At 39.7% G+C, this 515,869-nt stretch overlaps 20 protein-coding genes and 3 pseudogenes across 26 annotated transcripts; 10 read left to right on the top strand and 13 right to left on the bottom strand.

Moving 5' to 3' along the window:
* The first annotated feature begins 18,534 nt into the window (after positions 1 to 18,534).
* On the top strand, positions 18,535 to 67,216 carry LOC130101120 (zinc finger protein 883-like). 3 transcript variants are annotated; one of them, XM_056266692.1, is made up of 3 exons: positions 18,535 to 18,641; positions 57,082 to 57,280; positions 65,696 to 67,215. In XM_056266692.1, exons 2-3 carry the CDS (start codon positions 57,196 to 57,198, stop codon positions 67,159 to 67,161), a joined length of 1,551 nt encoding a protein of 516 aa, XP_056122667.1. In that variant the 5' UTR covers positions 18,535 to 18,641; positions 57,082 to 57,195; the 3' UTR covers positions 67,162 to 67,215. The 3 variants fall into 3 exon arrangements, with proteins under 3 accessions (XP_056122667.1, XP_056122666.1, XP_056122668.1); XM_056266691.1 differs by lacking the exon at positions 18,535 to 18,641 and adding an exon at positions 55,651 to 55,908 and having other exon boundaries at positions 65,696 to 67,214; XM_056266693.1 differs by lacking the exons at positions 18,535 to 18,641; positions 57,082 to 57,280 and adding an exon at positions 65,246 to 65,423 and having other exon boundaries at positions 65,696 to 67,216.
* On the top strand, positions 34,180 to 35,454 carry LOC130101169 (piggyBac transposable element-derived protein 4-like). The gene has a single exon (XM_056266756.1). The coding sequence runs from the start codon at positions 34,180 to 34,182 to the stop codon at positions 35,452 to 35,454; it is 1,275 nt and encodes a 424-aa protein (XP_056122731.1).
* LOC130101152 (gastrula zinc finger protein XlCGF7.1-like) lies at positions 51,745 to 52,921 on the top strand (annotated as a pseudogene).
* A 12,063-nt stretch (positions 67,217 to 79,279) lies between the features above and the next one.
* Positions 79,280 to 96,163, top strand: LOC130101168 (zinc finger protein 91-like). Its single transcript, XM_056266755.1, has 4 exons — positions 79,280 to 79,506; positions 83,980 to 84,985; positions 94,239 to 94,333; positions 94,926 to 96,163. The coding sequence occupies exons 1-4, from the start codon at positions 79,422 to 79,424 to the stop codon at positions 96,008 to 96,010; spliced, it is 2,271 nt and encodes a 756-aa protein (XP_056122730.1). The 5' UTR covers positions 79,280 to 79,421; the 3' UTR covers positions 96,011 to 96,163.
* A 1,287-nt stretch (positions 96,164 to 97,450) lies between these two features.
* Positions 97,451 to 99,590, top strand: LOC130101130 (zinc finger protein 501-like). The gene is made up of 3 exons (XM_056266715.1): positions 97,451 to 97,588; positions 97,917 to 98,154; positions 98,491 to 99,590. The coding sequence occupies exons 2-3, from the start codon at positions 98,049 to 98,051 to the stop codon at positions 99,588 to 99,590; spliced, it is 1,206 nt and encodes a 401-aa protein (XP_056122690.1). The 5' UTR covers positions 97,451 to 97,588; positions 97,917 to 98,048.
* A 7,808-nt stretch (positions 99,591 to 107,398) lies between these two features.
* On the bottom strand, positions 107,399 to 130,225 carry LOC130101156 (alpha-2-macroglobulin-like). Its single transcript, XM_056266746.1, has 35 exons — positions 130,102 to 130,225; positions 129,542 to 129,722; positions 129,382 to 129,435; positions 128,870 to 128,975; positions 123,979 to 124,031; positions 123,846 to 123,866; positions 123,494 to 123,659; positions 118,828 to 118,912; positions 118,519 to 118,636; positions 118,308 to 118,419; positions 118,084 to 118,193; positions 117,821 to 117,991; positions 117,497 to 117,733; positions 117,177 to 117,389; positions 116,940 to 117,089; positions 116,587 to 116,700; positions 116,382 to 116,452; positions 115,855 to 116,040; positions 115,414 to 115,639; positions 115,217 to 115,343; positions 113,532 to 113,653; positions 113,403 to 113,454; positions 112,903 to 112,986; positions 112,640 to 112,816; positions 111,974 to 112,049; positions 111,612 to 111,768; positions 111,407 to 111,481; positions 111,161 to 111,323; positions 109,549 to 109,742; positions 109,253 to 109,465; positions 108,927 to 109,045; positions 108,161 to 108,242; positions 107,992 to 108,075; positions 107,782 to 107,887; positions 107,399 to 107,661 (listed from the first exon to the last, which is right to left on the bottom strand). Exons 1-35 carry the CDS (start codon positions 130,185 to 130,187, stop codon positions 107,621 to 107,623), a joined length of 4,332 nt encoding a protein of 1,443 aa, XP_056122721.1. The 5' UTR covers positions 130,188 to 130,225; the 3' UTR covers positions 107,399 to 107,620.
* Positions 130,226 to 131,717: 1,492 nt separating this feature from the next.
* Positions 131,718 to 133,318, bottom strand: LOC130101148 (zinc finger protein 239-like). Its single transcript, XM_056266735.1, has 2 exons — positions 133,019 to 133,318; positions 131,718 to 132,761 (listed from the first exon to the last, which is right to left on the bottom strand). The coding sequence occupies exons 1-2, from the start codon at positions 133,101 to 133,103 to the stop codon at positions 131,944 to 131,946; spliced, it is 903 nt and encodes a 300-aa protein (XP_056122710.1). The 5' UTR covers positions 133,104 to 133,318; the 3' UTR covers positions 131,718 to 131,943.
* A 476-nt stretch (positions 133,319 to 133,794) lies between these two features.
* Positions 133,795 to 135,533, bottom strand: LOC130101129 (gastrula zinc finger protein XlCGF52.1-like). Its single transcript, XM_056266713.1, has 2 exons — positions 135,237 to 135,533; positions 133,795 to 134,996 (listed from the first exon to the last, which is right to left on the bottom strand). The coding sequence occupies exons 1-2, from the start codon at positions 135,319 to 135,321 to the stop codon at positions 133,873 to 133,875; spliced, it is 1,209 nt and encodes a 402-aa protein (XP_056122688.1). The 5' UTR covers positions 135,322 to 135,533; the 3' UTR covers positions 133,795 to 133,872.
* A 10,952-nt stretch (positions 135,534 to 146,485) lies between these two features.
* On the bottom strand, positions 146,486 to 165,057 carry LOC130101167 (gastrula zinc finger protein XlCGF7.1-like). The gene is made up of 3 exons (XM_056266754.1): positions 164,919 to 165,057; positions 155,568 to 155,816; positions 146,486 to 147,357 (listed from the first exon to the last, which is right to left on the bottom strand). The coding sequence occupies exons 2-3, from the start codon at positions 155,650 to 155,652 to the stop codon at positions 146,486 to 146,488; spliced, it is 957 nt and encodes a 318-aa protein (XP_056122729.1). The 5' UTR covers positions 155,653 to 155,816; positions 164,919 to 165,057.
* Positions 165,058 to 166,872: 1,815 nt separating this feature from the next.
* Positions 166,873 to 183,415, bottom strand: LOC130101132 (zinc finger protein 501-like). The gene is made up of 3 exons (XM_056266717.1): positions 183,265 to 183,415; positions 169,963 to 170,216; positions 166,873 to 168,103 (listed from the first exon to the last, which is right to left on the bottom strand). Exons 2-3 carry the CDS (start codon positions 170,045 to 170,047, stop codon positions 167,004 to 167,006), a joined length of 1,185 nt encoding a protein of 394 aa, XP_056122692.1. The 5' UTR covers positions 170,048 to 170,216; positions 183,265 to 183,415; the 3' UTR covers positions 166,873 to 167,003.
* A 2,645-nt stretch (positions 183,416 to 186,060) lies between these two features.
* Positions 186,061 to 308,794, bottom strand: LOC130101133 (zinc finger protein 239-like). Of its 2 annotated transcripts, XM_056266718.1 has the most exons (3): positions 205,087 to 205,176; positions 188,942 to 189,190; positions 186,061 to 187,198 (listed from the first exon to the last, which is right to left on the bottom strand). In XM_056266718.1, exons 2-3 carry the CDS (start codon positions 189,024 to 189,026, stop codon positions 186,117 to 186,119), a joined length of 1,167 nt encoding a protein of 388 aa, XP_056122693.1. In that variant the 5' UTR covers positions 189,027 to 189,190; positions 205,087 to 205,176; the 3' UTR covers positions 186,061 to 186,116. The 2 variants fall into 2 exon arrangements, with proteins under 2 accessions (XP_056122693.1, XP_056122694.1); XM_056266719.1 differs by lacking the exons at positions 188,942 to 189,190; positions 205,087 to 205,176 and adding an exon at positions 308,735 to 308,794.
* LOC130101135 (zinc finger protein 239-like) lies at positions 214,531 to 239,618 on the bottom strand. Its single transcript, XM_056266721.1, has 3 exons — positions 239,558 to 239,618; positions 219,576 to 219,829; positions 214,531 to 215,574 (listed from the first exon to the last, which is right to left on the bottom strand). Exons 2-3 carry the CDS (start codon positions 219,658 to 219,660, stop codon positions 214,538 to 214,540), a joined length of 1,122 nt encoding a protein of 373 aa, XP_056122696.1. The 5' UTR covers positions 219,661 to 219,829; positions 239,558 to 239,618; the 3' UTR covers positions 214,531 to 214,537.
* On the top strand, positions 217,559 to 478,404 carry LOC130101150 (gastrula zinc finger protein XlCGF7.1-like). 2 transcript variants are annotated; one of them, XM_056266738.1, is made up of 3 exons: positions 217,559 to 218,382; positions 476,965 to 477,199; positions 477,613 to 478,404. In XM_056266738.1, the coding sequence occupies exons 2-3, from the start codon at positions 477,115 to 477,117 to the stop codon at positions 478,380 to 478,382; spliced, it is 855 nt and encodes a 284-aa protein (XP_056122713.1). In that variant the 5' UTR covers positions 217,559 to 218,382; positions 476,965 to 477,114; the 3' UTR covers positions 478,383 to 478,404. The 2 variants fall into 2 exon arrangements, with proteins under 2 accessions (XP_056122713.1, XP_056122714.1); XM_056266739.1 differs by lacking the exon at positions 217,559 to 218,382 and adding an exon at positions 476,589 to 476,784.
* On the bottom strand, positions 230,453 to 256,236 carry LOC130101166 (zinc finger protein 271-like). Its single transcript, XM_056266753.1, has 4 exons — positions 255,990 to 256,236; positions 255,011 to 255,680; positions 244,075 to 244,166; positions 230,453 to 231,395 (listed from the first exon to the last, which is right to left on the bottom strand). The coding sequence occupies exons 1-4, from the start codon at positions 256,072 to 256,074 to the stop codon at positions 230,473 to 230,475; spliced, it is 1,770 nt and encodes a 589-aa protein (XP_056122728.1). The 5' UTR covers positions 256,075 to 256,236; the 3' UTR covers positions 230,453 to 230,472.
* On the bottom strand, positions 268,378 to 339,318 carry LOC130101165 (zinc finger protein 420-like). The gene is made up of 5 exons (XM_056266752.1): positions 339,057 to 339,318; positions 307,197 to 307,860; positions 293,265 to 293,518; positions 291,990 to 292,565; positions 268,378 to 269,541 (listed from the first exon to the last, which is right to left on the bottom strand). Exons 1-5 carry the CDS (start codon positions 339,139 to 339,141, stop codon positions 268,448 to 268,450), a joined length of 2,673 nt encoding a protein of 890 aa, XP_056122727.1. The 5' UTR covers positions 339,142 to 339,318; the 3' UTR covers positions 268,378 to 268,447.
* On the bottom strand, positions 351,739 to 399,571 carry LOC130101127 (zinc finger protein 501-like). Of its 3 annotated transcripts, none has more exons than XM_056266710.1 (3): positions 399,497 to 399,571; positions 353,197 to 353,445; positions 351,739 to 352,889 (listed from the first exon to the last, which is right to left on the bottom strand). In XM_056266710.1, exons 2-3 carry the CDS (start codon positions 353,279 to 353,281, stop codon positions 351,760 to 351,762), a joined length of 1,215 nt encoding a protein of 404 aa, XP_056122685.1. In that variant the 5' UTR covers positions 353,282 to 353,445; positions 399,497 to 399,571; the 3' UTR covers positions 351,739 to 351,759. The 3 variants fall into 3 exon arrangements, with proteins under 3 accessions (XP_056122685.1, XP_056122687.1, XP_056122686.1); XM_056266712.1 differs by lacking the exon at positions 399,497 to 399,571 and adding an exon at positions 383,669 to 383,735 and having other exon boundaries at positions 353,197 to 353,305; XM_056266711.1 differs by lacking the exon at positions 399,497 to 399,571 and adding an exon at positions 372,049 to 372,100.
* On the bottom strand, positions 353,390 to 383,657 carry LOC130101164 (gastrula zinc finger protein XlCGF7.1-like). Its single transcript, XM_056266751.1, has 4 exons — positions 383,448 to 383,657; positions 381,514 to 382,105; positions 381,158 to 381,300; positions 353,390 to 353,445 (listed from the first exon to the last, which is right to left on the bottom strand). The coding sequence occupies exons 1-4, from the start codon at positions 383,530 to 383,532 to the stop codon at positions 353,390 to 353,392; spliced, it is 876 nt and encodes a 291-aa protein (XP_056122726.1). The 5' UTR covers positions 383,533 to 383,657.
* Positions 389,519 to 398,356, bottom strand: LOC130101142 (zinc finger protein 239-like). The gene is made up of 2 exons (XM_056266730.1): positions 398,117 to 398,356; positions 389,519 to 390,668 (listed from the first exon to the last, which is right to left on the bottom strand). The coding sequence occupies exons 1-2, from the start codon at positions 398,199 to 398,201 to the stop codon at positions 389,716 to 389,718; spliced, it is 1,038 nt and encodes a 345-aa protein (XP_056122705.1). The 5' UTR covers positions 398,202 to 398,356; the 3' UTR covers positions 389,519 to 389,715.
* On the top strand, positions 403,673 to 409,047 carry LOC130101163 (oocyte zinc finger protein XlCOF6-like). Its single transcript, XM_056266750.1, has 3 exons — positions 403,673 to 404,698; positions 406,661 to 406,754; positions 408,191 to 409,047. The coding sequence occupies exons 1-3, from the start codon at positions 403,673 to 403,675 to the stop codon at positions 408,967 to 408,969; spliced, it is 1,899 nt and encodes a 632-aa protein (XP_056122725.1). The 3' UTR covers positions 408,970 to 409,047.
* Positions 415,443 to 418,843, top strand: LOC130101147 (gastrula zinc finger protein XlCGF7.1-like). The gene is made up of 2 exons (XM_056266734.1): positions 415,443 to 415,692; positions 417,967 to 418,843. The coding sequence occupies exons 1-2, from the start codon at positions 415,587 to 415,589 to the stop codon at positions 418,779 to 418,781; spliced, it is 921 nt and encodes a 306-aa protein (XP_056122709.1). The 5' UTR covers positions 415,443 to 415,586; the 3' UTR covers positions 418,782 to 418,843.
* On the top strand, positions 421,871 to 423,011 carry LOC130101161 (gastrula zinc finger protein XlCGF7.1-like). The gene is made up of 2 exons (XM_056266749.1): positions 421,871 to 422,112; positions 422,203 to 423,011. The coding sequence occupies exons 1-2, from the start codon at positions 422,028 to 422,030 to the stop codon at positions 423,009 to 423,011; spliced, it is 894 nt and encodes a 297-aa protein (XP_056122724.1). The 5' UTR covers positions 421,871 to 422,027.
* On the top strand, positions 450,267 to 472,733 carry LOC130101144 (gastrula zinc finger protein XlCGF7.1-like; annotated as a pseudogene).
* A 37,424-nt stretch (positions 478,405 to 515,828) lies between the features above and the next one.
* LOC130101160 (uncharacterized) overlaps positions 515,829 to 515,869 on the bottom strand; it is a 12,328-nt pseudogene continuing 12,287 nt past the window's right edge.

Here is a 515,869-nt window from a genome sequence, read left to right as displayed (position 1 = left end):
GTTTGAAATAAAAAATCAAGCGTAGTCAGATCTGGCGGGTCACGTTAGTCAAGCTCACGTCAGCTGATCCACGTCTACCTATAGGAATACGACGCTAATCACAGGCGTCGTATTCCTATAGGAATACGACCATATATATTGCTCCAGGTTCCATAAATATGGAATATATCCATATATATTGCTCCAGGTTCTGTTTTGTTTTCCCTATCATAAAAACGCAGTTATTGCTGCTCTCCCTGCTCTTATCCATGCTAGGCTCAGGGAGTTCTTGCCCAGAACAGAACCATACCGCCAATGCAAACTGTATGCTAATTGTCCATCGTATTTGTCGATAGTGGTCCTGACAGAACTTAATTTAATGTAAAAACTTTACTTCAGCGTAATTTCTGAAAAACACTTGAAGGTTTATACAGTTGAGAAGTCTGATATGTGTTTGTGGAAAGAGTTTTTCACTGTTGGACTCTAAACAGCACCACAAAATACAGACCATGAGAGAAATCATGTGTCTTTTGAACAGGGCCGGCCCTGTACATCTGGGGGGCCTAAGCAGGATACTTTTGGGGCCCTGCATTGTGGTGAATAGTGGAGTATTATACTATCTAACGCCGTCCTTCAATGCCTACCAGGTCCGGATTTGTTGCAGAACGGCTGCGGATTCATGTATGATCGCACAACATAACAATATGCGTAATAGAAGCTCTGCGTATCTGCTCCACAGGGCTGCGGATCCTACTTTGCTTCCTTCTAAAGTGATTAAAATGTATTCTGTGGATGTAGCAAAGAGATTAAAGATTCTACAAAAGATTCTCAGCTCGAGTTTGTATTTTTGTTTTTTACAAAATCACTGCAACACAATAACTTCAGTGAACAATCATTAGCCAAAAGTGCTAATAAAATGGTTAGTAATAAAATATATAAATACAGTAAACAACAAAACAAATAACAGCTTATACAATGCAATGAATGATACATAAATGAATAAATGAAAATAAATATTAAAGAAAAAAGGACACAAAAAAGTGTCTAAAACCCTAAAAAACACAAACTTTCACTACACCCTATCTTCTTTTTTATTCCCCTCAGTCCCCTGTTACTTCTAATGAGTTTTTTCTAACAGCATTTTGTAGAACACCAAACAGAACTCCAAATTTATTACTTTTAGTCAAAGATACTAGAAAAGGCAGTATCCTCACAACTATGTTCCTTTCTAGAAAGAAATGATATCTCAGAGGATTTTCAGTCAGGATTTAAACCGTACCATAGTACTGAGTCTGATCTCATCAGTCACAAATGATTTGCTCTTATCATCCGATCGTGGTTGTATTTCCGTATTAGTGTTACTCGATCTTAGTGCTGAATTTGATACCATTGGCCACAACATTCTTTAAAATAGACTTGAAAATTATGTTCGGCATTAGTGGAATTGCATTAGCATGGTTTAAATCATACTTACCACAAGGCTCAGTACTAGGACCGTTGCTGTTCACTCTGTACATGCTACCCTTAGTAGATATCATTAGGAAGCATGGCATTAGTTTTCACTCTTATGCTGATGATACTCAGCTCTATATTTCTTCACACCCTGACAAACTTACCAATTCACAAAATTAACGGAATGCATAGCTGATATAAAAAACTGGATGACTATTATTTTCCTACTACTTAATTCTGAAAAAAACAGAGATTCTAATTATTGGACAAAAAACTTCCTCACATACTAACCTAGAATAGTCTAACACTTTGTAACAGCCTGCAGTTACATTTGTCTTATTAACTCTCTGTACCGTGTCATATTTGGTTCTACCACTGGGGGGTACTCTAGTCAAGAGGGTTCCTAGTAGCATAAAAATGGTAGAAGAAGTAGAGTAGGGAAGGAAGGAAGGCCCTGTCCCAAATGGCGCACTTCATGCGGACTTTCGGTCTCGTGGACTTAAATCGCGCGTGCTCGCCGAGTCTACGAGTTCGTAGGCTGTCCCATTTAGCATTTTAACGCTCTGAAGTGTGCTCAGCAGCGCCCCCTTTGTACCCTTGTAGCGGTCTTCCGCGATGCCCGCATAGATGCAGGTTCCACGCACTTTACCTACCCAGGAATCCTTGCGAAAGGCCAATCAGACAACGGACGGGAGGAGATTTCGCTCACGGACAATTGTTAACATGGCTGAGAAGAAAATATTTAAGTGTAATTATCATTACGGTTTTTATGACAAGTTTATACAAACATTATGATCATCGACCAGTGGTTGATGTCTCAAACATAGGCTAATAATAGCGAGCTGAATAATACCATCGCATTATGATTCATTAAATAAATAGAACAGAATGTCAGGGCTTTACTGAGTCATATGTAAACACAACAACAATAGGCAGCATATTTCCCTGAACCTGTAGCTCCTGTCCATAATAACAATCAGACCGTCTTCCTGTTTCCGGCGTGACGATCGAGTCTGTCCCAAAAATACCTCTCAATGCGCCCTCGCGGACTCACGCTAAGGGCCCTATAGGTCTGCACTACATGACGTCACCGAAGTGTGGACTCTGAGGAAGTCCACAAGTCCGGAGTGTGCCATTTGGGACAGGGCCGATGTGTTATGCACATGGAGAAGCTTCCCTACCAGTGTGGTCGTGGTTTTCCCTGATTTGAGGAACCTGTTTTTCTTATGCTCAAATGTAAGTGTTCAGTTTGTACTTTGTTTGTATGTGTAATGTTAGGTAATGTGTTTTCAAATGAGATGTAAATGTGTTATGGTGGCACTAAGTTTGTTTGTTTGTTTGATGCAGAGGGTTCATCGTGCAGGCATGAGGCAGCAACTCAACTATAACTAAACCCTGTTACCATCTGCTGTTTGTGCCTTGAGCTATAGTTTGTTCCTAATATCAATCGCAGCTTGGACACTTGGATTCAGACCGTTGTGAACTCATCCGCTCTGCACTTAAGTACTGTTTCTTATTACTTGTGGGACTGTAGAGACTGAACTCTTGGCTACCAAAGACATTATTTGGAAGAGCTGAATTATTCTGATGTATTGCCTTGGAAATGAATGCCTCATATATTGTGTATGGTTACTGACTGTATGGTGATTTATGGTATAATACACATGGCTCATTGAAATGCGAAGTCTCTGGTCCCTCATTTTATTATGTAGCCTCCAAAGCTTTCTTGAAAGTAGATGTTACATTGCATTGATAGCAATGCATAGCATTGATGGCTGCTCTGTTAAGTCTTTGTCGTCGGTTAAGAACCTGGGTGTGCTCTTTGATAGCAATCATTCAGTTGAAAGTCACGTGTCTAGTATCTGTAAAACTGCATTTTTCCATCTTAAAAATATATCTAAATTACGTCATATGCTCTCAATGACAAATGCGGAACAGTTCATGACTTCAAGGCTAGATTATTGTAATGCTATTATGGGTGGTCGCCCTGCACGCTTAATAAACAAACTTCAGCTGGTCCAAAACGCAGCAGCTCGAGTTCTGACCAGAACCAGGAAGTATGACCATATTAGCCCGGTTCTGTCAACACTGCATTGGCTCCCTATTAAACATTGTATACATCTTTTAAAATATTGCTGATAACTTACAAAGCACTAAATGGTTTAGCTTGCCATTACTTGAGTGAGCTCTTAACACATAACAGTCCGTCACGTCTATTGTGATTTCAAAATTCCGGCCAGTTGATAATCCATAGAATATCAAAATCGACTGCTGGTAGATCCTTTTACTATTTAGCCCAAAAACTTTGGAACAGTCTTCCTAACATTGTCCGGTGAAGCAGACACACTCAAATCTCAGATCTAGAATAAAAACACATCTCTTTGACCTAGCATACACATAAAACATTATAGACTTCTTTAATTCAATGTTAGGCTACATATGGCGCTTTTCCATTACCAGTATCAGCTCGACTCGACTCGCCTTGGCTCGCCTCGACTCGGCTTGCTTTTCGCTCCGTTTTCCATTGCAGTAAGTACCGCCACAAATAGTACCCGGTCGTCATAGCGACGCATTTCGTTCCTCGTTGCCCCATCAAGCTCTCGCTGGATCCTCTCTTCGGCAACCAAACAAAGGAATGTCTGCACCTCCTCGTTTGACCACGGCGTATTCTTCCGAGTTACCATAATACTAGTAAGTAAGTTTAGTAACTATCTCTGGCCAAACTATTTAAAAATGGCGGGGTTATTCTGGATACTCCATCTGGCGCGTGCAATGATGACGCAGATTCTCTGTGACCAATCAGCAGTCGGCATTGTTTTCACGTCACATTTTAGTATCGGCTTAGCTCGCCTCAGCTCGCTTAGAACCTCGCCGGAGGTGGAACGAAAAAAAGTACCCGAAAGCAGGTACAGGTACAACTTTTACACAGTGGAAAACCAAACAAAGGCGAGTCGAGTCGAGCCGAGCCGAGCCGAGGCGAGCTGGTACTGTGTAGTGGAAAAGCGCCAATAGATTAGGTCAGCCGGAACCGGAAACACTCCCCATAAATCCTGATGTACTTATTACATCATAAGAAGGATGATGCGTCTACGCTAATATTAGTCTCTCTGTTTATCTCGAGGTTTACCGCAGTCCGTATCCAGATCTGATGAAGGACCTGTGCCTGGACGCGACGACAGTGCAGTCCGGAAGTGTCAATTAGTCTCTCCCCTGTGAAGGCCTCCTTCCCTTCCCTTCCCTTCCAGATAAAACGTTGTCGGCATAATTCCAGTTCACGTGGCTACGCGGAAGCGATAAAAAATTATGTTTTCTTTTTTAAGGCTTGTACCTTGGAACCTTTTTCATGGCTTGCGTTCTCAAGCCACCAGGCACTGTTTTGTGCAAATGAGCGGCCGGATCGCATTAAGGGTTTTCTGTTAGTACAGTTTTGTGTTAGTGGCCCCTAAGTTAATAACTAATGATAGTTGCAACGGAAGTGAATAAATCAAAACTAACTTTAGCTGGACAATAACTTTATTCTAGCGCTGCTGGAAAGCCAAAACAATCTCTGTTACTTTAATTTCTTATTATCACTGTAAAGCTGCCTTGAAACAATCTATATTGTTAAAAGCGCTATATAAATGAAGGTGACTTGACTTGACTTGAATTTCAAATCTGAATGATCCTATTTCTTCTGCCAGTGACTGGGCCTCAATTCTTGCTGCAGCATCATTTGTTTAGTCTCTGACTTTGTCAGTTTGGTACCGTATATAGGCTCAATAGTATTGACTCTACCCATCTTATCTCACTCCATGACTTGAGCGTGATCTGGACATGCTTCTTAAGAATGGCCCACATCTGAGAAGCAGCAGAGAACAAGTTGTAAAGCTTCTGAACTATGCCAAAGAAGCTAATGGCATCTTCTGACTGATTTGCTGAATCTGCAACCATTAGATTTAGGGTGTGTGTTCCACATGGAACATAAAGAGCACAAGCATTTTTTTTTTCAAGCAGCCTGGCCTGCACTCCTTTATTTTTCCCCTTCAAGTTGGAGCCATTATCATTTAACTGACCCCTGCAGTCTTGAAAACGGATTCCCAGCTCCTCCAGCTTGTTTAAAGTCAATGAAGATAGGCCAAGGCCAGTGGACTCTGGAGCAGGTAGGAAACCCAGAAAGTGCTCTGTAATCTCTGGGGGTGTTGACGTGGTAACAATTCTGACTACAACTGACATTTGTTCCTGACTGATGTCTGGGGTGCAAAATACTTTGACTGCTTTATTTCTGTCACCCTAGTGCTAAGTATTTTCCCACTAATATAAACAACAGTTTCACCAGAGCTGATGTGTCTTAAGTGGTCATTTAAAACCGGATCATACTGCGAAAGAAGTTCTACCTCTTTCAGAAAATTGCCGTTGTTCGGTCTGTTGATGGTGTCAACTGATCCTCTGAGAGAGGTTTCTTTCAGCCAATGAATGAATGATGCTGATCAGACGTTTGAGCTCTGTTTGAAAGAGAGCTATCACAGTGTGGTCAATTATTTTTCCTTCTTTAAGTTGACGCTCTAAATCCTTCCATGCTAACAAATGTGTTAACATGATCTGGGCTGGTTTCATGGGACTTTAATATTGCACTGATATTGTCCCAGTCAGTCTGACCCTTTGTGGAAAGCTTTGATGACTTTCTCAAAAACAACGTGCAGCAAAAGCAGTAAACTGCATCACTCTGCCAAGAGGTCCTCGCTGCAGCCTGTAGCACGATGACGTAGCTGGATGGTCCAATACGTAGTGGATGGAGGTGTCTTTTGGTGACGTCATAGACGCATGCGCACTAGTCATGTCAAGTCAACTTCATTTATAGCGCTTTTAACAATGTAGATTGTTTCAAACAGCTTTACAGAGATAAACATATAATTTAAGGTAAATGAGATTGTTTTGGCTTTTATAGCGGTTCTTAAATAATGTTTAAGAAACTGTGATAAACGCTGATGCCGTTCATATGCGCATTAAGAATTGATTCTATAGTTAGAGTAGGTGTAGAGAGAGAAGAGAGTTGGTGAACGATTGCACGTGCTTTGATCTTCCAAGAAGAATAAAGTTAAATATAAATGGTCACTTGAGTATGGAAGCTCTTTTCCGCCACAGAATAAAACATTTAAAAATATATAATTGCGACTTTTTCCTCACAATTGCGAGTTTATTTCACGCAATTCTGACTTTATAACATGCAATTGAGACTTTACATCTTGCATACTGACTTTATTTCTCAGAATTGTGAGATATAAAGTCAGAATTGCGTGAAATAAAGTCAGAATTGCATGTTATAAAGTCAGAATTGCGTGCTATAAAGTCAGAATTGCGTGCTATAAAGTCAGAATTGTGTGCTATAAAGTCAGAATTCTGACTTTTTTTCTTGCAATTCTGAATTTATAATACATAATTGGGATTTTACGTCTCCCAATTCTGACATTTTTTTCTCATAATTGTGATATAAACTCGCAATTGCGAATTATAAAGTCAAATTCTAAGGGAAAAAATGACTCTTTTTTTTAACCTTTTAACAATTCTGACTTTAGGCTATAACACGCAATTGCGACTTATCATGCAATTCTGACTTTATATCTCCCAATTGGTATTATAAAGTCGAAATTCTGAATTTATAACACATAATTGAGATTTTATATCTCCCAATTCTGACATCTTTTCTTAGAATTGTGAGATATAAACTCGCAATTGCGAGTTATAAAGTCAAATTTTACCTCAGAATAGTTCTCTCACAATTCTGACTTTATAACTCACAATTGCGACTTCATATCATGCAATTCTGACTTTATATCTCCAATTTGTGTATTATAAAGCCAGAATTTCAAGTAGCCTCGCAATTGCGAGTTTATATCTCATAATTTTGACTTACACGCAATTGCAACTTTATATCACGCAATTCTGACTTTATAACCTGCAATTGCGACTTCAATTCTGAGATAAAAAGTCAGAATAGTGAGATAAAAAGTTACCTTTTTTATTCCTGACTCTGTGGCTGTCAGGTTGAGTGCAGGTAGCTGAAGACGAGGACAGAAGGTTCTGCAGTATAGTTGATTTGTTTACAAAACTTAACTTCAGGAACATACAGGAACAAAATAACAAACTCCAGAACTTCAGTAATACAAACACACACAACCATACACGGACGACGACCAACAAACACTGAGGGAAAACACAGGGCTTAAATGAACAGGGACTAATGGGATAATTAACAGAACACAGGTGAAGGGAATTACTAATCAGACAGAGCGGGAAAACTAACAGGACTGAACCAAAATCACAAAAGACGGGGGAAACAAGATCTCAAAACTGAACTAATAACAGGACTAAACCAAAATCACAAATACAGGGGGAAATCAGATTACAAAACAGAACTTAAACACATTGAAACATGGCAGTACCTCCCCCCTCCCCGAAAGGGCGCGTCCTCGCGCCGTATAACATCCAAAGGCGTGGGAGGGTGGGCGCCCTGGAGGCTGACAAGGGCATGGTGGTGCAGGAACGGGAAGCCTCCAGGGTGGAGCTGGTTGTTACTGTCATATTTCAATGTTTTTAAGTTCTGTTTTGTAATCTGATTTCCCCCTGTATTTGTGATTTTGGTTTAGTCCTGTTATTAGTTCAGTTTTGAGATCTTGTTTCCCCCGTCTTTTGTGATTTTGGTTCAGTCCTGTTAGTTTTCCCGCTCTGTCTGATTAGTAATTCCCTTCACCTGTGTTCTGTTAATTATCCTATTAGTCCCTGTTCATTTAAGCCCTGTGTTTTCCCTCAGTGTTTGTTGGTCGTCGTCCGTGTATGGTTGTGTGTGTTTGTATTACTGAAGTGCTGGAGTTTGTTATTTTGTTCCTGTATGTTCCTGAAGTTAAGTTTTGTAAATAAATCAACTATACTGCAGAACCTAGTGATGGGCACGTAGGTAGTGGTCACTTGCAGGTGTTGATCTGAAACAACCTTGACGAGCCATTAAAAAATGTTGTTTTTTTATTATTGTACTTTTCTAATATGTGAATCTTGCAACCTATAGCCTCCTCACTGTGCATAATGTTATTTTGGTCCTGCAAAATGAATATTAATAAAATAAATCAAGCCACAATGTCTCACTTTTTTACATATTTTTATTCAAAAATATTAATTTCTCTGCTGTGGAAGGACTTAGCCTACTTCTTTTTTTACAGATAATTTCTCCAGCCTTTGAAAAAATCCTCTCACAAGGGACACTTGTTGCTGGCATGCAAAGATATTTTTTAGCTAATACATACAAATGAGGAAAGATTACTGCTCTCTCTTTCCAGTAAGTTAGGGGATCATGAGTTCTGGGCAAATACGCATCGTTGATGTATTTTTTCACTTCCACTGTGGCATCAGCTGTAGCATTGTGTATCATCTGGGTTTGATGGATACGAGTATCAAAAAGTTCCCATAAACTGTCCTGTGTTTCTACTGGCTGCGATCACAATACACACATCTCACTTTATTTGGGGTTTCTAAATGGAAATGCTCCCACACCACAGATGTACGGCATCTCTTCTGGGGAGCCTCCATTTTATCTATCTATCCAAATCTATCTAGATATGTATCTCTAATCTATCTATGTAATTAGATATATGTATCTACAATCTATCTATGTATTTAGATATGTATATATAATATGTATCTATTATCTATGTATTTAGATATGTATCTATAATCTATGTATCTATAATCTATGTATTTAGATATGTATCTATAAATGTATCTATAATCTATCTATGTATTTATATTATGTAGCCTATCTTTAATCTATCTGTATCTATCTATCTATTAATCTAGCTGTCTATATACACTCACCGGCCACTTTATTAGGTACCCCATGCTAGTAACGGGTTGGACCCCCTTTTGCCTTCAGAACTGCCTCAATTCTTCGTGGCATAGATTCAACAAGGTGCTGGAAGCATTCCTCAGGGAGTTTGGTCCATATTGACATGATGGCATCACACAGTTGCCGCAGATTTGTCGGCTGCACATCCATGATGCGAATCTCCCGTTCCACCACATCCCAAAGATGCTCTATTGGGTTGAGATCTGGTGACTGTGGAGGCCATTTTAGTACAGTGAACTCATTGTCATGTTCAAGAAACCAATTTGAAATGATTAGAGCTTTGTGACATGGTGGAAGTAGCCATCAGAGGATGGGTACATGGTGGCCATAAAGGGATGGACATGGTCAGAAACAATGCTCAGGTAGGCCGTGGCATTTAAACGATGCCCAATTGGCACTAAGGGGCCTAAAGTGTGCCAGGAAAACATCCCCCACACCATTACACCACCACCACCAGCCTGCACAGTGGTAACAAGGCATGATGGTTCCATGTTCTCATTCTGTTTACGCCAAATTCTGACTCTAACATCTGAATGTCTCAACAGAAATCGAGACTCATCAGACCAGGCAACATTTTTCCAGTCTTCAACTGTTCAATTTTGGTGAGCTCTTGCAAATTGTAGCCTCTTTTTCCTATTTGTAGTGGAGATGAGTGGTACCCGGTGGAGTCTTCTGCTGTTGTAGCCCATCCGCCTCAAGGTTGTGCGTGTTGTGGCTTCACAAATGCTTTGCTGCATACCTCGGTTGTAACGAGTGGTTATTTCAGTCACTGTTGCCCTTCTATCAGCTCGAACCAGTCTGGCCATTCTCCTCTGACCTCTGGCATCAACAAGGCATTTCCGCCCACAGAACTGCCGCTCACTGGATGTTTTTTCTTTTTCGGACCATTCTCTGTAAACCCTAGAGATGGTTGTGCGTGAAAATCCCAGTAGATTAGCAGTTTCTGAAATACTCAGACCAGCCCTTCTGGCACCAACAATCATGCCACGTTCAAAGTCACTCAAATCAACTTTCTTCCCCATACTGATGCTTGGTTTGAACTGCAGGAGATTGTCTTGACCATGTCTACATGCCTAAATGCACTGAGTTGCCGCCATGTGATTGGCTGCTTAGAAATTAAGTGTTAACGAGCAGTTGGACAGGTGTACCTAATAAAGTGGCCGGTGAGTGTATATTTATATCTATGTATCTATTAATGTGTCACTATATGTATACTCTGTATCTCTAGCCTATTAGTCAATGTGTTGTGTACATTTAAGCCTAAATATAACTAAACAAATCGCACTATAAATGTCACTATATCACCAAAAATCCGCTATCTCAAAATCAAACTCCTCTCACAAAAACCCACGAGGTCAATATGCGTTGATTTCACTTTTATACAGATGTGCGATTGTGTGGTCTGTTTCCGACCGTGTCAATCAAACGCTGATTCGGCGGATCACACCTGATGAAACACTTAGTGAAACATTTCGAGGCTTCGTTTGGCCATAGTCACGTGACATGGGTGTTTCGAATCACGCTTCGAATCAGTGTTTCGAAACATCTGCATTTCGGGATCTCGCAAAGCTTCGGAACGACTGTTTCGCGGCAGCCATCCCTAGCAGAACCTTCTGTCCTCGTCTTCAGCTATACCTGCACTCAACCTGACAGAACGACCAACCTATAAAAACTGAATATGGGCCGAAGGAGGAAAAACAAGGAGGTGAGCCCCTTTGAAACCCCAATCCTCTTCCAATGTGAGCGCTCTCTAGAAGAGTATGCGGGGCGGTACCTAGAGTTGTATGAGGATGTGACTCAGGATGAAGAGGAACTGAAACGGAGTTTCTGGGGTGGTCTGAAGGACCCGCTAGCCCAGATAATTCTGGTGAAGGACCTCAATATGTCCTTTTTGGAGTTTGTGGATCACACACTGTGGGCGTGTGGATCCACATACCTCGTGGAAGATCTACCACTCCAACAAATTCCAAGTCCGGTCTGCCCACCAGAGCCTGAGCCCATCGCCTGCCCACCAGAGCCTGAGCCCATCGCCTGCCCACCAGAGCCTGAGCCCATCACCTACCCGCCAGAGACTGAGCACGCCGCACTTGAGCCAGCTCATGAAGACACAGTACTAATTGTGGTGTCTACAGCTCTTCTGTGTGTGTGGGCAGCACAATCATCGAGTATGGCCAATGAGTCCAGCCCTGAGTTTCCAGATATGCTGGTTCCATCCAGTCCTACGTTCCCAGAGCCCGCTGATCCTGCGCCAGAGCCCGCTGATCCTGCGCCAGAGCCCGCTGATCCTGCGCCAGAGCCCGCTGATCCTGCGCCAGAGCCCGCTGATCCTGCACCAGAGCCCGCTGATCCTGCGCCAGAGCCCGTTGATCCTGCGCCAGAGCCCGTTGATCCTGCGCCAGAGCCCGTTGATCCTGCGCCAGAGCCCGTTGATCCTGCGCCAGAGCCTGTTGATCCTGCGCCAGAGCCCGTTGATCCTGCGCCAGAGCCCGTTGATCCTGCGCCAGAGTCCGTTGATCCTGCACCAGTCCTGTCCAGCCCAGAGTTTCCTTCGCAGCTGGTCCCGTCCAGCCCAGAGCTTCCTTCGCCGCTGGTCCCGTCCAGCCTAGAGCTTCCTGTACCGCTGGTCCCGTCCAGCACAGAGACCGTCCAGCCAGAGACCGTCCAGCCAGAGACCGTCCAGCCAAAGACCGTCCAGCCAGAGACCGTCCACGTCCCGTCTGCCCAGCCAGAGACTGTGTTCCCACCCAGCCTCCCTCTCCCACCTCCTCTCTTCTGCCACCATTCCACTCTTCCGCCACCGCCTGTCATCCCCTTAGCTCACCTGAACACCTTTGACGAGGTGGAGTCGCTGTGGGCCTGCCAGCCTGCAGCTCCAACGTGGCTGGTGGCCGAGTCCCCGCCTACACCTCAGTCCTCAGAGCCCATACCTTCATCTCGGCCTGTCTCTCCTTCGCCTGCACCTAGATCCACGACTCCTTCATCGCCTCCGCGGTCTGTCTGCCCGGAAGCTCCACTGGGCTCGATCGCCACTCCAGGTCGGCCTTCGGTGGTCGAAGTCCAGTTCCTGCCACGGACTTCCGGGATTCGGGCTGCGCCCTCACCCTGCGCCCCTTCAGCATCCATGGACTCCTCCCTTCCTCAGTTCTCCCTGTCGGCCTCCCTCACCACATCGTTACCCCGGTCATCCATCCCTACGTCGCCTCTTCAGTCCCGCAGATCAGCGGCGCGGCTTCAGTTCCCCAAGCCTGCGATGGTGCCATGGTTCTTCGGGCACTCGGTTCCACCGTGGCCGCCCGAAGGGTCCTCACCACCATGGCCACCCGAAGGGTCCTCACCACCATGGCTGCCCGAAGGGTCCTCACCGCCATGGCCGCCCGAAGGGTCCTCACCACCATGGCCGCCCGAAGGGTCCTCACCGCCATGGCCACCCGAAGGGTCCTCACCGCCCTGGACGCCCGAGGGTCCGACAGCTCCGCCCTGGATGCCCGAGGGTCCGACAGCTCCGCCCTGGACGCCCGAGGGTCCGACAGCTCCGCCCTGGCCACGCCCACGGCCTGCTCCGCCCTGGCCACGCCCACGGCCTGCTCCGCCCTGGCCACGCCCACAGCCTGTTCCACCCCGGTTCCCCGAGCTACCAGCTCCGCCCTGGAGGCTTCCCGTCCCTGCACCACCATGCCCTCGTCAGTCTCCAGGGCGCCCACCCTCCCACCCCTTTGGATGTTATACGGCGCGAGGACGCGCCTTCGGGGAGGGGGAGGTTCTGTCACGTTTTCTATGAGTTTAGTTATGTTTTGTAATCTTGTTTTCCCCTGTCTTTGTGATTTTGGTTTAGTCCTGTTAGTTTTTCCTGCTCCTCGTTTGTGTTCAGTTTCTTCACCTGTGTTCAGTTAATTATCCCATTAGTCCCAGTTCTTTTAAGCCCTGTGTTTTCCCTCAGTGTTTGTTGGTCGTCGTCCTTGTATGGTTGTTTGAGTATTGAAGTCCTGGAGTTTCCTTTCCTTTGTTCCTGTAAGTTAAGTTTGTTAATAAATCAACTATATGGCAGTTCCTGTGTCCTCGTCTTCGGTCACCTGCACAGCAACCTGACAGAGGCGAAAACGAGCTTCCATAGCCTACCATATTGCAGACACTGAACAGCAAATTAAGAGGAACCATAGGCTACAGATCACTGTGGAAAAATGAGTAGGCTATAGCCATTAAAGAAGGAACTCTTACCAGGCAAAATATCAAGCACTTTTTTTTTTTTTTTTTACATCTGACAATATTTATTTTCTTGATGCTGTTTTAATGTTTTTGCATTTTCCCTTGAATGTGTACTGGTATTTTAAAATGTTTACAGACTTTATTGTATTGTACCTTTAAAATTACAAAGACAATTAGGCTACTAACTTGATTCATTTTTGCTTCCACTCAACAGCAAATGTGACCTGAATAAAATAAAATGGCTTTAAAAAAAAAGAAAAAGTTCTATATACACGCATTAAAAAAAAAAAAACTTGCGGTGAGGACATGCTATTAATCTATCAAATTTAGGTTTGAAATCATGTGATTTAAAATGTTGTAAAATTAACTATTTTGCATAGCCTATGTGTGAAACTCGGATAAGCATCCCATTTATGTAAATAATTACTTATTTATCAATAATTACTTTATAACTATTTAACAGTACTATACTACACAGGTTAGAACATCATCTCAGTACAATATTGAGCATACATGTCACTTAAAACCAGCGCATGCGAATTATAATCCAGAGCGACACTGCGCATGCGTATATGACGTCAGCAAAATGCTCCTCCATCCAATATTGGACCATCCAGCTACGTCATCGTGCTACAGGCTGCAGCGAGGGGTCTCTCCACTCTGCTTTGAGTATGCAGTCACGTTTAATTACCTATTTTTAATAAAGACCAGAAAAAAAAGCTTGTATTTAACCACTTTATTTTAAACTTAATTTTGATTTTGACTATCAAAATGATTGCCCTTTCTCTCCCTTTTCTTCCGTTTACTTTCTTTCTCTCCGCTAATGTTCAATATAATTAAACTATTTTTATTGTATTGTCTATTGAGACATATAGACTTTTTTTCCCCCCCAAGACCTAGTTTTGACATTATTTTGACAACGTTAACTGTTTAAAAGAAAATACATTTATAGGAGTTGGGTCTGCCTGTACGGTATGTAACCCAGGCGCGATCTGTAGCCCAGAGCTGGACCATTAGCATAGTTTATGGCTAATGTTATCTAAAGTTGATTCAGCAGAATTGATGGACAGCTAGCTAAAGTTAGCTACCAACTACCAACTTTTTCTAATCAGTTAACGTTTCATTTTTGCGGTCCAAACCCAAGTCCAGGGAGGGGAAGCTGGCGGCAACGGACACAGGCAGAGCCGAGGTCGTATTCGTTCATTGGTGATATCAGTGGCAGCACTGGGCAGCGGGCTTTGCTAACTTATGTGTATAGGTCATCGATGTTGCCAGTTTTTGATAAATCAAATATCATGATCCTTGCTTGTCGCTCTATCAGCAACACCGATCATTTCATTACCAACATTAATTTCATAGGGTTGCCCAGGTCAGTCAGAATGAGGTAATGTTACAGCCAGGTCAAGGTCTATAGTCGGACAAAGTTTGGGGGCCCCTAGTGGTGGCGGGGCCCTGAGCAGCCGCTTACTTCACTTATAGGAAGGGCCGGCTCTGGTTTTGAACACAGCCGGACTCACCATTGGTCTAGACTAAAGCTGCGTTCACACCACAAGCGACTTTGTCGCTGCAGGTCGCCAGTGGCTGCGCTGGAGGGCGTTCCCACTACTGGTTGCCTAGTAATGTTTGTGAGTGACATTCACGGATGTTACTCTATGTTAGACAACAAATACGTTTTCTTGCCGCTACAAACAAATATTTTGGAAGGAAAAGTCTAAATATAAATGGAATCAGTACATAAAATGCATAATATTAAAGATGAATGAGAAACAATGAGTGCTCTTTGCCATCGCGGCTATTTAACTGCAGAAAATGGGCAAATACCGGTCTATCTGGGTTCTCGAAACCATTCAGGCACGGAGTCAGTACGGTGAATACCACTGTATGTACACGGAGATATATCATAAATAATAGGACAGTTTCTGACTGCTAAAATGACCTTCTCAGACTCAGCACTGAAGAGTGACGCGCTCCACTGACTTCACTCCTATTGGTTGTCGCTCCCGAAAGTCGCTCTGCATTTGCATAAAGTTAAACAGATCTCAACTTTGTCGCGTTGTCAGACACGCCCCATCCAGTCGCCAACGGTCGCGACCGCGCGTGTCGCCGGAAGTCGCCCGCTCACCATTGAAAATGAATGGTATCGTGTCGCTTGGTCGCGTGTAGTGTGAACGCAGCTTGACTCTGTCCGGTAGTGGCTTCACTTTTACCTGTTTGTACTCGTTTGATTTGTTCAATTATATGCCAATCAGAAATTATTAACCGCATTTCCACTGTACAGACCATCAAATTAGGTTTGATCATTGGTTCACATAAAAGAACGTACTTATTCAATCATTTTTTGCTCCTGTTTATTTTTGGACACAAGACTGCACAACACAACTCTTTCAGGCTTTTAGTTCAAAAGAGAACATTTAGAAAAATGTTGAAAAATTCAGATATATGTTTGTCACATTTGTTAAGTGAGAATGATTTCTATTTAGTTTCCACCAAAGTAATTTAGTCAAATGTATCTCTCTCTCGTCTCCCGTTACTGTCACCTAACCAAAAAAATTAAAGTGTTTCTCTCTTTTAAATAAGAAAAATAATTATATGATGTAAGATCAATACAAGCAAGTATCATAAAATCAAGCAACATGTAAGCAAAAGTGCTGTTTTCCCATCTATGAGCATGATCGCATTATGACATTGATTTTATGTAACAGCTCCATAAACAAGTTATTATTGGGTAATTTTAATTTTAGGCACATGTCAGTTAAAGAAAATATATAACGAAAATATAACGGTTGATTAACCCAATTCAGGTGACTAGACTGTTGAAGTCATGACGATAGTGTATTTGCTCTGTATCAGTGACGAAAAGTGATTTACTTAAAGTCAATGTTTTAATATTGTTTATGTGGTGTTTTTAAAATGCTTTAAGACAAACCATGTTGGTCCTCACAAACTTTTCTAAAACATGCTTCTTTGGCGAGCATCCTTTATAAAACAGGCAAATATATTGAACTGTGTTCATGCTAGCGATCAGTGAGCAGAGCGCACGTAGCCTACATACAAGGTCACTGTAATCGTCTTTAGCTTTATTACAATCAAAATAAATTAACATTAACATTTATTACAATTGTAATAAAGTGGGCTGCGGCCCACAGGTTGAAAAGCACTGTTCTATTTGACTCTGTTCTATCAATCTACATATAAAATATTGGTCACAAATGAATGGCCACTTTCTCAATAATAAAAGCTTCTAATAATTAAATATAAAAAATCAATGCATCACATCATTAACTTTTATGTCAATGCACCGATTCGAATCGGTGAATCTTACCATCCATACTCTGAGCTGGTGTGAGTGAGTGGAGGTGGGGCTAATTTTCATATTCATAGAACCATGGGTGAATTCAGGTAGAGTGGGACATCAGGTTGAGTGGGACACTTAAGCTTTTGGGTACTGTAAAGGGTTAATTTTGTAAGCCAATCACAACAATTGTTACTGTGTTGTAGCTGAATGTCTATTGGAAATTAAATAAAGGTTGTGATAGGTGTGACATCACAGATGTGGTCAGGTTGTTATTTTTCAAATTGCTTGACTCCTGGGACCTAATGGTAAGCCACCCGGCAAGTGTAAATCTATTTTAGAATAATAAGGTTGATAATTCCGTCACTTATGATGTAACAATACAACTTTTGCTTTTACAGACATTTATACTGTCTGTGTATTAGAGATTAATAACAATGAGCATCTAACTGTTAAAAATATTTATGAAAATTAGATTCACAGCACTGTCCCACTCAACCTGACAGTGTTAGGTTGAGTGGGACAGTGCATTTCAGGTTGAGTGGGACAGTTTTAGGGCTAATGCTAGCAAACACAGTGCAGCCATTTCATGAACAAAAGATAACATTTTAAAGGTATAAGTAATAATAATGTGTCTGAATATAAAATTTTAGGTTGGTAACTTCAATACACAAGATGGCACCCATACAGAGAGGAGAGGGACAGTTAGAGAGAGACAGAAGAAAGCGATACAGGACAGAACAGGGCAATACAGAAAAGGAAAAGACAGCAAAGTAGGAAAGGAAGAAAACTAAACCAGTGGAGTGAAGAGAGAATGGCAGGGGGCCATTGAAGAATATGAGCAGGAGGTGACTGAAGGACACAAACCAAAATTAAGGTTTTTAGCCAGGGCATGGAACATCCCAAAATCAACACTGTAAAGGCGAGTGAAAGGGCTGGTGAGTGGCTACCGCCATGCCTCAGGTAAGAGCCCCCTGCCCTCAGCTCAGGCTGAGAGGGAATTGGCTAGCCTTGTTAAACTATTAGCTGAAAGGGGCTTCCCCCTGGAACGCAGTGATATACGGAGTATTGCGTTCCAGTACGCCAAAATTAATGGCATCCCTGTTCTTTTTAAGCAGACAAAAAGAAACCAAAAACAACCAAAGTGCATAAGTCTGCTGGTGCCGCCCCAAAAAGCTGCCGTTCCTCCCCTACAAACAGTTCAGGGAACACTTCATTGGAATGGGGGTTGTATTTCTCATGTTCATTTTAACCATAAAATAGTGTCCCACTTTTTTTCCTAACAAAGTGTCCCACTCAACCTGATTGCTTCCAGTTTGGTGAAGAGGGTGCCAGATGGTGTTTAAAGATGAACAGTTTGTTAATAAATACATAAATTGGGAAAATTTCACCATAGTGGCCTTCATTACAATCTATTTAAACAAAACACATACAATTTTAAAACATTCTAACTGATTTAGGTTGTTTAAAATGCAATTTACCAAAAATTGTCCCACTTTACCTGACTTCACCTACTAAATGAGACAAGGATGTGGAGTTACATTCAATCTATTTTAAGGCGTGCAGAATTTTTTTTCAAGGAAAAAAAACGCTCAAATATGTCATTTTGGTGATCAAAGACGAGTTTTAAGGGATACAATTATTGACTACAGGGGGACTTTAAGAATCCGGCCCCTTTAAAAAACATAACACGTTGCGCACTGAGTATGCGCAGAAGAGAGAAGAGAGAGAAACGAGCTGAAAATTTCACCAGTTGAGGCTGAAAGTGACGCTGTTAACGGTCGTGAATGGAGGACAAATGTGGAATATTTTCTTCGGATGCCGTATATTTCCAGTCTGCAGGTGAGAGATGTTACCAGATTACAGAGTTTAACATTAACCAGCTCCTCGAGTTTGTGTGTATAGTTAAGGGTTAATGCCCGACGAGGTGTCCGGAGGACGGGTGCCTCCGCCGAAGTCCATTAATACCCAGACAATGGACACACCTTGAAGGGATTTAACCCGCTTATACCATGGTCACTTGCCAAATAACACATTTTAAAACATCAGTTGGTAATACTTTACAATACGGGTGCATTAATAAGCATTAATTCATGCTTAACTAATGCACAGATAATACTGAATTAATGTGTAACTGATGATTATCTAAGCTATTCATTAATGATTACCACATTAGGAACTAATTAAGAGTCTGTATGGTTAATGTAGTTCATACATGAATTGTTATTAATTAAATATGTAATTGTGAATTAATTCCCTAATAACTCCTTTTTTTAAACTAATAGTGTTAACTAATATGTTAATTACCAGAATGAGCCAAAGCCTTGTATTTCAACTTCCAGATAATACAGGTACACTAATATGCATTAATACATGATTAATTACTTCATTATTAGTGCAAATTCATGTGTAAATTACTAAATAACTAGTTAATAATGATGTGCCTCAACAAGTAAAGTCATAACATAATGATACCTTTGCAAATCATTAGCTAATGATTAATTAAAGCAGACAACTGGAAGTTGAAGTGCATAGCTTTGACTAATTGTGGTAATTAACACATTAATTTACACTTTTAGTTAATAAAATATGTTATTAAGGAATTAATACACAATGACACATTGAATTAATTCATGTGTTACTTAATCTATTAATCATATAGACTCTTTATTAGTTGCTGATGCAGTAATCATTCATTAACCCTCTGGGGTCTGAGGTGTTTTCGGGGTCCTTGAGATGTTTTGGCATGCTCTGACATTTGTGCTTTTTTCAGTTGCTTATAAACATATTAATGGCACAGGTGAAATTACACTCTATATAGCACACACAGGGCTACCATAATATGTGAGCAACATGTATGTACATGTTTGTATTTTTGAGAGAATATTGTTTATGCGTGGTTATTGAAAAAACTAAAAAATAAAGTTTCTAATATAAGGCCACAAATAACATACTAAATATCTGTCCACAAGACTTTTGACTAGTGGATGTTGTCGCCTAGAGTATTTGCTTCAAATTGATCTGAAAATCATTCTGCCTAATCATTCACATAAAACAATAGATTGTTTTAAATTGTGAAAAACATTTTTTTGTTTGCAAAGGCAATATGCGGATGGGCGGATCGGCCCAACCCCCTCATGAATAATTAGGCAGTTCTCACCTGAGCAGACTGCATACTAATGAGCCTTTCATTCAGGGGTGTCACACAAGAAAGAATGCAAGGACAATATATAAATAAATAAATATTTATATACACACACACACACACACACACACATATATATATATATATATATATGTGTGTGTGTGTGTGTGTGTATAAATATTTATTTTTTTATATATATATTGTCCTTGCATTCTTTCTTGTGTGACACCCCTGAATGAAAGGCTCATTAGTATATATATATACATATATATATATATATATATATATATATACAAACAATCAAAATATAAATGAAAGCCAAAAGCACATTTTTAGTCACACCTTTTAGCCATCCACATACCATTTTTTTAAGCCATCCACCGCGGTAAAAATAAACCAGTCGCATTTCAAAGTCGTACGCGAAATGACCGCCAGGTGGCGCAAAGGGACATTTAGCAAAACGTAAGTGGGGCTAATGTCTATTAACAGTAACCTAAGGATGAAATACTACAAGTTATGGTAATTTCCAAATAAGCCTACAACAAATTGTTGGTCATACAGATAAGATATAATCTTTTAAAACTGTAAAAGGCTAAAGTAGTCCTACACTCACAGGCTAAAGACAAAACGTTTTCTCGCTCATGTGAGAATCAAACGTTTGGATATTTCTCAGTAAGAAAATTCATAGCCGAGCGGTAGAACTTACGGTTCATCATCAAGATGACACAGGTTCAAATCCCGCACAAACATGGTCTGCTGTAAATTTTATATTTATTATTGCAGAGAGATTTGTCTAGCTCTAAAACTCTGTTACACCATACAGGTTTTTTTTTTTTGCTTATATTTATAAAATACAATTATCATGCATTTCCATTTTACACTAAGGAACAAAATAGTATCCAACAGAACGACTTTGCATCTGTATAATAATAGGCTACCAATCGTAATTTCAAAAGCAGTTCTGTAAAAAAATAAATTATATATAGCCTATATATATATATAGGCTATATATATATATTTTTTTTTTTATTCCAGGCTCTCACGCCACACGCCCGATTTCTCACGCTGAAGTGTCAACCCGGTCGGTCAAATTCCTGAAAGATATAGTTTATCTATAGATCTACCTGTTAAGCCACTCGTGATCGACTAGTTATACCGCAAATTAGTTAAAATATCCCGTAATCTATCTAGAGCGAGCGTGCATGCAAGACAGATATTGTGCTCCAAACCGTGCGCGCGCATGGCAGAGAGGTCTGTTCCCTACAACCTAGAGTTTTTAAAAACATGGTTTTAAGTAAAGTGTGATTTGCCAGGGGGGACTGTGATTTCCTTCTGGTCTAAACATCCCTACTTCTGCTGAATTATTTTAATCCCCACACCCCTCCCTCCACAGCTAATCAATGCTATAGGCTACTTCACCAATATCAAATATATAAAATAGAGATATGCAACAGGCACGTTTAAACGACAAACAATAAAATCAAAACCAGCGTTTCAGTTGTTCATTAGTTCCAGTGGCCTGAATGCATGCACGGCTTTTCAAAATTTCACAAAGCGTGTTGAGATTATTTTGAATGAAATATTGAAGTTTATAATTAAGTGTTTTGGCACACCACGCCGAGTGGCCCTATGCATTTTTCTAAAGTCGGGTTTTATTCTGGCATGGTGAGTTAGTGTTCGACTAGTCTCAGCCTCAGACGTCACGCCCAGGGAACGTTGGCTAAACGTCTGATGCATATGGTACACTTAACTGGAAACACTTCAGGAATGTCGAAGTCGTCATCTGATTGGTTGAATTTTATCGGATTTCCGGGGGGCGCGAGTGTCGCGTTTATTTTCGGTCCGCCGGGAAACAAAGCGCAGACGTGTGATTGCGGAAGAAAAACTGTTGTGTTTACATGAGTGACAATGAGCATTTATCAAGATCTGCTAAACGTAGGATTCTCAAAAGTATGCGAAGTTCACGGCATAGACTCTTGAAGTTTTCTTCTCCTTCTTTGATTTTCTATGCTGACTGACTTGTTGCACGCCGGTCTGTTGTTGTGGGGACATTCCCACGCCCCGAAACGTGACGCTGAACGAAACGAACTGTAATTGGTTGTTTTACATGTCGGTCAAACGGCCTTATGGGCGGGCCTTGGCCAAAGAAAGCTGCTATGAATTCCAGACCTTCAGCCGACAGTCTTAAGGTCTGGCTACGCGAGACTAGTGTTCGACAAACGCGGCGGCGCGTTCATTTAGATTAATTTATTTATCTCATTATTACAGCTAAAATAACTTAATAGGCGACTCCGTAATTTTTTGGTCATACAGATAAGAGTAGAGTAGCTTACATCGTTCAAAACTGTAAACTTGTATTCATATTAGGCTAACGACAAAAACAGTATATCTGTCGTCTCTGTCTCCGCGAACTGCGCGTCACAAAAATGAACCGAAAGCCACTTCAGCTCAGTCACGATAAGAAATCGGCTATGTCTAAAGAATTTAAATGTCTAAATATTTAGGCTAATAAATGTTATCTGATTATGTAGGCTAATCCATATGAAAACGAGAGGTACAGAGGATCTACTCAAACATGTAATGTAAGCGCTTCCCAATGAGAAAATGACAAGACAAGGGTGAAAATCTCGCTCTAATTAAATGTAGGCTAAATCATCCTGAATTAAAATGTAAAAACAGATCAAATAATGTATTTGTCGAAATGTTGCGATATTGTTTCATTTAAGTTCATAATTATTCTATAAATGTTATTTAATTTAGCAGCATTACCACGAAGCACCGTGTTTCGATATTTATTTGAATAATACAAAATAAAATAAAAACTTAATTCACAAATTGCATGCCTGGTTGTAAGGATCCAAAGATCCCTGTAGACTTTAATATTGAGTTGAACATTTTGTTCATGACAACAAATTAACAAGTGTTTTTTCAGATTATATTTAGTTTTGCTTGGAAAAAGCTGCCCCAAACCAGTTTTATTTCATCAATTATTGAAATAATGAAATATTTAGTAATAAACTTTTATGACAGAAATATCACTAGGCTACATGTAACTTAAATCATTTAATTCCTTCATTATCAACACTGTCTAGAATAGCGATTTAAGTGTGAATTGCGACTTCTCTTTGTGTTAAGTCAGCCTCAGACTCCGATAGCCTGTGGGGGGTTGGAGGGACATTTGCTGGACAAAGGTGTTAATCTTCCTCTTTCATATGGAGAGTGTCGGATAGCCAGCCTGATGAGCAGGCAAAATTATTGTAAGGATAAATCTGTCACGGCCGGTTGAAGTGAACAAGAGAGTAGGATCCATTTGCAGTATTTATTAAACATACAAACTCTAACTACAGAAACGTGAACTCAGGAACAAGAAACAAGGTCAGGACAGAACAACCAGCTCACAAACATTAAGCACTCACAAAGACTACACAAGACACACAGGCTTAAATAAGCTAACATGATAACGAGAGGGTGTGGTCAATGGGAAACACCTGGGAAGAGTATTAACACGCAGGGAACAATTAACCAAGAACATTACAAAACCACAAGACTAAACACATGACCACTAAACATGAACCCAAATACAGAAACACAGAACTAAACACGTGACAGAATCCCCCCTCTATGGAGCGGATACCAGACGCTCCACAAACATAAGTCCCGGGTGGTGGTGACACAGAGGGAGTCCAAGAGGGAGGTGGGAGGGACAAGACAATGAAATAAACTCTGCCTGCAACCAGGGTGGGGCAGGCAATTCAGGACTCTTCGTGCTCCAAGACCGACTCTCGAGCAGCCTCTACGGCGTGCTCGGGAACAAACCCGCGAGCGACCTCCACGGTGTGCTCGAGAACAGACTCGGCCTCGCTCTCCGCAACAAATCCAGGGACGGCCTCCTCCTCCGCGCTCCCAGGTACAGCTTCCTCCGCCGTGATCTCAAGAACAGCTTTCTCTGCCGCGATCACAGGGACAACCTCCTCCGCGGCGATCTCGGAGACAGGTTCCTCCGCCGTGATCTCAGGAACAGCCTCCTCCCCCTCGATCTCGGGAACACCTTCCTCCGCCGCGATCTCAGGGACAGCCTCCTCCCCCTCGATCTCGGGAACACCTTCCTCCGCCGCGATCTCCGGAACAGCTTCCTCTACCGCGATCTCAGGGACAGCCTGCTCCACCGCGATCTCAGGGACAGCCTCCACCGCGATCTCAGGGACAGCCTCCTCCACCGTGATCTCAGGGACAGCCTCCAACACCGCGATCTCAGGGACAGCCTCCTCCACCGCGATCTCAGGGATAGCCTCCTCCACCGCGATCTCAGGGACAGCCTCCTCCACCGTGATCTCAGGGACAGCCTCCTCCACCGCGATCTCAGGGACAGCTTCCTCCGCCGCGATCACCGCTTTTGGGGATAAAGTGAGCTTGTGGGGCTCCCCTTGTAACCGAACCCACATTGAATGGTGAGTTGGTTATGAAAAGGGCAAAGCCAACATACTGTGCCAGTGTGTATTGCGGGGTATCAAACGGCATAAGTGAATAAAGGAACTTGTCGATTCCCCGACCAAACATGTCCTTCAAAGCAGCGTCCTCAATATCCACCTCCTGGCAAAATTCACAAAACTCCCGCACATACTCATCCATCGGACGATTCTCCTGGCGGGAGCAAAAAACTGCTGGATCCTTTGTCTGGTGAGTGCTTCTGTCACGGCCGGTTGAAGTGAACAAGAGAGTAGGATCCATTTGCAGTATTTATTAAACATACAAACTCTAACTACAGAAACGTGAACTCAGGAACAAGAAACAAGGTCAGGACAGAACAACCAGCTCACAAACATTAAGCACTCACAAAGACTACACAAGACACACAGGCTTAAATAAGCTAACATGATAACGAGAGGGTGTGGTCAATGGGAAACACCTGGGAAGAGTATTAACACGCAGGGAACAATTAACCAAGAACATTACAAAACCACAAGACTAAACACATGACCACTAAACATGAACCCAAATACAGAAACACAGAACTAAACACGTGACAAAATCTGTGTCCAAATGTAGGCCCCATATCTTATTAAATTATAAATATTGTAGTTTATTTATTGTAGCCTATTTTAATTTTTTTTTCACACAAAATTTCAATTGAAGTTATTGTAAGGTGAATTCAACAAGGCATGCTGTGTCTTTGAAGCAACAATTAAAGGCTAAATAATTTTTTCGTGATTTGTATGGCTGACACGCAGCGACATACAGTATTATCAGCTGTATGATGTGTTTTTACCCTGAAATGTTTAATTTCGAGAGAGACCCGGCGCGTGCAGCGAGGGAGACTAAATAAACTTGTTAAAAAGAGATCCAGCTCGAGAGAGGCAAAGAAAAACGCATGTTTTTAATTTAATTATGTTTCTTTGGACAATTTTCGTTTTGTACGGTTTTAATTGTTTAATTTAGCTGTAATTTCTTTGGCAATACAAATTTAAAATGTCGCAAGAATAAGATTAGCCTAGTGTTTCTTATTTTGCATCGCAAAAGAAATAAACTCTAAACCCGATGCAACCCATGTTTTAAATTTAAAAAAACTGTCCCGACACTTTATTTAAACCTTGAAATGTCCGAAATTGGTTTCAAACTTAAGTAATTTTAGTGTTCTTTTACATTACACAATAATTTAGCAGACTAAAGACGAGCTTCTTCATTTTCATTTTCATTTTCTGATGCAATCGGCTGACAATCTTCCTTCATCAGTTTTTGTCGTTTGTGCAGCGGCTGCGGTTCTACAGGAATGTAGCAAATTTATGTTGTAATGATAATCAAACAAAACTCTTGACTTTAAATAAGTAAACAGTTATAAACAGTTACCTATTTAAGCATGAAGGTGGTAAAATATAGACGCTGTAGGACAACATCGGTTAACAACATGTAGGCCCATGTCTACATTGAGATTCGATCTCGGGTCGTATGAAGCTCCTCGAAGCTCGTGTTGCTGCGTTGATCACTGAGCTACCGTCTGTACGCTGTTAAAGTCGTAAAGCCTCTTTGATGTAGCCTAAATGTTTTTATTGGAATGTTTTATGTTGAAATGTTTTCATTATTTATTCAATTACATTTCAGTAGCCTAATTTCAGTATTGTGATTATGAATTATTTTAACTACATTTCACTTGTTGAATTCATCTGCTACCAGCTTTCAATCGCTCTGAATCAGCCAGCATATCTTCGGCAGCAGATTACGCATTAGAGAGAATAAACCGGAATAAACGAACACTTTTCTAGGGCTGCAACTAACGGTTATTTTGATAATCGATTAATCGGACGATTATTTTTTCGATTAATCGGGTAAAACATTCAATTAGATTTTTTGTTTATTATGACTAAATAAAACCCGGTTACACTTTATTTTAAGGTGTCCTTGTTACAGTGTAATTATATATTTAAGTACAGAGTAATATTAAGTAACTACATGTACTTACTATAGGAATAGGGTAGGATTAGGTTGAGGGTTAGTTGCATGTAATTATGCATAATTTACTGTTATTACTACATGTAACATATGTAACAAGGACACATCGTAAAATAAAGTGTTACCTAAAACCCTAAATTAGGATATTTATGTGTAAAAGTGTACTTTAAAAAGTGCAAAAGCCACACATTGAGTTTTACAAATATCAATATTTGCATTGTTTTTAATGATAATTGCTGATGGCAATGGCAAGTTCAGATGTGAAGATATAAACTAAAAACATCTCAAATATATCATTCATTTAATTTTTATTTAAAATGAATTGAATTATAAGGATAATTTGTAAAAATAAATATAGAAAGACTGAAAACAAGCGTGTGAACGTAGAGCCGCAGTAGATCGCGTTTGAAAAACAATTAAAACTTAATAGTAGACAAATGCTATAATAGTAGACAAATGCTATATAAAGAGAACGGAATGGAGGTACGCAGCAAGCTAACAGGCTTGATTAAAAAGACAGGAAAAATGATGCATTAGTGCACAAACATTCGCTGAAAACCACTGAGTACAGTGACTAAAAAACAATAATTTACTGCTGCTGTTATTAACTGCCTTTATATTTAGTGCTTTGCTTTGTAAAGACCGTTTTAATTTAATATTTCTGCGGTAGCACTATTTTAATCCATCACTTATGTTGCGGGCGAACTGGTTGCGCAACCTGATGCTCGAGACGCAAAATACAGACATCCCAAGTCTCCCGGAAGTTCTGGAAGTCACCCGCATATTGATAGTGGCTCGCAAATTAGTTCAATCTCCCGGGATTTGAGCACGCAAGCAAGAGCGCGCATGCGAGACAGAAGAGACTGTGCTCCAAACCGTGTAGCGCGCGGCAGAGCAACGGAGGGAGAGAGACCTTGCGTGTGTGCCTCATGAAGCGCATGTAAGACAGAGCATCCTGATTGGCCTGTTTCAACCAATCACCAGTAAACGCTCCCCGTGACGTAAGCAGACCAACTAATCGATAATGACATTCGTTGACAACGATTTTCATAATCGATTATTATCGATTTTATCGATTAGTTGTTGCAGCCCTACACTTTTCAGAGTCTATGATTGTAGCGCCTCTTAGCGGTAAAAGGCAGCAAATACACCACACATTTTACCGCCGCGGTGGAACGGCTGATGTGGGCATTGTCAGGGCTTGCCTCTTTGGCATTGTCATGGCATTGTTGTGCTTGCCTTGGTGAAAAGCACAACACTTTGTTTTTATTGTGAGTATCCACACAAAAAAATAGAAACTTAACAGGATCTAATGATGTATAACACTTAAATGTAAGATCAAAATCAACCGAGTATTTTGAGTCTCTTTTGCACTGATAAGAAAAAAAGCGAGCAGATCACGCCGGCGTGATTGCCGACCCCAGAGGGTTAATGGTTTAGTTCTTCATGAATCATACATTAACTCATATGCATTAAGTTAGTTAAACATGAATTAATGCATATTAGTGCACCCGTATTGTGTTACCCATTAGTTTATATTTCAATTAGTTTTACAATCAAAATCTAAAGTTTTTACAAACAATAGGTTTCCTTGGTTACGCCTGACGGTTTATTTAGCAACCGGAGATATTTATAGTCCGCTCAGCTTGTAGAACCCTTCGGTTTAGCTAACTTACGAGCCAGAAAATTTATGTATTTTTTTTTCACACACAGGTAGGCATAGTATAACGGCTAACTAGATGTTTGTTTTGATACAATAAATTGTAAGCGGATACTTTGACTGCCTGTTGCTATGGTTACTCACAGCTGATGTAGCCAGCGCATTTATTTATCAATTTCGAACGGTAAACAGTCAGTTTCACCAGAACTGCTTTACTAGGTGTCCTCTATCACTTTTTAATGGACAACCTGCAGCCAATCAGAATCGACTATTCACCCAGAGTGTATAATGCGTTGTGTGTCCTGGTTTATTATTATTAGAGTGTAATAATATGTTGGTACTAGAGTGTTTTTTCACAGACTCTGTTCAGGGCTCCAGACTAACTCTTTTTACTAGGAACTAGGGATGGGCATTCGATTAAATTTTCTTAGTCGATCGTCGGGAGAATTAACGATCGACTATCGATTAATCATTAATATTTTTATATTAAAATTCATTATTTAACTTTTTATAAATTAAAAATGCAATGAAAATACGAAAATACAGCGTGTTTTTCCTCTATGAGATCTTTATTACAAGATCAACTTGTGGCAGTTAAACTGGACATTCGGTTAGGCTAAACTTGAAGATGCGCTGCGGTGCTCTAAAGCAGCGGAACCTGCAGCTGCGAGCTGGCGTCCTTAAACACTGACCCTCGCTTGTTCCAAAATAATAAATAATAAAAAAAAAAGAATCATGTTAAACAATAATTCAACCAAAAACATAATAATACTTAGATCTGACAGGTTTTGTCTAAATGTAACTCAAAACTATCCAAGCCAGGGAGTCGAGAAAGAGGTTGAGAGAGATTAGCCTACCTAACAATTAATTAGGCTACTTAACAAAGCCTCATAAAAAATAACTAGTAGCTTACATAAAACTTCTGCACCAGTCTACTGATTTTTGTTGAGAAAGATGACATGATCTGGGGTCAGACGCGACCGCAACCTGGTGACCGTCAGCCCAGCCGCTGAAAACACCCGCTCTCTTCATGATTCTTCTTTTGAAATCAAAACGGAAACTCTCAGGTAACAGAGTATGGCGTCAAATATTGCCCCCGGGTGGTGAAATGTTTAATTGCTGCCACACAGTGAAATTCATTTCATTGCTTCAAGACTCGCACTACGCAACGCAACCTGCATTAGTTTAATCGATAACAAATTAACGTGATCAATGAAATTCTTAAAGCACCACTAAAGTAAGATTGTTTACCTTAAAATAATGTTTCCAAAATCGTTTCAGTGGTTCATTAAGGCGAGACACTACAGGTGAATAGGGTAATTTTTTTAACTAGCAGATATCACCATGAAACTTTCCCAGTTGATTACCTACATTAAGATGAGAAAAAAATTTTATTACAAGTTTTCTGTAATTTAATGTTTAAATTTGCAAATTAGGCATTATCTAATTAAATATGCGCTAATTTGCATATATTTCAAAAAATGAAATCTGAGTTTTGGATAAAGCCAGGTTAAAAATAATTTTTTCATTGTGTTCACATATTAGATGGGGAAAAAATTACAGAGGGATTTATGGATATCTACTTTTGTTATTCTGTAAATCAGAATATACTGTCAATAGTAGCCTTAAAAAACTGATTTTTGCCATGTTTTTTGGAATAAAATGTTATATAAATCAGGCTAGGAATAATATATTTACAAATTCCTCTGTAAATGTCTTCATAATATAACTAGATACAAGACTTGAAAGTTTGGTGTATATAGGTGCTAAAGAAAGTGGAGATTTCAGACATGGAGTATGAGAGAAAGGTAATTTTGAGAAAACAGGCTTTAAAGATTTAGCATCAGCCAATGAGATTGCGCATTTGTGCCCTTTTACTTTCACGATTGGTTGCTGATAAAAAGGAAATGACCATATTTGGATCCGACAACATTGTACAGGAGAGAGAGAGCTTTCTAACGGTGTGTGTGATGACAGGGTGCAGATCGCGATCGCGGAGCAGCGGGAGGATTTAGATCGCCTACTTTTGATGAATTTATGAGAAATCTACAGACGTAAACAGACAAAGTGTCGTAAAATAGAGACCTAAATGTGTATGTTTGGACTTTTTTTCACCACAAGTCTGAAAGAAGACGTGTTATTGAAGACAAATATCCCAAAATCTCAAAAAAAAAACTATGTTTTTGCCTGGCGTGTCTCCCCTTAAGTCGTAACAGGGTGAAAGGCACTTCTGGATTCGCTTTGCGGTCCTATATCTGCTATAACCACGCTATGTAAGATTGCCAGATCGGGTCGTGTTTCTGTAGTTCTAATGAGACATAAGAAAACTACAAATTTGACTTGCTTTACGTCAAGCGTTACAATAGTCATTATTTAGTTTTTCTTCGTTTCTGATGTCGCAATACATCATACTTTCATGAAATCATGCAACATACTCTACCTTGTCTGTGGACATCGTTCATTCTAAAGCCGGTGCTGGATAAACAACCAGCGTGCGTGCGACACTAGGCTGCAGTGGGCTAAATTATTTACGACAGCAGTAATGGACAATTCCGCTTCCAACCTGTAGGGCGACCGCAGAGGAAAAGTTACTTGGTGTTGCTTTAATGATCAAGTATCGATCGTCGATTAATCATGCCCATCCCTGTATTTGTAGCCCATAACTGATAGTTTCTTTAGGAGCACAGGCTGAAAATTTAGGGGCACAGCTTAAATCAACCTGCAACGCAGTTATTCACATTTCCCCCATTTTGACTGTATTACTGACAAATGTCTTGGTAATAAATTGACTTAAAGGGGTCATTTAATGCCATTTTTGTATAAGTTAAAATGAATCTTTAGGGTCTAAATGAAAACTTTGTAATATACTTTTATTAAAAATTCTCATTAGTATTGTAAGAAAACACTCATTTTACCTGGTCAAAAACAGCTCTGTTTTCAGCACGCCGTTTCAGTGCATATGCCTTTAAATGATAATGAGCTTTTCTCACCCCGCCCCTCTGTTCTTTGATGCACAACGCACATGGAGTGTTGCCTTGACAACAGTTGAGGGTATATTTTGGAGAAAGAATGGCAGCGGGAGTCTCTGAGGACACATCTGTGCAACCGTATCAGTTTGAACCGGAGTCGGACCCGGAACAAGATGACGGCCCGAAGAAGTTCGACAATTAAGACTCGAACAGGACGTTTCTGAATGGTTGGTTAACGTTATGTCACTTTGATCTTTCTTTGCACCGTCCTTCGGCTGAGACGTTAAACCGAGGCCCTGACTCTCTGTGGTCATTAAAAATCCCATGGCACTTCTCGTAAAGAGTAGGGGTGTAACCCCGGTGTCCTGGCCACATTCCACCCATTGGCCCCTGCCAATCATGGCCTCCTAATAATCCCCATCCACTGAATTGGCTCTATCACTCTCTCTCCTCTCCAACTATAGCTGGTGTGTGGTGAGCGGACTGGCGCCGTTGTACTGTGGCTGCCGTCGCATCATCCAAGTGGATGCTGCACACTGGTGCTGGTTGAGGAGAGAACCCCTGATATGATTGTAAAGCGCTTTGGGTGTACAGTAGTACATATGAAAGCGCTATATAAATGCCTCATTCATTCATTCTTTGTATGTACTGGCAGGGTAGAGTAGTGAGATACGAACGCTATGTGTTTACCGATGTATACGTTAGTTCGTTGACAGATTGATGTTACAGTTAATGGTCATGAACAACTTTTTTTCGTGATTTGCAAAGATTAATATAAAGCTTAATAAAACTTTACACTCACTTCTTCTGGAGGTGCAGCAGGGACACGAAAGGTACCGATTCTTTTTTCAGGAGCAGCTTCTTAGCAAAACCAGATTTACACTGACCCTCGTTTATAAAGAAGTCTGCGAGAAATGATTCGCGCAAACATGAATAACAAAAACTTTAATGGAGTCAGATTAATTATATTGGAGTCAGATAAATATTTGAATTATACACGTCATCCTTCAACTGCCTTTTGTTTCCGATTATTGGTTCAAAATAGCAGCGTAAGCTTCCAGCCTAACAACTTCAAACTCAATTTTAGATCACATGTAAAGCAAACCTGTAAAAAAGTCTAATTTAATCTAGCTAATTTTAGATCCATTAGAAATTCAATGTCTATTCATGCTGCCAAAACTTTCATGCACTCAATGATTGTCTCTCATTTTACCTACTGTTTAACGAGCTGGTCCCAGTCTAACTCCACCACTCTGAAACCACTACAGTCTTTATACAAACAGAAACTCAAAGTACTCGATAAGAAACCAAATCATTTTCATCACTGTGCCATTTTACTAAAATACAATATTTTAAGTTGGGAAAATCTAATTAAGTTTACAAATTCCTGTCAGGTTTACAAAATCTTACACAGGATGGCCCCACCATCAGCATCAGACCTGTCAGCACTGAAGCCCTGCTGCTGCCAGCTTGTGAATGTGTCTTTTTTTCCGTAAACTGCATGTTTTTATGACTTTATCATCTTAATCTGCATCAAATGTTTTAACCTGCTTTACTGACAGTGCATGCTACTTCCTGTTGCTGCCTGTGCGTATAACTATGCTGTTTTTCAGAACTAATTTTACTGAGCTTTAACACTTAACGCTACTCTGTTGCGGACAAACACAGCTGTACTACTACAGTTGTACTTTTATAATTGTCCATTGTTTATAAGGTTTTATGCTTTCCTTAGGGTGCCACTGTACAACTGGCAAACAGGACTACAGATGAAAACTAGCCCTTGGCTAATTCTGGCATGTTACAGGTGTACTGTTGTTAATATGCACTGTCCTGATAAATCAAAAAACTAAAATAAAAAAGTTCAGTAACTTCTCTTTTTATTTGGCAGATCTGGTGTCCATCCCACAACAATTCACCAATAAATACTGGGAATATTCACATCATTCTACACGAGAAGGACAAACTCCAGGAGTAGCAGCTGAAATCTGTGTGACTGTCAACCCTCTAGGCGCCACGGTCGAGTTTACTCGACAAGATGCGGAACTGAATAAAACGGCTGATTTTGTCAAATAGGGTGTCAAATTTCGTTCGACCTCCCCTCCACTAGATGGCAGACATGTCATACTTCAGCCCCGACTCAAAAAAAACGTCATGCTTCTATACAAAATCTTCGAGCTAGAGCGCATTGAATCAGTGCAAACAAAAGCGGAGCTAGTGTGCGAGTGAGCCATTTTATCAGAGCAATATTGTCAACGTCAGTGAGTATTTGCATTAGATTATTATTATTATTATCTAATGGCATCAATAAAGCTTACCCGCAATGAATTGTTGGGTCTTCTATTCGCGGACCCTGATTCTGAGGGGGAATATCTGCCTTCAGAAGATGACGTTGATTCTGAAAGTGAAAGTATAGCCCTACACCAAGCACAAACGGTGAATCCTTTGCCCAATGTAGATGGTCCTTTGCCCAATGTCAGTGGTGGGAACAATGTTTCCCTGGGTAGGAGTGTTCATCGCAAAGTTAGCAGGCGTGTTAGTGTTGTGGGGAACGAGGCGGGAGATTTTTACCGCGCTAGCCATGTAGCTTTGTCTTCTGACCGTGTGCCTCTCCACAATCGCGGTGACAGTATTGTGGTGGAGACTTTGTCTAATGCCACTGGGTATGTTAGACGAGGTCAAAGTATTCATAGGACAGTTAGCGAGCAACGTGGAGGCGGGGTGGGGAGTCGCAATGACAATGACAGTAGTCCGAGCTTTGCACACTCGGCGCGCGTGCGAGGCAGATCTTGCCGCGCTGCTTGTAGCAGGAGCAGAGGCGGTGTGACACGGGGCAGAGGGGCTATTAAGCATACTCTATCGCAAGCTGATGGGAATGCCGGCTTTGAGTACTTGGCCAATGAGGAAGAGTACCAAAGTTGGATCACGCCCTTTGATCAGCCAATTGGATATCTGGGGGAAAGAGAACTCTCCAATGCCAATTCGCCCCTAGATTTTCTATCACTCTTTCTCTCTGATGATTTCTGGAATTTACTTGTAAATGAGACAAATCGCTACGCCCATCAGTTTTTAGCCTCCCATCAACTCCATCCACACTCCAGATTTCATCAATGGTCTGACGTAACTGTCCGTGAAATGAAAGCCTTCTTTTCTCTGCATTTGAGTATGGGTCTGGTAGAGAAGTCAGAGTTGGAGGATTATTGGGCCGAATATTGGCCAACAGCAACACCTGGATTTGGCAAGGTGATGTCCAGGAATAGATTTGAGATGATTTTGTCTTTCCTTCACTTCACCAATAATGAGGAGTGTGTTGATAGGGGTCAGCCAGGGTATGACAGGCTATTCAAAATTCGCCCAATAATCAATTTGGTCATTCCCCGGTTTTCAGCAATGTATGGTCCATCTAAGCAGCTGTCATTGGATGAAATGACCATTGCGTTCAAAGGGAAATCAACCCTAAAAATGTACAACCCAAACAAACCAGACAAATATGGCTACAAAGTATTTGTTCTGAGTGAAGCCAAGTCAGGCTATGTGCTACAGTGGTCCATGTACACTGTACAAAGTAGGCCTAATGCAAGTGATTTCGGTGCTAGACACCTTATTGTCCGTGAGCTGATGGCCCCGTACACAGGGAAAGGGCATGAGGTGTACATGGACAGCTATTACACCTCGCCAGCCATAGCAGATGAGCTGGCAAGCAATGATTCAGGTTTGTGTGGGACTGTCAGCAGTAAGAGGAAGGGGATGCCAAAGGGCCTCACCCGTGAACAGTTACCGTTGAGCAAGGGAGATGACCCAGTCTTCATGAGGAAGGGGAAAATGCTAGCTTGTGCGTGGCATGATACAAAGCGCTTCACAATGCTCTCTACACTGCATTCCAACACATGTGTCAGAAAGCGCATCAGGACCAAACACACTGATAGTGGCTATAGGGAGATAAATAGGCCTGTTTGTGTTGATGACTACAATTTGTTCATGGGGGGTGTCGACACAGCAGACCAGAGAATGAAGACCTACCTCTTTCCCCATAGGTCAAGGAAATGGTACAACAGGATTTTCAATGCCATTCTCAGTGTAAGCATGGTGAATGCCCACATCATTTACTGTCGCTGCACTGCTGCTCCTCACAAGCCCCTGAAAGTCTTCGTGCAGGATGTCATCACTGCTTTACTGGAAGGCTTCTCCATGAAAGAGAGCAACAAAGGCCGAAAGTCGTCCTCACTGGGAGACTTGCCACAGAGACTCACTGAGCGCCACTTTATCTGCCAGGCTGATGGTTACCCAGATTGTGTAGTTTGTTCTGATCGGACCCGCCCTAAAGGCCGCCGTCAGACAAAATACATGTGCAGGCAGTGTGGGGTGAGTCTTTGTGTTGTGCCTTGCAATGAGAGGTACCACACCATGAAACACTACAAGAAATGTCACCTGGATGGATAGGGAGTCATTATCTCTGCAGCAAAAAGCCTGCTACATAATATATTTTTTTTTGTCTGCCATTTATTAGTAATGATTTACACTGTTGATTTACTATCTATTTCCCTGACCATTTAGTAGTGTACAATGTGTTCTTTTGTGTGTGTCCATGTCCTTGTGATGTGTGCGCTAAAAAAAAAAAAAACACATCAACATCAAAACATCAACAAAAACCACAAAAAGAAAAAAAAATACTAACATTGTCTCTCGTCTGTCTCTCGTCTTGTCTCATCATCTCACTCATGATCTGTGCCTTGCCGTGGCGAGTGAGCTTTTGAACTGAACAGGTCTTGTCTACTTGTGTTTGTGTGTCATATGAATAATATATATGTGCCCCATACATGGAATCAGAGTGCCTACTGTATGTAGTAAATGGAAAATCTCTACAGCAAAAGACCAACCGCCACATGCATTCGGTTTGTTTCTACCATTTATTAGTAATGATTTACACAGTTTGTTTACTACTAACTATTTACCTGAGCATTCAGTATTGTGCAATATAGCATACAGAAGGTGAGGGACATTTTGGGGGTAAAGAAGTGCTGCATTTCATCATTTAAACGTGACTTTTCATGAAAATTCTATAATCCAAGATGGCCGCCACCATATGACGTCATAACATGAAAATTAGATGGGAAAATGTAATCCCTACATAAACGTTGGGTCATCCTTATTATTTCTCTAATTTACAGAAAGTCTCGATCTTTTATCACTTTTAAGATATAGCCTTTTGAAATTAAGATGTCAAAATCGGAACGTTTTAGGAAAAAAACTCTGGCGCCTAAAGAGTTAAATATGGAGTTTATTAAAGAGGAGATTGAAGACATGAGTGATCCAGAACCATCCAGAATAAATCATGAAGATACTGGGGAACAAATGGGTTGGTGTCCATTCTTGATTCTTCATTGCTTTGGTAGCTGTGAAATAATAAGCAGCATATGAAGGAACAATTATATAGAAATACTTATATTATTTTAATTGTCATTTTATGTACTTTTAATCACAATTTTGTAGTCTATAACAGTTGTCAAAAACAATTTTGATCATATTAACAAGAGAATGATAGGAACTAAACTTTGGCACATCAAAAGTCTGATACTTGATCTCTGTTGCTTTCTGCTATTAAATCAGGGTTCACTTGAACTGATTCTAATTTTATGTTTATTTTAGATCGGATGGAAGTGAAAGAGCAAAGACAACAAATGGAGAAGATTAAGGGGGAACATCATGACTTTAAAATTCAAGAAACAAAAGCCAAAAAGCTGCACACCTGCACCCAGTGTGGAAAGAGCTTCAGTCAAAAAGGACACCTTAAAGCCTGTTTTATGCTTCTGCGTCGAATCGAATACCCCTCCGCCGTAGCTCGACGTGCAGCTCCAAAAAATTGTAACTACGCGTCGAGGCGACAGAGACCGCAAGGGCTGTGATTGGTCAGATTATACATCATTTCCGGAGTGTAGCTTTTCCGGTTTCCCCCTCCCGCTATACCGCCATTTTTAAAGTGACCACTGCACTGTTTGTTTCAACGATTTATCAAGTTGAGGAACGTTTGATCGAGGAAGTACGAAAGTACGACCATCTGTACAATTCCTCTTCAGCGCACTACGAAGACTGCCAAATGGCAAACAACTCATGGAAAGAGATTGCCCAAAATGTTGGCTTGGACATCACCGACTGCATAAAGCGGTGGAAAAACCTGCGGGACAAATTTGTTCGTCTCCGCAAAAAGCTGGCGCCAAGAAGCGGTGATCCAGGCGGTAAAAAGGTGCCTGCATTTTACCATTTTCTGTCCTGGCAGGCACCCCATGTCAAGCACCGTGAAACCGAGTCGAATTTCGAACCTAAGGTAAATATAAGTTCGTTGTTGTACCTCTTTTTGTGTGTGCTACTAAGCTAGCTAACTAACAATGCTATCAGGTTGTCCGAATGCATGTCGTCATGGATAGTCTAACATCTGTGCAAACAAAATGTAACATAACATGCTGAAAATGTTTTGCTTTGCTGGTTTCATGGCGCTGCTAATTCCATATCTTATACCAGACCTCTGGTCGTAAATCAGACTGCATAGACCACACTGTAATTACCTGCACAGACAAAGACCAACCAACCAATCATCGTTGCCTTTGTACCTGTACTCTGCACAATGACAAAGTTTAATCTAATCTAATCTAATCTGCTCTGTCTTTAACAGGAACAGACCTCACCACCTTCTGATTTCGACTCCATGCCATCCACTTCATCTTCTGAGTCATCCTCTGTGTCCCCCCAGCCACCAACCTCACCTGTACAGCCATTCTCTTTGTCTACTCAACCACCACCTGTGCCTGCTGTGTGTAGCCCACCATCTTCAATCCTTGTCGAGTCACCTGTGTCCAGAGTGGGGTCTAAACGGAAGAGGAACCAGGATGACTGGCTAATAAAGCAGATGACGCAGCTGGACGAACGCCGCATGGACCTTCAAGAAAAGCTGGTGCAGGACACCAGCGACGAGTGTAGCCGATTTGGCCTACACTCGTGGCTGATCTGCTGCGAAGAGTGCCAGAGGGCCGCAGGGCTGATGTTATGTTTAATGTTCACAAGATGTTGTATGAGAGCAGAGAGCAAGACTGAACATTTGCATCCTCGTACTGATTCAGTGCACTTTTGTAAATATTTGTAAATAGTTCATTTTCTTAGATAATATTTTATATTACAGTTAACTTATATTGTGTTTTATATTGTGTTTCTTGTGCCTATTACTCTTATATTTTTTATTGTACTTAAACCTTTGCCCTTTGTTCTTGGCGCTTTTTTACTCTTTGCACATTATTAGATCAACGTTTGTTTTGAAAAAAATTTGTTATTTATTTACAATACAATGTTCACGGTTACATCATGGATATACAGTCATTAACCAAGTCTGCCACGGGACACTACATTATCCTGGCATGGCACAGTTCCATGTGGAGATTAAATAAAAGCCTTCAAGTGTTTACAAGATTGTTGTTTATTTACAATACAATGTTCACGGTTACCTTCAAAGCCTTCAAGTGTTCACAAGATGTTGTATGAGACTGAACATTTGCACCCTCGTACTGATAATTATAATACACTTATAAAGATAGTAAATAAAGAATTAGTAAAACTAAAAATATGTATGGATATTAATAAATTATCTTTGAATTTAAATAAAACGAAGGTAATGATGTTTGGTAATTATAAAGAAAACGCAGAAATATTATTAAGTATTGATGGTGTTGCATTAGAAATAGTGTCAGAAATTAAATTCTTGAGAATAACTCTAGATAGAAAATTAAGCTAGAAACCACACACCAGATACATACAAGGTAAAGTATCTAAAAGTATTTCTATAATTAATAAAGTTAAATGTCTTGGAATATAATGCACTATATATATTGTATTGTTCACTGGTTTTGCCCTATTTAACTTAATGTATAGAAATTTGGGGCAATAATTATAAAAGTTCACTACATACCCTCTTCTTACTCCAAAAACGAGCAGTTAGAATTATACACAAGGTGGGATATTTTGATCACACAAACATATTATTTCTGCAATCTAAAATTTTAAAACCTTTTGATCTAGTTGATTTTTATACTGCTCAATTCTTGTATAAAGCCCACAAAAATATATGCATATGTATGTATATGGGTGATAAACTGTGTTGTTTTTTTAAATGTATTTATTATTGTTAATATATATGTATATATTTATATATTCTTTTCTTTCTTTTTTGCTCGAAATAAACTTCAATCAATCAATAAATCAACGTTTGTTTTGAAAAAAAGTTTGTTGTTTATTTACAATACAATGTTCACGGTTACATCATGGATATACAGTAATTAACCAAGTCTGCCACGGGACACTACATTATCCTGCCATGGCACAGTTACATGTGAAGATTGAAAAAAAGCCTTCAAGTCATTCCGAAACAGCTATGGCAGCTCGGGTTAGGGTGACCACCATCAAACAAACCAAATGTGGGACGATTATAAGTTTGTGTGGGACAATGTGGGACATGTTAAAACATAACCTGAAACTGTTATATAATGTCTATCTAACTTAATAAAAACATTTGTATTCTACCTTTCAGCTGATAAAAATTCTGTTCTTTTGTCCTTTCCAGAAAAAAATCTTTATTTTACATATCATTTAAATTCAACATCACTGAGCCCAAAGGCAGCAGGCATCATGCAGATAACTATTTTAGAAACAGTTCTGACCAAGTCCAACTAAAATCCAACAAAATAAACAATGAACAAAAAAAATATAAAACAACATGAAATTAGATAGACAGTCTTATATATTAAGAATATATTAAAAACCAAAAACTTTCATATTTTTTAGAAAGGATGTGAATTAAAACAACCACAGCAGGCAACAGGTTAAACAACAACAGATAAATTCTGTTAAATTAAAATTTTAATTGACCGAATTATCGATTTGTTTTCTGACAGGGAACACATGGAACGAATCACCGGTCCACATTTTGATTGACAGCCGTCACAACCTACTAGTGACCGTGTTTACTCCTTTCTTTTCAACCATTGGATAAGATATAAAAAACGGCTGTTGTATTTGTACTTATGACGAAGTGCTGTTAAATATAGGTGAAAAACTACGCTGCAAAAATAATAAATAAAATGCTTTCTTAAAAAGGCAAAAGAACGCATGCACGTTTTCTTAATATGATAATTAAAAACTAATAGACTGATGAAAATGCGGGACATTTCCTCAATATGCGACGTGCAGGACAAGGGGTGAAAATGCTGTGCAGTACAACGCAAAGCGGGACGGGTGGTCACCCTAGCTTGGGTGGAACGGGCCATGGACATCCGTGTTGGTTCTATGGGGACAAAGTTTGTGTCGTCTGCCACCATTCTTCGCCACTCTCCAGGCTGCACAGTCCCTTCAGAGTCACAGTCTGTAAAATGTGGTGGTACATATCGGCTCTCTGGGGTGTTCACTTCGTCTGTGTAGGTGAGGTAGTTGTGCAGGACAACACACGCTTTAACGACACTCACAGCTTTGTCTGGATGGAACTCAATTGGTCTTCCCAGAATTGTCCACCATGCAGCCATGATGCCAAAGGCATTTTCAATCACCTGCCTTGCTCTGGAGTGGTGGTAATTGTATATTTCCTTGTCCCTGGTGATGTTCCCCCCTGTTTCAGAAAACACAGAGTATTAATCACTGTACCACAATCATAGGCATAACAAACACGTTATGAAGACACAATGTAGGCCTACTATGTTTTAATTAATTTCATTTACATACCTGGAAAGGGACGCATGAGATTGCAGCGTAGGGGGAAGGCAGCATCAGCAACGATAACGTGGGGGATTTGGACTCTGGTCCCAGGCAGTTCAGCTGGTTGGGGCAGATTCAACTGGTGGTCCAACAACATCGACCCAAATCTACTCGCTTTGAAAACGCCACCATCGCTTTCCCGTCCATATCCTCCCACGTCCACCATCGTGAACCGATACCTGGCATTACAGGTTGCCATGAGAACAATGGAGTGATTCCCCTTGTAATTAAAATAGTCACTCCCTGCGTTTGGTGGTGCCTTGACGTTAACATGTTTCTCATTGAGGCTTCCAACCAATTTGGGAAGTTCCAAAGTCGCCAAAAATCTCAAGCAATAGCTTCCCACTGGCTGGTTGAAGGGCAGGGCAAAAATTTGGGCTGCAGCGCAGTCCACAGCGCTTTCCAGACCTCCGATACTATGCGGGACACCTAATCTGTTGGTTTGCACCTGAAGATAAAATCTTCAAAGTCACTGTCGCTGTATTAACGGGTTTAAACGATGAGCAAGATCGTCAAATCGACCTTTCGACATCCGAAAATACTTAAAGTGCATTTCTTCGTCCAAGTCCCTCAGCGGTCGAACAACCGTAACAAATTCGCCAATCCTTTCCCTGTCTTCGTGCACTGGTCGTACAGACCACCTTCGCTGACGTCTTCTTTTTCTTCTGCGATTAAACATTTGCAATAAAATCATTTGTTGTTCAACGTCGATTAGCTCCAGCTGCAACAACATTCTCTCTCTTTCGCTCGCCATTGTAGGAAATGAAAAAGCGGAACCGGCGCACGGAACCAAAACAAACTAGCAAAGAGATTCGCGAACCACACATATGTTCCACTTCAACGCGTAGGTGTGTCTCGTGGACGACGCTCTAGTGGAAGTGATGGTAGCCACCTTCGTGGTAGGGTACTCAAACCTGCCTCGTCCCATCCAGGAGCCACACGTGGAGGTTCCAAAGATCGGGACGAGGGTGCCATAGGGTGCCCCGTCCCTGAGAAAGGAGGTCCTTCCTCAGAGGTGCTGTCGCGAGGAGTACGAGTTCGGAGAACCAGGTCCGGGTGGGCCAGAGCGGCGCGACCAGAATGACCTGCTCCTCGTCCTCCCTGACCTTGCGCAGGGTCTGCGCAAGAAGGCTCACTGGGGGAAACGCATATTGGCGGCCCCGCGGCCAGCTGTGCGCCAGTGCATCCGTGCCGAGCTTGCCCTCGGTCAGGGAATAATACAGGGCGCAATGGGTCGAGTCGTGAGAGGCAAACAGATCTATCTGTGCGTCCCCGAACTGGTCCCAAATCAGCTGAACCGACTGGGGATGGAGTCGCCATTCTCCAGGGAGGGGCTGAAGCCGTGAGAGCTCGTCGGCTGCACAGTTCAGGGCTCCGGGAATGTAAGGGCTCAAAGCGACCTCAGATGCTTCTGACTCCATAAGAGGCGGTGGCGGGCGAGTTGCGACATACGGCGGGAGCGTAGACCACCTTGATGGTTGATGTACGCTATTGTGGCGGTATTGTCTGATCGGACTAGTACGTGTTGACCCTTGAGCAGCACCAGAAAGCGGTGCAGAGCAAGGCATACTGCCAGCAACTCCAGGCAATTGACATGCCATAGGCGCTGGGGTCCTGTCCAGGAGCCCGCGGCAGCATGTCCATTGCACATGGCACCTCAGCCCGTGGAGAAGGCATCTGTTGAGACTGGAAACTCGTTCTAAGGGCACTCCGGCCCGTAGAAAGCTGAGGTTCGTCCACAGGGTGAAGGTCTGACGGCAGGTCAGAGTAACTGGTACTCAGAGCGTGCCGTGTTGCCATGCCCACCTCGGGACTCGGTCGCGAAGCCAGAGCTGAAGCGGTCTCATATGAGCAATCCGAGCGGCGTTGCCGCGGCTGCAGATGCCATCTGAAAATAACTTCAGTGGAACCGCGCTCTTGCCCCGAATTGTCTTAGGCAAGTCAGCAGTGACTGCGCGCGCTCGCTCATAAGCTGCGCGGATATGGCGACCAAGTCGATTTCCATACCGAGAAAAGAGATCCTCTGCACGGGGCAAAGTTTGCTCTTCTCGCAGTTGACCCGAAGGCCCAGACGAGCTAGGTGCCGGAACACTAGGTGTTCGCAAACCTGGTCTCGAGAGTGAGCTAGGATCAGCCAGTCGTCGAGATAGTTCAGGATGCGAACCCCGTGTTCCCGTAGGGGAACAAGGGCTGCCTCGACGACCTTCTAGGCCTCGACGACGACCTTGGACTATTATAACACACAAACAAATCATCCTTCTGCCGACTTTTTTTGTCAAAAGCGACTAGTGACAAATCTAGGGACTTTTACTGGTGTTATTGGAGACTTTTGTGGTGTTTGGAGACTCGAAAGCACGTATCACTCTGCAGTTACTGTGCTCAACGAGCAGCGGGTGCTGCCGTGAGCCCCTCCCCCGTCCAAAAGCACTCGCATGCGGTCAGTCTCTCAGTAGCCTCACGCAGCAGTCAGACCAGAGGAGAGACACACCACTACGCGTCCAGGCTGCAAATGAATCGTGCATGGCCGCCGCCGTTCCCGCCCTGGCTTACACAGCGGGGTGCATAGGCCTCACTAGGCCCTCACTAGACTGACCGCATGCGAGTTTATTTCTTCTTTTCTCTTTTATACGTTGTGTGTTAATGCATTTAACTATTATGGATGGGTTGGCTGTAAAACTGAATTGCCCCTTGGGGACTAATAAAGGAATCTGAAACTGAAACTGAAACTTTTTAGGGGCGCTTCAAAGCAAACTTCTGCCTAGCTTGTTGTAATCAGATTCAGCGCGTTCTTCATCTTCAATCCGCAGCGGCGCAGAGCTGAGCGCACGTCAGAAACAGAGGACAGGGTGTGTGTGTATGTGTGTGTGTGTGTGTGTGTGTTCATCTGAGCCTCATTGGTCTGTCACTGCTCGTCAATGTCAGAATATTTGAGATGACCAATCAAATCAAAGTAGCCGGGCTTTATGTTCACAGACGCTGCTGAGCGCAAATTTTAGCAACGCGTCTTGACGCATCAGTTTATGGGCAAGATAAGAGACAGTCAATTCAATAATGAATGTAAATGGTAAATGGTAAATGGACTGCATTTATATAGCGCTTTCACAGACCCAATGGCCACCAAAGCGCTTTACATTTGCCTCACATTCACCCATTCACACACTCATTCATACACCGACGGGCGACGTGTACGAATGTGTACATATTGAGAATTAATATAGGCCTAATACAATTTTTAGCCTTCAGTAAATTAAAAAAACTCAGCTTTAGGAGGGGAAGAGACCAGGCAAGATCAGGAGACTGAGAGAAAAAGAGAGAGTGATGGATAAGAAGTGAGAGCAGGTATTGACAGCAGGTATTGGCCTTCAAACGTCTTGAAATGCATATATCTGAGAGAATTTTTTTTTAACCCCCTAATAACCTCAGATTTAGGATCTCAGTGATTATAAAGCCCTGTATTAGGCATATGATCAATATCAATAATGAATGTGTAGCCTACATATTGTGAATTAATTTAATAAAGTTAGTTACCTAGCTTTCCTAGTCGCTTTCAGTAAATGAACGTATCTAAGAAAATTATTCATAAATCAACCTTTCAGTTGACCCTGTTTACTTCACTGACAGACAAAAATGAAAAGTCTATTAGTCAAATCTCAGCTTTAGGAGGGGAAGAAACAGAACAAGATAAAAAAAACAAAAAGAAAATGAGTGTGATGCTTTAAGGAGAGAAAAAAAATCAGCTGCCCACTGACATGGTTTTAAAGCTGTTGTTATCCAATTTTTTTGGTCTTCAAACCATCTTAAAATGCACATATGTAGATCAGAGAAATCAAAATTTTCTCGGGGGAGCCCCCAATCCCCCCTAGCCTGCCTCACATTGGGGACCTCAGTGGTTATAAAACCCTGCCATATGCATGTTAATGAAACTAGTTAATAGTGAGCATTAGACCCTAAACTAAAGGATTACTTTTTTTTTCTTTAAAAAAAAAAATCATACCCTCATTGGGGGCTGAGCCGGGGGGGGGGGGGGGGGGGGGGGCATCTGCATTGAACCAGCTTTGGGGGGGGGGCCCAGCTTGCAAAAGGTTGAGAACCCCTGGTCTAGACTGACTCTGGTAGTGGTTTCACTTTTACCTGTTTGCACTCGTTTGATTTGTTCATATATATGCCAGTCAGAAATTATTAACCACATTTCCACTGTGCAGATTAGGTTCAAATTAGGTTTGATCATTGGTTCACATAAAAGAATGTACTTATTCAATCTGTTTATTTTTGGACACAAGACTGCACAACACAACTCTTTCAGGCTTTTATTTCAAAAGAGAACATTTAGAAAAATGTTGAAAAATTCAGATATATGTTTGTCACATTTGTTAAGTGAGAATGATTTCTATTTAGTTTCCACCAAAGTAATTTAGTCAAATGTATCTCTCTCTCGTCTCCCGTTACTGTCACCTAACCAAAAAAATTAAAGTGTTTCTCTCTTTTAAAAAAGAAAAATAATTATATGATGTAAGATCAATACAAGCAAGTATCATAAAATCAAGCAACATGTAAGCAAAAGTGCTGTTTTCCCATCTATGATCATGATCGCATAATGACATTGATTTTATGTAACAGCTCCATAAAAAAGTTATTATTGGGTAACTTTAATTTTAGGTACAACTCAGTTAAAGAAAATATATAACGAAAATATAACGGTTGATTAACCCAGTTCAGACTGTTGAAGTCATAAATATGACGATAGTGTATTTGCTCTGTATCAGTGACGAAAAGTGATTTACTTAAAGTCAATGTTTTAATATTGTTTATGTGGTGTTTTTAAAATGATTTAAGACAAACCATGTTGGTCCTCACAAACTTTTCTAAAACATGCTTCTTTGGCAAGAATCCTTTATAAAACAGGCAAATATATTGAACTGTGTTCATGCTAGCGATCAGTGAGCAGAGCACACGTACATACAAGGCCACTGTAGTCTTTAGCTTTATTACAATCAAAATAAATTAACATTAACATTACAATCGTAATAAAGTGGGCTGCGGCCCACAGGTTGAAAAGGACTGTTCTATTTGACTCTGTTCTATCAATCTACATATAAAATATTGGTCACAAATGAATAGCCACTTTCTCAATAATAAAAGCTTCTAATAATTAAATATAAAAAAAATCAATGCATCACATCATTAACTTTTATGTTGATGCACCGATTCGAATCGGTGAATCTTACCATCCATACTCTGAGCTGGTGTGAGTGAGTGGAGGTGGGGCTAATTTTCATATTCATAGAACCACTAAATGAGACAAGGATGTGGAGTTACATTCAATCTATTTTAAGGCGTGCAGAATTTTTTTTCAAGGAAAAAAACGCTCAAATATATATATAAACTTTATTACAGGCTCTAGGCCCAACAACAGGACATACACCACACAAAAAGGAGAGAAAAAAAATAAAAAAAGAATTACATAAACACCCTTTTTCACAAAAATCTTAAAAGGCACTCATACCAATGCTTCCATAGGTGTGATTGATATCGGACCGAGCTACACCTGGGACTTGTGAGCCTTAGGCTACTATAATATAGTTTCTTGACTCATCAAGTCGACCCATAAACTTAAACATTAGGTTCCTCAAGAGGGCCTGTAAACAGCTTAGCCTCAAGTCACAAAAAAGCTTACTTGCACTGCTGCTCCTAGGCTTCTTCAGCAGTATCCTCAGACAATCATTATCAAATATGTCATTTTGGTGATCAAAGACGAGTTTTAAGGGATACAATTATTGACTACAGGGGGACTTTAAGAATATGCGGCCCCTTTAAAAAACATGACACGCTGCGCACTGAGTATGCGCAGAAGAGAGAAGAGAGAGAAACGAGCTGAAAATTTCACCAGTTGAGGCTGAAAGTGACGCTATTAACGGTCGTGAATGGAGGACAAATGTGGAATATTTTCTTCGGACGCCATATATTTCCAGTCTGCAGGTGAGAGATGTTCCCAGATTTCAGAGTTTAACATTAACCAGCTCCTCGAGTTTGTGTGTATAGTTAAGGGTTAATGCCCGACGAGGTGTCCGGAGGACGGCTGCCTCCGCCGAAGTCCATTAATACCCAGACAATGGACACCTCGAAAATAACAAATTTTAAAACATTAGTTTATATTTTAATTAGTTTTAGCAGTTCCGCATCACAATCCGTACACGAAAACTCGCTTCCGGGCACGTAAAACGTCAGTGCGATCCTTACCGGATTAGACCAATGAACTTTTGATGTGTCATTTACTGGGGGAGGGTCTTATCTTCGTTTCTTAGCTTTGATTGGTTTATTTTTGGCCTATGAAATGCTTATAAATGGTGATTTGCTTGAGGCTGTGCTGGGTGGGGAACTATGTTACGCGTCACAAGATAGGGGATTATCACGCTTCCGGGTTTCATGGGCGGGATTTGTCAACTTTGTGCATGTCCACTTTCGACGCAGTTCAACAATGGCTGAAACGAAGGCTAGATGTCACTGCTCTGTTCCACTTTGTAAATCTAACCAACAACGCTAACCCTACTTAAGTTCTCATGGATTCCCGACTGAATTGAGTATAAGGAAGAAGTGGATTAAAGCGGTTCGCCGGGATTAAGGTCCAAACTTTAAAATAAAACAAGGTACTGGTAGCACGTTTGTTTGTAGCCGGCACTTTAGTGAATCAGACTAATTTACCAGGGATGCCGTATAAATAAACTTAGTGTAGTCCGTCATCAGTTCGCCAGAGTGATCGGTGGTTCAACGGAAGTGGCAGTGCACAAAGATCACTGAATGCGGAAGTACTACGTATCAGTGTGATAATCCCCTATTCCGTACAGTCATTGTTGGGAGCGTAACATGAAACCGTACAACGGGGCATCATGATTGCCTCATCGTGCAGGGTGTCTTATAGTAGTTAGATTTCATTATGACACAATTTACTTCACATTTGACTCTTTGGTTGACTTTAAAGTCCTTACATCGCTGATCTGCAAAATATTGTTCATAACGAAAAATGGCGCGTTCAGTCACCGCAGGTCGTTTCCAAGACCTCGTGAACATAGTTTTTAAACCGCCGTTTAAAATGGGGTTTTATTAACCTTATAACACATTTTAGGTTAAAAATGTTCAACACCAATAACCATTACGTTTAACTTCAATACTATAGACCACATGACCAAAACTTCATTCATTTCATTTGCTGACTCTTTTCCCTCCTTCACCGGAGTCTACGCGAGATCCCTGCCCACCGCCATTTTTAAATATCACTCGGGTGTCATTGTACTTTCCGCTGAAATGTCGTCTTCAAAGGGCGTGGACTTCGACAATGCGTGAAGAAGATCAAAGATGACAAAACACAGTTTCCAAAGGTATATATAACTTCATTTGACCTGGAAGTGATTCATTGTACATTTGATTCAAAGGGTCACTGTACGGATTCATGTTACGGAAGCGCCGCTGTACGGATTGTGATGCGGAACTGCTACAATTAAAATCTAAAGTTTTTACAAACAATAACTTGGTTTCCCTGGTTACGCCTGACGGTTTATTTAGCAACCGGAGATATTTATTGTCCGCTCAGCTCGTAGAACTTTTCAGTTTAGCTAACTTAGGCCTACTAGCCAGAAAGTTAATGTATTTTTTATTTTATTTTTTCATGTAAGTTAGGCTTGTCTAGCTATGGGCGTTACACTTTAGTTTTTAACCTATAATTAAAACACACAGGTAGGCATAGTATAACGGCTAACTAGATGTTTGTTTTGATACAATGAATTGTAAACGGATACTTTGACTGCCTGTTGCTATGGCTACTCACAGCTGATGTAGCCAGCGCATTTATTTATTAATTTCGAATGGTAAACAGTCGTTTTCACCAGAACTCCTTCAGGTGTCCTCTATCACTTTTTAATGGACACCCTGCAGCCAATCAGAATCGAGTATTTACCCAGACCATGGTATAAGGGCCAATAATGGAATGCGTTGTGTGTCCTGGTTTATTATTATTAAAATGTAATAAACAGTGAAGCCACTGCGCCGCCATATTGGTATTCCCTAGTGAGCTCACACGTTCTATTGAATCAATAAGAAATTGTATGATTTGACTGAGAAAACATTGCATAATGAGACACAGTTTTTAAGTATAAAGTCTCCCTGAACAGTCTTACAACGCAAACATCCTAAACATTTAAATGGGTATTTGTTTAAAGTCGGAAATTATTCCTGCTTATTAAAAATTAAGTATATGTGTTTTGTGTACAAAAAATATAGCTCTTTCTGATTGTGTTTTACAGATAGATCAGTAGACTGTTCAAGTGTTTGATTAGTTAGCAAGAACATGTTCAGGAAATGCATAATACAAATTGTATGGGTTAATGTACGCCTGTTTCACCTCTTATTTACCCCTTATTTACCCCCAATTTCCACCAACTGCGGAACGGCTGCGGATCTGCTCAGGAACGGCGGCGGAGTCAATAGGTTTCCATTAAAGTCAATGTGTGCATTTTCACTGACTGCGGAATGGCTGCGTTCCGACTCCGTCCCAGCTCCGGCGACCGCAGCCCTCCGGAGAAGATACGCAGAGTTTCTATTTTTGCCGGATGCCGGAGAGCGCCGCAGGAAGTCGAGCACAGAAACAAAATAAAACATCCGGTAATTTCCAAAATAAAAATATAGTTTTCCCTTTTCCAACAAGAACAATAGTTAACTTTATTTACACAGCCTACTACTTTCCCAATACATTCAAAAAGGAACCCAAATAAACATTTAGCATTTTATAAGTTGATTATATTTAATTATAAATATTGTACTAGAATCACAGTAATCTCCACAAAAAAGGGAGATCAGCAGGTCAGCACATAGTTGTTTCCCCTGTACTCCTCTGGATGGAAACAAACTGTTGCTGGTTTTGTGGTTCTGTTTATAGAAACTAAATCCTGTTATATCGCGCGATCAAACTTAAATTCGCGAGATATCGTGTGTCCTCGTGACTTCAGCTGTCAGTCATGGCCGCAGCCGTTCCGCAACAAATCCGTATCTGGTATAAGGACGGCAGTGCACGGATCCGACACGCAGCGGAGTTGATCCGCAGCCGTTCTGCAGTTGGTGGAAATCCGGGGTTACACTGCACTCGTCTGCGGCGCATTATGGCTGCGACACGGCTACCGGAGCTGATCGCACCCACTCTAGTGACTTGCATGTGTGAACCAGCCGCGAGCCCGCGGCGCATTGCGAAAGATAGGCAGCGAGTCTATTTTCGACGGACGCCGCGTCCAAGCTGCACCGTAAATACAAAATAAAAGTAAAAAAACACTGTCTATTTCAAAATAAACACCCTGTGCAGACTCAATTGTATTGCACACCAATATATCCTTGGTAGAAACCAAAAAATCAAGAAAAACCACGTCGGACAGGCAAATCACGTGGAAATGTTCCTGGTGTGAGTTAACACCGCGTGAAGGACAGAATAAAACATTGTCGGAGCCGTAATGTGTGCGGTGTAAATAAGGGGTTACACATAGGCCTACTCCGTTTCCAGTGCATATTTTTTCCCGTACACATGTGAACAGGTTAGAGCTTTCACTACACGCGGATGCCCGTCAATGCGTTCCAAGTGTGGTGCGTATTAGTGATGCGCGGGTCGACTCGTAACCCGCGGACCCGGGTTGGGGGGAAGAAATTGTCACTTTATTTGCGGGGCGGGTCATTAATTGTTTTTTTTTTTTAAATCCATGTATGTTGCTTGCAATTTCCAGCCTATAGTAAATATTTGGGAATATCTATTTTCATATTTTATTAGGTTATTTGATAAGGTTACAATACGAATGCCGTAGCAACGTAACTTGCGTGAGGTTCCCAAACCTTTGGCGTCACTTGACACGTCATGAAAGCGGCGCGCCAAGCAGCTCCGCAGCTCCCGCCGCCAGCCACGACAACAACAACGGAGAAATAAAAGTGAAGATGGAAGACGAGGTGCGGGAGAAATTGAGGTCGGGAATTTACATGATTAAAAGAAAAAAAAGGTCAGGCTGCTAAATCTAATGTTTGTGAGCTGTTCTCAGAAGAAGTTGCAGCAGGAGACAACAGTATCGGCTATCTGAAGTGCAACTCGTGCTGGTCCCAGTCTAACTCCACCACTCTGAAACCACTACAGTCTTTATACAAACAGAAACTCAAAGTACTCGATAAGAAACCAAATCATTTTCATCACTGTGCCATTTTACTAAAATACAATATTTTAAGTGGGGAAAATCTAATTAAGTTTACAAATTCCTGTCAGGTTTACAAAATCTTACACAGGATGGCCCCACCACCCCTTAGTGATGTTGTCAATCTCAGAACAATCTCACATACTGTAGAATCACTAGAGTGTCCAGAGGTGACTGTATTACTCCACTTAGAAAAAGTGCTTTTTGTCAGTCCGTCTTCTCTTTTAGGGCTTCTCAACAATCAGAGACATCAACACATATAGCCTCTTTCGATCTCATCTATAACGTTGGCTCATTAGTAATCAGACCTGTCAGCACTGAAGCCCTGCTGCTGCCAGCTGGTGTTTCAGTTGTGAATGTGTCTTTTTTTCATAAACTGCATGTTTTTATGACCTTATCATCTTAATCTGCATCAAACAAATGTTGTAACCTGCTTTACTGACAGTGCATGCTACTTGCTGCTGCTGCCTGTGCGTATAACTATGCTGTTTAACACTTAACGCTACTCTGTAGCGGACAAACACAGCTGTACTACTACAGTACTTTTATAATTGTCCATTGTTTATAAGGTTTTATGCTTTCCTTATGTGACACTGTACAACTGGCAAACAGGACTACAGATGAAAACTAGCCCTTGGCTAATTCTGGCATGTTACAGGTGTACTGTTGTTAGTATGCACTGTCCTGGTAAATAAAAAAAAACAAAATAAAGAAATTCAGTAACTTCTCTTTGAATTTGGCAGATCTGGTGTCCATCCCACAACAATTCACCAATAAATACTGGGAATATTCACATCATTCTACAAGAGAAGCACAAACTCCAGGAGTAGCAGCTGAAATCTGTGTGACTGTTAAAGATGGAGTTTATTAAAGAGGAGATTGAAGACATGAGTCATCCAGAATAAAACATGAAGATACTGAGGAACAAACAGGTTGGTGTCCATTCTTGATTCTTCATTGCTTTGGTAGCTGTGAAATAAGCAGCATATGAGGGAAAAATTCTATAGAAATGCTTATATTATTTTTATTTTCATATTTTATGTACTTTTAATCATAATTTTGTAGGCTATAACAGTTGTCAAACACAATTTTGATCATATTAACAAGAGAATGATACTGAACTAAAACTAAACATTGGCACATTAAAGGTAAAGGTAAAACTAATTTTATGTTTATGTTAGATCGGATGGAAGTGAAAGAGCAAATACAACAAATGGAGAAAATTAAGGAGGAACATCATGACTTTAAAATTCAAGAAACAAAAGCCAAAATGCTGCACACCTGCACTCAGTGTGGAAAGAGTTTCAGTCAAAAAGGAAACTTTAACACACACATGAGAATTCACACTGGAGAGAAACCGTATCCATGCACTGAGTGTGGAAAGAGTTTCAGAGATGCATCAGCTTTCCGTGTTCATCTGCTCCGTCACTCTGGAGAAAAACCATTTAACTGTGATCAGTGTGGTAAAGATTTTCATTCGTCGTCAAATCTATACAAACACCTGAAAGTTCATTCAGATGAGAAGCCTTATGTGTGTTTTTCTGTGGAAAGAGTTTTTCAAGACTGGATCATTTTAAACTGCATCAGAAAACACACAATGAAGTGAAAGATTATATGTGTTTTGACTGTGGGAAGAGCTTTACTCAAGCTGGGCATCTGAAACAGCACCAAAGAATTCATACTGGAGAAAAACCTTACAAGTGCTCATATTGTGACAAGAGTTTCACTCATTCTGGATCTCTGAAATCACACGAGCGACTTCATACTGGAGAAAAGCCGTACAACTGTACTCAGTGTGAGAAGAGCTTTAGACGTTTATCAAGCCTTCAAACTCATATGAAAAAATGTTTGAAGTGAACAACATTAGTTTTCATGTCAAATACAATAAAGTAAACTGAGATGAAATATGGAGTTTTTCATAAAAGAAAATCACTATATCATCTAGATTAAATTTGTTAATGTGGTGAAAAGCTTGGTTAACTAGAAAGATTTAAAGGGTTAGTTCAGCCAAAAATGAATTCTGCCATGAATTACTCACTCATGATGTTCCTAACCTTTCATCAGATCATGTGTGTTGTGACTGTGGGAAGAGCTTTACTGCAGCTGCCTGTCTGAAACTGCACCAAAGAATTCATACTGGAGAAAAACCTTACAAGTAATCATTTTGTGACAAGAGTTTCTCTCGGTTGGGACACCTGAAATCACACGAGCGAGTTCATACTGGAGAAAAACCTTACAAGTGCTCATATTGTGACAATAGTTTCAGTCGGTTGGAAACACTGAAAACACATGAGCGAGTTCATACTGGAGAGAAGCCGTACCACTGTACTCAGTGTGAGAAGAGTTTTATTTCATCATCAAATCTAAAGAAACACCTAAAAGTTCATTCAGATGAGAAGCCTTATGTGTGTTCTCAATGTGGAAAGAGTTTTTCACGGAGCATCAGTTTTAAACCGCACCAATTTAGAAGAAGAATGTCATTATTATTATTTGTATTATTATTATTATTTAAAAGAAGAAGAATGTTTTTTTTATTATTTTGTCAGTCTGAATTATTTTTTGGTCATTGAAAGCCTTTCGTTACCGAACCCAGTCCGTGCGCACCTGCCGGGCCTAACCATGAAACGTCAGGGTAAAGCGCACAGGCTCGCAACTGAAGGAATACATATGCTTATAAATCAAATGCTTTGGTAAAGTCACACAAATTAAACATTGAAGTCCATGTTGCACAAAAATAAACACTGAAGTTTATAATTACTGTTGTTGTTGTTGTTGGTCATATATCAATATATCATATCTTTTAGTTATGTCAGTTTGAGCAGTTGATCAGTTAGTTTGTCAGTGCGTTTTGTGGTGTTAGGAATTGTTTTTCTGCGCATTTCCGCACTAACTCAAAACGTGCGTACATGTACACCACCTCCTGAGCTGGCGTAGGATTTGAGCGTGCCGTACGCCAACGTTCATATTGATAAATCTCAAAGTCACCGTGGTTTTGGGTGTACGCCGGGTGTACGCTGGAAATTTGGTGTACGCACTTTTGATAAATGAGGGCCATTGTCCACAACGGGAGAGGACATGGCGCGACTACATGTGATACAGAATAGCATGAAATACCCTTTTATTAGAGAACTGCAGAACACAGTGTAAAAAGGAAATATTTTCCTTAATGTACATATATCATAAAATGTCAAAGTCTGCAAATACAGTCATGAAGCACAATTGCTACTCATCATCGGTCCTAAATACGGTGTTCATTACAAAACCGTCAAGAAGCATGTGTTCACAATAACATTTTAAATAAATAAAAGAATGATTTAAACTGTTTTTCTTCTGATATAAACATTTAGATTAAATATGCCATTCTCATTAATGGAGTTTCACTTAAACTAGCTACATGAAATCATTACTGAGAAGTTACAAAAAATATATATTCAATAAATAGAAATTGACCTATTTGTTGTGGATGCAATGCTTTTGAACACCTTTCTCTCTGCCATGCTGTGTTTTAATGTTTTAACTGATAGCTAATAGCAGATTGTCTGAGGAAATTGTTTCGTGCAAATAATGCACAACGAGGTCTATCTGTTTCCATTAAAAATATGAATCAATTAAAAATACTATTTGGCCAGTGGAAAAGATTGAGAAAAACTTTCTCTGAAATGTATTTTACACTATTTGATTTATTCATTCAAAAACAAGGCAAGGATATAAGCTACTAAAAAAAATCATGAATGTAATAATGTGACACCTGGATGAATAATCATATGCAAATGACATGCAGATGAGGATATGCATAGTAAAACTAGGCGTTGTAAGCTCCATATATGGTTGTTTCGGGGAGGAGACGCGCGTGCGCACAATCTTCCGCTGACTGGGATTTATAAAGTGAATTCTGCGCAGGTTCTGGCGTACGAACGGTTTTATAAATCTGAAAACTTTTGTGCGTACGCAAATTCTGCCTTATGTGCGTACGCACACTTTAAGGATGAAATCTACGCAAAGTTTTATACATGAGGCCCCAGTTCTACTCATGTGGATGAATCGTGTTTGTGCCGAAGATACCGTATCAATTGAACAGAACTTGTGTGACGCAGAAACTCTTACAGAAGTCAAAACAGTCGTTTTTGATCCATTAATGCATCTCTGTATGCGATCTCACTGTTTGAAGCGCCTGTCAATGAACGCGTGGTGCCGTGAAAAATTAAGCGAGGGGTCTTCTCATAGGAAAAGGATATGCAGTCTCATGAATAATTATGAGACACCGATGAGTCATCGCTGTACTATAGTACAAGAAAAAAACCTCACATCCTGTGGCATTGGCACAAAGACAAATTTAAATTCGTTAGAACTTTGTAAATAGCAAATAAAGGTTTACAATTAACTAGTTTTGTCCAACAATCAAAACTAATGGATGGCAACATTGACTTCTATGATGTTCAACCCTCATAACTCTGTTAAAATCTCAGAAAATTAGGTTTAGGGTTTCATGACCCTTTTTAACAGTGCGGAGATATGGTTTACTTAAGAATGTGCGGCCCCTTTAAGAAGAACGACGCTGTGCGCATTGAGGATGCGCAGAGGAGAGAAACGCGAGAGACGAGCTTTTACGGTCTATGGAGACTAGTGCTTAAAAACCACTGTTGTTGTGACTCTGGCTAAAACTTTCAACAGTTGAAGCTGAAAGTGTTCCCAATGCGAGGATTTTGTCGCCATATTTATCGTCTTTCTCATTGCTGTTGCGACTTTTATGAACGTTTTGTAAGGAGCTATTTTGGCAAGACCTAAACGTAAAATAAAAAGTAGGGATTTTTTATTAGGGGCAGTTTTTTCAGTATTTTACATAGACCTACACATAGTCGAATAAACACACAAGGATTTTGCTGTGTGGAGAAAACCAACAGTAAGTAGTAGAGAAATTGTGTCAGTTTGCATGTTAGTGTCTTTGTTTCCCAAGCGACGGAGTGTGAGATCATGCGCTGTAAACCGAGTGTCGAGCTCAAGTTAGCTCGTTAAACGCAAATATATGGCTGCTGAATAGGAAAAAAGTTATCAGTCTTATGCAGGTTGTACCTAATGATGAATATATAGCGAATAAATAGCGAAAAGCATTTTCATTTGCTCCGTCTTGCTAAAGGGCAAAAGACCCATCAATTCTTGGTACCTCCAGACATCTCCAGAAGCCGATATAGCATTGGTTTCTAATTTGAATAATCTATTAATATGATATTTCATACATAAGAGCTTAGTAGACATGATATTGTAAAACAATATTAGACGAATCATTATTTAATAATTATAATGTTGATTTATAAATTCATATGTGTATGGGTTTAAACATAATATAACGTTAATCATTGCCATATACAATTTGTGACGTTTTACAAAGGAGTTTAAAAAAAGAGTTGATAAACAGAGTGACTAGAACAGGGGTTCTTTAGAAATAAACAAAACAATCAAATGTAAAATAATATAAAATAAAATGTGTTCGGTTGCAAGTTCACATAGCTTATGTTTTATTGTTGAGCTCAAGCTCAGTTCAAACCTTATTCTTTATAAACTGTCATTAGGGGAAGATGAATGGGACGTGGGTGTCCCTTATTTTCCTACACTGAAGGTGGCAACCTTAATGCTATATGACCATGAGCAGGGAATTTTGTAACATTAGCCTAAGTAACAATTTTTTAGACTTGTTTGTACTTTGTTTTCATATTTAGCAACTTTTTGTGAAAAAATTATCATGGATTGTGGCACATTTTCGCCACATATTTCAAGTCTACAGATGAGAGATGTTTACAGATTACAGAGTTTAACATTAACCAGCTCCAGAGTTTACATGTTTTAGTACTAATGTGATGAAATGTGTAGTGTGTCCTGGTTTATCACTAATTATAGTGTAATAATATTTTGGCAGAGAGTTTTTCACTGACCATGTTTCAGCTTGTTGACACCAATAAAATGTGCTTAATGTTCCACTTTACAGAAGATCTCAGACATCACAATAATGAATAAGGTGAAAACAGGGAAAACAAGTATTAAAACTGTAAATTCAGTAATTTCTTTTTTAATTTAACAGATCTGGTGTCCATCCCACAGCAATTCACCAATAAATACTGTGAATTTTCCCATCATCCTACAAGAGAAGGACAAACTCCAGGAGTAGCAGCTGAAATCTGTGTGACTGTTAAAGATGGAGTTTATTAAAGAGGAGATTGAAGACATGAGTGATCCAGAACCATCCAGAATAAAACATGAAGATACTGAGGAACAAATAGGTTGGTGGCCATTCTTGATTCTTCATTAGCTACGTTTACATGGACACCTTTTGTTTCAGTCGGAATTAATTCTGATTTATGAATCCGAACGTTGTGTTAACATGAACACTAAATAAAGTGATTGGGTTGATGTGCATGTTTATATGCCACAAGCTTCAAATCGGAGTTGATTTTTATAACATGTGCATTATGCACGCAGATTTTCCCGCTGTTTGCGCATACTATTCTCCTAAATTGCTTCTTGTTTTAAAGAGCAGACTTAATATTTATCTATATCGGGTCCTGATTAGGAGACGACGAGCACATTAAGCTTTGTGCCGTGCTGCTTGTAATAATCAAGCTGTAAAAACGCCTCTTCCCGTGCCCAAAACAAGCCGTCTGTGGAGGAGAGTCCGAAACAAGGGCTGGTGGGACGTTGTCCTGCTCCTCTTCACAGACGATAAGTGGGAGAACATTTTTAGAATGACATGACAGTCATTTATGACATTTCATTCAACAACAACAACAGCCCGTTTCTCGTGTCATATGTCATTACGCCAATCCTTCGTCATTGCACATGCGAAGTACTTTCCGGTTTCGGTTTTCAATCCGATCAAGTGTTTACATGTCCTCTCGATCGGATTAGAAAAGGTTTAAACCAGCCCTTCCAATCCGAATGAAATTTTAATCGGATTTGGCCAGTTCATTCCGACTGACGTGGTTACATATGACTGTGCTAGAAGTCCGATTACAATCAGATTATTAGGGTCCATGTAAACGCAGCTACTGTTGAATGCTTTAGTAGCTATGAAATAATAAGCAGTATATGGATGATAAATGATACAGGAATACATCTAAATCATAACCTTGTTTCTAGCATTTTTCATCAACATTTTAATCATATTAATAAGTGAATGACAGAACTGAACTTTTTCAAATCAAAGGTCTGAAATTGGATACTAACAGTTATCTGGGGGTTATTCCAGAAAGCAAGGTACCGTTAAACATACCCTGAACTCTCGGTTGATTAACCCAAACTTTGCTTACTCGAAGTATGCTGGTTATAAAAATGCGTCCGGGAGTAAGTTCAGCCAATCTAGAGTATGTTCAGGGTTAACACACAAGACAATCTCAACAGAGCGACGAATTGATGAGTCACCATGAAACAGACGCTAAGAAAAAGCATGCCATAATACTTATACAAATGTATTATACATGATACAAATTATATATATATATATATATATATTAATAAACATTACCTTGAATTAAATAAGCATTACCTTGTTTTAATAGTGCTTTATCGATGTAACTACAGTTAGTCGCACCAGCAGGAAAAATGGTCGCAAAATGTCCACTGAGCCTCATCAATAGGGCACACATGCGCAGAAAACCTCTGTAGCAACTAACCCTGGAAGTTTTTTGCTCCGTTTTTGAAACTGAAAGTTTAAAGGTTATCCGCTTACCGTATTTCCCGGACTATAAGTCGCTCAGGAGTATAAGTCGCATCAGTCAAAAAATGCGTCATGAAGAGGAAAAAAACATATATAAGTCGCATTTATTTATTTGTTGGTCAAGCACCCATCTGTGGACTCATTCCTCCAGCTCTGGCCATCTTGCTTTCAGCCCGCCATTACCTTTCTTTGTTTTCTTCATTACAGTTAAGGGGGTCGCACACCGGACGAGAAGCGCAGCGCAACTCGAGGTATCGCACACCGGACGCGCACTTTCTCCGTTTATGGCCAGCAATATTGTTATGTTTAAGGACATTATGGAATTAAGATAATGTCTGTGCTATGTTATGATTGTACTGTACAATTAAATACAGTCATTGCTGAGTCTGAACACTTTACCTCAGAGCGTCCGTTAACTGAATGAATTCCTGTAAATGAATGTAAAACTAAATGTATATTGCAGCACAGGGTGAAGTCAGTATACGTTACCGACGATTTGAGACAAATAAATGTAAATTTAATATAAAACGATGTAAATGGCGCTCTGTGGCATTTTGAACAGCGTCCTAAACCGTTGCTGGGCGCCGCGAACAGACGCCGAATGGCGCTGCTGGTGTGTGTACACTCATAGAGAATAACGTGTTCGAATTTTAAAGATGTGGCGCTGCGCTTCTCGTCCGGTGTGCGACCCCCTTTAGAGTAACCTCTGCTTTTCGCCAGTCCCCCCACAAGTTTCTCACTCACTCCAAACTTTCTTTCTGCTGCTCGATTACCGTTTTCGCCTGCATATTTTACTACCTGCAGGTTGTAATCTGTAGAATAGGATCTTCTTTTTGGGGGCATTTAGTTTGTGTTCAGTCTTTCTCAGTTGTCTTTAAGTTAATGTTTCAGTTAATAGTTTTTCTGTTTTCAGTCGTTTTCAGTTAATTTTTTCGGGGTTAGGCTACAGGAGCAGCATAGAGCGTCCTCTCGCGGCTGTAGACGGTAATGTTTTCTCTTGGTTCATGTCAGTCAGTATGAATTAATTTTGATATATATGTCGCAGGACCAGCCAAACTATGAAAAAAAGTGTGACTTATAGTCCGGAAAATACGATACTTACCCCCCCCCCCATAACCTGCTTTCTGGAATACACCCCTGATCTCTTGTTGTCTTTGCGTTAGAAATGTTAACTTGACTTTTCACATTTATTCTCCTTGAACTGACCTAATATTTACTTACTTAATATGTTTATTTTAGACCAGATTGAGGTGATGGAGCAAAAACACAAACTGAATGAAGTTGAGGAGAAACATAACTTCAAAACTCAAGGAACAAAAGCCAAAAAGCTGCACTCCTGCTCTCAGTGTGGAAAGAGTTTCCAAAATCAACGAAACCTTAACAGACACATGATAATTCACACTGGAGAGAAACCGTATACATGCACTCAGTGTGGAAAGTGTTTTTCTCAAGCATCAGGTCTCAGTGTTCATCTGCGCATTCACTCTGGAGAAAAACCATATAACTGCGATCAGTGTGGTAAAGGTTTTAATTCGTCTTCAAATCTAAAAAAACACCTGAAAATTCATTCAGACGAGAAGCCTTATGTGTGCTCAATTTGTGGAAAGAGTTTTTCACGGCCTGACGGTTTTAAAGAGCACCAGAAAACACATAGTGAAGTGAGAAATCATGTGTGTTGTGACTGTGGGAAGAGCTTTACTACATCTGGTCATCTGAAACAGCACAAAAAAATTCATACTGGAGAAAAACCTTACAAGTGCTCATATTGTGACAAGAGATTCACTGTGTCTGGAAACCTGAAAACGCATGAGCGAGTTCATACTGGAGAGAAGCCGTACCACTGTATTCAGTGTGGAAAGCGTTTCAAAGAGGCAACAGGTTTAAAAATTCATCTGCGCATTCACTCTGGAGAAAAACCATTTAACTGTGATCAGTGTGGTACAAAGTTCATTTCGTCATCACATCTAAAAAAACACCTGAAAGTTCATTCAGATGAGAGGCCTTATTTGTGTTCTTTGTGTGGAAAGAGTTATTCAAGGCTGGATCATTTTAAATTGCACCAGAAAACACATAATGAAGTGAAAGATCATTTATGTTGTGAGTGTGGGAAGAGCTTTACTGCAGCTGACAATCTGAAACAGCACCAAAGAATTCATACTGGAGAAAAACCTTTCAAGTGCTCATATTGTGACAAGAGTTTCACACTGTCTGGAAACCTGAAATCACACATACGACTTCATACTGGAGAGAAGCCGTACCACTGTACTCGGTGTGAGAAGAGTTTTAGACATTTATCAAGCCTTCACGCTCATAAGAAAAATGGTTGCAAGTAACAAAATTAAATTCTGTGAGATAAAATATGGAGTTTGTCCTAAAAGCACTGTATAATCTAGATTAAAGGTAGGCATTTTTTTATAAACACTTTTATTTATACTTGTTGAAACTCTCTTTACATCCTGATAGGAATCAATAATAGAAGTGGTCTAAATATTAAAACATGTACATACACTATATTGCCAAAAGTTTTGGGAAGTTTTCTGCCTTTACATGCACATGAACTTTAATGATATCCCATTCTTAATCTGTAGGGTTTAATATGGAGTTGGCCCGTCCTTTGCAGCTCTAACAGCTTTAAATCTTCTGAGAAGGCTTTCCACAAGGTTTAAGAGTGTGTTTATGGGAATTTTTGACCATTCTTCTAGAAGCGCATTTGTGAGGTCAGGCACTGATGTTGGACGAGAAGGCCTGGCTCGCACTCTCCGATCTAATTCATCCCAAATGAATCAATCGGGTTGAGGTCAGGACTCTGCAGGCCAGTCAAGTTCCTCCACACCAAACTCACTCATCCATGTCTTTATGGACCTTGCTTTGTGCACTGGTGCGCAGTCAGGAACAGGAAGAGGCCATCCCCAAACTGTTCCCACAAAGTTGGGAGCATGAAATTGTCCAAAATGCCTTGGTATGCTGAAGCATTAAGAGTTCTGTTCACTGGAATTAAGGGGTCAAGCCCAACCCCTGAAAAACAACCCCACACCATAATCCCCCCTCCGGCAAACTCTACACTTGGCACATTGCAGTCAGGCAAGCACCGTTCTCCAGGCAACCACCGAACTCAGACTAGTCCATCGGATTGCCAGACAGAAGCGTGATTCGTCGCTTCAGAGAACATGTCTCCACTGCTCTAGATTCCAGTGGCGGTGTGCTTTACACCACTGCATCCGACACAATGCATTGCACTTGGTTATGTAAGGCTTGGATGAAGCTGCTCGGACATGGAAACCCATTCCATGAAGCTCTCTACGCACTGTTCTTGAGCTAATATGAAGGCCACACAATGTTTGGAGGTCTGTAGCTATTGACTCTGCAGAAAGTTGGCGACTTCTGCGCACTGTGTGCCTCAACATGCGTTGACCCCACTCTGTGATTCTTTCGCAAATGTTTGTAGAAGCATCTGCATGTCTAGATGCTTGATTTTATACAACTGTGGCCATGGAAGTGATTGGAACAACTGAGGGATGTCCCAATACTTTTGGCAATATAGTGTATATCTTCTGTGGAAGTCTCAGGGCCAAAAAATTTTCATTCCAGTCAGTGCATTCGATCCGAATATTATGATATGCTATCTGCCTGTCAACATATGTATTTCCAAACCTCCGCGCATCTGCTCGCGCAGACATCACATGTCATTAGCTCGTTCCTTAAGCCTATGCGGAGTTGTAGACAGACGTCAGTCACCGAGCGCCGCAAACAAACAGCAGCTGCCTTTTACAGTTCCTCTTGAACCAAAACAAAGAGATTATGCTGCGTTTACTCCATGTGGTAGCCGTAATTACAAGATGGCAATCCGCGACTTTCTATCCGAACGCTTTGGAGACACTCTGAAGGGAGGGTGGGATCTCATTCTTTCAAAGTGCTATTGCTAGTCTCTCAGAAATTGCCTACCCTACTTTTATTTTGTGAATTTAGTGAAAATCTTGGAGAACAGAAACAACATTTTGTCTGTCACATTTCTGGCTGTCCACTGGCCTTCCTGTGACAATCTTGTCAAATCGATCCCCGTTTACATGGATCTGCGAAAATGACTAAAAAGGCTGTATTATGCATGCCAGGCCAGTAGTTGGAGGTTGTCACTCTGTCAAGGAACGCCCTGCGAACCCATAATACGTATTTGCATGATGTCCCTGGATTCACAAATTCACGTTTTTGTTGTTTACATGGAGGCATCGTTTTCAAAACCGTGCACTTTGAAACACATTTTGAAAAGTTTTCGTTTTCAGGCCCCCAATATTCCGTTGTTGTTTAAATGATCGACCAAAATGCATAAAACGTTTTCCATTTTCAGTTGAAAACAGTGTCGTGTAAACATTGTTGTGTCTTGTCTTCTATTTTCTGTGTTTCTGGGTTGGTGTTTGATTGTACTAATTGTTCAGCTTACAGGCTGATTCTCTTCACCTGTTACTTATTACCTGCACCCTATATGTACTCCTCTGTTTGTCTTGGCTTTTGTCAGATTGTTCATGTGGTCCTGGTTTGTTACGTCTCTCTCTGCCAGGTTGATGTTCTGTTGCCAAGCTTTTTCTAGTTTTTGTTTCTCAGTAAAGCTGCATTCACACTAACAGCGACAAAGCGACATGATACCATTCATTTCGATGGAGAGTGGCTGATTTCCAGCGACACGACCGACAGTGACTGTTAGCAACCAGATGGGGCGTGTCCAGCGACTCGACACAGTTGAGATATGTTCAACTTTTATGCAAATGAAGAGCGACTTTCGGGAGCAACAACCAATGAGAGTGAAGTCAATAAGCGCACGTGATCCGTCACTCTTCAGTGCCGAGTCTGACCGAGGCAAGATGAATGATAAGCTCATTTTAGCAGTCAGAAACTGTCACATAATTGAGGATATGTCTCCGTGTACATACGGTGGTACTCGCCGTGCTGACTTCATGCCTGAATGGTTTCGTGAACTCGGATAGATTGCTGCAGTTAAATAGCCGTGATGGCAAAGAGCACTCGCTGTTTCTCATTAATCTTTAATATTATGCATTTTATGTACTGATTCCATTTAAATTTAGAATTTTTCTTCCAAAATGTTTGTTTGTAGCGGCAAGAGTCTACAACATGGAGTAACATCTGTGAATGTCACTCACAAACATTACTAGGCAACAGTAGTGGGAACGCCCACTATAGCGACCTCACCGCCTGCCACTGGCGACATACAGCGACAAAGTCTGCTTGCTTATGCAAATGCAGCTTAAGAGTTTTTTCTTTTGGACTGTTTTTGAATTTTTAGTGGACTCTGACTCCGGCACCTTTCTCCAAATTCCATCATTTAATTCTCCAGCCCAGGTTATTTCCAGCTCTTGTTTTTCCTCAGCTGCATATCAACTGGAGTTGATTTATTTCTGTTGAACAGATTTATCTCTATAGACATTTAATAAACTGTTAATTCAATTCCCTCTGCATTCGAGTCTATTTTTCCTACAGTTGTGTGACATTGTCTCAAGTGATTGATCTATTTATTGAACACAGAAAATGTTTTTAATCATATTAATGAGTTTAAACATTCTATCTTAATACTGTGATTAATATCTTTGGGATGTAGAGTATTATTGTAAAATCAACCCACATTTCAAAATTAGAGGACTCAGATTAAAAAGTATGTAATCATACAAAGAGGTTGGAGTTATTTTTTATCCTTTGTTATTGAATGCTTAGGAACAATAAAGTACTAAAGTTCAGTTCACCAGACTTTTTTTGTGAAAAAAAAATAAACAATAAACAAGCTGTTGATCATTTGCATTATTTACTATGGTTTTAAAGATCCTGCTGCACTAATTTGTAAGCTTGGGGGGAAAATAGGATTTACAGGACAACCGAATTTCAAAACTGGAGAAACATAATTATAATGGTGTTTAAAAATCACTTGTATTTTGTTACTGAACGAGAAATAGAACAGCTGAAATTAAATGTTATCTTTAGACTCTGTATGATAAAAAAAAAGAGTTCACTGACTTTGTGTGATTTCAAGTAATGCGTTTGTCCATTATTACAGTATTTTAGTTAAATGTTTTAATCTGTTCTTATAGTCCTTAGTCAGGTTTAACGAGGCTCTGAGGGATAAATGTAGTCTTTACAACTGCGCGCACTGATCAAAAGTCCTAGAAAGATCATGTAATTTTCATAACTCACAACTTTACCAGGGTAACGGCAGCATTTCTGCTTTTCCCAAAAGCGCCATCTATTGTCAGAGAGTGAATGTGCGTTTTCATTCAGCGTGTTGAGCTTGTTTACATCCGAGTGCGCATGTCTCTTTGACGGAGCACATGCGCAGTGTTGTACATGGAAAGGTAATAAAATACGAAATAATACGTAATAAGGTATTATTTATAGTATTTTTAAGTTCCCACGATGACAATACTCGCTCACTTCTGTTCTGGTTAGAACTACGTTATTCCTCTTTTTCCATCGCGATTGCTCTACACTCCAATAGGTGGCGCAAATGCGCCTAAAAGCGGTTTTCAACTGACTAGAAAACGTAAAAGAAGATGATCGTCCTGAGATGAAATAACGGGAGAAGTCCAAGAGCAAACAGTTTAAATCTGTGTGCCGTACTTTGTTAAAGATGGAGTTTATTAAAGAGGAGATTGAAGACATGAGTGATCCAGAACCATCCAGAATAAAACATGAAGTTACTGAGAAACAAATAGGTTGGTGTTTATTCTTGCTAGTTGACTGCAAAGCTTTTGTTTACCAGATTTGGTGGATGTGAAATAATGAGCTGATAAAAGATACAGAAATGAATCTAATTGACCATAACCTTGTATAACAGTTGTCAAGCACATTTTGATTGTATTAACAAGAGAATGACAGAACTAACATTTGGCACCTCAAAGATCTGATACTTGATACTCTGTTGCTTTCTTCTGTTGAATCAGAGTTCACTTAAACTGATTTTAACCACAAAATGTTTTTATTTTAGACTGGATGGAAGTAAATCAGCAAAGACACGAACTCATTAAAGCAGAGGAGGAACAGCAGAGCATCGAAACTCAGCACACCTGCATTCAGTGTGGAAAGCGTTTCAGACAAAGAGGAAACCTTAACAAACACATGAGAATTCACACTGGAGAGAAACCGTATCCATGCACTCAGTGTGGAAAGAGTTTCATATGTAAATCTGAACTCAAGTATCATCTGCTCCGACACTCTGGGGAAAAGCCATTCAACTGTGATCAGTGTGATAGAAAGTTTATTTTATCATCACATCTAAAACAACACCTGAAAGTTCATTCAGATGTTAAGCCTCACTTGTGTTCTTTCTGTGGAAAGAGTTTTTTAAGGCTGGATCATTGTAAAAAGCACCAGAAAACACACAATAATGTAAGAGATCATGTGTGTTGTGATTGTGGGAAGAGCTTTACTAAAGTGGAAAATCTGAAACAGCACCAACGAATTCATACTGGAGAAAAACCTTACAAGTGCTCATATTGTGACAAGAGTTTCACGCTGTCTGGAACCATGAAAATACACGAGCGACTTCATACTGGAGAGAAGCCGTATCACTGTACTCAGTGTGAGAAGAGTTTCATAAGTGCCAAAGCTCTCGGTTATCATCTGTACATTCACACTGGAGAGAAACCATTTAACTGTGATCAGTGTGGTAAAAAGTTTAAAACGTTATCAAATTTAAAACTACACCTGATAGTTCATTCAGATGAGAAGCCTCATGTGTGTTCTTTCTGTGGAAAGAGTTTTTCACGACTGATCACTTGTAAACGTCACCAGAAAATGCACAATGAAGTGAAAGATCATGTGTGTTGTGACTGTGGGAAGAGCTTTATTACAGATGGTCATCTAAAACTGCACCAAAGAATTCATACTGGAGAAAATCCTTACAAGTGCTCATACTGTGACAAGAGTTTCACTCAGGCGGGAAACCTGAAATTACACGAGCGACTTCATACTGGAGAGAAGCCGTACCACTGCACTCAGTGTGGAGAGAGTTTTAAAAGTAAAACTAATCTCAAGCATCATCATCTGCACCATCACTCTGGAGAAAAGCCATTTAGCTGTGATCAGTGTGGTAAAGACTTTAAATTAACGTCAAATCTGAAAAAACACCTGAAAAATCATACAAACGAGAAGCCTTATGCATGTTCATTTTGTGGAGAGGTTTTTACACGACCGGATCATTGTAAACGACACCAGAAAAAACACACTGGTGAGAGAAATCATGTGTGTTGTGACTGTGGGAAGAGCTTTACTAGAGCTGAGCATCTGAAACAACACCAAAGAACTCATACTGGAGAAAAACCTTACAAGTGCTCATATTGTGACAAGAGATTCACTCATTCTGGAAACCTGAAACAACACGAGCAACTTCATACTGGAAAGAAGCCGTACCACTGTAATCAGGAGAGTGTTTCACCCAATCAAAAACTCTAATGATTCATATTAAAAATCATTGTCATGTGTCACACTGAGCAAATGTTATTCTCAGATCTAATGTGTGCAAGAATTTTTTTTTTTTTCTGTGCTCAAAATAAAGAAAATGCTTTCAGATCACTACATAGACGCTACATAAAAAAAGTATAGTTATAAAAAAAGTATAGTAATAAAAACTTACATTAGTAAGGTGAATAAATTATATACTGTATGCACTGCAAGTATAGCATTGCACTGAATATTGTATAGTAGTCTGTATATTCAGCACTTGCATACTGTGAAAAAACAGTGACCCAACTGCAAAAAGCCAAACTGGTTACAGTAAAAAACTAACAGTTACACTCAGAAGAGTCGTGCAACTGCAAAATCAAAGTCAGTGAGAGATTGATTCTGCTTCTGCATCACGTCTTCATGTTGAGTCCGGCCGGAGGAGTTTCTCCTCATCACACACACACTGTTATCTGCAGGCGAAGAGAAAAACCCTGAAGCAGATCCAGCCTCGACAACACTGTCCACACCTGCTCTTCCTCGTCCTCTTCCTCCTCTCACTCTTACACACACACTCTCTTCCTCCTCTTACACACACACACACACACTGTTATCTGCAGGCCAAGAGAAAAACCCTGAAGCAGATCCAGCCTCGACAACACTGTCCACACCTGCTCTTCCTCGTCCTCTTCCTCCTCTCACTCTTACACACACACACACTCTTCCTCCTCTTACACACACACACACACTGTTATCTGCAGGCCAAGAGAAAAACCCTGAAGCAGATCCAGCCTCGACAACACTGTCCACACCTGCTCTTCCTCGTCCTCTTCCTCCTCTCACTCTTATATTGCTTCCATCCATTGCTGGTATGAACTGACTTTTATTATGTACAGTTGGTTTGGTCACATCATTAGAAATAAGTGTGAACAATCGTACAAGTCGTTGTGTGTAAACGATGACAACTGTGTTGTAGTTAAATGAGTGCTAAGTGCTAAATGAGTTTTAGTGAGTGAGAATGTGTTTAGAGTTTTGCAAAAAAGAGTGCAACTACCTGAACTTGTGTTTTACAGAAATAGTGATTTAGTTGACAAATTGGTTTGGGCTGTTGAGAATTTGGTTCAGAGGAATGGGATTTAGTGTTTTGGCAAATCCTCCTAACTAGAGCTTTCATGTGAGATTCCGATCAAATAAATGTATAGAAATGCCACATGATTTTGATTTTTAATTCTTTGTTTGAAATGTAAAATTGGAGACCGGAAACAAATGTAACAAAAACCTACAATCAGTCATTTGTCATTGGTGAATGCAAAAGTGTGTGTATTCAAATGTATTCTTTTGGTTAATGTCTTTTATTTTATTTTATTTTATTTATTTTTTTATGAATCTTATTAATATTTTCTTTATGAATTCTATAGCTATGTATTCATTTAATCATCATTAAATCATAATTATGACATAATGGATAAGTCTGTTTGGCCTTTTCTTATCAGACCAAAACACAAGTTTAGGGGGATGTATATATAGCTCTTATTTTGTACTTCTGCTGCTTATCTTCACAATCATCTGATATTTTTATATGTTAGTCCATATTTAAGACAAAAACATTCACATTAAATAGCTATTTCACTATCTTTCTTTATGTATGATTACTGTGAGTAATGTGTTAGTTCATTAGCATTTTAGTCAAATGTTTTACCTACCTTAAAATAGATTTAAATATTGTTTACAGTGACCAGGCTTTAATTCATAATTAATTCATGATGTTCTTGACTTCTTCGTGCACTTTCATCAGGTTTATTAACAAATTAACAGTGTAGGCCTAATAGAAAAAGCAACCGAAGTCTTGTGTCTATTTCATTTGATCTTTCATTCTGTAATGTTACCGTCACATATGACTGACAATCGCTATTCAAAGTTGAGATGGTTTCAGAAATCAATAATTCAGCGCCTATTGGAGGAAGTCGAGCGAATAACACATGCGACACCAGCAGGCGCGGTACGGTAGATGTTTACGACAGTAAGGTCCGGGTATCGTTCGTTCATTTGTTTTTGCTTTCATATATGAAAACGAAAAAAGTAGAAAACAACTCCTTTTTTCGTTTTTTCGTTTTATTTGAAAAACGAAAAAAACGAAATTATGACTTGATTTTTGGTTTTCTCGTTTTTGCACGGAAATCAGAGAAACCACTTGATATTCCAATTTCCCCCTGTGGGTGGGGCTAAATCTGATTGGCATGAAAGGATTTCATTATTTTTCAAATTAAGAGTTTTCCAAACACTGTATTTGTTAGCCTGTAAAATTAATAGTCTATATGCATGCTATTTGTCACCCAATTATCTGGCTTCACTGACTGAAAAAATCTATTGAAATAGCCTAAATGTAAACATTTTCACGCATTGAAGTTGTCACGGTGGTTATCAAACAAAAGGCAGAATGGCCCTTCTTATTGTTTATATTGCATACCATCGCAATATAGGTTACTTTTGCCTTCCCTATACTCCTGCTCACTACAGTTTAGAGGATGCCTTTCAAGACAATCATTGGCAAACACCTACAGTAGTCAACCAGAATGCCTATTATCGCCGCAGAAAAAATAAACCAGTCGCATTTCAAGTACTTCGCGAAATGACCTCCAGGTGGCGCAAATGGATACTGTGGAAAACAGCAGCAATTGCCGCATTTTGAAATGTAAATGGGGTTAGTCAATTAACAGTAAGGATGAAAAACTACAACTATGGTAAACAGAATATATTTTTTTTTAGGCCAGAAAACGAGAACAATATACTATTTCATATTAGGCCTATCTAGACGTCGGTTGGCGACATAAGCCTCTTCCCTGGGGGAGCAGCGCGATAAAAAAAATAAAATAAAAAATAAAAATAAGGTGCAATGAAGCTGATTTTTACTATTCTATTAAGGAATGAATGAAGAACGCTTTTAGTCCAAAAGAGCGCACATTTAGAAAAAAATATTATGTTCACGTCTCATTGCTTTAGAGATAATTATTATTTCTATAAATTTGTTCACTAAATGATGTGCTCTCGAGGGGTTTGAGTGCTCTCTCCAGCTGCCACCACAATAGAATAAGCATAGGCCTATATGTCATCAAAATGGAGAAAAACAAAGAAAAAAAAAAAAAACCTTTAGGCGTAAGGAGTTCCCGTTTTATATAACACGAGCCTATAATATGTGAGTTATCACACCAGCAAAAGTGCTGATTTTCTGAACATCTGCACAATCGCAAATGGGAAATGATACAACAGTTCAATAAAGTTACTGAGTAACTTTTATAGGTAGCCTACCTGGCTACATTCTTTTTTTGCTCCGTCCAAGAAAACAGAACAAACAGCAGAACCGCTGCGCCTCCGGGCAACACGCGTTTTGTTCCTCAAAATATCTGCATTTTTGACAGAATCAGACGAGTAAATGATTCATGTAGACTACCCATTCATAAATACAGTCGTTTAAAAATCCTAATTCGCTTAACCTAACAATTGTTAGGTTAAGCGAATTAGGATTTTTAAACGACTCGTTTGAATAAAGGATTCAACTCCCTCATTAAGATGGAGACTTGCCGCCACCTACTGGCGCCTGGCGGTGTTAGTTTCATAGTTAAAAAGTAGACGTTTAATTTTTTTTCAATCATTTCATATTTCTACCTACAATTGTTTTACATTTAAAACATTAATCTCTTAACATAATTTATGCAATTATAATTTGCTGTGTAAATCATCATGCCATGTCTAAACAGCCTGTGTCAATCCAAAAATGTATTTTATTGATACCGACTTTCTTTTATTTGGTCATAGTAGCCATACACCGTGTCTTTGCATTCTGATTGAATTTGTTGACTAAATGTAAGAATCTGTCATAAGAGGACAGATATATGACAATGATCCTGCATTATATTGTATTATAATCACGATGTAATATTAGCCTACCACTAAACTTTGACTATATGCCTAGGCATGCTTATTACTTGTTCTAGGAACCTCAAAGCATATTTACATTTTTGTCTAATTTGCTACTCCGTCATGATGTTGTAGGGCCCAAACATTAACTCAAGCCCAGGGGCTCCCAGCCCCCTAAATCTTGCCCCCTAAGTCCTGTATGTGCATACAGGCCATACATAACAAATAGACATTATAAAAAATATATTATTCATGAGTATTTAAGTTAATAAAAACATCTAAAACAAAGAATAAATGTATTATTTAAATTTGTATAATGACAACTGTCAGTGCGTGAACATGCTTTTAGGCTTGAATTTAGGCTATTTCAATAGAATTTTTCAGTCAGTGAAGCCAAATAATTGGGTGACAAATAGCATGCATATAGACTATTCATTTTACAGGCTAACAAATACAGTGTTTGGAAAACTCTTAATTTGAAAAAACAATGAATGCATATCATGCCAATCAGATTTCGCCCCACCCACAGGGGGAAATCGGAATATCAAGTGGTTTCTCTGATTTCCGTGCAAAAACGAGAAAACCAAAAATCAAGTCATAATTTCGTTTTTCAAATAAAACGAAAAAACGAAAAAAGGAGTTGTTTTCTACTTTTTTCGTTTTCATATATGAAAGCAAAAACAAATGAACGAACGGGTCCGTGTACGTTTTGATAGTTTGTTTTCCAATTTGAAACGAAATAAGCAGAAACGAGAAAACGGGCCTTTATTAGTTTTTTTTCGTTTTTTCAAAAAAACGAAAAAACGAGATTTCGGCTTGATTTTTCGTTTTAGTTCACAGGCAAAAAACGAATTAATGACTTCAAAATTCGTTTTCCACATGTGGGCGGTCCTGAGACGCCCCCTTCCGCCGATTGGTCATGCAAATCTGAGCATGTGACGTCATCAGTCGTCGCTCAGGTCTGTTCAACAAAATAATAGTCCTAAAAAAAACAAAAATAATAGTCCTCTACTATGGCTACCGATTCTTAAACTGTACAGGGCAGGTGGGCTTAAGAGAGAGCAAGTACGAGCAGTTCGGTATCGATGTATCGATACTGCAGAAAATGAGTATTTGATCCGTTTCAGATTTTTCAGTATCGATACATATTGAAATATCAATATTTTTGACAACACTAGTCCCGGACGACGTTTATGCGGACCCCGGGCCTTCAGGCAGTCCTTATTGTCAAGCTCTGATGAGAGTTGTCTTTTTTATTATGTTAACATCGGAATGACTGAATTAAATGTATCCATTCAAAGAGATACACATAGTATAAATAGATAATTGATCTTTGTTGCTCTTGATTTGACTTTTAATTAATCACTGTGTTTTTTTTGTAGATCTGATGGAGGTGAAAGAGGAAAGTGAAGAACTGAACGGAGAGGAGGAGTGTCAGAAACCTCAGAGTCTTTCAACTGGAGGAGAATCACCAAATCACTCAGAGACTGAAGAAAAGGTCTCAAGAAAAATAACTCGAAGAACAAAAGCCAAAAAGTGTTTCGCACGCCGTCACTGTGACAAGAGTTTTGAAGAAAAAAAAACGCCTTAATAGTCATAAAAGAATTCACCCTGTAGAAACGCTTTTCACTTGCCCGCAGTGTGGAAAGACTTTCACAGATAGAAACAGACTTCAGAGACACTTAAGAGTTCACACTGGAGAGAAACCGTACACCTGTCCTCAGTGTGGAAAGAGTTTCACACAAAAAGTACACCTCATCAGGCACATGAGAGTTCACAATGGAGAGAAACCGTACACATGCACTCAGTGTGGAAAGAGTTTCACCGGCGCATCAACTCTCAGAGTTCATCTGCGCGTTCATACTGGAGAAAGACCATTTAACTGTGATCAGTGTGGCAAAACATTTATTTCTTCAACAAATCTGAAATGCCACCTCAACACTCATGCAGATAAGAGGCCTTGTGTGTGTTCATATTGTGGCAAGAGTTTTTCATGGGTAGAATCGTTTAGACGACATGAGAAAACACACACCGGTGAGAAACATCATGTGTGTTGTGACTGTGGAAAGACCTTTGCAACAGCTTCCCAATTAAAAAAGCACCAATTAATTCATACCGGAGAAAGATCTTACATTTGCTAATGTTGTGACAAGAGTTGCACTCAGTTTGGAAACCTGAAATCACACGAGCGAGTTCATGCTGGAGAGAAGTTGGGTAAGGGTTCGTATGAAAAACCACTGTCCAAAGATGTCACAGTGATGCAATTTACATAAGTCAAATACAAGTTTTTAGTTTGTAATTTGTGGTCAATGAAATGTAAAGATGAGAATATTGAAATCTGTGTACTATGGCAACTACATTTAACTCTGTGTAATTCTTTAGACCAGAAACAAAAGTAACAAAAAAATAAATGAATGAATAAATATTGGAATATGTATTATGATGTTCCCCAATAAGCCATGTGTCTGCATGAAAAGGTATCCATTTAATTTAAGCTTTAATTTAGTCTTTGACTGTCATTAAGCTGAGGCTTTGTGTTTAGGTTTTTATTTTGTACTATTGTTACGTGAAACATTTTGTGTGTGTGTGTACTGTGTAGAATGAGATGATAGTAGAAATTTATATTCTCTGTGATATAAAAAGTCATCTGTTGAGTCCATTTAGCATTTAGTCAAATGTTTTAACTTGTTCATACACAGAGACAGGACCAGATATATAAAAATAGATTTAAAATGGTGACCCTACAGTTTGTCTCGTAAAATGTGCTTAATGTGTAAATTAACAGAAGATCTCAGACATCTATATGAATGAGGTGAAAACAGTGATTGGTTGTTAAATGCAGTATGAAACTAAAGTTGCAATAGTTTACATACATTTGATAATTTTTGATGTATTTCCAAGTGAAACGGCTTCTCGAACAAGAAAATATGTAGCAGGACTTTATATTTCCCGTAGGGAATTGATTGAGTTGTGGTTTAACAATAAACACTTTTTGTATAGCTACTGGTTGAAACTTTCTTCACATCCTGATAGCAATAAATAATTCCTCCTTTATTTTGCCACTATATGCCGCCAACAACAACAGCGTAAGATAGTAGTAGCTCTACTTGTTGTGTAAAATGTCTTCAAACAGTGAAACAGTGAGTATGGGGAGTGTAGCAGACCTGGAGTTTTAAGCCCTTGTTGTTCCTGATGCGTCCAGTAGAGGGATATACTGCGAAATAACATCATTAAATCGACGCTTACACATTAATAACCCGTCCATAGACTTGACAATTTTGTGTTTTTTGTTCATTTAAATATAAACGTTACAGTGTAGATCGGCACGGATTAAATTATTTCAACAATAAAACAAGGGGGGTATCCGGACATCAAAAGAGATTGAATTAGGGTACACAAATCAATACAATATTTTTTTTTATATTTTGTCAATATAAAAAAAATTAAGGTTCTTTACAACGGACTCAAGGATATTATTTGTTTTAGAAACCTTTGAGTTTAAAGGTTTTAACATTTTCTTAAAGTGTAAATTGCAGGTTAACCACCACAACCAATTCATGTGTAAATTAAAGTGCTCAATGTGTATATATGTAAAAATTTCTGTCTTAAAATGCGTTAAAATAACATTTGTTGGGGTTTCTTCAAAGGTAGCATGTTATTTACATAACTGGGTGATGACGTCATAAAAGGGAGCGCGGGCGGTAATGCACTCACTCTGTGTGTGCCGGTTGAGGCAAGGGGGTAATCCATCGACCGGAAGTTGAAGCCGGCCGGGTGCCGCCATGTTGTAGCAGAACTTCACTTGCGTTAGCATTTCCATTGACTCCCATTCATTTTGGCGTCACTTTGACAGCGAATAACTTTACATCTGAGGCGTTTAAAGACTCCATTTGTCCATTATTTATTTCTAAAGAAACACGACAATGTATAAAGTGCTCCATTACCTTCTATGTTACAGTATGGCCCCGTAGAAACAGTTTTAGTAAAAATAGGCTAACGATTGCGTCATAACCACTCGACTCTCTGTTGCGCTGTACAGAAATTACCGTACAGACAGGAGGAGAAGCTCGCAGGCAATCGGGGGGACGCCCCGTCAAGGGAGAAGCCCATAGATAATGAGTCCATAAAAGCAACGGAATACTTACTCCTGCTCACTCACGCCAAAGAACTCTTTGCTCAAGTTCCCCGTCTCTGCAAGATTAACGTTGGCAATTTTCACGCACAGCTACTAGAAGAGTAACGTCTGTCAGACAGGTTGCTCACGTCATCAAGCTTAGTTTGAGTCGGTTTGAGTCTGCGCGTCAGGAACGGAAGTGCTCAGAAATCGCTAAAAATGGGCTTCAACTGTCTCAACTGAGTTCCAATGAGATCGCTCTGTCCACTTCTTATACTGTCTATGGGTTGAGGGAGAATAAAACGATTCGCGGGACTCCTGCAAACTAGAAATATCTATGAATAAAACATAAAAACGAATACATTTTTATTCATCTGTTGCAGAAAAGCAATAAGAACAACTAAAACAAAATAGAAACGGTTTACAGGCAGAGTTTCTATTTCTAACATGTCTGCAGCGTTGAGCGATGTAGCCAATCACAGACATACGTGTTGATTTCTTGAACGCAATAATGACCAATCAGAGGCATTTACGATGGACTTCCCTCACCGCTCAAAACGGACTTTTTGTTCAGTGCTGTATTCTGTATGCTGGCAAATCCTCGAATTATAACAAACATAGTGTATATATTATGAAAGCTTCATTGATAATAACAGAGATGTGTGAGATCGCGATGAACTGATGTCAGCTTTTTATGAATTATTATGGGAGCGCACTTTGCACGCAGTCATGCCAGACCATGCACGCAGTAGCCCGCTTGCTTTTATGTTATAACAGTGATCAGGAGCATGTATGCTGATGTGTATGGTGGCGACACGTAGGCTAACTTGAAAGTATTTGGAGGTACAGAAAAAAAGTCTTTTTGCGGGTGGGAGCGGGACAAAACATAAATGTTGCGGGCGGGAGAAAGTAATAGAAAGTAGTTGAGAACGTCAGTTAGAACGACCCACGTATTAAAAAATAGTCGGGTTTAAACCGGGCTCATAATTACAGTTAATAGGGACTTTAAGCAACAGCTGCTGATAGAACGGCAACGGCAGCCGGAAGTAAACGGTTAACTGCCGTAGCTAAAGAGCGCAAAAATCACTAAGCAACAGTAAAGAGGACGGCATAGGGGATAATTTAATCATCAGACAAAATACAAAAAATAAACTGATTTTAAAAAGTAAGAGAAGGGTTGATTTGGGCATTTAATGATATACAGAAACGATTATAATGCCACATAACCTAAAACATAACATTAACTTTCTTAATCTGTCACGTAGTATCGACTACGGCAAATCAGCTGTTCTCCCGTTGTAGACGGTTACAGTAGAACGTCACGAAGTAGCAGTTAATGTCGCGCATGCGCAATAGAACGACAGAATGCCGTTGCCGTTCCACCAGAGGCTGTTGCTTAAAGTCCCTAATGTGTCGGGCAGGGCCGGGCCGGGCTCGGACACAGCGGGCTCGGGTAGGGTCTTGCTTGATTTTTTTTGGGCCCGATCTAAGCTCTACCTCGGGTAAGTTATGCTAACACTTACAGGCACGAATCAGCCGTTTGTCCTTGGGGAACTTGTGGAGCCTCTCCCCCGTTTTTGATGTATTCGTACATCCCGCACAAACACAATAGTTAACCATTTTTGCTACCTAGGTCTCCAATATAACGTAACTCCAGGCCTGGAGCATAGACAGTAATAGCTTGGAGTACCTTTTATGACGTCACGCCCAGCTAGTGGAAGGGAGGGGGGGTGCTTAAAACCACTGTAAAACGCACCAACTTTTCATATTATATTCAGCATTTTGGTATAAAAAACGTAAAAAAAACAATGGTGGGCGGTTCTTATCTTTATGTTTAGTAAGCACATTGCATTATCTTCGTGAAAATTTTTACCTGGAATTTACACTTTAAAGGAAGAAAAAAGGGACTTTATATCAGAGGAGAATATTTTAAAATCCGGATTACATTGAATGGTTCTGTCTTTATGAAGATGAAACTTGCCCAGAAGACAAAGTAATAATACCATATAATCAAGATTAACATCGTTAGAATGAAAATCTGACAAAAAATATTATAGGTTCTGTCATTTGTTAAATAATCTGCCAAAGTTGTTGTTGTTTAGCAATGATGCAACATTTATTATTTATAAACGATTAGCTCGATAGAGCTAGGATAGGTATATCAATTAATTTATATATCAATGGATGGGTCTATAATGTATGTTGACAGGTTTATGTTCTATCTGGCTTAAATTTAGCTAACCACATGTAGGTTTAGCTGCCCCTAGTCTTCTCTACTCAATTTAAAATTAATTTTCTTTTGTTGCCTGTCTTTTGCTTGGCCTCTTCTGGTAAGACCCTGTTTACTCCTTGCATTAAAACATACTCCATATGGTTTCTAGAGCAACATTACAGTAGATAATTGGAAACATGTGATTTTATTTTTACAGTCTATGGTGTGAACACACAAAAGACACATTTATAATAGGCATATATGTAAATCTCTCTCTCTAAGTAAAGAGTTGAACTGCACACTCACTCAAATATTTTGATTATTTGCAACGTCATACGTGATACAATCCACATTAAAAACTTTCCCCATATGGGTTAAATGTAGGTTCTGGTTTGAGTTTTTTCTTATAATTGAGATGACCTAATTATCTAATTTATATTTTAATATAATTGTTTTCTTAAAATAGCTTACTGATCTGGACTAAAATGTAGGCTATGAGCCAAGTTCCAGTGAATCTATGTAAGGGTGAATCTATTGTTGAATCCATATATCATATATATTATTATTACTGTGCATTATTAATTATTGTAATAGTGGATTTGGTCCATAACAGAGCGGAGATGTGATTTACTGAATGCGGCCCCTTTAAGAAACATGACACCGCGCGCACTGAGCATGCGCAGAAGAGAGAAGTGCGAGAGCCTCTCTAGAGTTTTGTTTACTCTTTTCTCTCTTTTTCAATTTTGTTGTCTCTTTTGACGCTAAAATGAATGTAACAGTCAAACACATGAAAAGAGAGAAGCGCGAGAGACGAGACGAACGCTGAAACTTTAACCATTTGAATCTGAAAGTAACGCTGTTAACGATCGTGAATGAAGAACAAAGGTGGAATATTTTTCCCAGATGCCGTATATCTCCAATTTGCAGGTCAGAGATGTTATATTTATCATGTAAGAATTGATGTTTGTGTTGCCTAAATGCAGGGGCGTAATTTGCGGGTAGATGTCCCCATTACTTTTTGCGAGGGTCGATATATTGTCGCCACCACTTTTGAAACATCTCGCGGCACGGATCAGATGTACCAATACAAATAATAAAACATCTCCAGTTAACTTGCAGAGCATTCATTTAGGTGGTTTGTTAAATAAGAAGTGATCTAGCACGCTGAAATATGTTGTTTTTTAAATCAAGTGATCAAAGTGCTCGTTGACTTTGCGATTAGTGTGTCTCTTGTGGCTCGCGCACACCGTATTCTTCAGCGCGCTTTAATCCGTTGCGGAGACTTTTTATTCGTTCCGGTGAAATCACAAAATAAAATGCACACAAATGTATCCCTGCTTGATGTACAACCAACCATTGATAAACATAATCGATTTTAATAAGGAAACAAACTATACGAGTGCGGGTTAGAAGCACTTATCTATATAATGACTTTGATTTAAAAACGGTGTCTCGTTATGCAATGTTTTCTCAGTCAAATCATACAATTTCCTATTGATTCAATAGAATGCGTGAGCTCACTAGGGAATGCCAATATGGCGTCGCGGTGGCTTCACTGTTTATGACGTCATGACACTGGACCATTAAAGTAAATATGTAGAACAGTCGGATCTATGCATTTATTCACGTGAAACTACTAACAGCTAACTAATTAGATCTCATTAAACGACAAATCAAACCCAATGTACTATTTAAATCGATTGCTGGACATGGTAATGTTATTGTAGGTAGCCTACATCTGATTTATTATCAGACTGTCAGTATACATATGCTACGAATATGCACTGCAACCGTAAAAATGCTCTATATTTGAACTAAAACAAAGTCACCATATGTGTTTAATGTATAAATTCAGTAACTTATCTTTGATTTTTCCAGATCTGGTCAGTATCACACAGTGATCACAGTTCACACCTGCAGTGAAGCCCCTCCCACAACAATTCACCAATAAATACTGGGAATATCCCCATCATCCTACAAGAGAAGGACAAACTCCAGGAGTAGCAGCTGAAATCTGTGTGACTGTTAAAGATGGAGTTTATTAAAGAGGAGATTGAAGACATGACTGATCCAGAACCATCCAGAATAAAACATGAAGATACCGAGGAACAAATAGGTTGGTGTCCATTCTTGATTCTTCATTGTTGATTGCTTTGGTAACTCTGAAAATATGGATGACAAATGATAGAGAAATGCATCTAAATTATCATAACCCAGTTTTAATCGCATTAACAAGTGAAGAGTTTGGTTCCAAAACGCGATAAACGCCATTTTGAAAAAAAATTAGTTACTGCAAAAATCAGTATTGTATCTGGTTGGTATTGAAAAGTCAATGTTTAATTTTAAGTAAAATGCGATATCCGCCGTGTTATTCTGTCATGTTTTCTCCCTTTCTTTCCAAACCGCGACAAACACCAGTCTCCCTTCTCTGCAGAATGCGATATATCCGCTCTCAACCAATCACAACGCACCATTCCACGCAATGTAAACAGTAACGGCAGCGCCTTAAATACACCCGGCTTCCTAGTTTTCTTATCGATTTTGTACTTTTCGATCAACAAACAAACAAAAAAATGAATAATTTTGAGGCATTGATGAACCTGTGGTTGTTTCTGCGGTGGGTGAGAAACGCAAGGCATCGAAATCGAATCATTTACGTGAGGAGATGAAGATGAGGCACTCGGGAGGAGGAAACATGTTTTCAATCTTCTTTACAGTTCTTAATAAAAATATTATACTAATAAACTTACGTTGTTGTGTATTTTCAACAGTTTCAATATGAAAAAAAAAAACTTTTATATTGATTCAATGGATTAATTGCATTTTGATTATTTTTTTTAATGGATTTATTGCATTTTGGGGAAAAAAATAATCCGTTTTTATAATAAATCTTTGAAAATCAAAACCTGGATTTTAATTTTTTTTGTTATTATGACCTACAAATGCTATGTGAACGTTTGAAACAGAAAATAGTGGTTTTCATCTTTCCACTTTCTTGGTAAAGAAAACACATTTTTACTCAAATTAATCTAAATGGATTTATTGCGTTTTGGAACCAAACTCTTCAAGTGAATGACAGAACCGAACTTTGCACATTAAACAGGGTTCGTACGGGTGCTTGAAATCCTTGAAAATGCTTGAATTTTGATGTTGTGTTTTCAAGGTTTGAAAAGTGCTTAAATTTAGGATAAAATGCTTGAAATTGTAACTGTATTTATTTCACAACAGATACCTATCTGAAGTGTTGGGAAAGTTCACCTTCTACGTGAACTAGTTCAAAGTTCAGTTCACAAATTTTAAAATGAACTAGGCCTAGTTCAGTTCATAGTTCATACTTTAAAATTTAGTTTAAAGTAGTTCATAGTTATTTTTTTCCATATGTTGCTGCAAGCTATATATATATATTTTTTTCAAAATTAGGCCTATTTGCCACAGCCCATATAGAATCACAGACAGCTATTATTTTATTGGCGGGCAAAGTTTGCACAGAAATGTACGATTTTTCTATCGTTCAATGAACGCGTTCAGGCACAACACTGCCTATCTGACTGAATAGTTTGTTTATTGAATGGAGAAATAAAATGTAGCCCTTCAGATCCAGAGTGATTTGCTGGCCAGAGCAAAAGTAGGCGGAGTTTTAATTTTGATTTCCGCGCTTGTTTGGATGTCCCGTTTTTATTGGCCGTGCAGGTATTCCTCACAGAACGCAGCGGCAAAAGTTGAACTATTTTTAACTTTGACCGCGGCATGCACTCGCGCTTGCCAATGCTGCGCTCTGCTTTGGTCAGCAACAAAGCGTCTTCACGCGGCGCAAGCCATTGAAATAAATGGGTTTAATAGCGCAGCGCATTCCGCGTCCTGTCTGAAAGGGCCATTAATGACTAAAAGTACTTGGTGTGATAATATAATGTTAGTATTGCATGTCCGTTATGGCACGTTTATTTGTGGAATATGCAGTGAACATAGCCAAAGTTTCAGCACAGTAACTGTAACATTAACTACCCGCAAAAAACTGCAAACGTTAGCCCAGTGCAAAACAAAAAAGTAGCCAACTGTAAGGTTGAGGATGGCCTTATGGAATATTTACACTGGTCTATTCCAGTAGATAAATGTATATATCTTGGCAATGAAATAATGTTTTTTTTATTTTTTTTTATTAGTAGGCTATTTATCAGGCAGGTGCCTGTGCACTGTCAGAGTCTTCTGGGTTAAAATTGAATTACAGGTTGTTGTTGCACTCTGATTTTGTTCAAACCTTGTCTATATCAAGAATGTGTCCCAAAACCAAGGCCCAAATCCTATGTATTCATATTTTCAGCCCTTGAAATTTCTTCAGTTTTACAGCCTGAAAATCATATTATCTAGGAAGTAGGGCTGTAGTCAACCAAAGAAATCCTTAGTCGACCAAAGTCCTGTCCTGCGCAACGATTAGTCGACTAAAAAAAAAAAAAAAAAAAAAAAAAAAAGACACGATGTTTTGATTGAACATTTTTGAACAATTGTCATAGCATTTATAAAACAACAACGAAAAAACATCAAAAATACATAAAACTATAATAATAATACAATTCTTTTAAAATTAAGTGATTTTTTTTTAACTGCAAAGTTAGGAGCTCTGTCCTAGGTCTATAGTAGGCTAACAGTCACAATCGCGCACCTGACCACACCACACGCTACACAAAATATAACTGCTATCTGCCACAATGAAAAATCCTAACAAAAGCTCTCGTTTACAGGCTGTAGCCTATATTCTTCTTTACTTGTCTTTCAAAGCTATGGGTTAACTTTTGTCCAGCCGATCTAGGAGTTTTAAAACAAACAGACAAAAAAACCCAAAGAGCCTAAAAAACAATCCTATTATAATAATAGGCTGTATTGTAGGACCGCATATAGGTTTATTTTCGTTTTGTTACATTATTTAGGCTATTTTCAAATGCATCAAGTGTACAAATAAAAACAAAAACATATCAAGAAAACACAATCTATTGAGTCAGCATGATAAAGCCGTTAAAGGGACTGCTCACGTCTTTTGCGCGCTCAAGTTCGATTTCAAATGTAGGCGCGCGGTGTGCGCGCTCATGATGGAAGCAACGCGCTCTTTTTTTTCCAAGTGCGTCCACGCCGCATCGAGATAAAAACATATAGTGTATAAAAACATAAAAACCGAAACAAGTAGCATTATAACTGAATGAATACAGCTAAACTACCTATATTCCTTACTGAGCACGAAGCAGCAGCGCAGCCACAGGGGCGAACCGAGTGTTCTATGTGTGTGCGCTAAACTGTGGCGCTGTTACAAAATAGCCTAAATTAAAGCATTTAAAGTTGGGGATAAACCATAGGCTAATTATATTTAGAATACAGTAATATATAACTGCTTATAAAGGAATAAATATCAAATATCTTTCTATTGGTAAAAAAAAAAAAAAAATACAACTGGTCGACCAATAAGAATGTCAGTCGACCAAGATGGCATCGACCGATTAGTCGACTAAACGACTAAAGTTGACAGCCCTACTAGGAAGCATTATTTGGACATTAATAAAATGAAAAGCAATGAAATGTAACGGAGGCCAGCTAGTAGTCGCTGTGCGAGTAAACCTCACTCCTCTGATCTCAAAAGGCTCTCTAGCGACAGGTGCCTAGAGGCTGCAGTCTTCAGCCTCCTTGTTAAGAGCGCCTGACTCTCATGCCGGAGATCCGGGTTCGAGGCCCGCTCGGAGTGGGTTGAGTGGGACCCGGGTGGAGGGGTTACACATAGGCATTATCTACTTAGACCATGATACATTTTGAAAAATAAAACTTGTGATTTGCTTAAAGCAACACCATGGAACATTTTTTTTTACCTTAAAATAATGTTTACAAAATCTTATCAGTGGTTTATCAAGTCGTAACAGGGTGAAAGGCACTTCTGGATTGGCTTTGCGGTCCTATATCTGCTATAACTACGCTATGCAAGTTTGCCAGATCGGGTCGCGTGTCTGTAGTCCGAATGAGACATAAAAAAACTAGAAATTTGACTTGCTTTATGTCAAGCGTTACAATAGTCATTATTTCGTTTTTCTTCGTTTCTGATGTCGCAATACATCATACTTTCATGAAATCATGTAACATACTCTACCTTGTCTGTGGACATCGTTCATTCTGAAGCCGGTGCTGGATAAACAGTGAGCGTGCATGCGACGGTAGGCTAAATTATTTACGACAGTGGTAATGGACAATTTAGTTTCCAACCAGTAGGGCGCCCGAAGAGGAAAAGTTCCATGGTGTTGCTTTAAATATCTGATCCTTCTGCTATTACGAAACACAATTTTGCCTGTTTTAAGCATTATCTCTTTTAATGTGATAAAAACGTTAAATACTAATTTTGACTATGTATTGGTATGTAATTTACGGTGGTGTTAGGTGCTGGAAAAAGCTTTAAAATGGACTTTGAAAGTTCTTGAATTTGACCTTGGAAAAGGTGTACGAACCCTGATTAAAGATACTTTATACAGACAGGTGTCTTGTTTTCTGCTTGCTAAGTGTTTTTAATTCTCACATTTAACCTCATTGAACTGATTCTAACTGATTAATACATTTATTTTAGACCAGATGGAAGTGACGGAGCAAAGACAGAAACTAAATGACGTGAAGGAACTCTGCGACTTCAAAACTCAAGGAACAAAAGCCAAAAAGCTGCACTCCTGCTCTCAGTGTGGAAAGAGTTTTTCTCAAGCATCAACTCTCAGTGTTCATCGGCTCCGTCACTCTGGAGAAAAACCATTTAACTGTGATCAGTGTGGTAAAGATTTTATTTCGTCATCAAATCTAAAACAACACCTGATAGTTCATTCAGATGAGAAGCCTTATGTGTGTTCTCTCTGTGGAAAGAGTTTTTCACGGCTGAACAATTTTAAACAGCACCAGAAAACACATGATGGAGTGAGAGATCATGTGTGTTTGGACTGTGGAAAAAGCTTTACTCTAGCTGGCAATCTGAAACAGCACCAAAGAATTCATACTGGAGAAAGACCTTACAAGTGCTCATACTGTGACAAGAGTTTCACTCAGTCTGGATCTCTGAAATCACATGAGCGAGTTCATACTGGAGAGAAGCCGTACGACTGTACTCAGTGTGGGAAAAGTTACAAAGATGCATCAGTTCTCAGTGTTCATCTGCTCCGTCACTCTGGAGAAAAACCATTCAACTGCGATCAGTGTGGGAAAGATTTTAATTTGTTATCAAATCTAAAATCACACCTGAAAGTTCATTCAGATGAGAAGCCTTATGTGTGTTCTCTCTGTGGAAAGAGTTTTTCATGGCTGGCCAGTTTTAAACTGCACCAGAAAACACATGATGAAGTGAGAGATCATGTGTGTTGTGACTGTGGGAAGAGCTTTACTAGAGCGGACTGTCTGAAACTGCACCAAAGAATTCATACTGGAGAAAAACCTTACAAGTGCTCATATTGTGACATGAGTTTCACTCATTCTGGAAACCTGAAATCACATGAGCGACTTCATACTGGAGAGAAGCCGTACTACTGTACTCAGTGTGAGAAGAGTTTTAAAAGTTTAGCAAGCCTTCACACACATATGAAAAAATGTTTGAAGTGATCAACATTAGTTTTCATGTCAAATACATTCAAGTAAACTGAGATGAAATATGGAGTTTTTCATAAAAGCACTATATCATCTAGATTAGTTTTGTTAATGTGGTGAAAAGCTTGGTTAATAAAGACTTAAAGGAGTCATAATGTAGTATTAACTTTGATACCCACGCTCTATTATAGTCATTTCATGCCCTTCTAAAAAAGAAAAATTGGAAAAAAATAAACACAGAGCTCGTTTGACCCTTATTTCTAAATGCATTATTGTCTCGCGAGATCTGATGCGAGGTTTTGGCTGTCGTGGACGGTCATTTTAATAATGCAAATGAGGGGCGCGTTGATTGGTGGCAGGAAGGAGGGGGCTTGACACCGCAGGTAACTTCAGTATATCATTCCAAAAAGAGATCATGGCGCAAGTTGTTAATGAACCCGACCTGGCCGCGACCTACGGGATTCAACCGTATATGTTTGAGCCAGACTCTGAACCAGAGCTGGAAACGGAAGAGGAACAACAGTCAATTGAAGGACGTCTACATCAACATGTCTCTGAATGGTAAAGACAATTTTTTTGACTGAGACATACATTAACATCAGTAACGAGCTAAAACGTTTTTTTGCTATTTTCTCCCACATAAGTTTACTTTTAATTTAATGTAGATTACATTAACGGAGATGTAGTCTACTTTATTTTCAGCTTACAGTGGTTGTAGAGATTAATGTTTGCTATAATGTGTTGTTTTTGCCTTTTTTGACGTTGTGGTTTTTTAGATATTTAATCATTTTCATCTGCAGACATGTAACGTTATGTTTTTCTTTATGTTTATTAATTCTTGACTGTTTTTTAAATGTATCTATCCTTATCACATACATTAACCGCATTAGTAGTTAGCTGCTGTTTGTTACACAAATTATAGTAATGGTAACACAGTCTTACCGTTTCAAATTCAGGTCCATGATTGTTGGAATGGCACCTTTTTCCAAATGTAGCTTCGATGCCAACTTCGCCTGATATTGCCCCAAATTTGTAAAAGATTCTTTTGTGAAATGTTTAGCGCAGACACCTAACGTTGAGCAAGTTGAGATGGTTGTTGGAACAGCGTCATTAAAAATAAGTTTCATCCACTTGTCCCTTGTAGTTTGGTCAGTTTTGGGTAAAGAAAAAACATTAGAATGTGGATTATGACAGTCAACCACAGAGCAACTCACGTGTGCACTACGTTTCTGCATCTTTCTTGACTGAATATGATGGGGAGAGGGGCAGGGCGGGCCTCCTCTGCGGTGTCCATAAATGGTATATCCGGCCCCGTCTTGACGTCAAGTCGGGGGAGAAATTGAAATCTCGTATTTGAGTGCGCGTGCACGTTGGCTAGTTTAAGAACCCTGGGGTAAACAAACGCTTCACTTTTGAATATCGGCATCCCGGCCAATGTATAATCGTTAGTCAATCATAACATACATTGATTCTCATGGAAAAGTGAAAATTGCACATTATGACTCCTTTAAAGGAGCATTGCGTAAGTTCTGAAATTTCTAACCGTTACTGACACCAGTGGCCGTTAGAGAAACTGCAGCATCTCATGCTCGTTCTCGGTGCGCGCGCTCGTACGAGCACGACCACAGCAACCAGAGAGTTGCCGCAGCAACCACAAACGGCTCATCGAGATTCACCAGCATGTGTTAAAGTCCCACTCCGATCATATTTTGAGCTATTTTTAAACATTCCCAGTGGTCTTTAAATTATGATTATGCCATTTTTAGCCAAAATCACAAAACCTGTGCCGTTTTCTGGGACTTCGCTTCAGCAGAGCGGCAGTAGCTCATTAGCAATTCGCCTCTGCGTTGTGGGCGGAGCCGTTGGCACGGAGACGACCCTCCCCCTACCCGTTGCTGAGAGCTCTGTCTCTCCCGCTAGCTTACATCCCCAATACCGGTGGGGCAACAGTATTATATACACGTTAATTATTATTATCCGAAGTTAATCAAAGTTATCACCGATCATTATTTCACTCCAAGACGTCGCGTGTGGAGACGCCCAGTGGAGTTACTACGTCACAACTCCAGTCTATTTTAGCCGGCATTTTAGCGTCTGCTACTGATTCACAGCCATTTGAATGTAGAAATACAACTTTGAGCTTATTTTTCTCAAGATATGTCCTCTAACAACAGAAAAATGCCACAAGAACATGTTAACACCTAGAAAAACATTATTTTCATCGGAGTGGGTCTTTAAACTAAACAAACACACACACACAGATCGAGAGCGAGCCGTCGCTAATGAGTGACAGACGAGAGGCAGGAACACAGGTGAACACTTCTGTCACTCACAACAAACACACACTCATTACACACTCACACTCTCGCTCACTCACTCGCTCGCACTCTCGCTGCACACTCACTCACACACACTCGCTCGCACTCACTCACACTCACTCGCTCGCTCGCACTCTCGCTCGCGCACAGACACACACACAGGTGAACTTCTTTCACAAGCTCCGATGTTGACTCTTGTCTTTGCCCGACGCTCTCTATTTTGGCCGCAGCGGCAATCGCTAGCAGTAATGGCTACCGTACGGATGTAAGCAATAGTAACCGAGAACGCGCATGGCGTCACATTTAGTGAATTTTCGCACCAATTCGGACCCGACTCCTCCACACACAATTGAGCCTACAGGCTGAGAGAGGCAACCGTGGTGGACAGTCATGGTGTCATTCTTTCTATTACCTTATGGTTGGCTCATAAATGTACAAATGAAAACTCTATCTTAAAGATTTTTTTAAGTAAAATCCTACACACAGCCCCTTTAAAGGGTTAGTTCACCCAAAAATGAATTCTGTCATTAATTAATCACCCTCATGTCGTTCCAAACCTGTAAGACTTTCGTTCATCTTCAAAACACAAATAAAGATCTTTGTGATGAATTCTGAGAGCCTAATTTCAATCTGTTCAACATATAAAGCGACCGTGTCTCTTCAGAAATTGTTTGACTAAATCACTCAATTCATGGATTATTTTTGCGATCTTTTTATGAACCTTTTTGAAGCAGCAAAGTGGTTATTGCTTAGCTGTTAATGGAGGGCCAGAAAGCTCTCAGATTTCATTCAAGCTGGATAATAAATTATGTGTGGCAGTGGTGATGAGTATCTGTATAAATAAGAAATAATTGATGACAGGCCTTTGAATTATTAGAAAATAATGCACACCTGAGCTGGTAATGTTACAGCTCGGATGCGCATTATTTTCTAATAATTCAAAGCAGTGGCGCAAAAAGTTAGCCTGACTTCGTCATACTCATATTCTAGTCAGAATGTGAGTCTGATACTGCTCCATAGGGCTTTGATTATGAGGCGTGTCTTAACCGAACCAGAAAAAAAACAAAAAAAAACTCTGCACTCAATTGGATAGACCTACAACCAATCAGAGCAACGCAGTAAGTGACGTATGTTGAGCTACGCAAACTTGTCAACAGAACTCAACTACACGCGCGCTGGAAGAAGTAGTAAAATAATGAGTGTTGCTTCTTTTACTTGGTCGGTCCTCCGTGAGTGCGACCAAAGGAGAAACCACAACGACCACAGTGTTTTCATTGCGTCCCATCTTCTTAGTGACCATCGGAGCCAGCTGATAAATTAAACTTTTGCCGAATCCCGTAGGAAGGACGGCAAACACATCTTTCGACAAATGCCTTGATTCCAGTTCTCTGTTCGTCTTTTAAAATGAATGCGCTGTCGATTTCTTTTACAACAGACGCGATAGCGGAATCTATACATCTAAATTCTCCAGCTGTAGTCAACTTTGAGCGAAACCAGTTCAACCCAAGCGCTCTTTGGTGACGTGATGATTACGTAACGGCAGATAATCTGTCCATCATCGTATAAAGCCCGCCCTGGCAATTTGATTGGTCCGACCATTTTTTGACTGATCATAATTACTCCTCAATGGATTGAGTCCAGACCGAACTTCCCGACCAAAAATTGTTGTGGGCGGGGTTCGGGCTGGCAGCCAGGCTAGCAAAAAGTGGGTAGGCTATGCGATATATGCGGCGCATAGATGCGCAGCACTATGGGGGCGCCAAAGCGATGATATAATTTTTATAATTATATATATAGGCCTATATATTGTTTTATTTGATATATGTAGCTGCTGTTGTGCGTTTCTAAATAATTTCTGCATTTCCTCAATGTTATATGACATTTTAATGGACTGACAGGCTAGAGTAGGTGCCCTCATAAGGTTCCATCATAGAATTTTGACATAGAAGAGCGGGGATAATATCGCGAGCGGGCGCCGTGAGCGCAGAAGAGGGGGGATAATATCGCGCGCGGGCGCCGTGAGCGCTGACCAAGCGTTCAGCCGTGAGTACGACCGGCGCCGTAGTGCGTTGTCGTCGAACGCAAACAAGCTGTCGGGGGCTAAAGAAATAGAATAAGAAAGAGGGAAAAGGAGATGGCATGTCAATTGATGCGACAGCAACTAAATAAGTGGATGGTGAAAGGCAACAGGTGGGCCGACGTGCTTTTTGGGCCGATACATCTCATACTTTTTTTGTGTCTTGTTTGCCCAGAAAACTCGTACATCGGCAGCCCATTCGTTTTGTTTTGTTTTGCTTAATTAGCGGCGCTGGGTTAGTGCCGGTGTAATGCATTAGTCAAAAAAAGTCAGCGTTAGTTTTTTTCTGACACATCCGGCCCATGAAACATGTAGATCAGCGGCCCATTGGTTCTTTTCTTGATTGACACTGGGCTGGGCCAATCACATCTTTAAACACCTCAAAATGCACTCAAAATAGTCTGAGAGATGGAGAAGAAACAAGGAATGTGCAGAGAAATAGCGTGGAAAAATAAAAAAGTTTCCTTTATTTTTCAGTGCATTTATTTTATAATATATGGCTATTACTATCATGGGATTAATATTATAACTAGTATTATGTAGTGTAATGTAGACAGACGCTGTAACTAAAAGAGGTTTGCATTTTTCTTTGTTTAATTTTCACACTGAATATGGGTTGGAGCTTTTTACTTTGAACTCTCAAAGTGCACCAGATTGATGAATTTAACATTAAAAAGCACAACATTTTCTTACGGGGGAGCATGCCCCCGAACCCCCCTAGAGGGACAGAGGTCCAGTCACTACAGCTTTACCAAAAAACAAGTGAGAAAGACTGGTATTGCTATGCCAATGCAGCTTAGCTTGTTTTTTTGGATTCGTCACTGTGGAGTATAATTCAATTGTATTAATAAATTACAATTTTGTCTCTATTTTATAAAAACTGTTGTATTTTTAACACTGGTGGGATTCTCAATGGAATTTGTCTGAGATCATCCGACAAATTAATAAATAATATTAATTATAATCATTTAATCTGTCTAATAAGATCTACAAATATAATAGTTACCTGTCTACCAAGCTCTGACAATGTATGCAATATTATATTAAAGCTACAATATGTAAGATTTTTGTAATAAAATATCCAAAAATCACTTGCACAGTGTGATATATTTCCTGCAGTTGTGTACTTACAATATCCCAAAAGTCTCCAAAGATTTTTAATTTCAGAGAAATTCCAATTTTAAAAAATTGCCGTCCCGGAAGCGATATTTTTTTCCCCAGGATGGTAGGGGAAGACTCATGAATATTCATTAGGGAACTCATCCCTGACAGGTCTTAACCATAGACAGGTCTTAACCCCAGTGACTGGTAGGTTTAGGGGCGGGGTTAGGGGTAGGTCATCAGACCAATCAAGGATGAGTTTTAAATTTGAGAGCTGGATCACTCCTACATAGGCTTCCTAAGGGAGTGAAACTTGACGGCCCAGAAAGTCATTGAAGAAAATGTTTAAATAGTCCAAGTGACTACAGTGGCTCAACTATAAGTTTATCAAGCGACGAGAATACTTTTTGTGCGGAAAAACAAAGAAAAATAACGACTTTATTCGACTATTCCTTTTCTTCCTTGTGGGCCTGAGACGAGAGTTCAAGAGATTTCCACGACGCATGCGCGAGAACTGAGAAGAGGACGTTCTTCTTCTACTACTTCTTGTTCAGTTCTCAGTTCTCAATTTAATCAAAAATATCTTCATTTGTGTTCCGAAGATGAACGAAGGTCTTACGGGGTTGGTACAGCATGGGGGTGAGTAATTAATGACTTAATTTTCATTTTTGGGTGAACTATCCCTTTAACATTACACATTTGCTTAGGTTTAAATGTAGCCCCGAAGCTTTAGAAAACTGGTTAATAGAATGTAAAGCTAGTGGAATTTGATATTCATTTTTTAGAAACAGTGTTGTATCGTCAGCAAACTGACATAACTATAACACTGTAAGACCTTCAATACCATTATTTTTAATCAATATAGATAATAACTCTGCAACCATTATAAATAATAGTGGAGAGCTACCACAACCCTGATGAATCCCTCTTTTAATTGGAAATCTTGAGCAGGTTCCATGCCCTAGAGCTACAGAGCTATTGATTCCATTATATAACATTTCAATTAGATTTATAAATTTTACTCCAAAACCAAAATTATGTAAGGTTTTCAAAATAAAAGGATGCTCAACAGCATCAAAAGCTTTGTAAAAATCAAAAAAAAAAAAAGAAACCCACTCTCTTGAACCACTTGAACCACTATAATCGAGTAAATCTAAAACCAATCGAATATTACGGTATTATGAATTGACCTTCCTCCCAAAAACCCTGATTGTGTCTCACTAATTATAGTAGAAATACCCTTTTTCAGCCTAGCAGCGATAGCCCCAGAAAAGATTTTATAATCAATGTTAAGCAAAGTGATAGGCCTTAGATTGTCTAAGACTCTTTTATCTTTACCAGCTTTGGGAATCAATGTAATAAAACCTTGCTTCATACTTTCAATCAACTCTTTTTTTTCAATACCTTCTTTTAGGGCACAAAATAATAGATTTCTCAAATCTCCCCCCATAAAATTATTAGTGAGCCCGTCTGTCCCTGGGGATTTGTTTAAAGGCATCTTCTCAACAACTGAATCCAATTCTTCTATTTTAAGATCCGAATCACATAAAACTTTGAAAGAGTCCTCAATACGTGGAATATTGTTCTGGATTTGAGCAAAAAAAAAAGAAGATCTGAATCATAGGAAGAGAAATCTGAGGAATATAATTTAGAATAGAACTGAAACGCTTCTTTTTCAATTATTTTAGAATCTTTGCATTTCTCTCCTTGGATCATTAAACTACTGACAGAGTTCCTTTGCTGTCTATTTTTTTTCTAAATTACTGAAATATGAAGAGTTCTTTTCACCTTCCTCAATCCACTTGGCGCGCGATCTTATATAAGCACCCTGTGCCCTCTCAAGATACAAATTATCTAATTTACTTTGCAGCTCCATCACCTTATCATTTTCATAATTATTTAAAACAGGTTTGTTACAACAGTGACTTATTTAACAAATTAAATTCCTTTCATATTCTCTTATTTCTTTTATTAGTTTCTTAGAGAAACCAATGGAAAATTCTCGAATTTAAAATTTTAGAAATTTCCATTTACTTATAATAGAATCAAAAGAAACATTTATCTCTATATCTCTTATTAATTCCTTAATTTTATTGCAAAATTCTTTATTTTGTAAGAGGAAGGCATTGAACTTCCAATAACCTTTGTTTCTAAATTGCTTAGTTGTGGGAATTGATTGAGTTGTGGTTTAACAATAAACACTTTCGGTTTAAACTTTCTTCACATCCTTATAGCAATAAATAAATCCTCCTTTATTTTGCCACTATATGCCAACAACAACAACAACAACAACAGAGTAACATAGTAGTAGCTCTATACTTGTTGTGTAAAATGTCTTCAAACAGTAACAGTGCAATATTGCGCTTCAATGCAGTTTCGTCTTTGTAAATCATAAAGCGCCCCCTGGAGGAAAACAAGCGAGTAGCTGCTCATGCGCACGGTAGGTGTTTACGACAGTCGAGAGCGCGTTTGGGGCAGATGAGACGAGATGAGCGCTACAGAACGAGGAAGGTAAACAATAACAACTACAAGAACTAGGTAAAACCGATACTTTAAATGATTAATGCTTTAAATGATGCATAACTAAACGAAACAAAACCCCTTTGTCTTGAACAGATGCCTACCGTTTACAAACATTCGCGTTCAACTGTGTGAATACATTTTTTGTTACTTTGTTGCGTTTACACGTTAGCTAACTTGGTTTTAGTGCCTCGATATCTGAGCAATTTCTATTCTATTCCATTCCATTTAGCAGTGTCTGCTATTTTGCCAACTGTATTAATTGTATAAAGGCAATGTTTCATTGGTAAATCATTCATTCATTCACTGTATTTATGCAATTTATCAGAAACTTTAAATGTCCTCATTTGTCATTATTACATTTATTTTATTTTGAGTTGTATGTAACAAAATTCACTTCTGGAACTGAATGAATGGATGAATTTATTTGGTTACACTTTAAGAAGCCCTTGTAGGGTTTGGTCTAGTGTTAGTTGCTTATAATTATGAGCCAAATTGAGATTTCCATATCTCTGGGATTGAACCATAATGGGCCTTTAAAATGAAGATACCCAAAAAAAAAAAAAAAGTTTGATATGAACTAGAATCTAAATGGATATTAAAAGATCTTTAATACTTTATAAGTTACAGGCATGTAAACTTGGGGCAAAAAACACAAGAAGTGTCTTTTCCTATTTTGTAACCGTCACTGTTGGATTATAATGCAACAAAGATTGCTAAAGTCAACAGATTTTACCAATAGACCTACCAATATCTGTATACAAATGAAGTAATGATGCTGCCGTCTTTCTAAAGTAATTTTTACCCCTCTGTAATTTGGCTCCAAATCTCAGGTGAAAATTGTCATTTTGACCCCCCTTTACAAAACAGTGGATTACTCAGTAAATATACATTCATTAAATTTAATATTTTGGCTTTCTTCTTCATTTATGTATTTCTTTTACCAGCAAAATAAAAATGTAGCTAGGTACCTCTGGTTGACACGAAATGACCCAGATAAAACTATGGAAATACAAAATAAAGGAATCAATTAAACTTAAAACACTAAACATGTAAATCAGTTTTATAAACATCACATTTTTTTTTTTTTTTTTTTTCTTCAGCAGGTCTGGTTCTTCAAGCCGCACTCACAGCGACATGCTATCATTCATTAGTGACTTCCAGCCACAGCAATTCAAATGCTGGTAATATCCCATCATCCTACAAGAGAAGAGCAAAGAAGCAACAACTGCAATCTGCCTGACATAATATGGCAAAGATGGAGTTTATTAAAGAGGAGATTGAAGACATGAGTGATCCAGAACCATCCAGAATAAAACATGAAGATATCGAGGAACAAAAAGGTTGGTGTCCATTATTGATTCTTCATTTTGACTGTTTTGGTGAAATAATGAGCAATATACTATAGGAAATGAAAAAGACATGCATCTAAATGATCATAACCTTGTATAGTAGTTTTGTAGACATTTTGATTGCATTAACAAGAGAATGACAGAACTAACCTTTGTCACATTGAAATTCTTGATAATCACAAAGACCTGTAGAGGGTTATATTACCCAAAAATGGCAATTCTGTTGTACTGTCTCCATATTTACCATATTTGATGCAGTCTATGTATGTGACTTTGATTATATGTCTATATAACCCTAAATTAAGGATATAAAGTGATTGTATCTTTTGATTCGTGGATTGATATAGTTTTGTTTTATGACGCCTTATTGACCTCTTTGGGTTGCACTGGAGGCACAGAAACCTCTCAGGTTTCAATTAAATATCTTTGTTTTTTCAAAGATAAACAAAAGTCTTATGGGTTCGAAACGACATGAAGGTGAGCGATTGATGACAGTATTTTAACTTTTGAGGGAACTATTCCTTTGAATTAGGGTTTACTTGCATTTTGAACTGATTCTAACTACTTAATATGTTTATTTTAGACTGGATGGAGAAAAGAGACAAACTGAATGAAGTGGAGGAGAAATGTGATGTGAAAACTCAAGGAACAAAAGCCAAAAAGCGGCACTCCTGCTCACAGTGTGGAAAGAGTTTCAGACAGAAAGGAAACCTCAACACACACATGAGAGTTCACACTGGAGAGAAACCGTATACATGCACTCAGTGTGGAAAGAGCTTTTCTCAAGTGTCAAGTCTCAATAATCATCGGCTCCGTCACTCTGGAGAAAAACCATTTAACTGTGATCAGTGTGGTAAAAAGTTTAATTCGCCTTCAGATCTAAAGAAACACCTGAAAGTTCATTCAGATGAGAAGCCTTATGTGTGTTCTCTCTGTGGAAAGAGTTTTTCACGACTGGAAGGTTTTAAACAGCACCAGAAAATGCACAATGAAGTGAGAGATCATGTGTGTTGTGACTGTGGGAAGAGCTTTACTACAGCCACTCAACTGAAACGACACCAACGAATTCATACTGGAGAAAAACCTTACAAGTGCTCAGTTTGTGACAAGAGATTTAATGTGTCTGGAAACCTGAAAGTGCATGAGCAACTTCATACCGGAGAGCAGCTTTACCACTGTACTCAATGTGGAGTGAGTTTCAAATCTCCCAGAGGTCTCTGTAATCATCTGCGCATTCACTCTGGAGAAAAGCCATTTAAGTGTGATCAGTGTGGTAAAGATTTTAGATCATCGTCAAATCTGAAAAAAGTTCATTCAGATGTGAGGCCTCACTTTTGTACTTTCTGTGGAAAGAGTTTTTCATGGCTGGACAGTTTTAAACTTCACCAGAAAACAGATAGCGGAGTGAGAGATCATGTGTGTTGTGACTGTGGGAAGAGCTTTACTAAAGCTGGGCAACTGAATCGGCACCTACGAATTCATAATGGAGAAAAACCTTTCAAGTGCTCATATTGTGACAAGAGTTTCACTCAGTCTGGAAACCTGAAATCACACGAGCGAGTTCACACTGGAGAGAAGCCGTACCAGTGCATTCAGTGTGAGAAGAGCTTCACCCAATCAACGACTTTAAGGATTCATATTAAAAATCATTGTCATGTGTCACACTGAGCGAATGTTAATCTCAGATCTAATGTGTTCAAGAAAATCATTTGAGAATCAGTACATTAATTTATTATTTTCAGTCAAATGTGTAGTTAAACTAGCGTTGCTGTGAAATACCAGAAGATTTGTGGAGGCGTTTCTTTCTTGGAGAGCAGCAAGTGTGTGTTTATTCTTTGATTGAACCATCGAAGTGCCAAAATGAAATGAGACCGGAAACAAATGTAACAAAAAGAAACAATGAGCTTTTAACTTCGGAGTTTTTGAAACATGTTTTTTTTTTTTTTTTTTTTTTTTATAGGCTAGATATAGTAGCCTACACATTTCTCTTCAATTATAGGCTCTGAAATAAAATAAAATGACCATTTCACTGACGACATCTGTTTTTGTGTGATTGAGGAGACTAGTGTTATTTCTTTATAATATTGTAGTCAGTTTTATTTCATAAGTGGATGATCTTGTTGTTCATCTCAGCCTATTGTGTCGACACCAATACAACGTAATGCTTAGTGAGTGATGTGCCAATTTTCAGAAGAGATCAGACATCACTATAATGAATAAGGTGAAAACTTTTGGAATGAGACAGGTTTTTCAGCAGTCTTGAGACGAGACTCTGGGTCTCCATCAGCTTCGTCCTGAATCAGTCGTGTAAACTAGCTATGTAAACTACACATATTTGGCCACTGGAAAGGACGTAAAGACCCTGACTACACATTTGAGCCCTGATGAAGGCCTATGTGCCAAAACACGTTGATGGTTTTCAGCCACACTTATTATTTTGACCTCTCTTCTGGGGATAGTTCACCCCAAAATGAAAATTTTGTCATCATTTACTTATCCTCAAGTTGTTCCAAACCTGTATGACTTTCTTTGTTCGGTTAAACACAAAAGAATATATTTTGAAGAATGTCGGTAATCAAACAGTTGACGGCATCCATTGACCTCCATATAATTTCTTCCTACTTTAGAAGTCAATGGGACGTGCCGTCAACTGTTCGGCACCCACAAAACTCGAGAGCATGTAGATGTGAATTTTAGAATGTGTACAATATTCATACTTCTACACTAAAATTTACACTCACAACTCCAATGTGAAAACCTGTAAAATAAAAATCTGAAGTTGAATGTTGAGATTTGCACTCGCAGACAATAGTCACAACAACCCTGTATTCTGAATTTGACGTCGCAGACGTGAATACATCTGTGAAATGCTTTAGATCAATAAATGTTTATTTAACGTCTATATATCCCATGTGTGGGTGAATTTCTAGGAATATCCAATAGATGGCAGCAGCAATGCGCTAAAGAGATTTCAGGTTTGGTTTACAAAATGGAGGTTGCCAAATCCGCGGTTTTACCGATGGTTTTGATTAGCAATTTCGCGAGTTCTGGCAACCCTAACAAATCTAAGGGAACAACAAACCACAAACGAAACGAGCAGAAGAATGTAGCGCGAGACACGAGTGCTGTAAATCCGACCAGTTCAAGCTAAAACTGACGCTAGATGCCGTAATATTTACAGTCTGGGTGTGAGAGATGTTCCCAATCTGTAGAGTTTGGCATTAATCGGCTCCAGAATTGATGTAAGTACTACGTAATGAAACGTATTACGTGCTCTGCCCTTTTGAAAATTAACCATGGTTTTGCTACACTAACCATAGTTTAACCATGGTATTTTTGTAAAACTGTACAAATGGTACTCAATCTGCAAAAAAACTGTGGTTAGCTGGTTACTAACGTACACTTTTACTATAATAAATCCATGGTTAATTTTCGTAAGGGTGGTTTATTGTAAAACGTTACAACCATACAAAAATACCCTGTATTCTAACATGTAATGGATATGTTTCAATGTAATTTAAGTATTTTCTATAAATTCACGATTTACTATGAATAAGTTCTTCAAATTTTCCAGATCTGGTCCTGTGGGCGACGGGATCACAACTCGCACAACAATTCACCAATAAATACTGGGAATATTCCCATCATCCTACAAGAGAAGGACAAACTCCAGGAGTAGCAGCTGAAATCTGTGTGACTGTTAAAGATGGAGTTTATTAAAGAGGAGATGGAGGTTATTAAAGAGGAGATTGAAGACATGAGTTATCCAGAACCATCCAGAATAAAACATGAAGATACTGAGGAACAAATAGGTTGGTGGCCATTCTTAATTCTTCATTGTTTAAGCTTGGTTAAAAAAAAAATCCCTAGCAGTAATTTAAACTGATTTAGTGGCTGTAAAATAATGCACAATGTAGGGGTGATAAATAATGTCTGAATGATCTTAACCTTGAATAATAGTAATTGTCATTAACATTTTGATTGCATTAATAAGCAAACGACAGAGGTATCCTTTGCCACAACAAATATCTGGTAGGCTACATTATGCAGATGCTGATCTCTTTTGCTTTCTGCTAATAAATCAGGTCTACATGAATTTTCACATTTATTCTCCATGAACTGATTCTGAATTAATATGTTTATTTCAGACCAGATGGAAACGATGGAGCAAAAACACAAACTGAATGAAGTGGATGAAAAACATGGTAACTTAAAAACTCAACAAAAACCCCCCAAAAAGCTGCACACCTGCTCCCAGTGTGGAAAGTTTTACACATATATATCTGGACTCAAAAAACATCTGTGTTTTCCCTCTGGAGAGAAACCATTCAACTGTGATCAGTGTGGGAAAGATTTTATTTCATCATCAAATCTAAAACAACACCTGAAACTTCATTCAGGTGAGAGGCCTTATGTGTGTTCTGTCTGTGGAAAGAGTTTTACACGGCTGGATCATTGTAAACAGCACCAGAAATCACACAATAAAGTGAAAGATCATGTGTGTTGTGACTGTGGGAAGAGCTTTACTAGAACTGAATATCTGAAACAGCACCGAAGAATTCATACTGGAGAAAAACCTTACACGTGCTCATCTTGTGACAAGAGTTTCACTTATTCTGCATCACTGAAATCACACGAGGTAGTTCATACTGGAGAGAAGCCGTACAAATGTACTCAGTGTGAGAAGAGTTTCAGAAGTAAAATTGTTCTCGAAAATCATCTGCGTGTTCACACTGGAGAAAAGCCATTTAGCTGTGATCATTGTGGTAAAGGTTTTAATTTATCTTCAAATTTAAAAGAACACATGAAAAAACATTCAAATGAGAGGCAATATGTGTGTTATTTTTGTGGAAAGAGTTTTACATGGATAAACTCTCTTAAACAGCACCAGATAATACACACCGGTGTGAGAGATCATGTGTGTGGTGACTGTGGGAAGAGCTTTACTAGAGCTTCTTGTCTGAGACTGCATCAAAGAATTCATACTGGAGAAAAACCTTGCAAGTGCTCACATTGTGACAGAAGTTTCAGTCACTCTTGGTCTCTGAAAGTACATGAGCGAACTCACACTGGAGAAAAACCTTACAAGTGTTCATACTGTGACAAGAGTTTCGCTCAGTCTGGAACCCTGAAAGAGCATAATAAGCGGCTTCATACTGGAGAGAAGCGCTGCACTCAGTGTGGAGAGACTTTTCCATCTTCATCAAGCCTTCTTATTCATATACAAAAATATCATGATACGTTGTAACTTTACACAATTTAGTTTAGTTTGTGAATTTGTTGAAATGCTCTGAGAACGTTAAAGACTCATGAGTTGAAGGTTCACGACAGTTTACAACTCTTACAGCAAAAGTAAAGTAATTTGTATGTTTTTTTGCATATTTTGTTTGGCTGGGTGGTGTCTAGAATGTCAATGTACATGATTGTACATGAGAAATAATATGATATACATCTTGTCTTTGTTGAGCTATGATTGATTGAAAATGAATTTAGTTTCAAACACATCTTATTTACTACACAATACTGTAGTTAATACGTTTGAGATGTACGGTATTATTAAAATAATCCCAGACAGAATTATCAGGTCTTGTATCATACAAAGAGGTTGGAGTTATTATGTATTATTGAACAATGAAGTACCAAACCTTTAGTTCGCCAGATTTGGTGGATGTAGTTAGAAAATTATAGAAACTGTAAAATATTAAACAATAAACCAACTGAAAAATAAAATGATTGCTTTCTTTATTTACATGATGTAAAAGATTCCAGTAAAACAGCTTCAGTAAATTGAAAAGACTTTACAAATAAAAAAAAGTTCAAACTGATCAAAAGTTTTAAACTGTGCCTTCTACACTATTTTACACTAGCCTACATTAAAAGTATTAAATAAACTTAAAATGTACGTATTTTTGACTGTACATTGATGTAGATATACTCATTATTTTTATGGATTCAATGTAAGCAAGCATTATGGTGTGTCTTCCTTTGTGTTACGTCTGTTCTGTACGTTTATATAAATGTATAGACTTAACATTCAAAAGAAGACACCATATTAAGGATGCAAAGGGTAAAGGTGCAAGCATGTCTAGCAGAAAAACAACATAAATTTGAACAGGGTGAAGGTGACTAGACTGGCAAAGCCATTTTTACGATTACAACGTGTTATTTACATGATACCAGTGATTTGCTTTAGAATGTGCGGCCCCTTTAAGAAGTCATGACCTCGTGAGCATGCGCAGAATAGAGTATTTTTTTCAAGCTGAACGTTGTTGATTACTGATTAACGACCATGAATGGAAAGACGAGTGCAGAATGTTTTCGCTGGATGCCGTTTATTTCCAGTCAGGATGTGAACGATGTTTCAACCAGAATAAAACATGAAGATACTGAGAAACAAACAGGTTGGTGTCCATTCATGATTCTTCATTGTTTATTGCTTTGGAAACTGATATCTGTATCACTGATAAAAATGATACAGAAATGCATCTAAATGACCATAATCATAAGTTGTCAAACACATTTTAATTGTAGAGCTAAACTTTGCTACATCAGAGATCTGATACTTTAAAATCACACATACCTGATCTCTTGTTTTCTGCTACACTGTTAAAATGTTCACAATACATTTTTCAATTGGCTTAATCGAATTGAACTATTTATTAAATGTGATCAATTGTGGCAACATTCTGTTCACATGGGCTCAATAAGAAATAATTATGGTGAGCCAATGGAACAATTTAGTTTACCAAACCTGTTGCTGGTCCAATTAAATATTTTAAATTGTAGTAAAAATTATATTTCTCACTGTCCCCCCCCCAAAAAAAAGATATATATATATATATTAAGCAAATATACAGAACACTGACAACAGGGTTAACATTTTATCACATTACTTTATTGACAAATCAATTCCAACACAGGATATTTTGTGAAAATACCTTATTTTAAATAAGGGGAAAACACTGAATATATTCAAAAAGTCTTCTGCATAACTCGATATTCAGAAAATTTTCCAAATCTTCACCGCATAGGTTAAAAACTTGCAAATAAAAATAAAAACTAACATTAATGACAGAAGTTCCCCTGCATCACAAGTTATTTAATCATGCAATGAGAATGAGACTTGTGTCAGTCGATATGAATTTTGCTTTATAGTTTATTTTGAGGTATGTAAATAAATATCCAGCTTCTTCTGCGTAAAGTTACTGACACAAGCGATAAAAATAATGAATGGATGAATAATAAAAGCACTTGACTTGATATTAGAAGGCATTATCTACAGGCACTGTGTTCCACGGTCACATATAAAACACATTACATCTCAGAAGTCGATCAAACAGTATTTTAGATGTAGCCTATGTTGTATTTTATGTATGACATGAGGTAGAACAAATTCCTTGTGTGTTTGCACACACTTGGCGAATAAAGCTCTTTCTGATTCTGGAAATTGAAGTTAGGCTACCATCAGATACTTATGTGGTAAATGGAAAAACAAGACCATGAAACCAATGGCTTTCGCACCGGAGGAGCCTTTTTATAGTTCCTAGAACTACTGGCGGAAGTACCCGGATTTTGGCATGTTCGCACCGCAGGAACTAGGAACGATTTTAGTTCTAGGGATTCCAGTCTAAAATTGTCATGCCCTTCCCTCCGTCTCGTTCACTCGGATGTAGGGCTGCTCGATTATGGAAAAAAATCATAATCATGATTATTTTGGTCAGTATTGAAATCACGATTATGTAACACGATTATTTCACATGACTTCGGGAACATGTTGCAATTATTAAAAAGACAGCTTTCAACAATTCTTAAAAAAATCAAAATTAAGACATTTATTGTACTTTAACCATTAAAATAAATAATATAACAGATAATACTCTCAATAAGTATTTTAATAATTCCCGCAGGTCTACCACTTATAATGCGTGGATTGGGGAGGCGGGTGGATTGGGGGGATTTAAAAAAAAAAAAATCTTGCATCACAATAAGTGTATTGTGATTCTCAAAACATTTTAGTAACTAAACAGAATATTAATAGGTAATAGGTTTAGTGACAACATGCTACAATGTTTACATGGTATATAATTTCTGGTAAGCTATGTTTTTTTTATTATTGCTTGACACAAATTTCATGATTTCAATTCAATTAAATACTTGTGATTTGATTCAATATTGACTCATTTGGATCAATATTAGGTACACAAGATAGGCGTTAATTTTTCTCAAGAAAAAAAAATCTCACCTAATGCTGTAGACATACAGAGAGCCCTCTCAGCTGGTAGTATTATTTAAGGTTAAAAATAACTCAAATTAAATATAATGCGTTTTTTATTATAAACAACAACTTTATTTATTGATATTTAGTAAAAAAAATATTATAAATATGTAATAAAGTACACATATTTAGCAAAATACTCTATAGCTCTTTTTTCTAGCCAACTAACATGCTATAGCCTATGTGGTCATTAAATGGCTTTCCTGAGGTAAATGTTATGTGGCATAATTGTTCTCCAGCTGTTTTATTGACCTTTTTCCGCAGTTGAAAAACATTGATTGATCGATATTATGTATGAGGAATATACATTTTGGTAAGTTGTACTGTATCTTTCAACATTGTTAATTCGTGTTTATATACTATTAGCTAGTAGAGATGATCGGTTCACGTGCCGCTAGGGATCTGTCACGTCACAATTTACAAGCGCCAAAACGGTATTTTGGAATTTCGCAATAAAATTTACAGAATCTGAGAGCTGAGATTTTTTAAGTATCCTGCTCTGTCCTGTCTGTCGGTTTCCGTGTCCTCTCTGTTTCACGATTTTTCTGTGCGTGAGAAAATGGATGTGTGGCGTGAGAGCGTGTGAAAAGTGTCAATTGCGTGAGTCTCACGGTCAATGCGTGAGAGTTGGCAGCCCTGCAGCGTTTCGGGACATGACTGAATCATCGGGGCCAGCATTGCATCATAACTAAAGTTGATCATTTTCACTTCTTTTTAAAGGATTAGTTCACCTCAAAATGAAAATTTCCTGATAATTTACTCACCCCAATGCCATCCAAGATGTCTTTCTTTCTTCAGTGGAAAAAAATTTTAAGTTTTTTGAGGAAAACATTTCAGATTTTTCTCCACACAATGGACTTCAAGCGCTACCAACATGTTGAAGTCCAAATCAATACAGTTTCAAAGGTCAGTGAAGTGCTTCAAACGGCTCTGCACGATCCCAGCTGAGGAATAGGGTGTTATCTAGCGAAACGATCGGTCATTTAAAAAAAAGAAAAAAAAAGTATATACTTTTTAACCACAGTTGTTCGTCTTGTGCTGGTATGCGACGCGCCAGGGATTACGTAATCACGTTGGAAAGGTCACGCTGGACATAGGCTGAAGTACCGCCCCATTGTTTACAGGCCTGGAGAACGAGGATTGTTCAAATTTTATTGTATGTTGAATGACATATTTATGTCTTTGTGTCAGTTTATTGTTTAAAATGGTCCTTTCGTGTGCGTATCCTGGATGTTTAAAACACTGGGGCGGTGGAACCTAGTGGCTCCCTGGAGCTTTTTCAAAAATTTGAAAATGGAAAAAATATTTTTTGTTTTAATATAATTTCTGTAGGATGAAAAACATGACAAACATTCTTAAAGTTTTTCAACGTTGTAAAAATGTGTATAATAAATATTTAATTTCAACATTTCTGTCAACGAAGAATTTACGTCATAGACTGTGACACACGTGTCTGTCAGATCGGCGTGATGCCAGACCGGTGGCTGACAAACAAACAAACAAACCGGCGGGTGTGTCATGGGCCATGGATCCCAAGGGGAAAAAGAGAAAGATAGCTGAGCACTCCCAACGCAATAGAGTGCGGCGCGGGACTAGATTTGATGGCCGAGTGCGGGCGCGGGCGCGTGCGGTAATGCACTCACTCTACTAAAACAAAATAGAAACGATTTACAGGCCAGAATTTCTTTTCATGTTTGCAGCGTTGAGCGATATAGCCAATCACAGACATATGTGTTGATTTCTTGAACGCAATGGCCAATCAGAAGCATTTAAGATAGACTCCCCTCACCCCTCACCGACTTTTTTGTTCAATGCTGAATTCTGTATGATGGCAAATCCTCTAATTATAACGAACAGCGTGTGGATATTATGAAAGATTCATTGTGCAGTCTGCTTCATTGATAATAACAGAGATGTGTGAGATCGCGATGAACTGTCAGCTTTTTAGGAATTATTAAGAGAGCACACTTTGCGCGCATTCAGTCATGCCAAACCATGCACGCATAGTAAACTGCTTGCTTTTATGTTAAATTAACAGTGGTTTGTGTTTTAATGCTTTAATAACAAATAATTTATCAGGAGGATGTATGGTGGCGACACGTAGGCTAACTTGAAAGTATTTGGAGGTACAGAAAAAAGTCTATTTGCGGGCGGGAACGGGACAAAACATAAATGTTGCGGGCAGGAGAAAGAAAGTTGAGAACGTCAGTTATAACGACCCACGCATTAAAAAATGGTCGGGTTAAAATCGGGCTCGGGCTCATAATTACGTTTAATGTGTCGGGCCGGGCTTGATTTTTTTGGGCCCGATCTAAGCTCTAATTTGTAGCCTACTTTTCATTTTGATACTAGAGGGCTAATATAACACCTACAGCATGTGTTGCCTTCATTATAAGGCTTATATAAAGTTTTTTTTTTTTTGCGGCTCCAGACAGAATTTTTTATTTTTTTTGGTCCAATATGGCTCTTTCAACATTTTGGGTTGCCGACCCCTGTCCTAGACCTACGCGGTGCGAAAGCCCCTAATGAATGCATGAACTCGCCATTCTACAAAATGTCTTTTAAACTTTATACTAGGTCCTAAAGCAAAACTTGAGAATAATTTCAGTGCTCAATACTCTAGCGTCTTGAAACTTGTGACGATGAAAATTGTGTTGGGAGTGATGTTTGTTTCGGTCTTCTGGTTCGGCTCCGCTCGCTCTCCCGCATTTAAATTCAATGGGTTTTCAGGCACATTTTGAATGCTTACAGTTTTTTTACTTTTGGAATTGTGCAAACAACACAGATTTTTCACTTCGGCTTGATAGATTGACTGTGTACAATTTCATGTTCGGTGAATATAAATGTTTAATTTTAAGTGAAGACCGTAAGCTATTTATTGAAATTTTTTAAAGTGTAAGTGTTCACTTGAATTTTCATATTTATCCTCCTTGAACTGATTCTCACTACTAAATATGTTTATTTTAGAACAGATGGAAGTGACGGAGCAAAGACACAAACTGAATGAAGTGGAGGAGAAACATGACTTGAAATCTCAAGGAACAAAAGCCAAAAAGCTGCACTCCTGCTCTCAGTGTGGAAAGAGTTTCCAAAATGAAGGAATCCTTAACAGACACATGAGAATTCACACTGGAGAGAAACCGTATACATGCACTCAGTGTGGAAAGAGTTTTACTGGTGAATCAGGTCTCATTTATCATCTGCATATTCACTCTGGAGAGAAGCCATATAACTGTGATCAGTGTGGTAAAGAATTTATTTCATCATCAAATCTAAAAACACACCTGAAAGTTCATTCAGATGAGAAGCCTTATGTGTGTTCTCTCTGTGGAAAGAGTTTTTCACGACTGGACTGTTTTAAACTGCACCAGAAAACACATAATGAAGTGAGAGATCATGTGTGTTCGGACTGTGGGAAGAGCTTTGTTACAACTGGCGAACTGAAACGGCACCAAAGAATTCACACTGGAGAGAAGCCGTACCACTGTACTCAGTGTGGAGAGAGTTTCAGATGTACTAAAGCTCTCAGGATTCATCAACATGGTCACTCTGGCGAAAAGCCATTTAACTGTGATCAGTGTGGTAAAAAGTTTATTTCATCGTCTTATCTCAAAAAGCACCTGATAGTTCATACAGGTGTTAAGCCTCATTTGTGTTCTCTCTGTGGAAAGAGTTATTCAAGGCTGGACAGTTTTAAACTGCACCAGAAAACACATAATGAAGTGAGAGATCATGTGTGTTGTGACTGTGGGAAGAGCTTTACTAAATCTACTCAACTAAAACTGCACCAAAGGATTCATACTGGAGAAAGATCTTACATGTGCTCAGTTTGTGACAAGAGATTCACTCGGTCTGGATCTCTAAAAATACATGGGCGAGTTCATACTGGAGAGAAGCCGTACGACTGTACTCAGTGTGAGAAGAGTTTCAAACATTTATCAAGCCTTCACACTCATATGAAAAAATGTTGCGAGTGATCAACTTTCATTTTAATGTCAAATACATTCAAGTAAATGTGTGACGAGCTTTGTCAGTCGACAACTCTTAATACTACTGTTTTCATTTGGAGTGGACTGTTTATTGTAGTCATCAGTTTTCACATTTTAAAATTGTGCAATTTGCCTGATTTATAAAATGCCCTGTATAATGCCTTAAAGGCCATTGCACACTGAGTCCGAAATTCGCGTCCGATGTCAATCACGCTTGCACACTGCCTCCGAAACTTTCTTCCGTTATAAAAAAAAATCAAATTGGGTTCGATTTTCTGCGTTTTTCGCATCCGTAGCAAGCAATGAATGGTGTTTTGACAATTCAGAGCCACCGAATCACGAATACGAAAAAACGCATACGCAAATTTCGGCCTCGTGTGCAATGGCCTTTACTGTATGTGTTCATATGCTTTCATCTGGCACAATGTATAAAGGCAATAAACATTTAAATCAGTCTTATTTCTGGATTTTCTTTGTGTTTGTTTACTATGGGTTTATAAAGAACCTTATAAGTGTCATGAAGAACTGTTATTTACCATTATACTATCATATATAATTATTATAATTATATTATACTATTATATTTAACATTGTGGAAACCCTTTGGTTCTTTCTGGCACCTTTATTTTTAAGGGTACAGTGTCTCAAAACAAGATTAAAAAATGAGAGCTGAGGTAAGATTTAAAAAACCTTAAAACCCAAGATATCATCTTAATAATCTTGTCTGATTCAAAAATGTTGCCATAGCATGCAGCTACTACACATTCAGCAGTTCAACCAGCTCACCATAACTTGCTTTCACCACTTTTATTAATCATATGCATTGTGAATTGATAAGTCATGATCTCAAGAGACGTAGCCAAAAACTGATTAGGATTTGGGGATTTGTTTAAATTTGGGCTGATGGATTGGAAATGATTTTGTCCAAGATAAAGAATAAACATTATAATATTAAACATTAGAGAGTTCAACCATCTTTTTCCAAGCTGAACTATAAGGTGACGCACTTCAGCTTCATTCACAGTGGAAGAAGTACTCGGCCTCTGACTGATCACCTGAAGGAAAAGGAAGATGTTCACATTCGTACAACAATGGAAACCTGTACATGGATTAAATCTGAATAAACATTGTGCATCATTTGGTCAAAGCATTTACACTGGCATATTAAATCTTACTTGTTTGGTAGTAATCGTACACTTTAATCAGAGCTGGCTTGAGATTCTTCACTTGAAGAACCTGTTTCATTTGTATCTGGTAATTCACTGGAATATTTTGTGGGATCTGCAGGAGGAAACAAACTCATCAGTCATGGACATACATTATGGATAAAATGTTTATGAATCGACTTAAGACATAAAATCATATGAGTGTTGCTGTTTTCTCACCTCCTTCAAATATACAATGACATGATCATCTTTAGAATCGACCCGTTCCACAAGGTTTCTGTACGTTCCGGAAGAAGTTTTAAGCTGTGGGGAAAAAGTGCTGGTTAATTTCTAAAAAGAGGAACTCGAGAAATTTGTACACATTTTGTGATGAATCACTCAAACGCACCATTGATGTATCAGCTGTGAATCCAGATAAGAGTTTAATATCCACAATGACCATGTTAGTCCTTTCCTGTAGACCATCATATCTGGACAAGAGCAAATGAAAAGGTTCTTAAATGCCTCATATAAATGTACAAATACGAGATAACAAAAGCCAGTGTAATTAACAAGACACATGCAGAGTTTTATCACTCAAATCATAATGTGTCAATAATAAAAATGTTGTGTCATTTCAGTTTATATTGCTTTTGTGTTTATTAAGATGTTAAAAAATATTCAATAAAGATTTATTTGTTAGTTATTCTTAAGTCATCATATTCTAGTCCCTCTGTGGTGAAAATCAAGTTTTTAATATTGTTTATACATCTATGTGGTGTTTTTAATATGCTTTAAGACAAACCATGTGTAAACTCATAAGTCGACAGCATTGCTGAGTATTTTCTCCTCAAAACTGCAGTGAACCAAAGACAGTCTCAAAAACACGGTTTGAAATCGCTGGTGTTTCTGAGGTCACAAACGACCTTGTAACCAATCAGATCAACGTGTGATCGTCAACCAGTGGATCTCTGAGCTGAGTGAGTGAGTGGAGGCGGGGCTCATTTGCATATTCATGAAACCACGCATACTAAATAGGCAAGGGTGTAGAGTTGCATTCAAGCTGTTTTAAGGCATGAAGGAAAACACGTTTAAATGTAATTTTGCTGATCAAAGATGAGTTTAAAGGGATACAATGATTGACTACAGGGGGACATTAAATACAATTCTCTTACTTGACAGTGAAGTACAAAATGAAATTTTGTCCCAATGTTTTGCAATCTCCCTCAATCTTGGCATCAATGCTCAATGTTTTTGCTTCAGTAGGAGTGGGAATGTTGTAGAACTGAGACATCTGAGAGAGTCAACACATATAAAAACACATTCATACATCATAATAACCATCCTGACAGCAACATAAAGTCGGCCCAGATCTGTCACGCGATGAATCCACATGTACCAGATTTGGCCCGGATCTAGGCCGACACTATGTTGCTGTCAGGGCTTAACATGCCAAGAGAGAAAGTGTGTGTGAGTAAATGAGGCTGAACGCACTACAGACCTGCACAGACACACAGGTTGAGCCCTTCACTTCAATGCTGTATTGGGCTGGAAGTTTCTGCAGCTGCTTCTCCTGGTACAGTAACTTGTTGTCCTGATTGACATTAAAGAGGTGAGTGTCTCCTGCTAACCGTACCGTCACTGTGCTGGAGCCGCCAGAGCTGAACACTTTGGTGGCGTACAAAGACAGAGCCTGAAGAGCCACCACTGTGTCCTGGGAAATACATGTGTTCAGTAATGCCACTTTTACTCATTCACGCCAGCAATAATGTGTTTGATTGGAGAGGTTTGAGTAACCTGTGTGGAGGAGAATCCTCCATTAGCATTCTGCTGTTTGACAAGCCAGCTGACAATCCTGTTAGCACGGCCCAGATCAGCTGTAGTGACTGAATCTGCAGTGAGAACAGCCAGCAGCACATATGAGCTGATCTCCACTGCCAGAGAATCAGAGTCATCAGCAGAGCCAGACTGAGACCAGTGGAGAGAAGAGCCTGAAGGACAGAAGACACACGCATAACTCAAGGAGCATGATAAGAAAACACAAGTTAACACTTTAGAATACTGTTCCATCATTAATGAATAACTACACCGAAACAAATGAGTTACACACTATTAACATTCTAGCAACAACTATTGTTACACGGCTCTGTGAAATACTTGATTTTGATTGGTCAATAGCACCATCCAGAGGTATGTTATTAGCAGAGGCTCATTCGGGTTCCTGAAATCAGCAGTGATATACGCTTGCTAGGAACGGGTTTTCTTCATGGAAGTTGTGCTTTTGGTGAGCTAATAAAATATTAAAACTCAATGGAATCAATATTTTTTATTTAATTATGCCATCCAGTATTGTGTACTCGCCAAGTACAATTTTAAAACAGTTTCATCTCAAATCAATATCTCTTATCCCCATAATTATGTGGTGAAATGCTGTGTAATAAGTGGTATGACTGTATACCGTATCTCTTAAATGTCTGTCTAGTTTGAACTTGTCGTGCTGCAATAGCTCTCAGCGCGGAGGCTTTGCGTTTAAAGAGCTAGTAAAATATTTCGAATTAGATTCATATTTTGTGTCGAATTATTTACTTATGCGGCAAGTAGCCGTGTAATAAGCGGGATACATCCAGCCGGTTGTTATCTCAGAATAAACCCCCTTCAGGCTCACGCAAGACCCTCCTGATCCCCCCGTCGGGTTTATTCTGAGATAACAACCGGCTGGATGTACATTATCTCTTACTTAACTAACAAGAAACTCTGATTAATAAATTAGTAAGAAATAGTTGAATGTGGTAGTTCACTATTAGCTAATAATCAGTAACTACTACTTTTTTGTAACTCACAGAGGACTACAGAGAACTACTGTATGCAGGTTCATAAGTAATGCTAATAATGCATAATGTATAAATCCACTAGTAATGACTAAAGTGTTACCAAATCCATTGGAAGGAATTAGCTATTCAAAATCATACAAAAATCTCAAAAGCTTACAATGACTTCATAATTACTAGAGAGTTATCATGCGTTTCACTTTAGAATATCGATCCAAATTATTAGTAGTTCCTTTAGAAGGATGTAGTAATGCTTGAGTCATTACTAGTGAGTTACTGTTACCTTATATTATAAAGTGTGCAATATTCATGTTAATTATGAACCTTTATATAGTAGTTAGTAGTAGTTCTTTGGGAGGTATGAAAAAAATAGTAGTTACCGATTAGCTAATAGTGAACTACCAATTTGTTAATCAGGGTTTCTTGTTAGTTAAGAGTAGTTGAAAGAATGTTAATAGTGTGTAACTCATTTGTTTCTGTGTAGTTATTCATTAACGATGGGAAAGTATTCTAAAGTGTTACCAAAAACAAAAGTACAGTCATAAAAGACAACAGAAAGTCATCAGAAACAAACCTCTTACCATCTGAAATAGCAACATCCTCCAGTTTCTTGAAAAGCTGCTGTCGAGTGTCCGTGTCTCGAGCCAGACTGAAAGTGTAGGCGAGCAGGGCAGTGGCGTATGTGTTTTTGACATCCTCAATGACGGACCTCAAGCATGACAAACCTTTACTGACGACAAGATCCTGTGACAAAAAACAACAACAGAGGAACAGACTTTTGTGTGTGTCATTTTTCTATGAGTTTCCTATAGTATAGATGAACTTACTGTGACTGGATTTTTCAGTTCAAGCAATGATGCAGTAATGTAGGCCGTCATGGTCACATTATCATTCACCCCACCCTGGAATATGTAAGAAATAAAGGATAAATAAAGCAACACACTCAAACCACTGAAGGAAAGTTCATCTAGACAAACTGTGATGTTGGCTTGAGAACTTCTGAATAAAGACGATAGATAGAAGATGACAGACCTTCATTCTGTTGTTGAACAGGGTTCCCTGTTGGATAAAACAGCCGTCTGAATCCCGTCTGCTTATTAACCACATCTTTGCACTCTGAATAATTTTTGGATCAATAAATATGTATTTCTGTGCTTTGCCAAAGGACCTCAGCACAAAGGCAGTCAACCTGATGGTGTGGAAGATATAATTAAAAAAATGTCATCTGGTGTTTCAATGAGTTCCATCCATCATAAATCTCAAAGCAAATCATTTAAACTGAGACACATTTTTCAATGTTTTTTTTTTTTTGGTACTATCCTCTTGGGCTTATTATTGTTGATTACCTGGATATTATTTCTGTTAAACAAAAGTAATAGTGAAAACATATTTACCATGTATTCCCTTCACCATTACCAAATGTGCTGTATGACCCATCCACATGCTTGTAGTTCATTTGCCTCTGGTATCCTGTTTAGTGTGATAATGGTTAACACTTCAACAGTTTGTTTGGGTTGACTCAATGTGACATTCAGGTGTGTTTTGTGGAATAATGGTATATACCACTTTATTGCAGTGTGACTAATGTGCAATCTTGACATTTAAATGTATTATGGTCAATGTATCCCTTATTATTGTAAACCTGTGGTAAAACATTGATGCTTGGGTTTTAAATCTTTCAGTAAACAACAAATTCCAACAAACGGCCGCTTTTATCATGTTCGTTCTGCGATATTGCTAGTTTCCAGTGATTTCTTTATGATTAATTTTCTGATAAAACTTCCATTTGCTTGATGGGTCTGTGTGACGTTGAGAGGCGTATTACGGTCAGGTTTTAGTGAAGCGCTGCAGAGCTTCTGGCCCTACAGTGGAAACGCAGTGTGTTTTGAGCTCGGTGTTACAGGTCCGACACTGTTAGCCCAGCCCGGCCTGTTTAAAGCCCTGGCTCACACTCGTCCGACAGTGGAGTAACGGCTAATGTGACATTCAGGTGTGTTGAATAATGTATAATTTGGTATCAAACCACCTCAGTATTTTCTTGACATGATTTAGTCTCTCACCGCTCTTCAGGAAGCCCGTGGCTCTCTCTCGGATGGCCGAGGTGAGCTGATCCGTGTTCTCCAGATACTCCAGAATGTAAATATTGGGAGAAAGTACAGCCATGTTTTGCTCTCCACAGCCGTACGGCATCCGTAATAATCCATGAAGGTTCCTCAGTGCACAACCCAATATGTCTCCTATAAACCATACACAAATGACACTCACTAAATTGTATAAGTCTAAAGCCAATCTCCTCATTTCTACTCGTGTTTGTAAATGTTACCAATGACTGAAACAGAGGATCTGGCTGATCCCTCGATCACATCTTTAGGAAGAGTCAGAGCCACTTCCTCTGAGAGACTGTCACCTATGAACCAGACAGACAGAAACACACACCAGTGATCAGCAGAGTAACACTATACAATTAACATTTTAATTCCATCTGTGAAGTCAGATAATAATATAATCACAAACAGGAATTATTGTGATTCAAGCACTTTGGAAAAAGGGATAAAATAGCCACAATTTTAAAATTTGGCACAGCTGAACAACTAAACTACAGTTGTCATGAAAGGCTGACAAATGTCATCTTTCTCAATTCAAATGTCCAATACACATGGGTATATTTTGGTTACTGTATACTTTAGCTCCTTCTATTGGTCCTCAAAATATCCTCTATGCAACGTGTACTTATTTTCATGAAGCTGGAGTTAGTGTTTAGAAAATAAAGAGGGATCCAGCAGCGCTTGTACACCAAAACATATGAAATATTTGCAGACTTACCCTTTGGACACAGGAACCAGCTGTGAGTCTCTGTCTTTTCAGTTCCTTCCGCCTGCAGCATAAATCAATCACATCAACACATCATACATAAGCAGCATTAAGATCACGAGTAAATGATGACGTGCTGACCTGTACGAGTAGACTTCGTGTGACCGTGTCAATGCGTCCTCTCTCCGGGACGCTCACAATCTCATTGTCACACACAGTCTGGGACGCCTCTGCCTCTGCACTGACTGTAATGTTTAAGACTCCTACAACACAAGACATATATACGTGAACATACAACAGATGCAGAAACAGCCGCGTTTCCATTACCCTTCAAATTGCGCAAATTGAAGTTGTAAATTTAAAATACTCCCAATAGAAACACGTCCATTTTGAAAAAACTCCCATTTATTGCTAAAAATGTTATTACGCTCGCATTAGGTTGTGTTTCAGGCAATTCGAAAAAGGAATATTTCACAAAACTGCTATGGAATCAGTTATCTGCAAAGTTTCTGCGCTGAAAGTTCAACGTAAGCAGAGATATCGTCTTTTAAATAATCAGGAAGTTTAATGCCTACAAAAACGACTCGATTGGGACTACAACGAAATACTTCCCGGGTTTTGTACGTAACTAACCCATACATTTACATCAACCCTCCCTCCGGAATATTCAAAAAAGGGCATATTTCTGCGGCTTTGTTGAAGAGGAAGAGTTATGGTGGAGAGCTGTAGCCATGCCGTCGAAAGTGTGTTATTTTCACCCAGCTGTCAGGTCTTCTGTGCTCGGGCTTCCTACAGACGCTGTAGTTCGTCAACAATGGCTAAAATTTATGTTTGATTATGTTCCTGAAAATTACAATCTTAATTTAGCTCTCTAATTTAATTTAGCACATGCAACTTTCGCCCGTAAAGGTAATGGGCGTGAAGTTTCCGGACAACGTGCACTACGCAGTTTAGCCAATTACAACACACCCAGCCCAACTAACCAATATGAGCCCATTGCCTGTTTCTGAGGGAGTGGTTTCATACAATCAGGAAGTCAACCGGTCGTTCAAATGACAGAGGAGAAAGCGGCTTACAATAAAGATGAAATTTATGAAAATAAGGCTTTTTTTTTTAAAAAAGCACACAGAGACATGTTATATTGCACCCCATAAACACAATCATGCAAAGAAAAAAAGCAGTAAACCACCCCTTTAACTATTCATTAACTATTCTTCATTAACTATTCATTTGGAAAGTCTGAATCCACAGTTTTTTTTTGTTGGTATTTTCTAAATGTCGATAAAAAAACTATTGCGAAATGATGGTGCTTCCATTAACCGATTTTATGCGACTAAAGCATAATTTTTTCCTCTCGCGATTAATAAAAATTGATGGCGACGAATGTTGTAGGTTTATTTATATCCACCTTATGCGTGCGTTAAAAAAAAGAAAGAAATTGACATCTTTCCATTGTGTGTATTTTCAATTCGCAATTTTAATTCGTGCAAATTGCATGTTTACCCTCCCAGAAACACCTCATATGTGCCGCTCCCAAGTATAAGGAGCTTTCCTTGCCAATAATGCTTGGATAACACAAAAATAATGGCTAGTGTGGTGGCTGCTATACGTAAATATGTAAATGTATTTAAAACTACCAACATCCTTGCAATGATTTTTGGAATGACTTATCGGGAGAGGGAAAATAACGTTTTAGTCGCATTACATCGGTTAACAGAAAAGGCATAATTTCGCAATTGTTTATCCACATTTAAAAAAAAGATCTGAAAAGTATTGTGCAAATCTGTAATGGAAACGCGGCTACTGATTCAGACTGGAAAACTCACCAAGAACAGAGGGAGTTAGGGTCCATTTAAAGGTTTTTCTTCCATTAGCACATAGACAGGATGAGTACTGATCATCAGAGGAGGCTTCGAGAGTGTAGTCTGAGGAAGGAGCTGGAGTCACTCTAACCTGTCAATCAAACACACATGATTAGTGGCATATATGATATGATTTGATTAGACTGCGTCTGAAATCTCACCATGATGCACTTGGACAGATAGTTGAAGACAGTGGCCTTCAGCTCAAAGATCTCCCCGCGGATGATGGAGTAAGGCAGAGAGAGCTCTAGGAAGAAGGGCTGGAAAACGGTCAGCTGAGCAGGAGGAGCCAGACCCAGACCTTCAGAGGACAGGCAGAAGACCTCGGTCTCCCAAGAGGTGATGGTGTCAGGAACCGTGACAGGAACCTGCGCTGACCCAGAGTCCCTGTGGAGGAATTACAACAATAGACATATTTGATTCTGACTCAGCCATTTTCCCTGTAACAAATAACAACATTCAGCACACAGATGATGAAAAAACTGGATTAAGAATCTGCAAAGCAAGCGAGGTATTTTCTGTCCTGTGGCCGAGAGGGGAGGAGATGATTAAATATAAGTAATAAGATAAATATGATGTTAAATGTATTATGCTTCAAATACCCCACTTCAGCAAGTTCCCAGATCCACGTTTCTGGGAAGACAGTACGAATCGTCACTGCTGAATGAAATAAATCCTCTTCTTTATACCTCGGGTGCGAATCTGGCATTAGGAAAGAAACTATTGGAAAAAAAGTGATATTTGCAGTTTTAAGTGATGTGTATGTGAACACGTCAAAATGATAAGTTCTAGTAAATAGAAAATGGAAGGCAATTTTTTTTAATACACATGTTTTACACATTTTCAGTTTATTTCGTTTTAATTTTAGTTTTAGTATTTTAGCACTGCAAAAGTTAATGTGTTCATTTTATTTAACAAAAGTTATGTAGTTAAGTTTTATAGATGCGTTTTTCTTACCAATATTAACACAGATTCAAAGATTAATAAAAAAAATTGTGGAAAACAATTGTGGAATTGTGCGAGTTTCACAATTTCACAAATTGAACATATATATATATATATATATATTAAAATATATTTCATAACAAGCACCAGCATATTAAAACATTACAGCTTGTATTGTAATAACAGTACATATCTACCCATCAGACACCTGGGGACTTTCACAATCAAATTTGTTGCCATCTTCAATCCCACTCTCTGTCAAATGACAATGATGAACCACAATAAAAGTCATGAAAATACAAATTACTTTTAAATGTCAGAATAATCAAGAAGGCTTTTTATGTTAATCATTATCTACTGCACTGCCACACATATAATCCAACTGTTACCTTTAAGGATTCATAAGTGAATGTGTCTGTCCGGAAACGGATAAAGGGACACTGCTCATCTTCAACAGTCTCAGGGTAATCTGACCACGATTGCACTGGCAGCAGGTTGAAGATCTGTGACGGGACCATGTTCACAGACTATATCAGTATGATATCTAAATAATACATGTATTTCCAACAAAACTTTATTTCCAATTTGGTGAGAAAGAATGAAGATTAATGTTAAATCTCCTGAGATCGAGATGTCAGCTTATGTTAGCAGCAAAAAGTAAAGTCTGTTATCATTAGATTCCCACTGTAGATTCCCACTATGAAGACGCATTAATCAACACTGAATCTTTAAGCATCTACACCTTGTCAGCATCCAGACGTTGTCCAGACTTCAGGATCAGGACACTCTGGTCTACAGCACCGATGCCACACAGTGAACCAGGCTGAGCTGAGAGCTGGAGAGTGTTTTTCTCACCAGGAACTGCTTTACCAGGAGAAAACTGCACAGATACCTGTGGCATACAGGGAATAGGGTTTACTTTAGTATTGAGTCAGTAATACAGTTTAAAGAGGCTCATTTCTAAAGTTACAATGCATACCTTGTTTTTGAAACACTTTTCAATGTTGAAATTTTTGCTAGTAGCAACAACCATTTCACTGGGCAGAAAAACACAGTACGCCACAATCTGCATTACAGGAGCCAGATCTGCACTAATAGAGAGTTTGAACGACACTGAGCCCTTTGCTCCATCAGAAATCTTCACTTCAACCTTCTCATATCCATGATGAACAATCACTCCTCTGGACAAGACCTGAAACAGACAGATGACACTGTGATAACAAACTGACTCATGCAGACAAATAATACTGTTAAACAAAAACATCTCTGTGATAATGTACATACTGCACATGTTCTCACCACATAGACGATGTCAGTTTTTAATTTTTTAATTTTTTCTCCAACAAAATAATATTTGATGGTGGCAGTAAACTCAGAGTCACACTTTAATGGTTGCTCAGTATTCTCTATAATCAATTCACTTTGTGTTGGGGTGTGTGGAGGCCGGAAGAGCTGGACTGTTTTTTTATCGGCAACGATGTGAGGCGTGTGTCGCTTGTGGTGGTCAGAATCTGTGACCTCTTGATAGACACTTGCCTGGATAACAAAGAATCACAAATAACTCATGTAACTAAACTCTTCATGCAATACAAAAGAAAACTAAGTGAGCACAATCTCTCTTACTATTAGATTAATATCCCTTTTAGAATGACTGGATGTATTAAGAGAGAAGTTGGCCAGTCCATCGCTGTCTGTAGTGAGATCTAGGAGCAGTTTTGAAGACCAAGCGTTGCCCTCCATAAGATAAACCGTTTTGTTTTGAATTGGTGCACCTTTGAAATTTGAGAGTTTTATCTGTTGAAAAGAAGATTTTGAAGGAATAAATTAAGAAATAATTCCGTACTTATCAATGGTGTTAAACTGAGACAAACAGATTTTAGACTTACTTTTCCTTCAATAACTGATCCATGTTCATATGTTTTGGGGAGGTCAGTAAATGTGACTTTACCAATTTCATAAGTGAGAGATACATATTTATATTTTGTCATGGTGATCTCTGTAAATAGTAAAAGCAGCTACATAAATATTTATTCATATAAAAGTAAAATATCAACAATTTGAAATTCAATAAATGTATGTAACAGAGATCTGACCAAATTGAACAGCTCACCTGTTCCTTCTTCTGTAACCATTGCATCAACACGAAGAGATGTAAAAGGTAGTTTGTTGTCACAAATTGCTGATGCATTTAAGGTATGGATGGCACAGCCTGTCTTATTGATCTTATAATAATGAATGAACACAAACATAACTATTAACTGAAGATTGGTTTAATTAGATAAATGGGGGAAAGATAATGTACTGTGTTTCAACTCACATACCTCAATGGTTTCCTTTACACAAAATGACATGTCGGGAGAGATTGGAGAAATGTAGGGCCTAAAATTAGGGCACACTTTCACCCATGATTTACCAGGTACAGGCTGTCCGTAAGTGTATCTGTAAAAAGGTACAAGCAACTGATCTACAGCCCAGTGTTGAGTTAAGCAACTAATATAGTAGGATGGTGGTTACAGTAAGAAACTGACCCAAGAGTTACAAAAATAATAAAACAATTAAAAATTAAATCAAAGTGTGAGTGGAAGAACACACTGCTCTTTTAATGCAGGAAATAAAAAGAAACCACTCACTTTCCGCAAACCTCAATTATCAGATCCTCTTCTTCAACACTTACTTTATTTGGACTTTTTACAGTAACTTCAAACTTAGGCAAAACTAGAAGTAAGAAAGTAGAATTTTTTTAGTTATTAGTACTCAAAATTATATATACAATTAAATACAAACATATTGACACTCTTCCTATGCAACACTGCAAATTGTCTGTTCCCTTTCAAGGGAACTTGCGCTGAATCATAAGTTACGACACTATGGGAAGACCTCTGCGTGATTGCGTCTTTAAGCACGTGTGAAATCAGTGGACAAACGTTTCCTGTAATTCAGAGTTCAAGAACTGCATCGAGCCACTGATCTCTGCGGGCTACCAAGGATATGGCCAGAGCTATCGGCCGTATATGGCAGCCCTGGAAGCCTCAGAAAGACATTTGTGGCTCTATCTATCTAACATCAACGAAAGAGACAAGTCCTTCCTGTTGGATCCCCCACTTTCTCCTGTTGGCCACTTTGGGGACTCCGTTAATTCAGTCGTCGAGAGGTTCCAGGAGGCTAAAAAGCTTCCCTTATCGACAGGGCTGGACTGGCCATCGGGCATACCGGGCATTTGCCCGGTGGGCCGACGTGCTTTGTGGGCCGATACATCTCATACTTCTTTTTTTCTTTTTTTCTTTTTTGAACGGCCCATAAAACTCGTATATCGGCGGCCCATTGCGTTTAGTTTTGTTTAATTGGCGGCTCTGGGATCTTTGTGCCGGTGTAATGCATTGGACAAAAAAGTCAGCGTAGGTTTTTCTTTTTCTCACAGACCGGCGCATGATGAAACGCATAAATCAGCAGCCCATTGGTTATTTTCTTGATTGACACTGGGCTGGTCCAATCACATCTTTAAACTCCTGCCCCTTTGAGCTCTGAGTGAGCGAGCAGTGTCAGTGTGTATCTGTCAAAATAGTCAGAGCAATGGAGAAGAAACGCAAGGAATGTGCAGAGAAATAGCGTGAAAAAAGAAACTTCAAAGGCCCTTCAAGTGTCTGATGAGGATAGTGAGAAGGATAAGGAGAGAGATGAGTGAGTGCAGAGAACTGTGGTAAGCAGAACTAGGCTACTGTCACAACACTTATGGTGTGTTCACACCGAACGCGAATAGAGCGTCAAATACGCGTCTATCGCGTTTAGTTAGACGCTTGAACATTCGCTCGAGTTCAAATTTTTCAACTTGCGCGGAAGACATTTGCGGCAAACGCGTCGCCCAATTTGCGTCATTCGCAACGCCCGGCGCGAATGATGCGTCTATTCGCGTCTTTGCATTGACTTTGTATGTAATCTACTCGCCCAAATAATTAAATTCGCGTTCGGTGTGAACACACCATTAGGCTATGTAGGAACCCACCACCCAGTTACGCATTATTTACACACCTGCATATTTGACGATTACGCATTTTATTAGAATTGTAATGAGACAATAATGAGTAATGAGTTTGTAAACCATATTTTTCTTCAAAATAAAAGCTCGATGCCGTTTCCGTCAAAATAAAAGATCATGTGCTTATCTCTGTATAGAAATTAGTACGAAACTAATTATGAAAGTTGCTTTTATTTTTCAGTGCATTTGTTTTACAATATATGGCTATTACTGCCATCGGATTAATATTATAACTATTATTATGAAGTAGTGTAATGTAGACAGACACTATATCACAACTAAAAGAGTTTTGAGTTTTTCTTTGTTCAATTTGCACACTGAATATGGGTTGGAGCTCTTTATTTTTAACTCTCAAAGTGCATTAGATTGATGAATTTAACATTAAAAAGCACAAAATTTTCTTACGGGGACCTCTTCAACCTCTGGGGAGGGTGGGGCTATTGGTTATGTCATACAATACTGCCAGTAATAATAATGGGATTTCTGATGTTGATGTGCCTACCATGTGTAATGCAATGTTTTTCAGCTTTGGTAACGAGACTGGTGACAAACACAATCTCATAGCAACTGCTTCAAATGTCTAATGATGAGGATCAATTTAATGATGTATGTCCAAAACAAACGAAATTTGATGATGTCACAACCAGCGGAAGTTACAGTAAAATGTATTAATTTAATTAAGATATGTTTTTTCCTTCTATTAAAATCTATACTATTTCTTGTTTATACTGAGGTGACTGAGGGTCTGATTTTATGTCAGGAGTGCAATAACAGTGTTTATTTATTTAGCCCGGCTTCAGATAAAGTTTTTACTTGCTTGCTAAATACTTAAGGGACTATCCCCACAAAAACAGCCTGAGCTTTCTCCTTTTAAAAACTTATTTCACAAGTTTAAGAAGAGTGATCATTTGTACAAAAATCAGAGATGAAGGGTATAAGTGTGATGTAATAACTTAAATTTGCTTTATTATTATTATTTTGTTTATCAATGAATGATAAAAAGAGGGGAGTGTGGAAGAAATGTAATGTTCTTTATGTTGGCATTTAAGTATATTTATAGAATCTTAGAAATATGATGGTAATTAGATTAATGTGTATGTCCTTGTATATGACCTGACAAAAGTTAATGTGTGACTAAGTGTATGACCGAGACAGAAGGTCTCCATTGAAGGGTATAATATGACTAAATATGTTAGACAAACTAAACAATGTGTTGGTTATGGCTAAGACATATCTTCACTTAGCCTCGAGAAACAACCTTGGGGGAGGAACAACTATAAAGAAGGAAGGATGCCCCCATTCGTTGTCACTTTGTAAAGATTGTATGACTGCTGACCTTTCATTGCAAGGGAATAAATAATTGTTAAAGACAATTGATCATGTTTGTCTCTTATTCAGTAATGTAAAATTGTTTGCCACCCACAGGGCGCAACAAAAACAGAAAGTGTTGTTTCTCGTGCCCTGCCGCAAAAGAATGGGGTCAGGCTAAGCGTTTGTTGCCACAACCTGGTAAAGATAAGATGGATCTGTGGAATGTCATCATTGCCAGGAAGGCTTCAGCTAAGAGGTTCTGATGCCAGTGTCAGACCTCTGAGGGCAGGCCCATTCAAGGAGAAATGGTTCACACCTCATCTTACAGTGCCCACTTCTCTTCAGTGTCCTCAAGTGGGCCGTTCTGCCAACCCAATGAGTCAATGTCCCAGTGTCCGTCTGGGAACGTAACGGCACTAGGAGACTCGCAACCTCTTAAAATTATTAGAGTGGTTCAGCTGTTTCCTACCGGGTATCTGCTTCAACTGACTACTCAAAATACACCAGAGACCAGCCTTTGAGAGACTGGTTCCCTTAGTAGACCATCTGTCAGCATGGAAACTTCTGCCAAATATGTCACAATATGCTGTGCTCACATTAAAGAAAGGGTACAGAATTCAGTTTGGATCTTGTCCTCCTCACTTTAACAGGGTTCTGCCCACTACAGTTGATCCAGAGCAGGCTCAGATTATGGAACAAGATTTGAAAACTTTCTTGGAAAGGGGGCCATAGAATGAACTCATGTATTCCATTGTTCCAAAAAAAAAGAATGGGGGGTTGCATCCGATTTATTTGCACCATGTATATAGTGCGGCCAAAAGCTAAAGTTCAAAATGTTAACTTTAAAGCAAATTGTGTTTCAAATCAGGTCTGAGGACAGGTTTGTCATGATAGACCTCAAAGATGTATACTTCCACATATCAATCCTTCAAAACCACAGGAAGTTCCTCAGGTTTGCTTTTGGGGGCAAAGCATACCAGTACAGGGTTCCTTACTTTTGTCCTAGAACTGTTAGCTTGCACGAAATGCGTGGAGTGGCTCCTCTGCGACTTCAGGTCATTTGCATGTTGAATTACATTGACGATTGGTTGATAATAGCTTATTCAGAGCGCATGGAGGTTCAACATCAAAATGTTGTCCTCACTAATATGAAAGAGCAGGGGTTGAGGCTGAACACAAAGAAGAGGGTTCTTTCTTTAGTACAGAGAACCACCTTTTTGGGCGTTATGTAGGATTCTGTGTAGATGCAGGAATGTTTCTCTCCTGCACGCATAGATGTAATCATCTCAGCATTAAAAGAACTGAAACTAGACCATCAATTCCACACGATCAAGGTTACAAAAGATTTCTTTGTTTCTTGACGATGTGGAGGAAAACCTGGTTCTTTTTTTCGAAGGCCCAGTGAAAAAAAAAGCATCACTTGACGACTTCCTTGTCGGATCTGCGCTCACGCCTGCTTGACAAATTGCCAAAAACAGATCCTCCCTTGCGCCCAGGGAAAGTTGTTGGCACTGAGAGCGGCATATTTCCCTGGATGCCATGAGTCAGATAGCAGACGTACTTTCGAGACAAGGCTGAGGCCCGGGGAATGGAGACTTCACCCCAGGGTGGTGTGTCTCATATGGAAGAGGTTCGGCCAAGAGGAAGAGGACATATTTGGGTCTCAAGAAATGACACACTGTCCGCTTTGGTTCTCTGTGACTCATCCAGCCCCATTAGACGTGGCCGAGGCTACACCTGTATGCATTTCCTCCGACCGCACTGCTTTATACCTTCCTGGTTGTCACGCCATCCCTCTATGATGTTCCACCACACCATTGAGCTGATTTCACACGTGCTTCTAGACACAATCATGCAGACGTTCCCATAGTGTCGTAACTTATGACACAGCGTCTCGTTCCCTATTCAGGGCACCAAGATTACCGTCATAATAAGTTGTTTTTATGACTTACCATATTTTTTCACTTCAAAATCATGTGAGATCATCCTGTCACCAATAAAAGCCTTCAGTTTGTAAATGCCTTGATGGGCCTCTGGGTTTAATTCAAAAGAACGCTGCAAAATCCACCTTGTTGAAGAAACATTTGTCCATTGGCCAATCCGGTTACCTTTACTGTCCTATTTAATAGCAAAGACACATTACAGATATTTTGTGACAGTCAGCTACACATATCCTGACTATCAATGAAGAAATATATATAATAACCCTACAGAAAATACAATAATTGCAAATATAACCAAATTTCTATAGTGTTAATTAGATTTAAAAGGTGTTTGTTATGACTGCACAGGTTTTGTTCTTACCTCAAGAACCACTGAACTATACTGTGAAAGAGCAAATAGTAATTAAAGATTAAAAGCCAAATATCGGTTTATTTATTAAACATGTATTCAACAATGCAAGAGAAAATAAATAAGCAGGATAAACACAGCAGACCTGCTGATCAAGGGGTGCAAAGTTTGTATCCATGGTAACAGCTCTGAAGTTCACTGTAAAATATAAATGTGTATTAAAAAACTACTTGGTTACTCACGTAACCTCAGTTCCCTGAGGTCACTTCGTATTGCGTAGCTATATGCAGTGGGAACGCTATGCAAAACGCCACACTGAGTAACTGGTTGCCACTACAGCTCAGGACCCCTGAGCATCCAGTACAAGCCGTAATCCTAACATGTATACATCAGACCAGACACCGTCAGGTCTAAAATAATACATCTGAGTCAGTAATTACCAACATATCACACTAATAAACCCAGACACTGTCGGGGTTAATAGTATATGACAATACAACCAGCCAAAGCGGGTTTTATGTGTATGTGAAAATATAACCGGCCAAAGCGGGTCTCATTTATATATGTGAATGTGACTGTGCACCGTAATATTAAAGGATTAGTTCACTTTTAAAAAAACTTTTGCTGATAATTTACTCACCCCCATGTCATCCAAGATGTCCATGTCTTTCTTTCTTCAGTCGAAAAGAAATGAAGGTTTTTGAAGAAAACATTACAGAATTTTTCTCCATATAATGGACTTCAATGTACCCCAAAGTTTCAAGGTCCAAATGACAGTTTGTAAATGAACGAAAAGATTCGTTCATTTTGATGAACGAGTTCGAACAGGAGAGTCACGAACGTGCATCACAGAACAGAGCAAGGCGAGCATTTGTGCTTATAAAACTTAAACTTTTTAATTTATTTTTGAAATGACCGATCGTTTCGCTAGATAAGACCCTTATTCATCGTCTGGTAGCGTTTAAAGCCCTTTGAAGCTGCACTGAAACTGTCATTTGGACCTTGAAACGTTGGGGTACATTGACGTCCATTATATGGAGAAAAATCCTGTAATGTTTTCACCAAAAACCTTCATTTCTTTTCGACTGAAGAAAGAAAGACATGGACATCTTGGATGACATGGGGGTGAGTAAATTATCAGCAAAAGTTTTTTTTTAAAGTGAACTAATCCTTTAATGACAGGTCCGACCACATTCGGGCCCTAATCATACCGAAAGCACCTTCGCCTGTAGGGAAGGCACCTCCATATTATAGAATTTCATAAATGTGGAAGGCGAGGACCAACCGGCCGCATCAGAAATATCCTGATTAGGACAGCCAAATGACCAAGCCCATGACGAGGCCATGCCTCTGGTCGAATGGGCCCTGATACCTATAGCCGATACCTAAACCTGACCCACTGAGGTATAAGCCATCTTTATACTTTACACTAAGCCGTCTTTGCTTAGTGACTGAATCCCCTTTGGATCGACCAAAAAGCTGTTCTGATTGCCCAAACAACGCAGAGATCTCCAGATAAATTCTCAGCATCCTAACAGGGCCGAGAAGATTAACCTCCCCATCCTCGTAGAAGGGGGAAGAGCCAATAACGTCACCACCTGTGCTCTGAACGGTGTTGAGAGCACTTTGGGCACATACCCATGCCTGGGCTTGAGGATGACCTTAGAGTTATCCTGAGCAAACTCCAGACATGCCGGACTCACAGAGAGAGCCTGTAGATCCCCCCCTCGTTTGATAGATGCGAATGCCAACAGGAAAGCGGTCCCCAGCGAGAGAGGTTTAAGATCAACCGACTGGAGCGGTTAAAAAGGTGGACCCCTCAAAGCCCCCCAGGACCGTGGAGAGGTCCCATGGTGGCACAGAGGGAGATTTGGAGGGGTTGATCCTCCTAGCACCCTTCAGAAATCTCACGACCAGGTCGTTTCTTCCCAGTGATTGGCCAGCCACCATAACATGGTGTGCTGCAATGGCTGCCATATACACTTTGAGCGTGGACGGGGAGCGACCCACGTCCAACAGCTCCAGTAGGAATGAGAGAACCACTGATATTTCACATGACTCTTGGTCTATATGGTTTTCGAACACCAGCTGGAAAAAAGCCGCCCATTTCGAAGCATAGAGGCGCCAAGTTGACGGGGTCCTAGCATCAGATATAGTGTTCAACACCTTCACAGGAAGGTCCCCGGATACCCGTTTAGGGGGCACCCATGGAGGATGCAACATCGTTCCCTTCGCCTGAGTGAGGAGGTCTTTCCTCATCGGGACAGGCCATGGAGCTGTGTCCGAAAACTGAACCAGCTCCGGAAACCACGATCTGGATTTCCAGAGAGGAGCCACCAGAAAGACTGGGCACTCACTCTCTCTGACCCATTTGATGACATGTGGAATCATCGAGATGGGGGGGGAAAGCATACAGGGAACGGTTGGGCCAGACGTGGGCCAACACGCCCATGTCCTTCGAGAAGAACATATTGCAGTGAGTGTTGTTTTTCGAGGCGAACAGGTCGATTTCGGCTCTGCCAAACACCTTCCATATCAGACTGACCGTCTGTGGGTTCAGGTACCACTCGCCGAGGGGAGTGTTGCCCCGTGAGCGCATATCCGCACCCAAATTCTGGACGCCCGGGATATGCGCAGCTCTCAACGAGCTCAGATTGTACTGTGCCCATAAGAGGAGATTTCTCGCCAAAGCATGCAGGTCACCTGACCTGACGCCCCCCTGGCGATTTATGCAGGACACTACTGATATGTTGTCCGTGCGGACTAAGATGTGGTGACCCCTGAGGTTCGACAGAAAAATCTTCAGGGCCAAACCAACTGCTTTCATTTCCATACAGTTGTGCTCGTCCATGTGCTCGACCAGAGGCCGGATGCAGGCACGCCCTCGTGTAGCGTTCCCCAACCCAGGCTGGACACGTCTGTAAAGACCACTTTCCTCCTGGAAATTGTCCCCATTGTCACACCCTCTTGGTAGCAGTCCTGAGCCCGCCAGGGAATCAGGGTCCTTAAACAACCGTGATTCACCATGATGCGCAGGCTGCCTGACTGCCATGCATGGGTTGGCACACGCCGTTTCAGCCAGTGCTGCAGCGGGCGCATGCGCAGTAATCCCATGCGGAGTACTGGTGATGCTGCTGCCATTAGGCCTAGCAGTTTCTGAAATTTCTTCAAGGGCGCACGCTCGCGCGCTCTGGATGAGGCTGCAAGCGCTCGCACTGAGAGCGCGCGCTATGGCGTGAGCCGCGCTTTCATCGTCACCGAGTCTAGAACTATGCTCAGAAAGATCGCACTCTGGCTGGGGGACAGCTTGCTCTTTGAAACCTTGATTGTGAAACCCAGGCATTTTAAATGGCCGAGAATCAAATCCCTGTGAGCTAGTAGCTCGACTCTCGACTGCGCCAGCACCAGCCAGTCATCGAGATAATTCAGCACGCACACTCCTCTCTGTCTCAGAGGAGAGAGTGCTGCATCCACACACTTTTGAATGTGCGGGGTGCCAAAGACAGACCGAACGGCAGAACTGTGTATTGATAGGCCTGTCCCTCGAAGGCGAATCTCAAGAATGGCCTGTGACGAGGGTTTATTGGAATGTGAAAGTAAGCATCTTTCAGATCCATTGTGACAAACCAATCCCCCGCGAGGATATGTTTGATAGTTAACATTTTGAAGGCCCATCTCATGAGAGCCTTGTTAAAATGCCTCAAATCTAGTGTGCAAAACTGAGGGCGGGGTAGCTCTCGTGTCGTGAAGAGAGCTAGCCGCACGAACATCTACCCGCGCGTTTCTTCCGTCGAGGCTAAACGAGGGAAGAAAACGTGGGCGCGCGAGGCGGTTTGCCGTCCCAAGGGAGAGCTAGCCGCGAGCGCATAGTGTATTTTTAGTGCGGGGTAGCTCTCTTGTGTCGTAAAGAGAGCTAGCCGCGCGAACATCTACCCACGCGCTTCTTCCATTGAGGCGATGAGGGAAGTATGGTGTAATTGTCGTCGTGCTCGCTGGGCCCACCGAAGGAGACGAGCGAGGAGAGAGTGAGCCATGCGGGGACGTGGCCGGTGTGTGTTCACCACAGACAAACACAGAATATAACAATAGAAAGGATATAGCGTCGTCGCCGGATAGCCACAGGTGAGACGGCGTCAGGAGAAAACGGCTGAGAAGGCGTAGTCCGCTGAGATTATGCTCGCTCAGGCTGAAGGGCTTGTTCAAACGGCGAAGGCTCAGTAAATAGTCAGAGACATGTAGTTTGTCGCTGAAGGAGTAAAGTCTGCTATAATGGCGAATTCGGGGACTAATATAGGCTGAGGCCACGCCCCTTGACGGGCTCTGACGTGTAATGACGTAGAGTGATCTCATTGGTCGCACGACAGAGTCGCCAACGCCATTGGATGTGCAGTTGCTGAAGCACAGCCTATGAGCGAGCCAGACGCTCAATGGGCTAGCTGTGCAACTGCAAATGCGTTTTACATTTAGGTTTCAGTAAAACGAGAAAAAGGAGTTTCCCCCACTGCGTATAGCTACGCAATACGAAGTGACCGTTCGAAAGGGTTTTGATGTCTTCAGCTCTTATGTAAGAGCAATTGCTTACAGTCATATTTCTCTCCTGTACATTACAAATGTGTGTGAACTGCATTAAGGGTCAAATACAGGGCTGACAACTGTATTCTGCTGTCAGGTGAATGTGTCTTGAGCCAAATTTAACAAGCCGTCACAGCTGTCTGTTTTAGCCATAATGTTACAAAAATGTTTGACATTTTGCTCCAGCTGACCAGCTTCAACACATGTACCTGTAGTTTCAAGGTAGCTTTCGGGTAGCTTTTCTTATCTTTTCCTCTGCTCCTCCTTTTGTTTGTAAATCCATTGAACTGTTTACGGCTCCAAGGTCCAACATTTGTAATCTTTGACCTATGTTGCTACATCAGCTCGTTGCATGATCATAATGTGCTTTACTTATATGTGCTATATCAGCTGTGATCAGGGTTTAGATGTCAGTGACACAAGCATTATACTGAGCTTAAGCCTTTGAGACATTCACAGCTCACCTGACTGTCCTGGAATATAGATTGGTTTATCAGTCTGGATAAAAGTCAGAGCATTGTAAGGCTTGAACATGACTTTTCTCTCTTCAGTCGTCTTGAAAGTCTCTCCCTGCAACATGACATCATGACTTTGCGTAAACATACACGCCACTTTCTACGCCATTTCATGAGATCAGTCTGCTACGCCATTAAACGTCCGAGTGATTCCGCGTGTATGTGTACGCCGTTAAATGTCCGAGCGAAACGAAGCAAAATCTATATCTACATCTGTGGAGCGATATTTCTTTTCCTAGGATGGTAGGAGAACACTCATAAATGCTATTAACCCCAGTGACGGGTAGGTTTAGGGACGGGGTTGGGGTAGGTCATATATTTATACATAATACAGTAATATAACGTTAATTCAAAGGCGTTGATAAACACGCTGAAAAGCGATTATGCGTGTTGATAGCACGCCAAAAATGGAAATACGAATTGGCGTGTCATACATACGCCATTTCATGAGATCAGTCTGCTCCCTGAAGTTCGACCTTCATTTTCTGCACTGATTCTTCCTTGACCAGAGGAGCCTGATGAGAAATAATTTCCTGTATTCACAACCTGCCACAAAAACTAGATGCATTATGATGAAACATATTTGATAATATTCATTATGTGCTAGTTTTAATAGCAGACCTTGAAGTTAAAGCAGCGATGAAACTCTTCCTCAGATTTCTCCTGCAGAAGTAATGTGCTCTGGATACCATGAACCAGATAAATGTTCATCACAAGGCTTTCATTGGGCTTGAGAAGACTTGCACACAGTTTGGCCTCAGATCCCGACTCAATCACTGCAGGAAACGTCACCATGAAATATCTGTCCAGAGAAAATGATCATACATGAGTGCTAAGATATCATTTAAAACATACAAAATAAACTTGTAAAACAATACAGTTAATTTACTATTGATCATTTATATGAGAAGTGAAAATAAAAGAGCAAACTGTCTGGTGACTAAATTCTTTATTTTTGTATGTTTATTCAGAGAAATATTGACCTTAAAAATCTATCATTAAAGAAATCTGTCAGTGTCATTAATTTTAAATGATCTTATGCCTTAAGTTGTCTCTTAAACAGTAAACCTCTTCTGTGCAAAACAGATCGGTTAAATAAATACAGGAGAAATCATCAAGACGTCTTACAAAATGACTATATACTATTTATTTATTCTTAGCAAAAACTGTTAAAAACTTACGGCCCTGATGTTTGTCCATTGACACAGATCAGGAGGAAAGAGAGCAGACAGAGCTCTTTCCAACAGCAGCTAATATTCAAAGCCATGATGACGAGCGACCATCCACGGCATGAGATGAACTGGACCGTATCTTTTAAAGGGACTCTCATGCTAAAGCAGGTCCTTCAAAACATGTGTATTGATCATCTGATTAATGATTCAACCATCTAAGCACTGCAGTTCGAAAACGTGTGCTAAATTAGATCTACTAAAGCCTTAAAAATACATTTACAACAAATATTAAAAATAGTAGTCGGGCATGCAGTAAAATAGTCAAGTCAAGTCACCTTTATTTTTATAGCGCTTTTTACAATACAGTTTGTTTCAAAGCAGCTTTACAGTGATAACAGGAAAATAATGCAACAATGTTTGTTTCGGCTGTACAGCAGTTTTAGAAGAAAATAGCGTCACAGTCCAGCTTAAGTAAGTTCAGTGATGGTTAAATTTTGTTGTAAAAAAGTTATTAATTTGGGTCATTTATCCGATGGCAAACCCGTGAACTAGTCTGGGTTTGGCGGTTGCCTGGAGAACGGTACTTGCCTGACTGCAATGTGCCAAGTGTAGAGTTTGCCGGAGGGGGGATTATGGTGTGGGGTTGTTTTACAGGGGTTGGGCTTGACCCCTTAATTCCAGTGAACAGAACTCTTAATGCTTCAGCATACCAAGGCATTTTGGACAATTTCATGCTCCCAACTTTATGGGAACAGTTTGGGGATGGCCTCTTCCTGTTCCTGACTGCGCACCAGTGCACAAAGCAAGGTCCATAAAGACATGGATGAGTGAGTTTGGTGTGGAGGAACTTGACTGGCCTGCACAGAGTCCTGACCTCAACCCGATTGAACACCTTTGGGATTAATTAGATCGGAGACTGAGAGCCAGGCCTTCTCGTCCAACATCAGTGCCTGACCTCACAAATGCGCTTCTAGAAGAATGGTCAAAAATTCCCATAAACACACTCTTAAACCTTGTGGAAAGTCTTCCCAGAAGAGTCGAAGCTGTTAAAGCTGCAAAGGGTGGGCCAACTCCATTTTAAACCCTACGGATTAAGAATGGGATATCATTAAAGTTCATGTGCATGTAAAGGCAGACGTCCCAAAACTTTTGTCAATATAGTGTATCTTCTGAACAAACTATACACCGAAAAAAACAGGCAACTGACCTGTTTCCTGAAAACAAACAATACTGCGATCAAGGGTCAACAACCCCCTACACCCACTCGGTGAGAGAGTTATGGGAAATATTTGTTTATATTTGCAAATCCCTTGACCCCTTCCTGAGTACATGGCTGTGATGGGAGCGAAGTTTCTGACTTCTCAATGACTTTGGTTAAAGTTATTTGTTATTGATATTTATTTGTTTTTCATAATTTGGTTGTTGCTGGTTGATCCAGTTCAATTAATAATGACAAAATAACTATTCTAGTTATCAATGGATATAATTACCCTCTTAATTAACAAGCTGAAAGAACTTAATTTATAGAATTCTTTATAATTACTATAACTCTTTTCTTACTAATTTCAAGACATCTCTTCACATTCTTTAACTCTAAACTTGAAACAATATATATCACTAGTATTTTGAATGGAGATTATGCAAAGAAGTATCTTGGCTTATTTTCTCATCTTAAAAAAAAACTTTAAACAACAAATGTGCTGTTTTTGATTTGGGATTTGGGGACTTAAAGATTAGGATGGCAAAATAAGGGATATCCATTCACGTATATATAATAAGGGATATCCAGAGACACATTATTTATTATAAATGATTCATAAAAATGATACATTAATAATAACATTAATTAGGCTATAATCTATTAATTGTATTCAAGTGTGAAGCTCCATCCACACTGTCGGCATATAGGGCTTTTGTCTTGTGTGAATACACGTGCTTGATAAGATGTGGTTTTTGTATAAAACTTTTTCCACAATGATGGCAAGCGAATGGCTTTTCTCCAGTGTGAATTCTTGTGTGTTTTTTCAGATTGTCCTTATGTGCAAAACCAACTCCACACTGAGTGCACTGGTACGGCTTCTCTCCAGTATGAATTCGCTCATGTACTTTCAGGTTTCCAGACTGAGCGAAACTCTTGTCACAATATGAGCACTTGTAAGGTTTTTCTCCGATATGAATTACTTGGTGCCGTTTCAGTTGGGCAACTGTAGTAAAGCTCTTCCCACAGTCACAACACACATGATCTCTCACTTCATTATGTGATTTTTGGTGCAGTTTAAAACTGTTCAGTCGTGAAAAACTCTTTCCACAGAGAGAACACACATAAGGCTTCTCATCTGAATGAACTTTTAGGTGTGATTTTAGGTGTGATGATAAAAGGAACTTTTTACCACACTGATCGCAGTTGAATGCTTTTTCTCCAGAGTGACAGAGAAGATGTTTACTGAGACCTGATGTACGAGTGAAACTCTTTCCACACTGAGTGCATGGATACGGTTTCTCTCCAGTGTGAATTTTCATGTGTCTGTTAAGGTTTCCGTTTTGAGTGAAACTCTTTCCACACTGAGAGCAGGAGTGCAGCTTTTTGGCTTTTGTTCCTTGAGTTGTGAAGGTACGACTTTCCTCTGCTTCATTCAAGTCTTGTCTTTGCGGTTTCACTTCTGTCTGGTCTAAAATAAAATAAATATTATGTGGTTAAAACTCTGATGATTTAACAGAGATCAGGTATCAGATCTTTGACACGCTAAGTTTTAGGTCTGTCATTTACTTGTTCATACAATTAAAATGTGTTTAACAACTTCTTTACAAGATTGTAATGCATTTTGCATCTATATACTACTTATTATTTCAGTCACCCAATCTGTTGAACTGAAGCTTTGTTAATGTTTCTCAGCAGTAAACAATGAAGAATCAAGAATAAACCAACCTATTTGTTCCTCAGTATCTTCATGTTTTATTCTGGATGTTTCTGGATCTCTCATGTCTTCAATCACCACTTTAATAATCTCCATCTTTATAATAGTACAGCACACAGAGTTCAGCTTTTTCTGCTTGGATTTCTCCTGTTATTTCTTCTCATGACTACCATCTTCTTCTTTTATGTTTAATGAGTTTGTAAACCGCTTTAAAGTGCATTAGCGCCACCTATTGGACTGTAGTATTGAGTTTGGAAAAAGGGAATATTGTAATTCTGGCCTGATTTTAATTTAAGTGCACTATATACTTTAAAATTCTTCAAGGCATTACTCCATATTTAGACTTAAAATAATACTGAAGAAAACATATGCTAACAATTCAAAACAATACAGACTTGTGCAATATAGCAGACTGTGGCATTTGTTGGCATATCTTTGTGGGTCCAGTGGATGCACATGTGAAAGTCGTGTTACAACCATCCACATTTGGTCAGCCATGAGATTTCATATATATATATATATATAGAGAGAGAGAGAGAGAGAGAGAGAGAGAGAGAGAGAGAGAGAGAGAGAGAGAGAGAGAGAGAGAGAGAGAGAGAGAGAGAGAGAGAGAGAAGTGAAAGTTTGGAATAAATGTTATAACCTAATTAAACAAGGAAATATGATGATTCAGATTAGACGTTTTGTGATTTAACTTGGATTAAAATGGTCACAAATGAAACAATAAAACTGTTTGTTGAATAGGGTATACATTTTTTGTATATTTTCACAAACAACTTAATGCCGCAGACAAAATGTTTTATTTCTTATTTCATGATGTACAATCAGAATACATTGATATTGGTATATAGTACACATTGATAGACTACTCAGCAACTTCTAAGATGGGAGAAACTGCTTTTTCTGTGAGTCCCGAAACCTCCTGATTGGGCGAAACTCTTCCCATACAAGCAGTGGCACGTTCTCTCGACAGTCTATGGTGGTTGCAATGAAGTCGCTCGTGTTTTTTCAAGGTTCCTGACCGAGTGAAACTTTTGTCACAATGTGTACACTTAAAAGGTCTTTCTCCAGAGTGAACACGCAGATGACAACTAAGACTTGATTTATGTGCGAAACCCTTTCCACACTGAGGACAGGAGTATGATTTCTCTCCAGGACAAACATGTAGGTGTATCTTAAGTTTGTATTCAGTTGTAAAGCTCCATCTGCACTGAGGGCAAACGTAAGGCGTTTGTTTAGTGTGAGTACTTATGTGCTTGATAAGATGTGGTTTTTGTATGAAACTTTTTCCACACTGATGGCAAGCGAATGGTTTTTCTCCAGTGTGAATTTTTGTGTGTTTCTTCAGACTGTCTTTACGTGCAAAACCAACTCCACACTGAGTACAGTCGTACGGCTTCTCTCCAGTATGAATTCGCTCATGCACTTTCAGGTTTCCAGATACAGTGTAACTTTTGTCACAATATGAGCACTTGTAAGGTCTTTCTCCAGTATGAATTCTTTGGTGCTGTTTCAAATGGTCATCTCTAGTAAAGGTCATCCCACACTCACAACATATATAATCTCTCACTTCATTGTGTGTTTTCTGGTGCAGTTTAAAACAGTCCAGTCGTGAAAAACTCTTTCCACAGAGAGAACACACATAAGGCTTCTCATCTGAATGAACTTTCAGGTGTTGTTTTAGATGTGATGACAAAATGAACTTTCTACCACACTGATCACAGATAAATGTTTTTTCTCCAGAGTGAAGGAGCAGATGATTCCTGAGACCCGATGCTTGAGTAAAACTCTTCTCACACTGAGTGCATGGATACGGTTTCTCTCCAGTGTGAATTCTTATATGTTTGTTAAGGTTTCTTTTTTGTGTGAAACTCTTTCCACACTGAGTGCAGGAGTGCAGATTTTTGGCTTTTGTTCCTTGAGTTGTGAAGGTATGACTTCCCTCTGCTTCATTCAGGTCTTGTCTTTGCTGTTTCACTTCCATCCAGTCTAAGATACAAATATTATGTGGTTAAGAGTATCAGGTATCGGATCTTTGATGCGGCAAAGTTTAATTCTGTCATTCATTTGTTAATACAATTAAAATGCTTTTGACAACTTCTTAACAAGACTATGATAATGTGTAATTTATCATCTATAACCTGCTTATTATATCACACCCAATCTGCTGAACTTGAAGCTTAATGTTTCTCAACAGTAAACAATCAAGAATCAAAAATGGACACCAACCTATTTGTTCCTCAGTATCTTCATGTTTTATTCTGGATGTTTCTGGATCACTCATGTCTTCAATCTCCACTTTAATAATCTCCATCTTTATAATAGTACAACACACAGAATTCAGCTGTTTCTGCTTTGATTTCTCCTGTTATTTCTTCTCAGAACGACCATATTCTTCTTTTACGTTTTATGATCGTTTGTAAACCACTTTAAGGCGCATTAGCGCCACCTATTGGAGTGTAGTATTGAGTTTGGAAAAGGGGAATATTGTAATTCTGGCCTGCTGATTTTGATTTAAGTGCTTTATATAGTTTACATTTCTTCAATGCAATATGTAAGAGAATCTAAGGCATTAATGCATATTTAGACTTAAAATAATACTGAAACATATGCTAACAATTAAAAACAATACAGACGTGCAACTAGTAGACTATGGCAAATCTTTGGTGAAATATTTATTAATGTTAATATTTCAAAAAAATAAAAGTTAAACCAAAAACTAATAGCAAATTTACAATACAAAGCAAGGTCTAAATCAAAGGTGTAATCAGCTGGGTTTCTGGCGTCGAGAGATACCGCTCAATCAGTATCTGCCTGGTCAGTCTTCTCATCAGTCTTTTATACTCAAACAGTTCACTGCCGATGTCAGACTCTCTCCTGCTGTCATCAATTGGAGAGCTGCCAAGTCTTCCATGACCCTTTTAAGGTGTTTCCGACGTAGCTCTCTTCTTGGCCCTTTTCCTCTTTGCCCTTCTCTTTCCCGTCTGTAAAATATATACCTTATCTAAAGCATTACATCTTTCTTAAAAGCAATTTTTATCTAATACATAAATGCTCTCTACTCTAAGTTACTTAATATAAACATCTGTATCTACTCCTTTTATATGGTTAAATATACATGCATATTATCATAGTAATTGGTATTATTTTTTGCAGATAATTTTCCAATACATTTTTATGCAGCATTACTACTTGGGTTACATAAAGGTACTACTAAGCAAAACAGACGTTAAACAAGACAGTAATTGCATAATCATCATCTTCATCAACACCCACTCCTTGCAATTATTCTGACTGTGTTAAGCTTCCAGTTTCAAACTAAGGTACGGTACAACAAGGTCTTTAAATTGATCATATTTGGCAAGCAGCATATACACAGTTCCATCATTTGTCAGAATGTAAGTGTGAAACACGTCCATGAAGTGTTCCACCCAAACTCGTGTGTTTCTTGGTTTTGATTCCACTACATTTCACGTAGTGGAACTGCGCAGCGCTTCTGTGTTGTACGTCACACGTAGGCTCACTATTGGCCGACGCTGGTCATGTGTGTGAGTGTGTGACGTACAACCCAGAAGCTTTGCGCAGTTCCACTACGTGAAATCTCGAGGCCCACAGGGAAGGAAATGAATAGTTGAATAAAGTCGTTATTTTTGTTTGTTTTTTGCGCACAAAAAGTATTCTCATCGCTTGATAAACTTAAGGTTGAGCCACTGTAGTCACTCGGACTATTTTAACGATGTCTGTAATAACTTTTGGGCCGGCCAGCTTCGATCCCTTAAGAAGCCTATGGAGGAGTGATCCAGCTCTCAGATTTAATCAAAAATATCTTAATTTGTGTTCCGAAGATGAACGAAAGTCTTACGGTGTTGGAACAACATGAGGGAGAGTATTTACTGACAGAATTTACATTTTTGGGTGAACTAACCCTTTAACTGCTTCGTTGCCCACTGTGAACCCTTCATTTCTTTTTCTATTCTTTCTAATTCTTGCTCATAATTCACCTCTTTCAATTTTAAAGTCTTTTTCAGGTATTTTGCTGCTAATAAATTTTCAGAACCCTCAATCATAGTAATACCATATCTTTCCCCTGTTTTTTCCATTTTTACTTGTCCGTCATATGGTGGTACATGGATTGTACCGTTTTCGTCTAATGGCTCAGCTGAAATAGAAATTGCGGCCCCCGTTCAATTAAATAATTCGTCCCCTGAATTTCAATATATACATTTTCATCTTCCTCCTTTCCTCTGGGGTTACAAAGTCTCTTTTTCAGCTGGCCGGCTAAACTTCATTCTGTGTCAGAGTCGATTTTCTCCTTCTTAACAGCTTTGTCTATCCTCTCCTTTTTAGATTGCGAATGTTTTTCTGTCTTTTTAACTGCCTTATTACTCCTAATTTTTCTTGAGTTTTCTGGGTTTTTTTTTTTTCATTTGTGGGGGAAGTATCACAGAGAGTCCGTGTATGTGTGTGACGCTGGCTCATCGCTGGTTTTTTGGGTGTTTTTGTTTTAACTCACGTTCGCTATGAAAGTGTCAATGAACGCCATTAGGAACAGACTTTCTGGCGCTTGCTGGTGAGTTGCTAGACGCGAGTCAAAGGTTAAAAGCTTTTCCCCAAACTTAGAATGGTTATGTCATGTGAGCCTGTCCAGATACCCTACATCGGTGTGACACTCGTTTTAACTCAATTTGTCTTCCTCTCTTATTCCGCAGTCTAGCTTCTTTGTTAATATTTTCTGTTTCGCTGCTTTCACTATCTGCACAGGATAATGAAGAATCTGACATGTCTGAGTCATATGCAAACTCTGAAATTTCAGATTCAACTTCGGACTCTGTCTCACCCTGTTGTACATTTATCACCCCTGCAGGTACATTACATTGAGGAGCAGATGGCTGAGAGGGTCCTGGCTGGTCTTTCTCCTCCCTTTTTTCAAGAATGTTTTCTCGTTCTTCTTGATTTATATTAGTCATTAAAGCTACACTGTGTGATTTTTACCCCCATCTAGCAGTGAAACGGTATATGACCATCCAGTGAATATTAGTTTCTGTTCCTCTCAATTCCGATTTTGTTTTAACTCCTACGGTGGCCAATATAGTCCAAGATTAACATGGCTTCCAGTTCGACCTCGTCCATGAGTGTTCCTTCAAGTGATGAGGTTATTTTAGAAAACTATTATAATTTGCAGTAATTTAATTTGTCAGGTAACATATGACATCTATGTAAAATGAATAATTTTATGTTTTCGTTATTTTTTTACCATTTCATTGCTAACATCAGTTATGCAGGTTCCTAGACGAATGCAAGCTAATCTTAGTAAAGTAACTTTTATCATTGGTTCGCGAAAGGCGAAGCTTGAATTAACGGGTATGTCCCTCTTTGGCTAATGTACTTTCAAGATGCAGGGGCAACATGGCGACCGACATTAGAACCCCTTACCCGTATGTATTTTCAATGGCATATTATACACTCATGAGAATACTTTATTACTTGAACGAAGTAAATATACATTAATGAGCACATATTTTTGAAAGAACTAAGTGTTTTTAGCTAAGAATAAACAAAAAAAGTTACACAGTGTAGCTTTAATACATTTATGGTCAACTGACATTCTTGGGACATTTCTGTAATTCCCCATAGCCGATATTATTCCTTTTATTACTGACGTTACTGGATGTTTAAACTGCCCGGTTCCCATTAAAGTCATATGTATTTGATTTTCCTTTCTAATTAGTGTTTCTCTTATTACTGCTGTGTTCTGCACTACACGACAGCTCTGCAATCTGTCATTACCGTACGCGCTACATAACTCCACTGAGGGAGCCGAGAGGTTACTCTCAATGTTGGCGCAATTTTGGGGTCCATACTTTCTATCTCCTGTAATGCTTGAATACCTAGTTTACTAAAAATTGCCCCCGCTGTTCCAGATCCAGCTGTCCTGTGTTTATTTCCATTTAGTATTACAACACCCCCTTCTGTTCTCAGTCACAGTCTTATTCTGCCTATCTCTAGCTCGTATGATTCTGGGGTAGGTGTGTATTGATGGGCAATTGTAATAACACTTTCCCGGTCCTCTTCTTCATTTACTGGTATTGTCAAGCGGATTTCTTCCGCTTGTTCAAAGTCATTAATACCAAGCTGATATTTCTTGACTTTTTCCATGTCTGGTATTTCTCCTTTTTCTCTTTTTAGTGCTTTACCTACCATATCATAAATCTCTATTCTGCCTTCATCTCGCTTGCTAATAGTTTTCATTATATTTTCCGCTTCTGGGGTTTTACACTGTAATTGTATATTATAGTTTTGATTTTTCCCTAATTCTTGCATCCATTGCAATACTGCTAGACCTACTTCACTTTCCTTAATTTTTCCTGCTTTCAGTCCCTCTTTGGAGGGAAGCCAAAGGAGTATTTCTCCTGGTTCCATCTCTTGGACTGATGTCTCTGCCTGTAAGGCTATCTTCTGTCATCCTAATACACGAGAATCACCCCATGTATAGGCTTGTATAAAAATATTGCTGGATTTTTCCTGGGCATTTACTGCCATAGCTTAGCCTCTTTGTATAGACTTATTTGTATTTTCTTCACTCTTTAACTTATTTCTTATGTGCACATTTAACCCTTTCTGGGTTTTCTTTAAATAATCTTTTCTAGATTATTTCTTCCTGACTATGTTTCTCTAGTCGTCTTTGATTTGGTGATTTATCATTTTTAAACTTCTTATCCTTAAGCATATTCACGCACACGCTATTTAGCAGGCGCTTTACTGTTCAATTCTGGCCAGTAATTGAACAATTAAAGCCCCATCTTTTACGGTGTGTGCTTTAACCTTACACCTTTAATGTAGGGAACTAGGATCAGTATAACTCAAAGGGTGATTTAATTACAGTGAATAAGAACCTAATTTACTTGCAAATTATTCAGAATTAATATTTAACACTTTATCAATTATTCGTCCACTGATAAATTGAGATTAGGGTATTTTATTAATTCTGGACATAATATTATCCAGCCCGATCTCACGGCAATTTGTACGAATTTTACGAGGTGGCTAATTCGTACTAATTCATACGACCTCACTCGTACAAATTCGTATGATTTTTGCTAATTCGTACATATTTTACGAGTTACCAAATTCGTATGAATTCGTACGAATGACCTACCCCTGGCCCCGCCCCTAAACCTACCCATCACGTGGGTTTAGACAAATCGTACGGGTGAGGTCGTATGAATTAGTACGAATTAGCCACCTTTTAATCACTTGTACGAATTCGTACGAATTGGTCGTGAGATAGCATTGTATTATCCCCTGGCCTACGGTAATAATATCATAAAATTATGATCACTGGTTATATGAGCAAGGTAACGAAATCTACAGTTTAAGGCAGTAACTTGTAAGCACACAGCACAAGACACTTGTATGTAAAATCAACCAAGACTTTATTAAACTACTCTAATACACACAAACTAATCTAACGAAAACACACAAATATTCATTCAAACAGTGACAGACAAGGTAATGTTATTAACTGAGTATGAATGGAGTCCCAAATGTCTAGTGTTATGGCAGAATTATTCCCATCTCTTCCAAACCAATGAATGCTGCTACTGCTGATTGAGGCGAGCAGGTGAGATGAGCGGACGGGGAGAGATGGGTGGACTTTTGACCCCAAAGGTCAGAGTACAGGCCGGTTTTAGAGTAAGAGAAAGCATGACCAAACCCTAAAGTTCAGGTCATTATTACTATTTCCTGACTAGAGAGAAATGAACTTTAGCCCATCTATGGTAGACGAACAGACCTTGAGATAAGCTGTATAAAACTACTCTCCCCCTCTGATGCTTCGTCTCATTTGCCTCGCAGACTGTACATTGACTACCTCTGTGGGACAATTGAACCTTTCTTGCAAGAAATAAATCATTTTTAATTCTCAGACTGTCTCTTACGCTTTGATGAATGTTTAATAGAAAATTTAATATTACACTAGCGTTAGACACTATTTCTTGATTGCAACCTGAAAGAATCAATAAACTAGTAATTCAACCTTAGTTCGTTTGCTTAATAGGACTTGCACCGGTTCAGCAAGAATTAGGAGATTGTGTACTTGCGTTTGGATGCTCCTGTGAGCGCGTGCGTTCCCTTCTGTGACGAAGTTGCTGGTGGGAACCTCTTCGGCGCTGATTGGGTGGCAGTCGGTCGATGATGCGTTCTGAGGGACAGCACTCGATGGTGAATGGTTGGTTGGCTTTGCCGGGTGGCGCCAGAGCCCGTCTAACGGAGAGCCTTGGCACTTCCTATTAGCCCCATTGTGTATCATCTTGGTTGCAGTTCCATTAGAATTCCACTGGAGGTGATCGCAGGCGAGTGCAGAATGAATGGGAGTCTATGGAGCTAAACGGCTAAATGTTTCTCTTTCTCCTGCTTGTCGTTGAATCAACATATATTTTATTGTTGATTCCGCAAGTTCAATATAGATTATAGGCCAAAAGTCGAATGAACGAGTACTTATGTCCTTTCGATTTCTTACAGGTTAGGCCATTGTTGGCCGGAACACGCTAGCATTCTGCTATTATGTGACGTCATCACATTTTTGAATGGATTTTTAGAACAGATAAGTGATATTAAAAATGCAATTTTCAGCTGAGTGTATTATCTTAGCCCTCCCTTTTAAATGCAACTTTCAAATTACTTGACAAAAAATTACATCCTGAGAAAAGTGGATTTCTGGGGGTGAAACCCCATAGACTCCCATTCATTCTGCACTCGCCTGTGAGCGCCCCCGCATGGAAAGAGACGTGTTACTGCAGCCAGTCCAGTAACCGGAAGTAACCAGACAGTGACTACGTTTACATGCAGCCAATTTTCGGGTTGGTCACTATTCGGGTTTCTGAAACATTAGGAATAACCCGTTTACCAAGGTTATTATAGTTTTGCTTTTTTAAATGAGTTTTTATTTAATATCGTTTTCAATTTTGCTTTAAATTTAAGTTTAGTTTTAGTTAGTTTCATTAATGGTATTGTTAGTTTTAGTTTAGTTTTTATTTTGCAAACACATTTCTATTTAGTTTTTATTTTATTTAGTTTCAGTTTTAGTTTTAGTAATTATAGTTTAGCAGAGCTAACAGAACACTTCCAGTCGATTAATTTCAGCAAAGTTTAATGTTTGCCCAGATTACAGTTAACTCTTGTGCAGACATCTTAATAATACAAATAAAATAATGGTTTGAGATTGAACAAAGCACCAAATAAATAGAACTTAAAAGTAGACAAGAAAAAAAAATATGAAAAATTCAGACAAACTAATTCATAGCCTACTAAAGATTAAATCGTGTGAAACATAGTTTACTTTTTTTCAGCTGTACATGTAGAAGAGTGGCCACTGGAACATAACAAAAAAAAACAGCTCAATTCATCTGACTACAGCCAACACAACCTGCTGTGAAGCCAGTGAAATTAAATAATAAGTATCTATGCAGTGTGTGAGTGTGCACTGTGTACAGGTCTTTATACCCTGATGGGGACTTAAACCTGAATGCACACAGACGCATGGGGACTCGTGTCACTTTGGGAACTATAGGTACACAAGCTTATAAATGATAAAGAATGAGTTTTTTTTTTTTAAATGTAAAAATGGAGAAAGTTGTGTGTGAGATGGGTAAGTTCAGGGGTCTGTGTAGTGCTTGTGTGTGTGTGATGGGTCGTGTTATAGTGTAAGGAGACAGAATATACTGTTTGTACAGTATAAAAAAAACATTATGTCTATGGAGAGTCCCCACAAATATATAGTGGACCAGACTGTCTCTGTGTGTGTGTGTGTGTGTGTGTGTGTGTGTGTGTGTGTGTATGCGCGTGCTTGTTGGTGTGTCGTGTCCTGGTATTTCCTTGAATCCCTACATTGTCAACGTTAATGAAAACATGATATCTCAAACATACAGAAGTACATTAAAGGTTTTTTTTGTGCTTGACGGACTTGTTTGCTGTTGCACCCGCATTGCAAACGGCATTCTAAAAACGCTGCGCTCAAGTTAAAAGAAGTTCAACTTGCGTCTCATTACCTTGTGTTATTTCCCAATCCACTGCCACAAACGCATCCTTTATGAACAGCCGATGTGTTCTACGTTACGGTCCTTCATTGAGCACGTCACGACACGCGGTTAATCGCCTCAGCAACTTCACACGGGTGAAGCGCCAGGCATTTCCCTAAACAGCCAGGTCAGATTTTCCGCCAAAGTAAAGAGCTTATTAATTACGAAAACGATTATTTATTTTTGCTCATTATTATTTTATTTCAGTTAGTTTTTCAGTAACTGTTGTTAGTTTCGTTTCGTTTTAGTTTTTCATTTATTATGAATTTTTAATTTTATTTCAGTTTACGAAAATGTTTTTTGACCAATAGTTTTAGTCTTAGTTTCAGTTTTCGTGTACGAAAATAACCTTGCCGTTTACATGCGTGAGCAGAGAGTTTCTCTTGTATACATGGAATTGCAATATCCTGATGTAAACGGCGACGCACGGTTAGCGTCTGGACGTACGGACAACCTTAAGACGCAATATGCGTCATTTCCCATTCTTCTTCCTGTATCCAAAGACAACAACAACAGCAGCAGCACGCAGATGATGAATAGTTCGGGGCAGATAGCGATTGCCTTTGTTTGCGCTTTGGTGCTGGTACTGACCTCGCTCCAAAAGTATGCTGTGCTGCGTCTCGCCATGTTTACTTCCGGTATACTGCACGCGGGTTTTTGTAAGCGCCGAGAAGTTCCTCTACTCAAAAGACCAAGATTCCTTGCGAATAGAACATGCGCAGAACACAAATCCTTATGGGGATGTGGGGATATGCCGATACGTGTTTACATCAAGGGGGTAATCCATCGACCGGAAGTTGAAGCCGGCCGGGTGCCGCCATGTTGTAGCAGAACTTCACTTGCGTTAGCATTTCCATTGACTCCCATTCATTTTTGCGTCACTTTGACAGCGAATAACTTTACATCTGAGGCGTTTAAAGACTCCATTTGTCCATTATTTATTTCTAAAGAAACACGACAATGTATAAAGGGCTCCATTACCTTCTATGTTACATTATGGCCCCGTAGAAACAGATTTAGTAAAAATAGGCTAACGATTGCGTCATAACCACTCGACTCTCTGTCGCGCTGTACAGAAGTTACCGTACAGACAGGAGGAGAAGCTCGCAGGCAATCGGGGGGACGTCCCGTCAAGGGAGAAGCCCATAGATAATGAGTCCATAAAAGCAACGGAATTCTTACTCCTGCTCACTCACGCCAAAGAACTCTTTGCTCAAGTTCCCCGTCTCTGCAAGATTAACGTTGGCAGTTTTCACGCACAGCTACTAGAAGATTAACGTCTGTCAGACAGGTTGCTCACGTCATCAAGCTTAGTTTGAGTCGGTCTGAGTCTGCGCGTCAGGAACGGAAGTTCTCAAAAATCGCTAAAAGTGGGCTTCAACTGTCTCAACTGAGTTCCAATGAGATCGCTCTGTCCATTTCTTTTACTGTCTATGGTTTACATGACCAAAAATTCGGGTTAGAAAAGGGGTACCCCAGGTATGATATCCCGGTTTTTAAAATCCGGGATATGAGCATATTCGGGTTTTTGCCGGTGTTTACATGGCCGTGGTTTTGAACGGGTTATTGGCTGCATGTAAACGTAGTCAGTGCCAATTCTCTTCAATTAGACATTCTCTGGTGGCGCTTAGTGTGCCGGTTTCCTGGATTACGGGTTGCTATGCAACGGAGTTTCCTCTGAGTCTGGAGGAGCTGCTGGAGCGACTCTGAGAGGGGGTTCTTTGGCGAAGATCGACGAAGGCTCTTATGGAAGAGTTGATGAGTTCTGAGTGAGCTCTTGGTGGTTTGAAGAGCATGTAAGCATACGCGCTGGACGATGAAAAGGTCCGCACAAAATCAAATCAAGAGAAAGAGTCACTGCAAAAGCAAGGCAAAAAGCGAAGCAGAGCTGCTTGTCATTGGGTTATAAGCGTGTCCATCCGACCTGTCCTCCCGAGTGTGTCAGCCAATCAGATATTGTCTTGGGCGGGACCTACGCCCCGTTCTCCGGTTCTTGCATGAAATTAACATAATGTTCACATGATTGTGTGTGCTCAAATATCTAAGAGTTTAGTTAAACACTTTAATAAGCCAACTTTCAGTTTAAATATTATGATGCATCCTAGATCCTACACAATTCTACTTTATATCAAAATTCTAGAAATAGTTTACCTATCAAGTAGGTACCAAATAAAAATATATTTCCCATAGTTGAGGTAGGAGTTAATAAGGATTTAGCCATGATAAATGTTTAAGACACAGAATAAACGTAGGTGATATAAAGCATACATAATACAGAGGATATACATATACGAGGCAACTTCTGGTGATTAGTTCTTATAACTGAGGTAGAAAAACCTAAGAACAGGCTGTTAATCACACAAAAAGAATTCCACATAACTCCATAAATAATGCCTTATTGGTATTATTTTTTTGTATATAATTTTCCAATACATTTTTATGCAGCATTATTACTTGGGTTACTTAAGCCCCTTTCACACAGAGATTCCGGAAAATACACGGATAAAGTGACCCGGGATTTGACCCAGCCGGGTTCGTTTGATTTTGCTTCATTCACACTGCCAGTGATTTGCCGGAATCAGAGAGCGCGTTCACACACAACCCGTGTATGTTCCGGAAAGACGCGTGACGTTGGATGTGACGGGTCTCTACTTCAGTCCAGTTTGCAGACATTTTTTCGTTCTTTCTTGTATCGATGACGAACACAAACTTTCTTCTAGAGTAACTGAGTCTCACGATAACTACGTCATTGCAAAGGCTCGTGAATCATCACTACGACACACCCCTTATACGGCATTGGTTCTGGCTTTTGTTCACACAGCGCGCGTTCCGGGTCTGAACACGGCAATGTTACTAGGTCCCCAACCCGCCATCGATCCCGGCATCAATCCCGGGTCGTGTTTGCGTTCACACAGAAGGCACTCTGGCAATTTGCCGGGTTCAAAGCGCTGTGTGAAAGGGGCTATAAAGGTACTACTAAGCAAAACAGACGTTAAACAAGACAGAGTAATTGCATAATCATCATCTTCATCAACACTTTCTTGTTTTCCAAGCTTTTGACCAAATTCACAAAATTAAACTGATACTGTGCGTTTACTATAAACTTCTTATTTTATCTCACACATTTACTTGAATGTATTTACACTGATACATTGCAACATTTTTTCATATGAGTGGAAAGGCTTGACAAATGTTTAAAATCACTCCCACACTGAGTACAGTAGTACGGCTTCTCTCCAGTATGGAGTCGCTCGTGTGATTTCAGGTGCGGAGACTGAGTGAAACTCTTGTCACAATATGAGCACTTGTAAGGTCTCTCTCCAGAATGAATTCTTTGGTGTTGCTCCAGATGGTCAGGTAAAGCTCTTTCCACAGTCACAACACACATGATCTCTCACTTCATTATGTGTTTTCTGACAACACATGATCTTTCACTTTATTATGTATTTTCTGGTGCTGTTTAACACTTTTTAGCCATAAAAAACTCTTTCCACAGAGAGAACACACATAAGACCTTCCACCTGAATGAACTTTCTGGTGTTGTTTCAGATTTGATGATGAAATAAACTTTTTACCACACTGATCACAGTTAAATGGTTTTTCTCCAGAGTGAATGTGCAGATGATAATTGAGATCAGTTTTACATTTGAAACTCTCCCCACACTGAGTACAGTAGTACGGCTTCTCTCCAGTATGAACTCGCTCATGCAATTTCAGGTTTTCAGAACGACAGAAACTCTTGTCACAATATGAGCACTTGTAAGGTTTTTCTCCAGTATGAATTCTTTGGTGCTGTTTCAGATGACTAGATGTAGTAAAGCTCTTCCCACAGTCACAACACACATGATCTCTTACTTCATTGTGTATTTTCTGGTGCTGTTTAAAACTATTTAGCCATAAAAAACTCTTTCCACAGAGAGAACACACATGAGGCCTCTCATCTGAATGAACTTTCAGGTGTTGTTTCAGATTTGCTGATGAAATAAAATCTTTACCACACTGATCACAGTTGAATTTTTCTCCAGTGTGAATGCGCAGATGATTCCTGAGACCTGATACTTGAGCAAAACTCTTCTCACACTGAGTGCATGGATATGGTTTCTCTCCAGTGTGAATTCTTATGTGTGTTTTAAGGTGTCCTTTTAGTCTGAAACTCTTTCCACACTGAGAGCAGGAGTGCAGCTTATTGGCTTTTGTTCTTTGAGTTTTGATGCTCTGCTGTTCCTCCTCTGCTTCATTCGGTTCATGTTTTTGCAGTTTCATCTCCATCCAGTCTAAAATAAAAAAATATTATGTGGTTAAAATACGTTTAAGTGAACTAAATTAACAGAAGAAAGAATTAGAGTATCAAGTATCAGGTCTTTGATGTGTTAGTTCCGTCATTTTCTTGTTAATCCATTTAAAATGTATTAGCAAAAGCCATTCAAGATTATGATCATTTAGATGCATTTTCAGTCTCATTTATCATCTCTAATGTGTTCATTATTTCATAGCCACCAGCAAATATCTGTTTGTCAGCAGTCAATAATGAAGAATCAGGAATGGACACCAACCTATTTGTTCCTCAGTATCTTCATGTTTTATTCTGGATGGTTCTGGATCACTCATGTCTTCAATCTCCTCTTTAATAAACTCCATCTTTAACAGTCACACAGATTTCAGCTGCTACTCCTGGAGTTTGTCCTTCTCTTGTAGGATGATGGGAATATTCCCAGTATTTATTGGTGAATTGTTGTGGGAGGGGCTTCACTGCAGGAGTGAACTGTGATCACTGTGTGATACTGACGCCCACAGGACCAGATCTGGAAAAATAAAAAAATAAAAAAAAATCACTAAAACTCCTAACCCTAACCACATAAATTCATCAATTAACAATTCAGACACGTTCTGTTGCTTTCTACATGTTGTCACTTCTTCTCGAGTCTCACCATCATTGTCCGACTCCGGTCTGAAATAAAGCAGTACACTACTACCAGTGTTGGGAAAGTTCATTTTCTACATGAACTAGTTCAAAGTTCAGTTCACAAATTTTAAAATGAACTATTCAGTTCATAGTTCATACTTCAAAAAATGAACTAGTTCATAGTTCTTTTTTTCCATATGTTGCTGCGAGCTTCTTTTTTACATTTTTGTATTATTATTGCCACAGCCCATATACAACCACAGACACGGGCAAAGTTTGCACAGAAATGTAAAATTTTTCCCATCCTCACCGACCTTGTCATAAAACTCATTTAATGATCATACGACGCCTCCTCGCTCGCTGCTTTGTCGACTGCATGCTGCTTTTTGTTTTGATGACGCATGTGGCGGCCGCGGGGCGACACTGGTGGCTGGTGTTGCCAGATTGGGTGTTTTTTTCGCTACATATTAAGGCCTGTTTACGGTGTGTTTTAGCCAGGTTTTCGCCTGGAAGTCTCTATAGAAATCTGGCACCCTATTGAACGAAGTTAAACTGAGAGAGCGTGCGTTCACAGACACCAGAATGAACGAGTTCACAGTAACGTTCATCAGGCATACAGTACGTTCAGTTCACGTTCGCCCAAAATATGAACGAGTTCATGAACTATCGTTCATTGAACGCATTCAGGCACAACACTGACTACTACTGACAATTTCTGACATTTTCAGTGCATTTTGTCCATAGACAGTATAAGAAGTGGACAGAGCCATCTCATTGGAACTCAGTTGAGACAGTTGAAGCCCATTTTTAGCGATTTTTGAGCACTTCCGTTCCTGACGCGCAGACTCAAACCGACTCAAACTAAGCTTGATGACGTGAGCAAGCTGTCTGACAGACGTAAATCTTCTAGTAGCTGTGCGTGAAAATTGCCAACGTTAATCTTGCAGAGACGGGGAACTTGAGCAAAGAGTTCTTTGGCGTGAGTGAGCAGGAGTAAGAATTCCGTTGCTTTTATGGACTCATTATCTACGGGCTTCTCCCTTGACGGGACGTCCCCCCGATTGCCTGCGAGCTTCTCCTCCTGTCTGTACGGTAACTTCTGTACAGCGCGACAGAGAGTCGAGTGGTTATGATGCAATCGTTAGCCTATCTTTACAAAATCTGTTTCTACGGGGCCATAATGTAACATAGAAGGTAATGGAGCCCTTTATACATTGCCGTGTTTCTTTAGAAATAAACAATGGACAAATGGAGTCTTTAAACGCCTCAGGTGTAAAGTTATTCGCGGTCAAAGTGACGCCAAAATGAATGGGAGTCAATGGGATGCTAACAGCAGGTGAAGGCTTGTTAGCCAATGGCGGCCCCCAGGGAGACTTCAGTTTCCGGCTGGTGGATTACCCCCTTGGGCAAAACGCCAGCAACTAATCGGAATATAGACGTCTTCGCGCTGGCTGATTCCGGAGAAACATACAATGTAAATTTTCATTCCTACCAAAACATTAGTTCCGAGAAAATGGAAGAGAAGCTTTTTTTTTTTTAACAATATCAATATACAAAAAACAAATAGGGAACAATCAAATGCCAATTACAAATATACACTTTTCCAAAAATAGCTCCATCCTAAATGTCCATGTGTGTATATATTATATACAATAACAACAACAAAACAACATTCATTAACTATTATAGAGGGGGTGCAAGGAAAAAAATAAAATAAAATAAAAAATGGTTTAAATCTTACCAAACTTAAAAGAAAAGAGACTCATACATGGATTTATACAATTCTTCAAGGGTTTGATTATCGAAAAGAAGCAAATAATCGCCGTTGCTGGGTTTCCTACAGGTTTCCTATCATTTTTGACATGACGTTGTTTGCTTAGTTAGCTATAGGGACCACATGAGCGCAACTTTTATTTGAAATATTTACGAACGGTAGTAAGCCGCCTAATGCAATTCATTTGCTCACGGTGACACCGATTTGACCAATTGCATTCTAGCCTAATGCAAATAATAATAATAATAATAATAGCTATAACTATTCTTTTTCCCCTGACCAAATGTGACCAAAACGCTTATAAAAATGCTGTCATTATAAAAGGTTTCTTCAATGTATTGCTTGTTTTTTTCTGTTTATTACATTTCATGTTGTGACACTTCAATTCTCCCTGCAACGCGAGCGTTCAAAGCGTCAACAAGCTTCCCCGTACTTTTTGACAAGCGTCCTTGACAGGGCGCCCAGAGCTTCTTTGACGCTCAAGTCGGCGGCGGTGTGAACGTACAGTAAGCTCTAGCTCGTCACTACTACGTTGCTACAATTTGAAGATGCATTATTAAAACGTGTTAGTTGTACGTTCTAATACTTTTCTAGTAAGGTACATTTTTACAAGTATAATTATTCACTTAAAATCTATTGACATTTTTCGCGGCTGAATATCTGTAAAATATCTACCATCCAACGTCAAACCAGCTATATCACATTACTACACTCCAGTTAGTCCGTTTTGCACCGCGCTATACGTACCTGTCATGCTGGAGACCTTTTACCAGATATGAATGCATCCAGATGTTATTTAATAATTCCTTAAGTAAATGATCCAGTAGCTTTTCTCTACGTGACAACAAAAGCAGAGTACTACCAAAGCCCGTCTACGGAAAGCCTGCATGGCCACTCCCTATTAAGTCCAGTCACGCAGCAGCTCTTCTGCCACTCAGTCCCGCTGAGGGGGGCGTGTTCCAGCGGGGAAGTGACGTTAATGCATTCCCTCTATTGTACCGAATTTTGGTTGTAGTTCCACTGGGGGCGATCGTCCGATTGTAAAATGAATGGGAGTCTATGGGGCTAGACGGCTAAATTTGTCTCTTTCACCCGATTGCCGTTGAGAAATCTCAGATTTGAATGTAGGTTTTGCAAGTTCAACATGGGTTATTCTAGGTCGAAAGTTGAATATATGTGTGTGTGTGTATGTTTGGCGTGCATTTTAAAAGACTTTTTAAAGCAAATAAGTGACTCTAAATAATCTAACACCCATTAATCTGTAATTTCTTTGCATTTCCTTTCGAAAACAACATTCAAATTCCTAGAAAAAGATTATATCCTGAGAAGAGTGGATTTTGAGGGGTCTTTCTCCATAGACCTCCATTCATTCTGCACTCGTCATGTGAGCGCCCTCATATGGAACCAGAGTGGAACTGCAACCAGTTCAGAACCAGGAAGTTTAATGAGAGTGGGAGTTCTCCCCATATTAGACATTCTCTGGTAGTGTGTTGAAACTGGAGGTTATGGTAAGGTAAGGGGAGGGACTGCTACTAATTTTCTTCTTTTTAATTTCTTAGCGGTTGACAGACCTGCTTTCGGTGCATTACCGCCACCAACTGAACTGGAGTGTGGATCATTGAGGAGAAATGAGAAAAAAACAACAGCAACAACAATATTCTTACATCAATTCCAGTTTCCTTCAAAAACCTCAAAATTGCATATTGAATAGGAACTCTTCCACATTTTTTAGCCAGAAGATTTTCCTAATGAGAGTGTATTATGTTCCATTTCCAGCAGCTTATCCTTTAATACATGTCTTTAATTTTTATATGAGAACATGTTCAACTGTTTCTGGTTCATTACACTCACTGCACTTCCCTGTAGAAGGTTTATTGATTTTATGTAAATTGGCATTTAATGCTGTGTGTCCTGTCCTATGCGAAGATTCTTCTTTTCTTAATATTGAAACTCAATCTCCTTTCCCACTTGTCTGAAACAGGTGTCTCCCCTTCATATCACTTTCCCAACACTTCTACCAGATGTCATTTGCTGTCTAATGAATCTTAGCTTCTGATTTACTCACATGGATCTTTCCATTACTGGCTAAAGAAGTGCAGACCACCTTAAAGTGCCTACTAAAACAGTGATATTACAAGAACAAATTCAGTTTACACCTTTTTGATGATGCATACTTTGTACAGGCAAGCAGATGAGCCATGAATATTAATGCAACACGTTTTATTGGTTTTCGATGGAAAAAAAACACTTCCCAAGAAACCTTGTGTTGTACGGAAGCGTATTGCATTCACTTGAAGAAAAAAAAATCTACTCTGTTTTTCTGAATTAATGAGTTAATTATCTCAGAATTACAAGATAATTTTTCATGGAATTTTTTTTTGCTCTGTTTTTCTGAATTAACGAGTTAATTATCTCGAATTACGATAATTTTTCATGGAAAAATGTTTTTGCTCTGTTTTTCTGAATTTCTGAGTTTTTGAGATAATCAAGTCATTAATTCAAGTCATTAACTCAGAAAAAAACAGAGCAAAAAAAAATTTCCATGAAAAATTATCTTGTAATTCTGAGATAATTAACTCATTAATTCAGAAAAACAGAGTAATTTATTTCTTCATGTGAATGCAATACACTTACGTAGTGTTGCATTAATATTCTGTGTTCATTTGCTTGCCTGTACAAAGTATGCCCTAATTAATGTACATTACTTTTTTTCTTTTTTTTTTACTACAAACCAGGTAAAAAATGACTGGGTAGGCAATGGAGCCTTGTTTTGCCCTCCAGGTGGGCGTTCCTATAATGGTGGACATCACGTGAAAACTAAGAATACTGTGATTATTTCGTCGAGTATGTTCCAGCACTCATGAAATACAGATCTTGTAGGGTGTGATTCATTATGCCCCTTTAATGCAGGGCTCCAGACTAACTTTTCCACACTGGTTGCTACCAACTTTCTCAGTTGGTCGCACCAGCATATGATTTGGTCGCACCTTTTTTTTCTTTTCTTTTTTTGCTACATGCCATGGGATTAATCAATGCATGTTGATGAATAGTGGTTTTAATGGACCAAGGCTAGCAAAGGCTTTCTGGGTTGCAGCAGAAATACCTGTAATATATTAATTATCATTGCCAAATTTCAGGATTTTCATGGATTTTGGACAGTAATTTTAAGCATTTTACATTTGAATTATATACAATCTATCTATTTACATTTGAATCATATTCTATCTATCTATCTGTCTATTATCATCTTTCTATCTTTTAAAAATAATTCAACATTCAAATGTAGGCATTACATTTTAAAAGATTAGAGTATTATAATAAACTGATACAGATTTTTCGTTATCAAAGTTTATAGTTGTAACAAAAAGCAGAAATCTCACACTCCTTACCTGCATTTTATCCTTTTCCTCTGTCGAGCGATCATGAGAGTAATCGCTCGACAGAGGAAAATATAACCGCTGAAAAGACGTAGGAGGAAGGGGCTCTGTGTTTCATGAGACCATTTTTTATCATTTTTATATGCCTTAATTCATGAATTCGTAATTGGCGCGTTTCACCATCAGTGTGCAATGCGCGTGACGTCTACGTTCGTCAATAAATAAACTGCACGTGTCTTGCGGAAGAACACTGTAGACGGAACTTCTCTCCGTTAATGTCTATGGCGAGTCACGCAGGCACTGGGTTAAAATCCAGTTAAAATCCAAACGAGACGACCCCGGGATAAAATAGTCCGAATATAAACACTTATTATAAGCGTACCGTAGAGATTCAGAATAAGTCAAAAACACGGTTTGGAAAATGGATTCATGATGTAGCCAACTCGTTCATTTTGAACATAAGTTACGGACTGCAGCAGCTGCTGATACAACGGCGTTCTGTTGCTCAAGCGTCCACTCGCACAAATGCAACCACATAACATTTTAACTCGCACATTCTCAAAAAATGGTCGCAGTCTGGAACCCTGCTTTAATGTGACCAATACCATAGACAACTGTTTGCACTGCATCACTTTTCTTTAGAAGTGTTTCACATACTGATACATATTAATAAATAAATGGGTAAAAGTACATGCCATGAATATCTAATGTAAGAAAGACCTATTGAGCACATAATCCATCCTGACAGAAATAAACAACAACAATTAATTTATTTACTCTGTTGTTGGGAATAGACGCTTAAAGACCCATGGACCAGATATGATGGATGAAAAGCAGGAGGCGCCAACATGTCAAATAAAACAAGCCTGTATCAAATAATACTAGCGTACACGATACACAGCTTTTTCAAGGTTGGAGTTAGTTGAGCTCTTCTCTAAACAGGAGACTTTCCCGAAATGTCCAGATAACATGTTCTTTCTCTGAGTGAGAGGTTCAGACAATAGCTTTTCATCAAATTCACCAAATTAAAATGATATTGTGCTTTTAGTATAAACTCTATTTTTTATCTTAAACATTTACTTGATCCTTTACACACGGAGTGCAGTGGTACGGCTTCTCTCCAGTATGAACTCGCTCATGTGATTTCAGGTGTGCAGACTGAGTGAAACTCTTGTCACAATATGAGCACTTGTGAGGTTTTTCTCCAGTATGAATTCTTTGATGCAGTTTCAGACATTCAGCTCTAGTAAAGCTCTTCCCACAGTCACAACACACATGATCTCTCACTTCAGTGTGTGTTTTCTGGTGTTGTTTAAAATAATAAAGACTTGAAAAAATCTTTCCACAAAGAGAACATAATTGAGGCCTCTCATCTGAATGAACTCTCAGGTGTTGTTTTAGATGTGATGATGAAATAAACTTTTTCCCACACTGATCACAGTTAAATGGCTTTTCCCCAGAGTGACGGAGCAGATGATATTTGAGGTCAGTTTTACATTTGAAACTCTCTCCACACTGAGTACAGTGGTACGGCTTCTCTCCAGTATGAATTCGCTCGTGTGATTTCAGGTTTTCAGAACGACAGAAACTCTTGTCACAATATGAGCACTTGTAAGGTTTTTCTCCAGTATGAATTCTTTGGTGCTGTTTCAGATTGTCAGCTCTAGTAAAGCTCTTCCCACAGTCACAACACACATGATCTCTTACTTCATTGTGTGTTTTCTGGTGCAGTTTAAAATGACGCAGCCATAAAATACTCTTTCCACAGAGAGAACACACATAAGGCTTTTCATCTGAATGAACTTTCAGGTGTTGTTTTACATGTGCTAATGAAATAAACTTTCTACCACACTGATCACAGTTAAATGGTTTTTCTCCAGAGTGAACACGCAGATGATTCCTGAGACCTGATGCTTGAGAAAAACTCTTCTCACACTGAGTGCATGTATACGGTTTCTCTCCAGTGTGAATTCTCAAGTGTGTCTTAAGGTTTCCTTTTTGACTGAAACTCTTTCCACACTGAGAGCAGGAGTGCAGCTTTTTGGCTTTTGTTCTTTGAGTTTTGATGCTATACTGTACCTCCTCTGCTTCATTCAGTTCATTTTGTTGCGGTTTTACTTCCATCCAGTCTAAAATAAAAATATAATGTGGTTAAAATAAGTTCAAGTGAACTATGATTTAACAGAAGAAAGCAACAGAGTATCAAGTATCAGATCTGTGATGTGCCAAAGTTTAGTTCAGTTTTTTTACTTGCTAATCCATTTCATAAATGGAAGGCTATTCAAGATTATGATCATTCAGATACATTTTCTGTATCACTTATCTCTAATTTATTCCTTATTTCACAGACACCAAATCTGTTGAACTAAGGCTCTGTTACCTTATTGTTTCTCAACAGTCAACAATGAAGAATCAAGAATGGACACCAACCTGTTTGTTCCTCAGTATCTTCATGTTTTATTCTGGATGGTTCTGGATCACTCATGTCTTCAATCTCCTCTTTAATAAACTCCATCTTTAACAGTCACACAGATTTCAGCTGCTACTCCTGGAGTTTGTCCTTCTCTTGTAGGATGATGGGAATATTCCCAGTATTTATTGGTGAATTGTTGTGGGAGGGGCTTCACTGCAGGTGTGAACTGTGATCACTGTGTGATACTGACGCACACAGGACCAGATCTGGGAAAAGCAAAGATAAGTTACTGAATTTATACTGGAATACTTTAACAGAAAACATAAGGTGGCTTTAATTTAGCTCAAATATAGAGCATTTTGAAGGTAACATATTAGTAGTGTATAAAACAGCTCTAAGTTGCTCATTTTTATGTAACCCAGAATATTATAAGCATGAAACATGGCACAGGTTCTATTATTTAATGCATATCTAAACTAATCAGAACTCTAACATAAGATGGAAAAAATCCACTTAAAAAACAATAAGTTCAAACTGAAGAGAGAAGGAGTGGCGGGGTATAAGTAACAATTCTTCAAAAAATTGTGAAATAATTCAAGAAAGTTCTGATTTTTAGAAGAAAAAAAACCATGTTGTTTAGGTAGAAAACCACCCCAATGTCTGGTACCATTATAAACTGTAAAATTATGATAAAAATATGATTTGTTTTTAAATATGAATCTACATACACTCTACATTTCAAATAATACCAGTTTTGACTAAACAAAAACTTTTATATAATGTTGAACCTCACAGTTATAAGGTTCATTCATAGACAATTGGAAAAGTTTTGAGGGCAGACCTGACCTGTTGAAAAGAAATTGTATTCATCCCTCCTGGGATGGTGCCACTCTTCTCTCTAGTAATATGGCACATAGTCTTAAAAATTTAACCTTGACAATCTGGGGCTCAGGTCAGGAAGAAGACAGACTGGCAAAACCAACCGTCTGCTAGCTGTCTTACATTACCAAGGTCAGATAAATCCCATCACATAGAGGTTCTTTCACCTAGAAATCATCATCCCGAATTATTAAATACAAAAATCTCCCAAACCAATTTAAGAGTAAAAATGTAATTTATGTAAAAAAAAAAACAAATATAATACAGATGAACAAAAATAAAGCTCGGGTTGCTGAATATTCAATCCCTTTCTTCAAAAGCACTTTGTAATCATATCATTGTTAATGATATGATTACAGATCATAACTATGTGCTGTTTTTGACAGAAACCTGTCTAAAACTAGACGATTGCATTACTTTAAATAAGGATTGTGTATTTGGATTGTGATTAAAATGCAGTAGTTGACTAATTTCAAATGGCAAAAATTTAAGGCCAGTTTAGACTGTTATAGAGCAAATCAACAACAAAATATAGCTGCGAGCAGCGATTACGGGCCCAAGCCGGTGGCACCGCAACCCCGGTGCCTTTAGTTACCTAAAGGCACCAGGGTGGCGGTGCCGCCGGCTTTGGCCCTTCATCGCTGCTCGCAGCTATATTTATATATATATATATATATATATATATATATATATATATGTATATATATATATATATATATATATATATATATATGTATATATATATATATATAAAAAGCCGGTGGCACCGCCACCCTGGTGCCTTTAGGGTTATTGTGCACGACGTGACACAAAATATCTGCTCACTATCTGCCGAACAACTCTGGTAGTTCCGCTTCAGCACTGATGATGTTGTAGAAATAGTGCGCTCTGGTTGGTCTGGATTATTCGGGATTTTTTATTTTATACAGAAATAAGTTATTTATAATTCAGATGAGAATAAAGTTAGTGTTGATTAAAATGAAGGAAAACAAATATATTGATCTGAAATATAGAACATTAATTTTAAATTTATTTAGGTTCAATTACCAAACATACAATCTTAATTTAATTTAAAGCAAACAATACATTTAAAATATATTGGTTGTATGCACTTTTTTTTATAAAAAAAAGATATATATCCAAAAAGACAAGGCCTTAAAGGGTTAAACTCTTGTCACTGTAACAGACACAATCTCTCTCTAATATATAAATATATATAAATTCAATAGGCCTACATGATTTTGAACACAAGAGGGCAGTATAGCACTATATATGATTTGGATTATTATTATTTTTGACTAAACAACCATTCTGGCTGTTTTTAAACTTAAAAATAATTCTTAAATTGAAAAAAAATTTCTGCTCTGAAAATATAAATAAGCATAAAAATTGAATAAGCACTTTGAATATTCTAAACAGAATAAGCACTAGTCGCTAATGAGTAAGTACTAGTACTTAATGGAATAGATACTAGTATCTAAAAAATAAGTACTAGTAGCATGAAAATAGAGACTAGTAGGTTAAAATGATTAAATGTTAAAACGGCTTGCCATATTAGCTCAGAGAGAGACAGAGAGAGGCTCACCATATTCAAACCAAAATATCTGACTTCCTCTTGGTCTGAGCTAATTACGGTAAATTAGAAAGTTGTCCGGCTCGAAGAGTACAATATACATATCGAGTTTTGTTACTGTGGATAAAACTAACCCCCCCACTTTTGTCAAAAGCATTTAGAAAGTGACACACTTCTTGCTGCCAGTTGGTGGCGCTATAACTTTGACTCACAATAGTTACATCCATCTGATCGGCCTTCCTAAACCCATAATATATGGGTTTAGGAAGGCCGATCAGATGGATGTAACTATTGTTGCTATATAGCCGACTTCCTAATTTTAAATTTATTTAGGTTCAATTACCAAACATACAATCTTAATTTAATTTAAAGCAAACAATACATTTACAATATATGGGTTGTATGCACATTTTGTAATAAAAAAAGAGATATATATCCAAAAAGACAAGGCCTTAAAGGGTTAAACTCTTGTCACTGTAACAGACACAATCTCTCTCACACACACGTCAAATCACTTACATTTTATATGCAATATTGACTTTTTTCTGTTTCAGCAGTGAAACTAGTTAAACAAAGATCACAGCAGAACCATTGCGCATCTCACAGCAACGTGTTTTCTCATTACTGAATGATTCAGCATTTTGAACGAATCGGTTGACTGAAAGATTCAATGACCAATCCATAATCTGTCTCATTCATGAATGACTCAGCCGTTCGAACGAATCGTTCGAACAAATGAATCAATGACTCGCTCATTAAGACGGTCGCCTGGCGACACCTAATGACGGTTTAGTGATATGTTTAAAAGTATCATTCTTTCAAACGATTGTTAATTAACTCATATTTGAAACATAAGCTATATATATATATATATATATACACACACATATATATACACAAAAATAAAATAAAAACACATTTGAAGCGTGTTTGCTTACTAAATTGTGAGCGGAACGAAAGTTGCAGCAAATATCAGCAATAAATTTCATTAATCACGAGAGTGAAGTGCTGACTGAAAAGATGATGACGGAATAGGCTATTTTATGTAAAAGCGCCTATTTAAGCGAATCTGTCATTGTACTCTTTTGTTGTTGTGTTTTCCGTGAAAAATAATAGACTATTGAACTCACAATTCAAGCAATCGGCCCCCGATATTGCACTAATTTTAAAGTGACACTAAAAAGTATGCGGCTGCAGTGGCATTCATTACAGTGCGCATCCATGGCGACGAGCGAGCAAAACAGAGCGAACGTTTTTTCATTTCTACTTCCATAGAAATTCATTCGAGCGCACTGCGAGCGCCACCACTATAAATGTCCTTACTTTACTTTCACTTTTAACTTAGCGATATAAAAGCCCCCGGTGTTACACGTCAAATAACCGGTGAGAAAAAATTCTCGGAGTCACATAGCAGCTACCTATATTTAAATACAACAGGCCTACCTGATTTTGAACACAAGAGGGCAGTATAGCCCTATGTATTATTTGATATATTTATTTTTTAACTGAATAGTGCATCCTGGCTGTTTTTAAACTTGTACATTATTCTTAAATTGAAAACAAGAATAAAATGGGTTTAGTTCTGATATTTGTATAATTTTATCTAGAAATAAATGGTGTATAATTACATTTTTAGAAGATATGAAGCTTTTAGTGTTTTTTTTTTTTTTTTACATGACTTTAATCCCTCGCCATAGCAAAACAATTAGAGATATTCAATAGATATTCACAATTATGCTTCTTTAATGTATTTTCATCATGTTGAAAAAGTTTGGTGGGAATAAAATAAACCACTTAAGAGGAGTGATGCATATTTTGTCATTTAAAAAAAAATACAAAAATTGTTATGCGAAAAGACAAGGACTTAGAGATTTCTTTATCCTTTAATGCAGGAAAAATCATACAGCCAGCCACACACACACACACACACACATAAACACAGACACCAACCCTCCCTCCCTCCCCTCCCCTCTGCTCCCCTCCCCACACAGACACACACACAAACAGAATGGCAGGGGGACAAGAAATCCATTCAAACTACAATATCTGACTTTCTGTTGCTCTGAGCTAATGACTTTAAATTAGAAAGTCGATTGGCTTGATGAGAACAATATGCGTGGCAAGTTTTGTAACTGTAGGTAAAACGAGCAAAGTTATAACACACTTTATGTGTCCTTTTTTAGTCATAAAATTAATTTCCTCGCCACGGCCAAACCGTTCGAGATATCAAAAATCCCTCCGGAATTTAGCATCATCAATGTCTTGACGTCATGCTGACCGAGTTTGCTTGAAATCCGATCAATTCCCAAGGAGAATTAAATAGAATTTCAGGGGTATGCGTTTCCAAACAAACCATGATAGCCGGCTTCCTGTTGGGATGTCGTAAAACTTAGAGCACGAAAGTTGTTTAACCCAATGAGATCTATAAGTGTACACAGTTTCATATTATTACATGCAAGTGTCTTTGATTTATGGACAAGTGTTCGAATCCCAGTCCAGGGGGCGCTGTCGGTCCGCCCTGCCACGCCCGGGTACCAGCTTCAGTCCGGCCCTGATGGCCACGGGTTCTGACCCGTGTGCAAAGTTTCAAGAGTTTTAGAGGATGTTAAGGGCCCCAAAAGCCCCCGAAACCTTGATCAACAATAATTAAAAGCTTTGTCACTCAAACAGACACATCCCCCTCCCCCCACAGACACAGAGGTATGCAGAGAGAGGGAGAGAGGGACAGAGATTACTCCAAAACATCCCATTCAAACCAAAATATCTGACTTCCTGTTGTTCGGAACCAAAAACTGTAAATTAGAAAGTTGTCCGGCTTGATCTGAACAATATGCCTACCGAGTTTTAAGATTGCAGGTAAAACTATGAAACTAACCCTCTCACTTTTGTCAAAAGGTGGCGCTACTGAGTCCCTGCACCACGCCCGTTCCTGAAACTTTGCACATGTCTACTGGCTAATATATGTGACATGTCTGTCGAGTTTCATGCAATTTCAAGCATGCTAAGAGTCTCAAAAGCATCAAAAAAGAATTTTAAAGTTTGATGTGTTGCCACGGCAACAGTATCAAAGATATCAAGAATCCATTCACAGGTCTACATCTGGCGTATGTTTACATTATACAGATGAAGTTTGAAGCAAATTGGGTTAAAATAAGAGGGTGATTTCGAAGCATTTTGAAAGTGACACACTTCCTGCTGCCAGTTGGTGGCGCTATAACTTTGACTCACAATAGTCACATCCATGTGATCGGCCTCTTACAGCGAACACACTGGTGAAGTTTCATCAAGATCAGTTAATGTATGCAGAAGTTATAACACACTTCCTGTTTCACGTTTCTCGCCATAATTTCGTTTCCCCGCCACGGCCAAACCGTTCGAGATATCAAAAATCCCCTCGCAATTTTTCATCCTCAATGTCTTGACTTCATGCTGACCGAGTTTCGAGGCATTTCTTTGAATTCTCTAGGAGAAGTACTTTAAATTCCATTGCATGCGTTTTACAAACAACCCTAAATAGCCGACTTCCTGTTGGGCTGGGGTAAAAAGTAAGAGCATGAAGTATATATGAACCGATGAGATCTATATGTGTACCGAGTTTCATATTCTTACATACAAGCGTGTTTGATTTATGGACCAAGTTTTCGGACCCCGTTCCAGGGGGCGCTGTCGAGCCCCCCTGCCACGCCCGGGTACCATCTTCACCCCGACCCTGATGGCCGCGGGTTCTGACCCGCGTGCAAAGTTTCAAGAGTTTTCGTGCACGTTAAGAGCCCCAAAAGTGCCCGAATAGTCGTAAGAAAAATAAAAGAGGAGAAAAAAAAAAAAAAAAAAAAAAATAATCCTAAGGAAAACAATAGGGCCTTCGCCCTTTGGGCTTGGGCCCTAATAAATTTGCGTAAAGGGGTCAAAAAACGGCAGCTGGTATCGGAATTGGCCAATTTGCTTGCAAAAAAAATCGGAATGCTATGAAAAATCTATAGGTAGATTATTGCCTTTAATCAAGGCCGAGGTCAGCGATCTGACCACTGGCTTAAATCAGACTTTTCTGACCGTTATCAGTTTGTAGCAGTAAATGAAGAGATGTCTTAAGCTTGGAACACAACAAGCCGACGCCGACGAACTAGCGCTGATGAAAGCCGACTGTGTTGTCGCCTCGTGTCGGGGTAAAAATTTGCACTTGAACACACCGAGAGAACTACTGCCGACTTTCAGCTAGAATGCGCGTTCTGCGCCTGAGTATAAATGAGACAACTGTCTATTTCTGTAGATATATTTGTATATATTCGTGATTCAAAAAGGGGAAACCGACGCTGCCGGCTGCAGATACACAAACCATAAACAAAGCAGTGCATGCTTACCGTTTTAAATATCAATCCTGCTAAACACTCTCTTTATTCCACTCCGCTCATGTTAATATTGAAATATTCGCCAAGAAACACTCAGGTAAGATGACGTAACATAAGAACAGCCTTCTATCAGTAGAGTTTTGACTTCTTTGCTCGCTGTTTTGCTATTATTCTTGTGCATTGACTCTTTCACTAAGCTGAACAGCCAATCAGAGTTCCCTCTTTCACAGACGGCCCGACGCCGATTCAACATGTCGAAACGGCCGAAACAAAGCCGATGAGGAACAATTTCAGCCGACGGCACGGAACCGTGCGGAACACACCGAGGAAACTTAGTCGGCCGACGCACAAAAACTGTTTGAGAGCCGACCGTCGGCTTGGTGTGTTCCAGGCTTTATTCGATCACAGGTTCAGTATGGTGTACCACAAGGCTCAGTACTAGGACCGTTGCTGTTCACTTTGTACATGCTACCCTTAGGAGATATCATTAGGAAGCATGGCATTAGTTTTCACTGTAATGCTGATGATACTCAGCTCTTATTTCTACGCGCCCCGACGAAACTTACCAATTCACAAAATTAACGGAATTCATAGCTGATATAAAAAACTGGATGACTCGTAATTTCCCACTACTTAATTAAAAAATAAAATAAAATCGAGTTTCTAATTATTGGACAAAAAACTTCTGCATGTAGTAACCTAGGATAGTATCTAAAATTGATGGCTGCTTTGTCAAGTCTTCGTCGTCAGTTAGGAACCTGGGTGTGCTCTTTAAAAACCAATCTTTCATTTGAAAGCCACGTTTCTAGCATCTGTAAAACCAAATTCTTCCATCTTAAAAATATATCTAGACTGCGACATATGCTTTCAACGACAAATGCGGAACAGTTAGTTCATGCGTTCATGACCTCAAGGCTAGATTATTGTAATGGTCTACTGGGTGGTTACCTTGCATGCCTAATAAACAAACTACAGCTTGATGATCTGTCATCATTTACTCAGCCTTGTGTTGTTTCAAACCTGTATGAGTTTCTTTCTTCTGTTGAACACAAAATATTTTTTGAAGAATGTTGCTAACCAGACAGTTGATGGACCCCATTGACTTCCATAGTTTTTTTTTTTCCTACTATGGACGTCAATGGCTACCGTCCACTGTCTGGTTACCAACATATACAGAATAAACTCGTACAACAGAAGAAACTCATAGAGGTTTGGAACAACAAGGGTTGAAACAGTATACCTAGTATGACGATATATCTTGGTATGAACACGTAAATTTGTGCACATTTGCTTGTCAATAGTATTGGGGAAAAAATTAGATGGAGAATCTCACCTGCATGGAAGTAAATTCTTTCCACTTGAAGACTCTCAACTTGCTCCAACCACACAAATAATGCGGAGAAAATGTCAGAGACAGAAGCTGTAATCTCTATCCCCTGTCGAAAAAGAAGTTAAAAATTGTAGTATGGTAATACTTTAGATATAGAAAATACGAATGCGTGGTTATCCTTGAGGGTAGACAACCAATTTGCAAAAAAATGTAGACGCAAACTCACAAAGTGGCTGCAAAAGGAGGAAACACATCGAACATGTTCGCCTATATTCGAGAACACCATTCCCAGTGATGAAGGAATGTCCCATTTATAACTTAAGGTATGATTTCCGTGATGACTGAAAATTGAATTTACAGTTTAACGCAGATGTCGTGTAAAACATGCAAATTGATGGATGGATGTGGAGTGAATATTCTTACTAGTCAAAATTACTTAATAAATATCTGTAACATGCATGCATACACCAATTTTAACCAATCATACCTTGGAAACTGTTGTCATCTGCCATTTTGACTAGGAATTCTACCATAAAGGTCCTGTATGTTTGGGTCATTATAAACTGCTTTATACAGAAGTAATTCAAAAATATGAAAATAAAAATGAGCTGGAACACCTAAATTAGTAAAAATTACAGAAGGGTTTTGTCCATTTCTATATCATAAAGTAGGATAATGTTGAGATGTGCATGCTGTGGATTGAATTGGATTAGCCTTCAATCCAAAAATAACTCATAAAAAAAACAGTAGGAAGATATGTATACGTCTCATGTCTGGTGCCACATTTTAAAATAACTTTAACGCTCATCGTTAAAAAACAGCAGATTATCACTATCACGGATTTCTTGCTATAAAACACGCCCCCCTTGAGAACTATTACAATAATGACACCCAAGTTAACCTGCTGCATCAACACAGAAGGAACAATCAATATAAAACTTAATGTAATCGACGTCATATAAGTACACGTTAATAATAATTCAACTTATTTTAACTTGTAAGCAGTCTTCAAGTTTTTGACTGGGTTTGCATTGATTCTTAAGTATTAAACTGGTCCGTCGCACGTTTATTTGTACTATTTCACGTTTTTGGTGTATAACTCCATTGTTCTTCACTCTTGTCTTTTCAAAATGTATATTTAATAAAATCAGATGAGAAGTTTGCGATTCTCTGTCATTATTGAACAAACACTCTGGTCCGTTTTGCACCATGACTGAATTAAAATCACAGCGCTACATACCTGTCATGCTGGAGACCTTTACCACATGAATGCATCCAGATGTTAATAAGTCCTGAAGGAATTCTTCCAGTAGCTTTTCTCTCCGTGATTACAAAAGCAGCAGACTACTGTTGTTAGCAGTTAGCACTAGCATTATCAACTAGACGCGTAGGGGCGGGGCTCTGGTTTGGGGAGGAGCTGAGTAAATTCAGTCTCACGTCACACAACAGCAGATTCGATTAGAAGAAGAGAATTCAAATATCAGAAAATATCATAGTAAATTGAAAATGGAATGGGTATGTTGTTTTCTTTCTCTTCAAACAAAAACACTTAAAGAGAGTTACCCTACATTCACATTGTTAGCAGCCCACATTGGGAATTGTAACCACATCTGGAGCACTTGTAATCCCGATTTGGTCATCTGAAAACGTGTTCATCTGGATCAGAGGTGATCAATCCAATTTTGCTTTAAAAAACGACACTAAAGTAAAATGGATTACCTGATCCTGGATAGTCTAGTAGAAATAACAGGCTGATGTCTGATATCTTCTGTAAATTGGCATATTAATCACATTAATCACTGTAAACATACAGCATTTGGAGAACATATTACACATTTTACCCTTTCACTGCTTTGGTGAACTTAAACTATAAGGTACCTTATTGTTCCTAAGCAGTCAATAATGAAGGATAAAAATGAACTCCAGCCTCTTTGTATGATACAAGACCTAATTTCAGTTGATTTTACAATAATACTGTACATCCCAAACAAATTTATCACAGAATTAAGATTGAATGTTTAAACTCATTAATGTGATTAAAACTATATAACTCATTCTTTGTGTTCATTAAATAAATCAATCAAGACAAGATGTTGTTTCTCTTTTATTTCTCATAATTACATGAACTATCAGAACACAATATAATACACTTAAGTAATGTGTGTGCACTAACTTGGATAGGTTAAATGCAGAGGACAAATTCCAAGTATGGGTTACCATACTTGACTTTCACTTTCACCTATTTAGCACACAACCTATCCTGACAGAGAAATAAACTACAACAACGATTTTATTTACATTTTAAGAGTTGTTGACTGGTGAAGCTTCAGCTTAAAGGAGAACTCCGGCGCAAAATGAACCTTTGGTCTAATTACACATTGTTACCTAGTCAACCGTTATCTGAGATTTGTTTTCATGATTATCGAATGTAAATAGTTTTATCTCTAAAAACAGTTTAGCCTATAAAGCTAGTATAACGCTAGTATATTGGGCATAGATCAATGACAAATAAAAATCGCTTGTTAATACCACTAACAAGGCTCAAAATAGCCCCACACTAACACGGTAGCATAATGAGGGTCCCTACCTTCAAACCGAAGCATTGAGAACTTTGTCAGTGTCCAGACAGTTTAATAAGAAGATATTTTAAACATACAGTCAACTTTGCGTATACAGGCAGGAGCCATCTTTGAAATACAGCCTTTACCAGTCGATCTACGAACGCCGATCCAAGTGCGCTGGTGAGATGTGAACGAGCTATAAGTTGTGATAAGGTGAGCGCGAACAGCAGGCTTGGATCGGCGTTAGATCAACTGGTAAAGGCTGTATTTCAAAGATGGCTCCTGCCTGTATACGCGAAGTTGACTGTATGTATTAAACATCTTCTTATTAAACTGTCTGGACACTGACAAAGTTCTCAATGCTTCGGTTTGAAGGTAGGGACCCTCATTATGCTACCGTGTTAGTGTGGGGCTATTTTGAGCCTTGTTAGTGGTATTAACAAGCGATTTTTATTTGTCATTGATCTATGCCCAATATACTAGCGTTATACTAGCTTTATAGGCTAAACTGTTTTTAGAGATAAAACTATTTACATTCGATAATCATGAAAACAAATCTCAGATAACGGTTGACTAGGTAACAATGTGTAATTAGACCAAAGGTTCATTTTGCGCCGGAGTTCTCCTTTAAGTCTTTATCATTTTTCCAAGCTTTTCACCAAATTGACAAAATGTAGATGATATTGTGCATTTAGGACAAACTCCATATCTATCTTTTATCTCTCACTATTTACTTGAATGTATTTGACAAAAACAAATGTTTCTCACTTGCAACATAATTTCATATGAATGTGAAGGCTTGATAAATGTTTAAAACTTTTCCCACACCGAGTACATTCGTACGGCTTCTCTCCAGTATGGAGTCGCTCATGTGATTTCAGGTGTGCAGACTGAGTGAAACTCTTCTCACAAGATGAGCACTTGTAAGGTTTTTCTCCAGTATGAATTCTTTGGTGCTGTTTCAGATTGTCAGCTTTAGTAAAACTCTTCCCACAGTCACAACACACATGATCTCTCACTTCATTGTGTATTTTCTGGTGCTGTTTGAAACTGTTAAGCCGTGAAAAACTCTTTCCACAGAGAGAACACACATAAGGCTTCTCATCAGAATGAACTTTCAGGTGTTGTTTTAGATGTGATGGTGAAATGAACTTTTTACCACACTGATCACAGTTAAATGGCTTTTCTCCAGAGTGAACGCGGAGATGATGATATCTGAGATCAGTTTTACATCTGAAACTCTTCCCACACTGAGTACAGTAGTACGGCTTCTCTCCAGTATGGAGTCGCTCATGTGATTTCAGGTTTTCAGAACGAGTGAAACTCTTCTCGCAATATGAGCACTTGTAATGTCGTTCTGCAGTATGAATTCTTTGGTGATTTTTTAAATGGGCAGATGTAGTAAAGCTCTCCCCACACTCAAAGCACACATGATCTCTCACTTCATTATGTGTTTTTTGGTGCAGTTTAAAATGACGCATTCTTGAAAAACTCTTTCCACAGAAGAAACACACATAAGGCTTCTCATCTGAATGAACATTTAGGTGTTGTTTTAGATTCGATGATGAATTAAAATCTTTACCACACTGATCACAGTTAAATGGTTTTTCTCCAGTGTGAATGCGCAGATGATACTTGAGACCTGATTCACCAGCAAAACTCTTTCCACACTGAGTGCATGGATACGGTTTCTCTCCAGTGTGAATTCTCAAGTGTGTCTTAAGGTTTCCTTTTTGACTGAAACTCTTTCCACACTGAAAGCAGGTGTGCAGCTTATTAGTTTTTGTTCTTTGAGTTTTGATGCTATACTTTTCCTCCTCTGCTTCATTCGGTTCATGTTTTTGCAGTTTCATCTCCATCCAGTCTAAAATGAAAATATTATGTGGTTTAAATAAGTTCAAGTGAACTATGATTTAACAGAAGAAAGCAACAGAGTATCAAGTATCAGATCTTTGATGTGTCAAAGTTTAGTTCAGTCTTTTTCTTGTTAATCTGTTTAAAATGTGGTTGACAAAAGCTATTCAAGATTATAATCATACACTGAACAAAATTATAAAACGCAACACTTTTGTTTTTGCCCCCATTTTTCATGAGCTGAACTCAAAGATCTAAGACTTTTTCTATGTACACAATAGGCCTATTTCTCTTAAATACTGTTCACAAATCTGTCTAAATCTGTGTTAGTGAGCACTTTTCCTTTGCCGAGATAATCCATCCACCTCACAGGTGTGGTATATCAAGATGCTGATTAGACAGCATGATTATTGCACAGGTGTGCCTTAGGCTGGCCACAATAAAGGGCCACTCTAAAATGTGCAGTTTTACAGTATTGGGGGGGGGGGGGGGGGGGAGGCCGGGGAGGTCCTGCAGATAGTCAGTATCTGCTGTGACCACCATTTGCCTCACGCAGTGCAACATCTCCTTCGCATAGAGTTGATCAGGTTGTTGATTGTGGCCTGTGGAATGTTGGTCCACTCCTCTTCAATGGCTCTGCGAAGTTGCTGGATATTGGCAGGACCTGAAATAGCTGTCGTATAAGCCGATCCAGAGCATCCCAAACATGCTCAATGGGTGACGTGTCCGGAGAGTATGCTGGCCATGGAAGAACTGGGATGTTTTCAGCTTCCAGGAATTGTGTACAGATCCTTTCAACATGGGGCCATACATTATCATGCTGCAACATGAGGTGATGGTCGTGGATGAATGGCACAACAATGGGCCTCAGGATCTTGTCACGTCTCGCCATAACCCCACCGCCACCATGGGCCACTCGATCCACAATGTTGACATCAGCAAACCGCTCACCCACACGACGCCATACAACATGTCTGCCATCTGCCCTGTACAGTGAAAACCGGAATTCACCCGTGAAGAGAACAGCTCTCCAAAGTGCCAGACGCCATCGAATGTAAGCATTTGCCCACTCAACGAACTGCAGTCAGGTAGAGACCCCGATGAGGACGACGAGCATGCAGATGAGCTTCCCTGAGACAGTTTCTGACAGTTTGTGCAGAAATTCTTTGGTTATGCAAACCGATTGTTGCAGCAGCTGTCCGGATGGCTGGTCTCAGACGATCTTGGAGGAGAAGATGCTGGATGTGGAGGTCCAGGGCTGGTCTGGTTACACGTGGTCTGCGGTTGTGAGGCCGGTTAGATGTACTGCCAAATTATCTGAAACACCTTTGGAGAAGACTTATGGTAGAGAAATGAACATTCAATTCACGGGCAACAGCTCTGGCGGAGATTCCTGCAGTCAACATGCCCATTGCACACTCCCTCAAAACTTGCGACATCTGTGGCATCGTGCTGTGTGATAAAACTGCACATTTTAGAGTGGCCTTTTATTGTGGCCAGCCTAAGGCACACCTGTGCAATAATCATGCCGTCTAATCAGCATATTGATATAACCACACCTGTGAGGTGGATGGATTATCTCGGCAAATGAGAAGTGCTCACTAACACAGATTTAGACAGATTTGAGAACAATATTTGAGAGAAATAGGCCTTGTGCACATAAAAAAAGTCTTAGATCTTTGAGTACAGCTTATGAAAAACGGGGGCAAAAACAAAAGTGTTGCGTTTATAATTTTGTTCAGTGTAGATTCATTTTCTATATCTCTATTTTGCTCATTATTTCACAGCGACCAAATCTGTTGAACTGAAGCTTTGATACCTTAATGTTTCTCAGCAGTCAACAATGAAGAATCAAGAATGGACACCAACCTATTTGTTCCTCAATATCTTCATGTTTTATTCTGGATGGTTCTGGATCACTCATGTCTTCAATCTCCACTTTAATAAACTCCATCTTTACTTTAACAGTCACACAGATTTCAGCTGCTACTCCTGGAGTTTGTTCTTCTCTTGTAGGATGATGTGAATATTCCCAGTATTTATTGGTGAATTTTTGTGGGAGGGGCTTCACTGCAGGTGTGAAATGTGATCAGTGTGTGATACTGATGCCCACAGGACCAGATCTGGAAAAATCAGAGATAAGTTACTGAATTTATACTGGATTACTTTAACAGAAAACATATGGTGCCTTTAATTTAGTCCAATTATAGAGCATTTTGATGGTTACATATTAGTAGTGTATAAAACAGCTCTAGGTCATTTTTATGTAACCCAGAATATTATAATGATGAAACAGGGCAGAGGTTCAATTGTTCAATTAATATCTAAACTAATCCAAAATCTTACGAGACAACATAAATCCACTTAAACAATAGAGACTGAATAGAGAGGGGGTGGTGGGTATAAGCAACAATTCTTCTAAAAAATGTTTATTCATTAAAAAAGTTCTGATATTAGAACAAAACATGTTTAGGTAGCAAAGTTGTTTTGAAACACTGCAAATGTCTATAGTAACATCCTAAACTGTAAAATGACGATGACATATGCTTTAAACAACTTTACAGTTCAAATAATACCAGTTTTGTTAAAACAAAAAGTGTTATTAAGACTACACGAGACTACACAACTTCACATTTGAGACTAGTGCTGCACAATTAATCATATCGCAATCGTAATCGCGATGTCAAACCTACGCGATTATATAGCGCAAAATGCCGCGATTTTTTATGAAATAAACAAATTAGGGCTATTAACGCAGCATCTCTTCTTTTTTGTCATCCTTTGACTAGTGTTGCATGATCCCGCTCTTATTCGTGCAAATGCCTTTAATTGAGACTAAATAATTACTGTATGTAAAGTTGATTTATGATTTATGCAAAAACAGCAGACAGACTGAAAGAAAATGAAAATTCACTCTCTGACAGAAGGTGGCGCTTGTGGAAAAGCAGAAATACAGTGGTTACTCCTGAACACAAGCAGCGCTGCGCTTATAAACACTAGGCTACTTTTTCAGGCATTACTGAGGAAAAATAAAAAGATCCCATTGAAACTTTCTGAAGACAATAATTTCCATTCAGATATACATTTAACCCTCTGGGGACCAAGGTGTTTTTGGGGTCCTTGAGATGTTTTGACATGCTCTGACATTTGTGCTTTTTTCAGTTGCTTATAAACATTTTAATGGCACAGGTGAAATTACACTCTATTTAGCACAAACAGGACTACCATAATGTGTGAGCAACATGTATGTACATGTTTGTATTTTTGAGAGAATATTGTTTATGCGTGGTTATTGAAAAAACTAAAAAATAAAGTTTTTGAAATAAGGACACAAAAAACATACTAAATATGAGTCCACAAGACTTTTGACTAATATACGTTGTCGCCTAGGGTTTTTGCTTCAAAATGATCTGAAAATCATCCTTCCTAATCATTCACATAAAACAATAGATTGTTTTAAATTGTGAAAAAAAAATTTCTGTTTGCCAAGGCAATATGCGGATGGGCGGAACGGCCCAACCCCTATCATGAATAATTAAGTGGTTCTTAGACAGTGACCCTGCATAATAATGAGCCTTTCATTCAGGGGTGTCACACAAGAAAGAATGTAAGGACAATATATATAAATATATATATATATATATATATATATATATATATATATATATTGTCATTGCATTCTTTCTTGTATATATATATAGCCTACATGTATATATATATATATATATATATATATATATATATATATATATATATATATATACACACACACACACACACACACATATATATATATATATAAAACAATCAAAATATAAATGAAAGCCAAAAGCACATTTTTAGTCATACCTGGAAACAAATCCTGGTCAAATGCTATATGGGCCAGTCTACAGAATTGGTTCAAAGTTACAGTTGGAAACATCTTGAAAAGAAAATAGTCTTTTCCCATAAATGTCTTATAAAGAATTATTTTTTAAAGTAGATCAATACAATAAAAATAAACCAGTCGCATTTCAAAGTCGCTCGCGAAATGACCGCCAGGTGGCGCAAAGGGACATTTATCAAAACGTAAGTGGGGCTAATGTCAATTAACAGTAAGGATGAAATTCTACAAGTTATGGTAATTTACAAATAAGCCTACAACAAACATTTATTTTTAAACAAATATTTTTAAATATGCAACATGCACGTTTAAACAACAAACAATACAATCTGAACCAGCGCTTCCTGTATTGAGACATGCAGCGCGTTTCAGTTACGATCCTGGTTCCAGTGGCCTAAATACATTCACGGCTTTTTAAAATGTCACAAAGCGTTTTGAGATGGTTTTGAATGAAATATTGAAGTTTATAATTAGGGTATTTTGGCACACCACGCCGAGTGGCTATCCATTATTCTAAAATCTGGCTTTATTCTGGCATGTTGAATTAGAGTTTGACAAACGCGGCGGCGCGTTCATTTGGATTTATTTTTCTCATAACAGCTAAAAGAACTTACTGCGTAATTGTTGGTCATAGAGATAAGATATCATCTTTTAAAACTGTAAAAGGTCTACTTTTATTCATGTAGGCTAAAGTAGGCCTACACTCACAGGCTAACGACAAAACGTTTTCTCGCTCATGTGAGAAACAAACGTTTGGGCATTTCTCAGTGAGAAAATTCATAGCCGAGCGGTAGAACTTACAGTTCGATCATCAAGATGACACGGGTTCAAATCCCGATCAAACATGGTCTACTGTAAATTTTATATTTATTAATGCAGAGAGATTTTTTTAGCTCTAAAACTCTGTTACACCATACAGTTTTTTGCTTATATTTATAAAATAAAATTACCATGCATTTCCATTTTACACTAAGGAACAATAGTATCCAACAGAACGACGTTGCATCTGTACCAATCGTGCGAGGCTACCAATCGTAATTTCAAAAGCAGTTCTGTAAAAAAAGTAATTTTATAGCCTATATATTATATAATTTTATTTTTTATTAGGCCTATTATTATTATTATTTTGATTCCCTACAACCTAGAGTTTTTAAAAACATGGTTTTAAGTAAAGTGTGATTTGCCAGGGGGGACGGGGATTTCCTTCTGGTCTAAACATCCCTGCTTCTGCTGAATTATTTGAATCCCCACACCCCTCCCTCCACAGTAATCAATGCTATAGGCTACTTCACCAATAGACCATACCAAATATAAAATAGAGATATGCAACAAGCACGTTTAAACAACGACAAACAATAAAATCAAAACCAGCGTTTCAGTTGTTCATTAGTTCAAGTGGCCTTAATCCATGCACGGCTTTTCAAAATTTCACAAAGCGTTTTGAGATTATTTTGAATGAAATATTGAAGTTTATAATTAAGTGTTTTGGCAGACCACGCCGAGTGGCCCTATGCATTTTTCTAAAGTCGGGTTTTATTCGAACTTTTGCTAACGACAAAAGTTTATCTGTCGTCTCTGTCTCCAGGAACTGCGCGTCACAAAAATGAACCGAAAGCCACTTCAGCTCAGTCACTATAAGAAATCGGCTATGTCTAAAGCCTTTAAATGTCTAAATATTCAGGCTAATAAATGTTATCTGATTATGTAATCCATATGAAAACAAGAGGTACAGAGGATGTACTCAAACATGTAGCCTGTAAGCGCTTCCCAATGAGAAAATGACAAGACAAGGGTGAAAATCTCGCTCTAATTAAATGTAGCAGGCTAAATCGCCCTGAATTAAAATGTAAAAACAGATCAAATAATGTATTTGTCGAAATGTTGCGATATTGTTTCATTTAAGTTCATAATTATTCTATACATGTTATTTAATTTAGCAGCATTACCACGAAGCACCGTGTTTCGATATTTATTTGAATAATACAAAAAATAAAAACTTAATTCACAAATTGCATGCCTGGTTGAAAGGATCCAAAGATCCCTGTAGACTTTAATATTGAGTTGAACATTTTGTTCATGACAACAAATTGACATGCGTTTTTTCAGATTATATTTAGTTTTGCTTGGAAAAAGCTGTCCCAAACCAGTTTTATTTCATCAATTATTGAAATAATGAAATATTTAGTAATAAACTTTTATGACAGAAATATCACTAGGCTACATGTAACTTAAATCATTTAATTCCTTCATTATCAACACTGTCTAGAATAGCGATTTAAGTGTGAATTGCGACTTCTCTTTGTGTTAAATCAGCCTCAGACTCCGATAGCCGGTGGGGGGTTGGAGGGACAGTTCAGTGCTGTATCGTGCGCGCAGGACAATAGGCCTAGGTGTTAATGTTCCTCTTTCATATGGAGAGCGAGGGAGACTAAATAAACTTGTTAAAACGAGATTCAGCGCGAGAGAGGCAAAGAAAAACGCATGTTTTAATTTAATTATGTTGCTTTGGACAATTTTCGTTTTGTAGGCCTACTGTTTTAATTGTTTAATATAGCTGTCATTTCTTTGGCAATACAAATTTAAAATGTCGCAAGAATAAGATTAGCCTAGTGTTTCTTATTTTGCATCGCAAAAGAAATAAACTCTAAACCCGATGCAACCCTGTTTTAAATAATAAAAAAAACTGTCCCGACACTTTATTTAAACCTTGAAATGTTCGAACTTGGTTTCAAACTTAAGTAATTTTAGTGTTCTTTTACATTACACAATAATTTAGCAGACTAAAGACGAGCTTCTTCATTTTCATTTTCTGATGCAATCGGCTGACAATCTTCCTTCAATCAGTTTTTGTCGTTTGTGCAGCGGCTGCGGTTCTACAGGAATGTAGCAAATTTATGTTGTAATGATAATTAAACAAAACTCTTGACTTTAAATAAGTAAACAGTTATAAACAGTTAGCTATTTAAGCATCAAGAAGGTAAAAAATAAACGCTGTTGGCCAACATCGGTTAACAACATATATGCTACATTGAGATTCGATCTCGGGTCGTTTGAAGCTCCTCGAAGCTCGTGTTGTTGCGTTAACCACTGAGCTATCGTCTGTACGTCTGTAAATGTTTTTATTGCAATGTTTTATGTTTTCATTATTTATTCAATTTCATTTCAGTAGCCAAATTTCAGTATTGTGATTATGAATTATTTTAACTACGTTTCACTTGTTGAATTCATCTGCTGCCAGCTTTCAATCGCTCTGAATGAGCCGCGGTACGGCGGCAGATTACGCATTAGAAAGAATAAACGAACACTTTTCAGAGTCTATGATTGTAGCGCCTCTTAGCGGTAAAAAGCAGAAAATACACCCCACATTTTACCGCCGCGGTGGAACGGCTGATGTGGGCGTTGTCATGGCTTGCCTCAACATTTGCGTTTGAATAGCGCGCGTCCTCCGTGGGCGTGTCAGATTAACGCGTAATGAAGTGTAATGAGCTGGGGAAAAAAATTCTGACAGCACTCTCTTTTCATACAGATTACATAAAATGAGAATATTTGTTTTTTATATATAATTACTTCATATATAATTATATACAATTACTTATATATAATTATATATAATTACTTCATTGAAAAGAAGAGAATTCAAGCTTCATAAAGAAAAATCTCTCGTGCCTGTATGACAAGTATTTGCAGAGTTAGAGTTAATTTTTCGGACGTGTTTCAGAATGGACTGCACTGACAGAGAGAAGGCAAAACTCGCATCATGTTTATTTTTCTTTATTTGACAAAAAGCACAAAACTTTGTTTTTATTGTGAGTATACAGAAAAATAATAGACAATTAAAAGGATCGATTGATGTATAACACTTATATGTACGATCAAAATCAACAGAGTATTTTAAGTCTATTTTTCTGCTATGTGAAAAAAAAAACGGCAAAACGCGCCGGCGCGTTTCTGGTCCCCAGAGGGTTAAATAAAACCTCCTCAGATCTGAACTTAACACATGAATGGCCTATTTCAATGTCAGAAAAATAGGGCTTCACGATTCATCGAAATGAAAACGCACGCGATCTGGCAAAGGCTGTGATTATTTTATGTGCAGCTTGTCAGTGAAGTACGGCTCTGAGATCAGTAGTAAATGCTGCTCGATCTGAAAGCCAGAGGGCGTCTCACGCAGAAACTCGCAGAAGAACGATAACGCACGTCATTTCAGGAAATCCCAAAGGGCATCATACTATCTGTAGCTGAATAAACAGAACATTTAAATGCTTTAATTGATTTTAGGGATGCAGCGATTACCGGATTTCACAATTAACCGCGCTTTAAAACGTCACGGTTAATTAATCGTAAAGACTATGCTACACCGAGTGTTCTGCACGGAACGGAACTTTTGCAACTAACACAAAACGAAAACAAAGTTACACCAGCGGTGCACCAGCTTAAAGTGCCGTGCTCGTCAACCACTATGGCAGAGGGACTAAGCAGCGACGCTCTATTTCCACTGGAAAAACGCCTTAAGGGCCTGTTCACAGATCGCGTCTTTTGCGCGCTCAAGTTCATTTCAAATGTAGGCGCGCGGTATGCGCGCTCATAATCCAAGCGCGTCCGCGCTGCATCGAGATAAAAACATCTCAACTTTTCAGAATGCCGCAAGCGTACCGTAGGTCAAGTGACAAGAACCAACAGAGCAACGACAGACGCCTCCGGAGCGCAACCGCCCTAGCGCTTTGGAAAAAGGAGAACGCAGCGTGCAACTTTCAGCTTTCAGTGCAACGTAAAAAAAAAAACAACAACAAAAAAACAGCGGAATGTTTTGGTTACGCAAGTCTGTGGAAAACAGAATGTGACATGCTCTCAATAGTTTCAGTCAGTGATCATTTAACTTAATATCCTATTGCTTTCTCCTGTCTGTGTTGAGTAAATGTTAGGCTTTGTAGTTTTAATATGCCCGGTGTAAAACACTAACTAACATAAGATCAGGGCCGTGTAGACTTCTAGGACTACCAATTAACTGCATTTCAGTTATTAATAACACTTCATGAGAGATGTTCTCAGTTTCTTTCTATATTTTTTACTTAAACTTCAAACAAACAAACCAAAATAATGAGATTATAATAGGCTAGATGATTTTCTAAAGGCACATGTAAAATTTGGATTAATAATTAAAAAAGTATTAAAATAAGTACAATAATATTGGTGGATAACATTTGGACTATATTTGTTTTCTTTTAAAAGAAATACATAGGCCTAGTTAATATTTAGCTTGCATTTAATTCAATAGAGCCAAATACTTGTTTATTCTTATTTTCATTGGGATTTATTATCCCTTTATAGTATTATTTATGTTTTTATGTCAAATACCAACAAGATATTGTTTTCATGTTTTCAAGTTTTCTACCTCGGGTTGAAAATAAATTTAGATCAAACTAAACACTTAATAATTTTGTGATCTATTTCAATCAAAGAGCCCTGCAGCCTTTGACTTAATTTGTTATTTTTAAAAGAAAAATGCTGGATGTTTACAAAGCACTTCTCTTTAATTCCAAAGGAAGAGATTGATTATTGTTTTTCATTTTCTAATTTTGTACTGTGTTGTGGCAGCAATAAATAACACATTAAAATCTAGTGTTGAGTGTTCATGTGACATTATACATTAGTAGTGTTGTGAAATTGATGCATAATAATCGTGATAATCGTTAAATCGTGATTATTTCTCAGACAATAATCGCACTTACAAAATCTGTAATCGTTGCATCAATAATTGATTTATTCAATGTTGTCTTTTGTTGGACAAGAGGTTCAAATGCATCATCAGGTTTGGACAGATGTTTGACACGTCTTGCTTTTTCAAATGCACGTTATAAGTGACTCAAACTCACAGTGCTTTCAGATGGAGAAACATTTACTGCTGATCAAAGAGCTATACATCAATGACAAGCTGCACAAAAAAAGAAAATCTTAGCCTTTGTGATATCATAATCGCAATGCAGGTGTGGTTTCTATAGCCTTGAATAGTATTTTTAGTGTACATTAACTAGGGGGCAATTAGTGAGAAAAATATTAAAAACACACATCAATAACTGATTATCACAAAGTGACGACAATCCTGTAGACTGACATTAATGACACGGTTGATGACCTAAATAAAGATAGTTTGCGGTTTGGTATTCAGATTTCGTTTGGGTATAAAGTCGTAGACATACAAATAATATCGCATTTCATTCTTCATCATTTGTGAATTCAGGTGACGTGGTCCTCCAGTCTGTTTCTTTTTTTCATATTGACTAATTATTAATATATGAATCTTGATGTTATAATAGGTAGTAGGCCTATAGCTCCAAAAGTTGGACACTTGAACTGAAACCTGTGTGAACTTGACCTGCTTAATTTGTGAATTGTTTTTACAGTAAAGCACTTGTTCATAAATACCTTGGTAAGTCCACTAGTAGATGTTTCACGTCAGTTAACCTTTCAATGCCTAACTTCACGGCTCTGATTTGTGAAAATTTTCACAGTGCAGTTCATTGGTTGGTTAACCCTTTCCTGAGTTCTTCACTAAAAGTTAAATAAAGACTAAAGGAAGGGTTAACTAACCAGCTAACCATTGTGAAATATTTCACAAATCAGAATTGACAAGTTATGGACTCAGCGAAAGATTAACTGACCAAAACTGCATTGTGAAAGATTTCACAAATCTGGGGTGCGTTTCCCGAAAGATTGGAAGATTCAGGACATTTTTTTACATCTCCGATTGTATTTATCTGAAAGAAGAATGTCATATACACCTAGGATGACTTAAGGGTGAGTAAATCATCTGGTAATTTTCATTTTTGGGTGAACTATACCTTTAAGATCTTACAAATCAGAATGGTTAAAGGGATACTTCACACAAAAATGAAAATTACCACATTATTTACTCACCCTCAAGTCATCCTAGGTGTATATGACTTTCTTCTTTCAGACGAATACAATCGGAGTTGTAAAAAAAAGCTTTATAATGGCAGTGATCAGCTGTATATTTTTTGAAGTCCATCAAAGTGCATCCATCCGTGATAAAAGTTCTCGAGGGGGTAAAACGGCTCTGGCTGGGTTAATAAAGGCATCCTGAAGTGAAGCATTCGTATAATAAAAATATCCAAATATAAAACTTTATAGACTAAAATAACTAGCTTCTGGCAAATATACGCAGTACGTCGCATTACTCGCATAAGTTGGACTTAGACTTAAGTCGAATCCGTCTGTTCGTTTGGCCGTAAGCTGGTTATTTTACTTTATAAAGTTTTAAAAATGAATATTTTTCTTACACAAACGCATCGCTTCACTTCATAAGGCCTTTATTAACCCCCCAGAGCCGTGTGGAGCACTTTTATCATGGTTATACACTTTTATGGACTTCAAAACAGAAACAGACATTCACTGCCATTATAAAGCTTGGAAGAGCCAGGACATTTTTTAATATAACTCCGATTGTATTCGTCTGAAAGAAGAAAGTCATATACACCTAGGATGTAGCCTGACTTCGTCATACTCATATTCTAGTCAGAATGTGAGTCTGATACTGCTCCATAGGGCTTTGATTAAGAGGCGTGTCTTAACCGAACCAGGAAAAAAAAAAACTCAATTGAAAACTGCACTCAATTGGATAGACCTACAACCAATCAGAGCAACGCATTAAGTCAACTACTTTGCATAGCACAGTTGTCAACTACAGAACTCAAATGCACGCACGCTGGAAGAAGTAAAATAACGAGTGTTGCTTCTTTTACTTGCTCCTCTATGAGTGCGACCAAAGGAGAAACCACAACGACCACAGGGTTTTCATTGCGTCCCTTCTTAGCGACCATCGGAGCCAGCTGATAAATTAAACTTTTGCCGAATCCCGTAGGAAGGACGGCAAACACATCTTTCCGATCGACAAATGCCTTGATTGCAGTTTTCTGTTCGTCTATTAAAATGAATGCGCTGTTGATTTCTTTTACAACAGACGCGATAGCGGAATCTAGGCTATACATCTCAGTTCTCCAGCGGCAGTCATCTCTGAGGGAAACCAGTTAAGCGTTCTTTGATAACGTGAGGATTACGTCCCTGCAGATAATCTGTCCATCATCGTATAAAGCCCGCCCTGGCAATTTGATTGGCCCGAACATTTTTTGACTGATCATAATTACTCCTCAATGGATCGAGTCCAGACCGAACTTCCCGACCAAAAAATGTTGTGGGCGGGGTTCGGGCTGGCATCCAGGCTACCTAGGATGACTTGAGGCTGACTAAATCATGGGCTAATTTTAATGTTTGGGTGAACTAACCCTTTAACTTGACTTTGGTGCTGCAAGGATATTGTACAACGCCAGGATAACCGTCCTTCTCATCTGAGCTCCAGTCTAACAGCGCTCGTCACTGTCAACATATTTGAGATGGGCTTATTGTTCACAGAAGCTGCAGTGCGGAGCATAAATTCCAGCGCATCGCTTCAGTTAACATAAAGTGCAAGATAAACTCAACATTAAATATTTGTCAGCTGTTTTACAATAGAATTGTTAAACGACCAACAGTAATAATCTGGCCTAAACCATGTCCTTGATATTGACTGAAAATGTCCTTTTTCTTTATTCCAACAATGTTTATTCCATGTTGCCCAACGCAACATTTACAAAAAGGTCCCATTTGTTAACATTAGTCAAATCTTTAGTTAAAGTGTAAATTGCAGGTTAACCACCACAACCAATTCATGTGTAAATTAAAGTGCTCAATGTGTATATGTAAAAATTTCTGTCTTAAAATGCGTTAAAATAACATTTATTGGGGTTTCTTCAAAGGTAGCATGTTTTTTACGTAACTGGGTGATGACGTCATAAAAGGGAGCGCGGGCGGTAATGCACTCACTCTGTGTGTGCCTGTTGAGGGAGAATAAAACGATTCGCGGGACTCCCGCAAACTAGAAATATCTATGAATAAAACATAAAAACGAATACATTTTTATTCATCTGTTGCAGAAAAGCAATAAGAACAACTAAAACAAAATAGAAACGGTTTACAGGCAGAGTTTCTATTGCTAACATGTCTGCAGCGTTGAGCGATGTAGCCAATCACAGACATATGTGTTGATTTCTTGAACGCAATAATGGCCAATCAGAAGCATTTACGATGGACTTCCCTCACCGCTCAAAACGGACTTTTTGTTCAGTGCTGTATTCTGTATGCTGGCAAATCCTCGAATTATAACAAACATAGTGTATATATTATGAAAGCTTCATTGATAATAACAGAGATGTGTGAGATCGCGATGAACTGATGTCAGCTTTTTAGGAATTATTATGGGAGCGCACTTTGCGCGCAGTCATGCCAGACCATGCACGCAGTAGCCCGCTTGCTTTTATGTTATAACAGTGATCAGGAGCATGTATGCTGATGTGTATGGTGGCGACACGTAGGCTAACTTGAAAGTATTTGGAGGTACAGAAAAAAAGTCTTTTTGCGGGTGGGAGCGGGACAAAACATAAATCAGCGGGAGAAAGTAATATAGAAAGTAGTTGAGAACGTCAGTTATAACGACCCACGTATTAAAAAACAGTCGGGTTTAAACCGGGCTCATAATTACAGTTAATGTGTCGGGCAGGGCCGGGCCGGGCTCGGACACAGCGGGCTCGGGTAGGGTCTTGCTTGATTTTTTTGGGCCCGATCTAAGCTCTACCTCGGGTAAGTTATGCTAACACTTACAGGCACGAATCAGCCGTTTGTCCTTGGGGAACTCATAGCTGCCAACTCTCACGCATTGGCCGTGAGACACCCGCATTTGATTGGTTTCACACGCTCACACGCCACACTCCCGATTTCTCACGCTGAAGTGTCAACCCGGGCGGTCAAATGCCTGGAAGATGAGTTTATCTATATATCTACCTGTTGAGCCACTCGTGATCGACTAGTTATACCGCAAATTCGTTAAAAATCTCCCGTTATCTAGAGCGAGCGTGCATGCGAGACAGAGATTGTGCTCCAAACCGCGTAGAGCGAGCGAGAGACCTTGCGCGAGCGAGACCCCCCCCCCGTCAACAAATCTCACTCGTCTCTACCCCCCCCCCCCCCCCCCGTCAACAAATCTCACGCCGAGCAAAACTCAAAAGTTGGCAGGTATGGGAACTTGTGGAGCCTCTCCCCCGTTTTTGATGTATTCGTACATCCCGCACAAACACAATAGTTAACCATTTTTGCTAGCTAGGTCTCCAATATAACGTAACTCCAGGCCTGGAGCATAGACAGTAAAAGCTTGGAGTACCTTTTATGACGTCACGCCCAGCTAGTGGAAGGGAACGGCGTGCTTAAAACCACTGTAAAACGCACCAAATTTTCATATTATATTCAGCATTTAGGTATAAAAAAACATAAAAAAAAACAATGGTGGGCGGTTCTTATCTTTATGTTTAGTAAGCACATTGCATTATCTTCGTGAAAAATTTTACCTGCAATTTACACTTTAACATGAACAATACGCCTACTTATAAAGAATTTGTTAATCTTAGTTGATGTTAATTTCAACATTTACTGATGCTTTGTTAAAATCAAAAGTTGTATCTGTTAATGTTATTTAATCGACCTGAGCTAAGATGAACTTAGTTAATTATTATTAATTATTGTTATCAAAGAATAATAACTATGCCTACTGTAAAAAAAAAAAACGTAGGCCTATTGCTCTTGTAAATGTTAGTTAATACATTAACAAACAATAACTAATCGAATCTTATGGTTAAGTGTTACCAAAATGTCATTATAGATTCATGAATTCTGATACTTCGCCATTTTCAAAACAATAGCATTAAACAGTCTCTTCTGTATCCAGTTTGAGGATCATTAATCGCAACATTTAACATGATTCTTATGTTTAAGTATTTGTTATCAGGCTGTGCTTAATACAAAACATAGGCTATACTACTGACATGGTTTTAAAGCTTTTGTTATTTAATTGTTTTGGCCTTCAAGAGTCTTAAAACAGCCCTGTGTGTAAGAATTTTATAATAAAGGTCCTGAATGTTAAAATAACAAATTATGCACAGAGGACCAATGAAGGGGTTTGTCCTATTCTACATCGTGAAATGAGATAATGTTGAGATGTGCATGCTGCGAATTACTAGTTCGCGTTTTTGGTGTATAATTGTATTGTTCTTCACTCTTCTGCTTTCAAAATGTTTATTAACGTTAAATAAAATGAGACGACAAGTTTGCGGTTCTCTGTCGTTATTGAACGAACACTCCTGCTAGTCCGCTTTGCAACATGATTCAGTAATCACAGCGCTACATACCTGCTATGCTGGAGACTTTTTACCACATATGCATCGAGAAGTTGTTTAATAATTCCTGTAGAAAATAGCAAGTAGCTTTTCTATCCGTGACAACAAAGTAGACTACAGTTGTTAGCAGTTAGCACTAGCATTATCAACAAGACGCGTATGGGCGGGGCTCTGGTGTGGGGGAGAGCTGAGTAAATTCAGTCTCATGGACACAACAGCAGATTCGACTATTGGAGAAGTATTCATATATTATTGAGTACAGATACAATTCACAGATTTGGAATGTATTCTTTGTAAATAAATTCTTAAATGAAAAAAAGATGAAAGTTTACTTTTCTGAAAAATATGTACCTATTTTTGTTTATTTTAATAGACAAAGATTACCACCAAATGTGGCCTTTGTTGTTAATCTTTGTTTGATTATGGGGAAATACCATATACATAAACAAAAATGGGCTAAAGGAAAACCTAACTTCAGATAAATATGAAAAATTACATTGAGTTACTATTTAGGTTTAAAAATATTAAAGCAAAACGCATTAGGTATCATCTGAAGCTTTTATGCTATTTATGTGATGATCTCATGCCTGTTTTTTTTCTGTGTATATGATTTTTTTTTTCCTTTTACTTGTATTATTATTTTATAAATTACACTGTATATTTTCTTTCCCTATTTTTTGTAGTCTATGTTTGGATAATATTTTTACACTATATGTTGGATTATTGTCATGTTTATTATTATATGTGGCTGGCATTCAATAATAAGAATTGTTATTTAATTTTTTTAAAGCAGGTACAATTCAGATATCTGAAAATATCACCGGGACTAGTCGAAACTGAATTAGAAACGTCTCTAATTTCTTCTGTGCATGTGTCTTAAAATAGTATTTAGACTAGCCAAAACGCATTTAGAGATATCTTGAATCGTTTTCATGAAGAAACACGTTAAATTCAATGTTGGACTAGACTTGAAGGAAATGCGGTAACACTTTACTTGAAGGGGTGTGCATAAGACTGACATGACACCTTCATAATCATGACATGACACATGTCATGAATATGAAGGAGGTCTTCTGCATGTTTATGACAAGAGTCATTTGCTCAATTCTGACATTTCTAATGCAAATATGACATTGAGATGTCTTTGTTATGACACCTTGACAATACATAATAACCTGTCAGTGTCTTCTTGGTAATGACAACTTGACATTACTAAGACAACACAACCTGTCATAAACATGTCATAAACACGACATAGCAGATTAATTATCAAACTTAAGAAACTACTTAGCTATATGGGTTAACATTAGATTAAACTGTCATGTGGTTGGTTTTGACATTAGCTGTCATGAGGCCATTATAACATTTTAATGACAAATTCAATTTGTACCACTGTAGTTGAGGTCAAGAAAAATATTCATGACAGTTATAATGGCCTCATGACAGCCAATGTCAAAATCACATTTGGTAATGACAGTTTAATGTAATGTTAACCCATAAAGCTAAGTGGTTTCTTAAGTTTGATAATTAATTTGCAATGTCATGCTTATGACATATTTATGACAATTTATGTTGTCTTGGTAATGTCAAGTTGTCATTACCAAGACACTGACAGGTTATGATGTATTGGTTTATGTCAAGGTATCATAACAAAGACATCTCAAACAATGTCATATTTGCATTAAAAATTTCATAATTGAGCGAATGACAGTTGACATAAACATGCATAAGACCTCCTTCATATTCATGACATGTGTCATGATTATGAAGGTGTCATGTCAGTCTTATGCACACCCCTTCAAGTAAAGTGTTACCGGAAATGCCAGGTAGATATTTTATTTATTATTGTTGCAAAAAAATGCAGAGTTGACATATTTATAAAACACAAAATAACAACAATGCACCTTTTGTCAAAAGAATACAGAGAAAAAATAACAATGATTGGCTAGTGAGAAAAAAGACATGGATGCCTAAATTATAAAGAAGAGGAAAAGCGAGGTTCAATAATGGTTTGCTTTTAGTGAGTCAGCTATTTAACAATAAATGATGTGCATTGTGCCCTAACCTGATTTACTTGCTTAATTAATTACTTTTAAGGTAATGGAAACATCACAAAAAGCTTGAACATGTTCTTTGCAAAATGTAGATGTATATAAAAACTGTAGAATCCGCCACAAAAATGGGTCTTCACACAGAGAATCCCATCAATTATTTCAATCAGATTTTGTATCTTTTCACCATGGAGGGGAGCCTCATTCCAGTCGTAAGAACGGCCCTTATCACATGATCCAAGTTAGCCATTACGCTTTTTCCAAGCCACAGACCTTCGTATCTCCCAATAATAAGACCATCTCTACTAGAAACTTCCAGGGAGCGATATTTTTTTTCCCAGGATGGTTGGGGAAGGTACCGCCTTTTCCGCCTCAGATTGGCTAGAAGGGCTCTCCTCCGATTGGTTATTTGATTTGGGTTTGTGTGTGTGTGTGTGTGTGTGTGTGTGATGGGTAGGTTTAGGGGTCGGGTTAGTGTGTGTGTGTGTGTGTGTGTGATAGGTTTAGATGGTGTGTGTGTGTATATGTGTAACTTCTCATCTGAAGAGATGACGGTTCACGGCCAAATCAAATAACCAATCGGAGGAGAGCCCTTCTAGCCAATCAGAGGCGAAAAAGGCGGTACCTTCCTCTACCATCCCGAGAAAAAAAATATCGCTTCCAGGCTGGTGTTGAAGAAACTGGAGTGAAACCCTCCAGGACTGAGATTGGACACACCTGATCTAAATGATATTGTGCTTTTCGGACAAACTGCATTTTTTTTTATTTGACACAATTTACTTGTGAGATATTTGATATGAAAACGAATGTTTCTCACTTGCAACATTTTTTCATATGATTGTGAAGGCTTGATGAACATTTGAAACTCTTCTCACACTGAGTACAGCAGTACGGCTTCTCTCCAGTATGAACTCGCTCGTGTGATTTCAGGTGCTCAAATCGAGTGAGACTCTTGTCACAATATGAGCACTTGTAAGGTTTTTCTCCAGTATGAATTCTTCTGTGATTTTTCAGATTGTCAGCTCTAGTAAAGCTCTTCCCACAGTCACAACACACATGATCTCTCACTTCATTATGTGTTTTCTGGTGCAATTTAAAATAATAAAGACTTGAAAAAATCGTTCCACAGAGAGAACACAAGTGAGGCTTCTCGTCTGAATGAACAGTTAAGTGTTTTTTTAGATGTGATGATGAAACAAATTTTCTACCACACGGATCACAGTTAAATGGCTTTTCTCCAGAGTGAACGAACAGATGATTCCTGAGACCTTTGGGACATTTGAAACTCTTCTCACACTGAGTACAGTAGTACGGCTTCTCTCCAGTATGAACTCGCTCATGTTCTTTCAGGGATTTTGAGTGAGTGAAACTCTGGTCACAATATGAGCACTTGTAAGGTTTTTCTCCAGTATGAATTATTTGGTGCTCTTTCAGATAGCCAGTTGTAATAAAGCTCTTCCCACACTCACAACACACATGATCTCTCACTTCATTATGTGTTTTCTGGTGCAGTTTAAAATGATCCAGCCTTGAATAACTCTTTCCACAGAGAGAACACACATAAGGCTTCTCATCTGAATGAACTTTCAGGTGTTTTTTTAGATTTGATGATGAATTAAAATCTTTACCACACTGATCACAGTTAAATGGTTTCTCTCCAGAGTGAATGCGTAGATGATGTTTAAGACCGGATCCACAAGCAAAACTCTTTCCACACTGAGTGCATGGATACGGTTTCTCTCCAGTGTGAATTCTCATGTGTTTGTTAAGGTGTCCTTTGCGACCAAAGCTCTTTCCACACTGAGGGCAGGTGTAAAGCTCATTAGCTTTGATGCTCTGCTGTTCCTCCTCTGCTTCATTCAGTTCATGTTTTTGCGGTTTCATCTCCATCCAGTCTAAAATAAAAATATGATGTTGTCAAAATAAGTTTAAGTGAACTCTGATTTAACGACTACAGCCCCATTGACTCCCTGTGCCAATGCATTGATGAAGTCAACGGTTGGATGTGCCAAAACTTTCTTCAGTTAAACAAAGGCAAAACTGAAGTCATTGCGTTTGGCAACAAAGAGGAAGTTCTCAAGGTGAATGCATACCTTGACGCTAGGGGTCTAACAACTAAAAATCAAGTCAGGAAACTTGGTGTGTCTCTAGAGTCAGACCTTAGTTTCAGTAGTCATGTCAAAGCAATAACTAAATCAGCATACTATCATCTGAAAAATATTGCAAGAATTAGATGCTTTGTTTCCAATCAAGACTTAGAGAAACTTGTGCATGCTTTTATCACCAGCAGGGTGGATTATTGTAATGGACTCCTCACTGGCCTTCCTAAAAAGACCATAAGACAGTTGCAGCTCATACAGAAGGCTGCCGCCAGGATCCTGAGCAGGACCAGAAAATATGAACACATCACACACCAGTCCTCAGGTCTTTACACTGGCTCCCAGTTACATTTAGGATTGATTTTAAAGTATTATTACTGGTATATAAATCATTCAATGGGCTAGGACCTCAATATATTGCAGATATGCTCACTGAATATAAACCTAACAGATCACTCAGATCATTAGGATCACATCAGCTAGAAATACCAAGGGTTCGCTCTAAGCATGGAGAGTCTGCTTTTAGCTATTATGCCAGCCGCAGCTGGAACCAGCTTCCAGAGGAGATCAGATGTGCTCCTACAGTAGTCACATTCAAATCCAGACTCAAAACACATCTGTTTAGCTATGCATTTACTGAATGAGCACTGTGCCACTGTTCGTCCGACTGTTTTTACTGTACTGGTTTTGTCTTTGTTTGTTTTCTAATTTCTAATTTATTTATTTTTATAATCTCTGGAAGAGATTTTGAAGGAGAGCGGGAGAGTCTTCACTCCGATGAGGCGAGTGAAGGAGTAAGTTATACTGCTGTATAAGAAGTCGCTGAGAGCGTCGTTAAGGGTAACGGCAGCAGAAGCGTGCTCTGGGCATTACTGGTGTAGCACCACCCCAGCAGAGCACGTCCCTGGGCTAGAGGTCCAGTGGCACCGTAAACCGGCTCAATCTCTTCCATCTCAGATAGGGGTGGACCAGTACTACTTTATTTGATTTTTTATTCTAAACTGTTTTAATTATTCTTATTTGTTTTGATTATTTTAAATTCTTCTATGTAAAGCACTTTGAATTGCCATTGTGTATGAAATGTGCTATATAAATAAACTTGAAGAAGAAGAAGAAGAACAGAAGAAAGCAACAGAGTATCAAGTATCAGATCTTTGATCTGCCAAAGGTTAGTTCTGTCATTTTCTTGTTAATCCATTTAAAATGTGGTTGACAAAAGCTATACAAGATTAGGATCATTAAGATGCATTTTCTGTATCTCTATTTTGCAAATCTGCTGAACTGAAACTTTGTTACCTTAAAGGGTTAGTTCACCCCAAAATGAAAATTCTGTCAGTAATTACTCTCCCTCATGTTTTTCAACCCCGTAAGACTTTCGTTCATTTTCGGAACACAAATTAAGATATTTTTGATTAAATCTGAGAGCTGGATCACTCCTCCATAGGCTTATAAGGGATTGAAACTTTATATAAATAGTCCAAGTGACCACAGTGGCTTTATTTAACAGTCAACAATGAAGAATCAAGAATGGACACCAACCTATTTGTTCCTCAGTATCTTCATGTTTTATTCTGGATGGTTCTGGATCACTCATGTCTTCAATCTCCTCTTTAATAAACTCCATCTTTAACAGTCACACAGATTTCAGCCGCTACTCCTGGAGTTTGTCCTTCTCTTGTAGGATGATGGGAATATTCCCAGTATTTATTGGTGAATTGTTGTGGGAGGGGCTTCACTGCAGGTGTGAACTGTGATCACTGTGTGATACTGACGCCCACAGGACCAGATCTGGAAAAATCAAAAACAAGTTACTGAATTTATACTGGATTAGTTTAAAGTGCCCCTATTATAACCTTAATTTTCTCACAATATACTTTGCACATCAACCTCATTTCTAAAAGAGTCTGAAAACAGTTTGTTCAAAGATTCTGTCTCTTTAAGCTCCTCCTTTCTGCATGCTCTGTTCTGATTGGCCAGATGGTCCAGTCTGTTCTGATTGGTCTACAATTTGAGCATCAGAAACAAAACGGCCACTCCTGGAATTGACCTATGGCTAAGCCACGCCCCCTCCACTCACTCGGACAAACAGTCAAGATCCGGTGACAGGCGCTATGGCAGCTGTCACAGTAGGAGACATTTCACAGGAGGCAATTGATGATTTTTGGAGACACTAAGATTATAAATATCATCTCGAAGTCACCAAAGGGGCCTTAACTATGCACTGGAGGGTTATATTAATAATTTTATTGTTGAGAAGGTCAATGAAAAGCTTCAGCTCCAGGCAAAAATGTACAGGTCACAGTGTAAACGTGATAAACCGCATCTCGTTGCCATCGCCTTCTCAGACAACAAGATAGAGGATCAGCATTGTTCATGCACTGCAGTATTTACATGAATCATTCAGCACAACATTGCTATCATTTGTTATCTCGGCAGTGTTTCCCATACATTCATTAATTTGTGGCGGCCCGCCACAATAGCAACGCTGACCGCCACGGATTGATTTTCAAATTTTTAACTATTTAATATGGGTAAATAGTATTTTATTGTAGAGCTGCGCGCAGCTAGCTTGCTCCCTCCCTCTCTCTCACTCTCACACACACAAACTGACAACGGAGGCGCGCGCGCGAATATCCCCTCCTCCTCCTCGAGCACGATCTGCATCAAAACATGAGCATGCGTAGGAGGATGGTGCTTATTCCCCAGCGAAGAAGATTCCAGAAATCAATCCGGACCCGGAGTTGAAAGGTTAGTATACGCACAACATAACTCTGAGAAGTTAGTCTATGTTAAACGCTGTCGCGTTTCCATTACAGATTTTTTCTAAATATCGATAAAAAAACTATTGCGAAATGACGGCGCGACTAAAACGTCCTTTTTTTCCTCTCGCGATCAGTCATTCCAAAAATCATGGCAACGGACGTTGGTAGGTTTATTTCACAGCCACCGCACTAGACATTATTATCATTAGCCTATTAATGTAAAGAGACGTAGGCCGCGTGTTACCCAAGCATTAATGACAAGGAAAGACCCTTATACTGTGAGCGGCACATATGAGGTGTTTTCTCACTCATTTCTGCTCCGAGCTCTTGATTGTGGCATTTCTTTAAGGTTTAGAATCCAGTATTCCTGTAATTATTTTGTCTTTTATGAATTTAATAAAGAACTCTGTCTCGTATTCTGTCCAAACACACTGCGCTTTCTAAGTCAGGTGACTGTAAATGCGCAAAAACTGTTTCCATTGCAGTTTTGCAAAAAAAAAAAAAATCCGAATTGCCTGAAAAACCACCTCACGCGAGCGTAAAACCTTTTTTGTGATAAATGGGAGTTTTTGCGAAATTCAATCAAATTATACATTTTATTTATTTTAGTGCATTTTGTGGGAATTTTTGTTGTTGTTGCTTTGTCCTTAGGTGAAAACAGACCTCCGAAACCAGCTTCAAGGAGATCACCTGGCTGCCTGCTTGAGGATCTCCATCAATGGACCCTGTCCTGAGGCCTTCCCATATGATAGGGCATTGGAATATTTTTTCAGAAAGTCCCGTAAAATTAAATGTGCAAACAAAGGGTGCAAAATTTGCAACAAGAAGTCTGTGGAGCAGTCATAGAAAGATGCGTGTCAATAAAAATATATGATATATTTAACCCTTTTGTTGTGCCTTAATTAACCCCCCTACCACCCCCCACACCAACCCACCCCGACCCACCCGAAAAAAACCAACCCGCCCCACCCGACACCCCACCACCGCAAATAGAATCAAATTCTGTGGGAAACACTGCTCGGTTATTTACAGATACGTTAATGAAGCTAAGTGACATGATGTACAACGCAGCTAGAAGCTAACGTTAACGTTTTCTAATGTTAGGCTAACGTTAGCCTAACGTTACGTTAGAGATGTTAAAGGTAACGTTCAAATACGTTGTTGACTTAGAACAGATGTAGACATCCTTGTTTAATTCTTGTTTAATTTATCCACGTGGTGTTGTGGTCTAAGTTACGGCATAACTTTATCCAGAGCAGACACTTATCTCGGTTGAGATGTGGCTTGGGAAAGGGTAAGAAATACACACCGTCGCCCAGCCTCTCGGGATACCTAGTGTCGGAGTTGCATGTAACTTAAAATGACAAGAAAACATAAAAACGAATGAAAACTGACTAACTGCAATGCATTTCAATGGACGTAGAAGCAGAGAATGTCTGAGTGTATTGGGTTAGCTATGCGCACTGTGATTGGCTCATCGCGTTTGGCAGCGTAAGTACACATTGATGGCTTAAGACATGAAACGAGCGGTTTGTGTGAGAAAACGACCAGTATTTATATCGTTTTTACCTCTAACCACAGCCACGTCCAACTGATCTGAGGGCGCGGGCGCTTCGGTCTGCGCAAGCGCCGGAAGGGATCTAAATATGGTTGTGAAAAAAATTCAACGTTGTCTGTTGATATATCGAAATCATCTTCCATTGAGATTTCCTGTATATCTAAATATGTTTAGATCTTTACAGTGAAAGGTAACACTTCCGAAACAATGAGTGACGTACACGCGCGAGAGATCACTTCCGGCACTTTCCGGCGCTTGCGCAGACCGAAGCGCCCGCGCCCTCAGATCACTTGGACGTGGCTGTGGTTACAAGGGGTAAAAACGATATAAATACTGTTCGTTTTCTCACACAAACCACTCATTTTGTGTCTTAGGCCATCAATGTGTACTTACATTTACGAGTCATTAAATCATGTTTAATTTGGACTTCTCTGTGCATGCTCTTTGAGGTGGTGACCATAGACCTGCATTATATCACTGACAGACAAGAACGGTTTGACCTAAAAATATCAAAATTGAAACTACTGCGGAAACAAAGACACCTACATCTTGGATGCCCTTGAGGTAAGCTAAAACATACCAAAAATACATTTCAAAGTGAACTATCCCTTTAAGCCCAGATTTTTATGAGTTTTTTATGAGTTGGGGGCTTGTCAGGGAGAAACATTGTGAAATCCCACATTACTTAAAGTTATTTAGCAGTGATATTGTCAGGCTTTTCTATTTACAGCAAATTAAGCTAATTGCCTACACAATATATTTTGGCATTATAATATGTAACGACGATAAAGTATGCAGTGGCTTCATAAATTAATTAAAAACATAAAAAAGCAAAACACTGGATGTTAAGAAATATCCAGCTATTCCAAATACGCTGTCTCTCAAGTCTCCTATCGCACTCAATCCTGATCCTCCCAGAACATTGGTCTTCTGACCTGGAGGTTGAGAGGAGTGTTGGAGTTTGGTCATTTATTTGATAATGGTCAATTGGGCTCATTTCAGTCGTTAATAGGAATGTAACCTTCCCAGTAATGATTTTTATACATTTCTTCAATTACGGCACTTTTTAGAGTTACTGAAATGGAAAAGTAGCTTTTCTCTTCATTCACACTTAAGAAGAAGATCTCCGAGATATATACATTGCTGTCTAACGTTTGTCCTTCAACTTTTGACTCTTTGAGGGTGATAAGGGAAAAAGACTTACGGTCAAATTTTAGTGGTTAACTGGTTATCTGTTTGTATGTGTTTTCCATAAAGGCGTTTCAATTTCGGCCCACGAACAGGACTTATCTAACTCCAGTTCGCCTTCATAAAATGTTCCCCAATTCTTCTCAGTTATGTTTCAAATGCAGGGCAGACACTGGTACGGCGATGCATGTGTTTTGGTATTGAGATCAAATGAAAGGTTACTGGAAGGAGATCCACAAAATTATTCAAAAGATTACTGGAAAGATGTTTGCACTGTCTCCAAATGTATATCTTCTGAACTGTAAAGCTGGTCTGTGCCTTGATGGTGACAAAGAAAGTGTACTGATTGTTTGTTTATATTTAGTAAGAAAATGTATATTACTACTAGGTCAACTCTTCAGACACCCTCAGTGAATATGTGGATGAGTCAAGCCGCTACTCTTCCACCTCTAGAGAAACTAACATATGATCTGCATCAAAGGTCTGATGTTTTCTGGCACACGTGGTCTTCTCTGTGGGACTTTATTGAAGATGCTCAGTGACTGATATATCCTTTTCATTTTTTTTTGGTCTATAAAATGTCTCTGTTTTTTATTTACTCAGATATGCCCTGTTGTATTATGACTATTATTTCTATTTTTGTTATCATTTTTATATGCATATGTATGAATGAACATGTATATCCAAAGATTGTAAGATATTTGGCTGTACGAGCTGTTATGAGATACCAGTACCACTGTTGTGTTATTGTAAAAAAAAAAAAAAAAACACACCTGATGCACACTCCTTGATCTTCATTTTCTAGAACTAGAGTTTAAGAACCTTGCTGTATTTTTGTGCAATTAATTAGGAGAAAGTACACCACCATCTCACTCCAACGAAAGTGACTTTAACGCACCTGCCGCCGTAAACACGACTTCCCAACTCACAATGCACATTCCTTGATCTCAATTTTCTATAAGTAGCCTAGAGTTTAAGAACCTTGCTGTATTTTTGTGTAATTAATTAAGAGAAAGTACTTGAACGCACCTGCCCAACTCGTAAATATGAACTTCCCAGGAGGACTTGAACGCACCAAAAGTAACAATTCTTCTAAAAATTGTGAAATCATTTCAAACAGTTCTGATATTAGAAAACAACTACAAGTTATTTTGAAACAACGCAATTTATATGGTAACAACGTAAACTGTAAAATAATGTTAAAGAAAATTTGGTTTAAACAACCTTAGTTCAAGTAAGACCAGTTTTACACAATTCTCTCTGATAGAAGGTTTCGTTTATGGAAAAGCAGAAATAGCAGTTACTCCTGAACACAAGCAGCGTGTGTGTGTGTGTGTGCTCTCTGGAAAATATTAAGAGACCACTGCAAAATGATCAGTTTCTCTGGTTTTACTAGGTAGGCTAGCCTACGTTATGTGTTTGGGTAAAATTAAAATTTTAGTTTGATTCTATTTATTATTTATTTTATAAACTACTGAGAAAATTTCTCCCAAATTCCAAATAAAAATAATGTAATTTAGAGCATTTAGTGCAGTGTGGTCTCTTAATTTTTTCCAGAGCTGTATGTATGTAGGCTATATATATATATATAAACTATTTAATGCACTAGCGCTCGTCGCTCAAAACAGCAGAACACCATCACGGATCTCTTGCTCATTCTTAAGTATTATTCTTGTCCGTCACACGTTTATTTGTACTACTTGTATAATTCCATTGTTATTCTCGCTCGTCTTTTTAACATGCACATTAAATAAAATCAGACTATAAGTTTACGGTTCTCTGTCGTTATTGAACAAACACTCTTGTGGTCCGTTTTGCAACATGATTCAGTTAAAATCACAGCGCTTCATACCTGACATGCTGGAGACTTTTATCACATATGAATGCATCCAGATGATGTTTAATAATTCCTGTAGCTTTTCTCTCAGTGCAACTAAAGCCGTGGACTACAGTTGTTAGCAGTTAGAAATAGCATTATCAACAAGACGCGTAGGGGCGGGGCTCTGGTGTGTGTGTGTGTGTGTATGGGGATGTAAATTCAGTTTCACGTCACACAACAGCAGATTCGACTAGGAGCAGGGGCCTCATTTATAAAACTGTGCGTAGAATCCTTACTAAAAATGTACGTGCGCCCGAAAGCCAAAAATGGCGTACGCAAAAAAATATTCCGACTTATAAAACCGTTCGTACGCCAGAACCTGCGCAGAATTCACTTTATAAATCCCAGCCAGCGGAAGATTGTGCGCACATGCGTCTCCACCCCGAAATAACCATATATGGAGCTTACAACGCCTAGTTTTACTATGCATATCCTCATCTGCATTCATTTGCATATGATTATTCATCCACGTGATAACATGTTTAACGGTACAAGACATTAGGAAAATATGAAATATGGATGTGCCTTGAAATATGGATGTGCCTTCACATTACATTAATAAAAATCATTTAGTAGCCTATCCTTGCCTTGTTTTTGAATAAATAAATCAAACAGTATAAAATACATTTCAGAGAAAGTTTTTCTCAATCTTTTCCACTGGCCAAATAGTATTTTTAATTGATTTATATTTTTAATGGACAGATACAGATAGGCCTTATTGTGCATAATTTCCACGAAAATATTTTCTCAGACAATCTGCTATTATCATGATAAGCAATTATCTCTGTAAAACATTTAAACACAGCATGCTACAGGAAAAGTGTTCAAAAGCATCGCATCCATCCACTACAAATATTTCTATTGATTGAATATAAAAAAAAATGTTGTAACTTCTCAGTAATGATTTCATGTAATTTGAGTGTTTAACTCAATTAATGAGAATGGAATATTTAATCTAAATGTTTATATCAGGAGTAAAGCTTGGTTTAAATCATTTTTTTATTTATTTAAACTTTTATTGTGAACATGCACTGTATTTATGATTTATGATTAGGACTCATAATGAAGATTTACGGTTTTACTTAATCTGCCGTTAGATAGCCTACACATTCGTCAGTTTCACTAAAGGCCCAACGCGCTCACTGGCGCAGACATTTAAGAAGGGATGGATATTAGCATAAATAACATTTTTATTATCTTTCTGTATATGTATCATTTTCTTTAAATTTTCTGTCTAAAAGTGACCAAAAAGACATTTAACTCCAGCTCACCATCGGTGTCGCCAATTCCCTTTGTCTCCAGAATGTGCGTACGCACGGTCAAGAGCATCCTTACGGTGCGCACTTATTTACGCCAAGTTTCTTTTTTATAAATCCCGATATGTGCGTGGAAAAATGCGTACGCATATTTCTATGCCCATTTTGTGCGTACACAACGTTTATACATCAGGCCCCAGGGGCCTCATTTATAAACGTTGCGTACAGACAAAAGAAGGCGTACGCCGCTCTCTACGCAATAATTGGTATTTATAAAAAGCAAACTTGACGGTAAAATGTGCGGTCCTTCACGCAAGCTCTGACCCAGGCGTACGCACAAAAACGGGTGAAATGAGAAATGGCGACACCGTCGGCAGATGGAAGAAACACGTGAAAGTGTGTGAAACTGTAGACCGTTGTGTAAAATAAATGGCAATACTGCCTCTCATAAATAACACGAAGACTTAAAGCAAGTATTACAATTAACAGCCAACACAAACACCCGTTTGATCGATCTGCAACAGAAATGCAAATTAACACATATTTGCAAAAAGAAAAGTGAAATATGTTCTGCAATAATATTGGCATGTTATACAATTCATCCTCATAAATAAGATGGTAAACAGAATGAAATGTACAAAACTGATATTCCCGCCAATGTGTATGTCTGGCGGAGCAGATATAGCTAGATATAGCTAGTCAGTCAGATAGATAGATAATTAGGGAGAGATAGATAGATAAATAGATAGATGTATTATTTGTCCACTGGGGAAAGTTGTTTTCATAGTAAAAATGTCTTCATCAGCTACGGAATCATGGTAGGCCTATTCATGCAGGTATTTCATGCATATGCCTTTAGTTTGTTTTATTTTTGATAAAATAATGTATGACTTATGTCTCAACCATTCAGAAAGCTGCAAGAAATTACATTTGCGCTGAACTATTTCCCATTTCCAAGTAGATTATAACCGACATCTGTAGCTTGTCATTTCTTTTTTATTTCGGCCACAGTCCGAGGTTGTGAGGCTACAGCATACGGCGTCTGCAACCTTTTGCCACTCAAGTGCCTTTTTGGCATTAGTAGGCTAATGCCCACACTGTGCCCTCCAAACAACATTTTTTCTCCTCTTTTCCACCTCGCCAACGACAACTTCTACTTCACATTGAATGAAGTTACGTTTTTTTGATTTCCTCTCTATGTTTGCCATGATTTCGCAATCAATGAATATTAACTTGTGGGCGTTTCACGGACTATTTATGGGCAACTATGGGCGTGACATGAAGCCGCAAAAGCTGCGCTACATTTAGAATTGATTGTGATTTATTAAGGGAAAAATGCGTTGGATGTGCGTGCGCACGGTTTTATAAATCCGAATATTTCTGTGCGTACGCACGTCCTATGTTTCATCCGTACGCCACTTCTGACGCAAATCCTACGCAAAGTTTTATAAATGAGGCCCCAGGTCATTTAGAGACTTGCGCTGCAAAGACATGAAGGGAATGCCAGATTGTTTTTTTATTGATGCAAAATGCATGAACCCATTGTCAACAGAATACAGGGTAAAAATAACAATGTGCTAATGAAGGGAAAAAGGTAAATACCAAAAGAGGAAAAGGAAAGGGGAAACATGAGGGTGAATTGATTGTATTCATTAGTTAAGTATGCAAATTAAAGGCACTGCAAATATAAATGGTTCTACTTGCTTTCGTTATTTACTGAAGATTAAATAGACTTGAGATTTTTTTTTTTTGAATTTGCAAAGAAAATACATAACAAAGTTATTTTCTTTACCGAAGTCAGATTCATACTGTCCTAAGATAATGTATTTTTATTACATCTTGCTTTTGCATTTCTTCATGAAATGTTTGACAAAATTTAATTCTTTTGAAAAATACTTTTACTTCATTAGTAAGAATTTTTTGTTCTTTTTACAATTTAGATTTTCAGATAAATGATTCCAGAAAAAAAATGTACAGAAGACACCCAAATAATATTTTCAAAGACGCTCACCTTATAATGTCTATCTTTTTTTTCTTTCTTTTTTTTTTTATTTGATCAATGTATAAAATCAATATAAAAAATGTATAACATCTGTATAAAAAATGTATAACAAGACTGTTCCAGAGTTTTGGTGCTAAATAGGAAAAGGATTTACCGCCAGCTGTCGATTTTGATATTCTACGTATTATCAACTGGCCGAAATTTCGAGATCGCAATAGACATGAAGGACTATAATGCGTTAAGAGCTTGCTCAAGTACTGCGGAGCTAAACCATTTAGTGCTTTGTAAGTAATCAGCAATATTAAAAAATGTATACAATGTTTAATAGGCATTCAATGCAGTGTTGAAAGAACCGGGCTAATATGGTCATACTTCCTGATTCTGGTAAGAACTCAAGCTGCTGCATTTCGGACCAACTGGACTTTGTTTATTAAGCGTGCAGGGCAACCACCCAGTAGAGCATTACAATAATCTAGCCTTGAGATGCCACAGGGATGGTGACAGGAGATGGCGTTGGGATGGTGACAGGAGATGGCGTAGGGATGGTGACGGGAGATGGCGTAGGGATGGTGACAGGAGATGGCGTAGGAATGTTGACGGGAGACGGGAGATGGCGTAGGGATGGTGACGGGAGACGGGAGATGGCGTAGGGATGGTGACAGGAGATGGCGTAGGAATGTTGACGGGAGACGGGAGATGGCGTAGGGATGGTGACGGGAGACGGGAGATGGCGTAGGGATGGTGACGGGAGATGGCGTAGGGATGGTGACGGGAGATAGGGTAGGGATGGTGACAGGAGATGGCGTAGGGATGGTGACAGGAGATGGCGTAGGGATGGTGACAGGAGATGGCGTAGGGATGGTGACAGGAGATGGCGTAGGGATGGTGACAGGAGATAGTGTAGGGATGGTGACGGGAGATGGCGTAGGGCTGGTGACAGGAGATGTTGTAGGGATGGTGACGGGAGATGGCGTAGGGATGGTGACGGGAGATGGCGTAGGGATGGTGACGGGAGATGGCGTAGAGATGGTGACAGGAGATTGTGTAGGGATGGTGACGGGAGATGGCATAGGGATGGTGACAGGGGATGGTGACGGGAGATGGTGTAGGGATGGTGATGGGAGATGGCGTAGGGATGGTGATGGGAGATGGCGTAGGGATGGTGAGGGGAGATGGCGTAGGGATGGTGACAGGAGATGGCGTAGGGATGGTGACGGGAGATGGCGTTGGGATGGTGACGGGAGATGGCGTAGGGATGGTGACGGGAGATGGCGTAGGGATGGTGACAGGAGATAGTGTAGGGATGGTGACAGGAGATGGCGTAGGGATGGTGACAGGAGATAGTGTAGGGATGGTGACAGGAGATGGCGTAGGGACGGTGACGGGAGATGGCGTAGGGATGGTGACGGGAGATGGCGTAGGGATGGTGACGGGAGATGGTGACGGGAGATGGTGTAGGGATGGTGACGGGAGATGGCGTAGGGATGGTGACGGGAGATGGCGTAGGGATGGTGACAGGAGATGGCGTAGGGATGGTGACAGGAGATAGGGTAGGGATGGTGACGGGAGATGGCGTAGGGATGGTGATGGGAGATGGCGTAGGGATGGTGACAGGAGATGGCGTAGGAATGTTGACGGGAGACGGGAGATGGCGTAGGGATGGTGACGGGAGACGGCGTAGGGATGGTGACGGGAGATGGCGTAGGGATGGTGACGGGAGATAGGGTAGGGATGGTGACAGGGGATGGCGTAGGGATGGTGACAGGAGATGGCGTAGGGATGGTGACAGGAGATGGCGTAGGGATGGTGACAGGAGATGGCGTAGGGATGGTGACAGGAGATGGCGTAGGGATGGTGACAGGAGATAGTGTAGGGATGGTGACGGGAGATGGCGTAGGGATGGTGACAGGAGATGGTGACGGGAGATGGCGTAGGGATGGTGACGGGAGATGGCGTAGGGATGGTGACAGGAGATTGTGTAGGGATGGTGACGGGAGATGGCATAGGGATGGTGACAGGGGATGGTGACTGGAGATGGTGTAGGGATGGTGATGGGAGATGGCGTAGTGGTGACGGGAGATGGCGTAGGGATGGTGACAGGAGATTGTGTAGGGATGGTGACGGGAGATGGCATAGGGATGGTGACAGGGGATGGTGACTGGAGATGGTGTAGGGATGGTGATGGGAGATGGCGTAGGGATGGTGACAGGAGATGGCGTAGGGATGGTGACGGGAGATGGCGTAGGGATGGTGACGGGAGATGGCGTAGGGATGGTGACAGGAGATGGCGTAGGGATGGTGACAGGAGATGGCGTTGGGATGGTGACGGGAGATGGCGTAGGGATGGTGACGGGAGATGGCGTAGGGATGGTGACAGGAGATAGTGTAGGGATGGTGACAGGAGATGGCGTAGGGATGGTGACAGGAGATAGTGTAGGGATGGTGACAGGAGATAGTGTAGGGATGGTGACAGGAGATGGCGTAGGGATGGTGACGGGAGATGGCGTAGGGATGGTGACGGGAGATGGCGTAGGGATGGTGACGGGAGATGGCGTAGGGATGGTGACGGGAGATGGCGTAGGGATGGTGACGGGAGATGGTGACGGGAGATGGTGTAGGGATGGTGACGGGAGATGGCGTAGGGATGGTGACGGGAGATAGCGTAGGGATGGTGACAGGAGATGGCGTAGGGATGGTGATGGGAGATGGCGTAGGGATGGTGACAGGAGATTGTGTAGGGATGGTGACGGGAGATGGCATAGGGATGGTGACAGGGGATGGTGACTGGAGATGGTGTAGGGATGGTGATGGGAGATGGCGTAGGGATGGTGACGGGAGATGGCGTAGGGATGGTGACAGGAGATGGCGTAGGGATGGTGACAGGAGATCGCGTTGGGATGGTGACGGGAGATGGCGTAGGGATGGTGACGGGAGACGGCGTAGGGATGGTGACAGGAGATAGTGTAGGGATGGTGACAGGAGATGGCGTAGGGATGGTGACAGGAGATAGTGTAGGGATGGTGACAGGAGATGGCGTAGGGATGGTGACGGGAGATGGCGTAGGGATGGTGACGGGAGATGGCGTAGGGATGGTGACGGGAGATGGCGTAGGGATGGTGACGGGAGATGGCGTAGGGATGGTGACGGGAGATGGTGTAGGGATGGTGACGGGAGATGGTGACGGGAGATGGTGTAGGGATGGTGACGGGAGATGGCGTAGGGATGGTGACGGGAGATGGCGTAGGGATGGTGACAGCAGATAGGGTAGGGATGGTGACGGGAGATGGCGTAGGGATGGTGACGGGAGATGACGAAGGGATGGTGACGGGAGATGGCGTAGGGATGGTGATGGGAGATGGCGTAGGGATGGTGACAGGAGATGGCGTAGGGATGGTGACGGGAGATGGCGTAGGGATGGTGACAGGGGATGGTGACGGGAGATGGCGTAGGGATGGTGACGGGAGATGGCGTAGGGATGGTGAAGGGAGATGGCGTAGGGATGGTGACGGGAGATGGCGTAGGGATGGTGATGGGAGATGGCGAAAGGATGGTGACGGGAGATGGCGTAGGGATGGTGATGGGAGATGGCGTAGGGATGGTGACAGGAGATGGCGTAGGGATGGTGACGGGAGATGGCGTAGGGATGGTGACAGGGGATGGTGACGGGAGATGGCGTAGGGATGGTGACGGGAGATGGCGTAGGGATGGTGACAGGAGATAGTGTAGGGATGGTGACGGAGATGGCGTAGGGATGGTGACAGGAGATTGTGTAGGGATGGTGACGAGAGATGGCATAGGTACGGGAGATGGCGTAGGGATAGTGACGGGAGATGGCGTAGGGATGGTGTCTGGAGATGGCGTAGGGATGGTGACAGGAGATGGCGTAGAGATGGTGACGGGAGATGGCGTAGGGATGGTGACGGGAGATGGCGTAGGGATGGTGACGTGAGATGGCGAAGGGATGGTGACGGGAGATGGCGTAGGGATGGTGACGGGAGATGGCGTAGGGATGGTGAAAGGAGATGGCGTAGGGATGGTGACAGGAGATGGCGTAGGGATGGTGACAGGAGATGGCGTAGGGATGGTGACAGGAGATAGGGTAGGGATGGTGACAGGAGATGGCGTAGGGATGGTGACAGGAGATGGGGTAGGGATGGTGACGGGAGATGGCGTAGGGATGGTGACGGGAGATGGCGAAGGGATGGTGACGGGAGATGGCGTAGGGATGGTGATGGGAGATGGCGTAGGGATGGTGACAGGAGATGGCGTAGGGATGGTGACGGGAGATGGCGTAGGGATGGTGACGGGATGGTGACGGGAGATGGCGTAGGGATGGTGACGGGAGATGGCGTAGGGATGGTGACGGGAGATGGCGTAGGGATGGTGACAGGGGATGGTGACGGGAGATGGCGTAGGGATGGTGACGGGAGATGGCGTAGGGATGGTGACGGGAGATGGCATAGGGATGGTGACGGGAGATGGCGTAGGGATGGTGACGGGAGATGGCGTAGGGATGGTGATGGGAGATGGCGTAGGGATGGTGACGGGAGATGCCGTAGAGATGGGGACGGGAGATGGCGTAGGGATGATGACGGGAGATGGCGTAGGGATGGTGACAGGAGATGGCGTAGAGATGGGGACGGGAGATGGCGTAGGGATGGTGACGGGAGATGGCGTAGGGATGGTGAAAGGAGATGGCGTAGGGATGGTGACAGGAGATGGCGTAGGGATGGTGACAGGAGATGGCGTAGGGATGGTGACAGGAGATAGTGTAGGGATGGTGACGGGAAATGGCGTAGGGATGGTGACAGGAGATGGTGTAGGGATGGTGACGGGAGATGGCGTAGGGATGGTGACAGGAGATGGCGTAGGGATAGTGACGGGAGATGGCGTATGGATGGTGACAGGAGATGGCGTACGGATGGTGACAGGAGATAGGGTAGGGATGGTGACGGGAGATGGCGTAGGGATGGTGACAGGAGATGGCGTACGGATGGTGACAGGAGATAGGGTAGGGATGGTGACAGGAGATGGCGTACGGATGGTGACAGGAGATAGGGTAGGGATGGTAATGGCAGGCGGTGGAAGAATGTTGACAAATGGATGACGACGAGACCCCGGCGGCGATGGTGTACGTGCAATGGTACTCTGGGTTCGGGCCGAACTCCGAGCTCGGAGCCCTCCCCCTGGACAGCACTTCAAATACGCATTAAACTTTACTCCCTCTAATTGTAAGTGTGAACCTGATTTTTATAGAATGATTAGATGCAAATAGAATGTTTCCACTCATGAAGGTGATTAAAAATATATAACTCAAACTCTGTTCAGTAAATAGATTAATCAAGACAAAATGTTGATTCTGTTTTATTTCCAATAACTGCATGTACTATCAGAAGACAAAATAGTAAATTTAGTAAATTACACGAATAAAGAAAGACATTTAGCACACAACCCATTCTGACAGAAAAAAAACTCACAACAACCTATTTAAGAGTAAGAGTTGTTGATTGGTGAAGTTTCAACTCTGTCTTTCTAGTTTTCCAACCTTTTGACCAAATTCACTAAATTAAACTGATACTGTGCGTTTACTATAAACTCCTTATTTTATCTCACACATTTACTTGAATGTATTTACACTGATACATTGCAACATTTTTTCATATGAGTGGAAAGGCTTGACAAATGTTTAAAATCACTCCCACACTGAGTACAGTGGTACGGCTTCTCTCCAGTATGGAGTCGCTCATGTGATTTCAGGTGCGGAGACTGAGTGAAACTCTTGTCACAATATGAGCACTTGTAAGGTCTTTCTCCAGTATGAATTCTTTGGTGTTGCTTCAGATAGTCAGCTCTAGTAAAGCTCTTTCCACAGTCACAACACACATGATCTCTCACTTCATTATGTGTTTTCTGACAACACACATGATCTCTCACTTCATTATGTATTTTCTGGTGCTGTTTAAAACCATTTAGCCATAAAAAACTCTTTCCACAGAGAGAACACACATAAGGCCTTTCATCTGAATGAACTTTCAGGTGTTGTTTTAGATGTGATGATGAAATAAACTTTTTACCACACTGATCACAGTTAAATGGTTTTTCTCCAGAGTGAACGCGCAGATGATATTTGAGATCAGTTTTACATTTGAAACTCTTCCCACACTGAGTACACTGGTACGGCTTCTCTCCAGTATGAACTCGCTCATGCGATTTCAGGTTTTCAGAACGACAGAAACTCTTGTCACAATATGAGCACTTGTAAGGTTTTTCTCCAGTATGAATTCTTTGGTGATTTTTCAAATGGGCAGATGTAGTAAAGCTCTTCCCACAGTCACAACACACATGATCTCTCACTTTATCATGTGTTTTCTGGTGCAGTTTAAAATGACGGAGCCATAAAAAACTCTTTCCACAGAGAGAACACACATGAGGCCTCTCACCTGAATGAACTTTCAGGTGATTTTTTAGATTTGATGATGAAATAAAATCTTTACCACACTGATCACAGTTGAATGGTTTTTCTCCAGAATGAACATGCAGATGATTCCTGAGACCTGATGCTTGAGAAAAACTCTTCTCACACTGAGTGCATGGATACGGTTTCTCTCCAGTATGAATTCTTATGTGTGTTTTAAGGTGTCCTTTTTGTCTGAAACTCTTTCCACACTGAGGGCAGGTGTAAAGCTCATTAGCTTTGATGCTCTGCTGTTCCTCCTCTGCTTCATTCAGTTCATGTTTTTGCAGTTTCATCTCCATCCAGTCTAAAATAAAAAATATTATGTGGTTAAAATACGTTTAAGAGAACTAAATTAACAGAAGAAAGAATTAGAGTATCAAGTATCAGGTCTTTGATGTGTTAGCTCCGTCATTTTCTTGTAAATCCATTTAAAATGTATTAGCAAAAGCCATTCAAGATTATGATTATTTAGATGCATTTTCAGTCTCATTTATCATCTCTAATGTGTTCATTATTTCATAGCCACCAGCAAATATCTGTTTGTCAGCAGTCAATAATGAAGAATCAAGAATGGACACCAACCTATTTGTTCCTCAGTATCTTCATGTTTTATTCTGGATGGTTCTGGATCACTCATGTCTTCAATCTCCTCTTTAATAAACTCCATCTTTAACAGTCACACAGATTTCAGCTGCTACTCCTGGAGTTTGTCCTTCTCTTGTAGGATGATGGGAATATTCCCAGTATTTATTGGTGAATTGTTGTGGGAGGGGCTTCACTGCAGGTGTGAACTGTGATCACTGTGTGATACTGACGCCCACAGGACCAGATCTGGAAAAATCAGAGATAAGTTACAGAATTTATACTGGATTACTTTAAAGTGCCCTATAACCTATATTTTCTCACAATATACTTTGCACATCACCTCATTTCTAAAGAAACTGAAAACAGTTTGTTCAAAGATTCTGTCTCTTTAAGCTCCTCCTTTCTGCGAGCATGCTCTGTTCTGATTGGTCAGATGGTCCAGTCTATTCTGATTGGTCTACAGTTTGAGCATCAGAAACAAAACGGCCACTCCTGGAATTGCGGATGCCTCACTTTGGCAGTTCAGAATCGATTCCTACTTTTAGGAGACAATCCCTTTATTTTGTTGTATAATATCAATTAAATGTAATTACCCTTCCTCCTTGTTTATTGTAGATGTATTTTTGTTTCACATATTTAGCCAATCTATTGAATATAATGCATTGGTTACAGTGTTGTTATTAATTTTGTTTCTAATAAATGCCTTAGTATTGGCAGAGATTTACAGTATTTATTAGCAGATAAGTGTGTTTATGTGTGTGCGCTCAAGGACACAAAAGACTCCGGGGTTCTACTCTGGTTCTACTACTAGAACCTTGATAGGAAATCAGCCATCTTGGTTGAGTTTACTTTGAGTTCAAGGACATGAAAAGGCGGACAGCTTGCACCTGCGAGGCCTTGAGAAGGATCTAGAAAGTTTTGGGAAAGTTACAACTTACATCAATCAAGAATATTAAAACATAGCTTCGGCGGCAAACAACAGGAGTATAAAAGACTGATGAGTCGATCGCCTCTTTGGACACTGATACATCATTAAACCCTAGACGCATAGAAGCCCAGAGCTGAGGACAAAAAAACAGAACCAAAAAACCAAAACTGATGACAAGAGCTGAACTGCCCTGCTATCAGTAGTCAGTGATGGAGCTTATTTTACCATGTTCATGTAGAATATCAGTTCAGTGTAGCTTGCTGATGTTGATACGGCACTCAGAGAAACACAGTTTGAAGAGACTTGTGTGGAAGTCAGCAGGACTCAAAAGTGGCATCTGGTCCCTGTAAAAAACAACAACAGCAAAACAACTGTAAACCTGTTGATATCAGGAGCAACTAGAGCTGCACAATTTGGGGGGATTTTTTTTTTTTTTTTTTTTACATTTCTGGTTAAAATTGTGATTTAAATCCACAAAAATATAAAGAAGGTTTGTTGTGCCTACTTCTAGGGCTGCATAAAAATAACAATATAAACAATCATTTTACTTATTTTGGGGGGAAAATGCAGGCGGCCCATAACTATAAATCTTTAGAAAGGAAAACTTCACTACACTAAAGAATAATATATGGATTATCATGTTTACTTAAAATGTTTTCATATTTGATCTAGGGCTGCACGGTATACCGCTACTACGGTAGTATCGCAACACTAAGGCTTCAAAATACTGGTGATGATATTTAATTTTTTTAAACGGTAGTATCGTCACCATGGTAGTACTGTAAGGAACGTATGTTTCCCATACATTAACTTCTTTGCGGCGGTCCGCCACATTATCAACATTGACCGCCACAGATTGATTTCAGCGTTTCCCAGTAGTCTGTTTTACACTGCCTTTCAAAGCAAAGTGCGCACTTTGCTCACGATCAGCTCGTGTCCAGTGTTTTCAACATCTCAGGTCGTAAAGATCATATTTACGAGTTGAACGCACACCACGATGTCATAAAGTGTTCGTTTTTTATGAGTTGGGGGCTTGTCAGTGAGAAACCTTGTGAAATCCCACATTACTTAAAGTTATTTAGCAGTGATATTGTCAGGCTTTTCTATTTACAGCGAATTAAGCTAATTGCCTACACAATATATTTTGGCATTATAATATGTAACGACGATAAAGTATGCAGTGGCTTCATAAATTAATTAAAAACATAAAAAAGCAAAACACTGGATGTTAAGAAATATCCAGCTATTCCAAATACGCTGTCTCTCAAGTCTCCTATCGCACTCAATCCTGATCCTCCCAGAACATTGGTCTTCTGACCTGGAGGTTGAGAGGAGTGTTGGAGTTTGGTCATTTATTTGATAATGGTCAATTGGGCTCATTTCAGTCGTTAATAGGAATGTAACCTTCCCAGTAATGATTTTTATACATTTCTTCAATTACGGCACTTTTTAGAGTTACTGAAATGGAAAAGCAGCTTTTCTCTTCATTCACACTTAAGAAGAAGATCTCCGAGATATATACATTGCTGTCTAACGTTTGTCCTTCAACTTTTGACTTTTTGAGGGTGATAAGGGAAAAAGACTTACGGTCAAATTTTAGTGGTTAACTGGTTATCTGTTTGTATGTGTTTTCCATAAAGGTGTTTCAATTTCGGCCCACGAACAAAATTATAAATTTATTCACAGGACTTATCTAACTCCAGTTCGCCTTCATAAAATGTTCCCCAATTCTTCTCAGTTATGTTTCAAATGCAGGGCAGACACTGGTACGGCGATGCATGTGTTTTGGTATTGAGATCAAATGAAAGGTTAATGCAAGGAGATCCACAAAATTATTCAAAAGATTACTGGAAAGATGTTTGCACTGTCTCCAAATGTATATCTTCTGAACTGTAAAGCTGGTCTGTGCCTTGATGGTGACAAAGAAAGTGTACTGATTGTTTGTTTATATTTAGTAAGAAAATGTATATTACTACTAGGTCAACTCTTCAGACACCCTCAGTGAATATGTGGATGAGTCAAGCCGCTACTCTTCCACCTCTAGAGAAACTAACATATGATCTGCATCAAAGGTCTGATGTTTTCTGGCAAACGTGGTCTTTTCTGTGGGACTTTATTGAAGATGCTGTGACTGATATATCCTTTTAATTTTTTTTTTTTTTGGTCTATAAAATGTCTCTGTTTTTTATTTACTCAGATATGCCCTGTTGTATTATGACTAGTATTTCTATTTTTTGTTATCATTTTATATGTATGAACATGTATATCCAAATATTGTAAGATATTTGGCTGTACGAGCTGTTATGAGATACCAGTACCACTGTTGTGTTATTGTAAAAAACAAAACAAAAACAAAAAAACAACAAACAAAAAAAACACACCTTATGTACGCGGCCCAATGACGTGACGTGCAATTTTGATGTCCAAACCCCTTTATGAAGTCAAAATAAGGAAATGTTTAATAAAAAGCACATTTATTGAATCTATTAATCTCTGTTTATCAAATGATATGAACATATAGTGAGGGTATTACAAAGTGTAAGAATTATTAGACATTATAGTCTCATAATGTCATACCGGATAACTGTCCGGACCTTAGAGTGACATACAAAAAAGCCAAACAAACTGTAAAAAATCTAATAAACCCTAACATCTCTGCCACAGGCATTATTGTATGAGTCTTGACAACAATATATTTAAATATTACAAAGAATATGACATCCAGTTGATTGTTATGCTTTGGAGCATTCTGTCCCAAAACTGGCTGTCAGCCAATGTCATACGGGATAACAAGCAAATTGGAACAATTTTATTATAAATTTTATTTTGACACGATGTGAGACAGCATGTTACACAATCAGGAAGACCATGAAGGACCCCCAAACAATGGTGAAAGTCTTTTATGTCTTTCATAAAATGTTTAACTTACCCTTTTTCCTCACTAGCACACTATGTAGTAAAATCCTGTGTCATATGGGATAACGCTAAAATAACATATATAATGTGGATTTTATGTCAATATGTTTATTTAGCATGAATTTACATATTTGGAAGTTGAAGGTAAAGGTTGCAGATTTCTTTAGGTAGCCAAAAATACTGCCTGATTAAGATTTAAACTGAGTTTTGTCATACCGGATAACAATTTTGTCATATAGGATGACAGTTGTTAGCCCATAATGTCATCCGTTATCTAGGATGACGTGTTTGACAATATATTCTTATACAGTTTTCAGCTTTAATTTGCATAATTTCCATTCAAATTGTGATATTAACATATCATTAACATTGTTTAGTTGAATATTAGCAAATTATATAATTCATAATAATATTCAATTACAGTTACATTACATTTACTATAGACATTGTCTAAAATAATATTTAGTGTTCATTTAATGAAATTTAGTGATTCAGTGTTCAACCCATTAATAAGATTTTTCTTTATAAATATGTTGTTCAATTAGATGCTTTTGTAAATTTGTTCAGTGAAATCAGTGAAGGTCGCCTACTTTAACCCTTTACATTATTTATGAATATTGATGTAGAGTGACTATGATCAGTAAAATGGTTCAAGGTACTTTTCAGTAATAAATTAAACCTAATGTTGAAAAGTTGTGCTGTTTTGATATTCATAAACATGAAAAAAAAAAATGGTTTAAATGTATTTACTTGCCAAATCTGGGAAGAAACCACACTGAGTTTGTGTGTAACAGTTTACACACTGAAAACCACATCTCTGTTTCTTTAAAGTGGAGCCTAATTAATTTCCTTGGAAAAACATTGCATAACATTAATTATTTATGAACATTATTATGTGTAAGTGTTGTAAAAATTACAATTCATGTGTTAACTCATATGGAGTCATACCGGGTAACAATTTAAGTCAGGCGGGATAACGCTGTTTTTTCCCATTGAAATGCATAATTTCACTTAATGGAGTTGAGGAAACAATAATAACATGATATCAAGTCCTTTAAACCTTTTTCAGACATTTTGCATTTTAAATTACATTGCAGTGTTAAAATGTGTGTAAAGAACTTGAACAATTAGGGTCACGTTTAAAGAAATCACAATATAATGAGAAAAAAATAGTTGTTCCGATTTTTTTTTCTGAGCTTTAACTATTGTTTACTGCATCACTTTACATATTCATTAAGTATTTTTGATTTGAAAAGTTTTAATATCATAATATTTAGAAAATGCATTAACGTTATCCCGTATGACATTTTGACTGGTGTCGTCACATATTTCTCAGTTAAACCGCTTAAAATACATTGTTTAAAATTGAGATTTTAGTAATAAGTAAAAAACATCCCCATAAAGATAATAACTACTTTGATGTGCAGTTTTAACCTATTTTAATTTTTTATCAGTTGAAAACCTTATTTGTCACTGGCCCACATTCCTTGACATCAATTTTCTATAAGTAGCCTAGAGTTTAATAACCTTGCTGTATTTTTGTGTAATTAATTAAGAGAAAGTACTTGAACGCACCTGCCCAACTCGTAAATATGAACTTCCCAGGAGGACTTGAACGCACCAAAAGTAACAATTCTTCTAAAAATTGTGAAATCATTTCAAACTGTTCTGATATTAGAAAACAACTACAAGTTATTTAGCTAGGAACATTGTTTTGAAACAACGCAATGTATATGGTAACAACGTAAACTGTAAAATGTTAAAGAAAATTTGATTTAAACAACCTTACAGTTCAAGTAACACCAGTTTTACACAATTCTCTCTGATAAAAGGTTTCGTTTATGGAAAAGCAGAAATAGCAGTTACTCCTGTCCTGAACACAAGCAGCGTATGTGTATGTGTGTGTGTGTGTGCGTGTGTGTGTGTGTACTCTCGAAAATATTAAGAGACCACTGCAAAATGATCAGTTTCTCTGGTTTTACTATTTATAGGCTAATCTCCTAGCCTAAGTTATGTGTTTGGGTAAAATTAACATTTTAGTTTTATTCTATTTATTATTTATTTGATAAACTACTGAAAAAAATTCTCCCAAATTTCAAATAAAAATAATCTAATTTAGAGCATTTAGTGCAGTGTGGTCTCTTAATTTTTTCCAGAGCTGTATATAGCGCTCGTCGCTCAAAACAGCAGAACACCATCACGGATCTCTTGCTCATTCTTAAGTATTATTCTTGTCCGTGACGCGTTTATTTGTACTACTTGAATAATTCCATTGTTATTCTCTCTCGTCTTTTTAACATGCACATTAAATAAAATCAGACTCTAAGTTTACGGTTCTCTGTCGTTATTGAACAAACACTCTTGTGGTCCGTTTTGCAACATGATTCAGTTAAAATCACAGCGCTTCATACCTGACATGCTGGAGACTTTTATCACATATGAATGCATCCAGATGATGTTTAATAATTCCTGTAGCTGCAACTAAAGCCGCAGACTACAGTTGTTAGCAATAGCATTATCAACAAGACGAGTAGGGGCGGGGCTCTGGTGTGTGTGTGTGAGTGTGTATGGGGGGGGGGGGTAAATTCAGTCTCACGTCACACAACAGCAGATTCGACTAGAGCAGGTCATTTAGAGACTTGCGCTGCAAAGACATGAAGGGAATGCCAGATTGTTTGTTTTTTTATTGATGCAAAAATCAGAGTAAACAGAGTTTACATATTTATAAAACACAACAATTTAACAACAATGCATGCACCCATTGTCAACAGAATACAGGGGGGAAATAATATTGTGCTAATGAAGGGGAAAAGGTAAATACCAAAAAAGGAAAAGGAAAGGAGAAACCATGAGGGTGAATTAATTGTATTCATTAGTTAAGTATGCAAATTAAAGGCACTGCAAATATAAATGGTTCTACTTGCTTTCGTTATTTACTGAAGATTAAATAGACTTGATTTCTTTTTAAATTTGCAAAGACAAAGTTATTTATAACAAAGTTATTATTTTCTTTACCGAAGTCAGATTCATACTGTCCTAAGATAATGTATTTTATTACATCTTGCTTTTACATTTCTTCATGAAATGTTAGACAAAATTTAATTCTTTTGAAAAATACTTTTACTTCATTAGTAAGAATATTTTGTTCTTTTTACAATTTAGATTTTCAGATAAATGATTTGTGAAAACTAATGCCATGCTTCCCTAATGATATGATATCTCCCAAGGGTTGCATGTACAGAGTGAACAGCAGCGGTCCTAGTACTGAGCCTTGTGGTACACCATACTGAACTTGTGATCGATAAGACATCTCTTCATTTACTGCAAACTGATAACGGTCAGATAAGTATGATTTAAACCATGCTAGTGCAACTCCACTAATGCCAACATAATTTTAGAGTCTATTCAAAAGAATGTTGTGGTCAATAGTATCAAATGCAGCAATAAGATCCAGTAAAACTAATATGAGATACAACCATGATCGGATGATAAGAGCAAATCATTTGTGAATCTGAGAGCTGTCTCAGTACTATGGTACGATCTAAACCCTAACTGAAAATCCTCGCAGATATCATTTTTTTCTAAAAAGGAACATAGTTGTGAGGATACTGCCTTTTCTAGTATCTTTGACAGAAAAGGTAGATTCGAGATCGGCCTGTAATTGACTAATTCTCTAGGATCAAGTTGCATTTTTTTAATAAGAGGTTTAATCATAGCCAGCTTAAAAGTTTTCGGTACGTATCCTAGAGACAAAGATGAATTAATGATAGTAAGAAGAGGATCTATGACCTCTGGAAGCATCTCTTTCAGTAGCTTAGTCGGTATAGGGTCTAACATACATGTTGTTGATTTAGATGATTTAACGAGTTTAGACAATTCTTCCTCTCCTATAGCAATGAATGAATGAAATTTTTCATCAGGGAGACTACAATGGACTGTCTGATGTGATACTGTAGTAGACGGTTGCATAGTTATAATTTTCTCTCTAATATTATAAATCTAGTAAGTAACGAAGTTCATTAAGTCATTACTGCTGTGGCCTCTCTTTCCAATTTTCCTACTGTCGGGTTCGTCTTCTTTTTTATTCCAGAACATTTGATATTTTGTATTGATTATCTTTGAACTGATGATAAATTGACCTGACATAATAAATTGTTACATTTGATGATTCTTCTAACTGACTTTGATATTTTCATTAGAGTTAAAAGGAATTAGTCAAACTTTCGCTTATATATTTAATGATGCACAGATAACATTAAAAACCTTTTCATTTTATGGAGTCAGATGAAATAACGAGAAAAATACATATGAGAAATGTATTGCATTTAATAAAAATCCCTTTGCCACGCGGAAAGACAGTAACACGCAGAGACCTTCCGTGCTGATCGGATGCCGGACCTTGGGCAGATCGAGCGCGAGTTTACAAACCTATCATGCCAATCTAAATATGATGCTATAGATCTAAACAATGTTATAATCAACACTTTTCATGATTAGACAACCTTGAGAGCTCTAATAGTAAAAATGTGCTAAACATTTGGAGAGAGTCCACATGTAATACTTAGCTATTTCATATGGAAAGATGTTAGCCAATCACAGCAGTGAGCATTTACACTGAAGACTCACACAGACACGCCCCTTCAAACATAGCATTCAAATCAGGCTTGGGAAAAAAGGCTTTTATTTCTAAATTACGACAATTTTTAATTTAAAAATCATACTAACATTATAAATGCACCACAGGAAGTCTAAATAAATAAAATGATGCAGTTCATGACCCCTTTAAAAAGCATTTTCAGTTTCGGTTTTTTGGGCAAGAGCACCCAGGATTTTCGGTTTCGACCAAATTTTTTTATTTCGGTGCAACTGTGAATTTTGATCACGGATGTCACTGCCATTGTATGATTGGCTGGGGTGTCTCACAAGTTAGCCGTTACGCTTTTTCCAATGGTGAAGCCACAGACCTTCGTATCTCCCAATAATAAGTCCATCTCTACTAGAAACTTCCAGGCAGGTGTGTTGAAGAAACTGGAGCGAAACCCTCCAGGACTGAGATTGAACACTAGATGATATTGTGCTCCAAATTTACTTAAATGTATTTGACATGAAAAAAATGATTGCTCACTTTCAAAAAAAATTCATGAGTGTGAAGGCTTGGTGAACTTTTAAAGGAGCTGTATGTAAGAAATGTTTTTCAATTAATCATAAAATGGCCCTGGTGTGTCTCTAGACATTAAGAAATCATGATCATTTCAAATACTTATATCACTGACAACAGTAGTACGGCCACGATATTGGCATTTAAAAAGTGAAGTTGCAGCCCTCAACTGATGTTGATGTTGTCATCTTGTGTTTTGGCCTGAAGCCCAACCCTCCACCTATCTACCAATCACGAAGTCAGTAGTGTTTCAGCATCCGGGTTGCCAGCTCTGCTCTAGTTGAAAGCTCCTTGTAGCAGCCTACGTTCCTGCTGGATCCTCAGCCGATCTGGCAACCTCGAGTCAGGGGGGAGGGGGAGGGGATGCACCGCTCTACAGTAATTTGAAAGTGATTGCAGTACCAGTTTTGTCCACAATCTTACATACAGCTCCTTTAAAACTCTTCTCACACTGAATACACTGGTACGGGTTCTCCAGTGTGAACTTGCTCGTGTGATTTCAGGGTTTCAGAACGAGCAAAACTCTCATCACAGTATGAGCACTTGTAAGGTTTTTCTCCAGTATGAATTCTTTTGTGCCGTTTCAGATCGACATCTCTAGTAAAGCTCTTCCCACAGTCACAACACACATGATCGCTCACTTCATTATGTGTTTTCTGGTGCCCTTTAAAACTCTTTAGCCATAAAAAACTCTTTCCACAGAAGGAGCACACGTAAGGCTTCTCATCTGAATGAACTTTCTGGTGTTGTTTTAGACGTGATGATGAAATAAACTCTTTACCACACTGATCACAGTTAAATGGTTTTTCTCCAGAGTGAATGAAAAGATGATGTTTGAGACCTTTGGGACATATGAAACTCTCTCCACACTGAGTACAGTAGTACGGCTTCTCTCCAGTATGAACTCGCTCATGTAATTTCAGGTTATCAGAACGAGCGAAACTCTTGTCACAATATGAGCACTTGAAAGGTTTTTCTCCAGTATGAGTTCTTTGATGATTTTTCAGTTGGTCAGTTCTAGTAAAGCTCTTCCCACAGTCACAACACACATGATCTCTAACTTCATTGTGTGTTTTCTGGTGCGTTTTACAATGATCCAGCCTTGAAAAACTCTTTCCACAGAATGAACACACATAAGGCTTCTCATCTGAATGAACTTTCAGGTGTTGTTTTAAATTTGCTGACGAATGAAAATCTTTACCACACTGATCACAGTTAAATGGTTTCTCTCCAGTGTGAACACGCAGATGCTTACTGAGATCTGATGCAAAAGCAAAACTCTTCCCACACTGAGGGCATGTATACGGTTTCACTCCAGTGTGAATTTTTGTGTGTTTTTTAAGGTCTCCTTTGTGTCTGAAACTCTTTCCACACTGAGAGCAGGAGTGCAGCTTATTGGCTTTTGTTCTTTGAGTTTTGATGCTCTGCTGTTCCTCCTCTGCTTCACTCAGTTCATGTTTTTGCGGTTTCATCTCCATCCAGTCTAAAAGAAAAATATAATGTGGTTAAAATAAGTGTAAGTGAACTCTGATTTAACAGAAGAAAGCAACAGAGCAGCAACATCACGTATCCGATCTTTGATTTGCCAACGGTTAATTCTGTCTCTTTCTTTTGAATCAGTTTAAAATGTGGATGACCAAAGCTCAGTGTTTCCTCTAGGACTTTTTCCAGCCGTGGTGGCAGGCCCATTTCGCCAGGGGAAGAGGGCGTGGCCCATGCGTGATATTGACCACGCCCCCTTGCCCCAGGTGTTTAAACTAGAGCCCTGCACGGGCCTCAAATCTAGGCCCTAGCCCGGCCCTGCCCCGAGACGCTCAGGCCCTAGCCCGGCCCGTGTCCGACAGCTCATCAGAATGATCAGCCCGAGTCCGACCCGAGCCCGTAAAAAAAAAAAAGAAAAAAAAAAAGATAAACAGCCTGACCTATGTTGCAGTCAGTAAACCAACCAGATATATTTTGTTTTCAATGGCAAAGTATTTACCGGTAGGTTTATTTTCATTTCTTTATAAAGTTAATTAAGAAAAAACAAAAAACAAAATTTATGACGACCAAGCAGCCGACAGCGAGTTAAACATGTTTGATCCATTGATTGATTTATAGCCTCTCAAATCAACACTTTACTTGGCTACAATAAAATCCATAGATATAAAACAACTTAAGCATATCACACAGACATTTAACGTTAGTTTAAACGTTTATTGTCATTTTTGAAAAGCTGAGGCAAACTGCTCTGCTGCTCAGTCGCAACAGCGCTCGCAAACTAAATGAATTTATAATATAGGCTACAATACAGAGAATGCAATCTAAACAAATCAAATAAATTACATTAAAAACAAACATGCAGGTTATCTTACCTCAAAAATCAAGTCTTCACTACAGAACATGGCCATTTCCAATAGTTTCCAACAGACTCATGAAAATAAAGTCCAATCAAACAAAAAACAACCTCCTCCTAACATGGCTAAGAACAGTCTCAGAGCATCGTGAAGAAAAAGCACAGCATCCACAGTGGAAGGTTTTAATCCAGTCATACTTTTTCCAGCTGCGCTGAAGTCACGCTCGCTACCATAGCGGGACACTAGAACGAGCCGGTCGCGCGAATCTCAGATCGCGCCGCCGGGAAACCTGTGTGTGTGTGTGTGTGTGCGTGAGCGTGAGCATGAGCAGACTGTCATGTGTCAGTCTTATGTCAGTGTGATAGGTTATAAAACGTCTTTCTATGTTTGCTTTTCAATCGTCATCTTCTCATGTTTTATTTTAATTAATGTCTAAAATAGGCTATAAAAAAGATAAGCCTAAAACAGGCCCGAGGCCCGGCCCGCGTGTGAACTATGACGTGAAAATTGGCCCGAAGCCCGGCCCTAGGAGCATAAATAAGTCGGGGCCCGTCGGGCTCGGGCTGAAATGCAGGCCTCTAGTTTAAACCTCCCCTAAGCATTATAACATGAAAGGCGCCAATAAGAGCGGCAAAGCGATTATGCGCATCCCGTGCGCAGAGTGATGCACTTGAAGCAACGCAGTCACAGCGTGCAGCGCTTCGCATTGAGAAGTTCAAAGCGAAGAGATTATATACATCTATGCTTAATGTATTATATCTATGCAACAGTTTATAGAGCCTTTTCTTTTAACAGTTTTAAATTTCAGTTACAGTGCGCATGAAGAACACTTCACAGCACTCTCTACTCCAGTGCTGTAATCTAACAGACACCCGGGAGAAAAGAATATGATTTAGAAAGCGCTTTAAACTCCAGCAAGATAAAGTCATTTTATGCAAACTATAGACCTTTATCTACAAATAAAGTATAATAATGGGAACATTGATCTTAACGAGAGTGTTGTTGTGTTACTGTCAGAATCGAACGTGACGCTCTGTTTGAATGCCTAATGACTGAGGAGAGATGAGTTTCCATTAACTTTAACATTAAAGGGATAGTTCACTTTGAAATTAATTTTTGGTATGTTTTAGCTTACCTCAAGGGCATCCAAGATGTAGGTGTCTTTGTTTCCGCAGTAGTTTCAATTTTAATATTTTTAGGTCAACCCGTTCTTGTCTGTCAGTCATATAATGCAGGTCTATGGTCACCACCTCAAAGAGCATGCACAGAGAAGTCCAAATTAAACATGATTTAATGACTCGTAAATGTAAGTACAGATTGATGGCCTAAGACACAAAACGAGCGGTTTGTGTGAGAAAACGAACAGTATTTATATCGTTTTTACCTCTTGTAATCACAGTCACGTCCAAGTGATCTGAGGGCGCGGGCGCTTCGGTCTGCGCAAGCGCCGAAAAACGCCGGAAGTGATCTCTCGTGCGGTTGCGGAAAAAAAAATCAACGTTGTCTGTTGATATATCGAAATCGTCTTCCATTGCTATTTCCTGTATATCTAAATATGTTTAGATCTTCACAGTGAAAGGTAACACTTCCGAAATCTCTGTGTAAACAACGAGTGACGTACACGCGCGAGAGATCACTTCCGGCGCTTGCGCAGACTGAAGCGCCCGCGCCCTCAGATCACTTGGACGTGGCTGTGGTTACAAGAGGTAAAAACGATATAAACACTGTTCGTTTTCTCACACAAACCACTCGTTTCGTGTCTTAGGCCATCAATGTGTACTTACATTTACGAGTCATTAAATCATGTTTAATTTGGACTTCTCTGTGCATGCTCTTTGAGGTGGTGACCATAGACCTGCATTATATGACTGACAGACAAGAACGGTTTGACCTAAAAATATCAAAATTTAAACTACTGCGGAAACAAAGACACCTACATCTTGGATGCCCTTGAGGTAAGCTAAAACATACCAAAAATTAATTTCAAAGTGAACTATCCCTTTAATGACTTAAATATTCATTTTTACCTCACATTATGCTATTGAATGACTTTAGAAGTCTTCAAATATAGCGCGAAAACTTTATGGCGCTTTACAATGTTTTGTATGCCTTTAGTGGGGCTTAACAATAACACAATAGTATGCACAATATCGGACCTCACTGAGAAGCTGCAGCCGTGGCGGGATGATTTTAGGTGTGGCGGCGCGCCACAGCAGAATGAATGTAGCGGAAACACTGAATCTATACAATATAATGGTAATTTAGATGCATTTTATGTATCATTTATTAGGGATGCACCGATACCAGTATCAGCATCGGCTCGATACTGAGCTTATTTACCCGTACTTATAAAAATGCTCCGCCAACGACCGATACCAGGCAGCGCGTAAACAGTGTTTGTGTCCAGACAAAGAAACACAGACAACAGACAATATAACGGGGATTAAAAAGAAGGCTGTCTATAAAGTAAATGTATCTTATTAGTGGAATATTAAACCAAATATAGTAACACCTATATAGCTCTGGATAGGAGCTGATCAGAGAAAAACGTGCAGTGGATTGAGTGTGCAGTGGCACAGACGCGCGAGCTGGTCGAGCGCATCAAATTTTCACAGACTTCAGTGGAAAGTTTGTAGTTCAGGATGTCAATGGACTTCAATGGCAACCATCTATCCCAATGTACAAAGAAGGTTCAAATGTCCTTCTCAATGCAGCTTCAAAGTCTCTACACGACTGAAGAAAGAAAGACATGATTATCTTGGATGACATCGGGGTGAGTAAATTGTCAGCAATTTTTTTTTTTGAAAGTGAACTAATCCTTTAAGCATGAAAATAGCTGAAGGAAATATATATTTGATGAACAAATTAAGCCAACTAATATGATTTATATTCGTTTGGTTTCTCTACCAATACATTTAAAAATTACAAATGCAGTGAAAATACAGGTACTGGTTACGGGATCGGTCTCAGGCGAGTACCAAGAATGAAAGTATCGGTATCGGACTCGTTCTGGAAAAAGTGGTATCGGTGCATCCCTATCATTTCTCTGTTGAAATGAATAATCTGAAACCAAATCTGTTGAACTGAAGCTTTGTTACCTTAATGTTTCTCAGCAGTCAACAATGAAGAATCAAGAATGGACACCAACCTATTTGTTCCTCAGTATCTTCATGTTTTATTCTGGATGGTTCTGGATCAGTCATCTCTTCAATCTCCTCTTTAATAAACTCCATCTTTACTTTAACAGTCACACAGATTTCAGCTGCTACTCCTGGAGTTTGTCCTTCTCTTGTAGGATGATGGGAATATTCCCAGTATTTATTGGTGAATTGTTGTGGGAGGGGCTTCACTGCAGGTGTGAACTGTGATCACTGTGTGATACTGACGCTCACAGGACCTGATCTGGAAAAAAACAAAAACAAAAAAGTGACTGAATTTATACTGGATTACTTTAAAGTGCCCCAATTATAACCATTATTTAATATTAGGTTTACATCGACTGAAGCAACAAACTCTGACAGAGTGCAAAAGTGCGGCAGGCTACGCAATACTCGTTCCCTACTCTCAGGGAACCAAAGTTACGTTAGTAACCAAGTACGTTCCCTTTCGAGAACGGTTCATATCGTATTGCGTAGCTAATATGCAGTGTAACTCTGGAGTCACCAACCCCAAATTCCAAGCAGGAAGGGCTCACGGAGAGCGCCTGTAAATCTCCCACTCGCTTAAAGGACAAGTTCGGTATTTTACACTTAAAGCCCTGTTTCAAGATTGTTTCTGATGAAATAGAACGGTTAAGATTAAAATGTGGACACATGCTGCTGTCCCGAGAAATTTCGGTATCTGTGGTTGCAGCCCCCCACCTCCACAATGGTTGCATAGGTGCACAGAAACAATCCTTCCTAAAACAGGGTTCCAGACTGCGACCAAATTGGTCGCATATGCGACCGTTTTTTGAGAATGTGCGAGTTAAAATTGTATGTGGTCGCATTAGTGCGAGTGGACGCTCGCGCAATAGAACGCCGTTGTATCAGCTGCTGCAGTCCGTAACGTAACTTATGTTCAAAATGAACGAGTACATAATGAATCCATTTTCCAAACTGTGTTTTTGACTTATCCTGAATCACTACGGTACGCCTATAATAAGTGTTTATATTCTGACTATTTTATCCCGGGCTCGGCTCGGCTGCGGAGTTGCCCAGTGCCTGCGTGACTCGCCATAGACATTAACGGAGAGAAGTTCCGTCTACAGTGTTCTTCCGCAAGACACGTGCAGTTTATTTATTGACGAACGTAGACGTCACGCGCATTGCACACTGACGGTGAAACGCGCCAATTACGAATTCACGAATTGAGGCATATAAAAATTAAAAGGTCTCACGAAACACCGAGCCCCTTCCTACATCTTTTCAGCGGTTAGATGAGAGTAATCGCTCCACAGAGAAAAAGGAAATGATTATAAAATGCAGAAGGTAAGGAGTGTGAGATTTCTGATTTTTGTTACAACTATAAACTTTGATAACGAAAATCTGTATCAGCGTATAATACTCTAATCTTTTAAAATGTAATGCATACATTTGAATGTTGTAATGATTTTTAAAAGATAGAAAGATGATGCTGATAGAAAGATGATAATAGACAGACAGATAGATAGATATAATATAATTCAAATGTAAATAGATAGATTGTATACACTCTAAACAATGCTGGGTTGTTTAAACTCAAATTTGGGTCAAATATGGACAAACCCAAATGTTGGGTTAAAAATTTAATTTTAACCCAACTTTCACTTTCAACTGTAAAAATGTTTTATTACATTTTTAACCCAACATTTGGGGTTGTCCATATTAGACCCAAATTTGGGTTGAAACAACCCAGCATTTTTTAGTGATAATTCAAATGTTAAATGCTTAAAATTACAGATTAAAATTACTGTCCAAAATCCATGAAAATGATAATTATCATATATTACATGTGTTTTTATATAACATATTACAGGTATTTATGCTGCAACCCAGAAAGCCTTTGCTAGCCTTGGTCCATTAAAACCACTATTCATCAACATGCATTGATTAATCCCATGGCATGTAGCAAAAAAAAAGGTGCGACCAAATCATATGCTGGTGCGACCAACTGAGAAAGTTGGTAGCACCAGTGCAACCAGTGGAAAATAGGGCTGGGCAGCGATTAATCGCGATTAATCGCATCCAAAATAAAAGTTTGTGTTTACATAATATATGTGTGTGTAGTGTGTATAATTATTTTGTATATATAAATACACACACATGCATGTATATATTTAAGAAATATTTGCATGTATTTACTTTATATATATTTATACATAATTAAAATTATATATAAATATAAATATTTGATATATTAATAACACATTTTTTTAAAATATATACATGCATGTGTGTGTATGTATATATACAAAATAATTATACACACTACACACACATATATTATGTAAACACAAACTTTTATTTTGGATGTGATTAATCGCGATTAATCGTTGCCCAGCCCTAAAAAGTTAGTCTGGAGCCCTGTAAAACGCATTCAACTTTAGTTTACAAAGACGCTAAACTCACCGAGTGGTCTGGGGTGTTCACTGATATCCTCACACAAAAATCGCTGCAAAAGATGCTTTCCAACAGGTTTTATCGTAGATTTTGTCTTCCATTTGACTTGACTTGGACAAAAACTACACAATGGTATACGAGTGGGAACTGGGAAGCTCAGGGTTTTAAATAAGCCCTGATTTTTATGAGTTGGGGGCTTGTCGGTGAGAAACATAGTGAAATCCCACATTACTTAAAGTTATTTAGCAGTGATATTGTCAGGCTTTTCTATTTACAGTGAATTAAGCTAATTGCCTAAACAATATGTTTTAGCATTATAATATGTAACGATAAAGTATATGCAGTGGCTTAATAAATTAATTATAAACATAAAAAAGCAAAACACACCTGATGCACATTCCCTGATCTTCATTTTCAAGAACTAGAGTTTAAGAACCTTGCTGTATTTTTGTGTAATAAAGAGAAAGTACACCGCCATCTCACTCCAACGATCGAAAGTGACTTGAACGCACCTGCCGTCGTAAACACGACTTCCCACTACTTGAAGTTGAACGCACCAAAAGTAACAATTCTTCTAAAAATTGTAAAATCTTTTCAAACTGTTCTGATATTAGAAAACAACTACAAGTTATTTAGCTAGGAACATTGTTTTTAAGCAACGCAGTGTCTATGGTAACAACGTAAACTATAAAATGATGTTAAACAAAATATATGATTTAAACAACCTTACAGTTCAAATAACACCAGTTTTACACAAATTATTTTTGTAAAATGATAAACCTCACATTTAAGCATAATAAATGATTTATGTAATGTTTTATGAACTAGCTAAAACGGCAGACAGGCTGAAAGAAAATGCAAATTCTCTCTCTGATAAAAGGTGGCGTTTATGGAAAAGCAGAAATACTAAAAAATAATAAAGTTACTCCTGAACACAAGCAGCGTACATACATACATACATATCTGTTTTTACTATTTAGGTATGTGTTTGGGTAAATTTAACATTTTAGTTTTATTCTATAAACTACTGAGAACATTTCTACCAAATTCCAAATAAAAATATTGTCATTTAGAGCATTTATTTGCAGATAACGACAACTGGTCTATTTAACTATTTTCTGAACTTTTCCTAAGTTAAAACATTAGTATTGTGTTGTTTAAAAATGAATATGAACTTATTTTCTTTCCATTATTCGAGGTGTGACAACACTGCATCTTTTTTGTTATTTTGACCAGTTGTTGTTTTCTGCAAATAAATGCTCTAAATTACAATATTTTAATTTGGAATTTGGGAGAAATGTTTTCAGTTTATAAAATAAAACAAAAAACTATTTTAATTTTACCCAAACACATACCTATAAATAGTAAAACCAGAGAAACTGATAATTTTGCACGGGTCTCTATTTTTTTCCAGAGCTGTGTGTATAATAAACTAACGTTATAGCGCCCATCGCTCAGAACAGCAGAACACCATTATGGATCTATTGCTCTTCACATGTTTTTTCTTCTTGTCCATCACGCGTTTATTTGTACTACTTTACGTTTTTGGTGTATAATTCCATTGTTTTTCACTCTCGTTTTTTTAAATGCACATTAAATAATATCAGACTAGTTTATGGTTCTCTGTCGTTATTGAACAAACACTCTTGTGGTCCGTTTTGCAACATGATTCAGTTAAAATCACAGCGCTTCATACCTGACATGCTGGAGACTTTTATCACATATGAATGCATCCAGATGATGTTTAATAATTCATGTAGCTTTTCTCTCAGTGCAACTAAAGCCGCAGACTACAGTTGTTAGCAGTTAGCAATAGCATTATCAACAAGACGCGTAGGGGCGGGGCTCTGGTGTGTGTGTGTGTGTGTGTGTGTGTGTGTGGGGGGGGGAGATTACTACCGTAATCTCATCCTCTCATCACACAACAGCAGATTCCGGTAATTCTGATATCTAAAAAAATCATTATGACTATCGTCGAAATTGAATTAGAAATGTATATTGTGCATGTGTCTTAAAATGGTATTTAGACTAGTAAAAATGTATTTAGAGATATCGTTTTCATTTAGAAACACTTTTCATTAAATTCATTAGGTATTGTGCTGCAAAGAATTGAAGGGAATGCAAGTTAGATCGTTTTTTATGCAAAAATAAAGGGTAGCCTACTTTACAAAAATTTAACAACAATACACACATTGCCAAAAGAACTAAACTAAAATGTGCGTATAAAGGAAAAAAATGTAAATAAGAAAAAGGAAAACATGAGGGTAAGAAATGATTTTAGAGTATTCAAATTAAAGGCACTGCAAATAGAAATGGTTCTAATTGCTTTCTTATTTACTGAAGATTATATAGATTTGAGATATTCAATTGTTTAAAAGAAATGGTTTATTGTTGGTGAACTTGCATTTGTGGATATAAAATTTGCAAAGAAAATACATTTATAACAAAGCTATTATTTTATTTAGCGGAGTCAGATTCATAGTGTCCTAATGTCTTATTTTACATTTTGCAGGATATTAACATTGATAAATATGCCAAATATTCTTCCAAAGTTAGTGACAGTCAAAGCATAAATGAAAGACATTTTCTGTCAATTTTACATGTCTTCATTCTCGTCGTGAGCTTCCTCAAAGGGGCAGGGAGGCTGAACCCACCTCGGCCTCCTTCTATGCCTGCCTGGGACCTTTCCACGGGTCCCACATGTTCACCGCAATAAATTAGAATTAAACACACCAGTTTGTCATAATTTGTTAATGCTGATGGTGAGAAATTAACATATGTACCTCAAACTGAGTATCACTAAGAAACATCCTGCTCAAGTTGTCCTTGCGATGGAGGTTTGTGTTGAATAAGTTCTTCAAATGTTTCATCAGACTCGCGTTCGCATTGATATGTGTAAAATCGACATCATCGTTACTGTCTTTTACAGTGTACAATTGACCTATGGCTCATTCTTTGAGCCATAGGTCTCAAAGAATGAGACCTTTGAATGTGAATGAGACCTTTGATTTCTAACATTATTCAAAAACATTTACATCGATAGTTTGGCGTTATAATTTATTTGCTTTTGGTTTACTGTGGAGTGGATGAAACTATTTTTAATGGCAGGCTAGCAGTTACCGTTGACTCGCGCTAGCCTAGCACCGGCGAACTATGCAACTGGACCGACAGATGAAATTTTTGAAAACTGTCTCCACTGAGAAATAACACTAAGGCTAAATTGGAAATGAGGCACGATGTCCAAAATTCTGAACCACCCCGTTAAACCCCTGGAAAATATGCCATCTCTTGTCTATCTTTTCCTCCAAAACCATATACACAGCGTTTTGCCACACAGCGTTTTGCAGTGCATTTCCCATATGATTAAGAAACTGACTCAATGTGAGTGATCCATATCAAAAGGGAACGCTCCCGTTACTACCGTAATTTTGGTTCCCTGCTTTTAGCGCGACTTACTGTATAACTATGACCGCCAATGACTGGCTCTGCCAGTTTCAGCGGGCAGAAAAAAGTAATTTGTCTGTGCAAGTGCATTAGCCCATTTCTGCTTCTTCTGAGGTTTAATGAGCTTGCGATTTCACCCAGAACAACTTTAAACTATTTCAAGGAAATCTATTTAAATGTGTTTTTAAAGGGGAAGTGCATCTTCTTAGCCTTAATCTGTTGGGGAAGCTTTAAAAATAATGTTTAAATTCATCAATGTGATTGTTCATTGAAATAGATCAGTCAAGACAAGATGCTGTTTGTGTTTTATTTCAGAACACAATATAGTACACTTAGTAAATAAGAAAATGACATGAATATATCTAATTCAAGAAAGACATATTTAGCACACAACCCATCCTGACCGAAATAAACTACAACAATGACTATTTACACTGTAAGAGTTCTTGAGTGGTAAAGCTTCAAATCTAAAGTCTATCTAGTTTTGCTCACTTACAAAAAATTTTCATGCGAGCGAGAAGGTTTGAAAAATGTTTAAAAGTCTCTCCACACTGATACAGTGGAGAAAGATTAAGTGCCCTATCTTACACCTAGCGCAATGCAGCGCCAAGCCCAACGCAAGTGTTTTTTGCTAGTTTCAGCCCGACGCAGTTACCATTTTTACGTCCTGCGCCACGTTGTTTAAATAGCAAATGCATTTGCGCCCATTTGTGCACCCATTGGCTGCTGGTCTGAAAACGAGGTGTGTTCAGGCACATTGTTGGCGCGTTGCTATTTTGAGGCAACAGAAATAGACTGTGCCATTGACCAACTGAAACCTGGTCTAAAGTTAAAAACAATTGTTTTGTAATTTAAAGAGCGCGTTAGTAATGTGCGCCTATAGGCGGGTCCATAACGTGCGTACACTGTGCTTATTACACACACAGTGACGCGCAACAGCACACAAACATGCCAAATATTTAAAATAAAAGGATTACAAAGTAAAAGATTATTATTGTGTACATAAAGATATGGTGGAATCCAGCTTGTCCCGTAGATGGTCTTCTTGCGCACTTTTACCTCGCACACGAGCAGTTCAGTTTGCGCTCTGGGGACGCGTTCAGTCTTTCCACTATCAAATTCCGTCATGTAAATAGCAAATCTGCCATGGTGTGAGAGTAACTGGCATTTAAAGGGAATGGGAGATGAGATTATTTTAACGCACGTAAATCCCAAAACACACCCATTACTCATTAAGAGAATAGGGAAAACCCTTAGACCATGCGCCTGGAGCGCCGACCATTTTTCCCGTCGTTAAACTAGCAAAAGTGGATTCGGACACGCCCAAGTGAACTTGCGTCCTGCGTTTTAGACCATGCGCTTAGATCGTTTAAATAGGGCCCTAAAGGTGTTTGTTGTTAAAATGACAAAAAGGAAAAAGAAAAAAAAAGTTTTAGGTTGTTTAAATTTTTAGGCTGCTCTGCGTCAGTAGTCTAACAGTGTTCGTCAATGCCAAAATGTAGAGATGGCCAATCAAAAGTAGGCAGGTCTTACTGTCATAACACAACAAGGGTTTGTGGAAAGATGCAAGTAGATGTAAGAAGCCTATTAGACAACTGTTTTATGATAGAAATGTTCAACAACCGACAATAACAGGCTATCTAGTATCTATTTACAGCTCTCTGATTCCGAGGAATCAGATGTGCTCGGTGTTGGGGAGGGGGATCCTAATGAAAGACACGATACTGTTCAGCCTGCACCCAGTTATGATGAGTTGGTGGAGGTTTTAACGCGGGCTGTGGCCAAGCTTGATATTTCTTGGCCACAAGAGCGGCAGGAAGCGTGTACAAAAAGCAAGCTCGATGAGCGCTTCCTGCAGCACCGCACGTAACCTTCACGCCGGTCTCTCCCTTTCTTCCCGGATTTACACAATGAGAGTTGGCGCGCCTGTCTAACCCCCGATTTTAAATTATAGTAATATCGTGGGGGTTAGGGATAAGGGATATGGGATGATGCCTCGGGTTGAGGAAGCACTAGCTAGCTACCTTTCACCCGACCTTGCGTCATCCTTGAAGACACCGGCGTTGCCTTCTAAGCCTTGCCGCACCACATCAGCTTTGGTGGGCAGAGCTTATATGGCGGCGGGTCGCGCTGGTGCGAGCCTGCATACAATGGCTATTTTGCAGGCGTACCAAGCCGACCTGTTGAGGGACATGGACCAAGGCGAGGGTCCCTCGCCTGATGATATTGCAGAGCTTCGCAGAGCCACAGATTTGTCCCTCCGGGTTACCAAGGAGATGGCCCGTGCCATCGGTCGCTCCATGTCAGCTTTGGTAACCACGGAGGGACATCTGTGGCTCAACCTGTCTGGCATTAAGGAGAGGGACAGGGCCTTCCTGCTTGACGCACCTGTTTTAGCTTCTGGTCTGTTTGGGGAAGCTGTTAACACTGTAGTTGACAGGTTTCAGGATGCTAAGAAGCAGGACGAAGCATTTAAGCAGTATCTCCCTCGCTGTTCAAGGTCCAGGAGGGCGGCTGCTGGAGAACAGCCACAGCCGTCTTCCAGTTCCTCTCATCGCCAGGCACAGAAAGCGAGTGTCGCCTCTAGCGCTCCCCCTAATAAAGCTTGGGACTCTAGACGTCGCTCGTAGTCTCCAGAGAGGGCGGCTAAGGGAAAGAGGTCCTAACTTATATGAGACCTCAAAGGGCGGGCTGAGGAGCTTCTTGCCAGACCTCCATGGTCGCCATGTCCTCGTGAGAACCGACAACATGTCGGTGGTGTCTTATTTGAATCGCCAGGGGGGTCTGAAGTCGCGCCCTCTGTGCAGACGGGCGCATCAGATCCTTTAGTGGTCCCAGAAGAGACTATCGTCTCTCAGGGCGATGTATGTCTCGGGGGACCAGAATCAGGGAGCAGACGTACTGTCGAGGCAGGGGCTGAGGGCCGGGGCATGGTGGAGTTGATATACGAGAGGTTCGGCCCAGTGGACGTGGACCTTTTTGCTTCTCGAGAGATGACACACTGTCCACTGTGGTTCTCCCTCACGCATCCAGCCCCGCTGGGGTTGGATGCCATCGTGCAGACGTGGCCAAGGCTGCGTCTGTACGCTTTTCCCCGATCGCTCTGCTCCCAGCAGTTCTGGAAAGGGTCCGTCGAGACGAGGTCAGCCTGCTATTAGTAGCCCCGTTCTGGCCGGCCCGAGTATGGTTTTCGGACATCATCCTACTTCTGGCAGGCCCGCCATGGCAGATCCCTCTGAGGAGGGACCTGTTGTCTCAGGCGGAGGGCTCAGTTCTCCACCCTATGCCCGAGCTGTGGAAACTGTGGGTCTGGCCCCTGAGGGAAGCCGGCCTGTCAGCAGAAGTGGTTGAAACTATACTCACTTCCAGAGCTCCTTCCACAAGGAAGTTGTACGGCCTTAAGTGGAATGTTTTTTCCATTTCAGAGAGCGTGAATTGGATCCAGTTACCTGCCCAGTTGCTTCAGTACTGGAGTTTCTCCAAGACCGCTTTTCTGCTGGGCTTACCTCGTCCACACTCAAGGTTTATGTGGCTGCCATTGCGGCTTTCCACGCTCCTCTGAGTGATGGTCCTCTGGGGAGGCATCACCTGGTCGTACGTTTCCTCCGTGGAGCCTGGAGGATGAGACCTGCGACTCGCACCAGGGTTCCCTCTTGGGACCTGGCAGTGGTTCTCGAAGGGCTGGTCGAGGCCCCCTTCGAACCACTGGAGTTGGCTGAGGCCAAGAACCTTTCGTTTAAGGTGGTCTTTTTGTTGGCCATTACTTCTCTGAGGAGGGTAGGAGATCTCCAGGCGCTCTCTATTTCCCCTGGGTGCTTGGAGTTTGCTCCAGGCAACATTAAGGCCATCTTACATCCCAGGCCCGGATATTTGCCCAAGGTGCCATCTAATATGGCACTACCTATGGTTCTGCAGGCATTTCATCCTCCGCCTCATGTAACGACGGATGAGGAGAGACTTCATCTGCTCTGCCCTGTCGGAGCACTGCAGTGTTATATCCAGAGGTCCTTCTCATGGCGGAAGTCGGACCAGTTGCTGGTGTGTTTTCGGTCGCCCAAGAAGGGGCTTCCTGCCTCTAAGCAGATCATCAGCAACTGGATCGTTCAGACTATTTCCCTGGCCTATCAGGTGCGCAATTTGCCTTCACCTATGGCCGCGAGGGCTCACTCCACCAGAGGCATAGCATCCTCTAGAGCCCTCCTTTCAGGGGTTTCTATCCATGACATATGTGAGGCGGCTGGCTGGGCCACTCCGCACACATTCATGAGGTCTGGACCTTCCCTCTACACCCGGTGCACGAGTGCTTTCGTCCTAAATTGTGCCTGAAGACAGCTTCACACTAGGATGAGCAGGGTTCGTTGTGGTAAAGTGGGTATCTCGATCCCCTAGTGTTGTCACAGACGCAGTTCAAGTTCCCTCGAAAGGGAACGTCTCAGATTACGTATGTAACCCTTGTTCCCTGAGAAAGGGAACGAGACACTGCGTCGGTTCGCCACACCTCACCCTGCCTGGAGCACTTGCTTCATAGCAAAGAGCTGACTTTGCTTGTGCCGGCGTGCTTCTATACACAACGGCGTATGTCGTCACACGCTACGTCATCACGCAACGCCAATAGGATTGGATTCGATTTCATTCATGAATTCAGACGCGCTACGCTGAAGGGTGTTCCCCTAGTGTCGTCACCGACGCAGTGTCTCGTTCCCTTTCTCGGGGAACAAGGGTTACATACGTAACCCGAGACGATTTCTGGTCTTGGAGTCTCTACTAATGAGCTGATGAGTTGATTTAGGTGTTTGAATAGGAAGAGTTGGAAAATGTGTAGTGTTAGTGTGCCTCCAGGAACAGGGTTGGGAAACGCTGATCTAGCAATGCAAACTATTCAACTTTTTATTAATTTTTGCCGTTTTTAAAATGACAATATGCTATTGTGATTCATTTAATTAAAAAATGAATGTGACAAGACAAGAAACATTTGCGTTTTCGACTATAGGCATACGAATAAGCACAAAAGTGAAACTCCGTCTATGGTTTTTCTCCAGAATGAGTTCTTTGGTGTTGTTTCAGATAGTCAGCTCTAGTAAAGCTCTTCCCACAGTCACAACACACATGATCTCTCACTTCATTATGTGTTTTCTGGTGCCGTTTAAAACCTTTTAGCCATAAAAAACTCTTTCCACAGAGAGAACACACATAAGGCCTCTCATCTGAATGAACTTTCAGATGTGATTTTAGATGTGATGATGAAATAAAATCTTTACCACACTGATCACAGTTAAATGGCTTTTCTCCAGAGTGAATACGCAGATGATATTTGAGATCAGCTAAATATGTGAAACTCTTCTCACACTGAGTACAGTAGTATGGCTTCTCTCCAGTATGAACTCGCTCGTGTGATTTCAGGTGTGCAGACTGAGTGAAACTCTTGTCACAATATGAGCACTTGTAAGGTTTTTCTCCAGTATGAATTCTTTGGTGCTGTTTCAGTTCACCAGCTCTAGTAAAGCTCTTCCCACAGTCACAACACACATGATCTCTCACACCTGTATGTATTTTCTGATGCAGTTTAAAATCGTCCAGCCGTGAAAAACTCTTTCCACAGAGAGAACACAAAAAAGGCTTCTCATCTGAATGAACTTTCAGGTGTTGATTTAGATTTGATGACGAAATAAAATCTTTACCACACTGATCACAGTTAAATGGTTTCTCTCCAGTGTGAAGTCTTATGTGTACATTAAGGTTGTCCTTTTTACTGAAACTCTTTCCACACTGAGTGCATGGATACGGTTTCTCTCCCGTATGAATTCTTATGTGTGTTTTAAGGTTTCCTTTTCGTCTGAAACTTTTTCCACACTGAGGGCAGGTGTGCAGCTTATTAGCTTTGATGCTCTGCTGTTCCTCCTCTGCTTCATTCAGTTCATGTTTTTGCTTATTCACTTCCATCCAGTCTAAAATAAAAATATTATGTGGTTAAAATAAGTTCAATTTAACTCTGATTTAACAGAAGAGAGCAACAGAGTATCAAGTATCAGATCTTTGATGTGCCAAACTTTAGTTAATTAACTTTCTTGTTAATCCATTTAAAATGTAAATGACAACAGCTATTCAAGATTTTGACCATTTAGATGCATAATTTCTGTATCATTATTTATCATCCAATCTGCTGAACTAAAGCTTTTTTACCTTAATGTTTCTCAACAGTCAAGATCATGAAGAATCAAGAATGGACACCAACCTATTTGTTCCTCAGTATCTTCATGTTTTATTCTGGATGGTTCTGGATCACTCGTGTCTTCAATCTCCTCTTTAATAAACTCCATCTTTAACAGTCACACAGAGTTCAGCTGCTACTCCTGGAGTTTGTCCTTCTTTTGTAGGAGGATGGGAATATTCCTAGTATTTATTGGTGAATTGTTGTGGGAGGGGCTTCACTGCAGGTGTGAACTGTGATCACTGTGGACCAGATCTGGAAAAATCAAAAACAAGTTACTGAATTTATCCTTGATTACTTTAACAGCAAAACAAATATGGTGCCTTTAATTTAGTTCAAATATAGAGCATTTTGATGGTTATATATTATAGGGCCCTATTTTAACAATCTTAGCGCATGGTCTAAAGTGCAGGGCGCAAGTCTAAAATAGTTTAACGACGGGAAAATTGTCGGCGCACCCGGCGCATGGTCTAAAAGGGTTGTCCCTATTCTCTTATTGAGTAATGGGTGTGTTTTGGGCGAAAATGTGCAATAAACCAATCAGAGTCTCATCTCCCATTCCCTTTAAAAGCCAGTTGCGCTAACGGCTCATGGCGGATTCGGTTTTACATGACGGAATTTGCAAAAAGACTAAGACCCAGTCCAGAGCGCAAACGGATCTGGGAAAATGATAACTGCGTCGGGCTGAAACTAGCAAAAAACATTTGCGTCGCGCCTGGCGCTGCATTGTGCCAGGTGTATGATAGGGCCCATAGTGTATAAAACAGCACTAGGTTGCTCATTTTTATGTAACCCAGGATATTACAAGGATGAAACAGGACACAGGTTAAATTATTCAATTATTATCTAAACTAATCAGAAATCTAACAAGACGACAGAAATCCACTTAAAATGTACACTATGTAACGTTTGGCACTCTAGCTGTTAATAAACAGAACTGCATGCATCTTGCCGAAAAACTTTGTAGCCGGAGCTGCTTCTCTCGGTTTATGTCTATGACGAGCCACGCAGGAACTGGGCTACTCCGCAGCAGTTGCGTCCCACTTCATCTAAAATAGTCCGAATATAAACACTTATTACAGGCGTACTGTGTTGATTCAGGATAAGAGAAAAACACTGTTTGGAAGATGGATTCATGATGTACTCGCTCATTACATAAATTATGTAGGGGGGGTTCTTCTAAAAACTGTCAGAAATTTGTGATATTGTAACAGAACAATTTGTTTAGGTAGCAAAGTTGTTTTGAAACAACACCACTGTCTATGGTAACATCCTAAACTGTAAAATTATGATAAAAAAATACAATATGAACAGCTCAAATAATACCAGTTTTGACTAACAAAAACGTATAAAATTATAAACCTCACATTTAAGCCTAATAAATGATTATAAATGTGTTATATCAAAAACACCAGACAGACTTAAAGAAAATGCAAATTCTCTCTCTGACAGAAGGTGGTGCTTGTGGCAAAGCAGAAATACAGCGGTTACTCCTGAACACAAGCAGCGCTGCGCTTATAAACACTACTTTATTAGGCATCACTGAGGAAAGAAAAAACGGAGATGTCATCGAAACTTTTATGAAGACAGTCATTTCCCTTCAGATATATAAAAACTCCTCAGATCTGAACTAATCATGAATGGTCTATTTCAGTGTCAGAAAGTGAGTTTGCAGGTTTGGTTTCTGTTGCCTTTAATAGTATTTTTAGTCATGTACTTTAAGCTGAGGAGTAAAACATACATTAAAAACACATTGATAGGTGATTAACACACAAAGTGATGATCCTGTAGTTTGTCAGACTTGTCAGACTGTTAATTTGGTAATTGTAAATTACATGTTTTGTTAAAAAACAAACATTTTTTTTACAAAACATGTAACTTACAATTACCAAATTAACAGTCTAATTAAAGCAACACCAAGCAACTTTTCCTCTGCGGTCGCCCTACAGGTTGGAAGCAGAAATGTCCATTACTGCTGTCGTAAATAATTTGGCCTACCACAGCCTACTGCCGCACGCGCACACACATGCTCTCTGTTTATCTAGCACCGGCTTTGGATGACAAGGTAGAGTATGATCCATGATTTTATGAAAGTGTAGTTGTAGTCTACTGTCGAGTACGCTCCACCTATCGGCAATTGTAATGCTTGCCGTAAAGCAAGTCAAATTTGTAGTTTTCTTAGGTCTCATTCGCACTACAGAAACGCGACCAGATAGGGCTGGGCGATATATCGCATCACATTGTTATGCGCATCTCGTCAGTAAAGCCGGTTCCTTGATTAGTAGTAAATCGCCTTCACCTGCTTTCAGATGGAGCGGCATTTACTACGTATCGCCTGCCATATTAATGCGATATGGCTCAGCTTGTCAGTTAACTACGGCTCTTTGTAGTAAATGCCGCTCCATCTGAAAGCAGGTGAAGGCGATTTACTACTAATCAAGGAACCGGCTTTACTGACGAGATGCGCATAACAATGTGATGCGATATATCGCCCAGCCCTAAATCTTACATAGCCTGGATATATCAGATAAAGGAGCGCAAAGCGGTGGGATAAGGCCGGTGACACACTGGCTGCGTGGCGTGTCCGTTTTTATTTCGGCTTCCATGTTAACAGGTTAGAGCAGGGATGGGCAACTGGCGGTCCGCGGGCCGCACTGTCAATTTTCAAATACCATAGAAATGTTGGTTTCACGGGTTTCACCGCATGTGTACAAATTCCAAATGGTAATGACACAGTTTACCGCTAGAGGGCGCCTCCAATGCAAAACACGCTTAGTCGGATCTGCTTCACTACAGTCAACGATGAAGAGAGAGAACCATGAGCGGTAAAAAAAGAAAACTGGATCAAGAGAATCGTACTTTTCAGACGAGATGGGAAACAGATTATCTGTTTACAGAATTCAAAGGTAGACCTATGCGTTTAGTGTGTTTGGAAACAAGATCAGTATTTAAAGATTTCAACTTAAGTCGCCATTACAATACCACACACAGGGACAAATATGGAAAGTACACCGGAGCTGCTAGGGCCGCTGTTATAGCTGACCTGAAAAGAAAGCTCAATCAACAACAGAGTATTTTTTACCAGAATTACATCCACACAGGAGTCTGCCCTCAAGGCGTCTTACTCTGTGGCACTGGAGCTTGCTAAAGCCAAGAAGCCCTTGTCAGATGGTGAAATGGTGAAGAGGTGTGCAATGGAAATGGCCAAATCATTTGGAGACGAGGATATGGCTAAAAACTTTGAAACTGTCTCCTTGTCCTGTCGCACAGTGACACGCAGAATTTTTGACTTCCATAATCACATCGATGGCAAATTGAAACAAGTAATGCTCTACTGCAAATACTTCTCATTAGCGTTGGATGAGAGCACAGATGTGATGGATATTAGCCAGCTACTGATTTTCACTAGAACGATTGACAGTTCATTTGTTGTACACGAAGAACTTTTAAAATTGGTGTCGTTGCACAACACTACTAAAGGGACGGATATTTTCAACGCCGTTAACTGTGTTGTGAATGAGTATGGTGGCTTTGACAAGCTGTCAGCCGTCGTTACTGATGGCGCACCTGCGATGCAAGGAAAACACAATGGTTTCGCCGGGCTCCTCCAACAGAGTGGGGTGGACTGTCCTATACTGCACTGCATCATCCGTTGTTTTATCTTCAGCTCAGATTTTAGCGCTGAATCTAATCTTTATTTTAATTCTACAGGAGGCTCTCTGTGCCAAGACGCTCAACTTCAATCACGTTATGGATTTGGTGACTAAAGTTACAAATCTCATCCGAGGAGGGAATAGGTCTCTCAGTCACAGGAGGTTTGTAGCTTTTTTGGATGAAGTGAGCGCGGCGTATGGGGATTTACAAATGCACACCGAGATTAGATGGATGAGCCGAGGAAAGTGTCTGGAGCGTTTTTTTGCGTTGCGCACCAAAATTCCTGTGTTTTTGGAGGACAGTGTTCGAGGCGATACAAGTGCGTACACCCGAAAACTCAGAGACACAGAGTTTCTTTGCGATATGGCCTTCCTTACGGACGTCACCTCACCCCTCAATCCCCTGAACACTAGGGCTGTCAATCTTCCTCTATAATACTATTCGAATTCCATTCCTTATTTTATTTAATATTCGAATAATATTCGAATATTAAATGCTCAAATTCATCCTATTATTAATATTTACGACATTACTCAGGCTTATGGATCGCCAATGCCACTATAGCATGTGGTTGTTGTTACACGTTCTGTCCACTAGAGGGATATCTAACATTACAATAAACATTTTATTCGTGCTGAATATGGTTGAAGCGCTACCGATGGTTTTCGGCTAATATCTCCGCTAAAAAACCCCCAAAAATTCTGAAACTTATATCGTTCTTTTCAGTTCGACTAGACGGTTCCAACGAGTTTGGTGCTCGCCGAATCCGTTGAGTTTTCACCAAGATATTTACGCTTCACGGGCGCTTTTTTACGTTGTTAAACATGTACCATTTTTGACAGTATTGTTATGATGATACAGCGTGGATAACGTGCACAATTGTGTTACGATTCAAAAACGTTATTGTTCATCAGACGAAACAAAAAGCATTTAATTTTCACATGTGTGTAAGTCAAGGTGGCGAGAAAGGCAAGATTCCATATAAAAAAAATTAATGAATGGGAATAGGAGCAGGCTTCACTCAATGATTAAACTTAAACTTTAAGAATGCTGGCCTGATGATTAGAATATATAACGTTAAACAGGAAAGAGGCCGCACTATGCACAAATTGTTTTATTTGCACAAACGCGTTTCGGCGCGTGCCTTCTTGAAACGCGTTTGTGCAAATAAAACAATTTATGCATAGTGCGGCCTCTTTCCTGTTTATATATATAAAAAAATTAAAATATACATAAAAAAAACAATATTCGAATAGTAACTTCAGCATTCGAATAGTATTGATTTTTTTAATATTCGAATTATATTCGAATTTCGAAATTCGTTCCAACAGCCCTACTGAACACACAGTTACAGGGGCGAGGCCAAACTATATCCGACCTTTACGCACACATGAATGCATTTCGGCGTAAATTAGAGCTTTTCAAAGAAGGATTTTCATCCAATCGTCAAAATTTGGTACACTTTCCCGCTTGTGAAGAGATGCGGAGAGATGTCCCTGAATGCGATAACATTTTTCACAAATACAGAGCCGACATCGAAACACTGCAGCAGCAGTTTAAGCTCCGGTTCCATGATTTCCACACCATGCAGGCACGAATAGCATTATTCACTGACCCCCTCTCTGCTGCTGTCAGCGAGCAACCCTCCGAGTTGCAGCTTGAACTCTGCGAAATTCAGTCAGACCCGTTTTTTCAAGCAAAGCGCAGTGAGAGGGGAGTTTCATTTTGGAGCTTACTACCAGAGTCCCGCTTTCCACTTTACTGCTTCATACAGCATCTGTTTGAACAAGAATAAAGTTCGAAATAAGCCTATCAATGAAGTGGAGTGAACGTTTTTTAATCGGTTTTATTTTTATAAACATGACACAATATATCATCGCGACTACATGAAAAGACTGTTTACTGTTATAAAAAACTGATTAGTGAGCTTTAGTGGAACTAAAGGTGTGAGAATAAACATGAAACGCACGTGATCGTTGTCATGCGGTGAATCCGGCGAATCGTGGAACAGCTGTGACGTCATCAGAGCTTGTGCAGCTGCTCTTGAGAAGCTGCGCTGCATGGCTGAGTCCTCCGGCTACTCTCGAAACGCTCTCGCGGTACTTTGATGGCATACGTCACAGCCATGTGGCGTCGGCGCTGCATCAAGTCGGACAAAATTTCTAACCGGCATGCACTGTTTCAAGTCAGCCGCCGATCGGTCTGCGCAGAGCTGCATGAAGTCGAACACACCTACAGGAAACGCGACGCAGCCGCCACGCAGCTGACTAGGGCTGCAGCTATCGATTCTTTTTGTAATCGATTAATCGAGCACTTAATCGATCGATTAATCGGATAAAACATTTTTTGTTTTTAAACAACCAAAACAAATAATGTATAACGAAAATGATGTGGCTGTAAAATGATCAAGCATTTGGCTTTTATTTATCAAAAAAAAAAAACTGGTATTTATTCCAACTCCAACATTTAGCTCTAAAACTAAGCCAATTTATTGCAATTTTTACCCATTTAGAATAAGTGCCAACAATGTTCTATGCTCAATTTCTTTGGTAGCCAATTAAAATGTCTTCCCCAAAAGTACGAGTGGATTTGGAGAAGCAGGCTGGGGAATTTCATTTTTTGTTGTTGTCTGTAACTATTTGGAAGACGTGACATACAAACAAGGTCTCGCAAAGACTGCAATACAATATTTGTTCCTCCATCACGTCTCGGTGTATAAGTGAATGCATGCTGAAATTATTGTTGCATGGCTACATAAAAGTTTAAGTATGTGATGCATTGCCGCAATTGATCTGACTGGCGCGTGAGAGAGACGAGGGTGCATGCGTGCGTGTGATGGGGTTCTTCTTTTTTAGGCTATACTCTCTTGCAATTGAACGTGAATACGTCTACTACTTAAAAACATCAAAGCTAAACATCATATCTAGTCAAACCGCATCACGACATTGCTACAAATACAGTATGGGATTAAAATCAGCGAACATCAATGTATCATAGTCTTATGGCTTCACACTGAACGCGAGTAGATTACATACAAAGTCAATGCAAAGACGCGAATAGACGCATCATTCGCGCCGGGCGTCGCGACTGACGCGAATTGGGCTACGCTTGCTGCAAACGTGTTCCGCGCAAGTTGAAAAATTTGAACTCGAGCGAATGTTTAAGCGTCTAACTAGACGCGATAAACGCGTATTTTTGTTCGGTGTGAACACCATTAGTTTACCTTGTTTCAGCGACGCTTGGTGAAACAGCATGGAGTGGATGTTTTCGGTTCAGATGCTGAATCATTGAAGTCGTACTGTTGTGGTATGCCAGGTCTTCTTTGCAGTAGACACATTGCACCTTGTTCTTTTCCTTTTTAAGTATGTAATGATCCTAAACTTTAGACATTCTCTGCCGTTTATGGACATCTTTACTCTCCGCCATCGCGCCAACTAAATTCAAAATGTATCACGCGCTATAGTATAGATCCGCATGTATAGTGCGCGTCATAGGAATTTAACGAGGCTTCGAGGCAGAGTTTTTGCCTCGAGGAAGTTTTGTAATCGAGTTAATCGAGTAACTCAATGAATCGTTTCAGCCCTACAGCTGACACGCAACAGAAACGCCACGCTCACGCCACGCAGCCAGTGTGTCTCCGGCCTTAGTGCATTTCACCATGTCACGACTTGATGAACCACTGAAACTATTTTGAAAACATTATTTTAAGGTAAAAATTCTTACTTAGTGTTGCTTTAACAGTCTAATCAAATTTTATTAATTTGAATTCTTTTTTATTCTTGAATATTTTTTAACGATTGATGAGAATAGTGCAAAACAAGTTTGTTTTGTTTTTTTTCAAATCGATTTAGAAAAATAATTCAAATTAATGAAATATTTAGTCTTTAAAAAAAGACTATTTCAACAACTGGCATTTTGTCAGAACATCAAGTAGCCTAAATGACAAGTTATTTTGGTTAGTTGCCTATTCTGAATCGTGAGTTCTATTTTAAACAAAATATCATGATTCTCAATTTATCCAGAATCTTGCAGCTTTACAGAAACGGTGCCATTACTTTGACAATAAATGTATTGTAAATATTTGGATAGTTTGCACACTGTGACACTTGGACAACGCTTCTTCATATGATGCTACAGAGCTTGAATGTCTAAAACTCTCTCCACACTGAGTACAGTAGTGCAGTGCAGACAAACCTTTGTCACAATATGAGGGCTTGTACTCTGTAATCTGGTAACATCTCTCACCTGCAGACTGGAAATACACGGCTTCCGGATAAAATATTCCACATTTGTCCTTCAAACACGATAACGCCTCAACTGGTTAACGTTTCAGCTCGTCTCGTCTCGTCTCGTCTCCCTCTCTCGTTTTTTCTTCTGCGCATCCTCAGTGCGCAGTGTCATGTTTCTTAAAGGGGCCGACTGTAAACCCTTTCGCAGCAAGTTTAAAATATTCAAGCTGAGCCCCCAGCATGAGGTTTTTAAAGCGACCGTTGTTTTAGAATGCATCACCATAACATTTCCACAATAGTGCTGCTGTATGATAAATGTATTGTTTTAATTTCGTTTTTCCTTTTTTTATTTAAAATATTTGTTAACTTGTTATGATGCCTAATGATATATATATTTGATATAACATTTTTTCTCATGGTCCAGCAAAAGTCCAGCAGTTTTAAATAGCAAACTATTTCCACAAACACATATTAGCCTTGTTTTCAGTTTAACAATCACAGTTAAAAGGTTTTTGTCGAGACAAAATGTTTTTTCGGTTTATTTCTCACAATTGCATGTAGGCCTACTATCAGAACACAATATAGTAAAGTTAGTAAATAAGTAAAAGACATATATATATATATATATATATATATCTCATGTATTTCATGTACATATATCTAATTCAATTTAGACCTACTACACAATCGATCCAGGCAGATTTTTGCACAAAAAAAAAAAACATATTTACACTATAAGAGTTGTTGAAGCTTTAACTCTGAAGTCTTCCAAGTTTTCCAAGCATTTCTCAAAACAAAACAAAAAAACTAAATAAATCTCCATATTTTATCTTGCAGAATTTACCTGAAAGCATTTGACATGAAAACTAATGTTGATCATGTGCAAAATATTTTCATAGGAGGGTGAAGGCCTGGTAAAATATTCAAAACTCTTCTCAACTCAACTTCTCCTTATTTATTTATAGAGCACTTTCAACACCACAAGTGGAACCAAAGTGATGTACAGAAAAAAGATCACATTAAAAAAAATGTCATAAAAACACTGCAAACATACACTGTTTACAGTTTCAAATTCTAAAACAAATAAATAAGTTAAGTGCACTCTGAAATACACCCAATGTAGGAGAAGATTAAACAGACAGAAGGTCATTCCAGTACAGAAGCGTATTGCATTCACTTGAGGAAAAAAAATCTACTCTGATTTTCTGAATTAAAGAGTTAATCATCTCAGAATTACGAGATAATTTTATGGGAAAAAAGTTTTTGCTCTGTTTTTCTGAATTAACGAGTTAATTATCTCAGAATTACGAGATATTTTTTCATGAAAAAACTCTCGCAGCGCCTGAAAATAGGCCACCTTCCGTCAACACAACGGAACTATTTTCAGGCGCTGCGTCATATCATTACGCCTGCTGCTCTCATGGTACGGCAGTGACGTTTCTTGATTATTACGCAGGAATGAGAGTATAGTTCCTAGCCATATCAGCCTAGAAAATCGCAACTTTACATTTTCCGTCGGTCTTAGTGCACGATGTAACTACAGAAGAGTCAAGTTTTAAATAGGAAAAATATCGAAACTCTTTGGTCATTTTTTTTTTTAGAAATGCTAATGGTCTTGTCCACTCCAATGATGTATGCTAACCTATGCTAAAAGTGGTACCGCCAGAACCGGAGATCGGCTGAATGGATTCAAAAAACGGTAAAACTCAACAGTTTAACTCTGGGGGAGTTGTAAAATGAGCCTATTTCCAAAAAAAGTGGAGTATCTCTTTAACCTCGGCCAAACATTCATGCAGGGACTGAATGGCACATTTATACCCATGCTTCAGTGGTAAATTAATTTGAGAATCATCCATATAGAGATTACAGTGAACCCCAAATTTCTCACAAATAGAACATAGAGGGAGCATATAAAAAGACAAATAAAATTGGTCCCAAGATAGAACCCTGAGGAACCCCACACACACGAGGGTCAACAGTAGAAGAATAATCCCCTAAACTGACTGAAAAGGTAGAAGGGGCTTAATAACAGCATGCTTAAAAGTTGCTGGAACAACAACAGATGACAAACTAACATTCATAATGGACAAAATACTTGGACCAATGGAATCAAGTACCTCCTTAAACAGAAAAGAGGGAATCACATGAAGGAGTGAGTGATGGAATAGCAACAGGACCTCAAAAGAGGGGACAATTGCAGATAAAAATTCAGAGATCTTCTGTATAAAATCCCCATTAAAGTTTGGGGGTCTATAAATCAAAGCACAAAACTCAGTTTTAGAAGAGTTAAATGTAATTAACCTATTCAAATGTACAACAAGACTCGGAAGGTAAAAATCTACACTTAAACTTGTCTTTAAAAACAGGCCAACAGACCTAGGGGTACTGAAAAAACTGCAACAAGGAGAAGAAATTTCAGAGAGAGGAGTGATTTCGCCTACATTAAAGAGATACTCCACCCAAAAATGAAAATTCTGTCATCATTTACTCACCCTCAAGTTGTTGCAAACCTTTATGAGTTTCTTTCTTCTGCTGAACACAAAAGAAGATATTTTGAAGAACGTTTGGAACTTTGGCACCATTGACTTCCATTGTATTTTTTTTCTACTATGGAAGTTAATGGTGCCAAACAACTGTTTGGTTCCAATGGTTCTTCAAAATATCTTCCTTTGTGTTCAGCAGAAGAAAGAAACTCATACAGGTTTGCAACAACTTGAGGGTGAGTAAATTACAGAATTTTCATTTTTGGGTGGAGTATCCCTTTAAGCTAAGTCTCAGTGACGAATAAAAAATCTATTTTATGAGAAAGAAAGAGATCATTCAAAATAAAAGTCTTATTTACAAGAGATCTTACATTAATCAATACCATTGTCACTGGAATGGTGTCAGGAGAGTATTGAAAAGAGGAATCCTAAAAAGGGGAATTCTTACAATGAGTACAGCTACTCTCCAATATGAACTCGCTCATGTAGTTTCAGGTTTCCAGACTGAGTGAAACTCTTGTCACAAACGGAGCACTTGTAAGGTTTTTCTCCAGTATGAACTCGCTCATGTGATTTCAGGCTTCCAGACTGAGTGAAACTCTTGTCACAATATGAGCACTTGTAAGGTTTTTCTCCAGTATGAATTCTTTGGTGCTGTCTCAGATGGCCATCTGTAATAAAGCTCTTCCCACAGTCAAAACACACATGATCTCTCACTTCATTATGCGTTTTTTGGTGAACTTTAAAACTGTCCAGCCGTGAAAAACTCTTTCCACAGAGAGAACACAAGTGAGGCTTAACACCTGAATGCACAGTTAGGTGTTTTTTGAGATATGATGGTGAAATAAAATCTTTACCACACTGATCACAGTTAAATGGCTTTTCGCCAGAGTGAATGTGCAGATGATACTTGAAAGATTTTGGACATTTAAAACTCTTCTCACACTGAGTACATTGGTAAGGCTTCTCTCCAGAATGAACTCGTTGATGGTGTTTCAGTTCACTAGTTGTTATAAAGCTCTTCCCACACTCAAAGCACACATGATCTCTCACTTCATTATGTGTTTTCTGGTGCGTTTTATAATTGTCCAGTCGAGAAAAACTTTTTTTACAGAGAGAACACACATACGGCATCTCGTCTGAATGAACTTTGAGATGTGTTATTAGATGTGATGACGAAATAAAATCTTTACCACACTGATCACAGTTAAATGGTTTTTCTCCAGAGTGAATACGCAGATGAATTTTGAGTATGGATGAAGATGTGAAACTCTTTCCACACTGAGTGCATGGATACGGTTTTTCTCCAGTGTGAATTCTCATGTGCACATTAAGGTTTTGTTCATTTTGCAAACTCTTTCCACACTGAGAGCAGATGTGCAGCTTTTTGGCTTTTGTTCCTTGAGTTTTGAAGTCACAGTGTTTCTTTACTTCATTCAGTTCTTCTCTTTGCTCCATTATTTCCATCTGATCTAAAATAAACATTAAGTAGTTATAATCAGTTTAAGCAGGATAAATTCAAGGAAACTTCAAGTGAACACAGCAGAAAACAAGTGAGTAGGTTTCTGTCTGTGTAAGTATAAAGTATCAGATCTTTGATCATTTTCCAATTAAAAGATGTCTGATAGCTGTCCAAATACTGCACTGATGTCTAGGCTAAAACAAGGCAAAATCTGGGCTGTCAGTGAATATATAATAGATGTCTAACCATAGCTCAAGAATAGACTAGTCATCAATTAGATAACATGTCAGAGAAATAAAACCAAACACCTTGTTATCACTGTTGACTTTGCTTATATTATGGAATATCATATATCTCTTAAGTTATTATTGTCAAAAATGACGTCTAACTAAATTCAAGATTATTTTGGCTAGAAGTGGGTTACTCATAGCCGGACTATATCGGGGCTATAGTTAACCTTGACAACTGCTATATACAAGGTTATGATGATTTAGATTAATCAATTTCTACATCATTTATCATCCATATGCTACTTATTCCACAGCTATCAAAGCAATCAACAATGAAGAATCAGGAATGGACACCAACCTATTTGTTCCTCAGTATCTTCATGTTTTATTCTGGATGGTTCTGGAACACTCATGTCTTCAATCTCCTCTTTAATAAACTCCATCTTGAACAGTCACGCAGATTTCAGCGGCTCTTGTAGGATGATGCGATTATTCCCAGTATTTATTGGTGAATTGTTGTGGGAGGGGCTTCACTGTAGGTGCGAACTGTGATCACTGTGTGATACTGACGCCCACAGGACCAGATCTAAAAAAAAAACTAAAAAAAAAGATTTTAAAAAGAATTTATACTGGATTACTTTAACAGAAAACGCATATGGTGCCTTTTTCCCGCCCCAGCACAGCGAGCTGCCTCCCGAACTAATTCAGCCCCTAGCCGCCAGTAAGGAGCAACATAGCACATGTCCTCCGCACCGAAAGTAGTGAGCTTGCTGGAGAAAGGAGTTGTAAAGTTCCTCTTCCACACAGCAAATCAGGCTTATACAGCCGCTGCTTCCTCGTTTCCAAAAAGCACGGCGGCCTCAGGCCCATCCTGGATCCTGGACATCTGAATCGCGCCTTCATGAGGCGGCCATTCAAGATGCTAACGTTTAAACAAATCCTCTCACAAGTACACCCAGGGGATTGTTTTTTCTCAATGGATCTGAAAGATGCAGGTCTAACCCTAACCCTATAACGACCTAACAGATTGTTTTTGAGATTCGCGTTTGAATGGGTGGTCTACCAGTATATGGTCCTACCATTCAGACTTTCCCTGGCACCACGCACTTTTATGAAGTGCAAGGATGCAGCACTTTCTCCCGAGACAGAAAGGGATGCACATCCTGAATTACTTAAACTACTGGCTCATTTTGGCCCAGTCAAGAGGCAGAGTTGATTTCTCACAGATCGATGCTCCTCAGCCATCTAAAATGGACTCAATCAACTAGGACTAAACTGACATAGAACCAAGAGCTCACTGTCTCCCAGCCAGAGAATCTCTTTCCTGGGGGCGGTTCTCGACTATTGCTATCACCCGAGTGTGCTCACACTATCCATTGTCTCGCAATATCTTTTCCCCTCTCAGAAATATTCAGACGATGCTAGGGATAATGGCCTCTGCATTGTCAGTACTTCCTCTGGGCTTGCTGCACATGCGCCCCATGCAGTACTGACTGAAACCCCTGGTCCCAGCTCACGCCTGTCGATAAGATCGTCATCGTGTCAAGGTGAACCACGGCTGCATCGGAGCCCTGGCCCCTTAGAAGGACCCCAGCCATGACCGGTAAAGAATCTTGTGCAGTGAGAGATGTCTTCGGAGGCGAAGAGGTCGACCTCTCTGTAGTAGCATATGTAGTAACCACCTTCCTCCTCGAGACCAACCCCATGTTTACTACAGATGCTACTACAGAGAGGTGGACCTCTTCGCCTCCAAAGACAACTCACCACGCAATATTCTTTACAAAGAAAATGGCTGCGCTGGCCCAAAAAAATGGCAGAGCCTTCCCCTTTACAGCTTTCCCACAGTCGCACTACTCCCTCAGGTCATCAAGGGGATCAGGGTGGATATACACACCACCCTTCTTATGGCCCCTCTCTGGAGGACCCAACCTTGGACCCCCTCCACGCTCCAAGTCTATGTGGTGGCCATAGCAGCATACCAAGCTCCTGTGGTTGGCCAATCGCTGGGTAGAAGCAACCTGGTTGTTCGCTCCTTGAAAAGGGCGAGGAGGCTCAACCCACCTCGTTCTTTTACCATACCCTCTTGAGACCTATCGACAGTCCTTAGAGCCCTCAAGGGGCCTCACTCCTGTAAGCATCGTTCAAGTGAGTGGGCGATTTACAAGGTTGTCCTCAAGGCATGGCAAGGCGCCCAAAGTGCTCTCTACTCTGCTCAAAGCACTAGGTATTTTGCTGTTGGCTATTCCACGAGCATCAATTACACTTACTCTATATAGAGCACCCTGCCCAGTTTAGGCAGTCAGAGCAGCTCTTCATATGCATCGGTGGCCGCACCAAAGGGCTTCCAGTCACGAAGCAGAGACTATCCCGCTGGATAGTGGACGCCATCGCATTGGCTTACGCTTCGATAGGCCTTGAATGCCTCATCGGCATCAGAACACACTCCACCAGAGGCATTGCCTCTTCCTGGGCGTGGTCCATTGGTGTATGTATTGGCGACATTTGTGTGGCGGCCGGCTGGTCCTCGCCGTCCACCTTTGCCAGATTTTACAACTAGGAAGTCGAATCCTCTCTGTCTAGCTGGAGTTAACCTCCGAGTGAGCTTAACCCACTATAACCTCTCTGGAGGCTCCGAACACAGTCTGAGCCATCTTTCTGGTCGCCCTTTATTGCCTTCAAGGGCCTTATCCAAGCTCCTTAGGCTAGGGCCCAAGAACATGTGCGCTCGGTTCAGGATGCGCCCTGATTGGTTCGTGCAGATATGCAGCATCACCATTGGTTCGTGCAATTCTCAGCACTGAGTTAAAAAAAATAAGATATAGGGCCTACATTTGGACACAGAGAGATTTATCCTGAAAGGAACTTTTCCTGCTCTTTAAGATAAAATCGTATCATCAGGCTGGCTATCTGACACTGCTCCCCCATGATAAAGCCATACTGCACCTCCAACCCCCCACATGCTCTCTGAGGAGCGTCTGAGACAAAGAGTTGATATTAAAGTTGATTATTAAAGTGCTGATAATGAAGGGATTAACTCATTTAGGCTACATGTAGTAATATTGCTGTCATAAAAGTTTATCAACTAAATATTTAATTACTTCAATGATTGAAGAATTGGTTTAGGCCATCTATTTCCAAGCAAAACGAAATACAAACAAACTCATGTTCATTTGTTGTCATGTACTAAATGTTCAACGCAGTATTAAATTCCACAGATTTTTCTGGATCGTAACAACCAGGGTGCGATTTATGGATAAAGCAGAGGGGGAGTATTTTTTATTCAAATAGGCCTATATCTCGAACCACAGTGTTGGCCTGTTCGTGCTTATGTTAAACTAAATAGCATTTATAGAATAATTATGAACTTAAATTAAACAATATTGCAATATTTCGACAATTATGTTTGAAATTATTTGATCTGTTTACTACATTTTAATTCAGGGCGATTTCACTACATTTAATTAGAGCAATATTTTCACTCTTGTCCTTTCCTCATTGCGAAGCACTCATACACATGTTTGAGTAGATCCTCTGTGCCTCTCGTTGTTTTCATGTGGATTACATAATCAGATCATATTTATTCACATTTAAAGCTTTAGACATTTTTTTGATGCGCAGTTCCCAGAGACAGAGACGACAGAAAACATTTTGTAGTTACCCTATTGTGAGTGTAGCCTACTGTAGGCCTACATGTAACATGAATAAAAGTAGACCTTTCACAGTTTTAAAAGATGATCTCTTATCTGTATGACCAAAAATTACGGAGTAGGCTATAGCCTATTAAGTTCTTTTAGCTGTTATGACAAAAATAAAATTCAAGTAAACGCGCCGCTGCGTTTGTTGAACTTTGCCAGATTAAAACCCGTTTTTAGAATAATGTGTAGCGCCACTCGGCGCGGTGTGCCAAAATACTTAATTATAAACTTCAATATTTCGTTCAAAACCATCTCAAAACGGTTTGTGACATTTTGAAAAGCCGTGAATGTATTAAGGCCACTGGAACCAGGATCGAGCGCTGGTTCAGATTTTATTGTTTGTTGTTTAAACGTGCGTGTTGCATATTTTATTCAAATATATTTTATATGGTCTATTGGTGAATTGATTACTGTGGAGGGGGGAAATCCCCCACTGGCAAATCGCACCTTGCTTACAAACATGTTTTAAAACACTATTTCTCTATATGGAACCCCATGAAGTTTTATTTTCTTTTTCTTTTTTTTAACAGAACTGCTTTTTTTTTTGCAATTGGAATTATTATACAGATGTAAATTCAGTCATTCTGTTGGATAAGATTTGTTCTTTATTGTAAAATGGAAATGCATGGTGATTTTAATAACAATATGGTGTAACAGTTTTAGAACTAGACAAATCTCTGCATTAATAATAATTTAAAAAAATTATAGTAGACCATATTTATTCAGGATTTGAACCCATGTCATCTAAATTATTGAAACCTAAGTTCTACCACTCATCCACAAATTTTCTCACAGAGAAATGCCCAGAAGTTCGGTTGTACAGCAGTCGGTGTGTGTGCGGACGAAAGAAATGCTCTTCAATCGTCTCATTCCTCAATACAATAGTAAAAATAATTAGCGTCATTGCACCTTATTTATTTTCACTGACTGCGAGATAGGCCTATTTTAACTTTTGATTCACAAAATGTTCTGCCCTAAAAGTTTGTTATATTCTGTTTATTACGTTACGTGATTACGTTTTGCTTTCGTTAAATTTGACCAAATCTGTTGCAACATATAGGCCTATGCTATTTAAAAAAAAGTTGTATTATTTGTTTTGTTCTAAAAGTTTGTTCAATTCTGTTTCGTTTGTTTATTTATTTATTTTTTACATATTCAATCAGTCTCATTCTTGTTGAAATAATGATTTTTTTTTACAAGACCTTGTGCTGTGTTTTTTAATAAACAGATAGCCTGCAAACAGAGATATATAATAGTTCAATGTTCGTACAAATAAAAGTCTATATGTATACTATAAATTCTTTATGATCGTTGTTTAAATAACATTAACCAAATTTCATTTAATAATAAAATTATTACTTTATGACATGCAGTTTCAACTCCACCAAATCTTTGTTTGTTACATTATTGTACAGCAAATGTCAATAGCTCTTGTTTAGATTGTTCATATTTGTTGTTGGCTTATTTGGAAATTACCATAGTTGTAGTATTTCATCCTTATTGTTAATTGACATTAGCCTCACTTTTCAAAATGCGGCAATTGCCGCTGTTTTGCTAAATGTCGCTTTGCGCCACCTGGCGACTGGTTTATTTTTGCCACAGTGGATTTCCGGCGGCGGCAAGCGCGGCGTAATTAGGCATTCTGGTTGACTACCTATTGTATGACACTCTAGCTGTTAATAAACAAAACTGCATGCGTCTTGCTGAAGAACATTGTAGCCGGAGCTACTTCTCTCGGTTTATGCTTTTTTTCCAGGAACATTTGACCAATTATAAATCTCATTAATCTTAATAACTACTCTTAATTTTGTATTTTATCATTTATAAGTGATGTATAATTGTACATGAAGGCTGGAAATGAAAAACGCCTTATATTCAGGTGTGTATAATTATTGGGTACGTTTTCTTCTACAGATAAAATAAGCCAAAAATGATATTTAACTCAGACTAAAAATTCAAAAATTATTAAATGCCCATGAGAAGGGTGCAATACTATAAATTGCAGTTAAGGCATGACCATTGGACAGTGAAATGCTCATTGGGTCAGCAGGGTCAGACAAAAACAGGTGGAGAAGAAAAGACACATTTTAACTGCAAAAGAATTAATAATTAAGGTGAAGAATTAAGTGTGAAACCATCAGAAACCCTTTAGTCTCCAGCTTTGTCAGTTCATTTTTAGTCCATCTTTGCAAAACGGGACTTCAGGGTAGGAGATGGACTAAAAATGAACTCCCGAAACGTACTGCCAGATTCTGGGAGATAAATTCTTCAAACAGTGCTACAAGAGGATGTGGTGCTGGTCCTTCAAGAGTCACTCTCAATCTGTCTTAGCCTGGTTAAAACCAGACCATTCTCAGTTGTAACTGAGTTATGGTCTGGCAAAGCGTCATAGACAAATCATTTCCAGAGGGGCGTCACCAACGGACATCGCGGATAGACCTAAAACCAGTCAAAGCGATGAAGGAGATGACGTATGCAGAGCGGCGGAGAAACATCTCCGAGTGTTGTTCTTTGCTCGGTTTTTAACAAAAGGGAAACGTTCAAATCGCTTAAAACAGACGCGATAGCTGATTCGAACGAGTGATGTTCGACGGCGGCATCCATCTTTGTAATGTAGGCTAAAATCTGCTTCAAAATCCCAGCACTGTCGTCATCGTGTAAAGCCCGCCCCAACGTTTCTGATTGGTGCCGCGATTTCGATGGATTGGAAATGGGCTTGAATGAGCTCTTTGCCAGACTAACTTTCAAAGCAAATCTAAATTTGCCGGAAGTTGTCTGGGTTTTCCCAGGCTAAATCTGTCTATAAAGCCTATAAAAAAACAGTCTTCATGAATTGTACTAAACTTCAGCTTGTGATTCCTATTAAGTGGGGGTAATTTTTTTAAGATTCTTTACCTAACCTAAGTCTCTGAGATCCTGACACCTTGCTCTTCTGGAGACTCCAGGTAGGTTGCAGTTCTGGAAAATGGTGGTGTTGGAGACTAAAGGGTTCCTAAAGGTTTCACACTTAATTCTTCATTATTTAGCAGTTCACATTTTCTTCCCCACCTGTTTTTGTTTGACTGACTGCTGACCCAATGAGCATTTCACTGTTCAATAGGCTTTATGCCCAGCTGCACTACTTCCTGAACTTCAGCCAGCTCCTTGTTTCCTGTCTGACATTATTGGACAAACTGATTAATCCAGGTGTGCCTGACCAGTAACAAATACCAGACACACCTGGGTTAATCAGTTTGTCCAATAATGTCAGACAGGAAACAAGGAGCTGGCTGAAGTTCAGGAAGTAGTGCAGCTGAGCATAAAGCCTATTGTCATGCTTTAACTGCAATTGCTAGAATTGCATTGGTATTGCATCCTTCTCATGGGCATTTAATTATTATTATTTTTTACTTTTCAGTCCGAGTTAAATATCTTTTTGGGCTTATTTAATCTGTAAAAGAAAACATGCCTAATAAGTATGCACACCTGAATATAACCTCAGTCATTTTGTTTGTTAGACTCTTAATTTGCTAATTTTCAGTAACATGCTTTTTTGTTGTTGTTGTTGTTATGCCCAATTCTCATCGATCCTTAAAAAAGTTAATTTATGAAATTCGTTCAAAAAGCAATACATCCAGTAATGGAACAAGTGAGTGAATGATTGAATCATTCATTCAAAACGATGAGAAAAAAAATCTTAATATATTTAGTCTATTAATAAAAGACTGCATTGCAACAATTGGCCTTTTTTCAGAGCCTCTAGTAAATTACATGTTATTTGGTTTAATTGTATATTCAGGATAGTGGTTTCTATTTTAAACAAAACATCATGATTCTCAATGTATCCAGAATACAGCTCTACAGAAAAGGTGCCATTACTTTGACAATACAAATGTACAAATATTTGTCACACCAATAAAGAACCTGCAAACAAACTCACTGGATGAATGGATATGCTTTGCTCACTGTGACACTTGGACAACGCTTCTTTATATGATTCACTGCTGAGCTTGAATGTCTAAAACTCTCTCCACATTAGTGCAGCTTCTCTCCAGTATGAACTCGCTCGTGTGATTCCAGTGCAGACAAACCTTATTCACGATATGAGGGCTTGCACTCTGGAGCTGGTTAATGTTAAACTCTGTAATCTGGGAACATCTCTCACCTGCAGACTAGAAATATACTGCATCCGGAGAAAATATTCCACATTTGTCCTTCATTCACGATCGTTAACAGCGTCACTTTCAGCCTCAACTGGTGAAAGTTTCAGCTCGTCTCTTCTCGTCTCTTCTCGTCTCTCTCGCCTCTCTCTTCTGCGCAGGCGCAGTGCGCGATGTCGTCATGTTTCTTAAAGGGGCCGCATTTTATAGCATTGTATTCAAAGGGTTAGTTCAGTGGTTTTCAAACTTTTTCAAGAGGGGCCCTTTTTTTTTTCTTTTTTTTTTACGCGACCCATAGGCTTGTGCGCAGAATTTTTTTTCTTTAACCTTTCTTTAAGCACTTTTTTTAACCACTTTACTTTTGATGATGCACGTGCACTTGCTGATCCTTGACGCGATTGCAACGCAAAGTCGATTCTGAAATAATTTGATCAAGCTATAGGCCTACATACAGGACTTTTAACCAATAAATAGCTTATCATTTGCTGAATGCTTAAAAAGTACAAATACACAAAACATATTCCACAACAGACTCTTTAAATGTAATATTAATTATATACAGAACAGAACAAGAATAAAAAAATAATAACTAAACAAGCCAAAACGAAATAATTTAAAGGGAAAGTAAAAGGGGCATTATGCTCACGTAGCCTAACTCTCTCATTAGAATCAAAATATTTTAACATTCGCGATGTATTTGATGGTAAACTATTCTTTATTATAGGCGTTGTAGCAACTTCACTCACGCTGCAATATCGACAGGGAAAAAAATCATCCTTTTCACATGCGCAAAAATGTGCTTGGAAACATCACGGTTGAGCGGTGCTTACGCTGAATGGTACGAATTGACTATTTAAACAGAGCAGTGTGATTTTTATATTAGGTTGACTATTTTATTGTCATATTTTTATTTCGGCTATAATGAACAGGCTGCGATGTCAAGCCTGGAATGGTGTATTTGTGTGTGTGTGTGTGTGTGTGAGGCGCGGCACTGGAAACAAAAAATATACTCCGTCGTTCATACAGGACATCATTCAAACTGCAAAGTGTTTATTTATACTTGTGTACACTCGACACAACATTGTTAAAACACAACATTGTGGTTTTGTCAAACTGTAAACTCTTGTCAAACTTAACTGTCACCCAACCAAAATCACACAAAATTTAAAAGCAAACTTATTTATAATTCAAATGAGAATAGGGCTGTCAACGAATATTCCAAATTCGAATAGGCCTATATATTCGAATAGTTTTAAAAAACAGAATTTCGAATGTGAAAATTAATATTTGAATGTGGAAAAACACGCCCGCGGTATCAGAGGCGCGGCTGTCAGCTTTGCGCGCTGCCTGAGGGATCAGGGACAGGTCACAAGAGTCGCACTGGCACAGCTGAAAGTTTTTTATTTCTTATTCTTATTTATTGCATGAATAAGGTAGGTTAGATACAGCAGTTCCATGCATCGCAGGCTTCACTGGTTTGATTATTTACCGTTTCATGTCAAGGAAAAGTTCCATGTTTACCACAGCACAGCTCGCTCGGGGCGTTCAATGTCGGTTCTTTAAAACTTCAATTAATGTTAATAATATTTGTTTCAATCACTGAATGAAGCCTGCTATATTTGGGACAAGAGTCACGACCTTAAATTGCTTGCACAAAACTCTTGATCAGCACTCAACATTTGTTTATCGTTGTTGTTGTTCAAACCGTTATGCGCAGAGAGCGTGAGGTGAGGGAGAGAGAGAGAGAAAGAGTGCCTAGCGAGAGTGAGGTCTGCGGTCTTGGCCATTAGTTGATTTAGGCTACTTGTTTTTGTGTAGGTAATACGTTGTCAAATATGTTTAAACTTAAATAAACTACCTAAACAAGTAGTTATGTCTCTTTGTATTAATTTGACCTGTTATTGACGTAATGCGCGTCATTGACAAAATGCACAACCAGATGTTCGAATAGTTCGAATATAGCATAGCATATGTGTTTTTTTAGAGGGATTTTTTAGAACGTAATTTTTGAGTAGCCTAATTTTGACAGCCCTAGGAAGGAACGACGAGTGTTAGTGTGTTGTTGCCGATGGAGCGAACGTGTGTGTGTTGCGGGTGGAGCGAACGAGTGCGTGTTTTGTGTATATTAATGAGAAGGGCCTGCTTATTCTGCATAATCTGGTCCCAAGCCGGTTCGCAGGACGAGAGGGCAACACGCATGTCAGGAGAAGCATTCAGTTTGTTTCGTTGTTTCAAAGCTATTATTATTAATATTAATTTAATTAGAAAACGGATTTTTTTTTTTTTTTTTTTTTAAATCACTGGCGACCCATTTTTTTATTCTCGCGACCCACCCGAGGGTCGCGACCCAGGGTTTGAAAACCACTGGTTAGTTCATTTAGTAAGTCAATATTCAGGGAAAGTACGGCAATCGATTTGCCTGTTTTTTTTTTATTTTTTTTTTTATAAATAACACTTCTAACACTTTACTATAATTTCTATTGCTGCTACTAGTCAATCATTATCAACAAAATCTATCTTTTTTGTTGACATCTTTATTTGTCTAAAATTTAAAGTTACCCATTAATAACTTGGTCACGGAACTTTGCGTAATGTCACATTTTCAATTAAGCTGATATTCTGGAAAACAGCACTCTTGGTTTTATGTTGCTTGAGTTGTTCCTCATATGAATATAAAAACAGGAACATTACGTATTTGTTACCCCTATATCTTGAATTTTGGGGGCATTTTTGTTATTTTTAGGTAACAAGCATAATGAGTATAGAAATGATCAATCTCAATAAAGAAATGTGACAAAAACATACAGTAAATGTTCACTCTTTTGAACTAAAAGCCTGAAAGAGAGTTTTTTTGTGCAGTCTTGTGAGCACAAACTATCAGGAGAAAATGTGATTGAATTTGATATGGTCTGTACAGTAGAAATGCGGTTAATGTTTTCTGACTGACATTTAAATGAACAAATCAAACGAGTGCAAACAGGTAAAAGTGAAGCCACTACCGGACAGAGTCAGACCAATGGAGTATCGGGTGTGTTCAAAACACACGATTTCTCTCATGGTCTGTATTTTCTGGTGCTGTTTAGAGGCCAGCAGTGAAAAACTATTTCCATAAACACATATTAGACTTGTTTTCAATTTAAACAATCACAGTTAAACACTTTTTGTCAAGACAAGATGTTTTTTCAGTTTATTTCTCAAAAGTGCATGTACTAACAGAAGACAATATAGTAAACTTAGTAAATAAGTATGACATGAATATATCTAATTCAAGATAGATTTGGCAAAAAAAAAAAAAAAAGATTTACACTTTTGAAGCTTCAACTCTTAAATCTTTCTAGTCTTCCATTCATTTTAACAAATAAAAAAAATAGACAATCTCCATATTTTATCTTGCAGAATTTACCTGAATAAAAAAATGGATTTCAAATGAATATTTGAAATGAAACCGAATGTTGATCACATGCAACAGTTTTTCATATGAGCATGAAGGCTTGATAAATGTTTAAAACTCTTTCCACACTGAGTACAGTCGTACGGCTTCTCTCCAGTATGAACTCGCTCATGTGATTTCAGGTTTCCAGACTGAGTGAAACTCTGGTCACAATATGAGCACTTGTAAGGTCTATCTCCAGTATGAATTCTTTGGTGCTGTTTCAGATGACTAGATGTAGTAAAGCTCTTCCCACAGTCACAACACACATGATCTCTCACTTCATCATGAGTTTTCTGGTGCCGTTTACAACTGATCAGTCGTGAAAAACTCTTTCCACAGAGAGAACACACATGAGGCCTCTCATCTGAATGAACTTTCAGGTGTTGTTTTAAATGTGATGACAAAATAAACTCTTTACCACACTGATCACAGTTAAATGGTTTTTCTCCAGAGTGAATACGCAGATGAATTTTGAGTAAGGATGAAGATGTGAAACACTTTCCACACTGAGTGCATGGATACGGTTTCTCTCCAGTGTGAATTCTTATGTGTCTGTTAAGGTCTCCTTTTTGTCTGAAACTCTTTCCACACTGTGAGCAGGAGTGCAGCTTTTTGGCTTTTGTTCCATGAGTTTTGAAGTCACAGTGATGCTTTACTTCATTCAGTTCTTCTCTTAGCTCTGTTATTCCCATCTGATCTAAAATAAACATTAAGTAGTTATAATCAGTTTAAAGAGGATAATTTCAAGGAAAATTCAAGTTAACATAAGCAGACAACAAGAGAATAGGTTTCTGTCTGTGTGAGAATAAAGTATCATATCTTTGACATTAAAGGTTTGTTATATAATTACCGTATCATTAATTTGAATACTTAAAATGTATTTGACACATTGATACAAGGTTAGGATCAATTTGTTGAATTTCTACATAATTTATCATCAATAAACTACTTGTTATTTCACAGCCAACAAAGCGTCAACAATGAAGAATCAAGAATGGACACCAACCTGTTTGTTCCTCAGTATCTTCATGTTTTATTCTGGATGGTTCTGGATCACTCATGTCTTCAATCTCCACTTTAATAAACTCCATCTTTAAAAGTCACACAGATTGCAGCTGCTACTCCTGGAGTTTGTCCTTCTCTTGTAGGATGATGGGAATATTCCCAGTATTTATTGGTGAATTGTTGTGGGAGGGGCTTCACTGCAGGTGTGAACTGTGATCACTGTGTGACTGACGCCCACAGGACCAGATCTGTCAAAAAACAAAAGATTTTAAAAAGAATTTATACTGGATTACTTTAACAGAAAACACATATGGTCCCTTTCCCCACCCATTCTATTGCGAGACGAGCTGCTTATATAGGCACATGCCCCGCCCCCTTTGGCAGGCTCTGCCCTGATTGGTTTGAGCAGATATGCAGCATCACCATTGGTTAGTGCAATTCTCAACACTGCGTTAATTTAATAAAAGGCTTAAATAATCGGAGAAAAAGGAGTTTTCCCTATAGCGTCTAACAAATGGTAAAAATGGACTGCATTTATATAGTGCTTTCACAGACCCAATGGCCACCAAAGCGCTTTACAGTTTGCCTCACATTCACCCATTCACTCACTCATTCATACACCGATGGCGGTGTCAGCCATGCAAGGCATTGCCATCCAGCTTGTCGGGAGCAGCTGGGGTTAGGTGTCTTGCTCATGGACACCTCAACACTTGGCCAGGTGGAACCGGGGATTGAACCACCAACCTTCTGGTTTGTAGACAACCTACATGAACCACTGAGCCACTGCCGGCCAACAAGATAAAATACTTGTTCCTATTATCTCAAGGAACCAGGGTTACATTAGTAACCAAGATGTTATATTATTAAAATAATATCTAAACTAATCAGAAATCTAACAAGATGACAGAAATACTTAAAATGTACTATCTATAAAGACCCATTCAAATTCGTAAAGAAGTTATTCACCAGTGAGAAGAATGGCACTTTAAAAGCATCTAGGGTTGAGCTAGAGAGATATTTGGAGGAAACGCATACAGATGCAAAAAGGCATGAGCCTATGTCAATTCCATCAGACATACCACCTATCAACCCACCAGAATACCAAATGGAGGTATGTGCATCTAAGTGGAAAGAGGTAGAGCAGGCTGTGAGAAAGGCAAGGGCTTCATCATCTCCAGGGCCTAATGGAGTTCCGTACAGAGTGTACAAGAGTGCTTCAGGAGTTCTGTGAATTCTGTGGAAATTGATAAAAGTGGCATGGGAAAAACAGGTTGTACCTAGAGCATGGCACAGAGCAGGTGGGGTCTTTATACCTAAAGAAAAAGATGCTACAAGCATCAGTCAGTTTTGTCCGATTTCACTATTAAACGTTGAAGGTAAGATTTTCTTCAGCATTATTGCCCAGAGATTGTCCACCTACCTATTAAAGAATGGCTTCATTGACACTTCAGTTCAAAAAGCGGGCATTCCAGGGTTCTCGGGATGCTAAGAACACATCAATGTTATCTGGCAACGAATTCAGTCAGCTAAAAAGGAGAGGAAGGAGCTCCATGTGACATTCCTGGATTTGGCTAATGCATATGGTTCAGTGCCACATGAGCTTCTTTGGGCAGCATTTGATTTTTTCAGAGTACCAATGTCAATAACAAATTTAGTGAAAGCCTATTTTGGAGATTTGCAATTTAGTTTCTCAACTCCAAAATTCAGCACTGCATGGCAATGCTTAGAGGTTGGAATTATGGCAGGATGCACCATTTCTCCACTGGCTTTTACCATGGCAATGGAAGTAATCATTAGGGCATCAAGATGGGTAGTAGGAGGAGAGCGCTTGGCTTCTGGGATGCGACTACCACCAATCAGAGCATACATGGATGACATGACAACCATGACTACAACAGTAGCCTGCACTAATCGGTTATTGGGGAAGTTAACAGATAATATTGAATGGGCACGAATGCAGTTTAAGCCCTCTAAATCAAGGAGCATCTCGATAGTTAAAGGACAGGTAGTAGATAAAACATTCTTCATTAATGGTGAGGCAATACCAACAGTTGCTGAGAAGCCAGTGAAGAGTCTTGGGAGATGGTACGATGGGGATCTAAAGGACACAGTTTGAGTGGGAGAAGTTAGACGACAAGCAGTGGAAGGGTTGAAGAGCATAAACAGCTGTGCTCTACCAGGCAAACTAAAACTCTGGTGCTTTCAGTTTGGTCTACTGCCGAGGTTGCTGGGGCCACTGACTGTGTACGAGGTTTCTTTGACAACAGTGGATAAGCTGGAAGCGTTAATAAGTTCATACATTAGGAAATGGTTGGGAGTTCCACGCTGCCTCAGCAGAGTGGGACTTTATAGTAAAGGAATATTGCTTTGTAATTATTGTAATTATTGTAATTGTCTCTGCTTTAACCGAGGAGTTTAAGTAGAGTCACGCGACAAATGTGTAAGGGAGGCAGCCCCTGTGTTAAAAACTGGTAGAAAGTGGTCAGCAAAGAAAGCTGTAGTAGAGGCAAAGGCTGACCTTCAAATTGGGGATATCGTGGGACAGGTACAGCATGGAAGAGGGGGTTTTGGGCTCAGTTTAGCTCCTCCTAAATGGCACAAGGCAGGCCCAGCTCAAAGGAGGAAGCTGGTAGTCAACGAGGTGCGAAAGCAGGAGGAGAGGATGAGGTGTATAAAGGCCATTTCCCAGGCCAAGCAGGGAGAGTGGATGAGATGGGAGAGTGTGGAACAACGCAAGATGGGCTGGCAAGAACTTTGGTCAATGGAAGAGAGTAGGATCAGTTTCCTTATTAGGTCAACATATGATGTTCTCCCATCACCGCAGAACCTAAACCTCTGGGTAGGAGAGGATCCCTCTTGTCCTTTGTGTTCATCACCTGCCACATTAAGGCACATTTTGACAGGATGTAAGGTGGCTCTTAGCCAAGGTCGGTTTACTTGGCGCCATGACCAAGTACTGCGATGTTTGGCTTTAGCATTGGAAGGCAAGCGTAGTATGACCAATAAGTTGCCGCCTGTTCTAGCAAAACATTACACGCAGAAGACAATATTCTTCCGCCCAGGCGAGCAACCACCAAGAAAAGGTGTTAACACCAATTCTCGCCCAGGACAACTGGAAGCTGCTAGGGACTGGAAGATGCTGGCTGATCTTGATCAGCGGCTTATTTTTCCACCTGAGATTGCCACCACTAACCTACGACCAGATATTGTTTTGTGGTCTGGATCAGCACGCATTGTTCAACTGATAGAGTTAACAGTGTCATGGGAGGATGCGGTAGATGAGGCATATGAGAGGAAGAAACTGCGGTATGCTCATCTGGCCACTGAAGCAGAACAGCGAGGATGGAGAGTCCAGGTTTATCTAGTGGAAGTGGGTTGTCGAGGTTTTGTGGCACACTCTACAACCCGGTTCCTTAGAGACGTCGGATTCAGTGGCCAAGAGTTGCGTCGCACAGTAAAGAACTTATCTGAAGCAGCAGAAAGGAGCAGCAACTGGCTGTGGTTGAGACGGAAAGATTCTAGCTGCCTGTGTACAGGCCGCCACGCTACGGTTTCGTAGAATTCTTGAAAAACTTGAGTCTGTTGGTTTATTTGTATAGGTTGTATAGTATTTACAGTCATTACATTCGGTGGTAGGTGGTATGCCATACGGAACCGTTGCCACTGAAACTGCATATTAACGCACCAGTGGGGCTCGACAGCCTTAGTCAAACGGGTTGGCGCGTATGGTTGGGTTGCGGAGAGATTGTGAGATTGTGGTCTCAGCAGCAGGAGGGATGTAGAGGTCAGTAAGCTGGGCTGAGTTGAGTGGGGGACGGAGGGGGCTGACTCTGGGACGCCACGGTCACTGTCGAGCCCTCTTGAGGTGTCGTGGGCTAGTCGACGAAACACTGAGGACGGAAGGTGCCCACTTGAAGACCCTAGAGATGTCCCCTACTCGGCTCAATCCAGACGGTTGTCGTGCTGGTCCACTGTAGTTGCAGTCGTCGCGTGTGCTGACGCGACAAGTACACTGCAGCCGTTAACGCCGGACAGAAGGGGAGTCACACCATCATATGGAAAGAAGTGTAAATGGATGGAGAAGCATAGTTTACTGTAAAACTACGTCTTAGTGTTGCTTATCTTGGCGAAAGCCGAGTACAAATCAGCATGAAGTTTTAACATCTACTCTCGTGTAATGGAAATCTAGCTGTTAATAAACAAAACTGCATGAATCTTGCAGAAGAACATTGTAGCCGGAGCTACTTCTCTCAGTTTATGTCTATGACGATTCATGCAGGTACTGGTCTACTCCGCAGGAGTACAGTGCGTGCAGACTTATTAGGCACGTTGATTTTCTGATCTTTTTTTTTTTTTTAAGGCACATTTTTCTCCCACAGGTCATCAAGTGGATCAGGGAGGATAGATGCCCCATTCTTCTTATGGTCCCTCTCTGGAGGACCCAACCTTGGTTTCCAGAGTTGATTCAGTTGCTAGCAGCAGCCCCATGACCAATTCCCCTGAGGAAAGACATCCTTTCCCAGGCAAACAGGAAAATCTGGCATCCCCAACCCGAGCTGTGGGCCCTCTACTTATGTCCCCTCAATGGGAACTTACAGACCTCCCAAAGAGTCCTGAATACTATGTCTGAAGCTAGAGCCTCGTCCATGAGACGCCTCATAGTCTTAAGTGGTCTGTTTTCTCAGACTGGAACCAAGACCGTATTTCAAGGTGAAGTACCACTGGTGCTTTCCTTCCTACAGGCGCTAATGGACGCGGGTCGCACACCCTCCACGCTCCAAGTCTATGTGGTGGCCATAGCAGCATACCAAGCTCCTGTGGTGGGCCAATCACTGGGTAGAAGCAACCTGGTTGTTCGCTTCTTGAAAAGGGCAAGGAGGCTCAACCCACCTCGTCCTTTTAACCTACCCTCTTGGGACCAATCGACAGTCCTTAGAGCCCTCAATGGGTCGCACTCCTGTTAGCATCGGTCAAGCGAGTGGGCGATTTACAAGGTTGTCCTCAGGGTATGGCTACGCGCCCAAAGTGCTCTCTACTCTGCTCAGAGTGCAAGTTATCTAAGATTATAGTGGATTCGGAGTGTCCCCACACATTATTAATTGATGTGAATTAACCGAAAGTGTGTACAGTGGATAACTATAATGTATGGCGGAATACCATAGCAAGTGCTTGGGAGCACTTCGACTCAGCGCATATATATCTATGGACTCGGCGCAGTAATATCATCACTCCGGAGAGGATTTTTCACGAGTGATGATATTACTGCGCCGAGTCGAAGTGCTCCCAAGCACTTGCTGTGGTATTCCGCCATACATTATAGTTATCCACTTTACACGCTTAGAAAAGCACAACGTTTTATTTTGTGTCACCATTCTTGGTCAAGTTACACTACTCGTTTAACTGTATTTAAATAGGCAAAACGTGGAGGTGTTGGCACGTATTGAATGAACTGTGCTATCAAAGTGTCACCGTGCGTCAGAGCGATTGAGTGCACGCACTGAGACGAGAGAGGTGTATCAACTTGTCTTAGTTAAGGGAATAACATAGTTTAATATGAAAAAACGGTGGAGTATCCCTTTAAAAGAAAAGGGGCCACATAATCAAGGATTTTTGCCCGCAACAATCACACAAAAAAACTCCACGTTTTTCTGGAAGGACTGATAAGCCAAAAAAGAGATTTAACTCAGATTACAAAAGTAAAAAATTATTAAATGTCCATGAGAAGGATGCAATGCTAATGCAATAGTAGAAATAGCATGACCATTGGACAGTGAAATGGTAATTGGGTCAGCAGGGTCAGACAAAAACAGGTGGAGAAGAAAAGACACGTTTACTGCAAAAGCATTAAGAAATAAGGCGACGAATTAAGTGTGAAACCATCAGAAACCCTTTAGTCTCCAGCTTTTTAATCAGTCTCCTACCCTGAAGTGTGTTTTGCAGAGATGGACTAAAAATGAACTCCCGAAACGTACTGCCAGATTCTGGAAGATGAATTCTTCAAACAGTGCTACAATAGGATGTGGTGCTGGTCCTTCAAGAGTCACTCTCAATCTGTCTGTCTATAAAGCCTATAAAAAACAGTCTTCATGAATCGTACAACACTTCAGCTTGTGATTCCTGTTAAGTGGGGGTCATTTTTTAAGATTCTTTACCTAACCTAAGTCTCTGAGATCCTGACACCTTGCTCTTCTGGAGACTCCAGGTAGGTTGCAGTTCTGGAAAATGGTGGTGTTGGAGACTAAAGGGTTCCTAAAGGTTTCACACTTAGCCTAATTCTTCATTATTTAACAGTTCACATTTTATTCCCCACCTGTTTTTGTCTGACTGACTGCTGACCCAATGAGCATTTGAGCACTGTTCAATTGTTATGCTTATCTGCAATTTCTAGTATTGCATCCTTCTCATGGGCATTTCATTTTTTTATTTAAAGAGTTATATCTCTTTTTGGGCTTATTTTATCTGTAAAAGGAAACATGCCTAATAATTATGCACACCTGAATATAAGACGTTTTTCAACACCTATTAGGTGTACTGTGAAAACTCAGGATAAGAGAAAAATAAATCTGGAGGTATGAAGATGGATTCATACCCCAAAGAAAACTTTAGGATGACCATGGCACTCTATAGAATTAAAAGGCCTTTATTATCAGATAACTAGTACATACTGTACAACAAATGATATTAAAACAGAAAATGTTGTTTAGGTGGCAAAGTTATTTTGAAACAACACCAATGTCAATGGTAAACTGTGCAATGCAGTTCTAATAAAACACTACTTTATTAGACATACTGAGGAAAGATGCCATTGAAACTTTTATGAAGACAGTCATTTCCCTTCAGATATACATTCAAATAAAACTCCACGGATCTGCACTAATCACGTGACTGGTCTATTTCAGTGTCAGAAAGAGAGTTTGCACTGCAGGTTTGGTTTATGTTGCCTTTAATTGAGAATGAGAAGGTGACATCACGCGTATCACTCCGCGTTGCATTGTGGGAAGGATTCGCCATCTTGGTAGGATACGCTATCCGTTGTCATGGTTACTTCGACCGTGAGACCGAGAGAAATAGCGACAGAGAGAGAGAGCAGCTTGATATTTGTTTGCATTTTTGCGATAAGGCACAGTTTCTTGGAAATAAATGAAGAAGGGGGAAGCAAAAGGAAAGGGGCTCTATCGGGAGAGACTAAATAACAACACAAAGCAGCGTTATTTAGAGAAACTACTTGACATCAACATGGACCCGTACGACCTGCTTCAGAATGGACGAAAGACCCAAAGCACTACCACCTTTCACATACGCTGACATAGTTAATTACCTGGTTTGTTTATGGTATCAGTGACTAACGTTACTGCCTACACAATGCAAGAGTTCAGAAGCTTTAAGTCATTAGAAGCTGAACAAGTCTGTTGCGGGTGCAAGACTTAGAAACCCCCAAACTTGTAACGTTAAACTGCGAGAGTTCAGTCATACTTGATGTTTCATTCAGGCCTCATTCATATGTGGAAATAAATCTGATATGAATCAGATAACGTGCATTTGCACCTGCCGTGCAACGTCCAGCGGACAGATCGGACATTCCCCTGTCAATGCGAATCGTATGTCATTAAAAAAAGTGTCTTTTTAAAACATTTTGCGGTACAGATCTATAACAAATGAAACAACTCTAGATGAATAACAGAGTATTAATTTCGTTCGTTTGTGTTAAATAAAAGGCGAACTGTGCTGAAATGTGTTGCTTTTGAAAGCAGGCTTTGTTTGCTGTTGCTGCTGTCAGTTTATTGACAAGCAGTTTCTCTAAACTGGCTAGCATTGTTATTTAGTCTCTCCCGATAGAACCCCTTTCATTTCTCTTCCTTCTCCATATCTTCCAAAGAAACTGCCGCGTATCGGTCAAATGTAAAATGTAAACAAATACTAAGCTGCGCTGTCTCTCTTTCGCTATTTCTGGAATGTTTAGTCGCGCCTCTGTGAAGTTCTGAAGGCGTTGCCCCTGGCAACCGATAGCGTCTCCTACCATCATGGCCGACCGGCTCAGACCCCGCCCAAATCGGCACGTGACTCCTCATTCTCAAAAGTATTTTAGTCATGTAGGCTACTTTAAGCTGAGGGGTAAAAAATACAACACATCAATAGGATTAACATAAAGTGATGATCCTGTGTTTGTCTGACACTAATGACATGCTTGATGTGCCAATTTACAGAAGATCTCAGACATCAGCATAATGAATGAGGTGAAAACAGGGACTACTGAACGAGATAAAGATGCTTTTCAGCAGCTCAGTTAAACGTTATGGCTCAGTCATTTTGTTTGTTAGACTCTTAATTTGCTATTTTTTAGTTACATGTTTTGTTGTTGTTGTTTTTGTTATGCCCAATTCACATCAATCCTTAAAAAATACTTAATTCATGAGGTTCGTTCAAAAACGCTCATATACATCCAGTAATGGAACAACAAGTGATTGAGTCATTGAATCAATCATTCAAAACTATTTAGAAAAATAATTTAAAATATTTAGTCTATAACGACTGTATTGCAACAATTGGCTTTTTGTCAGAGCATCTAGTAAATTACATGTTATTTGGTTTAATTGTATATTCAGAATAGTGGTTTCTATTTTAAACAAAACATGATTCTTAATGTATCCAGAATACAGCTAACTTGAAAGGGTGCCATTACTTTGACAATACAAATGTACAAATATTTGTCACACCAATAAAGAACCTGCAAACAAACTCACTGGATGATGGATATGCTTTGCTCACTGTGACACTTGGACAACGCTCCTTTATATGATTCACTGCTTCTCTCCAGTATGAACTCGCTCGTGTGATTCCAGTGCAGACAAACCTTATTCACGATATGAGGGCTTGCACTCTGGAGCTGGTTAATGTTAAACTCTGTAATCTGGGAACATCTCTCACCTGCAGACTAGAAATATACTGCATCCGGAGAAAATATTCCACATTTGTCCTTCATTCACGATCGTTAACAGCGTCACTTTCAGCCTCAACTAGTGAAAGCGTCTTCCGCGCAGGCGCAGTGCGCGATGTGATGTTTCTTAAAGGGGCCGCATGTTATACCTTTGTTTTCAAAGTGTTATTTCATTCATAAGGCAATAGTCAGGGATAGTAAGGCAAACGATTTGCCCGCTTTTTAAAGTAAGATTAACTAATTACAAATAGCAGTTTGAACACTTTGCTATAATTCTATAAATCTATGGCTGCTACTAGTCAATCATTATCAACAAAATCTATATTGAATGCAAACAGGTAAAAGTGAAGCCACTACCGGACAGAGTCAGTCTAGACCAATGGAGAGTCCTGCTGTGTTCAAAACACACATGATTTCTCTCATGGTTCTCTCACTTGTTTTCAGTTTAAACAATCACAGTTAAACGCTTTTTGTCAAGACAAGATGTTTTTTCTGTTTATTATCATAACTGCATGTACTATCAGAAGACAATATAGTAAACTTAGTAAATAAGTATTGTCATAGGTCTTTTCCCTAAACCTAACAACCCACCTATAATACCTATACTCTAGCGCGCCTATATATTAACGTTAGCTAAGTTCACACTTCAGCGCCCCTCCAATCGACTACAGCCGAGTCTAATCCTATAATTCCAATTTACTTGTTTTCTTGCTTACTTGCTAACTAACTTACTTGCTTCCCTAAACTGACCTGCTGCGCAGCAGTAATAACAGACAGACCTCAGCAAATGCCCTCTAAATGCTTTAATAACGGCCGGGAGATATTCACGAGCAGTTCTCAGGAAATCTCCCAAAAAGAAGCAATAAGCAAGGACGTGGATCTCAGACAAATTCCCTTGAGAATCCCACCAGTTTACACAAATTCAACAGTTTTTAAAGAATAGTGGTATGGAAAAATGACATGATACATAACATAATTTCCCTACAATTTGATTGGTTCTTCATATGCAAACTCTTCTGTTACTAGGAAACAGTAAACTCTGTTTTCTTCATTACTTCATAATCACAAGTTTCCAAACCTAGACATTCTGTCTAGTTTCATTTCCCATATTTGTTATTTTTACACTAAACAGGGGTATGGCAACATAGAAACACAGAACAGAACGTTTTAGTACATAGTGTGTTTCAAAGTGTTAGCATGTTAAAGCTGCAGTCCGTAGCTTTTTTTAGGGTCAAAAATGATCCAAAATACATATTTGAGAAAATACATAACCAGCCAGTGTTAAAAACTATCTGCTTGCCGTAGCTCGATTCAAAGCGGTAAGCTTGTAATAATGTTTTTAATTCCAGTGGTACTGGTGGATCTCCGCGGGAGATTCGAGCTTGTCTTTGCGTCATTACGTCACATCTGTACACATAAAGAAGAGTCTCGGCTAGTAGGCTATATTGAGTCATTACGTCACATCTGTACACATAAAGGAGACTCGGCTAGTAGGCTATATTGAGTCATTACGTCACATCTGTGCACATAAAGAAGGAGACTCGGCTAGTAGGCTAAATTGAGTGTGAGGATGCTGGAGGTGGAGATTTATAGCCTTTTCTCACAGCACTTGATATAATTAAACTTATCAATTTGATGGCGGATCCAGAAAGGTTCAAACGACAATCACCAGTTACAACTAGAGATTCACCCGCTGTAAAATGCAAAAGACTTCGTTCGGACTTTCATAGTGGCTAACTTACAGAAAAAGAGACTGCAACCGGACCCATGCGAAAACAAGGATAATATCGGAAGGACATTACATGTAGTCACGCAATCCTGACGTTGTTAACATTAACAATTTGGGAACAAAGTATAATTTGCACGGTTTTGCGTGATATGATAACTTATAAGCGATTGTTAGATTTAATCAGCGCGATTTACTGCAATGTCAGAACCAGAACAAAAGTGGATGTTTCTTACTAGTTCAGATGACATTTTACACTGAATGCCAGTATCCACACCAGCGCGGTGATTGACAGCTGCACACTCTCCTCAAACATTGTGTTCATCCGCGCTGTGCCGTGTCGAGGGTGTTGAAGTACAACTTACGTAAAGTTGATAATTCCGTGAATGACTGCAATTGCAGATTTGGCGACAAAGAGGAAAAACGCCGGACTGCAGCTTTAAAGGTGCTATATGTAACTTTTCTTCTAAAATGAATCCTTTTTTTATTGCCTGTGTGTGAAGGGGTTGTAATCACACATTACAATGATCCACTTGTCGGGTTTTGCTATTACCTCTGAAGGCCAATATTCCTATTTCTATGTGAAGTCTCCGGGTCGTATTTTATGCGAAAGCCATCGGATGTGACGTGCATGCGCGCTCCCGAGCCTCTCTCCTTTTTATATACAGTCTATGCGACCGACGGCACTGCAGCGAACGACATGGAGTCTGATAACACCAAACAACGACCTGCCTCCAGCACAACACACACTCCAACACAAACTCCACATAAATATAAAAAACAAAAATGTATACTGAAATCTCTCAGGCCAAACGTGAATCGGATCGACTTAGGACGAAAACGCGGATCAGCATCGGCAGAGCGTTTGAATTATGGAGAGACCTCCGCTATTTTTATTGTGATAAATTACAAGTTTTCAGATATGCTGAAATAATGGTAAACTGTAATGAAATAGCAAGGTAAACTACAACATACATGAGACATGAAATGAATACAAACGACTATTCCAGGATAACAAAAAGTAGGTGCTTTAGGATGTAACTTGTATTTTATGTACTAGATCTACTGTCTAACGTCACTCATCCCACTACTATCATATTGTTTATAATTTTCAGACATGTTCAGTACAGTAATGTTACTTCCTACGATCTTACTGTTACACTGAAATTGTTCAGTCTAGTTCACTAACCGTTTTCGTTATCACATTATTCATTCATCTATGTTGACATTGCTGATTGTGAAAGATACACGAATAGTTAGTGAAATGCCTTATGCTAGATAACACCACATGTCGGCTAAATGCAGTCAATGTAACGTTATCATGGTATGAGCATGGAGCATTAGTTCAACGTCAAGCTGATAAAAGTAGTCTATTATAACGTTGCAGTGGGAGTTTACATGAGTTTCCAGCATGTTGTGTGATGCTTTCTCCGGTGTGTTGAAAGTCTCAGTGTGGCCGGTACCATGAGTGCTCACTCTTGTGTTCGAGCACGAGCGCTCTTGTAAAAATTGGTTGCAATCTGAAACAACACCAATAGAAGTCGCTAAAAAATACATATAGCACCTTTAATTAAGGTTAGATGTTAGAAACATGGATCGACATAAATAGATCTAATTCAAGATACACAGATTTTGCAACAAAAAAAAAAAAATATATATATATACATACACTTTTGAAGCCTAACCTCTCAAATATTTCTAGTCTTCCATTCATTTCAACAAATAAAAAAATAGACAATCTCAGTATTTTATCTAGCAGATTTTACCTGCATGTATTTGATATAGAATTGAATGTTGATCACTTGCAACAGTTTTTCATGTGAGTTTGAATGTTTGATAAATGTCTGAAACTCTTCCCACACCGAGTACACTGGAATGGCTTCTCTCCAGTATGAACTCGCTCGTGTTCTTTCAGGTGTCCAGACTGAGCGAAACTCTTGTCACAATATGAGCACTTGTAAGGTTTTTCTCCAGAATGAATTCTTTGGTGCCGATTCAGATGATCAGCTCTAGTAAAGCTCTTCCCACAGTCACAACACACATGATCTCTCACTTCATTATGTGTTTTCTGGTGATGTTTTAAACGGTTCAGTCTTGAAAAACTCTGTCCACAGAGAGAACACACATAAGGCTTCTCATCTGAATGAACTTTCAAGTGTGATTTTAGATGTGATGACAAAATAAACTCTTTACCACACTGATCACAGTTAAATGGTTTTTCTCCAGAATGAATGCGCAGATGTTGTCTCAAACCTGTTGAATCTTTGAAACTCTTCTCACACTGAATACAGTAGTACGGCTTCTCTCCAGTATGAACTCGCTTGTGTGATTTCAGAGATCCAGACTGAGTGAAACTCTTGTCACAATATGAGCACTTGTAAGGTTTTTCCCCAGTATGAATTCTTTGGTGCAGTTTAAGTTGGCCAGCTCTAGTAAAGCTCTTCCCACAGTAACAACACACATGATCTTTCACTTCATTATGTGTTTGCTGGTGCAGTTTAAAACCGTTCAGTCTTGAAAAACTCTTTCCACAGAGAGAACACGCATAAGGCCTCTCGTCTGAATGAACTTTCAGGTGTGATTTTAGATTTGATGATGAAATAAACTCTTTACCACACTGATCACAGTTAAATGGTTTTTCTCCAGAGTGAATACGCAGATGAATTTTGAGTATGTATGAAGATATGAAACTCTTTCCACACTGAGTGCATGTATAGGGTTTCTCTCCAGTGTGAATTCTCATGTGCACATTAAGGTTTCGTTGATTTTGGTAACTCTTTCCACACTGTGAGCAGGAGGGCCGCTTTTTGGCTTTTGTTCCTTGAGTTTTGAAGTCACAGTGTTTCTTTACTTCATTCAGTTCTTCTCTTAGCTCTGTTATTCCCATCTGATCTAAAATGAACACATTAAGTAGTTATAATCAGTTTAAGGAGGATAATTTTTAGGAAAATTCAAGTGAACACAAGCAGACAACAAAAGAATAGGTTTCTGTCTGTGTGACTATAAAGTATCAGATCGTTGACGTTGAAGGTTTGTTATATCATTCTCATTAATTTGAATAATATAAATCAATTTGACATTACTTTATACAACATTACGATAATTTAAGGTTAGAATCAATTAGATACATTTCTAAATCATTTATCATCAATGTACTACTTATTTCACAGCCACCAAAGCAGTCAACAATGAAGAATCAAGAATGGACACCAACCTGTTTGTTCCTCAGTATCTTCATGTTTTATTCTGGATGGTTCTGGATCACTCATGTCTTCAATCTCCTCTTTAATAAACTCCATCTTTAACAGTCACACAGATTTCAGCTGCTACTCCTGGAGTTTGTCCTTCTCTTGTAGGATGATGGGAATATTCATTTATTGGTGAATTGTTGTGGGAGGGGCTTCACTGCAGGTGTGAACTGTGATCACTGTGTGATACTGACGCCTACAGGACCAGATCTGGAAAAAAAAATTTTTTTAAAGGAATTTATACTGGATTACTTTAACAGAAAACACATATGATCCATTTTCCCACCCTATTCTATGGCGAGACGAGCTGCTTATATAGGCACATGCCCCGCCCCCTTTGGCAGGCTGTGCGCTCGGTTCAGGATGCGCTCCGATTGGTTTGTGCAGATATGCAGCATCACCATTGGTTCATGCAATTCTCAGCACTGCGTTAATTCACAGGTACAATATGTAGAATTTTTGCAGTAAAATATCCAAAAACCACTAGGCCAAACCACTAGGCCAAAAACGCTCACACTGTTGTTGTTTTGTTCAAACATTATGGACCATGGCAAGTAGGGCTGTGTATCACCAACAATGTCACGATACGCATCGCGATACTAAAGCCACGATACGATACGTATCACAATATCAATTTGGAATTTAAATTTATTTTGAGCTCAGTTTAGTAACAGTAATATCTGTTTATTGAATAACCAATGTTATAAAAGTTGTGATAACTGAAAAACAATTTAGTTTTTGTCATTAAAAAAACAATGAGTTAAATAAATAAAAAAGCTTACAATGGCTCTTCCTTCTGCTTTTAAAGTCTGCCTCAATAACTGAAATGACAATTATAGTGACACTGAAGCAGAGATGCTCACAAGTCTCTGAGCTAGAGTCCAAGTCAAGTCTCAAGTCTTTGAGCTAGAGTCCAAGTCAAGTCTCAAGTCTCTGAGCTAGAGTCCAAGTCAAGTCTCAAGTCTCTGAGCTAGAGTCCAAGTCAAGTCTCAAGTCTTTGAGCTAGAGTCCAAGTCAAGTCTCAAGTCTCTGTGCTAGAGTCCAAGTCAAGTCTGAAGTCTCTTGTGGTTATAATAAGTGTTGCATCACGTACAGCGACCCATCCAGGCTGCATAGAACACTGCATATCTATATATAAGTAATTCAAAGCATGTAATATGTTATTATGACTCCTTTATCTATTAGCATAAAGTAACAGCTTTGATTTTGGTATATAATCAGTTTAAACAGGCTATTGCAACATGACAAAAACACCATGAATGCTTTACTTTTATGTTAATATCTGTATTTTGCCGTGAAAAAAATTGTGCGATCTCTCAGCCGCGTGTGGCTCGTGATTTCCAAGCCCCCGCCATCACTTGCAGATCCATGTAGGCTAATGTGCACTGCCTACACAACTAATCATAGCTTATAAACTACTGTAAGTCAGCAACACATCCCAGACTCTCAAACCATTGTAACATTATAACTAAATGAAACAACAATTATCCTGTAACCTGTTTGCAAACAATGTTAAAGGGTTAGTTCACCCAAAAATTAAAATTCTGTCAGTATTTACTCACCCTCATGTTGTTCCAACCCCGTAAGACTTTCGTTCATCTTCGGAACACGAATTAAGATATTTTTGATGAAATCTGAGAGCTGGATCACTCCTCCATAGGCTTCTTCAGGGATTGAACTTGCCGGCCTCGAAAAGTTATTAAAGACATCGTTAAAATAGTCCAAGTGACTACAGTGGCTCAATCTTAAGTTTATCAAGCGACGAGAATACTTTTTGTGCGCAAAAACAAACAAAAATAACGACTTTATTTCAACTATTCATGTCCTTCTCTTTGGGCCTCTAGTCAGTTAACGTAGTGTGATTCCGTAGAGCTACGTCACAGTAGCTGGTCATGTGCGTGATGCATGTGACGTACAACAACAGAAGCTTACGCTATTACACTAGTGAACTGACTCGAGGCCCAAGGAGATGGACATGAATAGTTGAAATAAAGTCGTTATTTTTGTTTGTTTTTGCGCACAAAAAGTATTCTCATCGCTTGATAAACTTAAGATTGAGCCACTGTCACTTGGACTATTTTAACGATGTCTTTAATAACTTTTCGAGGCCAGCAAGTTCAATCCCTGAAGAAGCCTATGGAGGAGTGATTCAACTCTCAGATTTCATCAAAAATATCTTAATTGGTGTTCCGAAGATGAACGAAGGTCTTACGGGGTTGGAACAACATGAGGGTGAGTAATTACTGACAGAATTTTCATTTTTGGGTGAACTAACCCTTTAATAATTAACGTAATGGAAGCCAGCGGCACGTAAATTATTATGACCACCACAAGTTTGGCAATTAAACAAACGCTCATTAATATTTCATAAGGAAGACAGTCAGAGTTAACCTCCCGTTAGGGCTGCACGATTTGGGCCAAAATGATAATCACGATTATTTTTATCAATATTGAGATCACGATTAATTATCACGATTATTTGTTGATTTTAACCAAAACAAATGTTATTGTCACATAGGCTAATTATAACTGCTTTCACATTATGCTACATTCCTGCTAATGTACAACTATGTGCATCAAAATAAAACAGGTCCTCTTATTCACCAAAATTCAGTGCATCTCTTTAAAGAATAAATAAAAACAAATAAAACAATAAAGAAAATGTAGCAAAACTTCAACAGGGCACTATTTTACATTGTGTAAATATAAAATAAAAATATAAACTTGCATTGTACCTGCATAATGGATGTGAATAAAACGCACAAAATATACAATCAATAAAAAACAAATATTCCATAACAGAATGTAACCAAATGAGAACATTTCAAGGCAGAACTAAGCACTTAGCACTATGGAAGTTCGATTAATGGATGAAATTCAGAGTCATTGTTATTTGACGCTTAAGAAATGTAAAATGTTGTGGTACAGTGTCAGTTAGGGATGGCCCGATACCATTTTTTTTCAAACCGATACGAGTACGAGTATTTACATTTGTGTACTTGCCGATACCGAGTACCGATACCGATATTTCTACCGCAAAAGTAATAGGCTCCCAGAAAAGAAGACGACTATTTTAGAACACAGGTTAGAAGACTGTTTTTATTTTCTTCTCTGCTTGTTTCAACAAGTCTAAAAATAAATAAAAATTAGTAAAATAATAAATGTATTAACACACAAACCACTGTTAATTTAACATAAAAGCAAGCAGGCTACTGCGTGCATGGTCTGGCATGACTGAATGCGCGCAAAGTGCGCTCCCTTAATAAATCCTAAAAGCTGACAGTTCATCGCGATCTCACACATCTCTGTTAATTATCAATGAAGCTGACTGCACAATCAATCTTTCATAATATCCACACTTTGTTTGTTATAATTAGAGGATTTGCCAGCATACAGAATTCAGCACTGAACAAAAAAGTCCGTTTTGAGCGGTGAGGGGAGTCTATCTTAAATGCTTCTCATTGGCCATTGCGTTCCAGAAATCAACACATATGTCTGTGATTGGCTACATCGCTCAACGCTGTAACCATGTTATGAATAGAAACTCTGTCCTGTAAATCGTTTCTATTTTGTTGTAGTTGTTCTTGTTGCTTTTCTGCAAGAGATGAATAAAAATCTTTTAGTTTTTATGTTTTATTCATAGATATTTCTAGTTTGCAGGAGTCCCGCGAATCGTTTTATTCTCCCGTAACCCGCACACACAGAGTGAGTGCATTACCGCCCGCGCGCGCGCTCGGCCATCAGATCTGTGATGCGTCTTCAGATGTTTAATTAGATTGCTGGTGTTAAACGAAGTACTTTCTTTCCCTCCTCTCAACACCTTAGCTGAACATAACTCACAGTCTGCCTTGCTGTTGTCATCATCCCTTATCTTGAAATGAGCCCAAACCGCCGACATTATACTTTCCTATGCCTCAGTTCACCTCGACAAAGCACTCGCGGCGGCCAGTTTCGTTTTGCAAAATGTACGTGGTATCGGTGCGTGGTATCGGCAAATTTTTATGAGTACGAGTACGAGTATATTAGGACAGTATCGGCCCGATCCCCGATGCCAGTATCGGTATCGGGCCATCCCTAGTGTCAGTGATTAGTCTTACTGCATAAATTGAATCTTATTTAATCCTCCAAAGTGTATGTGCTTGAATTATTTCTACTTATTAAACAATAGTTCAAAACAAGAGTTTGTAGTACTGATTATTGGAGTCCATTAATCGAACTTTCATGCCATATTAATATGTAGTATGTATGTACCAATTTACTAATGCTCACACTCGGTCTCTCACGCGCACCGTCACTCGGTCTCTCTCGCGCGCAGACACAATCGGTCTCTCTCGCGCGCTGTCGCTCGTACGCAGACACACTCGGTATCTTTCGCGCACTTTCGAGCGCGCTCTTGGACACTCGGTCTCTCGTGCACTGTCGCTCGCGCGCAGACGGTCTCTCTCGCGCACTCGGGCTCATGGAGGCACGTGATCAGACAGTGGTTTACGGAGCGCTAGATTGGCTTTACAAAAAAAAAAAAAAACCTTTGATACGGAGTGTTCTGTGAATGTAATGACGCATTTTAAACATCGCTCGGTCACGCGAATTTGATCGTGGGAAGCCAAAATCGCGATCGTGATTAAAATTCGATTAATCGTGCAGCCCTACCTCCCGTAACGTTAGGTTGTAGCTAAAGCAAGAAGCAAGCTAACGGTAACGTTAGATGGTCAATGCTGAGCTAAACATGTTTACTGACCTCAGGGTGTGTTTCCAGATGCCTCATGAAATTAGATGTGGTTGAGCCAGAATCTTTTATCCTGATACCGCATATTTAGCATTGAACGCTTCTTTTGTTTGAAGTTTTTAAACCCAAAGCTGACAATGAATGGCACAGCAGCGGCCGGTGCAGTTGACATGTTTGTTTGTTGTCCTCTTATGTGTGGTCGCGCGCGCGCAGCCGATACGTAGTACGTGTTACGTAGGCAGGTTATAGGTAACAGAGGGAGGGGAATAACAGCGAGCTCATCAGACGTTTCCTAAAAATAAACATTGTTCACGAGTCCCGCAGCTCGAGTCCGAGTCGAGTCTGAAGTCTTTCGAGGACGAGTCTCAAGTCGAGTCTGAAGTCACTGTGTGTGCGACTTAAGTCGCACTCGAGTCCGAGTCTCAAACTCGAGTCCCCATCTCTGCACTGAAGCATGTCTACACTGCTCAATGACTAAACAAAACTTAAAACATTCCATAAAAGCAAAAGCGGTAACAAATTAAATTGAACTTAGTTTTCTCAAACTATTTTAAACACCTAGTATTTAACAGGTCTTAAATGTTGGAATGTGCACCAAAGTCATTTCTTCTACGTTGAAATCATTTTAAATGATTACATTTTCAGATTTTTATGCAGAAACAACAATTGATTGACATGCTCAGGGTTAAGAGAGTGACAGCAGAATATCTCGCTTAACTTCATCAAGCGGGGAATTGCCTTTTCTGTTAAAAACTTTTATGCTTATTTAAGACATAACCAACTGTATTTAGAGGATACTTACCAAGACCGAAATTTTTTGACATTTTGCGTGTTTTAGTCTGTTAAAGCGATATAATCTTGCGAGCTGTATGGGAGGCGGCTTTACTCTAGTCTATGAGCACGCAGAGAAAACCAACTCTCAGAGAGCGCGCAAGTACTGAATAGTTTAAAATCGTTTGAAAACTGTTAAGACTTAAAGACGCGCAAATGGTAAACTTTAGTCACGATGCAATGCTGGCCCGATTATGCAAGTGAATATTCCGTCATGTCCCGACTCCTAAACGCGAGCGTGTAGTTTCACCGGCTCCAGTGCTTGACGCTTGCCTTGAGCAGCCCGTTTTGAGAGACGCAGCACCATTGAACTCGCTCTGTTTGTGAAATTGCGTCTCGCAGAAAGTTTTAAAATTACTGATTTGATTTTATAATCTGTGTGGAAACATTTACTAATACAACCTACATGCTAAAGTGAATCAATGTTTGCGGGAATTTCCCACATTATAAGTGGGAGAGCTGCGGGAATGATTAAAATTATGCACAATACCCGCGCCGAAATTCGAGCCCTGAATTGGCTACATTCAAAAGCACAACAGTATCGATATGGCAGCTGCTGTATCGATACGCGCATCGCCAGGAGTTCATGACGATGTATCGTTGTATCGATATTCTGAGCACAGCCCTAATGGCAAGCAGACTTTAAGACAAAAACGAAGATCAACATCTTTCGAGATGCCGAGAGCTCCACGTCCGCGACTAACTTCGACTTGACAGAGACGCGAGTGTTGCATGCACTTTATTAGACAGCTGAGCAAATGTACATAAAACTAATCAATGTTATTTAGTTCAGGGGTTTTCAAACTTTTTGTGTGTGTGGACCACTATTTGTAATTAAGAATTTTCGCGGACCACCTCATAATACACATAATAAAATATGTCTACACAGTCCTACCTGAATTAATCCACACCTCTAAATAGGCTAACTAGCACTAAAACTATAACTGGTCACTAGGGGTGTGACGGTTATTATATAACCGTGAGACCGACGGTTATAGTTGAACACCGTCATTAGAACTCTATAACCGCCAAAACCGTGCTATTAAAATATTTTTTACAAAAATGTTTTATCATAGAGAATGTTTAAATACTAATATCAGCTTACGAGGGAAACGGCAGCGGAGTTAGTGGTGCTTCAGAGGCTGCTACTGCTGGAGATGATTCGGGAGAGGTCTGTGCACCTTTACCGATCAGAGCGCGCGCTGACACGGAGTAAAGCCTTAATTGTTTATACTCGACGCATCCGCACGAGCGCGAAGGTGCGCACGCCGCACGGCAAAAATGAGCGTTGGGTGCGCAAGACCCCATTTCTCTTGGCTGTGTGCACGGCTTTTTTGTAACAGCGCGCGCGGCGCCGCATCCGAGGATGAACGACTTCAAGCCGAATCTGCCCGAGCATGTACGTCTCACGCAGTTTGCGCGTCTAAATGGCAAAGTTCATTGCAAAGTTTTTTTGTTAAGGTTTTGTTAACTGTGTGTGATTTATTTAAAACAAAGCACGTTCATTGCAAAGCACTTTTTTTTTTAAAGGATTCATTTAATGGAAAGCACATTCACTTCTAGTTGTCTTGCTGTTCATTTTAAATAAACGTAGAGCGAGTAGCTAATCAGCGTCCGCTTGTTTATTCAAACTAAGTTGTCCTATAACAGACGAACAGTTATTCAACCGAACGTCCTATAACCCCCTCCCCCCCCCCGCTCCCTTCCCGACGACGGTTATGTTACGAACCGTCACATTTGACTCGCGTCATAACCGTCATCACCAATTCAGAAAACGGCACACCCCTACTGGTCACCACATCAGTACAACAAGCTTGTTAAAGACAGTTTACTGCACACAACGGCTGCCTTTGGCGATTTTAGGGGATTATTAACGTAAGTCCTCAAAAAGTAGGCTTGAGTTTGTCCACTTAACAGCACATCCGCAAAACATTTCAGAAACACGAGATCAAGAAACTAACATTAACTGGAAATTAAAATAATAACAGGCCTTATTCATTCCATTTATAAACATTTTGTTTCACATAGGCCTAAACTGCCTATAAAGGCTATGGCATGTGATGTGATAATGAGAACATATTTGCCTCTGCCCTATACACATTTAATGAAAACAAAGTAGGCCTAACGTTAGTCCAGGTTAAAAATAAAAGAAAGTTGGCAAAAGGAAAAACCATTGGAGTCTATTTGCCAGCCCAATATGAACGTAATATCCTCCTTTGTCACCCTCCACATCTTTCCCTTCCTCTTTGTATCGTCTGTCTAATATAGGCCTATATTAAAAACAAACAACTAAATAAATGCTCACCTAACTTGTTGCTATTTATTCACAGATCAATGTTGTGGTTCTGACGACACTGAGCTTGAACGTCACGGCCGAGCGCCACTAGCCTATTTTAGTAATCACAATAACTTGACAATTTAATTTACATTTTATATAAATATAGGCCTACATATTCTTTTTACTTTTTTTTAATGGGAATTTCCTGGTAAAATGAAGGTAAAAAAAATATTATTTTATATTTTATTTTGCCTTTTCACGGACCACCTGCAGTACCCTCATGGACCACTAGTGGTCCGCGGACCACAGTTTGGGAATCACTGATTTAGTTCAACATGATGAAATGTTAGAATATGATCTGTATGTTTTTCTAATGTTGATCTAGCTTACTGCTAGTCTCATACAGCCAACAAAAAAACTAACTAACAACATTCAACACACTCAAATGCCGTTTAGTGTGATAGTGTTAGAGCAAGTGAAACAGCGCTGCATTACCTCAAGTTTAATTCTTTTAATAAACTGACCTGTGTGAGTATTAATTCAGCACTTGCGTGTAGTTCGGTAGAATGAAATGTCCTTATTCCTTTATATCCGCGGGACTCACGTTGCGTGTGGCGCTGGTATACGTCTCTCCAGTGTTGGGGAGTAGTTAACTACAAGTAGCGACGCTACTAACTTAACTATATTTTTCAGTAGCTTGGCAGTAGCTCAGTTGCTTTTTAAACAGTGTAGCTTTTCCACTAGCTAACTACATTTTGCAGCAAGTAGCGGTGTAGCGCGAGCAAAAGCTACATTGTGTTTTGTTGAGCCTGCGCGAATCAGCGCGATGCAAGGATATTCTTCTTCTTGTTAGATTACAAACTAATTTGTTTTGCCATTACCGCCACCTGTTGTTTAATCACGCATCTTGCGGCTAACGGTTCACTGACGTACAGAAGACCTCAAGCACAAATTTAAGGACTCACATACAGGTGATTAATGGCCATTTTAAATGTATTAATTATCCTGCTTTGTTGCTCTCTATGTTACATCAAATTTCTATTTCTGATTTAATTACAATGAACCGCCATGATCTGTCCGCCAGTTTGGTAATGAACATAAAAGACCACTAAAGTTTGCGCCATCGTGTTTGTCAGTTGAACAAAAAATGTAATCTTAGTTTGTTTATCGCACGACAAAGGCTTTGATCTAATTAAATTGCTGTATAGATTTGTTGTGACTGGATCCAGAGCGAACCGAACTGTGCTCACAAGCAGCTTGTGATTCAGGTTCTTCTTTCACAGTAAATTCTGCGAGCTCCATCACTGCATGTGAGCGAGTTTAACGTGCATTGTCAGAGCCACATGTGAGCGATTGTTCAATGTATTTTCTTGCCAAAATGCAACCATCTCACAATCGGTATTTTTGAGAAAAAGTCTATACGTGCAATTTACGTTGATGTATATTTTGTTCTTGCAATGTTGTATTTGTTGCAATTTTGCACTTTTGACAAACAGTCTGAGATATTTGAGTGTTGTGTGTAATAAAACAATAAAAATCATAATTGTATTGCATTGTTTTAAACACTAAATATTTTACTTAAAACATTCCTCAGACACTTATTCAGTTATTTATAATATATGTTGTTCAAAAAAAGCAAAAGTAGTTTCAAAGTAGCTAGCTACTTTTTGATCGTAACTTGTAGTGTAGCTAACTACTTTTCCAAAAGGGTAGCTTGACTGTAGTTTAACTACTTTAACTAACGAGTAGCTTGTAGCTTGTCAAACTACAGTTTCAAAGTAGCTTCCCCAACACTGCGTCTCTCATTAGCAATCGCGCCCTGCTTCACACCACAGTCATGTTAAAAACATCAGTGTATTCACTCATCCATAAAAGATCCATCAGCTTGACGACAAGATCCATAATTCCGCTTAATGCTTTGCGTCATCAAAATACCCCTTTGTTATTGTGGCGAAAAATCCTACATATTGTACCTTTAATAAAAGGCTGAAATAATAGGAGAAAAATTATCAGGCACATTGATTTTCTGATCATATTTTTTTCGAGCAACATTTTACCAATTTCAAATTCCATTACTATTTATAACTACTATAAATTTTGTATTTTATAATTTATAAGTGATATTTAATTGTACATGAAGGCTGAAAAGAAAATGCCTTCTATTCATGTGTAAATAATTATTAGCCATCTGATAATAAAGGCTTTTTAATTCTATAGAGTGCCATAGTCATGCTAAAGTTCTTTGATGGACTACTAAAAAACCAAGACCATAGAGCACCTTGAAAGTACTACAACCTTTGGAATATAAAAAAAACACTATAGGTGAATAATAGTTTATTACATAAACATATTTGATACTTGTACAGTAAGGGAGGTATAGTCAAAATTTCACCTGAAGTCAGACTGATCACTAGGAAAGCACTACGCACTTTGGAACATGATAAAACTTTGTGAATTACTATAAGTTTTACATAAAACAATATTTGTGTACTGTACGTACAGACAGTCCCTAAAGCAGCCTAGGTGAATATGCAGCAAATATCAAACCTAAGACTAACTTTACCCCACTTGGCAAATTTTTAGGAAACCTTGACTATGTTCGTGTGACATGGCACTGTCTTTCAATAACTTTTCAGTGGTTACCCAAGTTAAACAATTGAATGTTATTAAGCACTCTCCAAAGCAGTGGCGTGCACAGACCTCCTCAGGGGCGGAGGGACCAAAAAGGGCACTAAACATTTTTTATGTTTCTTTCCTTGGCATTCTAAGAAAATATGTTGATACAATTAGAATGCATAACACATCAAATTAAAATAGGGAAATTATGATAATATTACTAAATATTATTTACCAAAAAAAAAAAAAAGTGAGAATCAAGAAGGTAATTATGGAAAATTCATTTTTAGTTTGGTTGATGTTGTAAATTCAATGTATGTATTATATGTATGAAAGTGTTAGCTATAATAAATCAGTAACACTTTACATTAAGGTTTCATTAGTTAACCCTCTGGGCTTCTTCGGTCAAAAATGACCGAAACAGTATACGTTTTGAAATGTTTAATTTTTTTTGCTTCATCGGAGGGGGATGAAACTTGGTGACTTTTGTTGTATTACCTATGTGAACACACAAAAAAATCAAGGAGATGATTCGGATATGTTAAAGGGTCGTAAAAAAAAATAGTCACACTTAGCTTCCTTTCGGTCAAAAATGACCGACATAGGAAATGAATGGGAAATACGAAAAAATAGGAAAACTCAGAGAAACTTTTGGTGGTACAAACTACAGATCAGCCACTGTGCAGAAAAAAGTGTACAGCAATGAAGGGGTGACACTCTAAAACATCAAGAGTGCAAATAAGACACCCCCCCCCCACACACACACACGCACGCACACAAACACACACACACACACACAGAGAAATGAATAGGAAAGACTGTAACAGCAAATGTTGAGAAAAAGCTCAATAAAATAAAAAATTAAAAGAAAATACAAAAGATAGGCTACTCTTTCTCGCTCAAATGCACACACACACACCAGATCATGTCTAAAACAACAATATGACTCAAAAAGCCTTTCTATGTATTTATATAGGAAGCCTACAGGCGGTTACGGCCATTACACACATTTATACATTTTTACTTATCTAAAAAAAAAAAAAAAAAGTAGTCTTTTAGAACAGTGGTTCTCAAAGTGGGGTCCGCGGACCCCTGGTGGTCCGTGAACTATAGCCAGGGGGTCCGCGAAATAATTTATAACAGCCTACCGTTTTTCCCGACTATAAGTCATGTTTTCTTTAGCATCTGAAAACTTGCTATTTATTCCAACGTGACTTATATAATGCATTTAATGTCAAATAATAAAAAAGTAGGCTCTTAAAGGTTTCTATAGATAGATAATCTATCTATATTTCTTATGTCTGTGCGTCAAGTATTCGCTGTGTTTTGGTCGATTTTTGGGCACGTGCGCCAGAAAGGAGACGGAGACGGCAGAACGCGCATCCTGTTGTGTTCTTTATTTTTAAAAGGCATGACATTTTGTAGTCATTTTTAATGTAGGCCTATACACAAATAAAAAAATAGACACTTTGCCGTTTTGAATGATGTACTCTTATCTGTATGACCATAAATAAGAGTATTCCTTTGTTTCCACTGCTGAGGAAAAATCCAAGTGTTCGCGCCGGCGTCTCGTGTGCGCGCACAATATGTCAGTTCTAGCACTGCTAATTTGACATCAAAACCTGTTCATTGTCAAAATAAAATACTCACCGAACTTATAAAAAGTTCTGCTTAATTTAATTTGTCTGTTGCAGTTGTACACTATGAAGGCAGTGACGGTCAATCATATACTGTCGACTTGCTATTGTTCCAATCTCATTTCTCCAAAATGTGAAGATGCTGATACGTGTAGGCCTATATTGGGACTGAAGCATGAAGCTTTCTTTACATAAATAGTTAAGCATCCAAATGTTAGGCTACATCGCAAATATGGAAACTTTGGACCGAATGAGAGATGCACGAGCCCAACGTCTGCAGTTTCAGTTTCGATTCAACTTAATTCGTTTAGAATTGATGTTTTAAATAAATGTTGTCTGTATACTACTATTATTATTATTTGTATTATTATCTATTAATAGTATAATTTTTCATTCTCGTTTTGTTCTGAATACCATTAATTTAAGGATTTGCTGTGGAGTGAGGGGAAGTAGGCCTACTACGCCTCAAGAGCGCAACAAAGTAGGCTATAACACACTCAGGTGCAACTTATTTTCTGGAAAATACAGTAAATTATAAATTTGTGCATAGGGACAGTGTCGTATACCCACAATTGAGGTCCCTGAGGTCCGGGCCTCTGTAATTTTTCTATGTGTATAATGAAAGTTGTGAAATAATTGCCTAATATTAACTCTAATTTGGTGCTGCAAGGATATTAAACATCGCGATGATAACTGAGCTTCTCATCTGAGCTGCTTCAGCAGACTAACAGCGCTCGTCAATGTCAAAATGTTTGAGTCGGAGATTAAATCAAAGTAGGCTGGTTTATGTTCACAGAAGCTGCAAGCCGAGCGCGAATTTCCGCATGACGCTTCAGTTTAAATCGCTAAACTAAACAGCTGTTTAAGATAGAAGTTTTAAACGAACGACAGAAACAATCAGTTTGCAAAGTATCAACCGGGAAAGGAAATATAGGGGATAGCGGGGCACAACGTAAATCCCAGTTGTGCAAGTGGGTCATGTTGTCACACTGCGTTACAATGAATATGTTTTGAACTATGTTGTATATGTGTTCGTTGTCAAACTCAAAAATTAGTTTATTTTTAATTATTTTAAAATGCCATTATTTTATATGAAAAAGTTAATTGTATTTTATTGAGAAAATATTTTTGTTTGTCTTGTATATTTGTTTGATTAGATCAGATAACATTTTAATCTGTCATATGGTCATGTTACAATGTGCCCCACCTATGGGACATGTTGTCACATTGCACTTCCATTCTTTCTGGGTATATCAAGAATAAAAGTACAATTTTTGGCCTTAAAAACACCTTAAAATGCACGTGTAGATCAAGAAAATCTAAAATTCCTCAGGGGGGCATGCCCCCGGACCCCCCTAGCAAGATCACTTTTGGGACCTCAGTATGCTATTTAGAAAACCCTGCAAATGACCCTGGGTGGAGACTATTTGTGTCAAAATATTTAATTAACCGCTCCCACATTAACTTTAGGCTCAGTCACTGTTATAAATATGAGGGGGTCCTTGGAGATGTTTTTCCCCTGTAAGGGGTCCCTGGCTCCAAAATGTTTGAGAACCCCTGTTTTAGAATATCTAAATATATATCTAAATAAAAAAAAAACGAATAAGAGAGAGAAATCATGTCTAAAACAGCAATAGGAATCAAAAAGCATTTCTATGTATTTACATATGGCGCTTTTCCACTGCTGGTACGGCTCGTTACGGTTCGGCGCGACACGGTTCGGCTCGCTTCGCTTTTCCACTGCTTGGTACGACTCGGCTCGGCACGGCACGGCTCGGCTCGCTTTAGCTCGGTTTGCTTTTCCACTGCAGTTAGTACCGCTTCAAAGTGGGTGGGATTATAGTCGGACCGCTATAGTTTATCCGCTCCTCGGCAACCAACGAGACGAACGTCTGCACTTCGTCCACTGACCACGATTCAGCCATTTCTTTTTTATGGAAGTTTTCTTTCTTTCTTTTTTCTTCAAGCAAGTCAAGCAAGTAGTTTTAAAACAGGTGCTACAGCGGTGGCTGTTGTCTACTGGCTATTTAAATCTAGTGGGTTTAGTGTCTCGTGTCGCAAATACAATGACGCTGATAGTGACGATTCTGTCTGTCTGACCAATCAGTGACCTGTAGTGTTTTCACGTCACATTTTAGTACCGGTACGGTACGCTTGGAACCTCAACAGACCAGGTACCATTTAAAGCGAGCCGAAGCGAGCCGTACCGTACCGTACCATGCAGTGGAAATGCGCCATAAGTGAGCCGTACCGAACCGAGCCGTACTGTACCATGCAGTGGAAAAGCGCCAAAGCGTGCCGTACCGAACCGAACCGTACCATTCCATGCAGTGGAAAAGCGCCATAAGTGAGCCGTACCGAACCGAGCCGTACTGTACCATGCAGTGGAAAAGCGCCAAAGCGTGCCGTACCGAACCGTACCGTTCCATGCAGTGGAAAAGCGCCAATAGGAAGCTATGGGCAGCCTACAGGCGGTTACAGACATTACACACTTTAAAACATTTTTAAAGCCACTGGATGGCGGTATTCTCACTTGAATTTTTTTTTTGCCTGCTGCCAGCATTATATTTTAATGTGCCACGTTGAGTTTTTTGATTTTTTTTTTTTTTTTATATAATAATAATAAAAATAAAATAAATTCTAATGGAAAAAAATAGCTCATAAAAATTATATAAATAATGCAAAGCATCATAAAAATCTTTAAAAATTCTAAATAATAATAAGAAAATATTATTGAACAAAAATATATTTGAATGGTTTTACTGGGGGAAAAAAAAGTTACATTTTAAGGCTTCAGTCTTTTTTGACCGAAAGGAAGCCAAGTGTAACCCCTAAACAAAGAAGCCCAGAGGGTTAAATAAGTTAACATTAACTAATAATGAACTGCACTTCTACAGCATTTATTAATCTTAGTTAATATTAATTTCAGCGTTTACTAAAACATTTAAATCAAAAGTTGTATTTGTTATCATTAGTTAAGGCACTGACTGTGACATAACATGAATAAACAATTAACAGTTGTTTTATTAACTAAAATTAACAAATACAGTAACAAATGTTAATTCATACATGAAAAATGAACAAATGAACCTTATTGTAAAGCGTTACTATTAAATTAAAGATATAAAGTCCTTACAATTTAGAGTTGGACATGGACTTAAGATTTCATGTAACTAGATGTATTCCCCAAGCAGGCCCGGCCCACCCAATCAGAAGCTTGGCCCACCCTGGCCCCACACCACATAACAGCCAATCACAAAATTGGTGCGATATTCAATTCCCAACCCCCTCCTTTTTCCCTCCCAGTGCTGCCAACTTAGCGCCTTTGTCGCCATTTTTAGCGACTTTTCAGACCCCTTTAGCGAAATTTTTTCAAAAAAGCGCCTAGCGACAATTTTAGCGACTTTTTGGACAAACCTCAGTAACCTCCAAATGTTGCCAGTACTGTCCTGCGAGCACGAGGTCTTGCTTTCTCCCTGTCGTCACTATAGCTGCGTCTCCCCTGTTCAGTGAATGGCTGAGAGGAGCGCACAGCCGCTGACAGACGCGAATGATCAGTGTTTTTCCACGGACTTATCACTTTGTAACAGTTCCACAGTGTTTTCACTGTTACTGGCTGACTATAGCTGTTTTGTAGTTTTCTTCCTTGTCACCAGGGGGCAACGCCCTCAGGTAAGGGGGTTTAGAATATGGATATGAAGTAGAATGGGTGATCTGGCTTTTAAAACCCAAGGGGGTAATCCATCAGCCGGAAACTGAAGTCTCCCCGGGGCCGCCATTGGCTAACAAGCCTTCACCTGCTGTTAGCATTCCATTGACTCCCATTCATTTTGGCGTCACTTTGACAGCGAATAACTTTACATCTGAGGCATTTAAAGACTCCATTTGTCCATTGTTTAGTTCTAAAGAAACACGACAATGTATAAAAGACTCCATTACCTTGTATCTTACGTTATGGCCCCGTAGAAGCCGTTTTTATAAAAATAGGCTAACGATTGCGTCATAACACGCGACTCTCTGTCGCACAGTAGAGAAATTACCGTATAGACAGAAGTAGAAGCTCGCTCGCAATCGGGGGGACGTGGAGGCATAAAGTCAAGGGAGAAGCCCATAGAAAGTCATAAAGTTGCTCCTGCTGCTAGCTCATGAACAGCTAATACTCACGATCTCCGGCTCTGCAAGATTCGGAAGGGAATGATTCAGATTCCGCTTGGCACCGCTACTAGAAGACGTACAACTGTCAGTCAGGTTGCTCACGTCACATCCACGTCGTCCAGATCAGTTTGAGCCTGCGCAGTTCGCTTGGCAATCAGGAAGTCAGTGCTTCTATTTGACTTTACTTTTCTCCGTTGAAGTCTATGGGGTCGCTGTGTCCATTTCTTTTACTGTCTATGTTAAAACCATGTGGTGGCTCGATGGGTGGGTCACTCTTGTAAATTAAGAGGGGTTTTGAGTGAGGCTCAACTGTTATGCCTCTTATGGTTACTCATTGAGGAACAGTGTGTTTGCAATGCTCAATGTAGACCATATATATTTCCTCAATTGGGTTTGTTTGGCGTACTAGCCGGAATCATCGAATTCAACACGGACGCAACCCCAGCATCAAATCTTCTTTGGGTGGATTAACTTGGTGGATTATATTTTTCCTTTTTCAATTTTGCCTTAGGACTACAATTTTTGACTGAGTGAGTTTTTTTTGCTGTGATGAGACTGTGGCCGCAACTGAACTAACTCTGAACTGAACTATGATGCACTGACAATTGGATTGATCATCCCTGGATTACAGGTTCATTAGGTCCATTACACACATTATCCAAATTATTATTTTATGATTTGGTGTTTAAATTCTTTTGGACTGAGCTAATATCAAAGGACTCATTGGACTTGGTTTTGAGTGATTGTAGAGTATTATTGCTTTATGGTATTGTGATATATTATTTTGATATTTCTTTTGAGCTGGTGTTTGGCAATTATATTTGGATGTGGTTCCCCCCTTATATTTTTTGTGTTTCATTTTGTCTTTGAAATAAGACGAGTGTTACAACTTATCTGCCTTTCTTTTGTTTTATATTTAAAGAATTTAGTTTGACCATTTTAATTGTATTTCTTTTCTTGTGCTTATTACTTGTAACAAGTTACTTGTAAGTAACTTGTTACTTAGTTCGTCCGGTTCCCTAACTCTCTCAATTCAGATAATGTTCCACATATAGGCCAATAAAAAATGTAATCATTCACTATATTATAGCTACTCGTTCTATTGTCTGACAACAAAAAAAATAGGAAATGAGAACAGCTTTATTTGACATTCGGGGTCACACGCAAGGTCTCTCGCTCGCTTTCCCTCTATGCCGTGCGCGTGCTACGTGGTTTGAAGCACAATCTCTGCCTCTGGCGCTCGCTCTAGAATACGAGAGATTTGAACTCATTTGCGGCATAACTAGTCGATCACTAGTGGCTCAACAGGTAGATAGATACACTCATCTTCCAGGCATTTGACCGACCTGGGGTGCATTTCCCAAAAGCATTGTTGGCCAACTATGCTTTTGGGAAACGCACCCCAGGTTGACACTTCAGCGTGAGAAATCGGGGGTGTGGTGTGTGAGCGTGTGAAACAATCAAATGAGTGTGTCTCACGGCCAATGTGTGAGAGTTGGCAGCTCTATTAGTGTATAAACATGTTTATATATATATATATATATATATATATAAAGTTACTAAATAGTTCCAAATTATATTAAAAAAATATTACAAATGAAGAACATGTTAACATTTTAGTTGATGTAAATAGTTATTTTAAAAGATCTGCACCTTTTTATCAAATCTAACTGATACAAGATCTGTTAATAGGTAAAAAAAAATATTACAAATGCAAAAAGAGAGAATGTAAAAATAAACATGTTAAACATGTTTTATATAAAGTTACTAAATAGTTCCAAATATGTACAAAAAAAAATTTTATGAAGAAAAAACAAACACACCAATAACAAACAAACGACCCTAACAATTGCCTTAAATGCATGATATTAAAATAATATCAACAGACATGTGAGACTAAAGTATTATAGAGCCTTGCATTATATGCATTATTTTTATGATTTGTTATTATGAAAAATTATACAATTGTATTGCATTTATCCAAACAAAGTGTTGTTATAAAAACAGCAGGACTGCAGTGATGTGAATTTGCAACAATACAGATAATTACAGTGACGTTTTTTTATATTTTGTAATAACACTTTTCGGTTTTTGCACTTTGCAGACGGTCCCTTCGCCGCAGCCTGCGCATAGATATCAATTTATATTGTCAACTGCGAAGGAAAGCTCGTTTTGAGGAAAATTAGATTGTAGCTGCTGGTGTTGTATGTGTAGTTATGTGTTAGGTATTATTTGTGTAGTAACAATGTTTAGTTCACGAGTTATCGAACGCGGAAGTTCTATCTGAATGTGCGAATATAAAACCAACTTTACCTAATTATTCACGATATGAGGGCTTGTACTCTGGAGCTGGTTAATGTTAAACTCTGTAATCTGAGAACATCTCTCACCTGCAGACTGGAAATATACGGCATCCGAAGAAAATGTTCCACGTTCATTCACGATCGTTACCAAATCAGCCGCTACAAACAAATTCCAATTCAACCTTTCCGCCGAGACTGACCGAGCGAGGAATCACTTCCTGTGCGAAACGGCCGCTGTTTCACTCTTAAAGGGGCCGCATGTTATACCTAAGAGTATAGAAGTACCGAGAGGCGAAACTCCGTTGCAGTTTTGACAACAATCGCTAGATGGCGCTGCTGTCGCCATTTTAGACTGAACCAACAGCTTTGCCGTTAGCACCACATTTTTTTTAAAGCTATCATCTGTAAATCTGTACATTAACTCTCTCTTTCTGTATCAAATGTATGTGTTGTACAAAGTTTTTATCAGTCAAGATAAATTAAATTATAATAAAACTAAAGACTAAAACATATAACAGCTACTTACCATTCCATTGTGATTCTATGTGTAGTAAATGTGTGCACTTGCACAATGTTTGATTTGTTGTGTGTATGCAAGCAGAAATGATGTGGTGATCTACTTACCATCACCACTTTTTCCTTCAGATATTCTTTCCTTTACCCACAGTTTATCATCAGCATACATTTCTTCTACATTAATCCTGTTGTTCAGAAACTGAAATGACACCGTGACCGTACTATTTCCTATATCTGAGTCCAGTGGCGTAACGAGCCAACACCGGGCCCTTATGCAGGATTATCAAGGCGGGCCCCCTACTACAACACGTGATGACGCAATGTCCACGAGTAGGCTTTTGCATGCAATACGCAAGGAACTGTTTACACCTGGCCACTTCATGCTTTTTCTGTGATCGTATAGCTATCCGATCGTGAAAAGACCAGGTGTAAATTCCCTTCGAAACGCATTCGAGACGGATTTGAATCCGGTCGCTCAAACCACTTCAGGAGGTGGTCTGGGCCGCATTCCAGACGACACTGGACAAGTGTAAATACATCTGGTTGTTGAAACCACATATGTCAATTTTACTCCTCTAAAAATGCTAAAAAAAAATAAACGTGTGAGAGCGTGTTATAGGCTATATGTCAGTCATATACGACGCTTCTGCAACAACACGCATCACCGCAGATGAGCATCTATTCATCAAGCCAACGCACAAACTATCGCAAATCAAAGTGAAAGTAAGTCGCAGACGCTCGCTTAACACACAATCATCTTCATTAAAAGTAAAGAAACGAAATGATCTTACCAGTACTGTTGCCGCTCTCTCTAATTGCGGTCTACGATTTAGACATTTTAGCTGATGATCAATAAAATGCAGCTTATCTGTTGCTTTCGGTGACGTGAACTCTATTAAATCTGCATATCGTCGCTGCCCGATGAAACTCACGTAGGCCTATGTCCAAAACGGTTACTTTTCAGGAAGTGAAAAAAACACGTAATTTCAAAAGCAGTTGAACGTAGCGTTGTCATACTTGGTACGACAACTTTAAAGGTTCTCTAACGCCGCCTTCACACTGGCAGTTGAAATCAGCTCCGTAATTCGCAATACGCCCCCAGCGGACGTCGTACTACACCGCGAAAAGCGTCGGAAGCGGGTAGAACAAAAATGGCGGAGAGATTAGAAAGGTTGATTTTGTCCGTGTCAGAATGTACGATTCTGTATGATCTCTCTGATGAGGGCTACAGAGATATTAATAGGAAGGCTGCTGCGTGGAGGAAAGTCGCTCAGGACGTTGAGATGTCAGGTCGGCTAAAAAATGTGATATTTTAGTGGTATAATGTCAATAGTTCGATGTCTGTCACTGTGCGCAACGATACAGAAGACTTTTCCGTCTACAAATTCCCTTCATTTACCATGGATTTACTGTAACGTTATAGCCTATTATATTATTTCCACCATGAAATGTGGGATATACATATTGAATTGTATTATATTATTAATGTAGACAATGTATTAAAGGACTAATGTAATAAAATTACAGTATTTAATGTATTGTTAGGCTACTGTTTTTCATACAAATACCATAGAAACCATACAGTTACATTTTGCCATGATAGTGAGGTGCTATAGGCTATGCATGGTTTTATCTGTGGTTATCATGATCTAAAATGCATGATACTGGATGACCAAAGGTTAATTTGAATAAAACTCAAAAAGTCAGATTACATTTTACCAAATAAAAATATGGTTGTTACTTTTTTTCAAACAGATGTTACTGTTTTTACTAATGAACATAAATTTAAACATAGTAAATCTGCATCTAACTCAGGATAATACTACCGTCAACTCACTGTCAAATATGCGTTTCGACAATTTTTTTTTTTATAGTAATATAATCCTGCACTACAAACTGTGCTTAAGATACATGCAATCAAAGTTAGGCAACACAAACCTGTAAACTTGAAAGAAATAAAGAAATGTGCTGAACATTGTCTGTGCTTTTCAGTGGAGGATGTAAAAAAAAAGTGGAGGGACCTCCGTGATGCCTATGTTCGGTATAGGAGGGAGGACCAGTCCAGGCGGGTAAGCGGGGCTGCTGCCTCTCAGAAGAGGCCCTGGCGTTATGCCCAGATTATGTCCTTCCTCCTGCCGTTCATCACACCACGGAGGACAACCTCCAACCTCACTGAGACAGAGGGAGAGACCCAGGAGCGAGAGGGAGAGACCCAGGAGCGAGAGAGAGAGACCCAGGAGGGAGAGGGTGAGACCCAGGAGGGAGAGAATCAGGAGAGAGAGGGAGAGAATCAGGAGAGAGAGGGAGAGAACCAGGAAAGAGAGAGAGTCACAGATCACACACAGGAGAGCGTGCGCCCACATGAAACAGGGGGCACACCAGACCTGTCAGGTGAGCGCAGGCGTAGGCGGCGGGTTGTTTCTGCAAGCCCCTCAGCATTTGAGCAAATGATTGCGACTGCAATCGAATCTGCCAATCAACCACCGACACAGGAGAAAGACCCAGACCAGGCCTTCTTGGACAGCCTGCTCCCCGCCCTAAAAAGGATGTCCATTCAAAAAAACGCTGCTACGAAGCTGAAAATTCACCAGCTGATATATGTAGCTGAATTTGAGTGTAAGTATTTTGCTGTGAAAAATTCTCCACACTGGCATTGATAATGTGTAACATGCTGCCATCTCACCTTTTCATTTTTTGTTTTTGTTTTTTCAGAATCTGGTGGAGCTGAACGCGCACACACACACACACACACACACACACACACACAGACAGACAGACAGACAGACAAACACACTCTCACTCACTCACTAATGATACTCACAGACAGACAGACACACACACACTCAATAATACAAATTATTAAACACAATAATAAAGTTCACTTTAACTATTATTCAGTACTGTGGTAATTTTAATTTAGTTAAATGAAATGACAACACTGACATGGAATTGCAATTTATGACATTGTGGTTGGCCCTTAAAAGGGCCTTTTGGTCTGTGATTATGACACAGGATCATGTCGGTGGACACCTCCCACCTCAGAGGAAAAGTAGGTTGTGTAGGCCTCTCTGACACGAACAGCCTCCGCGCTGGAATTATTGGCACCTTGTCGGAAGACACTGGGCAAGACAACACTGGGGGGTGGGTTGGGCGCTCGATTCTCCCTTGGTCTATAGGGGCGTGTTGGGGCATCACGGCGAAGAAGGTTGTGGAGGACACAGGTTGCCTTCACGCACACCTCCACATTGTGTGGATGCTGCCACATCACTCGATGGTAGATCCTGAACCTGGCTGCCAGCACACCGAAGGCTTGCTCTACTACCATTCTTGTCCGAGACATGCGATAGTTGAACATCCGACGGCGTCTGCAGAGGTTCCTTCCAGGATATGGACGCATCAGGTGACGGCGCAACGGGAAGGCTTCGTCCCCCACAAATGTGTAAGGAAGTGGCCCGAGATCCTCTGCTCCAGGGATGATGGCATCTGGTGGGACTCCCAAGGTGCCTTCCTGGAGAGCGCGACCAAAGGCAGACTCCCTCAGTGTGCCTCCATCACTCCCGCGACCATAGGCACCCACATCAATAATTCGGAAGCAGAGGTTGGCATCTACAACCGCAAGGAGCACAATGGAGAAGGTCCCCTTATAATTAAAAAAAAGGGAGCCTGAATTGGGTGGTGCCACGATCCTCACATGCACGGGCGTCAGTTTGGTTTGAAATGTGGTGGGGACAGAGACGCATTCGGAAGTGCATTTTCAAAAGTGCTGGGTACAAATTCTGCAGCCTGTTTAACCCGTAAATAAATGCATCGATCCGCAAATTTTTGTTTGAGTTCTTAAATGGTCTGGTGGTAGATCTTTTGCCAAGCGTGTCAGAGGTGACGGGTTCTAATCCGCCCTCGGTATAGTTTTTTTTTCTCTCAAAACTGAATAATGTTCATCAGTGGTTACAGTCTATATCAAGCAGCCAGGGACACGTTTTTTGTGCATTTTATTTTGTAATTTCACCGGAATGAATATATACAACGGCGATAGATTGAAGTGCGCGTCCGAGTGAAGACTGTGCGCGAGCCACAGAGAACACTGTATCCACGACACTGATAGCAGCGGACACGAGCGCTCAGCTTGAGTTAAAAAACAAAACATTTTAGCTAGATCTCTTATTTAAGAGCGAACTAAATGAATGCTCTGCTAGTTAACTGGAGATGTTTTATTTGTATTAGGTACATCCGACCGTGCCTCAATGTTTCCAAGAGTGGTGGGTACAAAATGACTCATGACGAAATCTGGTGGGGACGCGTACCCACCGTCCCCACCGAAATCGACGCCTATGCTCACATGCTTCCCATCAATGGCCCCTATGCAATTGGGGAAGTCACGGTTGACCCGGAACTGCTCTGCAATATCCTGCCAATCACTCTCCTTTGGCACAGGCATGTAGACATCCACTAGCTCCTCCCAGATAACCTTGGCCACCTCAGGCACAATGAGAGATACAGTGCTCCAGCCCACTCGGAAGCGGTAGGAGAGAGAGTGATAGGAGTCACCAGTCGCCAGGTGTCTGAAAGAACATAAATAAAATATTAATAATAACAACAATAATAAGGGCTGGGAAAAAATCGTGATTAATCGCATCCAAAATAAATTTTTTGTTTACATAAAATATGTGTGTGTAGTGTGTATAATTATTTTGTATATATAAATACACACATAGGCATGTATATATTTAAGAAATATTTGCATGTATATACTGTATCTATATTTATACATCATTTATATTATATATAAATACACATATTTTTTATATTAATAACACATTTTTCTTAAATATATACATGCATGTGTGTGTATTTATATATACAAAATAATTATACAAACTACACACATATTTTATGTAAACAAAGATTTTATTTTGGATGTGATTAATCACGATTAATTTTTTCCCAGCCCTATAATACATACATTTATTTGGCGGATACATTTCTAGATAAACAAGGACATCTTATATGTTTAAGGGCGAAAATAAGAAAATTCAATAGTTTTTAGCTTAATAGAAAATACAGTTAACAAAATAGACTATAATAATATTGAAATAACCAAATAACTTGATGATGAAAAGGAAAATCACCGGAGACAGATGGCTAGGCGTTCTGCCGGACAAATACATCTCCGAAGCCGGGTGTTGATTCTCTTGATCCGTGGACCAACACGGTGGAGGATTTCGTCAAACTGACAGCGCGACACCCTGAAATACTCCCTGAAATCCTCACCGTTGTTCAAACGCAGCTCACCGACCAGACGGTGAAACTCCCCATATTGATTTCTCTCCGCCAGGTAGTATTTCACCCACACTGATCTCTTATTTTTGTGCTTGCGTCTCCAGTATAGGAGAGCAACAGCAAGTGCATTGACCAGCCGACGATTTGCCATCATTGAATTTTCTGTCTGTATGTGAATGAGCGGGGTGAGGGAAAATGGCCACAATATTTAATTATAGCCATTTTAATTATTTAATTATAGCCTACATTTTAATTGTATAACTGCCCTAATAACGTTAAGTCATGAAAATAAAAAAAATGACATGACAACTTATCGTTCTAAAATCATTATTTATTGTATGAAAAGTTTAGAAATCAGGTTTGTTTATCGGTACCATAGCAACGCTCAACTTCCGCTGGAATTGTCGGATAGGAACCGTCCGTAGCTTTTCGCAAGAGTTCAATTTTTTGAACGCATCCGGATGACCAACGGACGCGATTTTCTTCGCACCGCACTCTGTCGGACCCGTTTCGGACCCATTCGCATGCGGTCTGCGAATCTCCATAGGAAATGAATGACTTCCGGTCGTTTCGGTGCCGTATCGGAGCTGATTTCAACTGCCAGTGTGAAGGCGGCGTAAGCGATCCTGGGTGACGTCACTTCTTGTTGACGTTCGAACTATTGTCAAACAAAACGGAGGCTAGCTAGACCCTCCCTCCTCCTCATCCGCACACTAAAGGCCAATTTATACTTCTGCGTCGGGTGCGCGCAGTAGGTACGGCGTAGCATACGCACAGACGCGTACCATACGCTGTACCCTTCGCCGTAACCTGACGCGCACCTCCTCAAAAATGTAACTACACGTCGCGACGACGCGGACCGCAAGATCTGTGATTGGTCGGCTTGGTAGCATCGCGTTTCCTCCTATGCATTTCCGGCATGTTCTTCTGTACCGCCCGCCATTTTTAAATTCTAAGTACAGCGAAACTGTTAAAAAAACTAAAAATTTACCTTTTCCACCTCTATAAGCTCCAACTCCAACATGATCTGCTCTCTTTCAGTCGGCATTGCTTGTAGTAACCTAAACTCAAAACAGCCGCGAGGAATCTTCTTCTTCTTGCCGCGAGGAATCTATACACAGTGGAACATTAAAACCCTCCGCCGCCAACTGGCGTTTCGGCGCTGTACTGCAGAGCAACGCAGACCTAAACGCAGAAGTATAAATGCTCATGACGGCGTTGCCTACGTGCGCAGCCTACGCCGTACACTACGGCGTACACTCGACGCAGAAGTATAAATTGGCCTTAAGGGCCTTTACATAGTCAACGCGAGCAACGCGAGTGACGCGAGCTACGCGCTCCTTTTCATAGTACACAAGCGTCACCGGCGATGCGTGAAATGCAATACACCGATCGCGCAGCAGGGGGTAGTAGAGTCTAGAGTCGGGTCACGTAATATTCAGATCAAAATGGCAACTGAAGAGGAGTGCATATTGCTGATTTTACATCGGCGGCAACAAAGGATGTATACGAACAAGCTCGCATAACTTTTCCTCTTCGCCCGCCATTGTATTCAAATCTTCTTCTTCTGTAAACATAATAATATATCTTTTTATGTACATTACTTGCAATGTCGCCCCCACCGACAACGCATAGTATTGCGTGCATCGGCGCGTCGCGTATCAAAAACTAGGATGACACATTTGGCTACGCATCGACGCATAATGGCGGCCGAAGCGTAGCGATGTGTAGCCTTGCGCACGCGTATGCGTACCGATGCGTTGACTATGTAAGGGCCCTAACCCCCCAAACCACACCCCCAAACCCTTCTTGTCGGTCATTGGCTGGAACAGTTTGTTATGTTTTGGGGAGGGTCGCTGCAGTTTGTTTTTGGTGCTGTTTGTGAAGCATGGGCTGTCTACAGAGATCGCGTTTCTTTACAGTGTGTTCAGGGGACAGGCAGCCAGCGGATAGTGAGGAGATGTTTGCTGTATGTGACAAAAAATGTTTTGGCCTAAAAAACACATGACATCGCTTAGAGCACCTTTAAATGTAACCATATTCTTGCCAGTGTAATGATGTAATCCACATTTGACCAAAATTGAGTTTAAATGGACATACGTGCATATTTTACAGTAACGGTGGTCGATACGCGTTTTTCCGATCATTAATTAGAATGACCCAGTCGCGTTTCATATTGACAGATGAATAGGCTACGCTCAGTTTATTAAACAGCCTACGTCTCAGTTTATTAATACGGTCAGTTTATTATATGTCTCTTGCAAACTATGAAGGGACAATGAATCAATACACTGACATGGCAATGATAGACTGATACTATGAGGGGGAAGCACAGTCGGAGCACTGCTACTTGGGCGCAGAGATCAGCTATCAAGCAACACCTGAAATAAAGCTTGCAAATTTGTTGATGAAAACATTGATTAAAATGAAGATACAATTTATACAAAACGAAATTTTCAAGCAAAAATAATATTCGAAGATCGCTGGGTATTGTTTGATTATTAGCATGTGAGCAAAGCGGAGCGGTGTGACGCTTATAAGTTAAAAAACTTAAACATACGTTAACGTTTCATATTTATGTTTAAATAATACAATGTTTTTTTTTTATTATTTCATATATGTTGATTAGGCTATATGAAAACGGAACCGCATGAGATGAGTAAGAGGATCATAAGATGACCAATTAGGCCTATATCGGAAAACATTTGGAATGGGTCAGATTTTGATCTACTAAGTTTTGTTTTGTAGAAAGCCTTTCTTTAAATTTTATTTCGTTTTGTATAAATTGTATCTTCATTTTAATCAATGTTTCATCAACAAATTTGCCTGGATTAATAAATAAGCACTTCATGTGAAGTGTGCATTTCTCTCTATAGGCGCGTTCACTACTGCGAAGATGGCGAGTCTGTATCGTCAACTTTATCAACAATTTAAATGTTTCATGCATAATCATTACTTTCGCCGGTTCTTTGTGGCAATAAGCTTTATTTCAGGTGTTGCGTGATATCTCTGCGCCCAAGTAGCAGTGCTTCGAATCCATGTTCGAATCTTCACGAGACCGGCGAGATGCATCCACAGGGTGGGAGATACGCGGCGTGATTGACAGCTTTGACACCAAATGGATATACGTGAAAATCAGATGACATGATTTCACAACTTTTCATTGGTCATTTAGATAATGTGAAGCATGCTGTATACGGAAATGAACCTGGACATTATATCCGTCCAAAAATCTCAAAATCGGCAAAATGGACATACGCGGTTTTCATCGGACAGCGACGATATAGCGCGGAAATTGAAGATCGGATCTATATCTGTTTTGCAAAAACACATTTATGTGACCAGCTGTAAATGGAATCGTTTTGATAAATCAGTAGCTATCCGATCTGAGAAAACGCATGAAGTGGCGCGCGCGTGTAACTTTAAACAGCCGACCCGGGGATTCCCCAGTCCCAGCTCAAAACAAATTACACCAAAATCCATGATTGTTCGTTTCACACATGTATTTAATGATCTGTAAAATATGTTGTTGTCATTATATATTTAAAACAAAATCGTGATAAAGTAAAATGCGATCAAACTAAAAGTAGTAATATGCGATAGGGGGCCCCGGCTGTCAATCAATATCTTCCAGTCAAGCGGGCCCCTGATTGGTCCGGGCCCGTAAGCAACCGCGTACCCTTCTTACCGATAGTTACGCCACTGTCTGAGTCTAATATATTCTTTAATGTTAACTCCATTCCTTCATTCTTCCATATTTCTAATCTTAGCACTTCCCTCTCTTCATCATAATCCTCACAATTTATAATCACATGTTCCACAGTGTCCACATTTCTCACACATTCCCGATGGATGTTTAGATATTAGATGTAATGTTGTGTTCAAACCTGTATGTCCCATCCTTAAAGGGATACTCCACTTTTTTTGGGAAATAGGCTCATTTTACAACTCCCCCAGAGTTAAACTGAGTTTTACCGTTTTTGAATCCATTCAGCCGATCTCCGGTTCTGGCGGTACCACTTTTAGCATAGCTTAGCATACATCATTGAAGTGGACAAGACTTAGCATTTCTAAAAAAAAAAATGACCAAAGAGTTTTGATATTTTTCCTATTTAAAACTTGACTCTTCTGTAGTTACATCGTGCACTAAGACCGACGGAAAATGTAAAGTTGCGATTTTCTAGGCTGATATGGCTACCCATCTCCGCCCCCTGATCCCTAAACCCACCCCTAATCCCTAAACCCACCCCTAATCCTACCCATCTCCACCCCTTGGATCTTGATCCGACTCCTCCCCGTGGATCTCATGTAGCTACTGCATTGAGGTGCTACTGAGGTGGATGGCAAATGTTCATCCACCAACAGGCCTTGATGTTGAACCTTAAAGGGTTAGTTCACCCAAAAATGAAAATTCTGTCAGTAATTACTCTCCCTCGTGTTGTTCCAACCCCGTAAGACGTTCGTTCATCTTCGGAACACAAATTAAGATATTTTTGATTAAATCTGAGAGCTGGATCACTCCTCCATAGGCTTCTTAAGGGATCGAAACTGGCCGGCCCAAAAGTTATGAAAGACATCGTTAAAATAGTCCAAGTGACTACAGTGGCTCAATCTTAAGTTTATCAAGCAACAAAAATACTTTTTGTGCGCAAAAAAAAAAAACGACTTTTGTACAAAATTCCCTGCCGCAAGCATCCGCTTGCGGCATGTTTGCTGAACTTGTTGAACTTGTTCAGACTTGTGATGTATGCGCAAAAAGTTTCATTCAGCAGCATCCAGCGCACGGAGTTTTCCTGGCATTGTTTCGTTTCTAAAAGTCGTTCTTCTTTGTGTGGTATTGCTGTGCGTTCATAACTACGTAAGTAAAGATATTTAATGTCATTGTAGATGGGTTTTTAGAGAGTGTCAGAGCGTGAAGTTTATTTTACCTCAGAAATTGTGTCAATACACATACAATCGGGCGCAGTGCTCGCGCGTATTCACTGAATCATCATGTTATATTTGTTAACGATGTTTATTCATATGGGAAAGGGAGTTGCTTGTCATGTTGATTCAAATATTTGTCTTATCGGCATATTAATAATGGTACAAAGAGCGCACGGGAGTGCTAGAGCAGCGCACACACTTTGTAATCTGACACCTCTTGTTAGCTGCAGCGGTCTGCATTTAGAGTATATTTCAATACGGTTTACTTTAACCGAATACAACTTTAACCTCTCCATGTATATGTATACAGGTACTATCTGTGTATATTCTGTCATGTCATGTTATCAGTTGATTCAAATATTTGTCTTATCGGCATATTAATAATGGTACAAAGAGCGCACGGGAGTGCTAGAGCAGCGCACACACTTTGTAATCTGACACCTCTTGTTAGCTGCAGCGGTCTGCATTTAGAGTATATTTCAATACGGTTTACTTTAACCGAATACAACTTTAACCTCTCCATGTATATGTATACAGGTACTATCTGTGTATATTCTGTCATGTCATGTTATCATTTATATTTATCATCCTTATTTTGTTCTCTCACAGAAACCACTTTTATATGTATATCCACGCAAACCTGTCTACGACTTGCACTTTTGTGGCTTAATAAATACTGAGAATGGACAAGTTCGCTCTGGAGTAGCTGCAGTTCTTTCTAACCGAAGAATTAGGCCAGTTGAGTTCCAACCATCCCACTGCGCGCAGAATATCCCACAACTTTATTCAACTAATCATTTCCTTCTCTGTACGGCCGACTAGGTTGTACGTCACGCATCACCAGCGTCGGCCAATAGTGAGCCTGCGTGTGACGTTCAACCTAGAAGCTTTGCGCAATATCACTACGTGAAATATCAGGCCCACAGAGAAGGAAATGATTAGTTGAATAAAGCCGTTATTTTTGTTTGTTTTTTTGCGCACAAAAAGTATTCTCGTCGCTTGATAAACTTAAGATTGAGCCACTGTAGTCACTTGGACTATTTTAACATTGTCTTTCATAACTTTTGGGCCGGCCAGTTTCGATCCCTTAAGAAGCCTATGGAGGAGTGATCCAGCTCTCAGATTTAATCAAAAATATCTTAATTTGCGTTCCGAAGATGAACGAACTGTATGTATGTTATACACATAAATCAAAACACTTCAAATGAATAAACAATATACAAAATAAATCAAAATTCACAAATATTATATTTACCAAAAAGACAGTTCAAAACACAGGAACAATTATGCAAAAAAAAAAAAAAGAAGATACACAACAAATGAATCCTGCAAAACAAAACATCAAAACGAAAAAGCAAGAAAAATCCAAACACAACTAAGCAGAGCACAAGATAATTCTGAATCTTAAATACGGGCAAAGCATCCAATGAGGAAGCGTGTGTAAGCAGGGAATTTGAAGGTGTAATTTGAGTACAGCAGTGTCAAAACATTGTCAAAGACAGCGGTGACATCACTGCATGAAATGTGGTTCCCTTTCGAGAGGTTCCTCCTATTGCGTAAGCTTACGCTATGGGAAAACTCCTTTTCTCAAGAAATATTGAAGTCTTTATGTAAAACGCATTGCAGCTGCACAGCATACAGCAATGAGCGAGGCAGCTCGGTCATTGGCTGTGCTGCGGCAACTTGCACGAACCAATGACGGGGCGACTCTGAACCCGCTTCCAATGAGCGTGTTTCGCGCCCACGCGCGTCAGAGCCCGCCAAGATGGGCGTGGCCAAGGGCTATATATTGGGCGCCCCGTCGTCTGAGTTCTTTAGATTTAATCTCCTTCAGCAAAGAACCTTCTCTTCGCTGGATCCTCCGGATTTGTTGGATTCTTTTCGCCGCCGCCGTCGACAAGCCTACAGCAGGACTGCTTCGAGGACGCCGGCGCCTTCAGCCGCCTTCGATCGCCCTTCTGCTAAGCCATCCGGCGCGCATCATCTAATATCCTTTTCAAAAGCTATCAGTGTTCGCCCCCGCGACACTTTCTAAAAGAGCAAATTTAACAAGGCGTTGTTTCAAATGCCTTCCTGCGCCTCGTGTCGAGGCCCTCTTCAGGACGGGGATCGTCACATCATTTGCGCCCGCTGCCTGGGACCGGACCACGCAGAGGCTGCCCTTACTCGAGGCGGATGTCCCGAGTGTGACGCCCTGGGCCTCACTGAGCTGCGCGCTCGCTTCGCCGTTTTCACCGCGAAAGAGCCCACCTCTTCCGTGCTGCCGTCTCCTCTAGTCGAGCCGCGAAAGAAAAAACGCCGCTCACAGAGGCCGCCGGAGCACGCGGTTTGCAGTGATGTCACGCCGGGCCAATCCCCGCGTGCTTCACCACCACCCGAAGACTCCCCGCCGCCAGTCCAGTTGACACAGGCGGACCAGCACCCCTCCAGCGGAACGATGGGGCTCGTCTCGTTTGGCGCGTCAGGGGATGACGATGATAAGGATGACAGTTTTTCCTGTGATGCTGCATCCGACGACTGGCCGGGCTCGTCCTTCGACCCCGCTCCATCGACATCAGCGGGCACGAGCGCGGGCTCCAGCATGGACTCGGAGATCGTCCGCATTCTCTCTAAGGCCGTGGAAGACCTCGGGGTCGATTGGTCTTCCCCGGAAGAACCCGCCCGCAGCCGACTGGACGAGTGGTTCCTGCAGGGGCACCGACAGGCCCCTCGACAAAGACCCTCCCCCTTCTTCCCAGAAGTTCACGACGAACTCACGAAGTCGTGGAAAGCCCCGCACTCCGCTCGCCTGAAGCCTTCTTTTTCTTTGTCGCTCTCCTCTGTGGACGGCGCGAAAGAAAGAGGCTATGAGGGGACTCCGCCCCTCGAGGAGGCTGTGGCCAATCATCTGTGTCCACCCTCCAACGCTGGATGGAAAGCTAAAGCTTCTCATCCCTCGAAGCCTTGCCGGTCTACTTCAGCTCTCGCCGGTCGCGCATACGCCGCCGCCGGCCAAGCTGCATCAGCGCTTCACTCTATGGCTGTCCTCCAGGTGTTTCAAGCCAAACTTCTCCGCAGTATGGACGAGTCTGGACCCGATCCTGAGGCATTTAAGGACCTACGCAGCGCCACTGACATAGCGCTGCGAGCTACAAAAGCCACCGCCCAATCCATCGGCCGTGCTATGGCTAACCTGACTGTCCTTGAGCGCCATCTGTGGCTGACGCTAACAGAGATGAAGGATGCAGATAAGGCGTCATTTCTCGACGCGCCTATCTCCCAAAGCGGCCTGTTTGGACCAGCGGTGAAGGAGTTCGCCGAGCGCTTCACCGAAGCCCGTAAGGACTCACAGGCTATGCGTCACTTCCTGCCCAAGCGATCTAGCTCATCGCAGAGCTGCCAACGGCCGCCTCAGCAGCAGCGAGCTAAGACGGCGCCTCCCGTCTCTCAGCCCAAACCTGAAACGGATTTTCGACGCCGCTCGCGCTCTGCCAACAGGAAACAACCGCCCGAGCGACGGGGACCTCGGCCCAGGATTGTGCTGAACCCAGAGCCTCGTAAGTCCTCCTAGCTACAGGGAGGAAAAGGGAGAGCGCGTGTCTCGCAAGAGCCGGACCGTTCTCTCCAAAAAGTTTAAAGCATTACCCAGTCCCCTTACAGGCGGCTGGAAATGTCTATACAGCAGCCAATGTGCCAGCCACACAGCTCGCCCACCTGCAAACAAACGCCGTTTTTACGGCGACACACAGAAATCACATAAAGAGCTATTTTCTGCCTGTGTCATTAAAGGGTCACGTGTCCACACCAAAGTGCGCATTCCCACATATCAAAACTGTCAACGCAGTGCCAAATGTTTTCCCAGCTCAGGCTGGACGCCCCATAAATGTAGATTGTGTGCCAACTGTCACGTATGCACCACTACACACAAGCACTGTTCCCACAGTTATAAACACTTCCCCAGTAAAAGCGGGAAGTTGTATAAGAGTAGCGCGTGTGCCCGCTGTTATGCACGCACCCCAACTCACAAACACTGTTTATATGGCCAAAAACCTCCCGCCACGAGCGGGAAGTTTTATGAAAGTGGCGCGCGTGCCTACCACAGTCTATGCACCGCCACCCATAAGCACTATACACACAGTGTTAAACATTTCCCCATCTCACTCTGTGAGCATTACAGCGAGCGTGCCTGTAATCTCACACGCACCCCTGCACTCGGCATTCAACAGAGCTGCTCAGCGCGCGCCCGCGCCGCTGAGAGCTGTAAGCTCGGTATTAACACAGAACGATTCGCTGGCGGGAGCCATACGTCACTGCGACACGCCCCCGGCCAGCATTCAGCCCATATCTGTGCGAGCGAAAGCTTGGGAAAATATCCCCGACATGCCGAAATGGGTTTTGAACATAATAAAACACGGTTACTCGCTTCAATTCGCTCGCAGACCGCCCCGCTTCACAGCAGTGGTAGAGACGAAAGTGAGAAAAGATGTTTCACATGTTCTACGCACCGAGATGCTCAAACTGATAGAGAAAGGCGCTATAGAGACAGTCCCCCCCTCTATGAGCGAGGCAGGTTTTTACAGCCGCTATTTTCTCGTCCCGAAAAAGGATGGCGGTCTCCGCCCCATTCTAGATCTCAGACATCTGAACAAAGCTTTAATGATTTGCTCGTTCAGAATGTTAACAACCAAGCATATCCTCGCGCAAGTTCGCCTGGGGGATTGGTTTCTGTCAGTGGATCTGAAAGACGCTTACTTTCACATTCCAATAGCGCCTCATCACAGGCCATTTCTGAGATTCGCTTTCGAGGGACAGTCATACCAGTACACAGTACTACCATTCGGCCTGTCACTGGCACCCCGTACATTTACGAAATGTATGGATGCAGCACTTTCCCCCCTGAGACAGCGGGGAGTGCGAATACTAAATTATCTCGACGATTGGCTAATCCTAGCACAATCAGAGAGCCAGTTAGTGACACACAGGTCTTGGATTATCAGTCATCTAGAGTGCCTAGGTCTAAAAATCAATTTTGCAAAGAGCATGCTATCCCCCAGCCAGAATATTTCTTTTCTGGGAATAGTGCTAGACTCAGTGCAGATGACGGCGCGCCTCTCATCAGAGCGCGCGCTCACTATCCGGCGCCTTGCAACATCGTTCAGAGCGGGTGCGCGCGCCCCCGTCAAGCGATTTCAGAGGATGCTCGGTCTCATGGCCTCAGCATCAGCTGTACTCCAGCTAGGATTGTTGCACATGCGTCCTCTCCAACGCTGGCTCAAAAGCCGTGTCCCCACTCACGCGTGGTGCTCGGGCCACTTTTTAATCAGAGCAAATCACGGCTGCATAAAAGCCCTGACGCCCTGGAAAGCTGTCGACTGGTATCAGTCCGGCGTGAGTTTGGGCGTGAACACAAGGAGAAAAATTATCACGACAGATGCCTCCAAAATAGGCTGGGGGGCCCTTTACGAGGGCAGGCCTGTCTCCGGTTTGTGGTCAAACCCGGAGAAGCGCCTACATTTAAACTGTCTGGAATTGAAAGCGGTCGCTTTGGCTCTCAGAGCCCTGCTCCCGTACCTGAAGGACGAGCACGTCCTAGTCCGAACGGACAACATGACGGTAGTCTCGCATATAAATCGTCAGGGTGGACTCAGATCGAGCTCCCTGCACTCGATGGCCAGGGAGCTCCTCCTATGGTCCCAGCGCAACCTGCGCTCGCTGAGAGCAGCGCATGTGCCAGGTGTTCTGAACCAGGGAGCGGACATGCTGTCCAGAGACAAAGTTCTCCCAGGAGAATGGTCTCTCCACCCCCTGACGATTCAGTGGTTATGGCAAACCTTTGGCAGAGCAGAGGTCGACCTCTTTGCCTCCAAGGAAAATGCGCACTGCCCTCTCTTCTTTTCAAAGAGCACAGACGCGCTCGCCCAAGTCTGGCCGAGCCGCCCGCTGTATGCCTTCCCTCCGGTCGCGATGCTACCTCAGGTCATCAGTCGGATCAGGGAGGAGAAATGTGCAGTGCTCCTGGTAGCCCCACTCTGGAAGAACCAGACGTGGTTTCCAGAACTGATGCAGATGATGCAATCTGCCCCATGGCCGATTCCACTGAGGCTAGATCTCCTCAGGCAGGCCAACGGGATGATCCTCCATCCCCGCCCCGATCTGTGGGCCCTCCATGCGTGGCCCCTCAACGGATTCCCGGGAACCTCCCCAGTGGAGTGTTGAGAACCATCACTGAGGCGCGAGCGCCCTCTACGAGGCGCTTATATGCCCAGAAATGGAAGGTGTTCAGTGACTGGTATAAATCCAGGAACCTGAATCCTGAGACATGCGAAGTACCGAGTGTGCTCGTTTTCTTACAAGAGCTGTTGGAGGCAGGCCGCACCCCCTCCACGCTCAAAGTATATGTGGCTGCCATAGCGGCATCACATGAACCGGTCGAAGGACGCACACTAGGGAAAAACTACCTAGTTGTTCGTTTCCTGAGGGGCGCCAGGAGGATAAATCCCCCACGCCCCCCCTCGGTGCCGATTTGGGACCTGGCCACGGTCCTGGACGCACTTAAGCGTGCCCCGTTCGAACCCCTCCGAACTGTGCACCTCAAACAGCTCTCGCTCAAAACTGCTCTCTTGCTGGCTCTCGCCTCGGTCAAGTGAGTGGGCGACCTGCACGCGCTGTCATCAAGCGCTACCTGCCTGGAGTTTGGACCTAACGACAGCAGGGTTGTCCTCGGGCCAAAACACGGGTATATTCCTAAGGTGCTCTCTACTCCTTTCAGAGCACAGGTGATATCTTTGGCCGCGCTATCGTCCCCAGCAGACGAAAGTGACGCTAATTTACTCTGCCCGGTCAGGGCACTCAGAGTATATTTGGAACGTTCTGCCCTGTTCAGACAGACAGAGCAGTTGTTCGTATGCTTTGGCGGCCGCACTAAAGGTCTGGCTGTGTCAAAGCAAAGAATATCGCGCTGGATAGTTGATGCTATAGCGCTGGCTTATGAAGCCAAGGCATGGCCTCCTCGTGGGCGTGGTCGAGTGGGATACCCATTCAAGATATTTGTGCGGCTGCAGGCTGGGCCTCACCGTCCACATTTATCAGGTTTTATAACCTACAGGTCCCCTCATTGCACTCTAACATACTGTCGGTCTAACTATGCATAGGCTGGGGTGTGTACATGCTGAGCATTGTCTCCTCCCTCATAGAATCACATCTTTGAAACTGATGTGGAGGATTTTCCATACATGACAGTACATAAAAATGTGCTTGTGTGTGTCTCTGGACGCCCATCGGGCCGTTCCACGTTGTCCTTTTATAAAGCCCGCCTTCGGCTGGCTCGTTGGATAATTACTTCGCTCAAAGGCTTAGGCACCGGCCTCCGGCTTAATAGAAGCGAAGTCAGCACGCACGGCGTTTTACATGGCGTTCCCATAGCGTAAGCTTACGCAATAGGAGGAACCTCTCGAAAGGGAACGACTCGGTTACTAACGTAACCTCGGTTCCCTGAGAGGAGGGAACGAGTATTGCGTAATCTGCCGTGCTTGTGCTTGGTCAGTTTGCTTCAGTCGATTGAACCTAAAGAACTCAGATGACGGGGCGCCCAATATATAGCCCTTGGCCACGCCCATCTTGGCGGGCTCTGACGCGCGTGGGCGCGAAGCACGCTCATTGGAAGCGGGTTCAGAGTCCCCCGTCATTGGTTCGTGCAAGTTGCCGCAGCACAGCCAATGACCGAGCTGCCTCGCTCATTGCTGTATGCTGTGCAGCTGCAATGCGTTTTACATAAAGACTTCAATATTTCTCGAGAAAAGGAGTTTTCCCATAGCGTAAGCTAACGCAATACTCGTTCCCTCCTCTCAGGGAACCGAGGTTACGTTAGTAACCGAGTCGTTCTCCGTAGCTGCGGGGTCATGTAGCCAAAAGGACATCCCTTTAATAGTTCACCGCAGTCGTCATTCACACATCAAAAGGGCACAGAGACCCGCACATCAGCCATCTGAGGAAGCCAAAACTTTATCTTGTGGAATTTATCTAATTGTAGTTGATATGAAAACAAATGTTGATCACTTGCAACAGTTTTTCATATGAGCATGAAGGCTTGATAAATGTTTAAAACTCTCTCCACACTGAGTGCAGTAGTACGGCTTCTCTCCAGTATGAAAACGCTCGTGTGATTTCAGAGATCCAGACTTAGAGAAACTCTTGTCACAATATGAGCACTTGTGAGGTTTTTCTCCAGTATGAATCCTCTGGTGCCGTTTCAGATGACTAGATCTAGTAAAGCTCTTCCCACAGTCACAACACACATGATCTCTCACTTCATCATGTGTTTTCTGGTGCCGTTTACAAGTGAGCAGTCGTGAAAAACTCTTTCCACAGAGAGAACACACATAAGGCTTCTCATCTGAATGAACTTTCAGGTGTGATTTTAAATGTGACGACGAAATAAACTCTTTACCACACTGATCACAGTTAAATGGTTTTTCTCCAGAGTGAATATGCAGATGATACTTGTATGAAGATATGAAACTCTTTCCACACTGAGTGCATGGATACGGTTTCTCTCCAGTGTGAATTCTCATGTGTGTCTTAAGGTTTCCTTTTTGTCTGAAACTCTTTCCACACTGAGCGCAGGAGTGCAGCTTATTGGCTTTTGTTCCTTGAGTTTTGAAGTCACAGTGTTTCTTTACTTCATTCAGTTCTTCTCTTAGCTCTGTTATTTCCATCTGATCTAAAAATGAACATAATAAGTAGTCATAATCAGTTTGAGGATCATTTCAAGTAAAATTCAAGTGAACACAAGCAGACAACAAGAGAATAGGTTTCTGTCTGTGTGAGAATAAAGTAGCAGATCTTTGATGTCGAAGGTTTGTTATATCATTCTCATTAATTTGAATAATTAACATTTATTTGACACATTGCTATATACAACATTACGATAATTTAGATGAATTTCTACATCATTTACCATCAATAAACTACTTATTATTTCACAGCCACCAAAGCATCAACAATGAAGAATCAAGAATGGACACCAACCTGTTTGTTCCTCAGTATCTTCATGTTTTATTCTGGATGGTTCTGGATCACTCATGTCTTCAATCTCCTCTTTAATAAACTCCATCTTTAACAGTCACACAGATTTCAGCTGCTACTCCTGGAGTTTGTCCTTCTCTTGTAGGATGATGGGAATATTCATTTATTGGTGAATTCTTGTGGGAGGGGCTTCACTGCAGGTGTGAACTGTGATCACTGTGTGATACTGACGCCCACAGGACCAGATCTGGAATCTGAAAGTTACTGAATGTATACTAAATTAATTACTATATAGTTAAGTATATTTCCTGTTAAAAAATAATGTTTTGACTAGGTTGTATATTATCATAATATAAAACAAATCTATATGGTCATCCGTGTCAAAACAACCAAATTTAAGAAACTTCTGAAATGTTCTTAAGTTAATTTTTGTAAAAATTTGTAAAAGAAAAGAACAACTGAATTTACACTGAATTACTTTCACTGCAGTTATTTTCAACATTTGTTTTAACAACTGTTAAAACAACAGTTTTACTACAAACTAACTACAAAATTAACAAAACACTTACTTGGATGAGCTTAAAACAACAGTTTCTCAACCCGGACTCTACGCATAAGGTTAGCACAAGAGGAGGCCATGCTTCTCTCCAACCAAAAATTCTCCAACTTCTTCTTCTTCTTCTTCTTCTTCTTCTTCTTCTGATTAATGGCAGATCATATATTTACGATATATACCGCCACCTACTGGACTACTACACAGGAGTGTGTAAAAAGGACGTTGGCAAATGATACATCAAATCATAAAAAAAAAATTATAATAAAAAAAAAAACCCACTAAATTCTTAAACCAGTATCATTAAGATATATAATTAAATATTTGCTTCTTTGTCCCTGCATTCCTTGTTCCTGTAAAATATTATGAATATCATTTTCTGCATCAGCGTCTTTCCATTTCTGTCTGAATTTGTCAAATTTCTTACATTTAAATAAAACATGGGTGACATCCTCCAATACTTTACATTCAGAGCATATGCCATTACTTTTACCTATTAAGGATAAAGTGGAATTAAGGCCTGTGTGACCCAACCTCAATCTGGTTATCACACCTTCTTCATGCCTATTAAGACCCAATGAGGTGATTCTTTTCCCTCCAACACAGTTCTGGTTCCTATGATAATGTCTGGCATTCTTCTCGAACTCCCATTCATCTTGCCACTTTAGTGTAATCTGTGATTTAATTAAAGCTTTAGCATCTCCTTTACCCAATGGAATGTGAATTTGTACTTGGTCTAATTCCAGAGCTTTTTTAGCTAACTTATCAGCAATTTCATTGCCATCAATTCCATAATGTCCTGGAATCCAACAGAACTGTACCACTAACCCAAGGCTTATAAGATTTAAAAGAAGATGCTTTACTTCTAATACTAAATCTTCACGTATTGCATTATCTGTTATAAAACTTTGTAATACTGCCATAGAGTCAGTACATATAACAGATCCATACCTGTCAAGTATCCCGTTTTGGCCGGGAAAGTCCCGTATTTTACCCTTCTTTCCCGCCGTCCTCCCGTATTAGGATTTTCCCGTAAATCTCCCGTATTTTAACCTGCGTTATTAAAAAATAATAATACCCCGGGCGGAGTAAAAAAAAAAAAAACATTCCCAATCTGAGCTGTGTCACTAGCCTCGCGATAACTACAGGTAACGTTACTGTAGGTGGCAGTTGTCGCGAGGTTAGTGTGTGAGGTCAGATGATGAGTGACAACGCGGGGAAAACAGAGACGGATGATGGACGCTATGACAGAGCAAGGCACTCCTGCCAAAAAAAAAAAACCCTCATGTACTAGTAAATACCGCGATCAATGGGATAGCGAATTTACTTTTCTGAAGAGGAGCAGGGTGGGGGACAGTCACGCGTTTTGTAAGTTTTGTAACTGCTACTTTAGCATCTCACACGGGGAAGGAATGATGTATGTCAGCACGAGAAAGGGTGTTTAGCATGGTAGGCTACGAAAGATTGTTACAGAGAATAGGATGACGTTAGACAACAGAACTGTTTGCTCTACTCTCATGTAAAATTAATTAACCACTCTGGCCCAGCCCACAATACACTCCTTCCAAAACAGTTAATACAAAGTCTGCAACAAATTTGTTCAATAACTCACTAAAAGAGTAAAGAAAAGAAAAACTGCAAATGAAAAGAAAAACTGTAAAAGAAAAGCTATATGAAATGAAAATAATGTGTGGAATGAAAATAAAATGTAAACAATCAATGTTAAATGAACAGAAAATAGGCAAATAAGCCTTTAAATAAATGCTCTTAATATATACCCTATATATACCATACATATATATATATATATATATATATATGGGGTGGTGGGACTGCTCGCGGTGGGCGCTGGAAAATTTCCCTTATTTTCAAATCCAAAACTTGACAGGTATGAACAGATCTCAGAGGTTTAGTCTCTTCAACCCACCTAAGGGCAGTAATTATTGCAGTCATCTCTATTGAATATACTGATAAATGGTCACTCACTCTGTACCCATATCTTTTTCCAAATTCTGGAATGTAAATTCCAATACCACAATGACCCTTGGATTCTTTAGAGCCATCTGTAAATATTTCCAAATATCCATAATATGAAGTTTTTAAATAACTTAAGCAGGCTTCAGTAAAACTTTGCTTAGTGTGATGCTCACCTTTTCCCGCTAATAAATTAATATTTACCTCTGGTACAGGAAGCAGCCATGTAGGAACACAACTTAACGCTAATGCTGGGCCATACTTCAACTCTTTTAATCCATAATGGTTTACTAAATTGCCAATATTCCAACCAAACCCACTGGACTTTTTACAATATTCCCAACAATCACTAAGTACTGACAGAGCTGGGTTGTTGAAACTTCCTTTTAACCTTACCCAATAAGTTAGTGATAATTTCTCATACCTTAAATTAATAGGGGTTTCCTTAGATTCAACTAATAAAGCACTTGTATGAGTTGTTTTAAAAGCACCAAGGGCAATCCTCAAAGCCTTAAATTGCATTCTTTCAATTTTCTTGAGGGATGTCTTACAAGCTGAGCTATACATTATACAGCCATAATCAATATTTGATCTTATCAATGCTTTATATATGTTCATCAGAGACAGCCTGTCAGCTCCCCAATTATGCCCAGTGACCATTCTCATAAGGTTAATTACCTTTTTACACTTTGTTTCAACATATTTTATGTGAAATTTCCATGTAAGTTTGGCATCCAACCATATTCCTAGGTACTTATATTTTTCACTTCTTTCAAGTTGCTGATTATAAAGCATAATTTTATAAGTTTCAGGGACTTTTTTCCTAGTAAAATAAACAACCTGTGACTTTGAGATAGAAAATTTAAAACCCCAATCAACTCCCCACTGTTCAAGTACATGAATGTCCTTTTGAATCTTATCATTAACATATGAAATGTTACGTCCTCTTCTCCAAATGACAGCATCATCTGCATATAATAGACCTTCGTTACTATCTCCCAGTTTTTCATATATGTCATTAATCATTATGTTGAACAATATAGGACTGATAACACTCCCCTGAGGAATTCCATTTTCAACAATAAACTCATCAGACACTGCATCTCCCACTTTTAACCCTAATGGAACGTTTAGAAAGAAAATCAAGTATATAATTATACATTTTCCCATTAATTCCCAATTTTCCTAATTTAATCAACAAACCTTCTCTCCACATAGTATCATAGGCTTTCTCAATATCCAGAAAAACTGCCGCCATTAGTTCTTTCATTATTAAAGTCTTTTCAATTTCATTGCATACTTTAACCAGAGCATCAGTTGTTGACTTACCCCTCCTAAATCCAGTTTGATACCCTTTAATTGGATTTATGTATTCTAGAAAATAATTTAAACGTCCAACTATAATTTTTTCCATTAATTTTCCAAAATGTGAAGTGAGTGCAATAGGCCTATAGTTTCCTGGATCACTTGAGTCTTTACCTGGTTTAGGAAATGGAAGAATTCTTGCCACTTTCCACATGCTTGGTAATTTACCTTCATTCCATACTTTGTTAAACAGCTTAAGAACTTTCTCCAATATATTATCAGGTAGTTTTCTAAACATAGCATAACACAGGTTGTCCGTCCCTGGTGCAGAGTATGCAGAATTACTCAATGCCCTTTTAAGTTCTGACATATTAATTTCAGCATCCATAATAGACATATTTGACTCTTTGGTATTTCAGATATTCCTATTTATTTCCAATACCTCTTCTTTCCTTTTCATATACCGCTCCTCCAGGTGGCTACCCTTGTGTATGTCTGCAAAAGCTCTAGCAAGCATATTGGCTTTTTCCAAATCTGAGATTGCATGGGTCCCATCTTTAATTAAAACAGCAACCTGAGGAGGCTTAAATTTGCCTATCATCTTCTTAATCATCATCCATACTTTATTTAACGCGGTCTCTTTTCCTATTGTTGAGCAAAACTGTCTCCATGAATCTCTCTTAGCCTCTTTAATAACCTTCCTGGCTAATGCCTTCTTCCTTTGGTAGTTAATAAGATTGTCCATTGTTAATGTTCTACGCAAGTTCTTAAACGCTCTATTCCTGTCCTTGATAGCCTCTGAACACTTATCATTCCACCATGGAACATTGATTTGCTTCTTTTGATTTTGACTAACAGGAACGCTTTGGCTGGCAGCAACCAATATAAAAGAACTGACAATACTATTCATTTCATCAACTGTCTGATCATTATTAATTAATATACTTTCCCCATTCCCACAGCTTTCTACAAATTTCTCCCAATCTGCTTTTTTAAAATTCCATCTTTGGGGCACATAACTCTGTTCAATCATAAATTCAATATCAACTGCACATGTAATTGGGAAGTGATCACTACCCATGCTTGTGCTTTGATCTATTTCCCATTCACATCTACTGGCAATTTCCCTATCAACTATAGTTAAATCTATACAAGAAGTTTCATTTTTATAAACATTAATTCTAGTACCATAACCATTATTTAAACACACTAACATTCTATCATTCATCATTTCCAGAATGTGTGTTCCAGAATTATTGGACACCCCCTGAGAGCTCTGCCCATCTTATGTGAACAGCGAACCTTGAAGACTGCCTGTAGGATCATCCGTGATCCATCCCATGCTATGCATTCTACGTTTGAGTGGCTGCCCTCAAGGCGCAGACTTCGCTGTCAAGTGTGTAGGACCCAGAGGAGGAAGGTGACCTTTGTCCCCAGGGCTGTCCTGCTATTAAACTCCAAGTCACCATCCGCCCCCCAAATCTTTGAACTGCGCTAAACATGCCATAGACTGAACAGTCATATCCACTTTTATTCTTATTTTTTATTTATTTATTTATTTTTAGTAATGATGTGCTGTGTGGAGTTGAAGATATGCTATTCCTTGTGTCATTTGAATTGCCCCTTGGGGATGAATAAAGTGATTTGAATTGAATTGAATTGAATTTCTTCCACTGTCTCACCATTCAAATTTGTCTGTTTACTGCCCCATAAACTGTTGTGAGCATTGAAGTCCCCACACCAAATCTCTCTGTGACTTCGCTTAACAATACTTTTCAATAACTCACTATTTAATGCTTTACATGGATTATAATAATTAATGATAGTAAAATTACCACTACCTTTGTTAAATATTTCAGTTACCACACATTCGTGGGCCTTGGAATTAATAGACAAATGTCATACACCCTCCTCCTCTGCCTTTTTCTCTATCACATCTAATACCATTATATCCTTTCAATACAAAATCAAGGTGTGGTTTTAACCATGTTTCTTGAATGCATATGACCTCAGGTTTTTCTTTCAAATTGTGTATATATCTCTTAAATTCTTGACCATTTGTTATTAGACTTCTGGCATTCCATTGAAGAATGAAAAATACCATAAGGCTTTTAATCACTATTTTGACCCTCATATTTACAATTCAGTATCTCTTGAATTTTACTAGCTTGTGAGCTAAATCCTAAAAAGTAATTTGCAATATCCACAATTGATTTTACCTTATTACTTCCCTGATGAGGTTCAGTTGCTTTACTGATCACTGCGCAAATGAAGGCAAGGAAGTCATTTTTCTTGACCAACATTATTTCTTCTGACATTTTCTTTTTGAATTCACAGTATTCTGACTGTTGAGAGTTACATTTAGGCCTACTGACCTGTTGGACTCTCTCATTATGATGGCTCCTGTGGTTTACTCTGCTTATTGGGTTGCTAGCATTTGTTTCCCGAGCTTGCTCTGGTGTATACTGGGGAACAATTAAGCTAGCACCTTTCTTTTCCATTTCAATTTTCTTAACCGCCTCAGCATAGGAAACTTTATGAATCATTTTGCATTTCTGGACTTCTTTTGCCTCTTTGTGCTTCTCACAACCTCCATAAGCTGCACTATGATTGCCACCACAATACAGCATCTTGCTCACATTCACCATACTTGTGTTCTCCTCCACATTTCGCACATCTAATTTTTCCTCGACATTGGCTAGCAGCATGACCATACCGTTGGCAATTAAAACATCTTAACGGCGGCGGGATATATTCTCTCACTGAGTATGACATGTATCTCATTTGAACCCTGCTAGGTAGTTCTTTCTTGAAGCCTAATAAAATAGACAGGCTTTCTATTTTATCTTTACCTTTTGTCAACCGCTTAGCTTTACTTAAATCATAATCTTTTAAACTTTCCATGATCTCCTCTATTGAAACTGAAGCTGGGATTCCAGATATTACTCCTCTGACCTTAGATGTTGCACCCGGAATATGTGACGTTACTTTGAGTTTGTTGAGTGTGGTTTTCTTGAGAATATTACTTTGTTGTTCCTTAGAATTTGCAAAGATCAGCATTCTCCCATTACCCATGAAACGTGCGTGATTAATCTTGCCTATTTCCTTCTCTATTGCTTTCGTGATATGTATTGGATGTAAATCTGGTCCTCCCTTTTGATCAAATACCAAAATAACTTTCCAAACATCAACCTGAGGCCTCAAGGACCTGTTACCATCTGTTTTGGTCTTTTTCGCCATAACTACTGATTCTATGGAATCCGCTTCACTCTCTGACCTTTGTCGTACCTTCTGCTTGTTGCCATTAACAACCTCATCCCAAAACATTTCACCTTCATCAAGCATGTTATCTAGGTTTAACGATACAAAAGATCCACCAGATGTCTCAGCCATTGTCCAAATTACATTCACTGTGAGTAATTTATTTGATTTTACCGGTGGTCTTATTTTCCTCTACGTTGCTGTTTTTGTTTGTCTTGTGTCAGTTCTTCTTCCCTCCGTAAAGTTTACTGCTTCATGTGGGCAAGCAAACTCGCTTTCTCGGACGTGAACTGAATATTAATTTATATTTTCGTCTGCTCAAGTTGAAGGAGCAAAACACATTTGAACAAAAAAAAACAAATGCTCCAACTCTTCTTCTTCTTCTTTACTGGCGGATTGCAAACAACTTTTAGGTGCATACCGCCACCTACTGTACTGGAGTGTGTATCATCATGTCACTTAATAATTAGTTAAATTCTATTCCACAACCTTGTGTCTTTTAAAAATTTAAATAGTGCCTCCCTGGTAATTCTTATATCCTCTCTCTCTCCTTCTGATCCCAGAATCCCTACCAGATTCCACTCCCGCCCTGTCTGCTGAACCTTATCTTTAAATACCCGTCTTTCCACCTCATTCAATGTACAGTACAATATTATGTGTTCAGCATCTTCTTTAACACCACAGTTCTCACATTTCTCACTTTGCCTTTTGCCCATTAAAAATAAAGTGCCATTTAGCCCTGTGTGATCCACCCTTAGCCTTGTCATTATAATTTCCTCTCTCCTGGTTTTTTACATGTAATTTTTAATACTGACAGATTTTTGTAATTTATAATATTTCCTTCCTTTCCTATCTTCTTCCCACCATTTCTGCCATATTTCAAGTCCTTTCCTCTTAACCACCGCTTTTCCTTCACCTTTTCCTAATGGAATTGTAACTGTTATTACCTTTAGTAATGCCTCTTTTGCCAGTTTATCTGCAATCTCATTCCCTTTTATCCCCTCATGTGCTGGTACCCAACAAAACTGAACACCTATACCACCCCAATGCAATCTTAACAAACTGTGATAGAGTTCTATTAGAAGATCTTCTCTGACCGATATCATTGACTGAATACTTTTTATGATAGCTAAAGAGTCTGTGCATATTACCACCCTGTCTGGTCTGACCTCTTCAACCCACTGCAATGCAATAATGACTGCTACTATTTCTGCTGTATATACAGATAACCGGTCAGTTAGTCTTTTGGATAAATTTATTTTAAAATCTGGAATATGAATACCAACTCCCACACATTCCTGTTTATTCTTGGCTCCGTCTGTATAAATCTTTAAATAATCAAAATAACTGTTTCTCATGTAATTGCTTGTATTAATTCCCACTTCCTCCATTCTCCATTCTCTTTTCTTTTCCATGATATTAATATCAATCTTTACTTCTGGGAAAAGCCATGGTGGTATATTACTTACTGGATTGGCCGTGGTGAAATCTAAGGCTTCCATTTCATATTCCCTCACTCTTTCTTCCCTTGTCCATCCAAACCCAAACCCCCGATATTTTGCATACTCCCAACATTCCTGAATTGTATCTTTGGTTGGGTTGTCATTCCCACTTCCTTTAAGTCTGATCCAATGTGTCATCGCAAGTTTCTCTCTTCTTAACTCCAATGGTATCTCTCCTGCTTCTATTAGTATAGCATTAATGGGGGTTGTCTTAACAGCACCGATACATACACGTAATGCTCTGTACTTTAATCTTTTAATTTTTTCCAATGTTGTTTTTGCCGCTGCTCCATAAACTACACAAACATAATCAATTGCTGACCTCATGCATGCCCTATAGATGTTAATTAAAGACTGTCTATCTGCACCCCAGTCACATCCAGCCACAGCTCTCAGAAGATTTATAACGTTTTTGCATTTAGTTTCTAAATGCTTAATGTGTATTTTCCATGTACACCTATTATCAAACCATAGACCCAAATATTTGAATTCATTTACTTTCACCATTTGTTGTTCATATAATGTTAACTTGTCAGCATATTGCTTACGCATCTTTGTGATCATCATATAACAAGATTTGCTCGTCGACATCTTAAACCCCCACTTATATGACCACATCTCTACTTTATTAATTGCTTTCCTTATATTTTCTAATACATATGGCACATTCCTTCCTCTCATCCAAATGGCACCATCATCCGCATATAGTGCAGATTTGATACATCCATCAAAGTTTGAAAAAATATCATTTATCATTATGTTAAATAGTATTGGACTAATTGCACTCCCCTGGGGAATACCATTATCTACATCCAATTCCATTGACATCTCTGATCCAACCTTAACTTTAATTTTCCTACCTGTTAAAAAGTCCATAATCCAATTATATAACCTTCCTCCAATACCCATTCTATTTAATTTAATAAGCAGTCCTTCCCTCCACATGGTATCATATGCCTTTTCTATGTCAAAATACACTATTGTCATTAGTTCTTTCATTTTCAATGCCTTTTCCACATCATTACTTACTCTAACTAATGCATCTATTGTAGATCGTCCTTTCCGAAATCCACTTTGTATATTAGTCAGCAATCCTCTCTGTTCCAATATATGTGATAATCTGCGAACTATTATCCTCTCCATCCATTTACATAAATGTGATGTCAAAGCTATAGGCCTATAGTTATCAGGGTTAGCTGGATCCTTATCAGGCTTATTAAATGGTAATATTACTGCACTTTTCCAACTATGCAGCAGTATTCCTTCCCTCCATATCTTATTAAAAAGTCTTAATACTAATTTGGATGATTCAACTGGTATCTGCCGGAACATGGCATAACACAATTGATCTTGCCCAGGAGCTGTATATCCAGTGCCTATCAAAGCTATGTTGAGTTCCGACATTGTAAAATCCATATCTAGCGTTGACACCCCATCCTCCCTTTTCATCTTCACTTCCTTGTTCTCTCTAAGTGCAAGTTCTTTCTGCTGCTTATGGATTTCACTCAGGTGATTACAACTGTGTACTGCCACAAATGCCCTACCTAACACTTCTGCCTTTTCTTTATCTGTCACTACCATCTTCTCTCTATCTATCAAAGCTGGGATTTTAACCGACGTCCTTTTTCCATTAATTCTCTTGAACATAGACCATATATCCCCTAACTCTACTCCTCTACCTATATTGGAACAGAATTCTCTCCAATTTCTCTTTTTGCTGTTTTTAATTATCCTACGTGCCACAGCCCTTTTCCTTTGATAATCTATAACATTCTCATGTACCAGATTCCTCTTTAATATTCTTAATGCCTTGTTTCGTTCTTTTACAGCTCTACTACATTCCTCGTTCCACCAAGGTACCACTTTGTTCCTTCCCTTTGTTTTTTTTTTTTGTGGAATACTGGACTTTGCTGCATTTATAATGTGTTCTGTAATTTGCTTTGTGCATTCTTCTATGTTTCCATCTAATGTAACCCGATTGACTGACTTCTCACAACATGTCCTACATTTTCCCCATTCTGCTTTCTCAAAACACCATCTGTTAATTGTAGTCCCTTCTTGAATACAAATGTTCGTATTAACTGTCGTGAGAACTGGGAAATGATCACTTCCTATGGTCGATTCACCCTTAACATGCCAATCACATTTATTTACCAAACTTTCTGACACCAGTGTAATATCCAAGCACGATGTATTGCCCCTATTCACATCTATTCTTGTACCTTTTCCGTTATTAAGGCATACCAATAATCTTTCTTCCATAATTTCTTCAACTATTTCCCCATTATTATCTGTAATTTTACTACCCCATAGGCTGTTGTGCGCATTAAAATCTCCACACCATATTTCTTTCCTGTATACATTCCCTGCCATTTCATTTATTCTGTCGATACTTAATTTTTTGCATGGGTTATAAAAATTAATCAGTTTAATATGTTCCTCTTTTTTTGGACTACAGATTTCTACCATTATACACTCCATATCCTCAGGACAAGGGAGTTTTCTATATGCCAACCCATCCTTTAGAAAGGTAGCACATCCTCCCCCTGTTTGATTGTTAGGCCTATCATACCTTACAGAACTGAACCCTGGTATGACATAATCTAGTTGGGGTCGTAACCATGTTTCTTGTACGCATACCACATCTGGAACTACATCTAATTCATAAATATATTTTTTCAATTCTTGACCATTTGCTATGAGGCTTCTGGCATTCCACTGTAGTATATGGATTACCATAACTAGCGTTCTAACCCTCAGCTTGTGTATGTTCCCCATTTCCAGTTACTGTCAGCATTTCATGTATCTGATCTGATTTAACATCTCTTATATCAAGTAATCTTTCTGCTACCTCCACAATAGCCTTGATTCTGTCACTTTTCTTTTTTAACTGTACTGCAACATTGATAGTGTGACAAATGAAGGCTACAAAGTTTACCTTCTTCACTACTAATGTATCATCATTAACTTCACACTTGTGATCACATTTAACCTGAGTTTGGACTGGCGTCTGCCTTTGTTCTTGATTATCTGATATTACTGTTTTTTGAACAATTCCACTGGGGCTTTTATTTGATCCTGTTTCTCTTACTGTTTTTAATGCTTCTGCATAGGATACTTTACTTAGAATCTTAACCCTCTGGGCTTCTCTGGCTTCTCTTTGAACTTCACATCCTCCAAATGCAGCACTATGCTCCCCTCCACAGTTACAGCATTTCATTTTAGCATCCTTTTCACATTTACCATATTCATGTTGACCACTACATCTAGCGCACCTTATTTTTCCTTTGCATTGCTGTGCTGTATGTCCCATTCTTTGACATTTGTAACATCGAATTGGTTTGGGGATGTACTCTCTCACTCTATATTTTATGTACCCCATTTGTACTGATTCAGGGAGAGTTTTCTCAAATTGTACTACCACGGATAGAGTTTCCTTTAGTGATCCATCTCGTTTACTTATAAGACGCGTAGCTCCAGTCACTTTACCTCCCTGTATCTCATTTATGACATCTTCCATTGACATACTCATTGGAACTCCTGAGATGACTCCTCTCACTTTTGCCATTGTTCCTGGTATATGTGCTTTCATCCTTTCCCCTTGAAGTGAGGACATTTTGAGTATTTTTTCTTGCTGTTGTTTGCTGCTTGCATGTATCAGTATTCTTTTATTGCTCATAAACCTAGAGAATTTAATCTTTCTCTATCGCCTTGGTAAGTTTGATCGGGTGGTAATGTCCACCATCAGTTTTCTGTTTCTCATACTGATTAATGTTCGCTCTCAGTTTTTTGCTCGTATTCCCTTCACCAGTCTCGCTATGTTCCGACCAACTTTTCGCTCTATTCCTCTCTCTTAAAGCCCTTTTCAATCTCGCTGTTTTATTACTCCAACTCTACTTCTCCCTGCCTTTTATCCAGAGGAGGAGGAGTCTGGAGAGCCCCCTGGAGCATGGTAGTGGTACTACAACTTGAAACCATAGTAACTGCTCTAAGGGCCGTTACACAGCAATGGGAAGAGTGCGGACAGGGAACAGGTCTACCTGTGCGGGGTACCATCTCAGCTGGAAAGCTTATGGAGTTTCCACTCTCCCGGGTGCCACAGGCTGTCGTGAGAGCTCGTTGGCTTAAAGGGATTTGCAGGGACCAGCTTGATGGTTGATGTATGCAACGGTCGCACTGTTGTCTGTACTTATTGTCTGTATTATTCTCATAAAAATGCAAATTATTTCAGAAAATTGTGATATTGAAACAGAAAATGTTGTTTAGGTGTAAACTGTAAAATGCAGATAAAATACGATTTAAGCAACTTTACCACCAGTTTCGACAAAGCAAACGCTTTTAGAAAATGATGAACCTCATATTTGAGCCTTATAAATGATTATGTATGTAATGGTATATGAACAAAAACAGCAGCCATGCTGAATGAAAATGCAAATTCACTCTCTGACAGAAGGTGGCGCTTGTGGAAAGGCAGAAATACAGCGGTTACTCCTGAACACAAGCAGCGCTGCGCTTAGAAACACTACTTTATTAGACATACTGAGGAAAAATAAAAGAAGATGCCATTGAAACTTTTATGAAGACAGTCATTTCCCTTCAGATATACATTTAAATAAAAACTCCTCAGATCTGAACTAATCACGTGAATGGTCGATTTCAGTGTCAGAAAGAGAGTTTGCAGGTTTGGTTTCTGTTGCCTTTAATAGTATTTTTAGTCATGTACTGTAACCTGAGGAGTAAAACATAAAACACACACATTGATAGGGGATTAACACACAAAGTGATGATCCTGTAGTTTGCCTGACACTAATGATGTACTTGATGTGCCAATTTACAGAAGATCTCAGACATCACTATAATGAATGAGGTGAAAACAGGGACTATTGAACGAGATAAAGATGATTTTCAACAGCTCAGTTAAACGTTATGGCTCTGTAATTTTGTTTGTTAGACTCTTAATTTACTGATGTAACCCACTTGAAAATAGCCTACTAGCAGGATTACGTTATTCTAGTTTAATATCTGATTTCTTGATTACTTTTAGTTATGTTTTCCCTGCACACCGTATTTGTCCAGTAGGTGGCAGTGGTGGTGCTGCATAGCAGACTGATCTCATGAAATGGCGTATGTATGACACGCCAATTCGTATTTCCATTTTTGGCGTGCTATCAACACGCATAATCGCTTTTCAGCGTGTTTATCAACGCCTTTGACTTAACGTTATATTACTGTATTATGTATATATAGATATATGACCTACCCCAACCCCGTCCCTAAACCTACCCATCACTGGGGTTAATACCTGTTCTGCCTCCGCTTCTGTGTGTGTATGGCGTGGCCTAGCCGGTTACATCAGCTCGGCAGAAAGTTAACAGTTTCCCCAAGACAAAGAATGAAGCTTGTTTATCCTTTCCAAACTTTACTCAGGAAGCACTGTAAAACTGCAAAGAATAATACATTTCAGTATTCCATTCAAATACAGAAGTTGTTTATGAATAATATTGAAATTTAATCTGTTAAACAATATAAAAATAAATGCGCTAGCTTAATGCTAACTTTTAAGGGAATTTACATTACGAGGCTAACGTTTAGCATATGCGATCAAAATACACATTTAGAACGAACTCAACTTCATTAACAAAGGAACTCATTACTATCATTCCTAATGCTAGATGATGAGATAACTATAAGACTTCGTACTTACAGGCAAACGTGTTTTCTGGCCAAATTAAATCAAGAGAGAAAAATATGAGACCGCTTAATTCGCCGTGACATTGAACTGACGCGAGACTACTAATAAAATGTAAACAACATGCTAGGTTAGGAATCACCACAAGAGGTCGCTCTTTTACCCAGAACATAACACTCCCCGCTTGTTATAATGTATTATAACACTATTCCCTTTTTACAAGTAGAACAACTTCTGAGACTGGTCTAGAATACACCCGCTGAGTACCCTGTCTGCCCACCCTCACGTCCACTTTGCGAACTTTAGAGTCTTTGCTGGGAATGGCGTTCACCACCACTCCAACAGGCCATTCATTCCGCTTGACCTGAGCATCTTTGAGCAGGACAACATCTCCTTCGCTCAGGTTTGGCTTGTCCATGTGCCACTTTCTCCTTGGTTGGAGTAACACCAGATATTCTTGACGCCAGCGTTTCCAGAATGAGTCGGCCAACGCCTGTACTTGCTTCCACTGTTTGCTGTATAGGTCTTTAAGGTCATACTCTCCCGCTGGTGGCAGTACTGGGTCAACTTTCTGTGTTAGCAGCATGGCAGGTGTGAACACTGTGGGCATGTCTGGATCGGATGACACAGGAACAAGGGGTCTAGCATTCATAATGGCCATGACTTCAGCCATGAGTGTGACCAAAACTTCATGAGACAGGTGGGCAGTGTTTGTCTGTAACAACAGTGCATCCAGTATTCTACGGGCAATACCGATCATACGCTCCCACACTCCACCCATATGGGAAGAGTGGGGAGGATTAAAGGTCCAGGTGCAGCTTTGATTGTGAAGGTAAGCATTTAGTTCCTGATCATCAGATTTGATCTGAAGTTCCTTGCATGCCCCAATGAAGTTCGTTCCCTGGTCAGAACGAAACAGGCGGACAGGACCACGGACAGCTGTGAATCTCCTTAATGAATTAACAAAGCTTGAGGAGGACAGAGACTCGAGCACTTCGATATGCACAGCTCTTGTTACCATGCAAGTAAAGATGACTGCCCAGCGTTTGTTCTCTGCAATGCCGCCGCGAGTTCGTCTTGAGCTTATGGTCCATGGGCCGAACACATCGACACCTACATTTGTGAACGGAGGACCTGGGTCGAGTCGTTCAGAAGGTAGGCTTGACATTTTTTGTTCTTCCAATCTTCCTCTCAGCTTATTACAGGTCACACATCTATGTATGATGCTTGACACCAGTCTCTTGCCTCCAATCAGCCACAATCCAGCAGAGCGAACAGCACCCTCTGTCAGATGTCTTCCCTGATGAGCGACCTTTGCATGGTAATGCCTCACCAATAAGGTAGCTACGTGGTGTTTTCTGGGGACAATGATGGGATGTTTCTCTTCCCAGGGTATGTCAGCCAAAGGAATGCGTCCTCCAACTCTCAGCAGGCCATCCTTATCCACAATTGGATTCAGTTTCCTCAGAGAGCTCGACTTTGGAACGACTTCACCTCTGGAAAGGCATTTTATCTCCTCAGCAAATGTATCGTGTTGAGCGTTTCTGACAACTATTAGTCTTGCCTGTGTCGGCTCATCCGTATTGCTGATTGAGCCCTTTGCACAAGACCTGGCCTTGTGTATGAGCTTGGTAACGGCTCGAATAAGTGACTTCCAGCTGGAGAAGCGTTCAAATCGGTTTGATCCCAGCTCTCCTTTGACGGTCTTGGTTATGAAAGTTTGGATCTGTGAGCGCACGTCTGCGTCTGCTTCAGGGTCAATGAGCTCAAACTTCTCTGGTGGTGAGGTGTCTTTGGCTAAGAAGGCTGGACCTTTAAACCAATTGGTGTCTTTCAACATGGCTGCTGGCACTGAGCGAGTCCCATGGTCTGCAGGGTTGTGTTCTGTGCTGACAAAGTGCCATTGTTCCGGGCTTGAAGACTTTCTGATGCGTGTGACTCTGTTGGCGACATATACATAGAATCTTCTACTTGTGTTGTTGATGTATCCCAATACAATCCGACTGTCTGTGTAGAATGTGACTTTGTGGATGTCTACATCGAGCTCTTCTTTAATTAAGTCTGCCAATTCAACAGCCAAGACAGCAGCACAAAGCTCGAGCCGTGGTACAGTGTGCGGGGGATGAGGAGCCAGCTTTGCCTTGCCCATGAGGAAACCAATGTGAGTGTGTCCATTTTTATCTGTTGCTTTGAGATAAGCCACTGCTGATATGGCCATAGTGGAGGCGTCGGAGAAGATGCAGAGTTCTCTGTGTTTTGTGGAGCACAAGGAAACTGGCACATATGGTCGGTCAATTTGAAGCTGCTCAAGCTCGCAGAGTGAGTCCGTCCACATTCTCCACTGTTCCTCTTTCGGCGCTGGCAGAGGAGCGTCCCATTCAGCTTGATCGGCAGACAGCTCCCTGACTAAGACCTTTCCTTTGATTGTGACAGGTGCTACAAGCCCTAGGGGGTCGTAAAGTCCATTGACTGTAGACAGGATCCCCCTTCTAGTAAATGGCTTCTTCTCTCTAGATACACGGAACGTGAACGTGTCTGACTGCAAGTTCCAGGTGAGTCCCAAACTCCGCTGCAGTGGCAAGGGGTCAACAGTTAGCTCTAGATCCACCAAGTCTTTGGCCCGCTCCTCAGGGGGAAAGGCATCCATCACAGTACGACTATTAGAGGCTATTTTGTGTAACTTGATGCTTGACTCTGCTAATATCTCTTTTGTGTTTTTCAGTACAGCGATGGCTTTTTCGTCGGTGGGGAATGAGGAAAGTCCATCATCAACATAGAAATTTCTCATGACGAACTGTGTAGCTTCACTGTCCTGTTCCTTTACTCCATGCAAGGCTGCTCTTCTCAGGCCGTAGATGGCTACTGCAGGGGAAGGAGAGTTGCCAAAAACGTGCACTTTCATGCGATACTCAGTGATGTGTTTGTTTGGGTCGTTGTCTTTGAACCACAAAAATCGTAGAAAATCACGATGATCTTCCTGGACAATGAAGCAGTAGAACATCTGCTGGATATCTGCAGTTACCGCTACAGGCTCTCTGCGGAAACGCATGAGGACCCCCAGTAGGGTGTTGTTCATGTCAGGCCCACTGAGAAGAACGTCATTAAGGGAGGTGCCTTCGTGTTTCGCACTGGAATCAAACACTACACGTATTTGGTCTTTTTTCTGTGGGTGATAAACACCGAATATTGGTAGGTACCAGCATTCTTGTTGTGGCTTCAGTGCTGGGGCAACCTCCGCTTGATCAGCATCAAACATTGCTTGCATGAAGTTGAAGAAGTGTTCTTTCATGCCATGTTTCTTCTCCAGCATGCGACGGAGGGAGGCGAGGCGATTGACAGCATGATGTCTGTTGTTGGGCAGACACGGCCTGTTTGGCTTAAATGGCAGCGGTGCTACCCAGCAGTTTGCTTCGTCTATGTAGACTTCCTTATCCATGAGGTCAAGGAACAACTCATCTTCGATGGACAGGCCAAGCTGATCGTCGCGCTGTGTTCTTTGAAACACGTCTCTGCCCAGGCTATCTGCTTCATTGGCTGCTTGAGACACACATGGAAAGGTGTGGGCTGGTACAGCGCTGTCAATCTTCTCTCTGACCATTAAGTTGCTGATGCATGGGTTAAGGATGGAGTGGCGTCCACTTATCAGCACACTGGTTCTGAAGACGCTGGCAGTAGTGGTTTTATGTGCTCTTCCCAGACACACATCTCCGATTATCACCCATCCAAGGTCTAGTCGCTGAGCAAACGGTGCATTGTGTGGCCCATTACATTGTTCACGCACTTTGTGCAGCCGTATTATATCTCGCCCAAGTAGGAGGAGGATGGACGCGTTGGGATCCAGGGCTGGGATTTTGTCTGCCAAGTGTTTGAGGTGAGGATGATGTCTAGCTACCTCTGGTGAAGGTATTTCGGACCTGTCGTCTGGCAGCATGTCACACTCAATCAGAGTAGGCAAGGGAATGTGGATGTTACCGTCTACTGACTCCACCATGAAGTTGCTGGCGCGTCGCCCTGCTGTATCCACCACTCCTGAGCATGTCTTCAGAGTGTACCTCGACCCTGTGCCTTGAATTCCAAAATGTTCAAAGAATTCTGTTCTTCCAACGGACTTGTTGCTCTGCTCGTCAAGAACAATGTAGGTCTTTATGGCTTTGTCTCTTTGGCCAGCAGGATACACTAAGGCGAGACAGATTTTGGAACAGGATTTTGACGTGTTCACACTCCCACAGATTTCTGTGCATTTGGACGTCACAGACGGAATGGCCTCCAGCGGCTGCCGCTCCCCGCTGTGATCTATAGTACTCACATGTACATCAGTTTTCCATGGGGCGGGCCCTGGATGTAACGCTGACAGGTGTTTGTCACTATTGCACTCCTGGCACAGCAGAGGCCTGTTACAGTCCTTAGCGACATGAGTGGATGAAGCACAGCACTTGAAACAGATGCGTTTTTCTTTCAGATACGCTTTCCTTTCCTCAAAAGTTTTGTTTCTGAAGCCACGACATTTTCTCAATGGATGAGGCTTGTTATGTAGTGGGCACTGTTTGTCGGGATCCTCTTGTTTCCTGACTACTGTTGTATTATCGCTGTCACTTGTTGAGATTTCAGTCCTCCTCACAGCAACTGATGTTCTCACGTGATGACTGGCTGGCTGGTAAACACTCTTTTCTGTCTTTGTTGCACACCATGCTCCTGTAATGCTGGCAAAGCTAGGGTCGTTGCGTGTTCTTGCCTGTTCACAAACAAAGTTGACGAAGATTCCAAAGGGAGGATATGGCACCCTGTGTTGGTCTTTGTAGTGTGATCCTACAGTAATCCACCTCTCTTGTAGGTTGAGAGGGAGTTTCTGGACTATTGGGCTTACTCCACGGGAGGTGTTGAGATATGAGAGACCAGGTAAGTATCCATCTGCTCTGGCTGCTTCAAGTTCCATGAGAATGTCTCCCAGTTCTCTTAACTTGTGGTTTTCTTTGCCTGAGATCTTAGGAAATTCCTCAACTTTTCTCAGAAGAGCATTTTCAATCACCTCAGGTGAGCCATAAACATCCTCCAGTCTTTGCCATAACATCCTGAGGCCTGTGGGTGCATTGTGAATGTGTACCGCTCTGATCCTTTTAGCTTGCTCAGATGACGAGGGCCCGAGCCATTTGCACAGCAAATCAAGTTCCTCTCTAGCGGAGAGTTTCAGGTCATCAGTAGAGCTGATAAAAGACGCCTTCCAGGCCCAGTAGTTCTCCGGCTTGTCGTCGAACTTCAGTAGGCCCGAGCTCACCATCTCTCGTCGCATCAGGTACTTCCCTAGGTCTGTTGCAGCCACTGCACTTGGTGGGCTTGTGTTGTATATGGGGGGTGGTGACTGTGTGTAGTAAGATTGGAGAGGCTTGAAATCGTCACTGGTTTGTTTCACATTGTGGGAGAGCTCACCGTAGCTGTATGATTTTCTCTGTGCAGTGCTGGATATCTGATTTGGGGTCCAGATTGGCTCTCCTTTGTACGAGTGGTGAGTTTGCTCAAGAAACTTGTGTTCACTGATTTCACTTGGTGACGCGTTGACCTGTTTGTCACATCTGTTCGCTTCACTGCTGTCCATGGAAAGCTGGCACACTGGTGAGGTCGTTTGTGGTCTTGCATCTGATTGTGAAACTGTAACTAAATTTACTGTATTGGCTGCTTTTGCACTCTGATAAGGCTGGTGACCTGGATGTATAATAGGAATCTGCATTGCAGCATTTCCACAATGAATTTCAACTGGAGTTAGAGGCATTGAGTTTTTTTGAATTTGCTGAAGTGGATTTAACAGTTCATATTCCTCCTCAGCAGCTGCTTCAAGGCTTTCAGCTTCGGCGTTAGCAGCAGCCGCCGCTTTTGCTAATTTCAGTTCATGCAAACTGGCGTTTAGAATGGCTTGTTGTTTTATTAGCTCTGCCTCTTTTCTAGCAAATGCAAGCTCAGCACGTGCAGATTCTGCTTTAGCCCGTGCTTTCAATGCCATAGAATTAGCCACAGATTGTCTGCTGGTTCTTGAGTAGTTAGATATTTGTGATCTGGTTTCTAATCCATCCAAATCCTCTTCTTCTATTCTGTGTGCCATGATGGTTGTTTTAGGTGATTTTCTACTTACAGATCGACAAGTGCTGGCCGTTAGAAGAGTTGCCTTTTTACTGTTCTGCCTCCGCTTCTGTGTGTGTATGGCGTGGCCTAGCCGGTTACATCAGCTCGGCAGAAAGTTAACAGTTTCCCCAAGACAAAGAATGAAGCTTGTTTATCCTTTCCAAACTTTACTCAGGAAGCACTGTAAAACTGCAAAGAATAATACATTTCAGTATTCCATTCAAATACAGAAGTTGTTTATGAATAATATTGAAATTTAATCTGTTAAACAATATAAAAATAAATGCGCTAGCTTAATGCTAACTTTTAAGGGAATTTACATTACGAGGCTAACGTTTAGCATATGCGATCAAAATACACATTTAGAACGAACTCAACTTCATTAACAAAGGAACTCATTACTATCATTCCTAATGCTAGATGATGAGATAACTATAAGACTTCGTACTTACAGGCAAACGTGTTTTCTGGCCAAATTAAATCAAGAGAGAAAAATATGAGACCGCTTAATTCGCCGTGACATTGAACTGACGCGAGACTACTAATAAAATGTAAACAACATGCTAGGTTAGGAATCACCACAAGAGGTCGCTCTTTTACCCAGAACATAACAATACCATTTATGAGTCTTCTCCTACCATCCTAGGAAAAGAAATATCGCTCCACAGATGTAGATATAGCTTTTGCTTCGTTTCGCTCGGACATTTAACGGCGTACACATACACGCGGAATCACTCGGACATTTAATTGGCGTAGACATACACGCAAAAGATTTCGGCGTGGACATACACGCGGATAGCTCAAAATGCGTAGAGATAACACGCCACTTGACTTGAAAGTGGCGTGTATGTTTACGCAAAGTCATGATGTCATGTTGTGCATAGAGAGGAAACTCGTCACGGGTGTCACGGGTCACGGGTGACAAAAATGCTTGGTGAGCGGAACCCTCTTGATGAACCACGAGTTTCCTGTGGGAACGATTTGTGTGCGACACATCCCACTCCGGTTCCGGGTGTGACGAAAACATGGTCCGAACTGATTGGCGCTAATGCACTGCAGGTGCGAGAGAGAGAGGAGCGGTGCTCACACAGGCTTCCTGCTTCACAAGCTAAACATAAAAGGGCCATTCAGAGAGCTTTGAGGGAGGTCGAAGGTGGTTGAAGCTGGTTGGAAGTTGGTTGTCTCGGAGCAGTTTCGGGTACAAGCTTACTCAGGAAAATTGTCTGGGTGTGGGAGCCGCCCATTGAAGCCTGCTGGGTCAGAGTTATCGTTTGGATCTGCGCTGTGCAAGGAGAGAGATAAGATAAGCGAATTGATTTCATCTTACGAACATTCAAACAGCTTGAAGAGGATGCAGTGAATGTGAATCTGATTGCTGGAGAAGCTATGTGTTTCAGAATGTGTTGAAGAGGAACCGAAGGTTAAATCTCCCCCACGTGAGTGTAACAAACTGATTAAGGCCTCTGATCAGCCCTATCGTGTGAGTGAATTGCAGTGCTTTTGCCTTATTGATACACATTGATTTATGGCTGTGGAATTGAAGTGAACACGAGTGTGATGTGTTTTTGCCGAGAAGTGGCCCCATCCCATGCTTACACGTTTGTGGAAAGTTGTTAATATATCTGCTCTACTTCAGAAGCCAGAGTGATACAGCTGAGCTGGAAAATATTCCGTACTGTGAAGAATCCTTACCTGTTCTACTTACTGGCTGAGTTTGGAAGTATGCAGCATCGCTGATGAAGTAAGCTTGTCAACCACAGTCGCACCACTGTGAACCGAAGAGTACTTTGTACTGTGAAGATCCTTACCTGTTCTACTTACCGTCCGAGTTTGGAAGTATGCAACATCGTTGGTGAAGTAAGCTTTTAAACCACTGTTCCACTACTGTGAACCGAAGAGAGTACTTTGCATTGTGAAGAATCCTTACCCGTTCTACTTACTGTCTGAGTCTGGAAGCATGCAGCATCGTTGGTGAAGTAAGCTTTTAAACCACTGTCTTATTACTGTGCACTGACGAGAGTACTTTGTACTGTGAAGAATCCTTACCTGTTCTACTTACTGTCTGAGTCCGGAAGTATGCAGCATCGTTGGTGAAGGAAGCTTTTAAACCACCGTCCCACTACTGTGAACCGAGGAGAGTACTTTGTACTGTGAAGAATCCTTACCTGTTCTACTTACTGTTTGAGTCCGGAAGTATACAGCATCGCTGGTGAAGTAAGCTTTTAAACCACTGTCTCATCACTGTGCACCGACGAAGAGTACTTTGTACTGTGAAGAATCCTTACCTGTTCTACTTACTGACTGAGTCTGGAAGTATGCAGCATCGCTGGTGAAGTAAGCTTTTAAACCACTGTTCCACTACTGTGAACCGAAGAGAGTACTTTGTACTGTGAAGAATCCTTACCTGTTCTACTTACTGTCTGAGTCCGGAAGTATGCAGCATCGCTGGTGAAGGAAGCATTGAAAACATTTACTAGGCTATATGCAGGATTTGGCATGGCAGAAAGCTCGCAAAGAGCGCCTATATCTTTAAAAAGCGGTTATACAACTTCATCGCGATCTCACAAAGTTCCATTAGGCTATCAGTAAAGCTGATGCACAATAATGCCTTATTTACATAGCCTAACTGCTTATTATAACGAGAGGATTTGCACGCGCGTAGAACTAATCCACTCACCGCTCAAAACACCGGAGTTTAGCCAATATTCTTTTATTACGGAGAAAACTGAAATCCTAGACCAGCATTTATGGACAGCTTTTCCCTCTAAAAGCAATCAGAAGTAGCTATATGGAAGCTTGTTTTCGCCCCGGAATAAAAAAAATTAAAAGATAATTGCGACTTTTTATCTCACAATTCTTACATGGATTTCTCTCAATTCAGAGTTTTTCTCACAATTCTGACTTTATAACACGCAAATGTGACTGTATATCACTCAACTCTGACTTTATAACTTGCCATTTTGATTTTATATCACGCAATTCTGAGAAAACGTACCTTTTTTTTTACGTGGAAACAGGCTGTTTTTAGCAGGCAAATGAATCAGAAAATTCGACAAGCCCGCTTGGCCAGGGGAAGGTAAGCCTTGCGCAGAGCCTTACACGCTCCGACTAATTTTCATATTTCTGAAGACAATGTGTTATTTAAAGTTACAGAGATTAGTGCACCTGTGTGCTAAATGCTGCTGACGACATTTCATTATGGAAAACGTGGATACGTTTTTTTGCTCTCAATAGTAAGTTTGCTCAATGACCATATGATTAGGGGGGCACGTTGTGTCATCTGGGGGGGGGGGGGGGGGGGGCACGGCCCCCTGATGCCCCCCCTTGGCGACGGGCCTGCAGGGACTCCCAACTTATAAAACCATTCCCCCACTAACACCCTAGCAACAGTTTTGACAGCCAATGTATATTTAGTAAACACATCAGTCATCACTAAAACATTCTCTATCCCTGTCTGAGGTGCCTCCAAAACAGTGAAATCAATTGCTAGAATCGAGATGCCAACAGATGGCCCATATGACTATGAGCAGCTGGTTGCGTATCTTTAGCAACCTGGCACCACTCACAATCTCGACACCACTGGGCCACTTCTGCTGCCATACCTGGCCAATAGCAGCGCTGCCTCACCAGTTCAAGAGTGCGCTATATCCACTGATGTTCATGTTCCTGATGCAAAAGGGTCAATACTTCACTGCGCAGAGAACAAGGGAGAAGGATTTAGATAATACTCTAATACATCACCAAGGACTCTGTCAGTACGCTGCAGGGCTCTAATATCTTCCGTAGAGTAACTCGGTAGAGCAGACATAGCTGCCTGAAGAACATGGAGGCCTACTTCTCCCTGCCTCACAGAACACAGTATGGTACACTAGTCCCAGGAAGCGCATGATCTAGCTCATGACAGCCATGTGGACCCTGTCTTGAAAAAGCGTCAGCATTACGATTACTTCGGCTGGACCTATACTTTACTTCAAAGTTAAATGAGGCAAGCTGTGCGACCCCCCAGTCTAGACCAATGGAGAGTCCGGCTGTGTTCAAAATGGGCTATTGTTCTCCTCAGTTGTAAGTCGCTTTTGATAAAAGTGTCTGCTAAATGATTAAATGTAAATGTAAAACACACATGATTTCTCTCATGGTCTGTATTTTCTATTGCTGTTCCAGAAGTGAAAACTATTTCCAAAAACACATATTAGACTTGTTTTCAGTTAAACACTTTTTTGTCAAGACAATTGTTTTTTTCTGTTTATTTCTCATAATTGCATGTACTATCAGAAGACAATATAGTAAACTATGTAAATAAGTAAGTGACATGAATATATATAATTCAAGATAGACCAACTAAGCACACAATCCAAGCAGAGAGATTTTTGCACACAAAAAAAGATTTACACTGTTGAAGCTTGAACTCTTAAGTCTTTCTAGTCTTTCAATTATTTAAACAAAAACAAAAACCTGGATCCTCCATATTTTATCTTGTGGAATTTATCTAATTGTAGTTGATATGAAAACGAATGTTGATCACTTGCAACAGTTTTTCATATGAGCATATAGGCTTGATAAATGTTTAAAACTCTCTCCACACTGAGTACAGTCGTACGGCTTCTCTCCAGTATGAACTCGCTCGTGTGATTTCAGAGATCCAGACTGAGTGAAACTCTTGTCACAATATGAGCACTTGTAAGGTTTTTCTCCAGTATGAGTTCTTTGGTGCTGTTTCAGATGACTAGATGTAGTAAAGCTCTTCCCACAGTCACAACACACATGATCTCTCACTTCATCATGTGTTTTCTGGTGCCGTTTACAAGTGAGCAGTCGTGAAAAACTCTTTCCACAGAGAGAACACACATGAGGCCTCTCATCTGAATGAACTTTCAGGTGTGATTTTAAATGTGACGATGAAATAAACTCTTTACCACACTGATCACACACTGAAAAAAAAGGAAAGCAGCTTTATTGAGAATACTAAAATAATACACTTACAATCTACTTAATGCATTTATGTTTGAGATGCAAACATAATTACATTGCATAAACTCCAAATGAAATTCAGCACAGTCATCAAAAAGTGATATGATCATGTTGCAATAAAATGTTCAAATCAATTCAGGCTCAATTTACCATCAAACAGATGGTGTTCACGCAAAATGATTTTACTGCTGTTCCATTTACTTAATTAAAATGAGCTAATACAACACAATTGTGTTGTATTTTGGCACTTAATTTCATCATGTATAATTAACCTAATTCAGTTGTTGCAACATGTAAATATTGCATCAGTGTATTTCTGAAACTACATTAAACAAGAGAGGTACATGTTTGTTTCAGCTTATTCCATTTTATTTTATCATTTTTATATGATAAAAACAAGACGTTTTGGCGTCCATGTGTTCTCAATCTGAATATTTAGCAAATGCGGGTTTCTGGGTAGTGTCATGTCAATGCTGGGAAAAAACATATTTTTAGACTTATGTTGAAATGCTGCACACAAAGTCAATTAGGCCTTTATTGAACAAAGGAAGAAGGAAAAAATGGCCGCACATTTTTTTTTTTGGTCTGTCTTTTTTTAGATTTTTATTTATTTTTAAATGTTCGTGTGCGCGCACTGCGCGGGAGTATTTGGACGAGAGCGACCGCCCACGCGCTATATGCACGAGGACCGTTGGTCTGGAGAAGGACATCTGAGGGGATTGACTAGAGGTAAGAATATCATTACAAATTTAATATTATTTTCTAAAGATTTCTGTCCATCTAACTTTAAATACAATAAATAGTTTTTTTTAAGATAATCCCACACGTTTTAAATCATGTCGACTGTTTATTTCGTCGAGTGTTGTAACATTAGCCGCTTGGTCAGGGTTTGAAAACTACGAGGTTTTCCGCCTGACCGACTCCATCAAATTTCGTCCCACTGTATTCAAAGTTATCTAAAGCCATTCTATAGATTAATGTGAGGGACAGAAGAATATTAACATCCTAAAATTAAAGTTCACGGAAACTTGTCTTCCGTCTGCTGAGGATGTCAATCATTCTCCGTTCAGCTGCAGCATTCCAGCGTGCCTCATACGGTTACGACAGTCGGCACGGTAAAACCGGGTAAAACTCTCTCTGATATGATATAATCCCATTATAATGCTTGATCTGCATTTAAAGGGCTGTGGATCTGCATAAAATTACTTCGTCTTGCTGAAGTGTAATGACTTGTGGTGTCTAAACGATGACGTCACCGCTAACGTTACGTTACTGGTGTCTCTAAGGCCTCGTTCAGACTTTCAGTCCATCACACTACATTAATTGGCATCATACGCAGAACAACTGTAATTTAATTTAAATGTAATATTTAAATGTAATAATGATCTATAAACTGTTGGATAGATATACACTAGGATGTGTTTTTTTTCCATACATTTCAATGCGCACTGTGACTCCATGGGCAAATTGCAAAATGCAATATAACTTAAATTGTTTTTAATGAATGTATTTCAAAAATATATAGTAATTTGTATTTTATTATTAACATGTGAAGATTTTATAAAATTACTGTCCAAAGATTTTTTCAAGAATTGCTGAATTATACACTCACCTAGTTAAATATATTTTTTGTCATATCTTGTGATTATAATTTTATTGTTTTTATTTATGACTAATTGTTGCTCTTTTTCTCTTTTCAGTAACATTTGCTGTACATGTGGACTTGCAAGGCCTGTTCAGTAGTTGTAACAAGTAGGTTGAAACTATTGCAGCATTATAGGCTGAAACATAGACATTTTGGACGTAATAGTTGTTTTCCATGTGTATATTTAAACTGCCCATGCTCGTTTAGAACGTGGAATGCTCTTAAGATTCATTTGAATAGATTCCATGTGACTCAAACTAGGCAGAGACAGTCTAAAAATAGCATATTTAATTGCCATATATGTAATTGTGGAGATCTGTACTCCGAGAAAGATTATTGGGCTCATATTAATGCACATTTGAAAAAAAATGAATTGATAACGTGCATGTTTTCACATTGTAACTTTAAAACAAACATCTGTGGTACGTTTAAATCTCATAAAAACAGAAAACATAATTCTTTTTCACTTAAAGATTTTAAACCTGGGATAGTAACTACTACCACAGTAGTTTCACAGGAATCAGATGTTGAAGAGGATGATGAGGTAGAGGCATGTCATGATATAGAATCTGCTTCTGATGTCTGTTCCACAAAGGACCTACCAAATATTATCAAACACAATTTTGCAGCAGCGTTGTTAAAGCTTGAACATTTGTCCCATGTACCAAGTTCACAAATTGATGAATTTCTACAAGAGCTTTACAACCTAAATAGCACATTATCAATTCCTCTTAATACAGATGTTCTTTGTGATGCTTTTCAGAAGCATAATCTTCAAGTTGAGAAATCTGTACTGAAAGAAATAGCTACTACACTGTGCACAGTTAACCCTATACACAAAGCTATACAAAAAGGTGGCTCCCTTAGTTCTGCTTATCAGCGTAGGCAGTATTATAAGGCTAACTTTAATGTAGTTGATCCAGTTGAATGTATCTTGGATGCTAAAAACAAGAAGACTTTTCAGTACATTCCTATTCTTGATTCTCTAAAAGTGATTTTGAATAGGAAAGATATTTTAGACAACATATCACAGGATCTGAAAACACAAGAAACTGAGGCGGAAGGTCTGTATCGGTCTTTTAGAGATGGTCTTCATTTTAAGCAAAATAGCTTCTTCTCAGGACAGGACTTAAGACTGTTTGTGGGTTTATATATTGATGATTTTGAGCTCTGCAACCCCCTGGGGACATCCCGCAAAAAACACAAGCTTTGTGCAGTCTATTGGGTGCTGAGTAACCTACCTCCTGGGTCCAATTCATCATTGTCCTCCATATACTTGGCCCTACTATGTAAAACTGATGATGTCAAAACATATGGCTATAACACAGTGTTAGAACCACTCCTAAAAGACCTCAAATCCTTGGAAGAAAATGGAATTTTTATACCACAGCTAGGAAAATCACTGAAGGGTACAGTTATCACTGTTGCTGCTGACAATTTAGGAGCTCATGCTTTAGCAGGCTTTAATGAAAGTTTTTCAGGGCATTATAGTTGTCGATTTTGTACTGCAAGCAAACTAGACATTCAGTCAAAAGAGGTAAGAACAGGTGCTTTCAGCCTCAGAACAAAAGATCTCCACATTGCTCACGTGAGGTCAGCTGAAGATAATAGTACTAGTTGTTTTGGAGTGAAAAAAGCTTGCCCTCTTACTAAAGCTCTTTCACATTTTGATGTTCTAACTGGATACCCTCCAGACATTGCTCATGATATTTTTGAGGGTATTGTACCTGTTGAGCTTGCAAAGTGTCTCACATTGATAATATCAAAAAAGTACATTACTTTGAATGAAATCAACAAATCAATTTTAGATTTCCCATACAAGTGGACTGATAAGACTAATAAGCCACATGTTTTGCCTCAACATCTCTCAAGCAGAAATACAATAGGAGGTAATGCTCATGAGAACTGGAGCTTGTTACGTTTGCTTCCATTTATAATTGGGCATGTGTGCGTATTGCATAGAACAGTACGGGTTTTTACATTTTACCGGTAGTTTAAGTCTTGTTGATATTTAATCACCAAAGAGATGTTATTTCATTGTCATTTCAAGATGTCATAAAAAACAATTCAGTGCTGGACTGACCCTTTTTAGGTCTGCACATTAAATGTTTCGGAGATAACTAATTTCTCTTTGAATTGTGCAAAATTCAGTTTTCACAGTAATACGAGATGTTATATTGCTTACAATCTTATCTATCTATGATATGAATCTGATGGTCTTCATAAATGAGATTATATGTCTAGCTAGAAAATAAAGACCATCACTGCATACATCATTCAGTACTTTTTGTACGTTTTTACATGCATAATTTTGAATTGAAGTGAATGAATGAATGTTCAATAAATGAAATAAATGGTTTAAATGAATGCTTTTTTATTGTTTAGTACAAAAACACATTTAAGTAACAACATAAACCATTAAAAATGTAACAAAAAAATTATGTAAAGATAACTTGATTAGATTTTGTAGAATTAACATGATCCAGGCATGTATCTAAAATAAAAGAATAATATTCAGCTAACATGACTGAATTATGTAAGGTTAACTTAAACAGAGCATGTACACATTACTTAAATAAAATACATGTGATTAACACAAAACTATTGTACAGAAACGATGTGAATGTGTAGGATACTGTGAACCCAAACAAATTATGTGGAACCAGTGTCCATAATTCAATTGAGTAAATCCAATGAAATTTTTTTTTCAGTGCAGTTAAATTGTTTTTCTCCAGAGTGAATATGCAGATGATACTTGAGTAAGGATGAAGATGTGAAACACTTTCCACACTGAGTGCATGGATACGGTTTTTCTCCAGTGTGAATTCTTATGTGTTTGTTAAGGTCTCCTTTTTCTCTGAAACTCTTTCCACAGAGAGAACACAAGTGAGGCTTAGCACCTGTATGAAAAGTTAGGTGTTTTTTGAGATATGATGGTAAAGTAAAACCTTTTCCACATTGAGTGCAGTGGTATGGCTTCTCTGCAGTATGAAGTTGCTCATGTACTTTCAGGTTTCCAGACTGAGTGAAACTCTTGTCACAGTATGAGCACTTGTAAGGTTTTTCTCCAGTATGAATTCTTTGGTGCAGTTTCAGTTCACCAGTTGTAGTAAAGCTCTTCCCACAGTCACAACACACATGATCTCTCACTTCATCGTGTGTTTTCTGGTGTCGTTTAAAACTGTTAAGTCTTGAAAAACTCTTTCCACAGAGAGAACACACATAAGGCTTCTCATCTGAATGAACTTTCATGTGTTTTTTTAAATGTGATGATGAAATAAACCCTTTACCACACTGATCACAGTTAAATGGTTTTTCTCCAGAGTGAATATGCAGATGAATTTTGAGTTTGGATGAAGATATGAAACTCTTTCCACACTGAGTGCATGGATACGGTTTCTCTCCAGTGTGAATTCTCATGTGTGTGTTAAGGTCTCCTTTTTGTCTGAAACTCTTTCCACACTGAGAGCAGGAGTGCAGCTTTTTAGCATTTGTTCCTTGAGTTTTGAAGTCACAGTGTTTCTTTACTTCATTCAGTTCTTCTCTTAGCTCTGTTATTCCCATCTGATCTAAAAATGAACATAATAAGTAGTTCAGTCATAATCAGTTTGAGGATAATTTCAAGGAAAATTCAAGTGAACACAAGCAGACAACAAGAGAATAGGTTTCTGTCTGTGTGAGAATAAAGTAGCAGATCTTTGATGTGGAAGGTTTGTTATATCATTCTCATTAATTTGAATAATTAACATTTATTTGACACATTGCTATATACAACATTACGATAATTTAGATGAATTTCTACATCATTTACCATCAATAAACTACTTATTATTTCACAGCCACCAAAGCAGTCAACAATAAAGAATCAAGAATGGACACCAACCTATTTGTTCCTCAGTATCTTCATGTTTTATTCTGGATGGTTCTGGATCAGTCATGTCTTCAATCTCCTCTTTAATAAACTCCATCTTTAACAGTCACACAGATTTCAGCTGCTACTCCTGGAGTTTGTGCTTCTCTTGTAGGATGATGGGAATATTCCCAGTATTTATTGGTGAATTGTTGTGGGAGGGGCTTCACTGCAGATGTGAACTGTGATCACTGTGTGATACTGACGCCCACAGGACCAGATCTGGAATCTGAAAGTTACTGAATGTATACTAATTTAATTACTACATAGTTAAGTATATTTCCTGTTAAAAAATAATGTTTTGACAAGGTTGTATATTATCATAATATAAAACAAATCTATATGGTCATCCGTGTCAAAACAACCAAATTTAAGAAACTTCTGAAATTTTCTTAAGTTAATTTTTGTAAAATTTGTAAAAGAAAAGAACAACTGAATTTACACTGAATTACTTTCACTGCAGTTATTTTCAACATTTGTTTTAACAACTGTTAAAACAACAGTTTTACTACAAACTAACTACAAAATTAACAAAACACTTACTTGGATGAGCTTAAAACAACAGTTTCTCAACCCGGACTCTACGCATAAGGTTAGAACAAGAGGAGGCCATGCTTCTCTCCAACCAAAAATGCTCCAACTCTACTTCTCCCTGCCTTTTATCCAGAGGAGTAGTAGTCTGGAGAGCCCCCTGGAGCATGGTAGTGGTACTACAACTTGAAACCATAGTAACTGCTCTAAGGGCCGTTACACAGCAATGGGAAGAGTGCGGACAGGGAACAGGTCTACCTGTGCGGGGTACCATCTCAGCTGGAAAGCTTATGGAGTTTCCACTCTCCCGGGTGCCACAGGCTGTCGTGAGAGCTCGTTGGCTTAAAGGGATTTGCAGGGACCAGCTTGATGGTTGATGTATGCAACGGTCGCACTGTTGTCTGTACTTATTGTCTGTATTATTCTCATAAAAATGCAAATTATTTCAGAAAATTGTGATATTGAAACAGAAAATGTTGTTTAGGTGTAAACTGTAAAATGCAGATAAAATACGATTTAAACAACTTTACCACCAGTTTCGACAAAACAAACGCTTTTAGAAAATGATGAACCTCATATTTGAGCCTTATAAATGATTATGTATGTAATGGTATATGAACAAAAACAGCAGCCATGCTGAATGAAAATGCAAATTCACTCTCTGACAGAAGGTGGCGCTTGTGGAAAGGCAGAAATACAGCGGTTACTCCTGAACACAACCCAGATAGCAAATAGTCATTGAAACAATGTTGAATCAACATTCCGTTGTCAACATTAAGTCATTGAATCAACATCGAACTCTGATGTTGATTCTACATCATTTTGCACCCTGTTTTAATATTGAAACAACATTGAAATCCTGTCCATAGATCAACGGAATTTCAATGGTATTTCAATTATCAGGAATATTGAAACAATGTTGAAATTTCAACTGAACTAAGGATCAACGTGATTTCAATGGAATTTCAATCGTTTTTAAATGTTAATTTTAAATGTAATTCCATAAACTATAAATTTAGTTCATTTCATAGTTCAACTATAAATCAATGACTTTTCAACACAATTACGCGATCGCCCGGTAAACCAAATATCAATGCTTAATCAATCATAAAGATAACTATAGATCAATGTTGTTCCAATATTGTTGCCATCAACATTAATAACATCAGGTTTTCATCGATATGGTAATGGTGATTCAACATTTATTTTGCATTGAAATTTCAACATCAACCATAATGATGATTCAGATGGAAAAACAATGTTTATTCAATGTTGGCTTGCTGTCTGGGAAGCAGCGCTGCGCTTAGAAACAGTACTTTATTAGACATACTGAGGAAAAATAAAAGAAGATGCCATTGAAACTTTTATGAAGACAGTCATTTCCCTTCAGATATACATTTAAATAAAAACTCCTCAGATCTGAACTAATCACGTGAATGGTCGATTTCAGTGTCAGAAAGTGAGTTTGCAGGTTTGGTTTCTGTTGCCTTTAATAGTATTTTTAGTCATGTACTGTAACCTGAGGAGTAAAACATAAAACACACATTGATAGGGGATTAACACACAAAGTGATGAATTTTGTTTGTTCGACTCTTAATTTACTAATTTTCAGTTACATGTTTTATGTGTTATGTTGTTATGCTCAATTCTCACCAAGGCAAGTTTATTTATATAGCACATTTCATACACAATGGTAATTCAAAAGTACTTTACATAGAGAAAATTAAAATAATCAAAATAAATAAGAATAATTAAAACAGTTTAGAATAAAAAATAAAGTACAAACGGACGAACATTGGCACAGTGCTCATTCAGTAAATGCACAGCTAAACAGATGTGTTTTGAGTCTGGATTTGAATGTGACTACTGTAGGAGCACATCTGATCTCCTCTGGAAGCTGGTTCCAGCTGCGGCTGGCATAATAGCTAAAAGCAGACTCACCATGCTTAGAGTGAACCCTTGGTATTTCTAGCTGATGTGATCCTAATGATCTGAATGATCTGTTAGGTTTATATTCAGTGAGCATCTGCAATATATTGAGGTCCTAGCCCATTGAATGATTTATATACCAGTAATAATACTTTAAAATCAATCCTAAATGTAACTGGGATAGTGTTAGAATGTTAGGCCTGAAAAAGGAAGTAAAGTTTAGATTAGGGATGTCAATTTTCACAAATTCCCATTATCGATCGTCGTTTAAATTAACGATCGATTAATCGTTAGCGTTAATACTGCAATATGCGTCTGCTGCAGTGGCATATGACCAACAGCACGACAGGGTATGCAAATGCTGCTCAAAACGCTATGTTCCTCACCAAATGAATGAGAAGGGTTTTAATCTAAATAAAGGGCTAGTAGGATTGTAAAATGTCTCAATGTGATTGATCATTTAATTAAATTACTTAGAAAATATAACAACTTAAACGTGTCACCAACTCCGTCTCAGATGCGTGCTGGTCAGAATGTGTACGCTCTTCCTGGAACAACGCGCTAAAAACGCGATAGTTCAAATATTATTAAACTGTTGTAAAATAGTGTTCTCATGTTATGTGACAGTCCCAATCATAGTTATTATAAGCCGTGCATTGCTACTTGAGGTGCGCGCTGAAGGAACACTGGAGCACTTTGCTAGCGCGTTATTTAACTCAAAGAAATGCATCCTATATGAGATTAATCAGATACAAAATAAACATAATACTGCAAATTATATCTGCACAAAATGATGCGAATGCACAAGTGAACTTGAACTTGAAGATACAAGCCATACAGAATGACTCATGTTGTGGACGCGCTCTTCCTGGAGCAACAAGATGAAACAGGGCAACTAAACCCAAATAATTCACAATGTATTGTTCTCTTCATAATGTTATGTAATATGATATGACAGTCTCAATCATAGTCCTTATTAGTCATGCATTGCCGTTTTAGCTGCGCGCTGAATATGATCACCAGCAGCACCATGTTGATGTACTTGACACATCTGGCCTCTGCCTCACAAATGGCATGGAACTAAGAACAAGAACCTGGATAAACATTCAATACTAGACAAAGACGGTCTTGGGGGAAGGGATGGAGGGGCAGGCCCGTGCCGGGGATCGGGACCAGGACATGGCAATGGCTGGCCTGGGCCATGGAGCGTAGATGGCACCGGCAGTTCAGGAGACCAGGGCGGATCTGACAGTTCAGGAGGCCAGGGCGGATCAGACAGTTCAGAAGGCCTGTGTAGCGAATTAACTCTACTGAAATATTAATAATCAACAATAACTGGTTATAATATAATTATATAATATAATCTAATTAACTTAATGTAGTAAAATTAATATTACAAATCAACCCACCTGTTAGTCCCGTGGACACTCAGCGTTAATTGTTTATAAATTCTAAGAAATATTAATTTCCGAGGAAGGGAAATGTCTTTCTTACTGTACAGTAATAAGAGCCTGTAGTCAAAATCTAAATCGTAAAGTAAACTTAGTTGCAAGCAGAGAATAATAACCAAATACGTATTGTGCACAAGTTTTATTAACTAAAATCACAAACATAACTAATCTAAACATATGCATACATGGGTAAAAGGGTGAGTGAAAGAATGGAATCAAAGTCAAAGTCAAAGTGTTTTATTTGTCATTTCAACCATACGGTACAGTACACAGTGGAACGAGACAACGTTCCTCCGGAGCCATGGTGCTACATAAGAACATATAGGACTAGATAAAAAATAAATATTATATAAAATATGTAAAATAAAAATTCCTATATAAAGTGCACGTGCAGAGACGTGTGCAGAGTATGGGACAGTACAACACATTTTTAAACAGTGGACACAACAGAAGTGACACTGAGACAGTGCAGTGCCGCCCAATACAGAGTAGTGCAAACAAATATTACAAATGTAAACAAGATACTATGGGATAGTGTTCTATACACATAGCAGTTACTGAGGTAACAGACAGTTAAAAAGTGACAGTTTGCAACTCGGAACACGTGTGTGTGTCATACCAGTTTTTGAGTATTTAGGAGTCTAATGGCTTGGGGAAAGAAGCTGTTACACAGTCTGGTTGTGTGGGCCCGAATGCTTCGGTACCTCTTGCCAGACGGCAGGAGGATAAAAAGTTTAGGTGAGGGGTGGGTGGGGTCATCCACAATGCTGATTGCTTTGCGAATACAATGTTTTACATAAATGTCTTTGATAGAGGGAAGAGAGACCCCAATGATCTTCTCAGCTGTTCTCACTATCCTATGTAGGGCTTTGTGGTCCGAACCGGTGCAAGACCCAAACCAGGCAGTGATACAGCTGCTCAGGATGCTCTCAATAGTCCCTCTATAGAACAAAGTGAGTATGGGGGATGGAAGATGTGCTTTCCTCATCCTTCGAAGGAAGTATAGGCGCTGCTGGGCTTTTTTGGTAATGGACTTGGTGTTAAGGGACCAGGTGAGGTTCTCCGCCAGGTGAACACCAAGGAATTTGGTGCTCTTAACGATCTCCACAGATGAGCCGTCGATGTTCAGCGGAGTGTGTTCGCCTAGTGCTCTCCTAAAGTCAACAACCATCTCTTTTGTTTTGTCAACATTCAGAGACAGGTTGTTGACTCTGCACCAGTCCGTTAGCCGCTGCACCTCCTCTCTGTATGCTGACTCGTCGTTCTTGCTGATGAGACCCACCATGGTCGTGTCATCGGCGAACTTGATGATGTGGTTCAAACTGTGCATAGCTGCACAGTCGTGAGTCAGCAGAGTGAACAGCAGTGGACTGAGCACACAGCCCTTGGGGGGCCCCAGTGCTCAGTGTGGTGGTGGTGGAAATGCTGTTCCCCATCCGGACTGACTGAGGTCTCCCAGTCAGAAAGTCCAGGATCCAGTTACAGAGGGAGGTGTCCAGGCCCAGCAGGTCCAGCTTTTCAATCAGGTGCTGGGGAATGATTGTGTTGAATGCTGAGCTGAAATCTATGAATAGAGTCCTTTTTGTCCAGGTGGGTGAGGGCCAGATGGAGGGTGGTGGCAATGGCGTCGTCCGTTGAGCGGTTTGGACGATACGCGAACTGCAGTGGGTCTAGTGAGGGAGGTAACTGGGTCTTGATGTGCTTCATGACGAGCCTCTCGTAGCACTTCATAATAATGGGTGTAAGTGCGACGGGACGGGACGGTAGTCATTGAGGCAGGACACTGAGGACTTCTTTGGCACGGGGACGATGGTAGTGGCCTTGAAGCACGCTGGAACAACGGCGCTGCTCAGAGAGATGTTGAAGATGTCTGTAAGAACATCTGCCAGCGGGTCTGCACATCCTCTGAGCACACTGCCAGGTATGTTATCTGGTCCAGCGGCCTTCCGTGGGATTACTCTGCGTAGAGTTTTCCTCACATCAGCTATGCTGAGACACAGCACCTGGTCGTTGGGAGGAGGAGTGGACTTCTTTGCCATCACGTCGTTCTGTGCTTCAAACCGAGCGTAGAAGTCGTTCAGCGCATCTGGAAGAGAGGCATCATTGTCACAGGCAATGGGTGTTGTCCTGTAATTTGTGATGGCCTGGATGCCCTGCCACATGCGCCGCGTGTCACCGCTATCTTTGAAGTGGCTGTGGATTCTCTGGGCGTGTGCACGCTTAGCCTCTCTGATGGCCCGGGACAGTTTGGCCCTCGCTGTTCTTAGGGCAGCTTTGTCACCTGCTCTGAAGGCAGAGTCTCGGGTCTTCAGCAGCGTGCGCACCTCCACAGTCATCCATGGCTTCTGGTTGGCTCGTATGGTGATGGTCCTGAAGAAAGTGAAATCATCAATGCATTTGCTGATATAGCTGGTCACCGATGTGGTGTATTCCTCCAGGTTGATGTTTGCCATATGTTGCAGCCTCCCTAAACATGTGCCAGTCAGTACACTCAAAACAGTCCTGAAGAACAGAGATGGCTCCTGTTGGCCAGGTTTTCACCTGTTTCTGAAGCGGTTTTGTGCGTCTGACGAGCGGTCTGTATGCTGGAATTAACATAACAGAGATGTGGTCTGAGTAGCCGGGGGGTTCCGCCTGATACGCGCCTGCGATGTTTGTGTAAACAAGATCAAGCGCGTTCGCCCCTCTCGTTGCAAAGTCCACATACTGATGGAGTCTAGGGAGCACTGTTTTGAGATTTGCATGATTGAAATCTCCAGCGATAATAAACAGTCCGTCAGGATAAGCGTTCTGCAGCTCGCTCATAGACCCATACAGTTCACAGAGCGCGTCCTTAACGTTAGCGCTGGGGGGAATGTAAACTCCGGTTATGATAACAGTGGTGAATTCCCGTGGTAAGTAAAAAGGTCTGCATCTAACTGTCACAAGCTCCAACAGCGATGAACAGTAACTAGAGACTAGTACAGAGTTTTTGCACCATTCAGTGTTGATGTAAACACACAAGCCACCACCACGAGTCTTACCGCAGAGAGCTGTATTCCTGTCGGCACGAAACGAGGTGAGCCCGTCTAGTTGAATGGCGGCGTCCGGAATTCTGTCACTGAGCCACGTCTCCGTGAAAACAAAGACGCAGCAGTCTCTAAACTCACGCTGTGTAGTCTGCTGAAGTCGGATATAGTCCACTTTATTGTCCAGGGAGCAAACATTTGAGAGAAAGATAGACGGGAGAGCCGGCCGGCTAGGGTTTGTTTTTAGGCTTCCTCGCACACCGCTTGCGGCGTCCTCCACCCCGGCCACCGGCCTCAGGCGACGCCGGGGTCTCGAGTCCTGGTCTCCGTAGCAAGCCGTTTTCAGAGCACCTCATTAAATTGATACTTGCATGGCATTTGCGGTGAAAACAATTCTTGAAGTTCTTGGAAAAGGATGTTAATGGCTCTGAGCGTGTCAAACATTGAAGTTGCAATCGTTTTCTTCTCCGTTGGATGAAGATATGATGAACTTGCCTGGTTAGTTCGACTCTGTTCTGGTTGAAAGTTCTCTCTCTCCATGAGCACATGTGGCCTGCTGGACCTGGGCCGGAGAGGACACGCAGAGCAAATGGTAGGAGTTGCGATGGACTTCTTCCTCCGTGATTAGACATCTGCCTTCCCGTTTGTGTCCATTAATGCTCAGCTAGATATATATATAAAAAAACACACTGCATTCTAAGAGAAGGTGATGTACATTAAAGTGTGAGTCATTAAATGAGAATTAACTAGGTAGGAGAAATAATACCGCTGGGGTTACATTGACCGTTGGTTGTATAATAAAATACATATATAGTATCAAATACATAATATACATAAAATACAAGACAGTAAATCATTCAAAAAAATGTTCATTTATAGATCCGTTCATCGATGAATGCAGGAAAGTCGGTTTTAATGTCTGTAAGTTCTAATGGCAGGGGCCCTGACCACATTCTTAACAGCAATAAAACCAACTTATCTGATCATACTCATGGTTACCAAGACAATCTTCCCCTCAATGGGGGATGGGCCCACAGATCCCAGAGTGAGTTTTGAGGATGATTTGGTACATATACCAAATAATTGTGTCTGATTTGTCTCAGTCGTTACACCAGGGTGGATCAGACGGTTCAGGAGGCCAGGGTGGATCAGACAGTTCAGGGGGCCAGGGTGGATCAGACAGTTCAGGGGGCCAGGGCGGACCTGACAGTTCAAGTGGCCAGGACGGCACGGCCTCGGAGGCCTTAATTAGGTACCTACTGACCCTAAGGTCATAGAGGTTGGTCTGATCAACAATGTTCTGAATCAGTACATCAGAAGAGTCAAGAGCAGCAGCATCACCGATAGGCCCAGGATTCTAAGTGAAGGGAATGTTTTTTGGCTGCCAGTTAATTTCATACCACTCAGGATCATCAGGTTCAGCTGGATCAGGATGGTTCACAGTGGCCCTTGTTTGGTAAGCAGCAGCACCATGTTGATGTACTTAACGCATCTGGCGTTTGCCTCACAAAAGGCATGGAACTAAGAACAAGAACCTGGATAGACATTCAATACTAGACAAAGACGGTCTTGGGGGAAGGGATGGAGGGCCAGGCCCGTGCCGGGGATTGGGACCAGGATATGGCAATGGCGGGCCTGGGCCACAGAGCGTGGGTGGCACTGGCAGTGCAGGAAGCCAGGGTGGATTAGACAGTTCAGGAAGCCAGGGTGGATCAGATCGTTCAGAGGGCCAGGGTGGATCAGACCATTCAGAGGGCTAGGGCGTACCTGACAGTTCAGAGGGCTAGGGCGGACATGACAGTTCAGAGGGCTAGGGCGGACCTGACAGTTCAGAGGGCCAGGGCGGCATGGCCTCTGAGGCCTTAATTAGGTACCTACTGACCCTCCCCAAAATTTTCTTGGGACGAGACTCTGTAATGGCAGCTGCCTCTGGCTGTGCAGGCATGGCGTGAACGGTCTCAGGCTCGGCAGGACTGACGTGAAGAAGCTCAGGCTCGGCAGGACTGATGTGAAGAAGCTCAGGCTCGGTACTTCAGAATTTTACATAGACACAATTAGAAAGAACAGAGCATTTAGTACATTGTGTTTCAGAGTGTTAGAATGTTAGGCCTGAAAAAGGAAGTAACGTTTAGATGTTAGAATCATGGTTAGTTTAAAATATAGTTTACAATCTTATCTATTAAAATCCACGACATCTGCATACAGGTTGGTCTGATCAACAATGTTCTGAATCAGTACATCAGAAATGAACAACTCAGTAAAGTCTACAGGTTGTTCTGACTCAAGAGCAGCAGCATCACCGATAGGCCCAGGATTCTAAGTGAAGGGAATGTTTTTTGGCTGCCTTTTTTTATAAGTGGGGATTTAAGTTGTCTGTGAAGAAGTCACAAATTATTATATTTTCCAACAAGAAAGTAGATAATGAGTGGAAGTTAAGGATATACAACAAGGAAATGGCAAGAGGGGCATCAGTTAGATTCTTGGGAATGTGGCTGGATAATAGACTTACATGGAAAGAGCATAGGCCTATTGATAAAATAGTGAATAAGTGTAAAAGAGTTTTAAATGTAATGAAATGTATGGCAGGACAAGAGTGGGGAGCAGATAGTGGGGCGCTTCTAACAGTATATGTAGCAATGATAAGATCTGTGCTAGATTATGGAAGTATGGCATATGGGTTGGCGGCTAAATCACAGCAAATGAGTATTTAAGAATGAGTATTTAAGAATTAGGTATGGAGATAATATACGGATATACACAGATGCTTCCAAAAAAGGAGGGAGAATAGGAGTGGCAGTCAATGTGCCAAAGTTACTGGTGAAGAAAAAAGCTAGAATTAGTGATCAGTTGTCAGTATATACAGGTGAGCTGATGGCTATTCTGCTAGCAGTACAACTAGTTAAGGAAAATAAAATAAAAAATGCGGTCATATGTTCAGATTCATATTCAGCAATAATTAGTATCGATAATCAAAAATCAGAATCAAGACCAGATTTAATCATGGAAATCCTTCAAAATCTCTTTGAGTTGAAGCAAAGTAAAATAGAAGTACAGTTTATGTGGGTCCCAGCTCATGTGGGAATTAAAGGGAATGAAGAAGCAGATAAATTAGCTAAACAAGCAGTAGATGACGAAATGGTAGAAATTGAGATACCACATAGTATAAAAGAAATAAAATCATTAATAAAAGAAAAAGTGATTAAAAAGTGGCAACAATATTGGGATAATGAGAGTAAAGGGAGACATTTATATATGATATACAAAATAAAGTGGGAAAAGGTAGAAAAAGAGGGAGAAATAGAAGGGAGGAAAGTATAATTACAAAACTTAAGGCCTGTTCACACCGTGACGAATTTCGCGTGCGATATTCGCCGACGTTTAACGCCTCGTGACTAAACAAAGGGCGCCAATGTGAGTGTGCACACCGACGCGAAAAACGCCACGCGTAGAAGCGTCATTTTTTTTAAAAATGCCTCGGGTTGTTTTTTTTTAGTTTGACGCGCCGCGTCAAAAACCATCCGACCAATGAGATTGGCGCTTTTGCTAACGTGTCTGGAGCTTCTGGAAGTTACAGTAAAACACAACTTGGGGGCGCTCAAACACAAAACGGTCTTGCCGAGCACACATACGTAACGGCGAAGAAGATATACGCCAAGTAGCGTCTACACTGCCGGGAAGAAATAAGACGAGGAAGATGCAAGGCAAGATGAATGTAGAGCTGCTGGTCTCGTTGGTGTCGGAACATAAAGAACTATAATATAGTTCTTTATATTATGTTATAATAGTATAATAGAAATAGTTCTCTATATCATATTATGACAAACGCGACAGCGACTACAACAATCTTGATAAAAGAGAACTGTTATGGAGTGGTATTGCAGAGCAAATGGGCGCCATCTAATGTCAGGGAATGAATTTCCATGTTCACTCGGCTCATCGTCAGCGAAAATCGCTTGGGTGTGAACACAAAAAACGCGTTGAAAAACGTTGGCGAATAACGTGCGCCGATATTCGTCCTGGTGTGTACGGCCCTTAAGAATGGGACATACAGGTTTGAACAAAACATTATATTTAATATCTAAGCATCCAACGGGACTGTGTGAGAAATGTGGACAGAGTGAAACTGTGGAACATGTGATTCTTAATTGTAAGGGTTATGATGAGGAAAGAGAAGTGCTAAGAGAAGAATAGCACTTAGGCTTTTGCAACAGGACGCGGCATGCGCGGCGCTGCGCTATGAAACCCATTCATTTCAATGGCTTGCACCACGCGAGGACGTTTTGTTGCTTCGTCGACCAAAGCGCAAGCGGATCTAGCTAGACCGGAAACAAAACAACAGGCACGTCGCACACACTTGTTTGGGCTTGCGAGCTGGCCAAATAGTAGGTTAACGTTACGTTTTGAGTGGATGACGAGCGCGAGACGCCGAAATGGATGCCAATAAGATTCTGAATGGAAAGTTTACTTTTAAAAAGTTGCCAAATGGTTCCATTGACGAGACCAAAGGGATCTGTGTGTTTTGTCGTTGTGAACTGAGCTATGATATCGTCATCGCAGCACGTCCAGTCTGAAACACCACTTGATGATGGCCAAGCACACACACACACACACACAGCTGATGCGAATTCTCCGCTCCTCGTCAATATCAGGACCTCGTCAGTATTTCTTTCACCCTTTTATTGATGGACATTGTGTAAGAGATTTGCTCAAAGTGAGAATGTTAGTGTGAAATTGAACACAGTATATGCCAATGTTGTTTTCAATAAAAAAACATTTGCACAAAGCAAGCCGATCCACTTTTCCATGTTGATAAGAGCATTAAAATGAGAAAAATAATGAGACAAAAAGAAATCAAGAGACATTTAGTATAGATAAAAATGTGCGATTAATCGCGAGTTAACTATGACATTAATGCGATTAATCGTGATTAAATATTTTAATCGTTTGACAGCACTAATATTTACACTTTTTTTTTGTGTGTGATCAATTATTTATTTATTTTCTTACAATCATTGTTTACACATTGGAGAGGAAAAAATAGGCCGATTACATCATAATTGAATATACATAGGCACATTAAAATGTTACTTATTCTGATGCCAGTTTCTCTTCTCCTCCCCATACCCAGCCCAAAACCACCCTCCAACCCCTAACAAGATTCGCTCAAGGTATTGAACTGTGGTGGCAATTTTAATGATATTCATTGATCTTTAGTAAAATATAGATGATTCAAAGAATGTCACATGTGTGTCTCTCACTTGTAGTGAGAGAAGATTCTGTTTATGTACCTGGGGAGGCAGAAGAGGGAGACACTCCAGAGAATAGACGAACAAGGACCTCTGACCTAGATGTCAGAAGGTCATTTGGTGCAGGGGAGCTTAGTGGGCCAACTAGTGACGTCTATGGAAAACTACTGGGAGGAAGGCTCTGGGGGGAAGAAGGCCTTGAAACTAAGATAAAAGCTAGTTCAGTCTGTCTGGGGGGGTGTCACTCTTCTGCACAGGGTAAAAACTGTGTATTAGACTGCTCCTATTCTTGCAAGAATAAATACTTCTATTTTATATAATTTGACTATGAGTGTCTCTTACGCAGTGATGTTTGTTTGAGATGAATTTTTGCCACAACAGGACAAAAAAAATAAAATAAAAACAATTATATTTACACTTTTGAAGCTTCACCTCTTAAATATTTGTAGTCTTCCATTCATATAAAAAAAAAAAAAAATATTGACAATCTCAATATTTTATCTAGCAAAATTTACCTGCATGTATTTGATATAGAATTGACTGTTGATCGCTTGCAACAGTTTTTCATGTGAGTTTGAATGTTTGATAAATGTCTGAAACTCTCTCCACACTGAGTACAGTCGTACGGCTTTTCTCCAGTATGAATTCGCTCGTGTGATTTCAGGTGTGCAGACTGAGTGAAACTCTTGTCACAATATGAGCACTTGTAAGGTTTTTCTCCAGTATGAATTCTTTGGTGCTGTTTCAGATATTCAGCTCTAGTAAAGCTCTTCCCACAGTCACAACACACATGATCTCTCACTTCATCATGTGTTTTCTGGTGCAGTTTTAAACAGTTCAGTCTTGAAAAACTCTTTGCACAGAGAGAACACACATAAGGCTTCTCACCTGAATGAACTTTCAGGTGTCTCTTTAGCTTTGATGATGAAATAAAATATTTACCACACTGATCACAGTTAAATGGTTTTTCTCCAGAATGAATTCGCAGATGTTGTCTCAAACCTGTTGAATCTCTGAAACTTTTCTCACACTCAGTACAGTAGTACGGCTTCTCTCCAGTATGAACTCGCTCGTGTGATTTCAGGTGTCCATAATGAGTGAATCTCTTGTCACAGTAGGAGCACTTGTAAGGTTTTTCTCCAGTATGAATTCTTTGGTGCTGTTTCAGATAGGCAGCTGTAGTAAAGCTCTTCCCACAGTAAAAACAGACATGATCTTTCACTTCATCGTGTGTTTTCTGGTGCAGTTTAAAACTGTTACGTCTTGAAAAACTCTTTCCACAGAGAGAACACACATAAGGCTTCTCATCTGAATGAACTTTCAGGTGTGATTTTAGATGTGATGACGAAATAAACTCTTTACCACACTGATCACAGTTAAATGGTTTTTCTCCAGAGTGAATGCGCAGATGAAGTTTGAGTAAGGATGAAAATATGAAACTCTTCTCACACTGAGTGCATGGATACGGTTTCTCTCCAGTGTGAATTCTCATGTGTGTGTTAAGGCTTCCTTTTTGTCTGAAACTCTTTCCACACTGTGAGCAGGAGTGCAGCTTTCTGACTTTTGTTCCTTGAGTTTTGAAGTCACAGTGTTTCTTTACTTCATTCAGTTCTTCTCTTAGCTCTGTTATTTCCATCTGATCTAAAATGAACATATTAAGTAGTTATAATCAGTTTAAGGAGGATCATTTCTAGGAAAATTCAAGTGAACACAAGCAGACAACAAGAGAATAGGTTTCTGTCTGTGTGAGAATAAAGTAGCAGATCTTTGATGTCGAAGGTTTGTTATATCAATCTCATTAATTTGAATAATAAAAATCTATTTGACACATTGCTATATACAAGGTTAGGATCAATTAGATACATTTCTACATCATTTATCATCAATATACTGCTTATTTCACAGCCACCAAAGCATCAACAATGAAGAATCAAGAATGGACACCAACCTATTTGTTCCTCAGTATCTTCATGTTTTATTCTGGATGGTTCTGGATCACTCATGTCTTCAATCTCCTCTTTAATAAACTCCATCTTTAACAGTCACACAGATTTCAGCTGCTACTCCTGGAGTTTGTCCTTCTCTTGTAGGATGATGGGAATATTCACAGTATTTATTGGTGAATTGTTGTGGGAGGGGCTTCACTGCAGGTGTGAACTGTGATCACTGTGTGATACTGACGCCCACAGGACCAGATCTGGAAAAAACAAAAGATTTTTAAAATAATTTATACAGGATTACTTTAAAAACACATATGATCCATTTCCCCACCCTATTCTATGGCGAGACGAGCTGCTTATATAGACCCCTTTTCAGTTGGTAAACATGGTGACGTTTTTTTCTGTGGGCGGAGCTTAGGTGGAGGCAGAACGATCCCTCTGGCCGCTTCACTAACGTTAGTTTGCAAGTTTTGTTAGCTTGTTTTTTAACAATGACTGGAGAAAATTCGATTTTATCTTAATGTGCAAGGTCACTCAGTGTCCAGGACCGCGATTGTTATTTGCAAAAGTTAATTTTAACAGACGGAACCAGATTGGCCGACCTGTACTGTACACGCTGTCAATGGATGGACGATCTGACAGGATTAACGTTAACGCTTCCTCCGGTTGAGTGGCCTGACTTCTACACCTAACGTTACCTAATAGAGAAACCGAGCGTAAAGAGAAACTGAGGGCATATAAATCTTTAGATGCCTATAACTATGTGCTGAATGGTCATGTACAAGACTTGTGTGTGTACGATCCGCAGTTCTGCCGAGCCAGCGCCGAAAAGACGACAATGTAAAGAGTGACATTACGGTTTAATGTTAATGAGGTGAATATTTTCTAGAAATAAAAAATCCAGATACAGCATATTCATTTTTCATTGATTCTTGCACCCAACAACACAACAAGATGACATTTAATAATAATAATAATAATAATAATTTAAGCTCCTTATTATGTAGCCGAATATGTGCTGGTTTGTATTGGCCGCCTCCAGTTGTCCGTTTGTTTTGCCTCCAGCTAGCGCCGTGACGTAACTGTGACGTCGGCGCAAAAGGGGTCTATAGGCACATGCCCCGCCCCCTTTGGCAGGCTGTGCGCTCGGTTCAGGATGCGTTCCGATTGGTTCGTGCAGATATGCAGCATCACCATTGGTTCATGCAATTCTCAGCACTGCGTTAATTTAATAAAAGGCTGAAATATTAGGAGAAAATTATTAGGCACATTGATTTTCTGATCGTATTTTTTTTTTCAGGAACATTTTACCAAATCCAAATTCTATTACTCTAAATAACTACTATAAATTTTGTATTTTATAATTTATAAGTGATATATAATTGTAGATGAAGGCTGGAAATGAAAATGCCTTATATTCATGTGTAAATAATTATTAGCCATCTGATAATAAAGGCTTTTTAATTTTATGTTTATTACATAAACATATTTGATAATTGTACAGTAAGGGAGGTATAGTCAATTTCACCTGGAGTAAGTCAGACTGATCACTAGGAAAGCACTACGCACTTTGGAACATGATAAAATACTTCAGGTGAATAACTATAAGTTTTACATAAAACAATATTTGTGTACTGTACATACAGACAGTCCCTAAAGCAGCCTAGGTAAATACACAGCAAATATCTGCGTATAGACATGGCACTGTCTATACGCAGAGACAGTGCCACTACACAATGGGTGTAAAAAAGGCGACTATTAGGGTTATATTCAAGGGTTTTAGTTGCTTTACTATATGACAAAATTGACGCATTCGTCGCAGCATCCGTCCAGCGAGCCAATCAGCGCCGCGGAAAAGACGTGCAAGTCAGTGATCCCCGCCCACTGAATTGAGTCTGACTGATCGAGAAAGCGGACGGATGCAAGCTGTACTGTAACGATTTATCTTTACTAAAGTTGTGTGCGTGCCTGTAAAGTAAGTAGCATTGTTTATTGTTATATTTAGAAGACATAATCTATGTGCCTTTTAGTCATTATATGGTTTATTTAATATATATATATATATATATATATAAGGGCTGAACGATTTTGGAAAATAATCTAATTGCGATTTTTTTAACCAATATTGCGATTGCGATTTAAAGCAGCACTCAGTAGGAATTCCGTTTTTTGTCAAACAGCGACCCCTAGAGTCGCTGTGGAGTACTTGTACTGTCGTGAATAGCACTCAAGCCTTGTTTATACTCGACGCGTCCGCAAGAGCGCGAAGTGCGCGCGGCAAAAATGACGTAATTGCGGTGTGGGCGGTCGTGCGCGTTGGGTGCGCAAGACCCCATTTCGCCTGGCGGTGTGCACGGCACTTTTTGTAACATCGCGCGCGGCGCCGCATCCGAAGATGAACGACTTCGAGCCGAATCTGGCCGAACTGGTATGTCTGTACCACCATGTTTATGATCCTTCTATACACAGAGACATTTGCATTGATGGGCGACCATAAAAGCCTCTCATTTTGTGAATAGGAACACATTAAGCACCCAGTTTGCACTTGTATAAAGTAACTTAACTGCTTACATTTACAAAATAAGCCTACAATAGCAGAAGTAAGCCCTGCTGATGAAATTAAGGTTTAAACACTCTTCAATAAGGCTTCAGTTGTTTACTAGTTTACATGCAGTGAAAGTACAATAAACCTACTGCATTTATTACTCTTTTTATATGAATCAGAAATTAATAAACTACTAATAAATGGCAAACTACTTCTTCACTGCTGATTCCTGGTGGTTTAGAGGAGAATTACTCCGAGTCGCCCCCTGTCGTTTCACAGAATAGCACAACGGCGAGCGCGTCAAGTATAAACGCCTCGTCCATATGGAGAGGTGCGCGCGCAGTCAGCGGAGACTCGCGCTCGTGCGGACGCGTCGAGTATAAACAAGGCTTCACGCAGAGATGGCTCGCACTCACGGCCGGATCCCCTCCCCCTGTACACCGGTACCTGTTCAGTAGGATGGACGCTGTAACGAGTGGAAATAAGGTATGGCCCCTTTAAGAGATGCGCGCGCCCAACACCACATGTATACGGCGCCGAGTTATTTCTGTTTGATGCTCATTTTATCAGGATTTGATCAGATCTGTTTTTTGCCGTAAAGCAATTCGTTTTGGCTCGCCGGCCCAAAGTTGCAAGGGTGGTTTTGCGGCTCACAGGCATCAGGGGGGTGCGAGACGACCACCATTCAACACGAAATCAGTAATATAAACATTACAATGACTCCAAAGCTGTTCGGTTAAGGTAAAAAAGTTACTTAGTTCACCTTTAATATGCGATTACTTATTAAGTTCTTTATCTTCTGTATTATTCGACAAAGACAAGCAATAAATCATTGTATAGTAGGGATGGGAATCTTTAGGCACCTCATGATCTACTTTTTTTCGTAATTAATATTATTAATAACAGTTAAAAACTTTTTTTTGTGTAATTATACGTATATTTAAAAATAATTATATAAAAAAAACATGTTAAGAATTTTAAATAGGCTATATAAACGAATATAACTTCAAAATATAAAAGCTAGTAAATAAAGAGGAACAAAAAAAACATATTACAAGCAATAAACAAAGAGTGCTTTCAGTATTTAAAAGTAGGCTGTCTGAACGTTTTCCATTCAAGAGCTGTGAGTGATTTGTCTTCTCAGTTTAGATACGATAAGCTGCTTTCACACTAATGCACAGATTTATTTTGAAATATTGGAAATATAATATGTGGTTTATCCTGTTGGTTTAAGACATGACGGACCGTGTTTACATCCATTTTGCGTCATAAAAGCATTTTGAGATGCCAGTACATTAACCAACGAGTCGCTCACAGCCGCGCGACCGCTCTTCACAAAGCGCGCGTGAGTATTTTAAATTGAAAGCAGCCTTCTCGGTAATTTTCATATTTTAATATATAAGCCAACTACATTCCAAAAGACATAAATAATGCCTTAGTAGCAGGGGATTTGTGAGGAAAATTCCGGCCGAGTCCGCGCACTGCAAGAGTAACATCAAGCAAAGCGGCAACCAGTGCGATAAAGCCTGCGAATGTCCTTGTAATTCGCTTAAACCTTTCCGAACTTTATAAAAGATTATTTTTCGTAAGGTTCGAGCGGTTTCGCGCGTGTGTGTGTGTGTGTGTGTGTGTGTGTGTGTGAGAGAGAGAGAGAGAGAGAGAGAGAGAGAGAGAGAGAGAGAGAGAGAGAGAGAGAGAGAGAGAGAGGGGCAGAATACGGCTGTTTGTAAAGCACACGCAGCGTCATCACGCATCTGTTTAAAAACTAAGCTCAGACTCGATTCTGAAATTCTCTGAATATATTATTATACATTATATATTAATTATATATATATTACAACATAATATCACATAAATCAAACATAAACTGTTCTTTCCTGTATGCCAGGCCTATGCGTGCCAAGTCGATGCTACATCTGCAGACTGCTTTTCTCTCCCGTGTCACGAGTGTAATCACAACTTTTGCGGTTTAAAAATCGCGTTTCATCATATCGCGATATTATCGCAAATGCAATTAATCGTTCAGCCCTAATATATATATATATATATATATATATATATATATATATATATATCGCTCACTTCTAGAGTTAAAGCACTCTTTGGGCGCATGCGCACTACTAATGTGCTAGACAGAGCGGCTCCATTTCTGTCCTCAGCGTGCAAAGGTGTCGAATTTCAACCGCTCAGTATTAAAGCTGCCGTCGGCAACATTTTTTTGATCATATTCAGTGAAATCGACACTATAATCTGACAGAACAACATAAATAAAGTGGTTTTAGAAAAAAACCCGAGCTTCTAACTCCACCTGGAGCTTGTTATTTGTTTTGCAAAAATCCACAGCTCCCGGTTCATCGGGTCCAATCAGCGCAGGGGGGTGTGAGATCTGACTGTCAATCACAGATCGGGCACACGCCACCCCTCGCGCACGTTACAATCACATGCACACGCCTGAAGTTCGCGGAGTAACGAAGAGTGATGGCGGAAAAACAAGTAAGCTCATTTAGAGTATAAATGACGTTAGCAATTGCAATCTATCGGTAGATTAGCCAGGGCAGCATACCTCCAAATACTCCATGGTGTTGATGGATGCTGATGAGACGGGCGCGTTCCAGGGCTCTCAAGTTTTGAAGACAGGTAAGAGTGACACCCAGCCGACGGGGGGGTTGGATACATTTTTGTCATTGGTTGTTGCGTTAAATCTTACCCAGATACAATAGTGCTATTTTCTGATTGGCTATTGTGTAGCTCGACGAACAACACCAGAGGAAACGCGCTTGATTCATCCCGGTTCCACAGTGAGAGCGGCGCGGCCAGAGTTTTGGGCGCTGCGGCATATTACATATATTACAAATAGTTTTTCTGCGTGAGAAATACAATGTGTGGCGGGAGAGCATGACAAAAGACCGAAATGAGTGACTGTCACGCTCAATGCGTGACACTTGAGAGCCCTGGCGTTCACTGAAAATCTGGTGCACACGCACACTGACGAGCATGAACTGGGTGGGAGGGTATCCGGCGTTGATAGTGGGGGAGGGGCATGAGAGTTGTAAACATTCAAAATTTTCCTAAATCCACTCAATCTGCCAGACTTGCCGACTGGAGCTTTAATCATTTCTAGCAGTGCACTTTTCCATATAATGGCACATTTGTTCCTATTGTACTGTATTAATCATTGTAATTTAATATTCATTGTGGAGATTACTGTTACTATGTTTATTGTGACTACTATTATTAGGGCCCAAGCCCTGAAAGGGCGCAGAGCCCTATTGTTTTCCTTAGGATTATTTATTTATTTATTTATTAGGGCCCAAGCCCTGAAAGGGCGAAGGCCCTATTGTTTTCCTTAGGCAATTTTTAAAAAAAAAAATTCTAACAACTATTCGGGCACTTTTGAGGCCCTTAACGTGCTCGAAAACTCTTGAAACTTTGCACACAGGTCAGAACCCGCGGCCATCAGGGCCGGGCTGAAGCTGGTACCCTGGCGTGGCAGGGGGGCTCGACAGCGCCCCCTGGAACAGGGTCCGAAAACTTGGTCCATAAATCAAACACGTTTGCATGTAATAATATGAAACTCAGTACACATATAGATCTCATCGGTTCATATATCCTTCATACTCTTACTTTTTACCCCAGCTCAACAGGAAGTTGGCTATTTAGGGTTGTTTGGAAAACGCATGCAATGGAATTTTAAATACTCCTCCTAGAGAATTCAAACAAATGCCACGAAACTCAGTCAGCATGAAGTCAAGACATTGAGGATGAAAAATTGCCAGGGGATTTTTGATATCTCGAACGGTTTGGCCGTGGCGAGGAAACGAAATTATGGCGAGAAACGTGAAACAGGAAGTGTGTTATAACTTCAGCATACATTAACTGATCTTGATGAAACTTCAGCAGTGTGTTCGCTGTAAGAGGCCGATCACATGGATGTGACTATTGTGAGTCAAAGTTATGGCGCCACCAACTGGCAGCAGGAAGTGTGTCACTTTCAAAATGTTTTGAAATCACCCTCTAATTTTTACCCGATTTGCTTCAAACTTCATCTGTATAATGTAAATACACGGCAGATGTAGACCTGTGAATGGATTCTGGATATCTTTGATACTGTTGCCGTGGCAACCTATCAAACTTTAAAATTCTTTTAGGATGCTTTTGAGACTCTTAGCATGCTTGAAATTGCATGAAAATCGACAGACATGTCACATTTATTAGCCAGTAGACATGTGCAAAGTTTCAGAAACAGGCGTGGTGCAGGGGCTAAGTAGCGCCACCTATTGACAAAAGTGAGAGGGTTAGTTTCATAGTTTTACCTACAATCATAAAACTCGGTAGGCATATTGTTCGGATCAAGCCGGACAACTTTCTAATTTACAGTCATTAGCTCCGAACAACAGGAAGTCAGATATTTTGGTTTGAATGTGGATGTTTTGGAGTAATCTCTGTCCCTGTCTCCCTCTCTCTGCGTACCTCTGTGTCTGTGGGGGGAGGGGGATGCTGAGAATGCTTTTAATTATTGTTGTTCAAGGTTTCGGGGGCTTTTGGGGCCCTTAACATGCTCTAAAACTCTTGAAACTTTGCACACGGGTCAGAACCCGCGGCCATCAGGGCCGGGCTGAAGCTGGTACCCGGGCGTGGCAGGGCGGCTCGACAGCGCCCCCTGGACTGGGATTCGAACACTTGTCTATAAATCAAACACACTTGCATGTAATAATATGAAACTCGGTACACATATATATCTCATTGGGTTGAAAAAATTTCGTGCTCTAAGTTTTACGACAGCCCAACAGGAAGTCGGCTATTATGGTTTGTTTGGAAACGCATGCCCCTGAAATTCGATTTACTTCTTGGGAATTGATCGGATTGCAACCAAACTCGGTCAGCACGAAGTCAAGACATTGAGGATTATAAATTGCCAGCGGATTTTTGATATCTCGAACGGTTTGGCCGTGGCGAGGAACTTAATTTATGACTAAAAAAGGTAGGGCTGTATTGTCCTAGTCGATTAGTCGATTAATTGGTGGATAGGTTCTGGTTCGACCAAAATTCTGATTGGTCGATTTTTTCCCCGCGTTCATTTCATCAGTTTTGCCCATAGACTGTAAAACAGGAAGTCGGCTATTTTGGTCTGAATGTGGATGTTTTGAAAAACCAGCCTTTACATTTTTACTCCTCTTAAGTGGTTTATTTTATTCCCACCAAACTTTTTCAAAATGATGAAAGTACATTAAAGATGCTAAATTGTTAACGGATATTGAATACCTCAAACGGTTTTGCTATGGCGAGGGATTATGTCAAAAAAAGAATCAGGAAACGTCTCATACAGGGGTTAAAGTGAAAAAAATAATGAACTTATCTTCAATGGCACCATTTATTTTCAAGTATTACAGCTGTATCTTAATGCCGTCTTTTTATGAATGAAATGATGTCTCGATGAAAATGATTTCCCCCCAAATTTTAAACATTAGGCTTCAAAAAATATAAAAACCTTTAATTTAAGTGTACTTAAAACAATCCACACTTAAACCCATAATAAATGTCATTTCTGTACCATACAGAAATTGAAAAAGGTTATAAAAGTCCGCACTGCATACATTTTAAATGAAATATAGATTAATCCTTATCAAAGCTACAAGCGTTCTTTAGTCGAGGGCAGTTAGTAATTTTCTCTGTTCTTTAGGTTAACTGTACTGACCGACAGAATTAATGGCTCCTGTCACTTTAAGATCTGCCGCTGCTGACAGGATCTCAGGCATCTCATTCTCTCACTACTATTTACTTCCATTTAAGATTGTATTTAACTCATTTAAGACTGTTCTTGTGAGGATACTCGACAAAACTGACATTTTGGCATAAATGTGTGTGTTATTGTTCGTTCAAGCGCGAAAGAGAACTCGACACTGGCGCGCGTCTTTCTGTGCGTGTGTGTGTGTGTGTGTGCGCGCGCGCGCGAGTCAGGAGGACATTCACTGAAAGCGCGTTCTCTTTTGTCTTGTCGCGCATGAGTTGGTTTAAAGCATTTGCGTGAATAAGAGCGTGATCATAACCCTAGCTAAAGAAGAATGACAGAAAGAACGGATGCTGGGTTAATTGCTTAAATATTTTAACACGTTAGCTGGACAAAAATGAATCGCATGCGAAAAAAAAAAAAATTCCCTCACGGCCGCACGCCGGAGATCCGGCACGGTGCCGGAATACTTTAACGCTCATATCTTCTAAAAATGTAATTATACACCATTTATTTTTATATGAAAATTATACAAATATTAGAACTAAACTCATTTTATTCTATTTTTTCAATTCAAGTTGTATGAAAAAGTTTAAAACAGGCTATTTAGTGCTATTTGGTTAAACAAAACAAAAAAATCATACATAGGGCTATACTTCCCTCTTGTGTCCAAAATGATATCAACATAGTACATAAAACTTTTTTATCAGGTATGGTTATTGTATTTATATATAAATTAGTGGTGGGCATAGATTTTTTTTTTTTTTTATCTAGATTAATCTCACTGTAATCTTGGAATTAATCTAGATTAAAATGGCTCATTTGAATTCTGGCGAAGGCATTCAGAATATGTATGCTACCCAAATAAATAACCTCGCAGGTAGTTTGTAATATGGGCAGGGGCGGAGCTAGACTCTCAGTACAGTTGGGGCGGAGCTTCATCATGGGGCTCTCTGCTACCAAGTCATTTTAAAATTAAAACCGTAAAAAAACAAGAAGTACTAAAAAAGAAGAAAAAAAACGTAAAATATCTGATGAATGCATATGTAATATTGTGTCACTTGTTGAGCCAAGTAAGCTTATGTTAAATAAAACACAAAAACTATCTCGTTCTTTTCCTTTAATGCGCCCGATTTATATTTTCTCTCCATTTTCGTAATTATTCTCTACATTATACATTCTCACCTCATGGCACCCACTGTACTCCTGAGGCAAGTAGGCCTGCCTTATACGCTGTGTTTTGGTTTATTTATAACTCATGTAACGGGTGTAATATTTATTTAATAATTTCACTCAAAATCTCCCTTTCTTATTATCATTTGTTATATTTCTTTCATTATTTTGTATTTTGGAATTTCATTTATTCTTCTAATATTGATTTCTATTAATTGAGATGTCATTTCTATGGTTACATGGTTATTTTGCAGTATTGTTAAATACGGTGCGTGGTTCCTTTAAGACTTTTATGTTCCGGTTCCGGTTGCTCTCCTTCAGTTCGCGGTAAATGCGACTGAAGAGAGGTGGGTTGTACTGACGCTCCGTCTAAAAAGTTTGATATGAGTTTTGTTTATTGTAATACAACATGTAATTTTGTTCTAAAATGCACTGTAATCTTATTCAAACATGTATGGAGTTTGTGTTAATAACGTGATGAGTCATAACATGTTTTGTCGGAGAGAATTCATTAAGCATGAGTGTGCAAGCTCTGTTGGCTAAAATAATGCCTTTCACTAACAGGCTGAATCGCGAGAGAAGGCCACAGACTCGCTTTTGATGTGATATTTCTTTTTATTCATGCAGGTATGTTCTCTTTCATGTTTATGTTAATATTGTTTTGAATTTATGTAAAATGCTTTTATTTTTTTGTGAAATCTTTTGAACCAACAAGATTTGATTATATGAGAAACTGAAATGCATGTTTATAAAAGTGTAAAATGTCCTGCAGTTCGCGGTAAATGCGACTGAAGAGAGGCTGAATCGCGAGAGAAGGCCACAGACTCGCTTTTGATGTGATATTTCTTTTTATTCATGCAGAATAAAATCTGTCTGGAGTACTTTCTGTTGCCCGGTCTCGTTCATCCACAAACACAACGCAGAGCTAAACGAAGACCGGTCACACTCACAAGACGAGCTTCAGTTCACGCGCCAGCCCCTCTGTGTCGTGATTATCTATTGTCTGCTATATTTATTTCTTATTTATTAAATCCAGGCAATTGGTTGATGAAACATTGATTAAAATTAAGATACAATTAATACAAAACGAAATTCACCTTAATGAAAGGCTTTGTGCTTTGTTTGTGCTCACCACTAATATATGTATATGTATATATATATATGTGTGTGTGTGTGTATATATAAATATATATAGCTACGAACAGCGATTACGGGCCCAAGCCGGTGGCACCGCAACCCCGGTTATAGCGCCACCAACTGGCAGCAGGAAGTCTGTCACTTTCAAAAAGCTTTGAAATCACCCTCTTATTTTTACCTGATTGCTTCAAACTTCACTACTATGATGTAAACACACGGCAGATGTAGACCTGGATGTAGACCTGACCTTTCAGAAGGTTGCTCACGCATACTTTGTGGTTGATATGTGCCCTCAATGCGCACTTTTGCAGAGCCCACACTGATACAAGCTCTACAGCACACTTCTTTTCGACAGTCAAAGCAGGGTTACGTTTTTGCACGTCGTGCACAATAACCCTAAAGGCACCAGGGTGGCGGTGCCACCGGCTTTATATATATATATCAGGGCTCTAGAGTGCGACCAAAATTTGTAAGGATGCGACGAGAATTTTTCCTTGGTCGCACTAGTGCACCTAAAGCCTGGAACACACCAAGCCGACGCCGACGAACTAGCGCTGATGAAAGCCGACTGTGTTGTCGCCTCGCGTCGGGTAAAAAGCTGCACTTGAACACACCAAGAGAACTACTGCCGACTGTTAGCTAGAACGCGCGTTCTGCGCCTGAGTGTAAATGAGACAACTGTCTATTTCTGCAGATATATTCGTCTATATTCGTCATTCAAAAAGGGAAAACCGACGCTGTCGGCTGCTGATACACAAACCATAAACAAAGCAGTGCGTGCTTACCGTTTTAAGTATCAATCCTGCTAAACACTTCTTTATTCCACTCCGCTCGTGTTAATATTGAAATATTCGCCAAGGAACACTCAGGTAAGATGACGTAACATAAGAACAGCCTTCTATCTGTAGAGTTTTGACTTCTTTGCTCGCTGTTTTCCTATTAGTCTCGTGCATTGACTCTTTCACTAAGCTAAACAGCCAATCAGAGTTCCCTCTTTCACCGACGGCCCGACGCCGATTCAACATGTCGAATCAGCCGAAACAAAGCCGACGAGGACCAATTTCAGCCGACGGCACCGAACCGTGCGGAACACACCGAGGAAACTCAGTCGGCCGACGCACAAAAACTGCCCGACGGCCGACCGTCGGCTTGGTGTGTTCCAGGCTTAACGTTCTCGCATGATCGCATCCGCTGCCTCTCCACAAACGAGTCTTTTGTTCTCCTTGCACGCATGGTTGGATCATATCGTGGTCTAAACCAATCAGAGATAGAGATTGGGCTGGTCTTTGCCTCTGATTGGCTGTGGTTCAAATATTCCTGTAGGACTAAAATGCTCCGTGCTGACTGTGTGATTGAAAATAAATTGCGATCTGTCACCTGAGCACCAGAGAATCAGTTACGGCAATCAGCAGCATCAGCTAAATAAACGCAAGAAAACAGATGACGAAGAAACTTTTAAAAATGTAGGCTACTGAACTAGGTAAAAAACATTGATTTCTCGATTTTAATCGATTCTCATTTTTACGAACCGTTGGGCTATGCTGTTTTCAGTTGATGAATGAATGGAACATTGTAGCGAGCATCCCATCCAATAAATCGCAATAATCTTTGTGCTTTGTTATTATTGATATGAAACAAAGTCTCAGATTTCAAATTAGGTCCATTTTCTTACGAAATTTAAAAACATAAATAGTGTTTTGACGCTGTGGCGTGAGATCGCTCTGGCTCTGCTCAAGAGAAGCAGCAGCGCGGAGCGCACATGATCTTCTCTTCCGCCTTAATACCAGTTACAGCGCGAAATAAACATGAATGAGCATCTGAAAGTGTGTTAAAAGATAGAGTACAACTTATCGAAATCCGTATCTTTCACATGGAATCGTTCAATCTGTGTTTCAACTGTGGAAAGACGTCAGTAAAACGCTTGTAAACAATGTAATGTGACGTCACATTTACCTCAGAAAAAACATATCCAGTGACCATAAACTCGTAGCTAGCTAGAAAAATTAACTTTAGAGGAGCATTTTGCCTAATATATGCACCATATTACATATTCATTATAATTTTTAATGTTTTTCAATATTTAATGCATGTTGTTTGAAAAAAATCTGGCACGTTTTTATGCAGCCACCATTTAAATGTTTATATTTCATATAACTTTATTATTATTATAAAAAAAGTGTAATTTAAGTGTTTGTGTACAAATCAGGTAATTTTTACCTTCAATATTATAGTAGGCTAATGAAACATAGTGGGCTACAACTGACTCCCAGTTTACAGCATTAGTTGAGATTTGTTTTTCTTGAGAAAATTTGCCATGTATTGTACCTGATATCCAAAATAATCAATATTGAATTGTTAAATTTGTGTCAATACCCTGCCCTAACTTGAACAATGTAAAAACAGCACTTTAATTTTTTTTTTTTTTAAAGATTTATATTTTTATATACAGTATATTGTACTTCAAATAAAAAAAATTCACCTTATTCTTGTTTAAAAGCATTTATATAATATATATTAATATATGGAGCGTGATAAAAAGGTGACCTTGAAATTGTGGCGTTAAAGGCGACGCGAGACGAGGAAAAATTTGAGTGCACCTAAATTTTGTGCTGGTGCACCTAAATAAAAAAGTTAGGCGCACCAGTGCAACCAAGGCAAAAAGTTAGTCTGGAGTAGGGCTGAAACAATTTCTCGAGTTACTCGATTACAAAAATTCCTCGAGGCAAAAACTCTGCCTCGAAGCCTCGTTAAATTCCTATGACGCGCACTATACGCGCAGGGATCTATAGCGCGTGATACATTTTGAATTTATTTGGCGCGATGGCGGAGAGTAAAGATGTCCATAAACGGCAGAGAATGTCTAAAGTTTGGGATCATTACATACTTAAAAAGGTAGAGAACAAGGTGCAATGTGTCTACTGCAAAGTAGACCTGGCATACCACAACAGTAGGACTGCAATGAATCAGAACCGAAAACATCCACTCCATGCTCTCACCAAGCGTCGCTGAAACATAACCTAATGGTGTGTTCACACCGAACGCGAATAGAGCGGCAAATACGCGTCTATCGCGTCTAGTTAAATGCTTAAACATTCGCTCGAGTTAAAATCTTTCGACGTGCGCGGAAGACGTTCGCGTCGTTCGCGACGCCCGGCGCGAATGATGCGTCTATTCGCGTCTTTGCACTGACTTTGTATGTAATCTACTCGCGCAAATAATTAAATTTGCATTCGGTGTGTGAACCCCTTCACTCACACACACACACACGCATGCACCCTCGTCTCTCTCACGCGCCAGTCAGATCAATTGCGGCAATGCATCACATATGCTTAAACTTTTATGTAGCCACGCTACAATAATTTCAGCATGCATTCACTGTATACACCGCGACGTGATGGAGGAACAAATATTGTATTGCAGTCTTTTCGAGACCTTGTTTGTATGTCACGTCTTCCAAATAGTTACAGACAACAACAAAAAATGAAATTCCCCAGCCTGCTTCTCCAAATCCACTCGTACTTTTGGGGAAGACATTTTAATTGGCTACCAAAGTAATTGAGCATAGAACATTGTTGGCACTTATATTAAATGGGTAAAAATTGCAATAAATAGGCCTAGTTTTGGAGCCAAATGTTGGAGTTGGAATAAATACCAGTTTTTTTTTTTTTTTTTTTTTTTTTTAGAAATAAAAGCCAAATGCTTGATCATTTTACAGCCTCATCATTTTCGTTATGCATTATTTGTTTTGGTTGTTTAAAAACACACAAAAAAAATTATCCGATTACTCGATTAATTGATCGATTAAGTGCTAGATTAATCGATTACAAAAATAATCAATAGCTGCAGCCCTAGTCTGGAGCCCTGTATATATATATATATAAATATAGCTGCGAGCAGCGATGAAAGGCCAAAGCCGGTGGTACCGCCGGTGGTACCGCCACCCCGCTGCCTTTAGGTAACTAAAGGCACCGGGGTTGCGGTGCCACCGGCTTGGGCCCGTAATCGCTGCTCGCAGCTATATTTATATATATATATTTTGATATTTTTATTTGTACTTATATATTTTTCTTATATCTTTATTTATAGAAAACCACACACACATGCAAAGTCAAATGTATTCAGTGTACTGAGTTGTGGTGACAATAAATGGGTTATTCCCGAATACCTGCTCATCTCTGGTAAAAGTCTCTCACCGGATGCTCTGTAGTGGGTCTGTAATCAACCGGCAAAATCAGCTTAGAACTACTAGCCAACATTTTTACAATGGGGATTGGCATATTTATTTCGTTTAGTTGACTGTGAAATGCAGCAATACACCTCAAAAGAACAAGTCAAACACTTGGGTAAAGTTGGTTTTATATTTGCACATTCGCGGACTTCCGCATTCAATAACTTGTGAGCTGAATACTGTTACTACACAAATAACATTGTTTTAATAATGTTTAATAATTATCAAAATACGAGCTTTCATTTCAGAATACATTACTGTGTAGGCGGCTGAGAGACAGATCCGAAGGGACCAGTTTATAACCGTCAAAAACACACACTATAGTGTCACCAAATTGAGGTCACACATCACTGCTGTCCTGTGACCGGTTCCACCAGCTGTGCGTAAGTTACAACTTAGCCTAGTTTTGACGTAAATGGGCACTAAGTTACAACTTACGCACTACTAAATATTTTTGCATTGCACCATTAAACTTAGTTGAAGCGTAACACTATGTATAAACTAAATATTTACGGCAGCCTCCGATCAGGAGTAACGGTTGGACTAAAATAGCAGGCAGACTGAACTGCATCAATAAGCTCTTCTTTTACCTGACAGACTTCAATTCTTTAGACATATGATAATGCTGACATTTAAACTCGCTTACATTTTAAAAGAGAGAACATTATGTGAATAGATTACTTTGTTAGCGGCTCAACAACACGACCCCGTTCTACAGTGTGCCGCTGTGTGCATCGGTCCATCGTCCGTGTTGTGCATGTCACATAAAATCAGTCATAATCAATAAATGTTATTTCTTGTGTTTTTTTTTGTATCATTACTTATTTATCCTTATTAATTCGTTTCAAATACAGTTTCCGAATGTAAGTTACATATAAAATATTTATGTTATTCATGATTAAGTGTCGTATTTAATGAAAACATATTTTTACTGTTAGTTAAGTGAGGTAAAAGAAGTTAAATGAAGGATAAACTGAAATTCATAGCATTTAAACAACTTCTGCTCACGATTTTGAAGGCTGCTATTGGATCATCGAGACTAAACGACATATTATGCGACTACGCATTAATTTACGGAGAGCTTACGACCTACTATCTACATTCTGCCTTACGAACAAATGTGACCGAACACGGAAAGTAGGGACACAAGTCGGCAGCACAACTTACGAGCAAAATGAGAAAGAAGCGTTTTTTTTTTTCAAAATTGGTGATTTTCGCTTTTTTGCAGAATCTGTTAGTTGAGATCATGAAGAAGCCTCTCCATGTTTGAGATAGCAGTATTGGTATATTTAAAAGCGTACATTTTGAGGTTGAAATCGGCTTGTTTTTCGGAGATTCTAGCATGCAGTAGGGGCGTGTCATTGTCTGTGTGTATTTCCATACTGGATAAGCCGGCTTTTGCCCGCGCCCTCCAAGGGAACAGCGTGGCTACTTATTATGCAGTGCTCTGGCCGGCTCTAGCCTATCTGATATAAAAATTCAATGAACATTCTTGTATGAAAAGCGCTCTATAAGCAATGTTTGATTGATTGATAGATATATTCTTTTTATTTTTACATTTTTTGTTGCATGTACTTTAATGGTTCAGTGGTAGAACTTTTGCCAAGCGTGTCAGAGGTTCTGGGTTCTAATCCGCACTCGTATAGCTTTTTTTTTTTTTTTTTTTTTTAAACCGATTATGTTTATCAGTGGTTGTATATCAAGCAGGGACACTGTGCATTTACTTTGGGATTTCACCGGAACAAATAGTCTCCGCAACGGTTTAACGCGCGTCCGTGTGAAGACTGTGCGCGGCAGCGCGACTTGCGAGCCATGAGAGAACACTGTATCCGCGCCACAGATCGCAGTCAACGAGCACTTTGATCACTTGATTTCAAAAACAACACATTTCAGTGTGCTAGATCGCCTCTTATTTAACAAACGAACCAAATGAATGCTCTGCTAGTCAACCAGAGATGTTTTATTTATTTGTATAGACCCCTTTTCAGTTGGTAAACATGGTGACGTTTTTTTGTGGGCGGAGCTTAGGTGGAGGCAGAACGATCCCTCTGGCCACTTCACTTAACGCTAGTTAGCTAGTTTTGTTAGCTTGTTTTTTAACAATGACAGGAGAAAATCAGATTTTATCTTAATGTGTAAGGTCACTCACTGTCCAGGACCGCGATTGTTATTTGCAGAAGTTAATTTTAACGGACGGAACCAGATTGGCCGACTCGTTAGCCTACACGCTCACTCAATGATGGACGATCTGACAGGATTAACGTTACCTCGGTCGAGGCGCCTGACTTCTACACCTACCTTATAGAGAAATCGATCGTAAAGAAAAACATATATAAATCTTTAGATGGCTATAACTATGTGCTGAATGGTCATGTACAAGACTTGTGTGGTACTGTTAGGCAGTTCTGCCTAGCCAGCGCCAAGAAGACGACAATGTAAAGAGTGGCATTACGGTGCGATTTTAATGATGTGAATATTTTCTAGAAATAAAAAATCCAGATACAGCATTTTCATTTTTCATCGATTCTTGCACCAAACAACACAACAAGATGACATTTAATAATAATAACAATAATTTAAGCTCCTTATTATGTAGCCGAATCTGTGCTGGTTTGTATTGGCCGCCTCCAGTTTTCCCTGTGTTTTGCCTCCAGCTAGCGCCGTGACGTAACTGTGACGTCGGCGCAAAAGGGGTCTATTAGTTACATCCGTGCCGCGAGATGTTTCAAAAGTGGTTGGGACATGTCCCACCCGCAAATTACGCCTAAGTTATTGCTTATTATTTATCTTTAGCAAAAGTTAATGTTTCATGTTGCACGAGTACACCGAAGAAAATTCATAGTCTGTGAAAACTTTCATTGACAATGGCAATAAAATCTATTCTGATTCTGATTCATACTTGGATTCATAGGCTACTCATACTGTATCACATGATAGCACATCCTGTTTTTGATTTGAACATTCTCTATAGTTTATCTTATTTTTTATTCAGTGTACATAAGAGTTGCCTATACAGTTTTATCGGTAGATGCTAAGAGACATTTATTTATACATTACCTGTTTGCAAACTTTTTTTTTCTTTTCTTTGATGGCACATTTTCCTGACCTTTTTGCTCCCCCCTGTGTTTTACAGCTTTACAGGGGATATGGCTTATCTAAATGAGATGTAAATGAGCCCTATTGTCACTCCCAGCAGGAGAGAGGTGAGAACTGCACAATCTTTAGAGGCCGTTTTCTCCCCTTTGAGCTTTTTTGAGTGCCTACCTTAAAATGGCCACAACTTCTCCAAATATTATCCAATTTCCATGTGTTACACATCGTTGGAAAGCTTGGAGACTACACTTTCAGAATCTGTGAATAACTCAAAATGCCACAGAACCGACTTGTGTCCCTACTTTCCGTGATCGGTCACAAATGGTGCAACGGAATAAAGTACAGAGTTAGTTACAAACTAGCTACTAAGCCTCTAGTGAGGACTTTACGTTCCAATTTAAGAGAGAACTTATACGAACGGCTGGTGCAACCCTACCCAGGTGGTTAGGCTATACTACCACACTTATTTGGGGGAAAAGTTTTATTTCTGCATTATTTTTATGATTTGTTATTATGAAAAATTATACAATTGTATTGCATTTATCCAAACAAACTGTTGTTATATAACCAGCAGGAGAGCATGTCTGAATTTTCAACAATACAGAGAATTACAGTGACGTTTTTTAATATTTTGTAATAACGCTTTTCGGTTTTTGCACTTTGCAGACAGTCCCTTGTCCGCAGCCTGCGCATAGAGATCAATGTATATTGTCAACTGCGAAGGAAAGCTCGTTTTGAGGAAAATAAGGTTGTAGCTGCTGGTGTTATATGTGTAGTTATATGTGTTAGGTGTTATTTGTGTAGTAACAATGTTTAGTTCACGAGTTATTGAACGCGGATGTCCGCGAATGTGCGAATTTAAAACCAACTTTACCTAAGTATTCACGATATGAGGGCTTGTACTCTGGTCTGGAGCTGGTTAATGTTAAACTCTGTAATCTGAGAACATCTCTCACCTGCAGACTGGAAATGTACGGGATCCGAAGAAAATATTCCACATTCATTCACAAATTTAGTGACAAATTTAGCCTCAATTGATGAAAGTTTCAGCTGGTCTCGTCTCTCTCGCTTCTCTCTTCTGCGCAGGCGCAGTGCGCGATGTCATCATGTTTCTTAAAGGGGCCGCATTGTATTCGTCTTTTATTGGCAGTCGCACTAAACAGTGCATTACTGCCATCATCAGGTAGCTTGGCTCAGAAACATTTTCCTAATCCTCTTATCACTTTCTAACCATCCCCACTACAAAAAAAAAAAAAAAAAAAACACTGATGCTGCGTGGTCAGCTCATCCAGTTTCCACCCCTTTAACTCCCAACAATTCACTATACCATTGTTTTCCTTTAGATAATCTTTCCTTTACCCACAGTTTATCATCATCTTATCCACACCCTCTACCTATGCTACATTTCTTCTACATTCTTTTAATTAATCCTGTGTTATTCAGAAACTGAAACAACACCGTTACCGTACTATTTCCTATATCTGAGTCTAATATATTCTTTAATGTTATCTCCATTGCTTCATTCTTCCAAATTTCTTCTCTTAGCACTTCCCTCTCTTTATCATAATCCTTACAATTTATAATCCACATTTCTCACACATTCCCGATGGATGTTTAGATATTAGATGTAATGTTGTATTCAAACCTGTATGTCCCATCCTTAATCTTGTAATTATATTTTCGTCCCTCCTATTTCCCCCACTCTTTCTACCTTTTCCCACTTTATTTTGTCTTGCATAAATGTCTCCCTTTAGTCTCATTATCCCAAAACTGTTGCCACTTTTTTTAATCACTTTCTCTTTTATTACTGATTTTATTTCTCTTATACTATGTTGTGGTAATTCAATTTCTACCAATTCGTCATCTACTGCTTGCTTGGCTAATTTATCTGCTTCTTCGTTCCCTTTAATTCCCACATGGGCTGGACCCCATAAACTGTACTTCTATCCTACCTTGTTTTACTTCAAAGAGATTTCGAAGGATTTCCATTACTATGTCTGGCCTTGATTCTGACTTTTGGTTATCAATACTGACTTTTGCTGAATATGAATCTGAGATATTGCGGGACCGTTAAACCCTAGATCTAAAGCAGGTAATAAATACTTATTAGTGGCAGTGGATGGATTTACAGGACGAATTTGGGCAAAACCTTTAAAAGAAACAAAAGCAAATGTAATAATTAAGCCCATCGAAGAATTAATGATTGCAGGGGGCCGAGTGTATACGTGTTGACAATGGTACATATTTTGTTGGAAGACAGTTTGAAGATGTTCTAACTGGGAAACATATAATTTTAACAAAGGCCTTGAGATATGCTCCGGAAAGCAATGGTATCGTGGAGAGGGCGGTAGGCAGTCTCAAGAGCTGGATTAGAGCCAACTGCAATCTCATGACAAATGGGACCTCTTGCAGAGATCAAACGAAAGACTGTGCGTGTTATTTGTGGTAGTTTTGGAGAATATATCTGGTGGGATGGGCCAGCTAAAAGTAAACCCAAATCCAGGAAGGAATTTAAACATAGTAAACCACAAACGATGCCAAAAGTAACAAAAGATCAATATTTCAAAAGTCCAGGGGGAATAAAAGCAGCATTGTGTGTTATCTGCCAAGATTGCAGAATTAGTTTCCCTAAAATTGAAGTGATAATGACTCAAAGACTAGGAAAAAGAAAGGATGCCTGTGAATGTTTATGGTCAGTCACAAAATGGATTAAATGGGAACAATGTCTTGAAGACATAAAAACACATAACTTGCTGGTATATGGTAGGTAGGCATAGAATTTGGGCTTGGAATAAGACTTTTGGTGATTTATCTAGTAAGGGCAAGGTTGAAGGCGCAGGGGTGTACATGGATAATACAAATGATTAGAAACAGCTGGGTAATTCTGGCGTCGATTATTTATAGTCATACCGTATAAAGAAAAATATGGATGATGTTCAAAGCAAGTGGTTGCTAATTGACCCTAGAGATCTGGGGAAAGAGTTAGAGAGCCTGGAAACTTGCTTTGATGAAAAAGGCAAATTGTTTCGACCAGATAAAGGAATTGGAATTATTTGGTCGATAGGTACTATTGCTAAAACAATATTAAAAAGTAATACAGGAACACAAATATAATCACCAAGACTTGATTTTCCGAGAAGGGGAGAGTGTGATGAAACAATGGTAATATGCATTGGCAATTTGGACAATGGGCTATATGCACGCATAACTTCCGCGTTTGACGCAAGGATGCTCGTGCGTTTCCGGTTGGGGAGATTTAAAGCGGAGGAAAACCGAGGAAAACGGTATTATGGCAGAGTCTTCAAAATTTACTGTCCTCTCGTCTTTGAAACGAAACTTTAATACGTTTAGATGTAATTTTATATATAGTTATGTTTATTTAATATAATAAACACAGAAGCATAAACAAAATGAGGAGTGTCTGTTTTGTCTGTTTTTGTGACTAACGTTTCTTTAGTATAGCAATAGAGTATAAAAACCAATATAAATTCTCGGTATAGCATTGGACTCTACGATCGGCGGAAGTAATCCAGCATCCTTAGACCTTCACCGGAAATACCGCCGTGCATAGAGCCCATTGGATGAAGAACAATGCTCTAATAAAATCATAAAATGCAGAGTTCTGTGTGTTCCGATTGGCTTCTGGAGACATGACAGGCTGAAAGCAGCTGCCTTATCTTCTGACAGGAAGCCAATTATGGAGGGGGAAACCTCTGTTTTGCCAGCACACAGACACACACTAATATTTAAAGTTATAATAAATATAACCACAACCTCAGAACCGCAAATTCTTGCATGTGCTGTGTTACGACCCTCCTATGACTCATACCCATCTAGTGCTTTTAGGAGGGGAACACATAACCATCTCAGACACGTCACACTATAACACTGAATGAGGTGAGAAAACATGAGAGACCACTGAATAAAGTGAATAAGTTTTAATAAATATAATAATGAATAAAGATATACCATAACAGAACCAAGCACAAAGGAAAAAGGGGAAAATGAATTGTGCCAAAGTAATGAAAGTAACATAAACATAAAGGTTATCTAACACATTAAACAACTAATACTAGGATACAAAGAAAACCCAAAAAGAAAAATCTTCAACGTCCAAGACGTCATAACTAAAACTACACTAACTAAAAAATATATTTACAGCGGGTGGCACAATTCCCTAACTAGTGTTTTTTAATTAAGACAGGTTTCACTACGTGTGCACCATGTATGTCACGTGACAAACTTACTTAACCCCTTCTTCTCTGTAGACCGCCACGTTCACAAAGGAGAAGGTTTTGGACGCAGCCAAAACAAAGACCGATGAGCATATATGTGAACGACGTACAAGGTTCTCTCAAAACAAGACAAGGTTATCTCAAAACAAGACAAGACAAGGTTCTCTCAAAACAAGAGAAGAGAAGACAAGGTTCTCTCAAAACAAGACAAGACAAGGTTCTCAATACAAGACAAGGTTCTTTCAAAACAAGACAAGACAAGGTTCTCTCAAAACAAGAGAAGAGAAGACAAGACAAGGTTCTCTCAAAACAAGAGAAGACAAGACAAGGTTCTCTCAAAACAAGAGAAGAGAAGACAAGGTTCTTTTAAAACAAGAGAAGAGAAGACAAGGTTCTCTCAAAACAAGAGAAGACAAGGTTCTCTCAAAACAAGAGAAGAGAAGACAAGGTTCTCTCAAAACAAGACAAGAGAAGACAAGGTTCTCTCAAAACAAGACAAGAGAAGACAAGGTTCTCTCAAAACAAGACAAGGTTCTCTCAAAACAAGAGAAGAGAAGACAAGGTTCTCTGAAGACAAGACAAGACAAGGTTTTCTCAAAACAAGACAAGGTTCTCAATACAAGACAAGGTTCTTTCAAAACAAGACAAGGTTCTCAAAACAAGAGAAGAGAAGACAATACAAGGTTCTCTCAAAACAAGACAAGAGAAGACAAGGTTCTCTCAAAACAAGACAAGGTTCTCTCAAAACAAGAGAAGAGAAGACAAGGTTCTCTCAAAACAAGACAAGAGAAGACAAGGTTCTCTCAAAACAAGACAAGACAAGGTTCTCTCAAAACAAGAGAAGAGAAGACAAGGTTCTCTCAAAACAAGAGAAGAGAAGACATGGTTCTCAAAACAAGAGAAGAGAAGACAAGGTTCTCTCAAAACAAGACAATGTTCTCAATACAAGACAAGGTTCTCTCAAAACAAGACAAGGTTCTCTCAAAACAAGAGAAGAGAAGACAAGACAAGGTTCTCTCAAAACAAGACAAGGTTCTCTCAAAACAAGACAAGGTTCTCTCAAAACAAGACAAGGTTCTCTCAAAACAAGACAAGGTTCTCTCAAAACAAGACAAGATTCTCTCAAAACAAGACAAGACAAGACAAGGTTCTCTCAAAACAAGAAAAGACAAGGTTCTCTCAAGACAAGACAAGGTTCTCCCAAAACAAGACAAGGTTCTCTCAAAACAAGACAAGACAAGGTTCTCTGAAGACAAGACAAGGTTCTCTCAAAACAAGACAAGGTTCTCTCAAAACAAGACAAGACAAGGTTCTCTCAAAACAAGACAAGACAAGGTTCTCTGAAGACAAGACAAGGTTCTCTCAAAACAAGACAAGACAAGGTTCTCTCAAAACAAGCCAAGACAAGGTTCTCTCAAAACAAGACAAGGTTCTCTGAAGACAAGACAAGGTTCTCTCAAAACAAGACAAGGTTCTCTCAAAACAAGACAAGACAAGGTTCTCTCAAAACAAGACAAGACAAGGTTCTCTCAAAACAAGACAAGACAAGGTTCTCTGAAGACAAGACAAGGTTCTCTCAAAACAAGACAAGGTTCTCTCAAGACAAGACAAGACAAGGTTCTCTCAAAACAAGACAAGACAAGGTTCTCTCAAAACAAGACAAGGTTCTCTGAAGACAAGACAAGACAAGGTTCTCTCAAAACAAGACAAGGTTCTCAATACAAGACAAGGTTCTTTCAAAACAAGACAAGACAAGGTTCTCTCAAAACAAGAGAAGAGAAGACAAGACAAGGTTCTCTCAAAACAAGAAAAGAGAAGACAAGACAAGGTTCTCTCAAAACAAGAGAAGAGAAGACAAGGTTCTCTCAAAACAAGAGAAGAGAAGACAAGACAAGGTTCTCTCAAAACAAGACAAGGTTCTCTCAAAACAAGACATGGTTCTCTCAAAACAAGAGAAGAGAAGACAAGACAAGGTTCTCTCAAAACAAGACAAGGTTCTTTCAAAACAAGACAAGGTTCTCTCAAAACAAGAGAAGAGAAGACAAGACAAGGTTCTCTCAAAACAAGACAAGAGAAGACAAGGTTCTCTCAAAACAAGACAAGACAAGGTTCTCTCAAAACAAGACAAGGTTCTCTGAAGACAAGACAAGACAAGGTTCTCTCAAAACAAGACAAGGTTCTCTTAAAACAAGACAAGAAAAGGTTCTCTCAAAACAAGACAAGGTTCTCTGAAGACAAGACAAGGTTCTCTCAAAACAAGACAAGACAAGGTTCTCTCAAAACAAGACAAGACAAGGTTCTCTCAAAACAAGACAAGGTTCTCAATACAAGACAAGGTTCTTTCAAAACAAGACAAGACAAGGTTCTCTCAAAACAAGAGAAGAGAAGACAAGACAAGGTTCTCTCAAAACAAGAGAAGAGAAGACAAGGTTCTCTCAAAACAAGAGAAGACAAGGTTCTCTCAAAACAAGAGAAGAGAAGACAAGACAAGGTTCTCTCAAAACAAGACAAGGTTCTCTCAAAACAAGACATGGTTCTCTCAAAACAAGAGAAGAGAAGACAAGACAAGGTTCTCTCAAAACAAGACAAGGTTCTTTCAAAACAAGACAAGGTTCTCTCAAAACAAGAGAAGAGAAGACACGACAAGGTTCTCTCAAAACAAGACAAGAGAAGACAAGGTTCTCTCAAAACAAGACAAGACAAGGTTCTCTCAAAACAAGAGAAGAGAAGACAAGGTTCTCTCAAAACAAGACAAGAGAAGACAAGGTTCTCTCAAAACAAGACAAGAGAAGACAAGGTTCTCTCAAAACAAGACAAGAGAAGACAAGGTTCTCTCAAAACAAGAGAAGAGAAGACAAGGTTCTCTCAAAACAAGACAAGAGAAGACAAGGTTCTCTCAAAACAAGAGAAGAGAAGACAAGGTTCTCTCAAAACAAGAGAAGAGAAGACAAGGTTCTCTCAAAACAAGACAAGAGAAGACAAGGTTCTCTCAAAACAAGAGAAGAGAAGACAAGGTTCTCTCAAAACAAGACAAGAGAAGACAAGGTTCTCTCAAAACAAGAGAAGAGAAGACAAGGTTCTCTCAAAACAAGAGAAGAGAAGACAAGGTTCTCTCAAAACAAGACAATGTTCTCAATACAAGACAAGGTTCTCTCAAAACAAGACAAGACAAGGTTCTCTCAAAACAAGACAAGGTTCTCTCAAAACAAGACAAGGTTCTCTCAAAACAAGACAATGTTCTCAATACAAGACAAGGTTCTCTCAAGACAAGACAAGGTTCTCTCAAAACAAGACAAGACAAGGTTCTCTCAAAACAAGACAAGGTTCTCTCAAAACAAGACAAGATTCTCTCAAAACAAGACAAGACAAGACAAGGTTCTCTCAAAACAAGACAAGAGAAGACAAGGTTCTCTCAAAACAAGACAAGAGAAGACAAGGTTCTCTCAAAACAAGAGAAGAGAAGACAAGGTTCTCTCAAAACAAGAGAAGAGAAGACAAGGTTCTCTCAAAACAAGACAATGTTCTCAATACAAGACAAGGTTCTCTCAAAACAAGACAAGACAAGGTTCTCTCAAAACAAGACAAGGTTCTCTCAAAACAAGACAAGATTCTCTCAAAACAAGACAAGACAAGACAAGACAAGGTTCTCTCAAAACAAGACAAGACAAGGTTCTCTCAAAACAAGACAAGGTTCTCTCAAGACAAGACAAGGTTCTCTCAAAACAAGACAAGGTTCTCTCAAAACAAGACAAGGTTCTCTCAAAACAAGACAAGACAAGGTTCTCTGAAGACAAGACAAGGTTCTCTCAAAACAAGACAAGACAAGGTTCTCTCCCAGCTTGCATGAAAGCATGGTCTTTAAGTATCCACTTCACCATGTGTCACTCATCACGGTAATGCCGATCCCGCCTTCCAAGGCGCGGCCACTCATTGTCTAGACTGACAAGCACGATAGCTAATCAGCAACAACCTAAGAAAGTGAAAGTGAGAGAAACAGAGCGGAAAAAAACAATCCCCCCCACACACAACGGACGTAACATGCTGTCAACATAGAATTGGCACAAAATTGAATATCGAGTAAATTAACAAAATGTTCTGGAGGGGGAGGGGGGTGATCTAATCTCTTTATTATTATTTTTTCTTAATTTTTTTCTCTCTCTCTTAGGAATGATGCAATTACAAGACGGAGATGAAAGAAAATAATATATTACTAGTATATGCCCATGTGACCACAATTGTGAAAAATGAAATTGTGGGACAAATAATATGGCTAGGGCTGGAATAACTTGGGAAAAAGAAGATAAAAATAAACACTGGTTGGCTTTTTGGAGGAACTCAAAAGGTCAAACGCAGCAAGGCTTACGAATAGCAATAACGGAAAGAAATAGTGAATTGTGGAAAAATGTGATTACTGAAAACGGGACTGAGACTGATCAAATGGTAATACAATTCCGATTGTGGGATTTATTTGGAGATGTCGGAACTAATATTTTGGAGAGCATTACTGTGAAAAGTATGAAAGCTCAAAAGATTAAAATAGACAAGGAAACTCATAATATAATGGGAATAAAATATAAAAATACCTGGTTAGGAGGTTATTATCCCTTACCTATAGTAAGAATGTGATATGCAAATGATAGTAGAATAGTTTGGGCTATTCCTCCAGAAAGTCCTGAATACCATAATAAAAAGAATGTGCCAACACCAAAATACAAAATGACAGTTAATGTCAGTGGCATACTGAATGACCAAGAATAACTGACTGTTGATAGAAGTCTATGGACTGTTTATTATTTTGAAGGGGAAAAAAACATTTGTGTACACAGGATGGGCTTATCTAAATACAACTATAGACAGTAACCTTAGAAGACTGGATATTAATCAAGGAATTAATAGGATGTTGGCTTATGACGTCACATCTTATAAATCCATGGTTAATAAAATGAATTATGATGAAGAAGGTAAATGCATGCCCCCATTCCCATTATATTGGTATCCTCGCCCTGCCGCACTATTGCAATCTGTCAGGATTTGTCGCTTCAGTCGATTTAAACCTGCTATATTGCCAAAATGGGCTTAAGCCACGCCAATTTAAGACAAGCGCGATGTTTCTTAAAGGGGCCGCATATTTTATCATTGTATTCAAAGGGTTGGTTCATTTGGTAAGGCAATAGTCAGGGAAAGTAAGGCTATCGATTTGCCTCTTTTTTTAAAGTAAGGTCAACTAATTAGAAACAACACTTTGCTATAATTTCTATGGCTGCAACTTGTCAATCATTATAAACAAAAACTATCCTTTCTGTTGACAAACTTTGTCTAAAATTTAAAGTTACCCATTAATAACTTGGTCATGGAGCAATTGCGTAATGTCACATTTGAAAACCGCACTCTTGATTTTATGTTGCTTGATTGTATGATGTTTGAGTTGTTCCTCTTATTAATATAACAACTGAGGAAAATTAAATATTTTTTTACCCCAATATCTTGAATTTGGGGGGCATATTTTTAATGGGATTTCTGCCCCAGTGTAAGAGGTAACAAACAGTATAATGAGACAGTATAGAAATGATCAATCTCAAAAAGAAATGTGGCATAAAAAACATACAAATTGATCAATATTCTTCTAAATGTTCACTCTTTTGAACTAAAATCACTGAAAGAGAGTTGTTTTGTGAGTCACTTTAGAAGCTTCACCTCTTAAATCTCTCTAGTTTTCCACTCATTTAAAAAAAAAAAAAAAAAGAATGTATTTGATAATTGAATGTGGATCACTTGCAACAGTTTTTCATGTGAGCGTGAAGGCTTGATACATGTCTGAAACTCTTCTCACACTGAGTACAGTCGTACGGCTTCTCTCCAGTATGAACTCGCTCGTGCCTTTTCAGGTGTCCAGACCGAGTGAAACTCTTGTAACATGAGGAGCACTTGTAAGGTCTTTCTCCAGTATGAATTCTTTGGTGCTGTTTCAGATGACTAGATGTAGTAAAGCTCTTCCCACAGTAACAACACACATGATCTCTCACTTTATTATGTGTTTTCTGGTGCACTTTTAAACGGTCCAACCTCGAAAAACTCTTTCCACAGAGAGAACACACATGAGCCTGACCAACTGTATGAACAGTTAGGTGTTTTTTGAGATATGCTAGTGAAATAAAATATTTTCCACACTGATCACAGTGATGCGACTTCTCTCCAGTATGAACTTTCTTGTGTGATTTCAGGTGTCCAGACCGAGTGAAACTCTTGTCACAATATGAGCACTTGTAAGGTTTTTCTCCAGTATGAATTCTTTGGTGCTGTTTCAGATAATCAGCTACAGCAAAGCTCTTCCCACAGTCACAACACACATAAGCTCTCACTTCATCATGTGTTTTCTGGTGCAGTTTAAAACTGTTCATTCGTGGAAAACTCTTTCCACAGAGAGAACACACATAAGGCTTCTCATCTGAATGAACTTGCATGTGTGATTTTAGATGTGATGACAAAATAAACCCTTTACCACACTGATCACAGTTAAATGGTTTTTCTTCAGAGTGAATACGCAGATGAATTTTGAGTATGTATGAAGATATGAAACTCTTTCCACACTGAGTGCATGGATACGGTTTCTCTCCAGTGTGAATGCTCATGTGTGCCTTAAGGTGTCCGTTATGTCTGAAACTCTTTCCACACTGTGAGCAGGAGTGCAGCTTTTTGGCATTTGTTCCTTGAGTTTTGAAGTCACAGTGTTGCTTTACTTCATTCAGTTCTTCTCTTAGCTCTGTTATTTCCATCTGATCTAAAATGAACATATTAAGTAGTTATAATCAGTTTAAGGAGGATCATTTTAAGGAAAATTCAAGTGAACGCAAGCAGAAAACAAATAGAATAGGTTTTTGTCTGTGTAACAAAGTATCAGGGGTCTCATTTATAAAACTGTCCTTAATTAAAGTGTATGTGCGGCGGAAAGCAAAAAATGGCATACGACCAAAAATATTCAGACTTATAAAACTGTTCGTACACCAGAACCTGCACAGAATTCACTTTATAAATCCCAGTCAGCGGAAGATTATGCGCACATGCGTCTCCACCCCGAAATAACCACATATGGAGCTTACAACGCCTAGTTTTACTATGCATATCCTCATCGGCATATCATTTGCATATGCTTATTCATCCACGTGATACCATGTTTAACGATACAAGATATTAGGAAAATATGAAATGTGGATGTGCCGTCACATTACATTAATAAAAATCATAAGCCTATCCTTGCCCCGTTTTTGAATAAATAAATCAAATAGTGTAAAATACATTTTAGAGAACGTTTCTCAATCTTTTCCACTGGCCAAATAGTATTTTTAATTGATTTATATTTTTAATGGAAACTTTGTTGTGCATTATTTGCACAAAACTATTTTTCTCAGACAATCTGCTATTATCATAAGCAATTATCTCTGTAGTTAAAACATTAAAACAAAGAATGCCAGAGGGAAAGTGTTCAAAACATTGCATTCACAACAAATATTTATATTTATTCAATATAAAAAATGTTGCAACTTCTCAGTAATGATTTCATGTAGTTTAAGAGTTTAACTCCATTAATGAGAATGGCACATTTAATCTAAATGTTTATATCAAAAGTAAAACAGTTTAAATCATTACTTTATTTATTTAAAGTGTTATTGTGAACATGCACTGTATTTATGATGATTCATCTGCCGTTAGATAGGCAATATATATGTGTCAGTTTAACTCCAGCTCACCATCGGTGTCGCCAAACTGCTCCGTCTCCAAAACGTTTGCACGCATTGGTCAGAGTTTGCGTGCAGGTGCGGAAATTTTACCGTCAAGTTTGTTTTTATAAATCACAACTTATGCGTCGGAAGTGGCGTACGCCTTTTTCAGGGCCTGTTTTGTGTGAACGCAACGGTTATAAATGAGGCCCCAGATCTTTGATGTTGAAGGTTTGTTATATCATTCTCATGAATTTGAATAATTCAAATGTATTTGACACATTGCTATATACAAGGTTAGAAATCATTTAGATGAATTTCTAAATCATTTATCATTAATATACTACTTATTATTTCACAGCCACCAAAGCAGTCAAAAATGAAGAATCAAGAATGGACACCAACCTATTTGTTCCTCAGTATCTTCATGTTTTATTCTGGATGGTTCTGGATCACTCATGTCTTCAATCTCCTCTTTAATGAACTCCATCTTTAACAGTCACACAGATTTCAGCTGCTACTCCTGGAGTTTGTCCTTCTCTTGTAGGATGATGGGAATATTCCCAGTATTTATTGGTGAATTGTGGCTTCACTGCAGGTGTGAACTGTGTGATACTGACGCCCACAGGACCAGATCTGGAATTGGAAAGTTACTGAATTTATACTGAACTAATTTAATTACTTGATAGTTAAGTGAACATATTTGCTGTTAGAAATCGTTTTTTGACAAGGTTGTGTATTATCATCATATAAGAGATCTATAGGGTCATCCATATCAAAACAACCAAACTTCTACGGCAAAAGTTTTTTTATATTGTTAAAAAACCTTTTTTGAAGAAAGCCTAACATAAATGTTATGGATTTATATTTATGGAGTTATCCACTATTTTGTGGAGGGGTGTAAAAATGACTTTAGAAAGATGGCAAATCATTATTTTGTTTTTACACAGAGATTGGTGGGTCCCAATGTTCAAATTGTGGAATTTGACCCATTTTCAGTGGTCGAAAACCAAATACTGGTATAACTTTTCAAACAGTGGATAATTATTTTGTTTAAACGAGAATGTCTGAAGAATAACTAGAAATGTAGGCTATCTTGTTTCCCTCTATCAAAACAATTGCATACAATATCTCACTCTGAGTGCCAAAAATACACAAAAATTATGTGAATATTTCCAGTATTTATTGGTGAATTATTGTGGGAGAAAAATTTGTAAAAGAAAAGAAAATAAACAATTAAATTTACATTGAATTACTTTCATTGCAATTAAATTTTGAACATTTGTTTTAAAAACTTTTAGAAATATAGGATATTTTAATGTGGTTTGATATTAGTAGCATTTAAAACAAGGCTTGTTTAATACTTTCCCAAAGTCTGAGGCAAATAACAGTTTAATCATGTTTAAATGAGCTGCTGAAAAACCTCTAATAGTTCCCTCTTTTCACCTCATTCATTATGGTGATGTCTGTGAAGTGGAACATTAGCACATTTTATTGGTGTCAAGAGGCTAAAACAGAGTCAGTGAAAAACTCTCTGCCAACATATTATAACACACTAATTAATAATTACACCTGCAAATCCAGAGGTGAAAACGATGACATGTTCTTAAATTAAATCTCTCTAGGGGGTTTTGGGATCCCCCCCCCCAAAAAGAATATTGTTGTGATTTTAACATGTAAAGATTCTGGTGCAATCTGACACATTAGTTAAGTAATAAAGACAACATTTTCTTCAATAAAAAATAACAGATTTATTGACAGTACAAGCTTTTAATTCGACTTTAAGTCAATTTGATATTAATTCTGGGCCTATCAGCTACAGAAAATGGCACATTTCCTCAAAGGAAAAAATATCTCTCAACTAAAAGCTGATTTATACTTCTGCGTCAGTCAGACCTACACCAGAGCCTCTAGTCTACGCTGTAGGCCACGCATTGGTTTTCATTTATACTTCTGCGTCGCTGTCCGCGTTGACGCGCAGAGGGAACATGTGAAACCCCCTGAGGGAGGGTTTCTAGACCAATCACAGCGCTTGCATTTGCGTAGAATTGACGCGTTGTTATATTTTTGGAGAGGTCAACGTCAGGGTACGCCGAAGGGTACACATGCTACACAGCCTACGGCGTAGCTACAGCGTGAGTTCGACGCAGAAGTATAAATTGGGCTTAATTCTGTAAGCTATACAGAAAACCCTAGATGGTACATCATTATAATTGTCACGGAATGGTTGTATCAATAAAGCACACGAATAAGGAATATTCCAGGAAATAAGAAATATCCAAAAGAACAGGCAGAGAAACTCAAAAAACAGCCATCCCTCATAGATGAGACAAGACAAAAGAACTGAACCAAATAAGGAGTATATATATACATACATACCAACATGACATCATGACTTTGCGTAAACATACACGCCACTTTCAAGTCAAGTGGCGTGTTATCTATACGCATTTTGTGCTATCCGCGTGTATAGTGTTGTCACGATACTAGAATTTCTAACTTCGATACGATACCTTGAAAAATATTGATATTCGATACCATTTTCGATACCACGGAGAAAAAACTGCCACAATATTAAGGGGGTATTTTTTTTAATTTAAAGCTAAATATAACAAGTCTAGAACATGACAATGAGGTATATTTTACATGAACAAAAATGTCCTGAGTTCTATTTGTTTATATTTTTTAATTGGACCAGAGCTAACATGATGTATTTTAATTACCTACTGTTATCAAAGATTAAAATATACTGTAACAAAAAAGCACTTAACAGTATCAAATTGGAGGATAGAGAGTCAGTAATGTATAATAATAAGATTAAACATTCAATTTTCAGTTAAAGGCATGTCATTATTGAATTCAGAGATGCCATTGTCTAGCTGTTTAGTTTAATTAATATCTGTGTAATCAAATTGACGATAATCGCTAATGAAGGAAAATTGCAGAATTAAATAATTTTTGAATAAAGTTAAATAGGCACCAGTTAATTTACATTTGACCACAGTTACAATATTTACTTGTCTAAGATTCCTCAGTCAGATTATGTTAACATTAGACTCTTATCAACAACAATACATAAACCATCTTGGTTAATGTTTCAGAAAAGTTCAAATGAGAAGAGTTACAGTGTTTCCTTGAGGTTTTTTTTTAGCAGGTTTTTTTTTAGCAGTGGGGGCAGGTCTGTCCAAACAACAAACACCCCTGATGCTGAGCATATGCTGCTAAATAGTAGCCCTGGAGCCTGTTCCTTAAGTCTGTTTTCACCTATACAATAATTTAAAAAAAAATTAGTGATGTGAGGGATTATTGATAGTCAAACAATCTGTTGGGTGCCCGGAGCCCGCTCGCGTGTCCGCGCTATTCTCCGACATGCCCGCTCGCGGTGTACTGTGTAGCGCTTGTCCACGCTATTCTCCGACTCCGACATGCCCGCTCGCGGTGTGTTTTTTTTACGCGTGTCCACGCTATTCTCCGACATGCCCGCTCGCGGTGTGTAGCGCGTGTCCACGCTATTCTCCGACTCCGACATGCCCGCTCGCGGTGTGTAACTCGTGTCCGCGCTATTCTCCGACATGCCCGCTCGCGGTGTGTAGCGCGTGTCCACGCTATTCTCCGACTCCGACATGCCCGCTCGCGGTGTGTAGCCCGTGTCCACGCTATTCTCCGACTCCGACATGCCCGCTCGCGGTGTGTAACTCGTGTCCGCGCTATTCTCCGACATGCCCGCTCGCGGTGTGTAGCGCGTGTCCACGCTATTCTCCGACTCCGACATGCCCGGTCGCGGTGTGTAACTCGTGTCCGCGCTATTCTCCGACATGCCCGCTTGCGGTGTGTAGCGCGTGTCCACGCTATTCTCCGACTCCGACATGCCCGCTCGCGGTGTGTTTTTTACGCGTGTTCGCGCTATTCTTCGACATGCCCGCTCGCGGTGTGTAGCGCGTGTCCACGCTATTCTCCGACTCCGACATGCCCGCTCGCGGTGTGTTTTTTACGCGTGTCCGCGCTATTCTCCGACATGCCCGCTCGCGGTGTGTTTTTTACGCGTGTCCGCGCTATTCTTCGACATGCCCGCTCGCGGTGTGTAGCGCGTGTCCACGCTATTCTCCGACTCCGACATGCCCGCTCGCGGTGTGTTTTTTACGCGTGTTCGCGCTATTCTTCGACATGCCCGCTCGCGGTGTGTAGCGCGTGTCCACGCTATTCTCCGACTCCGACATGCCCGCTCGCGGTGTGTTTTTTACGCGTGTCCGCGCTATTCTCCGACATGCCCGCTCGCGGTGTGTTTTTTACGCGTGTCCGCGCTATTCTTCGACATGCCCGCTCGCGGTGTGTAGCGCGTGTCCACGCTATTCTCCGACTCCGACATGCCCGCTCGCGGTGTGTTTTTTACGCGTGTCCGCGCTATTCTCCGACATGCCCGCTCGCGGTGTTCTTTATCAATCAACCAAAGCCGGTCGCGGGGGCGCTGCCCTCGCCATCTTTCCATTCACTTCACTTTTGCTATTTAACCAGAGCGAATGAGACGAGTGCGTCACGTGTGGTGTTTGTCAACGCGCCTTTGGAGAGAAGTGAAAGTGACTGCTCGGCTAGTATCGATACTTCGGGAAATTAGTATTGGTACCGTTCAGATATTTCAGTATCGATATTTATCGAAATATCGATATTTTTGACAACACTACGCGTGTATGTCCACGCCGAAACGAACCGTCATCTTTTGCGTGTATGTCTACGCCATTAAATGTACGAGCGAAACTAAGCAAAATGTAGATCTACATCTGGGGAGCGATATTTTTTTCCTAGGATGGTAGGGGAAGACTCATAAATGGTATTAACCCCAGTGACGGGTAGGTTTAGGGACGGCAGTAGCGGAGTGGCAATCGGGAGAGTCGGGACTTTTCCCGGTGGGCCGGTATTGTTTTGAGGCCGTGAGGGCCGGTCTGATAATAGTTATAGTGATAATATATTATATTAGCAATACCATCTGGCGGCCTGATGTGCGGCCGCTTCCGCTGGTCAAACTGTCACAGTGCAGCCTCTCTGTCTCTGCTCAACACCGTGGGCCGGTAGTGTTTCGAGGCCGCGAGGGCCGGTCTGATAATAGTTATACATTGCAAGTTCGCCATGCGCACTTGGGGCCCGAGCGAGGGGGGAAAAAAGTTTTTTTTACATTTTCGATAACGGAGTGTATATTTGCACTAAGTGCCTGTCTTTTTAGCAAAAAGATGCCGTGACGGAATAGCTACAGTGGCGTAGGTCGTAGGGCGTGAAGTGCTAGAGGACAGCTTTTGATGCGCTCGACCCGAGTTCGAATCCGCCTTTTGCCGAACTCTTTCTTCTCCCTTTTCCCAACACATATGAGATGTAAAATGTACCGCCTATACCATAAAGGTCTCTAGCGTTATATTTTGCCAACGAACTAAAATCGAAACCATGATATGGCTTTGTGCCTTTATAAAACAGCACAAGACTTTAATTAAGTATATGGGCATTCTGTTTGTGCTGCGTGATTGAAAGAAAAGTGCGCTCTTTGCTCACGCGATCAGCATGGTGATCTGGTGTTTTCTCCAAAATAAAAGCTCAAGGGTTTATTTCTTGCAAGTGAAGAAATTAGGACAAAAGTATTTTAATTTTCCTATACTAGTGTAACAGGGTAAAATATACTTTTGAAATATTCATTTTCATTTATACAGTAGCCTACATTTATAGGCGTCACATTTTTACGTCATAGGAATAATTATATAAATCATTATTACATTATTATAATAATTGTTTGGCATCCTAAAACACCATTGATAATGTAATGTAGACTGAGACTCTCATAACTAAAAAGATGTTTGAGCCCTCTTTAATGTCCCGGTACAAGTCAATGCTTTTTCTTTGTTCAATGAGCAGTTCATGGGTTGAAGCTCTTAATTTTGACCTCTCAAAGAGCACCAGATGATGCCTTTAACCTTAAAATGTACAAAATGTTCTTACGGGGGAGCATGCCCCCGAACCCCCCTAGAGGGACAGAGGTCCACCCAACATAGTTTTACAAAATCTTATGTGAAAGAACCACCATGAACTTTACTCCAGCATAGTACAACAAAGTTCCTTTTAAGTCAGTAAAACTGTAAATGCCATATTAAAATGTCTTTGGACAAAATATACATTTGGCCTGCCTAAGAGGGGACCTACAAGACATTGTGCCCAGGGGCCTCTGAACTCTTAATCCGGCCCTGCCGGCGACGAGGGCCGGTGGTCTACGAAATGTCCCGGTAGATTTTTTGGTCCCACTCCGCCCCTGAGGGACGGGGTTGTTGGGGTAGGTCATATATTTATATATACAGTAATGTAACGTTAAGTCAACGGCGTTGATAAACACACTGAAAAGCGATTATGCGTGTTGATAGCACGCCAAAAATGGAAATACGAATTGCCGTGTCATACATACGACATTTCATGAGATCAGTCTGTACATACACAAGACTAATTATGGAGCAACAGGTGAATGAAACAAAGAACCATATGGGAAAGCTGTGTCAACTGAAGATGAGCAAACAGAAGGTGAACACAATGAAAACAAAGACAAAACAGAACTAAACCCTGACATTACCCCTCCCCCTTCTTGACTGGTGAAGATTAAAATCTCAAGTGTTTCTAGTTTTTGCAAATGTGAAGGCTTGATAAACTTTTAAAACTCTTCTCCCATGGAGGGCAGTGGTACAGTTTTCACTCCAGTATGAATTCGCTCGTGTGATTTCAGAGATCTGGAGCGAATGAAACTCTTGTCACAATATGAGCACTTGTAAGGATTATCTCCAGTATGAATTCTTTGGTGCCGATTCAGATTGTCAGCTCTAGTAAAGCTCTTCCCACAGTCACAACACAAATGATCTCTCACTTCATTATGTGTTTTCTGATGCAGTTTAAAATGATCCAGTCGAGAAAAACTCTTTCCACAGAGAGAACACACATAATGCCTCTCTTCTGAATGAACTTTCAGGTGTTGATTTAGATTTGATGACGAAATAAACTCTTTACCACACTGATCACAGTTAAAATGTTTTTCTCCAGAGTGAACGCGCAGATGACTTTTTAAACCGGTTGCATCTCTGAAACTCTTCTCACACTGAGTACACTGGTAAGGCTTCTCTCCAGTATGAAGTCGCTCGTGTGATTTCAGGTGCTCTGACCGATTGAAACTCTTGTCACAAGATGAGCACTTGTAAGGATTCTCTCCGGTATGAAAACTTTGGTGCTGTCTCAGTTGGTCAGCTCTTGTAAAGCTCTTACCACAGTCACAACACACATGATCTCTCACTTCATTATGTGTTTTCTGGTGTAGTTTAAAATGATCCAGCCTTGAAAAACTCTTTCCACAGAGAGAACACACGTACGGCTTCTCATCTGCATGAACTTTCAGGTGTTTGATTAGATGTGATGACGAAATAAAATCTTTACCACACTGATCACATGTAAATGGTTTCTCTCCGGTATGAATTCTTATGTGTATTTTAAGGTGTCCTTTTTGTCTGAAACTCTTTCCACACTGAGGGCAGGTGTAAAGCTTATTAGCTTTGATGCTATGCTGTTCCTCCTCTGTTTCATTAAGTTCATGTTTTTCAGGTTTAATCTCCATCCACTCTAAAATAAAAACATTATGTTGTTAAAATAAGTTAAATTGTATTCTGATTTAAAAGAAGAAAGCAACAGAGTATAAAGTATCAGATCTTTGATGTGCCAAATTTAAGTTCTGTCATTCTCGTTAATCCATTTAAAATTTAGATGACAAAAGGTATTCAAGATTATGAGGTAATTCCATGTCAACTCAACCAGAGGTCACCGGCTTAATTTGGATTTTTTTAAAATTGGTGAAAGAAATACATAAAAGAAGTCAAAATAATAAATGTCATGAATGTATATTGACTGTGTAATCCACTGATTTGCAGAGGGGGGTCAAAATGATAATTTTCACCTGAGATTTGGAGCCTAATTACAGGGGTGTAAAAATGACTTCAGAAAGATGGCAGCATCGTTATTTGATTTTTAGACAGAGACTGATAGGGCAGGTTCCACTTCAGAGCGTAAAAGTGCCTTGAAGAGGGCTCTCTAGCAGAAGTGATGGTGTCTACGACTGCTTGTGGTAAATCACCTAAGTCCGCCGTGTCCCGTCCAGAGGCTAGATATGGAGTTTCCAGAGGTCTGGACGCGGGTGTCATATGGTGCCCCGTCTCTGAGAAAGCAGATCCTTGGGTCAAGTAGGGGCTTCGAGAGTACCATGAGTTCTGGGAACCAGGTCCGGTTGGGCCAATAAGGGGCAACTTGCAAGACCTACTCCTCTTCCTTCCTGACTTGGCAAAGTGTCTGTGCGAGAAGGCTCACTGGGGGAAACGCATACTTGTGTAGGCCCCGGGACTATCTGTGTGACAGCGCATCCATGCAGAGGGCATGGGAATAAAACAATAGCCAGTCGGAAGAGTCCGGAGAGAGAACAGGTCTACCTGTGTGGATCCGAAGTGGTACCATCTCAGCTCCTCCTGATGACGCCTAGGTATGGAGCTTACACTCGCCCGGGGGATTCATAGGAGGAGATGGCAGGCGAGCTGCGACATGCGGCGACAGCGAAGACCAGCTTGATGGTTGATGCATGCAACAGTCGCAGTGTTGTCCGTACAGACCAGTACCAGCTTGGCTCTTGTACGTGGCCCCCAAACCGGTGATGGAGGCATCCATGGACCACAGTATGCCTGGACTCTTGCTCTAGGACAGGGGTCAGCAAGTAAGTTTGGCATCAGGCCAAAAAAAAAGTTTGCCACTAGATGGCGTGCCAAAACATAGTCAAAGGATAATTTAAGAAATTAATTGATAAAAAATGAAGTGTTGCGTCATTTCTGACAGGTCACGTTGGTCAAGCTGATCCACGTCTACCTATAGGAATACGACGACTATCACTGTATACATATACATATTATATATATATATATATATATATATATATATATATATTTCATTCAAGTTCGTTTGCTAGGCTTATGCGATCATATTGGCTATGTGCGTTACTTATCTGCTGTCATTGGCTCTTTAGTCATTGTCAACTGCTCCTGTTGCAAATGCTGTGCAGCACAGATTCAAGCAGCTTGCGGTGATAGTTAGGAAATAACTATTCATAGTGTAAACGGAATCATTTCTGCTGTGGCACAGCTCTAAAAAGATAGTAAACAGTCACTATTCAGTTGACTCTAACCCGTGGTTATCTGAGGTTCTTCGTGAACACCGGACCAAACTCAGAGCAGCGGAGAGAAAATGGCGCAAATCGAATGATACATCTGACCTGAGTATGTATCAATCTCTGCTCTCTGCTTTTTCTGTTGATGTTCACGCTGCAAAATCTTCATACCTTCACAACAAGATCAACACCGCCCCTAACACACGAACACTTTTCAAGACATTCAACTCTCTCCTCTGTCCACCACCACCACCACCACCCACCTCCTCACTAACTGCTGATGACTTTGCTAACTTCTTCACTAACAAAACAACAACTATCAGCAGTCAGTTCTCTAATCCACACACACAGGAACCTAGACCAACCACTCCCACAGCCAATAACCTTCTCTCCTCCTTCACTCCACTAACCGAGGAAGTAGTATCTAAACTTATCCTCTCCAGTCATCCTACCACCTGCCCTCTGGACCCCATCCCCTCACACCTTCTACAAGCCATCTCTCCCACACTTTTACCAGCACTAACACACATCATCAACTCATCCCTCCACACTGGCACTTTTCCTACAGCATTTAAGCAGGCTCGGGTAACTCCACTGCTTAAAAAACCAACATTAAACACATCACTCTTAGAGAATCACAGACCAATCTCTCTCCTACCATTCATTGCGAAAACACTTGAACGAGTTGCTTTCAACCAAGTATCATCTTTCCTGTCTCTGAACAACCAGCTGGATGTCAACCAATCTGGCTTCAAGAAAGGGCATTCAACCGAGACCGCATTACTATCGGTCACAGAAGCTCTGCGGATCGCAAAAGCTGCTTCCAAATCATCAGTTCTCATCCTCCTGGACCTCTCTGCTGCCTTCGACACTGTGAATCATCAGATCCTTCTGTCCACTCTCTCATCACTGGGCATCACTGGAACTGCCCTCCACTGGTTTGAGTCCTATCTCACAGGTAGGTCCTTCAGGGTCGCATGGAGAGGCGAGGTATCCAAAGCACATCAACTGACCACAGGGGTTCCCCAGGGTTCAGTGCTTGGACCACTCCTCTTCTCCATTTACACCACATCACTGGGACCCATCATACAGGCACATGGTTTCTCTTACCATTGCTATGCTGATGACACTCAGCTCTACCTCTCATTTCAACCAGATGATCCCACAGTAGCTGCTCGAATCTCAAGCTGTCTGGCGGACATCTCGGCATGGATGAAGGAACATCACCTGCAGCTCAACCTGACAAAAACTGAGCTTCTCGTCCTCCCTGCTAATCTGTCTCCACAGCACGACTTCACTATCCAGCTAGATTCTTCCTCAATCACCCCATCAAAGTCGGTCAGAAATCTTGGTGTAATCTTTGATGACCAGCTGACCTTCACAGACCACATTACAAAGACAGCTCGATCATGCAGGTTTGCAATGCACAACATCACGAAGATCAGGCCTTTCCTAACTGAGCATGCAACACAACTTCTTGTCCAGGCCCTGGTTATCTCCAGGCTTGATTACTGCAATGCTCTTCTGGCTGGACTTCCATCATGTGCAACTAAACCTCTACAAATGATCCAGAATGCTGCTGCTCGTTTTATCTTCAACGAGCCCAAAAGGGCCCACGTCACTCCTCTGTTCATCTCCCTGCACTGGCTACCACTTGCTGCTCGCATCAATTTCAAGGCATTGACACTTGCTTACAGATTGACCACAGGCTCAGCTCCCTCCTACTTTCACTCGCTCCTACGAGTCTACATCCCTACCAGAAGCCTACGATCAGTCAATGAGCGACGGCTCGTGGTACCTTCACAAAGAGCCACAAAATCACTCTCCAGAACATTCTCATTCACGGTTCCATGCTGGTGGAATAATCTGCCCACCCTCATCCGGAATGCAGAATCCCTGACAGCATTTAAAAGACAACTGAAAACTCATCTCTTCCGTGAGCACTTAACTTAAAAAAAAAAAAAAAAAAACTTTAAATCCTCACTTGTCTGGTTTATGCTACTCTGAGCAATGTTTGAACTCTGTATTTTGAGCACTTCTTGGGCTGCTATTGTCTCTTCACGATGACTCGTTTGGTTAGTCCTCAGATGTAAGTCGCTTTGGATAAAAGCGTCTGCTAAATGACTAAATGTAAATGTAAATGTGAGTCAGTTCAGCGTTGATTCTGCCGGGTATCTGACATGCTTGTTCTTGGAAATCTAGTTCTTGGAAACACGGCGTTCTTAAAGCTATAGTGTATTGGAAATATGCTTGCTTCTAAAGGCTATCTGGTTGCTATTGGAAACATGCTCATTCTTTATTCTATTCGATTATTACAACATGCTGGTAAAGTTAGCACATGCTTGTGGCTAAAGCTGATCTAGATTTGTGCAAAATACACATTAGGTATGTTCACAGCAGAGGGCTGTCATTCAACACTAACAAATTCATATCTTGATGATCCCGTGAATAAGTGTGGACTCATGGGAGTCATCATCTCCACCTCCACAACCAATGGAATTCACTACGACGGGAGCAGAAATCATTTTCATGAATGAGGAAGCACACTGTACTTAATTGCTTAGCTGCCCACTGCATATGACTCAGAGCTACATGGTATATGCATCCCCGACAAGACTACACTAGTTTTAATACTAGTCTTCTGGTTATATAACATGCTGTTGTATAAGTTTGTTGCTGCTAGTCAGAGCTATTGCTGTAGGGTGTATGATTCCCTTGCCAAACTACGCTAGTTTTAGCAATAGTTTTGCGAGGGTTGTAAGCTTTCCTCAATTGATCCCATACACTGTTAAATTGGCTACAGCAACACGCTTGTTGCAATGTGTCCTTGCTTGCTCCAGCTTGGGGTGATGCTTCCCCCATAATATTGGATCTATAGCGCTAAAATATGCCACTAACATCAGGATGTATTAACCATTCTATCAGCATCAGTCGTATTGAAGGTATAGCGTTATAAAAAAGGCATCCAGAAAATTCACTGTCAGTTTGTGTTGGGGGATTTTGGCATATGGTTTTGTTTTGGGGGGTTATTGCTGCTCTCCCTGCTCTTATCCATGCTAGGCTGGATGGATGTGCAGGGAGTTCTTGCCCAGAACATAACCATACCGCCAATCCTAACTGTATGCAATAGCCAATCGTAAATGTTTTTTTTTTTAAATTGTTTGCATGCTGGAGGTACGCTATTGCATCGAGTGCAGTGTGATCTTTACAATTAAGCTGGAAAATGGCACTATCAAAGAGTAGGGGTGTAACGGTACACAAAAATCACGGTTCGGTACGTACCTCGGTTTTAAGGTCACGGTTCGGTACGTTTTCGATACAGCAAAAAGTAAGAAATGCCAGAGAAATTCCCTATTAAAAGAAAAAATATTTTTTAAATAAGTGTGAGTTTTCCTACATCTTGAAACTTTCAGGTTTATAAATGGGTGTCATCTTTGAAGGATGAACAAATAATGTTTTGGTCATCACATTAAAAATAACATTTAAATATATGAAGAGTTCAGATGCAAAAGCCATTTGAAATTTTCTTCTAGAATGATCATTTTTATCAAGCTTGTATAATGTATATTTAAGTTCAGTAATTTCACTTAAATGGCAATGAAGATTACCTATTAATTGTCATTTGTGTGAAATTACTGAACTTAAATATACAAGCTTCATAAAAATGATCATTCTAGAAGAAAATTTCAAATGGCACTTAGAGGCTTTTGCATCTGAACTCTTCATATATTAATTTATATAATATTTGAGTTTTGAAGTGCTGGAAAAAGATGTGTGAAGTACTTGAAAGCATTTCACTATTCCAGCCAAACTGGTTACAGTTAGTGTTACTATATTAAATCCATGGTCAATGTTGCTGGTCTGTGGACGTAAAGTATTACTAGTTCATTCACGGCACAATATTTCTCCTGTCCTGGTGTCCACGTCAGCGCTGTTTGATCTAATAGAGATCTACGGTTAATAACGGAGAAATGTGAATGCTTCGTTCTCACTAGATCTCGCAGCGATGTTATTACTTCAGTGGCAAATTCAAATGTTTTCTTCACCGGATCTCTTAGCGCTGTGTTGTAACAGTGTCGCTTGATCAAGATCGGCTCGCGCTGCACAGATGTTGCTGGTCCGAACTGATAAACGGTCCGAGAAGCACATAATGAGTACCGCAGTTTCGTTCCGCTTTCATTACGCTTGCCATTTGATGTTGCGCAACGCCAGCGCGAATTTTGTCGGCAGGAAAAATGGTCCAAGGAATCGTTCGGTTTGTATGCGTACCGAACCGGAAGCCTCGAACCGGAAGCCTCGAACCGAAACGGTTCAATACGAATACATGTACCGTTACACCCCTATCAAAGAGTCTAAAGAGGAAAGTTGACAGAGAAAATAGGCCATACAAAAAAGAATGGAAAGACAACTATGTGTTCATCCTACCTAGTTTTGTGTCTTATCTGAAAAGAAATGGTTGCTGTTTGCAAAGAATATAATATTAGACATTTCATGATGGCTATTTGAGAGGTGTGTCTAGCGATCCAGACTCTTTTGAATGTCTTTCAGAACTTTGTGAGTGATTGTGAGTAACTGTTGCTGTCATATCAGATTTATTTCAGAACCAGCCGCTATCAAAACTATCTGGCTGCGAGCGCGGGCCAGATATTATCTGCCGCCTGTTGCCGAACACTGCTCTAGGGGCACTCCTGCCCAGAGAACGAAGGGTCTGACCACGGGCTGAGGGTTTGGCAGCAGGCCAGTGTGATTGTCACACAGAGCGTGGCACTCTGCCATACCCATCTCGGGACTGGGCCGTGAAGCCAGTGCTGAAGCAGTCTCATATGAAGCAATCCGAGCGGCATTACTGCGGCTGTGGATGCTATATGCCCCAGGAGCCTCTGATAAAGTTTCAGTGGGGCCGCTGTTCTGCTCTTGAGTGTATTCAAGCATTTCAACACTGACCAGACATGTCCCAGTCCAGCTCCATACCAAGAAAAGAGCTTTTTTTGTATTATTTTATACAAATGTTCATTAACATAAACAACCAAATGTAAACAAGCCAAATTATAGCAATATTGCTCATTTACATCCGCAGTCCCTAGGCAGGTACACACAAATACTCAGCTATACAGACAACACTACAAAGAGACAATACCCCAAACACATTATTACAATTTCAAAAAAAAAATGTTGATTCGTGTTGACACACACCTGATTCGTCATAAGGCACCTCTTCAGATGATCTTGAGATGAAGTGTGATTAGTAGAACATTGTCTTATTGATTGCGGTAAACTATTCCAATATTTGCTCCCTATTACAGATACTACTTTGACCAAAAGATGTTTGCCTATATGGCACTTCACAATCCTCTCTAATGTCAGACCTGGTACCAATACCACAATCTGTTCTCTGTTTTATAAACTCAATGGAGGTGGGGCAAGTCCATGCCGCATATTTGAACAGGCATATTTGAATTTTTTTTTAATTTTCAAAACTCAATTTTTATTTATTTTTTTATTTTACAGTAATGAAATGAGAGGGTTTTTTTATTCAACACTTTTTTCACCTTATACAGTGAATCTATTATGTTTTCTATTATAGTTATGACCAACTATATTCCCCTAGACACTCAATATACATCTGTGAAATTTGATATTTTGGCTCTCATCAATATTTTTGTTTGTCTTTCTTCAGAAAAAAAATCAAAAATCAAAAATTTGCACAAGGGGAGCTTCTGAAATTTGGTTGATTTGACATGGAATGACCCTTTGACCATTTAGATGGATTTTCTGTATCATTTATCATCCAATGTGTTGAACTGAAGATTTGTTACCTTAATTTTTCTCAGCAGTCAATAATGAAGAATCAAGAATGGACACCAACCTGTTTGTTGCTCAGCATCTTCATATTTTATTCTGGATGGTTCTGGATCACTCATGTCTTCAATCTCCTCTTTAATAAACTCCATCTTTAACAGTCACACAGATTTCAGCTGCTACTCCTGGAGTTTGTCCTTCTCTTGTAGGATGATGGGAATATTCCCAGTATTTATTGGTGAATTGTTGTGGGAGGGGCTTCACTGCAGGTGTGAACTGTGATCACTGTGTGACTAACGCCCACAGGACCAGATCTGGAAAAATTAAAATCAAGATACTAAATATATAATGAAGTGAGCATATTTCCTGTTAGAAATACAGTGTTTTGACAAGTTTGTATACTATATAAAACAGACCTATAAAAAACAACCTAATCTGTAACACAGGATGTTAAATATGGATAAATCGACACATATTAAATTCTTAAATTAACATTTCAACTAAACGTAGAAACGCTTTCCAAGGGAACATTTCAGCAGTTGTATGTCCCGTATTTCTATCTACTGAATCAGTGATTCGAAGCATCGTTCTTTTGAGTTGATTCTTTCTGTGAAAGTGTTTGCAAGACGCTGAATCGCCTATGATTTCATACACAATATTACGGTTGCGCATTGGTGCCACATTCATATTATTTCTCCACTCAATTATGTCGTAATAACGAGATGATGATATGTAATTTTAACAATATTTTTATCTCATAATAACTAGATGTTTTGTCGTTATACAACATATTTTCTCGTAATAACTAGATATTATGTCGTTAAAACATCTTTTCTCGTAATAACGAGATCTTTTGTTAAAATGAAAAAAAAATTCTCTTTAAAACTACATATTTTCTCGTAATAAGGGCATGTTTTGTACAGTGATGTCTAATATGCCTTAATCCACATTTGAGAATTTATAAAGCATATCGTGCCTTTATCGCACTTAACAGAAGTAATCGCAAATACGTAAAATAACTTCTGCAGCCTGTATCAGTGTCCATTACAGCGTATTGTTGTGATTTACTGATGTACAGGTCACAGAAAGCCTACTTCATCTATCTAAACCAAATTTTCAAACATTTTGTGGCCATGGACTAAGGTAGAACATTTTCCCAAGGACCCCTGAGCCCATAACAGCGATTAAACTCAAAGTTAGTGGGTGGGTGGGGGTAATAAACATATTATAATTAGTTATGTATATTTATAGTTTTATTGCGTATCCCTAAATTGTATATGTTGTGTCGTTTTAACGACATAATCTAGTTATTACGAGAAAATATGTAGTTAAAACGACGTAATATCTCGTTATCATGACATAATTGAGTGGGAAAACAATAGTGGCTGGCAGCAATGCGCCACCGTACAATATAAACAGATATTTCGGGGGAAAAAACGTCTCTTACGTGTGCAAACATGTAGACTGAAAATAGCCAGCATACAGCGTGAAAACTCCACATCTGTCCTTCATTCAACCTCGTCGATTATTATAAACTTGAAACTGGTCTTCAAACCATAGCTTCAAACGTTCAGCACTGCGATCTTCTTCTTCTTCTTTGATTTGATTGGCGGTTGGCAACCAGCATTTAGGAGCATTACCGCCACCTACCGGGCTGGACTGGAACAGATTTTGTGCAAACTAACATAAAACCTAGCCTGGCTCCGCCCTCCTACGCACTTCCGCTCAATTTCATTTTCCTTCAGTAATACAAATGAAATGTACGAGAGTCTGGTAGAACCAGGCTACATAAAACCCCCCTAAAATATATATATATATATATATATATATATATATATATATATATATATATATATATTCTTTCCATTAACCCCGTATTTTTCAGATATTTAATGAGGTGTTTTGATATTCCCCATGCTTTATACCCAAGTAGATTCTCAACAGTGAACCTAAGCTTAACTTTCTTTACAGCTGCTGCTAGTTTCCTCCTTGCCTCCACATAACCTCTACACTCAAACAGCACATGTTGAATGGTCTCTATACTATTACATTTTTATACATTGTCCAGTTGGGTGTTTACCTATTTTATAAAGTGAATAATTAAGACCTGTGTGTCCTATTCTTAAGCGCGTAAAGACTGTCTCTGTCTTCCGGCACCCAGTTTTCTTCCCAGACCAACATGTTTCTGTATATTATAAAGATGTCTTCCAGTTTCATTTAGTTCCCAGTATTCTTGCCATATTTTTTGCATTTTCTCTTTAATGACCTTTTTAGCTTCAGATTTACTTAGCAGAACCTGTATATCAACCGACTTTGATTTGAGTGCTTGTTTTGCCAGCATATCAGCATCTTCATTACCTTCTACCCATAGAAAGTAAAAGAAATGGACAGAGCGATCTCATTGGAACTCAGTTGAGACAGTTGAAGCCCACTTTTAGCGATTTTTGAGCACTTCCGTTCCTGACGCGCAGACTCAAACCGACTCAAACTAAGCTTGATGACGTGAGCAACCTGTCTGACAGACGTAAATCTTCTAGTAGCTGTGCGTGAAAACTGCCAACGTTAATCTTGCAGAGACGGGGAACTTGAGCAAAGAGTTCTTTGGCGTGAGTGAGCAGGACTAAGAATTCCGTTGCTTTTATGGACTCATTATCTATGGGCTTCTCCCTTGACGGGACGTCCCCCCGATTGCCTGCGAGCTTCTCCTGCTGTCTGTACGGTAACTTCTGTACAGCGCGACAGAGAGTCGAGTGGTTATGACGCAATCGTTAGCCTATTTTTACTAAATCTGTTTCTACGGGGCCATACTGTAACATAGAAGGTAATGGAGCCCTTTATACATTGTCGTGTTTCTTTAGAAATAAATAATGGACAAATGGAGTCTTTAAACGCCTCAGATCTAAAGTTATTCGCTGTCAAAGTGACGCAAAAATGAATGGGAGTCAATGGAAATGCTAACGCAAGTGAAGTTCTGCTACAACATGGCGGCTCCCGGCCGGCTTCAACTTCCGGTCGATGGATTACCCCCTTGCTTCTACCCCTACATGGAAGCACTGCGATCTTCTTCATCTTCCTCTTCTTGTTTTTATTGGAGGCTTGCATTCTCAAATAGAGCATTACCGCCATCTACTGTGGGTTATGAATCAGAAACTCTTTTCCCTCTCTTACCTGATCAAAAAACCTTTTATTCTTTCAATTAATCGAGTTCTATTCAGAAATTGTATTAATACCATGCCCTCTTACTGGATTCAAAAGCTTCATTAAAATTAATTGCTGTTCTCATTTCTTCTGTAATTCTGTTTTTTTCTTTCCTGATAACCAATACCTCTCTTACCACAACCAAACATTGATTTATTGAGACCCCATTTGATCTTATTTCTTATTTAGTACTCAGTGCAATTTTCATATCAAACCACATTAAAATAAATCGTATCACTTTAACTTGTTCTAATTCCTCATTATATAATTTTAGGTTTATATCCCTGCTTGCCTTTTTATTTGTAAAGAAAACAAACGTGGGCTCCTCTATAATTTCAACTCACATTTATAAGGCAATTCCCAACATTATTTAAAGCTGATTGCATTTTTATTAACAATATAATCCACATGTCTTTCTCTAATCCAAAGGGCTCCATCATCTGCAAACAACGACTTTCCTATTAATAATAGGCCTAATAAGCATTCTCTATCACTTAAACTAATATTTATTCTTTCAGTATCTTTCCCTTCGTTAATCTTTGTCATTTTCATTCCATTCTCACTCATAATTTTGTATTTTCCCCAATTAGCTTCCTCAAACTTCCATTTTCCTATTCCTTGTTTTCCCCTCCTTCTCATTATTTACAAAAATGATCACTTCCAACCAACAATTTATTTAATACTTCCCAATTTATTATTCCTTCTAATGTATTTGAAACAATTGTTAGATCTATTGCTGATTCCTTTCTGAATTCACATAGGCTATATTCTTGTGGAGTTTCCATAATACTTGTATAAACTAATAGAGTAGGCCTACATTGAATATTTTTTTTTGATTGAGTGGTACTGTGGTAATGTGCTGTGTTCATTAGTTGATAATGAGCTTGTTATTTCCGAGTTTTTTTTTTTTTAAAACACATATTTGGAAGCTTTATTTGTCTATGACCCAAACGTCTCCATGGCGTTTAGCGCCACCTTGAGGAAGACAAGCGAGTAACACATTTCCTCCTCGATGCGACACGAGCAGGCGCGTTACGGCAGAGGTTTACGACAGTAAGACGGCTGCTTCACGGCGGAGTATCGTGTGAGTTTAATGTCTTTGTTTGTAACTGTTGTAACTGACGTTTCTTATTATAAATATTAAGCTATGCGATGACAGTACGTCTGGATGATTTATTTTAATGGTAAACATGTTTAGTTAACTTAAATTGCCTATGATATGTTTATATTGCAGAGGAATCTATGTTATTATTTTAACAAGATTCATTACATTAATATAGCCTACAATGAAAAAGTTTAGGTAATTGTTTAATGGAGACAAACGATGTATTTGTTTGTTGTTGAAAAACAAAATCTGTATTTATAGTTTGTATAATGCAGGTTTTTTATATTTATTTCCAGTGTCTATTTGTTTGGGTTTGTATTCATGTGAGTGAAATATGTTTTAAATAAAATGAGATTTAATGACAGACAAGAAAATGAAGTTAATTTAAGACCTTTTTAAAACCAAGTAAAGAAAATGTAAGGAATAAATTGAAGGCAAAACAACACTTCAGTATGGGCTCTAAATGTAAATGTTTAGGGAGAAACACAATGCTTTATTAGAAACACTTTCACTTATTCTTCAATTAATTTTTAAAAGCAAAAGTAGCTTCACTTCCTCTGCTCTCAAAATCTAGAATATTAAAATATCTTTTAATGTATATCCTCTGATCACACAGAAGAAAAAATGATGTTTTTCCTCAGTATTTTGTCTTGTTTTCCAAGTGCAAATATATAAAGATTCTTAAATCAAGATGCATTTACTGCAAATAAAAAGAGTCAATTTCACAATTAAATTGATCTAAATTAAGTGAGTTTATGATTAAAACAAGACCAAATAAATGCCGATGGCCTCAGATAATTAACTTATTTCAAAAGGAAAATGTAATAACTCTGAGAGATATATTTGTTGTTGTTTTAAGCATAAACTCACTTCATTTTCTTCAAGACTTCATTTTTACATTCGCATCTCAAGTAAATCTCAGTTTAAAGATGTTTAGATATTATTTGTATAGGAAAATAGGACAAAATACTGTACGATTTTTTTGTATTTTTGTTTTGTTTTGCAATGCATGCAACATTTAATGCCATGACTTTATGAATTTAAGACTTTCTGCTCTGATTTAAGACCTTTTTAAGGCCTCAATTTGTGTAAGGGTGATTTTTACAAAATAAAACAAAAAATCGAAGACTATCTAAAACTATCTAAACAAAATAATTATTATTTTTCATTTTCAAAGATTTGGACTTTTAGACCTTTGCATGACACAAAGATCATAATTTGCACAGTTATCCAGAACTCTTCTCTCTCTTGATTTGATTTTCAATCATATGTTATTTTATGTAGATCTAATGGAGGTGAAAGAGGAAAGTGAAGAACTGAATGGAGAGTGTCAGAAGTCTTTCAACTGGAGGAGAATCACCAAATCACTCAGAGACTGAAGAAAAGGTCTCAAGAAAAATAACTCGAAGAACAAAAGCCAAAAAGTTTTTCACACGCCGTCACTGTGACAAGAGTTTTGAAGTAAAGAAACGCCTTAATAGTCATAAAAGAATTCACCCTGTAGAAACGCTTTTCACTTGCCCGCAGTGTGGAAAGACTTTCGCACATAGAAGCAAACTCGAGGTTCACTTAAGAGTTCACACAGGAGAGAAACCGTACACCTGTCCTCAGTGTGGAAAGAGTTTCATACTTAGTAACAGACTTAAGAGACACCTAAGAGTTCATGAGAACCTGCACTCATGCCGTCATTGTGAAAAGACTTTCGAAGTAAAGGAACACCTTAATAGTCACATACAAATTCACCATGGAGAGACACTGTTCACTTGCCCAGAGTGTGGAAAGAGTTTCACACATAGAAGCAAACTTGAGGCTCACTTAAGAGTTCACACTGGAGAGAAACCGCACACCTGTCCTCAGTGTGGAAAGAGATTCAAACAGAAAGGACACCTTCGCAAACACATGAGAATTCACACTGGAGAGAAACCGTATACATGCACTCAGTGTGGAAAGAGTTTCACCGGCGCATCAACTCTCACTCATCATCTGCGTATTCACTCTGGAGAAAGACCATTCAAGTGTGATCAGTGTGGCAAAGATTTTATTTCGTCACCACATCTAAAATCACACCTGAAAGTTCATTCAGACGAGAAGCCTTATGTGTGTTCTCTCTGTGGAAAGAGTTTTTCACGGCTGGACGGTTTTAAACTGCACCAGAAAACACACACCGGCGAGAAAGATCATGTGTGTTTGGACTGTGGAAGGAGCTTCACTACATCTTTCCAGCTGAAATTGCACCAAAGAAATCATACTGGAGAGAAACCTCAGTGCACTGAGTGTGGGAGGAGATTCAGCCACCCAAGCAGTCTAACGGTTCATATTAAAAAGCATTGTCGAAAGTTGAAATATTGATGGAAGGGTTTAGTGTGCACTGCAGTGACATCAGCGGCATGCTAGATTGAAAAAGTTGTTTATGACAAAATTTAGACTATATAAACTGTATGGAACTTTTTATCTTGTTCTTGTTACTTGAATCGCACATGATTGGGTGATGTCAGTCATCATAGAGCGGTCATCTGTCCTACACATATTTTTGCTTTTTCAATCTTGGCAAAATTTGTAGTGCAGAATTTGTGTTGTGTGTAGATATGGTCAATTGTACTTGGAATTAAATCAAAATGTTAGCAAAAAGGCATAGCCACACATTTCCCCACTGAACTTCAACATGTAGCCTATGGTAGGCCAGGGTGAACGTGATTTTGCCAACTAAGACATGGTCCTGGATCAACATTCCTGTCCCAAAATGTAGTCCTTACCCAATCCTTACCCCTAAACCTAACCCTACCCATAACTTTTCCCTAAAATCAGATCTAATGATAGATGAATAACACTGATGTTTAAGTACTTCACTCTTGTTCTAAGCCTAAACTTGACATAAACTGTAAACTTGTCCCTCAAATCTGATTGGTTGATTGGAAAGTTGATCCAGGATCAACAAAGATGTTGATCCAGGAACATGTGGTACTTGGGGAAATCACGTTCACCGTTAGGCCAGGCCTATTTTCATTGCGACACTCTAAAACACTTAACTTAAAAAAGCTTTACGTGGTTTAATGTACCTAAACAACGATCTCCAAATATCTCTCTCACATTGCTCATCATAACCACTTAAAACTGTCAAAAAATCTAACCAGAAATGTGGTGATCACTGATTGTCGTTTAGGTACATTAAACCGAAAAGCTTTTTCCTACAATAGCCTCAAATGAAGCAGAAACGCTTAATGTCAGATAACGTCCATAATAATTGGACTTGGATTCGATTTTTTTTTGGACCATTTTCAGTGGTAATGAGGAGCAATATAAGCGAGAAATTTGGTGATAGTTGTTTAGGTACATTAAACCACGTCATGTCAAATTGTCAACATGGTAGCCTACTTATGAAGCAGAATAGTGGGTCATGTCTGATGCTTTTTGAAAACTTAAGGCTTTCTTCTTCATAAAACGAGTCGGACATCATCACATTTTTGTATACATTTTTATTTATTTACATTTGTAAGCTACAGGACAACGTCTTTCAAAACATGACCTGCGCGAAAGAGAAGAAAAAATGAATGCGTCATTGTACCCAGCACTTCTGAAAATGCACTTCTGAATGCGTCTCTGTCCCCAGCACATCTCAGACCAAACTGACGCCCATGAGGTAGTGATGAATTTATTCTCTTCACCTCGCTGGATGGAAACTGTGTTTTATTCGCAAATGTTTTTATGCGATATAACGATTTTGTTAGTTAAATTCACAACTTTGGATGGAAACATATCTATTGTGACAAGAGTTTTACTCTGTCTGGAACCGTGAAAGCTGATTTGTGTTGTGTTCACTTTTTTCAATGATCATAGATTTAAAAATATGTTTTCTTGTATTTTTTCTTAAAACAGGAATAATACAAAGTAAAATAATATCGTGTTAAATGTGTTGTGAGCCAAAACAATGCAATTATACATGTAACGTATAGATGTAACATGAAGACACCCAAGTTAGGATGTAAAGCATTTTAACGTAGAGTAGAGGTGACTAGCCTGTCTGATTTTTATGATGAAAATGTATTAATCGCTTATTAGTGCAGCGATGTGATTTATAAAATATGCGCCCCCTTTAAGAAGCCATGACAACAATGCACGCACTAACTGAGCATGCGCAGAAGAGAGACAGATCCGCGAACAGTTCGAGATGAACGTCATTAATGTAAACAACCACACACAAATAAAAGACGAATGCGGGCTATTTTTGACGGATGCCGTATATTTCAGTCTGCATGTTAGAGATGTTCCTAATTTACATAGTTCGGCATTAATCCGCTAGTGTTTTGAAAGTGCTTAAAGATGGAGTTTATTAAAGAGGAGATTAAAGACATGAGTGATCCAGAACCATCCAGAATAAAACATGAAGATACCGAGGAACAAACAGGTTGGTGTCCATTCTTGATTCTTCATTATGATTACTTTGGTAGCAGTGAAATGATAAGCAGTATATGGATGATAAATGATACAGACATGCATCTAAAAAATCATAACACCATCCACCTTATTCCTGACACTTCCGGTTTGGGAAAGTTCCGCGGAAACAAATTGTTTCAAATTATAAGGTTGCTCTAGAAATAATCCTCATCCGTCAGTTTGACTGAGTGAGGTGTAAAATGTTGTTCATCTTTTATTTTCAGACGTCAGGATACAGTTACAGTAAGTAACGCGTGGTATTTTAATGCAGTTTTTGGTTTCACTTTCAAATGTTTTTAAAGCATGTACATATTGTCTGTCAAATGACAAAATCACATTGAAATATTAACACCCAATGTTCCAGTTAATGAACATTTCTGGTCAAGATAACACATGTTACATATTAATGACATTTATTATGTGATGTTTAATGCGTCCGTAATATTGCTGCAGAATCAAGCCATGTAAAGTTAAAAGAGGTGTAACTTTTAGCAAATATGTTTTAAGACTTTGTGGGTTTTTTATTTTATTTCACTGCATTTAATATGTTTTTAAGTGCAATGTGTGATCGGTGCTTCGGCTCTTTATATTAATTAAAGCTATGCATAAATTCTGTTGTGTTCATAATTGTTTACGTTATTTACGAAATTATATTTGATTTATAAATGTTAGTTTAAACTTTATGCACTATTTTTGTAGGCAGGCATGTCATTTCATTGCTTTAAATAAGCGATTTAATGCTTTATATTGATATTTTGCTCATTGCGTCTTATTATATGAAGTTAATGTTCATATAATAAGAACGATATTGTTTGTTTCAATTTTATTTTGTGTTTGACTGTTAAAACTAAAATAACTTGTTGTTTACCGTAAATTTAAAATACAGTGTTTACATTCAAACCTTTTTTCTACTGGTCTGTTAAAAAAAGGTTATCTTATATATATATATATATATATATATATATATATATATATATATATATATATATATATATATATATATATATATATATAATTACCGATACCGAATGAAAAAAAAACATTATCTTATCGTGATCATTTTTTTAGCGGTCTACTTTTGGGGTTATTCATGGTCTGTTGGAGTCATTTGTTAATGCTTTTATACTGTTAAATTGGCGTTTGAATGTTAAATGGAGGATGTATGTGAATAGATGATGTCATCTATTTTTTCCCAGTTTTTGTCAATGGTTATTGCATTCATAGAGCAAACCTTTCGCCTGTTGTTTACAATTTAATGGAAGTTACAGACACAATTCAGTCATGGGGCGTATAGGAAAAAGCTGGATAGCAGTTGTAATAAATGAATCTCTCATCTCTGTTGCTTTCTGCTATTAAATCATACTTTTGAGCTTATTTTAACCATATAATGTTTTTATTTTATTTTAGATTGGATGGAAGTGAAACAGCAAAGACATGAACTGAATGAAGTGGAAGAAGAAAGTCACAACTTTAAAACTCTAACAAAAGCCAAAAAGACGCACACCTGCACTCAATGTGGAAAGAGTTTCACTCGAAAAGGAGACCTTAACAAACACATGAGAATTCACACTGGAGAGAAACCGTATACATGCCCTCAGTGTGAGAAGAGTTTCAATCGTACAACAGCTCTCAGTAAACATCTTCTCTGTCACTCTGGAGAGAAACCATTTAACTGTGATCAGTGTGGGAAAAAGTTCATTTCATCATCAGATCTAAAACGACATCAGAGAGTTCATTCCAACGAGAAGCCTTATGTGTGTTCACTCTGTGGAAAGAGTTTCTCACGGCTGGATCATTGTAAAACCCACCAGAAAACACACAATGAAGTGAGAGATCATGTGTGTTGTGACTGTGGGAAGAGCTTCACTAGAGCTGACCAACTGAGACAGCACCAAAAAACTCACACTGGAGAAAGACCTTACAAGTGCTCATCCTGCGACCAGAGTTTTTCTCATTCTGGAAACCTGAAAGAACACGAGCGAGTTCATATTGGAGATATGCCGTACCAGTGCACTCAGTGTGAGAAGAGTTTCAAACATAAAAAAAGCATTCTCTATCATAGAAAATGTTGTAAGATGATGTTACAGTCGTCTTTTAAAGACATGAGTGATCCAGAACCATCCAGAATAAAACATGAAGATACTGAGGAACAAACAGTTTGGTGTCCATTCTTGATTCTTTACTAAACTTTAAGTTGCCTTGAGAAAGTTTAAAGTAGTTTGAAGTTTAAATAAGCACTGATGAACACCTTTGATTTTAATGGGCAAAAAAAATAAAAAATTAGTAATAATTATTTATAATAACAAATTACAATAATCCCGGGACTAACAATATTGTAATTTAGAATAATTGATTACTGGACATACTGACAACAATGTTATTTTTTTTTTTCCTGCAATTGTTATTAAACATATCATTATTACCTGTGTGCTCATTATATCATTATAATGCTGTGAGATTTTATGTTTGTTTTATCTTAAACATAAAATAACCTGATCCTGTTTGATCAATGCATGTGACTGTTCTGACTCGTCCAATTTTCAGCATCAATTTTTCATCTTGCATCAAAATCCTGTCTATTCATTGTATGCATTTGAAATATAGAGTTGGCTTCTGTTTTAATGTACCTAAAATAAAATGAGTTTAATATACAGGTCTGTGGCTCTTCATTTCTTTTTATTGATTAACCACTTGTAAACTTATGTTCACTGTTCTTTTTTATAAATATAGGATTTGCATTAAATCTATATTCATTGAGTCGAATCGAAAATCGAATTTAGAATTGAAATCGAATCGAATTGAGAGCTTGTGAATCGAAATCGAATCGAACTGGAACATCTGAATCGATACCCAGCCCTACTGTATAGTCTGAATTCACAGGACTCATAAAAGAGCAGGCAAAAGTACCCACTACTTCTGGTGACATTTTGATTTTGATTTAGATTTATGAATGACACTGAAGCGATGCAAATGACACTATTAGGTCACATGATAATGACAACGTGATAATGACATGATCCTGAAGTAATTGCTTAGTCAAAATAAATGCCTACTCGAGAGTATAATAATAACGATACTACATTTTATTTATAATGCGCTTTTCTAAAACCCAAAGCACTAGAAACTATACCAAATAAAATGCATTAGTATTTGAGTTTATTGCCATTTCAGCATCACCGGCTAATACATGGCAGACACGTAGCGAACATTTAACAACAACATTTCAGAAATACAATATAATGAAAACAAACTAAGACTGAAATCAAACAAAAGAAGAACATGTACAAAAAATAATACAATACAAAGAAACGTGAAGTAGTGCGATATTTCTGTTCTTCATTCACCATTACTGGTCTACTGGTTTTAACTATATCCTCTTACAGTGAATGGTGGAGATTCAAGACTGGACACCAACCTATTTGTTCCTGTATCTTGGATGGTTTATGTTCCTCAGGATGGTTCTGGATCACTCATGTCTTTAAAAGACGACTGTACAACATTTTCTATGATAGAGAATGTTTTTTTTATGTTTGAAGCTCTTCCCACAGTCACAACACACATGATCTTTCACTTGTAATGTAATTTGCTGCAGTTGGAGAGGCAACAGTGGGTCTGTTTTCGTATACATTCATAAAAAATGCACATACAAATAAGTGGATGGAAACATAGCCACTATTAACATTTGCATGGTCTTTCTCCATATAAATTCTCTGGTGCGCATTAGAGTCAAGTCACCTTTATTTCGATAGGATTTTATACAGATTGATTTAAAACAGGTTCACAGTGATAAACAGGAAAATAAGGAGGGAATCATGGACTTCCATAGTAAACTATGAAGTCAATGGTGCCCCAGAACTGTCCAGTTCCCCACACTCTTCAAAATATCTTCCTTTGTGTTCAACAGAACAAAGAAACTTGTACAGGTTTGGAAAAACTTGAGGATAAAAGAGTAAATGATGACAGAATTTTTGTTTTTGGGTGAACTGTCCCTTTAAGATCCCTTTATAGCTTCAGACGCTGTTCTTTTATAGCTTGATGTTACTAAAAACTTCTTCAAACTTTTTAATCTAGATTTCGATTTCGATTCACAAGCTCTCAATTCAATTCGATTTCGATTCTAAATTCGATTCGACTCAATGATGAATATTGATTTAATACAAATCCTATATTTATAATAAAAAAAAGAACAGTGAACATAAGTTTACAAGTGGTTAATTAATAAAAAGAAACGAAGAGCCACAGACCTGTATATTAAACTCTTTTTATTTTAGGTAGCCTACATTAAAACAGAAGCCAACTCTATATTTCAAATGCATACAATGAATAGACAGGATTTTGATGCAAGATGAAAAATTGATGCTGAAAAATGGACGAGTCAGAACAGTCGCATGCCTTGATCAAACAGCATCAGGTTATTTTATGTTTAAGATAAAACAAACATAAAATCTCACAGCATTAGCGGTGACATGGAGGCTGCAAGAACAACGTAGGAAAACTAATACTGGCTTTTGGGTGATAGATATGGAAATAAATCAATTCTCTGATTTTAAAAAACGATTAATCCAAACATCTATTTTTTTTTTTTACCCAGCCCTACTATATAGTATGGAAGTAGGCCTATGTGATTTCAGATGCAGCCCATAGTCAGAGATGTTATGGGATGCGTATAGGAGTTTATAGGAGGTTTTTTTATGTGTTGACTTGTGTGACTGTTGATCATATGCTGCAACCAAATTGCCTTCGGGAAATGAATAAAGATAAACTGAACTGAAATGTAATGATTGTTCAAGCACTGTGAATAATGATATGTTTAATAACAATTGCAGGATGAAAAAAATAACATCACAATGTAATCAATTATTCCAAATTAGAATATTAGTCCCGAGATTATTCGCATCAGTGAACTAATACATAGATTCGTGTTCTTTAATGGTCGGGTGGTAGAATTTTTACTAAGTTTTACTAACTTTAACTTCAAGGTTCTAATCCGCCCTCTTATAGTTTTTTTTTTTTGCCCATTAAAATCAAATGTGTTTATCAGTGATTCTATTTTTTTAACACAAACAACCGAATTGCTAAATGAAATGGAGATGTTTCTTTCTATTTGGTACATTCATGCCGCAAGATGTTTAAAAAAAATGGTGCGGACAATATCGACCCTGGGAAAAGTGATAGGGACATGTCCCACCCGTAACTTACGCCTATGGTCAAGACAGATAAACTTAGAAAATCTCCACACATGGACTTCTGGCTCATATATGTCCATTGATTATATGTGTGACGGCAGGTGGGGTCCAAGTTTAGGCACAAAGTGACCCACCACCAGCCAGTTGTTCACCAGCTGTCTCTTCCTAAGGTATCTTGTAACAAAGACATTGACACACACACACAGCTTCCCTAAGGTTGAAGTATTCAGAGTCCTTGCTAGAGCACAAAATCTTTCCAAAAAATTGTGATAAGATGTACTTCCTCAAAGTTGGAGGCTTCGACAGTATTCTTTCTTTCTTCTATAGTGATGAAGATGAAGAGTAAATGCTTTAGGCCCAATTCCTCCATTATAGCATCACAACAACCACTTTGATGCTTCAAAAAGTTTATTACGATATCGTAAAACTAATCCATATGAATTGGTTTAGTCCATTTTTTTCTGAAGAGACAATTGTACAGGATAGGGATACAGGATTTTTAACTGCGATCTTTGGTGATTCATATAATGCAGGTTGTGTTTGTTGTGACTTTAGTTGCTTGTTTAGTGATGTTCAGAGTTGATCAGTTTGTGTTGTTAACAGTCACTATAGTTGAGGTTTGTATGAGTAATGAAATGTCTAAATGTGTCTCAATGCCCAGTAGAAAAAAAAAAAAGAAAAAAAAAACATTTTTGCACCATTGAAAAACCATTTTTGTTCACCTTATCAATTTAATGCATTAGTGATCGTTCATCTAAGACCGCTTTAGTTTAAAAGTAGGGTAGGCTACTTGTTTGAATAATGTGATCTTAAATCATTTAATGACAGTCACCTCAAAGTCGTTAACATAACTTTACGTGATCTTTTTCAATCTCTTTCTGTAAGAACATACACGTGTTTAGAGGAGATTTAATATTTACTAAACATTTGCTAAAAAAATACCTTGTGACTTAAGTTGTCGCGGTCAAAACAATATTTACACATTATAGGGCGCCTTTAAGAGACATTTATTTCGCTTATAGTATAGGCTACTGCGTGGTAATGACGTAGACTGTAATGTAAACATTTACAGTAGGCTAATAGGCTACACAGTCCTACCGATCCGTACCATGCAGTGGAAAAGCGCCATAAGGAGGTTTCTAGTTTGCCATGTAAATCCAAAAGAACAAATTGATGCGCAGAAGAGAGACACGAGCGCTGAAAGTTTGAAGACCAGAATTTGTTTATAGCCTAATCGACGAGGCTGTAATGATCGTGCACGTTTAAATGAAGGGCAGTTGTGGAGTATTTTCGTTGAATGCTGGATATTTTGTAAGTTTTTGCCACACGTGAGAGATGACATGAAGCAACTGGAAGAGGTATTTAATTATTTTTTCCTTAGACCCACAGGGTTTCCTCCTGTATCGGACATTATTAGCGAATTTCTCTGACACCGCATGTCAGTCTGGAAATCCTGTAAAGAACACATTTCCCAAAAACTTTATTTTTGTGTGTGCATTGTAGTGGCTTCTTTTGCCTCTGTGAAAAATCACTCTCTAAGTCTTGTTTTTTTAATTTTTATAGAATAATAGAGAATGCCGGAATAGAGAGTTTATTACAAAGAAATAAATGCGAGTTGGCCTGTATAGAACAACTGGCGGACCAGCTCTCGCACACTATATCGCTCCACCAAGGTGGGGGTCAATACATTTTCAAACTCAGTCAGAACCACTTTTATTTATTAGGCTATTCTTCCATTTTTGGTTGTGAATTCAGTCTGTAGGCTATTTAGAGACTTGCATGAGAGGTCTCGATCTATTTCCAGAAGAGGCCCTCGCTCATCCTAAATATTCTTAAATGACAGAACGAGACTTACATCTAATGGCAGAGCGAGCAAACACATTTAATTATTTTATCGGCATGCATCTACACAGACTTATAAATAGTAGAAAAACATGTTCCCACAAATTGACTATGTTATATAGTCTACTTAAACAATTTATGTTCTGATTAATAAAAATCTTCTATATTATTTGACCGTTTAGTCCCTGAAGCTCAAAGTTATACGTGCCACCCCGCATAATGTGCTTTTAATAACACTGTTTAATATCAAGCACGCCCTGCAGGAGCAACAGTAGACTGTATTTTACAGCTGATTTGATGGTTAAGGTTTGGGCTTTTGGAGGAACGAAATGACGGTGTTCTGGACGGAATGCGGCAGCGGCATAATTGTTTTACCTCGATTATCCCACGCTGTCGTTATCTCACGACCAATTCGTACGAATTCGTACGAGTGATTAAAATGTGGCTAATTCGTACGAATATGTATTGGGCAACGCGTAAAATATGTACGATAGCAAAAATCGTACGAATTCGCACGAATTAGCCACCTCGTAAAATTCGTACGAATTGCTGTAAAATCGGTTTGAATTGTCTTGTTTTCATAATCACTGTAAGCCAAACTCGAAATCAGTTAAGAATAATCGGACAGCCCTAGGGGTTTCTACATGTTTAAGTAGGCTAGTTTTTTATTAATGTTTGAAATTATAGACTATAGGCCTATTTCACATTTGCAGTTAGGTTCATAAGCGAACACTTGGCATACTAATCAAATGTATGAGTAACAAATAATAAAATGAGTTAATTTTCGTTTATCAGGCATTTTGGGAGAGAAGTGAATTGGGAAAGAAATTATATATTATTTCCATATTACAGTACTTTTTTCATGACGTGTTGCACCAAGAATGGATTAATATGCAAATTATAGACAGACTGTGTAGGCTATAGATGCATTGTATAGAAAAGGATTACCCATGGTCATGTTTACACACACACACGCACACACACACACACACACACACACACACACACACACACACACACACACACACACACACACACACACACACACACACACACACACACACACACACACACACACACACACACACATTTGATAAGTAAAATGGTATATCAAATCGTTATGTTATATCTTCCACAACATAGTTGAGAATCACCTTTATACAAAGTTAAAAAAAAATTGGGGTGAATAAAAAAAAATGTCTTGAATGAAAAAATGAAATGTCTTGAATGAAAAAATGAAATGTCTTGAATGAAAAAATGAAAAATGTCTTTTCATTTTCTCAATAACCGAGTCCTGGTCTACAGCAGACAATACATGTATTATGCTCAAACCAATGTAATGACATATATATTTTTCTGGTTCTCAGGATACGGTAATACATGTACGGTATATTTTATCCAGAGAACCAGAAAAAATAATTAAAGAATTTAACCAGCAAACCTGTTTTATCCTTGTTAAAAAATCTTAGGTTACACAAAGATAACTTGCTTCTTTCAGATGTTTTATATAGTAATAATATACAACTTTACTTTGTACAGCAAAAATGTTCACATGATTTCTGCATAATTAAAGTAGTTCAGTATATGTTTAGTCCGTTGTTTTTGATTTTTCCAGATCTGGTCCTGTCGAGTCAGTATCACACAGTGATCACAGTTCACTCCTGCAGTGAAGCCCCTCCCACAACAATTCACCAATAAATACTGGGAATATTCCCATCATACAAGAGAAGGACAAACTCCAGGAGTAGCAGCTGAAATCTGTGTGACTGTTAAAGATGGAGTTTATTAAAGAGGAGATTGAGTTTATTAAAGTGGAGATTGAAGACATGACTGATCCAGAACCATCCAGAATAAAACATGAAGATTCTGAGGAACAAATAGGTTGGTGTCCATTCTTGATTCTTTATTGTTGTTGACTGTTGAAAACATTAAGGTAGTTCACCAGATCTAGTGGTTGTGAAAAAATGAGTACTATAATTATACTACCCCTGACTAAAGAGTTCATTTAAACCAATAGTCAGCTAATCGCACGTTTAAATTATGATATTAATTTAATTACCTAAATGGGTGGGTCCCCACAACCTTATACTTGTCTGTGGGGCAGGTATACGCTGAGTTTCGGTTAATTTTTGTGATGACCAAAAATGATGGGAAATCATTTATTAATCATTCTAAGTTCTTGCTGATGTTATATATATAAATCAATCAATGATTGATTAATTGTCAATAATTTAATCGATACAACTTGATCAATGGTCAATTAAGCAAGGTCATCATTATAGTGTGTAGTTATGAGGTGTGTGTGGCTCAAGCTTAAAACATGCAGCAAACACAAGGAAAAATGAAGGGAGTGCGTCGTAGTAACGTATTCTAAATATATTCATGTCTTCAAACCATGCAATGGATTGCAAGGAGAAAATCGAACGCAACTTTTAGGGGACCAAGCGAAACATGATTATGTATTTCTGCCCAGCTAGCGACACTGCACATCAACCACACGGCATATGCTAATACCTTTTCATATACTGTCGACTTTCTATGTTTAACAGTTATATCTAATAACGTATTAGACAGGACTGTTAGACAAATCGTAAACTAATGAACATGGAGAATGCGAGCGCTGTTTGCTCAGACTCTGTCAAAATAAAGGTCAGCCGCTGTCAAAATAAAAGTCACAACAACAAGCGCGGCTTACGTCAGTTCCTACTGTCGGTGCGAATGCAACTACGAAAATGTTCCTATGCCTAGCTCACACTACACAACTTTAAACGCCGGCAGATCGCTGTGCTGTTTAGACTACATGACTTGCTCTGGAGTCTTGAAGTCGTTGTGGTATTCACACTACGTGACACTACGTAAATGATCTGCAACAGGGGGATACACACACTAGAGATCTCCACGGGTCCAAAATTTTGTGCCCGAACCCGAAAGAGACCCGTAATGTGCTACACCGAACCGACCCGGACCCGTCTATTATTTCAAAAGCTGGACCCGGCCCCGTGAAAATCCGAGAAAAGCCATAAATGTAGGCCTACTACCGGACCCGGCCTGGACCCGTCTATTATTTGAAAGCTGGACCCGAACCCGGCGGGAAGACACAAACCCTTTTTACAATCCACCGACAAGAAAGTTCTATCCATGTTATTTCTCTCGTTATTCCAAGCTTAATCCACTTATTATTTCAGCTTCAAAAGTCCACTTGGTGACGGATGACAAATGCGACTTAGCAAATTTGAATTTTGACTCGAGTTAACTCGCATATTAACTGTTTGCCCTTTTTAACTATAATAACGATCGCTCATTCAGTGCCATGGCCGCTGACGTTAGCATTATTTATTTGCTATCTCTGTGCTCTCTGCGCCGAGTCTGACCACCAAAACTTTAAGATTAAACAAGACTGTTCATTCATATTATTATAAAAATGGGAGAGAATTAAAGAAGTGTTTGGAGAAGTGCAAAGCGTGGCTTGGCGGAATAAGTCCCGCTCTGGGGTGCGTTTCCCGAAAGCATCGTTAGCCAACTATGGTCGCAAGTTCCGTCGTTACCAATAGAGTTCGATGGAGATTTGCGACCAACTTGCGACCATAGTTGGCTAACGATGCTTTCGGGAAACGCACCCCTGGTTATCATAGAAACATGACGCGCTTGAGACTGCACATTCCCGTTAGCTGCTTCTATTCACTACTTTTATTTATAAATCCAAAAGTTATCAGCAACTTGTATAAAAAAAAAGTTTTGACAGGATTGCCTTTCTCTTTGTACACAGCACAAACACTTTCATAGACGTATTCACATTTAAACACAATCAATTTAAACAACATATTATTCAATTCATTACTTCTGTATTTATATATTTAGTTGCTCAAGCAAGTGGCAAAATATTTGCTTTTTGAGCTGAGCTGATAAATTGTCCATGTGGCCCTAATTAACGCGGTTTCGTTTTTTTTTTTGCATGATTTTTTTTTTTTCTTTTTTAACTAACTGACTAATTAAAATTTAGTCGACTAATACTCTTCCCCTCAATTAACGTTTGGTCAACTATTAGTGGGCAGCTCTAAATTATAATAAAAGAGAAAATGCAACTCAATGATCATTGAACTTATTATAATCTGACATCTATTTGATTTATCCAACTCCTTAATATGTTTTTTTCAGACCAGATGGAAGTGAAAGAGCAAAGACAAGAGCTGAATGAAGTTGAGAAGGAACATTGCGACTTCAAAAATCAAAAGAGTTTTTCATTGACGAAAAAATGTAAACGGCAAAAGAAAACACGTGATAAAGTGAGAGATCATGTGTGTTGTGACTGTGGGAAGAGCTTTACTACAGCTTCCTATCTGAAACAGCACCAAAGAATTCATACTGGAGAAAAACCTAACAAGTGCTCATATTGTGACAAGAGTTTTACTGTGTCTGGAAACCTGAAAATACATGAGCGAGTTCATACTGGAGAGAAGCCGTACGACTGTACTCAGTGTGAGAAGAGTTTCAGAAGTAGTACCGATCTCAAACATCATCATCGGCGCGTTCACACTGGAGAAAAGCCATTTAACTGTGATCAGTGTGGTAAAGATTTTATTTCGTCATCACATTTAAAATCACACCAGAAAAATCATACAAACGAGAGGCCTTATGCATGTTCATTTTGTGGAGCATTTTTTACACGACAGGAACATTGTAAACGACACCAGAAAACACACACCGGTGAGAAAGATCATGTGTGTTTGGACTGTGGGAAGAGATTTTCTACAGCTGAAAATCTGAAAAGTCACCAAAGAATTCATACTGGAGAAAAACCTTACAAGTGCTCATATTGTGACAAGAGTTTTTCTCGGTCTGGATCTCTGAAAGAACACGAGCGAGTTCATACTGGAGAGAAGCCGTACGACTGTACTGAGTGTGAGAAGAGTTTCAGACATTCAAAAAGCCTTCTCAGGCACATGAGGAAATATCATAAGTGGTCGCAATGAGCAACATTTCATTTTTTGTGTCAAATACATTAAAGTAAATGTTGTGAGATTAACTAAATATGGAGTTGCTCCCAAAAGAACAATATCATCTAGTTTAAATTTGTGAATTTGGTGAAATGCTTAGAAGACTTGTTTGTAGTCTGAATAAGGAACTAAAAGAGGGGTTATTGAAGCTTCAGAAAATCAGTTTCTCAATAACAACCTGTGTGTATTACTTCGAGAGATCAAACATACACCTGTGTTGTGTTGTGTTTTATTTTCTTTATTTTTTTTTAATTATTCATTTATGTAGTGGTCATTGATTTATCATTTAACGCTTGCACATGCGTATCGTATCTTTCCTAAATCTGCCTGAATAAAAAAAGAGGTTTTTGAAGCTTGAGAAAATAATTATTACAGTGTCGATAATTATTTGTATTTGTCATAATGGCAAAATCTGCTTGACATAATAAATGGCATGAATATTTACTAATGTTTACTCTATTCTGATTGAAAAGAGTCGATGGCTTTAGTTAGAAAATAATAGAAGCTGTAAAATGTTAAACAATAAACAAACTAGAAAATAAAAGGGATTGTTTTCTTGATTATGGTTTAAAATGTCATTCAAACTGCTGCAGTAAGTTGCAAGTGTGTACAAATATAAAGGATTTACATAGAGGATTTATTTTGTGTAATTTAATTTGTATCATGCAAGTTCAATGACAAAATATTTATTATCCGAATGACCGTATTCTCTTGTTTAATTATATTTTTTACCTTCTACACAAAGAATAATTTCTGTAAAAATAAATAAAGACAATGACTGACATATTAATCATTCAATTAGTTTAAATGTATGATGATCACTGGCTGTTTGTCTTAGTTTATATATTGTTAGATGCCAAATAAGATCTGTGAAAAATAAGCAAATAATCTAGGATATTTGACAAAACTAACCTTTGGTAAATCAAAGATCTGATATTTTACAGACCGATACCTGATCTCACTTGTTTTCTATTAAATCAAGGTTCACTTGAATCTTCAGATTTATAAATACAAGATTTAAAATAAATATATTTGACAAAAATGGAAATGAATAGGGGTCAATTTGACCCATTTTATGCATTGATGGTAGTTATAAAAAAAAAAAAAGAAATCCTATCTTAAGACCAAGAAATATGAAAGCATGCTGGATCAATTTCACCCCTTTTATGCATTCTATGTTAATGTGCAAATTTACAGAAGATCGCAGGCATCACCTTCATGAATGAGAAAACAGGGAACTATGAGCTTTTCAGCAGTGAAACATGCCTTAAATAGGCTAAGCCTTTTAGTGTAATCAGGAGATTATTAAGTTTAAATTAAGTAAACGCAAGTGTATGGTGTTAGATACAGATTTGAAATGTTTTGTTTATTGCTTTATATTGTATTTGTAAAATGATCACTCTGACTCCAATAAAACATCCACAATATTGCACATACACTAATCAACAAGTTATTTGTCAGTACCTGCTATTCCTCTCTGTTCTTCATCACCTTTTCTCTTTCTTTTCCCCTCAGTCTCCTTATTTTGCCTTGTATCTCTTCCATTCCCAATGCTGAGCTTTTATTAATACTTTTTTTCTTTTTTATCTGACAGTGAAGAAAGCAAACTTAGAGTAAACATGTTACATGTTTTATGAATTTTGTGCATAGCTTACTGGAGGCTTCAGCTAGGTACGTGCACATTTATTAATCATTTTCCTAAAATTATGAAAACAGCTTTTTTAATGTTTCTTGTCTAGTCACATTGACATTTTCGAATTACATTAGGCCGCTACATGAATCAAGCTAATTATATTTCAATTCAAAATGGCAAAATTAGACAAAAGTTTATTAGTTTGCATCCCTGATTATTTTTGTCGGTCGTTTAACATTTCTATCGTAAAACAGCTGGCAAATATTAATGTTTAGTTTATCTAGTAGGCTACATCATATCATCTCGTACTTTATAACCGTTAACTGAAACGTCACTCTGGAATCGCGCACAGCAGCCTCTGTGAACAATAAGCCCCGCCTACTTTGATTTGATTGGTCATCTCAACCATGTTGACACAGTGACGAGCGCTGTTAGACTGAGGAGCTCAGATGAGAAGGACGGTTATCCTGGCGTTGTACAATATCCTTGCAGTACTGAATTAGAGCGTAATCAGGGAATTACTTCACGACCTCATATACTAGGTCTCTAGTGACATGTCGGCTTTCTCTTTGAAATGTCGTCAAGGCAAAACCCGCAATTAGGCTCGCGTCAGCTCCAGTAATATTATAGCACTGTCTTTCTCCGGTCCTGAACGCGGCGATTGACGCACTGCGCATGCGCTTAAGGTTTGTTTGGGTTCGGAATACACGTAATACAAATGCCAACTAATATGCAAATTGTATGGCAAAGTTTTTTGTTCTTCTAAACAGAGCTTTCATTATTGGATTCATAAACATGTAAACATCCAGTTGTTGGCAGTAATAGCGTTACACTAAAGAGGGTGTACCGTGTAAATCCAAAAGAACAAGACGCGAGTGCTGAACGTTTGAAAACCAGTTCAAGTATTTGTATTAATCGAGAGGCTGTGACGACCGTGTAAGAGTTTGAATGAAGGACAGTTGTGGAGTAATTTCGCTGGATATCCTCAGTCTGTATGTTGTTGCCACACGTGAGATATGATCCCGATTTACAGAGTGACATGATCCAGCTTGAAATATGAGGTATTTAACTACTAATAACATATTATGTGCTCAGGTTTAGTGTTAATATGTAATAAACATTACATATTCTAATTGTTTCTAAAGTAAGAATTGAATAACATAATATTAATTAACAATGTGTTGTAATGTATGGTTAATGAACTTCATCAGTGTATGAAATAATTTTAAATTGGTTTTATGTGCCCAGTTGAATTCTTTTTTTTTTTAAACCTGGGTTACACAAAGACCTTGCTTCTTTCCGATGTTTTTTATATGGCCTAGTAACAATATACAACCTTACTCTGTACAACAAATATGTTCACATAATTTCAGAGTAATACAATTAACTGAGTATATATTTTGTGACTGTTTTTGATTTCCCCAGATCTGGTCCTGTGGGCGTCAGTATCGCACAGTGATCACAGTTCACACCTGCAGTGAAGCCCCTCCCACAACAATTCACCAATAAATACTGGGAATATTCCCATCATCCTACAAGAGAAGCACAAACTCCAGGAGTAGCAGCTGAAATCTGTGTGACTGTTAAAGATGGAGTTTATTAAAGAGGAGATTGAAGACATGAGTGATCCAGAACCATCCAGAATAAAACATGAAGATACTGAGGAACAAATAGGTTGGTGTCCATTCTTGATTCTTCATTGTTGACTGCTGAGAAACATTAAGGTAACTGTTCTAACTATTCAATATGGTTTTGTTTTTTTAGACCAGATGGAAGTGAAGGAACAAAGACAAGAACTGAATGAAGTTAAAGAGGAACATGACTTCAAAGCTCAAAAGAGTTCTTCATGGTTGAACAGTTTTACACAGCACCAGAAAACACACAATGAAGTGAGAGATCATGTGTGTTGTGACTGTGGGAAGAGCTTTACTACAACTGGCCAATTGAGACAGCACCAAAGAATTCACACTGGAGAAAAACCTTACAAGTGCTCATATTGTGAAAAGAGTTTCACTCAGTCTGGATCCCAAAAATTACACGAGCGAGTTCATACTGGAGAGAAGCCGTACGACTGTACTCAGTGTGAGAAGAGTTTCAAATGTAAAACCAATCTCAAGTATCATCATCTGCGCGTTCACTCTGAAGAAAAGCCATTTAGCTGTGATCAGTGTGGTAAAGATTTTAAAATGTCATCAAATCTAAAAAAACACCAAATAATTCACACAAACGAGAGGCCTTATGCATGCTCATTTTGTGGAGAGACTTTTTCACGGCTGGAACATTGTAAACGGCACCAGAAAACACACACCGGTGAGAAAAATCATGTGTGTTGTGACTGTGGGAAGAGCTTTATTACATCTGACCATCTGAAAAGTCACCAACGAACTCATACTGGAGAAAAACCTTACAAGTGCTCATATTGTGACAAGAGTTTCACTCAGTCTGCACACCTGAAAGAACATCAGCCAGTTCATTCTGGAGAAAAGCTGTACTGTACTCAATGTGAAAAGAGTTTCAGACATTCAAAAAGCCTTCTCAGGCACATGAAAAAATATCATAAGCCGTCACCATAGGCATCATTTACAGGGGGGACGGGTGGGACATGTCCCCACCACTTTTTGCCAGGGTCGATATTGTCCCCTCCACTTTTGAAACATCTCGCGGCACGGATTTACCAATACAAATAAAACATCTCCAGTTAACTAGCAGCATTCGTTTCATTCATTTGTTAAATAAGAGGCGATCTAGCGCTGAAATGTGTTGTCTTCACTCGGACGCGCGCTTCAATCCGTTGCGGAGATTCTATTCGTTCCGGTGAAATCACAAATCAAAATGCACACAAACGTGTCCCTGCTTCTCTGGGTTCTAATCCGCACTCGTATAGTTTTTTTCCCTCATCAAAACCAATAATGTTTATCAGTGGTTGTATATCAAGAATCTTGATATACTTTATCACTGATAAACATTATCGGTTTTGATGAGGGAAAAAAACTATACGAGTGCGGATTAGAACCCAGAGAAGCAGGGACACGTTTGTGTGCATTTTGATTGCACACAAACAAAGCATTTTGTTTAATATCAAGCATTTTGAATCTTGATATACTTTATCACTGATAAACATTATCGGTTTTGATGAGGGAAAAAAACTATACGAGTGCTGATTAGAACCCAGAACCTCCGACACGCTTGGCAAAAATTCTGCCACTGGACCATTACAGTACATACGCAACACAGGCGGATCTATGTATTCACGATACTAACAACATATATTAGATCTCATTGTACGACCAATTAAACCCAAAGTACCATCACATTTTTGGTCGGACATCATCACATCTTTGTATACATTTTTATTTATTTACATCAGTAAGCTACAGGACATCGTCTTTCAAAACATGACCTGCGCGAAAGAGAAAAAAGAATGAATGTGTCATTGTACCCAGCACTTTTGAAAATGCCCTTCCGAATGTGTCTCTGTCCCCAGCATATTTCAAACCAAACTGACCCCCATGGTCGTCACAGTGAGGAACATCTCATTTTCATGTCAAATACATTCTAGAGATTAACAAAATATGGTGATTCTCCCAAAAGCACATTATCATCTAGTTTAATTTTGTGAATTTGGTGAAATGAGTATAAAACTAGAAATACTTTTTTTGTTGTCTGATTAAGGAACTAAAAGAAGCTTAAGAAAAATATTTCTACAGTTGAAGGATCTGAAGGCTCGTTCCCTCCAAGGATGATAAAGATATAGTTCAAAAAATCATTCTCAATGTTAAAGAACAGAAAACTCCACACCACAGCTATAACGATACAGATAAATTATATCGTTGGGATCACTTTCAGAACGATTTTTTTTAAGCTGTTGAACGATAAAACACTGTCAGCCAATCAGAATCCATTCTAATTCAAGAGCTCACGTATTTAAAATGGCAGACGACATTGCGGAGAAATTAATAAGTCCCGAAAAATCCACTGTTTGACAAATCAAGCCCCTTTTTAAGAAAAAATGGATATGAAAAACAATCATTCATACCCCCTGAATAACCAGTGAGAGGTATTACCTCAGGTATCCAGCGCTAGTTTCAACATTGTCTTGCTTCCTTACAAGTTCTGGTGAAAAAGACTAGGTGTTGTTTTTATTCCCACTATATTGACTACACCAGCTAAAGGCTGGAATACACTACACGACTTTAAAAAACTGAACAGATTTTTAAACAGCAGGCATCATATACTTGCCGACTTTGTAAATGGTTAGAAAGAAAAGCTGGGCATCATACAATACAGCACTTAGGATCATACACTGAAGGACTGAGGATCCACTACACTAAACAGAAACACGTGATTCTTCAGTGATTTTTCCGCATTTATACAAATTTCTGTATTTTTGGGCCTGGAAGTGAAGTGAGCTGTTAACCCCACTGAGTGAATGCTGAAACTGCTTCAAACAGTTACTAAACAAATGGCAGATTCTGCATTTTCTAACACATTTATTTCATGGATGGCGCGCGGCTCCATCTATTGTAGTATCTCAATATGGTACATTTTTCCTGTAGTAGTGTATTCCAGCCTTTACATAACTAAAGGCCTGTTCACACCGGGACGAATTTCGCGCGCGATATTCGCCGACGTTTAACGCCTCGGGACTAAACAAAGGGCGCCAATGTGAGTGTGCACACCGACGCGAAAAACGCCACGCGTAAAAGCGTAATTTTTTTTAAAACGCCTCGGGTTCGTTTTTTTTGGTTTGACGCGCCGCGTCAAAAACTATCAGACCAATGAGATTGGTGCTTTTGCTCACGTGTCTGGAGCTTCTGCAGTTACAGTAAAACACAACTTGGGGGCGCTCAAACACAAACGGTCTTGCTGAGCACACATACGTAACGGCGAAGAAGATGCGCCAAGTAGCGTCTACTACACCATAGATATCCATAATAAAGGCTAGATGTCTCGTCCGCGCTGCTGGCCAAATATGGCCTTTATTATGGATATCTATGGTCTACACTGCCGGGAAGAAATAAGACGAGGAAGATGCAAGGCAAGATGAATGTAGAGCGCTGGTCTCGTTGGTGTCGGAACATAAAGAACTATATGACAAACGCGACAGCGACTACAAAATAGGTCTATTTCTGTTTTACATTAAGCGCCATCTAATGTCAGGGAATGAATTTGCATGTTCACTCGGCTCATCGTCAGCGAAAATCGCTTGGGTGTGAACAAAAAACGCATTGAAAAAAGCTGGCGAATAACGCGCGCCGATATTCGTCCCGGTGTGTACGGGGTTATTAAATAACCTGTTTTTTTTGTTATTATAATCACTTCATCTCATGCTTCTGCTCTTCCCTGACTTTCTTAGTCAAACTCTCAGGCCGATAGAAAACTGTTTTGGGAACCAGACAAAACAACTATCATCTGACAGGATTTAACTGATATTTCTAACGCAGAGATCCATCCGATATAACTTTTTGTCATGGTCAGCAGGATGTCGGCCATAACAAAGTGTAAATAATTATTTGTATATCTCTGACTTGGCAATTAATGCTTGAATAATACATATTATTGTAATTTATTTATTTACCTATGTTTACTATGTTGTGTAAAAGGAGTCGGTGGCTGTAGTTCGAAAATAATAGAAGCTGTAAAATGTTAAACATGCTACTTATACAGATGGATTAAAATGGCATTAAAAAAGCTGCAGTAGGTTGCAAGTGTGAACAAATATAAAGGATTTACAAGACAAACTTTTTTGACAACATTCACTGGTGTGTAATTTGATTTGTATCATGACAAAATATGTATTATCCGAATCACCAGATTCTCTTGATTAATTATATTTAAATTCTACACAACCTTCATTTTCAATATATATATTTTTATATATATTAATAATAAAAATAATGGCTGATATATTTATGAATTGTTTCAGTTTAAATGCAAGATGATCATTGGCTGTTTGGCTTTGTAAAATACCAATTATAAGAGCCGTGGACAATAATTAAGCAAATAATCTAGGGAAATATGACATAAATACACTTAGATCATAATCTTGCACAGCCGTTTTCATCCACATTTTGACTATTGAATGCTAGAACTAACCTTTTGCACATCAACAATCTCATATTTAATAGACAAATAAATACCCGATCTCTTGTTTTCTGTTATTAAATCAGGGTTCACTTGAGTTTTCACATTTATCCTCCTTAAACTGATTCTAACCACTTAATATATTTATTTCAAACCAGATGGAAGAGAAAGAGCAAAAACAAGAGCTGAAGTGCTATTTCAAAGGTAATGAGGCTGTATTTATTTTATTTGTTGATACCAATAAAATGTGCTTAATGTGCCAATTTACAGAATCACCAAGAATGAGCTGAAAACATCATCCATAAACATAACTGAATGGTAAAGTTTAGGGTTAATATTATATAAACAGAGCTTTCAGAATTTGAAGTAAGATGGGATTTATTACTAAATGAGTGCATGTAAACATCCAGTAGGTGTCAGTAACACACTAAAAATGTTTCTTTCACCATGTAAATCTAAAAGAACAAATAGAGGATGTGCAGAAGAAAGAGACATGAAATGTTTTATAAATGGAGATAAAATTCTCTGGAGAAAACCAAATATATATTTCCTTTGCATAAAAAGATAAGTAGAAATATAAATAAAAAAATCTATAATAAGGAATTAGAACAAGTTTAAGTGATAAGATTGAACAGATGAATTACAGAAAAAAAGGAGAGAAAAAAAATAACCTTAAAGAAGATTTTGAATCCAGTAAGAGGGGATAGTGTTAATACATCATTTCTGAATAGAACTTAATTGAAAGAATATTGCCATATATATATATATATATATATTTAATTTTTTTAATACTATTATACAAATTGACATTTCCTTTAAAGACTTTAAATTAATTATTGCTTATTTTTACTTAAAATGTTTCCTTTCTTTTTTCTATTTGTGATAATAAATCATACGAACACAAAATATAATTAGAACAATAACCAATAAGTACTTAGACACTTTTACATATGAAAAAAGATAAATAAATATTAATAAAGCATTGAAAATTCATAATTTTTATATCAAACTCTCTTATAATGAGACATTCCTAGTAAGTAATTCAAGTAATATTATTTAAATATCAAATAATACTAATATTGAATAAGTAAATAAATAACTATAATAAGGGAGGGGGGTTATATACAAAAAGGTATTTTATTTTATAAAATATTCTTTGATTTTAGAGTTGCACACATCTTTTCAAAATGTATACATTTGCTCTTAATTTCATATCATTTCCATAGTGTACTTTAAAAACTAAATCGAACCAATCATTGATTCTTGCTTTCTCCAAAAAATAAAAAATAAATGCTTTAAAAGCTGTAATTCTCAGTATTCTAAACACTTTATTAATTTTGTATTAAGTAGCTTACAGCTACTTAGTCCTTAGTAGCTTTTAGTCCTTTACCCAAAAACTATATTTTGTATCTTTATTATATTTGGTTTCTAAAAATATTCTTCCCTGAATTATAGGCTACCTCGATTTTTGTATTAGCATTCTTATTTTACAAGTAGCTATAAAACGTAATGAGCAATAAGTTCACTACAACTTATCAAACATCCTATAAATTAGTATAATTAGTAGATATTTATGGTGTTAAAAATAGCGCATATTAATTTTCAAGCAAAATGTATATTTTAGTTAGAATTATTGCGCTCCAATTTGGTGCGCATGCGCACATCAGCGCTCGTTCAACGAAGTTTAGCAGCAAAATGAAAATATTTGCACGACTTTCCCACATTTACAGATGGACAATATACATGTGGAAAAAAAAAAAAAACATGTCTCAAACGCCTAAAAACAGCACAAAATATAGGCCTATGCGGTTTGCTGTGGTGGATCGATTTGATCCATGATCAAAAAATGACCTGCTTAAGAAACGCGTGAAAACGCAATTATCTAGACTAGATAAACCTGGATCAAATTAGTGGGATTGCGTGAACTTCAATGACCTTTTATGAAACCGCTTTAGCCCCGACGTATCTGTTAGGCTCATTCAAGTCAGGTGTTGGAGTTTAATCACCGCCTTTCTTACCGTCTTTTATGAAACAGGTCTCAGTTCAAGTTGATATTAATTGAGAGGCTGTGACGACCGTGTAAGAGTTTGAATGAAGGACAGTTGTGGAGTATTTTCGCTGGATATCTTCAGTCTGTATGTTGTTGCCACACGTGAGAGATGATCCCTATTTACAGAGTGACATCCAGCTTGAGAGATTAGGTATTTAACTATTAATTAACATATTATGTGCTCAGGTTTAACTTTAATATTGTATACGTTTTTTTTTATGTTGGAAATTATGTGAACATTGATTTAACAATATTAATTATTAAGTGCCATGATGTAGAGGCAATGCTGGTGCTCTAATCTAGAGTTGAATTTAGTCACTTGAAGCCATTCCAAAGCTGTGAGGGACAGAAGAATATTTACATGAAATTAAATTAAATTTATTAATTTTAAATTAAAGTTCACTGAAACTCATCTTCCCTCCATTGTGGATGTCAATCATTTTCCATTCAACATTGAAACTGTTAAACCTTTGACAAAATCATATCGCAACATTAAAATCATGAAACCGCTTCACAAAGGTCTTTTCAACCTCATAGTATCATTATTTCTGTTATACAATAGTTCAAATTATCATAGAAGTACTGGGATAAAAGTTTAAAGTTCAAATATAAACTGATGTCTACAGTAGCGATCAAAATAGAGTAAATCAGCTTTTGATAGAAACTTGCTGCTTAAAATAGCACATTTATCAATTATATTGTTTCGCCACAAGGTGATGACAAGTAACTGTTAAAAAAAAATATTTGTTATTGAATAATTTATTAAAGAGAATGTAGTAGCCTACTGTATGATGCGTCTGAAATAAATGTCAGAAAGATGTGGTGAATTGTTTTTGTAAACATGACTCCTCTTATACATGTACAGTCTGTATAAAGTGTAATGTAGAATCTCAATTATTTTAAAAAATTGCAATGCATATCGTAACGGCATCCAAGTATCGTGATAGTATTGAATATTATAGATATAGTATAGTATAGATATCGAATCGGGAGATAGGTGTATCATCCCAGCCCTATTAGTAACGTATCTGCCAGTGCCATTCTGTCGAAGCATATTTGTTTTCGGCTAATTTTTTTACACAGATTTACAAGCGTTTGAGAGATCGGGAATGATAAATCGTGTTCTGCAATGAACGTGGGTATTTTCAAGTCACAAACATGGTCAGTCATTGACGCCAGTACGTCAGCTGTGGTTGTTGCTCCCGGTGTTGTGTGTTGGAGAGCATGGACCACTGCTCTATGACCGGGGTCTAATTCGTGACGTAGTAGCACTTTTTTTTTTTATTGCTAGTTGCATGCATTAGCTTTCTTGAGCACAACGTGCAGAAGCAAGCACCTGCTTCTCTTAATTTCCTGCCCCAGCTATTGTTATCAAAAGGCTTGCCATCTCTGCCTATTTCTTCTATCCACACCCAGCGGCATTTATTTATATAAGTCCTTTATCAATTAGGACGTCTTTCCCAGGCTTCATAAACTTACTCTCCATCCAGCCGACTGATTGCTCTCCAACATGACGTCTCTGCTCCGGCATCTATTCTTAGGACTCGGTTGCAGCTGGGTCTCAACCCCACTTTTTCCAAAATTTACCCCATTCTACTTCTGATTGGCTTGTAATGTTAGTTTGGTTGAGAGTGAAAGCTGTGTTCCTCTCATACCATTGGTTGGCGAAAATCATGAACTTGAATGTGTTATCAACAAGTTGTTGTTTTTTTTCAAATGTAGGACTATCTTTTTTTTCACAGCCAAACGCTGCATGCCGGAGATCCGGCACGCTGCCGGAAAACTTTAAGCCCTGAATTTATTACAGAGGAGATCGAAGACATGAGTAATCCAGAACAATCCCGAATAAAACATGAGGATGTTGAGGAACAAACAGGTTGGTGTCCATTCTTTGTTCTTGATTGTTTACTGCTGTGAAACCTTAAGGTAACAAAGCTTTAGTTTAACAGATTTTCTGGCTTTGAAATAGAGGAAAATCAGAAATCTCAAAGAGGCACAAAATCTCTTTCTCTGACCTTTACCATGACTGGTCCCTGCTGGTGGAATGATCTGCCTAACTCAACCAGAGCTGCTGATTCCGTAGCCATTTTCAAGAAACGGCTGAAGGCGCATCTTTTTCGGCAGCACTTGATCTAGTAATCCTAACACTTTCTCTTCTATTCTATTTTTTATTATATATATAGAAAATACATGTACTGCGTTAGATTAAACTGCGAAGGGTCATAGCACTTGCATATTGTTGTCCTACTGTTAGTTTAATTGCTTCTATTGTTATCATTTGTAAGTCGCTTTGGATAAAAGCGTCTGCTAAGTGAGTAAATGTAAATAATGAGCCCTATAATTATAATAGAGAGAATGCAACATATTAATCATAAACTTGTTTATACTTGTTTTATCCAAAGCGACTTACAAATGAGGAGAGCAATGGAATCGATAAAACTAAGAATAGGAGAACAATATGCAAGTGTTGTGACCCTTCCCAATTTAGTCTAATGCAGTACACATTTTTTTTCTAATAGATGTAGAATAGAATTGTTAGCTAATTAATGGATTAATGGTCATTTCTTGAAAATGGCTATGGACTTAGCATCTCTGGTTGAGTTAGGCAGATCATTCCACCACCAGGGAACAGTCCATGTCAAGGTCCATGAAAGTGATTTTGTGCCTCTTTGGGTGGCACCAAGGGGCGAGGTGCACGTAAGTCTGGAGTAATGAGTTTAGGTTAAAGGGAGCAGAGCCAGTGGTTGTTCTGTAGGCAAGCATCAGTGCCTTGAATTTGATGCGAGCGGCAATTGGCAACCAGTGCAATTTTGTGAGGAGATGGATGGCATGCTCTCTTCGGCTCATTAAAACCACTCTAGCTGTTGCATTCTGGATAAGTTGGTTTAAGAATGCATGCTTGAAGATCTGCCAAAAGAGCATTAAAATAATCTAGTCTGGATAGAACAAGTAATTGGACAAGAAGTTGCGTAGCATGCTCTGATAGGAAGGGCCTGGTCCTCCTAATGTTGTTTAAGACAAATCTGGAGGACCAGGCAGTTCAAGCAATGTGGTCTGTAAAGTTTAACTGATCATCATTCAACACATCATTCACATCATTCAACTCCAACCATAACTCCATCAAGATTAGCCAGGAATCTTGATTAACCTAGCTGAATGGAGAAGTTGTGATGAAGTGTTGGGTTGGCCGGGACCACAAGCAGTTCTGTCTTCGCAAGGTTTAGTTGAAGGTGGTGGTCCTTCATCCAGCAAGAAATATCTGCCATGTAGGCTGAGATGCGAGTAGCTGCCATTGGATCATCTGGTTGGAATGAGAGGTAGATTTGTCTCATCAGCATAACAGTGGGGAAAAAAAACATGTTTCTGAATGACTGATCCTAGGAATGACATGTAGATGGTGAACAGAAGTGGTCCAAGCACTGAGCCCTGAGGCACCCCAGTAGCTAGATGTTGTGACTTGGACACCTCACCCCTCCATGACACCCTAAAGGACCTACCTAAGAGGTAAGACTTGAACCATTGGAGTGTGGTTCCTGAGATGCCTTTCATCTTTAGGATTGACAGGAGGATCTGGTGGTTAACTGTGTCAAAGGCAGAAGACCGATCCTGCAGAATGAGAACTGAGGATTTGGAAGCTGCTCTTGCCAGCCCCAGAACTTCAGTAACCAAGAGCAGGGCAGTCTCAGTTGAGAGTCTGCTTTTGAAATGAAACTGGTTGTTGTCCAGGAGGTTGTTCTTTGTAAGAAAGGCAGAGACTTGTTCAAGGTATACCTGTCTGTAATTTTCCAAATGTGCTGGATTTAGAGTGGGTTTCCTAAGCAGTAGGGTTACCTGAGCCTGCTTAAATGCGGTGGGAAAGGTACCAGTGTGAAGAGAGTTGTTGATGTAAGTGCTGGTACAACTGAGGAAGAAATGGCTTGAAGTAGATAAGTGAGAATGGGATTAAGAGGACAGGTAGTGGGGTGATTGGAAAGGATGAGTTTGGAGACTTCTGCCTCCGAGAGTAGAAAGAAGGAGGTGTGTGTGGGTGTTAGCTGTTAAGATGTGTGTGTCAGTTAGCAGGAGGAGGAAGTGTGTGAGTCAGAAGAATTGTTAATTTTGTTGGGATAGTATTTCATTTTAGCAGTAGAGATAATAGCAGAGAAGAGAGAGGAGGGATTGATACAGACCAAAGTCAGAAGGATCTTTCGATTTGCGCCACTTTCTCTCTGCGTCCCTGAATTTAGAACGATGTTCGCGGAGAACATCAGATAACCAGGGGGCGGAGGGGGGTGCCACGGGATGGATTAAAGGGGGCATAAGTTAAAGGGTATCGTTTGCACTGTTAGTATCTAGTGTTGAGAGCTGATTAGGGGGAGGAAGTGGATGAGACCAAAGAGGATAGGTGGGAGGGTGAGCATTGGTTATGCGGAAAGGTGACTTGTGGAGGAGTGTGTGTTGTGTCCTGAGGCAAGTTGAGGTTAAGACTGAGGAGGAAGTGATTTGAGGTGTGCAGTGGAGTAACCAACGAATGGTCGGGGAGCAGTAGCACGTGTAAATAAGGTCCAATTGGTTACCTGTTTTGTGAGTAGCCTGCAACCGCATACATACTCGTTTGAGGTCAAATAAGGTGGGCAGAGTGTGGAAATTCTTGGTGGATTTTCAAGTCTCCAAGAACTCCAAGAAACTGCCAAGCTGACCTGGAGGACGATAGACGACTGCAAAATGGAGTTTAATAAGACTGGTGATTTAGTATTCAAATGAGCTGTTGTCACAGTGATGGTAAAGGATCACATTTCCAATCATTGGAGATGAGCGGAGCAGTACCTCCACCCCTCGCGGTCAGGTGAGTGGTGTGTGAGAAAGTGAAGTTAGTGGAGAGGGTAGCAAAATATGACAAGGGAATGACAAAAATAACTTGGCTCAATAAAGTTCTGATGATTCTCAGAAAGATACCTTATCTCTTGTTTTCTTGTATTAAATCAGGGTTCACTTACATTTTGACATTTTTCCTCCTAGAACTGATTCTAATTACTAAATGTTTATTTTAGGCCTGATGGAAGTGAAAGAGCAAAGTGAAAATCTACATGAAGTTGAAGAGGAACATTGCAACATCAAAACTCAAAAGAGTTTTTCATTGAAGAAAAATTCCAAACAGCAGCAGAAAACGCATAATGATGTGAGAGATCATGTGTGCTTTGACTGTGGGAAGAGCTTTACTAGAAGTGTCGGTCTGAAACAGCACCAAAGAATTCATACTGGAGAAAGACCTTACAAGTGCTCATATTGTGACAAGTGTTTTGCTCAGTCTGGATCTCTGAAATTACATGAGCGAGTTCATACTGGAGAGAAACCGTATCACTGTACTCAGTGTGAAAAGAGTTTCAGAACTAAAACTGATCTCAAGTATCATCTGCGTGTTCACACTGGAGAAAAGCCATATAACTGTGATCAGTGTGGTAAATATTTTAAATCAGTACCAATTCTAAAAGAACACCTGAAAATTCACTTAAAGGAGAAGTCATATTATCCATGTTCATATTGTGGTGAGTTTTTTACACGACTGGATCATTGTAAACGACACCAGAAAAAACACACTGGTGAGAAAGATCATGTGTGTTGTGACTGTGGGAAGAGCTTTATTAGAGCTGACCATCTGAAAAATCACCAAAAAATTCATACTGGGAAAAAATATTACAAGTGCTCATATTGTGACAAGAGTTTCACTCATTCTGGAAACCTGAAAACACATGAGCGAGCTCATACTGCAGAGAAGCCGTACTGTACTCAGTGTAAGAAGAGTTTTAGATATAAAAGAAGCCTTCTGACTCACATGAAGATATGTCGTATGAAGTTATCACAATGAGCAACATTTTATTTTCATGTCTAAATATGGTGTTGCTCCTAAAAGCACATCTAGTTCTACTTTGTGATTTTGGTGAAAAGCTTAGAGAACTAGGCTTGTTCTTGGTTTAAGGAACTAAAAGAGTGGTGTTTGAAGTGTCAGAAAAAAAAATTGTACAGTGTCTAATTATTTCTACCTTTCTTAATTACTTTGCTAAATCTGCTTGAATGAGGCCTAGTCATGGCATTTAATTATTTACTTATGTTCACTATATTTTGTTCTGAATGTACAAGAGTCAGAGGTTGGAAAATAAGACGCTGTAAAATGTTAAACCATAAACAAATTGCAAAATAAAGTTGCAATAAAGTTTCTTAATTTACAGATGGATTAAAGTCCCTTCAAATCGGTAGGTTGCATGTGTGTATAAAGGATTTAAAAGACAAACTTGTTTAAAAACATTTACTGGTGTGTAATTTTGATTTGTATCATGCAAGTTTAATGCAAAATATTTATTTTCTGAATCACCATTGGCCTGTTGCATAAAGCCGGCTTCAATTGCTACCCAGGCAAATTTGAGATTAGTTTGAGCAAGATCTGTTTTTTTGTTTGTTTGTTTTTTAGCTCAAGGAGGTGGATTGGTTTTTAGCGGTGTTTAGTGCTATGTTAACTTGCGCTCCACTGCTTTTATTCCACGTTTAGCCATGCATACACTGTGTGATTTCAGCAAGGTTACCAACTCCCACTGTATGAGTAGATTGCATACATATCTGGGCCAACTAAGGCATATACACTCACCGGCCACTTTATTAGGTACCCCATGCTAGTAACGGGTTGGACCCCCTTTTGCCTTCAGAACTGCCTCAATTCTTCGTGGCATAGATTCAACAAGGTGCTGGAAGCATTCCTCAGGGAGTTTGGTCCATATTGACATGATGGCATCACACAGTTGCCGCAGATTTGTCGGCTGCACATCCATGATGCGAATCTCCCGTTCCACCACATCCCAAAGATGCTCTATTGGGTTGAGATCTGGTGACTGTGGAGGCCATTTTAGTACAGTGAACTCATTGTCATGTTCAAGAAACCAATTTGAAATGATTAGAGCTTTGTGACATGGTGGAAGTAGCCATCAGAGGATGGGTACATGGTGGCCATAAAGGGATGGACATGGTCAGAAACAATGCTCAGGTAGGCCGTGGCATTTAAACGATGCCCAATTGGCACTAAGGGGCCTAAAGTGTGCCAGGAAAACATCCCCCACACCATTACACCACCACCACCAGCCTGCACAGTGGTAACAAGGCATGATGGTTCCATGTTCTCATTCTGTTTACGCCAAATTCTGACTCTAACATCTGAATGTCTCAACAGAAATCGAGACTCATCAGACCAGGCAACATTTTTCCAGTCTTCAACTGTTCAATTTTGGTGAGCTCTTGCAAATTGTAGCCTCTTTTTCCTATTTGTAGTGGAGATGAGTGGTACCCGGTGGAGTCTTCTGCTGTTGTAGCCCATCCGCCTCAAGGTTGTGCGTGTTGTGGCTTCACAAATGCTTTGCTGCATACCTCGGTTGTAACGAGTGGTTATTTCAGTCACTGTTGCCCTTCTATCAGCTCGAACCAGTCTGGCCATTCTCCTCTGACCTCTGGCATCAACAAGGCATTTCCACCCACAGAACTGCCGCTCACTGGATGTTTTTTCTTTTTCGGACCATTCTCTGTAAACCCTAGAGATGGTTGTGCGTGAAAATCCCAGTAGATTAGCAGTTTCTGAAATACTCAGACCAGCCCTTCTGGCACCAACAATCATGCCACGTTCAAAGTCACTCAAATCACCTTTCTTCCCCATACTGATGCTCGGTTTGAACTGCAGGAGATTGTCTTGACCATGTCTACATGCCTAAATGCACTGAGTTGCCGCCATGTGATTGGCTGCTTAGAAATTAAGTGTTAACGAGCAGTTGGACAGGTGTACCTAATAAAGTGGCCGGTGAGTGTATAGCTCAGTTTTGGTAGCGGCAAAGGTCATATGGACTGTATCTGGCACATCAAGCCGGTTTTAATCTGAGTTGTGGCTTGCTGTGTGTGGCCCAGATGTTGCCCATGTGACCTTTGCCGCAGCCAGAACTGAGGCATATGTGCCATATTTGGCCCAGATGTGGCATGGATATGTATACTATTGCCAGCCTCTCTCAGAGGTCTCATTTATAAAACTGTGCATAGGATCCTTACTAAGTGTATGTGCGCCCAAAAGCCAAAAATGGCGTACGCAACTGGCGACTGTCTCAGTCGTTACAGTTGAATTTGGATTCTTATCCTATCTTAGAAAATCTAATTTTATCTGTAGTTAAGAAATCTAAACCCTTCAATCGAGTCCAGTAATCAACTCTTCGGTATGTTACCCAGAGGTGGGAGTAAGTCACACATGTGCAAGTCACAAGCAAGTCTCAAGTCTTAACCTTCGAGTCTCAAGCAAGTCCAAGTCAATTTTTTATAAGAGCAAGCAAGTCAAGTCAAGTCACTGCCTTATGTCAAGCAAGTCAAGTCAAGTCACTGCCTTATGTCAAGCAAGTCAAGTCAAGTCGTAGCTTGGGTCACAAGTCACTGGCAAGTCATACAAACGTTTGATGATTTCACTGAATTTATATACACTCACCTAAAGGATTATTAGGAACACCTGTTCAATTTCTCATTAATGCAATTATCTAATCAACCAATCACATGGCAGTTGCTTCAATGCATTTAGGGGTGTGGTCCTGGTCAAGACAATCTCTTGAACTCCAAACTGAATGTCAGAATGGGAAAGAAAGGTGATTTAAGCAATTTTGAGCGTGGCATGGTTGTTGGTGCCAGACGGGCCGGTCTGAGTATTTTACAATCTGCTCAGTTACTGGGATTTTCACGCACAACCATTTCTAGGGTTTACAAAGAATGGTGTGAAAAGGGAAAAACATCCAGTATGCGGCAGTCCTGTGGGCGAAAATGCCTTGTTGATGCTAGAGGTCAGAGGAGAAAGGGCCGACTGATTCAAGCTGATAGAAGAGCAACTTTGACTGAAATAACTACTCATTACAACCGAGGTATGCAGCAAAGCATTTGTGAAGCCACAACACGCACAACCTTGAGGCGGATGGGCTACAACAGCAGAAGACCCCACCGGGTACCACTCATCTCCACTACAAATAGGAAAAAGAGGCTACAATTTGCAAGAGCTCACCAAAATTGGACAGTTGAAGACTGGAAAAATGTTGCCTGGTCTGATGAGTCTCGATTTCTGTTGAGACATTCAGATGGTAGAGTCAGAATTTGGCGTAAACAGAATGAGAACATGGATCCATCATGCCTTGTTACCACTGTGCAGGCTGGTGGTGGTGGTGTAATGGTGTTAGGGATGTTTTCTTGGCACACTTTAGGCCCCTTAGTGCCAATTGGGCATCATTTAAATGCCACGGCCTACCTGAGCATTGTTTCTAATCATGTCCATCCCTTTATGGCCACCATGTACCCATCCTCTGATGGCTACTTCCAGCAGGATAATGCACCACGTCACAAAGCTCGAATCATTTCAAATTGGTTTCTTGAACATGAAAATGAGTTCACTGTACTAAAATGGCCCCCACAGTCACCAGATCTCAACCCAATAGAGCATCTTTGGGATGTGGTGGAACGGGAGCTTCGTGCCCTGGATGTGCATCCCACAAATCTCCATCAACTGCAAGATGCTATCCTATCAATATGGGCCAACATTTCTAAAGAATGCTTTCAGCACCTTGTTGAATCAATGCCACGTAGAATTAAGGCAGTTCTGAAGGCGAAAGGGGGTCAAACACAGTATTAGTATGGTGTTCCTAATAATCCTTTAGGTGAGTGTATTAAAATAAGTTAAAACTACATAAGTTGTGGACTATGGTTTTATTTGCAACATATTTTTTTAAAATATGCATTTCCACATACAGCTGAGTGGTTACTACAATAAAAATCTAAAAAATAAATACAATTTCAAACTACATAGCCTAAAATGTAAATGTAACTGAAATTAGGCCAACATTAAAGCATGAAAAAATAAATATGCCTCAAACATTGCAGAAGACCATTAAAAGGTATTAAACAATTCACAATTCAAGTATAATGGTTCCTATGCCACCAAATGGCATTCTTCAAACTGGCATTCTACAAACCCTTTATATAAGTTATATAACAGCCGTTGGCATTTAGCCTATTATGAAGTTAAAACCGCCAATAGGTGGCGCCAAATCACCGTCTTAATGTACGAGTCATAGAAGCAGTCAACTGATTTGTTCAAAATGACAGATTCGTTCTGGAACTAAGCAACTAGGTCACTGAATCACAAATACGCATAACTCTTTCTGTGGCTTGTTTGGAACTATTGTCATTGGAGAAATAGAGCAAAAACAGAAAATATTTGGAATATTATGTCTAAAATGTCACATCACAATATTCACTCTTTGTTTACTGAACTGTTTTATAAAATCATCACATTTGCAATCGCGCCAATAATCTGGAAATATTTTTTTATATATGTTATAATTATGAAAATAACTCATACTAGGGCCATTTTCCACCACATTTTGAATTTTGGGTGCATATTAATTCTGCTGGCATTTTTTGCCACCAACCCCCTGATAACATTAAGAGAAACATAAACGACAAAACTAACAGTTTTCTATATTGCTTTTCGTCATTGGAAAGAACAACATTTTTGGCTTTAAAGCATGATTTAAAAAGAAATGTGGCAAATGTTATACAAAACATATACCATCATTAATTATCATTTGAATATTGACAACATTTAGCTACATTTGAAAACATAATTGTGTATAAAGAGGCATGCTGTTTTGACCAATATTATTCTCTCTAGATTTAAAGATAGTCAAATTAACTATAACAAACAGGTTAAACAAGCCATATAGCTTACTTTTAGACGTGGTGTATGAAGTTCGACTGTTCGAGGTTGTGATGGTCGTCCGATATCCCTTGCCAGTTATTATGCGTACAACAAATCTTCTTGCATGAATATGGTCATTTTCTAGTGTTTATATCCAAAAAGAAACGATGCTGGGAGATGTTTTTGTTTTTAGCGCCCTCACCGCGATGTAGGCTATTTCTGGGCTTGTGCAGCGTCATGCAATCGCGCAGAATCTGATGACTGACGTCAATGGTTCCGTTGCTTTCATTTTGTTTATCAATGGATGTTGCGATGATTTATATAAAAATGTATATCAAGTCATTCTCGAGTCATACAGTTCAAGTCAAGTCAAGTCTCAAGTCATTGGATCTTAAGTCAAAGTCAAGTCGAGTCATTTTCTTAATTTAGTCAAGCAAGTCTCAAGTCCTTAAATTTGCGACTCGAGTCTGACTCGAGTCAAGTCATGTGACTCGAGTCCCCCATCTCTGATGTTACCAAGCAACCAATGATGTGTTAAATGGCTGCTATGAAGTAAAACAGGAAAACTCCAGAGATTAAAATGGAGAAACAAAATAAGTGGTGCTTTTCATTAAGTGAAGTTTTGATAAGCTTGGTTGAAAAGGCAAAGCCTAATCCTTCATTATTTCATAGGAGTCTGTAATAATTTGTTAGAATTTTGTCGTCAAAGTGCAGCAGATCATTTGGGTGTTCACAAAGTCTTTCCACGATCAAACATCGCTGTTCTTCATCTTGTATCATTAATAAATAATAATGTTAAATATCATTCTCATCGAGGCTGCAATCCAAGATGGCTGCGTGAGCGACGTGCACGTCAAGTGTAGTTTGCTAAACTATATAATTTTTGGCCTTCATGACCTAATCCTAAAATTTTTTGCAACAAATCGAATACGAACTGAACCTTTGTTTGTTGCAAAGTTTCCAATCATTCAAACAGAGATCAGCGTGTCTTGAATTCGCTATGGAGCAAACACTGATTTCCAATCAATCAATCTGGGATGCTATACAGCAATTGAAATTGGATATGTTTTACCTTTTCGACACGAAAACGGATAATATCCAATCGGGCTTACAAACAATTCAAGGCTCGCTGTCCACACTTGGTGATCATGTGTCTGAACTTGAACAAAGAGTAAGCTCAAATGAAGATAACTTAATGGAACTACAAAAGCATGTCAAAACATTAGTGAGCGAAAGCCCTTACCTGGGTGATAAAGTTGAGGATGCAGAGAATCGTAGCAGGGCATACAACCTGCGCTTTCTTCATGTTCCGGAAAAATCGGAGGGCCAGGACATCATCGGCTTCATGAGAGGTCTTTTCCAGCTACATTTGGGGGAGGAGAACTTTATAGTTCCTCCAGTCATCGAGAGAGCCCACCGTTCTCCCACTATGTTACAAACGAATAAGCCGAAAGCTGGTGTCACGGGTGACTAGTCGCGGAGAAGACGGAACGAGTATTCGGATTTAAGGTTCCTATGGGGAGCGCTTTCAGCGTGGGAGTGGGACCCACCGAATTTCCGGTTTCGGGTAAACCCGCAAACGCCGGCTATTTTAATGTTTTAATCAGAAACAGGTGCGTAAGGATGGTCCGCGAGGTCCCGATTGGAGAACGCTTGGATTGAGTGGAGTTTAAACGGGCATTACATTGAGTCAAAAAGTGGTGGTTGCTCGGTGAGGTCGTTGGTTCCGGGTTGCCGACACGGCAGATGAATGGAAACCATGAGCGGGGTCTATCAAGGAGAGATAGATAAGTGATATTCTGAGTTAGATTATGACATTATTGACGATTCTCGTAACTGTTTCAAAAACCTATGATGAAACACTCATAGGTTTTTGTTCAAGTCCTTTCACATAATGTAAAGTCTATCATTCCTTGTAACTTACATAGCCATTCCCTTCAAGATCCTTTAGGAAAGGGTATTTCACAATTAGTGCTTTTGCTACCTGCACATATTTAGTGCTTTTGCCACCTGCACATATTCTGCATGGTTGGATACCTGAAAGATTCAATTAAAACCAATTGGCCCCTTGGAAACTCCTATTATAAAAAAAATATTATATTTTATTTGTATTACTTTTAAGTAAAATATAATACTTCAAATGCATGTCAACGAAGCATTGCTTCATTGATATGTATCAAAGTATGTATGTTGCTTTTCAAGTTGCTGACTTACATTGTATCATGGCTTCATGAAGAACTCTAATGATTCTGTGTCTATCTTTAGAGGACTTCTGGCATGGTTCTTTGTCATCAAGCTTGGCCTGAAGATCTCTAGGAAAGGGTGGAATGGCAAATCCAGAAGGCAGTCTACCACTTGTTGCATTTCTGCAGTGAGGATGGGGTAGTAGTTAAGAACTTGCATTAGTAGTAATACTGATAATTACTGGCAATAACTGATTACCTAGTTATTTTTTGTTATTGATGTTTTAATCGGGCTACTTATTTCACTTGCCCCATCAAAAAAAAAAATCTTTCTCTCTTCAGCTCTTTAAAGTTTGCGCGCTAATTAGATCAGAGAAAAAAATCTATATCGGTCGACCACTAAACATAGGACAAATATAATACAAAATAGTCAATGTTATACTTGCATTTCTGTAGTCGAAGTCTGTTGGTGGGATTCTGCTGGCACTGGCTCTTTCATCTCATGTACAAATTTGTTGAACTTGGACTGTTTTTTAAAGGAGCCTTGAAATAAATATGATCATGTTTTCTGTGAGGCCACACTCTATTTTTTTTCAGAATGTTTTCCCATCCACCTCATTTTCTGAAAAAAAAGAAAGAAGGATCAATGTGAGCTTGAGGTTTTAAAAATCAATGTCTTTTTTTAAAACAACTTTTAAACTTACAATGGAAATTCATCAGTATACAATATGACTTTAATTTAGAAAGATACACTATAATAACTCTGTACATATACACTCTTGGAAAAAAGGTACAAAGCTGTCACTGGGGCAGTACCCTAATGGCTCGTTTCCACTGAGTGGTACGGTACGGTACAGTTCGGTTTGGTACGCAATTATTTGCGTTTCCACTGTCAAAAGTTGTGAATGGTACCAAAAAGCCGAACCGTACCATACCACTTTTTGGGTACCCTTCCGTTGTGGTACCTAGCACAGTGGTACGGTACTAAAAGGTGGAGCTAGACTCACTGCAGAACGTTGATTGGTTGACAGAGTATCGTCACTTGCGCGTGCTACAAGGGCATTAGAAGCACCATTTTTAATATGCAGTTGAAATATAATACTACTGTTATTGTGTCACGAAATGTAGTTTTAAGAGTTTTTCAGGTGAGAATGTAGTTTTTAAAGCTCAAATCTGTGGTTTATTTATAGATTTATGATAATTTGACTGAGATCCATTCCAAGCAATCACCGGCGCTCAAGTACCCCGCCTAGAACAGCCTTTCCTCGGCTAGTAGTTCTGATGTTTGCCGCTGACTCAGACGTCTCTGTAGTGGTTAAACATGAGATATAATTCGTCTTGTATAGACCTAACAGGCAATCTTTGGTCTCGTGAATCTATAATTCGTTCCCTGGCCAATAGTTTTGGCAGAAGGCTAAATTAAGTTTCATATATTTAAACGCTGAATTTGTATATTTGACTGAATTGTTTGCTTTATGTTATTAAAGCTTTACTGTATAGCTTTTTGTATCTTTTACTTATACTTTTATAATGGCTATTATTGATAAAACTGAAATTTAACAAAAAGAGATAGGGTTGAGTTTTGTCATTTTTTATTTTATTACAAGACCATCTGTAATGTTGTTTATTGCAACATTTGTACCAATGCACATATTGCCTGGAATATGTTTAATATTTTTAAATTTAAACGAAAAGAGGCAGGGTTGTGTTTTATATTTAGTTTTGTTATAAATATAGGCTATACCGTATGTGTGCAGTGAATATAGCCTACTCAATAGGCTATACGTTGCCTGAACCACATTTGTGTGCTTATAATGTTTAAAATGTATTTAAATGAAATCGAAAAGAAGCAGAGTGGTGTTTTATAACATATTTCGTTTTATTGTTGCCTAAAATGTACATACAGAGATAACCGGAGTAGCAGAGCGAGCTGAGTGGCGTTTTCAAGAACGCGCTGTTCCATTAGCAGAATTACTGGACTCGCGTCAGACTTTGCGTAGGCTACATGGTATTGAGAAACGCCTAATGTCGGCGCTTGTTTCTTGTGACAAACATGCCGAGAAGCAAGAACAAGATCTGCTGTATGTCATCCATTTTTGTTTACTATGTCGCTTTCTTCTTCGCGCGAAAATGACGTCGATCGCTTCTTTCCGGCAAACACCACGCCTATCAAGTAAGGGTACTGTTGGCAGTGGAAACGCTAGCCGGATCATGGTTTACCGACCCGAACTGTACCGTACCGTACCGTGCCGCTCAGTGGAAACGAGCCATTAGATCTGTCACATCATTGCGTTCCTTCAAAATATCTCTCTTTACTTACTTGCAAGCAAACTGTTGCTGTAAATGTTTTCCTCATGTGTGACTGGACTTTTGTTTTTTATACCTAAATATACGGGATACTTAAAAAAAAAAATTATTTACTGTATGTGTACATATGCGAGTATGGGTGTAGGTGTGCATATGTATATTATGTATGTATAGATGTGTATGTAAGGGCTAAATGTTGTCATGCATCTTAATACTGCAATATGTTTTATATATGGATTTGTTTCCAATAAGAGTTGGTGAGCAGAGTCCCATGGATTGGCCCTCAACTGCATTGGCACATCAACTGCCTCAAGTTTTTAGCTGTACGTCAAACGCCGCTATGAGGCAACCATGTACTGGTCTGTACAGACAAGCACATACTGGTCTACGCAACTCACCCACCATCCCCTTTTTTAGTCAGAAGCATCTGAGGTCGCTTCGTGCCATTCACATTCTGGGCCTGCTGAATCATGCAGCCGACAAATTCTCACGACAGTCTGCACTTCCCGGGAAGTGGCGACTCCATCCCCTGGCTGTCCAGCTGATATGGAGACACTTCGGGACCACACAGGAAAAAACTGTTTGCCAGCCCAGAAACGTCACATTGCCAGTTGTTTTATTCCCTGAACAAAGGGACACTTGGCCCGGATGCACTGACACACAGCTGGCGACAAAAAGTATGCGTTTTCCACTAGTGAGCCTTCTCGCACAGACACTGTACAAAGTCAGGGAGGACGAGCCCAACTGAACCTGGTTCCCAGAACTCATGCCCCTCATGACAGTCCCTCCCTGGCCAATTCCTCTGAGGAAAGACCTCCTTTCTCAGAGACGGGGCCCTGTATGGCAACCTCACTCAGACCTCTGGAATTTCCACGTCTGGTCTCTAGACGGGACACAGACGACTTAGGTGATCTACCCCAAGCGGTGGTAGACACCATCCCTTCTAGAGCCCCCTCACGAGGCGTCTCTATGCATTGAAGTGGAACCTGTTCCTTGACTGGCACTCTTCTCACCTGGAAGAACCCCAGAGATGCCCAATCAGAGCTGTGCTTTCCTTGCTGCAAGATAGGCTGGAGCGAAGACTGTCTCCCACCACCCTAAAAGTGTTTGTTGACGCGATTGCCACACATCACGATGCAGTAGATGGTAAGTCCGTAAAAAAGCATGACCTGATCATCAGGTTCCTGAGGGGTGGGTTAAATCCTCCCCGCCTTCACCCGTACCATCTTAGGATCTCTCACTAATAGCACGTCAAAGAGCCCATTTTGATCTGTTGCAATCAGCCGATTTAAATAATCCGGTGAATACTGGAGCTGGCTAGAGAGGCACAGAGAGATGACATGACATGATGTGAACAGAGAAACAACGATCTGACAATGAACATGACAAACACAAGACTATATATAGGACACAACAAAGAGCCGCACCTGCGGCTGATCTGATTGCTCGTCAGCAAGGCTGACGATGATAGGCAATCAGACCAGAACAGTACACACAGAATGAACAGGCAAGCCTGCAAACCATGACAGACAGTGCTCCTGACTGCAGAGGCAGACCCAGCTGCCTCCCTGATGGCGAGCCTGTGTCTTTCCTTTGGCTGAGTCCGCTCTGTCGTCCCTTGCCAGTATTGACTCCCTCCTAATGTTCACCTCAGAGACATTCCATATGTTGTACTGCCCTAATGTCTAGTCCATATGTGTAATTTCCACATGATAACTCCCCACAAGTAGTATGGGGATTTTGTAGTGTCCTTTTCAAAACATAAAAGGGCACGCTTTCCCAGTGTTATCCAATAGTCTCACTGAATGGGTCATGCGGAACAGCAGTGGTCTACTTTCCCTGCGTAAGCCCTGTCCCATCGTCCACCCCAAAAAGTGTGGGAGGAGTATGAGGCTTAAGAAGGGCGCTGGAAGGGGCAGCAACAGTGGTGTTTTGTTAGGGATCCCAATACGCAGTTGACGTCGAACGTGACCGACTGAAAGGGAAAATCTCGGTTATGTTTGTAACCCTCGTTTCCTGGAGGAGGGAACAGAGACGTCACATGCCGTAGCCTAAGTTGCTGTACCACCGCTGAGCTGCTGAGTCACTATCTCGGATCCTCAGGAAAAAGCAAATGTGTGCCAATCTCCATGATCTCATTTAGTTCAATGCCATGGTAACTTACGCTTAATAAAGGCTTTAGAGTAAGAAAAATATCCATATTTAAAACTTTATAAAGTAAAATAACTAGTTTCCGGCCAAACAGACATATGTATTCCACTTAAGTCTAAGCGCAACTTATGCGAGTAATTGGGCGTACTGCTGCTATTTCCACTACGCCATGATGCACTATGCTACTCCTGACGTCACAAGTTGCGTAAGTTGAGCTTTAGATGCAAGTAGACCGCGTATGTTCAATTGGCTGGAAGCTAGAATTTTACTTTCTAACGTGTTAAATATGGATATTTTTCTTACACAAACTCATCGGTTCGCTTCAGAAGGCCTTTATTAACCCCCCTGGAGCTGTGTGGGTCACTTTTATGATGGATAGATGCACTTTTATGGACTTCAAAACAGATACGGCCATTCACTGCCGTTTTAAAGCTTGGAAGAGCCTGGTAATTTCTTTTTTATATAACTCATATTGTATTGATCTGAAAGAATAATGTCGTATACACCTAGGATGGTTCGAGGGTTAGTAAATCATGGGCTTATTTTCATTTTTGGGTAAACTTTTCCCTTTCATGTTTATTAATCCCTTTCATGTTTATTTCAGACCAGATGGAAGAGAAAGAGCAAAGTTTTTGAAATTTTTGCTGTAGTTTGTTTCAGCCTGTTGACACCAATAAAATGAGCTTAATGTGCCAATATAAGATCTCAGACATCACCATAATGAATGAGCTGAAAACAGGGAACTTTTGAAGACAAAGAGGTTTTTCAGCAGCAGTTAAACATGACGGCCCTGTTTTTTTGTTGTCAAATTACCAATACTAATCAAACAAACCTTTTAGGATAATCAGGTTTTGTGTGAGAGAGAATTCCATGAAATATTGTCACGTTTAAGTTAAGCTCCAGATACCCTTCTAAAAAAGAGAGAGAGAAATTAGATTTTTTTTGGGGGGGGGGGGGGGGGGGGGGCTAACAAATAAGAGAAAGTAGAAGATTCATCACAAAACAACATCTAGACCAAGCTTTTGTTGAATTTGGAAATATTTTAGACCTTGAACTTGTATCAAAATGGAACTGTCATGGTCCAGTGATCAGAGTCTGCTCTCAAAATCTTCACTGAGGATTTTGAACAAGTACAAATTTTGGCACTGTCTGATGAAGATCTCATACAAGATGACAAGTAGGATATAAACACTGATGCCTCCCAGTCCAAAAGATGACAACGACTTCAGCCACTATAATTACATCTCGGATGTCTGGAGGAAGAGGTTGTGAAAATAATTAATTCTGTCCCATATAGAAAAAACAACAACAACAACATGGAAAAGTTTATAAATTACAATAATACAAATTAGAGACAAGATATTAAATATCTGCAAAGACACTGAGAAGAGATGTTAAATGAACTTCAGCAAAACAAGGATGACCTGTGAAGTAAAAATAAACTTTAGGAAAACTTATAATGTTGTAACGTTCGGCCTAATCGGCAGAGTTACGAAGTAAATTAGGGGTCAGATTAAACTGTGTGAGAATTTTCTTAAGTGTTTTAAAAGATGAGACAACAACAGTGCTAACGGGAATAAATAAAGTGTATTTACAAATTTCACAAAGAACTTAAAACAACACCACAAAACTAGAAAACTTAGGTTGTAAAAAGCATAGAGTCCATAGGTTCCACACCTTAAAACAGTCCTTAGAAATCCTTGTGTGCTGAAAGTCCCAATGTGAAAGTGTCCACCGGTGTATATACAATTCAGCTGCAGTGAATCCAATGAAAAGTGATGAGGTTTTGCCGGAAAGGTAAGTCCTTAAGAGAAACTCCTCGATCCTGCTTTGGTCTGCTTGACAGAGACCCCGTTTGTTTGCCATTAGGGGTGGGGGAAAAAATCGATTCTTAGATGCATCGCGATGCGGACGTGGACGATTCTGAATCGATTCACTAATATCAAAAAAATCGATTTTCAAAAAAAAAAAAAAAATGTATATATATATATATATAATAACGTAATATTGACGGAACTCAAAAGACGGAACTCGGAAGTGCAGTGGCCGGACCGTCTGTGCCGTGCACATAACAGAGACGCGATGGCTGAGCGCGAAATCCAAACACCCTCCTCGTTAAAAGCTGACTGTGGAAATATTTTGGTTTATGAAGTTGAAGGGGGAAAGGAGCTGGACAAGAGCCACACTATTTGTAAGCTTTGTAGAATAAAACTAAAATATTTCGGAAACACGACAAATATGAGAAGCCATATGACACGTTTCCAGCCAGAGGAGGAAAAACACTCGGCTGTACCGATCGTTGTTATATTATTAATTTACTACAAGTATGCTGCTAGTTCAGGCACACATTTATTTTCCTGTTGATTCTTTGCAATGTTAATAAAATATATTGTATGTTAATTCTTTATGGGTCATTACTTGGTACTTTTAAAGCAAAGTATTTATAGTCACACACACACACACACAAAAGATTCAGATAATCGATAATCGCTTTAGCATCGAATCGCAGCCCTCTGAATCGTAATCGAATCGAATCGTGAGGTGCCTAGAGATTCCCACCCCTATTTGCCATGCTGCTTCTTTTATGCTGGCTATTTCCTGTTTCCTGTCATGTGATCGCTCCCATGACAGGCAGTCTCATAATCATTTAAAGACATACACACATAAAATAGATAAGAGGAATAAAATGGACTAAAACAACATGTAAACCTATAAAACCTCTAATATACATAAAATACATAATATATAGAGTGGTTAAATATATATAGAGTAGAGAAGGTACTGTCAGCCATAAGCCACACATTCAAGAGGATACCCACTACATGGACAATGGCTGACAGTACCTTCAGGGACTAGTACCTTCCCCGGTGGCCGTAGGCTGGGGGAACTATGTGACACTGTCACACATGACACATGTTTTAACCACTCTAAATATTAAGTATTTTATGTATATTAGAGGTTTTATAGGTTTACATGTTGTTTTAGTCCATTTTATTCCTCTTATCTATTTTATGTGTGTATGTCTTTAAATGATTATGAGGCTGCCTGTCATGGGAGCGATCACATGACAGGAAACAGGAAATAGCCAGCATAAAAGAAGCAGCATGGCAAACAAACGGGGTCTCTGTCAAGCAGACCAAAGCAGGATCGAGGAGTTTCTCTTAGGAGTTCACAAAGTTTCAGAGTAATTAAAGCTGCAGTCCGCAGTTTTTCCTCTTTGTCGCCATCTCTCTGTTCGAAATCTGTAACTGCAGTGATTCGCGGAATTATCATCTTTACGTGGGTTGTAAATCGGCATGAAACAGCGCGGATGAACACAGTGCTTTGAGGCGAGTGCTGCTGTCAGTCATCGCGCTGTGTGGATACTGTCATACAGAATCACAGATTCACTTTTTGAAAGTTTGACCAACATAATAATTTTCACCAGAAAATGTCCTCTGAACAAGTAAGTAACATCCATTTTTGTTCAGACCAACTAAGGGGGGAAAAGCATTCGACATGATAAGCTTCGTTAGATTTAATCAACGCGATTTACAGCAACCGTGCAAATTATAGCCTACTTTGTTCTCAAATTGTTCATGTTAACAACATCAGCATTGCGTGACTAATGTTAAATATAATGTGTTTTATGGTTACCTGTGTAGTTCATAATTCATATTATCCATAATAGCAAAACGAGAAAGGCACAACAAAGGAAACTCCTTAACTGTGTGAATTAAGAAAACATACTGTTACACGATTGAACTATTGAAATGTCTTACTTGTTCAGCAGAAAAAAGCCGTCTCTTCTTCCGTTTTGAACCCCTTCAAAACACGGAGTTCACGCACTTTTCAAAAGCCCCGCCGATGTTTAAATCCTTGTGTTCGCATGAGACTGTTTCTTTCTCTCTCTCTTTCTCTAGCCACCTTAAATTTTATAACTGCTGAATCTCCAGTTGACACTGATGATTGTCGTTTGGATCTTTCTGGATCCACCATAAGTTCAATTATGTAAAGTGCTGCGAGAAAAGGCATCTCTACTCTCCCCAACATCAACATCTCGTCACGCGCAGTATAGCCGGCTAGCCGAAACTCCTTCTTTATGTGTACAGATGTGACGTAATGACGCAAAGACATGCTCGAATTTCCCGCGGAAACCCACCAGTACCACTGGAATTAAAATCATTATTACAAGCTAACCGTTTTGAATCGAGCTACGGCAAGCAGATAGTTTTGACCACTGGCAGAATATGTTTTTTTTAATATAATTATTTTGGATTATTTTTAACTTAAAGTTACGGATTGAAGCTTTAAAGTAGTGAAGTATTTAGTAACTTTGTTTTTGATTTTTCCAGATCTGGTCCTGTGGGCGTCAGTATCACACAGTGATCACAGTTCACTCCTGCAGTGAAGCCCCTCCCACAACAATTCACCAATAAATACTGGGAATATTCCCATCATCCTACAAGAGAAGGACAAACTCCAGGAGTAGCAGCTGAAATCTGTGTGACTGTTAAAGATGGAGTTTATTAAAGAGGAGATTGAAGACATGACTGATCCAGAACCATCCAGAATAAAACATGAAGATACTGAGGAACAAATAGGTTGGTGTCCATTCTTGATTCTTCATACTGTTAAGAAACATTAAGGTAACAACGCTTCAGTTCAACAGATCTTTCCTGGGAAATAATGAGCAAAATAATTATAATAACAGAGAAAATGCAACTCTACAATCATAATCTATTTGATTGTATTACCAAGGGATTGACAAAACTAACATTTGGCACATTAAAGATCTGATACCCGATACTTATAAAAATACCTGATCTCTTGTTTTCTGCTATTAATCAGGGTTCGGTTGAATTTTCAGGAACATTGCAACATCAAAACTAAAAAAAAGAGTTTTCCATTAAACGAAAACTGTAAACTGCACCAGAAAACACATAATAAAGTGAGAGATCATGTGTGTTGTGACTGTGGGAAGAGCTTTACACTCAAAAAAATATTTAACCCCAAAAGTTAAAACTTATGTATTTCAATTACATGTCAATTTTCCATCCAATTTAATCACATAAATCCAACGTAAAAGTTAGCATTTTATTTAAGCTTCACCATCATGTTCAGTTGACGTGAATGAATTAAATAGTTGTTATGTGAACCGATGAACTGTGATTTAAGATTGTGTATTAAATAAACTTTAATCATTTCAAATACATTGATGTTATTTGCTTTATATAACTATCTTACATTTCCTTAATTCTATTGAATAACAGTCAAAAACATGTTAAATTTTCAAACATTTATTGTGTGCAATTGCTCCATAAGTCAAACATCCAGTGTGACAAAAAACAAAAAAAACCCAAGCAGGACATAATACAGCATTTTACAAATTAATGCAACTGTTTTAGTTTTATGCATCCTCATAAACTGTACTTTCTGTGGTTATTACTCATGTTACACTTATTAGTTTTAAACCTGTGTGCCAAGTAACAGGGATCCATATTTCAACATCAAACATTTTCAAGGTTAACATTTTGATACTGCATAGTACAGTACTCTATTTGTGCTTTCTTCTAATTAACAATACATTGTATGGGTCAAAATTATCGATTTTTCTTTTATGCCAAAAATCATTAGGATATTAAGTAAAGATCATGTTCCATGAAGATATTTAGTAAATTTCCTAAATTCCACACAATCGCAAACATAAATGGACAACTTTAAAGGCATTTTTTCCCTAACAAACCATACATTACATGAAAGCTGAATAAATATGCTTTCCATTGATGTATAAAACTCAAGTTAAAAAAATTTACCCATGTGACTGGTTTTGTGGTCCAGGGTCACATATAACATATAACACAGTTTCACATTTAAAAATTTAGGCCAGAACTAATTGTCCTACTCACTGCTGAACTCGGTGTCAGCTCTCTGAAGCTGAATTTCAGCAGAACATAAAAAACCTGAGGCCAAGAAGAACCGTTCTTGGCTACAACAGTCTCGGCCTTGCTGCAAAACGAGTCATGAGATAAGTTCCTGGACTGAGCCAATAGTACAAGGGCTAACATCTCTCGTGTCAAGAGTATCAGAGCTACAAAAGCAGGAATGGTGCATTGTTGGAGTTAGTGTCATCAGTCCGTTGAAAAATTCCTTTCAGGGCATCCCTGTCTTAACAGTTGAAAATGTTTTCAATCTCCCTTCAGTTGTTGGAAACATCTAGGCAAGAAGTGAATGTCCTATTCACTGAATTTTTTTAAGAGCATGAACCTTTGGGGAAAGCTTGCTGCCATCCAAATTCATCAGTACCTTTTAAAAGAATTCAAACTTGAGTTTGAGACTTGAGGCTAGCTTAAGTTGAGAGCGTGGATCAGTCTGAACAGCATTACCAATCCAAAGGAAACACTCTTTAAGTGCTGTATCACTACTCCAACATCCTCTGGCTCCTCCTCAGCACCAACACCTTTTTTACGGATCACAAAAAGCCCCAGAATGGTCTCTGAAATTCCTCTCTCAGCTTATTCAGGATTGCAGTCCTAAGCCAAAAAACAAACAAATAATAATTAAATAATTAACACTGATAAACACTGATTATAGTATATATATATTTTTTTTTTCATATATATTTATTTATATATACAATGTGTAATTAGTTATTAAAAAAAATAAAATGCAGATTACCTCACCTTGTCTGCAATTGCCATAATGTGTGATATCTGCTGTCCAGAAGCACCACCTTTGCTGTTGAAAACCTCGAGTAGATTTAATGTATCTGTCCAGCTGTGCCAAGAACTTTGACAGAAGTGGCACAGTTGTTATCCTGCATTTATCTGGAAAAAAAAAGGGAAATAAAGATGGGCATGAAATACAGGTCTTCTGTGGAGGAATTCATAGTAATTTATGCTTGTGTAATTATCAATAACACTTACCTAATTTACTGTGAACAGTGCAGGCCACCTGGTTTGTAAATCAGACACCAATTGTCCTAAAAGTGCAAAGACAATTACTATATACACAAGGATGCCTGAACCTAGCCTCAAAATGCCCATGTTTAAGCTTAGAATGTTTCAATAACTCATACCTACTGGATAATTCTGTGCCTCACACTTTGCCACATTCCCAAAACTCTCATATCTGAAATTCAAAAAAAGAGAGAAAACAACAGACATCACACTTTTGCAAAGAAATTAAACAAGTCAAGATTAATTTTATTACAAAGAATAAAATACATATACCATAATTGAGTGATTGTGCCAAACCGGAACCAGAAATGTTGGAATGTTGTCGATGAGGACTCTGAAATAGCAAAGACACGTAGGTTTTTTATTTTATTTTTTGTAAAAATATTACAACTCAGCATAAAAAAAAAAAAAAAGCATTTAATGGAATCCTATAAACCTTTGCATGTAGATAACTTTCATATACGGTCGATTAAGTATGTTTGTGCAAAGTTTTGGCATTTTCAAAGGGTTTTTCAAGCAATGTAAAATGTACGTTAGGCCTAACGTTAACTTACGTCGAGATGACAAGTTGTTATAAAAATAAGACCTATATCGTAAAATGATCAAAATTACAAATATTTTTCAAGATATTTGTTTTAACGAGAAATCCTATACAATTGTACCTGTATAACCTTCAAATAGGCCTAACGTTACGTTCGATTGACTGATTGTAAGTTACAAAGTAAAATGCAAGTCGAGATCACGGAGACGTTATCAAAAATCATACGTGTAATCTGCCAAAATGCAAAAATGATGCACATAGTCAGTCAACAATAAATCTTTAAAAAATATCAGTTAACGTTAATTTACTCTTTATATAGGCTAACGTTAACTGGAAAGGCCGAAAAAGTTAATTCGTCTGAAGTGCAGTCACGGCGAAAGATATTTATTAAATCAGATCGATTAAATTATACAAATAGTTGATGTTGAAGTCCAATCATTTATAAATATAGAAAATATCTTACCTTGTCGAGTATTCCACATCTGTTCACGCAAATCGTTGTTGTCGAGTCTTGTATTGCGCCTCCAACGACTTGCTGGTTGCTTGCCGCCTTCAGAGTGTCTTTTTTTCTTTTCTTTTTTTTCTTTTTTTCTTTTCTACTCTAGTGCGCATGCGCAACATCTGAATTTCCCCTTACGGCAACAAATCAAGTATGTATGTAATTTGATCAATTTGGACTTGGATCCATTACATTCATGTTGTGTAAGAGTAATTCGCACCAATAATGGTTATTTTATACATTTTTAAATAAATTTTATTTAAATTGTTTGCTTAAATTCAATTAGTGGCAAGAATCATTTTTTTGAGTGTACTTCATCTAGTGTTCTGAAACGGCACCAGATGATTCATACTGGAGAAAAACCTTACAAGTGCTCATATTGTGACAAGAGTTTCACTCAGTCGGGATCCCTGAAATTACATGAGCGAGTTCATACTGGAGAGAAGCCGTACGACTGTACTCGGTGTGAGAAGAGTTTCAAAAGTAAAACTGATCTCAGTCATCATCTGCGCATTCACACTGGAGAAAAGCCATATAACTGTGATCAGTGTGGTAAAGATTTTAAATCTGTATCAAGTCTAAAAAAACACCAGATAATTCACACAAACGAGAGGCCTTATGCATGTTCATTTTGTGGAGAGACTTTTTCACGACTGGATCATTGTAAACGACACCAGAAAACACACACCGGTGAGAAAGATCATGTGTGTTGTGACTGTGGGAAGAGCTTTATTACATCTAACAATCTGAAACAGCACCAGAGGATTCATACTGGAGAAAAACCTTACAAGTGCTCATATTGTGACAAGAGTTTCCCTCAGTCTGCAAACCTGAAATCACACGAGCGACTTCATACTGGAGAGAAGCCGTACTACTGTACTCAGTGTGAGAAGGGTTTTAGACAATCAACTGGCCTTCTCAGGCACATGAGGAAATATCATAAATGGTCACAATGAGCAACATTTCATTTTCATGTCAAATAAGTATTCCAGTAAATGGTGTGAGATGAACAAAATATGGTGTTGCACCCAAAAGCACAATGTCATCTAGTTTATCTTTGTGAATTTGGTGAAATGCTTAGAAAAGAGTGGTGTTTGAAGCTTTTTTTTTTTACAGTGTTAATAATTATTTGTATCTTTCCCACTTGGTAATAGTCGCAAAATCTGCTTGAATAAGACATATTCATGTAATTTATTTATTTAACAATGTTTACTAGATGCTGTAAAATGTTAAACAATTAAAAAACTGAAAAATAAAATTGATTGTTTTCTTGATTTAGAAACGGATTCATTTTAAATGCCGTCAAAGCTGCTGCAGTAAGTTGCAAGTATGTACAAATATAAAGGATTTACAAGAGAAACATGACAACATTCACTGGTGTGTAATTTGATTTGTATCATGAAAGTTCAATGACAAAACATGTATAATCAGAATCACCAGATTCTCTTCTTTGATTATATATTTAACTTACACACAACTTTTATTTAAATATAAAACACATTTTATGGCTGACATTTGTTGAAGAATTATTTCAATTAGTTTAAATGCATGAGGATCACTGGCTGTTTGGCTTAGTTAATATATTGTTAGATGCCAATCATAAGAGCTGTGAAAAATATAACATAAATACACTTAGATCATAATCTTGTTCAGCAGTTATCGTTCACATTTTGACTATTGAATGACAGAACTATAGCCTGGTAATACCAGACTCTGCTACTTCACTTTGCTTCGTACACAGAGTCTGGGATAGCATAATAGAGAAGTGTTTTCTCTCTCGCTAGGGGGCGCGTACTGAAGTTTAAAATCATTGGTTACCCGTAAGCCAATCAGATAAGTTTGTTTATGACGTATGTTATGCGCCGACACAGCCGCATCGAACCACAGACATCATGCATCGAACTCAAATCTATGATCGAACTTCCACTGTAAACACTTGATGATGCGAGTGAAATAGGCTACCCGAGTGAACATGGCTGTAAACGACTTTTTTGATCTGTGAGTGATGTAATAGAATGACTGCTGCGCTTGACAGGGCACAAACGAGCAGAGAGAGAGAGAGAGAGAGAGAGAGCCCCGGCCGCGCGCGCGCACTCCCACGTCTACAAACAACACGAGCGCTGTCTTGCTCTCTCTCCCTCGCGCATATTCATAAAAATCAATCGACAAGATAGTAAGAGGTCGGAAGACCGCGGTTTCACGTGGAGCATTTGGAGATTTTTAGAGATTATAGACTCTAGGAACAACATCTCAATGAACAACATCTCAACTATAAAGGCCTGTCTCATATAAGTTAGACGCCTATCTCAAGTACAAGCCGGTGCAGTTCGACGATTTGGGCAAATAAAAGCCCGGGCTATTATTTGAAGTTTTACGGTATTTAAGACCTGGAAAAGAAAAGAGACACTGACCTGTCAAAAGGCTCCCCAGTTTCTCGCTGACGATCGGTAATAGTTGATAAATTAAACTTTTCCCAAAGGGAGTAGGGCCACAACATCACCTCCATTCAAAATGTTTAATACACACTCTTCGTGTTCGGGCTTCAGTTTGCTAATGCCAGGAATATTCTCCACAACAGAGCGAATTGCATCCGCGTCTCCATATCAGCGGTCGTTTTCGATTTCCCTGACCTAATCTTAAACACGGCGCTTACCGACTAAGTCACGGCTTTCAGCCCGCCCTCTGTTCGTTGATTGGCCAGGCTGTTTTCAGGCCGGTGGAAAACAGAAAGATAGGCTGCTATCTCAGACTGAGTACAGGAGCGAAATGAAATTAGCGGAAGTAGGAAGTCTGACGTAGTCAGGCTAACAGAACTAACCTATGGCTCATCAAAAAGCAGAAATGTAATAAACAGATCTGTTATTAATTCATGGTTGAAATTTCACATTTATCCTCTTAAAACTGATTCTAACTTAATGTTTATTTCAAACCCGATGTATCAAAGGTGATGATGCTGTAGTTTGTTTCAGCCTGTTGACACCAATACAATGAGCTTAATGTGCCAATTTACTGAAGATCTCAGACAGCACCATAATGAATGAGCTGAAAACAGGGAACTTTTGGAGACAAAGAGGTTTTTCAGCTGCTCAGTTTAACATGATGGCCCTGTTTTTCTGTTGTCAAACTATCAATACTAATCAAACAAACCTTTTAGGATAATCAGGTTTTGTGTAAGAGAAAATTTCATGAGAGATTGTCACGTTTAAGTTAAGCTCCAAATACCTTTCTAAGAGAGGGAGAAATTCGATTTTTTTTGGCTAACAAATAAGAGAAAGTAGAAGATTCAACATGAAACAACATCTAGACGAAGCTTTTGTTGAATTTGGAAATATTTTAGACCTTGAACTTGTATCAAAATGGAACTGTCATGGTCCAGTGATCAGAGTCTGCTCTCAAAATCTTCACTGAGGATTTTGAACAAGTACAAATTTTGGCACTGTCTGATGAAGATCTCATACAAGATGACAAGTAGGATATAAACACTGATGCCTCCCAGTCCAAAAGATGACAACGACTTCAGCCACTATAATTACATCTCGGATGTCTGGAGGAAGAGGTTGTTAAAATAATTAATTCTGTCCCATATAGAAAAAACAACAACAACATGGAACAGTTTATAAATTACATTAATACAAATTAGAGACAAGATATTAAATATCTGCAAAGACACTGAGAAGAGATGTCAAATGAACTTCAGCAAAAAAAGGATGACTTGTGAAGTAAAATCAACTTTAGGAAGACTTATATAACTTATACTGTTATATTGGTTTTATGTGCCCTTTTTAATTCTTCTTTAAAATCCTGTTACACAAATAAGAACTTCCGGTAACGCTTTAGATTACAGCCCGGAAAGTACTGTGTAATTAAAGCAATTTTACAGCATAACCTTCGGTAATTATAGTGTACCTATAACGTACTTACAATATAAGTATAAGGGAACAATATTTTAAGTTTGGGGAATAAAGGGGTAATAACCAGGAGAATTAAAAAAATATTTATACTGTAAGTATTATAGAACTAAGGGGTACTTATTCTACTATTTATGATATAACAATCTTACATTTGGGAGCAATTTAGCAAGAACATACACTGCGTACCTTTTTGAAATAATGGTGAACCAGTATATTCTGTATAAGCTTTTTAAAAATTACAGGGTACATATATATGCATTTAGTAAAAAAAAGTAATCTTTTTAACAAAAGTGCACTGAAAACGAAAACTATTGCAACTTTCGCTTAAATATTGGGGAAAGATACTCTTGTTTCATGTACACTCTCAGAAAAAAAAAGTACAAAACGGTACCTTTAAGGAACAAAAGCTTGTCACTGGGGTGGTACCCTCAAAGGTACATTATTGTACCTTAAGTCAGAGGAGCAAATTTGTACCTTACTTGTTTGTACCTTCTAAGGGCCAATACTGTACCTTTGAGGATCAATAATGTACCTTAGACAAAGGTACAATAAAGTACCTCTGGAAAAGGGTACAATTTTGTCCCATTAAGGTACCGCCCCAGTGACAAAGCCATTTTGTACCTTTAGGTGGCAAAAAAGTCCCTTTTTATTCCTTAAGGAGTGAAAGAAAATAAAGGCAAACAACAACTAACTGAATTTTAGACATTTATTTTAGTCCTTTAATTCACAGATTCGATAATAATTCAACTCACAACCATACAATGTAACATCCCAAAATAAAATGCCACAATGTTTAGGATGTCATGTCTGATATATATTTAAAAAAAACAATAATATATATATATATATATTTTTAAATTAAATATTTTTTAAGAAGCATTTCATTGACCAACTGACCAAATGTGGCTCATGTGCATGAACAAGTCCGATGTGATGGATTAACGTCATCAATGTGAAGGCTCTTCGAGAGCATTTAGGACAGCTGAATGGTGTAGGCATTGCGGTTGTTGATCAAGCTAAAATGTTGATTACCCTGGTCACACTAACAGGTAGAGGCTTATCACCAACCTCAGACATTTTTAGAACATATCGCTGAATGAAAATTCTTCAGACGAGATGGATATACCACGTTGTAGATGTAGATGAAGCACAAAAAGCAGCAATAACACCTTCCTCCAAACCAAGCGCCCTGCAGACTGACTGCCCATCCAGTTTGACCACTGCAGGGACCCTTTGAGTCAGCACATTCCTCCAGTCAGCGACAGCGTCGAGATGTACAGTAGGATATGGCGATGGTGGCTGATCCTGCAAGAGATCATAAAGTAGTTAAAATACAGAAATGCAGAAATATACCACAAACAAACCAACTGTTCATACACACGTACATTCATACATACATACTCTTGAGGTGTCGTGGGCTAGTCGACGAAACACTGAGGACGAATGGTGCCCACTTGAAGACCCTAGAGATGTCCCCTACTCGGCTCAATCCAGACGGTTGTCGTGCTGGTCCTGTAGTTGCAGCTAGTCACGTGTGCTGACGCGCCAAGTACACTGCAGCCGTTAACGCCGGACAGAAGGGGAGTCACACCACCATATGGAAAGAAGCGTGAATGGATGGAGAAGCATAGTTTACTGTAAAGCTACGTCTTAGTGTTGCTTATCTTGGCGAAAGCAGAGTACAAATCAGCATGAAGTCTTAACATCTACTATTGTGTAATGGAAATCCATATAAACTACCAGAGCCAGGTGAATTCAGATCAGATAAAAAACTTCTTCAGTGGTAAACTTAAAGCTATATTATATTGCTATGAGATTATAGAGTTATTTTCCATGGTTCTACTTAGGCCTAACGTTATAACAATGAGATAACATTACTGTTACCGGTACCTTGATTCCGCTGTTGCCTTCTCTGAATGTACCCGGACAGGCTTGAGCGTTAGTGTCACGGTTTCTTTTCACTGCTGAACAAATCGGTTGAATTTGGCTTACTTCTTAAACAATCCTTCAAAGAGGTATGAAACCATCCTCTCAGTCAATCCATAGTCCACTGCTTCTCCGTCAACTTCATTATCTAAACAATAGAGAAAAGAAAAACAGCAATGTTAACCACCACTGTGGTAAGAGCATACAATAATTTAAAAAGGCACAATTATGTCAGACTGTAACATTAATGTAAGTCAATGGGGACATTTTTTTTTTGCTCCAGTTTGGTTCATTGGGTATTTTTCTCATATCCAGAGGTATGGGCTTGCCGTTTGGTCCGGACTTTGAAGCCCTAAGTAATATCCATATAAAAACACATTGAAAGTATTTAGGCGTAACTCATCTAGCACTACCTCATTAGAGACACTGGAAATGCTCTCTCTCACACACACACACACACAGACTATCTTTTTTTTTTTCCAGGACAGCGGGGAAAGTATTGAAAGAAGTTAAAACCATTAATGATAGTAACGTTAATCGGTTTATTTTTATAACAGCAGCTAGATAACGTTAAAGGAGCTGTATGTAAGATTGTGGCCAAAACTAGTACTGCAATCACTGTCAAATTACTGTAGAGTGGTGTATCCCCTCCCCCTCCTCCCTGACTCGAGGTTGCCAGATCGGCTGCAGGATCCAGCAGGGACGTGACTAGCTGCAGCTGTGGTAACTAGAGCAGAGCTGGCAACCCGGATGCCGCAACACTACTGACTTCGTGATTGGTCGATAGGTGGAGGGTGGAGCATCAGACCAAAACACAACATGACAACATCAACATCAGTTGAGGGCTGCAACTTCACTTTTTAAATGACAATATCCTGGCCGGGCTACTGTTGTCAGTGATATAAGTATTTGAAATGTACATGATTTCTTAATGTCTAGTGACATTTCAGGGCCATTTTATGATTAATTGAAATAAATTTCTTACATACAGCTCCTTTAATGTTAACTTTACTCAAAAGGGAGGTTAACCGTTGGTCGGTTCTGTCAGTTAGCCTGATGTTGTAATTTAACGTTAGTCTTACATGGTTTTACTAATATGTTCTAAGACAGTTTGAGGACAAAATAAATAATACATCATAATTTAAAACCCTCACTGGCTATCGATAGTCACATTCCGCCCAAATGGCTTTGCTTTAGCAGTAGCTGCTAGCATTAAAATATTTCAGAACAAAAGATTGTTGGGCGGCAAAAACGTTTTTTTTTATCGTCTCCTCTGACGCAGTCCAGCTAGCTAACGTAAGTCGGAACAAAAGACTTTTCGCTGATTTGTATGCCATTGTTGTCATCTCTGTGTTGTTTGTAAGCATTAAAAAAAAACACCTTTTCGGCGGCAAAAACGCTTATCATCCTCCTCTGACGCAGTAGTTTTAAAGCTAACGTTAACAGTTAGCTCGATGTTTTAACTAACTGGTTAACGTTAATAATCATGGCAATCATCAATGTGGAGTCTAGCTAGCTAACGTTAAAGGTGCTCTAAGCGATCCTGGGTGTCTTCACTTCTTGTTGACGTTCGAACTATTGTCAAACAAAACTGAGGCTAGCTAGACCCTCCCTCCTCCTCATCCGCGCACTAACCCCCCAAACCCCACCCCCAAGTCCTTCTTGTCGGTGATTGGCTGGAACAGTTTGTTATGTTTCGGGGAGCGGGTCGCCGCAGTTTGTTTTTGTTGCTGTGTGTGGAGCCTGGGCTGTCTGCAGAGATCGCGTTTCTTTACAGTGTGTTCAGGGGACAGGCAGCCAGCGGATAGTGAGGAGATGTTTGCTGTATGTGACAAAAAATGTTTTGGCCTAAAAAACGTGTGACATCGCTTAGAGCACCTTTAATGTTGACAGAGTAAGTTAGTGCTATGAACTTGACATAATTTAACTTCCAACTTTGAATTAACACCACAAACACTGATTAAAAATTCAAATACTTTACCTTTGAATTTACTTCTCTCCTCTTCAGTGACCTCTATCCCAAAACGAAATAACTCCGTGATTAAATCCTCCGTGGATAAATGTCGAAGCGCCATTCTCCCGACTTTTTGTTCGACACTGACAACTGACAGTTGGATCACTGTCGATTCACTCATACCCTTCCGCGCTGCAATATTTATGCTTCCGCCGAGTCGAGCTCTGGTTAGCCTGTAGCTAGATCCTTTCAATAGAACACAACTTAAAGCGTTAACAATTATTTGTCTGTTTCATTCTAATATAAATATGGTAAAGGGTTTGAAAATCAAATTATTCAATACTGTTTGTGAATATAAATGATTACAAAATCCCCATTAACATGATTCAAATTATTCGGGACACTTCAAACAAAACAAAAAAACATTCTGATTTATTTTGCCCATATCTCAAAACTTTACAGTTAATTTAATTTAACTATTATTGAGTTAGATAGTATAGGTTTACTTGTGTTTCTATATTGAGAGATGACATTATCAGCATGCACTAATTCCTATTTTACATTTAAACATTAATGTACAAATATGTAAGGGACAAATATGTACCTTACACCTCGGAAAGCCCACAATGTACAATGGAAGGTGGATAATTGTACCTTAAAGGTGCACAATTGTACCTTAAAGATACATTTTTGTACTTTTAAGGGTACATATGCAAAGTTTGTACCTTAGGGAACAAAAATGGACCTGTATTGTACCTCTTTTTCTAACAGTGTAGTGGTGCTTGTTACCCTCTTGTTCCATGTAGTTACAGGGTAAGTACAATAAAAATGCATACACACAATCTTATATCACTGACTCGGAAACCTTTATTATACAAGCACCACTTACCCTGTAACCACATGAAACCAGATTTATTTCCCAGTATATTTAAAAAAATTTGCAACAGTCTTAGCTTTTCTTGCCTTGAAACATGTAAGACCAAACATAAACATCTGCACTTTTCAGACTGATCTCATGAAATGGCGTATGTATGACACGCCAATTCGTATTTCCATTTTTGGCGTGCTATCAACACGCATAATCGCTTTTCAGCGTGTTTATCAACGCCGTTGACTTAACGTTACATTACTGTATATATAAATATATGACCTACCCCAACCCCGTCCCTAAACCTACCCGTCACTGGGGTTAATACCATTTATGAGTCTTCTCCTACCATCCTAGGAAAAAAAATATTGCTCCACAAATGTAAATATACATTTTGCTTCGTTTTGCTCGTACATTTAACGGCGTACACATACACGCGGGATCACTCGGACATTTAACGGCGTAGACATACACGCAAAAGATGACGTTTAATTTCGGTGTGGACATACACGCGGATAGCTCAAAATGCGTATAGATAACACGCCACTTGACTTGAAAGTGGCGTGTATGTTTACGCAAACTCATGATATCATGTTGGCACTTTTATAAATGCATAGATATGTACCCTGTCATTTTTAAAAACCCTATACAGTATGAACTGGTACACAATTAGTACAAAAAGGTACGCAGTTTATGTTATCGCTAAATTGCTGCCAAATGTAAGATTGTTGTATCATAATAGTAGAATTAATAGTGAATAATAGTAAAGTACCCCTTAGTTCTATAATTACTTAGAGTATAAATATTTTTTAATTATTCTCCTGGTTGGTACCCAGTAGCGGAGTGGCAATCGGGAGAGTCGGGAGTTTTCCCGGTGGGCCGGTAGTGTTTCGAGGCCGCGAGGGCCGGTCTGATAAAATGTATTCATTGCAAGTTCGCCATGCGCACTTGGGGCCAAAGCGAGGGGAAGAAAACATTTTGTTTTTAACATTTTCTATAACGGAGCGTATATTTGCACTAAGTGCCTGTCTTTATAACAAAAAGACGCCTGTGACGTAATAGCTACAATGGCGTAGGTCGTAGGGCGTGAAGTGCTTGAAAGCAGCTTTTGATGCGCTCGACCCGAGTTCGAATCCGCCTTTTGCCGAACTCTCTCTTCTCCCTTTTCCCAACACATTTGTAAAGTATAACCTAACATAAAGGTCTCTAGCGTTATTTTGCCAACGAACTAAAATTGAAACCATGATATGGCTTTGTGTCTTTATAAAACAGCACAAGACTTTAAGAATAGGATCCTGTCTGCTGGGTGATTACTTTGCTCACGCGATCAGCATGGTTATCTGGTGTTTTCTCCTAAATAAAAGCTCAAGGGTTTATTTCTTGCAAGTGAAGAAATTAGACAAAAATATTATAATTGTCCTATATTATAGTGTAATGTAGGCTAAAATATACTTTTGAAATATTCATTTTCATTTATATAGTACATTTATAGGCTAAATGGATTTTACGTCATAGGAATAATTATATAAATCATTATTACATTATTATAATAATTGTTTGGCATCCTAAAACATCATTGATAATGTAATGCAGACTGAGACTCTCATAACTAAAAAGATGCCCTCTTTATTGTCCTGGTACAAATCAATGCTTTTTCTTTGTTCAACGAGCAGTTCATGGGTTGAAGCTCTTAATTTTGATCTCTCAAAGAGCACGAGATTGATGCATTTAACCTTAAAATGTACAAAATTTTCTTGCGGGGGAGCATGCCCCCGAACCCCCCTAGAGGCACAGAGGTCCACCCAACATAGTTTTACAAATTCCTATGGGAAAGAACGACCATTTAGGAACTTTACTCCAGCATAGTACAACAAAGTTACTTTTAAATCAGTAAAACTGTAAATGCCATATTAAAATGTGTCTGGACAAAATATACATTTGGCCTGCCTAAGAGGGGACCTACAAGACTGGGCCGACGAGGGCCGGTGGTCTACGAAATTATCCCGGTAGATTTTTTGGTCCCACTCCGCCCCTGTTGGTACCCCTTTATTCCTCAAACTTTACTGTTCCCTTATATTTACATGTAAGTACTTTATAGGTACACTATAATTACAGAAAGTTACACTGTAAATTCCTCTTAATTACACAGTACTTTCCGGGCTGTAATCTAAAGCGTTACCGAACTTCCATATTTCAGATGTTGTGTTAAAAGCCTTACTCTGTACAGCAAATATGTTCACATAGTTTCAGAGTAATTAAAGTAGTGAAGTATTTAGTAACTTGTTTTTGATTTTTCCAGATCTGGTCCTGTGGGCGTCAGTATCACACAGTGATCACAGTTCACACCTGCAGTGAAGCCCCTCCCACAACAATTCACCAATAAATACTGGGAATATTCCCATCATCCTACAAGAGAAGGACAAACTCCAGGAGTAGCAGCTGAAATCTGTGTGACTGTTAATTAACCTGCAACCCCATTTTTGAAAAATCCCCAGATATGGCATTCCCAAACTGAAACAGATACAGTTCATGAACCCTTTGTACTAAAAGCACAAGTAAGATCTCATTTGAAAGCTGACACCTGGAAGTTTATTGTAAATGTAGAATTAATTATTGTCATAATGAAAAAAAATAGTTATAAATAGCTTCAAAGTTTTGTAAAGTTATTATACATTTATTTTTATGAAACATCTTCATGAAAATAAAATTGAAGTTGGCATTGTAGCAATCTAGAAATGCACTGCAGCTAAAGCCACATGTCTGGCCAAGTTATATTTAAAATCTGAAGATGATAAGTCTAAAACTCTGTATTTAGTTCAATGTTTTTCAAGATCATGTCATATGACTTTATTTTGATTAGACTGGTGTTTATTGTCATCTTATAAGCATCTATTCAGTCTATTGCCTCTATTGTTTTGTGATGCAAAAACGAGCCCCATTCAGTCTCAGTCTCCCCTGCACATATTCACACCTCTCCAGCCTGGTTATTGCTCTAAATATGGTTTTCTTTTGTCTGCATTATAATCACTAACGACTAGCAATTCACACTGTTTCAATCCCTCATTTCTTTTATAAAAGTTCTCACTTCACAGTGAAACTGTATCAAATGCCCTTTTTGAAAAACGAAACATTTTAGTAAGCATTCTTATTTAGAAAAAAATCATAAAAATTACACCGAAGTTAGGTAGCAGGTGCTCAGTACTAGCTAGCATGTTAGCTTAGCACACCATCAATACACGACAATTTATGAGAATAAAACTATGTTTGTCTTCCAAACTTACTTTATAGCGCAAGTCGAGTGTTTTAAATAACTTTCTGTAATCTGATTTGGCTTCAGATAAAAAAAATCAGATAGAAAATATAGTATTTTATTGAATTCTGCACAATTTGAAAGTCTATCTCGATTAGCATTACATTATACATATAATCTATTATTATGAAAATACCTGACATGACTCGAAGAACACAGGTAAATCAAATATCATTGCAATCATGTTTATTGTCTTCAAAACATCTTTATATGCACTTTACAGCGATCTCGGATAGCTTTGTTGTGGCAGGACTTCCTGAATGTCACATGATTATGGCTCTTCTTCATGTGATCCATATATGGACTTTATGTGCAAACAGCGCCCTCACTTTCAGTATGAATTGATAACACAGTAACGTTACATCAGAGTATACAGCGCTCAAAATGATTACATCGACGCATTTGGGTATAAATTCAATAAATATTATTCCTGTCTATAGAAATCTGATGTAAACTTATGACCCAGATAGCAATGAGTCGGCGGACCACCGTCGGTTCTCCGGCGGCAGTAGAAGCGTCAGAATGGCGACATCGCAAACACGTTGGACGGCGCACCGCCGGCGGCAGCCGCTTTTTAAAAGCGGCAGCCGCCTTCCTACCGCCTTCGTTAAGCGGCCGGCCCGCGGGCCAACCGCCGTTCCGCCGCCTTTATATTGAAGGCCGTCCTTCCGCGGCCCGCCGGAGGCAAACGCTATTTTCAAGCGCTCTGCCGCCGCTTATTCTGGCTATATATTTTTATTTATTTATTTATAGCATGCAGTTTATCAAGAATAATGATTGCTCAAACCAGACAAATTTACAATTGGGATTTTTATTCTACATTTCAAAGTACAGTAACTGTCATTTAAACAAGATGTTTCAGATCACTGAAACATAACAGAAAAATAAATAAATCAATATACTAACATGCAGGTTTCCAATTCAATTTTGGTTAAACAGCCTTACAAGCAAATTACAACACTTACAATAAGTGTTCATATAAAAAGGACAGCTCTAGGGTAAATAATTATCAGTAAACATTATGACAAGTAAAGAGGATATTTGATACCAAATAATGTGCAAGATACCAAATAAATAAAAGTATAACTACATTTACAAACCATTTCTAACAATATGATAAGTGGTAGTAATTTATAGTAAAGCTCTGGAGTAGAATAGGCCATTATAACGGCAATGCTGACCTGTGGCACAAGGATTTACAAGCTTTATTTGAAAAAGAAAAAAAGAAAGTAATTTCCACAGTGAGTGAGTGTAGTCTGACACTTCTGACTTCTTTAGGGGTCTTGATTCTACCGACTGCAAGATAAAGAAAGGATTCCAGTTGTCAGTGATTCTGGGGTGTCAGTAGTCAGTCTAGTTTTAAGTGGTCGGCTGTGGGTCCCTCTCAGCTGTGCGGCGCCTTTTTCTGCCTTCACGGTCAGATGCTCCTTTCAGGTAACGCGTAACGTTAACCTGGACCGCCTCATCAGTGCATCCTGGGTTGCCGGGTCCTTCAGGATGGCTAATATAGAAAATACAGATCTGTCATTTAATTTGAATTGCATGAGGACAATAGGACATACACATCTACTTAAATCTAAAAAATATATACAACTTACTTTGAACAATGGTCTTCAGGAACATGTCTCTAAAACATGCTTTATCCCCTACACCAAGCTGAAAATCCAAAAAAATGTTACAAATTACATTTCTCTGAAGCTTCTCATAAATAAATAAAAAATGTGAAAGGCTAAGGATTCAGACTGTAATATATGCAGTATACAATGTTAAATTTTACTTTATATCTAGGTCTACTACATGTACAGGTAGCCCCAGTGGGAATTAAACCGACAACCACAGGTGCTGTTTGCAAGTTGTACCTAATTGCTCAGTGCAAGCAAACGTCTTCAACATTGTTTGTTGAACTTGCTTCACCTGCTCTTGAAGTAAGATTTTACAATTCGTATTTTTATATGTAATATTGTAGTGTTTATTATAAATGATTTATCTGTGCACTTCATTATTCTTTTAAAATTCATGTAGCCTTATAATCTTTAATCAAATACGTTACCCTTCCCTCCCCCCTCGAAACGACTTCTCTTCTCTTCCGGTCATGTGCTATGGCGCGAGGGCGTGGCAACTCCCCTCAAACCGTGCTATGAGCAGAGATGGAGAAGAGGAGCGCTAGAGTAAAACCCTGCCCTCCGTTCAATATACTTTTTCACTTTTAAATACGTCACAACACTGGAGAAAAGTCGTTTGTAACTTCCGGTTCATGCCGACTTCAAATAGAAGCAATAGTTTCCAAGACAAAAAAACTTCACAAATAACATCACTTACTTGTACTCAAACTCTTGGCTCTGTGAAGTGGAGTCTGGATTACTGGGGAGAAACCTGGTTGCGAGAAAGAGGAAACAGAAATTTGAAAATCTAACAAATGGTATAGTTTAGTGGCAGGATCACAAATCCAGCATCACAGCAATAGATTTTACATACCAGTTCAGCATTTTCCTGGTTTTCTGGAATCGATGCATCTTTCTAGAGTTTTTTTTCTTGAGACTTACAAGATTCTAGAGTAGGGAATAATGAATGAAAGAGTCAGTTATCCACAATAAACAGAAAATAAATTACACAGATGAAATACAGGAAAATCAAATACACAAGTCAGACCCATTTACCTGCTCCCTTCATGAACTTAAAATGATGTTTCTCCCAGGTGCTGTGTGGAGGTGTGCAGAGGATGGCTAAATTGTTGCCTTCGTCTTTTTGCTGAGGTTAAATGGGGGCCAATGGCACATGCTCTCGCTGAGCCACTCTTGCGGAACCACTGCAAATGGCAGATCCTCCTCGTTGATAAACTGAACAATGTGAACCATCTAAAATAGAAGAACATTTTGCATAAAGTATACTTTTTGATTAATTTCCAGGCAAAATCAATAACATTAAAATGCTCACCCCTTCAAAAAACGAGTCATTTTCACAAGTGGATCAACAGAAAACCATGTTCAGAAAAACACAATCATATACATATACACATATATACATACACATATATATATATATATATATATATATATATATATATATATATATATATATATATATATATATATATATATATACACACACACACACATAGTTATTTTTGTAAGAAAACACCAAAAGTTAAACTTTCTAGCTGTAAAGCTTTCTTTCTAGATGTAAAGCTTTGGCGATCTACTGTAGCTAGATACATTTCAACATGTCGAACATGCTTGAATTCAGTGAGTAAAAAAGGCGAAGCAGCATGTGTTAGCTAACACTGTAAGTTAAACTAGACTAGCAGCATGGTTGTCGAATCAAACAAAACATCATTATGTTTAGTTAGAAAACAACACAAGTTATACTGATCAGTCTTTCTTGTCGTAAAGATGTTGCTAACGTTACCATTCCCACGTGGGCGGGAGAATTGTCCTTCAGGATTTAGTTACGTAAGTTAGTTAATTATTCGACTGACCAATACTATCTTAAACCACATACTGTAGTACTCACACTTGCATAAACATACGTAAATATAGTTAAAAGAAGAAAAGAAAAAACTAACGCCAGGAAGAAACTAAGTAACGTTAGCCTAACTAACATTAGCTATGTCAGAAACATGACGCAAACTTTGTAAACAGGCTAACTTACTAGCTTGACTAGTAAGGCAAGAACATATTTGAAAAAGATGAACTAAAAATGTAAAAAATGAACATAATATTGCGTTACACAAAAAGGAAAAATGTACTTACTTTAAAGATCGTAGTCAATGACTAGATAGGATATCCTCTCCAAATACTGAAATCGTGTGACGAGTGGCCACTGTTGTGTTGGTAAATCTGCTTCCGTTTTTTAGGTACTGCCCCTCTTGGCCGGTGGAGGTACTTCTCTGTTTGTGCTTTAATACTTTCTTAAACATTTGTACAGATTGCAAAACTCGCAATTGCAAATTAATCCCTTATACCTGTAAAAGGTCAAATAAATAAAAAAATCGAACCTGTAAAAAAATGAAAGACATAAACGAAATTTCCTGGGGTGACAGAGAGACAAAATATTTCTAAATATTTCACTTTATCTTTCAGGTCAAAACAGGGATTTTCATGTTTATTATAAATATTACCATGGTTGCAAATTAATAAAAAAAATCTAAAGCATACCCAAGCTTTTGGCCAAGTTGCAGATGTCTTTCACTGTTCACTGATTTCAGGCATTGGTTAAAAGTCTAACTTCATCCATTTATTCTGCTAAATTGTTCATACCATGAATGAAATATTTATTTTTAAACCTAATCAGAATCAGAAAGATATTTATTGCCAAGTAAGTTTTACAAAAGGAATTCTTTTTGGACTATTTGTGCATCTCAATTGTGCATAAATCAAAGAAATGAATTGTCACCTTAAGTGAATAAAATAATTCTATATATTTTATATAGGCCTATCACTGAATCGCTTCAGAGTTTCAACGTAATTTAAATGTATTTTCCTAAACCTTATTATGGAATCAGACTGAGTCAAATCTGTTATAAACCCTAATGACTTTGGTACCTAAAAATTTGATATCATTCACATAATAATTATAATCGCTTTAAATGTGAAAGTTAAAATGCTGTCAGTTCCACTCATGCCAATGACATGGCTGGTCGATTTCAAAGCGGCTTGCCGCCAGCCGGCCGCGGTTCATTTAGACGGCGGCAACCGCCAGAGAGAATGAAGTCGGCGGCCCGGCGGCTGTTCGCCGGCGGCATCTCGCAAGAAATGGGAGTGACGTATTCGGCGGCAAACGTTTCTTCTCCGCCAGCGGGGCGCACCTATAGCCGACAGTTTGGGGCCGGCGGCAAAAAGAAGCCGTGCCGATATTTTTTGCTATCTGGGGAGAATCTATCAATATTTCTCCACATCTGCACATGTTTGAGCTAAAAGCCCCGAGGGACGTTGTTTTGTCAAGCACTGTCATGACGATCGCACGGGAGTTTTTTTCTGAATGAGACCGGCTGAGGCTCATAATTCATATTAAAGGTAACGACTCATTTTTTTATTTCATAACTCCTGACACAAATTAAGACATAACTGTCACTGTAAGTTATTCAGAATACAATAGTGATCAAATACTGAAACTTGAGTCTTATATCGTTTTAATGATGTATAGTTTGTCAAGTTAATAACATTAAATATAATAGTAACTTTGAACTATTTAAAAAAAAAAACGCTTCAGAGCGTCCACGCACTGGTGACGGTTAACAGGTTAAAGATGGAGTTTATTAAAGAGGAGAATGAAGACATGAGTGATCCAGAACCATCCAGAATAAAACATGAAGATACTGAGGAACAAACAGGTTGGTGTCCATTCTTGATTCTTCATACTGTTAAGAAACATTAAGGTAACAACGCTTCAGTTCAACAGATCTTTCCTGTGAAATAATGAGCAAAATAATTATAATAACAGAGAAAATGCAACTCTACAATCATAATCTATTTGATTGTATTAACAAGGGATTGACAAAACTAACATTTGGCACATTAAAGATCTGATACCCGATACTCATAAAAATACCTGATCTCTTGTTTTCTGCTATTAATCAGGGTTCAGTTGAATTTTCAAATTTACTCTTTATTAACTTCAACTGATCCTAATATGTTTATTTTAGACCAGATGGGAGTGAAAGAGCAAAGACACAAACTATATGAAGCTGAGGAGGAACATTGCAATATCAAAACTCAAAAAAAGAGTTTTCCATTAAAGGAAAACTGTAAACTGCACCAGAAAACGCATAATGATGTGAGAGATCATGTGTGTTGTGACTGTGGGAAGAGCTTTACTAGAGCTGGCCATCTGAATCGGCACCAGAGGATTCATACTGGAGAAAAACCTTACAAGTGCTCATCTTGTGACAAGAGTTTCACTCAGTCTGGATCTCTGAAATTACATGAGCGACTTCACACTGGAGAGAAGCCGAACGACTGTACTCAGTGTGAGAAGAGTTTCAAAAGTAAAACTGATCTCAGTCATCATCTGCGCATTCACACTGGAGAAAAGCCATATAACTGTGATCAGTGCGGTAAAGATTTTAAATCTGTATCAAATCTAAAAAAACACCAGATAATTCACACAAACGAGAGGCCTTATCCATGTTCATTTTGTGGAGAGACTTTTTCACGACTGGAACATTGTAAACGACACCAGAAAACACACACTGGTGAGAGAAATCATGTGTGTTGTGACTGTGGAAAGAGCTTTATTACATCTAACAATCTGAAACAGCACCAGAGGATTCATACTGGAGAAAAACCTTACAAGTGCTCATACTGTGACAAGAGTTTCACTCAGTCTGCAAACCTGAAATCACTCGAGCGACTTCATACTGGAGAAAAAACCCTTCAAGTGCTCATATTGTGACAAGAGTTTTTCTCTGGCTGGATCCCTGAAATCACATGAGCGAGTTCATACTGGAGAGAAGCCGTACTACTGTACTCAGTGTGAGAAGGGTTTTAGACAATCAACTGGCCTTCTCAGGCACATGAGGAAATATCATAAATGGTCACAATGAGCAACATTTCATTTTCATGTCAAATAAGTATTCCAGTAAATGGTGTGAGATGAACAAAATATAGTGTTGCACCCAAAAGCACAATGTCATCTAGTTTATCTTTGTGAATTTGGTGAAATGCTTAGAAAAGAGTGGTGTTTGAAGCTTTTTTTTTTTTTACAGTGTTAATAATTATTTGTATCTTTCCCACTTGGTAATAGTCGCAAAATCTGCTTGAATAAGACATATTCATGTAATTTACTTATTTAACAATGTTTACTAGACGCTGTAAAATGTTAAACAATTAAAAAACTGAAAAATAAAGTTGATTGTTTTCTTGATTTAGAAACGGATTCATTTTAAATGCCGTCAAAGCTGCTGCAGTAAGTTGCAAGTATGTACAAATATAAAGGATTTACAAGAGAAACATGACAACATTCACTGGTGTGTAACTTGATTTGTATCATGAAAGTTCAATGACAAAACATGTATAATCAGAATCACCAGATTCTCTTGTTTGATTATATATTTAACTTACACACAACTTTTATTCTTCGAGAAGAACACCCCGCAGTGGGTGTTGGCCCTTGAGGCAAAAAGGTCGACCTCGGCCTCGCCGAACGTCTCCCATATTAGACTGAGGGTTCAGGGACCACTCGCCTAGGGGAGTGTTGCCCCGTGACAGCATATCCGCACCCAGGTTTTGTACACCCGGTATGTGTGATGCTCTCAGAGAGCCCAGATTGGACTGCGCCCACAGGAGGAGGTCTCTCGCCATAGCATACAGGTTTCCTGACCTGGTTCCCCCCTGGCGATTTATCTAGGACACCACAGACATGCTGTCCGTACGGACTATGACGTGGTGGCCCTTGAGGTTTGACAGAAAGGTTTTCAGGGCCAAACCATCTGCCTTCATTTCCAGACAGTTGAAATGTAAGCTCTGCTCCGTGCTCGACCAGGCTTGCCCTCGCGCAGTGCTCCCCAGCCCCGGTTGGAAGCGTCTGTAAACACCACTTTCCTTCTGGAAACTACCCCCATGGTCACCCCATTGTGGTACCAGTCCTGAGCCTGCCAGGGAATCAGTGTCCTTAAACACTCGTGATTTACCATAATGCGCAGGCTGCCTGACTGCCATGCATGGGTTGGCACACGGCATTTTAGCCAGTGCTGCAGCGGGGGCATGCGCAGTAATCCCAAGTGGAGTACTGCTGATGCAGCCGCCATTAGACCAAGCAGTTTCTGAAACTTCTTCAGAGGTGTGCGCTCGCGCGCCCTGAACGAGGCTGCCAGCGCCTGTACAGAGCGCGCGTGCGCTCTAGAATGAGCCGTGCTTTCATTGTTACTGAAAGTTTCATCGAGTCTAAAACTGTGCCCAGAAAGACTACAGTCTGGCTGGGGGTCAGTTCGCTCTTGGCAACATTGATTGTGAGACCCAAGCATTTTAAATGGTCGAGAATCAAATCCCTGTGAAGTATCAGTTCGTCTCTCGATTGCGCCAGCACTAGCCAGTCGTCGAGATAATTCAGCACGCGCACTCCCTGACTTTTCAGTGGGGAAAGCGCTGCATCCATACATTTCGTGAATGTACGGGGTGCCAGGGGGCGCCTAACATAGGGGGACCTGATAACCTTATAATGTGATTTGTGCACGTACAAGAGTGTTTGACTGACCACACAGGCTTTTGCCCCGGGGGGAGACAGTGTTACAGCAGGGAGGGGGCCACCTAGTGTAGGGGGACCGTGAACCCGTGTGTTGTGATTGTGAAACATGCTCTTTTTGTGCTTTATTTGGGTCGCCATGAAAACGGCGTTTGTTTGCAAAGACGCGCTCACTGTTGCGGGCCTGTTTACAATAATAAAATCCCCATCCGCCTGAACTGAACAGGGAGCTGTGGGAAGTTTTGCTGATCTTTTTGAGGGTGGTCCGGCTAGTGCGAGACGCGAGCCCTCTCTCTTTCCACCTCGTGTTAGGACGACTTCGGTGGGGCCTGGTCGATCACGACGCTCGGTCGAGGGCCTGGACGCCGGGGGAGTGGGTAGCGCTTCACGGCCCTTGACTGGCGGTGGCTATCAGCAGCCGCAGGGCGGGGCTGAGAGGCCTGCTTCGCGGGCTTGGCTGGATGAGGCGAAGGCGGCGGTTTGGGCTTGCTAGTCGCTGAGCTCGATCGTTTAGGCAGGAAGTGCCGCATAGCCTGGGACGCTTCCTGTGCCTCCGTGTACCTCTCCGAAAATCCCTTCACCGCCGGGCCGAAGAGGCCGGAGCTGGAAACAGGGGCGTCGAGGAACCTCGTTCTGTCGGCGTCTTTGATCTCAGTGAGGTTGAGCCAAAGATGGCGTTCGTGCACGACCAAGCTAGCCATGTTCCTCCCGATGGCCTGTGCTGTAGCCTTAGTAGCACGCAGCGCTAAGTCAGTAGCACTTCTCAGGTCCCGAAAAGCCTCCGGGTCCGGGCCAGCCTCGTCCATAGACCGAAGGAGTTTGGCCTGGTAGACCTGCAACACGGCCATCGTGTGCAGGGCCGATGCAGCCTGACCAGAGGCGGTATATGCGCGTCCAGCGAGGGCTGAGGTGTTTCGGCAGGCCTTGTTGGGATGAGCGGCCCTAGGTCGCCAGCTAGCAGCAGTGCTCGGGCAAAGATGAGCGGCCACGGCCTCTTCGAGAGGCGGCAAAGACTCGTAACCCTTTTACGCTGCGCCATCCACGGAGGAGAGCGTCGCGAACACTGAAGATCCCACATGCGCTGAGTGAGGAACGCGCCAGGCCTTGGTGAGCTTTTCGTGGACCTCGGGGAAAAATGGCGCTTGTTTGTGACGAGGGGCCTGTTGACGCCCCGACAGGAACCATCCATCCAGCCGACTACGAGGCGGCTCCTCGGGCGTGGTCCACTCTAGCTCGAGGTCCGCGACGGCCTTCGTCAGGATCCGAAGCATTTCGGCGTCGGAGTTAGTCCTGGTCGCCGAATCACTGGCCACCGACTGCGAGGCGCTGACGGGGTTGAGAGAGCCCGGCCACTCGTCCTCAGAGGCCGCGATGGACAGGCTGTCGTCGTGATCAAGCGATCCGCCGAAGGAGACGAGGCCCGCCACGTGGGAGGGGGGGGGGGGGGGCGCTGGTCTCCTGCGAACAGGACCGGTGATGGTGTCCGGGTAGGAGAAAATGACGCACGCGGGGACGCGACCGGCGTGCGTTCATTAACATCCAAACCCTCCGGTTGCCGTTGGCTGCGACGCTTCTTCTTCCTAGGAGCGGAGAGCGTCGTTGAAGCGGCATCACCGTCTCGAGAGAGAGCTAGCCGATTGCGCAGCACGGAGATTGGCATGCTTTCGCAGGCCGCACATCCGCCGGCAGCGAGAGCATTTTCCGCGTGGTCAACGCCCAGGCAGGGAATGCAGCTCGCGTGTTGGTCTGCCTTGTGCAGAGGGCCTTCGCACGTGGCGCAGGAAGAACGAGGCATTCTGAAAAATAAGGTTAGTTTTTGCAAAGGATATAGGCAGTCGCTGGATAGCCACAGGTGAGACGGCGTCAGGAGACCGCTGAGTGTAGGCGAAGTCTGCTGAATGAGGCTCGCTCAGCTGAAGGGCTTGATTCGATGGCGAGTTACAGCAAAAAGCTCAGGGACATGTGTACTGTCGCTGAAGGAGTATAAATCTGCTATAATGGCGAATTCGGGGGGCTATATAGACTGGGTCACGCCCCCTCGACGGGCTCTGACGTAAGGCTAGCTCATTGGTCGCACGTCAGAGTCACCCACCCGATGTGCAGTTGCTGCAGCACAGCTTATGAGCGTGTCAGACGCTCAGCGTGCTGGCTGTGCAGCTGCAAATACGTTTTACAATAGGCTTCAGTAAATCGAGGAAAAGGAGTTTCCCCACTGCGTATAGCTACACAATACAAAGTGACCGTTCGAAAGGGAACTAGATTTTCTTGTTTAATTCTGTAGTTACCTTCTACACAAAACAGCCCTTTCTGTGTAAAAAAGGCTGATTTTATGATTTGTTTCAATTAGTTTAAATGTATGATAATCACTGGCTGTTTTTCTTAGTTTATATTGCTATACCAATCATAAGAACTGTGAAAAAAAAGGAAAAAAAAAAGAAAATAATCTAGAATATATTATATAAATGCACGTAGATCATAATCTTGTACAGCAGTTGTCATTCACATTTTGACTATCAACAAGAGGATGACAAAACTAACCTTTGGAACATAAAAAATATGATATTTGATAAACAGATCTCACTTGTTTTCTATTATTAAATCAGGGTTCACTTGAAAATTCACATTTATCCTCCAGAACTCATTCTAACAATTTAATATGTTTTAATGTTTCAGACCCGATGGAAGTGAAAGAGCAAAGACAAGAACTGAAGTGAAAGGTGATGATGCTGTAGTTTGTTTCAGCCTGTTGACACCAATACAATGAGCTTAATGTGCCAATTTACTGAAGATCTCAGACATCCCCATAATGAATGAGCTGAAAACAGGGAACTTTTGGAGACAAAGAGGTTTTTCAGCTGCTCAGTTAAACATGATGGCCCTGTACTTTTAAAATGCAGATTGGATAAAAACACAGTGATCACAGTTCACACCTGCAGTGAAGCCCCTCCCACAACAATTCACCAATAAATACTGGGAATATTCCCATCATCCTACAAGAGAAGGACAAACTCCAGGAGTAGCAGCTGAAATCTGTGTGACTGTTAAAGATGGAGTTTATTAAAGAGGAGATTGAAGACATGAGTGATCCAGAACCATCCAGAATAAAACATGAAGATACTGAGGAACAAACAGGTTGGTGTCCATTCTTGATTCTTCATTGTTGACGCTTTGGTAGATATGAACTAATAAGCAGTATATGGATGATAAATGATAGAGAAATAAATTCAAAATATCATAACCTTGTATATAGCAGTTGTCAAACATATTTCAATTATATTAACAAGTGAATGACAGAACAACAAGTGGGAGATCTGATCTCTGTTGCTTTCCGATATTAATTAAGTGATGGAGAAAAATGATGTCAAGTTGTTCCAAACCTGTATACATTTCTTTTGTTTCTTCATTTCTTCAAAAGCAAAACAAAAATCATACATGTTAGGAACAACTTGAGGGTGAGTAAATGATGACATAATTTTCACTTTCAGGTGAACCTTTAAATCAGGATTTACTTGAACTGATTCTAACTCTATTTCTGTGTATTTTAGACCAGGTGAGAGTGAAAGAGCAAAGACAAGAACTGAATGAAGAGGAGGAGGAACATCGTAACTTTAAAACTCAAAGAACAGAAGCCAAAAAGACACACACCTGTACTCAGTGTGGAAAGAGTTTCACACAGAAAGGAAACCTTAACAGACACATGAGAATTCACACTGGAGAGAAACCGTATACATGCACTCAGTGTGGAAAGAGTTTCACACAGAAAGGAGATCTTAACACACACATGAGAATTCACACTGGAGAGAAACCGTATACATGCACTCAGTGTGAGAAGAGTTTCAGTGATGCATCAGGTCTCCGTCATCATCTGCTCATTCACTCTGGAGAAAAAACATTTAACTGTGATCAGTGTGGTAAAGATTTTAATTCGTCATCAAATCTAAAAAAACACCTGAAAGTTCATTCAGATGAGAAGCCTTATGTGTGTTCTCTCTGTGGAAAGAGTTTTTCACAGTCTGGCAGTTTTAAACGGCACCAGAAAACACACAATGAAGTGAGAGATTATATGTGCTTTGACTGTGGGAAGAGCTTTACTACATCTAGTCATCTGAAACTGCACCAAAGAATTCATACTGGAGAAAAACCTTACAAGTGCTCATACTGTGACAAGAGTTTCACTCAGTCTGGACACCTGAAATCACACGAGCGAGTTCATACTGGAGAGAAGCCGTACTACTGTACTCAGTGTGAGAAGAGTTTCACCCAATCAAGTAGTCTAGTGACTCATATTAGAAAGCATTGTTCTGTGTCACAGTGAGCAAATGTTTTATGAGATTCACATAAATAAATGTGTAGTTAGTTAACTAATAAACTAGTGTTGCTGTGAAATGCCACAAGATTTGTGTTTTTGACATCCCGGCGAAGCATGCTGCCTTTACCGGCGCGGGAACTCTAGGTAATATTCCTCAAACAAACATGGTGATAACTTCGTGCCTTAAACAGCAGCAGATGAAATTGTTTCAGACTGTGAATCATGCGAGTGTGTTGTGGGACGCTAAAACGAAGCCGAAAAGCATTTTTGGTGGCCACTTGAACATACGTAGCATTATTTCAAAGACCGAACAACTTGAACATTTATTAACGGACTCAAACATCGACTACTTATGCCTCACAGAGACTTGGTTAACCCCAACAACACCTTTATCTGTTTTTAATATTCCAGGGTATAATGTGTACAGACGGGACAGAAGGAAAGGGAAAGGGGGTGGAGTCCTGATATATGTGAAAGACAGCAATCAAAGTCAGCAAATAGTTTTTTCAGAAAACAATTTGGAATGCTTGGGGGTAAAAATTACATTATCTCCCCAAATGTATTTTGCTGTCTTTGCAGTCTACCGTCCTCCTACCGCCACAAATGAATTTTATGATTATCTAAATGTTATACTTAAACAACATGGAAAAATGGAAGTTATTCTTATGGGTGATTTCAATTTAAATTGGCAAGACAAAACGCATAGGAAAAAGCTTAAAGATATTGCCAAAACTTTTCAGATGATGCAGATAATCCATAAGCCGTAACAAGAATAACAAAATCTTCCCAAACACTTCTAGATTTAATTTTTACAAATAAACCAGATAGAATTAGAAAGATTTATAACCTTATCACTGGGCTATCAGATCATAATCTAACTTTGGTCTCCAGGAAACTGTCAAAAACACGCTTTAAAAATCAGAATTCAATGAAGGGGAATTCCATGCCCTTTATCGCTCCAAAGGACATGGCCTTTATTGAAAATGAGATAAAGCAAGTAAACTGGTATGACAAAATTGGTAGTATGCCCTGTGAGCCAGCTAGTGCTGATTTAATGTCAACCATTAAAGACATTATTTTAAAATACACCAATAAAAGGGGCAAGAAAACAAATAAAAAATATAATCTACCCTGGTTTAACACTAATCTCTGGGAAATAATGAAAAAAAAGGGATGCTTCTTTGAAAAAGTTTTTAAAAACAAAATTAAATACTGATCACCTGATTTTTAAAAGTTTAAGAAATAAAGTAACACAACAACTTAGAAAGGCAAGAGCAAACGTCTTCCTCAATGTTATTAATGAGGCAAAAGGAAACCCTAAACAATTATGGAAGAGCATTGACAAATTACTTGGAAGGGAAAAATCAGCAAATAAACACTTAAAACTTGTGGTGGATGGTTGTATTCAGGATGATGATAGGATTATTGGGGAATGTTTTAATGATTATTTTATAAATTCAGTACAAGAATTGAGTTTAAGATTTACAAAAGTTCAAATTACACAAGCTTTAACCTGTAGTGATGCTGCTTTCAAGTTTAATCATCCCAGAGAAAGTGGAAAATGTAATCTCACTTCTATCTAATAGTAAAGCTAAAGACATATGGTTGTAGCTTTTTTAAAACAGCACAAGACATCTATTATGATACCTCTAGCGATGATTATAAATAAGTCTTTTAATGAAAATATCTTTCCTAGTGTGCTTAAAGGGGTGATGAACAGAAATCAAATTTTCCTTGAGCTTTTGACATCTAAGAGGTCATCATATTATAAGAATATCCTGTAAGTTTCAGAACTGAAAACGTCCTTGTTAGTCCAATAAAAGCTTTTATTGACACCAGGCTCAGCAAACGACTCGTTTTTCAAAGTGGGGAACTATGACGACAAAGAGGATAAAACACCACCCCCGCAGAAGAAGATCAACGCCTACTTCAACACGGCCGGTTTAGCCCCGCCTACCGATTCGCGCATTACACGAAACTCATTATAATATGCAAAACTGTTATCCACTCACAGCAGTGGGCGTTTACTTCCAAGTCTTCAATGCTCGCCCATAAAAACCGAGCCTCGCCCATAAAAACCGAGCGTTTTTGAGCTAGGCTCAAAACTAGGGTAGAAAATAGCCTATTACTTATTCATTTTGATGTTTTTGAATTTAAAAACCAAGCGAACGTCATAAGATGACCTCAGACAACAATATAAAAAAAATTAAAAAGCCAGTTCATGACCCCTTTAAATATGCCATTATCACCCCTGTGCACAAATCTGGGGATACCCAAGTGGTCTGTAACTACCGACCCATCAGTATTCTCCCAGCTGTGTCAAAGGTTATCGAAAAGGTTGTGGCAGAACAACTAATAGCACATCTGAACTCTAGGTCCTTTTTACATCCGATGCAATTTGGTTTCAGGAAAAAACATTCCACTGAAACTGCATGCTGTTACTTCCTTGAGGAAATTAAAATGAGCCTAGATCAAGGAGGAGTGGTGGGAGCAGTCTTCTTAGATTTACGCAAAGCCTTTGATACAGTGAACCACGAGGTACTGTTACACAAGCTGGGTAAATACTAAATTTCAATAAATGTCCAAAATTGGATAAAATCTTATTTAATAAATCGAAAACAATGTGTGCAAATAAATGGAACTTTGTCAACGTCTCTTGACTCCACTGTGGGAGTACCACAAGGATAAATTTTAGGGCCTCTATTGTTTTGCTTATATATTAATGACCTGCCTTTGATCTGCAAGGGTACAAACATTGTTATGTATGCTGATGACACAGTTTTATATACCCATGGGAGAAGTGCAACAGAAGTAGCCAAAAAGTTATCAAATGTTATGAGTAAGGTCAGTGACTGGTTATATGACTCATGCCTTACATTTAATGTTGAGAAAACTGTAACTATGTTTTTTACAAACCGGTCTAAACTTAAAGGGGTCATATAATGCCATTTTTGTACAAGCTAATATGATTCTTTAGGGTCTAAATTAAAAGTTTGTAATATACTTTAATTACAAATTCTCATTAGTATTGTAAGAAAACACTTATTTTACCTGGTAAAAAACAGCTCTGTTTTCAGCACGCCGTTTCAGTGCATATGACTTTAAATGATAATGAGCTTTGCTCACCCCGCCTCTCTGTTCTGTGGGTACACCGTTTGTTTGACTGCCAATAACACAATAACCATAACGCGTTGTTCAGTATAAACGTGGGATTATGAATTATATTGAGAACGTCATACATAGAAAGCATGCCGTAATGTAGGCTACCCTGAGTGTAAACCTTAGACGCATTCATTGTGAAGCGTGCAGCTAGCGATTTACAAGGATTAATATAAATATTAATATAAAGTTTAATAAAACGATACACTCACTTCGGTTCTTCTGGAGGTTCAGCAGGAACACGAATAGTTGGTACCGATCCTTTCTTCATGAGCAGCTTCTTAGCAAAACCAGCTTTATACTGACCCTCGTTTATAAAGCAGTCTGGTGTGTGAAATGATTCGCGCAAACATGAGAGCATTGACGTTGCTCGTGGGGAATATTCCCTTCGAAAACAAACTCAGCCACTGCGTCTCAGCCACTGCGTCTTCAGCGGTTTGGATTTAGGAACAGTAAAATGACTGCTGTGTTCGTTATTACACCCAAGAACAGAACACCACAATCGCTTAGACGCCATTCTGCTCATAGACAGTGCTCCAGCCTATCAACAATGACCGCGCCGATCCGCACAGACTATGATTGACAGCTAGCTCACGAGCGAGGGCGGGTCTGTGTTGAAACCCTGCTGTCAATCAACAATCGTGGGAGGGACGTGTGAACTTGTGACGTCACACGCTCGAACGGCTCGATTTGAGGCAGGGGAAAACATATAAGGAGATTAAAACAAAACCACTGGATGGATTTTTATCATTATATGATGGCTGTGTACAGACACTGCCAACACACATTTCAGTACAATCAACTTGTAAAAGTGCATGTACCATTATATGACCCCTTTACTTATCTGGAAGTTTTAGTAAGTGGCCAATATATAAAACATGTAGATACATTTAAGTATCTGGGGGTAACTCTAGACTCGACACTTAGTTTTAAAGGTCATGTTAATAATATGTGCAATAAATTGAAATTTAACTTAGTAAATTATAGATACATAAGATATTCTCTCACCACTGTTGCATCCAATACATATTTAAATGCAATGATTATTTCCCACCTCTTGTACTGTATTACATCCTGGTCATGGAAAGAACCTATATGAGGATATATGCGCATATATGAAACCTATATGCAGTTTATATGCACATATATGCTGCATATATACAGCATATATGCACATATATGATAATATATATGCTGCATATATGCGTATATATTGCACATATAGGCAAAACTGAGGTGCATATATGTGCATATACAGGCCATATAGGTCTCCTGTATTGCTTCTTTATATCCACATATAAGCCCTATATGTGCATACATGACTCCTATTTAGCTCATGGCAGGATCTGGTCATTTTGTAGCTCATATCTCACTTTGGCAACTGTCATACATGATGCCTAGCTCATATTGTCTATTATCAAGGCAATAACTAAGAACTAAGTAAAAAAAGAAATTATGCAAGAACTGTATGTACACGTGAAATTGGTATCACATGTAATTGGCATGTTATGAAATTGAACTATGGCAATTAAGTGAGAGGAAATGGAAAGCTATGTGAAAGCTACATTTACAAGGTCAATTCTTTCTTGTATGAAGATAGTGGAAAAGAAGGAAATAACAAAATGGTTTGTCGTTTTTTTATTTTGTCAATCAAGCCCTTTTTCCAATTTCAAGTCACTTCCAGATTTACATTACAGCTCATACATGTAGCGTTTATACGCCCATATAAATATAATTAATTATTATTCATAACGGATTATGATCAATAATTAATAGTTTAATTATTTTCAGAATTTACTGTAGCAGAATCAATAGTATGATCATTTTATCAGTTCATCCAATGAACGGAAAGCATAAACAATTATTAATTCTTGGAAATATAATTGTTTTCCTGGCTAAGGAAGACTAATCCCCAGCTAACAGCTAAATTAAGAAATAAATCAAGGGTACCAGCGAAGTTCAAGACAATAAATCTGTAAGCACATAACACAAGTAATGCTTCTCTTTTCAAATACAAACAATACTTTATTGATAATTAAAACATTGACAACGTTCTTCCTTTAGTTAAACAACAAAAGGTATTTTGCTTCAGAGCCTTGGGGTAATCTGGAATATGCAGCCTCTTGTGTTTGATTACGGATGAACGCTTCACTCGTGTGGGGTTCATTCTCGTTGTTGCTACATACACATCCACACAGTCACCGTTCCACCAAATGCAATGCAAAATGCAATGTTTTCTGTATTGTCTTAATGCAGTTTCTAGATGAATATGGCTGAAAGGTCATTACAGTCTAAATGTAGCAAAAAAGAAAGAAAGAAAGAAAAAGAACGTAGTAACATACATTGAAGTAATCATCTTCATCTTCATCATCATCCCATCTATCTGAGCATTTCACTAATGAATTTGAAGACAAGCATGTATTTTGAGTCTGTAAAGTTTTTAAAAAATCGAAAAGCCCAAAGATCTGTATCTCTGCTAAATGAATTTAATATATGTTTGAGATGCCCTTTATCTTTTTTTCTTTTCTTTTTTTTCCAAATTATTGTTGTTTCAACTTATACTTATCAAATGTGAAAATCTGTAAAAGAAATGTGTCAAGAACTTGATATCAAACTAATTTTGAAAATTCAATTGAAAAAAAAAAAAAAAAATCTCCACTCTGCTGCTACCATGGCTACAGCGCCGCGTAGTTGATGACGTCATCCGCCTGACGTTTGACGATTCGCGCCGAAAGATATCGGCTGGGAGTGAAAATGGCGATATCAGCGTTGGAGATCCGCTATGTCCTACTTATCATCAATCGTAAGTATTCCTAATTTTTATATTTATTAGCAGGGTTTTTTCTGGAGATGGATATTGTGGTGGCAGACCAGACAGAGAAGTATAAACTTAGAAATTGTATGGGCTGAAAGTTTAACACGTGTTTGGCAAAATAAATGTTATGTTGTTAACTGGTGAGGTAAGTTAGTGTGGGTGCTCATATAGCCGTTGATAAGATTCAAATTAGAATGCACTACTTGCACAACTACTTCCGCGTTCTACTTATTACATATCGGGAGTTTCCGGTTAGAGTGTTTATCGCACGTCCATACATGAGAATGCAGATTATCACTACGTTTTATGGATGCCAATTGATTAAAACAATGAATAATGATCTCTGTATTAATATCTTGAGCCTGCTGAAATGTTCCTATAAATATATTTTCTTTCCAACTGTTACATTCTGAATAATAAATAGGTGCACTTATTATTATTCACTAACCTGCAGCAGTCCTATGTCTTCTCATTAACAGTATTTTTCTCTTAGCCTACTTATATTCTATACCTGTTGAGTTCACATTTTTTAATGAATTTGACTAATAAAAAGTATTTCTTGTGTGCATTGGTGCTTTATTCCTGTCTTTTTAAAATAGTTGAATGAATGAATACTCGCGAGGTGCCTACGATCAGAACCATAGATCAGAACCGCACGCAGCGTAGAGGAGAATGACAGTCAACTTCTTTGAATATTAAGAATTTTGGGCACGAACATGTAAATAGTAAAACGATTGACATTGAAAAATGACACTGAATGATTACAATATTTAATCCAAATAAATAAATGTTCGTGGTTCGTACTGATGTTATTCATCTGTTCTCACACATTTCAGCGTCGCGGTCACTAGTTTAGACGAACACTGACACCCTGTGGTGAAATAATGGCGTATTTTTTAACAGCCGCAGCTTTCTCAGATTGGCTTGGAATGGATTAAACTTCATGTTCCGATGAGTTTTGAAAATTCTGCACATAGTAAACATCAGATCATCCCTTCTTCTGTCAATAAAAAAGTCCAAAATATAAAATATTATTATAGACGCTTTTTTTTATTTGGCGTTTGTTCAACTCATTGACCACAGTACATTGAAAGTAAACATAACCGGAAATAAGTGATATGTATTGTTTCCAAACGGAAGTGCGTAAAGAAGTTCAGTGCAAGTGGTCCATTATATTTATTTGTCTCTTTCTGGAGGAATTCGTAGAGGGTTAACAAAAGTCATGGCCTAGAGAACATAACGTTACAGTTCATGAGAATAAATGATGCTTCTCTGCCTTCAACGGCTCAAGAAGGCAATCGGCTCCAGAAAAAAAAACCCTGGGGAATTTGAATTTGGGAGAAATTGGAGAAATACTTTTTTTAAAATTGCGTTCACAACCAGGTTTCCTCTGCAGAGGCTTATCAATGGGCTTTGGAGGGTTGTAGCTTGCGTTCACAGCTGCAGGAAATGTCTTTCGAATAGTAAAGTTAACGTTAGGGCACTTAGTTGCTGGGTGCTATTTTGATTTAGTGACTGTAATTGTTTTTTCTTTATATAACCTCTTTCTAGAAATCCCTCAAATGAAAAGTGACCTCGCCATTATTGCTCAAAAGGTAAGTTCCACTGATTTTCATTGCTTTTTAAAATTGTTTCTCAAGCAGAGCTGTAGAGACTTGTGATGTTGGGCTGATTGATCGTGTTAATTATTTGATGTATTTGCACTTTAATTTATTGAAGAGAATAACTATATTTTTGTTCTATGAACAAGACTGGAAGGAGTCCTGTGGAGGATCTAGATGTCTCCTTCTCGACTTTTGGAGAAGTGCAACCGGTGAGTAACCCCCTTGCATTTGTATTTATTTAGTTTACTTGTTAATCAAACAGAGCTATATGGACAGAGGTGGGTAGAGTATCCAAAAACTGTACTCAAGTAAAAGTACAAGTACTTATAGAAATATTTACTCAAAGTAAAAGTAAAAGTAATAATCTCAAAAGTTACTTGAGTAAGAGTAAAAAAGTATCCAATGAAAAAACTACTCAAGTAGTTAGTTATTAGTTACTTTGGATCACATAGGCCTATATATATAGCCTATATATCATGATATTATTTAGATATTTTTTCATTTAAATGACTATTATCATCATAATTAGATAAGCTATCTTTGCAACAAAAACAGAAGAGACAAACATTATTTCTGTATTCTGTATATTATAGCCCGAAAACTATAATAGTTATAGTATAGTATAGTATAGTAATAGTCTATAGTATAATAGAAGACAGATCTTCTTCTGTCTGTTCTCCAAAATGTATTTAAATGTAGGCTATATTTATGAAAGCATCTTTAAACTGGTTAACTGAGTCTAAGGCAGGCAAAGGCATTCGTTTTCAAGTCGAGTTCGCACGCCACTGCGCAATACACACATTGTGTGTGTACACACATTCATAAACTGGACGATGATAGCTTATTTAATGTATAAAGTAATGTATATGTCTGAAAAAAGGGTAATGCCATACTTTGTAGTAGTGCTATATGGCGTAATAATCTGTTTGGTTGTAAAATGTATTACCTGAATGAAATGAAATCGAATGTATCGTCGTGTGAATTCATTCCCAGACAGCTACGAAGTAACATACGACGATGTTCAACTAATAAAGATCTTCATCGCTGGCAAAAAATATGATGCATTTGCAGATTTACTTTCTAGACTGTACTGTAGACTGTGGACCGCCACTTCATACAACGCTCTTGATGTTCTTAAATCTTCCTGTTACGACTCCGAGACGATTCAGTGCATGAGGAAACTGAACAGATCATTCAAACTGATTCGCGAACCGATTTAGACAGATCTGCCCAACTTGTTTAATGAAGTCTTTGAACAGAATCGACTCAAAAGAGTGATTCATTTGTGAATTGAGCATCGCTCATGCCCAGAAAAAAGAGAGAGCGCGCGCTTAGAATAAACTACGCTTTTAACAACATATTGCATTAAAATAAAGTAACGAGAGGAACGTCGCCCAACGTAACGAAGTAAAAGTACAGTTTTTTCATTAGAAATGTACTCGAGTAAAAGTAAAAGTACCCACAGTTAAATCTACTCTTAAAAGTAAAAAATTTCCAAAAAAATACTCAAGTAAATGTAACGAAGTAAATGTACTTCGTTACTACCCACCTCTGTATATGGATTTGTATGATGTTTGGCTGATTTATTATTATTTATTTTTTTATGTTTGGCTATGAATTTATTGACATGTTAAATGTTTTCCCGCGGCCATCAGGGCCAGGCTGAAGCTGGTACCCGGGCGTGGCAGAGGGGCTCGACAGCGCCCCCTGGAACAGGGTCCGAAAACTTGGTCCATAAATCAAACACGTTTGCATATAATAATATGAAACTCGGTACACATATAGATCTCATCGGTTCATATATCCTTCATACTCTTACTTTTTACCCTAGCCCAATCAGGAAGTCGGCTATTTAGGGTTGTTTGGAAAACGCATGCAATGGAATTTGAAATACTCCTCCTAGAGAATTCAAACAAATGCAACGAAATTCGGTCAGCATGAAGTCAAGACATTGAGAATGAAAAATTGCCAGGGGATTTTTTATATCTCTAACGGTTTGGCCGTGGCGAGGAAACGAAATTATGGCGCGAAAAGAGAAACAGGAAGTGTGTTATAACTTCTTTATACATTCTTGGTGAAACTTCAGCAGTGTGTTCGTTGTAAGAGGCCGATCACATGGATGTGACTATTGTGAGTCAAAGTTATAGCGCCACCAACTGGCAGCAGGAAGTGTGTCAGTTTCAAAATGCTTTGAAATCACCCTCTTATTTTTACCCGATTTGCTTCAAACTTTATGTGTATAATGTAAACACATGGCAGATGTAGACCTGAGAAAGGATTATTGATATCTTAGATACTTTTGCCGTGGCAACACATCAAACTTTAATATTCTTGTTTGATGCTTTTGAGACTCTTAACATGCTTGAAATTGCATGAAACTCGACAGACACATTACACTTATTAGCCAGTAGACATTTGCAAAGTTTCAGAAACGGGCATGTTGAGGGCTCAGTAGCACCACCTTTTGTCAAAAGTGGAGGGATCAGTTTTATCTACAGTAACAAAACTCAGTACGTATATTGTACTCATCGAGCCGGACAACTTTCTAATTTAGTCATTAGTCAGTCATTAGCTCCGACCAACAGAAAGTCAGATATTTTGGTTTGAATATGGTGAGCCTCTCTCTGAGCCTACGTCTCTGTATGGCAAGCTCTTTTAACATTTAAAAGCTAAGTTTGACTATCCGGAATTAACATTGTAGATATCAACAACGTCTTTCTGACTAGTCGTAATTACATTTTGGATAGTTTGTATTATCATTTAAGATATCTGTAACGTAATTGTGACTAGTCGAAACGACAGATAGAGATATCTGTAATTCAGTTTTGACTAGGCAAAACTGAATTACAGATATCTGCAATGACGTCATTGAAAACGACATTCAACTCGTCACACATCTTAAATGACAATTGCAGATATCTGTAATTCAGTTTTGACTAGGCAGAATGAAAGTTAAAGATATCTCAAACGTCATTATGACTAGAGCAAATTATTTTGCATGAGGTTGCTCTATTTTAGATATCCATGAATACTTAATATCCATGAATACTAGATTAACCATTTCACTGCTGTGTGGTTTGGCCTGCATTAAAAAAGAAAATAAATGTCTTAAGCCTAGTATTTTTTAAATAAGTTTTATTAATAAAGTAAAGGCATTTAACCAGTTTAATTGTAGTGCATAGACAATAGATTATATAATTAGTTTATTAATTAAATTAACTTGGTCCATAAACTTGGTCTGAATATTTGGTCCATAAATCAAACACACTTGCATGTAAGGGTGTCACGATTTCGATCTTAAATCGAAATCGATCGAAATTAAATATTTTTCGAATCGATCGAATTAAAAAATGGAATCGTCGATGCTGCCACGCCCCCATGTCACGTCCGGTCGGCGTGCCAAGTTGGAAAAAACACGCGTGTTGAAAAGCTGCGAGTCTATGGTCAACCTCCTCTAACTTAGCTACAGCCAGTCAAAAGATAGCATGGCAACTGCAGATGCAGGAGACCCATCGACAGAACTTGAACCCCCTCCTCTTTCATTGAAGTCGCAGGTGTGTACGTTTTTTGGATTTCCAGTGAGTTATGTTGACAACTGTAAGGCCGTCTAATTCGATCCAATGGCGGTATAGATTAGAGGGGAAGGTCTCACACGCGTGTTCCGTCTCTTCTCATGGCAAGAGGATTTTTAATTAAATGCAATACATTTTATCTTATGTATTAACTCGTTTCATCTGACTCCATAAAATGAAAAAGGTTTCAATGATATCTGTGCATCATTAAATATACGTTAATGTTTGACTATTCCTTTTAACTCCAATGAAACTAAAGTCAAAGTCTGATAGAATAATCAAATATAACAATTTATTATGTCAGGTAAATGTATTATTACAATTCCATAATCAATTGAAAGATAATCAATGCAAACCATCAAATGTTCTAGAACAAAGAGGAAAATATTTTACCCGACATTGTGAAATACATGAATGCTGAGTCTCGGCGACTCAGTATTCACGGGCTGATCTGAGATACAGAAAAGGCCCCGATCTTCTAGCTGCATTTCCTTATATACTCAGACCTCATTTCATATGTAAACCTGGATTCACAGTGGAAATTTACTGTATTCACCCCCCCCAGAATTACTGGGGGCAGAAGTTGACCATTTGCTAACAGTGGTTATTTGCATTCATGAATTTACACCTTTTGGGAGTAGGACCATGCCTAGAGACCACATTCCTTTGTGTGCCAGATATGATATCCCTAAACTCTTAAAACCTTATTTCCTTTTGTTTTACTTATTTGGAAATGAGACATTTGTACAAATCACCCTGCGACAGTTTAAATGATACTAAACACAATACTCAATGATAATCATTCACATTAAACCATATTCTTATGTGAGTTTTTATGTGTCACTGCGAGAGTGGGGGATGCGGGGAAGAAGTGTGTGTGTGTGTGTGTGTGTGAGAGTTCAAATGTTAATTTGCCAAGGTCCTTTGTCTCATAGACCAGTGGTCTATCTCTTCACCCAGTTTCCAGTTTCCCAGTCTTACACAACGTTCGCGCTTCAAAAAAGCCACAGTTTACTTTGCAGACATCCCAAGTCTCGCGGAAGTTCCTGGAGTCTCCCGCATATTGATAGCGGCTCCCTGATGCCCGCAAATTAGTTAATCTCCCGGAATCTAGAGTGAGCGAGCGAGCAAGAGCGCGCAATCGCGCATGCGAGACAGAAAAAACTGTGCTCCAAACCGTATAGCGCGCGCACGGGAGAGAGCGAGAGATCTTGCGTATGTGCCTCATGAAGCGCATGTAAGACAGAGAGCATCCTGATTGGCCGGTTTTGGCTTTAAAAAAATAAATGTAAAAATCGAGAATCGAATCGAACCGTGACCTTAGAATCGAAAATTTAATCGAATCGAGGATTTGGAGAATCGTGACACCCCTACTTGCATGTAATAATATGAAACTCGGTCTCGGTACACATATACAACTCATCGGGGCAAACAACTTCGTGCTCTAAGTTTTAAGCCAGCCCAACAGGAAGTCGTCTATTTTGGTCTGAATGTGGATGTTTTTTCTGTCGATATTGGAACGTGAGTGAAGTACAAAGCCTATAATAAAGAATAGTTTAGCATCCAAATACATCGCAAATGTTAAAACAGTTTGATTCGAATGAGAGAGTAATGTGAGCCCAACACAGCTTACTTTCACTTTCGCTTTAAATTATTTCGGTTATTTATTGTTTATAGTTTTTTTTTATTCTTGTTCTGTTCTGAATATCATTAAATTTAAATTATTGCTTGTGGAATATTTTGAGTGTATCATAAAAGCAGGAAAAATCTCTCATTTTAGTGATTCCCTAGTTATTTTTGTATTTCAATTTTTTCATTGTTCTAATCAGGCAAGGCAAGTAATATTCTCTGGTATATATATTGCAATATATATATATATATATATATATATATAGCTGCGAGCAGCGATGAAAGGGCCAAAGCCTGCGGCACCACCACCCTGGTGCCTTTAGGTAACTAAAGGTACCGGGGTTGCGGTGCCACTGGCTTGGGCCCGTCATCGCTGCTCGCAGCTATATTTATATATATTTTTACTTAAGGCTCCAACTGAGCTATAGGGATTTTTATGTTGGGATAGTTAGTGGTAATATGTAATTTACTTGCCCCATATGCATAAAATTGTTGAAGTTTTACAATTGAGTTTAACAATGTTTTTCTTCTCTAACAAGACTGCAGCAACAGCTGAGACCACAGCGAAAACACAGGTGAATAACATTATGTAGTAAGGATGGGTATAAACTGTGTGCTTGTAGGAGCCAATTAGTGTTATAAGAGACAATCATCCTTTCCTCCTGCCCCCCTTCACTCCTCTCCACCCACTGTCTTTTCTCCTACCCTACTCTCCATCCAACCTCCTCCTGTCCTCCTCCTTCTCTCCTTTAATAACGTTTAGGGCAATGATTAATTTGTTTCATATCTTTATCATTAATCTGCATTTATACATCATAACCTATTAACTTTTGGGAAGCTAAGCATAAGAATCAATATGAAACATGAAAAAGTTTCTAAATGTTGCCAATAAATTAATATTGTGATGTGAAATTATTTTTCAGATTGAAGTTATAAAGGGCTCTGGGGTGTTTTGCCAGGCAGAAGCGTGGAAAGCAGCCCGCCTTGCCACCTCTGCCACTGCCATGGTGTGGGATCTGCTGCTGGGCACCTTTGATTTGGAGACTTTGCTGAAAAGCAACCTGAATGGTACTAAACAACATGTTCCTAATCTCTTCTGTCCTTGAAAAAAACAAGTCAGTCATATTCTGTGGAATAAATTATGTTTGTGTGCGGGCATACCATCGCTTTTTTACTTGCCATTTTTGTATTTCCTTGCACCTCAAGTAAACGTGATGTGTATATAAAAAATCTCTTGTTTTCACCACCTTCATTTTACCCCCCTTTCATAATAATTTTGAAATATTACTTTAAGGTGGGAAGCCAACCAGAGGGGATGGGGAGCAGCTGGTCGCCCTTGACTAGGGTTGGGTATCAGTTGGGTTTTATCCGATACCAGTACCTACTCGGTATTTTTTAAACGGTTTCGGTGCTTAAACGGTTCTTGAAACGGTACTTAAGAAAACGAAACCGCACACACTTTATCAAAAAATAATACCCTTTTATTTACAGGGCCAAACTGGACACAATATTAACTTAAATCTTTAAACAATATAAAAACAAGTAGCATATGGTAATAATAAAACCAATATAAAATAAAAAAAAATTACATTACATTTTACACATTTACATAATATCAAATAAAACAATATTGTATCAAACAATGTAATAATACTGGAGATTAATAGAGATTACTAGCAGGCAGAGCTGCTAACTCTCGCGCATTGACCGTGAGACTCACGCAATTGACCCTTTTCACACGCTCTCACGCCACACATCCATTTTCTCACGCAACGAAAAATCGCGGACAAAGAGGACACAGACAGACAAGGCAGAGAAGGTTACTTTTGATATGGAACAAATCCACAGCTGTCAGATTCTGTCAATATTTTGACGAGATTCACACAATAAATAACGTTTTGGCTCTTTGAAATGTGACAGATCGCTGTAGCGCGTCAGTTCAAATGGAACGTGATACAGCAGCCTAGAAATCCACTGCTTCTTAGCTGCGTTGAGTGAACCTATGAAAGAGAACATCTCTGGTTACTGGTGTAACCTATGTTCTCTCAATAGGGAACGAGACGCTGCCAAGCTCCTCGCGTTGCCGACCAGCTTCCTTTTTCGGCAGAGAAATCTGAGGAGCAGATGGTGCGCGCGCGCCAACATAATATGACGACGTAAGTGCGTCGAGGCGGCGCCCGCGCCATCAGCCAATGAATTGGCTTGATTCTATATGGATTCAGACTATCGGCACACCCAGAGGGCGTTCTGACGCGTAATTTTACACGTGAAATGCAGCCAAACCTTGCGAGAAAGAGCGCGCATGCGAGACAGAAGAGACTGTGCGTGTGTGTGTGCGCGTGTGTGCCTAATTAAGTCAGGCACCGAAATCAGGCACCGAAATTGTCGTTCTTATTCGGTCTGGTTACTACCGTTTACGTCGGAACCGGTTCCCTATTGGCACCGAGTTTCGGTACCCAACCCTACCCTTGACCAAATTAAAAAGGCAGCCATTATTGGTGAGTATGCATAATGCGTTGAGAAGGGAAAACAAAACTTTTAAGACTTTATAAGTTCACCACTTTAACCATAGCCTACTTGTATCAATGTTTATTAGGCATCAATGGAGACTGTATAATTATTGTACCCATTATTGTTACTGTATCTGCTTGGAACCTATAATACTAATTCATTGCTTGCTCACTTCTTGATCCTACCTTTCCTCTTCTAAAGCCACATTTCAGAAATTTTTCTATCCATTAATTTTCTCTGCTTTGGATGCACATGATTGACCGTGTGACTGTTAACAATGCAGTCCCCATGACGGACATGTGCATATGAAAGAACGATGCCGCTAAAAAAAAAGGGGGACGATGTTTCCAATCAGAATTTCTTTCAGATTTAGCAGAATCCAATCAGAATCTTCCAATTGACGTGTTTACATTACGCATTTTTTATCATGATCAGCCCTTTATCCAAAATGTGTGTCCAATCGCAGCTGTACTGTAAGCACTTTGGGTTCCTGATGAAGCAAAATTGTTATTATTATTATACTGTCTTGTTATTTTTGTCTTCTCTAGATGCTACATTGAAGAAGTGGCCGGCAGCCAGCCGAAGGCAGATAGGCACATCTATCAATTCGAAGCTCACGGAGCTGAGAAGATCAACAAGATAAATTGTTGTTTTTTTTCTGTACAGTTTTTTGTCTTATTTTTGTTCATGTACTATTTGATTGTTCTTAAGTAAATAAATAATTTAAATTTCTACATTTTGGCCTATTATTTATGTTGCCTAGTAGCTATGGATTTTAATAATTATACTAATATATAGGTAAACATATAGCTGCATATATACGTGCATATATGTACCTATATAGGTACATATATGCACATATATAGGTACATATATGCACGTATATATGCACCTATATATGTACATATATGCACCTATATAGGTACACATATATTATGTACCTATATAAGTACATATATGGATGTATACATGTACCTATATAAGTATATATATGTATGTACATGCATGTGCATATATATAATATAGGAAAACGGCCAATTTTATGTCACATATATTGAAATCCTATATCAAAACCTATATGTTTATATAGGTTCTTTCCATGTGGGGCTCAAGCATGTAAGACAGTCATTAAACCCATAGAATCCCTGTATAAAGACTGCCTCAAGATTCATGATAAAAAAACTCGTTATTATCATCACTGTAATATATTGGTCAAATATGAGCTACTTAGTCTTGATAATTTCATAAAACACTCGAATGTGTCTTTGATACATAAAATCATATATAGTGCTACTGCTCCCCCTCTGAAAAAGTTTGTAACACTTTGCTCTGAAAAAACAAACAACTAGAAGTGTCACAAGGGGGGAGTGTAACCTTCCTTACCGTAAAACTAAACTTGGGAGCTCCTCTTTCTCAAGTATCGCTATGAGACAGTGGAATACCCTTCCCACGGAACATATTTTATGCACAGATTTTCACACTTTTTCGGGCTTGTCAAAGAGTTGGTTGCTAAGTAAGCAAGTTTGCACACATTGTTAAGATTGTGTGTGTGTCTGTGTTGTGTATGAATGAGTGTCTAGAGTTGGATTGTGCTATAATGTGTTTAAGATGCTGCTATATTGTTTATGTGTTTGTTGGGGAGGGGTGAAACCGAGAGTAAATAGGCTGATGGTCTCCCTGTTTCTGTATTGCTAACCTGTATACCTGTATTTATGATGGACATCACTCTTTTCATAATCATGTGCAATTTTAATTTTAATTTTAAATTTGTTAAACCTGCCCAGGGACTACAGGTGGAAATTACTGTACAACCTGGCCCAAGACATATTCTCTTGTTTAAAGGGATAGTTCACTTTGAAATTAATTTTTGGTATGTTTTAGCTTACCTCAAGGGCATCCAAGATGTAGGTGTCTTTGTTTCCGCAGTATTTTCAATTTTGATATTTTTAGGTCAAACCGTTCTTGTCTGTCAGTCATATAATGCAGGTCTATGGTAACTTCCTCAAAGAGCATGCACAGAGAAGTCCAAATTAAACATGATTTAATGACTCGTAAATGTAAGTACCAGTGTTGTGCAAGTTACTTCCAAACTGTAATACATTATACAGTCACCGGCCACTTTATTAGGTACACCTGTCCAACTGCTCGTTAACACTTAATTTCTAAGCAGCCAATCACATGGCGGCAACTCAGTGCATTTAGGCATGTAGACATGGTCAAGACAATCTCCTGCAGTTCAAACCGAGCATCAGTATGGGGAAGAAAGGTGATTTGAGTGACTTTGAACGTGGCATGATTGTTGGTGCCAGAAGGGCTGGTCTGAGTATTTCAGAAACTGCTAATCTACTGGGATTTTCACGCACAACCATCTCTAGGGTTTACAGAGAATGGTCCGAAAAAGAAAAAACATCCAGTGAGCAGCAGTTCTGTGGGCGGAAATGCCTTGTTGATGCCAGAGGTCAGAGGAGAATGGCCAGACTGGTTCGAGCTGATAGAAGGGCAACAGTGACTCAAATAACCACCCGTTACAACCAAGGTGGGCAGAAGAGCATCTCTGAACGCACAGTATGTCGAACTTTGAGGCAGATGGGCTACAACAGCAGAAGGCCCCCCCCGGGTACCTCTCATCTCCACTACAAATAGGAAAAAGAGGCTACAATTTGCAAGAGCTCACCAAAATTGGACAGTTGAAGACTGGAAAAATGTTGCCTGGTCTGATGAGTCTCGATTTCTGTTGAGACATTCAGATGGTAGAGTCAGAATTTGGCGTAAACAGAATGAGAACATGGATCCATCATGCCTTGTTACCACTGAGCAGGCTGGTGGTGGTGGTGTAATGGTGTGGGGGATGTTTTCTTGGCACACTTTAGGCCCCTTAGTGCCAATTGGGCATCGTTTAAATGCCACGGCCTACCTGAGCATTGTTTCTGACCATGTCCATCCCTTTATGGCCACCATGTACCCATCCTCTGATGGCTACTTCCAGCAGGATAATGCACCATGGCACAAAGCTCGAATCATTTCAAATTGGTTTTCTTGAACATGACAATGAGTTCACTGTACTAAAATGGCCTCCACAGTCACCAGATCTCAATCCAATAGAGCATCTTTGGGATGTGGTGGAACGGGAGATTCACATCATGGATGTGCAGCCGACAAATCTGCGGCAACTGTGTGATGCCATCATGTCAATATGGACCAAACTCCCTGAGGAATGCTTCCAGCACCTTGTTGAATCTATGCCACGAAGAATTGAGGCAGTTCTGAAGGCAAAAGGGGGTCCAACCCGTTACTAGCATGGGGTACCTAATAAAGTGGCCGGTGAGTGTATATTACTTGTTACTGTTATTTAAAAGTAATTCATTACCTTACAATATTACTGTCTCAGAATTGTTATGCGTTACATTACTCCTGTATTGTATAGATAGATAGATCTATCTATCTATCTATCTATCTATCTATCTATCTATCTATCTATCTATCTATCTATCTATCTATCTATCTATCTATCTATCTATCTATCCATCTATCTATCTATCTATCTATCTATATATCCTTCCATCCATTCATCCATAAAGACTAAACTTTCACAGTTCACTTGCTCGATTGCTCTTGCTCGATTGCTCTTGTCTGCCTCGCTGCCTGCTGTGAGTTTGTTTGCGTCGTGGCTATCTAAGCCTCGTATTAGCTTGCTGCTCGGCCCTACGATCGATTGCAAGGTCTCTCGCTCTCTCCCTCTGCGCTACACGGTTTGGCGCTGTACATACAGTAGGCTATGTTCTGTCTCGCATGCGCAGCTCTAGATTCTAGGAGATTTGAACTAATTTACGTGTCGTGTTGCTGTTGTATCAGTCAGATCAGCGTAGCACTCAATAATCGGGACAAGAGTGGTCCCGATCGGGACAAATAAATTAGGCCCAAAAATCGGGACGTCCCGGTTAATTCGGGACAGTTGGCAACCCTAATCTGGTTGTCGGTTGTAGAGCGAGACATTGCTTCACTGCTGCTCGGCCCTACGATCGATTGCCAGACGCGTTCTTTACACTCACTTACAAACGAACATTTTCCCGTCTATCGTGCGTCTACATTACACCCGTACCACTAAAAAGACGGATTATACCCAAGACTTGAGTCATAAATTAGTATAAATATTAACAGCATCACTGGTTGCATCATTGCTAACTTACTGTCCATCTGTTAAAATGGCGAATATATCAGATGTATGTTATCTACCTCTTGGTGCAGATGAGAACAAATCTGAATTGCTCGCGGTGCAGTCTGAATTAGAGGCTGTAGAAAAACAGATCCGTGACCTTCTAGAGAGACAAGCTGAGCTGAGAGACTGGCGTTTAGCTCTTGAAACATCACGCGCTGATGCACACGGATCAGTTATTAACGTTAGTAACCCGCTGACGCTGACCACATCTACTCCGTGCGTTTCTCAGCATTGGTCCCGAGCGTCCAGGTCACGATCAGCAATGGTTTCATTCACCCCGGCTCCAAAACACCACCACGAAGCCTGGGCGGTTCCGCGGAAGCCGCGTGCCAGGACAAGAATCTTTTCGCCCCTCCCGGTTTTCGAGATCTCCACCCAGAACCGCTTCTCCCCTCTTCGTGAAACGGAACGCGATGCTGTGATCATCGGCGATTCCACGGTCCGACACGTCCACGCTACGTTAGGTAAAAGTAAGGTGCACACTCATTGCTTTCCTGATGCTCGTGTTCTCGATATCACTGCGCGGGTAACTGAGATCTTGAACGGTGACGAGCGCGTCGGAGCTGTTGTGCTGCACGCGGGAGCTAACGACATTAGGCTGTGACAGACGGAGGTTCTGAAGAAAGACTTCAGGAGCCTTATCGATACGGTACGCAGAACATCGCCTGAAACATCGATTATTGTGTCTGGACCGCTTCCTACGTACCGAAAAGGGCATGAAAAGTTCAGTAGATTATTCGCGCTAAATGATTGGTTATTGTCATGGTGCAATGAGGAGAAACTATTCTTTGTAAATAATTGGAATCTGTTTTGGGAGCGACCGAGGTTCTTCCGCGCTGATGGCTTACACCTAAGTAGAATCGGGGCAGATCTTCTGTCGGATAACATCTCCAAGATGTTAAATACCGTTTGACTAGTAACCAAAAATCCAAATCACAGTCTCTACTGCACCAATTTAATTGATATTAATACTAATGTAGAACATTGCATAGAAACTGTGTCTATTCCTCGTTTACTGAGATCAAATAATAAACCTACCGCGGGTTCAAGAAAAAATCTAATTGTTATTAAAACAAAAAATCTCGCTATTAGTGAACAAAAACAATTTCTAAAGCTAGGTCTTCTAAACATTAGATCGCTCACACCTAAGGTGGTTATTGTAAATGAAATGGTCACAGATAATAATTTCGATGTTCTGTGCCTTACTGAAACCTGGCTTAAACCAAATTATTATTTCGGTCTAAATGAGTCTACTCCGCCAGGATACTGTTATAAGCATGAGCCCCGTCTGATTGGTCGTGGCGGCGGTGTTGCAACAATCTACAGTGATATCCTTAATGTTACTCAGAAAACTCGTCATAGGTTTAATTCGTTTGAAGTACTTGTGCTAAATGTTACGCTCTTAGATGTAAGAAAAAAATCCCTATTATCTCTAGCATTGGCCACTGTATATAGACCTCCAGGGCCTTACACCGATTTCCTAAAAGAGTTTGCAGACTTTCTATCAGATCTATTGGTCAACGTTGATAAAGCATTAATTGTTGGAGATTTTAACATACACGTAGATAATTCAAATGATGCGTTAGGGGCTGCGTTCACAGATTTATTAAACTCCTTCGGGGTCAAGCAAAACGTCACCGGACCAACTCATCGTCTTAATCATACACTCGATTTAATTATATCATATGGAACCGATCCAACCGATATAGATATCATTCCACAAAGTGATGATGTCACGGACCATTACATGGTAACTTTCATATTACGCACTTCCGTAATATGTCATGCTGCGCCACGTTATCGACCAGGTAGAACAATTCTTCCATCCACCATAGACCATTTCTCAAATAGCTTATCTGATCTGACTCAGTTACTGCCTGAACCCAAACAAACAGATGAACTAGACAAATTAACTAGCACTATGAGCTCCATTCTCTCTAGAACATTGGATATTGTTGCACCCATTAGATTAAAAAAGGTCAGAGAAAAAAGTATAGCACCATGGTACAATAATACTACGTATGTTTTAAAGAGAGAAACCCGTAATTTAGAGCGTAAATGGAAAAAAACTAATTTAGAGGTCTTTAGAATCGCGTGGAAAGACAGTATGTCACGTTATAAAAAGGCCCTTAAAACAGCCAGGGCTGAGCACCTCAGCAAACTAATAGAAAACAACCGAAATAATCCAAGGTTTTTATTTAATACTGTGGCTAGACTAACAAATAAACAGACGTCGTCTGAACAAAATACCTTATTACAGTTTAGTAGTAATGATTTCATGAACTTCTTCACCGAGAAAATTGAAAGCATCAGAATCACAATCGTAAACGCTCAATCTTTGCTCGCGCCTTATAATTCAGCCGCAATTATCACCCCGCAAGAACAATTACAATGCTTTACAACCATAGAACAAAAAGAGTTAAATAAACGTATCACTTCATCTAAAACAACAACATGTTTATTAGATCCTATACCAACGTGGCCAGGTTGATCAGTTCGCGACTACGCCACCCTGGAATCCTGCCAGGGACGATACAATAATATTTCTTATTTAAAGCAACGCATGGTTCGCTCACAGTAAACGGCGGGAGACGTGGATGAAAAAATATAAATTTTATTACAGATAAAATTTGAGGTTCATGAGCACAGAACAAACCTTCAACAACAGTTTATAGACCACAACAATTACATCATTTGACAACACACAAAACGACTGAGTAATCAGTTACAGCTGAATCTGGACAGGGGAGCTGAAGTTTGACAATAAAACACAATATGGCCTCCACGGCAAATCACTCTTCCCATACCCCTGTGCTTCGGCACTCTCGCACACGTACACCACTCAGGACACAGCACTCGTGATAACAGACCACAACCAGCTTTCCGCGCCGGCTCCAGCACTTAACCCCTGTAACAGATTCAGGGTATACACCACTCAGGCTCTCTCACACTAAACACTTTACTAAAGACACAGAACAAGGTTATCGCCTCTCTACTTACACATGAACAATTAGGATGCCAAAATAAATCCAAAACAAAAGAGATAAATAGAACCACTTCTGACCACACAAAAATAAGAAAATAAAGAAATTCACAGTTAACAAAATTCACATCAACTTGACCAGTACAGTATCACAACTCAACCATACACACACTAACAATATTACAATCTAACAAAAGGAAAATAAACACCCACACACACACACACACACACACGCTTCGGTAACAAACACAAAAAAACAATTTCAGTGCAAATATCAGAAGCAAGCAGCAGCGCCTCCAGACGATGTCCCACGTAGTCCCACAGCACGGAACAAATCGCCCATAACACGACCACTCTGTACCCAATCCCTCTGTGAAATTACCAGTTTAACAATTAGACGAGATCTCCATAATTTAACTAGTTACAGCTGTTCATAAAATCAGTTTCTCTCTACAGGAGATCGCCACCCTTAAATTATAAACGCACATACCTTGTAAGTGCGATCGCCAGACACCCGATCAGTTAGGCAACCGGATATACATGGAAGCTGAGGGCTCGTCCAGTTTATCGTGGGGGAACGAACGCGCCGATGACGACCAAGCGCCTTCGTACTGGGCTACAAATAGCCTATAAACACCCGTGCTTGAATCAGCCTCACTCCAACCTTTGACTGTAAACACACAAGGGTACTGCTACAGTAGAAACGGATACTCAGATAACGCAATCAACTCTTTCACCTACCCGAAGAGGGACAGTCTCGCTCAATGCCAGCCGTAGGGATTCATACGCCACCCTGAATGACGGCCAAATGACGACACCGGAAATAAAGGCGGTTACTCGTAACATCACCCACTCTAAACAACCCGTTTATAGACGCTACTGCAGCTCACTGATAGGAGCAACTTAACAAGTAGGCGAGCCAACCGCATATAGGCGGGACGAACTTCATTGGACCTGCCACAATCTACCCCTAACTTTTGTATCGTCGCCCCGGCGATAAACCAACCCTTGCCACTCAATCCCAGGGTCTAAACCACGCCACAACTGCCCTGGATGACGCCTCGGGCAACACTCCAACATTACCCAACACTCCCACCGACCGCGGGAGATGGTGGAGGTTGGAGTGCTGACCAGCGGTTACTCGCCTGGATCGTTGCGGCACTACATCAGCCCCATCAGACAAACTTTCAGGACGGGCGAGGGGCTGTTGGACCAACTCACTTCCAAAGGTCCAATTTGGATCAGCCAAGTTCTCAAGTCTACTGCCCGTTGAAACCTCCACAACCCCTGACCCGACGGGTCCCCGGATATGCTCTGGTGGGGTCCCTGGTTCCAAAACCCACAAATCTCCCTGCTCTGACCCCTCGGAAGCCTGCTCCCCCGAAGATGGCCCCGATTCAATTACAGGATCATACATGGACTCATGGACCAAAGGGTCCTTCTGACTGCGTTTTTTCAACATGGAACGATGTACCTGTCTTACCTTGTCCAAATCATCTACGGGGGCAATAGAGTAGACCGAACCCCTCTCCTTAGGGGCCCTCACCACTTGATACACCACTGGGCTCCACAGATCACTGATCTTTGACCGACCTCTCACGCCAAAATTGCGGAGATAGACCATCTGACCCTCCCCCAGTGGTGAATCTCGTACATGAGAGTCATATAGTGCCTTACGATGCTCGGCGGCAGCCCTAAGATGCTCCTGTGCACCTTCAAACGCCACCCGCAGTCGTGTCTGATGCTCCACCACCCATTCATGTACGTGTCCTGTAGTCGTCTCCTCTACTCTACCCAACAGAAAGTCAACTGGTAAACGAGGCTCTTGACCAAACATCAAATAGTATGGTGACTCACCTGTTGATTGGTGGGGGGTAGTATTGTAGCTAAACAGTACCTGCGGGAGACATAAGGCCCAATCCCTCTTGCTTGAGGGGGGCAAAGTACGCAAAAGGTCATGCAGGGTCCTATTGAACCTCTCGCACTGACCATTCCCTGCCGGATGATAAGGTGTGGTACGAGACTTCTCCACCTTATATAAATTACACAGCTGCCGTATGAGTGAAGACTCAAAGTTACGGCCCTGGTCAGAGTGTATACGACCAGGAACCCCAAACTTACAGAACCACTCGACCACTAGCACTTGAGCCACAGTTTCAGCTCTCTGGTCTCTTGTAGGAACCGCCAACGTGTACTTTGTGAAGACATCGGTCATCACGAGCACATTCTCTAAACCTGAGCTGGATGGTTCCAATACAGTGTAATCGATAGCCAAGATCTCATTTGGCCTGGAGGCCAGCAAATGCCCCATAAAACTGGAGGCAACTGGCTGTACACCTTTGGCAGCTTGGCAACGTTCACATTCCTTACACCAACTGGCCACAGCTCCTGACATTCCAGGCCAATAACAACGCCGACGAACTAACTCCGTTGTTCGTTCAATGCCCTGGTGTCCATGCTCTTGGTGCAGCCACCTCAAAATCTCTTTCTTTAACACCGAGGGCAAGAGTACTTGAAGGATTTCCTCCCTGCCATCAGGGCGAAAGATCCGACGGTAAAGAACCCCCCCACGCTCCAGCAGGCGGTCCCACTGACGGAGAAAAGTCAAACTGTTCTTAGATAATAGCCGTCGTTCCTCCAAGCTAGGGTAGCGCTCGCGCCGCCAAAAAAACAAAACCTTCTCAATATCTGGATCAGATTCTTGTAACGCCCTCAGATCGGCTGCTGAATAACTTGGGAAAACCTTAAGCGCTGCTTGAGTAGCCTGATATACCGGCTCCACTCCTGCTGCCTGATGTACAACTGCCGGGACCAAAGTAGCCGGTAGTAGCTGTCCCACTCCCTCGCTATCAGCTGGGGGCTGTCTCGACAGAGCATCAGCATTACTATTACTCTTTCCTGGCCGATACCGAACTTGAAAGTCGAAAACAGCAAGCTGGGCAGCCCAACGCTGTTCCGTGGCCCCCAGCTTTGCTGACGCCAAGTGACTCAGGGGATTGTTGTCTGTAAAAACAACACACTTATGCCCCAACAGATACTCCCTGAATTTTTCTGTCATTGCCCACTTGAGCGCCAAAAATTCTAATTTCATAGAACTGTAATTTACCATATTCCGCTCAGTGGGCCGCAGACTACGACTGGCATACGCAATGGGTCGGATCTTTCCCTCCTGCTCTTGGGACAGAACCCCCCCCCAGCCCCCGATGGCTGGCATCAACTTCCAAGATAAACGGCAATGAAAAATCGGCATAAGCTAAAATGGGTGCTGTGGTAAGCTTCTCCTTTAAGGAGTCAAAACTCCTTTGGCAATGCTCTGTCCAGGCACTGGCAAAGCCCTCCTTGGATGGTCTCTTACGCTTGCCCCCAATGAACTCTGCCACCAGTTTATGTAGAGGGGCCGCCAACTTCGCAAACCCCTCCACAAAACGGCGGTAATAACTGGTGAACCCCAAAAATGAACGGAGGTCGGTAACATTACCCGGGCAAGGCCACTTGGCCACAGCCTCCACCTTACTAGGATCTGTGGCCACCCCCTGAGAAGACACCACATGACCCAAATACTTTACCTGTTGCTGGAAGAACGCACACTTCTCTAACTTCGCTTTGAGGCCTTCCCGCTGCAATCGACCCAAAACCACCTCCAATCTTTCCAGATGTTGTGTCACTGAGGAGGAAAAAACCACAATGTCGTCGAGGTATAAAAGCAACGACTGATGCCTTTGGTCACCAAACAACCTTTCCATCAACCGTTGGAAGGTGCTGGGAGCATTACAAAGTCCAAAAGGCATCCTATTCCACTCGAATAACCCGAATGGAGTACAGAATGCGGTTTTGGGCTTATCCCCCTCAGTGACTGGAACTTGGTTGTACCCGCTGGCTAAATCCAAGGTGGAAAACCAGCGGGCCCCTGTCAATGCATCTAATGTTTCCTCTATGCGAGGCAGTGGGAACGCATCCTTCCTGGTCTTTGAGTTCAACTGACGGTAGTCTACGCACATGCGTAGACTACCGTCTTTCTTCTTAACCAAGACAATAGGAGAGGCGTAGGGACTACAACTCTCCCGAATTATCTGGGCCTCAAGCAACTGATGAATGTGCGTCTTCACCACGTCATATTCGGAGGGAGGCAAGCGCCTATATCGCTGCCGGACTGGGACATCGTCGGAGAGGGGAATGTCATGCGATAGCAAGTTGGTACACCCTAAATCCGTGCCGTCACCTGCAAACACAGACTGATAACGCCACAACAGGGTCCTAACCGGACCCTGCTCCACCGTTCCCAATGGAGACAGATCTACAGCTTCTATCTGCTCCTGCACTGAGGGTCCCACCACACAATCCTGGAAACCCACCGTAGCAACCACTTCCTTCACCTCAGTCACCCCTGGAGGCAAGCTAGCAACATACACATCATACAAGGTACCCAACACAGTATTTGGATAGAGTACTGCATCTAGCATTCCTACATTAACAACCGGTATGTAAACAGTACCTCGAACCACTGGCACCAAGGCAGGTGAGGCCAGTAGGCCAGCCGGGAGGCCAGAATCAGGTGGCTCGAATAACACCGTACCCCCTGAATACTGCTCGGAACAGGTAGCGACGACTATCTTCATTGTACCACCTAGGACCCGACACTGGTGGCGTCCTCGTACCCTCGCCTCACCAACCTGTCCAGTTAACGGCTGAGACCTAACCTCATGACAGTGCTGCAATGCTTGCATCACAAACCCAGGAACCTCCACAACCGGTGGAGAAGCAAACAAGGCTTGACCATGTTGACCAAAAAGTTCTCGGTAACAGCGGCTCAGCACATTCATCCCCAAAACACCCGGGACCTGAGCACACATGCCACCAGGAGGATCCCTGACCACCAAAACCCCACACTTATGCACTGTCTTTCCGCACAACCCCACATCTAACTCCATGTAGCCGATATACGGAATTGCAAGCCCATTAGCGGCACGCAACTGAAGCCATTGGCAAAGTTTTAACCGCTCTTGGCCCCATGGTTCAAAATGTTTCAAAAAACAGCTTTCAGTTATGGTCGATACCATGGAGCCGGTATCGATCAAGCAAGGCACCAAAACTCCACCAATACTTGCCCTCAACTGCGGGCAACCAGACATTAAACGCGACATTGAGCCCGCGATTTCCCCCTCCGAGCTATGGCTCAAAAGCCCGGTGGGTACTAGTTTCCCGACGGCTGACTTGACCGACGCTGCCCCTCCACAGGCAATGTACCAGCACCAGGAGACGGGGGGCCGGCCAATTGAACATTACACTCTCTGGCAAAGTGGCCAGGTTGATGGCAACGCCTACAAAGTAGCGGCCCATAACGAGGGGAACGCCCCCGCTCACGTGCACCCTGAAACTGAGCACCTTGAAACTGAGCAAAAGTCTGAGTGAGTTGATTCAACTGATTTTGTTGCGCCTTCAACATCTCCCTTAATTCGCTCAGCTCTGACTGAGAGGACCCACCCCCGTCCGAACGCGTTCCCCCCTGAACTCCATATTGAATCCCATACGATAATGGGACTGACTGGCTACGAGCCCGCACACCCCCAGGCATACCTTCCTGTTCCCACCTAATCGCTTCACTGCGCACCTCTAACAGTGTGGCATTCGGTTGACGGCGGACTAGCTGTTTGAGCTCACGGCGCAGAGCATTATCGGCCACATGTTCGACGAACTGGTCCCTCAACAAAACAGGGGCATTTAACACAGCCCCAGGAAACCGCTGCTTAACTTTTTCCATAAGGCCCATCAAGACAAGTGAGAACTCCAATAAGCCCTCCCCTTCCCTTTGCCTTCTGGAAAAAAAAGCTTCCTGCAATGCTACGTGGGACTGAGAGCAACCAAAAACCTCACGTAACGCGAGGAAAATCCTATCTGGATCCCCGCGTTCAATATCAGAACGGTACCGGATTTCCTCTCGTGCCTCCCCCTCTAAGTGGTCAAATAAAAAGAATGCCTGGTCTGCTACAGACAAATGCCGAGCCCGAATACAGGCCTGTGCCTCCTCAATCCACTCATTGATGCCAATTCCTGATTTTCCATTAAACTTGGGACACCTCCGGTCTCTAGGTACAAACACGAATCTTTCGGGCTGACTAGCACTCACCTCGACTGGATGGGGCGGAACAGGCTCTGCATCGGGCATATTAGAAAAGGCAGCGGAGCCAGGCAATGCAAGGGCACGCTCTTGACGCAGCCTCTCATTGTCTGCCTTCAACTGGACCACCAGATCTCGAAGTTCCTGGAGTTGTTCCTCCATTCTTAAAGTCAACACTCACCACTAACGAGAACTGCTCTCCACAATCTAGACAGACGCTGCTGCTTTGCCCTGATACAAAAAAACAAAAACAGACACACTGAATTGCACAAACACCCCAATTACAATTTTACACCCATATGCATACACGTCTCCACCTTGCAACCGTGAGGACCCTGCACGACTACGCCAAATGTGGCCAGGTTGATCAGTTCGCGACTACGCCACCCTGGAATCCTGCCAGGGACGATACAATAATATTTCTTATTTAAAGCAACGCATGGTTCGCTCACAGTAAACGGCGGGAGACGTGGATGAAAAAATATAAATTTTATTACAGATAAAATTTGAGGTTCATGAGCACAGAACAAACCTTCAACAACAGTTTATAGACCACAACAATTACATCATTTGACAACACACAAAACGACTGAGTAATCAGTTACAGCTGAATCTGGACAGGGGAGCTGAAGTTTGACAATAAAACACAATATGGCCTCCACGGCAAATCACTCTTCCCATACCCCTGTGCTTCGGCACTCTCGCACACGTACACCACTCAGGACACAGCACTCGTGATAACAGACCACAACCAGCTTTCCGCGCCGGCTCCAGCACTTAACCCCTGTAACAGATTCAGGGTATACACCACTCAGGCTCTCTCACACTAAACACTTTACTAAAGACACAGAACAAGGTTATCGCCTCTCTACTTACACATGAACAATTAGGATGCCAAAATAAATCCAAAACAAAAGAGATAAATAGAACCACTTCTGACCACACAAAAATAAGAAAATAAAGAAATTCACAGTTAACAAAATTCACATCAACTTGACCAGTACAGTATCACAACTCAACCATACACACACTAACAATATTACAATCTAACAAAAGGAAAATAAACACCCACACACACACACACACACACACGCTTCGGTAACAAACACAAAAAAACAATTTCAGTGCAAATATCAGAAGCAAGCAGCAGCGCCTCCAGACGATGTCCCACGTAGTCCCACAGCACGGAACAAATCGCCCATAACACGACCACTCTGTACCCAATCCCTCTGTGAAATTACCAGTTTAACAATTAGACGAGATCTCCATAATTTAACTAGTTACAGCTGTTCATAAAATCAGTTTCTCTCTACAGGAGATCGCCACCCTTAAATTATAAACGCACATACCTTGTAAGTGCGATCGCCAGACACCCGATCAGTTAGGCAACCGGATATACATGGAAGCTGAGGGCTCGTCCAGTTTATCGTGGGGGAACGAACGCGCCGATGACGACCAAGCGCCTTCGTACTGGGCTACAAATAGCCTATAAACACCCGTGCTTGAATCAGCCTCACTCCAACCTTTGACTGTAAACACACAAGGGTACTGCTACAGTAGAAACGGATACTCAGATAACGCAATCAACTCTTTCACCTACCCGAAGAGGGACAGTCTCGCTCAATGCCAGCCGTAGGGATTCATACGCCACCCTGAATGACGGCCAAATGACGACACCGGAAATAAAGGCGGTTACTCGTAACATCACCCACTCTAAACAACCCGTTTATAGACGCTACTGCAGCTCACTGATAGGAGCAACTTAACAAGTAGGCGAGCCAACCGCATATAGGCGGGACGAACTTCATTGGACCTGCCACAATCTACCCCTAACTTTTGTATCGTCGCCCCGGCGATAAACCAACCCTTGCCACTCAATCCCAGGGTCTAAACCACGCCACAACTGCCCTGGATGACGCCTCGGGCAACACTCCAACATTACCCAACACTCCCACCGACCGCGGGAGATGGTGGAGGTTGGAGTGCTGACCAGCGGTTACTCGCCTGGATCGTTGCGGCACTACATCAGCCCCATCAGACAAACTTTCAGGACGGGCGAGGGGCTGTTGGACCAACTCACTTCCAAAGGTCCAATTTGGATCAGCCAAGTTCTCAAGTCTACTGCCCGTTGAAACCTCCACAACCCCTGACCCGACGGGTCCCCGGATATGCTCTGGTGGGGTCCCTGGTTCCAAAACCCACAAATCTCCCTGCTCTGACCCCTCGGAAGCCTGCTCCCCCGAAGATGGCCCCGATTCAATTACAGGATCATACATGGACTCATGGACCAAAGGGTCCTTCTGACTGCGTTTTTTCAACATGGAACGATGTACCTGTCTTACCTTGTCCAAATCATCTACGGGGGCAATAGAGTAGACCGAACCCCTCTCCTTAGGGGCCCTCACCACTTGATACACCACTGGGCTCCACAGATCACTGATCTTTGACCGACCTCTCACGCCAAAATTGCGGAGATAGACCATCTGACCCTCCCCCAGTGGTGAATCTCGTACATGAGAGTCATATAGTGCCTTACGATGCTCGGCGGCAGCCCTAAGATGCTCCTGTGCACCTTCAAACGCCACCCGCAGTCGTGTCTGATGCTCCACCACCCATTCATGTACGTGTCCTGTAGTCGTCTCCTCTACTCTACCCAACAGAAAGTCAACTGGTAAACGAGGCTCTTGACCAAACATCAAATAGTATGGTGACTCACCTGTTGATTGGTGGGGGGTAGTATTGTAGCTAAACAGTACCTGCGGGAGACATAAGGCCCAATCCCTCTTGCTTGAGGGGGGCAAAGTACGCAAAAGGTCATGCAGGGTCCTATTGAACCTCTCGCACTGACCATTCCCTGCCGGATGATAAGGTGTGGTACGAGACTTCTCCACCTTATATAAATTACACAGCTGCCGTATGAGTGAAGACTCAAAGTTACGGCCCTGGTCAGAGTGTATACGACCAGGAACCCCAAACTTACAGAACCACTCGACCACTAGCACTTGAGCCACAGTTTCAGCTCTCTGGTCTCTTGTAGGAACCGCCAACGTGTACTTTGTGAAGACATCGGTCATCACGAGCACATTCTCTAAACCTGAGCTGGATGGTTCCAATACAGTGTAATCGATAGCCAAGATCTCATTTGGCCTGGAGGCCAGCAAATGCCCCATAAAACTGGAGGCAACTGGCTGTACACCTTTGGCAGCTTGGCAACGTTCACATTCCTTACACCAACTGGCCACAGCTCCTGACATTCCAGGCCAATAACAACGCCGACGAACTAACTCCGTTGTTCGTTCAATGCCCTGGTGTCCATGCTCTTGGTGCAGCCACCTCAAAATCTCTTTCTTTAACACCGAGGGCAAGAGTACTTGAAGGATTTCCTCCCTGCCATCAGGGCGAAAGATCCGACGGTAAAGAACCCCCCCACGCTCCAGCAGGCGGTCCCACTGACGGAGAAAAGTCAAACTGTTCTTAGATAATAGCCGTCGTTCCTCCAAGCTAGGGTAGCGCTCGCGCCGCCAAAAAAACAAAACCTTCTCAATATCTGGATCAGATTCTTGTAACGCCCTCAGATCGGCTGCTGAATAACTTGGGAAAACCTTAAGCGCTGCTTGAGTAGCCTGATATACCGGCTCCACTCCTGCTGCCTGATGTACAACTGCCGGGACCAAAGTAGCCGGTAGTAGCTGTCCCACTCCCTCGCTATCAGCTGGGGGCTGTCTCGACAGAGCATCAGCATTACTATTACTCTTTCCTGGCCGATACCGAACTTGAAAGTCGAAAACAGCAAGCTGGGCAGCCCAACGCTGTTCCGTGGCCCCCAGCTTTGCTGACGCCAAGTGACTCAGGGGATTGTTGTCTGTAAAAACAACACACTTATGCCCCAACAGATACTCCCTGAATTTTTCTGTCATTGCCCACTTGAGCGCCAAAAATTCTAATTTCATAGAACTGTAATTTACCATATTCCGCTCAGTGGGCCGCAGACTACGACTGGCATACGCAATGGGTCGGATCTTTCCCTCCTGCTCTTGGGACAGAACCCCCCCCCAGCCCCCGATGGCTGGCATCAACTTCCAAGATAAACGGCAATGAAAAATCGGCATAAGCTAAAATGGGTGCTGTGGTAAGCTTCTCCTTTAAGGAGTCAAAACTCCTTTGGCAATGCTCTGTCCAGGCACTGGCAAAGCCCTCCTTGGATGGTCTCTTACGCTTGCCCCCAATGAACTCTGCCACCAGTTTATGTAGAGGGGCCGCCAACTTCGCAAACCCCTCCACAAAACGGCGGTAATAACTGGTGAACCCCAAAAATGAACGGAGGTCGGTAACATTACCCGGGCAAGGCCACTTGGCCACAGCCTCCACCTTACTAGGATCTGTGGCCACCCCCTGAGAAGACACCACATGACCCAAATACTTTACCTGTTGCTGGAAGAACGCACACTTCTCTAACTTCGCTTTGAGGCCTTCCCGCTGCAATCGACCCAAAACCACCTCCAATCTTTCCAGATGTTGTGTCACTGAGGAGGAAAAAACCACAATGTCGTCGAGGTATAAAAGCAACGACTGATGCCTTTGGTCACCAAACAACCTTTCCATCAACCGTTGGAAGGTGCTGGGAGCATTACAAAGTCCAAAAGGCATCCTATTCCACTCGAATAACCCGAATGGAGTACAGAATGCGGTTTTGGGCTTATCCCCCTCAGTGACTGGAACTTGGTTGTACCCGCTGGCTAAATCCAAGGTGGAAAACCAGCGGGCCCCTGTCAATGCATCTAATGTTTCCTCTATGCGAGGCAGTGGGAACGCATCCTTCCTGGTCTTTGAGTTCAACTGACGGTAGTCTACGCACATGCGTAGACTACCGTCTTTCTTCTTAACCAAGACAATAGGAGAGGCGTAGGGACTACAACTCTCCCGAATTATCTGGGCCTCAAGCAACTGATGAATGTGCGTCTTCACCACGTCATATTCGGAGGGAGGCAAGCGCCTATATCGCTGCCGGACTGGGACATCGTCGGAGAGGGGAATGTCATGCGATAGCAAGTTGGTACACCCTAAATCCGTGCCGTCACCTGCAAACACAGACTGATAACGCCACAACAGGGTCCTAACCGGACCCTGCTCCACCGTTCCCAATGGAGACAGATCTACAGCTTCTATCTGCTCCTGCACTGAGGGTCCCACCACACAATCCTGGAAACCCACCGTAGCAACCACTTCCTTCACCTCAGTCACCCCTGGAGGCAAGCTAGCAACATACACATCATACAAGGTACCCAACACAGTATTTGGATAGAGTACTGCATCTAGCATTCCTACATTAACAACCGGTATGTAAACAGTACCTCGAACCACTGGCACCAAGGCAGGTGAGGCCAGTAGGCCAGCCGGGAGGCCAGAATCAGGTGGCTCGAATAACACCGTACCCCCTGAATACTGCTCGGAACAGGTAGCGACGACTATCTTCATTGTACCACCTAGGACCCGACACTGGTGGCGTCCTCGTACCCTCGCCTCACCAACCTGTCCAGTTAACGGCTGAGACCTAACCTCATGACAGTGCTGCAATGCTTGCATCACAAACCCAGGAACCTCCACAACCGGTGGAGAAGCAAACAAGGCTTGACCATGTTGACCAAAAAGTTCTCGGTAACAGCGGCTCAGCACATTCATCCCCAAAACACCCGGGACCTGAGCACACATGCCACCAGGAGGATCCCTGACCACCAAAACCCCACACTTATGCACTGTCTTTCCGCACAACCCCACATCTAACTCCATGTAGCCGATATACGGAATTGCAAGCCCATTAGCGGCACGCAACTGAAGCCATTGGCAAAGTTTTAACCGCTCTTGGCCCCATGGTTCAAAATGTTTCAAAAAACAGCTTTCAGTTATGGTCGATACCATGGAGCCGGTATCGATCAAGCAAGGCACCAAAACTCCACCAATACTTGCCCTCAACTGCGGGCAACCAGACATTAAACGCGACATTGAGCCCGCGATTTCCCCCTCCGAGCTATGGCTCAAAAGCCCGGTGGGTACTAGTTTCCCGACGGCTGACTTGACCGACGCTGCCCCTCCACAGGCAATGTACCAGCACCAGGAGACGGGGGGCCGGCCAATTGAACATTACACTCTCTGGCAAAGTGGCCAGGTTGATGGCAACGCCTACAAAGTAGCGGCCCATAACGAGGGGAACGCCCCCGCTCACGTGCACCCTGAAACTGAGCACCTTGAAACTGAGCAAAAGTCTGAGTGAGTTGATTCAACTGATTTTGTTGCGCCTTCAACATCTCCCTTAATTCGCTCAGCTCTGACTGAGAGGACCCACCCCCGTCCGAACGCGTTCCCCCCTGAACTCCATATTGAATCCCATACGATAATGGGACTGACTGGCTACGAGCCCGCACACCCCCAGGCATACCTTCCTGTTCCCACCTAATCGCTTCACTGCGCACCTCTAACAGTGTGGCATTCGGTTGACGGCGGACTAGCTGTTTGAGCTCACGGCGCAGAGCATTATCGGCCACATGTTCGACGAACTGGTCCCTCAACAAAACAGGGGCATTTAACACAGCCCCAGGAAACCGCTGCTTAACTTTTTCCATAAGGCCCATCAAGACAAGTGAGAACTCCAATAAGCCCTCCCCTTCCCTTTGCCTTCTGGAAAAAAAAGCTTCCTGCAATGCTACGTGGGACTGAGAGCAACCAAAAACCTCACGTAACGCGAGGAAAATCCTATCTGGATCCCCGCGTTCAATATCAGAACGGTACCGGATTTCCTCTCGTGCCTCCCCCTCTAAGTGGTCAAATAAAAAGAATGCCTGGTCTGCTACAGACAAATGCCGAGCCCGAATACAGGCCTGTGCCTCCTCAATCCACTCATTGATGCCAATTCCTGATTTTCCATTAAACTTGGGACACCTCCGGTCTCTAGGTACAAACACGAATCTTTCGGGCTGACTAGCACTCACCTCGACTGGATGGGGCGGAACAGGCTCTGCATCGGGCATATTAGAAAAGGCAGCGGAGCCAGGCAATGCAAGGGCACGCTCTTGACGCAGCCTCTCATTGTCTGCCTTCAACTGGACCACCAGATCTCGAAGTTCCTGGAGTTGTTCCTCCATTCTTAAAGTCAACACTCACCACTAACGAGAACTGCTCTCCACAATCTAGACAGACGCTGCTGCTTTGCCCTGATACAAAAAAACAAAAACAGACACACTGAATTGCACAAACACCCCAATTACAATTTTACACCCATATGCATACACGTCTCCACCTTGCAACCGTGAGGACCCTGCACGACTACGCCAAATGTGGCCAGGTTGATCAGTTCGCGACTACGCCACCCTGGAATCCTGCCAGGGACGATACAATAATATTTCTTATTTAAAGCAACGCATGGTTCGCTCACAGTAAACGGCGGGAGACGTGGATGAAAAAATATAAATTTTATTACAGATAAAATTTGAGGTTCATGAGCACAGAACAAACCTTCAACAACAGTTTATAGACCACAACAATTACATCATTTGACAACACACAAAACGACTGAGTAATCAGTTACAGCTGAATCTGGACAGGGGAGCTGAAGTTTGACAATAAAACACAATATGGCCTCCACGGCAAATCACTCTTCCCATACCCCTGTGCTTCGGCACTCTCGCACACGTACACCACTCAGGACACAGCACTCGTGATAACAGACCACAACCAGCTTTCCGCGCCGGCTCCAGCACTTAACCCCTGTAACAGATTCAGGGTATACACCACTCAGGCTCTCTCACACTAAACACTTTACTAAAGACACAGAACAAGGTTATCGCCTCTCTACTTACACATGAACAATTAGGATGCCAAAATAAATCCAAAACAAAAGAGATAAATAGAACCACTTCTGACCACACAAAAATAAGAAAATAAAGAAATTCACAGTTAACAAAATTCACATCAACTTGACCAGTACAGTATCACAACTCAACCATACACACACTAACAATATTACAATCTAACAAAAGGAAAATAAACACCCACACACACACACACACACACACGCTTCGGTAACAAACACAAAAAAACAATTTCAGTGCAAATATCAGAAGCAAGCAGCAGCGCCTCCAGACGATGTCCCACGTAGTCCCACAGCACGGAACAAATCGCCCATAACACGACCACTCTGTACCCAATCCCTCTGTGAAATTACCAGTTTAACAATTAGACGAGATCTCCATAATTTAACTAGTTACAGCTGTTCATAAAATCAGTTTCTCTCTACAGGAGATCGCCACCCTTAAATTATAAACGCACATACCTTGTAAGTGCGATCGCCAGACACCCGATCAGTTAGGCAACCGGATATACATGGAAGCTGAGGGCTCGTCCAGTTTATCGTGGGGGAACGAACGCGCCGATGACGACCAAGCGCCTTCGTACTGGGCTACAAATAGCCTATAAACACCCGTGCTTGAATCAGCCTCACTCCAACCTTTGACTGTAAACACACAAGGGTACTGCTACAGTAGAAACGGATACTCAGATAACGCAATCAACTCTTTCACCTACCCGAAGAGGGACAGTCTCGCTCAATGCCAGCCGTAGGGATTCATACGCCACCCTGAATGACGGCCAAATGACGACACCGGAAATAAAGGCGGTTACTCGTAACATCACCCACTCTAAACAACCCGTTTATAGACGCTACTGCAGCTCACTGATAGGAGCAACTTAACAAGTAGGCGAGCCAACCGCATATAGGCGGGACGAACTTCATTGGACCTGCCACAATCTACCCCTAACTTTTGTATCGTCGCCCCGGCGATAAACCAACCCTTGCCACTCAATCCCAGGGTCTAAACCACGCCACAACTGCCCTGGATG

This window comes from Rhinichthys klamathensis, unplaced genomic scaffold, assembly GCF_029890125.1.
Source record: "Rhinichthys klamathensis goyatoka isolate OS25496 unplaced genomic scaffold, OSU_Roscu_1.1 h1tg000253l_1, whole genome shotgun sequence".
In the NCBI taxonomy this organism is placed as follows: domain Eukaryota; kingdom Metazoa; phylum Chordata; class Actinopteri; order Cypriniformes; family Leuciscidae; genus Rhinichthys; species Rhinichthys klamathensis.
This window is presented reverse-complemented; position numbering and strand designations above follow the sequence as displayed.

Excerpts from the sequence above, each read along its gene's own strand:
- LOC130101142 (XM_056266730.1), bottom strand. The coding sequence starts at position 398,201 with ATGGAGTTTATTAAAGAGGAGATTGAAGACATGAGTGATCCAGAACCA. Across the intron at positions 390,669-398,116 it reads AGATGCTGAGCAACAAACAG|AGTGGATGGAGATTAAACCT; the intron begins GTTGGTGTCCAT and ends TTTTTATTTTAG.
- LOC130101132 (XM_056266717.1), bottom strand. The coding sequence starts at position 170,047 with ATGGAGTTTATTAAAGTGGAGATTGAAGACATGAGTGATCCAGAACCA. Across the intron at positions 168,104-169,962 it reads AGATATTGAGGAACAAATAG|ACTGGATGGAGATGAAACTG; the intron begins GTTGGTGTCCAT and ends TTTTCATTTTAG.
- LOC130101147 (XM_056266734.1), top strand. The coding sequence starts at position 415,587 with ATGGAGTTTATTAAAGAGGAGATTGAGTTTATTAAAGTGGAGATTGAA. Across the intron at positions 415,693-417,966 it reads AGATTCTGAGGAACAAATAG|ACCAGATGGAAGTGAAAGAG; the intron begins GTTGGTGTCCAT and ends TGTTTTTTTCAG.
- LOC130101163 (XM_056266750.1), top strand. The coding sequence starts at position 403,673 with ATGGAGAGTGTCAGAAGTCTTTCAACTGGAGGAGAATCACCAAATCAC. Across the intron at positions 404,699-406,660 it reads ATTGTCGAAAGTTGAAATAT|TGCTTAAAGATGGAGTTTAT; the intron begins TGATGGAAGGGT and ends GTGTTTTGAAAG. Across the intron at positions 406,755-408,190 it reads AGATACCGAGGAACAAACAG|ATTGGATGGAAGTGAAACAG; the intron begins GTTGGTGTCCAT and ends ATTTTATTTTAG.
- LOC130101164 (XM_056266751.1), bottom strand. The coding sequence starts at position 383,532 with ATGGAGTTCATTAAAGAGGAGATTGAAGACATGAGTGATCCAGAACCA. Across the intron at positions 382,106-383,447 it reads AGATACTGAGGAACAAATAG|ATCAGATGGAAATAACAGAG; the intron begins GTTGGTGTCCAT and ends TGTTCATTTTAG. Across the intron at positions 381,301-381,513 it reads AAAGTTCATACTGGAGAGAA|TCATCTGAAACAGCACCAAA; the intron begins GTCGCATCACTG and ends TACTACATCTAG.
- LOC130101166 (XM_056266753.1), bottom strand. The coding sequence starts at position 256,074 with ATGGAGTTTATTAAAGTGGAGATTGAAGACATGAGTGATCCAGAACCA. Across the intron at positions 244,167-255,010 it reads CATATGAAAAACTGTTGCAT|GTTCAAGATGGAGTTTATTA; the intron begins GTGATCAACATT and ends ATCTGCGTGACT. Across the intron at positions 231,396-244,074 it reads AGATACTGAGGAACAAATAG|ACTGGATGGAAGTGAATAAG; the intron begins GTTGGTGTCCAT and ends TTTTTATTTTAG.
- LOC130101133 (XM_056266718.1), bottom strand. The coding sequence starts at position 189,026 with ATGGAGTTTATTAAAGAGGAGATTGAAGACATGAGTGATCCAGAACCA. Across the intron at positions 187,199-188,941 it reads AGATACTGAGGAACAAATAG|ACTGGATGGAGATGAAACCG; the intron begins GTTGGTGTCCAT and ends TTTTTATTTTAG.
- LOC130101168 (XM_056266755.1), top strand. The coding sequence starts at position 79,422 with ATGGAGTTTATTAAAGAGGAGATTGAAGACATGACTGATCCAGAACCA. Across the intron at positions 84,986-94,238 it reads CATATGAAAAAATGTTTGAA|TATGGCAAAGATGGAGTTTA; the intron begins GTGATCAACATT and ends TGCCTGACATAA. Across the intron at positions 94,334-94,925 it reads AGATATCGAGGAACAAAAAG|ACTGGATGGAGAAAAGAGAC; the intron begins GTTGGTGTCCAT and ends TGTTTATTTTAG.
- LOC130101156 (XM_056266746.1), bottom strand. The coding sequence starts at position 130,187 with ATGGCTTTGAATATTAGCTGCTGTTGGAAAGAGCTCTGTCTGCTCTCT. Across the intron at positions 111,769-111,973 it reads AATGGTGAAGGGAATACATG|GTTGACTGCCTTTGTGCTGA; the intron begins GTAAATATGTTT and ends CCACACCATCAG. Across the intron at positions 107,662-107,781 it reads GTACGATTACTACCAAACAA|GTGATCAGTCAGAGGCCGAG; the intron begins GTAAGATTTAAT and ends CTTTTCCTTCAG.
- LOC130101167 (XM_056266754.1), bottom strand. The coding sequence starts at position 155,652 with ATGGAGTTTATTAAAGAGGAGATTGAAGACATGAGTGATCCAGAACCA. Across the intron at positions 147,358-155,567 it reads AGATACTGAGGAACAAACAG|ACTGGATGGAGATGAAACTG; the intron begins GTTGGTGTCCAT and ends TTTTTATTTTAG.
- LOC130101169 (XM_056266756.1), top strand. The coding sequence starts at position 34,180 with ATGGGTCTGGTAGAGAAGTCAGAGTTGGAGGATTATTGGGCCGAATAT.
- LOC130101165 (XM_056266752.1), bottom strand. The coding sequence starts at position 339,141 with ATGGAGTTTATTAAAGAGGAGATTGAAGACATGACTGATCCAGAACCA. Across the intron at positions 307,861-339,056 it reads AGATACTGAGGAACAAATAG|ATCAGATGGAAATAACAGAG; the intron begins GTTGGTGTCCAT and ends GTTCATTTTTAG. Across the intron at positions 293,519-307,196 it reads CATATGAAAAACTGTTGCAA|ACACCTGGCGACTGGTGACT; the intron begins GTGATCAACATT and ends ATGTTCTTTCAG.
- LOC130101150 (XM_056266738.1), top strand. The coding sequence starts at position 477,115 with ATGGAGTTTATTAAAGAGGAGATTGAAGACATGAGTGATCCAGAACCA. Across the intron at positions 477,200-477,612 it reads AGATACTGAGGAACAAACAG|ACCAGGTGAGAGTGAAAGAG; the intron begins GTTGGTGTCCAT and ends TGTGTATTTTAG.
- LOC130101120 (XM_056266693.1), top strand. The coding sequence starts at position 65,339 with ATGGAGTTTATTAAAGAGGAGATTGAAGACATGAGTGATCCAGAACCA. Across the intron at positions 65,424-65,695 it reads AGTTACTGAGAAACAAATAG|ACTGGATGGAAGTAAATCAG; the intron begins GTTGGTGTTTAT and ends TTTTTATTTTAG.
- LOC130101148 (XM_056266735.1), bottom strand. The coding sequence starts at position 133,103 with ATGGAGATTATTAAAGTGGTGATTGAAGACATGAGAGATCCAGAAACA. Across the intron at positions 132,762-133,018 it reads AGATACTGAGGAACAAATAG|ACCAGACAGAAGTGAAACCG; the intron begins GTTGGTTTATTC and ends ATTTTATTTTAG.
- LOC130101127 (XM_056266710.1), bottom strand. The coding sequence starts at position 353,281 with ATGGAGTTTATTAAAGAGGAGATTGAAGACATGAGTGATCCAGAACCA. Across the intron at positions 352,890-353,196 it reads AGATACTGAGGAACAAATAG|ATCAGATGGAAATAACAGAG; the intron begins GTTGGTGTCCAT and ends TGTTCATTTTAG.
- LOC130101135 (XM_056266721.1), bottom strand. The coding sequence starts at position 219,660 with ATGGAGTTTATTAAAGAGGAGATTGAAGAGATGACTGATCCAGAACCA. Across the intron at positions 215,575-219,575 it reads AGATACTGAGGAACAAATAG|ACTGGATGGAGATGAAACCG; the intron begins GTTGGTGTCCAT and ends TTTTTCTTTTAG.
- LOC130101129 (XM_056266713.1), bottom strand. The coding sequence starts at position 135,321 with ATGGAGATTATTAAAGTGGAGATTGAAGACATGAGTGATCCAGAAACA. Across the intron at positions 134,997-135,236 it reads AGATACTGAGGAACAAATAG|ACTGGATGGAAGTGAAACAG; the intron begins GTTGGTGTCCAT and ends TTTGTATCTTAG.
- LOC130101130 (XM_056266715.1), top strand. The coding sequence starts at position 98,049 with ATGGAGTTTATTAAAGAGGAGATGGAGGTTATTAAAGAGGAGATTGAA. Across the intron at positions 98,155-98,490 it reads AGATACTGAGGAACAAATAG|ACCAGATGGAAACGATGGAG; the intron begins GTTGGTGGCCAT and ends TGTTTATTTCAG.
- LOC130101161 (XM_056266749.1), top strand. The coding sequence starts at position 422,028 with ATGGAGTTTATTAAAGAGGAGATTGAAGACATGAGTGATCCAGAACCA. Across the intron at positions 422,113-422,202 it reads AGATACTGAGGAACAAATAG|ACCAGATGGAAGTGAAGGAA; the intron begins GTTGGTGTCCAT and ends TTGTTTTTTTAG.